We start from the raw sequence: 576,716 nt of genomic DNA, 5'->3' as shown, positions 1-576,716 counted from the left end.
CGCAGCAGTGGGGAACCTGCATCTCCAGTGAACACAGTTTCAAAACCACTGTCTTAAACCTGACTGCAGAACTGAGCCTACCAAGAGGAGAGGTAAAGTGGAGGAGGGAGGAAGAGGCCCAATGGACCATGGAGGAGGGTTACTGGGAGTTTGGAAGTGGGTGTATAAACATACATCTGAAGAAGCAGGAACCTGTGCCCCTAAATCATACAGTGCGCTGAATTGTTACCTGGACAAATATAATTAAATTTAAAAAAAAAAGAAACTACTGTTTGGGGGTTATTTTTATAAATTATTTTTGACTATTTACTAAAATTTGTATTTAAGGTTTTATAACTAGTACAGAATGGCTTTCTTCTCAGTGAGTCAGAGGTAATGACATTAAAATTATGCTAAGACTATTCAAAGTAAATGTCTTTTCTTTGTGCCTTAAATGAAAAGAATCAAACATTGATTCCCCCAAATTTCTAAATGTATTCTATTGATTGGGACTGATACTTGGAGACTTAAAAACTATAAATACAATCTTCATGAAAATATCAATGCCGCTTTTCTCAGAAAATAGAAGCTTTTTTTTTTTTTTATTTTTTTTAATTTTTTTTTTTTTTTTAATAGAGGCATGCTTTATTTATTTATTTATTTGTTTGTTTGTTTTGTTTATACATGCACTGGGTACAGTCAGAAGCGCGGGAGGGTGAGAGAATTCACCAGAGCCAGAGCGGGGAGCAGAGCAGGCAGAAGGGCCGAAGTACACTGCTGAGGGGAGCAGCGGGCGGCAGGAGAGGTCTGCGCGCCATGTGGGACCCTCCTCCAGTGGCCGGGGAGCAGCCGGGGATCGAACCGGCGCCACAGAGGCTGCGGGCAGCTTCGCAACCCAGTGCTCAACCGCTGCGCCACAGGGGAGGCCCAGAAAATAGAAGCTTTAATAAATATTTTATTTAATCTTCCACATGAGCTATGAGGGAGGTACCACACATCCATCTTCTAGATGAAAATATGGTGGTTTAGAAATGCTAAGTCCAATTGTCCACATCACAAAGGCAATAAATAATAGTACAATCCCTGTGCAATCCCTCAACTCTATTTTACTTTATTGCCAAAGTCCCCAAGCAATATTTCCAGGAAACCAAGACAGTTACCATAGTCTCATCAGAATAGCAAACTCTATCCAGTGAGTTAAGAAATGAAGTGCAATACATATGAAATGTTAAAAGGGAGATTGGTTGCATATTTTATTAACACCATTGCTATTCCTAGGACAGAATCCAGAACCTGCTTAGGAATCTTAAAAACAGTACAATCTATTTCAATGAAAGGCCTAAGCTACTGTAAGTAAGTGAATTAAAAATACTGAAACACACAGGTCTGTGTAACTGCTCACAGTGCAGACTCACTGCCAGGTCAGAGTTGGCAAAGTCCCTCCAGCTGCCTGTTTTACCTTCCTGCTACCATGTTTTGGTTTCCATCAACTGAAGAAATGTTTTCAGGGCTGCATTTCTAAGCAAGAACCAGGTAGCAAATATATTAGAAATGACCAGAGATATGTCCCCAAAGCAAAATGAATCTGGCTGCAAATTTAATAACGTTACCCTTAAAACCATGCTCTCATGCTACAATACCAATACAATGAAACATGTTCATCAAGAGACATGTCTCAATGCAGAGTCGACACAAAATGCTCCTTTATTCTCATAAACTTGAAGAACTAATATGTTTGTAACTAGTTAAAAACTAGAATGTATGTAAAAAAAATACTAAAAGAAACTAATTTGTTAGCTTTTGTGAACACCAAACAAAATATCAAATAATACAAAAGTAAAATTAAGCTGTTATTTCTTACCAAACCTGAAAAAGGGTTGGACAGATTTTCCAACAAGCTTAGAGTTCTGTTATCTAGCCTAAAATACAGGTTGTGGGCTATAGAAAAATCCATCTCTGGGGCACTGGCAAATGGCTCAGTAAGAGTAACCATGGTCTACCAGGACCACTACCTCATGGTTAGTTCAGCCTTGCCTGCACAGGCTGCTCTGACCTTTGAGCAAATGGTGCCCAGTGTGTAGTGCTCAGATCTCTACAAAGAAGGGGCCACTCTCTCCCCTTCCATGTTGTAGAGCAGCTGAGCCCAGTTTAACTCTCACTTTCATTCCAGTGCCACCCGAGTCCATATCTGGAGGCCTGACCTTTCTTCCAGGCTGCACACTTGATACACACAACTAAGTGCTGGACACTTACAGGTGCTCAGAGTCTCAGCATTGCAGAATTAACACCATCATTACCATCTTACTCTTGTCCCTGTTCTCTCTCCAACAGAGAAGAAGCTCCATTTCCAGTTCCCAGTTTCCATCAATGACACTATTTTTATAAGCAATGACTTTAAAAAAGTTTAGGACACTTTAGGATTCATCCCTAAATCTGATAAAGTACCAAAGCATGTCAATTTTCCCTTAGAAATAGCTCTGAATCTGTCTTTCCCATCCTTACTCTGCCACCTATGATAACATGAATAAATTTATCATCCTGTTTGATTTTCTCTAAGCTTCCTCTATTTCATCCTACATATTAGATAACTCTAAAATTCTACTTCAATTAGACTGTATGACTGCTGAAGAATTTATAATGACGAAAAATGCTATTCCAAAATTCTGGCTGCCTTACTGTCCCTAAATATCCCTCTTTCTAACTGTCACCCACTGGTAAATGCCATTCATTTTGCCAAGAATGCCTTCGCATTTATTTCTCTCGCAATGATCCAAGTTTTATCTTTTTGCCAAGACTTCCTCAGAGAGTGCCTCCTCCATGAATTCTCTTGCACTCAGGCCAGCACTTGGTTTGAACTCACATGCAGGGCACCACCTCTATTGCTTATTGACACTTTTCCCATAACCTCACATATTAAGTCATCGCTACTCTCTAATAGACTTACAAGGTTCTTGTGAATTGGTGAGAAACATTTCTAGTTTTCCATTTTCCACAGCTCTCTTAAATAAAAGTGCTTTTGGAGAAAAGATAGGAGAAATAGATGTTCAGTAGCTTAACAGAAGTTTCAAGGCAAATAGGGCTGACTTTCTAAGAGACAGCAGGGGACAAAAGAATTACTTAAATTTGTTGCACTCTGTTTATCTTTCCCAGGAACTGGAGTGGTTCTCAAGCTCTAAAAGCTTTACTTTGAGATGGAGTTGGGAGTTACTCCTGGATCTTTGTGTCTAGAGTAGTGGTCCTCAAGTATTTTAATTTCCTCATTCCTCTGAAGGATCCTGTGGCATTTAAAGTCCATATCAGACCAACACGAACAAACCTGTTGAATTCATACAGCTACAGGAAACATTCAATCCAACCAGCGATGGGCTAAGGAAGAGAGTTGCTCCTACTGGGTGGAACATCCAGGAGTGGGTTGCAAATGGCAATGAAACGACTCAGTGACACCAACCCACGCCGTATCTAGCGCTGCTGCTTTAGCTTCAGCTGGGCCTCTCCTCCTTGTGAGTCTAAGTCCAATCCAGCACCATCCAGAGTTGTTAAGAAAGGTAGTTTAGTCTATTACCTCAAACCTCCCTTAAATAAAAGTGTTTTGGGGGAAAAGATAAGAGAAATAGATGTTGAGCAGGTCAACAGAAGTATCTGTCCCAGGTCCTGATTAAGGAAAGAGGCATTAGTAACCTTGTTGTCCATTATTTTTAAACAATTTGACAGGATTTCAAAAGGAAAAATTGGGAGATACCTTCACCCAGATTCTCTATTAATTTTTCTTTGATGTTACTGGAAATTTCCCATTCCAGAAGATGCCAGTCTCAGGACTAGGGTGTGGGGGGTGGGTGGAGAAAAGGGGTGTGTGTGTGTTTATATTTTTTTAACCAGAAATAGGTGTTGGATTTTCAGTAAAAAGCTTTTCAGTATCTGTGTGGATAATCCTTGATTATTTTTACCATAGACATAGTATTTAAGAGTATTATGTTTATGGATTTCTAAACATTAAATTAACTTGGCATTCCTAAAATAAACTCACTAGGTTATAATGTTATTGTTGTACTTGCTTCTCCAAAACATCAAGTTTTCCTTCATTTCCAATGCTGTGGAATAATACAGAGCGCAGCAGAGCCATCTGCTCTTCCAAGTTGTCTAGAATTCCCCTGTGAGTTCCCATCTGGAAGTGGTATTTTTTTTGTGGGGTATTTCCTTGATCACTTCCTCAGTTGCTGCTAGGGCAATTTGTCTGTGTAAGCTTTCTATCTTTAATTGGGTCAGTTCGGTATACTATCTCCCTAGGAAGCTATCTATTTAATCTACATTTTCAAAAATATTGCTGAGAGGTCTACATAAGAGTCTGCTGATACTTTAAAATTTTGCCCAACTCACTGATAATTTCTCCCTCGCCATTTCTGTTGTCCTCATGAATTTCTGCTTTCATCATTATTTCTTTCGTGTTTTCTTCTGGTTTATATTGAAGTTTCTTCTAACTTTTGAACTTGGAATTTCATCTTTTTATTGCTAAAAGTGTTTTGTGCCACTAAATTCCCTACTTATCACTGCTATAAATGTAGTCTACCTATACTAATATGTAGAACATGGTATAAATTATATATTTTGTAATCATAACTTTTTTAGAAACTATTATTTTATATTGTATTTTCCCTTTTAATCAAGATCGGTGTAATAAAAAGTCACTACACCTTAAGGGGGAGATCCTGTACCAATGTTACTGCAATAAAAAATTATCAATAAATAAATGTGACAGATGATGCTTAAGAGCTGGAAGGACCTAGCCCTGATTTAAGTAAGCAGGTGCAAGGGCTTTGGGGGCCAGTTTAAAATTTAATTTCTACCTTTAGTCCATTATAAATCAATTTTATTATTTGTAATATTTAATATTTCTGGTAGTGTTTCCTTTGTGTCTAATTTTTTTTTTTAGTGGCCCACCTGCCCTTGAAAGAAACAAGTACCAACTATAACAGGGTATAAGATCCAAAGTATCTTAAAATGTACCTTTTAGGCTATGATGTTTAGATTTTTCATATCCTTCCTTTTTTTGTCAAATTGATTTGTTTTCTAGTAATATGACCTTTTAGGACAAATCAAACAAAGGACCAGTAGCATTTGTATAGTTTCCTCTTTATAAAGGTCATTGCTTTGTCATTTTGAAAGCTATTCCTAATAACCATGTATTATGTCTTATTTTACAAATTTCTTATATCGTTGTAAATTATGTCTTTTAACATTAAAAAGTGTCCTTCATTTATATGTTTAATGTTTCTGGATGAAATCCTACTTTAGCAAACTAATATCATACAAAATTGCCCAGTCTCTTGCTTACATCTGCCTGGCAAACCATGACCGACCTCTTCGTGAGCCTTTTTCATCATTTTACTGTGTCTACAATATACAGCATACCTGTGCACCTTCCTTTGTGTACCAGATAGAATGGTTTTTTTATTAATACATGAGTTATGCCCACTGATACTGACTGGTGAGACTGTTTCCTTTGATCTCAACAATGTTTATACTTTCCACATGATTTTTAGTTTGTTTTTGGTAATTAAGGCTTATATTTTTGTTCCAATAGTTATATACAATGATAGAATAATGAAACAAATGTCTTTTTCTATTGCTTTTTTACATCATCTATGAATTTTTAATGGTATCCTTGACCTCCACGTAGCAACTATATATTAATGAAATGAGTTGCATCTTTGTAATCACATTCCTGCTGCTTTATCAGAACACAGGATCCATTGACATATGTCCTAACACTTCTTACTGATCTTTGTTTTAGTCTTGGATGTAATTAATCTATTAAATGCTATCCATTACTCCATTTACTAAAATTTCCCTGGTTTCCTTTATTAAATGGAGCTCATTTTCCAGTAGATTCTTAACTCATGAAGACTCATGAGTAGATTGTTCCCTAAAGTCAGGTGCCTAAATTTTTTCTTCTATGGCCTTGATTTTTAAAGGCAAGCTTTACTAGAGGGAAAATCTTTGGTCCACACTTTTCTTGAGTTTCTGGAAAATGGTGCCCCCTCATTACATCTCTTCGTGTTGCTGAAAAGTCTCATGCCTGTGCAGTTGGCTTTCCTTAAGTTACTCCATCTAGTTCTAAGGATTCTTTATGAGATGACAATATTGAGCTGACTATTAAGTCATAGTCTATAATAGTGGCAATGAATCCATTCAATTGGTAGATTCAAGTCTGTTACAGCCAGAGTTATTTTTATAGTTACAAATATTATTGTGTAGCTCTGTTCTACTTTTTGTTTTTGTTCTTTGCCACTCCAATTCATGCCCCAAACATCCTTTTAAGTCCTTTCCCTAGTCACTGCTATGGCCTACCACTACATTTTTTTCTATATTTTCACATAATCTTTTCTTTCCTGTATTGATGTCCCCCACAGCTATATCCCCATTTTTTACTCTTCTGTGCAGCTGTTTGCTGAGCTGTCCACGGAGCCCCCTTAAAGCTGGGGGCAGGAAGGAAGCATGGGAGGCCGCATCCTGGGATTTCATGCTTATTTTTGCACATTCTGGTAATGCCAGATTTGGGCAATTTGATTATTCTAGCTATGCTGCAGGAATGGATTTTGTGAAGTTTTGTTCTTCTTGTTATTTATCGCTTCTCCACGTTTGGAGAGTCGAATGAATATATTCATTCTTAGATCAGCTCTTTCATTTTTTAAGATACTGATGCCAAAAAAATGAACTGACAGGATGATGCACTCCAACATCCCAAACAGCTGACTAGAGAACACAGCCGAGGGGAGCAAAGGCTCAGGTTGCTGAGCCTCAATGTAGCTGCCCATTCACACATCAGCAACGAGTCCCCAGGGCCGTGACTCCAGGACTCGTAAATGATGCAATGTTCAATTCAAGGCTAAATGAGTCTCCATTGGCACCATTTATAGCATTTAGACATTTAAAGGTGCTTCCCACCTATGGCACTGGGTCAACATGAAGTGGTGGAGGGCGACAAACGCAGGCAAGGGGTATGTAAGACCTGAGCACACTCTTTGGATTCCACTGCAGATGGCGACACGGAAGTCATCTCCATGCTTCCCAAACAGATACCAACTGCCACAGTCAAGATGGATGGCTCATTTTACTTTCATGGCAAATTATGCCACTGCATCATGTTATGTTACAATGGAATTTCCTGAACCACCTCCGCAGTGTGAAAAATGGAGCATCTGCTCGTATCAGACACTGCTTAATGACGTGTGCCAAACTTAATGTAACTTCCACCTGACGCTTCATCACTTATGCTCACAGGACTGTCGTGTGTCCCCTGTGTTCCTTGGTATTCCAACACTGTTGTCATCATCTGAACACTGTCAAAAATTAATTCACTCATTAAATGCTATCATATGTTCCCCATTCTGCGATAATTATGGGGGAAAAAGGAACACATCATTTTTTGTATGAATTTATATTAGAGGTTATCTTTTCCATATGATTACCACTACTTTCAACTCTGCTTCTTGCCTTCAGGGATCAAATGTTACTAAAGGAAGGACAAGGCCAGAAGGAGAAAGATAAATACCAGGTAGTGTCACTAATATGTGGAATATAAAGTAATGCAACTTCTAAGAGCTGAAGACAAGGTTAACAACTAACCCTTGACAGCTGACTAGAGAACTGAAGCACTGGGGGGGCGGGGGGTGTTGGAGGGGTAAGAACAAAGAGGGAAGGAAACACAAGGGTCTCTGGTGGTAGAATCTGCATGAATTGGTGATGGGTACGCTACAGTGGTAATGCCTGATAGGGGTACCCCACTATTATCTCCATTAAAAAGAAATAAAATTTTAAAAAGGACAAGATTGGGCTTCCCTGGTGGTGCAGCAGGTTGAGCGCAGCGCTGTGAAGCTGTGCATACCCTCTGCAGTGCAGGTTGGATTCCTGGCCGGCCAGGGAGATACCCACATGGCATGGCAGACCTCTCCTGTCTCTCCCGCTGCTCCCCTCAGCAGTATATTTCAGTCAGTCTGCCTGTTCTGTTCCCCACTCTGTCTCTGGTGAATCCTCTCACCCCCCACACCTCTGGCCTGTACCCCAGCTCTTGTATAAATAAAATAAATATTAAAAAAAAAAAAGACAAGACTGCTTTCTCCTGATTATTTTATGACGACTTTGCTAGTTTCTTTGGATAATCAAGTATTTGGGAATGGGTTGGTGGAAAACAGTATCATTGTCAAATTCTTTAAGAACTTCAAAGTTTTTCTGAAAAGGGGTAAAAAAACAATTTGGCTTTTTTCTTTGGAATTTTTAGCAAAATCACAGAAAAAGAGCATTTTGCTTTCCTTTTTATAACACTCACTGTGCTTGCAATTACATGATGATAGTCTTTCCTCATATTTTTGATCCACAAAGATTATCAGAGATTTTTAAAAATTATAACTATGCTTTCACCTTCCTAAAATGTTTAATTCTACAGATTTTAATTCTTGAAAGAATTTGGTTATTTGTCCTATTTCTGATGAGACATATCCCAAAATAGTCTATAATTTACTTAAAGAAAAACATCTTGTATTTCAATTGATAAGATCTATAATTTTTTTTACTTATTTATATTTCAACTTTGTAGATTTTTCCTTTTCCTTTTTAAAAGTATTTTTTTACTAAGATTGAATTCTGTAGTTGTTGAATATGTGCATCTAAAATTTTTATCAAAATCACTTCATTTTGATTTTTTAATGATTGCTTAATTTTGACTTTTCATCCCAGTTTTTTTTTTTTTTTTTGGGGGGGGTGTATGTGAATAAGTTCAATACTCTTTAGGTTACAAATTCATATGTAAAATCTTTAAAATCAAATTTGTGGATAATGTTATTATGATATAATTTATCCACTTGATCTAAGTTCTAACATTTGGTTTAAACATTTCATCTTAATGTTTTGTATACCTTAACCTATGTTTAGATTTGTAAAGGTACATCAGTAATGTTTTGATTGATTTTTCTAATAATTATTCAGGTATAACCAGAGTGTTATCTTTCTTGAATTCTTTCTCTCTTTGATTTCTTGTAATTCATGGCTTTCCCATTAATTTTATTTTTCATTTTGCTGGAATACACGCTAGCTATTCTCTCCCTCGGGTCTGTAGGTGATAGTTTTTACCTTTTTTAAATACATTTGAAAAAATTTACTTTTTCCATCACAGATGAGCAGTGAATGGAACACATTCTGTATTAACACTGCCATTGAGAAATATGTCGATTCATTTTTTCCTATTATGGATAAACTGGTTTCTCTCTTTGAAGTGTCTGTTTATGTTCAGTGCTCTGAAAGCTCCTCCTGGTGTGTTTAGTGAGTATCTGTTTGGTATATTTAGGGAGAACCTGGTGTCTCTTTCATTGTGCCAGGCCTGGGTGTGTCCTTGCATGTTCAGGGTCCCTGCTCTAAGTCGTGGGGAGCTATCTCTACTATTTCTTTATCTAAGTGGTCTCTTCTGTCTTCTTCTATGGGAGCTGCTTAGACTCTGAAAATTCTGAGTCTATCTTATTATTTCACTTTTTCCCCTAAACTGGTTATGTGCCTTCGTGTGCTAGTTCTGGTAAGTTCTTTTGCTCATATTTTTGGCCACTCATCTGTTGCATAAATTGTACACCTTTAGCTACTCAGGTTAACAGAGCTTTTGATTTTTTAATTAGGGTAATTTATTTCCCAGTGTCAAGGCCTCTAAGGTTTTTTTGTATGACACAGCTGTTCATTTTTACAAGACATCTCACGCAAGACAATAAATATATATCCTTTAAAGTCCATTGTAATCCCAGTAATTAGGTCTTCTGTTGCATTGATGTTATCTGTCCCACAAATGTGTGGATATCTCATGGCAGGCTTGTCTTTGTGCTTGATTCATTGCTAGTCTGCTTAGTGAACTTTTACCACACTCTGTCCCTTTGAGGGGAGGAAACCATAGTGTCTACAAGTGGCTAGACCAAGGTGATAGGTCAAACTACCTCACCTACAGACCCAAACACCTGTCCTCCAGTGAGTCTATGCCTGATACCCAAACCACCAAATGCATCTGCACACACAGTTGCCACTTTCCTCCATACCTGCTTTCAGCTCAGTTTCCCCACCAATTTAATCCCACATGCCTTCATTCTTTAAAGCAGCCTACACATTCTCTTCAACTGAGAGCACCACCCTTTCTTAGTATTCATTCACTATGTGTTATCTTTTCTATATTTATATTTACTTGTTATCTTTGTATGTAATTCAAAACCCAAGAATCCAAAATTAAATGACCCCCATCTCACCAACCAACCAGCTGGGTAGAAGGACCAGAAGGGAAACTCTCTCATCTAACTCCAGTCACTCCAGCTTTTCCCAGGAAACATTAAACTCCCCACCTCACAGATTTCCTCACTTTCCAGACCTTGCCAAGACTTCCCAGTGGTGGCTCATGCCCCCCCTGGCTGAAGGGCCCAGTCAGCCCCATGGCTGTGTCAACTACTGACTAGAGGTGATTCCATGGGCTTTGCTTCCCCAGTTATGGGTCCATAGTGAAAAAGGAGAACACAATGTGAAGGAACAGATCAAAAAGAAGACAGAATAGACATGCTATTATCTCTGGGCAACAGAGAAGATGAGTGGAGAGGGCAGAGGACCCGCAGGCCACCAGCCTCAGCTGCAGACAATCACAGACAGTGATAAATGGTGGCACAAAGGGTCGTCATTACCCTTAGGGACAGGGACAGCATGAGATGATAATGAATATGTGTGGGGAAGAATAATATAACCTCATCTGGTATGGAGGGGTGGCATCAACATGAGCTGCTGGATAGGAGGACGTGCTGACATTATTTATAGCTACAATGCAGGGCCATGACAGAGATCCATTGTAAACAATGCCTTCCAAGGCAGCTGCTTTCCATTAAAAACATATAACAGAAAAGAGTTTGCAAAGAGTGGCTTAGGATGGTGGCATTAAAGAGGGCTATCAACTTAGCTAAATCTGGGACTCATTTGCGTTCCTATTTTTATTTCCATTTACATTTTTTTATATCTGAGCAAGCTTTCTATTTTTTTTTTGAACCAGTAAATTAAAAAAAAAAAAAAAGGAGTAGGGTTCTATTTAGAGTTCTCATTACTTGAAAATGGGCCAAACTATACTTTTTTCTAAACATGAGGAAACTGTGAGAGATGCTGTCCCTCCCTCCCACCCCAAGAAAAGTATTTTTGTCTTTAAAGAACTTCAGCGCCTAAATCTATTAAGGAATTGTCATTCCCAGAGGAGAAGTTTTACTTTATAAGAAAATAGGTTAAAAGGTCATTAACAATAAAAAAAAAATCTGATCTTCAGTGAGAAGAATCTATTAAGTCCTGAGGGTAGACTACATTAATCATGAAACATGGCCTAGATAAGTCCCCAGCACCGAGTGCCAATCCTGAGTTGTAAAACCACAGGATCTTGACATCAGAGGAAACCGGAGTCCCTCCTGTAAGGAATGTTGCAAAGTTTGGATATGAAAAGCAGTACAGGACTCTGTGCACTTCCAAACCTGTTTCAAGACCGACTTCAGAAGTCAAAGAAGTGGAAACTGACACAAGACAGCTGGAATTTCTATGTTGTCCATTCTGAGGCCCCTCCTGTCGACTGGACCTGCCAGTCCTTCACACCGTGAATCACAATTCTTACTCCCAAGGAAACTCCAGAGGGCCTGTAACTCCAGTTTTTCATGTTGAAGTTCTTCTCCAGGACAGCCACAGGCTGGGATGTACATCACCTGCCACTTTGCTGGCAGGTCACTCTAGGTGCTGGGGACTGTCTTAGTCTCTGAGGGTTTAATCAAAAGTATTTCCTGGAAGCCACAGCCTTTTCCCATCTCTGCATCACTCAGCTGAGCAACTCGTGCTTTTACAGACATGATCTGTCTCTCCTGCTTTTCCCCTGGCCTGGGTTTCTTGTCCCTTCCTCATTGCCATCATAATCTACACCCCCCCCGCCCCGGTCACCTTGTTGTGACCCTTGAGACGGGACACTCGGGGAGATCAACTCTCCAGGAGCAATTCTGCAGGGTACAGGGGTTCAAGCTGGGAGGGGTAGAGTAGCAACAAGGACAGCTTCCAGAGGTGGCTGCCTCAGTCAGTGCTGGGAGTGGTCAGTACTGACTGTGCGACTTACACACGTCACCAGCCCTAACTCAGCCTTGGTTTCTTTCCCCATGCAATGGAGCTAATAATGTCGCCTACTTGACAGGCTCATCATGAAGTAAGTGAGTAACTCCAGTGAATAATTATGCCCTGAAGTTGGAATGTTAGCCTGCTCCTCTCCCACATGCTTTTCCCTTTACACGTCGTTGGCCAAAAAAATCACAGCACACAGACCAAGAGGAAAGCTGTCGATGCCCATGAAGACCCAACAAAACTGACTCAGTTTCTTCTTTACCTCCTCACACAGAAATTTCAGGCCCTTGTGCCTCCTGCCTCTCCTATGACACTCAACGTACAAAAACCAGCCATTCCTTTGCTCTTCACAGGGAGCCCAGCCATTCCTTTGCTCTTCACAGGGGCTTCTCACCTCCCTGATTGAGCTGCTAGTGATCAGGACAATCAACATTACTCAGATCAGACGCTGTTAAGTCCTGGGGGAGCCCCGTGGCTCCTGGACACATCACATAGCAACAGGTGTCAGTGCGTCTCCGAGCTGTATTCTCAGAACTCCACAAAAGAGTTCCACAGGACCGACAGTGGCCAATGCTGCTTGTTAATCACCATCATCTCAAACTTCTGAAACCACACCAGTTCCACATGATGCATCATCCTCTACCTCCGCAGGAAAGGAAGATTTGTCTTTAAGATACACCAAACCGTTCCCTCAAAATCTTACTCGTGATCCCCTTTTGTTTCATATTTATCTGTGGTAAGTTATGAGAGGAAATGGAAGGTTCTGCACACCCAGTCAAGAAAGCATCCAAATGAAAACTAAGAGTAACCTCTGTGTCCCAGAGCCGGCACTCCGGGTAGGATGCACGGCCAAGAGTTCAGCCTCAGTGCAGAGAGAACTGGAGCATGAAGCAAGCAGGGGCCACAAGTGGAGCTTCTGAGGGGCTGCGCTGCCTGATAAACATAAGGCTCCCCTTCACCCCAGAAGAAGGCAGCGCTGGCTGCTGTGAGGTCACAATACTAGGTAAGCCCATCATAACCCACAACACCACAGCTGCTTGTTTCAACAGTTACCTCCCTGATCACTCAACCTGAACCTCTCCCTGTTTATCACCATGATGAGGCACTCGCCCACTCTTCTGGCCAGGTACTAGAACATTCTCCTACACACCAGGAAGAGTGCAAGTACTGGAGGCACAGAAGGTAAATTACTGTCAAGACTCTGTTCTTTAGTAAGTTAGATTAATGAGAAGACAGACTATTTTGGAGTGATCAGTGGACATGATGTGTCAACAAAGGTAGCAACTACTAATCCGACCAGGAAGGTTGGGGAATTTCATGGAGGAGGCACCAGTGAGGCCAGTCTGGATGTTATGATCGGTCTGACCGTACATGTTTTGGGGAAGTTGCATTCCAAGCAGTAAGCTAAGTAAAACACTAAAAATTTTCAAGGTTTAATACACAGTATTAAAAATCTAGAAAATATTGTACTGTAATAGTGTAATATTTCTATAACAACCATTTCACAAAATATAAGTGTACCCAAGGCCACAGGGAATGTCCGAGAGCCCAGTAAAAGGGAAGACTTGCTGGGGGCTGGGAGGCCTGCCAGCCTCCTAGTCCCACCCCCTTCAACCGTCTGCTCGGATTATAGAGATCCTGCCCTGTGGCCTTCCTGCCACTACACTGCCCAACAAAATAAAGGGGCAGGGGGGTGGGGAGGAAGCTTTTTTACTTCCTAGACTCGTAAAAGTTTCCAAAAGATCAAAGACTGAAATTTTGGTTTTAGAGTGAAACAGCAATAAAAGTGCAAACTATTTGGGCCACCATGTTGGCATTTAAGACGCTAAATAGACATGGTATATGCTCCATCTGCTGCTGTGGGAGCAAGACACAGGGCCAGGGTGGCCTGCCGCTCTCCACTGCCACCCTTAAGTGCTCAGCTCCAGGCCCAGGTGCACTCACTCACACATGCCCACTCCGCGCTCCAGGTGCCACCATCAGGCATAAGTGCCCCGCGCCCACCTCCCACATGCCTCCCACATTCAAGGCCACAGGTGTGGGCAGGAGAGGCCAGCAGCCCACAAGCCTGAGTAATCTCCACTTAGCCTACACCCACCCTCATGGCAGGGGGCCTTAACTCCAGGACCTCCTCCAGGCTTCTGCCCATCCTCTCGCCCGTTCTTTCTGCTCTGCCCTTGTCTTCTCATCTCTATTTGGAAAAGTTGGCTTCACTAATTCAGTTCCATGCTCTTCTACTTACAAAACACCCCCTAGGTGCACCTCTTGAACCGACAGTTTTTCTAGGCAACATGCTCTTTTATCAATAAATTTCTGAGCACTGAATGTTCTGAAACTGTTTCAATCAAACCAAGAAATCTTCAACTCTGAAACATAAGTTTGAGACAGAAAACATTAGGAATGGCTGCAAAGTTTCAAGTCTTGCTGTACAGAATAAACTTCAAAGTGCGTTTTATTTTTATAAAATGCTGACGGGTAAGTGAATTTAGCAGGCTTTTGCACCACTAGCCTCTGTGGCTATCACTTGCTGCCTTAATTGTGTTAGTGCCAGAGGCAGCTGGGAGCATGGACGTGGGGCACATGTGCCTGATTGTGGACACCTGCATGTGGGTGTGCACGCATGTGTAAGTTTGCACACCTGGGCCTAGAGGTCAGGCCTACAGGGCGACTGCAAGATGAGGAGCTACTTGTCTACAGAAGAGGCGAGACCACAGAGAGCCCAGAGAAAGTTGCTGAGGACCTGCTGTGGGGCCTGCTAGCCTCCCAGCCTGGCTACCCAGCAAACCTGGCTGCCTCACAACACATGCCAAAATGTGATAAATCAACCCATTATAAAACACAAGCATACAATAATACTGAACTAAGAATTATGAGTAATGAGTTATGTTAAAACAGTGGCTGTTTCTTCCTCTTAATTTTTTAATTTGTGTAACAAATAATATTAAAAATACAAATGTAATCAAATTAATATAAATTTTTAAAAACATTGAAAATCAAAAAATAAAGGAAAGCAAGTCTCTTACATCACCCCAGAAAGATGTTATTTTTACGATTTCCTATCTTCTTTCTTTACCATTTTATTTACACACATACTCATACCAACTGCTTTAAGTAACCTTTAGGTATTAAGCATTACTTGCTCCTTAAAACTCTAAGGATGTAGCAAGAAATTTAAGACAAAAGCTGTAACAGCAATAATCTAATTTCTGACAATTTACATAGCACAGAACTTTGCAAACAGAATTGCTAGTTCCCATTATTTCAATTTCACGTTGGAATATGTATTCTAAAGTTGGTTTAAATAATTTCACTGGTCAAATATTAGGCCTGCATCATCAAACACAGCCCTCGTCTTTGGTATTCTTTCTTCACGATGAACAAAACAGGTCGTTCTACTCAAGTCTTCAAAGACACTCAGGTGAGCATTTCAAGAGTCGGGCTCACTGGCTGTTTCTAATAATCGGCCTCTCCCGCTTTCTAGCCTACTCTTTGAGACCTTCAGTGAAAACCTCAGTAGGAAAACCTACATTTGTAAGAGAATATTACCTCAGGAAAACAAAGAATTAAAAAGAGCACCCTTCATTTTAAAAGCATACAAAATGTCCTACTAATGCCCTCTCCTTATTTTAAGGACCGCTGGAACCCAAGGCTGTCCAACACCCTGTCCATCAGAGTCACCGGGGGGTCTGACACACAGTCAACTGGCCCCACCTCCGGCAATTCTGGAGTTCAGGCTGGGGCCTAGAACGTTCCTCACTAGCAAATCCCCAAAGCTGGGGAAGTGGCTGATTTGGGGATCACACCCAGAGACTCGCTGCTTTCAACAATTGCTCGGAGTTGTTGTGATGGCGCAGGCAGGGCCGCAGATGCACGGAGACTGCAGTAAACAAGATCAAGTGGCCGCATTCACAAGCTCAGGTTCCAGTGAACGACTGCAGCCCACAAGCAAGTAACCGGAGGGGAACTTTCTGGTCCTCTCACAAACTCTCTAGGGCAAGACTGGCATTTCCAATAAAGAGTGCTGGGACCTATTCTCGACTGTGCCAAATTCTCTGGCTGGTACAGAAATGGAGCCAGCAAGACAGGTCCAGCCACCTATTAGGCTGTTGCAAGTCACTTCTTTGAAGAGGCAAAAAGACCAATCCTGGAGAAAACACAGCATTTAGAGAAGAAAAAATACTTTTCCCATGCCCAGCTCTGGAAAACGTAGAGTCACACTTTTTAGGACCAAGAGGAAAACCAATAGGTGTTTTTGTACCTGAAACCCGAATTCTCAGCACCACGCCAGCTTCAGGCCTGATTTTACAGAGACTATTACCATCACTAAGATTAAATATACCTGGAAATTATATTTACAAACCAGCAGATTCAGCAGAATCAAAAGACGACCACTCTTGTGCTAAGAGTGCTGCCAACAAATCAAATCCTCTAACAGAATGAAATACCATGCACTGCACCGACTGCCTATCTGCAAGCTGCCTTTTCCTCAAATGCATTTGCTACGAGGGTGTTAAAGGGCTGAAGACAACAAGCGACCCTCCCACCCCACCTCTCCTGCCCCATTGCCATGGCGCGCTCGCCTTAACATCTCCCCTTTGCTTCTAGAAGCAGCTTTACAGTAAGAACTCATAGTGGTGCTGGATATAAATAACCAGATGAGCTTCTACGTCTTCACTTTCCTTTTGCCATTTACTTTAGGGCCCAAGACGGTTCATTTCAGTTTTTCAACTTCAGAACTGTCTTTTGAAATGATTTAAACACGTCTCTGAGTAAAAGATACATTTTTTTACACCGTGAACCAGAATAGCCAGATAGGTACATATCTGAAGGCGAAATAAAATGTACAAAATAATATTTACTTCTTCTTACCACTGAGCTTGCTGACATTTTCATTCCATCTCTTCCATTTGATTCCCCAGTAAGTTTCGTTCACAACCTGTGGGTCAAAACCCAGAGTTTGAAAAGCTCTGTTCCAGAGCTACACAAAATTCTACAGGCCCGTAACGAACCACCCCTTCAAAAGAAGTAAGCATGGTGGTGCCTACTGTAGGTTAAGGAAAAATGTCAGGCTTTTCTGCCCTCCCGCCATCAGGATAGATGAGGGAACCCTGCGGTCCTGAATGCAGGCCTGATGGCGGCACCTGGAGTGGGGTGTGGGCATAGGTAGATGGGATTCACCTGGGCTGAGACTGGGCTTTTACGGGCGGCGTCATGGGGACGCCAGCAGAAGCCGAAATAGAAGCCGAGAGAGAAGCAAAAGCAGCAGAAGCCGATAGAAGGCCAGAGAGCCCAGAGTGAAGACCTGCTGGAGGCTGGGAGGCCTGCCAGCCTCCCGGCCCCCCAGCACCCCTGCCTGCCATGTACCTGGTAATCCCAATAAAAACCTGCAAAACCATTGAAGACTCCGATTCCTCCTTTACCCGGTCTGCATGGGATCAGAAAACCTGCTCAGTGGTCATTCCTGACCCTACACCTACCTTAAGTTTTCAGAAATATTGGGGAAGAGGAAAACCTACTTTGTGAACCCTCAGCGCAGACTCCAGGCGCCCTGCTCGCGCGGTGAGCTCTGCAGTCCCCACCTGTGTCTGCTGTGCTGGGGGGAAACAGAGAAGCTGTGGCCAATTTCATGGTCCAGGGCAGCTCTGACCAACAACTTTCTGTGCTGACAGAACAATCTGTGCCTGCGCTCTTCAAAACAATAACCAATAGCCTCGTTCAGCTACAGATCACTTTAAAATTGGCTGAGAAGCTGAATACTGTATTTTTTTCCCCTAGTTGAATTTAGATCTCATAGTCACATGAGCCTAGTGGCCAGAACAGATCTCATAGACACAGAACAGACCCAGAGTCTCCTTAAATTACTTGCACCCTCAAGGGAAAAGATTTTTGCTAAATTAATATCAAGCTTTCTGCCATTCTGTAGCCTGGTAACTTGGTAACCTGAAAATGTTGTTTCCCTAGGATTCTAATTCGTGTTTCATCAATCCCTCCCTGGGCAGGCAGGGATTGTAGAGCTCTCTTCCAAGATCAGAGGACACTCCTCCTGCACCACTGTGCTTTACACAGGGAGAAGATTAGCTACATCACAGGAAAATCTTGTTGCTGAACTGGCACAGAAGCCAAAGCCCATGCCACCGGTTTTTGAGGAGAGTCAGTTCATTGCAAGGTCACCTGGTAGGAGACTGGAGGCTAAAATCAGTCTCCCTGAGGATGGGGCTGTGGGCAGTATTTATGGAGTGAAGGAACAAAGAAAGTATTTTTAAAATGCAAGTTGGTCGAGTTTGATTGGTTGCTTTCTGCTGAATCATGGTGTGACTCAAATTTGGGTCCAGAACTGCAACAAAACTAAACACCCCTCACTGCTAAATGTTGTTCATCTAACCATCAGCCAGGCATCTCGATTCTGTCTTACAAAGAGCTTTTCTGTTCCGGCAAGGTCACCTCAAAGACAGCAAAAACTCTCCTGGACCTGTGCTGTGAAACGCTACTGTCAATTAAAAAAAAAAATATATGTTTTTCCTCATTTCCAATGAGATGGGGGACTTGGGGGGGCGCCATAGATTTGCTTCTGCAAGTCCACCCTGCTGCTCTCGTAAGATAAGCAGCAACAGGAAAGTCTCATCCCGACCACCACGGTTTCAGTCTTATCCCTCCTGGTGTGGATGCCACCCCAAAGGGGCCTTCTTTCTCTCCCTCTCAGCCTAGCTGACTGCTCTGAGACCCCTTAACTTATCTCCACCTGAGTCCTCCACCTAGCAAGAGACCTAGGAGACAAGACTTGCTGCTCCTTTCACCACTTGGTGAAAAGCAGCCACAAGCTACGAATGGGAGGATGCAACACACACATACATTGCCTGGAATTTTTACAAGCAACTATTTCTCTGGTCTCTTCAGAGTGATGCGTGCTCTGGCCTCTGCCTTTAGAAATGGCTTGCCAAGTTTTCAGGCATGTCTGCACCACAGTTAAGTGCTCTGCTTGCTGCCACAGCATTAGATGTCCAGGAACCACGCTTTTTAATGGAACATTGTCACCTCTACTGCTCCCTAGGAGTTCGCTGGGAGTCCTGATCTAAGAACTGGATGTGATTCCATTTTCCTCTATGGCAAACCAGGGAAGTCATTTTTCATAAATTTAGATAATATATTTTGGTTTGGGTTTGGTTTGGGTTTTTTCAAATTTTTGTTTACCTGATAACTGCCGGTTTATTGTTTTTTTTAACTGATATAACATTGTCTATGAAAGTTTCAAGTGCACATGATTACAAATTAACATGTGGGCACATTGCATTCAGCTGCACTGAAATTTCAATTCTATTCTCCACCCCACAAGGGACCCTGATACTCAGTTTATCCTCCACCCACACCTTTGCTGCCCCCTTTTCTTTCTGGGGTCCACTAGTTGATCATACAGTCTAAAAGTTCTTTTTTGTTTTTATTTTAATTCATTGATCTGTCTTCTGTAGGTACCGCAGGTGATTAAAGCCATAGCGTTTGGTGTGGATGTCCATCTGGTGTCATTTGTGGATGTCCATTTCGTGTCAAATGTCCATCTGACATTTCACAGGGCATGATACCTTCTACGACTTCATGTTTTTGCAAATGGCAAGATTACATCTTTTTAATAGCTGAGTAGTATTCCATTATGCATATGTAAACCACATCTTTATCCACTCACCTATCTATGGCGCTTACCTTGTTTCCAGCTCTTGGCTAGCATAAATAAAGCTACAACGAATGTGGAGTGCATATGGCTCTTCAAATTAGTGTTTTGTATTTCGGAGGTAAATACCCAGTAGTAGGATAACTGGGTCATTTGGAACTTCTGTTTAATTTTTGGAGGAATAATAAATTTTTTGACTTGCAAATATTTCAGAACCCTTCTGTCACATATAAAGAGACTTCCTCGACCTAAAGCTACAATTCTATGTGCAATAGACCAACATTTACTGCCTCAAAAATCCATGTAACTGATAGGATTTCTTTGGAGTAAACACTCTTCTAGGCAAAGGTGCTTAAACTCTTCTGGGATTCCAAAGTGCAGTTAAATTTATCTGGCCCCAGTGATAAGCACAGTCCTTGTTTAAATAAGGGATTTGCAAAGCTTTGCCTTCTCTATCCTCATACCCTTTTGTATTAATATGGTCAGACTCAGTGGCCTAAAAACACTCCCCAAAGGATAGGACTGCATCATCAAATTCACCTTGTAAGAAGTTGTTGGCAATTCATTTGAAGGTGGGGAGTAAAGAATAAAACCAGATCTGCCCTAAATCTTGACCCCCAGGCCTCCCCAACCTGTGCAGCATGAATGGACTATGAGGAGCTTTGGCTTCCTAATGGCGAACAGCAAGGAGGTTCTCAAGTATCCAAGCTGCTAACTGGCTCCCGAAGGTTCCTGGCACCAGAGAAAAAGGACAGCAAGGTCCAGCTGTGCACACAACATGGATGTTTCCTCTCTCTGTGCTGTGAGTCCGGACATCACTTCTCAAAGGCATGTTGCTCAGCTCGGCTGAGTGACCCCCTGCAACAGGCCTTCCCTGCCTCAGGCATGTCAACCAGCACATGTGAGCAGCATAACGGGACACGACAAGCGTGTGCTCGGTCTGTCACCTTTAAGAAGTGCCACTACACTGGTTCACTTTCTTTGACTTGAGGTGATGCAGAGTATTCTCCCGCCCCAGCAGGTGGGCACAGAAGGGCTCACATCACACCACATTCACAGCCTGAGCCCAACCTCGCACGCCGCAGACCTTCGTGCAGAGCAGGGCCAGGCCAGTGTGTCAAGTGCTCAGGCCAAAAACACGGACCCCACCCTGGACTCCCCGCTTCACCTCTTACGTGGGATGCGAGCCAGCAGCACCACTTCCATGTCCACCTTCACGCAGCACGCAGGGCAGAAGCACTACTCAACAACCAGGGCCGCCGCCGAGCCAGGTCATCTCTCAGCCTGAGTTACCTGGCTGCTCCCTGCTGGACGCCTCAATTCCATACAGCTGCCAAGGTGATGCTGTTCAAATAGCAGTCAGGTGACAGTCCCACAAGGCCTTGCAGCAACTTCCCCGGCCACTCCACACAGCAAGGATTTTGTAGTGATCTTGATGGCCTGATCCTACGGCTCCTGCCCTACCTCCTTGACCTCCCCCCCCGCCCCCCCGGCCCTCCTGTCCCAGCTCAGTTGTCTCAGCCACACGGCCCCCTCGTCAGTTCTGGAACAAGGGACAAGCCCCCCTGGCTCAGGGCTGCATCTGCCATCTGCTTTCTCTGTCCTCCTTTGTCCCCACGTCGGAATTCACCTCTCCTATCCTCTCCTCCTTAGAAAATTTTTAATATTTTATTTTATATAATTCTTACATCTTTTTTCATTTTTGTACAATGCATGCATTTTCATTTTGGTTATATTCCCCATACAATTGCACCCCCCTCTTTATTTTGACTCTAATCCTTCCTCTCCCCACCCCGCAGTGTGTCTCTGGTTTATAGTTGCTTGTTGATTTTGATTTTTACTTTATTATAATTAGTCTTTTTCCTGCTCCCTTATTTAGGTTTTCTAAATTCCTGCTATGAGTGAGACCATCCGGCATTTTTCTTTTTCTTTCTGAATTATTTCGCTGAGCATGATCCCTTCTAGCTCCATCCATCACCCTCCTTAGAATTTAAACAAACGCTACATTTTTAGGGACACTTTTCCTGGACTTCAAATCTAAAATTGAAATACACGCACATTTCCCATCCTGTCTTATCTTTATCTGTGGCACTGATACCGTGGTTTACCACACCCTCTATTTTATTTTCTTATTTCTCCTTTTTACTTACTTGAATACAAGTCTTCCTTACTTGAATACAAGCTCTCTGAAGGCAGACAGCTTTGCCTGCTCTGTTCCACTGATGAATCCCCAACTTCTAGAACAATACCAGGTACATAACAGGTGCCTGATAAATGTTTAGTAAACTGGAAAACCTCCTCATGTGTGCAGCTTTTGCAAGCTTGGAGCCTCCCCCTGCATTCTTTTAGGACCTCTCATTTCCTCTTAGTGGCCCTGCTTCTGGCCAACCAGGTGTGACGGGGCATTTGCCCACACCAGGATGGGTTATTTGGGAGGTGGGGGTGTTGGAAAACTTACTAGAATTATCCTTCCTTCTTTCTCTGTGCACACCAACTCTATTAAAGAGCTAAAACACTTTGAATATGCATTGTTTGTCCTTACATGGTGGAGGGCAGGACCCCATTTTAGATCACACACCCTGTTTGTTTGGGGCCCCTGGATGCCCCTTAGTGATGTGCTAACAGCTGCATGGTTAGAAGGTTGGAGCTAACACATTCAAAACACTGAGCTGCAGAAGCACTTGATGAATAGCAGCTGGGATCACAGTGACAAAGATCATGATGAGGATGGGACTTGGCCCACTGTCCCGGGTTCCTCTCGGTGCTGATTTCCCTGTGAAACCTCAAGATGCCTTGCAGCAAGGCACAAAGCAGCCCCGCCATATAGAAGTACCCTGAGTCTTCTGAGGCCAAGCCCAAAGAAGCGGAGTTCTGGAAAGTTGGGAATGACATATGGGGAACATTTTTAAAGATTAGCCATTAGTATTCCCTCAGAGCAACAGTCTGAAGACAGCTCGAGCACCCAGCCCCTTATCAGCACCGCCTGGTTCAGCTCTCCAGTGCCTCGCAAGACTGGAAGTCCTGAGGGCTAGAACTAATTTATCCTCACATTTCTATTTCCAGGGCATAATAGTGGCTCTAGCACAAAGTGGACTCTCAACGCATTTTTATTACGTCAGTGAATAAGGGGATAGATACATTCGTGAATTATTTTCTTATTCAGGGTCACAGCGCAGCTGGGATTATTGAAGAAGGAGAACCCTGAAAGCAAGAAACAGTAAACAAAATAAGGGGGGATGGAAACATTTCAAAGAACCAGGCTGTTCCTTGAAGGGGCAGAGTTCACCTGATGATGGGTGGGGCCTCTGGGAGGCATCTCCAAATGGAACCCTCTGCTGAGGAAATGACCTCCACTTGCATAAATAAGGGAAAGGCATCACAGGATCCCATTCCTTTCGCAATTTCCTCTTCTACACAGCCACTCCTGCACAATGAATGAGGCTGCTGTTACCTCAGGAAAAAAGTGCGATGTGGAAATTGACAAAAATAAAATGTTTCCCAGGGTTTGGTGAACCGCTAACTAAAAACATTCCTTTGGACCTCCCCAGTGGTGCAGTGGGTTGAGCACAGCACTGTGAAGCTCTGCGCAGTCTCTGCAGTGCGGGTTTGATTCCCAGCCGGCCAGGGAGCAACCCACATGGCGCAGCAGACCTCTCCTGTCTCGCCCGCTGCTCCCCTCAGCAGTGTACTTCAGTCAGTCTGCCTGTTCTGCTCCCTGCTCTGTCTCTGGTAAATCCTCTTACCCTCCTGCACATCTGGCCTGTACCCTGATTCTTGTATAAATAAAATAAGTCTTTAAAAAAAATTATTGGGGGGAAAAAAAGCATTCCTTCAAGGAAAAGAATCCATTAAGAAGGGAATGCCAATTTTAACTCTGGTAGTTAAGGGTATTGCAAATGCCATCCCGAAGCTCTTATTATGGGAAAGCAAACAGGGAGGGGGGGTGTAAAACCAGGAGAAAGAGACTAGAGAGAAAGAATCTGATGGGGGAGACTTCGTAGGATCAGAAGTGATGGCCAAGGCGGTATCAGGCCACAGCTTCGGAGGCAGGAAGTAAGCGCTGTTCTTACTGGTATGAGGAAGTATGGAGGCAACAGGCCCTATTAACTGGAAATAAAGTCTCAATAATAGTTAGACAAAGAGTTTATTAGACAAGCAAAGTGAGGATTCCAACCCTGGAAGCAGTCCGACAGATTATACTCTGCGAGAACTGTTCTGATAAACACAGTTTGAATTTAGTTTTTATAGGTAGGAACAGTGAGTCATTGACATTAAGAATGTAATTATTCTTGACAGAAGGGGCTTCTCGTTCTAAGTAGTCCCTGCCTAAAGATACGCTGAAGATAGAGGAAGGCAATGCAGGATTTAATTTCTTTTTAAAAATACACTGCAGAAGTGCGAAAGCTGGATACCCATTATTACAGCGTCCTTCTATAGCTCCTTGGTCAGCAGTGGGCATGAGATTAACTTTCCCTCCAGGCAGTGATTCCTGTAGGGGGTATAGGACAGAGCTGTCACACTGTAAGTCCATTAAGATGGCTTTGTGCTCATGCCCCCTTGCTAGACTGGGAGTAGGGAGGAGTTGGGGTGTCCCCAGTAAAGTTTATTACGTTCACAACACTCTGCATTACTAGACAGACCACTAGCAAAGATCACTAGACAAATGAAAGTTAAAACTGTTGCTCTCAACTAATCTGCAACACGGGTGCTGAAATTATTCTCATTGTACAGACAAAACAGAGACACATGTGGTCTTTCTCACAATCAAATTATAACACAGTAATCTAAAAAGGGGAGGTTCCGTGTTCCCTGCCCCATTTAATGAAGGGTGGAGCTAGGAGTGAGAAGGAGGACTTGCGAGAAGACTTAGAGAGAAGACCTGGAGGAGGCACAGGGGGCAGAGAGGCATGTGAAGAAGCCAGGCTTGCTTCTCAGCCTTGAACTTGCACCAGGGTCTTGGGGGACATGGAAGGAGACACTTGTAAGAGACGTGGGTGAGAGACCTGTGGGGAGGCTGGCTAGGGCAGCCTTTATCTCAACTTGTGTTTTGAACTTGTTCCTTTCCTTCCAGGCTTGCCTGACCCCTTCTGCCCCTTTACTGTGGGTCCCCACCAGATGGCACCTTAGATTTGTGGCAAGTTTTCCGGCCTCAGTAGCGCTGCTTAGGCCAACCCTACTTGGCCTGGCATTTTGCCACGAGGACATGGCTAAATTTGGGTGTTTTACTGGACTATTATCCTTTCTTCTCTTTTCTCTTTTGTACACTAATTCTATTAAAATTCTTTTATATTGAAGGTGTCACGCACGAAGAGCATGTTTTGTCTTTATGAGGCAGATGGCAGAACCCATTTAGAGCGCACAAGGTCCCAGGGTCTCAGCCTGTCCACTAACAAGATTATTAGTAATGAATGGTGGTGGGTCTTGGCCTTCACACTCAGGGTTCTCTCTCCTCACTGTGATGTATGTATGTGTCAGCCCCTTCTATTTAAGCCATGAACCTATAGAAAAACTCGGCGGTCCTCTCCTCCCCCAACAGGCAAGAGAGCAGGGGCCTCCCCTGGTGGTGCAGCGGTTGAGCGCTGGGTTGCGAAGCTGCCCGCAGCCTGTGCAGCGCCGGTTCGATCCCTGGCTGCTGGGCGAGGGTCCCACATGGCGCGCAGACCTCTCCTGCTGCCCGCTGCTCCCCTCAGCAGTGTACTTCGTCAGTCTGCCTGTTCCGCTCCCTGCTCTGGCTCTGGTGAATTCTCCCATCCTCCCGTGCTTCTGACTATACCCAGTGCTTGTATAAATAAATAAATAATTCTTTGGGGGGGGGGGGGAAAGAGCAAAGCCTACCACACAGACTTCAGTCAGAACAGACTCCACCATGTAGCCTTGGCAGGAATCTGCTGCCTGCAGGTAAACTAGGTTTGCAGCCCACGCTAATGACCAAGAAGCCATATAAAGATTTTAATAATGCGGACCTAGTATTTGTGTGAATACATCTTTATATTTTTAATGACTCACCATTCATACCTTACCTAAAGTCAATTCAGCCTTGTGCTTGTTGGAAAACACATGTCACAGAGTGAAAATCTGCGGGTGGCTTCCCAGGGTCAGATCCTCATGCTTGATTCTCTAATAACCTCACTGAATTTGGGCTGCCCCCATTTATTTAAGTTGACAAAGTGACAGAAGTTCCCATGTGAAATGGACTCCCATTGCTAAACACAAAAGGAGGCACTAAAGGTAACTTACAGAATATGATTCAGAAAACACACTCAGGCACCAGGCCCACACTAAACCCAACTGATGCTCTTCCCCGAATGACAAGGAATAACAGTATGTCAACAACTTTGGACAGGGAAGCTCACCCCACTTTGGCCGTGGTGAGCCAGAGCAATGCCAACTCAAGAGGCTGTGAGAACAATATTTAGAAAGAAAAACATGGGGCCTCCCCAGTGGCACAGCAGTTGAGCGCTGGGTTGCAAAGCTACCTGCAGCCTCTGCAGTGCTGGTTCAATCCCCAGCCACCTGGTGAGGGTCCCACATGGCACGCAGACCTCTCCTGCTGCACCCACTGCTCCCCTCAGCAGTGTACTTCATCAATCTGCTTGCTCTGTTCTCTTCTCTGACTCTGGTGAATTCTCTCACCCTCCCATGCTTCTGACTGTACCCAGTGATTGTATAAATAAATAAATAAATCTTTTAAAAAAATACTACAAGAAAGAAAAATATGCACAATGTCTTTCACGCCTGCGTTAAGACCGAGGTATAGAGCTAATAGGGAAACGTGGCTAAGAGAGTCATCCCACACGGAGGAGAGTCATGTATTCAGGAAACCAAACATAGTCATGTAAATCGAAGTGGTTGGAGTAGATAAGCTGAAATTAAAAGACTCAGCAGAAAATGAATATTTATTGGTATTTATCATATTCATAGGACTGTGAAGTGTTTCGTGTAATGCTTCTGCTATTCTTTGAAACATCCTCCACATTGCCTCATACTTCCTATTGTTGTGGAGAAAAGCACTGTTTATGTAAGTTAAAACGTAAATTCAGAAATTTGCATTTTTTTTTCTGAGTTGGCCCAACTTTGCAAAGAGGCAAAGGGAAAACAAAATCCTCAAAAGCCCAATACAGAGGCCTCAGCTGACCTGGCCAGAAGAGGGGCCTCCCTTCTGTGCTCTGCCCCCTACACTGTCAGAGTGTCCTCTCCATGAAAAGGGGAGGTCCCACGTTCCCTGTGGAGGGTGCGGCTGAATGGCAACAAGACGACTTGGAGGACACAGGAGGAGAAGAGGCATGTGAAGCAGGACACACTTGCTTCTTGGTTTTGGGCTTGCACTAAGGACTAGGAAGACATGGAAGGAGACACGCAGAGTCAAGACACACAAAGACACTTGGAAAGCTGGGGGTGAGGGACCCATGGGGAACCAAAGGAAAGGGACAGAAGGGACAAGGCAAGTCTAGAAAGTAAAGAGCAAAATCAAGATAAAGGCCGCCACTGTCAGCCTCCCCAGGGGGCTCTCACCCACGTCAAGTGTTTTCTTCTAGCCCCCCAAGTCCTGGTACAAGTCCAAGCCAGAGCAGGTTCTGCCCCACATGCCTCTCTGCTCCAAGTGCCTCCTCCAAACCCCAAGTCTTCTTCTCATCTTTTACTTTTCTTCTCCCACTTCTTCTAGCTTCTCCCTGCTGCTCAGCTTCCCTGTCCCATGGGTGGGCAGGGAAGCAGAGCCCCCCCTTTCTGTGGCTATCACACACTCTGTTGCAGTGGGAAGCCTGACCATGTCAGCCTTTACCTTGATTTGTATTTGGATCTTGCTCCTTTCCTTCCATTGTTGCCTGGCCCCTTCTGCCCCTTTCCTGTGTGTTCTCCCCGGATGATGGCTTAGACTCATGGTAAGGTTTTGGGCTCCTGGGCCCTCCTTCGGGCCAATCCTGTTTGGCTGGATATTGACCCATGAGGGGATGGGTAATTTTGGGTGTTTGATTAGAAAATCATTATGCACATTAATCCTTTTAAAGTTCTTTCACAGTATGGGGCTTCCCTGGTGACCTAGGGGTTAAGTCTCAGCACTATGAAGCTATCCGCAGCCGCTGCAGTGCAAGTTCAATCCCTAGCCAGGGTGCTACCCACAAATGGTGCAGCAGACCTTTCCTGTCTCGCCCGCTGCTCCCCTCAGCAGTGTATTTCATCAGTCTGCCTGTTCTGTTCCCTGCTCTGTCTCTGATGAATCCTCTCAACTCTCCCCCCATCCTACCCCCCCCCATCTCTGGCCTATATCCCAGCTCCTGTCTGCATAAATGAAACTTTTAAAAAATAATAAATACATGAAGTTCTTTCACACTAAGAGTATGCTTTCTCTTTATGTGGCAGATGACAGGACCCCTTTAGAGCATGCAAACTTGGGGGCCCTGGGATACCCCTCAGTCTGCACACTCACAGGACCCCCAGTTATACTGGCCCTTGGGACAGATGGAGGCAAAATGCTTACATCTCTGTTTACTTCCTCAGCCAGGCTGCTCAGGAAACACTCTCCAGCTTTCTTTCTTGTAGAGAACCCCACATTCCCTGGAGTCCCACTGGGAGGGATCAGATGGGCCTGGGAACAGCACAAGAAGAGAACGGAGCCGCTGAAGCACATTCCCATGGCTTGTCAAGACAGGGTGGTCCTGGACCTGTCCACACTTCAGTTCCTTCCTCCCCCTTTGCACTTCACCTGATGGAATCTTTCAAGCTTGAGAGATGGGGGCTAATGAAGTTGGTCAGGAATTTAGCTCAGACACTGCAGGCTGCCACACCACCCTATCCCCTATCCAGTAACTCTGAAAAAACATCTGTGCACAATCCAGAGCAAAGTGACCAGACTCTACTAATTTATGCCCTTTATCTCACTTGTCCTCTGAGCATCATTCATTGTAGAACTACTACTATCTTCCCTAGCCAACAGGAATGCTATGCCACAGAGGTTCTGCCAAAGAAAATATGTCTAAACACTGTTGGGAACCCATCGGTAAGACTCTGGCCTCAAATAATTTAATACACACACACACACGCACACACAAAAATACATTAGCAGCCTCAAGACTCAAGGCACAATTCTCTCTTGAACCCTCTTACACTCTTTTTCTTGAGTGCATACTATTACTTACAATAAAAGCTTCATTTCTAACTCACATATTCTGACTCGCAAACAAATTATTTCCTTTACCCAAATCAAGAGATTCTGGGGCCCCTCAGCACCACAGGACCCATCAGTGTTAGACCCATATCAAAGGCAAATAAACAGAAGCCTGGAGAGTTAGAGTGACTTGACCACAGTCATAATACTAGTGAATAACTGAGCAAAAATGTGAACCCAGATTGCTGAGTCCAAAGACCAGTGTTCCCCATGTCTTAAAGGCATCTTACCAGAAAAGCTCTTACCCTGAGAGTAAAGGGCTCTTGTTGGAGACTTTTCCGGCAACAATCCTAAGAACTTTATAAACAAACTGGTTTTTATAAGCAACCCTGGTATTTCCTTTCCTAGAATTCACTCCAATATTAAATTATTTAAGATCCATCCACTGAGTCGTTTCTAGAGAAAAGGGCCTTTGTCCCCAGAGTTCCCGGGGATCCTGGCTGGTTGAACAACTAATGGGTGATGACTATGATAACTCCTGGCTAGCTGCAGAAAGGGGTACCCGAACCTGCAATTATTTGGGGTGACGTGACTCCACCAATTACTGGATATTTGGGGGAAATGAATCATCCTTGCAGGTACCCACATATTTTCACAGCATGTATACATTCAGTTCAGAGAGAATACATTTTCAGAAAATAACAGAACTGGTTCACTAACCAGCAGAGGAAGAAATACAACTCTAGGTTAAAAGGGTGGTGGGGAGACTCACTTTCTCTTTCTTGGTAACATCATACTTCAGGCTTTCAGGCATGTGCTACCATGCTTGATCTTTTCCCTTTTAATTTATTATTTGTGCTTCTACCTCTGGGAAGCTTTGATGTAAGGAACTGGAAGGAGGCAAGGATGTCATCTTAGGGAAGCAGGGATGTCGCCTCTGTACCTGATCTCTCTCCCTCACTTGGTTTCTTTCTAACTAACCCAAGTTGTATCATTCAAGAACTACAAAGGAGAATGAATCTTATCTCAAGGGTTTGCAGGGCCCTAGGGCAAAGAGGTTAGAATGTGGAAACAACTCCTTGAGCTTCAAATTGTCAAACAAGAGGTCTGTCTGCAGAGATGCTCATCACCATGCTACTATGATGTGATTCTCCATTCGGTCCACACCACCAATATTCATGAGCACCCAATAACTTCCAGGCACCGTGGAGGAGAGAAGAGACTCAGCATGTAACAGGTACTGCTGATTGTTTACCCAACAGTCATTCCTTCCAACTTCTTTGTTTAGAGAACACTAATTTTGTTAAATTTCTAACCCTGAAGGAAGATAGCCTTGTCTCCACCACAGTTGATTTGTCTAAGTGAGGAATGAGCAAACAACAGTTCACAAATCAAATCCAGTCTCTTCGTTGTTTCTATAAATAAAATTGTGCTACAATCATGCCATTCATTTATTTGCCCTCTATAAATGTCTTCATACTACAATAGCAGAATGGAGTAGTTGCAACAGAACCATATGACCTGTCAGTGTTTGGGGTAGTTTACTGGTAGATAAGCAACCCCAAGTTGATAAATGGCGCAGAGAAGTCTGCTGGAGGGGAAGTTGCATTTTCTTCCACTGAATGTGATTCCTCATATGGTCGCAGCATTCATGAGGGAGATGCAAGGAGCACTAAATTGACATCCTGAGGCTGGCAGAGCAGATATACAGACTTCATCTCTGAGGCCCTGAAGATGGCTTTGAGCTGGTAAGCTACTCAACCCTGGAAGCAGGTTCCTCTGCATTTCCTGTCACATAAGAGAACATCTCATTGTTTAAGCCAGACATTAGGTTTATTATTCCTCTTGATGAATAAATCCCCTTATCCTGGTAATATTCTTTTTATTATCCTGGAAATAATGTCTTACTTTGCTATTAATATAGTCACTTCAGCTTTCTTTCAGTGAGTGCTGGCACAGAAATCATTTCTTCCATCTATTACCTTTAACCTATTTGTTTTATTACATTTCAAGTATGTTTCTTGTAGACAAGATAGAATTAGGTCTTGCTTTTTTGTCCATTTGCTAATATTTGCCTTTTCATTGCTTTTTTTAGACCGTTTATACTTAATGTAGTCAGCAATAGAATAAAATTTAAATCTATCATCTTGCTATCTGCTTTTCACTTGTCCCATTGTGTTTTTTTCTTAATTAGTTATTTTATAATTTATTCTTTCTTGGCAAATTTTAGTTATTGCCTCAGTTTATATATTTTCAAGTGCCCTTACACCATTTCATGTTTAGCATATGAACCTTATAATGGTATGCTTTCATTTCTCCCCTTACAACATTTGTGTTATCCTTGTAACACCTGTTATTTTACATATGTTACCAACGCCACATAGCACTGGTTTTGTTTTTGTTTGAACAGTGGGGCAACATTGTAAAATATTAATTAAAAAAACATGTATTTACCATGTTTCATTTTTTCAAAGGCCTCTTTATTCCTTTGTGTATATCCATATATTCTGATGGTATTATTTTCCTTCTACCTAAAGACCTATTTTAACATTTCTTAGAGTACAGTTCTGCTGGATGAGTTCTATCAGCTTTCGCATATCTTTACAAATATTTATTTTGTCTTCATTTTTGAAAGCCATTTCACTGGATATAGAATTCTTGGTTGACAGCTTTTCTTCCCCAGTTATTTTAAAAGTTGCTCTACTGTCTCATTCCTTGCATTGCTTCCTATGAGAAATCTTCTGTAGCCTTTTCTCTGTCCCTCTATAGGTAATGTCTTTTTCTTCTGACAATTATTAAGATTTTGTCTTTATCATTGATTTTGTGCAATTTGAATGGCTTGTCTTGATGTGTTTTTCTTCATGTTTATTGTGCTTGAGATTCACTGAGCTCCTAGCACCTGGGAGCTTATAGTATAAAATTCCCCAAAGATATTTCCTCCAACATTTATTTCAACTATAATCTAGTGGCTCCTACTAACTCAATATTAGGATCATTTCACACAGATCTCAAGACCAACGGTGACTTTTGATATTGTATGCTTTCTCATATTCCAAACAGCTCACATATACTTCATATATTTTCTAAGAAAATGTCCTGTTTTCTTCATCCATTGAAGTTTGACCTCCATAATGGTCTCTTAATTTTCTTAATGAACTACCATCAATTTACATCTTTTGACAATATACATCTCCCCTTAGTTGTGATCACGTAGCTCTCCCACCACCTGTAGCATCCACAGTCCTCTGCCACAGTCCACTGTACTCTTGCCCACCCTTTTTTCTCCCTCTCTCTCTTTCTCCCTCTCTTGGTTCCCTATTGGATACCTCAGATCTATGGTCAGCTTACAAGGATTGGTTATATAGCTGGTCTTTGTTTTAATCTTTTCCTTGGTTTCTCTATATTCCACATATAAGTGAAACCATTCAGTATTTTTCTTTCTCCTTCCAGCTACATCTTTGTTGCTCCAAATGGCATGGGTTTATCTTTTGTGATTGCTGAAGAGCATTCCATTGTGTACATACCACATCTTCTTGACCCACTCATCTACTTTTGGGCATTTAGGTTGTTTCCATATCTTGACTATTGTATATTGTGCTGCAATAAACATAGGAGTGCAGGTTTCCTTTTGAATTAGTGTTTTTGTGTTCTTTGGGTAGATACTTAGGAGTGAAATTGCTGAATTATATGGCAGATCCATTCTTAGTCTTTTGAAGACTCACTACACTGCTTTTTACAGGGGCCAGGCTAGTCTACATTCCCACCAACAGTGATAAACACATGCAGTTTGCAGCAACATGGATGGAGCTGGGAGGATCATGCTCAGCAAAATAAGTCAGAAAGAAAAAGAAAAATACCGGATGGTCTCACTCATAGCAGGAATTTAGAAAACCTAAATAAGGGACCAGGAAAAAGACTAATCAATACAAAGTAAAAATCAAAATCAACAAGTAACTATAGACCAGAGACACACTATGGTGGGGGTGGGGGGAGGAGAGGAAGGATTAGGGTCAAAATAAGCGGGGTTGCAATTGTATGGGGAATATAACCAAAATGAAAATGCATACATTGTGCAAAAATGAAAAATGATTTAAGAATTATATAAAATAAAATATTAAAAAATAAGGGTTCTTTTTTCTCCACCCCTCACCAGAACTTGTTTCTGTTTTGTTTTGTTTTGTTTTGTTTTGTTTTTTAATATGGGCCATTCTTACAGGTATGAGGTGGTATCTCATTGTGGTTTAGATTTGCATTTTCTGATGATAAGTAATGAAAATTTCTTCATGTGCCTGTTTGCCATCGGTATGTCTTCTTTAGAGAAGTGCCTATCTAGCTCTTCTGTCCATTTTTTGATTGGGGTTGTTTGTTTTCTTTTTTGTTGAATTTTTCCAAATGGTCTCTCTGACAATCTCACTTTATTTTTAAAGGATAATGCCCTTTATTTTAATTATGTCAGTCTCTTACCAAAATCAGTGGTTCTCAATTGCCTATTAAAAAGGTTAAAAAGGGGCCAATTTCATAGACAAGCCTCTACAACCTAGCAATCTCCCTGTTAATTTCCCCTTACTGCTGTGCTGTGCATAATCTGAGCTCCCAGCCAAACTTTTCAACACTTTTTGTCAATTCATTTCTCACACCACCCTCTGTGCCTGCAATATCTTCCTTCTCCACCACTCCTATAAAAATTATACATACCCTTATTGGAAGTGCGATTAGGACAGCCTGTCTGGAAAGCAACTGGCAATAAGCTCTCAATTTTGCATATACTTTTTCTCAGAAATTTCACATTTAGTTTTTATCCTGAGGAAGTGATGAGAGCACACAAAAAGTCGGGTACAAAAACATGTATATTACCCTGCTAATAGTGGGGAAAAGTGGAAACATCTTGAATGATCAGTAATAGGACATTCAATAATAAAATATGCAGCCATTTAAAAGATGTTCTAAGGAGGTGTTTATTGATATGAAAATATAGTCCCTATATATTAAGAAAAAAATAACAAAAAAAAATATATATATATATACACTATAACCTCAGCTTTATTTTTTAAATGTAATGACTAGATTGACAGTATCTAGATAACCAGACAGGTAGGAAAAGAGTATAAGAATATACACTCATCTGTCAACAGCAGTTATTTCAATGTGATCAAATAATGGATCCCCTTTTCTTTACATTTTCTGTAATAAATATGTATTAGTTCACAACTTTCAAAACTCTACGCTATTATGTCAATTCTTAAGTAATTTCCTTTCTGATATCCAAGCCCTCGGTTAGCACATTCATCACTTGGAGTTGGTGCCACAGAAAACTCTGTCCATGTCTCTATTTCTTCTGCAAGATCCTTAGTTATTTGGTTGAGCATGTCCTAAAGGATGTGAGTCCTCCAGCATCAGCAGGCGGGATGTTCCCTCGACCATCAGAGAGATTATTGTGGGGGCACAAAGGCTGCTGACACAAATGGCAATGCCCAGCGGTAGATGAAAATGTTGTATTTAGTTTTCTTTTGGGTTTTCTATACCTCTTCTTTAGTTCTCCCACTACCTCTGGGTGTGTGTGTGTGCATGTGTGTGTATATATATTTATTTATTTATTCATTCTCTGTGTGTATATATATATTTATATTTATATATAAAAATATGTATTTATTTATATATTTATATATTTATATATATATATATTTATATATATTTATTCTGCATTTTCTGTTTTATTTATTCTGCCTTTTTTTAAACACTTTGTATCATCCCTACCACAGGAACATATCACAGAACTGACATTTCTCTTTCAAAAGGAAAAAAATCATGGAATCTTTGAGGATGCTAGCTATATCAAAACTTCATTAACAGACAAAAGTCACTCTACATCCTGCAGCTGGTGTCACCACAAACCCTCTCACTGGAAGATTGTCTCCACTCCTTCCAAAACATCCTCCCAGCACCAATGCCTGCCTGGTTGTAGGGACATGGAGCTCTGAATCAGCCTGAGAGACTTCCCTGAGAGGATAATTACTACTGACAAGCAGCCTGCAGGAAAACAACTAGGGTGGAAACTATTATTTGCATGGGGACCTAATCTCAGGAGTAACAGAGTTAAACATGGTGTTCTAGAGTTCTATTCCTGACGGGATCCAGGGCTAATACCTGCCAAGACACACACAAACACAAATCAAAATCTGAGAATAAAATTGCCCACCGTGGAGTTGTCTTCCTGAAGAATCTGCAGTTCAGAATGACTCTTCCCAAAATACTTGAAAATGTGGTTAACGCTTCCCTACCTCCTTCTGGGGTAAAGCCTTGTCCCGTTCCCTGCTGTACCTCGAAAACAGAAGCTGAATCACATTTTCCCCTTTGGAAGCCCCTTTTCTTCCTAGGACAGTGTTGACACTGAGGAAAGGTGCTTTCCCTGTCTCAGCTGTGACCCTGTTTAACGAGCCAAGTCATCTGCCAGGGTTCTCAAATTTGAGTGCGAATGAGATCACCCTGGAGAGCCGTAATCTCTCCAGTGCCGGGGAACAGGTCACTCAAAACTGAGTGGCTTCCAGGAGAAGAATTCAAAGAGGCTTGGCTGGTGGCTCCGGCTGGGCTCAAGAGAGTCTCCAGGGCTGCAGCAGACACCGGCTGGGCTGCAGACACCCGCTGGGGCTGCAGTCATTCTGGCAACATGGCTGGGGACAGAGGACCTGCATCCCAGGGGGCCCAGTTCACGGCAGCGAGTGAGTGCCCCCAGCTGCTGGGGACCCTCAGTTCCCCTCCGGGTGGTGCCTCCCAGCCTGGGGGTTCACACCCCAGAGACAGCAACAAAGACCAAGCTGCAGTGCCTTTACAAGCTGCCTGAACACTCACACTCCATGAGTTCTGCTGCGTTCTTTGGGCCATTTGGGTGACCTGACTAAGGTGGGAAACTGCACAATGACAGAAACCAGGTGAGGTGGGATTCAAGGAGACAGGGGATCTTGCAGGCTGATGCCCACAGCCCACCATCCACCCCAGCCCTGAGCCAGAGGGTCTAGGCAGAAAGACACATGCATTCTACACAAAAACTAATCTACATTGCGGTGCCCTTAGCGTGGGTTGAGACTGCATTCTCCCAAGGTGGCCACATCTAGTATTTATCCCTCCCACAAACCCATCTTACAATGCACCTGGTACTCACGTCACCAAGAAAAGGGGGTCTGGATTTCGTTCCTCTGAGTTGGGGTGGGGGTGGGGATACCTGTGTGATGGCCCCAACCAATGGAGTAGGGTACAGGGTAAAGCGATGTCATCAAATTTCTGAAGCTAGGCCATGGATATACCCTCTAACTAGTTCACTCTCCCCTCTACAGCCCCCACTCTCCACCTGAAGTCTCTCTCTGTTCCTATCGCTCTCCCACCCCCCATGCAACTGTCCTTCAGGAACGACCACCCTGCTGTGAGGAAGGCCAGGCCAGGCCAGAGAGAGGTGACAGAGCTGACAGCTCCATGTACGTCCTGATGGGGAGGGCTGCTGGGAACTAGGGACTTACGTGAGCGGCCAGATTGACCTTTATTTTTTTCTTAATATTTATTTTACATAATTCGTACATCATTTTTCATCTTTGCACAATGTATGCATTTTCATTTTGGTTATATTCCCCATACAATTGCAGACTGAAGGTGGTGGCTTCACGCCCTTGCTTTTTCAGCTTTGACTTGCACCTGGGACTGCTGGTGGGACAAACGGCATCTAGTCACGTGCTGGACAATTAATCTTCTCCATCTTAATCTGCTCTCTCTTCTCGCTCCCCTTGTAAACAACCCTTTATTTTTTTATATATAATTAAATGAATTTATTTGGTAATAAATGCACTAAGCCACAAAATAAAAATATAGACCATAAATGTAGAGGAGAGAGAAGGTTATCATTATTTTCAGACAACAGCATCATATACCTATAAACTTAAAGGAATCGAGAAAACTATAATTGAATTACAAAAACAGTCCAAGGAGCAAAGAATATGCAATGGAACGTGACAGTTTGTCCAATAAATGGTGCTGGGAAAACTGGACCTCCACATGCAAAAATATGAAACGAGACCACTATCTCTCACCATGCACATAAATCAACTCAAAATGGATAAAAGAACTGAACATAAGACCTGAAACCATAAAATATATAGAAGAAAATATATAGAAATATATAGAAGAAAATATAGGTAAAACACTACAAGATAGGGCCTCCCCTGGTGGCACAGAGGTTGAGCACTGGGCTGTGAAGCTGCCGGCAGCCTCTGCAGCACCGGTTCAATCCCTGGCCACCAGCAAGGGTCCCACACGGCGCGCAGATATCTCTTGTCGCGCCTGCTGCTCCCCTCAGCAGTGTATTTCATCAGTCCGCCTGTTCTGCTTCCCGCTCTGGCTCTGGTGGATTCTCTCACCCTCCTGCGCTTCTGATTGTACCCAGTGCTTGTACAAATAAATAAATAAATCTTTAAAAAAAAAGTATATTCTAGGAGATATTTTATGTAAAAGAATAAAAACAATACAACCAAGTCGCCTCTGAGAACGCAACAAAGACAGTCACCGCTCAGGTGGTTACCTATACCTCTGGGTGACCAGCTACTGACTGGGGGTTGTTTTACTGTTCACCCACATATTCTACTTAACTGAAACATGTCATTGGGTCTGAATTTAGGGAAAAACCCAATATTGTATATTTAAAGGATTTTCATCTTGTCAAAATGATATGAACATATCACCTAAAAAGAAACAAATTTTTAAATATTTTTTAAAGAAACAAATTTATCATCAGGAGTCACTTTGAAGGCTGTTAATGTTCAAAGACCACTCAGAGTAAGGGCCAAACATTCTGGCACTGCTGGAAATTGTCAGATAGGATTCTAATGAAAGAAAATTAGAACCAAACACCAAAAACAAACAAAAAAAAATGTAGCTGGTAATTTGTGGTGCTTTGCTTTTTAAGTCTTGGATGTAGAATTTGATGTTTAAGAAAAAGAAGTGTTCATAGACAACTAAGACACGTATTCTAGGTGCAAATGAAAGGAAGATTTCAAAGGAAGTTAGATATTAAAAATATATAATTTACATTTTTAAGGCATTTTAATTTGTGTTCTGGCACGGAAAACTTATTTACTAGGAGAAGTATTCATTAGGACCCATGAGATTATGGGGAAGTTCTTGCTATTTTTCCTCACAGCAGAGCTTGTCAATCACTGCAGATGTTATTTAAGTGGAAAAAAAGGGAAAATCATAAAAGAACTACTGATGGGAGGAAAGAGAGTCCAGGTCTGACCACAGATTTGGTAAGATTGACCTGAAGAAATAGCGTTAACAACCCAAGGAAGTTGATACTGGTATGTATTAAAAATATGAAGAAATAGATATAGATGCATAAGTCTATACACCTGAAACCTACATAATGTTATAAAAACTAATGTTATTTCAGTATGAATAAAAAAGAGAGAGGATTATCTTGGAATGCCTCACTCCCTCTCTCCCTGCAAAGAAAACTAATACACTAGAAAGATCTGGAACTGTTATACTGATCCTGTGCCACTTTGTAGAATAATCTCCAGGAGACCCAAGATGTAAAATAATTGATAATAGAATGAGAGCAGTTGTGATCTCTGGGAAGAAGATGCTGGAGGAGCTCAGATCTCTCCAGATGCGCTGATTCAGGGAAGAACATGTCACCAGAATCAGGGCCTGTCTCCACAGCAGTGACACATGTCAGCCTGTCCCATCAATTGACAGCAATCACTGAATGTCTCCTTCAACTGATTTTCTGTCTTAGGAGAGGAAACAATTATTAAGCAGCTGAGAAAACTGGCAATGGAAAAGAATTCTGTCAAATAAATTATTTTTATTTCAGTGTTTAAAATGTCTCTTCCTCCACATTAACTTGAACAAATGAAGCATGTAAGAAACACTTAGAAAATAGGGACCACTTGAAGCTCTGGCTTTTTTCTCCCCCTAGTGCTCACCCATGGGGTACCCAGAGCTGGTAAAGGGATGATTCTCAGCTGTCCATGATTCCCCACACAACCCAGACCACTTCTCTTGACTTACCACATGCTTGTCCCCCACCCCCACCCCCAAAGGCCTTGTAGTGAAGAGCAGATGGACAGAGGTGATTCAGAGTTTAGAGAAAATGAGGGAAACAGAAGAGGGAGCTTCAAGATGAGACTGCATTTCCTAGCCACCCCTGGGCCCTATTTACCCAGCAGACTATAGGCTCCTATGGTGTGGTTCTAAGCCCTGTGTCTGCCCTCTCTCCCCAGAGCCAGCTCATCTTTGCTGCTGAAGTGAGCAGAGCAGGAAGCTCCCCTCAGCAACGCCTCACAGGGAAGGTTCCATCTGAGACCCTGGGTGACTCTCTGCAGCTCAGAATAGACACAGATTGCCCCACACAGTCCCTGAAGACTCGAGGCCAATGCTCAGAGCCAGTGCCTATTAACTACAGCCGTACCCTAGGTCCCCCTGAGAAGACCTGGAGCTCTCAAAATAGCCATGCTTGGCTTCTGACCAGTTCCCTGATTAACTAAGGCCCCAGAGTCCTCTCTGGTATTACTTGTGAGTTCAGGGGGAGTACCCAAGTTCACCATGCTAATTTTATTCTACATCTCTAATAACAGAGTAACCAAAGCAACCATACAGCTGTCCTAACACTGTAACTCATGGGCACGGCGCGGGGTGGGGGAAAGAAACGAGAGGCCCCCACACCATCACTTCCAAATTCTTAGGTATGCTACAGCTTCATGGAGAACCCTCAATATAAGCCCCATAATCTGTGTCATGTCCCCCAAACCCTGAGCTCTTTCTCAGGTTTAAGCTCCCCAGGGGTCCCCACACACGTAAGAACCTGAAGTTACTCAGTCCCAGTTTGGAAGTTTGGGGCTTATTCTTGTCCAGATGTCCTCTCCAGTTTATATTCCACTTCACACACCTGCTTCTAAAGCAGCTCCTAATCCCTGCTTCTTAGTCACGCCGGTGGGGTCCACACCAGCAGCCCACTCCAGCCTTCTTGTTTGGGCCTCCCCAAATACTATACATCCTGCTCTCGTACATTAATTTCTATGAAGCATTAGCAAGGCTTGGTATAAAATACAAGCCCAAAATACAGACAGTAGCCCCTAGCGGGTCACAAAGTAGCCAGGTCAGCTCACGCACCTTGTCTGCATTGCCTCTCCCGTCTGGGATTCCCAGGATGATTCCTGAGCAACCACAGCCCTGACTTTCTGGACTGGCCACTCCCAAGTGTCACTGTTGTTGGGAGTTACTAACAGCCTCTTCCCTCACCATCTCTCCTTTTCTTCCCTGTCCTGGTGGGCACTGCCTGTTTGTTGAGAATGTCTTAATCTTGGAGACATCTTTGATTTTTTTTTCCAGGTTTTTGTTTGTTTGTTTATTTTTTTGCTGACATAATTTTGCCAATCCATGCCAGGTTCTGTGACATGATGGCACATAATCCGTGCCCTGCCTTCCTTGCTTTCAGTCTCCATCCAGATTATTTGACTCATGCACAGACTCCTCCAGTGCTCTTGCTAATCTAGTCCCCTTGCTTTTCCCCTTCTTATCCCTTGCGATAAAATTCTATGGCAACAATCAGCTCTCTCCTGTGTCAGTTGATGTTTTTCCTTCTCAGGAGACTTCCCCAATTGCCTATGGCATTGATTTTATGCTCTTGATAACTTTTTCCACCATTCCCTAAGTATACTCATCAGTTTTTAAATTTGCAGAGAGAAAACAATGAGAATAAGCAACTCTTGAAATAATGACTGCTGTTGCAGATGCCTAAACTTAGAAAAGGTCATAGAAAGTTAGTTGCTGCTTATTAACATCTAATAGCTTCTGTTAGTCCCATAGGCAGAGGGGGGAAAAAAATAGCAATTGCAATTTGACAGTGACATAAACACCTGCCTTGCTAATGAATTCCTTGCCAAATGCATGTTCCAAAAGAGAGAGCAATGTCACCTTTAACGTGAGTGACTTTTCCTAGAGTGCTGGAGGTACACCAAGAAAAATTAAGACCTGTGACTAGCACAAATGGACAATTATTGGAGTTGGGTGTCAGGAAATGTCAAAATGGAAACGATCATGTTATTTTGGTTCACCAAACACATACTGTGTTTGCCATCTTTGTCATGAGCAAATAGGGTGCCAACTCCCATTAACATTTCACAAGAACCCTCAGGTCCACTAATGCATGCAATTCTCTCAACATACCATAAGGTAATTTTTTTAACCCTAGGGGAAAAACTACCTAAATAATATAAAAATAAAATTGCATTTTTAAGACTAAAATCACCAGGATGACAATGTTGCTAATATAACCACTAAGGAACTAGACTTTCCAAAAGCTGCTATGTGCCAGGTATATTGCAGGTGGAGATTCTTCCATGATGTATCATCCAACAAATGTCAAGAAACATTTTAAAACACAATATCCAACTAAAACCCACTGTGCTGAATCGGGGCTCTGACATTAGGCCACACGAGCCTTGGTTTAGGGAAGACACTGGAGGGTCACACAATTCAACAGCTGAATATGTAGCAGTTAATACAAAGACAATTGGAACTTGAAGCTGTGCACCCCAAGAATCTGTGTATGGAAAAACATGCTCTATGAACCCCATAGAGTGTGAAATTGTTTAAGTCCCACAAATGCAATCTGTAAGGCAGTCTGAACATTCCACATAGAGTAAGAGAGTGTTTTCCTGCATCGGTGGTGTGGATCCTAAGAATCTAAAGGAAACAATATAAATCATCAAATTATTTTGAGTATTTCAAAAATGTCAATGGAAATCATACATCTCACCATGGTAAAATCACATGACTCACTTCAATTGTTGATGTCTCACTGGCCACTGGCCGTGGCTATTGCCCAATGAGGTACAGGGATTCTCTGGAGACAGGAAGAGTGCAGTCTTAGATAAATCAACTAACAAAATGACACACCTCAAAATAAAAGGCACTTGTGGAGAAAGAAAATCTTTTATTTTTTATTATGGGTAATTTATTTTTTAATTTTATTTTTATATTCCCCATACAATTGCAACCCCTTATTTTGACCCCAATCTTTCCTTTCCCCACCGCCCCCCATAGTGTGTCTCTGGTTCATAGTTGTTTGTTGATTTTGATTTTTTCTTTCTTATAGTTATTCATTTTCCTGGTCCCTTATTTAAGTTTCCTAGATTCCTGCTATGAGTGAGACCATCCGGTATTTTTCTTTTTCTTTCTGGCTTATTTCACTGAGCATGATCCCTTCTAGCTCCATCCATGTTGCCACAAATTGCATGTGTTTATCTTTTTTGATTGGGAAGCTGTGTGGAGATTCTTCAACCTGCTAAAGATGGAGCTTCCATATGATCCTGCAATTCCACTCCTAGGTATTTACCCAAAGGACACAGAAACATCAATTCCAAAGAGCACCTGCACCCCTATGTTTATAGCAGCACTATTTACAATAGCTAAGCTTTGGAAACAGCCCAAATGCCCAAAAATAGATGACTGGATCAAGAAGATGTGGTGCATATACACCATGGAATATTACTCAGCAATCAAAAAAGAGAAAAAAATCTTAGGTGTGCCTTGTACATAAAAATCCAAGAACTAACGTGGGCTTGACAATTAGCTCTATCTTTGTCCGAGCCTCGCCGCAGAAGTATTTGGGAACTGCAGCCAGGAATCCCATTGTGGAGTCTCCTTCTGCATTCCACCTGCTTTGCCTCATCCTCCCAACACACACATATAGACATACATGCACACTCACACGCGAGACAAGTGGCTTGGGTCTGGAGCTAACTAAAACGTGATGTAAGGACGTCATTTTTGCCGGCTCTTCCCCACATTCCAAACTTCCTGCATGAGAAAAGGCTGCAGATCTAGTTTCTGAACTAGATCACAGTCAACTGTATTCCCACAAACCACTATATTCAGGATGGCCTTTTGCCATGCAAAACAGTAAGGGTGTGAGGGGATGATATGGGTGACCTGGAATCGAAGAGACAAGGATATAGGTCCCTTTCAAAAAGGAAATCTCCACAGGTGAGGCCAAGATGGTACCATCCTCATGCCGGATTTTGCCTTCTAGAAGAAATCTAAGAGAGCTGACCCCGGGTGAAGTGCTTGCTTATTGAAGAACTGTTATTTTGCTAGACATCTTTCAATGGAGATTGACTGTGGGAGTTTCACTGCTTATTTGCACAGATGGTAATCTCTAGAGAAGATTTAGATTTCTTTCCACTGGGCAAAAATGGCCTGACCTAAGGATGAATGCTCTTCTGACCAGTAAGTGGAGTGTCACCTTCAGACCCCCCAAGAGTGTGATATTCAAGGGAAAGAACAGAGGCACTGGAAGGTTTCTCTAATCACCCAGTCTAATTACAAAGAGGAGTAAATCACTAAACATTGTGCTTTAAATATAATAAAAAGGATAATTTAGCAATCCAACAGGAAGCTGCTCCCTCAGCAAGATAATGACCTATTACTCGAGGTCCAGGAAATGCACCTCAGTGCTTATTATCATCATCCCAATCAGCGTTATTTATTATTTATAGGTCATGTGAAGCTGGTGGGGGTTCACAGAGCTCACTGTGCAGGTGCCAGGCGGGCCTTCCTGGCCTAGCCCAGGCCCTGCAAGCATGAAACTTAAAAATATATACATAATAAAATGTTTATTGCATTTTGAACCAGGTGCACAACCAAAACCCTGTCAAAGCCAGACTGACTTCTCTCCCCCTGAGGGCCAAGCAAAATTACTGTGGCAGCAAATCCCATCACTTCCAAGTGAAGTCCTGCTAGTTACACAATGCTGAGCCCCAGCCCAAGCTGCCCTGTGCTCTATCCTTGCCCCCGATCCCCAGTTTATGACAGGCCCCTGTGTGCTCTGCCTCTGCCTCCTCCAAGCAGGGGCAGTTATGGAAATTCCCTCCCACCAAGTGGGCAGTTGGGCTGGAGCCAAAAGTCCTATTATGAACCATAAGTTAATAAATTCACCTTATGTCATGCTCATTGACTGCTCTCCACTCCAGGCCCCTAAACTGGGGGGAATAGTAAAGTGCCCAAAGAATCTGTCTGTGCTCCGTCTTCATCTGCGGCATGGTAAAGAGTGAGAGAAGGTCATTCCAAACAGGACACCTTTGCTTTGTAAACCTGACCCTGAATGCCAGCAAATTATAATTGCAAGAGCCATATTATCCCCCAAGGTCTACCTCCACCTCCTCAAAGTCTTAGGAAGGTCATTTGTAGAGGTCTCCATCCTTCCAGTTTGGGCTAGTCCCTGATCTACTCACCAAACAATCAAGGCCAACCAATAGGGCTCTGAACTGTTACTAGCTGCTCCATCAGGACTGCCAGGTTTTTATTAGGCCTGCCAAGGGGACCCCTCCACCCAGCCTAGGCATAGCAGGTCCAGCCTAGGCATAGCAGGGTCCATTTGGACCCTAAGCCAAGCTATGCTGAGTTCCTGGATCCTGGCATGCCACAGGCATCCCTGGCTCCTTTGTGCCGCTGGCTACCTGCCTAGAGCCTGGGCTCAACCTGGGACACCATTCATTCAGCTGGTCTGGATACTTAATCACTCTGTGTCCCCAGGGCTCCCTCCAGGGATGAGGCTCCATGTTCCAAGCTGGAGGTGGGATGCTCCTAGGAAGCACAGCGGCCTGGTCCCCTGGTTGGTACCCTCCCTGCATCCTCCTCTGCCAGGGCCATTGCCTGTGCCCACTGCCTCTTCGGGGCAAAGGGCTTCTGGGGTCTGTACCTGGACCCACACACTACCTTCCCACTTCCTCTACCCCTCACCCTGTCCTGAGTTGCTGAAGACCCAGCATGGCTTGCACCTGAGCTACAGCACAAGGCCTAACACTACCAACTTTACTTTGCCAAACTGCAGAATCAGAGAGCAGCTGAATAAGCACATGTTTAAAATGGTAATGAGGGGATGTTTGAAAGAAAGTATATGGGAACAGTTGGCAGAATATTCCTTCCATGAGGGTAAACTGTTGTCATCTGATTCCTGATTTGACTTTCTAATCACCCCGCTTTTCTGTACTGTGTGTTCTAAGGCCTAATGATTTCTTTTCAAGATACATTAAAGCAAGTGGCCTCCCTTCCTTTGGAACTGATAAGTCACAAGCCTGACAGCCTGAGCCCCAGGGAAGGCAGTCCCAGCGACTCAAACCTAGGCAACAACTCCTGGTCCCCACACCCCCTGCCTTCCCCCGAGCCTGGGCCATGTGGTGGTCTGTGGCTGACTTTACCTCTTCACATGGATTCTCCACAATCTTCCTTTTCTACCTGCAGCCGGATCCCTTTCTCAGACCCCTGGGCAGCTCATCAGATGTGCCACAACCCGCTTCCCACCCCAGCCGGAGACAAGAATCATCACCACCTCTCTGCGTCAAGACCCTGGTTCAATAAGCCTTGGGTGGCTTAGCTGGCTTAATTTCTGCCCCTTGGATAAAGCTAGGAAGGACTCTTTCTTCCCCCCAAAGACTATATTTTGCTCACAGCAGGTCCAGAGTTAGTCTAGACTTTCTGCACCTCTAAGTGACGCCGCTCACTTTTACAAGCACTTTCACACAGCACGTGCTCGTCATAAAAGCAGATTGGTGGGCATTTGTTTTCACAAAATCTCAACATCAGGATGAGGTTCACCAACATGGTGCCAGCCACTTGGCTGAGGCCAAGGGGAAGCAAATGTCAGCTTTCCGTTCACACACATTCGGTCTAGAAACCAGTCTCCACTCAAGGACAGAAGGCCTCAGGAGGCAACAATGACATGGGCATCAAAGGACTGAAAGTGACAATCACAGACATTCGAGGGCGGTCGGTGCCAGACCTTGGAGGGAGGTCTAGGGGGGCCAACTCTTGACTGATGGTTTGGTTGATTACACACGTGCACAAACGCAGACAGACAGGCTGACGGCCATCTGTAATGCACACATCCAGAATACAGCTGAGCACAGAGGCTCATTTGGTTATAAATTCGAGATGGTATGAAGTCAATGCAGACAACCTGGCCTTTCCTGCCCATCTTCACACCCTGTCTGTCCATCAACCTGGGGATTTTCCTTATTCTCATTAAGAACTAAGGAAGACTTTTCTGCACACTCCCACTTTTGAAAGGTGGTCGTCTTTCCCACCAGGGCAAGCGGGGAGGAGTTGCTTGGTGTTAGCTTCAGCGAGTGCAGAATGCAAACCCCACAAGTACAGGCGTGAAGATGCAAGGCCTTGCGGAGCCTGGGGGCTCGGGGATCCTCACGCAGGAGGCGCCTGTCCCGGGATGCCCCCTCCAGGCCATGTGACCAGCACAGCCAGACCCTCGGTAGCGGCGGGGCGCTGCTGGGCCGGCGCCCTACGATGCCAGCGCTGTGGGGCCTGGCGGGCACTTGCAACTGTTTCATTTACCGTTTGGGACAATTCTCCACAGGGCGCAGGAAAGCGCGTGCTGCTGCTGCACTCAACTCAGCTTCCCTTCCAAGCCCTAATGAGGTGAGATAATGGAGGCAGAAAAGTGTGCAAATGCAAATCAATACGGAACATATGCTCCTGCTCCCTCTCTTACCTCCCAGCCAAGCCGGCAGAGAGGAGGGCATGCTGCAGAAATATTTCAAGACCTGGGCAACTCATGCTCTCTGAAAGAATTTTTTTTTTTTACATGTGCTATGACCGCGTCCCTGTCCTTCCCAGCTCCAGCCCAGGGGGCCCATGGCTAAATCCGATTTTTCCTCAGCACTGGCTTTACTGCTCATTGGTGTTTATCCCATAACACAAAATAAAATCAGCCAAAGAGAATAAGAAAGAGAGAGCTGGCATCCATTTCCCCATTTTGCTTCTGCAAATTCCCCGAGCACCCCCCTGAGCCTGGAGAGGCAGGTCCTGGCTGAAGAGGAAGACTGGCTGAGGGCTCTGGACCGCCCCAGCCCAGCCTACTGGCCCTGCGCTTCGGTTGGAGCAGCCCAGGCCAGGGGCCAGGCGGAGCTGGGCCGGTGCCCGAGCCATTGCGTCAGCGCACTCAGCGGGCCACGCTGCTGGCCACGGAGGCCTCCGCTTTCCGGGGTCCAGGGGACAGAGAAGTTGGCACAACTCTCTCTTTTCGCTTGCCAAATCTCTCTGTGCAGGGAGCTTTCTACGGGTCTTTCAGAATCCATGTGCAGGGCTCTGAATGGAGAGAGGGAAAAGAAACCAGCACTGTCTGGTCTCCTCTGGCCACCGGCTCCGGACCAGCACGGTCAGCAGCACGGTCAGCACCATGGTCCGCACGGTACCCTGAAGGGAGCCGGAGGCCAAGTGATCAATGGAGATGCAATTCAAATCCGGGGCTACACGTCTCCAAAACCTTTACTCTCCCCTGCACGATGGGGTGTGGCATTTCATTTCATTTCCAAGCTCTTGGGCCTGGTCAAGACATCCTCAACTGACTCACTAACCCAGGCCCCCACGTTTTTAGCCACAAGGAGCCATTCAGTCCCCAGCAAAGTTCCATCTTTCCTTCTCACTGATCACACATGTTTTGAAGACCTCCTGGGGGCCTCTCCCATTCCCTCTGCTGGCCCTTATCCCAAATTACTCACTGCAGAGAATGGACATGGCATGAGTTCCTGACCTCAACAATGCTCAAAGTCTTTCATTGTATGGCAAACTCCTGGTCGCCAATAACTCCACTGAAAAGAAGCGCTCACTGTCCAACCAACCTAGTGGACCTAGGCTACACCAGGTTACTCTCACTGGCTACGCCACCATAACAACTGGACTGTTGTTGGGGGATGAAGGATATTGGTCCTGGAGGCCAATAGCCTCAATTCCTGCTCCACCATCAGCCCCCACTGGGTGTACAACCTTGCAAATGTTACCAAACTGTCCTGTGCCTCGGTCTCCTCAACTGTAAAATGAAATTAAACATTGTGCTTATCGCATCAGTTATGAGAATGGTATGAATCAAGGAGCTCTCCGCCCTGGCAGTTCTATTGATGAGTGACTTGCAAAGATTTAGAATGTCACATCTTTAACTCCCAACGGTAGCCACACTTCTGACTGTTAATTGAGCCATCTGCTATTAGGATGGTGAGTGAACAGGCATTTCTCCAATGGATGGCGTGCACCCAGACAGCGTCATGATTGAGGAGCACTGCTTCCCTGCACCCCTCCTTTGGGTCTGCAAGTCACTGAATTAGCAGCCTTGCTTCCCCATAAGCTTCACAGAAGTCGTGACCCCGCTCTGGGGCTGCCGTGGCTCTGCGCTGATGTATGGGGAAGACTCCAGCCACCACAGGCAAGAGTCCCGGGTCTGCCTAAGAGGGTATCCCCTCTGTGCCCACCAGCTCGGTACACTGTGCAGTGGCTCAGCTCAAAGCCCAGTTGATTCCCCCAGGGAGGTTTCTGGTCCTTTGCCAACTCTAATAACTTGTAAAGTTCTCTGATATAATGCCTAGATATACCCCTGCTTATTTTGCCAACAATTCACAAGCAAGAAAAGGTCATGATCTTGCAGCTTGAGTTTCTGGATAAGAAATGATTGGAAACAGAGACTAGGGCTCAGCAGGAATATTCCAGAGCTAAAGGTTAGCCAGCTTGTTTGCAAACACAGTTTTGGGAAGAGCCGTCCCTAATATTTGTGGAGCCCCAGAAGAGAGTATAACTGGAGTCCCACTGTTAAAAAAATATGCTGTCTCCTTATGCTGACAACAACATGATGGACTAGAGGGGGCAGGTGCAGAGTTAGAGTGTTGACACTCTGAAGAGCTCCTGCAGGAGCACCATTGAAGGATGACATCCACCCTTGGCTCTAGACTCCATCTTGTGCACGAGTCCAAGCTCCATCCACATTCCCTTCAATAGTCAACCCCAGACTTAGGTCACATGTGCGTGCTCTGCCCATCCCAGCACAGTCCCAGCCAGGACCCCATCGTGACCTCCAAATGAACCATGTGGGGGAGAATTCCTTTGGCTCTGTGGACTCTTTGCCCTGTGGTGAGGTTCACAGCTAGCAGAAGCAGGACTGGGAGCCTCCAAGGTACAGGGCACCTCCTGTCCAAGTCTACATTCTTGACCTTGAGCTCTGTCACTAAAATATTCACTAACAGGCTTTTTGTGAAGATGGCACCGAAGGTCAAGGAGGAAGCTCCTGGCCCTCCCAAAGCTGACACCAAACAAAAGTTTGAAGGCCAAGAAAGCAATCCTGAGAAGCATCCACAGCCACAAGATAAGGAAGTTCCACATGTCATCCACCTTCCAATGACCCGGGACACTGAGCCTCCGAAGGCAGCCATCTCTCCTTGGAAGAGCGCCCCCAAGAGAAACAAGCTTGACCACTGGGCCATTATTAAATTCCCTGTGACAAGTGAGTCAGCTGTGAACAAGACAGAAGAGAACACTGGATGTCAAGGCCAACAAGCACCTGATCAAACAGGCTGTGAAGAAGCTCCATGACATGGCCAAGGCCAACCCCCACGCCACCCACCTCCATCAGACCTGACAGAGAGAAGAGAAGGACGGATGCTTTGGATGCTGCCAACAAAATTGGGATCATCTCAGTGCAGCTAGCTAATTCTAAATATGAACTTTTCACCACAAAAAATAAAATATTCAGTGACTGGGTGAGGAATATACAGGAGGGCCACACTGTTCACCACCCTATTCTCTGCATTTCCAGAGACTTAGAACCCTTCTGCCTACCTTCCCCAGCAATCCCACATGACTTGAAGCTCAGCATCACTGGTCCTTGAAAGCTGCTGATGCCTTCCTATCTGACAGCGATGTGGCCTGCAGGAAACACATTGTAAAGCACCCCATTCTCCCCATCTTGTCTCTCTCAGCAGAATACTGTTGCAGACTGCCTCCTTTCTGTTCCGATGGTTTCCCATAATCATCAGAGCTGACAACCAGGATGTAAACCTCTGGCCCCAGCTCAAATTAACAAAAGTTGCCCATTTTCTTTGTCTCTTGCTCTTTTTTGTTGCTGCGATTTCCTTTTGTACTTTTTCAGAAGGGCAAGTGATGGATATCCATACTGAAGGTTTTTAAATTTAGAAATAAAGAAAATCATTTGTTTCTGGTAAGCTGCACTATGCCATACATATTCAAGCTTAGAATCTCCACTCACGACAACTGCACCTCCAGGTCATAAAAACAGACTCTAGAAAGGAATACTTTGTGCATTTGTTTGCTGTCTAAAAGCACTATGTTCAGCAAAAGAAGCATTATCATTTAATTTTGACAACTTACTCCAGTGATGGCTAATATCTCATCTCTGCATCGCACCTCTTCTCAGCCTCCCCATCAGAACAAAGAGGCAATGGGTTCAAGCAGGATTTCTCAGCCTTTTTGGTCTCAGGAAATCTTCACACCTTATGAATGATTGAGGAAACCAAAAATCTTTTTTTTTTTTGGATGGGGGGTTTGAGGGGGTAGGCTACATCATTAACATATTAGGAACATATTAGGAATTAAAACTGGAAAGCTTTTTAAATTAGCAACAGCAAATTCATAACTTCTTTAGCTACATATTTTTGAAATAATAAATATTTTCCAAGTCAAAAAAAAATTCTGGGAAGAAGAGATTGTTTTACAATTTTGCAAATCTTTTTAATGTCTGCCCTGAAAGAAGACATCTAGGTTTCCACATCTACTTCTGTTTTCAATCTGTTGTGTTGTGCTATCCAGGATGGATAGCACATGTAGCTGAAAAAGGGACGGATATTTTAATAGCTTTTCCAACTTAACTGTCAATGGCCATGCATTATACTATAGTAAACTTCACAAGTTGTAGTTTCTTAAGACTGGTTGCATTGCAGAGCCATATCATTAAACATGTTTGTGTTCCATTACATGGAAACCCATGAGCCCCTCTTGCACTTCAAGGGACTTTTTACTGACAGGTGGTTTGCAAAAGCATGCACTGATCATTTGGAAATATTAGTTCATAGGCTTCTTTCACATCCTCTTTCACATCTGATTTTGTGTATTTCTAAACTTTCTAAAATTGCTTTAATTATTAGCACTACCAACTGCATAAGAACATGGGAGGGCTCTATGGCCAAGGCACGTGTAGTTCCCATCCCTCAACCCATCTCCCTTCATGTTTATCTGCAATGAAGGCAGGGAAATTTGGTTTAGTGTGTGCCTAGAAGAAAGAGGAAGCAGAGTGCTTACATCTAGACAAACTTAAACATCTATAAATTCACTGCAAAGAATAACCAAAAAAAGATACTGACGTGAACCTGTGGGTTTTACCAGGTGGGTTACTCCCTGGCCGGGGCTCGAACTCGGGCTGTTGTGGTTGATAGTACTGGCTTTAACCAGGGAGGCCCTTTGAACCTGTGGGTTTTAAAAGATCAAAATGCATACAAACCAATCACAATGAGTATCTTTTATGAGGTTTTGGTTTAAACAAAACAAACCAAAATGATATTTATGTGACAATTAGAAGTTTGAATGCTGATTAGATGTTAAATAGAAGTACACTGAAATGTTTGTCTAGGGTATGCTTTAAAAAATGATATGGAGGCAAAGGAGGATACAGATGAAACAGCATTGACTATGAACTGATAACAGTATGGGTGTACTATTATGTCTATTTCTATAGTTGATTAAAATTTTTTATTAAAATATTGTAAAAAATAGTTTTTACATAAAATAATACTACTGTGATGATTTCACTCATATGTGGAATATAAAGAAACACAGTAAAAACAGATAAAACTAAACCAAAAGAAACCCTAGAAATCTGACTGCAGAGTTGAGTCTACTCAACTCTGCAGGTTGGGGGGGGATTAGCAGTAAAGGGGGGCTGGACCGTGGTGGAGGTCTGTGCGTGCTTTGGTGCAGGGTGTGGTGTGGTGAAACACATCTGAAGAGGTGTGAGCCTAGACCCCAAGTCATAGTGTTGTAGCTGGTGTTAGAGCAATAAAAATTTTAAATTTAGTTACAAATATAGTACAGTTGTAATGATAACTAGAGTGCCCGGCCCTGCCTGACCTCTCATGCCCCAAGGAAACAGTCTCTGGGCTGCTCAGTCTGCATCTTTCCTGAGAAGGGCAATTTCCCCTGAGGAAGCACCCTGTGGCACAGCCTTCACAACTCAGTCTTGCTCTCTGTTACATTTGTCTGGCGTATTGTCGTCTGCCTTCTGCTGTAAGTTTTGACCATTCAGCGTTGCTCACAGGGTGCTGCATGCTGGAGGCCCTGCAGCTCCCTGCCTCCTTCCTCAGAGCCCTCTGTGCCAGACAGGTGCGCAGTCTTCAGAGAAGGATGTTTTAGCAAAACTTCCTTTGGGAAGAATGAATCATTTTCTGCTTGAAACTAGAATGAAGAAACTGAGGTTCCTTGTGAACTTCTCACAACTTCCTGGAGTTTCTTCCCTCCCAAAAGTCTCCTATTGCTGAGGTACATTTACCTCTACCCATCTTCTGTCTCTGCCTCTCTATTTACAGAAAAGCTCAAAACTAGAAATCACACTGACAATAAGCCCATAACGTTGACATGGACTTGGAAACTACAACTTTCAGCAGAGCAATGTATGACAAAACCTGTTTGGCCATAGGTTAACTGACAGGAATAAGAGTTAAGTTCCTATAGCATCTTTCTGGTCACAGAGATGTCACTAAACTTCTAAATAAACACCCAAAACACTTCTAATATTAAACAGCCACTTGTATTCATCCATTCATTCATTCATTCATCTTCCAACCCACTTTCTCCAGTTCATACTTTCAGTTCTTCCCCAGCCTTTCAGTGAGGATTTAGATCTAATCTTCATCCAGAACCTCCATCAGGGTTATGAGGAATTACAAGGATGCAGAGCACTTACTGGGTGGAAAGGGGAAACACTACCACCTAGAGACAGTGGTAGAAATAACTAGCCGGGGATCCTGAGAATGACAGATCTTACCGTGAGGATTAAAGGAGGCAATACCTGAATTAAATGAGTTTTTTTCCCAACAGTGGTTGGCACAGAGTGAGTGCTGCCTGAATGTGAGTCATACCATTATAACTGAATAGAAAATTCCAGGGACAGAAAATTGAATCATACACCTCTTCACTTAGCCCTGGCTTTCTCCCATGCCTAACAGAATCACAACTTTTTGCAGTCTACAGATACCATTGAGAGTCTAACCCATATATTCAACCAAGAAAGATTTGAGTAAGATGGCACACATTTCAGAAACTAATGTATTCCCTCCTACTTGTCAGGAGAAACTTTATAGGCAAGCCTTCTCAAAATGGTGGTCCCAGAATTTCCTCTTACCCCATATACACAGGCTCAAACTTGCCCCCGACAACAACATACCTATATTCCCAACCTTTCTGGTTCAATAAACGGCTACATCTATTTGCTTCTGCCTGGACCAAAAAGTCAACATTCTTCCCTTTGCCTTATCCTCCATATCCAATCATTCAGCAACTATAGTCATTTTGGCTTCCAGAATATATCTGAGCTCTTTCCACTTCTCTTCTCCACAGCCTGATCTAAGCCAGCAACATCACCCTCCACCATCCAACAATCTCTGACTGGGCTCGCAGCTTCTCATTCCTCTATAGTTCAATCAAGAGCAACAACTCCAAGCCTTGGAAAAGTCAAGGATCCTCTGAAAATGCATATCAGATCATCGAGGCTTTATATCTGTCAATCTCTGTAACTCCTATAGAAAAGTTACTTCTTTATAGAGGGTCCAATGTTTGGGAAATAATAATTTTTTGACTCTCCCTCCTCTAGTCCCACTTCTGATGAGGCCTCCATGTTCAGCTCCTGAAGCCACATATCTTCTTGTGACTCCTTTCCTGGCTCAAGGATCGTACCATCTATGTGTGCTGGGGAGGGGAGGACAGGGAAGGGTGGGTTGGATTGCTAGAAAAAGTTCACTATTTTCTGACCACCCCCTGGACAACCATTACAGAATTGGCATGACGACAGCCAGGGCAAGCAAGGCTGCAGCGCCTTCTCTCAACCATCTTGCCTCAGCGTTCTTAGCAGGATGCCTCACGCTGCGGTTTTTCAATAAACATGAGCTGGATTCATGCACGAATTAATGAATGATTGAACAAATGATTGAACAAACCCACCTGCTGGCTGGCCTACTTAGAGGCAGAGAAATAGATGGCTCCCTCTTATGCATCTACGCATCCTCACTAGCACCAGCTATAAAAAAAAAAATGTGTTGGATGCTGAATGTCCTCCAAGCTGAGCAGAAGCCATGTAGTAGGTTTCGAGTCTTCCAGGAGTGTCACCTGTGACAAATATCTTCCCCGAATCATGCAGACCCCAGAGAGCTGAGTTCTCATGACAGCACACCACAGCTACCTGTCCCTGCACCAGACTCCAAATAAGAATCAGCTTATTTAAAAGCTATAACATAACAAAAGCTCAGCTCTCTTGGAGGACAGGAACCATCAGAGAAGAGAATCACAGTAATATAACTTATTTCATACAGAGTAATTAATAGTCTCAAAGCGTTACACACATGGCAAATCGCCCATCTCAAAGGGAGAAGAGCATATGGTAGCACGAAACACATTCATAACAAAGAAGCAAAGAATAGTTAAACAGAAGGCTTGGGTTCCTAAAGCCTGTGCATTTGGACTGTCCCCTATGGTAGTCTAATTTTAAACTGGGGACAGGTTTTGTAAGATGGCACCATATTTGGACAAGGTCAAGCGCTGCCAGTGACTTTCCTTGGAATAGGAGCTCTCCTTTCTTATGCAAGTCCCTTCCCTCCCATCCCGCTCCTTCTCGCTCCCTCCCATGCCACCCATGGCTAGAATGAAGCCATAAACTCACCAGGCACTGAACTAATATTTACCAACATAAAGTAACATTTAAAAATATAGATACAAATTACAAATAAATGTATTAGACTATTATGGCATTACTAGCTGTGACAATTGAAAAATAATAGACACCGTTTCGTATCAATTAAGATTACAAAACAGGGCCTCCCTGGTGCCACAGAGGGTTGAGCGCAGCGCTGTGAAGCTGTCCGCAGCCTCTACAGTGTGGGTTCGACTCCCAGCCGGCCAGGGAGATACCCACCTGGCACAGCAGACCTCTCCTGCCTCAACCTTTTCTCCCCTCAGCAGCATCTTTGGTCCGTCTGCCTGTTCTGCTCCCTACTCTGTCTCTGGTGAATCCTCTCACCCTCCCACACCTCTGACCTGTACCCCAGTTCCTGTATAAATAAATCTTTGAGAAAAAAAAAAAGATTACAAAACACACAAGTGGTAGTAACAACAAATTCTGGCAACATCATGGTGAAACTGTATTTACACATTACAATACATCTGGCCAATTATTTCAAGGGCTACCAAATATGTTAAAGCCCTTTGACCCAATAAGCTCACTCTTGGAGATGTCTCCTGATTAAATAAAAGCAAAAACAGGAAACACTTCACATACAAGAAGAAAAACTCACACATATTCGACATTGAGGAATGGCCAAGAGGAGGGTATGATACAGCAGTTCATGGATCCGTCATAACCATTCAAAATTTGACAATATTTTTAGGCAATTGCTCATAAGAAAGAAGGCGACAAAATAATCAACTGCCGGAAGAAAACCGAGATGCTTAAGGATCAGCTCTTCTAAGCGTCATAACTCCAAGACCATTCACCATAATGACAGCACTTGGGATTAACACACTAAGGGAAGACTCTGTCAGAAGCAGGGAAATAATCTGTCTCGACACCACTAGCAGCTGTAGTTCTCTGCTGGGAGAGAACCGGATTAGAGCAGTTAGGGTATTTGGGAAGCCAACGTCCCCTTGTGACACTAGCACCTATTTTTGGTTTTGTTCTGTGAAAGGGCTTTGCAAAGAAGTGACCAAACTTGGGGAGCGAACAAACATTTGCATGAAAAAACAATTTAAGTAAAATAAGATTCAAAGACAGCCTCAAATACCTCCCAAAATAGCCAAGCATAAAAGAAGAAACGTTTGTTCCCCTGATTCAGGATGATAAAAGCGCGACTAGAAAGGGAATGGAATAATTCAAGAGAGGAGGAGAAAGAGCGTGCAGGCCTGGGCCCAGGAGATGTTAAGGAAGGTAAGAACACAGCTTCCTCCCTCCTCACCCTCTGGCCTTCTCCCAAGACCCAGGGACCAAGCAGTTTTCTATTTGCTAATCAGATCTAACTTCTCAAAGAAGGCCACGCTTAGGATAAAGTTTACAGGTAAACTTCCTGAGTTTCACCAACTTGTTTGTCAAATTTATCCAGGAATGCTTTTGAGAGGCCTTCTTCATGTGGCCTCAATTCATTCTTGTAATTAAAAATGCATGATTTGGAAGCTCCTTTTTCTGTTTCGCTGAATTTATTCCTTCCCTAAGTAGTCGGTGAAAGAAAGAAATCACGTATCAGTGGGGACAATTCTCTCTGGCAGTGCTTCCTTCCCTCCATGGTTTTTCCACCCTGTATATTGGGGGGCGGGGGAGGGGGGTCAGGGGAGAGAGGATTCTGCAGGGAAGTCAAGGAGAAGCTGCAGTCTGGAAGGCGAGTCCTTACTTCAGCCTTCAATCCCTGGCATCAATTAGTCATTGTTTACTAGAACTGTTCTTTGTATGTTGCCAGGATTACACACCTACTGACGAGTGACAATCCACTAAAAAAAGTACGTACCATGTAAATATAATTCTGCCCATGACTTTTATTTTTCCTTGAACTTAGAGAGAGGGAGAACAGCAAGGTGGGAGCTGTTAGTGAAAAGTCAGCTCACATCAGAAGCTGGTATGAAGGACACAGGATTCTACAGAAAACAATAAAATTACTGCAGACACTCATGTTGGCATAAAAAGCTGCTGCATCCACTGTGGAGGAAAATAACGTTACTGCTGAGTATTAATCTGCTGTGCGATTGTCATCTTGCGGAAGACTGGATTTCACCCATCAGATAACCCAATTTATGCATATAACAAATGTAGAATTCACATTTGTCTACCATGGAAATAAATCAAAAACAGATGGACTACTGGTAGAAGTCCTTAGTTCTTTCTTCGTAAATTATGTTTTTCAGAAAATTAAAAACCATAAAGAAGCATGGCCATGTTGAATAATCAGGGCTGTGGGGTTCCCCAGTCAGCTCTTGCTTAGAGGTCCAGATTACCTCTGGCAAGTGCATCCATGCAGGGGGCCCAAGGGGAGCTCAGCATTGTGGCCTCACTGCCCAGCATCACCCAGAAGCTAAGGAGACATGAGAATTCTCAGGGCCACCTACAAGATTATCTAGGGGCCGGAACTAGGGACTGATTAGAGTCCTCTGGATTCTTATGTGAGCTAAAGTTGGAGAATCACCAGCCAACAAAGCATTATTGGCATTATTCTAAAACATCGCCACTCTCACAAAACGGGAATTATGTCTACTTCGCAAACATCTCATAACCCTCTGCTAATGCAGTCTGTGCTTCCTCCTCCTTCAAGAAAATGTAGGCACAGCTTTCAAGGTCATCACAGCTCAGCACCATCACTAAAAAGGCCATCTTCTGCCTAGAATTTAGAGTCAGATTCCTCAGCACCAGAACAGCAGGAAAGTTCTGACAGAGAACAACCCTAACTCTCCATCACTCACTCCCCTACCTCCCTTACAGAAACAGCAGCTCCAGGCCTCAACAGAGACATTAGTTATATTTATTTATTTTTTTAAAGATTGATTGATTGATTGATTGATTGATTGATTGATTTATGCAAGCACTGGGTACAGTCAGAAGGGCAGGAGTGTGAGAGGATTCACCAGGGCCAGAGCGGGTAACAGAACAGGCAGACTGACGAAACACACTGCTGAGGGGAGCAGGGGGTGGCAGGAGAGGTCTGCTCGCCATGTGAGTTGCTCCGAGGTCAGCAGGGATGAAACCAGCACTGCAGAGGCTGCAGACAGCTTCACAGCACTGCACTCAACTGCCTGCGCCACCAGGGAGGCCCCTTTCTACCTTCTCATGGTGCAAAGATCAGAAGAGTTGTTTCCAGAGCTTTACGTAAATGTGGCATGAAGGCGCCACCCAGGAGTGTGAGCTACGTAACCCCCGAAGCCTCCTCCAGCCTCTGATTCCACCATCACAGACACCTCAATGGTTTTTGACATGATGGTTTAATTGCAACCTGTGTTAGCACTTGCTTTTACATCTGCGTGCATTGTAATTAAATACACTGCAATGAGCAGCAGGGGAAATGACCTTCCCACAGCTTAGAAGAAAAACATAAAACTGAGAAGCTGATTGATCTCTGTAAGCTTCCAGTTTGGTTCAAATTCTCAGGTGGTATTGCTTAAAATAATGCCGCTACATTTTGGCTCAGGGACAAAAGAAATGAAAATCCCCTTTTGAGGGTGGGGCTACTTCCAAGGGAAAGGTTTGGAAAGGTGAAGAATCTTTCTGCTCTGTTAGGAGGAAGAGATCCCAAGTTTGTCCTAAAGAGGTCGAGGTCTGCGTAGGGTGCTGAGGGCTACTGCATAAATATTTGATGACGTTTGTGAGTTCTTAGCACTCAGCCATGATCTGTTGCTGACAGACCACGTGAGGAGGTGGTCTCTTCTGGGTCATTACCAGGCTCAATGGGTCTCTCTGAATAAGGAAAACAAAGAAATTCAGATTTGAGTCATTCCACCCTAACAGGGAGGTAAAGAGGAAACAGCAGGCCTCAGCAGAATCTAGGCTGTATGCACTGCTGAGCTTCCGAGGGTGAAGCGGCCAGGCCTCGGATGAAGCCCTTGGTGAGAGCATGTGCCCAGGGAGACCTGAGCGTCACCCCATCCAGGTCTTCCCAGGATGGTCCTGATTACGTCGCTCTAAGGCCCCTGGCTGAGCTGCTGCACAGTCTCAGCAATCCCAGAGTGTGGCCGGCAGGGATCTGGCCATGCTTGGTCCAGGAGCAAAGCCTGGGTCTGAGTGTCCAGTGTTTCTCACCCAGCTTTGCTGTCTCCTGGCCCAGCCTCCTCATCCTCCCCAACTCCACTTGGAAGTGCAAACAAAGACAACCAGAGAGAAGTAGCAGTTCTGACCAGAGCAGCCGCACCAGCACATGGTACACAGGCACCCCTGAAGTGTGGGACACCAGACAGGACTCCCCCCACCACCTGTCAGTGTGCAGGGAAGGCCACTGGAAGGTCAGCGCTGTGGCATCTCCTGAGACAACAGCCGTGTACGAGGAAGGGGTGCCTGTCCAGAAGACAGTGCCTGTCCAGTGAAAAGGACAGCACCCAGCTGCAGAGATGGAGCAGGAAAAGTCAGGGAGACCTCACAGGTCTAGGCAATTGGACCCCGGTATTACCAGGTGCCGGCCAAGGACCAGGGAAATGGTTTACCTATTTAATTATTTTAATTCACTTCTAATTATAAGTGCCAGGCAGTGACAGAGAGCAAGAAGTGGGGGTGGGGAGGGCTGTCTTTTAAGTACAAAAGGGTATTTTCATTTTCTAGCTCAGACTAATAAAAACCTGGCTCCCACCAGTTCTGTTAATCCTTGGGTGACACAGTGCCTCAGGCTTTTTCAGTTTTGACAATGTCTGTCCAAGGTTATTTCTCAGTTACACAATCAAATCTTAGACGACAGAGGCCTTGAGGCAGACACTGTGTTGTCATCATCATCACCATCATCATCATCATCATCATCATCGATGTTGCCATTTAATAGATCATTACTTTTTTGAGCAACTAAGGCCCGAAGACAGGGGTGGAGTCATTTGTTGGAGGTCACCCGGCCAGCATTTGGAATGTAGGTTTCAATGATTTTGGTGGCTGCTGTTCCCCAAGTAATTCACTAAGTTCCGGTGACCGGATGTCCCAGTGACATTCCCACATCTCCTGGGAGCAAATGTTTCCAGGATTCTCTTAGGCTGTCCAGTCCTGACCTTCCCCACGGCTCAGAGGGACAAAGCACAGCAGTTCTCACTACCCACCCTTTCTGATCCTTTCTTGTGTTCTTGTATTCTAGAAAAAAAAAAGACAGTCTGATTGTCTGCACCTATTTTTCATTTTGGATGGCCTCGTAGAGTCCTCAGGATCAGCCCCAGAACGAAGCAAGAGAGGAAACACAGACCCTGTGACAGAACAGAGAGGCGCTATCCTCAAGATGTTTCTGGCTCTTATTATGCCACTTGCTGTGCAATCTTAGGGAAATCAGTTAATGCTGCTGATCTCTGTCTCCCTAAACGAACAATAACAGACCCTTAGAAAATAGAGGAAGAAAATAAAGGTAAAGATAGATGCTTGCAGAAAAGAGGGAAAGAAGGAACAGGGAGAGGCTGAAGGAAAGGAAGACTCGGAGGGCAGGACTGAGGAAGAAAAGGTGAGAGGGAGTGGGGTGGGGGAAGAGAGGAAAGGAGCAGCCTGGAACTCAGTAGTCTGGGGTAAATCCATTCCCGCTAAAAGCAGAATGGCAGGCTCTCAGGAAGGGGAGACTTTCCTTCAGGGGGAGGAAAGCTCAGCCCAGAAGGCAGGTGCACAGGCCCTCTACTACAAGGCTCCTCCTTTGTCCCACAAGGGACTTGTTTTTGTTTTGTTTTTTTAAGATTTATTTATTTATTTATACAAGCACTGGGTACAGTCAGAAGTGCGGGAGGGTGAGAGAATTCACCAGAGCCAGGGCGGGGAGCAGAACAGGCAGACTGACGAAATACACTGCTGAGGGGAGCAGCGGGCAGCAGGAGAGGTCTACGCTCCATATGGGACCCTCACTGGCAGCTGGGGATTGAACTGGCGCTGCAAAGGTTGTGGGCAGCTTCGCAGCCCAGCGCTCAACCGCTGTGCCACCAGGGGAGGCCCAAGAAACTTGGTTTTCCAACTGACTTCAAACAACATCCAACACAAGTAACTTAGCTCCAAAGCTGCCCTCTGGTGGAGGATGGGTGGTGCGTGGGCGGTAGGTCTGCTGCGATGACACACATTTGTAAGGCGTGAACTCAGACCCCTAAATTACACACGGTGCTGTGTATCACCCTTCCCTCATAACATCTTGGTTTTTTAAAAAGTGGTCCTTCTGCTAAAGAGGAAAACTGCACCCAAGAAATTTGTGGCCACTGCAACTTTTGATCTATGACACATTATGGAGACTTTAAAAAGACAATTCAGGTTCCTTTACATGTCTAAAAAGAAATGAAAAGAAGGAAGGAAAGGGAGAAAATGAAGCCGAATACCTGAATTATTTCACACAGCACTTTTTCAGCTTGGGAGCCCTGCAGGACCCTGACCTATAAAGTTAGTGTTAACTGCCCTAGTGATTACATTCCACTTGGACTCAGCATAGGAGAGGCAGGAGGAGAAATGCACAGCACAGAGCCAGGGAGCAGAATCTGAAGATGCATTAGATCAAGAGAAAACATTGTCCTTTGGGCCTCCCCAGTGGCACAGTGGTTGAGTGCTGGGTTGCGAAGCTGTCTGCAGCATCTGCAGTGAGGTTCAATCCCCAGCCACTGGACGAGGGTCCCGCATGGAGCGCAGACCTCTCCTGCCATGCCCGCTGCTTCCCTCAGCAGTGTACTTCGTCAGTCTGCCTGTTCTGTTCCCCGCTCTGGCTCTGGTGAATCCTCTCACCCTCCCGCGCTTCTGACTGTACCCAGTGCATGTATAAATAAATAAATAAATCTTAAAAAAAAAAAAAAAAAACACTGTCCTTTCAGGTAAAAAGAGACAGGAGAGATGAAACTTTACACCTGGGATTACTTGGTACTAGTAGCCTTGTAATGGATGAAGGTGGCATCAACAGGTTGAAACTAAAATGCCAGTGAATAGGAACCATAGCTTTAGTCAGATACTACAAGGTTATTTAAGTCTTGGATTTCTAGAATGATACCTTAGTGTCTTGTGTGAAGAAGTGCCTCCCCCCATTTCTCATAGGCCTGTTTCCTTCAATGCCAAGTATGTTCATTGAGTGTTCACAGAATGGGTGCCCCTGTTTCTAAGAGGCTATATGATGTTTTTTTCATTCCTTTATAATTCTGTACTCATGAACTCACCCTCGTTTTTCCCTTAAAAGATGTTTGGTTTTTTTCTGAAATAATCTCCCCATAGTTAATAGTAGCTATTTTGCACACAAACATCTAAATTCTCAAAGTTTTGGGAAGCTGGGGATTCCATCTTCTACAGGAAAGCTGTCCCCAACCTCACAATGTGCAGATGTCATGTGAAGCAGTTTTACAAGTAAGGAAAATATATCAGAAAGGAAAGCCTAGATTTCCAAGTGACTTCTTGCATTTTATGTGAAATCAGTACCTGTGACATTAAGTGCTGGCTTCTCCATAGCTAACGTTGACCCTGAACAAGCAGAGGGAGGAAATGCCTAGAAAGGCAGTTATCAGTTATTCATATCCAGGAATTATTTCCCAATTATGCAACTACCTCAGTCATAGGAAGAATTTATAAAATCATTGTCCTAAAGTTGTTTCTTTTTGTTCTGTAGAGAACAGTGAATTCCCACCTTAAAGTGAGTAATTGGTTTGTTGGAAACTCTCTTCAATTTGTCACTTTTGGCCTTTCCAGTCACACTCTCAGCAGCCAAGAAATACAAAGACACAAGGGTTGGAAGGAGGCTTTGGGGCAACAGGATTCTACAACATAGTTGAAAGATGAATGCTGTGGGCAGCTGTTCAAGCACCAGAAGTGGAAAGCAGTTTTGTATGACTTTTTTTTTTTTTTTGGTGGGACCCTCGCCGGCGGCCGGGGATTGAACCGGTGCTGCAGAGGCTGGGGGCAGCCTCACAGCCCAGCACTCAACCACTGCGCCACCAGGGGAGGCCCAGTTTTGTATGATTTTTAACCGCTTTTCATGTCATTATCCATGATGTTCTTCCACGAGCCTCAACCTTTGACAGGTTTTCCCCCTACGACAGCTAAAATAAGGTCTCTCCCTCCTTCTCTCTCCTCTGCTGCCCAGTCAGATCAAGTCTCACGTTGGACTGCTGCCCAAGCTCTCCAGAGTGTAATATCCAAAACAGGGGAGGTTCCATGTACTCTGCCCCACCTAATGAAGGCCGCAGCTGAGCAAGAAGGAGAAGATTTGGAGAAGACTTGGAAGAGATGTATTAAGTGGAGAGAGGACATGTGAAGAAGAAATCCCTCTTGCTTCCCAACTTTGGATTTGCACCAGGGACTTGGGGGACATGGAAGGAGACACATGCAGTTGAGACATGCAGAGACACTTGGAAAAGACAAGGGTGAGAAATCCATGGGGAGTGTGGCAATGGCAGCTGTGACCTTGATTTGTACTTTGATTTGATTCCTTTCATCCCAGACGTATGGCAAGATTTTGGGCTCAGCAGCTCTGTGTTGGGCCAACCTTGTTTGTCTGGGCATTGATTCATGAGGGGATGTTTAACTCTGGGAGTCTCATTGGGAAACTATTATCCTTTCATCTCTCCTTTCTCTATGTACTAATCCTATTAAAGTGTTTTCATATTAAGAGTATGCTTCAGGGCCTCCCCAGTGGTGCAGCAGTTGAGTGCTGGCCTGCGAAGCTGCCCACAGCCTCTGCAGCGCTGGTTCGATCCCCGGTCACCGGCGAGGAACCCACACGGTGCGTAGACCTCTCCTGCACGCCCGCTGCTCCCCTCAGCAGTGTACTTTGTCAGTCTGCCTGTTCTGCTCCCTGCTTGGCTCTGGTGAATTCTCTCACCCTCCTGCGCTTCTGACTGTACCCAGTGCTTGTATAAATAAATAAATAAATCTTTAAAAAAAAAAAAAAGAGTATGCTTCATCTTTAAGTGACAGATGGCAGAACTCATTTAGAGAGTGTAGGTTTGGGGATCCCAGGGTAACCTTCATTCTGCACACTAACACAAGGAGTCCTTAGTTAATTGCATGAAATTATGGTGCATCCTGCTTTCCAATGTTAGAGCTTTTCTCATATCCTTGTACAAAATATGAGTGAAAGTCCCGATTACTGAGGCACTGTGAGTGGCTCTCATCTGAGTGTGGAGTTAATCCACTGCACTTTGCTGAGTGGTGATCTTTAAATGTAATACAGGACATCAAGCTAAACTGGTAATAGCTGCTAACAGCCCTCCCTCAAGCCCTGGTCTGCTCTCTGCTAAGGGACAGAGTGGCTTAGCCGGGGTCACATTGAAGATTAAATAAGTGATCATTTCAGCCAACTGATAACTGGCAATTCAATCTTACCTGGTAGAAAGGCTTTAATTGTAACACTATGAAAATAAAAAGTCATCTGAAGTCAGAGACTAATTTTTAGTATTTCTGCCATGGTTTCTCCAGCTTCTTTGGAGTGCTCTTCCCTTGTTGTAAGAGGTATAGTGCTTCCCAGCAGACTAGAAAACCCCTTTAATTTATCTAAACCTCACTTATCCAGAGATACAGTACTTGAGCACATCTTGATACTCACCACACTAGGCAAGGCAATCTCTAGATATTTAGAAAGATTTTGATTTGGTCTGTCTATAGCTCACCTGGAAAGCAAAGGGAAATCTATTTATCTTTGACTACTGCATTTTTCTTTTTTTACCCTAAGCAAGAAATTAATAATCCTAAATCATTCTGGCAAACAGTTGCAAAATCCTGAGGTCAAAAGAGACACGCTACATCATATTCACCACAATAACTCAACGGGGCACTACTGAGACATTATTATTCCTTTGGAGGTCAAAACTGCCCTCCTATCCCTTGGGAAGTCATTTCTTCTGGACACTTATCTTAACCTGCAATTAGAGGACGCTGCCAGCAGGTAGTGCTAATGTTAGGACCTTGAAAAGTATCCTCCATGTGCTTAGGAATCTAGTTAAGAATGCAAATTCCAAGATCTCATACATAATGAATCAGAATCTCTGAAGGGAGAAAATTGGAATCTACATATCTATATGCCCTTCTCCAGTGATTTTTTTTTTGGGGGGGGACATCAAATTTTGGGAACCATTTATATAAACACTTGTATTCTAACACTGCTATGGTTAACTGAGGCCCACACTAACTTGCTTTCCCCCTTAACTGTCCTTTCTAAGATCAATCTTGTGATTAAAAGAACAAAAAATAAAATAGTCCTAGGGAACATATCAAAATCCTCAGGACTAGCCATCAACTCTCTCACCACCCAATTCCTCTCCCATCCCCTTAGAGACTGTTACTCTGCAATGTGGCCAGCCATCCAGATGCTGAGCTGTCACACAGAGTCGCTCAAAAGTCAGACAGGTTCAGGGCCTCAGGGCTGAATCCTGGCTTCGTGATGATGACTTCCTGTGTGACAGAGCAAGTGATGCAATGTGCGTAAGCCTAAATTTCCCCAACCTAATAATAGCACCTACTTGATAGGATTAAACATTAAAGCAGACCTTGGTTAAAAAGTCCTTGGTGCTCATGATTACAGCTAGTCTTACCATCATCATTAATCCTCTCAACCTTGTCTCAAAAGTCCTTTCCCCGAAGGTCAACAGCCTGTAGCCAGCCACGCTGCTGCCACAGCCATAACCTTTCAGCCACTTACCAAAGAAAGCAGAACTGCCAAAGACATCTGAGCCAGGGAGAGGGGCAGCCCACCCTTCCTGTGTGATGTTAGTGCTGACTAACCAGTTCATCCTTTCTGTTTGCTGCTGACTCACACAGGGTGAATGAAAGGAGTCAAATTAAGTACATTTCTGTGTCAGCTCTGCATCCAGGAGTGTTTCTCCAGAAGCTCATGCAACATTGGGACAGCAAAAAAGTGGTTTGGGGGCTTTATTCTCTCTCCACCATCTCTACCAGCACCTACAAACAGACAGAAAATAAATACTCCAAATACAAACAAAAGCAAATGTATGTGCTTCCTGGACCAACTGAGTTTTAAAACCTGCCTGAAGTCCTTCCTTCCAACAGCAGCCTCCTCCAAAGCCTTCCTTTGTAGACATTCCAGAGTCTTCCCTGGAAAGAATCTGTTTTCATTGGTTGATGGGTTGGTTGGTTGATTAACAGAGATGTTCCTTAGTATTTTTATGTCTTCACATCCATTATCTCATGTGTAAAAAAAAAATTCATTCACATGTTCATAACGATGTGGAAGTGTCTCAGAAATTAAATGGAGCAAACTATGTGACAAGTGTTACAGACTCCGTGCACAGGAGTTGCTTAGCAATCGGTCACTTCTTTACTATTTCCAAAAAAAAAAAAGAAAAACACCCAGACTTGTTTCAGCAGAATCTGTCTCACTGACATTTATACCACAATTTTATTATGTTTTCTTAAAAATAAAATTGAAATAACAACATTGTAACATAGGCAATCGAAATTTCACATCTCTAAAAACGTGTCACATATTACTAAAACTTCTGCCTGAGTGTTTAAGATCCAAACATCAGAAAAGCTTTCAAACACCCTTACTAAACCTAGAGAACTGAAGTCTGAACAGAGGAACTGAGGGAAAGAGACTCCAGCAGCCTTTCCTTCTAAGAGGGGGTGAGCAGAGGTATAGATGGGGATGCCTCACGAGCAAAGACTCCTGGGAAATGCTCTGTGTCCAGCTCACTTCTGCTCAGCTCCATCTTACAGGGCCAATGGAGACACGAGATGCCATGAGGTGACCCGGTCCTCGGAACAATCCCAGGCCCACTGCAATGGCTGGAGCTCAGGTGAGGAAGAGGAAATGACTCTTGCCCTCTTTGCAAAACTCTGTGGACTTGGCAGTTAGACAAGTGTCCTCACCTGGTGACACTGAGTAAGTCCCTTGGCTTTCTAACCTTTAGTTTTCTCCTTTTTAAAATAGGGTAGAAAATTGTATATTTCCTGTGGCATTGATGGAGAGAGAGAATGAAGTTGAGCATCTGCCTGCCATGCACCTACTTTGGTAGAGTGCCCTAAAGGCCCACAGGCATATCTGTCATCACTGTAGGGGGGTTTCCTCTCTATGTCCCCCTTACAGCATTATCATTACCACCATCATTACCATCATCACCACCAGCCCCACCATCACCATTACTGCCGCCTTCATAGTCATCTCTATGTCCTAGACTCAAGATTCACTGAAAGCCTTCTCGGGAGGGAGAAGAGACCAGAGCAAAAAAGAAAAACAGAACTTATTCTGAGCCTTTCTGAAGCTGATTAAAAAGTACAGTGAGGGGGGCAACTAGATAAAGTGATTATTAATTGTGTGTTTATTGTCGGAGAGTAACAGAGTTAACGCTTTGTGCACACTGTCTCATTCCATCCTCCCTCCAACCACAGTGCCCGGAGGATGCTGTTACTATCCCCATTCTGGATGGGAGGAGACTGAGGCTTAGGAAATAGAGTCACCAGTTTAATGTCACACAACTGGAAGTGGTAGAGCACCTAGTGCCAGCACAACCTCTGGAAGAGGAGAAGAGACATGGTACCACCCATACTCCTTTACCCAACCCAAGTCATCACATACAGAACCGGACGGAGAATTTGCTAGAGTCTGGTAACTCAGGCAAACCTCATTTTCCGCTTTTTTCAGTGTAGAGTCTCTGTTTCTTTCCTCAACTTGCCCTTACCAATCATCATCATTTGCTCAGAAGACAAAGTGAAAAAAAAACAAAGTCAGATAAGCACATCTTAAAACACACAATGGCATTAAGGTAAGTATTCTTTGAGTTTGTGGGCAGACGCTTGGCTGGGAAATAATCCTACATAATTAAAACTCCACTGCCTCTGGTTCTTTTTCCCCTTTTTTATTGTATCAGAGAATGTTGGAGATGATCTTTTTCAACAAAAGAAAGACGCTTAGAAGGAGCCAGCTGTGTGTCTGTCAGCAGCCCGACTGGAACTGCAGGGCCGGGGTGTGATTGGCAGGAGTGTGGGATATGATTAAGAGAGCATTCTGCCTCTTTGATATGCGCCCACAGGCAGAGAAGATCCATGGGGGTGCTGAGGGGAGAGCTCAGGTTTGCCTTGAATAGGCAATGAAAGCAGACAAAGAGATGAATGTGCCGACCTTGATAATGACCTGCTACCAAGAGGCCTTTATCACTGCCTGGCAAGAGCAGGCCTGGCCCTTGGGAGACAGACAAGCTCCTCTTGCTGGCAATGACCAGAGGGAGATAAAATATTCGTCCTTGAGGTGAAAGTGAAGCAAATGGCCCCTCTCTTCTCCAGGAACACTCAGGAAAGACACTGTGATACATCTTTCTGTGCATGTGGAGATGAAAGACAAGCAGAGAGACAGCAGGTCATTGGCCCCAAAGCCACACAGCAGCCAATGTCAGGGAGACCATACAGGGCCCTCTGGCTCTAAGACATGGGGAAGTTTGGAGGATAATGAGGCCAAATTTGCCACACATTTCATTTCTGTGAGGTGAAAATAGGCAAGACTACATTGTGACAAGGACTCCATGCCAACCCTACACCAAATCTACTTTTCCTATTAAATCTAAATACTTGGGCCTCCCCGGTGGTGCAGTGGTTGAGCGCTGGGTTGTGAAGCTGCCCGCAGTCTCTGCAGTGCCCATTCGAGCCCTGGCCGCAGGGCGAGGGTCCCATATGGCTCGCAGACCTCTCCTGCCGCCCGCTGCTCCCGTCAGCAGTGTATTTTGGTCCATCTGCCTGTTCTGTTTCCCGGTCTGGTTCTGGTGAATCCTCTCACCCTCCCGCGTTTCTGACTGTGCCCAGTGCTTGTATAAATAAATAAATAAATCTTAAAAAAAAAAATCTAAATACTTCCATGTCCTATGTGGCTACCTTGTGAATGATATGTTTACAGGTACTAATGCATGATGTAATGTCATTATAATTACCCCATATGACAATTTCTTATTTATGGTTAGAAACATACAGTGGCTGTCTGGCACCATGTATCTTTAATATAACAATGTTTTTCATGATTTGTATGATTATTGCAGATGTATCTGTACTCATTAATTGTAGCATCTGCACACTTCAGGTTTTTTCTGCTGCAATAATAAGTTATGAAAACCAGAATGGGCCACAAAGGAAGATGCAAAGAGAGAATCAAACTTTGTTGACTGGACATAAATTCAGCTTGTTTTATGTCCTATTAAAAGCATACATTATAATAAGTTTAATAGGTCACTGATTAGCATATAATTATCCATTATAAACAGTATGCACCAGCGACTATAGTGGATACTAATCTATTCTTATTCTACTCTGCAATTTCTAGAAATTGAAAAATTCTCGGAGTCATCGCAACTGAATGACAAAAAGAATCTAAACATTGTATGATTCCTCAAATGGCTGGTCACTGTCCCCCAAAAGTGGTGTTGTTGGGTCTTGCAATGAAAAGGATGCCCCACAGCATGACTAGAGGAAGCTGAGCACTACAGGGCGGTCTGGTTCCTGGTTCAGGAAGTGAGTTCCAGGCTGGCAGCCATCGGACTTTCAAATGGGAGTTCACGGGGAAGAATCCTCAAGTAAGCACCACAGAGGAGGATTTCAACACTTCTGCAGTTTTCTCCAGGCTGAGTCAGTCCGAAAGGAAGCACGTGTCCTGGCATTGGCTGGGACCAGGGTGCTCAATGTGTCTCTAAGAATCTCAGCGATTCTGACATGTGTGGGATGATGCCCCACAATCATAAAATACATGCATAAGGAAGGCATCTTCTTCCTTAGCCACTGAGTCTACTTAAACAGCCTGAAGTTTTAAAAATTGACTGAAAGGGGCGTCCCCTGGTAGCACAGCAGTTGAGCACTGGGCTGCAAAGCTGCCCCTCAGCCTCTGTAGCACCGATTAGATCCCCGGCTGCAGGCGAGGGTAACCTCTCCTGCTGCGCCCACTGCTCCCCTCAGCAGTGTATTTCATCAGTCTGCCTGTTCTGCTCCCTGCTCTGGCTCTGGTGAATTCTCTCACCCTGCCGTGCTTCTGACTATACCCAGTGCTTGTGTGGCTAAGTAAATAAATCTTTAAAAAAAAAAATTGATTGAAAGATGATACAAGCAGAAACCAGAATGACGGCTTGCAGAGAGTGGGAGGAGACAGGAAAGGGGACTTGGTCTTCCACCAGTATAGTTTCAGTTCTCAAGACGAAAATTCTCTGGATCTTAGTTGTACAACAATGTGAATAAACTTAGAACCACTGAGTTGTACACTCAGAAATGGTTAAGTTTAGGTTATGTGTATTTTACCACAATTTAAATATTGTTAATATTAACTGAAAGAGAAGGTCTTAATTCTAATGAAGGTCAGGAATTACCTTCAAATATTTGTTTCTTTTTCAAAAATGTTTAGTGGTGTTCAACTGGATTTTAAAAGTTTACAGTATTTTCTAGAAATTATTTTCTCTAAGCTTCCTAGAAAATGAGATATTAAATATAATACTTTGAATGGAAACAATTTTAAGCATAGTGCTGGCAGAATAACACAATTTCTATTTTTTCCTTTGTTCTACTAGACCAGAACTTTCCTAAACATTTTTCTGCTAACCAAGTTCCTCTCCATTCAATCACTCTGATGTACTCTGGAGAAAAGTACCTGGTTTAGAGAATTACCTTTGTCGTGTTATACTGTTTCTCCTTTGACAACGAACTGTACAGACAACAGTTCATCTTCACTTCATAACTCCTGTGATAGGGAAATAAAGGGAGATCTCACTCTGTGTAAACCTGTTATGTACCAGACATTGTTTTATGTTCTCTAGAGAGTATGCAAGATGGTGGTGAAGTGAAGATGCCAGGCTCACCTCCTCCACATATTTACAACCAAATTACAGCCAAAACAAGATAACAACCTCTGAAAGATAAAAGAACACCATTATATGCATCCACAGTAATGGCACAGAAGAAAGGAATAGGAAAAATTGCAACTAAATTGTATTTGGGGGTTATAAGGTAATACAATTCAGGGGCAGAAGGGGCAACTGTCATACAGAACCTCTCTGCTGTTGTTAGCTCAAGGGCACACAGTCACATAGGGGCTTTAAAAACTGGGGACTGCATGGGGAAAGGGAACATGGAGAGTTGGTATGCATGAGAGAGGGGCAGTGCCTGCCCACTGGCCACTACTGACTTGAGCCAGTGGCTCCCAAACAAGAGCAGTTGGAAGCTGAATGGGTGAGGAGTCACACTGCATCACCTGTGTCTCCTAGAAGAGGCTGTGATTTGCAGCCTGTGGCTGTGCTATGTATGTTTTAAGCACTTTACCCAAATTCATTCATCTTCCCAAGAAGTCTGTTTGGTAGATACTACTATAAGTGACTGAAACTATGGGAATTGAGGCATTTGCTAAAGTCTTAATGTTAGAAAGGCATGGAGCAGGCTCTGCTCCCCGCTCTGGCTCTGGTGAATTCTCTCACCCTCCCACGCTTCTGACTGTACCTAGTGCTTGTATAAACAAACAAACAAACAAACAAATAAATAAATAAACATGCCTCTAAAAAAAAAAAAAAGAAAAGAAAAAGAAAGGCATGGAGCAGGATCAAAGCCAGGAAGTCTGATTCAAATATATTCAAGCCCACCACACTATTCCATATGATGATGGGTATCATGGGGAAGATACATAAGAAAAGCATTTCAGAGACCTGGAAATGATACCAAAAAGACTTACTGCATGGAAAATAAAAGTGACCGTAACTTAGGGAGTGATTAAAAAGGAGACTGATGGGTCTCCCCTGGTGGCACAGTGGTTGAGCACTGGGCTGTGAAGATGCCCACAGCCTCTGCAGCACCGGTTCGATGCCCGGCTGCTGGGCGAGGGTCCCACATGGCGTGACAGACCTCTCCTGCCGTGCCCGCTGCTCCCGTCAGCAGTGTATTTTGTCAGTCTGCCTGTTCTGTTCCCCGCTCTGGCTCTGGTGAATTCTCTCACCCTCCCACACTTCTGACAGTACCCAGTGCTTGTATAAATAAATAAATCTTTAAAAAAAAAATCCTTAAAAAAAAAAAAGGAGACTGATGATGATCTCATGCTAGGAATATGCATGTCAGTTCTGACTGTGTCTTGCTGCTTCCATGTGCTTTCGCTCGTAACGTTGTTCCCATCTATGGTTAATTTGCAAGAATCTTTTAAAACTTTGTGTTCATGGGCCTCCCCGGTGGCGCAGTGGTTGAGCGCTGGGTTCCGAGGCTGCCCGCGGCCTCTGCAGCGCCGGTTCGATCCCGGCTGCTCCCCGGCCACTGGAGGAGGGTCCCACATGGCGCGCAGACCTCTCCTGCCGCCCGCTGCTCCCCTCAGCAGTGTACTTCGGTCCTTCTGCCTGCTCTGCTTCCCGCTCTGGTGAATTCTCTCACCCTCCCACGCTTCTGACTGTACCCAGTGCATGTATAAACAAACAAACAAACAAACAAACAAACAAATAAATAAATAAGCATGCCTCTATAAAAAAAAATTTTTTTTTAAAAATTTGAAAAAAAAAAAAACTTTATGTTCATTTTGTGGGTATTAGCTTTAACTAGCTAATATAAATTACAAATATATATGACTATATGCATGTAAACCCCATACTCCACAGTATGTAAAAGCAACAAAATAAATGTGAATCGCATGCCGACCCCTCCCCCCATGGAGTCGAACTGCCACTCATCCCTTCCAGTACCTCCACCTCGCAATTATGTAACAGCTGCCCATCTGACAATGAATGTGATAAGCATTCTGGAGTCAATATAGATACGAAATACAACAAATACATATATTTTTAGCTTGCTTAATACAAATAGTTATGTTAGGCACCACAAAAAGTAAAACCCCTCCCAACACAAAAATCAAAAGCACAGAAATGCTGCCTAACATATAACTGTTCACATACTAGAATGCAAACTTGAGCTTGAAAGAAAATGAAAGTTGAAGAGCCAAAGGGAAGACAATCTAGAACCTAGGTGATAAAGAGCAGCTCAAGCAACCTGTGTGTCTTTGCCAGTGTTAGTAAACAAGAGCCTTGTCTTCTAATAGCCACTTGGAAGCCAGGAAACATGATGGAAATCATAACTAAGACCCTGTATAAAGCCCAGTTTGCATTAGGGCTATACGCCCAGTGTCAGAAGAGAATAGAAAAAATAAGATTTTCCCATTGGAGAAGCAATGAAATCTGAGAGAGGCAAAGTGAGCACTGGAGGCTACCAGAATATTCCACAAACTCCTCCTTGGGTGCAGAGCTATGCAGGGAATGCCCTTTCCTCCAGATGAGCTCCACACCAGAAGACCTTCAGTTCCCTCCTGGGCAGAGCTATATGCAAGAGAAAACCAGCCACACACCGAACAGGCAGAAGGAGATTTCTCCTTTTTTGGCTTCATTAGTCTCTATTCAGTCATCTTTGTTTAGACCTCTTGAGGTCTGTAAGAATTGGCATTTCATCACCAGATTCAGAAAATAAGACTTTATACTCCTGTGTCTCTTCAGTTCAAATAAATCGTGTGCCTTTTACTGAAAAAAATTTTAAAAGACTTCTCATATTTTCTGCTTGAAATTTGAAATCATGTTTATTATTTTTTAAAGAACAAATGTACAATGAAAACAAATCAAGTACGTGAAGGCCTGTGGAAACATTCTTGACCCTCACCTTCTCTTGATGGTATCAGCTGTAACTTCTAATCTCACAAACACAAACATTGAAGTGCAGTGCTTTGCCTCTGGAGAAAAACAAAACAAAGAAAGCTCCAGCCTTCTGAATCCATGAGCTTTTGTGTAGCGCTGGGACCAAGAAAGAGAAGAGAAAGGTCGCTGGGGTGGGATCTGCCTTGCATGCCGCGAGTCAATGCTATTTTGTACTTCCCTACCATAAACAGAGTCATTAACAAGCAACCAGCCATGCACCCAACAGTCAGTATGAACTAACCAACACTTTTTCCTGTGGGATGGAAGAAGTTTCCAAAGATTCTGCTCCAATCTACCTTTTTACATTTCCAGGGGGAAAAATGAACAGAAAATGACCCAAAAAAGAGGGTCGTTCTTTTGTCTTTGTTTTTTAGGTTGGCCACTTAAGATTTTTCCCACCCTCAAGCCTGGGAGTACTTTATGAATCCACTGACACCTCCGCTCACACAGAGAAAGAAATTAGGAGAATCTAAAAGAAATTTCCATTTGAAACAGGGCTGGTGCATACAGCAAGTGCCAGATACACTTGTAGAATAACTCAGGCCTTAATATCTAGCTAGCCACCAGATCCACCTGTTCTGAGAACATGCTGGCCACATCCTGGCCCTGTGAGGATGACCCTGTCACAGCGTTAGCCTGGGGAAATGCTGCTTACCTCACCAATGAATGACCTTCAGAGGCTTCCAGGTCATAAAACCTAGGCAGTTCTCCGCAACGCCCTCCAGTCACTACCTTCCTTCAACTATGAACTCTATGAGCTGGACACCTTCCCAGAGTAAAAAGATTAACTGGAACATAAACACAGATAGAGCTCGCCTGTGCTTAAATAAGTCACCTGGTTCCATATACCATGAGAGCAAATGCTAATCGCACGCGAGCTATCTGACAACTCCTGCAGACAGACTGAGGCCCATTTTAACTTTAAATTTTTTACTTTAAATTTTTAACTTTAAATTTTTTAATTTTTAATTTTTAACTTTAAATTTTTTCAGGTTGTCAGTCCTTTCTGATGTCAAAAAGGGAATCAAGACCAGGTGGTAAATTCAGAGGAACTGGGAATATTCCTTACCATTTTATGCTCCAAATTTGATTTTATCCAACCTGGCAAAAATTCCCATGATGGGGGTCTCCCTGGTGGCACAAGCAGACTCAGCACTACAAAGCTATGAGCAGCCACTGCAGCACGCGTTAGATCCCCAGCCAGGGAGGTGACCCACATGGCGCAGCAGACCTCTTCTGTCTCCCCTGCTGCTCCCCTGAGCAGTGTGTTTCACTGGATCCACCTGTCCTGCTCCCCACTCTGTCTCTGGTGAATCCTCTCACCTCCCCACACCTCTGGCCTGTATCCCAGCTCTTGTACGCATAAATAAATAAATCTTAAAAAAAATTTTCCATGATGAAGTGGCCTGCCTTGAAAGAAAGACACACCTTTCAGAACCGTGTATTTTAATGGCATTGGTCAGTGAACCCCACAGAGCACCATATAAAGTGGTGGTGGGCGGAGGTCAAGGACCGCCATCCTTCATTGAGGTCCTGCAAGTTTTCAGAGTTCAAGAGATTCCAGGATCTGCTTGGGTCAGTCTGTTCAAATTTCCACCATGTGTTTGCCTTTAACACTAGCACTAAATACAGTCGTGCAAGAGCCCGACATCAACTAAGTCCTTTCACTTTCTCATGCCTGAAATCACTAAAGAACACCTGCTGCCCGGGACAGCGCTCAGGACCGTGGCTGTGGACATCGACCGTAAGCACCATGGTTGAACACAGGTTCTATTTTCCCGCTGTTACTTACAGCGCAATTTTGTAGCCTTTTCTTCTCAAGCCTTCCACCGAGAGGTGCCCAAGTAGCTGTCATTTCTTTGAAGTATTTTGTTTTTAAGGAGTTTCACAAACATTCTCTCCCATAACTACATTCTACTTGATCATACGCCGTGACTTATTTATTCTATTCCCTTCTACTCCGAAACTTCACTGTCTATTTAAAAACATAGAAAACAGTGTCCCAAACTTGTCTGTTAAATTATAGTCGCTCCCCATATCTCCCCTACCAGAGACATCCGGGGAAATAGACACAGCAGGATGAGGTGCTGGGTTTATGCCATGGCCTCTCAGGTCCCTGGGAGACACTAATATGCTCCCAGGACTTAGAGACACAACTAGAGAAGCAGCCACACAGGGCGATAGGTCAGAGGCCCTCGGAGGCCAGCCAGTGAGCACATGTAGTCAACACACCACTGTGGAGTGGGGGGCTGGGGCCCATGGAACCACCCTCCAAGTACGCAGTACGCGTTGCATATTCTCTCTCTCTCTCTCTCTTTCTCACTCTCCCTCTCGCTCTCAAACGTGCTAATTGGCACTCCATGGGAAGGAATGTGGACCAAATATTGCCAACTCTTGCAGATTGCGGAGAGAAACTAGGCATCTAGGTTCTTAGCAATAGGTTTCTCAGTTTTAAAAGATGTCAAGAAAAGCAAAAGTTTTATGTATGATGGATAATAGGGCCTGAGACATCCCCCACCCCCAGCTTGAGACCTAAATTCTGTGTAATACTTTGGCTCAACAAAAGCGCTGCCCATAACTTGATCTCAAACTCTCCTGGCCTCTTGGTTTCCCTATAATTCCCTCACCCCAACACTTCCCTCTTCCTCCCCACCCCTCAGTCCAAGTCTGTCCCTGCAACCCCTGACCTAAGAAATTTGGTTGGTCCTCCCAACTACGTCAGATACAGCTTCCTCCACCCTCTTCAAACCATGGCCACCATGGAGAAAAGGATGTGTGTTGGGGGAGGGGGGTGCTCCTGTGCCAGCTCTCAGTGCTTTGCCTCTCAGCTTCTAATCCACCCTTCTTTCCTTGTTTACTAATATGAAGTTGGGCCCGACCCAGCTGGAATCATGTTAGGTTTTATCACTTGAGGGAGTAAGAGAGACCTGTAGGAGAAAGGTGCTGCTCCTCCAAATTCCTCTACTTTCTTCCTTTTCTAGATCTGGCCACATCTGGGGTGTTATGCACGACAGCCACACCTTCATTTTCAGTGAGGTCCACAGACACCTCACAGGTGGCCTCCCAGCAAGGCTGGCTGGCACCCCAGAGGCAGCACCTCAGGAAACTGCAGGACAACCCAGTTGACCCCAGCCAATGCGGTCCGAGTCCAAGTTGGTTACTCATGTGGATACTGTGCCTCAAACCGAGGGAATATACCCCTCGAGATAATGTCCTACATCTGCCATCCCTGTATCTTAAAATTCTCTTTGCCCCCTTTGGTATTCCATCCCCATTACTAGCTGAAAATCTTCCCTATTCAAAACCCCCTTCTGCATCTGCATATCCCCAGCGTTTTGTTGCCTGGGACTTTTTTTGGGGTTTTGGGAGGGTTTTACTTTGTATGTTTGTTTTTTGCATCTAGCACAGTATCTGTCACGTTATAGAAACATAAAAGTGTGCTACGTGACCAACTGTGTGTCCAAGTATCTCCCCCCGGACAGGCAGGCCTTTGGTCAGCACAGCTGGACCATGAATGCCAATGTCTAGAAATGTTTTGACCTCAGCACATTTTGTGTTTTCCCCCACAGATATCCCCCACACCCCTCTGACCCATTCTCCAGCTGGCTCCCCTCCCTCTTAACCTCAGAACCACATTTCATTTACTAATGTCAACTGTTTTTTGTAAGTATTTTACTTTATCGAGTTGTTCCCCTATGTAAATGTCCAGTCTTTGCCTGTCACTGGGACTTACTTTATGATATACGGAAATGGTTTATAGCCCAGCACTTTGGCCTTATTTTTCGGCTAGCACCCCACAGCTGCCCTATGAATCCTGACTGAACGCACACCTATTCATTAACTAATAAGCCAGCTTTGCCTCAGGGACCAAAGACAAATAAAAGTTATTATAGACCGTGAACTATTTCTCAATCATTAAAAATCCCGAGGCTCTGGAGACCATTTCTTATATCCACAACTATTGAATGGGGGTCCAAGAAAGTGGGAGAAGAGAAAATCACCCAAAAGTGAAAATAGGGGCCTCCCTGGTGGCGCAGGCAGTTGAGCGCCGTGCTGTGAAGCTGTCCACAGCCTCTGCAGCACGGGTTCAATCCCGGCCGGCCACAGAGATACCCACATGGCATGGCAGACCTCTCCTGTCTTGCCCGCTGCTCCCCTCAGCAGAGTATTTCAGTCAGTCTGCCTGTTCTGTTCCCCGCTCTGTCTCTGGTGAATCCTCTCACCCTCCCATGCATCTGGCCTGTACCCCGGTTCTTGTATTAATAAAAAAATCTTTTAAAAAAATGTGAAAATAACCTAAGTGAACAAGAAAAGGCAGAAGAAACCAAGGACCATGCAGGGAGAGGAAAAGACCCCAACATGGGACGTGAACACCAAGTCAGGAAGCATTTTTAAATAAATATGACATGAAGCTGAAGAATCAAGGGAAATGAGAATGGTAACAGAGAATCTATTAGAAAAAAATGCACAGGTCTATATAAACCAGCTCGGGACTTGCCCGTACCCAGAATGAACACTCAGGGGCATCACCTGCGCCCGGGGCTGGCTGGGGCTTCCTCAGTTTCCCTCTCCTCCTATTTTCCTTCCCTCTTTATTCTGTTGCTTCTTGGAGGCCCTGGGACTTCAGCTCTGGATGAACTGCACCAGAGGGGGCCCCTCACCCTCGGTGTCCATCCTTGTCACTTGGCCACTGGCCCCGCCACAGCTAGGAAGGTCACTGCTTGCTCAGGCAACTTTTTCTGGGCTCATTTCATGACCATTTCTCAGGACTGTTTTGTTTTCTTAGAAAAATAGGGGCTGGGGGAGCTGTCAGTGATGAGAAGCTTACTCGAGAAAGGGTTACCTCCCCTGGGGAATTTCCTGGTCTCAAAATAAAACTGGGTTAATTGGGAAGGGTATGGAGGAATACTAAAGCCCAATTAACAAAATCTACTGTCTCCCAATTAACAAGATAATTGTTAAATGGCTTTGGGCAGCACTTAGACCTTTAGAAAAGAAATCACTGGTTCCTGGCTTAGGCAGAGAGTGGCTGAAGATCATTTCCACCCCCACGAATCTATCAAAGGTGTCCACGGGTACAGAAAGAGTTCCAGAAATCTGGAGAGAATACATACACGTGTGAGCAGGCCAGCGTGGGCACCATGCCACCTGAGGGGCCCGAGCAGAGCTGCTTCGTGCATGCTGGACTTTATTCCAGTGATGGCAAGTGCCCAAACCTCTGCCTAGGACAGGCCTGTAGACAGAGAGCAGCCCTCTCGGCCACCCATCCTGGAGTCCCTTCCACGGCCTTGAATCCTCCGCTGTAGCCCAGCTACTGCCTCCATCGATGTGCTGTTTCACTCGACTATCTCCGGTGTGGGAAGCATGTGTTACTGCTCTGATGATTTTTTTTTAAAGATTTATTTATTTATACAAGAACTGGGGTACAGGCCAGAGGTGCGGGAGGGTGAGAGGATTCACCAGAGACAGAGCGGGGAACAGAACAGGCAGACTGACGAAAAACACTGCTGAGGGGAGCAGCAGGTGAGACAGGAGAGGTCTGCTGCACCATGTGGGTATCTCCTTGGCCAGCTGGGATTGAACCAGTGCTGCAGAGGCTGCAGACAGCTTCATAGTGCAGTGCTCAACCGCCTGCGCCACCAGGGAGGCCCTCTGATGATTTTAAACCAAAATATGATCTCCAAGAAAGACCAAAAAAGGACTCAAAGACCAAAACAGATAAAAGCATGCCATGTGCAGCACCATGGATGGAGCTTGAAAGGATAATGCTAGGTGAAATAGGTCAGGACAAAGAGAAACACTGAAGTCACGAATAAGCGGAGTAGAGAGAAACTACTAGTCAGATAAAGACAAGCTGAGAAACTAACACTTGACAGCTGACTACGGAGAACATGGCCTGTGTGGTGGATGCTCTGTGATGGTCACAGCTGGTGGGGAAACCCCACTATTACTTCAGTTAAAAATTAATTAATTTTTAAAAAAGACAAAAAGGAGACAGCAAGTGGCAGACCAAGTCTTTGGACTGAACTCCGAGGAGGGAGGCCAGTGGCTTAGCCTCTGCCTCCAGTGGAACGTCCATCTGTGAGCTCAAGAGGGCCTGAGGAAAGGAGACATGGGAACTGCAAGGAAGGCACCGTCCTGTGAGCATGGCCACCCTGAGCGTGACTAGAACTTCGCTCACATAGCCCTTGCCCTAACAGAAGCAGTGGCCATCTGCCTCCGGCCTGCGCAGCACAAACGTGCTTCCTCTCCCAGGGGCGGCAGTGGCTGCTCTTACTCGGTGAAGGGGCCTACAGTGTGGAGGGCGGCTCCCCAGCAGCTGCAGGAGCACAGGGCTGGGATCCCCAATAGCCTGCTTCTCCTGGAGGTCCCCACAGTCAGATGCGCGGCCCTGTATGCATGCGATGCTGGATTATCCCAGCAACAGCTGTCTGGTTTGATTTGTAAAGATTTATTTATTGATTTATACAAGAACTGGGGTACAGACCAGATATGCAGGAGGCGAGAGGATCCACCAAAGACAGAGCAGGGAGCAGAACAGGCAGACTGACGAAATACACTGCTGAGGGGAGCAGCGGGCGCAACAGGAGAGGTCTGCTGCACCATGTTGGACCCTTGCCAGCCAGCCGGGCTCGAACCCGCGCTGCAGAGGTTGCGGACAGCTTCGCAGCACTGCACTCAACCACCTGCACCAACAGGGGAGGCCCTGGTTTGATTTTTAATGCTATTTTTCCAAGCGGGGAGTGAAAAAAATAAGCAATGGGTGCCGAGACCTCCCACCAGCAGCTCTGGGGACTCCCAGCCTGGGGAGCATTCTTTGAGGTCCAAATTGAACACACCTCTCTCCACTTCAGAAGGTGGCTGGCCCTGGACCCTGTGGGGCTTTTAACCAAGCCTCCTGTTCCAGTCTTCCCTTGGAATTACCTGGGATATTTTTTGGAAAGCAAGGCTCATTTACATGGCAGGGACTAAACACCTTTCCCCAAATGTGAGCGCTGTGACTGCTAACCGTGCCTGTCTTACTCAGCCACTGCTCCCTGACACCTTGCGAGAGACAAGCTGAGATCTGCTCTCTGCGAGGGCGGGGTGTGGTGCCGCACAGCTGAAGAGGTGTGAGCCTACACCTCTGAATCATAGACAGTGGTAAAGCCACATTTTCACCCCAATAAAAAATAATATAAGTTAAAAAAAAAATGAAGGAAAGGGAGAGCTGGTGATTAGCCACCATCAGGGACACCCCCCCCCCCAACAATGTGCTACCCTCACAGTGGGAACTGCTTGGGATTTTGTTCTCTTTTTAAATAGCCTTTGCCCCCATGATTTACCTCTAGCAAAACTAGGAATTGTTCGCCAGTTAGAGCAGGGAAGAAGACGCCGAAGGGAATTTAAATAGCCACCTACATGCAGGCCCCCGAAGCACTTGGCAGAGCTGATAGAGCCTGAGAGAGCGAGGAGCACCTACAGGGGGGAAGGTGGACCCCACCTCCACCTGCTGATGAGCTGAAAAACTACACCCGGGAAGCACCTGGACAGTAAACCTCAGAAAGGGACAGCGTGAGCAGCCCCCCCCCCCAACCCCACACCCCTTCTAAGCCAGGAATCTACTGCCACCCCCACAGTTGTTCGTCTGTGGACTCTGGCCGACCCTGTCTCTTGACCCGATTTGAATGGGTGGCCTTCTCCCACGGGGGTTGGGGAGTAGGGCAAAAGGACTGGAAGCAGGACTCTGGACCCCAAGTCACCTCCCTGTCAGTGAAAGTCCCAGCAAAGGGCAGTGAGGCGCTCCAGGTGTGACCTGTCGCCCTTAGAAAGTGATAGGCCAGGGACAGGGAAGACAGCAGAAGCGGCCAAGCCCCCACCAAGACTTAATGTGCAAGTTTCTTTTTCCCCTAATTAGACATTTATTTAATCATTCACTCTCAACCTTACAAACATCCATGGGGAATGCTCAGTGTGCTTAGTTTCCTATCGGCCTGTCTCAGCTCTGCAAAGCAAAGCCCTCCGCTGCAGAGAGTGGAGAGGGCTGGGGGAGCTCAGATGCCACATTCGCTCCCACAGGAGCTCACTGTGCCAAGCGTCCCCAGCCCCCAAGCGGAAGCTCTGTGAGGGGAGGAAGGGCTGTTGACTGTTTGCATCTAAAATGCAAAGAACTTATCCCATAGGCTAGACTTCCTCCCACCACAGAAGCATTTTTTTTTCTGTGGTTCTGAATGGAACAGCTTGTCTCTTCCTGCTGCTTTACAAGCATAAAGAAGAGGAAATACATCGTCAAGGGTTTTGGTAAGTTAGAGGCAAATGTGAGTGCTTGGCATCTTGCGACTGTAAACATTCACGCTGCCTTCTCTTCCCCTGGATCCCTGGCTTTGGGGAGATTTTGAGTACTTCTCAGGACACAGGGATCTTTAACAACACGTGTATTTTTACACAGCCGAGCTCTAATTCTTGATCTCCAAGAGAAGCCAGTTGCTGTGGAGAGACAAGACAGTAGAGAATTGGGGTGATTTTGCAGAAGGGGCAAAGGCCAGCAAGAGGGGTGCCTGTGTTCCAGGCTGGTCTACTTACTCAGTAGCTGTTTGGCGGCAAACAAACCACCTCACCAACCCGGGCTTTGCTTTCCCACTATGCAAAATGGTAAGTGGGGAGGGCAGCCATGCGAGGCTTCTCCTTTCAATGATTCCCATTGACATAGGATGAGGCCCTATCCAGGCCCTCCTGCATGTGCCATGTACGCACATGCCACAAAACACACACACACACACACACACACACGTGCGTGTGCACATACCCATATTTTTAAGAAGTTTACAAATTAAGAATAGTTTTGAAATAAAGACAGAGGATGTTAGCTAGGAAAACTAGAGGAACTCTCAAGGGGCCCCCCATTGGTCTAGAACAAAACATCTTGCTCACCACACAGCTTAAGATGCTATCATTCTGTGCCCCCCACCCCCATGCTATCTGATTCTTCCCCCGACATGCTCTTCCCACAGACTTCCTCCATCTCTATTCTTTAAATGGTTCTTGCCAAAACCTGGGACTCCACTGTGGCTCTTTTCTCTCCCACCCCACACTGCATCTATTCACAAGCTTTGTGAGCTTCACCTTGGACTATAACTTGTCTGTCCCTCCTGTGGTCTCTGAAGTCCCTCCCTATTTGTGCCACTTCTGGTCTCAACACAATAGACAGAATAACTCTTAGAAAGTAAGACCAGCTTAGGCACTTCTGGTCCAAAGTTTCCAAAGGCTTCTCTCTCACTCAGTTATGCTCACACCCTGGCACGGCCTCACCAAGCCTGCCTGCCCAGACCTGATCCCCACCTCTGACGTCTACTACCCCGATGCTCCTGTGGCAGAAGCACCAGCTTCTCTGTTTTGCTTCCATCACACCAGGTACACACCTATACAGGGCCTTTGTCCAGAACATTCTTTCCCACCACCCACCCCCCACCTTCATGGGGGGCTTCCTACACACCAAGTCACCCATCAGTGGGGGCAAGGATTCTCCTGACCCCCATCTTGCCCTAATGCTCCAAACCTCCTTCACTGTCTACAGTACTCTAAATATCTCACCACCACCTGACACGCATTGGTGTCTTTATTACACTCTCTGATTTCTCCCTCAAACCAGCCCGCATAGAACAGAAGCTCCATGAAAGCAGGGTCTGTGTTGATTATTTTCCCTGCTAGTCTTCAGGGCTAAAACAGCACCTACCACAGAGTAGGGGCTCCATGAACACTGTGAAATGAACAAAAACACTGAGTATATATTATTAGTGACATCTACTCTGGGAGCCTAGGGACTGAAATTGTGCAGGAGGGAGGGAGGCAGACTTGTGAAGCTGCCTGATGCAGCTCAAATTGTAGCAGGAGAAAACCTAGTAAATGGATAAATTATTTGTCCATTTCAGATAATGGAATAAAGAAGGATCAGGGCCAGGGAGGAAGGAATATTTTAAATAAGGTATCATGAACTTTCGCACAAAGTAAGTGGCATTAAACCCTGAATCACAGAGAGAGGTAGCTAATTATAGAAAAAACATTCCAAGCAGAGAACACAGCAATGAAAAGGTCCTGGGGCAGAAACAAAGACTGGTGCGTTGCAGGAACCTACAAAACATCAGGATGACTGTAGCTTGGTACACCAGGAAAAACATGAGAGGAGAGGACCAAGAAAAAACAGAGGCTAGATCACAGGCCATGTCAAATAGGGAGATCCAAAGGGGAGCTATGGGAAGAAAATAAGCAGGAGAATGATGGAATGTAATTTACATCTGTAAAGTAAGAGTAGAACCAGCTAGGAGGCCAGCTTCCAGTGTCCCTGGAGGGACTGCTGGGCTTGAATCAGGTCATAGGGGCAGAGAGAGAGAGTGATAAAGTGTCAGGATGCTAAAATAGGCATTAATATCCCAGTTTTCAAGCTAAGAAACAGAACCCTACAGAAATCAAGTTCTCCAGAAGGCACTGCATGTAAGTGCCAGCATAAGGCCAGGAGCCCTGTTCTCTCCATTCCCAGCCCTGTATCAGGGAGTCACACCCAGTGCCCAGGGACAAGGGATGACAAATGCTCAGCCCTGTGCCTTCAAGTTGGGACAACCACAATTCATCCCTCTGCTAGACAGGAGTAGGTGCACCCCAAATCTCAGGAGAAAATAACTGCAATTTTAAGGAAATCAGAGGAAAACTCCAGATGCTGAGTATTCTGATAGCCACCGTTATCAGAAATAACTAGAGACTGTGTGACACTCTGCTTTAAATTCAAAATCACTATCAAGGACAAAGAGGAATATTGCTGTTGCCTGAGAAGTAGCAGCCCTCAAAGTGGTCAGTTATGAATATGCATTTCAAATAGCCAAGTGAGACTTCTGGGTGTTCACATGACCTGGCAACAACAATAGGAATTTGCTTTTTAAAATTCCTAATGTTTCTGAGGTCCTGTGCCTTCTCAGACGTGTCTAGCTCGCCCAGAATGAAGGCGGTCTAGAAGCCCATAAATCAATGTCCTCTCTGCATTGAAGAAGAATCCCAGTGGAGCCTCTTGCTTCACATACTTTTCAATCTGCCACCACCGGCCCCAAGCTCGCAAGCATGGATCTGAGCCCTTCATGCCAGGTCCTCCCCGCTCATCAACCCAGCCCTAACCCTAAGGCCCAGAAAACCCTAGCTTTCCCTGCCATCCAGGGCCAAGGGCCCTGCTTCCCCATCAGCAGAAGGGAGAGAAGTCTGGGATTCTGTGTGGTCTACACAGCAGAAAGGGTAGGAGAGAAATCACAAACTGGCTACTTGATTCAGATCTACCCTGGAACCTGGACGATCTATATCCATAGCTGACACCGACCACATGAACACTGCACAGCAGCCACTCTTCCTTGCTCTTGCTGCCCACAGCTTGGGGTTCCACAGCCCCCTCCTCTCTAGCATCGGGGTCAAGCTGGATTTACTTCTGCTCACTACACCATACTTAGCAACTAGGAGAACCACCAGAAAGTGTGAAAGAGTGGAGACTTAAGAACTAATGAAGGCACTCAGGCCCCCGGGCTGTGAAGAGACACAGGCATTGTACATGGCAGCGCGTGCTGAAGTCCAGAGAGGGGGCGCCTTCTTTGCAGGAGAAACTTAGAGCTTGAAACTATGCTTAAAAATTTACTGGAAGGGTTTATTAGAGTAAGTTTTCTTATAACACATCAAAATAATAGCAGGCAAGAGGAAACTCTGGAGGGGATGGCTACACAGGTTGGTGGCAGATTATGGTTTCGTGGATGTGTGCATAGCTCTAAACTCATCAAGTTGTGTACACGAAAGATGAAAGCTTTTGGTATGTCAAGCACACCTCATATATGTGGTTTAAAGGAAAAAAAGCAGGGCCTCCCCGGTGGCGCAGCGGTTGAGTGCTGGGCTGCGAAGCTGCCCGCAGCCTCTGCAGCACCGGTTTGATCCCTGACCATCCAACATGGTGCACAGACCACTCCTGCTGCGCCCGCTGTGCCCGCTGCTCCCCTCAGCAGTGTATTTCGTCAGTCTGCCTGTTCTGTTCCCCGCTCTGGCTCTGGTGAATCCTCTCACCCTCCCGTGCTTCTGCCTATACCCAGTGCTTATATAAACAAATAAATTAATAAATCTTAAAAAAAAAAAAAGGGAAAACAGCAGCAGAAACTACCTGAGTACACTACTAAATGTAAAGGGGGTGGCAAAGAAAGACCCATGTTACGACTTGTAATGAATAATGGAAGTAGGAAGAGAGATCTCCAAAGACTGCCTCTCCCATCAAGGATTTGAAAAGCTTTTTCCAAGGGAAAGAGTAAAAGTTGAAGAAAGAAGTCTCAGGTGCTTGGAAGCTGGGCGCTTGGAAGCTGGGGGCGTGCTGAGACCAGAACAAGCTTCCTCGTGTGTCACCGGGTGAAAAAACAGTGGCTGAGCTCCTCTTGGGTGCTTTTAGTACGGTGGTGAGGCTTTTGGCTGCTTCTGGTTGCTCAGGGTCGGAACTACACTTGCTCTGGGCCCTTCTTGCATTAAGCCAGGAAGAGGTGATAGGGACCTGGAGAGACAGTTTAAGGTAAATCAATCAGGCATTTTAACTGCCTTAGGGGAATAAATCAGTCAAACAATTGAGCATTTGCTTTCTGGTTCTCTGGGGTCCTGGTCTGATAACAGTTGTAAAAAAGAAAGAGAAGAAATAGGGGAATAAAAGGAGAACAAAGAACAGGAGGAGAAAACGCAAATGGAAAGTGAAGTAGGAAAACCATCATTTATTGAAAGGACATGAGGTTGACCAAGGAATGACTAGAAAACCTGAGAATCGGACTCAGAAGCCAGGGGGCAGGGACCATTAGGAGCCAGAACCACCAGCCCTGGGGCCTAGAGCGTGGTGAGGCCAAAGACAGGTGCAGATCATACTTTCTCCCCTTGCTTCATATTCTAGAGTGGGATGATCCTTCTGGCCCATCTTGCCACCTCTCGGATGGCAGATGGAGAGGCTGCCTGGGGAAGGAGACAAAGGAGGTTTTTCCCCAAAAGAAAAACCAGATGCATCCCCAAAGACAGGCAGACAGAGAGCTCATGAGTTGTCCAAGCCAGCATCTCAGGGGAATTCACAGAGCTGCAGCGAGGCACCTGGGGGCTGCAAATCCTCTGGCAGAACTCCTACCTCCTGAATCCAGGAGGGGTGGATTCAGGGGTGGACCCCAGAAAGCCGCACTGCAACAATTTCTTCAACATGCTCAAGTCAGAAGAAGCCTGGTCCAAACCATCCAATGCCAACCCAGACTCTAGAGTGTACGATTAAGACAAACAGGTTCAAAGTTACAATATCGGACAGAAATAAGAAAAATGTTGTCTCAGTGCCATAACAAGTGCTGGCCCAGACAGGCTGGGGGTGACTGAAGGAAGGTTTCAGTGGGTACTGACTGGAAAAGTTGAGGAGGAGACTCAACATCAAATGAGGTTACATGAAAGTAACTTCTAACCCTGAGGGTTTCGACCATGATTTACTTCAAATATTTAACAATCTCTGCTATAAAATCTAACCCTTCCAAAGAAACTATAATTTCTCCTTGAAATGTCCCTGCTAGGGCCTCCCTGGTGACACAGCAGTTGAGTGCTGGGTTGCGAAGCTGCCCACAGCCTCTGCAGCGCCAGTTCGATCCCAGACTGCCAGGCAAGGGTCCCATATGGTGCACAGACCTTTCCTGCCATGCCTGCTGCTCCCCCCAGCAGTGTATTTCATCAGTCTGCCTGTTCTGTTCCCCTCTCTGGCTCTGGTGAATCCTCTCACCCTCCACGCTTCTGCCTGTACCCAGTGCTTATATAAATAAATAAATAAATAAATAAATAAATAAATAAATAAATAAATAAATAAATAAATCTTAAAAAAAAAAAAAAAAAAAGAAAGAAATGACCGTGAATAGAGACACTCTTGTCAGCCCTAAAACAACACAGAAGAGCTCATAGTTACCCAGTCCAGGGCAAGAAGGGGGCTTTTCTGGCCTCATATTTGCCACTGCCTGGTGCAGGAAGACTTCCCCTGGGAGAGGCAGGCCATGGACGGGGAAGGCCAAGAAGCTGAACTTTCCCACAAATAGGGACAAAACATGCCGCATGCTAGCCCCACTGAAAGTTTTCTATTGTGGTCCAGCATCCAGTAACTCACCTCATTGGATTTGCCAAGACTCACAAATACTGAGACGGAACACAGAAATCAAAAACCAAAACTCAACAATATTTATTGAGCAAATAAACAGAGAAAAATCAAAAATGAAGAAAGACTGTACAACTAGACAGAGACATCAATAGGAGTTCTTTCTCTAACTGGATTAGATTTTTTCTCCTAACCAAAAATGATTCTGGAAAATTTAGAAAGAAAATAGGCATTTCCTAAGTGAGATAAATCAGGACAAAGACAATACCAGATGGCGCTGCTTGTATATGGAATACAGAGAAACACAAGAAAGGGTCACATAAAACCAGACCATAACAAACCCTCAGAATCTGACTGTAAAAAGTCAGACTACCAGAGGGGAGAGCAAAGGGGGAGGGGCCCAATGCAGCATGGTGGAGGGCTCAGGGAGCCTTGGCAGTGGGTGTGCAGACATGTATCTGAGGAGGTGTGACCCATGCCTCTGAGTCGCATGCAATGTTGTAAACCAGTGTTACCACAATTGAAAAAAATCAAGGGCCTCCCTGATGGCGCAAGGGGTTAAGCACTGTGCTATGAAGCAATCCACAGCCTCTGCAGCACGAGTTCGATCCCCAGCCAGCCAGGGAGCTACCCACATGGCACAGCAGACCTCTCCTGTCTCGCCCACTGCTCCCCTCAGCAGTGTATTTCAGTCAGTCTGCCTGTTCTGTTCCCCACTCTGTCTCTGGTGAATCCTTTCATCCCCCACACCTCTGGCCTATACCCCAGCTCTTGTATGCATAAATAAATAAATCTAAAAAAAATTAAAAGGACAATAGGCATTTTTCATTGGCCTCTTTATGCTTGGCTGTGAAGATGACTTCAGCATATCTTTCAGCTACTCGGTTGGGAAATACTTTTTCTCAAAAATACTATGTTTCTTCAAAAGCGACTCTAAATCTTTGATGAGAGTGAACTTTTATAAGAAGCAAAACCAGTCCTGATGTTTCCTTCTCTCAGAATGACTGCTAAGGCTTCCACAGCACCAAAGTGATTTGTTTCCCCTCGTTTCTACTTAGATCCATGGATACAGAAAAGCAATAAAAGGCGGCTGCCAAAACAGCTGTGTGCCTCTCTGTTCCTATGGAAGGGCAATTTTCACTCATAAAGCAGTTTTCTTTTCATTTAGACCCATAAGTGTACACATTGACTGTTGGGGAGTGACTGTGAATCCCCCAAGTTTGTTCATAAATGTTCTCAATGAACAAGCGCAAAGAGGGAGTGATGGACCTTAAAAGGCCTTCGCAGAAACCTGTGAGTTCCAGCTTTTTTATTCTTGACAGACACATTATGCTGTAAACACCTAAGTGCTTGCTTTGTTTCTCCTCTGCCAAAAACAAGTTTAAAATCAGTGTGGTATGCATATAATCATTCAGCTTTTTAAGGCATAGGTCTTAAAAACTATAGTGAAATATTTAAATGGACAAAAAAATTAACTTTTAATGGCAGAGGAAAGTAATTTGATTCAGATAAACCATTTCAGTTGATGCTGTTTGTTTTTACAGAGAGGGTTTCGTCACTATGATTTTTCCTTCAGCTACTTTATTATCATTTAACTTTCTTTGCCATAAAAAGAGAGAGCTATGTTATTTTTTAGGTGACAACAAAGGATTCTATTCATTCACCACCTGGGAAAGTAAATAATGCAATAATTCAGCCAATGCAGCATGACTGGTACCAGACCATTGTCCACACTGATTCCAGAATCGTGTCTCTAAACACTAGCTGGATGAGATCATTGCCCCTCTCACGGCCATCAAGTCCATGAGGAAATTCAAACACACGAGCATTGCAGGCAAGGGCTTCCTTCAATATCTGGTCCCACCCAGATTTCTCACCTCTTTGCCTTTCCCCTTCTGCCTCACAGTTTCCACTCCAGTCACATTGAACCATTCTAATTCTTCCTGTAGGTGCATCATCACTATCCTCCTGCCCTGGTTTATATTATTCACTCTGCCAGGATTATTCTTCTCTCCTCCAGGACTTGTTTGTATTCCACCTCTATAGTGTCTAGGCACAAAGGGAATCATCCCATACCCCTCTGGGTTTTTCTAGGCTGGCAAATAATAAAATGAGCATCAGACATATTGAGAAGAGAAAATGTCAAAAGGAAGATTCATAATGACGTGCATATCCTGTAATGCATGGGCAAGACACAGCATGATGAGGTAATTCACCCGCGAGGCTTCAGATGCCATCTAAAGTAGCTTAGCTAAAATAGGAGGACAGAGAAAGGGAAGCAGAGGAAGGAAAGGTCAGGTAGGGAGTTTATAAAGGAAGGCACAATAAAGAAAGGTGTGCAGATTTAAGTTCTGTCTTCTCTACCCAAAAGAGAGGAGATGAGCTCTTCCCAGGAGAACCCCTTCAAGTAATAGTTAACCTATAAATGTCTTTTTCAAAAGCAACCTCCACTCAACACTCACAGCTCTCCCATTAATCTTCTGATGAAAAAGACATATTTTGGGGTGGCAGATTTTTGTTCCCCTATAAGAGTGAAACCTGGTTAGCATTACTACCTGGTTCTCATATTGGATACCAGGACAGAACTTTTTGCCCAAATCCATCTCACTCACCAAACTCAGCCCAAAGGACAGAGCTGATTCTTATTCTTCTTTATAATTTTCATATAACTTATCATGTAGAGGGCATCCCCTGGTGGCACAGCAGTTGAGCGCTGGGCTGCGAAGCTGTCTGCAGCCTCCGCAGTGCTGGTTTGATCCCCAGCTGCCGGGCGAGGGTCCCACATGGCGCTCAGACCACTCCTGCCGCACCCGCTGCTCCCCTCAGCAGTATATTTCATCAGTCTGCCTGTTCTGTTCCCCGCTCTGGCTCTGGTGAATTCTCTCAACTTCCCGCACTTCTGACTGTACCCAGTGCTTGTATAAATAAATAAAAATAAATCTTTAAAAAAACAATAACTTATCATGTAGAAGGCTCAATGAATTTGTGTCAATGAATAAATGATTGAATTAATCAGTCATAAGTAAATTGCTAGAACGTTCAAAAGTACAGAAACACAGCAGACCAGCCTAGAAGCTGGGCTGTTCAACAGAAAAATAAATTATGCAACAGGAATATTTATAAATCAACCTACCAGTAACGATCATAGTAATAATGCAGATGTCTACAGAATGTTCACACAACAAATATCCATTGCTGATTGTCACAAAGGAATTAAATAACATGATCCATTTTCTTCAAGTCTATTCAGAACCTTACCTTACATACTTTGTCCTCTTAAACAAGTCTTTCAAAAATATAGTAAATGTCTATTTTCTGCCTGTAAGTTTTCCCTTTCAAGTTAGGACTCAGTTCTTCCTGGGATTCTGCAAAGGCCATAGAAGGCAGACCAGAGTCTGAGTTAGAGGCCTGTTATCTTCCTCTTGGTCTCTTCCTCCAGAAGTAAATGTTTCACCTCAGACCTGAAGGATGAAATGGAGTTGGAGGAGGAGAGACGGCAGAAGCACTCTGAGAAGCAAGAGAAGAAATGACAGTCTTAAGGTTAGAAAGAAGCTTGGGGTGCATGAGATCAGAGGGAAAGTGGTGTGAGTGGATTAGAGAAAGAAAACTGAGGTAAGGTTGGAGAAGTATGCAGTAGGAGCCAAATCTAAAAAGCCTCCACAGGTATGGTTGAAGAATTAAATTGTATACAAAATGGAATGAGAAGCCATTGAAAGGTCCTAAGAAGAAAGTAACATGATCTTAGGCTTTCAGAAAATACTGTTACAACTGTTATAGGATCAGTTGGTTATAGACTTGGGTACATGGACTTTGTAGCAGAGAAAGTTACTGCCCTTCAAATTTTCCACTTGCTTTCTCTACATTCCCCAGCCTCTTTAGCTAATGGACTGCAAGGGGAAGTAATATGTTTTACTTCCAGACTAAAGCAGTTAAATGTGATACGCTTTCTCTTCTTCCCAAATCATAGAGCTCTGGAGTGCTATCACCTTCAGGTTATGCATCAGAAAATGAAGGAGACTCAATCAGCCTGGGTTCCTGAATGACTGTGTGGGACAAGTCCCCCTACCAACCCATGATGGGCGTGTAACTTGAGCAGGAACTAAACCTCACACCTTATATTAATATTAACTCAAAATGGACCAAACACCTAAACAGTAAGAGTTAAAACTATGAAACGCCTAAAAAAATAGGTGAAAATTTTCATGACATTCGATTTGGTAATAATGATTTCCTGGATATGACATCAAAAGCATCGGCAACCAGGGCCTCCCTTGGTGGCACAGGCAGTTGAGCTTAGCACTGTGAAGCTGTCTGCAGGTTCTGAGGAGCTGGTTCAATCCTGGCCAGTCTGCAAGGGTCCCACATGGCACAGCAGACCTCTCCTGACTCACCCGCTGCTCCCTCAGCAGTGTATTTCATCAGTCTGCCTCTTCTGCTCCCCACTCTGTCTCTGGTGAATCCTCTCACCCTCCTGGGCATCCTGGCCTGTACCCAGATTCTTAAATAAATAAATAAATATATATATAAATATATAAATACATAAATACATAAATAAATCTTTAAAAAAAAAAACCATTGGCAACCAAAGGAAAAATAAACAAATTGGTCTGCATCAAAATTTTCAAATAATATGCATCAAAGGATGTGGACAAATTGGAACCTTGTGCTCTGCTCTTGGGAAAGTAAAATGGTGCAGTCATGATGGAAAACAGTATGGCAGTTCCTCAAAAAATCAAAGACAGAATTACCATATGATCCCACAATTCCACTTTGGGTACACATCCAAAAGGCTATCAGTCAGAAGTTAGGAGAGATATCTGAATACTCATATTCACAAATGCCAAAAAAGTAGAAAGCAACAGGTAAATGGTTAAGGAATGGCAGTATGTACATACAATGGAGTATCATCCAGCCCATAAAAGGGGGAAATTCTGACAGGTCACAACATGGGTGAAGCTTTACATTATATGCTAAGTGAAATGAGCCACATACAACATGAAAAATGCCATGATTCCACTTAAAGTATCAAGAATTGTGAAATTCACAGTGACAGCAAGGAGCATGGTGGTGGCCCGGGGCTGGGGGTAGGAGGGCCGGGAAGAGCTCTGGCTGGATGGCAGGATGGGAGCCCACCACACCAGTGTCCACGAGACCTCCAAAGAGTCCCTTGGAAATGGCAAAGATGGTAAATTTTAGAGTATGTATATTTCATCATAATAAAATAATGCCCCCCAAAAGATGGTACATCAATGTACACAGAAAAAATATAAAGAAAGAGAATCCTTCAAATTCTGTAGCATTAAAAAAAATTAATCCTGAGAGAAACTACACAAGATATTAACAATCAATCAGAAGCATGGAGGTATAGTGACTTTCTGAAAATAGCACTTAGGTGTCGTCCAAATGGATTATTATGAATGAGTATGGTTTTCAGAGTAAAAGAAAGTAAAAGAAAAAGTATGCAATGAACGGAGCACACACGGGGCAGAAACACATATCCACAGTAAGGAATCGCTAATGCTGCAGGGAGTTAAAGGGCAGTGAGGAGAACAATGTGGACTTTCACATAGACTTGATGAGGTAATGACAAGTCTGTTTATGTGTCTGAGCTCCATATATACATGCAAAAACAGCATTCTAGTTTTAACAAGAATGCCGGATCTCTTAAAACCAGGGCCAGAGGAATAAACCAAGGTCACCCACGTCACTAGGGTTGTCACAGAAAACTCAAGACAGTCTGCACACAAAGGAGAGCCTATCTGTTCCTTCTTTCTATTTAAATTCCCTTTATTTTGTTGTCCCGATGTTTCTTATATCAGTGTATTTATTGCAGCACTGTTTGCAATAGCTAAGAAATGCAAACAACCTAAATGCCCAATGACTGGGTCAGGAAGATGTGGTACAAATACACAGTGGAATACGACGCAGCAATCAAAAAAAAAAAAAACCAAACAAACTCATGCCATTTGCAGCAACATGGATGGAGCTGGAGGGGATTCTGCTCAGTGAAATAAGTCAGAAGGAAAAATAAAAATATTGGATCATCACACTTACAGGAGGAATATAGAGGAACCAAATAAGGGATCGGGGAGGAGACAAAGCTTGCGGGCAACTCTCAATCAGAGATAATCAGTAGAGGAGGGAGTAGGATCACAAGAGGGGAGAGAAGAGCACAAAGAACTATGGGGACAGTTCATGGGAGACTTAGTGGTGGGCATTTTATGGGGACTACACCTGAGAGGAGAAAGCAAACTTCACAAAAATGAATGATCTAAAATATACATATGGAATTTTAAAAAGAAATGAATAGTATCGGAGCAGTTGGTAGGAATGAATCACGGAAGAAGCCTCAGACTTCCAGCAAAGTCATTACTTATTAGGAAACCCAAGACAAGCAACAGGCCAAAAATATTCAATAAAGTGAAACTGTCAGAGCTGACCGACAGGAGGACTTAAGAGACCAGAAGACCACCCCCTCCAGGTCGAGGGGACTGCACCATCTGCAAGCGCACTAGGAAAACACAGCAAATTCCTTGGTGATATTTGGGAAGCAATTTTACAACAGCATGAGTAATAACAAATTCAATCTCACCCTCTCCGGTTATAAATTCAGACTCTTGCAGCAGGCAGGAGAACTGGCCGGCCGACTCTTCTTCACAGCACGCACAGCAGGGCTCTGGAGAACAGTGTGGACACATTCCTGCCGGGGGTAGAAAAGAGGCACGGAGGTACTTCCACACGGCTAGTGTTCTGTCCTCAGGATCTACACATTTTAAATATGCGCAACCTTTGACCCAGTGATTCCACTTCTAGGCACCCAAGTTCTTATTCAAGTAACCCAAATAAAGGGCCCGGTGATGTCCATGGCAATCAACATGGATGACTGTGAATTTGAGGCTGGTTAAATAGGTCCTGAAATGTTCAAACAAGGAATGCGACGCTGTCATTCAACAGAATCAATTACAGATCTGTCTACTCTGACATGAAAGGATGTCAATGCTAGAATTTGAAAAAACCTTTACCTTCTAACATGTACATTCTCATGTTTTTTAGAAAGTTTATGTGTGTGTCTATATATATGAACATATATATGATTGTACAGAAAGAGGTGATATAAAAGCTAAGACTTAAATTCTAAACAATTTTAGGCAATAAGAAATTACTAACAATCAGCACAAAGGAGGAAGTGTAAGAAAGTATGAGAGATTATTCCTTTTTAATTTATTAGCTTACACATTGATAAGAACTCTATAATTCTGCACATTAAGTTAAAAACCTATTTTAAATTGGGTTCTTCACTACAGAAAGCTGTGTAGAGATTTCTCAACCTGCTAAAGATGGAGCTTCCATATGATCCAGCAATTCCACTCCTAGGTATTTACCCAAAGGACACAGAAACATCAATTCCAAAGAGCACCTGCACCCCTATGTTTATAGCAGCACTGTTTACAATAGCTAAGCTTTGGAAACAACCCAAATGCCCAAAAATAGATGACTGGATCAAGAAGATGTGGTACATATACACCATGGAGTATTACTCAGCATTCAAAAAAGATAAACACATGCAATTTGCAGCAACATGGATGGCGCTGGAAGGGATCATGCTCAGCAAAATAAGCCAGAAAGAAAAAGAAAAATACCGGATGGTCTCACTCATAGCGGGAATCTAGAAAACTTAAATAAGGGAGCAGGAAAAAGACTTATTGCAATAAAGTAAAAATCAAAATCAACAAGCAACTATAGACCAGAGACACACTATGGTGGGGGATGGGGGGAGAGTAGAAGAGAGATTAGGGTCAGAATAAGGGGGGTGGGAATTGTATGGGGAATACAACTAAAATGAAAATACATACATTGTGCAAAAATGAAAAATGATGTAAGAATTACCTAAAATAAAATAATTTATAAAAATAAATAAATAAATTGTGTTCTTTTAAAGTGTTTGATGTTCAGAACTAAAGCTTAGAAGCCAAGTCTATTACAAAATTAAGAGGCCACCAAGAACTACACTCTACTAAACCACACAATGCATGAACGCACTCCAAGCTCCCCTCACATCACGAAATCTTTCAGATAACTATGGCTACTGCTTTTGTCAAGCTTCCCAAAGCCTTTAATAAGATGCAGAATCCTCCCCTAAAAGAGAGTCTGGGTTAAATAGCCCTTCCATGTTTCTGCACAGAAGGCACCCTGGGAAGCAGGCCCTGGCCTGAGACAGCTCACTACTATACTGATAGGGGGGCCCAACATGACCAGCGCAGACAGGGGCCTCCAGCAGCCATGGTGAGGTACAACAAATGCCACAGTTGTCCATTCCCTGCCCTTGGCTAGCCTGGACTGACTCTTCCTCAGTGCTAAATCATCCACATGTGCACACGCAGGTGGCCTAACAGGCAGGCTCACTGACTTCAGCCACTAACCCAGCCTTCCGACCTCAACATGGAGCTCTTCCACTGCTGTCATCTAGTACCTCACCTTCTTACGTAAACATCCTGAATTCTTTTGATGGAAGTTGGAATCACTGGTGAGACTGCAACAGCAGGAAAATGCATCAAACCCATCTCCTCCTAGGCCGCTGTGTGCGCAGTCAACAGTTCACCCCAACTTCCCCACATCCTCACCCCTCCACTCCCTCCCAGCACTGACTTCCAGACAGATCAGGACCAAGAACAAAGTCAGACCTGCGGCCTCAGCAAAGGCCAGGATGAGACTGCAGCAATGAAAAGAAGACTTGGCTACCAAAAAGTTGGTTGCGCTTCAGAGGGCTAGTAGGCTGCCTAGTGTGCTCCCAGCTTAGAGAGAAGGTATGTGCCCACAGCCTTGGGGAGTGGCACAGTGACACAGAGGAGCAAGAAGGAGCTTGAGAGCACATCTCACAGTCCCATACCTGGGACTATTAGTAATTCCCCAAGAAACTTGGGAAGACATTTTATATCTCTCAGGCAAAGACTGTCTTTCCTTCACCTTCTCCATGCATTTACTCTTGCTCTTTCTTTTCCCTCTTGCTTAACATGATTCAGTCTTCATATCCAGATCAAGTGTGAGATTTGCAGGCAAATGTTACCTAAATTAAGTCAATATCCTCATGACAGGCTCTCAGAATGCATTGCACTGAGCCACGATGGCATCCATAGGCACTGCCTTTGCTTCCTGGTTGTATGATTATTTTATTGTGATTAGCTCTGCATCTTCCCTCTCCTCTAAGCTTCCGGATGGCTTAATATAACATGACCAGCCCTCAAATTTCACTGAATCAAGATGTGAGTACATTAATGAAATGAACAAAGAGATCATGCTGATTCATGTCAGACACTGCTGGCCTCTGTCATGCTCAAAGCCATCATGGGGATGCTGGACTTGCTTGTCAGTACGGGCCCGATCATCAACAGCAAAGGTAGCAAGTCTGTCTTCATTGATCAGATGGAGTCTATCAGTCATGACAACTTATCGCAAGAAGACTTAAGATTTTACAGGATCCTACTTCAATTTCTGCACTTCATCAAGCATTTAGAGACATGGATCTGAAATGAAAGGCAGAATCAGAAAATTTGCTTGTGGGAGATAACCCAGGTGGTAGGTACAGGTGAAGAACAGGTGAAGACCAGGTGATGAACAGATAGGAAAGGCCAGTTTTGGTGATGGCCTCGAGGAATCACTGGTGGTCAGTTCCAGGAAGACAAGTCTGGCTGTGTTCAGGGTTAGAAATCTAATCCCTTGGAAGGCGTAGCAGACACGAGCTCAACACATAAGGTAGGCAATGATCCCACCTGATGTTCTGTCATGCTGACTCACTAGCCGGCAAAGCTTGAAGGTGGCAAAGCTCGAAGGTGGCAACAGCCATTCAGACTTGTGACACCAACTTGGGAGAAGTTATTGCCTCTAGAAGCCCAGTAGGCCATTCAATGAATTAAGTCATTTTAATGCTTTGACAAATAAGGGATCACTTTTTAAAACCTTTTCTGTTATCAATATATTACAGTCCTCCCCAGCTTCAACCACCTCCCCTTCACCATAATAACTTGCATCCCCTGACGAGAGAGGAACACTCCCAATCAGACATGTCTGCTTTCTTTTTGAAAGCTCTCAGCCTTGTGAAACAGTTTCAACTCCTTCTGCATTTATAATACTCATGGAAAGTTTTAGAATTAGAAAAAAATTCCAAAGGAAATGCTTTGCTGGTATGCAAACAAATTTGGAATATACTTTAAAGTGATAGTTAAATTGTGTGCTGAATAAAATGAATCAACCATGCAAAGGAAAGAAGACTGCTAAATATTTAAAAATTCTCTTTTCTCAGTGAAATCAATATTGATTGAACACATGTAATGTGCTAGCTGGTGTATATGACCATGAAATACAGGGCAAAGCATGTTTGCAACAAAGATGGTAAATTGATTGGAAAAATAACAACACTTCAATAGATGCAAGAGCAAAGGCTCCAGACAATTCCCAAAAGAGAGCATAGCCTGAAAAAAGAAGAATGAACATATGAGAAACAGACCCTGTAATGAGCTGTTCAGAGATGAGTAATCAGAGAAACAAAGTAAAAACAATGAGAGTAAAAACAATTTCATTATCAAATTAACAGTTTACGAAGGCAATAATCCTCTTTTTTAATGTTAACATAATAATGACTTTGGGTTTCTGGCTTTCAACTCTTTTAACTTGCTCAAATCCACAGAGGTTAAATGTTCATTTATTAATTATTACTGCTAATTCTACATAATTACTATTTCTTTTTCTAGCCAAGTCCAAAATTTACTTCCTCTGATTCTTATTTCTTAAACCAAACTTTCTCCCATGTTGTTTGTGATGCATAGAAGCTGTTTTTTTTTTCCCCAGAACACTCAAACAGAACCCGACTGCTCCACCACCTAGAAAAATGTCTCTCAGTGGACACTAGAGTTAATCAGGAGCATGCCATTTCTGATGGATCCAAACTCAAGTCCCTTAGGTAAGGAACTCAGAAATGCTCCTTGCATTCTCCTATCTCCATTACAGATAAAGTTAAGTCATTTAGCAAAATTGTGATAAATTAAAGCTCATCCATATTCAAATAAGCATAGTCCACGAGAATGTTCCTGGGCACTGTTTATAGATCTAGAAATAAAGTAGCAGGGGCTACACTGTCATTAATGCAGCAGCGCCGCACTTACAGGAATCTCGGTGCCAGACGCTGGGTGGGAGGCTGCAGGGAAGGCGATCGGATCAGTTCGCATCTGTCTCCCAGGCCTTGAGCAGCTTGATATGGAGGAGCACAGATAAATCTGTTTTGTTGTGTTGTAAATTTCGGAAGTTCCTGATTTGACAAAATATACCACGGGGTATTTTCCCAAAGTTTTTTCTTTTGATCTACAGCAGTAATTCTCCAGGTGCACGTGGGAGTGAAACTCCTAAGGGGGGCAGTGTATGCTAAAATGAGGGGAGGGGGGAAGTGTAGCTTGAAAAAGCATCTGATCCACCTTGAATAAGAAAGAGATGCAGAGAATGACTCATGACTTGAGGTGTATTTTGCCTAAGCAGGAGCCTGTGTGCAGAAGAGCAAAACTGAATTGAGGAACACCACTCTCGATGACAAGAAGACTCTAACAGAGCTGTCCACACGGGGAGTCACTGGAGTCTTGCCAACTCCAAAGGACATCGACTCCCTTATTTCTGAGTTAACAGCCCCAGGGGTCCACCCAGCCCAGAAGCGCATGAAGACCCAGTTGTAAAGTGTGGCATTTGCACAATCCCATGTCTTCTAGGAGGGCTCATTCAGCCCAGTGGGGACCTTGTCTCTTCCTGCTCTAATTTCTGGAAGTACAGAAATCCTACGTTGGCCCCAAATATCCAGATTCTTCATCATCGCCTCCAGATACAGGCTGTCTTTCCCAAAACAATCCCACAAATACTACATTGTCATCCATCCTTGGTGCCTCGTGAGATGATAAATAATTCACAGTAAATTTAAATAAGATTTAGGATTTATGGCATTCTATCTGCAGAGTGATACTTTCCTATAGCCCTGTGTGTTCCACAGGTAACTGGGCTGAAGAAGGAAAGCTATTGTGAGGTAAAACTGATTTGAAATAAGACAGTTAAGAGAGATGACTACCTAAGTCAGTAAATTCCTGGGCAGGCTTGTTGATGTGGGGTATAAAATTGCAAGATGGAGTTACAGTGATAATATTTAGGGGAACAAAAAGGATAAAGGAAACATGAAAAAAGAAATAGAGGTTTTCTGAGCAAGAAAAGCAGAGGTAATCATGTTACAGAGCTAAACTGGAGATTCCACAGCGCAACGTGAGATCAAAGTGAGTTCCAGAACATTGGCAAAACATCCCCCCCAATTAGCCATTTGTGGCAGCATCTATTGACATAATAGTCTGAAGAGTCATGTGATAGAATAGTTATCGTATCAAACCTCTGATTTAGCTATACCGGTATGTCCTTGTGCAATTCTTCATCATCATTCTGCCATCACTTGCTTATCTATAGAATTTTCACTGACAAGAATATCTAATGTGTTTTTCATGATGACAGAGTACAGCGGTTAAGATAAAGAACACGCACTGGAACCAGCACGGGGCAAACATTCAGTGGCCGCAGTCATTATTATTGTCAACACTGGAAAGTGTCCCTAAATTTCCTAGCTTTTTATCTCTTTGATTCTACCCAATTCGGTAGTAGTGGTGGTTTAATGTGCATTTATCTTGTAAGCATAATTGAACTTTTTTACATATATTAGCCAGTTAATATTTTTATATTAGAAATTATTCATATTCCTCATCCATTTTCCTCATTTACCTTTTTTGTGATTGGTTGATATTTTCCTATGTTTAGTATCTGTGTCTTTTCAGATTTTTAAAATTATTTTTAAAGTAGTCTCATTAAAAAGCTTTCATAATAGGTTTTTCAGACATGAAAACAATCTGAAATAAATCTCAAAACACCAAAATCTAAAGATCATTTAACTATGAAGAAACTGAAGGCTGAGATATTATAGCTATAAAATAAAATCTGAGCAAGAAACATGTATCTTTCAGGGGGGTTTCAGCAGATAATACTTCCAAGTCCTTTTGATAGAATTCCTATAAATAAGGGCTTGGAAGTATTTTACAAAAAGGGACATTATCGGAACATGTAACGTCACATTGCCCTCTTGTTCACGCCCAGGGCAGCAAGGTATTAAGCAAGACTCCTCCACTATGAATGCACCAAGGCTGTCTGCCTCGGGTGCCTGGGACACAGCCCAGAACAGGACATTGCAGCCTCCTTCCTTTCACGGAGCAAGAACACCAACAGGAGTTGCCATGCTCTATAAATAAAGGAACGAAGGCAACTATTTGCTTCTAGGGGCTATTTCTTTCTTAATTTTTTTAATTACAAAAGAGAGGCAGAACCTCAAATGAAAGAATGTTACATAGGACTGACTTTATTATAAATCAATAAATATCAATTAAGCTAATGTAGCCATCAAGCTAAGTCTTAGAAAGTTCTGAAACTTCTAGTTAATTGTCCATAAAAGCCCTGTCATTATTTTTAATATTTCTCAATAAAACGTAAAGTGTTTTGCCAGCACAGACAGAAAAAGCAAAGGCCAGACAGAGTCAATTATCTCCAACCTCTCCTAGCCATCAACAAAAGACACTTAAATGTTCTCGGATTCTTTATAACTACATGCAATAACAGTTAAATCATTAACTATCATCAAATAATTAACGATTGCCTACTGTGTGCCAGGACTGGACATGCACAATAAATGCAGCTCATATCTTTATCACCACGGGATTTGGGGGTGGTGGAGGAGAAGACAAGGTCAGCACAGTAGGCCGGTTCAGAGGCACCCCAACCAGGATGCCTGGAGGGACGGATCTCCAAGCTGAGAGCTACAGAAATGCAAGCAAAGGGAGATATCGTCCCTAGCATAGAGAAATGCAATGGCAAAGGTGAAGAAAGGAAATAAAGCTTTGTGAATTACATTTCAATAAACCTGGGGTGAAATGAACAGAGAACTCTCCTAGCCCTTAAGGAACAGGGAAGCGATCAGTTTACATTGATTGATAAATCATGGGCTAAATAAAACCCTCCAAGCAAATGCTGGGCTTGTGGGTGGTATATATTCCAATGCTTTTTAAATTCATTTAATCATCATTGATTTTTGGTGAAGTTAAACCATAAACTTTGGAATCAGACTACTTGAGTTAAATATTCCTCAGTAAAAAAAAGCATGCCTTTTACTAGTGATTCTCAGATAAAATTCTTACCAATGAGTAAATTTGAGAAGAAAATGTGGAGGAAAATCCCTTAGCATGAAAACCATCAATTCCAAAAACACAAAGGACTTAAGAGTTAGCAGAGTTTATCCCCTGTCTTTATTCCAGATAAATGGTTCTCTCTTTCATTCCTAAAGGATCTCCAAGTAAGATTCATCAGCCCTCCCTATCAATCTGTTTCGCGAGTTAATCATCCATAAAGACAAGAAGACCATCTTTTATGAGACAGAATTCTCTAGGTACAATTTCATTCCATTTTCTCTTGCTGGCTACACAGGCATCTGTTAAATGGTACCCCAGTCATCCATTCCTCCAATTAAATAAACCCGGGTTTCAGCTCTGACGCCCAGATTCTTCCTCTAACCTATTTTTCAACGCTTCATCCAGGCTTCCTCCAATTTCTCAACATTGCCCTTGTTGATCAATATCTGTCTTTTTATTTAAGCTTTCCTTCCTCATCTCTTTGAAACATTTGTCAAACTCAATGTTTGATGCTGTTTCAATCAATCTTTAGAGTTACTGAGGAAAGCTTCCCAACCAGTTCCTTGTTTATGTAACATGTTCTTGGGGAAAATTTAAAACTTGATTTTCATTGAATCTCTTCCCTTGGCAAGTCCTGCAGTCTGTATCTTTCTCAGATTCCAATGCATTTATGCAGAAAATATTGAGGCCATTCTATGGCAGGAATTATGAGAGGGACTGCTTTACAAGAGAGAACAAAGACACACATGTTGTTCTATAGTCTAGTCAAACATTCACCAAATAATCACACAACTACATATAGAAACAGTGACTTTGGAAAGTGTGATAAAACAGAGTTAAGTAGTATGAGAACTGAAAATCAGTAAGTTTGGCCCAGTAATGGAAGTCAAAACACATGGATTCAAGAAATAAGATTTTAGGAGGGAGAACTGACAAGACTTGATGGTGGATTGGAAGGAAGGCAAGGGGGAAGTGTTCTAGAAGACTCCTGGGCCCCCGGGGCACCTAGATCGGCCACTGGGAGAGTGTGGTGGGAGTGGCTGCCACTGATGAGACCTGAGTTTTTAATTAATTTTGAGCTTCCCAGGCAGCAACCAGATGTTAGTGAGCAAAAGAAGAGGCACACGCATCATTTTAAGAGATACACACATTCTAATAGCTGTATGTTTAATGCATTACAAATATGATTTCAGAACTGTTAAGTAGAATTTTGAGGATCCATTTAGTCTTTTTTTTTAATTAAGAATAAAATAATAGTAAATGGTAATATATGGACAGGGCAGGGGGGGGGGAATCTTGCATGTTACATAAATATCATGCAAAGTTTGGCAACCTCAGGCCAAGGAGAAACTCAGCCCTGAATTTAATTAGCAACTTTAGAGAAACAATGATAATTTCTTTGACTGGAATTTTAGACAAGTTTCCAATCATGTGTGCAGACACTTACAGATAATGAGAGAATAAATCTCAAGGCATTAAATGAGAAATGAGGGCTTCCATATCATGCACAAATTTCCAAAACTTTTCCATTCTAAAGAAATCTCACAAAGCTGTACCAACATCTGTAATTCTAACTTGGAATAGGATTGCTTTTGTCTTATGGAAATAGGTGAGTAGGGCCTCCCTGGTGGTCTAGGGGTTAAGTCTCAGTGCTATCACCGCTACAGCCAGAGTTCAATCGCCGGCCAGGGAGCTAACCTACATGGCACAGCAGACCTCTCCTGTCTCTCCCACTGCAATGTATTTCAGTAAATCTGCCTGTTCTGCTCCCCACTGTGTCTTTGGTGAATCTTCTTAACCCCTGCATCTCTGACCTGCACCCCAGTTCTATGCAAAAATAAATTTTTTTAAAAAAATATAAAAGAAATAGCTGAGTAGTTCAGCAGCATTTCAGTCATAAGCAGGTGAAGGCCCATGTTGAGCCTGTAAAAATTACTTCCTTTCCAAAGTGGATCACAGAGGTTAGCTCCAACATTGAGTAGTATGTATTCACACCCCATCACATCAGTTGAGGGGAGGGCTATGCAGTTGGACTTCAAATAGTATGGAGTCACACAGGCAACAAAGCAACAACAGACAAATAGGACTACCTCAAACTTCAAAGCTTCTGCTTATCAAAGGAAACACCGAATAGGCAAAGCTTCAGAAGGGAGGAAACACTCGTGAATCACACATCTGATAAACAGGTCATATCTAGAATCTGACTTTCAAATGTGCAAAAGGATTTGAATGGATACTTCTCCAAAGAAGGTACACAAATTTCCAACGATCATGTGCCACTCGAGAAATGCAAATGTAAAATACAATGAGACATCACCTCAAACCTACTAGGTGGCCCCTACCAAGAAAAAAAAAAAAACAAAGCTAGAAGATTAACTCCACATCATGGTAACATCAGATGTTGTTCATTTTTGTCAAGGAGGGAGGGAGAGAGGGAGGAAGTAAGAGGGAAAGAGATGAGGGAGGATCTCTGAAAGCTTTATCTGGTGCCCAAGAGACCGAGCTTATCTACAAAAGACTGAAGGGAAGCAAATCCCAAGCTTTATTTTTTTTCTAAACCATGTTCTTTACATGACCTCACACAGCTTACTTGGGAGGTACAAAGTAAGGGAGGGACAAAGGTAAGCCAATGGAGAAGCGAGCCAACAAGATTTTATGTAGCAAGTGCTACTAACATAATGTACTTTTCTATCATTTTCTCTTTTTTGTTCTATATATTTTTTACATTATTTTTCATTTTTGCACAATGTATGCATTTTCATCTTGGTTATAGTCCCTGTAAAATTCCAAATCCACTTGTTTTGATTCTACTCCCTCTTCCCCCTCCTGTAGTGTGTCTCTGATTTATAGTTGCTTGTTGATTTTGATTTTCACTTTATTATAATTAGTCTTTTTCCTGATTCCTTATTTAGGTTTTCTAAATTCCTGCTATGAGTGAGACCATCCGGTATTTTTCTTTTTCTTTCTGGCTTATTTCGCTGAGCATGATCCCCTCCAGCTCCACCCATGTTGCTGCAAATTGCATGTGTTTATCTTTTTTGAATGCTGAGTAATATTCCATGGTATATATGTACCACATCTTCTTGATCCAGTCATCTATTTTTGGGCATTTGGGCTGTTTCCAAAGCTTAGCTATTGTAAACAGTGCTGCTATAAACAAAGGGGTGCAGGTGCCCTTTGGAATTAATGTTTCTGTGTCCTTTGGGTGAATACCCAGGAGTGGAAATTCCAAGATTTAAATGGCACGTTTACTCCATGCCTTCCACCCTTGGCAGGAAAAAACATGGCGCTTTAGAGTGCAAATGGAGTCATTTAAAATTTAAAGAACTTTGCTCTTTGTTGGTTTGATTGCCTGTCTGGGCTGGCCTACATCAGCTCTTATTTACTGATATTTACCCACCAGCCAGTCAAATGTCAGGCATCTAGTAGGTCCATACAAACGGGTGAGACATGAATGAACAGAATGCCCTTTTCTCGCTCTTGAGCAGAGTCATCTCTGTGTGCGTCATCCCCTCCAAAAAGTCCCCCTGATCCTTCTCTACGCTCTCCTGGCCAAAGTAACCCCCTCCTCCAGGGTCATGGTATGCTGGGCACACCTGGAACACAGCCTGTGCGTCCTGCCCTTGTCCTCAAGGCTGTGAGCTCTGTCTCATTTGCTCCCACCACACGAGGCTCCCCACAGCCTTCCTGGAGCTGGAGGAAGGACCATCCCACAGCAGAGGGGAGACCTCTGGCAACTTCTCGGGCCAGGAGAGTTTGGCATAATCCTCCCTGTGCCTCACCACGGTACTAGGCAGCGTGGACAAGGAATCCAACGAGGCAATCAGAACTCAGGTAAGCCCAGAACCTAAAAACCTGTGTAATCCCCACACATGTGCCCAGCACAGAGGGGTGACACAGCCCCCGAGTAGCCATCATTCTCCAGCCACCTCGCACCCAGCAGCTGGCCTGGCTCCTTGGCAAACGGGGCGCCAGCAGACACCTGCCAAAGGACAGAGAAACTGACCAGAAGCTGCCTCCTTCTCTGCGCTTCTTGCATTTCTCTCATTATTTTAAATTCCTGACATTTATTAATAATCAGTTTCATCCACTTTGAGATCCACATGACTAAGCTCTTCTTCAAGCCAACTTGAATTAATTTGGCAAGTATCACTTTACCAGGCATGTGCTGAACAAAATCTAAATATATCCGCCAAGAAGACAAGCAGCCATGGCGCTGGAGCTGGAGAGGCATGTGATGCCAGTGTCACTCAGGGAGGGGGGACTCACTAAAGCCATATCCAGGTTTCTGCTGCGGTGTGAAGACTGATATGTTTGGGGTCATTTTTTTTTTCCTAAAGACCGACACTGTCATCTTTCTCAAGATGAGCGATGTCCCTAAGCTGCTTCTTACCTCCTCATCGATGGCATACTGTCCCCCAGCCCGCTGCCTCCCTGAGCTTCCGCCTGCAGCTTCACGCGCCATGCTTTCTTGCAAGTCGCGGACGAGCTACACACTCACCACTCAGTGTTCACTGCAAGGTGCATGCTCACGAGTTTCCCTCAAGACTTCCCTAACCCTCCTGTCATGGTGCTTGCTTTGCACCAGACGTTGGAGTCTCGTGGCATTTGCTCTGCAGGGCTGTTGAGTCTGTACATATTTGCTACGAAAAGCTCCTCCCACAGATGTCCCCCTGAGGATCCACTGAGGAGGAACTCGTGTTCTCTCAGAAACCCGGCTCAGCTGCCAGGGAGGCGCTGTGAAGTATTTGTTATTGCCTCCCAAGTTCTTCCTGTTCAACTAAGAAATTCACGCACGTACAATACTTTGCATTTGCTGGGGTGTCACGAAAGCTGCAGAACAGAAGGGATGCCCGGCAACCACATATTCCCTTGGCTCGTGGGATGAGAAGGGAAACACTTGTGACAAAAACAACAAGCCTGCGTCGTCCTCGCACCCCTCTGTGCAGACTGGTCTTCTGAATCCCTGGGTTCTCCCTGCTGTCTCCTGGTGCTCAGCAAGCCCAGCACCCTCCCTTGTGGGGCAGCTTTAATGACTGCAGCCTCCTTCCCATTTCCTTACACCCTGGTGCATCTGAAACTCTCCAGAAGGTTCTCAATCCTGTAGTTTTATCCTGCCATGAGTTTTGTCAGATGAAGGTCAACTCTCTCCTGCAGAACCTTATATACCAGCAATTAGTTCTACTCTAAAAATAACCCCACACTCCATAATCCATCAGCCGACCTACAGGCACTACAAGGAATACAAAAGGAACATCATCCAAGAATTTACAGTTTATCTGAGAGGGAAATGAGAACTAATCGAGGAAGTAGGTCAGCCCCTATTCCGCGACACAAACCGGAATGACAATTATGACAAGGAAGTGGAGCAACCTTGGTATGTGGGGATAGTGGCGCTGGAGCGGCCTTGGCAGTCACGAAGTCCTGTAGGAGGGAGGGATTTGAACAGAGAAAGAGGGGTGAACAGCTGAGGCTGTGAGAATCGTGAAAACAGATCCAGAAGCAGGGGTGAGCATTGCCCTGGGAGGGTGAAGAGGTCGCTCCTCGATCAACAGTGCAGAGCTGTGTGGCCAGGGTGTGATTCCCTTTCACTTAGGAGCTCGTGCCTTCATTTGTGCAAACACTTGCCTGTTAGGGAGACTGTAACCTGTAGGCTTTAAAGTCAGAACCCTGGACTCAGATCAATCCCAGCTCCACCACTTTCGAGCTGGGCATCCTTGGTGGAGCTGATTTACTCATCTCAGTTTTCTTAACAGTTAAGTGGAGGAAGCCATGGCACTTCTGCAATAAAGTTATTGTGAAAATTAAATGGCAGCCCTATAAATAGCACAAAGCCTACCACCCAGTGAGCACTCAAAAAATGCTAGCTCTGTTACTCATTAATTAACTTTCTCTAATGCTTGCTGCTGCGTTTCAGATTAAGAACCCCTACTTTAGCTCATCCAATCTTCCTCCTTTTTTTTGTTTTATTTTTTTGGTTTTTGTTTTTTTGGTTTTTGTTTTTTTTTTGGTGGGACCCTCGCCAGTGGCCAGGGATCAAACTGGCGCTGCAGGGACTGACTGCGGGCAGCCTCGCAACCCAGCGCTCAACCGCTGCGCCACCAGGGGAGGCACCTCTTCCTGCTTTTTGAATGAAAAACACTACCTCTCTTTTGATACCTTCATTGATCCTCTGAGCTGAAAATAACTTCTCTTCTGAATTTGCATCGCATATCTGCTGTACCTGTGCTATGATGACACCAGATTTGAGGTTATTTGTGCCAAGGTCTTATCTTTGTCACCCTCTCCCCCATAAGCTCGCCAATGGCACAATCAAAGGACCAAATCATCTTTGCTTTTTCAGCAGCGCTTAGCACAGCACCTTCCTGCTCATGGTGGATACTCTGGATGGAGCCTAAAAACTCTGACACCAGAATTCGATAGTGAATACTGTTGAAGCAGCAAATGGGGATAGGGGTGTTCTCTTTAAAACATGTACCTTTTACCCAGAAAATATAAAAATGCATATTCAGAGAGACAGCTATACCCCCACGTTCACTGTAGCATTATTTACAAAAACCAACAAGCAGAAACAACCTAAGTGTCCACTGGTTGACCAACGGCAAACATGTCAATACAATTCAGTTATTAAAAAAAAAAAAAGCAAGATGAAACCCGGCCATTTGAAATCACAAAGATCAATATAAGGTATTATGCTTAGTGAATTAAGTCAGATGGAGAAACACAACTACCGTATGATTTAATTCCTTGGAGGTATGTGGAGAAAACCGACAAAGAAAAATGAAGTTCTCACTTCTAAGACCAATTTGTGGTTGCCAGGAAAGAAGGTGGAAGGGTGGTGAGTAAATCAGGATGAAGGGGACCATGGTGGAGTAGGGGCACATCTGGGCATCTAGCAGTGAGCCTTATGCAGTGTGTACATAGGTTGATTCTCACAATGAACACGATAACTTACATGTTACAACACAGTGTTATTTCAAGAAAAAGGAAAAAAAACACTGAAAAGTTATAAGTAAACAAAGCATATGCCAGTCTGTATCAACTCCTGAGGTTGTCCTTGGTGGTGACCAAGGTCAGAGGGACTTTTCCTGCTGTCTCCTCAGAGTTCTGCCTGAGGACCGGACATTGAGGACCATGCCTGATAAATACCCACAACTTCTAAAGAGAGGAATCTTCCAAGATATGGTCCAACAGGATCTGCAACTTGTGCTCCTTCCTACATGCAGGAGAAAGCTAGAGATGCTTTAAGACATTCCTTTTTCCCAGGAATTCCTAAGAGCAGAGAGTGATATGCACTCTCCACTCTTTTCTCTTGTCCTTTCAAATGAGGAACTTTCCTGGCTTTGATGTTGGGGTGCAGCCCTGGAAAAGGGTGAAGTGAAGGAGCCCCTGGGGAGTCCTGACACCTGCCCCCTGGACTTGGAGGGGTACAGAGTGGCCGTCAGTGCCTCATTAATCCCAGGAGAAGTCTGCAGGAAAGCCTGGCTGTGCAGCAGCTCAAGGATGCCAGCGCAGTCCCATCGGCTAAGTGGGGCCTAAAGAACGGTTCTGAGCCATCTTGATCTGAGTCACCAAGGACTTGAGTCATCTTGAGAGGAGATCACACATGAGGATGGCATGCTGGGAAGCTTAATCCCAGAGGAAGAAAACTTAGAAGGAGGGATGATATTTAAAATATTTACTACTGGGCCTCCCCGGTGGCGCAGCGGTTGAGCGCTGGGTTGCGAAGCTGCCCGCGGCCTCTGCAGCACGGTTCCATCCCTGGCTGCTCCCTGGCCACCGGAGGAGGGTCCCACATGGCGCGCAGACCTCTCCTGCCGCCCGCTGCTCCCCTCAGCAGTGTACTTCGGTCCTTCTGCCTGTTCTGTTCCCTGCTCTGGCTCTGATGAATTCTCTCACCCTCCCGCGCTTCTGACTGTACCCAGTGCATGTATAAACAAAACAAACAAAAAAACACATATAAATAAATGGAACATGCCTCTATAAAAAAAAAAAATATTTACTACTAGTTAGAGAGTGGCACCAAACAACCAAGATGGACACCAGCAGCCAATGGGATGACAGTACATTTCCACGCGGGCTGAAAATCCATCTGCCAGATGTGTTCCTCAGGGAGCACGGGGTGGTTGTGGGAGGTCAGCTAATAGGGAAACAGGCCGCGTGGAAGTTCGCAGCAGAAAAGTGTCAAAACAGGCAACCCAGTGGCCATGAGAGAGTGCCAGTCTCGGGAGAGCATGATAAAAAATGTGTCTCGACCGCTGAACTTGCTCTCCCTCTGCATTACCAATCTCACGTAGAAGAACAAGTGGAGTAAGGAGGGTAAGTGAGCAGACCACACATGTTCTTTCCCTGATGCCCGCACAAGGGCACGCACCAGGGGAAGGAGAGTCTTTGGACTACTGAGACACATCTCCAACGTGTGTTTCATAGGAGACAACTCAAACATTCATCAGTGACTGGAAAACGATGAAATCGATCCAAGATATTATCTAGGGCTGGGAACAAGAGATAGGTTTAAAGACACGAATGAGAGAAAAATTAAGCTATTTCTCGAGTGCACGCTTCTGAGTCCAGCCTTTTCAAAAAACTGATTAGAAAGCATCAAGACTTTCAGAAGACGTCATGCAAGAATTCGAGCATTAAAAAGATTGCCTATATTTCACTTCTTGGTTGAATCTTTGGCCCGCCGAAAAGCACTCTAAAGGTCTGTCTCTGACATGGACCATTTACTGCAGGACAGATGAGAAGATATCATTTTCCAAAACTGTAGAGACCAGGTTATAACGTGCACGAAGTGGGAAGAATCGTTGAGCCCTTCACACTGACTGCGCTAGAGATGAATATTGACATCATTCCTTGGACACTATTAATTACTCTTTCCAGTTTCTAATTTTATCTGTGCAGAGAGGAATACTCTTAGTGGATGTGGAGGTGGGAGCAGAAAGGCAGAACTAAACAGTGTCCCAGAGTCTTTGTAAAAAGAAGTGTCTTCCCCGGAGCAGCCCCGAGGGTAGGAATAGGTGTGGTGAAAGAAATAGGGAAGGGAAAAAAAACGCAAAGCTTTTTCCATGTAGCTCATTATGGTTGCTATGATCAAGTCAAATGAATTGAAATCACCTGGTAAATTCTGAACCAGAGACAGTATCAACAAAATCACTAATGTTAACATTTTTTCTTTGAAAAGACTGGTGTATATTCAAGGGACAGTCATAAGCACTTCAAGACATTTCCCCTCCCAACAGGACCGTGGCAATGGACCACCAGGAGCCAGTGCCTGGCACAGATTCTTCTACCGCATCATAAGGGATCGTCTCTCTGCCTGCTTCTGTCTATACACAGAAAGGCTAATTCTAAAAACCATTAGCTGGCAAACACGAAGAAACACTTAATAAATTGCGGTATGTCATATTTTACTATGACTCAAGCAGACCAACATTTCTACAATCCTGAACAGCATGTGTGATGCCTTGGCTAGAAAAAGTGACTTCTCCATAAAAGTGAACCACTTCTAGGGCCACAGTGTCCTATTTTGACATTCCCTGTGAACAGATCCTTCCAGGCACACTAGAAGAGGTTCCCATAGGCCTAAGACAGAAGTAATCAAATTACTGTAAAGCAAGATAAGTTGAGATAGGTATATCGCCCCAAAATGTCTACATCCTAATCCCTAGGACCTTTGAAAGTGAGTTCTTGGGGCCTCCCTGGTGGTGCAAGGGGTTAAGACTCAGCACTCTAAAGCTATCACCAGGCACTGCAGCAGAAGTTCGATTCCCGGCCAGGGAGCTGAAACACATAGTACAGCAGACCTCTCCTGTCTCGCCCGCTGCTCCCCTCAGCAGTGTATTTTAGCCAGTCTGCCTGTTCTGCTCCCAACTCTGTCTCTGGTGAATCCTCTCACCCCCCACACCTCTGGCCTACACCTCAGCTCTTGCATGCATAAATAAATAAATCTTTTCTTAGAAAAAGTGAAATCTTAACATGAAAGGGGAATTAGGTAAGAAGTAATTAAAACTGCTGCTCAGGGGCCTCCCCACTGATGCAGCGGATTGAACACAGTGCTGTGGAGCTGTCCACAGCCTCTGCAGCACAGGTTTGATTCACGACTGGCCAGGGGTATTCCCACATGACACGGCAGACCTCTCTGGCCACCCCCCAAACCCACTCCCCTCAGCAGTGTATTTCAGTCAGTCTGCCTGTTCTGTTCCCCACTCTGTCTCTGGTGAATCCTCTCACCCCCACACCCCACACCTCTGGCCTATACCCCAGCTCTTGTATAAATAAAAAAATCAATCAATCAAAAAAAAAATTGCTCATCAGCCGGCCTGGAGATGGGAACATTATCCTAGATTTTCTAAATGGAACCTGTCCAATCACATGAGCCCTTGTCGGGGCCGGGGTGGGGCGGGGGCAGTCAGAGAGATGCAGTGTTGCAGCCTTTAGAAATAGAAGTGGAGACTACAAGCCAAGAAATGTGGGCTACTTCTAGAATCTGCATAAGTCAGGGAAACAAATTTATAGATTTTCTTCCTACAAAATTAAGCACGGCTCTGCATCACTTTGCTTTTAGCCCAGGCACCAGGATTTTCGCCTGGGACCTTTTAGTTCTGACCTTGAGAACTAACAGATCACACACTAGGTCTGTGTCGCTGTTGGGGCAGCAAGAGGAAACCCTGCTAGGGGCGCAGGAGGCAGGTTGTGGGGTGTCCTCAGGAAGTGCCGGTAATAACAAAGACTGAAAATCACATCAGTCTAAACCAACTAAGCAATATGGACAGAGAGACAGAAACACTCATTTTAATTGATACTACAGGAAGCTGATTTTGATCCAAGTCTATAATTCAACCAGAAAAAAATAAGAAGTAAAAAAAGGTGACTGAAACCACAAGAAGAAAAATATAATTAAATAATATTCCATGACAGTGAGTATTTGTTAGTATGGATAATTTACTTTTTCTCTCACGTTCCCTTCCCTAATCTCTCTTCTATTTATCATCTTCTCTGGTTCTCTCTTTGACATATAATTTCTCTATCCTCTTTTCCCTCACTGATGTATAATAGAAATGTAAAGTATGTTTTTTGGTATATGTTGCTTTTATCAGAAAAAAATCTGTTTGATAATCTCAGTTACTGAAGTGGATGATGGAATTTTCTTTCCTTGACACGAATATAATCAACAAGTATAAAACTCAACAAGTTCTCCTGCGGGAGCTGAGGGTCCTTTTATGGTGACCTGCTGAGCCCACGACACATGCTGAGTGGCACTGACTGGGGTGACCACAGGCGCACCCACACAAAACCACAGGGCGTTCCTTTGTACGTTCCCAGGAACAGAAGGTGGTGAAGTGATTCCAGAACTGACTTGCTGGAAATCTTTCACCGCAACGCTCTCAAATGGGAAGCTATTCTAAGAGAAATAGGAGGCGTGAAGCCCTGCGCATCCCCAGCCCCCCGAGCCATGAAGGCGCAGTCAGTCCCCCATACGCTGCGTTCTGAGCCTGGGCTGCGGCGCCTTCGTTGTTCAGATCAGCCCTGTGGGTACCAGATGGACCCCCCGGATACACGCTCATTAGTCATATGTTTTAAAATGAGCCCCGTTCTCACACCCACCCAACGGTGGGAACGGAAATGATGACTCTGGGCACCATGACTGCATGACTGTGACAGCAACTGTTTGGTGTTAATTGATTTGCATAATGGTGGAGAACTCCCAGAGGCCTGTTTGGGGAAGGCTTTCCTGTTTCTGCAGTTCCACATGCCAGGCGAGTTTCTCAGGGAGTGGGAGCCAAACCCTGAAGGCGTGGCATGGCACCTGCCCTTTCTGAGGGGCAAGGCCTCTCGTCCCCCTACACCACCTCAGTATGGCCACATCAGCCTTTAAAAGAAGAGACAACTGCCCTGGATGTTTCCATGACAAGGGGCATGCATTCAGAGGACAGGACCTGAGCTGAGGACCCATTCAAGTGCCAACAGCACCTGAGAATAACCTGATGGAAAATGTCCCTCTAGCCTCATCATGGGGGAATTCAAATCTTTCTCCCTTCCTTCTACCAGTAGACGAGCGTTGCTTTTTGCCTTTCAGATCTAAGCCTTGGGAAAAAACAAGCTATTTGTTTCCAAAGACTACACTCTTGGGAACAAACAGTTGAAATGACGCTTTTTCAACATCAAGATTTGAGAAGGACTTTGTGAAGATCTGGAGGACTAAATGGACAGAGCATTCTGCTCCAGGCAGAGGTGAGTACCCCAAACCCTGCCACTATGCCAGGAAGTACCAGTAATTCTCATAACAGGCTCCTGGGATGGACACAAGTCCTGGGGGCCAAGTACAGATTTCATGGGGCAAAACAGGGGGTGACACCAGTGAAAATTTATACAACATCACTACCTGACTTCAGATGAAACATTATTTGCTCAATCAGCAGTATATCAAGAGCAATTATGATATAGAATCCAGGAGGCCCACCCCAACTTCCTGAATAGTATAAGAACCTTCCATCCTTGTTAACCCCAGAGAATAGAAGGGGTCACCAAACACACCTGCACACTCATTTCTTAACAGACAGGCAGCAAGGACTCAGAGCCAAATAGCATCAAACAGAAAAAATAACGATGACAGTTGTTTCACTCTAAGATGGTGCACCATATTTATGCACCTTTAGAAAATGCTATCATGAATCAAATCCCTTTTACAGAAACCCTCATACTCAGTGTTCAGTCCAGTTCCAGTCTGAACCAAGCCCCCAGTCAGGTTGGTGACGAGCAAGCAATCCTACATACCCAACTTCTTGAAATAGTTCCTCCAGCTTTTCATCTAATTGAAATATGGTTGTCTCTTGAGAACAAAGTATTCCTGGTATAGCCTTCCCCTACAAAGACCCTTCATAGGGTGGAGGGCAGGTTGTGCTCCACATTTCCTATTGCCCTGTCCATTCCCTTGCACCTCTATCGTCTTACAAAGACCTATGTACTGAGGCAACACCATCTGGGTGCACCAACTTGCTCCTGGCTCACAACCTTCCTTTCCATCCCAACTCCTTGAATCATTTTCCATAACACCAATGTATATACACAAGACCTCTCTGACACCCTAGAGATGCAAGTTCTTGATCACCTTATTTTATGACCTGACTGTATTTCACCATCACCCCCTATTCTCATGGTTACACCCTGCCTGCTATCACCAAAAACTATTGAACTTTGACATCTGAATGCAAACATTTTAACCTCCAAACAACCTCCAATCCAGCGTGCACTTGTGCTTAACTACCACCATTTAAAAATTGTTTCCTGGGCTTCCTTGGTGGCAGCACAAGGAGTTAAGTCAAGGCCTATGGAGCTGCCTGCAGCCACTGCAACGTGAGTTCAATCCCCAACCAGGGAGCTACCCACACGGCACAGCAGACCTCTCCTGTCTCACCCACTGTTCCCCTCATTAGTGTATTTCATCAGTTTGCCTGCTCTGTCCCCTACTCTGTCTCTGGTGAATCCTCTCACCCTCCTCCACACCTCTGGCCTGTACCCCAGTTCTTGTATGCATAAATAAATCTTTAAAAAAATAAAAATAAAAATTGCTTCCCAATCTAAGTGTCCAAAAACAGGTAAGTGGATCAAGAAGATGTGGTACATATACACAATGGAATACTACTCAGTGATCAAAAAGATAAACTCATGTCATTTGTAGCAACATGGATGGAGCTAAAAGGGATGATGCTAAGTGAAATAAGCCAGAAGGAGAAAGATAAATACTGGATGATGTCACTTTCATGTGGACTATACAAAGGGTCAGACAAAGACAATCATTAAAACCAACCACGGAAAGATGACCATAGATCTGAGTCATCCAAAGAGGCAGGGGTGAGGATAGGACAGGAGGACAGTACAGTGGACTGTGGCAGAGGGCTATGGATGCTGGGAGGTGGGAGAGCTATGGTGGCCACACCTGAAGGAAGAAATCCTATACTGTTAAAATATTAACAAGGATGTCAAACAATGGTACCTCATTTAAAAAAATAAATAAATAAAAGTTTCAACTCCATCATGACTTCAAATTCATTGGTCCTGCAATATTTTTTTCTATCCACAGCCTCAACCTCCTTTCACTTCCCTCCTTGTTCAGTTTAAATAAAATATTCCATCATTACAGTTATACCTTTGTAAATGCCTCCTCTCCCTCCATTATGCCCACCTAGAAAAAGCCAAAATCTAGAAGCCAAGCAATTCATTTTCTGTGCTGCATCGAAAGGAACTTAATACTGCTAGACAAATTCAAACAAACAGGGAAAATGGTTTCACTACAATTCATACTTTTACATCTCAAATAGAATTTCAATTTCCCAGCAATTCTACTCCTTTCTATAATAATTTGACTACCAGTTCTCTAGATTACTTTCACCTGTTCACCTCTTTCCTCAAATTTCCCTACCCCATCCTCGGCCTCAGAACTTGGCCTTACCACATCTTTACGCCAGTAGAGTTACAACATCTTTACATGCAGAACTCTCAAAAAAATTGTCTGCACAGTCTCTATAACCAGCTTCCCATTTGCTCCTTAATCCCTTTCAACCTGGCCCCCTATGTTCTGTTTGTTGACTGCATAAGAGACCTGTAGATTTTGTATTTTCGTTATAATTTACTCTTAGAAGTCACCAGGTTCTGTTTTCATTTTCAAGTAGACAAACACATCTGCATATATATGTGATGGCTCTACTTTCTACCATGAATGCATGTTATATATTTTGTTCTCCTCAGGTGTACAGTAAGACACCAGGACAGAAGAGAGTGGCAGTACTGAAATCAATGGAGACAGACTTATTAATTCTGATGTTAAAAGAAGGCATTTTTAGCTGTCTGGAGGTTCTTCAGTCTACTAAAAATGGAGCTACCATGCAACCCAGCATTTCCACTCCTAGGGATCTACCCAAAGGACACAAAACATTGATTCAAAAGACCACCTGTACACCTATGTTTATTGCAGCACTATTTACAATAGGCAAAACCTGGAAACAACCCAAATGCCCAAAAATAGATGACTGGAAGATGTGTCATATATACACAATGGAATATTATTCGGTAATCAAAAAAGATAAACTTGGGGCCTCCCCGGTGGCGCAGCGGTTGATCACTAGGCTGAGAAGCTGCCCACAGCCTCTGCAGCGCCGGTTCAATACCCCACCACTGGCTAGGGTCCCAAATGACACGCAGACCTCTCCTGCCACCTGCTGCTCCCCTCAGCAGTGTACTTCGTCAGTCTGCCTGTTCTGTTCCACGCTCTGGCTCTGGTGAGTTCTCTCACCCTCCCGCACTTCTGACTGTACCCAGTGCTTGTATAAATAAATAAATAAATCTTAAAAAAAAAAAAAGACAAACTCATGCCATTCACAGCAACATGGATAGAGTGAGGAGGAATTATGCTCAGTGAAATAAACCAGAAGGAAAAAGAAAAATATCGGATGGTTTCACTTATAGCAGGAATATAGGGGAAACCAAATAAGACATCAGTGTAAAAAAATAGTAACAGTACAAAACACAACAAAGCAAAAACAGACAATTGTAAACCAGAGGCATCCTGCAGGGGAGGAGGAGGAAGAGGGATGAGAGGGAGGGAGGAGCACAGGGAACTGAGGTGATGGTGCACGGGTGCCTTGGGGAAGGAAACTCTATGGGGACTACACCTGAGGGGGTGGGGGAAGCAAATATTGTTTAAAAATGAACAATGATGTTAAAAAAATCACAATAAAAACTAAATAACAACAAAAAAGAAGGCTTTTTTGTGTGAACGTTTAAGTGCTTATTTTCAAATAATTTCAAGTTTTAAAAATTACAAAAACAGTACATTATATATATATATATATATATATATATATATATATTACATGTCATGTATGCAGTAGTGGACACAAATGGGCAGATCCATGTACTTTTTTCTTGTTTTCTCTTCTTTCTTCTCTGAAAGATAGCATGGTGTAGATATTCTTTTGCTTTTTATGTTTTTCTCTTAATGATATACCCCCAGGGCTCCCTGGTGGCACAAGGGATTAAGACGCAGCACTATGAAGCTATCCCCGGCCAGGGAGCTACCCACATGGTACAGCAGACCTCTCCTGTCTTGCCCGTTGCTCCCCTCAGCAGTGTATTTCAGTCAATCCACCCCCCTTTGTCTCCGGTGAATCCTCTCACCCCCTGCACCTCTGGCCTGTACCCCAGCTCTTGCATGCATTTAAAAAATGTATACCCCCAGAAATCATTGCATATTTGTATTCCCAGAGCCCTTCCCTGTGGCTCCTCCTTGCATGATGGGGTTCCATGGTTTATTCAAACACTCTCTTATATCTGGCTATTTATGTTGTTTCCTGCATTTTACAATTTTAAAAAATGCTATCATGAATAACCATGTGCATATGTATTCTGAGATTTTAGGGGAGATATCTTTAGGGTAAATTTCCAACTCTGGATTGCTCAATCAGAAGGTAAGTACATACATCATTTTGCTAGGTTTTGCCAAATTCCATTTCAAAAGGATATGCAGGTTTGCCTTTTCACCAATCATGTCTGAAAGTGGTGGTTGCCCCACAGCCTCACCAACAGCATTTTTAGTCATACTGCTTTTCATTTTCACCATGATAGGTGAGAAATGATATCACGGTGTAGTTTAATTTACATTTCCGCAATTAGGAGTGAAGCTGAAGAGCTTTTCATCAATTTAAGGGCAATTTTTATTCTTTTATTCTGTCAGTTCATGTCATTAGCTCTTTCCTCACAAGTTTTTTTGGATTTGATTCTTTCAACTTTTAAGAACTGCTTCTTTAATGGAGGTATTACCCTTTACCTACAATAAATGTTGTAATATCAGGCTTCCCCTAGTGGCACAGCAGTTGAGCGCTGGGCTGCAAAGCTGCCCACAGCCTCTGCAGCACCTGTTCGATCCCTGGGTGCCTGCGAGGGTCTCAGATGGCACGCAGACCTGTCCTGCCGCGCCCGCTGCTCCCCTCAGCAGTGTACTTCGTCAGTCTGCCTGTTCTGCTCCCTGCTCTGTCTCTGGTGAATCCTCTCACCCTCCCATGCGTCTGACTGTACCCAGTGCTTGTATAAATAAATAAATCTTAAAAAAAAATGTAACAGCCCTGCCAGTTTGTCATTTGTCTTTCAACTTGTTTATGGTGCTTTCCAACATACAAATTTTTATTTTTACATTGTAAAATTTATCAATAGTTTCTTTGAGGGGCCTCCCTGGTTGCTCAGCGGTTGAGCACTGGGTTGCAAAGCTGCCCACAGCCTCTGCAGTACCAGTTCAATCCCCGGCCGCCAGGCAAGGGTCCCACATGGCACACAGACCTCTCCTGCAGCACCCGCTACTCCCCTCAGCAGTGTATTTCATCATTCTGCCTGTTCTGTTCCCCGCTCTGCCTCTGGTGAATTCTCTCACCCTCCCGCACCTCTGACTGTACCCAGTGCTTGTATAAATAAATAAATCTTTTTCAAAAAAATAGTTTCTTTGAGAGCCTCTGGATTTGGAATCAAAGTTAGAAAACCTTTCCTAAAACCCAAGTTACACAGGAATTTGTCCAAGTATCATTCATTAGGGTTAAATTTTTCATCTCTGCCACAAGACCAGACCATGATGAGGAAAGCGAGCTGAGTTCTGAGAACTGTGGAAGCAGTCAGGACACATGTGTCAAAGGCTAAACCGACACCAGAAGCCCCAGCAGGTAACAACTGGAGAAAACAGGTGCCCTCAGTCATGAACAGTCCACAAAAACAATATAAATGAGAGCCCTAAACCTTTTCTCTGGAGAGAGGAACACCCTTGTCTTGCCCACTGCTTGCCTCAGCAGTGTTGTCCATCAATCTGCCTTTTCACTCACCACTCTATCTCTGGTGAATTCTTCCATGCCCATGCCACTGGCCACCAATTTTTCTTCACTACTTAACTGACTTTATTTTTCATGATTAAAACAACATGCAGCAGGAGCTTATTCTTACATGTGGTCCGAGGGAATGACCTAATACTATCTTTCTCAAAAGGACTCACCAGTCTTTTTCATCAATTTAGTGTGGATTTGGTCATTTGAGGTGTCATCTTTATCAATTCTGAATGTTCTTATGGACTTGTTTTGTTTTTCTGAACTTATTTTACTTCACTATTACCACTGTCACACTGCCTTAATTATCAAAGCTTTCTATTATATTTTTAATGTCTGATAAGGTTCGTCTCCCACGTTTTCCTTTATTTGTTGCTTTCCTGGGTACTCATGAATGTTTGTTTTTCCAAATGATATTTAGAATCCTTTAGTTTGAGTCTAGTTCCAGAAAAAAAAAAATTGGTATTTTCATAGGACTTGCTTTGAACTTATGCATGCATTCAGGGACCATTTTCTCCGAGAACAGGGTATGTTTTCTTACATGCTCAAAAATAGCGTGGAGTCTTCCAAGAATATGCTAGTATTCCTTCAAATAAACCATACAATTCTTGGGCCTCCCCAGTGGCGCAGCGGTTGAGCGCTGGGTTGCGAAGCTGCCCGCAGCCTCTGCAGCACCGGTTCGATCCCCGGCTGCTCCCCGGCTGCCGGCGAGGGTCCCACATGGCACGCAGACCTCTCCTGCCGCCCGCTGCTCCCCTCAGCAGTGTACTTCGGTCCTTCTGCCTGCTCTGCTCCCCACTCTGGCTCTGGTGAATTCTCTCACCCTCCCGCGCTTCTGACTGTACCCAGTGCTTGTATAAATAAATAAATAAAAATAAATCTTAAAAAAAAAAAACCATACAATTCTTGTTTATTTCTAAGCAATTAGTTTTCTTTATTCCCATCATATGTTTGGTTTTCTCTACCTTTATAAACTCTAAATCACAGTGTGTTTGTGCACGTGTGTGGGTGTGGGTGTGTGTAAAAATGAAGGCTATCGGCTTCTGTATGATAATTTTATAACCTGGTACTTTACTACTTTTTTATTGCTAGAGTTAATTTCATCATTGATTCCTAAGGTCTTCTAAATATACTACCTCATCATCTACAATAGGAATGATTTTACCTCTCCTTTACTGATTTTCATTACCCAGTTCATTCTGCCTGTTGAGTTGCCCAGGCCAACGCTTCCAACAAAATCTCAAATAGTAGTAGAGATAACAGGCATTCCCTAAATTCTTCTATGTTTAAAGTTGTTTACTGATAACCTCAGGAATGGAAGGTTAGCCTGACTAGATATCAATTTTTTTGGCCCACATTTTCATTGACTCTATTTAAAAGAATACTGCTCCAATGTTGCCATGCTTTTTCTATTGTTTTTAAGAAATCTAAAGCGGGCCTCCCTTGATGGCACAGCGGTTGAGCGCTGGGCTGCAAAGCTGCTCACAGCTTCCCCGGTTCAATCCCTGGCCCCTGGCGAGGGTCTCACATGGTGCGACATACCTCTCCTGCCGCCCGCTGCTCCCCTTAGCAGTGTATTTCGTCAGTCTGCCTGTTCTGTTCCCCGCTCTGGCTCTGGTGAATTCTCTCACCCTCCCGCGCTTCTGACTGTACCCAGTGCTTGTATTAATAAATAAATAAATAAATCTTTAAAAAAAAAAAAAAGAAATCTAAAGCCAGTCTGACTCCTTTCGTCATTCGAACTTTATGGTTGGAAGGCTCGAGGACTCGTTTTACCTCTTAAGTCTAATTGTTTTTCTCAGATACTTCTTAAAGTTCATTTTTCTGGGTCAGTTTCCTCTAGTTCCTAGGGTGTTCTTTTAATATGTAGGTCTTCTTTTATTTCTGAAAAGTTTTCTTGAATTACAGTTTTAAATACTAATTTAGTTCTATTGTTTCATTTCTTCCTCAAGGGTTTTAATCGAATTTTTATCATTTCTTCTTTCTTTTCCATTTCAATCACTTCTTCTCTGACCCATTTTACTTCTATCTTTACTGCATTTTTAATCTCTGGGCTGTTTTTTGTCTTTCTTGAATGCTCCATTTCATTTCCTTTTAAGTCTGTTCTCCCTTGGGCAACTTGTAATTTAGTCTTTATTTGTGAGATGATTTGGTCTTTTTTTTTTTTCTATTTCTTTCATGAGTTTAATCAACTCTCTTCATTTCTTTTTGTGGCATTATCTATTTCTGTTTTTAATTTTTGTATTTCTGATTCAAGATAGGCTAGCATATCCCAAAATGCTTCTCTGAGTATATTTCCACAGTTTGGAGTGTTGACTTAAGAGTTTTCTTATGCTCCTTGGTGTTTTGTTCATTTGTGTAGAAGGAGGAATTTTCAGCAGCGAAGGTAGCCTGATACTCATTTTCTGACACAGTAATTTTACTTAGAATTGTCCCATTTTCCCTATTTATTTTTATGTACTTGAAGTGGTTTTTGAACTCCTAATTTAAAGGCACCATCCTCCATCAGTGAATAAAGCCCATTTCATTTAGCGGATGGGTTTTTGGTGTTTGGCTTGTTATTTGTTTATGCTTTTTATTTTGGACTAATTTTCGGTTTGTAGGAAAGTTGCAAAGAGTACAGAGAGATTCCTGTACATTGGTCAGCTAGTTTAAGTTATCACTATTAACTGAACTCTGGATTTTATTTGCATTTCAATAGTTTCCCATTAATGTGTTTCTCTGTAACAAGATCTAATCCAAGCTACCTCCTAGCATCCACTTTTTTCAATCTGCCCTATTTTTCATGACCTTGACAGTTTTTAGACATACTGGTCAGATATCTTGTGGAATGTACCTCAACTTCTGTCTGATTGTAAGGAAAATGGGTTAAATCAGGTTCTTTTTCACCTTCCAAACAATAGACAGCCCATAACCTTGAAATATATCAGTTATGTTTTCCACATTTCCATGTTCAGCAAGCAACCATAGTTCATAACTTTGAAAGAGTTTTACAAGCACAACAATCTATCAGCTGTGTCACTATGGGCACAGAACAGCAAAAGAGGGGGCTAGGAGACTCACTTGCTATTCTGTCTCTCTCTGCCTGTCTGTCTGCCTTGCATTTGGTCCCTCTTGGCATTAAAGGCATGTCAGATGTACCAAGACTACAAGATTCTTTTTCCATCAGCCCTAATCAATAGTAAACCTGCCCAGCTTATGATGTTTGCATACTACTGATGTTTTTCTCAGATTATAGCAGGAATGAGTTTGGAAAGAACAAAGACCTTTGTAAAGAATACCACAGAGGGCCTCCCTGGAGGCGCAAGGGGTTAAGACGCAACCTAGGCAGCTATCCGTGGCCACCACAGCATGAGTTCGATCCCCAGCCAGGGAACTACCTACATAGCACAGCAGACCTTCCCTCAGCAGTGTATTTCAGTCACTTCACCTGTTCTGTTCCCCACTCTGTCGCTGGTGAATCCTCTCACCCCCCACAGCTCTGGCCTATACCCCAGTTCTTACATGTATAAATAAATAAATCTTTAAAAAAGAAAAAAAATACAACAGAGATCAAGTGGGTTTTTTTTTTTTTCAGCATATCACATCAGGAAGTACAGGATAGCCTCCTGACACATCAGTGATCTCAAACTGATCACCTGGATAAGGTAATGTTTGCCAGGAATCTCCACTCAAGAGTTACTACTTTTCTTTTTCCATATCCTATACTTTGGAAGCAAATGTCAAGAGTCCAGTCCACCGTCAAAAAGAGGAGGAGGATCTGAGGTCTCTACATCCTAGAAAGGGGAATACCCACAGACAGGACTTGGAACCCTACCATAGAAAAAAGTGTCTTAGACAGTAAAACTAACCCCTGAAAGCAGACCATGGCTCTGAGACAGTCAGGGGATGGGGCTAGGCAAGAAGGAGGGATGCGCACAGTGGGCTGTGGTGGAGAACTATGTGTGCCTCAGTGATGGGAGCACCACAGTGACTGAGGAGGGCGGATTCTGTACTATCAAAGCAGCACCAAGGAGGTAAAACAATGGTAGTATGAACAAAGGAGGGGGACAAAGAGACAGAGAGCGTATGAGGGAGAGGGGTAGGGGAAGGGAGAGAGGAACTAAAAGGTGTCTTCTCCATGCTCCATTTATATCTGATCACTTATCTGTACCAACAGGTACCAACCTTTATATTTTGGCTATTAACCCAATACTACATTACTTTGTTGCTCGAAGTATCCCACCTTTGGCCACGACTAATTCTTTCAACTTGGCTCCTGTGTCTGCTTTGGATATTTGGGGTAACATTTCCTGGTTCTGTCCGTCTGTGCCATCAGTAAGGAAACATTTCTTTGGGTGCAGTGGGGTGCAAAGTGTCCACTTAGTATTGCCATTACTTTTAAGAAATTTCTTACTTCCTATCACTGTTTGCTTGGTTTGGGGGTTGAATTTTTTCCCTTTTTTCTGGAGGGCAAATTGTGGTCCTCTGGCTTGTTCCTGTCTTCATTATATGCATATAGAACCTCTACATTTATATAGAATCTCAAACATCTCTAAATTTTTCCCTCTTCTTCTTCCCTTTACCCCTTTTCATATCGTTTTTGCCCTCTTCATCCGGAAGCTATCTTTTTTTTTTTTTTTAAGCAAAGGAATAGACAAAAACTAACACTACAAATCTGACTGCATAGCTGAGCCTACCAGAAGAAGGGAGAGGTAGAGAAAAAGGAAGGAGGGGGCCCAAGGGACTGCAGTGCAAGAGTAGGGGTGCTCTGGTGGTGGGTGTGGTGTGGTAACATACACGAGGCAAGGTGTAAACCTACGCTCTTAAAACACACATTGTAAACCAAATCTTACCCCCCAAAAACACATTTTATAATGAAAGACTGGGGGCCTCCCCAGTAGTGCAGCAGTTGAGCGCTGGGCTGCAAAGCTGCCCATAACCTTTGCAGCACCGTTTTGATTCCCAGCCACCAGCGAGGGTCCCACATGGCGCACAGACCTTTCCTGCTGCGCCTGCTGCTCCCCTCAGTAGTGTACTTCGTCCGTCTGCCTGTTCTGCTCCCCGCTCTGGCTCTGGTGAATCCTCTCACCCCTCCGCCCCCCGGCGCTTCTGACTGTACCCAGTGCTTGTATAAATAAATAAGTATTTTTTTAAAAAGTGAAAGACTGCCACGTCCTATCATACATACCTTCAAGACTCCCTCCTGCAAATGCTCTAATCCAAAAGCACCTTTCTTTATTCTTTCCATCTTTGAAAGGAACTTTCTCTTTCTAGTGGTAACTGGAGCATTTCCCGCAGACAACTAGCTGTCACTTCTGCCTCACTCAGGGCTATTCTTTGCTGCTCTAGCTGCCATGAAGCAGCACTGTGGCAGAAGCAAGAGCAGTCACTCAATAGGACTGGGGCGCTTTCATTTTTTTATTAACAGGTAATTTGAAATTTAATGCATCAGCTGTTTCAAGATGTACTAAACAATATGTATTTTATAGGTTTCCTTACTTATCCTGAAGGCATAGTACATGTTCGTGTTCTAAATGGTATTTTGGGGTGACAACAGGCTGGGGCTGAGCACAGTGGACTGTGGTGGAGGACTTTGGGCGCACTACAGCGACTACGCCTGAAGGGGGAAATCCTATACTTTCAAAACCCTAATGAGGATATAATCCAAAAGTACTTCAACTTCAAAAAATTAAATTAAAAATAGACAAGTTTGGGAGGACATAGACATAAGGATATAAGCAGCAGCCCTGTGTCTTCATCTATGCCAGGAAGAATGTTTGAGGTTGATGCTTGCATCACTTAGAGAGGTTTCATTTATTTCTAACTCTCAGGTTTTTCTTTCAAGTGAGTATTCTTATCAGATGCTTTTCTACGTGAAGTGAGATGACAAATGAGATAATCAAGTGATATTTCTTCAATAATTCTTCAAGGTAGTGATTATATTAATGGATTTTTTTAAAGTTGACTGTAATAACCTCTATGCTGAACATGTTATAATGGTCTTTAATTCACTTCTAAATTACATTTGTAAACATGTCATGCAGATTTTTGGTGCCCATGTTCGTGAGATTGTTACACTTATCTCTTATAGGTCTGATACCTCTGTCCAGTTTTTAGATAGGGAAACATTAGATCCTTGAAATAAGTTGATCTCCACGCCACATTTTTCTCTGTTCTAGGAATCTTTCCATTAACCTTTTAGAAGACTTTACTCATAAAATTGCCTGAGTCTTAAGAAAACCATTGTGCATATAAATTTTTTATGGTTTTAGAGTTACTCAAGTTTTCTACTTCTTTATCCAATTTTCTTTTTTATATTTAAAAAAATAATTGAATATTCAGATGTGTTGGTAATATATTTCCCTATTTGTCACAGTTTAAAATTCCTGTCATATCTACAATTATGTACCCTTTTACATTCTTATTGTTGTTATAGTTACATCTTCTACATATTTTCTAGATAAATATGCCAGTATTTTATTTTTTTAAGATTTATTTATGTATTTATTTATTTATTTATTTATACAAGCACTGGGTACAGTCAGAAGTGCGGGAGGGTGAGAGAATTCACCAGAGCCAGAGCGGGGAGCAGAGCAGGCAGAAGGACCGAAGTACCCTGCTGAGGGGAGCAGCAGGCGGCAGGAGAGGTCTGCGCGCCATGTGGGACCCTCGCCAGGCGGCCGGGTATCAAACCAGCGCTGCAGAGGCTGTGGGCAGCTTCGCAGCCCAGCGCTCAACCACTGAGCCAACAGGGAGGCACAGTATTTTAATTTTTTTAAAGATTTTGTTTTTGATCTACTCACATGAGTTTGTATTTATGATCGGTTTCTATTTTGCTTCTTTCTGTCTTCATTAGTTCTAACTTCTAATATTTTCTAACTAATTTTCTACTTTTTTCATTTGCTCATACATGCATTGAAAGCTATATATTTCCTTCTGCCTGTTACTTTGGCCATACCTGAAAGCACAGATTTTCATTGGCACTGTTCTCTGTGTCGTTCATTTTTAAATACTCTGTCTTTTTTGTTTTTATAATCTCAGTGAGCAAAAATTATTTAATGGGGTATTTTTGTAGAAATTTTCAGGATTAGGAGCTACCCTTTGGTGAGAATGTCTGCTTGTATTGTGCTACAGAAGGTGAATATGGCTTGTGTGATTTTGATTTTTCCCTTTTTCATGTTGGTTTATGTTTCCTTCATGGCTTAACTCATGGTCTATTTGATAGTTTCACACGTGTGTGTATGTATTCATATATGTACATGTGTGTATATATGTGTGTATATATCTGTATATATGTGTGTGTATGTGTATATATGTATATATATATATATATATATATATATATATAAAATATTTACCAAAACTGTTTCCTCTTCTTTCTATATGCAGTCAGGTAACATTTCCAGCCTCCCTTCCAGGCAAGTATGGCCCCAAAATACAAGAAGAAGTAAGGTGTCCACTGCCAGAACTTGACAATAAAATACAAGACTTTTTGTATTTTTGATCTATGAGATTCTTTTCTCCTAAGCTTTGAGCTGATGAATACAATGATCTTGGAGTCCAAATGTCCAAGGTGACAAAGCCACAAGCTAGAAAGAGTCTGCACTCTTATTCATCTCTTGGAGAGCTGCTAATTCATCACAAACACCCACCGTGACATGAAGAAATAAAATTCTACTATGTAAAAGCAGAGAGAGCTTGGGGGTCATCTGTTACAGCAGCTAGCTGTAGTATGTACTACATTGACAGAAAGGGCCTTTCTATTAATTCTAAGGATTGAGATTGGTATTGACTAAAGCAGGTCAACTTGATCCAATCTCCCAATTTCTTCCCCGATGCATCTGTTTTTACAGTCTGTTAGTTTCCTTCTTGGCCTTTGTCATAATAGGCACTGGTGGAGTTCAGTTTCTCTCGATGGGTTATGCCTGACATGGTTCTCGGGAGCTCATCCTCTTAAGGCAAAGGATGGTCTATCTTGCATATCAACCTGTATGAAATATCCATTTTAGTGCCTTGTACCTAGCAGGTGCTCAATAAACATTTCCTGAATAAAAGGAGAATGAGCTAGACAGTGTCCTTTGCAGTCAACCTTACTTCTCTAGAGGCTCCCCAGTAGCCCAGTTTATATACATTTATTCTAGTGTATGCTAGAAGGATCAACTGCTGGAGAGTTAGGGAATGTAATGGGAAAAGAGAGAATTCCAGGCAGATTGTTAAAACGGTCGTTTAAATGCACAGTGAATCTCCGTCACTTTGAATATTTGCCTTTGCTACATTTGTCTCCTACAGAGAAGGCTGGTGTCATAGGCAAGGGAGCCATCCTTTTCAAACCTTAATTTTCAAAAATAGAACAGAGATAGTACCAGAGAAACACTGGCAAATATATCACCTACTCCCCAAAATCATGAGAAGTGGGACTAGCCTCCAATTGCTTAACAAACCCATAGACACAAAGGGCCTGTGCCCTATGGCCTCTGTCCCCTCTCCTCTACTCAATGACCTCAATGCTGCAGACAAATACACATTTCTCTCTCCCCTCTGTCTTCATGCCTTGCTCCTGTTTTTCCCTCACACTGGAATGGTCCCCTTTCTCCCTCACCCCACCCCACTTCTGCCTTCTGACTTCTTCTTTGTTCTTCAAAGTCAAAGACAGATGCTACCTCCACCAGAGTTCCCTCTCCAGTTCCCCCAACAAGAAAAAGGGCCTCTCTCTCCTTTGTGTTCTGAGATCAGTTACTTTGTTATTGGTTCAGATGTCAGGTGGGTGAGGTGCAGAGATCAAGATTCATTATGTGGCCTTTGCAGATACGAAAATGGGAGTCCTGTGCCCCATCGTTCAAGGCTTCAAAAGAGTTGTATTGAGATTTTTACACCCAAATATGTACACTTAGGACGATTAGAATAGCTGCAAATCTGTCATGTAAAATCAAAAATGGAAACGTCATCAAATTTGGAAAAAAAGAACTCTAGCCATATACTTGGAGAAAAAACACTGGAAAACTTGACTCAAGACAGGGATAAGAACAAAAATAGTTAGTGATCAAATAAGAGAGCATGTGAAGGGGGGTTGGTGATGGCCTTAAAGGGAGATTTCCAGGTCCGGGTTAGAGACACACGCAGAGGGTGATGCAGCTGAAAGAAGGTCCAAATAAAGCAGAGACGCGTGTAAAGGAGAGAGAGATGAGAGCGGCCAGCAGCACTGCAGAGGAGGGTCAGCCCTTGTAGAGAAGCCCAGGCAGAGGAAACAGAGCGCCGCTGACTGGCTTCTGTCCCAGTCAGGGTGGCATGTGGGGCTGCTATGCAACTGATCCTTCAGAAACATTTCCACCCAAGGTGAACAAAGCATTCCCCTGAGCATCAGTACACCCTCTTAACACCATTCGCAAGGTCACAGCTGAGTGGTCTCAGCCAGCAATCCAGACAAACTTGGTCTGATCTGAACTGTCGCATTTGGAGCCACTGGTATGTATTATTTTCTCTCTTTTAGAACTTTGTTCACCAACGTATCTATCATAAGACATATAGAGTCATCTCACACCCAGGGCAGTCCATTATATTGCTCTATGATTCTGTGATTCTTTAAATATTTCCAATATTACACCCAAAATCATTTTGGTGACTCTTTAAGAACATGGGTAAATCACTTAGGTAATAGATTCACTGAATTTCAACACTGGAAATAATAGTAGGCATGTTCAAGTTCTGGGAAAGAAAAAGAATAAAAAAAGATTGTGTCACTACTGCCAACTGTGACTGATGGCTCCTGGCTGCTCTGGGAAGGACTTGAAGGTTCCTATGGGACGAACTTTACACTACAATCATCAGGTGCCTGCTAGGGGAATGGTAGATCACATGCTATGTATTTGCTATTCCTCATCTAAGAGAATCACTCATTTTAAACACACAAGAACTGAGTCCGACAGGGGAAGACAAACACCCTGTGATTTCACTCATATGTGATGTGTAGAGAAACCAAACAAGCAAGAGTAAACTCTTAGGCTGTAAGACCAATTAGTGGTTACTAGAAGGATTGGGGACTTGTCAGTGGAGGGGACATAAGTCAGGTAAAAGGGGCCAAATGTATGGTGAACAATAGATTTGAATTTAAGCAAAATTAGGAGGCAACTATAAACCAGAGACATTCTTCAGAGCATGGGGAGAGAAGGGATCACAACAGTGGAGAGAAGAGCACCAGGGACTATGGTGATGGTGCAGGATGAATGGGTGGTGGGAATTTTACAGGGACTGCACCAGAGAGGAAAAAGCATACATTGTACAAAAATGAACAATGATGTAAAATAAATATATATAAGTAAATACTTTATAAAAAAAGAACCGAGTTTTAAAGGGTAAATAACTTGCTCAAAGACCAACAGTTATTTTTTTTTTTTATTTTTTTAAGACTGCTGGGAGAATTTATTTTGGCAATTCCATGCAGAGGGCTAAGGTTAAAGATTCAATTTACACTCAACAGGAATGAAGCAATGAATAGAAGAGGCAGAGTGACTTAATAAGATATTTTGAAGTACAAAGAGTCTATGTAAAATAGTCCAATTTGTTTGGACCTGGGATTGGAAAATACCAGCCATGAACTGGGATTTGCGAAGAACCATCCAAGTCCATTTTGAGTTAAGACCAGATAGGCATTGTCTTTCTAGAGCATTCTAAGATGAGAGCAAAATGCCATGGGAACAAAGAGAATTTAACTCTTTTGTCTAGGTATTCTGTAAAAAAGTTAATTAACACTGATTGGAACTTGGAGAATCCATAGGTTTTTCCTTGCTACTACTTTTTTTTTTTAATAATAAATTTTATTGTTATATTCCCCATACAATTGCAGCCCCCCCATTCTGACCCCAATCCCTCCCCTCCCGCCCCCGCCCCCCAAAAAAGTGTCTCTGGTTCATAGTTTTTTGTTGATTTTGATTTTCACTTTCTTATAGTTATTCATTTTCCTGGTCCCTTATTTAAGTTTTCTAGATTCCTGCTATGAGTGAGACCATCCGGTATTTTTCTTTTTCTTTTTGGCTTATTTCGCTGAGCATGATCCCTTCCAGCGCCATCCATGTTGCTGCAAATTGCATGTGTTTATCTTTTTTGAATGCTGAGTAATATTCCATGGTATATATGTACCACATCTTCTTGATCCAGTCATCTATTTTTGGGCATTTGGGTTGTTTCCAAAGCTTAGCTATTGTAAACAGTGCTGCTATAAACATAGGGGTGCAGGTGTTCTTTGGAATTGATGTTTCTGTGTCCTTTGGGTAAATACCTAGGAGTGGAATTGCTGGATCATATGGAAGCTCTATGTTTAGTAGGTCCAGAAATCTCCACACAGCTCTCCACAGTGGTTGGACCAGTTTGCACTCCCACCAACAGTGCAGAAGAGTTCCTTTTTCTCCACACCCTCGCCAACATTTGTTGTTGCTAGTTTTTTTAATATGTGCCATTCTCACTGGTGTGAGATGGTATCTCATGGTAGTTTTGATTTGCATTTCCCTGATGGCAAGTGATGTTGAACATTTTTTCATATGCCTGTTGGCCATTTGCATTTCCTCTTCAGAGAAGTTTCTTTTTAGCTCTTCTGCCCATTTTTTGACTGGATTATTTTCTTTGTTGTTGCTGAGTCTCATCAGCTCTTTGCAGATTTTTGTGATCAGTCCTTTATCATTAGTGTTGGGTGCAAAAATGTTCTCCCAGTTGGTGGGGTTTCTCTTTGTTTTTGTTATTGTCTCTTTTGCTGTGCAGAAGCTCTTTAATTTGATGTAGTCCCAGCTGTTTATCTTTGCCTTCACTATCACTGCTTTGGGTGATGTGTCTGTAAAGATGTCTTTGATGTGCAAATCCCGTAGTGTTTCGCCTATATTTCCTTCTATATATTTTATGGTTTCAGGAAAGACCAACAGTTATTTAATGCCAAGCCACAACAACCTAGATCTCCTGTTTCATTAAACAATTCTGGTTGCCTTTTTGTTTTTTCTTATGCCTAATTCAAGTCTCCTATAGTACAAACCCCATTTGTCTTACTTAAAAAATGACAGCAGAAGAAACTATAACAACAAAACCTCTAAAACCTGACATAAACAAGATTTGAGCATGTAATGATGTAAATAACCCCAAAAACAAAGCTACTTGATTTTATAGACTATTACAAAAGATGTTAACCTAAAAAGGGATGTTATTATTTTCCCCCAAAATCAGTATATATTACTTATGAGTGGTATGTAACTAATCAACCCAAAACACAGTGAATTAAAACAACAGTAGTGATTAATTAACTCCTAAGTTCCTATGGCCACAGATTTGGGAGTGACTTGGCTGGGCAGTGCACTTCGATCCATCATGAGGTTGCAGTCAAACAGTGGTTGAAACTGGAGTCATCTAGACAGAGGAGACTAAACAGCTGGCTGCTGGAATACCTGGGCTCCCAGCATCCTATGTAGCACACCTCATAAATATCAGCTCAGAACTCCAAGGACATGCACTGACAGAGAGCCTTTTAGAGTTCGTCCCACCCTCAATAATCCAGCCTCAGTATCACTTCTACCACAGTCTATTGGTCAAGACAGTTGCAAAATCCACCCAGATCCCACTTCTCAATCAGGAATGTCAATATCACCTTATCAGAAAACAATGTGGGTGAGACTGCATCATATAATCTGCCACTCATGGTTAGTGAGAGTCCAAAACTGATAAAAGTGGGTAAGGGGAGGAACCCATATCATAATGTTCTAAGAATCAGGAAGAGGTGATTAATCAACCCAGATTAGGGTTACCACCAGGCACCCAGTTAAATCTGAAGTTCACACAAGCAATGACTAATTTTCAGTGTCTCTATAACCCATGCCATATTTAGGACATACTTACCCCCACAATTTATTTATGGTTTATCTGAAACTCAAACTTAGCCAGACATTCTGTTTCTTATTTGCTAAATCTGGCAACGCAACCCCAGACTGATTTAAAAGGTCAAGGAATCAATATCCGTATCTGGTGCTCAGGTGGGGAATGAGACAGTCTTGGTGCCCGTGTCTCCAGTACTTGGCCAGTCTGACTGGATCTGGGGACCTACACTGTCTTGTCTGGAGCTGTGTCCATTTCAGAGGTGGCATTGTGACTTCCATGCAGCCAGGACTTAGTGCACATTTGGGATCATTGTCTCTCAGCTCTGATTTGCCTAAGTTTTCTTTTTCAATCTTCAGCTGTGCATAAGCTAATCTCCTGGCACTGGTTTTGTTTCCTGACAGGCAACATTAATTCATTTTCACATTCACACTAAAATCACTTCCCTCTCTGTCTAACAACAACAATAATGGTGAAAGCCCATTTGGAAAACAGCTTGATGGAACAGCTGCTTCATACTCATTATGAGTCTAACACTTTCTCTAATTTGGGGGAAGGGATGCCCACAACTACAAGCACACTGCAAATCAGGTAGCCCATAAGCGGGGCACTTCTTTTTCTGATTGATTTTTCTACTCATGCAATTAGTACACAAACTGCCTACTCAATTTTTATACCATCTTCAGTGACTTGCAAAAATTTTCACCTTCCATCTCTAGACCCACCAGCTGGGATGTCATACAGTCGCTCCCCCACTATTCCATAAGCTCTGGAGCTGCCTGACATCCCCCGTGTCAATCAAGGATTAGTCTAAATGTTCCCTTTATATAGTATCATGAGCTGGTGCCCAAATTAAGATCTGAGACAAGACATTCACTACCAAACGAACATTTTCAACATTTTGTTCTTCCCCCACTAAAGACAAGTTGCGATGACTCACCTGAATTCACATGGCCATGAAAACTCTCAGAGTGATGAACTACTGCTTGCAGGAAATGGCCTTGCTAGCAAGATAGTATGAGGTCCCCCATCAAATTCATAGATAGACACAGCTTTCCTCTTTCATTGCTACAGTAAAGTATGTCATGGACACTCCTGGTGCCAACCAACATGTACTGTCTTCCTTTTTCCTCGTAACAGAACCTTCATTTTATGTAACTAGACATTGCCTCCCACCAGGTTTCTTAAGGGACAGTTGCAGAGGGACAGACTGCAATCATATGTACCCTGACACACACCAAGAAATCCAAGAATGCTTACTCTAAGTCAAAGAAAGAATATCTCCCTGACCACTGTGACATTTTTTTTCAGTTGAGGGAACACTGGTCTACAACACTATGATTCTGAGGCATGGGATCACACCTCCTCAGAGGCATTTCTCCACACCACACCCCATCATGGCACTCACACTCAGTCCTCCACCATTGTCCATTGTGGCCCCTCCACACTGAGTATTTTCCCCTCTCCCTCCTCTTCCCCAGCCCTTAGTCTCAATTCCACAGTCAGTTCTCTAGGGTTTGTTATTGATTTGTTTTTTACTGACCCTTTTTTGGTTTCTATATTTCACGTATAACACCATCCAGCATTTGTCTTTCTCCTTCTGACATATCACACTTAGCATAATCTCCCCCAGTTCGAAACATGTTGTCGCAAATGGCAAGAAATTCTCTTTTGTTATAGCTGAGTAGTAGCCCACTGTCTATATACCACTTTTTTTCCTGTATCCTTGTGCACTTAGGACTTTTCCATAACTTAGCTATAGCAATCAGTGCTGCATGAACATAGAAGTACATAGACCTCAGATTTTTGCATTCCTTTTTTTTTTTTTTGCAATATTTTTTTTGCAGTATTTTTTATTTTTGCAGTATTTTTGCATTCTTTGTTGACCACCCTTCTTGGTCCAGAGGTGGGCAGTTGGACATGGAAAGGCAGAGAGGTAGTCCCAGTTATACTGAAGGCCACACTAGCCTTAGAAGGAAGCCAACACAAAGACCCTCAAAGCAAAGTGGAGAGATGGAAGACCCTTCCTGACTGCTGGGTCACTGCTTTGTGCAACATCTACGCAAGCATGAAAGATAATAAATTTCCTTGTTGAGTCATCATTTTGAGTCATGATTTTCTGATTCTGGTTGTCAAAAGCTTCCTCGCTACTACAAGACAAAGAAGGGGGTAGTCAACCTAGTGGACAAGCAGTGTTTTGAGTTTCCCCCAAAGCACAGTCCTCTGATTCTTTTTCAGCAGGCACTTGACCCACTGCAACCAGAGCACTGTGGTGGAGTCCAGCTAAGGATTACCCTGGGTGGGGAGATCCTGAGGCATGAACAGCAAGTGAGAGACCAGCAACCTCCCAATATAGTATCAGTCAATAAGCTGGCACTCAGGCTTAACCGTAGCTAAGGCTTCCAGGCTCTACTTGCCATCAATTAGAAGAAAAAGGAAAATGAAGCAAGATGCATCACTCACGCAAAAACATTTAAGCTGAGCTGTCATGTAATCTATAATTTGTTTTAAAATTCTTCAGCAGAATAGAGAAAGGAGGGTTAAATAGAGTGTGTATGGCAAAATATTGATAATTGTCATGTCTATGTGAGGAGAATACAGAGATTTATCATACTCTTTTGTTACTTTTATATATATTTAAATTACTTAACAAAGGGCAAAAAAAAAATTTCAGGCCATAAGTGTGGTGAAGTGCTAAAAAAAAAAAAAAGGCACAAGAAACAGAAAGATGAAAATCAAATGACAGAAATGAATCAAATTAAATCAATAATCCTAATTATGTGTATACATACCAATCACACCAAAAGTATGTCTTTGAGATTGAGGACCGGGGGACATGAAATTGAAACAAAATCTAGTCATATGCTCTTCACAACAGGGGCGGCTAACATAAACTGATAAAGTTGTGATAAAAATGAAGAAATAAGAAAAAGTATACTAACAACACTAACCAACAGAAAGGTGACAGATACTTGATGAAATAGATCCTAAAATCACAAGTGTTACTCAGCAGAGCAGAGGGTTGAGTGCACCCCAGTACCTACTTTTCCTTTCTTCCTTCCAAACAGAATCCTGCTTTTGCTCAGTTACCCGTCTCTCTACCATGGGACTCAGGCCCAGCTCTGGGATAAGCATCCATTTGTGTCTTCCCATCACGAGGTCTTTCTCACATGCCAACAATGCATCTAGAAGCAGATGCATCACCACTTTCTGGCCAGTGTGAAATAAAGGAAGCTGCTGGGGGGCTCCTGGGAAAGATCTTCACAGGTATAGACATGGGAAAACGTGACTCTTCCTCCCTCTGGATGTTGCTGTGCCTGCATGTGCAGCCCGCAGCGGTGACTCTGCCCGGCCACAGTGGTGGTGATGGGAGCGAAGCCTGAGAGCAAAACAACACACTGAGGACAGCAAAGGGAGCAATCGGGACACTCGGGTACCCGCATGAGGTCAAGAGGCTGGATGCACAAACAAGCCCTCCGGTCTCAATCTGTAGCTTCTCAGAGGAAACACCTAGACAGGATTAAATGCACAAGGGTTTTCCTAAGAAAAGGAGCAGGAGCTAGGAAGCCGGGCGAGCTGTCAGACTGCAGTGCAAGCCTGACTCCCAGCAAAGGAGGCGGGTAGGAAGGAAGTGGTTGGGTGGAAAGGTCTAAGGTTGCCCTGCAAAACTCAGTTGGGCTTGGGGGAAACATGAAAAATGGGTCTGCTTCAGTCTCTGTGCTTGCCGGTGGCTGCCCGGGAGCAGACTGGAGGAAGCAAGACTCAGGTGAAAATGCAGCAAAGGTTTGAAGAGCATGACAGCAAAGGTCCTCGGTCTACTATGCTCTGCAGTCAGAGGTGTGCAAGGCACTTCTCATGACTCTCCCCTTTACGCCCTTTGATCATTTACAGATATATATATTGCTCATTTTTGGACTCCTCATTAAATATATATTATATACACTCCATTATATTATATATACATCATACATGTATATGTATGTATATATGTATGTATCTTGCGTGCACGCACATGATATATTGTTTAAGCCAAAGGCATTCTGGCTTACTATCAATAGATTCACCATGCAATGATGAAACAAGCAGGTCACAGGGAAAATATAAGAATTCTATTCTGTTTACCTAACAATATACAGAAGAAATGTTCCCAGGATGTTGAGGAGACACTAACAAATCCACATTGATGGTGGAATGTTTTAATATCTCTCTCAATGATTCATACCTTAATGTAATAAAACTACTAGCAAAAAAAGATAGAGGCAGGTTAAACATCTAAATGAACAAATTCCAATCATTGAAAAATATTCATTCATTTCAAGTGCACATAAAGGATTTAGAAAAATAAGCAGGCAGTAGCAAGAGTCGATGACTATCGAATAACCACTGTGCCCTCTGGCACATAGCATGTGTGCAGGGAAAAAGAGTACACTCATCTCCTGGTGAATCTAAGTTGTTCAGACTTTTCAAAGGGCATACTGGCAAGCACCAATGAGGAAATAAAATACATATACTTTTTTAATTTATTTTTTATTTATATAATAGCTGAGGTACAGGCCAGAGGTGTAGGGGTGAGAGGATTCACCAGAGACAGAGTGGGGAGCAGAACAGGCAGACTGATGAAATACACTGCTGAGGGGAGCAGCAGGCGAGACAGGAGAGGTCTGCTGTGCCATGTGGGTATCTCCCTGGCTGGCCAGGAATCGAACCCACACTGCAGAGGCTGCAGACAGCTTCACAGCATGGTGCTCAATCCACTGTGTCACTAGGGAGGCCCCCAAAATACATACACTTTTTGCCAAAGCAATACATGGTTAGGCAAACCTACAAAAGAATATGGAAGTATTTATGGTAAAAATGAACTCTCCCACCCAGCCCACTCCCAATCACAGCTTCCCCACCTCCCACCCCAACCCAGGACAACCTCTTAACTGTAACCAAGTCTCGTCCTACCACCTCCAGAACTGCTTCTGCCCTAACTCCTGGCACGTGGCTGCCTGCTGCTCCTCCCCAACTTGATTACAACTTTAACACAGATCTATCAGTCCCACAAGTTAGGAAGCAGAATTTTTTTTCTTATTTGATAATTTCCGCCTTTCCTAAGTACCTTGCAATGATATATAGATTAGATTAGATTGGAAAGAAATTATTATCCTAACAATTAGTAAAATGTTGCCTTGTATATTTTACTGAAACTTTTTGATCATTCTATCAGCTTGACGCAATAGTCTGATTCTTCCTCACTTTGAGGATAGGATATCGGCCTCCTTATCACTTTTCTGCCTTTTCTCAGGTCTGACATATCTCAACCTCTGTTAGTAGAACTTGCACTTCTGTTCTTCAAAATTTTTAACTTTTACATATTTTAACTATTAAAAAAATAAAGAAACAAGGGCCTCCTTGGTGGCACACAGGGTTAAGCACTGCACTATGAATCAATCTGCAACCTCTGCAGCATGAGTTGGATAACCAGCCGCTCAGGGAGCAACCCACATGGCGCAGCAGATCTCACCTGTCTCACCCACTGCTCCCCTCGGCAGTGTGTTTCAGTCAGTCTGCCTGTTCTGTTCCCTGCTCTGTCTCTGCTGAATCCTCTCACCCCCACCCCCCGCATCTCTGGCCTATACCCCAGCTCTTATATGCATAAATAAATCTTTAAAAAAAGAAAAAAGAAAAGAAACAAGACGTCATGCCTTTCACATGCTATGCTCTAAAAGTTCACTTCTCCAAATAGGACATGGCCTCCAGATGAGGCACAGGTGACACAGGGAATGAGGCGAAAAGCACTGCAGCCCGCGGCCTGGACTCGAAGGCCGTCCATCTGTCTCTGACCAGCCGCGCTAGAGGTCACGGCTATGACCTCAGTGCCACAGCCCCATTTTTTCACCTGCACAATAAAGAATTCCCCCTAGGCTGCTTGTCTAGGATCTTTCAGCAACATAAGGAAAAATGAAAATAGAATGACATCATTTGATTCAAGTGCCAAAAAGGAAAGTATACCCAAAGCTTAGAAAATAATTTTGAGCTAAAGTAAGGAGTATGTCAACAGTGACCTTTATTCATAACACTGGAGCTTGATGTGTTTATGCTCCCATGGTATGCAGAGACGGCACATTTATTCAATTCTTTCCGTTAGAAAAATTAAAATGCAAATATATGTAAATTATGGGCATTATAAATGAGAACAAGAAGGGAAAATAAAGCCCTGATTACTGGTTGGCTGAAGGGACATTAGCAGAATCCTGAAATGAAACCCAAAACTCCATGCTTGGAGAACCGCAGCCAAGATAAAACCCCACTCTCGCCCCTGCATTTCTAAAGTCACCACCTGGGCTCCCCACCACCAGTCAGGACTGAGCTCCTGGCTGCAGTAACACTCCACGCGTGTAGGAGGGACAGAGTCGCAATCCACAGAACGCCCGTGCGCCAAGATTCAACTTTATTTTCTATGCATGGCTTTACTTTCTGTCTCAAACTTTCCATTCCGTCTTCTGGCTGAAACTTCAAACAGACAGTCCTGGGCAACCTCAACCCAGGGTTTCCTTTTCACGACAGCTTTCCCTGAGGTTGCAACTGTGTTCGAAGGACAAAGACAGGGCAGAGACTGTAATACTTAGCACACCAGCATGGGGAACGGTCTTCCGTGATGGTTTCCTGCCTACACTGATGTCCACACCACATCCTGGTTCTGTTCAGCCCGGTTGGCATCTTCCCCACTGTCACCTACAGACCCATGTACCGCCATTATGGTCCCTGACCAGTGGCATTCTCCATGCCAGGCATGCCGCTGCACCCCTTATCCAAACAAGAGGCTCCCCCTGACCTGGGTCCTCCCTCAATTTTCTCGTGCCCTCTCCACAGTACATGGGAACTGTTCTCCACTGTCAACCTCAGGTTAAAAGAAATCTCACAGCTATGTCAGGACATTGCTATTCTTCTGCTCTTGCCACACAGTGAGGGGTACTGGACTATGCCTTGTTGGCTTTCTGGGTCCTTGCTCAGAATGAAGGACGAGTCACCCCACATTTGGGTCACATGGTCTCTTAACCTGCTACTGTTACAGGGCGACCCCAATGAGAAATGGGTTGGTCTAATTGTGGGTCCTCACCTGTGCTCCTAAAGGGACTTAATAATGAGATTTAACTGCAGGCATACACGAAAAGGTTAATAATGTGTTTATTTACAAAAAGGGGAAATGAAGAAATGAATAACTCAGGGAGAAAGAGAGAGAGATAAATTGGTGAATGTGTCCTACCAGTTCTGCAGAGCTGGCACCCCAATAGCATGCTGAAAGCCAGCAAAAATCCAAGAACCCCCAAGTCCCACATGTCTGGTCATAGACCAAACCTGTCTGCTTAACTCCACCCTGAGTTCTCAAGCAACCCTCCCTTCAGTGTTGACCACAGTATAGGATTTGTAGTCCTTGGTGTCTTGGGTCTCTTTGGTCTGGGGGTGGGATCCATAAAACTTATTTGTGGAGTTTGTTGAGGATATCCTTTCCCCCCAACACTACCCCTCATGTGGAAAAGGTCCCTTTTCAGCAACACCCACAGTCACATTCAGCCCTCTTTACTTTCTTCTGCTTTGCTCTCTCCCTTCCAATCCATAAAGTTCTTACCTAGCTTGGAAACATTAAGGGGGAGGGAGAGCAGAGTGCCTATTTATGTCTATGACAGAGCAAATTCTGTTACACCAACCCAACCACAGATAACACTATAATCTCTGAAAAAATAGGAAAATTAACTATCTGATCGAGAGTATCCAAAAGTTGGCGCAGCAGTTGAGCGCTGGGCTGCAAAGCTGCTCACAGCCTCTGCAGTGCCGGTTCGATCTCCGATCACCAGCGAGGGTCCCACATAGCGCGCAGATCTCTCCTGCCACCCACTGCTCCCCTCAGTAGTGTACTTCGTCAGTCTGCCTATTCTGCTCCCCGCTTTGGCTCTGGTGAATTCTCTCTCCCTCCCATGCTTCTTACTGTACCCAGTGCTTGTATAAATAAATAAATAAATAAACAAACAAATGAATAAATAATCTTTTTTAAAAAAAAGTGAAAGACACTAGAGTTGAGTCAACTGAAGGAAGGAAATAGCATTATGAGTTCCCATTTTTAAGGGTTTTTGGCTAAGGGCCCTGCATGATTAAGGTGACTAAAATGCACTAAAGCCACCCGTGGGTCCACATTTCGACTATGAAGAAAATAATAAAAAGAATGTAAATATAGAATATTCCAGTTAGGTCTACAGAAGTTTCACCATTTAGTATGACAAGCTCTTTCTCCATAGCAGCTAGTTACATCAGTGCTGGGCCCAGAATAGTTCAGGTGGTGGGCAGGATCATAGTGGTTAATGCTTTGACATTATTTGGTGCAGGTCCCAGTTCCTTGGAATTTCTGAGTCATTGAAATCAGAAGATTTAAAATATAATCACTGTGAAAGAAGGAACACAGCCCCAGTGTCCTGAAGATTGGAACACAGGGGCACAGAAGGAAAATGCTCTTCTCTCATTGGACAGGTGTAAGGAGTGAAAGGGTAGACCAGAAGGCTGGAAGTGAAACGGGAGTTGAGGGAGTATCATCAAAGGTGAAATGAGAGCTCAATTAAGATTTTCGACTCTGAAAAGCAGCTGCTAGTGGGAAAGTTGAGAAGCTGTCATACACAGAGACCCGAATTACAAGCCCGGGTTATAGCCAGAGAAGGAGGTACCTCCTGGGCCACCTTCAAGAAGGAAGGATGATAAAGCAATAGGTACATCTGGTTACAGGATACCCTACAGATATAGGGACACTCCCTCCTGCAGCAAAACAAAGGGTGGCAGTTAAAGGTGCTTCAGAAAGGAGATGTGGGTAGAAACAAAGAATCTATCTGAACAACAGGGGACAATGACCAAGATGAAAAGAGATAAGGAGAAGCGACTATATTTGAAAGACACCCAGGTGAAAAGGATTAGAAGGGAGCAGAGCTGGGAAACTAAATGGGTACAGGAGACCCCAGAAAGAAGCACCGGAAGTAGCTTAGAATGGAGGCATGCAAAAGAAACCCAAAAGTCCTCAATGGAGAAACAGGAAACTGGGTTATGCTGACGGATTTGTAAACCTGAGATCGGGAAAGTGGCAACATACAATGTTTAGGTACCCAGGAATAACAACTCTGTGGAGATCAAATCAGAGCACAGATATAAGCAAAAAATGTACTAAGGTAAAAAGATGTACACATACATTGTTATATATATAATATGTAATATATACATGTTATATATGTGTGTGTGTTCATGAAGCTGTAAGTTATTGACAATTGTACTATAAAATAATAAAGAGGTCCATTATCTAGAAGCTACCAAAAATGAACGGGCACAGACATCCAAGAGCTGCCTTTGTTGTGCTTCTAGCACTTAGCACTGAAGTGAAGAAGCCATTAGAATGGAGCCAGACATGAGCTCACTCTAGAAGCCGAAATTCTGGGCCCAGGGGACAGGGCCCCACCCATAGATTAGTAGCAGCAATTCAGCCCTTGTTACCAAAGGATCAGTCATGCTCTCCATCACACTCCTTTTTCATACCTCATCCAGCTCCCCAAGGCAGCCATGCACTGAGAGGCAGAGATGGCTGGCTGTTGCACAAAATATGTTCTCTCTTTTTTCCTGCAGTTAGCATTTTCCCCAATGTTAACTTGACATATTGCTGATCAGTTCAAGCGTGCCTTATCACACTCCCCTGCAGCCCTCCGTGCCATGTGGCTACGTTCTGGTTTGGGATGATTTTTGCAACTTACAGACTGTCCCCTCCACATTACTCCCCGTCTCACCAGCCAGAATGTGACTGTGATGGCAGAGCAACAAGACAGGAGGAGCCTGGTTCTACAATTCTGTGAAGTCACCATATCAGTCCTGTGACTTTTGTGTTTACACTGTCATATAAAGAAGAGCAAATGTTTATCTTCTTTGTGCTTCTGTTGTTTGGGTCTTTTTTTGGCGGGACGCCAATATCATAACTAAAATGGGCAGTGGTGTTTTATGTAATAGGTATGAATTTTTCAATCCATATATTCAACTATATGGGAAATGTGGGTTATTTTTCATTATGTCAGCTTAATCTCTACGTCAACTTCCATCCAATTTGGAAACGAAGAATGTTATCTCAATAAAGTCAGGGTTTTCTCAGTTAATCAGTGAAACTTCCAATAATTTAGGGCTATCTCACCCCCTAGTCCTCTGAGAGTTTACAGTGCGCAGGCATGAAGAGGGACTGTGAGCCTGGCTGCGATAAAGATAGGCCGCCATTGTCAAGCTATATAGGCACCTAAATCCCTCTAATCCTCAAGTTCACGGACATCTACACCCTTCAACCTGCAGATGTGCTGGCCTTTTCTCAATTATATCCCTAATACAGGCAGCCACGTGGGAAACCCTGGGCCTCTGAGTCTCACCTGGTGCCTTCTCGGCACCTTCACTGAATAGTAGAATACTGCCAGAAGAAGTTAAAGACCGAGTTCACTCACTCATTTCATAAATATGCTTGAGCATCTGCTATTCGCCAGACCCTGTCCAGGTACCACAGGTACTTCCTAAACAAGGGAAGCAAGACACTTCCTGGAGTTTATATAGTCTGATGGATAGAGTCCACTTGAAATTTATGAACTCGAATGTGCACTTAAGAAAGGCAAGAGATCCTTTTTTTTTTTTTTTGAGGTCTGTTTTCCTATTGTCTGGTTTGATCATTTTGCACCTTCTGATTCTTTGAAATATTCCAGGTTCCCTCCTCTATCCATTTCCTCACCTGACGGTCTTGCATCATTCTTTATTGATTTTTATTTATAAAGCACAGACAAATGGACATGCCATGGGCTGCTTCATCCACCTAAGTCTATCTTCCTTTTTATTACTAAAAGTTTTCCCAATTCTTTTATAAGCAATCCTTTCACGGATGCCCTGGATTGAGGACCTCTCTTCTTTGGTTATTACCTCACTGGAGGAACAAGTCCTATCACTTGCAAATAAGCTCTTCTAAAACCCATCTTTCCAGAGCCCTCTCTTTCCTTGACCTAACCATAGCTAAGCTTCTCAAGAGACGACTCAAACTATATCAACCTATTCATCACTGCTCATTCTTCAACTCATTTTAATGTGATCTAAACACAGCATAACCCAATCCCACCCAGCCCCACCCAGCCCTAGCCCCCAAGGCCTGCTCACGCTGGCTCTGCACTCATCTCACTGACCTCTTGCCGGCTTTAATTCAGTTGATAAATCCCTCCTTTTTAAACACTCTCTTGCCAATCTCCTTTGCTGATCTTGATCTGAGCATAAAACACTGCATTTCCCTAAACTCTCTTCTCTCAGCACACATACTTCCGAGGTGATATTTTCCTTCATATGGTTTTAAACACTGTAAAATTTGTCTGTCAGTGCCTCCTAATGCACACCTCAGCTCAGACGTTTCATTTTCACGCCAGACGCATAGATCCAACTGTCTACTCAACATTTAATTCCTCAGCAAGATCTGTCAATCCTGATAAATGACTGATTGATTCAACTTACTTTTCTCTATCTGCGCTGCCCTCACCCCAAAGCTAAGAAACCTGAACACTGTGGTAGTCTCCCTGCTGCCATTCTTGAACCTCCCTCTTCCTACATTCTCCACTCAGAGGCCAGAACAATCTTCAAATAACATGACAGCATGTCTATTTTTTCCTGCTCAAACAACTCCTTCACTGGTTTCCCTTTTGTGGGATACAATTTAAACTCCTTATCACAGCTGCAGGCCTTGCTTGCCTTAGCTTGACCCATTTCCAGCCTCACTGTCTTTGCACGTGCTATTCCTTCCTTCTGGAATGATCTTCCCTTCCAGTCTCTCCATGCTTATTTTCTCCCACCCTTTCTCGAGTACTAAGCAGCTGCCCCTTACTCTACTGCCACTATGTTCTATCTTAAAATCCTATTGGTTTTCTTCATAGGCCTTAGCTTAGCTTGTAATTATTTTTAATCATTCAGTTGTTTTCTTAACAATTTTTTCCTGTATTTCCCCTTCAAATGCTAACTCCCTATGAGCAGACACATCTGCCTCATCCATCATGATACTGCCAGCATCCATCCCACTGCCTGACACCAACTCAGAATTAAATTAGACATCCGCAGAACCAATGAACAGAAGTGAATGCATGAACCCCAGGAGTTATGAGGGTGTAGGTACCACTTCCACAGCTATAAAATCTTTATGAGCAATAACCTAGTAACTGAAGAATTTGAGCTGTTACCATGTATCCTTTTGGATGCAAGTGGTTTTTTTTTTTTTGTTGTTTTGTTTTTTACATAGCCTTGGAGATGTGCAACTCTCTAGGCTTTCGATTTCTTTTGTTAGACATAGATCATTCCTGAAACCTCCAATTAACATTTTTTATACATAAGAAAATTACAATACCCAGAATGCACTCTCAAGTCTCAAAGTGACATTTCCTGGGTTTCTTAGACTCATGTGCCAGAGGAATCGGGATTGCTCATGCTGAGATACTGGCCACTACTGTAAAAGTAACCATGTGCTCAACTCTTCAGTTTTGGTCACTGAGTGAAGCCCTTTGCATGCACCGCACCTTTGGCCTCACAACAGCCCACCTGTGGGATGAATAAATGAGATAAAGAAACCAAGGCTTCAGCATGGCTAAAATGACCAAGTTCCTAAAGACAGCAGGAGGAAAGCCTTACTCTCCACCACTTGGCCAGGCTTCCTGGCCTGCAGACCCAGGTGAGGCCAATGTAGGGACACACCTTTTCGGTGCAGCAGATAGGAGATGATGCAGTAAGCACACAAAGGGCTCCAGATTCCAGTCTTAAAGCTTGTAATTATGCTGCCCATTAACAGAAGCCAGTCTTCTACAGTGAAAGGATTGGGATTTTTTTTCTAATTTACCTCACTCATTGTTATGCAAACCCAGTGTCTCATATTACACAAAAATCCTGTGGGACTTTCCACTGTGTTTCTTTGGGTTTTCAGAGTTACTCTTTCCTTTTCCAGAAAGCTTGAAAATAACAGGCAAATGACAGGTGAATTTCTGTAGCCCAGAAATATGTTCACTGGGTCTTTGTTTAGAACACCCCCCATTGACAACACAGGGACCAAGAGCCAGGCAGGCAGATGCACTCCCACACACACTGCATCTCTCAGGCCCCAACTGTGCCAGGAGTAAGGCTGGCAATTAATAGGCACTAATGAGGCTAGAATTACAATGAGTTTTAAGCAGATCCCCTTTGGCCCATATTTTACTTCTAGAAACCTATTTGTTATCTGCCAGGGTAGATTTTCCATCTTTTTGTTCTATTCCTACTAGAGCGGACAGGTTAAGAGTTAATTGAAATTATCACTGATGACACAGACTTAGCTCTAGACAAAAAAGGGACGTGCAGGGCGAGGTCACTGATCATTACCCATGGTGTTCAGGTGAGCTGTCAGATTCAGTGGCTGATTTCCTGCTCTGTTAGCCTGTTTCATGTCCAAGTATTAATAGTGATAGCGATAACAAACATTCATTGAGTGCACTTGTTTAGAGTACTCTTTCAAGACTTTCATGTGCATTTTTATTTTTATTTGAGGGGTTACATTTTTCTCTTCCACATATGTGCATGATCCACTCGCCCTCCACCAAACCACCCAGCTCAATCCCCCATCTGCCTCTCTCCCCAATCCCTGCTCCCTCTTTCATGAATATTAACTTAATCTCCGTAACAATCCTGTGAGTAATTATTATTATCTCCATTTTATTGCTGTGAAACTAAAATTTAAAAAGCAAGGGCAGAATCCTACCTGGAAAGCATGGCCCCAGATGTGAATTCTTAACACCCACATGTGCCTGCCTCTCTTAGATACTTAATCAAGTATCTCTATCAATCTGGAAACTCTTAATTCTAATCACTAATTCACTGTGAAAGGGCATTCAAAGCCCTTTCTCAATGTCACAGATATTTAGAATTTAAAATGACCCTTAAGAAATATGACAGAACCCCTTTGAGTTAGACTTTGCTCACCTAATCTATGCGGTACTGAGCCCCCAGGCTAACAGGAGGGAGAAACACACATTTCACCGATAGAGCCTTCCTGCTTTCTGGCAATTGCTCCAGAGCCAGCTGAAATTGGACGGCCCCATAGATGCAGTCAGGAGAAGCCCTGATCTACAAATGACCTAGGGCTCACTAGCATGCTAAAATGCACACCCCTGGGTGGAGAATTAAGATGCTAATGAGGCATGTGATATATGAAGAAGCAGGTAACCTGTCTGTTCGTGCCCATGGAGCCAGCCTAGAACACACTAAGATGCGGCTCCCAGTTCCCCGACCCTGGTCCCCAACCCGGTAAAACCAGGATCAGCTGCTCTCAGGCCAAAAGCATGGCTCAGGCACTTGCCACCCCTCTTCTGTTGTGTGATCAACACCGAACATTCCTCACTGGAAACCCACCGCTTCTTTCTAAATTTAGGGTGGATTCATTGGTGACAGCAAAGACCCCTGGGAATCTGAACAGAGGCATGTGGAGGAAGGGCGAGACTTATCTACTTCAGAGCTATAAACCAAGATTAGCAAAGAGCAAAGACAGGGATGCTGAATTTTTTTTTTTTTTTTTTTTTTTTTTGTGGGACCCTCGCCAGCGGCGAGGGAACGAACCGGCACTGCAGAGGCTGTGGGCGCCTCACAGCCCAGCACTCAACCACTGCACCACCAGGGGAGGCCCAGGGAAGCTGATTTTTACTTAGTTGCAGGAAGAATGCGGAGCACATGTCACGGGTGGCTTTGCAGGCAAACCCAGAAGTAGCTCTCATGTATTTTGATATTGTCATGCTCCTGAATGGCCAAGGTGCCGTGTGTATTGATACTGGAGTGGCCCTGACTGATGAAGAGGTGGGGGCAAATGAGGCAGCTATGTGTTAAGGGGTAATCACCTGCTTACGAAGACACTGATAACCGGACACATGGAAGGGAAGGACACATAGAAACTGCCAAGTGGCTCCACCTAAAGTCAAATTAACAGATGGTCCTCATTACAACCCTCTTAAAAGTGGCCTGAAAAATAGGCACTGAGAACCTCCCCTGGTGGTGCAGGCAGTTGAGCACCGCACTGTGAAGCTGTCTGCAGCCTCTGCAGTGCTGGCTCAATCCTGGCCGGCCAGCGAGGGTCCCACATGGTGCAGCAGACATCTCTGCCACGCCCGCTGCTCCCCTCAGCAGTGTATTTCATCAGTCTGCCTGTTCTGTCCCCTGCTCTGTCTCGGGTGAATCCTCTCAACCTCCCGCACATCTGGCCTGTTCCCTAGTTCTTGTATAAATGAATAAATAAATCTTTAAAAAAAAAAGTCACTGGACTTCAGGTTTTGTCACTCTGAGAAGTGGCCCTCCCCTCCCTGCGCACAGATGGCCACGGGAGCAGTCTGCCCCCTCTGCACTGCCCCCTCTGCATTGCCAAAACCCTAAGCCTTTCCAAGGTGGGCATTCCTCTCCCCCTTTTATTGCCAACTGACTGGTATGCTTGTGCTGCTGTAGTGTGGCTGTCCCCCTCCAATAAACTCACATATTTGTGGTAGGGTGCATTTGACTTGGGTCCTGAGCGAAGCTTCCTGCTCCATGGAAATTAGCACACAGAGGATCAACGTGATAAATCTGTAGCACCCATCACGGAGCTCCATGCACTGGAGAGGGGGCTGTGGTGTGTGACCCTGCCTAAGCACCAGCAAGGGTGCAGGGTGAGCATGCCCACCTACGTCAGAGAATGGGGAAGACAGGCTGGGCACAGGCACTCTCCTGCCAGCTACCCAGCATTCTTCCCTTACCTGTGGCTGTTTTTCAAGGTCATTGGGAGTCTCAGAAGGTTTCTTTTCCCTGCTTGCTTTCTCCTGGTTTACTTCAGCTCTGCAAGTTGCAGATGACCATATTAACAAAAAAAGGAGAGTACCTGAAAAGAAACTGAAAATAACATGGGTTTTTCTAGAAGCTGTGTGGTGGGGCATGGTAACTGCCAGGACACCAGAGAAGACTTTTTTCAGAGACTCTACAGGAAATCAGCAGAATGCTATTCTAGATAGACTCCCCTAGATAAAAGACAAAGTTCCATACTCAACACTTAACACCCCAAAGTCCCTAAACCCTCCAATACTTCCCAAGTCATGCTTACATTTGTGCTTTTTCTGAGTTCCTACCAAAAATAGAGAAGACACTAGGTTAAAAACCCATTTCAGCTGCTTGCCAGTGAGAAATGGCATCACACTGCCAATGGCTATTTTTGGAAAATCAACTCTTCTCTACAGACAAAAACCAAATCAGATGGTTTTTCCACTTGATCAATTTAAAGTGTAGGCATTGAGGGAGGTGTGTCTCGGCAATACACTTTAAGTAGAACTCCATTAAAAATTTATAATTTAATAAGAAATGTAACCTCTCTCACAAAGATTTGTACATTCTTTAGCAAAGGAACCCATCTACCCAATCTGTTTCTCCCTCAAAATTAAAACCTGACATCCAAGGGGTTTTTCTCTACTCTTCTGTATTTCTCACTGTTCTTGCTTCCTCTTAGAATTGAACTAGTCTCAGGCCTCCCCGGTGGCGCAGCAGTTGAGCACTGGGCTGCGAAGCTGCCTGCAGACCCTGCAGCACTGGTTCAATCCCCGGCTGCCAGCGAGGGTCCCACATGGCACAGCAGACCTCTCCTGTCGCGCCCGCTGCTCCCCTCAGCAGTGTACTTCTTCATTCTGCCTGTTCTGTTCCCCTCTCTGGCTCTGGTGAATCCTCTCACCCTCTCATGCTTCTGACTGTACCCAGTGCTTGTATAAATAAATAAATAAATCTTTTTTTAAAAAATGAAAAATTGTGTGACCATTAAAAATCATTTTTTCAATGAATTATAGAGACTTAAAAATAACAACTACTCCTAGGAACTTATAAAATCTCTAGAAAGACATGACACTATTGCTTTATATTTAAGGTTGAAAACAATGAGCTTTCACTTCTTTGTGATTCATGCTGAAAATCTCACAGACTCTTCGGTTTAAATATATCACGTTTGTGGTTATCCTTGGGAGGGGAGAAAGGTTGTGTTAGTGAAGAGCATTTTCCTAGCACACAGTGGTCATCTGCCTTATAGTATCTACTCTGTCCCTGCTCATTATTTTGTGAATGAAGTTGTAAGCATGATTTTTAAATATGTGCAACTGCTATACAGTACTATCCAAGTAGGTTCCTAATTTTATGTGGGATGAACTCTACCTAATTTTATAAATGCTATTTATCAATAGCATTTATATTCTATTTTTCATTTGCCTATCATGTTTCCTGAACAAAATTCTAGTTACAATTTTTTCACATGTGAAAATTTGAACAAAATCAAACAAGAGAATTAAGACAGCTTTGGCAGTAATAAAGATATCAGGATAAGTATTATTTTAGTATGTCCATGAACTATAACCAGAGTTCCTAAATAACTGAGGGATGCTGGGGCCTCCCCTGGTGGCGCAGGCAGTTGAGCGCCACGCTGTGAAGCTGTCCATAGCCTCTGCAGCACCGGTTCGATCCCAGCCAGTCAGCAAGGGTCCCACATGGCGAGCAGACCTCTCCTGTCTCGCCCGCTGCTCCCCTCAGCAGTGTATTTCATTAGTCTGCCTGTTCTGTTCCCCGCCCTGGCTCTGGTGAATCCTCTCATCCTCCCGCACATCTGGCCTGTACCCCAGTTCTTGTGTAAAATAAATGGATAAATCTTTTTAAATAAATAAATAAATAACTGAGGGACGCTGATCCTGTAATAGGGTAATCCCCAGGGAAAAGGGAGGTCCCAGGTTCCCCATGCCACCCTAAGAAGGGTGCAGCTGGGCGGGGAGGAGCAGCTGGAAAGGACAGGGAGCAGGAAGGAAGGAGATCAAGAAGACCTGGAGGAGATAAATGGAGCAGAGGGACATGTGAAGAAGCTGCTCATTTCTCTCTCTTGGACTCATACAAGGGACTTGGGGTACATGGAAGGAGACACTTGAAACAAACAGAGAGGTGGGTGAGAGACCCACAGTCTCCCGACTGACAATGGCAGCCTTTATCTTGGTTTTGATTTTGCTCTTTTCCTTCCAGAGGTGTCATGCCCCTTCTGCCCCTTTCCTGTGGGTCCCTACCAGATGGCACCCTGAACTTATGGCAAGCTTTTGGGCCTCAGCTACCCCACTTTGGGTCAACCCTGTTTGGCTAAGCATTTACCCATGAGGGAATGAGTAACTCTGGGTGTTTAATGGGAACTATTTTAACTATATTCTTTCTCTTCTCTTTATTATACACTAAGTATATTAAAGTTCTTTTCTATTAAATGTCTTATGCACTAGAGTGTGTTTTGTCTTGATGCGTTGGATGGCAGAACCTATTTAAAGCAGGCAGGTTTGGGGGCTCCAGGGTACCCCTCAGTCTGCCCTGTAACAATATGCTGCTAACACTCTAGTACACTGCCTCATTATTTTAGAGGAAAGTAGAAAGAAAAGAGCATGTTGGAGAAAATAAATATCCTATCTTCTTACAGGTCTATCCACTTAATAACATAAAAGAAATTAACCAGAAAGCAAATCTAATCTTCACTCTCTAATTCTTGGTGTCTACTCGCAGTAGCCTTTTGAAATCTATGCATTGACTGACAAATACTAGTTTACCTTCAGAAACTGTGCCTCAAAATATATATATATATATATATATATATATATATATATATATATATATATATATATACTAAGAGCTAATCAATAAAAACCTCTTCTGGTTAAACACACAAAAAAGAATCATATAATTTCAGAAGTTTCCATGGCACTGAAATGACCAACTCTCTGGTCTTATCTTTCTTGCAAAGCAGGAAATGAGAAGACTAAATAGAAAACCATGGCCATAAATTCCAGCTGATTCCAATTAAAATAGCTCTTGAAAAAACAAGTGGCAAAACGGGCCACAAGCGTGAATTAGAGATAGCAAGCTTGGAAAGCATTCACAATTTCAATGAAAAGACAAATTAGCCATAAAATAAACATTAGCCTAATGGTTCAAGCTCAAGAAGAACTAAAAATGGGCCTAGGCCCAATCAGCAGTAAGTACATGGAATGCAGACTTAGGGAACACATGGAACAAGCGGGAGAATGATGCTAAAGAGCCCAGGCTGGGGCTGGCATCACCCGCCACACAGATGGCTGCTGCACCGCCATGGGCAGATGGTGTGGGAGGCCAGGACATGGAGCAAGACCTACTGCAACAGCCCTAACTCCCACTTCACTGGGTTTGGTCCAGAAGGTTGTCTGGGAACAATGGTGAACTCAAAACTCAATCTGAAGACCCACATAGAGGGCCTCCCTCGTGGTACAAGGGCTAGGACACAACCTATGAAGCAATCCACAGCCAATGCAGCACGAGTTCGATCCCCAGCCAGGGAGCTACCCACATGGCGCAGCAGACCTCTCCTGTCTCGCCCGCTGCTCCCCTCAGCAGTGTATTTCAGTCAGTCTGCCTGTTCTGTTCCCCGCTCTGTCTCTGGTGAATTCTCTCCCCAACACACACCTCTGGCCTGTACCCCAGCTCTTGTGTGCATAAACAAATGTATCTTAAAAATAAATAAATAAAGACCCACAGAGGTGAGAAGACCCTACAAAGATGAAGCCCACACCTACAAAAGGTGGTGGGACGAGCAAGACAGGGAGACTATCTACCAGGGAGAGAGAGAGTGTGGGGCTTGGGAGTAAGGGTGAAAGAAGAGGCAAGTGCCAGATTTCAAGTGCTGTTCTCGAGAGCAGGAGTGAAACCCCTCCATAAGAGCACAGGAAACCAGGGGTCACATCCTCCTTCTCCAGAGTCAGGCATCCTTTTAGAAAAAGAGTGTAAAAACAAACAACAAAAGAAGGCTTTGGGTTGAAGAAGAAATTGCTCTTTCCCTGTGGGTGAGGAGCAGGCCGGGCTCAGCTGCTGACTGACATCACCCTTTATAATGCAGGTAAATGGAAGGGGATTTGTTTTTTTTCCCTGGGAACACATTAGATTGAAGCAGCAATTCCTGGATCTCAAAATATTGCTGTGAGAGCTAAGGATGCCCCCTCCTTAGTCACATTCACACAAGCATTAACTCCTTCAGCAGACCTTTTTTTTTTTTAATAATAAATTTTATTTTTATATTCCCCATACAATTTCAACCCCTCCATTCTGACCCCAATCCCTCCCCTCCCTCCCCCCACCCCACAAAAAGTGTCTCTGGTTCATAATTTTTGTTGATTTTCACTTTCTTATAGTTATTCAATTTCCTGGTCCCTTATTTAAGTTTTCTAGATTCCTGCTATGAGTGAGACCATCCGGTATTTTTCTTTTTCTTTCTGGCTTATTTCGCTGAGCATGATCCCTTCCAGCGCCATCCATGTTGCTGCAAATTGCATGTGTTTATCTTTTTTGAATGCTGAGTAATATTCCATGGTGTATATGTACCACATCTTCTTGATCCAGTCATCTATTTTTGGGCATTTGGGCTGTTTCCAAAGCTTAGCTAGTGTAAACAGTGCTGCTATAAACATAGGGGTGCAGGTGCTCTTTGGAATTGATGTTTCTGTGTCCTTTGGGTAAATACCTAGGAGTGGAATTGCTGGATCCTATGGAAGCTCTATGTTTAATAGGTCCAGAAATCTCCACACAGCTCTCCATAGTGGTTGGACCAGTTTGCACTCCCACCAACAGTGCAGGAGAGTTCCTTTTTCTCCACACCCTCGCCAGCATTTGTTGTTGCTAGTTTTTTTAATATGTGCCATTCTCACTGGTGTGAGATGGTATCTCATGGTAGTTTTGATTTGCATTTCCCTGATAACAAGTGATGTTGAGCATTTTTTCATATGCCTGTTGGCCATTTGCATTTCCTCTTCAGAGAAGTTTCTTTTTAGCTCTTCTGCCCATTTTTTGACTGCATTATTTTCTTTGTTTTTGTTGAGTCTCATCAGCTCTTTGCAGATTTTTGTGATCAGTCCTTTATCATTAGTGTTGGGTGCAAAAATGTTCTCCCAGTTGGTGGGGTTTCTCTTTGTTTTTGTTACTGTCTCTTTTGCTGTGCAGAAGCTCTTTAATTTGATGTAGTCCCAGCTGTTTATCTTTCTCTTCACTATCACTGCTTTGGGTGATGTGTCTGTAAAGATGTCTTTGATGTGCAAATCCCGTAGTGTTTCGCCTATATTTCCTTCTATGTATTTTATGGTTTCAGGTCTTATGTCTAGTTCTTTAATCCATTTTGAGTTGATTTTTGTGTATGGTGTGAGGTAGTGGTCCAGCTTCATTCTTTTGCATGTAGCGACCCAGTTTTCCCAGCACCATTTATTGAACAAACTCTCTTTGCTCCAATGCATAGTCTTTGCTCCTTTGTCAAAGATTAGTTGACCATAAATCTGTGGGTTTATTTCTGGATGTTCTATTCGATTCCATTGGTCTGTATGTCTGTTCTTGTTCCAGTACCACAGCAGACCTTTTTAATGTCTACTCTGAGACAGCCACAGTTCACCCTCAAGGAACTTAAAATTGTTGGAAATGCTAAGTCACCTTGAAACCAAACAAATGCCTTATCACAAGGTAAAATGTGCCAAATGCTGTGGAAAAGCAAAAGGAAAAAATCATGAATTTCCTCTTTTCAAGAAGAGCCAGCTGCTGGGGAAGGGGCATCTGAGCCCGGTTGTGAAAGGAAGACTCGCCTGAGGCACATCTTTAAGGGGGAATACAGTTTCTGCAAACAGAGACGGGGGCAAATGGGGTAGACACAAGATGAGAAAAAAAATAGGAACGATTAAGGAGTGAACAGCAGAGTTGCTCTGGCTATCAGGTGACCTGGGAAAGGGTGCGATGAAGCTGGAAAGTTGGAAAGGCGCTTACAAGCACAGTTCCTAGGAAACCAAGGCAAGAGGATGGAGGTGACGAGCAGGCCGACTTGTTTCTAATTGTGGAACTGAGACAAGAGATCAGGAGCTCAACCATAGAGCAGAGGAGGCCAGGGACTTGCTAAGACATTGGTCTTCTTCTCGCCTGTCCCTCAAGGGTAGAGAATGCACATGAGGGAATCATCAACATCTCCCTCAGACGGTAAAAGCTGGATGTGAGAAGAAGGGGCAGAACTAGAGGGACAAGGCACTGAGGAACAGGAAGGAAGAAAAATCTACTAAACTTGGTGACTGCAGTGAAATGAAATTAATAGCACTAATTAGTCACCCTTTACCCACATTCTCTACCATGTAAATTACTGACAATTCCACCAAAAAGGGGGGGTTCAGGGTCTCCCTGGTGGCCTAAGGGTTGAGTCTTAACACCCAGCGCTATCACCTCTACGACCTGAGTTCGATCCCCGGCCAGGGAGCTACCCACATGGCACAGCAGACCTCTCCTGTCTCACCCGCTGCTCCCCTCAGCAGTGTATTTCAGTGGATCTGCCTGTTCTGCTCCCCACTCTGTCTCTGGTGTGTCATCTCACCCCCTGTACCTCTGGCCTACACCCTAGTTCTTCTAAAAAAATGGGGGGCCTCCCCTGGTGGCGCAGCAGTTGAGTGCTGGGTTGTGAAGCTTTCCGCAGCCTCTGCAGCGCTGGTTCCATCCCAGGCTGCCATTGAGGGTCCCACATGGCGCAACAGACCTCCTCTGCCACGCCTGCTGCTCCCCTCAGCAGTGTACTTTGTCAGTCTGCCTGTTCTGTTCCCCACTCTGTCTCTGGTGAATTCTCTCACCCTCCCACGCTTCTGACTGTACCCAGTGCTTGTATAAATAAATAAATAAATCTTGTATAAATAAATAAATACCCAGTGCTTGTATAAATAAATAAATAAATAAATAAATAAATAAATAAATAAATAAAATGGGATTTGTTTACTCAACTCTCAGCCTTTTCAGAAGCTTGGTTTTACAACACTGGGTTACTCTATCTGCACATTTCTGTGAACTCATTCCCTCTCAGTCGGCTTCACCCAAGAGTGAGAAAACCTGCCCAAGGGAGTCCCTTGTGCTCACAGCAGTAATTTGGTGCTCTAAGGTGAACACACACCCATTAAGTGAAGTTACAAAGTAGTCAGCACTCAGGAGGTTTCTGAAGGTGCATCAGAAACACCGAGGACCACCAACCACACAACAGTTGCCAAATAATTTCCCGGTTCTTTTCTACAGAGGTCAGTTTACTGATGTATTTGTATGAGTCAACAGGCTAACCAAGAAACCACAATTAGTAATGTGATCACCATAAACCCAGTTCAAACAACTGGCAGATGTTTGCAGTGATTTGCATATAAATGAGTCACCAGCTTTAGAAATCCAGCTTATTAAGGGCTGAGATTATTTTATACATTTTCCCTTCTGTCGGATGTGCTGAAGGAAGCCTTCTGTTTATTGAAACTCCATGTCATGTCTTCTAGAATGTAGGCTTTTACTCTGCATAGTTAATTCCTGAGATTATTGGCTCACACATTTATAAATAACCAAATAGACACCTTTTGAACATTTGAACAGCACTTTATTTATCATATTGTACACGTGATCTGCTATCTGCTTTGGCTCTTAGGAATGCCCTGTGGCATGACTTGGGCAAAGATGCTATCACTCTGATATTTTTTAGATGGGACACGGAGGTGCCAGGGAGGGGCTCACACATCTGTTGGGTGCGGAGCTGGCATTCGACTCCAAATCCCACCATTTTCCATCAGACCCCACGGCTTCCTGAGAGCGGGGCCTCTCAGTCTCTTAAAACCCAAAGAAGCTTTGTTTCTTGGCCTTTCTCTCAGTGGCCCTGAATCAACTGGACATAGAGATTTGTGTTTTATGGGAATGCTGTTCACCCCAAACACCCATCTGAAACATACCCTTTTTTCACCTATTTCTTTTTAAACCAGCTTCTTTTCATTGGTTATTCATATTTCACAAATGAGTGAAACCACCTGCTAATTGTCTTTCAGTTTTGACTGAATTCCCCTAGCATAATCACCTCAAGCTCCATTCCTGCTGTCACAAAAGGCAGGATTTCATCTTTATAACTGAGTAGTATCCCACTGGGTATTTATACCAAAATTTCTCTAGCCAATCATCAGCTGATACTGTGTGACAGATGGTGCTATAGACAAATTCCCTGCTCAGTGGTCATCATCCCCACACCAAGGTCAGTACATCTCTTCCTTAGGTCTTCTCTCCCAACAGATGAACACACCCCATTGTGTACAGCCTAGACCTGATGGGGAACAGCTGTTGGCCATCCATGTGGCTGGAACTTGGCCCTGTGGACTAGTGTGTCCATGCAAGGCCCCTTGAAATGTGTGACTAAGGGATGCCATGTGGGGCTAGAGGAAATTTATCCCATTCTGGACTTTCAGGCATCGAACTCTGAGCATCAGAGAATTCTAGCTTTCTAATTTAGCCTGTTAGTTTATTGTGAGGTGGCCTTGTCAAGGCAGGAGGACAGAATATCTTACTCAAAGTTTGACAGTTTGATCTATTCCTTTATAAGATTTAGGTAGCTGGCCAGTATGCACCTCCATGTATTCCTCTCCCAGGCCCCTTAAATACTAGAGGTGTGTCCACTCAGAGAAAATAAAAGAACATTGAGACCAGAAAGCTCTCTGTTTCCATCTTCAGTTTGTTCAAATGTCAGCTTGAGCCAACTGCTTAATTTTTATAGGCATCATTTCCTTTGGGTATTGAAACTAGGTATACTGCAAGGCAGTAAAAAGAACAATATGACATTCTGTGGAAAATTCTGACACTTAGTAGGCCCTCACCATGACAGCTCTGTGCCATGGAAGAAAGTAAGAACTGTAACGGGATGAAGCAACCCAGCCATCACGCTCCTCGGTATATACTCAAAAGGGATGGAAACTTATGTCCATACAGAAATGATGCTTACAGCAACTTCATTCATGGTACCAACACTTGAAAGCACCAAATCATCCTCCATAGGTGAATGGATAAACATGGGCTCTCCAGAAAAATACATGGAAGAGCCTTAAATGCATGACATTATGACTCCAACTACATGCTAGTCAGGAAAAGCGAAAACTCTGGAGACAGGAAAGCCCAGGGGCCAAGGGGAGGGGTGGATAGGGGTAGGCATGGAGGATTTTTAGGGCAAGAAAAATACTCTTTATGATATTGGAATGGCTAACACATCACTACGAATTTGTCAAAACCCACAGAACGGACAAGACCTACAGCAAACTATAATGTCAACTACAGACTTTGGGTGATGTAATCTGTGCCACCCTGGTGAGGGCCACGGAGAATGGGGGAGTCATGCTTGTGTGGGTGCAAGAGGTGGACAGAAAATCTCTGTCTTCCCCTCGATTTTGCTGCGAACTGCTGAAAACCACCCTTAAAAACAGTCTAATTTGGGGGACCTCCCTGTTGGCACAAGGGTTAAGATGCAACCTATGAAGCTGCACATGTTCAATCCCTGGCCAGGGATCAACCCACATGGCACAGCAGACCTCTCCTGACTCGCCTGCTGCTCCCCTCAGAGCATACTTTGGTCAATCTGCCCATTCTGTTCCCCACTCTGCTTCTGGTGAATCCTCTCACCCCCTGCACCTCTGGCCTGTACCCCAGCTCTTGTATGAATAAATAAATCTTTAAAAAAAAAAGTCTATTTTTTAAAACAGATGAAGAAACTGAACCCTTTCATAGCAATCATAATGCATACACACTGTCCCTCTCTTCACCCTCCACAACAATGAGCTTCTGCTAAAAGAGGAATTATTCCAAAGATCAATAACAATGCTCTTATATGAAATGAGAAACTCTGGCGCATCAAAAAAAGAAAGTCATTCAAATCATGAAGCAGATGTTTTTTAACAGCTGTTTGCAGATAATCTTACCAGCGTGTCAGACATGGAGTTCCAGAAATACAAAGATGCTAAAGCAGCAGTAACTCTGAGCAGAGTTTAAAGCAAGGAATTTAACCCTTGAGGGGGATGGAGGCCAGCGCCGCTCTTGGAGTTAGGGGTACTGATCAGTGGAAACTTGAAACTTACCAACATTTTTTCTCTCCAGTACATCTCGAGGCCAGTGTTTGCATACCGTTTTGATTAATGTGTGAGTTTACTCTTTACAAGTCATCAGGATAGAGAATGCATTGGCAGGTTGCAGCTAATGAAATGATTTTCGTGTCCTATTCTCAGTGCCCTTGAGGAGCTGAAGCGGCTAATGCTCCATGGAGAACTTGCTGAGTGTGGAGGGGAGGGACTCACCCAGCTGCTTCAGAGCCAGCTTGGGAGGAAAGGGTGTTTGTTCTACCTTCCAGGTTGTCCAGGACCCCACTATTCAAGGAAAGCCCTGAGTTTCCTCAGATCCATTGACCAAAACAGTAAAAACTGAAATAATATAACTGTCCTGCCAAGCTCCCAGGGGCACTGCTGAGAGTAGGGAATGACACAGAGGCAGGGCCACAGGCAGAGACAGGAGGCCATAAGTGCCTTCCTTTTCTTGTAATTGACAGAAGACAGGACAGACAGGTGCAAAATAAGTAAACAGACACACCTAAGCCTCACACACATACATAAAATTTTAGTTAAAGCAAAGCATTGCTTCAAGGATGATCCAGAAAAATCAACCCAAAGCAGGGAAAAAATATGAGGCTTCCTTGTTGAGAAGATCTAGCAGGGGTATTTGGGGGGCTCTGAAGAAGTAAGAGACATTTTTGGAGGCTTGGAACTAGATGATTCCTCATCGGGAATAAGCCCCACATCACAGCACAGGATATATAATTTGTTACATAAGTGAGAAGCATGGGAAGCTACCCTTCCTACTCAGCGCTGGTCAAAATTTTATTAATTGCCCACTTACTGGCTCAACAACTGAAGTGTGATACAGAAAATGTGGAGGGGGTCCAGGAATGCACAATGAAAATGATTAGGAAACATTTCCTTATAAGGGAAAATATAAGGAAATGGGACTTATTTTACCTAAAAAAAAAGAAAAAAAAAAGGCTCAAAGGAAACCTAGTAATTTCCTTTAAATAGATAAATAGGCTAATATAAGAATGACATGAATGTGATTTTTACTGGTAACAGTTTACGAGATGGCATTATAGCAGGAAAAAAAAAATAGATATCAGGGAAAACTATTAAGGATCTGGGAGCTACTGGAAATTATGGAAGACCAGGAATAACTTCTGTTACAGACACTTAAGGCAGGAATAACCTTGTGATACCTCACACAGGAGGTGCTCTTCACTGGTTTCCTACTTTTAATCATTCTTGGGGGGCCTCCCTGGTGGCGCAGGTGGTTGAGAGCCACACTGTGAAGCTGTCTGCAGCCTCTGCAGCGCGGGTTCGATCCCGGCCAGCCGGCGAGAATCCCACATGGCGCGGCAGACCTCTCCTGTCGTGCCCGCTGCTCCCCTCAGCAGTGTATTTCGGACATGCTGCCTGTTCTGTTCCCTGCTCTGTCTCACACGCCCCCCACCCCCCGCATCTCTGGCCTGTACCCCGGTTCTTGTATAAAAATAAATAAATCTTTTTAAAAAAAATCATTCTTGGGAAGGGCATTGCTCCAAATATGACATGTGAATTCTTTATCTTCATTCAAATACAAAGTCCAGTTCCTGGAATGAGTCTAGCAGGGCACATGATTTTGCACTGGCACTGGTGCCTCTAGTTGCTGGAGAACTTTCACCTGGGTCACCAGCACAGCCTTTGTCCATGGTGACTCAGGGGGAATTACCGAAACTCTTAAACTCTCTAAAACTTGAAGACAACTTCAAAAAACATTTCTAGAGTTAGTCAACTCTTAAATTTAGTGAAGCATCAGAAACCACTCGAAACTTGTTTCTGGGCCTCCCCAGTGGCGCAGCGGTTGAGCGCTGGTTTGCGAAGCTGCCTGCAGCCTCTGCAGCGCCGGTTCGATCCCCGGCTGCTCCCCGGCCACCGGAGGAGGGTCCCGCATGGCGCGCAGACCTCTCCTGCCGCCCGCTGCTCCCCTCAGCAGTGTACTTCGGTCCTTCTGCCTGCTCTGCTCCCCGCTCTGGCTCTGGTGAATTCTCTCACCCTCCCGCGCTTCTGACTGTACCCAGTGCTTGTATGTATGTATAAATAAGTGGATGAATAAATCTTTAAAAAAAAAAAGATTAAAAAAAAAAAAAGAAACTTGTTTCTATGACAGGTAGATCTCTGGTTCTCAAAGTCTGCTGCCCACAACAGTAGTAGCAGCAGCAGGAAAACTGCCAGAAATCCAAATTCTCTGGCCCACCCCAAATCTATGAATTACAGGCTCAGCAGGTGGGATTCATGGGTTTAAACGCCAGGGATTCTGATGCGCAATAAAGTTTGAGAGTCACTGAATCATATTTTGATACCAAATCAAAGGATCATGCTACTGCAGACAAAATGCTGTGAATTTGACTTGGGATGTTCAGGAACCATCTCTGAGAGCAATTCTATAACCAAGGTCAGAATGCCTATCGTCAACTAGTGTGTGCTCAGCAAACTGGGTGACTCAAGGAACAATGATGGAGAATTCTGGAAAGAATCTCTAAACAGGGCCTCCCTGGTGGTGCAGGCGGTTGAGCGCCACGCTGTGAAGCTGTCCTCAGCCTCTGCAGTGTCGGTTCGATCCCCGCCGGCCTCGGAGCAACCCACAATGGCGAGCAGACCTCTCCTGTCTCACCTGCTGCTCCCCTCAGCAGTGTATTCAGAAAGGGGAGGCCCTAAAACAGTAGTGGTTGGTATCACTGGTGGGAAGCATAAAGGATGAAAGGAAAAAGTTCCAAACACCAGCACAGACAGCTGATTTCACTCTGCTTTTTTGGTTTCATTTGTCCCGTCTGAAGGGACACCAAGAAACACTTGCAGTTTCTGACTCTAAGGTTGCCGAGAGGCTTTGTGAAGGGGGGAGTACGGGCCATAAAGAGGGAAGAACTAGTACTGAGGTCTTGTCTATCTCCCTGCAGTACACGGGGGTCACAGCGACTCACGGCTCAGAGACAGCGCCTCCTGCAGCTTCAACCCTGATAGGCGAGAGAACCAAAACCTGACCAACTAAATCTATCCACTCTCTTGCTTTTTCTCTACTAACTAGGCTATTTCAAGGAAGTTTTATGTTATAGAATAGGTATGATGTGGATGACAAATAATAAGCACATTCAGTATAAAATGTTTACTCGGAAACTTGTCAAACAGCACACTTGTCATCCCTATTGACAGGCTTACGCAGAGTCCAGGACTCCACAGAGAAAAAGCAAGAGTCCCTAGTTGCTTATAACTGTCTTGAAGCCAAGGCTAAATGGTGGACGTGATCTCAGATCCGAAAGTACCAAAAAGAAGAAAACGTATCTAAACTCTTCCCTTTGAATCGTATTTACAGACAGCAGAGCCTGGGCCTTATCCAACATTGTCTCAGCAAGGAGAAGCAAATAGTCCTGGGCGGAGCTCCTAGATCTGCTGGAGATGGAGCAGAGAGCAGGAGGGGAGACCCAGAGGCAAGAGGCCACCAACCAAAAATCAAAACTCCAGTTACCTGAGGAAAAGCTTCTGCAGACTTCGTGTATGAAGGACCACGGACTTCAGTGCACATTTCTTTGCCCCAATCTGCTTTTCAGGTTAAATTTCACTTCATTACTTAATCTAATTTCCTTTCATTTTAGAGGATGCAGATTGGAGTTTATCTCCTACCTCCTTGTAAAGCTGATTTCTCAAAGACCTGGCCTGGGCAGGCTGGGTCTGAGGCCATGTGTGGGGACACTGCAGTCAGCCTCATCTCAACAAACGCTCAGATCTCTCCTGTTCTCTGTTTGGGATGTAGAAAAGGAAAATGCACCTCCATTTCCCCTACTTTTCTTTAGCAGTTCAAATGCTGTTTAGCCTGTTGTCATCCTGGCCCGCTGAGCAATGCTAAGGGAGAAGAGCAAGGTGTGTGTTCTTACTCTTCACCTCAGATACTACTTGTCCCCAGCCTAAGTTCTGACTCCAGTATCACCCACTCTTTGATCCAACTCAAATCCTTTCCCTTCAACACAGCCCACAAGGACCTCGCTGCTGAACCTGGGGTAGCTGCTATCTGCAAGATGCTCCTTCAGCACAGCGAGCGCCTGTCTACCACATCTCCTCTCTCAGAGATTTCCCTTTATTCTGGGGCAACATTTAAAAATAACCTTCAGGAACTCCAAACTATTTATAATATGATTTGTGTCTCACCTCATTTAGACTTCAAGAACTTCTAGATTTTACCTACGTGCACAAATTCCAAATATTGTGATGGAAATGACTACTTGTTTCATTCTAACTTGTGAACCTAATCCTTTGTTTTAAATCAAACTATCTGGATTAGGGTTTGTTTCAGTTCCACTTATCACGGGACTAGGCACTGCAGCTACAGAGATGGATCCGGCAATGTCTGTCCACAGCAGCTTACTCTCTACCCAGCAATGAGGCCACAGCCAGTTCGACTCACTGCAAAAAGGCAGAAGTGTTTCACGTGGTCAAACGAGATAGATGATGAGCAGTTCCTTGAAACTCTCTATTTCAAAGGTGGTGAGGGCCTCCCCTGGTGGTGCAGCAATTAAGCGCTGGGCTACAAAGCTGCCTGCAGCCTCTGCAACGCTGGTTCGATCCCCGGCTGCCAGCGAGAGTCCCACATGGTGCGCAGACCTCTCCTGCCGCGCCCGCTGCTCCCCTCACAGTGTATTTCATCAGTCTGCCTGTTCTGTTCCCCGCTCTGGCTCTGGTGAATTCTCTCACCCTCCCGCGCTTCTGACTGTACCCAGTGCTTGTATAAATAAATAAATCTTAAAAAAAATAAAAATAAAAAATTAAAGGTGGTGAGCCAGGGAAAGGAAAGAGCAAGAAAAAGCCAGGTAAAGTGAAGGGCCCCTTAAAGAGGGCCAGTGGTCATGGGAGGCAGCCAGGCCCAACTGCACCACCGACATCACGAGGGACTGACTGCACCACCGACATCACGAGGGATGATGAGGGACATCACGACATCACGCGGCTGGGGCCATGTCCTCCCAGAGCAGGCACAGACAGAAAAGCAGCATCGCCCCATGAACCAAAGTCAGAAGCAGCTACTCATCCTTCTGAAAATTGGTCCCACACTCTCTGGAATTCTTGCTCAGATTATTCTCGTAGCTGTGAGTGGCTCCTCCTCTGCTTTCTATTTCTAGCTTATAATTGGTTCAGAATGCAGCTGCAACACTAATTTCTGGTCCAGCTCCAGGGCTGTTCACGTGACTTTCCTTTTCTAATACACGTTATCCCCTTTTACGTTAGGAAATGGGTTTTGATTTTTATATTTCAAGTCCTTCTGTAATTGCCCTGAAAGCACTTAAAGATGCTATACTTATTCCACTGCCAAGCCCAGGGGTGAGGTCCAGATGTGGGTCCTGAGAAAGACTCACATCCGGGGTTAGAACTGTATCCATTTTCTCTCTGCTGACCTTCCCAAGTGGGATGCAACATCATCTTTAATTGGGTCAACCTGCACTGGGTCAATTTGGTGCCCTGCTACACTGGGACCTCTCCGATGTAACATTACGAGGTGATGTCATTTCTATTCTAGCCCACGCACCCACTGCTGTTATTATGTCCGGAGCAAAATCATAAAGTAGAAGATTCTAAATATGCCAAGCAGGGGAGAAAAGAATGTGGCTTTCAGGGCAGGCTGCCCTGGTTGAGCCTGAGCTGTCAGAGTCACTGGTTTACGCGGAGAACCTCTGCGGTCAGGATTCAGCAGGGGCAGGAGCACCAGAGGAGCATGCTCACGTGGTGCTCCCAGGGCAGCAGGACCCAGGACCTGGCCCAGTGCACAGCGAGGGTGCCAGTGGCGGGAAGCAGGAGCAGCCCTGATTGCCCAGGGGCTTGTTTTCCAAAGGGGGTGCTTCCCAGCAGACACTCCGCTCAGGCTGAGCAAAGGAGCGGCCCAAGGCAGCAATCAGGAATAAAAGACATGCCAGGCAGGGGCAGACGGGGAAGGGCACAGCAGGGTGGGGAAATGCAGACTTCACATAGCTGCAAAGCGGTGGGCAGGAGAGAGCCTGGCAGAAACTGAGCTGGAAGCAAGGCCTTACTTCTTAACCTAACGTGTCTGGAAGTGTGAGAATCACAGAGAAGGACTGGACTCAAGAGAAAAAGATGGACCTGAGGTTTGTATTTAGAAGATTCAACCTCAAGGGCTTTCCAAAAGGGACTGGGGGAGACAGGAGACTTGGGAAGAGAGGTGGCTTGGGAGATGGCCGTGTTCATGGAGGCTGTACATCTTCGGGATCCAAACAAATCCCTGGCAGAGGAGAAAGAGCAGGGAGCATAAGAGACTTCGGAGCTGGAATCAGCAGACCATGGAGACAGGCCGAAGGTGAGGGGTGAGAATGGAGAGGAGACTCCTCCCAGGTTTCTGACACCAGCAGCGAGGCCATTCCTTACAGCGGGACCCCTGGGCCGGCGCGGGGCTGAGAAAGACAGTGAGCTCCATTTCGGGTACACTGAATATGAGGCCCCCAAGTTGCAGCCAGCTGATGGGATCTCAGAGCAGAGATCTGGGCAGACAAGTATGAGAGCCGCCGGCAAACAGGAGGTGAGAGAAGGAGGGAGGAGAGGAAACCACAGGAGCGACCCAAGATCCCCCTGGGAACATGTACACAAGGGAGCGGAAGCTCCCTGGCCCCCCACGCCCTTGCTCACTGCCCTGCCTCTGTGAAGGCCTTTCCTTCCCGCCCAACTCTTGGGGCTCTGACTCAGCTCAGACACGCTTCTCCATCAAAGGCTTCGGAGCCGTCCCTTGACATCACCACTGCTACAAAGGCCTCCTCCCTGCGCCAGCCTGCACATCAAGGCCCCACAGTATCTGACTGCAGTTACGTGTGTAGATGTGTCTCTTCCTCCCTGAACATGAGCACTTTGAAATAGTCACTTCTTAGACACCTGTGTGTCTGCCACAGTTAGTGCAAGGCCTGACAGAGAGCAGGTACTCAATCAGTGTTTGTTTGCATGGATAGGTTAACATTTATGTACTATTTTTCATTACACTGTATATTTATTGTATTGTATTATGTGTTGTAGTATATTACATATTATAATAGCTTTTTTAATTTGATGGTCTATACAGTTTATTCAGTAGTTTTTTTGAATGGAGTCCGGGTAAAACAAATTCAGAGCCTGGACACCATTTTGCTCATTGATAAAGTCACGACTCTAGACTTAAAAAAATGCAGTAAGTGCTAGAATTCATGCCTCGCACTATGATAGACACAGCCAGACAAATCCACCCAATTAGAACATGGCTTCTGTAGATGTCTGCTCTCATCCACCTAAACTCTGTCTATGCTCTGCTGAGGAACATTTAAAGGGCGCCTTTGACAGTCTTGTGAGGAAAAATGAAAACTTAACTAAGGCATATAAAAGAAAATTGGAACTACCTAAAAGCAAAATGAATAAAGGTACAAACTAGCAATTCACAAAAGCAACAGAGCTGCCACATAAGCACATAGTAAGATGGTCTATGTCACTAATAAGGAAACAAGAGCTAAAACAAGATCTCATTATTTTTGTAACCTGACAAGCATTAAAAAAGACTGAGTATGTCTGGTATGGGTCAAGTCAGAGCAAAGACACTCGCCTGCACTGTCGAAAAGGTACAAATGCATACAGCACCTTCAGAGGGAAGTGATACATTCAAAAGAGATAGTAAATGTTTATATCCTTTAATCTATCACTCTCATTTCTAAGAATTAATCCTATAGAAACACTCGGATGAATGCATAAAATCCATGTGCACAGCATATGTTCACAGCAGCACCGACTGTAACAAAGAGCTGGGAATAACCATATGTCCATCATATGTTGCTAGTTAAGTAATTTTGGGTGCCTCTATGAATAGAATTCTATACACCCATTAAAAAAACCTAAATGATAGGTTCTGAGACAGAAACATCCCCAGTATAGTTATGCAAAAGAAGAAAATCATAGTATAAAGTTACACTATACAATGATTTCACTTAAAATAATAATTCCTTGCAAAAATTTTCAGCTTGAGGTTAGTAGTAGGGTACTACCTTCAAAACTGTTGCCATATGATTTATGTGTTTCTTAAAATCTGCTAATATTTTTCTGTAAATGGCTGTATTATCTGAGAAAAGTGATGAATTTTTTTTTAAGATTTATTTTTTTATACAAGAGCTGGGGTACAGGCCGGAGGCATGGGAGAGTGAGAGGATTCACCAGAGACAGAATGGGGAACAGAACAGGCAGACTGACTGAAATACACTGCTGAGGGGAGCAGCGGGCGCAGCAGGAGAGGTCTGTCACACCATATGGGACCCTCGCCAGTGGCCGGGGATCGAACCGGCACTGCAGAGGCTGCGGGCAGCTTCGCAGCCCAGAGCTCAACTGCTGCGCCACCAGGGGAGGCCCCAACCATTTCAAACTTTCAAGTGGACAGTCTTCACTCACACAGACAAAGACCAACAGTACAGGTAACGAACAAAAAACAGTTGAGTGTGGGAAGAAAACCCTAAGAATAGAGGAAAAGGGCAGAAATCGGGGTGGAGGAGCAAGGCAGGGAAAGGCGAGTAATCTAAGGTGTGGACCATCAGCATCCCTCGAAGCGCACTGGGAAAGAGAATGGCAGCCAAGGGTTAATACCTGAGAAAGATCCCTGGAATCAGCTGGACAGGAAGCAACCAGGTCTGATGTCCTGTGAAAACATCTTCTCGTTTTGCCTCCTTGGGAAAATACTGGGTTTTCTCAGAATTTCAGTGGGATTTCTGGTCACTCCACACCTACCCATCTATACGTCACTCTCTCTAAATGACCCTGAAACGTCTTCTTCTGGCACTGGGACAAGGCACCCCAGGGGCCTGAGGGGAATGCCTACTGCCTGCCAGCTGCCTTCCCTCTTTAACCTCTGGGTGTGGGGCGACATGTGGGTGTATTTTCTTTCACCTGGGGTGGGGCACATTGCTCCCAGCAGTTACAGATTTTCAAATTTGGGAAATGAACATGGCCTAAGAGGGGAAGACTAATCTAGAGAAACGGGAGGGGAAAATGCACGACTGTGTTCCTCTGAAACTAGATTCAAGTAAGAGGGGGCCTCAGCGGGGAGAAAAGCCTTTAAGTGTTAGCTGCTGTTAATGAGCCCTCGAGGGAAAATATAGATTCATCATAGACCTTCCCCACACCTCAACCTACACATTCTCTGCCTCTCATCTTCCGGTCCTCACCCCATTCGGGTGCGGCGCGCCTCCGAATGACAAGGGCCTGGGAGAGACAGCTGGCACTAGACCCAAGTCAGCTCACAGAAAGCCCCACGTCAGGAGAACAAACTCTACGTTCTCACAAGTCTTGACGTTTAATCCCCTGCAACACAGGTCACCAAGGGACAAAGATCTCACAACACAGAGTCACACAAACATTGACCTTATCTCCACTGACCTGGAGTCAGCAAGAGACAGGACACGCGAAGTTCAGTGCATAAGAAATTCACAAGAAGCATTAACAGCTCAATCCTGTGCTTTATTTATAACTCCAAGACCCCCAGCCCTGTGGTCTCAGTCAGACACCACCTCACAACCCTCCCAAATTCCTCTTTTTCAAAGTGAGACAACACAACCAAACTTCGTCCTTTCCTCACTGTCCTTGTCATACTATCATTTATTTTTTTTTATTTTTTACATCATTGTTCATTTTTAAACAATGTTTGCTTCCCCCAACCCTTCAGGTATAGTCCCTATAGAGTTTCCTTCCCCAACGCACCCGTGCACCATCACCTCAGTCCCCTGTGCTCCTCCCTCCCTCTCTCTGATCCCTCTTGCTCCTCCTCCCCTGCAGGATGTCTCTGATTTACTATTGTCCATTTTTGGACAATAGTTGTTTTGTACTATTACTATTTTTTTACACTGATGTCTTATTTGGTTCCCCTATATTCCTGCTATAAGTGAAACCACTGCAGCACTATTTACAATAGGTAAAACCTGGAAACAACCCAAATGCCTAAAAACAGATGACTGGATGAAGAAGATGTGGTACATATACACCATGGAATATTACTCAGCAATCAAAAAGATAAACTCATGCCATTCGCAGCAACGTGGATGGAGCAAGAAGGAATTATGCTCAGTGAAATAAGCCAGAAGGAAAAAGAAACATACTATTACTTTAAAGGGAAGACCACTAACCCTGATAACCAGGGGCCCAGTGGGCTCCACTACTCTATATGGAGGCCTTTGTCCTATCTGGTCCCACTTTAAGTGTGTTCCTTCTTTTCCCACCATTACTCATATCCTTTTACTTCTCCTTCACAATCTTGCTGGACGTCATACTTGAACATAACTTTTAAAATGCCAAGGACTAAGGTCTGCAAACTTACCTCCCTCCTTTTCACAAAACCTCTTACCAAATACTACACAGCACTATTCCACAGACCCACACATTGCTGTGACCTCGACTTTAGTACAACAGATGTCCTCCTCCTATTTATCAGCATCTAGCCTTCTCCCGGAGCAGTCTTACCCGAGCAGAGTTGCCCTATTGTCTTCAGATGGATGACATCCAAGTCTCTATCTGCAGCACAGATCTTTCTGCTAAATGCCAGCTCCTATTTTCAGCTATTTATCTGACATATCACTGAGCCATCTTGTTTCACTCACTTCCTTGGGAAACAGAATCTGAGTGCAGATTTCCACGTGGCTGCTTTGCCGGGGTGCTCGTGGGGGCGACACCTGAGACAGAGCCCTGGCAGCAGGAGGGGCAAGGAGAAGTTGAACTATGATGCATTTACAACAGAGACTCGGTCACTCCTACAGGAAATGACCACCAAGCTCTCTGCTCCCTGGAGGGGTCAGTGAAACTGACAGTCTTTGATAACTGCTAACTCTTCTAAACACCAAGAAGGAAAAAGTACACGATGGGTATCTGACCCAGCGGAGTGGAGCAAAGGAAGCAGCTGTGAGGAAATCTTGAGGGGAGAGTAGGGAGAAAGGGAGGGAGAAACACAGGATGACGGGACATGTGCAAAGGCCCGGTGGCCGAGAGAGGACTGCACATCCCAGGAAGAGCGAGAGCACAAAGTCCAGTGGTTGTGGGGGGAAATGGTGATGAAGGGGGTGATATGGCACCAGCTCACACAGGGTCAAAGATCACCCAGGACTTTCCCTGCCACCCCTCCTGTCTAACTACCACCCCACCTCTGAGACGCATGGCACGCCGCCACACCCCCCCTGCAGGTCTGCCGGTCCTTGAAACCTACTTCTCTACACGGGGTCCTTCCTGGTTTCAACGATATCCAATTTCTGGAATTATCCAAGACCACATTTTTTTTTTTTTTTTTTTGTGGGACCCTCGCCGGCGGCTGGGAAACGAACCAGCACTGCAGAGGCTGCGGGCAGCCTCGCAGCCCAGCGCTCAACCGCTGCGCCACCAGGGGAGGCCCCAAGACCACATTTTATTATAAATGGACACAGAGCAAGGCGTGTGGTGTTTGAATGGGGTGGGGGGCATGCAGCCCCTGAACAGGGAGACAGAGGGTTTGAGTGTAACAACAGGTCATCACGTCATAGACACCCTGTTAACCAGGGGCCCTGTGGGTTCCACTGCTCTATACAGAGGCCTTTGTCCTATCTGGTCCCACTTCAATGGCAGGGACTAGGGTCACAGCGAGATGCTCTGGCTCATGCCTCCTCCTTCCCTTGCAGGAAAAACGTAAGTGCTCCCGAAAGGCGCTTCTGCTGCTGATGCGCCAGATCAGAGCACAACGGATGCAGAGACCTCTGCACTCCTGATTTTTTTCCTTGTAAATGTCATGGATGACATTCATCTTAAATGCTTAAAAAAGAAAGATGCCGCTTTGCCAGCAATAACCAAATTAAATGTGAAGGACTGTGTCTTCTCAGCGAATGACGTCCGCCATGAAGAAAGTTCAAGGGAAGAGAATCTCAGCCGCGGGCCTGCAAAGAGAACAGAGGAGGCGGGAGAGGCAGGACCTCGAGAGTCACACTCGGGAGAGGCAGCGCTGTCTGGGCAGAGTCACTGCAAAACCCTCATGTTGTGTTTCAGGGCCAGGAACACCCATGAACGTGGCGAGGCCCACCGATGCAGGCCCTCTCCCTAGACCCCCACCTGCTGCACCCCAAGCGCCGGGGGTGAAGGCCAAGAGCACCGGTGCTTCCAGTTCACGAATAAGCAGGTCCGCTCAGGAGGTGGTGTCGGGGCAGGAACAGGCCACGGAGCAGGTTTTGTGATCCAGCGGACGGGGTGAAGGAGTGAATCCTGGAGCCCTCGGTGGCTTTTCAGGCTTTTATTGGGATTTACCAGTTACACAGCAGGCAGGGGTTCTGGGGGGCAGGAGGCTGGCAGGCCTCCCAGCCCCCAGCAAGTCTTCACTCTATCTGGGCTCTCCGGCCTTCTCTCTGCTTCTCTTGTGGTTCTTCATGCTTCTCTGCTTCTAGCTAGCTGCTCCTGCGGGTGCCACCCTTAAAAGCCAGTCTCAGCCCAGGTGAATCCCATCTACCTGTGCCCACACCCTACTCCAGGTGCCGCCATCAGGCCTGCCTTCAGGACCGCAGGGTTCCCTCATCTATCCTGATGGCGGGAGGGCAGAAAAGCGGGATGCTTTTACCTTACCCTACAGGTGGGAAAAACAAGAGATGAAACAAAGACTCCATGAAGGGGCCACTTGGTCAAATCCCTTAAAAGTGAAAAAAGAAAGAGAAAGAGAGGTGGTGGCTTTTCAGTTCCCCAAAGAAAAGCAGCAGATTCACTTCAGGCTTGAAGTTAGCTTACAGTTTATTCTGAACCAGAGTGGTTCATTTGTTTTAATTAGAAAAAAACTAAAACAGAGATAAACCTCATGTATTGGGAACTCACAGTGTGTTCCCTGAGGTGCGCCCTGCACCCCACAGTTCACCCCTACTCGTCAGCCCTGGGGTCATCCAGCTGGGCGTGTTCCTGGCCCCAGGGCAGCCTGGGCACCTGCCTTTTAGCTGAGCTCTCTCTTATTTCTCTCCACACAGCACTGGTAAACCCGGCCCAAGCCTTGTGAGTCCAGGAAATCCAAATAGCTATGTTCCAGAAGCTTCTTCTGGAATGCCTATAGTTCACTCGCAAGAACACCTTCCTTCCCTCCCACTCAGCGATCTAGAATTGCACTAGGTAGTGGGATTCTGTGAGACTAATCCAGACCTGGGGTAGAGTAGGGTGAGGGGGGGTAAGAGAAATCAGGCAATAAGTCAAAAATAAATTGTGTACTTCCCTACGCCCCGCTGCGAGCGTCAGTGCAGCGCTATGGCCCAGAACAGAAATGTGCTCCGGGAAGTAAATGCAGGAGGAATCCCACGTTTCCTTGACCTCATCATGGGGAAACTAGTGGAGGAAAATCAAGAAGAGCAACAGCAGCAGCTGCAGAAAGTCAGAGAAAACTCAGTGGGTGGGTGGGCCCAAGGTGTAAAATAAAATTTGCAAATAAAAGGAAAAGGAATCCCGCTTAACCCGAGCAGGGCCTTTGACCTCCAAGTCAACCCTGTCATGGCCCCCTGGGGTATGGAGGGCGGGCTCCTGGGCTCAGGGGTGCCATCTTGCCACTGCTAATGCCCATTCATGGATCCCCGCCCCCACTAAAAACATGGGCTTATTGCCCCACTCCCCTTCAGTGCCCGGGCAGCTGCCAGGAACTCGGGCAGTGTCCCCTGGCACCTGGCAAGCAAGTGCAGTGTTGCTCCCCAAACTGGCTGATTCTCTGATGTACCCACAAGCGCAACAGGGAGAAACTTCAAGAAAAGTTGAGGAGCAGCCGTTGCTATGAGACCGGAGAGAGTCCGAGGGAGAACAGGGATGTGGAGGCTCAGGAAGAGGAGGCAGCTGCTGAGATTATGAGGAAGCTGGAGAAACAGGGGGGGGAAATGCTGGAAGAGGGCAAAGAAGCGGCTGCCGGCCTGTGTCCCCGCATCTTCAGAAAAAGCAGGAGCACCCCCAGGAGTGTGGGGAAACCAGGGAAAGACCCAAAGGAAAAAAATCAAAAGTCCCAGAAGGTTCTTCAGGAGAATGGAAGAGCCATGTGTCTCTTCCTGGAAACCCCGAGAAAGAAAACTTTTTCAAGGCGGCCATCGGGAAGCTGAAGCGCAGCTGGAAGGCAGTCCCAGGAGGAAGACTGGTGACTCCAGGAAAGCCTTGTGAGTCCTTTCCCCGGAGGAGCCCAGCAGCCACCAGGAGGAGGCAGGAGACAGGGCTGTCTCCAAGAGAGAGGAAATGCTCCTCTGGGAAGGAGCTGCTCCGCAGGGACCTGAAGGGGCTCGGGAGCAAGAGCAGCAGCTCCAAGAAAAAGAAAAAGCTGCAGAGACTAGAATGGCGGGTACTGAGCATGACGGGTGCAGGGAACTGGGAGCTACGGACTTAAGGGCACAAACTTCCATCCATAACCAGGTCTAGGCCGTACTGACCACCATGGCGACTACACCTAGTGATGCCACGTAGAGTCTGGACATTTGCTTCAGAGCGTGCAATTTAGGGCCTCCCTGGTGGCACCAGCGGTTGAGCGCCACACTGAGAGGCTGTCCCATATGGTGCAGCAGACCTCTCCTGACTCGCCCACTGCTCCCCGCAGCAGTGTATTTCGTCAGTCTGCCTGTTCTGTTGCCCGCTCTGGCTCTGGTGAATCCTCTCACCCTCCCGCGCATCTGGCCTGTACCCCAGTTCTTGTATAAAAAAATAAATAAATCATTTTTTAAAAAAATGTGTGCAATTTAAATGTCCTCACCACAAACACACACAGACACAGAGGAAACTCCCTGCACTTCCAATTTGTTGCACCAATGAGATGGTGATGATTTGGCACCAGTGTGACACAATTTTGCCCTGTTTGTTGCTCTACCTGCAACATCAATTCATAAAAGATAAAATTCAAAAATTTTAAGGCAATTTAGAGGTCATGGGAGATGGGGGTTTCATTAAAACATTTGTTTATTGCAGCAATATTTACAATAGCCAAACTACATTAACAACCTAAGTGCCCCAAATCAGACAAATGGGTCAAGAAGAGGTGGTGTGGGCCTCCCCGGTGGCGCAGCGGTTGAGCGCTGGGTTGTGAAGCTGCCCGCAGCCTCTACAGCGCCGGTTCGATCCCCGGCTGCTCCCCGGCCACCGGAGGAGGGTCCCGCATGGCGCGCAGACCTCTCCTGCCGCCTGCTGCTCCCCTCAGCAGTATACTTCGGTCCTTCTGCCTGCTCTGCTCCCCGCTCTGTCTCTGGTGAATCCTCTCACCATCCCACGCATCTGGCCTGTACCCCAGCTCTTGTATAAATAAATAAATCTTAAAAAAAAAAAAAAGAATGCAGTATCAATAGAAAAAAATAAAGCATGATTTGGCTTTATTTGATTTGGCCTCATATTTCAGTCTGAGCATTGATTTCTTCCCATAACTTCCCTAGGCCCCTAAAATGCAGTTCCCTCCTATTTCCTTCTTTGTTCCCAGATCCTTTCCAGGGATGTGTTAAGTCGACAAGTCTGTTACTATAAGTCACCTGAAGTACGAAACCTAGACTGAGACCAAGGCACAAGGTCAGTGTTCTCAGAGAAAAGGATCCTCATGCTGCTCACGGCACAGGCCTGGGGACCACAGGCCCAAAGGCAGAGAGAACAGGAGTGGGGGGCTCTCCACAGTCATCATCCTGACCAGACACGCATGGTGCCTGCTGTGTTCGAGGTGGGTGAAAGGCCCCTTCGGACCCCAAGCGCAGTCCATTCCACGCCACCACCTATTATTGGCATGTCCTCGAGCAATCAGTGCTGCGTTGGACTCCTGCCCTTAGCAGCCCCAAAAGGCAGTGACAAGAAAGCCTGGCAATTATTTTGAAGACACGAAATGCAAGAAGATCACAGGAAGGCTATAGTTTCTCAAGCTGTTTTCAAGCTTCAGAAACATGAGCTCCATTTCTATTAAACCACAGACTCCAGTTCTTGTTGCTGGAGTCATATTTGTTGTTGCTTCATAGCCTCTTCCTGCTTCTCTTGGCTTTAAGTCTTGCTGCAAGGGTTGAGGCAGATCAGAAAACCCTGATCAGAAAAGCTCCCTTGCGAGAAATTACTTCACAGAGACTATGAAAAGGACTCTTGGTTGTTGTTATAAAATCTGAATGAGTACTTGATGCTAAAAGCAGAATAACTGTGCTCACCACTCTGTCCTGCTTGCTTTAGTCCTGTCTTGCCTGGTAGAGACTTTGTAATGTGATTTTAAAGCCATGAACTAGATGTGTTGTCTGTCCCAAATTTAATAAGTGGCCCCTATCAGCAAAAACAACGGGGGAAAAATAACAAAGATCAATAAAAAAAAAATAACCTGCCCTACTTTAGAGTCTGGTCTTTTCACCAACTCTCTGAGCACAATGCTGGGTAGACTGGATTTTTAGGTGCCATTTGGCACATTTATTCTTCTAGAACCCACATAGTCCCTTGGAGTGAAAATTAATTCCTTCGAGTTGTAAAACAAAGCATGCAGCTGTCATATGGGCAACATCATTTGAAACTCTTCCACTCCCTATTTTAAAAAATAGCCAAATGGGCTCAGGGAGCACAGCACTTCACTCTATTTCTTATATGAAATAAGAATTCATTTCTCTACTGCTCTTCAGAAACAGCCTCCTCTCTCCCTTCTTTCTCATCCCACAGTCTGCCCCCTGGCCTTTGGTTGGGCGTCCTCATGCACAAAGGACCCCGAGACCCTTAGGATAAATTGGATGTTCAGGAAGGAGGGGGCCATCTGAAAACAGAGAGCCAGAACTCAGCACGCAGCACAAGGACCAAAGACATTCCTTATCCCACCTACCCAGAGGAGTGAAGAAGATGAACAAAAGTGAAGGTAAAAAGCCATTTTAATCCAAATAAAAACAACTTTCTGGCTGTTCAGAACTATCCAGAATTCTGTATCACTTTCCTGACTCTTCTGAATGGCAAATAAATTCTGCCAAGGAAAGTGAGATCCCATCAGGCCTCTCTGGAACAAAAAAGATGGTTAGACTTTTCCAGTGAGCAAGTTAACAGACAGACAGACAGATAGTTATAAATAGATATAATTATAGATATGGATATAGCTAGAAATATGGAGAGATACAGGTGTGGGTATAGGGAGAGATGGGTATAAAAGGGTGGGTGGATAGATGGATGGATGGATGGACAGATGGAAGCATATAGATCTAACAAATACAGGCACAGATAAAAATCATTGGAGAATTGAAAAACAGTTACTTCCAGCTTGTACACAAATAACCAGAACCTATAAAGTTAAATGTAAATAACATGGAGATGCTTTTTAGAGGTTTTCAGGAGAAAATAGGTTTTTTCTCAAATATTATCAGGTGAAGAACGCTTGAAGCCAAACCAAATATCGCTAAGCTGCTTCCCAGAGGTTTTCTTGAAAAATATTTTTCTTCTCAAATATTATTAAATGAAACCAACAGCCACGCAAGGAAGAGCAACCCAATTCCCGTCAGAGGCTTTGTTCTCCTCGCTGCACTGTGTGGGCAGATCAGGCTGTTTGAGGAGAAAGCAGACCCAGAAGTCAAGGAAAACATATTACAAATGGCACCCTCCCTGCTTTGTCACTCTGGAAAGAAATGAGCTCAAAAGCAAACTTCTCTACCCTAAGTTGTCTTGTTTCCATTTACGGAGGAGCCACAACTAGGAGCTCCTGAGCTGCCCCTTAAAGAAAGTCATGACTAATCGTCAGAGAAATGCAAATCAAAACCACAGTGAGCTGTCACCTTGCACCAGTGAGAATGGCACATATTTAAAAAAAAAAAAAATCTGGTAACAACAAATGCTAGCGAGGATGTGGAGAAAAAGGAACTCTCTTACTCTGCTGGTGGGAGTGCAAACTGGTCCAGCCACCATGGAAAGCTGTGTGGGGGATCCTAAAAACACTGCAAATGGTTCTACCACATGACCCAGAGATTCCACTCATAGGAATCAACCCAAGAAACACAAAAACACTAATTCAAAAACACAAAAACACTGTGCATCCCTGTGTTTACTGCAGTAGCAAAGATATGGAAACAATTTAAATGCCCCAAAGCAGATGAATGGATCAAGATGTGGTATATATCCAATACATCCACAGTGGAATACTACTCAGCAATCAAAAAAGATAAACTCATGCCATTTGCAGCAACATGGATGGAGCGGGAAAGGATCATGCTCAGCAAAATAAGTCTAAAGGAAAAAGATAAATAGCAGATGGCTTCACTTACATATGGAATATAGAGAAATCAAACAAAAGGTCACCAAAAAAAACCAAAATTTGCAATCTGAACACAGACCTGAGTCAGGGGAAAAGGAGAGAAGGTCACAATGGGAAGGAAGAACACAAGGTGCTGTGGAGGTGGGAGAGCTACGGGGGCTACACCTAAGGGGAGAAACCAAATCCTGTACAAAAACTAACAATGATATATAAGAAAATAAATAAATTTAGGAAAAAAAGTCATGAGAAAGTCTAGTGATTGGTTTGTGGGCAGAAAATGCAAGAAAATCACAGGAAGGTTACAGTTCTTCAAGCTGGTGGAGCTTGATCTCCAGAGTCAAGAAGACCAGGTTCTACTTCTTCCTCTTCCTGGCCGTGGGACTGAAACCTGTTTCCTCTTTAGGCAAATGGAGTTGTCACCTCCATCACTGCATGTTAGCAGAGGTAAGAGTGGTGCAACTAAAGAACCTAGCAGAGTGTCCCAAAGATAGCAAATTCGCAAGGACACTAGCAACAACTACAGTTATTTTGTTAATAAACTGATGAAAGGGTCTTCCTAGTGGCACAGGCGGTTGAACGCTGCACTGTGAAGCTGTCCGCAGCCTCTGCAGCGTGGGTTTGATCCCAGCCGCCCGGCGAGGGTCCCACATGGCGTGCAGACCTCTCCTGACTCTCCTGCTGCTCCCCTCAGAAGTGTACTTCGGTCAATCTGCCTGTTCTGTTCCCTACTCTGTCTCTGGTGAATCCTCTCACCCTCCCGCACCTCTGGCCTGTACCCCGGTTCTTGTATAAATATAAAAATCTTTTAAAAATAAAATAAACTGATGATAAGAAGTATGGTTAAGACTCCATACATCCTAATACCGTCTCAGAAATCACGAGGCTGGTTAACAGGAGCATGTGTCTAAGAATTCCCAGGACAATCTTAATTTCAGCTACAATAACGTCTCCTATGGTATACATCCTAAGTTGTATCCTAGTTCCTGTTGTTCCAGGAACTAAGGTGTTCCACTGATAGGCTGTTTGACAGGAAGGAAGAAGAAACAAAGAGAGATGGATAGGGGTAGGAGAGGGTAAGGGAGGGAGAAGATGCCCAGAGAATACAGGATTTATTGGGCATACATTCCCAAACAGGTTCCTGAACCCCTAGAAATTAATGGGAAAAATCTTTTTGTATACCAAAAGTCTACATAGACAGTTTACCAACTATACAGCCACAAAGATGCTAAAGTACAGCCAGCATATTATTTTTTTAAAGATTTATTTATTTATACAAGAACTGGGGTATAGTCAGAGGCACGGGAGGGTGAGAGAATTCACCAGAGCCAGAGCGGGGAGCAGAACAGGCAGACTGACGAAGTACACTGCTGAGGGGAGCAGCGGGTGGCAGGAGAGGTCTGCTGTGCCATGTGGGTATCTCCCTGACCGGCCAGGAATCGAACCCTCGCCACAGAGGCTGTGGACAGCTTCACAGTGCTGCGCTCAACCTGCTGTGCCACCGGGAAGGTCCAGCAGCCAGCATATTAGACAAGCATGTTTGATAAAATGGAAATGAAAAGAGGGATGCTTTCAAAAATATAGCATGAGGCCCTGGCAGCAGAGATAGTAATAAAAGGATGTCTAGTAATAGAAAGCATAGACAGCACCAATTCAGTTCAAGCTCCTCTATGGCTTCAGGGGACTGTACTCCAAGGCTAGGTAGGCAGTTAGTTAGGAATATTCTATCAGAAACTTGCCATTTGAGGGTTTTTTTGATCCAAAGAACAAAGGAAATGCTACTCTCATAAATTCTCCCCAAGCAACTCTTAAATCAAATCAACAATTGCTTTCTTTTCAAACCATAAATAGATGTGAAGTGACATTTTCACAGAACTGGTTCAATAAAATCACATTTTAAAAGTAAATAGAAAACATAAAAGTATGTATTTTAACAGAGGGTGCTGGCCTTTGTGTAAACAGATAACACAATTGACATGCCTTGGTTCTAACAGTTACTTAGCTGTGATGTTCACCTCCATACGTTTACCGTTATGTCTCCCAATGATCAAACCCCATACCACTGGATTCAGGAGGATCCTGTGGGTGTGGGTAGTTTATCTCTGAAGTACAGTACTGGCGGGCGGTGGGGGTAGAAGCTCCATCTCCATGTCACTCAAGCCCACCCACTGTATCCCAGATAATATTCAGAAGTAGGCCACCAGTTCCCCCAAAATACAAAAGCCTACAAAGTACACAGACTGGACCATCTTTGTCCTAATTGAATAGTACAAACAAGCTCAAGTACAACCAAATTAGAGGTGTGAAATTTGAAAACCAGCGCGTCTACCTCCCAAATCAATGATGGTAAAAGCAGGCTATGACAACAAACGTCTGCACATGAAATTCTATCCACTGAAGGTCAGTTGGTGCACACTCTGTGGAACATGGGAAAAATAAAAATGGAAATACCCTTGATGCAGCAATAGCACTGGTAGGTATGTAGCCAAAGAAATTTGAAAGCATTAACATGAAAAGATGTCTGTACCTCAATATTTATAGCAGAGCTGTCCACAAGAGGCGAGACTTGGAAGCAACCTGAGGCTCCAGTGACAGTGACTGGATAGAGAAACTGTGGAATCCACACTCTGAGGAATACTACTCAGCCGTGTAAAATGATGAAATAGTGCATTCTGAGATAAAAATGGATGGCTCGGGAGGCGATTTTGTGAAGTAAATTAAGTCAGAATGTAAAAGACAATTAAGGGATGGTTTCACTCATCTGAGGAATATAATTAACAAGGAAACAAACAGGCAAAGCATAGCAAAAAAAAAAAATTTTAGCTCTGCGAAAAATAGATTGGTTCCCAGAGGGGGTGAGGGAAAGAGGAGAGGAGCAGAGGGAAAGAGAGAGGGCAAGGAAATTGGAGCCTTGGTGGCAGGTGAGGGAAGCATGCACCGATGCAGGGGTGAAGCTGTCCTCCCCAAATTACATGGTTATGTTAAATCAGTAAAGCTTGAGAGAAAAGAGGACATTCCATCCACGGAACTATCCAAACCTTTGCACAGTTTAGGCAGGCGCGCTACTCAGCTATCCACCTGGGGCGAGAGGAACTAGTTGGGAAGCCCAGAACTAGAGGGGTATATAATGCCCCTGTTTCTTGGGGCTAGCACCCATGGATGACCCCCTTATTTTATTTAAAAGCGTTTTTGAGAATGCTCTAATTTTTTTCCTCAATGAGGCTGCATGTGTCTGGACTAGAAAGTAATGTGTTGCCACCATCAGAGCAGAAGTAACAAGACAGCCAGGGAGATCCCAACCCTGTCCCTCCCTGTGCTGATCTCCACCTTCGAAGGCCACCACCAGGCACCATGCCATGCCCCGGGGAGCACCTGCAACTCCAGCTGAGTTTAGGCAGAAGGGCGGCTACCCCGCCCCCACCCCCAGCAGGACAGGCCTCTGAGTGCTGTTTCCCCAGATGTAGTTCCCCTGCAAACAGAGCACATGTCCGGGATGCCTCTCTCTGCCGTTTCGTGGTGCGCTAATGCATGACAGCCTATACTGGCAGATACCGCTTACAAAGCACCTCCTGGATCCCAGGGACAGTAGAAGGCCTCTCCAGCTAACTGAGTGTGATTCTGAAGGTCGCCTGGAGCCCAGCGCAGGGCACATCATGTCCTATGTCTCTCCAGCTGGGAGTGTGCTGGAATCTTCGCTCCCACAGGTGGGGCGGGCCGGAAGGAGCAGGGGTGTGCACCCAGGAGTGACTCTCAAGCAAGGCAGTGGCGTTGAGAATGAGCCCTGCTTTCTCACCTCTTGGTAGGAAAATGCTGCATTTCACACTACTGAGAGTCAGAGGCTTGGACAAGGGGCGCCACATGCCCCAACTCGCAGGTTCTCTGAGCCCCAAACGAAGCTCTTCCTGCCTCACAGGACACAACTGGCAAGAAGCAGACTGGCAGGCCTGGATGAACCTGGTTCTGGGTCTGGGCAGGTGCCAGGGCCCCCCCACTGCCGGTGCTGCCCAGGAGGCCTGGTGGGGAGGGGAGGGGAGTCTGTCAGCAGGATTCCTCTGGCCTCCTCCCACGAGGCTGGTCACCCCGGCTCTGACTTAGAGAACTGACTCCAATCCCTGTTCTTCTAACCTCAGTTCCAATTTGGGGGCCTGCTCTATCCCAGATAAAGTTTCCTCAACCATTCCACAGCAATTTTGTGGGTCAGTCTGGAACCTCATCCCAGGAACCAGTTGCCAGAAATAGCATGCAGGAGGTGAGGCTTTCCTAGTACACATTTTTAAGGTGGGGGGGCATTTATTTTAAAAACAACTCTTACTGCTGAGCTGGCCCTCCATCTAGCCTGAGGAGATCCGTCCTAGAATCCCTCCAGCTTCCTTCGGAGATGCCACAGCACCCCACGTCTGCAGGAAAGGGCCCTGCAGGAGCTCAGCGATGCCTCGCACACCTCGCCTTCTCGCTGTTTCCCAGGCGAGGCCCGCCCCCTACTGGCCACGAGCAGAAGCACAGCCCCGAGCGCAGGGACGCGGGCGGACGCGCCAGCAGAGCTGCCCTCTGCCAAAGGTGAACGTCCCAGCCCCTCCAAGCCCTGCACCTGCCAGGTAACCAGGGGAGCCGGGAAACCAAGGCAGTCCTCGCCCTAAGCGGCTGTCGACGTCTGTGTCTCTCTAAAGCGACACTGGAATAAGGGACCAGGAAAATGAGTAACTATAAGAAAGTGAAAATCAAAATCAACAAAAAACTATAAACCAGAGACACTCTATGGGGGGTAGGGGGTGGGGAGGGGAGGGATTGGGGTCAAAATAAGGGGGTTGCAATTGTATGGGGAATATAAAAATAAAATTTATTTAAAAATAAATAAATAAATAAAGCAACAGTGGGAACCAGACAATGGTCCTTCACTGGCAGAAAAGTTTCTTCCAGGGAAATTGGATGTGCGTGATGTGTTGATTTATCGACATAAGGTTATGGGAGCTTGAGGAGGGTATTTTTTGGAACATCTGCTGATTAAAGGGGAGTGAGAGTGTGAGCATTAGGGTTCAGCCCCTGCCCGGCACATCATTGGCGTGCCTTCCTCTTGGGCACACAAGATCACTGCCTGGGACGGGCAGGGAGCTGCTGCCGTGAGCTTTGCCCGCAGCAGGTCAGAGGAGCACCGTGGAAGACACACCCTCGTGCTGCCACAGCCCCTCAATACACCCCGAAACGAAGGTCGCCTGGAGCCCAGCGCAGGGCACATCATGTCCTATGTCTCTCCAGCTGGGAGTGTGCTGGAATCTTCGCTCCCACAGGTGGGGCGGGCCAGAAGGAGCAGGGGTGTGCACCCAGGAGTGGCTCTCAAGCAAGGCGGTGGCGTTGAGAATGAGCCCTGCTTTCTCACCTCTTGGTAGGAAAATGCTGCATTTCACACAGTTACCTTGGATTCCATAACACTGAACCCCGGTGGCCCCCACAAGTAAGCCTTCATGTAGCTACAACAGTCACGCCTCACTTCCCTACTCCCTGCAGTGCTTCCCCAGACCAACTTCCAACACTTTTTTCACAATGGTTGACTCTTAGGGGAAACCCGGGGTGAGAGAAAAAAGGAAATTTTCACATATCCGATGAATAGAATGATGTGTGGCGGGTGAGGACGTGTGCAGGAGTGAGGAGAGACGCCCGTGCTGCCTGATAATGGACTGTCTACTCTAATCACAGCCACACGCAGCAGAAGCACCGCTTACAAAGGGAATACGCAGGACAGGCCTTGCTTTGTTGGGGCTTAGGAGAGAATGTCTCTCAGGAAGGGAGAAGCCGGGTTCTGGAAAGACAAGGCAGACACCTCCTGTGGAGGTTTGCACTCTGTGCCCAGAGACGCCCCGAAGCCCTCGGCGTCAAGTCACAAACCAGCGACAAGAGCGCGGCTACGCAGGCCAGGGGCCTTCACCCAGGGCCTGCTTCTTTGCTCACCAGAGCGCGTTGGGGACACGCAGGGACCCCGCTGTGGCTGCAGAAGCCTTGATGGGAGAGGCCGAACCAGCCAGCCACAACCTTCGTAAAACAAGGCCAATTTGGAAGAAAAGCATGACTCCCACGTCAGGATCTTCAGCAGGGAAAGTCATCGCTTCATCCTCCTGCCCCACCCGCCAGCGGAAGGTGCGCCACCAAAATGGCCTCTGAAATGTTCCCTTTCTACTGAGAGAAACCAGATTAGCATGCGTCATGGGCCAAACCACAAACAAAAAAGGAAAAGATTTACCACATAAAAAGCTAGGACATTTGGGGGGACAAAATAAAAAAAAAAGAAAGTCAACAACTAAACGATGAGAGTGGGGAAAAAAGCACTTGTAATACTTATGGCAAAGGGTTAAGAGTCTTAACAAATAAAAACAAGAGACAGATGGTGGCTAATCTTTATTCATAAGCTTCACCAACATATTTGCCCTGAAAGAGAGTGTCAGCTCTCAGCAGATATTTGGAGTTCTGTGCTGACTTCAGAGGAAATTGTAAACGCTTTCCCTGGTTAAAAGAAGTCAGCATTTATCAATGACAGTGCCGTGCCTGGAAATGGGGGGCAGGGAGATTCAGGGAAGAGAGGGGTGGATCTCCACCTAAGTCTTACACTGACAAGGCAAGGAGAAGCATCATGTTGGGCCAAACACACATATTCAAACTCTAGAACAATGCCTAACCCTGCTGTCCAGGGCTCCCTGCAGGCCAACGGAGGCCTAGCACACCACGGAGAGAACCAGCAACAGGGGAGACTTTCAATAAAAGCTCTGCCTTTCATCAGCAAATGTTCCACCAATCCTATGGGTGTGTGTGTCTCTTATTTGGCGAGGTTGGAAAGAATCACAAAATAAATTATTGGCAAGGTTGTAAATAATCGCAAAATAAAAGATCAGATCATTATTCTGATAAACATAAAAAAACACAAGATATAGAACAGAACTCAATTCAATACTGCAGATTCCCAAGGGACTGGTAACCCCAGGGAGTAGCACCAGGACTAAAATTCCAGGGGCCTGGGGGGAAGTTCCAGGTCCCAACTTTCCTCCACTGATATTCAATTTTAAAATTTATTTCACTGAGATTGCAAAAGCTTTGTTTCTTTCTTGCTTGTTTTCTTCGTGGTAACCAAAGGGGCAGGTTTATCACGAGAAAGAAAGGACTGTACAAATGCAAGCAGGCAGAAAGCACTGCCTCTGAAAGGGACAGGTTTGTTAAAAGAGACGCCTGCACAGACGCAGGCGGCAGACTTGGGAGGAGAGCTGCCTCTGCTGCTTTGCAAAGAGAAAAGTTTGGTGCAAAGAATCACCTGCATAGTTACAGGAGGGCAGGAGAGCTGCCTCTTGCCAGTGCAGAAATCATACTGATGCAGCTTCTCCTCTTTGGGAGGGGTACATTCCTTTGTGGAATTGTTATCTATTGCCTAGACTCTAAAAGCTTTCAGTTTCTTATGCAAATAGCTACGAGAATGTGAATCTAAAGCCATGTGCAACTATGGCCTTTAGGGGAGGCTATCTTGCAACTTAGAGCCAGGCCCCAAGGGAAGAGAATGGAGAATGTACACATGTCAGGTGAGCACGCTGGGCGGGGCAAGTGCACATTAGCCACTCAGGGCACTCCTGGCTACACCTGCCCACCCCGCAGGGGAACATCAGCAAGCAGACACACTAAGTCCTCACTTCACAAGTCTACAGGTGCTTGAAAACTGCAATGTTAAAGAAAACTCTGTATAACAAGAGCAGTTATCAAATAACAAAGAATGGCATCCAACTTCACCCTGCAACTTTTGCTTGTCAACGTCATGATGAAATGACACTGGACGTGTTGACTGAAACAAGTCTCCAAGATAGTTTGACCAAAAGTTTATGACATAATCCAAGCAAGGACTCAAGCCTGGGAAGCAGTGCTGCGGATTTTACTCTGAGAGCTGTTCCAACAATCTCAAATGTGAGATCGGTTTATATAGGGAGGCACAGCGAGTCACTGATATGAAAAATGTAGTTATCCTTGACAGGGATTTCTGGCTTTTGTCTATAGTTTTTGATTTCCTAAGTCATCTTGACCTAAAGAAATGTTAACCTATCTGTGTGCAGAGGACAGGTGCTGGGGTTTAATCACTTTTCTGATTTCTAAAGAAAACACTGTGGAGACACAAAACCCAGTCCATCACTTAAATCTTCTTTATCTGGTTCCTTTGGCATTAGTGGGGTGGGGGGTGATGAAAGAGTGATTTGTCACAGAATCTCTGTGAACAGAGGAGGAGCAGTGCAGCACGGTGCATGGACACAATTTTCCCTGCCTCCACTTACAGGCAGCCACCTTGGTCTACAACGCCAGTGGGCTATAAACTGGACTTCCCAAATGGGGGGTGGCGAGGAGGAGCGGCTGGGAAGGAAGAGGAAGGAGCAAAGGGAATATATAAATTGAGGTGGAACGAAGAAAGGGAGACAAAACTTGCAGAGGACACACCTGCGAGAGAGACATGTGGGGAGGCTGCTTCTGGCTCTTGGCAGAGACAATGGCCGCCGTCATCCTGGTGGCTTATATGGGATGTCTTACATTTCAGATTCCTTTTTTGGTTCCAGCTCTCTGGACCTGCCGAACCCATTTCCTGTGGTTCCCCACCAGAAGGTGCCTTGACTTGTGGCAAGTTTTCAGGCCTCAGGTGCTCCACTGGGCCAAAACTGTTTAACTGACCATTTGCCCATGAAGTGGGATTGGGAATCTTTTACTTGAAAATTTCTAGACAGATAGAGATGTATGTAGATATCTATGTGTATATATATGTGTGTGTGCATCTCTATATATATGCACACCAATTAAAACTCTTTCACACTAAGAGTCTGCTTTCTTTGCCTATGTGCAGATGGTTTAACCCTCAGAACATGAAAAACGGGTTTTTCCCCTAAGTTTGGGGTCCCTGGGTACCACCGATAGCAGATCCCCACATGGCTGCATGACAGAACAGGACAGTCTGTTCTGACTAAGCCTATGCAGATGGTTTTGCTCTCTTGTCTGCTAGACTAGGGGGAGAGGGACGGTTCCAGAACATTCACAATAATCACAATATGTTCACAGACGCTAAGTGAGGACCTGCTGTCGCTGGGGAGAAAACTCATCTAGATTCTAGAGGAAGTTGATTACTAGAGCATGACGTGCTGGCCTGGATGTAGGCCCCCTGGGGAGACCTAGCTAAGACAGACCCGAGACAGACACAGACTGTCCAGACAGAACTCCTCCCGCTCAGCCTCTGGGGGCGCTCCAGGATTTCATGAGTTGTTCTTTCATTATCTTTTTAAGGTTTTATTTATTTATTTTTTGCGTAGAAGAACTGGGGTATAGGCCACAGGTGGTGATGCCGTGACAAATGACTGGTCTCTCAGATATGCATTAACAAGTTTGTCTTTCCCATATTTCTTGCAATTTCCCACATGTTTGACAGGTTTGTCTTCTGGTGCCCACCTGTCTCTGTGCTCACTCTGTCCCCACCCTTTGCAGACCATCTCCCCTTCTTTTGCCTTTGTATAAACACCCCTGTACTCCGCCATAGGGCAGGACGGTGGTCTTTCAGACTTGAGTCTGCCGCCCTCCTCATCTGTCGACAAATTAAACCACTTCCTTTTCCTCAAACTCTGTTTCCTTTCATTGGCTGAGGGAAACTGAGGCCGGCGCTCGGTATCAAATGCGCAGAGCGTCTCCCTCTGAGAAGTGGGCCGGGGACGGGTATCCATGAAGCAGGAGATTGTGGCATCTTATTAGGAATCTCCCTTGGGCCTTTGCATTTTTAAATTCAGGGAATTTATGGCTTTGGTATAATTAAGAGGAGAAAAACGAAACGGGTGAGTGTCGAAGCAGGTTTGTATGCACCATTATCGCTAATCAGCAAGGCCTGCACGCTGACGAAGGAACGCGTGTTAGAGGGGAAACGCGAGCTGGTTCTAATATTGGGAAATGTAGGAAATGTGCCCGGTAACAATGCACAGACTCTCAGGCCCGTGTGCGCCCTTCTGTGCCCACTCCAGAAGAACAAGAGCAAGAACCTGCATTCGTCCATCACAGCTGGCGCAGTGTTAAGGTTTGTCAGGAGGGGCGCCGCAGGAGGAGGGGGCTCCCCTCAGCAACCTCCAGGCTGACTCCTGGTGCACGCAGCAGGCGTGGTGGGCCGTTGACAGCTCCTGGGCCTCCCGTCTCCTTCTTCACCCCATGCCCAGAGGCTCCAGGCAAGGCACCTCCTCTGAACAGCTTTCCTTTACCACCCAGAAGACCTGTTTCTAGCAGGCACCTCGGTGATTTCTCCACAACGGAGCGGGTCACAGTTCCACACTCTACAGAGAACCCTGAATCTCTGCCCAGATCCAGGTGGCTGCTGGTCCTGTGTGCTTCGAAGTCCTCTTTACTCCTTACTGGCCAATTCCCTGCTACTGCAATGCCCAGGAATAGTTATTCATTATGCTTAATTTGTCTTCCTCAAATTACTGTGTGGTTTTTGTCTCCTGGTGGGATCATTTTAACAGACTTGCAATCTGATGACAAAAGCCCGAGAACCTGTTGCCTGGCTTGCCTGCCAGATGACAAACCTGAATCCAGGGTCCTGCCATTGTACACCGAATTTAACGCCAGTGAAATGTAAGACAGGGCACATAAAAGGGGTAAGATTATCTCCCTTCAAGGACAACAGGGACCGTAGCGCAGTGGTAAGGTTCCTACAGCAAAGCAGCCATTACCACGCACGTGAAAGAATAACTATAATAAAGAAAAAAATCAAAATCAACAAGCAACTATAAACCAGAGACACACTATGGGGGAGAGGGGTGTGGAGGGGAGGGATTGGGGTCAAAATAACGGGGATGTAATTGTATGGGGAATATAAAAATAAATAAATCTTAAAAAAAGGAAAAAAGAAAAAGAAAAACCTTGTTGAGTCCAAACTCGCCGCTGGAACAAGCTGCCTCTTCGGAAGGTGCCACCCGCCCTGCCCTGAAAATGTCGTTTCTTTTCCAACCAGAACCCAAAGGGGCACAGGTTACTGCAAAGTGCAGATTTCCCTTCCATTGTGTCCTTACCATCCATGCTTTGGAGCACCCCCAAGTAAATGAGAACCTGGCCAGTAGTGTTGAGGGTTCCCAGCAGGGGTGGAGAGCAAGCTCTGCGCCCAGCTGCCCGGGGTGCTGGCAGAGGGCGAGGAGGCCTCGTGGAGGAGCTGCAGTTGGGCACTAGGGGGAGCTCTCTCCACTTAGAATCCACTTGCCTCTTGCACAGACCTCACACATTTTTATTGCTGCTTTATTCCTCCCAACTAGGGGGTTCATCCCGTTCAAGAATCCAACGAGGACAGAAGAGAAATTAAAGGCCACTCAGAATTTATTGTGGAGCGCTGACAGGCTTTCCCACCATCACGAAAACCCCCAAAAGTACCTCCCTAATTCTGATTTTTAGGTAAGCAGCTAGGATTTGCCGCTGCCAGTGAGAACAGCTCTGTAAGCAAAACCCAGAACCTGCTGTCATCTGTCCGTCAACCAGTCATCAAACCAGAAATCTCTTTTTCAAGACACTGAATTTGAAAGGGCAGATGAAGTTGAAGTTTCTCCGTGATACATGTGACTTGGTTAAACAAAATGGTGCTGCTGCAGGGAAGCAGGGAGGAAAGGAACTTGATAAATTAAGCTGCGTTAGAGGAACCAAGCAGTCTCTCCCCACTTCCCTAAATGCTTGGGGAACATATTCCCCTTTTTCCAGGGGAGCAGCCCCCCCTCCATGTCAGAAAACACAAGTCACCCACATTGACACAAGGGCCTCAGCAGCGCTGTGAGAAGAGGGTGCCCTTTCGAATCCACACAAAGCACCCCAGAGCCAGATGGTCTGTCTTGTTTATCCTCATTTAATCACTACAACCTGCGAGGTGGCTCCTGTTACCCACATTTCACAGCTTTCCCAGGTCACAATGGTAAAAGAGGACATGAAGCCAGGTGTCTAGCACCTGAGCCACTGCCGAGATGCCCCGGTGAGAACTGAAGAAAAAGAAAGTCCACAGTTGCCAACGTCATCCTGAGCCCCACTCATTAAGACCATGCCAGCAAAAATAGTTTCCATGTGACCTTTCCACCGACCCACATGCCCATGCTCTAGAACAATTGTAGAAATGAAGCCAGATAAACTAGAAGGTTGTTCATTGGCTAATTATTTGTGAAATACTGCATATAAAACACCACAAAAAGAATAACAAATAATGTGAACACTCCCATCAACAGCACTGGTGAAGATTTACCAGCCCTCAGGACACCCCCTCATTGGTTCTTTCTCAGTCACCACTCTGCCCCTTGACTCTGCCCCTTGGCCCTAGAGGAGACCCTCTCTGACTGTGACCGTAAGGTTTGTTATGTCTGGAAACCTACATGGGCCTAAGAAACATGGCTAAGGTCAGTCCACAAGTATTCACTGAGCTTCTGCGCCAGGCTCTGGGCCAACCACTGGAAATAATAACTTGTGTTGCCAAACCAGGCCCTCAGAGAAGCAGAAAACAAAGAGTTAAGGCCTCTCATTACTGACTCCAGCAGGGCTAATAAAATTCTTCACAGATTTATTCTAAAGCAATACTATCTAATTTAAGTCATATATTTGGGTCTGTGCAGATAACTAGAATCCAAACTCCCCATCTGACTTAAACAGTCCATCAGCCTATTAAAAAATCCACAGCACACGCAGACCCTTCCTTCCTGACCCAAAATCCACATTGTCTTCATTACCATATCGAAATCCCTGCAAGGAGCTGAGCCAGCATTTCCTGAATATGCCTCCTATGTAGAAGGCTGAACCCCACCTGAGCAAGCAGATGTCCAGCAACACCCAGCACTTCCAATATCCAGTCACCAAAGACTCCTGTGTCTCCTGTTTACCCCCCTTTTCCTGAAACACCATTCCCAGCCCTTACTCAAGGAGACTATGCGAAAATTCCCTCTTTTTCTCCATTATCTGTAGAAAATCAATGTCTCTTTCCCTGATAAACCTTGGGTCTAATCTCTTAGGCTCTACAAGAGAAACATTGAGTTTGGTAACAATAGCAATGCTCTTTCCCTCCTGGGGTTTGCCCGCTAGGAAACGTGTGTCTGCTTTTGAACTTGATTTATCGTTCAGTCACAAAGCACCTTATTTTTCTACTCAGTATGGCGAGATTCAGTCTCCTGTTCATTTCCATTGCTCTCTGTAATATCTCATTGCACAGATGTTTCACACTTTTCTTCATTCTATCCTGATACACAACTGAGTCGTTTCCAGGTTGGGACTATGCATTTTCTTGGATGTGCATCCAAATGGACATGAGTCTAAAATCCCTAGGACAGACACCTACGAGTAGAATTGCTAGATCATTGGGTATGCAAACCTTCATATTTACTAAATAATAAAATATTATCCAAAAATGGCTGTACCACCTACCCTCCCACCAGCTACATGAGCTCCTGTTGATCCACACTTAGCCTTCCAAATACTGGGTACTGTCAGATTTCAAAATTTTTGCCAATCTATTATTAGTGGTATCTCAAAATGATCTTACATAGTTCCAAATGTACACTGATCTTTTGTATTTCCTCTGTGTCGATAAGCTGCTAAAGGCAGAGAGGGTTAGAGATAATAGTGGAAGCCCGCGAGCAAACCTAACTCTGAGTATATGCCTGATACTTCTGGTTAAGAGTGACAGATTCAGAATTAATGTGGGCATGACAGCTGTACGGCAGACAAGTGGAGCTGCTGAGCAACTGCTATAAGGGTAGGCTTACACCAAGCAAGCTACAGCGTGAACCGCCCTTTAAAGTCAATTCCCAGGGCCTCCCCAGTGGCGCAGTGTTTGACTGCTGGGTTGCGAGGCTGCCTGCAGCCTCTGCAGCGCCAGGTCGATCCCCGGCCACCGGCAAGGGTCCCACATGGCACGCAGACCTCTCCTGCAGCCCGCTGCTCCCCTCAGCAGTGTACTTCGGTCCTTCTGCCTGTTCTGCTCCCCGCTCTGGCTCTGGTGAATTCTCTCACCCTCCTGCACTTCTGACTGTACCCAGTGCTTGTATAAATAAATAAATAAATCTTTAAAAAAAAGTTTTACTTGTATTAAGTAAAACATTTTTCAATAATTCTTTTAAGATAAAATATTTAATTGGGGAGAGCAAGCGTCAAGAGCCCTGGTAATGACCCCTTGAGACATTCAACAACTTGCGCCTTGTAGGTGGTGCAGACACGGTGTGCGGCTCAGAGAAACTATGGCAACACTGCAAATAGGTGGCTACTAAAGTCAAGGACAAAGGGGTCAGGCTGCTGTGAGAGCTGTGGCTCCACTGTGCTGGTACAGTCAGTCAAGCACTAGAAGGGAATTACAAATCCTGAAAATCCAAAAGCTAACACAGATGGTCTAAAATGACTCACCATCCTCTCAGAATGTCCATATGCACAAAATACAGTGATCTAGATTCTCTAATCTGCCTTTAAAGATTTCACTTGTCTGTGAATAGGAAATCTAGAATGCATCGCCTCATATTTGCAATCCAGTCTCTCGGGAAAGGAGAGAGGACAGCCCGACTAGATTCAATTAATATTTTAATAGCCTAAGTCAGAATCTAATCTCTCCGAGCTCCCCACTGCACTGCACCCAGTGCTCCTATTAATGCAAATGTAGACTTCTCGAGAGCCCAGGTCCATATCAATCATTACCCAAAAGTCACAGATGGTCTGCTGTGCTTATTCACAGGGAGTCTGGATTTGGAAACACTAAGAAATATTCTCCACAAAAGAATCAATGGGGGAAAGAGTGAAACTCATCGCTTACCGATCTACGAATATTAAAGTCCATAAATCAAGTGTAGGTCAGTATGTTACAATCCTAGATTAATTTAGGAACTATTGCAATTTAATGATTAAACTTTATTGCATTTCCTTCATCATCATTCACTCCATCCACCATGTTCAATTGTGATTATTTCTTTTACTCCAATGTTTCCTTCATTTCTCTTGCCCCTAAGTCGAACTTTGCAAAAATAAAAGGCTGAGATAAGATAAGAGGGAAGGTAATACAGACTGGAAACCTGTCTATCAACAGATTGATAAGTAATCTTTTAAAGTATCAGGAAATGTTAGTTCTCAAGCTACATAAAAATGAAGTGTGGACAGGGTGAAATCAGCCTTGCTGGAAGTCATAGTTAAGGATTCCAGGGAGAGATGGCTGTGTGGCTTCTGGTTGAGTTAAAACTGATAGAAGAAAACAAATCTTTAGGGGAGCTAGGGAAAGTAAAGTAGATCTCAAAAGACTATTCACTCATCAAATTAAAATCTCTCCTGAAGCAACTTATATTTTAGGGTAAAGAAAAAGGGGGTGGGAGGCCCCCCTAGTGGTGCAAGGGGTTAAGCACTGCACTATGAAGCAATCTGCAGCCTCCGCAGCACGAGTTCCATCCCAGTCCAGGGAGCTGAACCACATGGCGAGCAGACCTCTCCTGCCGTGCCCGCTGCTCCCCTCAGCAGTGTATTTCAGTCAGTCTGCCTGTTCTGCTCCCCACTCTGTCTCTGGTGAACCCTTTTACCCCTCCGCATCTCTGGCCTGTACCCCAGCTCGTGTATGCATGGATAACCAGGACTCTCCTTTACCCGTCTGCCCATATTATAGAAAACCTGTCCATGCCTTGCTGGCACTACAGTCTGGTCCTTTTTGTCCTCTGTGATGTCTCCAGGCTCAGGTGTGTCCATTACACATGCCCACTCCATATTCCAGGTGCCGCCATTAGGCATGCACACCAGACCACAGGTGTCAATCACTGATGCTAATGGCTGGAGGGTGGAAAACCTGGTAACTTCCATTTACCCTACAGTACTACAGGGACTAAGTCAATAATAAAAACAGACAAATTTAGAGACACCATCCACAATGTATATACGGCTCTACTAATTACTGGACAAAGAGCTACCTAAGAAAACTCTCTACTTCCTGAAGGGTCCAGACCACATTATCTGCTTAACAATTCTATCCATTTCGGAATTGGACATCTAAATCTGAAAAATCCCCCTACACGTGATTTCTTACCACCAAAAATTATCAAATCACTACACTGTTAACTGTATAGTTTCCATTGAAACAACTTAAAAGACAATGAAAAGGGCCTCCCCTGGTGGAGCAGTAGTTGAGCGCTGGGTTGCGAGGCTGCCTGCAGCCTCTGCAGCGCCAGTTCAATCCCTGGCCACCAGCGAGTCCCACAAAAAAAAAAAAAAAAAGACAATGAAAAGATTGCTACTTTCTCACCTTCCCACCCCTCTGTACAGAGTCTCAATGAGCTATGTGAGGCTTGAAAACCTTTCAGAGCCACGGCAAGTGAGAAACTGTGCAGTGACCCCAAAATGGTAGCCCCAAAGCAGAAAGGCACTGCAGTTCAAACTCTTTGAGAAAATGGGTGTTTTCCCCACTTACAGGTGAGGAAACAAGACAAATCTACAATCTTCCTCCTGAGGCGGCTGCCTTGAGGCCCCTGGGTCTGGAAACATTCTTTGAAGCACTATGTGTAAGAGCAAACACTGACCTTCCAACGATGAAATTTCATGCGGGCCTAAGAACTTGTTTTCTAAAAATTAATGATAGAAACGACTTTTTTTCAATTGCATCATTGTATTTGACAAACAGTCCTAAGTATTTATATAGATTTAATACACAGATGGAAAATGGCTCAAAGGTAGATGTCAGGTTGGTTCAGGGTTCAGGTGTGAGCTCTGCCACGGATACCCTCGGCAGGTCACCCTCTGTTCCTGTTTTCCTTCTGAGTACAGTGAAATTGTTATAGGACAGGGAGAGGGGCAGCCCAAACCCCGCAAACCTGCCTATTCTAAATGGGTTCTGCCATCCGCCGCATCAACACAAAACATATAACACTTTAATGGGAAGGAACTTTAATAAAACTAGGAAACAATACAGGTAAGGCAAAGAGTCTAGTTTCTAAATGAAGCACCCAAAGTTACCCGTCCCCTCGTGGGTAAAAGTCCATCCAAATGGGATTGGCCCAAAGCAAGGCCCCAAAGCCTGCCACAAGACTAAAGCATCTTCCAGTGGGGACCCACAGAAAAGGGTCACAAACAACCGGACAAGCCCGGAAGGAAAAGAGCAAAATCAACATCAAGATAAAAGCTGCCATTGTCACCTCCCCACGGGTCTCACCCACATCTGTGTCACCCAGTCCACGACCAGAAGACAAGCACAGTTTCTTCACGTGTCTCTAGGCTCCACGCGCCTCCTCCAGGTCTCCTGGCTCCATCCTGCTTCCTTCCTTCCTCCGTCTCTTCTGCAGCTTCTCCTCTTGCTGCTCAGCTCCACCCTCCCTTGGGTGGGGCAGGGAACCTGGAACCTCCCCCTTTCCTGGGGACCACCCTGTTACAAAATGACAGCATCCTCTCCGAGCTATGGGAGTTCAATAAGGGGGGTGGGAATTGTATGGGGACTATAACCAAGATGAAAATCCATACATTGTGAGAAAATGAAAAATGATGTAAAAAATAAATAAAATAAAAAAATAAGATCCAGCCAAACAATCCATTTAGTTGCTGAAATACAACAATGAACAATCAACTTTTGAGCTAAATCCCATGTAATTAACCTTTTGGTAAATTGTGAAAATACCCTAATGAACCCATTCTATTTTCACCAAGAACCAGCGTGCAGGGCCAAGCACATCTCCAGAGACATGTTCCTGAAGGTTCATTGCTGGCCCTGGTGAGGGCACACTGCTGGAGCTCACGAAGCCCAAACTCTCCAGTGTGAGGCCCACAGGTAGCACGTTTCAATTCCCTGTTCACCCAAGTGCCCCAGGTGATTCAAATTTTCTTTAAAAGATGTTTTAGGGCCTCCCCTGGAGGCACAGGTGATTGAGCACAGCGCTGCGAAGCTGTCCACAGCCTCTGCAGCGCAGGTTTGATCCAGCCAGCCAGGGAGCAACCCACATGGTGCAGCAGACGGCTTCTGACATGCCCGCTGCTCCCCTCAGCAGTGTATTTCATCAGTCTGCCTGTTCTGTTCCCTGCTCTGTCTCTGGTGAATCCTCTCACCCTCCCTGCACCTGGCCTGTACCCCGGTTCTTGTATACATGAATAAATCAATCTTTAAAAAAAAAAAAAGACGTTTTAGGCATTACCTGGGAAGCTGGGGGGCTGGGTCGGACGGTAGTGCTGCATCACTTGAGCCCCAAAAATGGCCTCAGGCTTCCTCTCCTGAGCAGGCCCCAGAGGCCACGAGGCATTGTCACTAGCAAGCCCATCCCAGGCTCCAGGGGCCACAGGGAACCATGTCCTGGACGGCGTCTACCCGGGATGCTGCATGGCCTAGCCAGGCCCGCTCCGCCCGAGTCCCGGGAAACAGAAACACCTGCCAGACCCTGGTCTCTTGCTCTCCCAGGAAACTGGATCCGGTTTTCATCTGACTGGCTGAACTATCCCCCAGCCGCATGGTGCCTACACCTCTCTGACTCGGCTTGGGCCTTTAAGTCGATGACGCAATTGACGAGTCCGTCAGTGAAAGGGTCCGGGTGAAAAATCACCAGCTGGGGGTACTTTTGCACAGGTGGCTGATGCAAGAGCTGGGCCGCTGCACGGACCTGGGTTAGATCAGGAGGAAAGGTTCCCAGGTGGGCCAGGCCCAGAGCCCTCATTCATGGTTGGTGTGTGACCCTTGCCCGGGTGCAGCCCAGCCTAGGTGTAGCCTAGCCAAGGTGTAGCCCAGCCCAGGACAAGCCTGGAAGGTGCTCGATCTCCTCCTGCCCGCTATTTAAAGGCCTACCCTTTAAATAGCCCCACGGCACACCGGCCTGCCTTTCTAAACTGGCTCCCTCATGCTTGAGTCTCTAATAAAGCCTTGCCTAGTTCAGCTACCACTAGGGCACACTGGTGAATTCATTCCCTAGTGGCTAAGGACCCACTTTTGGGGGTAGAGTACAATTGTGTGTTAAAATAACATCTCATCACCTGTAAAAGGTATAAAAAAAGGGGTTAAATTTTTCCCCCCTGCAGAAACACTATTTAAAAAGAGAACGGAGGGCCTCCCTGGTGGTCCAAGGGTTAAGTCTCAGTGCTATCACCTAGATGACCTGAGTTCGATCCCCTGCCAGGGAGCTAACCCACATGGTGCAGCTTATTTCACTATATCCGCCTGTTCTGCTCCCCACTCTGTCTCTGGTGAATCCTCTTAACCCCATTCTCCCCACCTCTGGTCTACACCCAGGTCTTCTATGCAAAATAAGTATCTTACAATAAAGGAATAATTCTTTAAAAAAAGTTCTAAAAAAAGAAAAACACAATGTGTATGTGAGGCCAACATACAGACAACACTTAACAATATATCAGACACACTGTTTCTGTGCATTATCTAATTTTCCTGAAGTGCAGAGTACTAGAACCATTTTACAAAAAGCAAAATATGAAGGTCACAGTTAATAACTTGTCTAAGACTACACAGCTATTAGATAACAAACAGATGCAAATCTAAACCAAAAGCCCGTACTGACCAGTAGTCAGCAGAAACAAGGAACTTTTTCAGATCTGAAACCACGACATGGTGACACTTACAAAACCAAGCGTGAAATGCAGATACATTAAGCAAAGGAATCAGGAAAAAAAGGGAAGAACTGTATTAAAGAGTTACTGTCTACAGCTCATCAGACCACATAATTCACAAACAGTGCATTTCCATTTCTGTTAACAGCATTCTACAATCTTACTGCTAGTGCAGCTATCAGGCTACCCAGAACTTTAATAGACACTTTTCTTCTTAAAGCACTTAATTATTCTCTTTTTTTTAAAGTTTTTTTTTAACATTTATTTATTTATTTATACAAGCATTGGGTACAGTCAGAAGCGCGGGAGGGTGAGAGAATTCACCAGAGCCAGAGCGGGGAGCAGAACAGGCAGACTGATGAAGTACACTGCTGAGGGGAGTAGCGGGTGCGACAGGAGAGGTCTGCGTGCCATGTGGGACCCTCACCGGTGGCCGGGGATCGACCTGGCGCTGCAGAGGCTGTGGGCAGCTTCGCAGCCCAGCACTCATCTGCTGCGCCACCGGGGAGGCCCTTAATTATTCTTTTCTTAGTCAGATTTCACACGAGACTTCAAACTCAGGAAAGCAGCAACGCCATCTGCCTCACAGACAATCTCAGTGTGGAAAGGCCCACAAGAAAGAGAAATACCAGTAAGCTGAAAGGGGCAAGCTACATAGATTTCTAAGTCTTCGGGGCAGTTGGTTTATTTCTGTGTTTTCTCCCTTTTCAGTACATTATACCCTTATAAAAGCCATCAACATAATGGCCAACTGCTTCCCTTCTTCTCCCTTCAAAGACACCAAACTCCTTCCCACTTGTGCCAGCCATTCTGCAAGGACACCAGCCTACACCCACCACCAGGCCACACTGTCCCTTCTCCGACCCCTGCTGTCAGAATAGCCGAGAGCCCAGCAGGCTGGCTTCCAGCTGGGTCTGGTCATGAGGCAGCATCAGCAGATTGGGGTGGACATTTCTGGCTGCCTCCCCGTCTTGGCATCACAGCTCAGGCAATAGCTGCCTCCAGGGCACTTTGAGTTCCATCAGGCACACCTTTCTTCATCTTTACTCTCCTGACATCTAGAAACACCTGTCCCTTTCCTTCTTGCTCTCGAGGCAGCAATGGCTGCAGGCTCTCAACTGTTCTCAGTAGCAATGGGGTGAGTGATTATATCCCCACAAGGGACACACTCTTTTGAGCCTAATCAGATGACAGGATGACCAGGCCCAGACTGTGTCCAACCCAGGAGGCAGCTGACTCCTGCTACTTTGTGCCCTGGCACAAAGGTGACTCTGGGAATTCAGTTATTATACAGCCTCACAGGGATAGCCTGCAATCAACTACCCTTTTTTTCTGTAATTAAGACCCATATCAAGCATTAATAACAACTTATCGTGACCCACAACTGCCTGCAGCTACCAGAGTCCCATCTACTGAGTAAGAATGTGAACTAAAGGAACACTCATGGGATCAAACTGGAATCTGTTATGGCCCAGAAAGTATTAGCGAAATCAATCAATTGAAGTATTCATTGCACATTAAGCTCCTCCAATAATCCGTTGACAAGAATTAACACCGATCAATGTCCCAACTAATGACATATAAAACGTTAGCTCTAAGTTCATATATTCAGCTAAACATCTTTTCACAAACAATTTTCCATTTTCCATATGGTCATATTGAGAATTCCTGGAATGCAGATTTCAAAAATTACACTTGACTTACTTTTAATCTTTATTAAAAATAAAAGAAATCCAGCAGCACAACGGATACACAACTATACAGTGTTTTCGATGGCTTTCCTATTCCTACTAAAGCTTCATGTTGGAAATGTCTACATATGCCTTACACGCTGAAGACTGTCACACTCGACCACAAGCTCAATGGCAGCAGCTTTATTGCACAAACATCCACGTAACACTGCATATATTTCCTTAACTCATACTGTGTCATAAAGTGCTATTCTTAGGTGGGAGAGCAACAAAGGCTACCAAACTCAGGAATTCTCCATGATATTTTCCACATGGGTTAGGGGAGAAAGTTAACTTAGCACACGACCAGCCTGAATAACACATTTCCAGTGGAAGAAATTATATACCAAAACAAAATACTGGCCCAAGAGTTTTGGTGAATCTATTAAAAGGATATCAAAAACATATCAAAATGATTAGTGCTGAAATGCGTAACAGTCTAGTTCCTGCACATTTTAACTTTAAAAATATAAGCAGCTTCAATAAAACATCTTTCACAAATACAAAATTTAGATAAAATGCTGTTTTTCTGATTAAAAGAACTTTTCACTTTTAAAGGGGAACACAGTCATTAAGATTTGTTATTATTCCTCGACAATTTAATTTGTATTTTTACTTGCTTATATTACAAATGCTTATTACCAAATCATGACCCATTGAAAATTCCAGACAGCTGACTAATGGCTCCACATTTTATAATATATTTAATGACATTAAAAATATATCATGAACTTTTCAATCACGTAAACATAAACCAGGACAGTTGACGGGCAGTATTTGTGCCAAGCAACAAAAACCACAAGACACAAAAATAGGGCAGAAGAACAAAAATGGCAAATACCAGAGTACCTTCATTAATATTTATGTAAAATAATTATTTGATGAAGACAGATTTCCCTGAAAAAATTTACATGAAGTGAAGAGCTTCATGTGTTAACTGAGTATTTTGTGGTTCCTGCCAGAAACCACTTTGCTACACATGCAGGGGGGGGCATCACAATTAGGGGACCTTACAAGTATCCTTCACAATACAATTTGTGACTTTAAAAAACAAACAGCAGTATTCATTTTCCAGGCAATAGACTCTTAATATTAGTTATACACCTCAAAATACATAATTCTCCATTAAATATACTACCATTCTATTGTCCGTTTCTTTTTACCTATCTAGACCAATGCAAGACACAGCACTTAATTACTTATTTCTATCCATAAGGCAGTTTTAAAAATATCCTCTTAGGACATAAACATGATAGAAAAATGAAAACCCAAACACGAAAGAAGCATAATAAATATTTTTGTACTCCTCTTCCTCCTCCAAAAGAAAGAAGTGTGTGCATCAGCAACACCAACTGACATAAATAAATTAGATGTGCTGTTCATAAGAGGAGAAAGGCCATCTCGACGCACACTTAACCAGTTGGGAGTTAACCAGGAAAGAGCGTCTTTGCACCTGCCGCTTGGGAAAAGCCGGGCTGTTCAGGTTTTCTGTGTTTTAAGAAGAAATACACACAACAAACCAACCTGGGGACAGATACGTAGATGATATGTATTTAGTTACGAAGGTGAACACCGAGGCATTTCTCTGCCATCGTCCAGCCCCAGTCACATCAGACGCTCGCCCTACACGGCCTCTTGGTACTCGAGGTATTTTGCAGTGATGGGCTCCTCGAGCTGCACCGCGCCGCTGCCCATCAGCGCGAAGGCCGGGTACATCATGTGCGAGCAGTCCACCTGGCGCTCGTACAGGCACCTCATGTGGTCCATGTCGTAGAAAGCCACCTTGCCTTTCTCACAGTCGAGGAGGACCCCGATGCTGGTGGGCATGGGGAGGACTCGATTTTCGGGTTCGTTAGAAGTCGGTGACTTGGGTATGAAAAACTTCTTCATGCCGATGGTGACTAACGTGAAGGGCTGTGAAGAGTCAAAGCAGGCGTCTTCGCTTCCGCTGTCGTGGCCGCTGTCTTGCTCGTACCTGAGACACAACACACAGAGGCTCACCTGCACCGCTGCCCGCAGGCTGCAGGGCCTTCAAAGCACTTTCGCCACAGACAGACTGGAAACTAAAACGAGTTATACTTCAAAAGCTTCCCGCTAAAACAAACACCAGGATTCCACAAGAGCCACTTAGGATGGCATCTCCAATTCAGCCTCAAGTTCTCTATCCTCAAGCATCATCCACTTTTACCTGGGCACATACACAGGTGGGGAGCTAAACATAATCACTTTGGCTTAGCAAACCTCAAGTGGTCAGGGGGTGAAGAGAACTGGACACCCTAACCCATGGACTTAGCAGCTGAAGTAAAACCAGTGAGAACTGCAAAATAATGCTGTTCTCTTAGCTCTCTTTACGGGTTGGGGTTTCTCTCTGGAGCTCTGAGGTAAGCAAGTATTATGGAGATGTTTTTTCTTTCTGCTCTAAAATAGTAGCATCTTACAGAAAAATTTGTTTGCTTTTTACACATTTGAGATGATACTCCATCAACCAGGTTAAAGAGGTTTTTTCACTTCTAATATTTCTCATGCTAAAATATGTCTCACACTTTTCAGCATTTACTAAGACTAACAATCTACCCATTATGCCTGCTATTTCTCTATTATAAAACAGTCAGTGAGATTTCAATTTCTTACATCTGTGACAAAGTTTTTCCTACCACTTAGACTGTTCACCTGGCATTTCTGCTCACATAAGTGGACGAAGATGACTTAGGTGAGCTAATTCACCCTGCACCATACCCAATGAATGAAACTGCAAGATCTGCAAAATCTCCAATAAATAAATGGTCAATCTCTTAAGGAATTCAATTTCTTTGCTGTGGAAACATGTTTACCTTGACCCAAATTAGTACAGTGTTTATGGGAGAATTTAAAGAAACTGTGTTCCATGAGAAAAGAGCAGCTCATTAACAGCGGCAGCATGCCAACTCAATATATATACAGGTATTTTTGCCACATAATTAAAGTAATTGATGTAAAAAGATATTCACGCTTCCAACTATGAAGCCACATCATAATCGAGAGGTATCTGAAACAGACACATTTCCTCCTGGCATCAGAACTGAACTGCCCAGAATTGTCACTCACTGTGTAAATTCTCAGCCCGCCTCATTCGCATTGACACCGCCCTTTAACCTAAGAAATGCCTATTCTGAATGTCAACACTACCTCCACGTCTATCTTGCAGTCCTCTTACCTTGAAAAACAAGGGCGCTTACTTTTAGAAGAATCATCAAGTTCTAGGCCAGGAAAGGGACCTACCGTGGGCTGGCGGCATCCCGGGGAGAACGCAGCCATTCTTGGAGCTTATCGCTGGAAGCCACTCCTGCTTTCACCAGGTAGGAATACGGCTCCACACGGAAGGCCCAGAAGTGCTTCCCCTTGGTGATGCCCACGTCGCCGATGATGTAGTCCAAGCTCGTGTAGTAGCCCACCTGGATGCGGTCCGCAGCCAGGAGAAGATTGAACCCGGCTCTACTCTCAACACGATCTCGCTTCAAGTTCAGTAAGAGATGCTCATTATTATACCCACATTTTTCATCAAAGAGGAAACTGAAAACTATAAATAGAGCTTAAGATTAGTCTGAAGATTGTTCACTAGCATGTCTATAATTTACAGTTCAATGATAGCATCTTCATATAGAAATGACTGAATAGAGAGGAAGAAGAATGTGTCAGTCTACCTAGACTAATTATGAGAAACCAAAACCGTACCCAAAAAATAATGTCCAGGGCCTCCCTGGTGGTGGAAGGGGTTAAGACACAACCTATGAAGCTCTCCGCAGCCACTGCAGCACAAGTTTGATCCCCAGCCAGGGAGCTATCCACATGGCGCGGCAGACCTCTCCTGATTCGCCCGCTGTTCTCCTCAGCAGTGTACTTTGTTCAGTCTGCCTGTTCTGTTCCCCACTCTGTCTCTGGTGAACCCTCTCACCCCCCTTTACCTCTGGTCTGTACCCCAGTTCTTGTATGCATAAATAAATAAATCTTTAAAAAAAGAAAAGAAAAAACATGTAATATATTCCTGATACTTAAAATTCCTCAGAGATATAAAAGCAGAAAAAAATATCTTAAGTGTATGAAAAAATTGATGAAAACAGTTCCTTGGAATAGATACAGCAAATCTCCACTAAGTATTTTTCACTACTGACTCTGTTCTCCAGCCCTAAAATAAGGGGATCTACATTTCTCTAAATAGCTATATACTTTCTTAAATATTTTTCCCATATTTTTATTTTTATTTTAAGATTTATGTTTTATACAAGAGCTGGGGTACAGGTCAGAGGCATGGGAGGGTGAGAGGACTCACCGGAGACAGAGCGGGGAGCAGAACAGGCAGACAAACCAAAGGCACTGCTGAGGGGAGCAGCGGGCGAGACAGGAGAGGTCTGCCACGCCATGTGGGTATCTCCCTGGCCAGTAGGGAATCGAACCCGCACTGCAGAGGCTGTGGACAGCTTCACAGCGCTGCGATCAACCCGCTGCGCCACCAGGGAGGCCCAGTCTTTTCCTTTTTAATCAATATAATAAGAGATAAGAAATAGTGTAAAGTGTTTTTGCTTTTTTTTAAAAGGCAAGATTTTAGGTTGAGAGAGACCTGGAATTGAGACCTTGCGCAGAACCCCTGCTCAAGTCGCTAAGCAGTGGTTAACCTAAACTTTAATTTCCTCAACTGCAGAATAGAGGTAATACCACTCTTCTCTTACTGGGATGCAAAGGAAACCACCCCAGACCCCTCTGGACTCTTGAAGGTTGGTGACTAACGAAACAAGCATCAGACAAACTGCTGAGAAAAAGTCAAAGAAGTTTAAAATAACGTGTACCTCTATAAAGCTAAGTGACTCACCCATTAGGCTTCAGAGCCAACTTAAATAACTAAGAACTATTTCTGGATTGAGAAAGGGTGAGGGTCAGTTAAGGAGGTTACAGGGGAAGGCACCGTAACAAAGATTTAAGTTCTGCCCTCTCCCAGGAAAAGAAGTTAAAGTTTTGCCAGTACCTGCCCTTTCAGTGATTACATGTAAATATTTTCCAGAAGTACCCTCCACACAATCTTCAGCGCCCCTCCTGTGTAACCCATCTTTTGCCCAAATGGCATATTGGGGGTTCGGGGGAGAGAAGAAAAAAACTGCTTCCCTATAGACTCTGTCAACTCAAATTCATTAAGCCCAACACTGGATGCTGGCCCCAAAGCTCAAACAATGCCAACGTTCTTTCAGCAACAGGTGAATGGATAAAAGGGATTATCAGTGCAGCCTTAAAAAGGAAACTTTGCTATATGCTACATGGATGAACCTGAATACCAGCAAGTCACAAAAGCATTCCATGGACCCATTCATACGAGGTACCTGGAACAGGCAGAGGAGAAGGTAGAAGAGGGCCTTCCGGGCTCTGGTGGGGGCAATGAGGAACTGTTTCATGGGCACACAATTTTCATTTGGAAGAATGGAAAACTGCTAGAGACTTGCGAGGTGACAGTAGCACAAGACTGAATGTACTTGATGCCATGGGTGTGCATGTGCAGAAATGGTCCAAGTGAGAAACAGCACACCACAGTAAAAAGCTGTAACCATGCCCCTTGCCAGCTGCCATTCTTCCTGGTATGACAATCATCCTTTCAATCACCTCGACTCTGCCAACATGCAACATAAATCTAAACGATCACCCTATTCCTGTGGCTTTTCTTAGAGAAAAGGAAGACAGCCCTTTGCATTTCCTTCCCTCCCTGCCCCCATGCTGTTACTGAAAACAGCAAAGACTGTGAGGTTGCTTTTCTCTTCCACTTTCAGTCAGACTAGAAAAGAAAGCAGAAGCTGCACAAGCTAGAAAATATGCATTTAATATTTGGGACTCTACCTAGGTGACTCCACAGCATCTTCTTAAAAGTTGTACAGGAAATAATTTTAGCTGACCTTATTCAGTTGCATATGTTCATCTTTTTAAGTAGCCACAAAGTGCATGGTAAACTAACAGTGGATAATACAGTTTGCACAAAAAGGGAAGGAAGTGCAGAGAGCAGAGACTATGGGAAGATAAATCTCTCCAAGAAGGCAGGGCAACAGGATCTGAACACCAAATGGAGGACTCTCCAAGGCAAAACCATTTCCTGCTACCAGAGTGAGCACAATCTCGGGTCTGAGTGTCCCTGGCCCCTGGGCTCTGGTGCGGGATCATGGGCTGTGGTGGGGCAACTAGGGACCACGCCCGAGGGGGGAAACCCAATACTGTACAAAAATGAACAGAGATATAAGAAAATAAATAAATGTAATTAAAAAAAAGAATAAAATAAAGGTCCTTGTCCCTGGAGACAATGGAGTGAACATCAACTCCCTAGAGGTCATTCCCATTCTACAACATGCACAGCACTCTCTAAGAAGTGTCGGTGGTTGATAAGTTGGAAGGTGGGTAAGGGATGCTGGGAAGGAGCTGCTAGTATGGGGGGGCGGGCAGCTACCTGTGTGGTTCTGATACACGACCCATCCCCACATGCTGGGAATCAACATTCCAATATTACTGAAATTTCTATGAGTTGCTTTAAAAATTACAGAATTATGCTAGTTCAGAGTTGCTGTTTTAATCTCAAACTTAATAGTCCTGCTCACTGAAATGTCCTCCTTTTCATATTGTTCTATATTTGACATCAGTGAAAAATAGAATCCTGTTCTCAGTCTACAAGGTGAAATTCCAGGACCCAATCTCTATTTCTAAACCCTAGCTGGGCATGCAATCCAGCTTTTAAAACCTATTGTCACAGTGTGGTCCCCAGGGACAGGGGAGGGTGCAGGGTCTCTGCCATACCCAAGGGAGAGTGGAGCTGAGCAGGGAGGAGACGCTGGAGAGACGCCTGGGGAAGGAAGGAAGCAGGATGGAGAGCACGGAGGAGGCCTGGAGGAGACACGTGGAGCAGAGAGACACATGAAGAAGCTGTGCTTGCTTTTTGGCCCTGGACTAGTTGAAACAGATGTGGGTAAGAGACCCATGGGAAGGTGAACAATGGCAGCGTTTATCTTGATTTGGATTTTGCTCTTTTCCTCCCAGGCTTGTCAGGCTGTTTTTGACCCTTTTCTATGAGTCCCTGCTGGAAGGAGCTTTAGACTTGTGGCAGCTTTCAGGCCTCAGAGGCCCTGCTTTGGGCCAACCCTGTTTGGCTGGACACTTACCCACAAGGGGATGGGTAACTGGGTGCTTGATTTGGAAATTATATTCTTCCCATTTCTGTATTACACACTAATTATATTAAAGTTCCTTCCCATAAAAGTTCTTATACACTAGTTTTGTCTTGATGTGGTGGATGACATAACATACTTAGAGTGGGCAGGTTTGGGGGTTCTGGGGTACCCCGCTCCCCTACCCCATAACACTCTTACAAATGAGAGCCTGTGTCCAGGTAGGTCTACATGAGACACCAACTAGTTTCCCAGGTTCTCATTTAGGTCTGTAATTTTCCTTTGCACTATGCATAATACCTGGAGCTGGAGGAGTGCGAAGAATCAGTTCTCTGCTGTTCGGACTACAGATGGAACCCTTGTAGGCTCTTACTCTGAAAGCATAGTTAGAATTGCTTTCTAGGTCTGAAATCACTTTACTTGTGCCAAATACTTCTATCTCATTCCAAGACAACATTTCTTCATCTCTATTAATCTTCCGATATTCGAGGACATAGCTATCTGCTTTATCCTTTTCTGGATGATGCCAGTTTATCAAAGCATTGTTATACACTTTGCTCTGCTCCTCATTGATCTCTGGCACATCTATGCCTGAAAAACATATGGGAAAAAATTAAAATATTGTTATTTCAGAAGTCGTGTGTTTCTGCAATAAAAACAGTTTGTTGACAATACTCATTGATGCCTGTCTGTCCAAGAATTTTCTAAATTTATAATACCCTGTACAAGAACAAGAATAAATCCTGAATATGTAACACGGCTGGATAGTGAGGACATTACGTGAAGTATAATCAATCAGACACAGACAGACAAGTACTAACCGCATGATTCCATTGAGATGAGGAATCTAAAATAGATTCCTAACATCAGAGAGTGGAATGGCGGTCCCCAGGAGGTAGGGGGAGGGGAGCAGGGTAGTTCACCAGACAAAAAGCTTCAGCTAAGCCAGACAAGGTCTAGAGAGAGCAATGACCTACAGTCGACATTAACATACTTAAAATCTGTCAACACCGGGCCTCCCTGGTGGCACAGGGGCTAAAGTCTCAGCACTATCAAGCTATCACCAGGCACTGTGGCAGCTAACACATATATTGCACAGCAGACCTCTCCTGTCTCGCTGGCTACTACCCTCAGCAGTGTATTTCAGTCAGTCTGCCTGTTCTGCTCCCCATTCTGCCTCTGGTGAATTCTCTCACCCCCCACAGCTCTAGCCTGTACCCCAGGTCTTGTATGCATAAAGAAATCTTTAAAAAAAAAAAAAAAACTGTAAGAAAAATACAAAGCAATGTCACTTATACAGTTTTTAAAAACAAAGGAACCAATGGAATAGTTTTTGCACATATGGACAGTTAACAGAAACATTCATAGGATAAGACTGTAAGCTATGATGATTCTAATCACTGAGATACTGCTTTGTAATGTCGACAAAAAAAACAGAAAGAGATTTATTTTTCTACACAATATGATTTCCAACTGAAAGAGTGAGGTTTTGTCATTATGAAAACTTACCACTAGAGAAAAAGGACAGTTCTTCGAGAAGTTCTGTTTGTTTAGATGTATTAACGACGTAGTCTTCAAAAGAAGTCTGAGCTGCAGGTCGAAAGCTCTTCAAAGACTCTGTAGCTTTCTGTATTCTGCAGACAATTACATTCTATATGAAAACAATTCTTTAAAAAGGAAAATCTACATATCCACAAAATGATTAACAACAACAAAAAATCTTCATTTGAGAACAAGTGGTGGTAACCAGCAGGGAAGGGGGAGGGGCTGTGGGTATGGGTACAAAAGGGCCTTGGTGGGGGAAGTCTAGTGCTGGACTTAAGTGGTGATCATCACCACCCCCCCCCCCGCCCCTGCATAGGTGGAGGTTTTGAAAGCAGCAGCCCAAGTAGTAAGCCCAGCTGCCCTTCAGAAGGTCTCGGCCTGGCACACACAGTAGTGCAGTATGTGCTCTCCACAAAGGTGCCTGGACACAGAGAGTCCTGGGAGCTGGAAGAGAGTGAGAGGGAGAAATACAGGCCAGGCTTTCATGCCAAGTCCTGTGCCCTATTGGAAGTCTGGGTCTTTCTTCATCTTTGTCAGTTTGCTAATAACAACACACTGGGACATTCCTTTCTCCCCCAGGTCTCAGTGGTGACCTCCATGAAGGGTGGACTCGGCTCATGCCCACCAAGCACAGCCGAGGCTCACACACCACAATGCAGCATTACTTCAAGAAAAAAGAAAACATTCAAGCTGGATGGAGTCGGGTGTGAAGAGGAAGGTGCTCCCAGCGCTGCACGATGAGCCCCTCAGGGCTGAAGGGGCCGCACCACCGCTCTTAGGGGTCAGGAGGAAGAGTACCTGAGGTGGAGCTGTTTTGCTGTCTGTACAAAGCAAGACTGGTCCGTCTCCTTGAGCACTTCTTGCGCATACCCTACAAGCCCATTGTTCTCAAGGAGTCCCTGATATTCTTCCATTTGCGTCTGAAATTTGTCTAATCTTAGTTTCTTAGAAGCATCAATTGCTTTTAAAACAGATGATTTCCTCTCTTCTAGAATCTCAAAGAGCTTTTCAAAATGTGTAATGGCTTCTTCTTTCGCTCTCTCACCGTTGCACTAGCATAGAACAAACAAAGCATTACCTCATCTGCTAGATCCACACCTTGTGCCCAAGTCTACAGGGCATCTACATGATGACATAATAACCAAAAGTTAACAAAACAATTGCAGATGTTGTAAAGAAAAAAGTCTCGTTTGACTCTGATATTTTCAGTAATTTCGCATCAAACACGCTTAGCGAAGAATGACTGGCACCTTGATTGAGGCTTATTTTGTAATTTTATAACTACCATTTTCTCCAAGCTCCTATTGAAGCACAATAAATAGAAAAATGTAACATTTAGGTGTACAGATTGAGGAATCTTTTGCAAACACAGCCACTAACGAGCATCCAAAGTGAGTAGAACATCACCCACATCCCAGAATCCACTTATCAGCTTTCCAGAAACCAATTCTTTCCCTCTCCATCCTGAAGTGTAGGGCCTAGTTTCACCTTCTTTGCTACTTTCTGGACAGCATCACATGAATAACATGGTACCTCTCTCAACATTACTGCAAGCTTTAGTAGCACTGCTGGAAATACTTGTAGCTATTTCTTCTTTCTGCAATTTATGTTTCACTACAGTTTCTACTTTGTGGCCACCACAAACAATGCAAGCAGGAAGGCTGGAATAGCTGTCTTTTTTTTTTTTTTTTTAAGATTTATTTGTTTGTTTGTCTATTTATTTATACAAGCACTGGGTACAGTCATTAGCATGGGAGGGTGAGAGAATTCACCAGAGCCAGAATGGGGAACAGAACAGGCAGACTGATGAAATACACTGCTGAGGGGAGCAGCGGGCACGGCAGGAGAGGTCTGCGCGCCATGTGGAACCCTTGCGGGCAGCCGGAGATCGAACCGGCAATGCAGAGGCTGTGAGCAGCTTCACAGCCCAGCGCTCAACTGCTGCGCCACCAGGGGAGGCCCGGATGGCTGTCTTCTGCAGAGCATATACTCGGGAATATCTGGAACCTTCAATAAACCTGTTCTTACCCACATCATACATTCTCCAGAATCTTCCTCATAAATTCTACAAGACAGATAATTGCAAAGGCTACCATTTCCCTGTCACTGTCAATTTTGAATCCTTTCTAATTGCCACATTTAAAAAGAGTTGGTCATTATTCATGCTCCAATATTAGCCAGTTGCTGCCTCAACCCCAGCAATGACCACAGAGCAGAATATTCTTTACAAAGGTTTCGTGTCTTCAGGAAAGCATGGTAACATCTACACAACCAGGGACTCCCCGTTCACATGATATCCCAGGACATTAGGACTGAGAAAACAAATGTCTAGGTGAGTAGATGAAAAACGGACACCCTTACCTCAGTTTCTTTCATGAGCAAGTTAAGTTCTGAAATCTGACTCTTCACCTGACTTTCCTTACCAATAAGGTAGTCAATATCCTTTGAAAGCTTTTCCTGTTGGAACACAGTAAAAACACAGATAGGCAGAAAGAAGAGTTTACCAAAGATGTCTCAGAAATTGTTTTTCAATCACACAGTACGTGTCCTCTCATATAGCCCATGATGAACAGTGAAGACTGACATTATGAGGTTAATTCATGCAAGTTCTGAATACACACTAACACATTTTTCGTATTTCATCGTCATTCTAAGAATGCTTCCTCCTAAGATTTCTAAGCAAATCAAAGGGAGGCAATTGAAATGATAATATCCTCCAACAAATTTTATAATTATTTCTGTCACATACATGGATAAGATAACAAAGATAAGATAATACAGATAACAAAGATTATTCCAAAATAATCTACATAGCCCATCCAACCCTAAATGTTCATTCAACAGTACCAAAAATATACACTTAGGAAAACAGGTTATATCCAGAGCTTGCTGAAAAAAAAATTTTTAATAATTTTGAAATTAGCCAAATTTACCAGAAACAAACTCATAGATTTTGATGCGAGCCCTAGTCTAGTCCAGAGCACATAAGTAAATGTGCCTGGAGTATGTTAAAACACAAAGGCCTCTCAAGCCACAGTGCTGACAGGAGGAGCTGAGATTTCTCAGGCACTGCAGATGACCTGAATAAAAAGGGTGAGTAAGAAAAGGTGGGCAGAGAGCCAGCTTTTAGGAATTTAAGCAACGAGTCTCCTACTTCATCATCTTGTGTTTCTCACAGAGCCTGGAGGACAGGATCACTGTAAGGAACAGGAGGCAGGTCTCTGGCTGGGTGGCTGACTAGGGGGATAGAGAAAGCCTTGCTAGGCAGGGGGATTAGACTTCTGGGGACTATAGGGGGGACCCAGAAAGAACTTGGAGACATAAGTCAAATAAAGTTATAAAGAACTGAAATGAGCTCCCCAAACCAACAGGTCCTACCTTTAAGGTTTTGTAGGCACTGCTCATGGTGGTGACGCGGTGCGTAGAATGAGTGCCACCCAGCTTACACAGGTGGCACACGGGCCGCCTACACAGCTCGCAGTACAGGTTGATTCGCTCTGTTTCATGTTCCGGGCACATTAGAATCTGTCGACAAGGAAAAAAAAAAAGTGCGCTGAAGGATCTTCATAGCTAACCTGGCACCCAAAAAAGGTTTCCAGTGATCAGAGAAAGTGCCCAAACACAAAGATTTGCTTTACAAAGTCACTAAATAGTCATTTAAAGGACAAAAAGTGCTAGCCAAAATAAAAGCACCTGTACAGCACATGTAAATCCCCTGTATTAGAATTACTTGCTTTTAAATTTGAGAGTTCAAGGGTTAGTTAGGTGTGTGGATGTTATTTCCGTTAAATTTGGTGATAGGAAGGTGAAATGTTCATTTCTATCAGACTCGAGTGGAATGCTGAGCCAGCGAGACAGGTCCTCGGACCCCAGTGACAAGGTAGGTAGGTAGTCATGATGGTCGGTGACTTTAATATGGTGTCATAACATACACGCTATGAGAAGCCATGGCCTCCCTATTCTCAATAGAAATCTGTTCCTGTCTCTAGAAACTCCTGAAACACTTTATAAGCTTCCAAATGTGTCTGCTTTTACAAATTAATGGCACACACACTGTTCAAATTTAGAACTGCATTTTTCTGAATTTACTTTTGACCTTGTTATTTCCTCTGTAAACCACCACCATTGGTACATTTGATGTTACATAAAATCAAATGGAAGGATTTTATTTAAAAGAATACTCTAATTTTTTTTTCCCTAAATAAGGCTAAATGTGTCTGGACTAGAAAATAATGTGTTGCCACGATCAGAGCAGAAGTAACAAGACAGACCTCTGTGGTGGTGCAGGGGTTAAAGTCTCAGCACTATCAAGCTATGGCCAGCCCCTGCAGCATGAATTCTATCCCCCTCAAGATTGCGGACCCACATGGTGCAGCAGACCTCTCCTGTCTCGCCTGCTGCTCCCCTCAGCAGTGTGTTTCAGTAAATCCGCCTGCTCTGCTCCCCATTGTCTCTGGTGCATCCTTTCACACACACACACACACACACCCTGCACCACTGGCCTGCACCCCAGTTCTTGTGTGCATAAGTAAATAAAAATAAATCTTTAAAATAAATTAAATACAATATGAAATTTTACTTTCTGCACGGGATGATCACAAAAACTCAAAGTTATTGGCAAATATTCTGTCAGAAGGAACATCTTTTAGATTTCTACAATATTGTCTAAAGCTGGTGACTTGGAAGAAAACACTGTTATCAGTAATTCCTGTTCCTCTGTTTTAAGCAGAAACAATCTTTTATTATATTTGTGAATAGAACAACACTGCTATTTATATTCAAAATCATTCTTAACTCATAAAATCTCAAGCCCAACTCATTTAATAAGCACAAGTCCTTTCATTATGGAAGCATGTTCATCTTAAAACCTGAAAACATGAGGTTGAGTCATAAATTGTTAAAAATCTATGACCCTGAGCATTTAAATCAGATAAGGAACATAATGGATGACTAAAAACTCCTTGTTAAGAGTTTGAGAGAACAGTCATTCAAAATATGGTAACAGAAATTGCTTTTATTTTAGTCTACTAGTCCTGAGCTAAATCTGCTGTAAGAAAATACTTGGCTCAGAGTTTTAAGAAACTGAGGATTTTTCCCATTTTTTTAATTACAAATGAAGTCTTTTAAGCTCAAAAAAGCAGATTTTCATACTCAATAATTACTGGATTATCAGGAATATGAGCCTTAATTAAGAGAGTCAATTAAAGTGCTTTTTAAGTCTACACAATTCAGAAAGCAATATAGCTGAAGACACCTAGAAATCATCGTTCTTCAGTCATGTAACAGGGCAAACAACAGTGCATAACATTTTTGAGTATAAATAGAGAAATTATAATCTTTAAGAAATGTGCATCCACTTCAAATATAATATAGTCATCATATCACAAGCTTCAAAATACTACTAATCTGAGATTACTTTTACGTAATATAATTGTGGCTAACTACAGATGCCAGAAAAATGCTTCCCAATTCCATCACATTATCACACTATGACCCAGAAGCATTTCAGCTTTAACCAAGTCAATCTCTGTGTGCACGATGAGGATAACCATCTTGCTCTGTGAGTCAGTTATCAGCACAACTGTCCATGCATTGTGCTGACTACATGGCATCCTAACAGGGTGAGCCAGGATGCTCCCTACCAAGCAGTGGAGATGTTTAATATCATCCTTAAATCAACCATTAGACTTTAATTTCTTGTATCTGCTTTCAAAGCTATGTCTTTCCCTCTATGGACAATTTAATAACTTTTTTTTAATATAATCTGAAGTGTAATATGCTAACTGAATAAACACTTCACTTACCTTGGGTCTAAAATTAGTAGTTGGACCCACATACTCATGCTGAGCCTTCACGGTACCCCAGGGGTGATAGATTTTGAAGCACTCGTTGCAGTAGCTCGCACTACAGTCCATGCAGCTTTTTGTGGACTCCTGAGGCGGTGGCTTGCAGAGGTCACACATGATGGCGGTGGCTGCCCTGGCTGCCTGCCGATACCTTTCCACAATAGTTTCCAAAGTGAAATTTCGGAACAGACCACTGATGCCTCGTTCTCCAAGATCCACATCATGCTCACACCCAGGACAAGGAAAAGTGGTTGTCCTGGGAGTCAATGAGTTTCGCTTCCAGCCTGCGTATTAGTGAGCCTTTGTTTAGTTACATCAGCAGGAAAATGAATAGAACGAAGGAAAAAGGAGTCATGTTTTGGGGAGACGCATATAGGAAAATAGATTCCCAAAACATAATACTCAAAGAGGCTTAATTTGAATTAATCAGTATTTTGGAAATGCTTTCTTGAAAATGTTTTTCCCTTGGTGTACAAAAGGAAAGCCCCTATGACTAAGTAGTTTTTAAATCAAAGAGGAAAGGATTCATTCTACAGTAAATTCCATACCAAAATCAGCGTAAGTCAAACAGATAAAACAACAAAACATTTAATACAATACTACACAGGGTCAGAATCTACTGACTTTAAAAAATCAACAGCTACAGTTTTTTTCTGTATTTCAGAGCCAAAGGAATTTGGTGTCCATTTCAATAGACAAGGTCTTGGCTGGCTCACAGGAAGGGAGCTCATGGATTAAAAAGCAGGAGTCTTTCACCTGAAGTCCATGGGCAGACAGATCCAAATCGTCATGCAGACTATTTGAAATTGGATGAAAATGTCTGCATCTGAATACCTATGTATGCCTTCTGGTTAAACACTTCATTGCTTTTAGCACAGGAATAAATGAGTAGAAATTGTTAAGAACCGTTGCAATAGGGGGTTTCCCACTGTAGTATTGTTTTATTTCTGAAAGCTCAGTAGGCAAAATCATGAGTAAGTAGAGTGTAATCTATAAATAAAGAGTGAAAAGCTCATTCACAGATCCAGAATCTGGGAACTTTAAGAGGGACCAACCATTTAATATCTTCTTATAACCTGAAAAAAACAATCACTAAGATTACTGACTTCAGTAAGCCAAAATGTACCTCCCCCAAAATTACAAGTAATTTTACAACATCTAATCATACAGAAAATAACCTCAAACCTCACACTTTTGTTCATTATTATCCTGATTGGAAGAAATGGCAGTCAAACATGACAGTTCTTACCCAGCAGTTGACAAGAATCCAGGTTTGTCCACTGAGCATCACATTCCGGCCTTTTATTTATGGATCTATTCTTAGATAGGTAGTGCTGCTGGCCCACAAGATAACTCCCAAAATATAAGCACAAACTTCTTAACCTACAGCCTTCCACACCATTATCTGGTACCCAGAATGAATGGATAGACTTACTGCACCACACATTTCGAAAAGGTCTGTGACCAGCTGTGTGACAGTCACTACATCACATTACTATCGTTGCTGAGAGATGGTCTTGAAAGATGTTTGAGGTGAAATCCCACAGGGAACACCCCGCAGGCAGCCCGCAAGAGTATTAATGAAGGGGCTCTACAGCATGCTAGGTGGCGCTGAGCTAGGAAGGCAACAAGCATGCAGCATGTTTGTAACACCTTCATTTAAAGGTATGTTTAATCTTGATCATTTTAAACATAGTGAAAAAATTACAGAAGGGCTGCCCAGTAAAATTTCAATAATTCTACATGAAATATATTCTTGCAACCATTCTGCAACATGCAGTGACAGTCAAGATGTTTCACACCACAGCAGGCACATAATGAAATAAGCTGCAGAGCTACTTTTAAAACACATGCCAATGAAAACTTCATTTAGTGACAAGACAAGCCAAATAATTCTAGAAATGGCAAGAGTGCAGTGGTCAAGTTTAAACAAATGGAAATTCATGTTCAGTTGCATGCTTCCATGCATGAACTGGATGACAGAAACAGAATGGATAAGTAAACTCGGCAGCGCTCTTTAACATGGGCTATCATACTGCTTTTAGGAATTGAAGGTTGTGATCCATTAAGTAATGGGGTAAAATAAAATTACCTTATGACAACAAAATGGTGCTTTAACATATACACAGGTGACACCTCGATTCTGGCCTTCCTGGGGAGAATTTTCAAAAAAGTTCTTTCATCCCTTTTCTGTCAACCTCTTTAAACATATTACGGTGGGATAAAGCATCACACGAACTTCTTCAATCAGAAAATCAATAGATCTTGGTTATTTTTCTCAACAGAGCTCCAGCTTTTTTAAATTAATGCTAAAGAACTTTAGGTGAAAGTTCTTTCACCTTTCTCATATGTCCACCATGTTTTCTTAAAAACAACAGAATATTCCAGGCCAATAAAATGGACAAATCTGAGGATATTTTGGGATATAAACCTAATGGGAAAAATATGTCCAGACAGTGGAACTCAGGATAAAATGGACATTAAAAAATCGGCTCCTGGTTTGCATATTTCAAATTCTCAATAGTCAGAGATGACTGATGCCATCCTGTAGGGTGCAGGGTCATGCACCCCCCTGACCCTGGACACTGTGGGATAGTAGTGTTCTACAACACGAAGAAAAGTAATGACAGCTTAGGAAGGTAAGGGAGCTAAGCAAGCTGAACAATGCAGTTTTATAACTTAAACTGCATGGGTGGGGGATCAGGGAGTAGTAACACTGGCAAATTATTTCAGTACTGTTACCTTGCAGAATCAGTTCTTTTCCCCATATGCTTTACTTCAAAGACAAGCAAGTATGAAAGAAGACTGCCCCAAATTTCTCCTCAGTTTGTGGCAAATCTCATCAATTTGTCAACTCTCAGTCATATATGTTTTACCATTAAAATGATAAAAGAGAATCGAGTGTTTTAAAACAAAGATGGTCAGTTCGTAACAGGTTCCCAGCCTGTGCCAGTTGCATCCTGTGCCTGTTGCATCCTCGGCCACACTCTGGCTGCAAAAGGCTTCGCCACTGCTCTGCCTGGCAGGTGAGTGCTCCCCTCCCCAGGGGCTGCTAGGTGTCTGACCACCAGCGGAGGGTTTATGCTGCCTCCTGCTTTCTCCTGGCACATGCTGGCTGGCTGATGCCTGTGAGTTCCAATGCCTTCTGGTATCAGCATTTCCAAACTGCACAAACTTTTTGTCAACTACCCTTGAATCAAACATAAACATCGTTGTTTTAAGCAAACTGCTCTTATCTTTCCTTGTAATTCTAAATTTCAACCCTTAAAAGCCTCAGGGACTCACTGAAGAGTATGAGAGGATTATACGAGGCTTCTAGGTGTGAGTTTTAGATGAAGCCGTGCAGAGGAAGACAGAAAAGGGATAACATTTCAGGTGCTTATTCTCTCCAGTTAAAATATAAGGTATCACCAGCATTCCAAAAAGAGTAGCCAATTTTATTTTAAAGGTCAACTGGAATAAACAAAAATCCTTTGAATAACAGGTTGGTCCATCTTTCACACAGGATTAAATACTTCAGAAAGTCTAAAACAAGCAGTATACAGTATTTACCCACCAATGGGTAAGACCTCAAAGATAAAACTCTGATTGCAAAGACTTTTTCATATTAGCAGACACCATATGCATAAAAATAAGATTGTTATGAACAATCAAAATGATTGTTATGAACAACAAAAATGATCAGTATCTTTAAGCAAACATTAAACATACAAGAAACTAAGGGTTTATTTAACTTTCCCAAGGCAGCAATATAGCTGTTCATGTAAGCTTTGTTCCACTAAGACAATGTAAAGGATTTTTAAGGCAACATTAAAAAAAATAACAACAAATGGTATGCCATTTTCTTCAAAAATATATGGCTTTGGCAAAATGCTAGCACTGATAAGCAGTGCTCCCTTTAAAAACACCAGAACATCCTTGGAAATTTAGTCCTGTTGACCTTTAAGTCATTTCAGTCCAATTTGTTAACTTTCTAAACAATTTTGAAGACTTGACCACTGATGTTTAAAAGCCTTATCTATACAAGGTTATTAAATTTACATCTAAATCTAAACTGCCTGCGGCCACACAAGCGATAAAGCATTTTCTACCTCTCCACCCCAAAGATCTCCGTTGTGATGCTGCAAACAATGAACAGAAAGCTGGATTTAGGATTCAGTTTCAAAGAGAAGATTCACAACTTGTTAACAAAAGATAAAGCAGTAACTATGTCCTACACAAAATACAATTACTGAATTAACAGTGTTTAAAAAAAAAAAAGTATTTTTCCTGGTACATGCGGTGTTTAGAGAGCCACCAACATAAAATGTTCAAGCTTATCTTATGAGAGTTCAGAATTCATTCCTGTTGCCACAGCACTTAAGAAAGACACTTTATTTGACAGACTTTTATTTTACACAATCATACCTCTGGTGATTGTTGGAAATACTAAGTAATATCAAGTATCTTTCGTTTGATATTTTACTGATCTAAGTGAACACTACAAGTAAACCCTACTAAAATGAACTATCTGACAAGAAGAAATACGAAATGAGGAGAGAGCTTGCCTAAATACCAAAAATACACATCAATACAGCCCTTTATTTTCATATAACTGAATATGCAATTAGGTTATATGAACAAAAGTTACTACTCTCTTTTCAAAGCAACCTTTTATTTTAAAAAATGTCAAAGGACCAATACCCAAAAGGAATGTGAGTCAAAAGTATAAACCAAGTATGTCATTTTAAATTTTCCAGTAGCCACATCAAAAAAAGAAAAAAATCAAGTGAGATTAATTTTAATGCATGTTATTTAATCCAATGTATTGAGAATATATCTATTCAAAGTGTGATCAATACAAAAATTATTAAAGACAGTTAGATTTTTTTTCATCCCAAGCGTGTATTTTACAATGAGAAAATGTCAATTTAGACTTGCACATTTCAAGGACTCAACAGCCTGTGAAGGCTAGTGGCTACTAGAAAGGTCCGCACAGGTCCAGTTAATCCCTTTATTAGAGCAAGGGCAAAACTAGATTTTAGCACTCTATTCCTCCACATCACCTGCTTATAATAGGGTTTCTGGTTTCCTTCTAATTGATGAAAAAAATTTTTTTTCAATGATGGGAAAAAAGGAATATTACTTACCCCTGAAATTACCTTTGAACTACCCAAAGAAAAATTATAGGTAAATTCCCATTAAATGGAAGATAATTAACAACCTATTGTTAATACAATGACTTCCAGTTAGTTTAAAACTGGACCTAAGGAGAAGGAAGGAGATCCTAAAATGTGCATTCATTTGCTAAGAATTCCAAGGAATTGCAGGAATGAGGGGGATACTGGCAGCTTTCTCCCCCTAAGCACCCCACCTGCGTCTGTTAACGAATTCTGTACTTCACTCATGGTGAAGGCTTGTGTCCTAATTAGTGCATCTCTTATGCAGCTCTGCATAATGCTAGGCTGGATGCTTCTTTTAAAAAGGAAGGACAGGGCCTCCCCGGTGGCGCAGCGGTTGAGCGCTGGGTTGCAAAGCTGCCCGCAGCCTCTGCAGCACCGGTTCGATCCCTGGCTGCTCCCCGGCCACTGGAGGAGGGTCCCACATGGCGCACAGACCTCTCCTGCTGCCCGCTGCTCCCCTCAGCAGTGTACTTCGTCAGTCTGCCTGTTCTGCTCCCCGCTCTGGCTCTGGTGAATTCTCTCACCCTCCCGCGCTTCTGACTGTACCCAGTGCTTGTATAAATAAAAATAAAAAAAAAATCTTTAAAAAAATAAAAATAAAAAAAATAAATAAAAAGGAAGGACACATCTATGTCATTCATTACTCTTCAGCATTGTCTGGTAACCAGCAGGTACAGCCTACAATGTACCTAGCATGCAATAAGGCATAGAACTTCAGGGCTGGAGAATATAAGGTGGTTAACAGAACACTGGCTCCAACTGTAACCCAAAGCAGAAATCCCCTCCACAATAATTGTAGATGGTAGAGACCCACCACTGTGTAAACAAAGACTCCAAATCCTGATGGCCCAACAGTTGGCTGGGTCACAAAGATGTGTTCTGACTTCCCTCCCCTAAGTTGAGCTGGCACAGCAATTTTAAAGAACGTGACCAACCAGCACCCCCAGTTCCACATAATTCACTAGCGCCAACTGGCTACAGCCCGTTCATGCAAGACATCCTGTTCATCTCCACAGTCCTGAAACAGGCACCCAGCCTCCAACAGGGGAGGTGGGGTGGGACATCAGGGAGGTGACTGCTGGTTTTCTTAGAGCAGTGAATGGGAAACAAAGTGGTGGCTGTTCTACATCAAAGAATTATGAAGCAGTATTATGCCTCGGACCTGCTTCATGTACCTCTTTGGCCCCTGCATCTCAGCTTGACTCCTTAACTTAGACACTGGCAGTGACAGGGGTCTGCTCAAATCAGGTCCACTGCTTGTCTGGACAGCCTTAGGGTTCACTGTCTCTAGTACTAGGTTGAACGTGGCATTCCTATTCCCTCTGCTCGCTGCTCTGGAATCTCCGCTCTGAAGACACTTGTGTCATCCACAAGACAGCCATCATATTCTGCGGTCATACCTTCCCCAAGTCAAATGTTCTTATTCCTAGAATTGATCTCCACACAGAAGTTTTCTAATATCCTCCCTCAGGATATAATCACACTTAATAGCGTTCTTCCTGAAGAAGAGAGGAACACAGCTCAGTAATTCGATTTCAGAGCTAGATATTGTAAAGCGTGGTGAAGGGCATCTCTTGTTCCAGGAAAAAAAGTCATTATTATTGAATAAAAGCCATTATAGGCATAAATCTCATAGCACAGACATTATTTAATATCCACTCAACACATATTTACTAAACATCTACGGAGTAGTGCAGAAAGTTCCTGAAAACAGAAAGTTAACCAGACATCACCTAGTTAACTATACTACATCTTTCCTATCAAGCCCACATAAAAACTAATCAAAGTTTAAGAATGAAAGCCTCTAAAAATACAGGATTTCAAGAAATACACTATGTGAGTTCAACTGGATTATAAATAGAAATATTGGTACATATCTAAAATTCCTTTTAATGGCCTGTGCTGAATATAAATATATAAAATGTGAATTTCCCTGGGTTGGTGAGGCAGGCGTCCCTAGAGAATAAAAATCTACCAGAATGTGAAGTTTATCGATCACAGCTATTCCTTTCTGGGGCCCAGGTCCCTCGCAGGCAGGGAAAAACACTAAGGAGATGACTTCACAATGAACAGAGCACCCTCTCTGACCTCATCCTCTCTGCACCCCATTGGGACCTGATACTCGTGTTTTGCATATACGTATGATTTTTATGTGTGTAAAATAGCTCCCAAGCAATGGGTGATCACCATTTCAAGAAAAATACAAGTTTTTAAATTAGACTCCACTGTTAGAACCAGTCTGCCCTCATCCACACTGATGGGTACACAGACATACTAGGACCCCAGGAGACACTACCTCGGTAAGGACCAATAGATGGCATTTGCAGTTAAAGAGAGAAACTCTTGTTTAAAAAGCTTTTACAAGGGCCTTCCTGGTGGCGCAAGGGGTTAAGCACCACACTTTGAAGCAATCCGCAGCCTCTGCAACATGAGTTCGATCCCCAGCCACCAGGGAGCAACCCACATGGCACAGCAGACCTCTCCTGACTTGCCTGCTGCTCCCCTCAGCAGTGTATTTCAGTCAATCCACCTTTTCTGCTCCCCACTCTGTCTCTGATGAATCCTCTCACCCCCTGCATCTCTGGCCTGTACACCAGCTCTTGTGTGCATAAATAAATAAATAAATCTTAAAAAAAATAAAATAAAAAGCTTTACAAGATCAAAAAGTTAGAGTCTTATCCTGTAAGAGGGAGACATGGACAGAGTGGACTAGAAGGATAAGCTTAAAACCTGAAAAGCTCATTTCCCAGGGTGCCCAAGTCCTTGTCCTCACAGAAAGGGGTGCCTAACGTGATGCTGGGGTGCTTCCACCCCAGCTTCCACCCACCGTGGTCCTCACTGCAGATCCTTTATTTCTCAATGGTCTGTTCCCAGTGATTTCAAACTAATTCTGATATACATTAACCCTGCCGTGGATGTCAAGAAAGAAACATTATCCCAATAGGAAACAAGCGAAACACTGGATCTATAAATCTAATCACATCTCCTTCCAGTACTTTGTTACAGAATTCCACCACTATTTAGCTTACGTTGCAAATCCTTGTTTTAAAATATGGATTACAAATGGCTGAAAAAAAAATAAAACTGAAACGCTATATTAGTCCTCTAAAAAAGTCCTATAGAATTAGTCATTCGGTTGCCTCCCCACTTAACCCAGTATATTTATTTACATGCGTTGTGCGTAGAGATTTCCCTGGTAAGTACTTCAGTAGCCCATCATTTTACCCATCTAGAGAATGTCACAGGGTCAAAGCAGCCCCAAAATACAGACACACTAATAAGGGGTTTAGAACAAAAGTGGTATTCAGTATCCAATATCTAAGCCCATACCAAATGTCAGTAAGAATTCATTTCAACATCTTAAAGAGGGGAAGCTGCCTTTATAAGCACACTGTTATTTTATTCAACTGGAAAGATTAACCCTCACAACAGAAAATAGCAAAACTAATTTCCCTCCCAGAGTTATCACTGAATGTCTATCTGAGCTCCCCCACCCCGCGGTTCTAGCACATACCTGGTCTGTTAATTCTGTCAAGTTTGTCCATGCTTGGGGAGGGGAGCCGGATCCTGGGACTGCTCTGATTGGAGTTGTCTGATCCCATGTCACAAAGCGAGTCATCAGCAGTGAGTAAGAGCTCTTTCACACATTTGTGACAAATACTGTGTTGACAGGGGAGAATCAACGGGTGGGTGAATAGCTCCTTGCAGGCGGGGCAAACAAGCTCTCTCTCGATATTCTTAATGGTAACCTTCAATTGAGAAAAAGAAATCAGGTCAAAAGGTTCTTAGTGAATAAATATATTAACACCTTTTGTGTAGGTACAATTCTATACCATCAGCATCCCTCAAAGTACAGTCTAGAACTGAAGGGACATGAAGTGGTTTTTAAAAAGTTTAAATATGAGAAAAATTAAAATATTAGGGGACCATGACAGTCGATCGACAATTATGCAGTCATTACAACTTACTAACTCAGTGAAATCCTAAATGCACAGTGTTTCAATAAAAATTAAGAATGTAGCACAAAAAGGAATCCGTACTTGCATTTAATGCATTATGTGACTGGCAAATATCACAAACTAGTAAAAATGGAGTTGACCAGTGTGCTCCAAAGTCCCACTGAAATCTTTAGAAACTAAATTATCAACAGTTTTCCACATTCAGCGTGCTGCTTTTTCATATGCTGCAAAAGTAAACCAGGAAAAAATGCTTGACATTCTCAAACTGCACATCCAAGCAGTTACTTAAAAGCACGTATAAATATTAAAAGGGTGTCGGGGCTTCCAAGGCATGATCATAAGTGCCATCAACACCACAGGCTTGCATTATCTTTACTGAGAAACATTTTAGACTAAGTGCAACTAACAAGATTTGTGGCTCCCTACCACCCCCATTTAGCTTCTCTACCCATGTAGCCCAAACTGGGGAGGCTATGAGTCTATATTTATCATCCCTGTAATTCTAAAGACAGTAGTCTAAGGTTCTCATGAACTTTACACAGTCATTTCAACTACTGAAAATATTCAGAAATTGCAAACCGACCTAATTCACTTATTTTAATTAAATACAAATGTATGCAGGTTTATTCTAAAATGCCACAGAGGGCTTCATAGCTTTATTAGCTCACCCTTGTCAATGGGCGTTTTACTGCAGCATGGCTTCATGCATCACCCAATCTATACTTAGTAAGAGCCCTCTTGTCACAATTTTAATAAATTTGGAAGCAAGATAGCCCCCACCTCAATAAGGCACATAAAAAAAATGCAGAATAGTCACATCTGTGGCATTTCAAGAAGGCGGGTTAACACCTAACTCAAAAGCTTCTCTCCCGCTGGGAGATCTAAAAGCACTTCCATTCCACCGGTACTTAAAGCAATATAGAACCTTTCTAATCGCCATAGATAGAAAATATTCTCACTCATGGGCCTGCTGGTGGCGCAAGGGGTTAAGCACCGCACTATGAGGCAATTTGCAGCCTCTGCAGCACGGAGTTCCATCCGGTGGACCAGGGAGCAGCCCACATGGCGCACAGCCCTCTCCTGCCTCGCCCGCTGCTCCCCCCAGCAGTGTATTTCATCAGTCTGCCTGTTCTGCTCCCCACTCTGTCTCTGGTGAATCCTCTCACCCCCCCCCTCCCATACCTCTGGCCTGTACCCCAGCTCTTTTTTAAATAAATCCTTAAAAAAAAAAAACAATTACAAATAAATCATAGTATCACCTCACCAATAAGAAAAAGAAAAAAAGAAAAGAAAATATTCTCACTCCAAAGAAAAATGAGTGTTCCTTCCACATTCATCGAGGGGAAACAATCTGATTAAGAGAAATGCAACGTGGTGGGTCCCACGACCAAGCTGTCTGAAAACAGATGAGGCTGAAGAGGAAACAAGTTGGGAAACTGTGGGTCCGACGCCTTCAGGCAAAAACAGCAGCACCCCGACAGCTGGCTGCGCGAGCCGGCCTCCCCTCATCGTGGGGTTTGGGGGGCGCCTTGGGCGGCGGGCGCCGGCCAGCGCCGCCCGCGGGGTCCGGGGGGCCTCGAGCGCCGGCCCCACGGCGCTGCAGACAAGGGCAGCCCTTGCGGGGCGCGCGCCCCGAGCCGCGCGCGGCCCCCGACTCGCGGAAGCCAGTTCCCTCTACAGCCTGCGCCCCACTTACGAGCCCCGCCCCGACTCCCCGCGGTGCTCAGGTGGGCGAGGACCGCACCCCAGCGGCGCCTCTTCCGGGCGCGAGCCGGCACCCCGAGAGGAAGCGGAGCCACCGCACGCGCGCCCCGGCAGCTCGGAGAGGAGGCTCCCGGCGCGCCCCACCCCGCCGCAGCGCCGGCGCAGCGCCGAGGAAGGGGCGCGCGGGCCCCCGGCGTGGCGCCCCACTCACCAGCGAGTCCGAGCCGTCCCCCTCCATGGCGGCCCCCTCCAGGTGTCATCAACGGCGGGGGCGCGCGGGGGCCCCGGGCAGGGCCGGTGGGCGGGCCCCTGCGCCGGCCGCGGAGCGCGGGTTCCCAGGCGAGGGCGCGCTGGGCGGCCGGACCCGGCCAGCGGACCGACGCGGCGAGGAGCAGCCGGGGCAGGCGACGGCACGGGCCGGAGAGGCGCGCTCTGCTCCCGCGACGGCCCGAATCCCGCCCGCGGCCGGCTGCGCCGGCGGCTCCTGCGGTCTGCGGCGGGGCGGGCGGGCGGCCGCGGGGGCTGGGCGCGGCGGGGCGGGGCGGGGCCGGGGCGGCGCCGTCGCCCGGGCAACAGCGACCACCGCACAAAGCGGGCGGGGCAGCCGGGCTGGGGGTGCGGCGCCCGGGGGCTCCGGAGGCCGCCGCCTCTCCCGCGTGTCGCCCCGGCCCCGGGGGTAGCCGGCCTGGCGGGGGCAGAAGCGAGGGGCGGGCCAGGGGTGGGGCCGCCCCGCGGAGCTGCAGCTGGCTGCGCCCCAACCCCTGCTCGGCGCGCATTCTCCCCTCTTTATTTTGCTTCACCTGAGCTCTGGCACGCGGCGGCGCCCAGCATCACCCGCAAACCCCACTTTCAGAGTCTGGACGGGCTGGTGCGGGCGCGGGTCGCCCCCGGCACCGCAGCCAGCGCCGGCGAGCCTCGGGCGAGAGCGCGCGCACCCCGCCCGGGCCGGGGCTTCCCCGAGACGTCTCGCCCGCTCGTCTTGCAGCGCGACCCCCCGACTGCCCACACGCCCCTCAATGCGCTTCCCGCTGCTGCCTCTGCACACCCCGCCGATGCGCTCCGGCGCGAGAGGCGCGGGCCAAGGCCGAGGGCTCCGAGGTCCCTCGCCTGGGTGCTGGCCAGGACTTGAAATCCAGAGACCGCGGCTGCAGCCCCCCCCCCCCCGGCTCCCCTGTCCCCTCAACCGCGCTGGGGACAGCGGGCAAGGGCTGCCCAGTACCCAGCGCTGGGCGCCCGCCTAGTGCCACGGTCCACGCTGCCCACCCAGCTTGGGGACCGGCGGCGCAACGTTCACCTGCCAAGTTGCAAGCGTGTTTCTTCTGGCTTGTTCGCCAGCAAACAGAAAACAAGTCAACCTGGGATGGGCGGAAGCATTATTATTAGATCACACCACTGCATTCCCTGTGTAAATAATTCCATCCCTACTTAGACATGGAGAGAACCGGATCTCCAAACAGCAGGGGAGAGGGGCCATGGAGCAGTACCTGGGCATCCCGTTTAAGTTTGGAAATGCTCCCCACTTTTATTTCCTATTTGGGAGAAGTCGCTCCCTGCAGCAACTTCCCACAGCACTGCTGCCAGGGGCACCCTCTGCAACCCGACATTTAAATAACGGTGCAGTGGTGTGGCCTTAAGAACAGTCAGGGACCTAGGGACCATAGCGATTGTCTTTAATGCAATAACGTCAATTTACAGCAAGGTGCACAGAGGGTTAACACCTTGCCAAGTGATGACCACACCATGATCCGGGTTAATGCCGGTTCTGTGGCCCCACGAGCTGGAGTTGAGGCCACTGCCATCCCACGGGTGCTGAAGTGTCTTAACCAGGAGGGGAAGAAGGAAAATAACTAATGCCGGCAAAATTTAGATGTCTAAATCATGTCTTGACATCATGTTCCCACATAGATTTTGAAAGGCAAGACCATTAAAAAGTTATCAGGTGTCAGTTTGTGTTTTTAATACTGCAGTTGGGATTAAGCAATTAACTGCAAACTCACATGAGCATATTTGAATAGTGGTTTGGCCCAAAACTAGTTCACAGAATAGAACATTGGAAGGCTTCGTGAATAAAAACTAAAGATAGGCAGCTCTCCGGCCCACCTGTGCCTATGCAGGTGCCTCGCTTAATCTCCTATTCCTCATAAACCTGTCCCTATTTTTTTAAAGATTTATTTATTTATGCATACAAGAACTGGGGTACAGGTCATAGAAGGGAGGTGAAAGGATTCACCAGAGACAGAGTGGGGAACAGAACAGGCAGACTGACTGAAATACATTGTTGAGGGGAGCAGCAGGCGAGACAGGAGAGGTCTGCTGCGCCATGTGGCTGGCCAGGGATGGAACTCCTGCTGCAGAGGCTGTGATTGCTTCACTGTGCGATGCTTAACCCCTTGCACCACCAGGGAGGCCCTAAACATGTCCTTTTAAAACGTAAAAACAAACCAACCAAGAACTGGAGATAAAACTGGTACAGATAATACTCAACTGAACATAAATTTGTGCAAATCAAACTTCAAAGAGATCATTTTCCACCTAATTCTCAAAGTTAAAAAAAAATATGGCAGGGCCTCCCTGGTGGCACAAGGGGTTAAGCACCGCACTATGAGGCAATCCGCAGCCTCTGCAGCATGAGTTCGATCCCCGGCCGGCCAGGGAGCAACCCACATGGCGCAGCAGACCTCTCCTGTCTCACCCACTGCTCCCCTCAGCAGTGTATTTCAGTCCATCTGCCTGTTCTGTTCCCCACTCACTCTCTCTCTCTGGAGAATCCTCTCACCACCACCCCCCACATCTACGGCCTGTACCACAGCTCTTATATGCATAAATAAATAAATCTTTTTTTATTATGGCAAAAATACACTTGGCAACAAGGTGAGGAATTAATAAGCACTTTCACATTGTTGGGTGAGAATAAAGATGGCACAGCTTATTGAAAGAAAATTTTGCAGATCTCATCAAAAATTTACAATGTTTAGGGCCTCCCCGTTGGCGCAGCGGTTGAGCGCTGGGTTGCGAAGCTGCCCGCAGCCTCTGCAGCGCCGGTTCAATCCCCGGCCTCCCCGGCCACCGGAGGAGGGTCCCACATGGCACACAGACCTCTCCTGCCGCCCGCTGCTCCCCTCAGCAGTGTACTTCGGTCCTTCTGCCTTTCTGCCTGCTCTGCTCCCCGCTAGGGCTCTGGTGAATTCTCTCACCCTCCCATGCTTCTGAATGTACCCAGTGCTTGTATAAATAAATAAAATAAATTAAAAAAAAATAAATCTTTAAAAAAAATTTACAATGTTTATACCTTTAACTAAGTAATTCCACGTCTAAGATTTTTTTTTCCTACTGAAATATGAGCACGTGCACACAAAATCCCATACAGAAATCTTATTGAGACCTTATTTGTAGCAACTAAATACCTATCATCCATATTGTACATCCACACTATGGAAATAGTATGCATCCCAATGAATGGAATGATGAGAAAGGCATCCACGGTATAATGTTAAACTACAAAACCACATGGATTCTATATGTGACCACGCTGGCAATGAAGATGAGACAGGTATATGTACTTACATAGGCAAATATGGAAATAAAATAAGTCTCTGAAATAGAAACCAAAAAGTAGTAACAGTATTTCAGAGAAGCAAGAAGATGGAGGTGTGGGGGACTAACTTCTCACATGGTATAGCAGGCATTTTACAATATGGGCATGTTTAACTTATAGAAACTTTCTAGTGTAATTAAATCCAGAAACTTTTTAATCCACATTTATTTAAATTCTTTAATCCATAAGCTTTTGAAAAAAAGATTTATTTATGCATACAAGAACTGGGGTACAAGCCAGAGGTGCCAGGGGGTGAGAGGATTCACCAGAGACAGAGCGGGGAACAGAACAGGCGGATCTACTGAAATACACTGCTGAGGGGAGCAGCGGGCAAGTCAGGAGAGGTCTGCTGTGCCATGTGGGTAGCTCCCTGGCCGGGGATCGAACTCATGCTGCAGTGGCTGCAGATAGTTTCATAGTGCTGAGGATTAACTGCCTGTGCCACCAGGGAGGCCCTCCATAAGCTTTTTTTTTTTCTCTCTTTTTTGGTGGGACCCTCGCCGGCGGCCAAGGAATGAACCAGTGCTGCAGAGGCTGCGGGCAGCCTCACAGCCCAGCACTCAACCGCTGTGCCACCAGGGGAGGCCCCCTCCATAAGCTTTTAAAAGCAAACCGGGGGGCCTCCCCGGTGGCACAGCGTTTGAGCACTGGGTTGCGAAGCTGCCCACAGCCTCTGCAGCGCCAGTTCTATCCCCGGCCGCCGGGCGAGGGTCCCACATGGCGAGCAGACCTTTCCTGCCACCCTCTGCTCCCCTCAGCAGTGTACTTCGTCAGTCTGCCTGTTCTGCTCCCCACTCTGGCTCTGGTGAATTCTCTCACCCTCCCGAGCATCTGACTGTACCCAGTGCTTGTATAAATAAATAAATAAATCTTTTAAAAAAATAAAAAATAAAAGCAAACCGGGAAGGGGCATATTGATACATATGAAACCGACCCTTCTAAACCACCACACTCCACTCTTAGGTAACTCCTATTTCCCTCCCTTGGCTGCCAGGTTTTGGCTCATCAATTTGTCTCTTTCAACATTAACACACCCCAGCCTCTTATCAAAAATACCAAGATCCTTCCCAGTTGCTCCAGTTAAAATCTTGCAGAATACTTTTTTAACCCCCTCTCCTCTGCCCCCTATGCTTCTGGTCAGTCTTAAATCCTGTTGTTTATTATGAAAGCCCTTTCTGATCCTCACATATTGCTGTGCGCTCCCTCAGCGCAGGGGCGGGATAAGCTGTGGTCCTGACACAGCAGCTGAGCCTGGGGATCTACCCGGGAGGTGATGATGTCTGTGTCGGGTGAGGGTTATAGCAGAGCAAGGGAAGCCTTCGGTGATGGCAGTCTGGTGTGGAGGGCCTGGACTACCATGCTGCTCTTCTGGAGTTGCTGGGAAGCTTTTGAAGGCTTTTAGGTGAGAATGACATGAAAGTTCTTAGTGTGCATGTTTTAAAAATCACTGCCCAATTTGAATTGCATGTGCTGTCCTAGCCCTGTCTGAAATACCCTAACTCCCTTTCCAATTGTTTTTTTTTTTTTTTAATATGGGTCAAAATGGAGTGCAGGCAGTGATTTTATACCCCCCCTTCACACACACACACGCACACACACACACACACATTCCACAGGACTTCAGTACACTCCTGTCAACACTGTGATATGGTACCAGGTGCTTGTGGGTTTGTTTCTCTGCTTTTCTGTCACAAGGTTGTGGCTGTCTCCAATCTAGTGCACGAAGTCCAAAAGGGCAGGGAAGTATGTCCTCAATTTTCTCCTACTTCACTTGCTAACAACTGCCACTACACACACACACACACACACACACATGCCATTCAGATTTGGTAAAACAGAGGTTCAATAGATGTTCATTTCCTGCCATTTAAAATATAACCCTGTTACCTTTTAGGCGACATGCTACTCAGTGAACTGACCAGGTCTCCTTCCAGCCCCACTCTGGATACCCAGCAAGAGATCAAGTTCCTGCTGAGTCAGGCCCTAATGACCAAGCTCACATTTCAGTCAGTGCTGGGAGGCATCAGAGACCTTAATCTGCTTAGTCTGAGAGCGCAGCCAGGGTACCACTCTCTTGCTATGTCCCGGAATAAGAAGTAGCAACAAGATGACAAGGTCACATACCCGTGACCTTGCCCTCTGTTTCAAACCCCCAGCCATTGGGAACAAACCAAGAGAGCCCCTAGGCGGAGGGAAAGAAGGAAGATGGAGATGCAGTAAATCACAGGGCTGCAGGCAAATGGCTGAGCAATGCGCTGTCCCCATGCTGGGAACACAGAAGTTTATGCAGGGAAAGGGACGGCGGTGTCAATGATTGACCCAAGTCTCTCACAGGCCACGTTTACCTGTCATAAAGCGTTTCTATAGGAACCATCTCAGGGAAGAAGAGTCAGGAAGCCAGGAAGTTCAGATTTCCAAGGCCCAGCCCAGTGCTACTCGTCTGGCAAGCTGCAGGTCCAGGGCCTGCTTCCTATTCCTTCACTGACTTATCATTGATCACCTCCCCTGACTCTGACCTCCTGCAGCACTTAGTGTTACTCACGTTAACAAGATTACAGCTGCTCATTTCATATGATAATGCTCCCTGCTTTGTAAGTCATCTCTTCCTAACCACTTCAGCTTTTGTTTGTCTGCTTTAAGAGAAAATGCAGTAGCCATTTTTCTACCAAATGGAAACTGGATGAGAGAAGCACCATGCAGCTCACCACAGTTCCCCATACCCTGCAGGGCGGTACTGCTGTCTAACGAGGCGGGGGTGCAGAGGGGTGGCCAACACAAGGTGAACAACACCAGTATATTTAGAGCTGATAGCAGGTCCCCTCTGACCACACCTTTTGAGTTCTATACTTAGGGCTTCTAGGCTTAGAAAATAATACAGGGCACGCTGTTAAACTTGCATTTCAGAGACACAGTACAATGTTTATTATGTTTTTATTACTATATAGTAAATATACATTGTGTTTAAAATGTTATATATTGGTCACTTTTTTTTTTTTTTTTTTTTTTTTTAGTGTAAGTATGTCCCAAATATTGATGGGGGAGACTTTACTTTAAAAATTTTGTTTTTGAAAAGAGCATAAAAACTCCAATGGCAGAAATCACTGTGTGCTTTAAATATTAATGTGATCATCACAATAAAGTAAAATAAGTTTTATCTGAAATTCAAATTTAACTCTATGTCCTGTATTTTATCTGGCAACTCTACTTCTACTTTTTTTTTAAAGATTTATTTATTTATGCATACAAGAATTGGGGTATAGGCCGGAGGTATGGGGGGGGTGAGAGGATTCACCAGAGTCAGAGAGGGTAACAGAACAGGCAGACTGACCAAAAAACACTGCTGAGGGGAGCAGTAGGCGAGTCAGGAGAGGTCTGCTGCGCCATGTGGGTAGCTCGCTGGCTGGGGATTGAACTCATGCTTCAGTGGCTACAGATAGCTTCATAGGTTGCATCTTAACCCAGGGAGGGCCCTACTTCCACTTGTTAATGACCACAGTTGGGATTGAAGGGGTCCGAAGGCCTAACCCTATTGTTTTAGTTGCTTGATGTAACAGCTTCCATTTACTCAGGGCCTATGAGGTGCCAGTAAGAGCATTAGCAACTATGCATAAAGCATTCATTTAATTCTTACAAAAATTCTGTGGAATAGATGTAATCCCCTTCAATGGGACCTGTTAACAACTACCAAGCCCCTCCACCTCCACTTCCACCCAGAGATTAAGTGAATACCTGAAGGTGACACACACCCAGAAACAAAAAGCCAGGGGTCAGACCTGGTTCTCCCACACCACTACCCACAGATAAGTATAAAACATGCAATTTACAATTTCATAGAAAACACTATTAAAAACATTAAAAAAATTTCTGACAAAGCAGTTAAAGCAGTAAAGTAATAAATGCTTCTTTCTGATTATCTCTTAAACAATGTGGTAACATCAGAAGAATAGTACAATGATGTTTATGAATTGGCTATTTTCAATTGCTAATGTCTATATTTTCAGTTTGCCTTCCCTGTCCCACCCTCAACATACCCATCTTACCCACTCCCAAGGTATAAAAAATAGGTATTTTGAAGAGCACTCACAGTGGACACAACCTTAGTATTATCACCCAGATTAGAGTCCAGTTGTGTTAGCAACTATCAATTGAGGCTCCTGAAACAGATCATTTGGTAGTATTTTTGTATTGGTTGCAGGAGATAGTTAAGACTTTACATTACTCAGATTTGAGGACTTTCTAAACTTAATTCTTTTAGAGCATAAGTATCTTGGTGATGCAAAATAATTTTTGTGTTTATAAAAGATCTTGAAGGTTTTCGTGTCTTGAAGATTCAGTTAAAAGTAACAGAATCGGGCCTCCCCTGGTGGCGCAGGCAGTTGAGAGCAGTGCTGTGAAGCTGTTCGCAGCCTCTGCAGCGCCGGTTCGATCCCGGCCAGTCACAGCCGACCTCTCCTGTCTCGACCGCTGCTCCCCTCAGCAGTGTATTTCGTCAGTCTGCCTGTTCTGTTCCCCGCTCTGTCTCTGGTGGATCCTCGCACCCTACCACATATCTGGCCTGTATCTTGGTTCTTGTGTAAATGAATAAATAAATCTTAAAAAAAAAAAGTAATAGAATCATTGCCTGGTTATCAAAATTCAATGAAAGTTTTCCAAAGCTATTTTTATTTTGCTCAAACTATTGTACTTTCTGGCTATTCATACATAAATATAAAAATGTGAATATAGTCTAAATATAATGAAGTCTAATAAATTTAAACTTTTTTATGTCCCATGTCATCAAACCTTCATTATATGATTCCAGAAGAGTGTGTGATAGTGTAAAGGGAAGAGGTATATGAAAATTAAAAAAAAACAACTAAACAGCCAAATCTTTCTAGAAATCAACAGTTCGAAGACACTGCTTTGAATAATCCTTGATAGTAACCACAGATTTGGAAGCTCTCTTTTAGTACAAAAGGTGAGTTACAGGGCCTCCCTGGTGGCGCAGGAGGTTGACAAGTGCAGCGCTATGAGGCTGTCCACAGCCTTTGCAGTGCCCATTCGGTCCCCGCCGCCGGGGAGATGCCCACCTGGTGCAGCAGACCTCTTGTCTCGCCCGCTGCTCCCCTCAGCAGTGTATTTCAGTAGATCTGCCTGTTCTGTTTCCCCACTCTGTCTCTGGTGAATCCTCTCACCCTTCTGTACATCTGGCCTATACCCCAGTTCTTGTATAAATAAAATAAATCTTTAAAAAAAAAAAAAAAGGTGAGTTGCAAAATAAATAAAAAAACAAAAAACAGCTTCCCAAAATATCTCTGATAGTGAAATATAAGAAGTCTACTGACATTGATTTCTAAGCCTCTCAAGAATCTCAAGAATTATCTTAAGTACTAACTACACTATGGGGTGTTGCTGTTGAAGATAAAGACCTCAATGGCAGAGATCACTGTGTCCTTTAAATATTAACAACATCATCACAATAAAGTAAAATAAGTTGATCCAGCTTGCCAGGTGGGTTTTAGGTTACCCTGAGAGGGAAGGCTCACCTCCCACTTGAGAGAACACTCAGTAAGCTAATTCAATTTAAAACAGACATACAAGCTGCTGCCACTGGCAAAAGCACTGGATTGGGGGTGGCACTGAAGTTCCACTCTTTACTCTGTAAAACTTTCTGTAAAGGGGGAATACTCTGCCACAAGCATGTATTAATTTTGTGAAATTTCAAGTCTTCAGAGAAAATATATTATGGGCCTCAGTTGCCCCTTTAAACTCAGAGAACTGGGCCTCCCCAGTGGTGCAGTGGTTGAGCGCTGGGTTGAGAAGCTGCCCGCAGCCTCTGCAACGCCGGTTAGATCCCCAGACGCTGGGCGAGGGTCCCACATGGCGCGCAGACCTCTCCTGCCACACCCGCTGCTCCCCTCAGCAGTGTACTTCGGTCCTTCTGCCTGTTCTACTCTCTGTTCTGACTCTGGTGAATTCTCTCACCCTCGTGTGCCTCTGACTGTACCCAGTGCTTGTATAAATAAATAAAATAAAATCTTTTAAAAAAATAATAAATAAATAAATACAAATAAATAAATAAATAGAGAACTTGGCACAATTAGACCAGTCTCACATTAACCTGTACATTACGAACCTGAACTACATAATGGAACCTAACTCCTCAAAGGTCTACTGTTCCAGGGCTAACACCCAAACAGATCGTCCATGTCCAGATCCTGTAAGGTCACACATATAAAAAGGGCTTTAAACAGAGTTGAGTATGGGGAGTGAGCAAGGAATAAAGCTGAGTTAGGAGGCTATTCATTGCTAAGCATACTCAGCTGTGCACGCCCCAGCCCCCCCAAAAAAAGGCAGAGAAAGGACTGTCCTCAGTCCTCACTGTGGAAGCCTGCTTTCCAACCTCACAGATTTCCACAGGGGTACCTGGCCTCCCTAACTTTGGAAATCACCTGAAAATGTGCAGGTGTTTCCTGCAGACCCACTGCCAAATTCAGAGGAGAGTGAGGCAGAGGAATTCAGAGTCAGAAGGTGGTTTTGTTTTTGTTTTTCCATTACAGGCAATGTATTTGGTTAACACGTTACTTGGTCTTGGAGGTTTGTTTTTGTGTTTCCCTGACTTGATGACAAGCAGTTCATAGGTTCACTACTGGTTCTGCCTTCCACCCGCATATAGCATGCAGGGGAAACCCACCTGTGTGCTTCATAATAACGTGGGGTGTCAATATGCATCTTAGATTTCCTGGTTTTGCCTGCTAGTGCAGGAAAGTATGCACCAGCGAGTACAATTCTGCATGACTCTGAAATTGAACTGCAGGCCTTAACTCATCCCGGTCCATCAAGTATGGGTGGTTTATTTTGCAGTCAACAAAAAGCATCCTCTCACCCTCCCCCAGCCCCAGTGCCAGGGTAGCCAGGGTCCCTCTGTGCGCTTTAGAGGCCAGGTTGTCCTGGAACAGCAGCTCTGCCTTCAGGACTGTCTCCCCAGGGTCAGTGCCGCGGGGGGAGGGGGCTTGGGGGGTGCCGGCTGTGGTGCACACCCTGGGCCCTAGAGGTGGCTAAGGAGAACCTATCGCCAACGGGGAGACTCGGATCTTGGATGTGCGCGGGAGGCGTGACCCGGGTCTTCAAGTGTACTTCTCGTCCCTGGTCGTTAAGCAGTAGGGGTGGCCCTAAGCACAGGCCCCACCTTTGAAAAGTTAAAACGTATCCTGAGTCGCCTTCACTGGCTCCCCAGTCCTGGGAGCAGCTGGACTACCTGGCCGGAAGCTAAAATCCCTCCAAACTCTGTATGCTCGGGTTGGAGTTAGTGGGGTACTAGTGTGGAGTTGAGGTGCTCACCCCACTTTCCTCTCAGTGTTTCATCTTTCTCTTTCTGATGGCCGCGCGCTGGCAGGCCTTCCCTTCTCTGTGCTGCACCCCTTTTCCACCCTCCGGGACCCGAGGGCAAAAACTCACGCCGTTTCTCGAATTCTCGCCGCCCTGCGATTCCAGGCCCAGCGCGCACCGGGCACCTTTAGCATTTCCCGACACCTCCCGCCCGCAAACCACTTAGGAGCCCCCCTGGGGCGCGTTCTCGGATGCAACGCGCAGGCAGCCTCCCCGCAAAGCTCTCTCTGCCGGGGCGCGGCGCCACCCGGGCCGGGCCGAGGGCGTGGTCGCCAGGCGCCGCGGAGCGAGCCAGCCAGCATTTCCAAAGGCTGCCTCCGGGACAGGTGCCGGAGTAGCTTCTGGCTCCTCAGCATCCTGCTCCCGACCCAAAGAGGCTGCTTGAAATACTCCTGGCCTGGGGCAGCGACTAAAAATCTGCAAAGAGGGCTGAAAACACCAGGGAGAACGGGCGTCCCGCCCCTATGCAGGGTCCTGAGTGCGGGCCCCCGGGCTCTCCCCCACTGGACGGACCTTCTCTTCGCGCCCCGCGCCTGGTCAGAACACCCACTCGAAGTCACCACGCTCGGGCAGCCCCGGGTGCGCCGCGCAGCGCCCCTCGATCCATGCCCGGCCCCCTCCCCAAGCTGGCAGGCGGAGCCCCGCAGCCGCCCAGCTGGCCCCAAACACGGCCGAAGGCGCCCTTGGCTGGTTGCAGAGACGCCGCGCAATAAAGAAAAGGCGGCTACTTTGCATTCGGCGACAGCTGGGACCGCCGGCGGAGCGCGCACCCGGATCCTGCCCCCGCGCGCCCGGGGCGCGGGAAGGGACCGGGGCGCCCGCAGGCACCAGGCAGGCAGCGCCCGGAGCGGGACCCGCGCCGCCACCGTGCGCCTCGGCACCTACCTTGCCTCTGGCCAGCAATTCCATGATGTAGCCAAATTCACTCATCTCCCCCGACTCCGACATGGTTGCGACCCTTCACCAACGGGAGGACCAGGGCGGGCGCATCGAATTTGCTGGTTTCCCTCTCTCTGTGTTAGTCTGAGTTGTGCCAGGCGCCACGCCAGTGGGCTGTTAACGAGGAAAAGGGAGAAAGCGGAGTGAAAAGCAAAGCGCAGGGGTGGCTGGGACGAAGGCCATGGGGGGCTCCCGTGCAGCGGGGCGCGGCGCGCTCGGCTCTGGGGAGCGGGAGGTATCCGAACAAACCAGGGCGGCGGCGCGCGCGGAGCGTGAAATCTCTCCAGGCGGAGCCCGCGCCCAGGCCCCGCCTCCTGGGGGTCGCGGCCCGCGCCTCCCGCCCGGGGTCGCCCAGCTGCAGAGACAAACAGCAGCACAAAAGCGGGGCGCTCCCGGCGTGGCGCCCACCCGCCCGGCGCCCGCTGGGTGGTTGCAGCGGTGCTTTATGGAGGCGCGGAGAAGGTGGCCGGGCGCACTCGCAGCGCGAGGACCAGGGACATCCCCAGCGCACAGCCTGGAGGTGCGAGGGCAGAGGATGAATACAGAAGAGGCACAACAAAGGAGCTGGCTGCCAGCGCCCGAGGGGGCGAGTAAGTGAAGGCCCAGGAAATGGCACGCGGCGGCCTCTCAAGTCAGCCTTCCTGAAATCGAATAGGTAACAAAGACCCAGCCCAGCGCTTCTGAGATGAGAACAATGCCAAGGATTGTGTTTTCAACACTCTCAGAGTGTAAGATCGGATGGTATCTGTGCGTCCTCTGGATCCTCAACTTTCCCTTAATTAAAAAAGAAAATAAAATTCCTGCCAGCAAGGTTCCTGGGCAAACTGCTCACCCTCCGTGAGGACCAGCTCACTTTGGCAATGACTCTCGTTTCTCTGATTGCGTTAAACATTCAGTGCATGCTTCCCGCATTTTATACTTCTTTTTAAAACAGCGGCTCCCCTAGGAGGCTGCATTTGGAAGGGTCTCTGGGTCTCTCCTTGGTTCATTCAGACCTGACAATCTGCTGCTCTTGAAAAGAAAACTTGGCTGCACTGAGCAGTCCTCGTCTGTTACTCCACTGTAGGCAGTCTCTTATCTTTCTTGAAAAGGAGGAAAGTGATAAGGCTTGAGTTTTTTCTCAAAAAAGAAATCTGCTGGCGATAATTAGATTAGACACCAATGGAAGATCCGCTACACTAGAGAAGCCGCTCTCCTTAAGCAGGCTGGCAGTTTGTGCTGGGCTCAGCATTGGTGGGCTGGCAGGCAGCTGGAAATGACCTATTTTGCAGGCACGAGTAAGTTTTGCAGGCTGGGTAGTAGTGTTAGAGGGAAAAGGCTGTCCTAAAGTTAATTTCATGCAGGCTTTGTGGACTCCACCCCCATCCCAGGCCAAAGTCAAAGACACTGGGAACTCCAAACCCCATCACCACCAAAGGGAAGGTGGCTGGGACCTGAGGGTGGGGTTCAGCAGCCAGGTTGGTTTAAGGCAGACACGTGGGCTTTGGAGGGGATCCCCCATGTTGGCTCCCCACCAGCTCGTGTCAGGCCAGCTCTGAGAGTGCCTTTGGGTTTCCAGGTCGGCGGATCAGGTAGGACACATTAAAGACCTTATTTCCCTATTTTCTCCCTGAGTTGTACATTTTCCTTATTTCCTTTTCCCTTGTAAATAAACCTTTTATTAACCTTTTGTGTGTGTCTGTAGTGGAGTATTAATAAGTCCCTTGTAAGCGCGCAGGTGAGGACCCACAGCCAGGCAACCTGTTCAATATCGGGGCTGCCCTGTAACAGTAGGAATTTTGCTCCTTTGATCAATTTCTAATATCGCTTCTCTGGTCCAGAAATCCAAAAGTATAGCACAATTTCCTTTTTCCCCCTGCACACCACTCCTTAAGGCACCGCTAATGTTGCTCCTTCTTCAGTGTCTGAGCTGGTGCTGCCAGCCTCTTAGAGCGAGGAACAAAAGTCAAATGTGCTGGGGGTTCACAGTTGGGGCTCAGTAGGAGGTGAGACCCACTCATAATGTTTCCTGCTTAGGAGCTTCTTGTTCTCATGTTCTTTATAACCTACGTATGTTTTTTGCCTCCATAGGGAAAGCCAGTGGAATTCAAATAAGGTTTGTAGCATCCATGAGTGGGTTCCTCTCTAATACTAGCAATACTTGACTAGCTATCAAAAGGTATTGCTCTAAGAGTGGACATTTTTCACACAGAGAATGGATCCATGAGTATGATACAAATCACGGTGTTAGGGCCTCCCTGGTGGAGCAAGGGGTTAAGACGCAACCTATGAAACTTTCTGCAGCCACTGCAGCACAAGTTCGATCCCCAGCCAGGGAGCTGGCTGGCGGCAGACCTCTCCTGACTTGCCCGCTGCTCTCCTCAGCAGTGTATTTCAGTGGATCTGCCTGTTCTGTTCCCTGCTCTGTCCTTGGTGAATCCTCTCACCGCACCCCCGCCCCCATGGCTCTGGCCTATACCCCAGTTCTTGTATGCATAAATAAATAAACCTTTAAAAAAAAATCACAGTATTAGAAGTGAACAAATAATCTTCTGCCTTACAAGCAGGAAGGAAAGGACAGACAGGGGGGCATTACAGGTCCGATGAGTCCCCTTCAAACATTTCACCAAAACCCTGCCAAGGAAGCCTGGAAAGGTGATTAATTTACCCTGGGAACATTGCCACACTAAGCGAAATCCAAGATTTGTTAGTAAGAAAGAAGAAGAAACAGATTTTAGATATGAAACTCTTAGTCTCTACACCCTCTGGGGTAGGCCCATTCAATTTCCTAAGTGTCAGTTTTCTCCTCTGTAAAATGACTGGTTTTAAGCTACATGGTCTCTAACCCCTTCCTGTTCTTGATGCTAATAAGATCTGTGATCTGTGGCTCCCTCTGCCACCTGGCAGCACTAGCTGGCCCTTTTTTTTTTTCCTGAATAAGTTGCCTTTATGGAAGGTCTGTGCTAATCTCTGCTACTAGGAAGTACTTCAGGAAAAATACCCTTATCAGTGTCCTTGATTCCTACCCAAGACCATCATGACATGGGGACAAGTATGCTAGAATCAGCTGCTAGAGTGACAGGGAGAGGAATCACCCATGAGGGTCCACATCAGGGTTCGGAAGTCAGAACCTGGGCTGAGGCCTCACATCCGATGCCTGGTGGTGTGGGCCACTTTGCATTGCTGTCAGCCTGAGAAGAGAACTCGGGAGCATTGAAGACTCAGAAATGACAGGCGTATGAAATGAAAACCATGGCCCCTGAAATTTTGTGCATGGACTTCGAAAACACAGGGTTAGATAGTCAAAGAAAAAACTGCAGCAAAGAAAAATTGTACTATTATTTCTCTTCTAAGAACAAAATAAGATTAATATCATTCCCCAAAGGAAAAACTACAAAAAGTTCATTCGCATCTCTCAAAATTAACAAGACAGATGCTGCTTCACAGGAAACTTCCCCCACCTAGAGGTGGGTATTTAATAAAGGGATTATGTGATGAATGATATTAAAGGGTCTCATGCTGGGTAAGCCTGCTAATTGCCAACTTCCATCTAATGGAGGAAAACTTTGTGGGTAACAGCTCTACTGCCACACTAATTCTTCAAATAATTATGACCTACAGATCCCCAGTGGAATTAGTCTTTATCCATATCATACTATTTTCTTTCTGATGGTCAACAACGTAATATATGATAGTTGTAACAAATAACACTGACAAAATACACATTCTAAGCTTTTTTTTTTTTAAATTGTGGACACCATTATTGTATTTGTAAAGGTTGAGAAACTAAAATAGTTGATGTTTACCAGTTTATTTGCCAAGTAATAAAATTATGACATTCCAAATCAATGGTGAAAGTATGAACCAATCAAATAGTGACAAGAAAAACTGCATCAAAACAAGCCAAAGTAAATGAGACTAGGAGAAATATTTGAACTATGTACAACATACAAAGGACGTGCTGAAGAACAAATACATAAAGACTCCTATAGATCAATAAGAAAGTACCAAACAGCCCAAAAGAAAAATGAGTAATGGATATGAACAAACTAGTTGTAAAGGAAGAAAAAACAAGCAATAAACACGAAAAGATGCACTAGGACAATAATAAAAAGCAAACAAAATTTAAAATAATGAGGTGCAGCGGTTGAGCACTGGGCTATGAAGCTGCCTGCAGCGTCTGTAGTGCCAATTCGATCCCCGGCTACCAGTGAGGGTCCCACATGGCACGCAGACCTCTCCTGCCGCGCCCACTGCTCCCCTCAGCAGTGTACTTCGTCAGTCTGCCTGTTCTGTTCCCCGCTCTGGCTCTGGTGAATCCTCTCACCCTCCCACGCTTCTGAATGTACCCAGTGCTTGTATAAATAAATCTTTTAAAAAAAAAGTTAAAATAATGAGACACCACCATTCATCAGATTATCAGAAAATAATTGATAATTTTTTGAGAATATAAGGAAATGTACCTCTTTCAAAACTTTTGGGTTTGAATATTGAAATAGCTAGTTTGGAGGGCAATTTTTCACAGTGATTAATATGGTAAATGACCCAACAATTTTTCTTTCCCAGTATCTATTAATTATATCACATATACACACACACACATATATAAACATTACGTGTACTTACATATCTTTTCATTACTTTGTAAGTCCAAAATATTATATATGTATCTATATATGCACATAGGTTAATTACAGCATTATTTATAATGCTAAAAATCTGCAAGCAATTTAATTTTCACCTATAAAGGAAGGCTTGAATAACTTCACAATATCCACACTTTGGACTCAGTACAGCATACAAACACATAAATACATAAACACACACAGAGAGAGGAGAAACAGAAGAAGGCAAAAAAGATTTCAACAAATAATGGCTAAAAACTTCCCAAATGGATGGAAAGCTATCTACAGATCCAAAAACTCAGCAAGCCCCAAGAAAGGGGAACACCCCCACACAAGTAGACTGCAGTGCCTTCTGGCTGTGCCCTCAGGGGTCTCATTATATAGGGTCACTAATGTCATTCTCCATTACCTGATCACCTCCCAAAGGTCCTACCCCCAAATACTGTCACACTGGGGGGTTCTGAGAGGACACAAACCTTCGATTTATATCAATGCCCTAAAGGTGGCTATGCCAGCACATTGGACGGCTGTGGACTTTGTTTATGTTATTTCTGCTCATGGTGTTGGGCTCTCTTATATCTAATAGTTTGTTAACTGATTCTCCTAGGATTTTAAAAAATTATATTTAGGTAATTTTCCCCATTCTTTGTGTCAATATTTAGAGATGATTTTTCTTGTCTTATTTTATTTTTAGACAATTTATTTTGTTCAATCACAAAAGTCTCACAGCCGTTCTTATTGCTCACTTTATTAGAAGCCATCCTAATAGTTTACCTGTGTAGCTGGGGACTTTTGGGGTTAAGGATTTTGAGTTAATAAGTTTTAATGGGTTAACAAGGTTCTTTCTGTTCCTATTATCCCTAAAATTTCTTAGATATGTTGAATTTCATTAAAATTCCTTTCTGAACATCTATTTACATACCTATGGTTTCCTCTTTTTTTGGTTTTAATATAGTAATAGAATGGATTACATTAATTTTTCTTTTTCAATGTTGAATCTATCCTGGCATAAATTCTGCTTGGTTGTTATGTTAATACCTTCAATTCACATATATTAATTAATATATTCTTATAAATACATTTGGAATCAAATGCACCAACCTTTTCAGCATTTTTGAGGAATGTCCACATTTTCCCCATATGATCCCTTTCTGGTGGCTGAGGGCTCTTGTATCTGCTTTTCCTGAGTCAGCAGCACATTTGAAGTCATTCCCATTTGTAGGTAGTAGTTTTTCTCTTTTAATATTATTCCATCTGCCTTGCATACTTCTTATAATAATTTCTGGCCCACCAAATGTATCCATTTGTGTTCTAAAATTGTTATGGGGCCTCCCTGGTGGTGCAAGGGGTTAAGCACCGCATTCTGAAGCAAACTGCAGCCCCTGCAGCACGAGTTCAATACCTGGCCAGCCAGAGAGAAACCCACATGGCACAGCAGACCTCTTCTGTCTTGCACTGCTCTCCTCAGCAGTGTATTTCAGTGAGTCTGCCTGTTCTGTTCCCCACTCTGTCTCTGGTGAGCCCTCTCATTGCCCCCCTGCTTCTCTGGTCTGTACCCCAGCTCTTGTATGCATAAATAAATAAATCTTTTAAAAAAACACATTAAAAAAATAGAATTGTTATGGGGGGTGGAAAAAACAGCTTGTCATTTCTAGGAACCAGGGATGGAAGGTCAGAGGCCTTAGCATGAACTCTGCCCTCTACCTTTTCTGAAACCTAAGATTTATGGCATTTTTAGGTTTTTGCTGGTCCCTGCTTATTTACAGTTTTCTCCAATAGACCTAAATATCTTCACAAGATTAGGAACACCTCCCTATCATTTCCTTTTCTTCCAATAATGTGGTTTTTAGTTTAACTGCATAAAGTACTTTTAGGAAGAAAGAACATTAACCTAAGTTGTCTAGAACATCAAGACACATCTTCCCTCAGTGACTTTTCAATGTTCATTCTGGACAAACCCTTACAATTTTTTCCATGAATGAACCAAACTGGTCAGCTACCAATATTTTTTTCTCTCTACATCAAAATAGGAACTTTTTTTTCCAGATGGAGTGTTGGTTATCTTAGCAGCATTGAAAATAGAATTTCTTTGGGCCTCCCCAGTGGTGCAGCGGTTGAGCGCTGGGCTGCGAAGCTGCCCACAGCCTTTGCAACGCCGGTTCAATCCCCGGCTGTTCCCCGGCCACCGGAGGAGGGTCCCACATGGCGCGCAGACCTCTCCTGCCGCCCGCTGCTCCCCTCAGCAGTGTACTTCGTCAGTCTGCCTGTTCTGTTCCCCGCTCTGGCTCTGGTAATTCTCTCACCCTCCCGCACTTCTGACTGTACCCAGTGCTTGTATAAATAAATTTAAAAAAAAAAATAGAATTTTCTTTTCAAGTCCCTTTTCCCTTGAGGTTAAAAGGACATTGTACTTTTCAATCATTTTTTTCCCCCCTCAGAAGTTTACCATAATCTTTACCCCAAAGTGGTTGGCAAACTGCCTTGGGATTGTTTGTGTAAGGACAAAGGATCAATCCTTTGATTTGTAGTGTCCCAAATGGCAAAGTTGGAACTGTGGGCACATACCCTAAATTGATCATCAGCCTTAGAGGTCAGAGATAAGTCATATCTCTTGCAAGTAAGACTATCCCCAGGAGGGCACCCAGGAAGGCCCAGCCAGGCTTGCACAGGAGGGTGGGTGGGTTCCCCGAGACCCCTGTTGAGAACACAGGCTTCAGCACCCAATTCTAAGTCCATTCACTGAATCTCAACACACCACATGACTCACTAATTCAAGATGACTGACCACCTACTATGTGCCTGGCATCTCCTCGTGGTGCAGATTCAACAGCAAGCAAGAACTTTAAACAAGTTCTTAAAACAGAAATGCCCTTTGAACACCTGTGCTGTGTTTTCAAAGCTTCAATTTTGAATTAGGCTTTTTGATGCCGCAGTAACATGATCTTGGTAGGCAGGGCACAACCTTTTTTTCCTGCAGTGTACACTGTGAAATGATATACCATTTCTTTCCTAGGAAATGAGATAGGCAAAGATATCATCAGTTTGTTTGTCATTAGATAGGGCAGACTCTATTGGCTAAGAGTCTTGTCTTAAGTAAGGCCCTGAATGGTAACCCCTTCACAGCCCCTCTGCGCCCACTTTCACAGTGTAGCCCAAGTCTTTGTGGGATGGCAGCTTCAATAAGTATTGAAGGGGTAGGGAAGGTTAAGAAAGAGACCTGCCTTTGATCAATACAGCTGCGGTATCATCATAAATAATTTACTCACATACTCTGTTTTTAGTTTCTTTGATCTGCTTCTCTCATCATGCCTGCTTGTATTACTGCCACAAAAGTTTGCTCTTTGCAAGTCTAAAGCTCCTCTTCCCAGTACCTCCATTATCTTCCTGAGTCAAAAGCGCACTTTGTATTATTCCTCTGACCTCAGGACTAAGCATCCTTTTTTTTTTTTTTTTTTCCAACCCAAAGGCTCACAGGGCACTTTTGCTTCAAGTTGTCATAAACCAGAGTGAAAGGGGGTAACTTATTATCTCTGGTATTAAGGTTAATTGGCTGGCTCTGAGAAGCATCTTCAGGTCATTCCTTATTTATTTTGGAAGGTTGTTTTGTGAGTGTTGGGGAAGGAAAGACAGGGAGAGGAAGGATGAGGGATAATTTACAGGATCTCAGAGTCAGAACTAGTACTGTTTTGGTGTCAGTGAGGGAGGAAAGTGGATATATTAAGAGGAAACAATTGGCATAGCATTAATTTCTACTTGACTATCAGACATGAAATTGATTTTCCCTATCAAAAGTGATCAAGTGTGTCTATGGTTCTATTTTGCCACCTTGACATATTTCAAAAATCTTATGCCAGGGTTCCTCAATAGAGCATAGCTCATATCTCCATTAATGTGAAATTAGGAATGTTAACACCACCAATAGGCTACTGACTTAATGATTAGTCTAAGTATGTGATAGGGCTAGAGCATTATTGTTCTATTATAGAGAAGGGAAATAAATGGGGAGAAATTTATAGAGGGTAAAATACTAATATGCTAAGAAAAGAATTCAATGTGCATCATACTGTAAAAATAACATTGCCTTTGAGAAGCAGGAAGGACAAGCTTTTGGCTAAGAGGCAGGCACATTTTTTTCTGTCCCCAAACTACAAAGTGGCCAGTCAAGGCCCACAGAGGAGCTATGATCCATGTTCAAAATTCAAAATCATCTTTTTTTGAAGATGATCAGGGGCACAATAGGGACGGTATATTGAGACTTGTACCTATGCCCCTATTTGCTGCTTCCTCATAAAGGCCAAGTTTCATCCCTCTGCACTGAACACCCCTCTCTTAGTACTCTTGCTGCCTCCCCTCTCAAAGATTCTGCTATGCTTCATTTGCTTCGAATTTGAATTCATAATTGAGGTAGAAGTTCTGCATCTTTTGTAATTAGAAGTAAATATAGTCTATTTTAAGGAATCAGCCACTTTTGGGCTCCCACCCCCAATGCCCACATTCACACAAGTCTCCAAATGTAGCCCTGCAGCCTCCAGGTGCTCCTGAATTCCCCATGGCCCGGCAGCTGTTAGCTTGTACTCAGGCTAGGGAGGTGAAGATTCCCCAGTGTGAATGGCTTGGCTAGTGCCAGAGGTAATTGGAATTCACAACAAACTGAAAACAAACCACAACACTGCAGCCACAGCCTCAGGTTGTGACTTTGAACTCCTATATCTCAGACTATGTACATATCCTATATGTACTCCTATATCTCAGACTATGTACTATATCTCTGTGACATGTACAACTTTGAATTCTATCAGGGGAAACATTATCACAATTATTTTCTACCAAAGAGGATTCTTCTACTACAATTTTCTTCCTAACACATTTCTGGGACATAGTAGCAATATTTATAAATATTTCCTTAGAGAAGCAATATGGCTACATTAATATAAATGAGAGGAATATTTTCTGCAAATATATCTATTTTAGAGTTATATTAGTTTGCCAGGGGAGAGCACTGTATTTCACAAAGGCATTTCACAGTATGTTGTTTATTGTATTTTTAAAAAGATTTTTTTTATTTATTTATGCATACAAGAAGTGGGGTGTAGGCCAGAGGTATGGGCGGGTGGGGTGAGAGGATTCACCATAGACAGAGTGGGGACCAGATCAGGCAGGCTGACTGAAATACACTGCTGAGGGGAGCAGCAGGTGAGACAGGAAAGGTCTGCTGTGGCTTGTGTGTGCTCCCTGGCTGGGGATTAAATTTGTACCTCAGTGGCTGCAGATAGCTTCATAGGTTGCGTCTTAACTCCTTGGGCCACCAGGGAGGCCCCCCTATGTTGTTTATTCTTCAAAAGGAAAATTGGTGAAATTTATCTTCCACTACTCTTATTTTGCGTAAAGACTCATGACAGGTTTTGCTATGTGTAATATATATTTTTATGGCATGATTTCAAAAGGAGTTTTAAGTTTCTTTTTTCAATGTAACAAATTTGGTTTACCTACATGAAAATAAGTATTTGCCACCTAACTATAAAATACTCCCCAGGTAACAAATGTTAAATAACTTGTTATATCTGCTAAGAATGAAACAAAATGACGATCACATATAAAGCATTTAACATCTACTAAGCCCACAAGTGTTCATTCAATGAATGAATGAATAAATCTACTTCACAAATGAAGAAACAAATGTGAAAAGTCAGGTTTTAACCATGATCAAGCAGAATATAATCCATTTAAGAATTCTTTAAACATCTAATTCTAATAATCATTTCCTTCCTTTCCTTAAAAGCCACATGAAAGCTTTAATATTGGACTTTTGTGTTTTGGAAGGAAATTTGAGAGAAATGTCTTGTGGAAGAAAAAAGCCATCAGATTAAAAATTTAGAAAATAAAATTATTCTATCTAAATGCTACTTCTGTCTTGCTTATACTCTTAAGAGTCTAAAATAACCATTTTATTTATTTATTTTTGCGTAAAACTGGATGTAGGCCAGAAATGCAGGAGGTGGGGATGGGCGTGAGAGGAGTCACCAGAGACAGAGTGGGGAACAGAACAGGCAGACTGACAAAATACACTGCTGAGGGGAGCAGCGGGCGAGACAGGAGAGGTCTGTCTTAGCATGTGGGTCAGCTCCCTGGCTGGGATTGAACTCAGCCACAGCAGTGATAGTGTGCTAGTTCTCAGACTTAACCCCTAGGACACCAGGGAGGACCTAAAGTAACCATTTAAATACTATGAAGTCACACAGAATCTGTTCAAATATCACTCTCAATTGTGGCTAAGGAAACACTGGAAATCTCAGCAGAGTTCTAACTTCTAAAAATCACATACACTACCTTGTATTTTCCAGGTGATTTACTACAAATAGAAATTATAAACATTAATACAGCCTCTTTCTCTCTATATATATTTTATATATATAATATATATATTAATTGGGGTAACGTTGGTCAACATCATTACTTATAATTTGGGAGTACAGGATCCCCCCTTCAGGTGTTATTACCACAGTGCACCCACCACTAAAGAGCCTGTAGCCCACCACCAGAGTAATATAGACTCTCTTCACCTGCCAAGCACACCACAGTTCTAGGTCTAGCTATTTTATGATGCATGGGCCCAAAATCAATCTTCTCCCCCTACTTTGTTATAGAGACTTGAGAACTGTGCTCAACTTAAAAAAAACAAAAACAAAAACAGGGCCTCCCCCGTGGCGCAGCAGTTGAGCTCTGGGCTGCAAAGCTGCCTGCAGCCTCTGCAGCACCGGTTCGATCCCTGGCCACCAGCAAGGGTCCCACATGGCTCACAGACCTCTCCTGCCACGCCCGCAGCTCCCCTCAGCAGTGTACTTCATCAGTCTGCCTGTTCTGCTCCCTGCTCTGGCTCTGGTGAATTCTCTCACACTCCCGTGCTTCTGACTGTTCCCAGTGCTTGTATAAATTGATTAATTAATTAAAAAAAAAAGCAAAACACATTTCCCAACCTTCTTTGCAGGGGGCAGTGAGAAGTCAATGGAAGTTAATAGGTGGCTTCCAGGCAAGTCCTTCTGTGTTCTCTCCTTCTCTTTAAGTGAAACACAGCTCTGATGCCTGGCGTTGCAGTTCCCACTTGGATCTTGAGAAGAACCTGCACTGAGATGACTGGAGTAGAGGGCTGAGCCCAAGAAGGTGGGGGCTGCTTCTAAGGACTGCCTCCCACCTGCTTTTACTCTAGAGAAAATTAACTTGTTTAGTCCTCTTATCAAGGTTTTCTATTAAATGCAAGCAAACCTAGTCCCAATTGCCACAGCCTGACTCATAGCTACTTGACCTTTAGCAATCCATTTACCTTCTCTGTTTCAGCACTCATCTGTAAAAATGGGCACATTGTACTACTGTTGGCTCAGAGTTATCATAAGGATTAAATGAGCCAAGAAGCTTAAAGAGTTTCAAACTGTAACCAGAACAGACCTCCCCCTCATCACCCCCCAGAGCAATTAATCTTCTCTGTTACTATTATTCACTTGCACCATCTATAATGTGATACCTGGAGTATAAATGTGAAAGGAAGGGGGTATGCAAGAAAAGAAAGCGTTACTGTGATGTCTTGCCTTACTCTTCCAAGGCAGAGACCTGGGCAAAGAGCTTGTGAAAATTAATTTACTGAAACCCTGTTTAAATGAGGTTGGGAGGCCAGAAGAGTTCCCACACAAGCACAGTCAGCAAACTACAGGCCCAACATGCCTTGTGTCTAAACAGGAAGTGATATTGCTTCCCTGTCCCAGAAGAAGGAAAAAGGAGGTCCTCTTTATGGAGCAAAGGCTAGATCAGTCCCTCCGATAGCTAAATCACAGCGTTGGTTCTTGGCAATTATATGTGTGTCTCCATGAGTCTGCACTTTCCAAAGTGCTTCTTGGTTGTTTTCCAATAAACCCCTTTTGTTGCTGCAATAGTGCTTTTTGTTTGAGGTCAACAAGCTGAACTGAACACAGAGAGCTCTCAATTAAAAACACTTTACAGATGAAGAATCATTTTCATATACCTGAGTTCCTCTAATCCTTACCAGAGCTCTGAGATGTGGGTGAATGTTCAAGCTGGTTTGCACTGGCAGCTCATTAGCCTTCTGGCTCGGTGGCTGGAGTCCAGGATGACTGTTCCAATGAGGGCTTGTTGGCTTGGTTCCACTTCATGGGCCCAGACAGTGCATTATACTCGGCCCTGCTTAATTGCCCTCTGAATATGATTCCAAGTTCAAACATGTGGAAGAAGACCATGAGGAAAAGATTAACTCGGCCAAGCTCCTGGTAAGTTCCAAGCATCTGTGTTTGCCACCTGCAGCAGGTGCATATGGGTTGTAAGTAGGTCTCTTTTTTACAGATAGATTTTCTGAATCTTTTCCAGGAGTCTGAAATCTTTTTCGGCTTGTTTATTTAGAAGTCTTCTAAGCCCTAAGGTTTTAACTTTAGGATGCCTTCCAAATGACGTCCACTCCAATCTTAATATAATAATGATGATGATGGTGATGACATTTAATATGTATTGGGTGCTCACTATGGGTCAGGCACTATTAACTTACTCATCTCATTTGACACCCAAACTCTACAAGGCACATAGGATTATATCCAGCCTTCGGAGATGGTCTGCCTGAGGCACTGTGAGTAACTTGCCCGAAGTCACCAGGAGAGGAAGTGGCAGAGCCAGGAGAGTGCCCCACATCTGCCACATTTATGAGATTTCTACTTTCTGCCTTTACTCTGTAAGCCTCAAGCACTGTGAAGCTTGTGGAAGTGTTTCTTTCAACCAGGTACCTCAAAAAAAGTCCCATTTTATCACTGGTTAGTCTGCATTCCAACCTTTCATTCTCACAGAGGCTTATAAAAGCCCCCAGGCAGTGTCTCTATCAGGTCAACTATCAAGAAGTTCTGTTTTCCATGCCAAAGGCCTGTTGCCATGGGTTTCCCTCAGCCCTCTCTCTCTGTGCCTCTGCGGCCCTTCTCCAAGGAAATTGTTTTCTGAGTCCATTCCTGCCAGTGACATCCAATGTGGGTGAGAATGGCTTCCTAGGATGCACACTAGAATAAAGTCTCATTTCCTTCATCCTAACAGGTACTATTGATGGAAAAACATGGTGGGGGTAGGGAGAGGGTTGACATAGGATTTTTTAAAAGTAGAAAGCATAAAAATGCACTTTACTTCTGTGATCTTTACCCAAAACCTATAATCCCAGTATAACAAGAGGAAGACATGAAACAAACAACATAAAGAAGAAAACATCAGACAAATCCCAACTGACAGACAACAAGTAGCTGATCACATCTCAAAACTGTGATATCACCAAGGATAAAGAAAGCCAAAGAAGCTGTCACAGCCAAGAGGGGACAGGAAAACTAAATATGTTGTGGAAACCTGGATGGCATCTGGAGCAGAAAATTACACCAGGTAAAATCTAAGGAAATCTGAATGTAGTTAATAATAATGCATTAATATTGGCTAATTAGCTGAAGTAAACAGACTATACTCATTTAAGGTATTAATAATGGGAGAGGGCAGTGGGTGCAGAATATTTGGGAGCTCTCTATGCTATCATTTCAATTTTTCTATAAATCAAAAACTTCTAAAAGAAAAAAATTTGCTACACGAACACAGGCAATTCTAGTCCAGTCCTGTCATACTTTATTGCCTCTGCTGTTGCAATGGCACATTTTATGATGCAGGCGTTGTGCAGCCATGGGGGCTGGCAGGCAATGGCTTGCCAAAGGTCACCAGGATAGGGGCAGAGCTGGGTGGGGAGCCCTGTTGGTTTGCTTTTCCCAGAGTCGTTGCAGGATGGATGGGAAATGATATAGATGAATTCAATTCTAGTCAATTCAACAAACGTTGACTAGCACCTTAGAAGCACACCAAGCACCAAGACAACTGTAACTGAGGAAGTTTCAGCTCCATGCTCAAGGCCATGTGGTGTGGGTGGAGAGACAGCTGGATGGATAGGTCATTTCAGCTCAAGCAGCTCTGTGCCTGGGCAGATGTGTGAAGGGCTTGAGGGAGCTGGAGGAAAGGCATCTCCAGACAGGAAGTGGCTCTTCAGCCCTAGGCAAAGACCTGTAGGACAGGTGAGTCGGGTTATGGGACAACATGTGTCTGGGCTCTGCAGGGCTCTGCCCACTGGATCTCAGAGAGCCCCAAGGGCACTCTGGAAGGGCTCACTTGGGGAGGCAGTGGCACCTGTGCACTAAAGCCCGTTTTTCTGGCAGGACGTAAATCCTACGCTCAATGGCCCAATTCCTGGAGGAACATGAAGGAGCTTTGATAAAAAAACAAATAGCAAAATCACAGTTCAATAGCTGGGCTTACACCTGTGTCTCCAAGGCATGAACAGAGAAGGGAGACAAGTGCATGATTTCCTGGTCTATGGAATATGTTGGCACTCCTAGAAGAGTGTATCTAACAGCCTCGAGGTTTCTCTTTTTGCTTTTAATGACCGATTAGCTGGTAGGACAATGGAGATTAATGGTATTTTCTTACAGTTTTTGATGTAAGACAGGGCACTTCTCCCTTAAGATGTGAACTGGGGCCTCCCCTGGTGGCGCAGGTGGTTGGGCACAGCACTGTGAAGCTGTATACAGCCTCTGTAGCCCAGGTTCAATCCTGGCTGGCTGGGGAGATGCCCACATGGCACAGCAGACCTCTCCTGTCTCAGCCGCTCCTCCCCTCAGCGTGTACTTCAGTAGATCTGCCTGTTCTGTTCCCCACTCTGTCTCTGGTGAATCCTCTCACCCTCCTGCACATCCGGCCTGTACCCCAGCTCTTGCATAAATAAGTAATCTTTAAAAAGAAAAGATGTGAACCAGACCAGAAGGATACTCTCGGCCATTCCTCCCTGTGGGAAACTTAAGGAGCTCTGCTAACTCTTTAGGCCTCTTAAGCCTCAGTTTGAGGCACTGTAAAAAGCCCAACTGTGATTTCTTTCTTTTCGAATAACTCTTTATATTAGAGAAGCAGTGTTCAAAACTGGAAGTTACCAGTCATTTCCTGTGCTGTGTTTTATTCTGTATATTTTGTAATTTCTTGCTCCCTTCCCATGTTTACTGAGGCATGTGAGCAGCCCACGGTTAGGGCCTCTTCTGTCTGCTTGGAGTCTGCACTGCCACCGCACCGCTGCACGTTCTAGGAGGTTCTCTCAAACACAGGTGCCAATATCTTGGCCTAAGCATTAAAATTCTTCGCTTTAAACTCACTTTCCTGTGAAAATCAAAATCAACAAAAAACTATGAACCAGAGACACTTTTTGGGGGTGGGGGGGGAAGGGGAGGGATTGGGGTCAGAATGGGGGTGTTGCAATTGTATGGGGAATATAAAAATAAAATTTATTATTTTAAAAATAAATAAATAAATATTCTTTCTAAAAAAGAAAAAGACAAACACCATATTGTTACATTCATGTACAGTACATAAAGAAACAAAACAAATGTATGAACTAAATAAAACAAAAATACTCTTAGACTGTACGTCCAAATTAATGATTAACAGAAGGGAAAGAGGATTAAGGGGTGTGCACATAAAAAAGAAAAAAAAATAAATATACTCACTTTCCTGAAGTCCTAAGAGGAAAGAAACCATATCTGCTTAGCTTTATTCAGCAGCTGGTGTGGCAAGTTATGTCCTTCAGCCACCAGGGAAGTTAGTCTTTTAGAACACCTTCCTTCCATGAGCCCCCTACCACAGTGGACTGGCCCAGCATCCAGATGGGGATTTAAAAAACAATGTGCTGAAGGCTGGCTGAGGATGAGTGTGGAGTGTGTTTACAACCAGGAAGAAAAAGTCATACAATACACGAATGCAATTTTTGAAATAGATATAGACCAGCTAGGTATAGGATTTCTTAGTACTTTTCAGGCAAAGACAGTGAATAATCAACATTTATTCTTGCCATTTTGAAAATCAAGCACTGAACAATGATTTAGTTTGTAGACAGGTCATATCTGAAGATGGTGTCCATCTATAATTTATTCTGATATGATTTAATTTTTCTTTGCAATAACTATTACAGTTAAAATACATTAAATCTTGAAAAGATAGCCCATTATTTTACATCTGGCCTGTGGGATAAGAAATGGGATTATATGCTATCCTGCCTTTATGAAACTGGCCACAAATCAGAGGAATAGCAACAGCATTATTTCAAAATAATTGACAAACACCACATAACACTACTGTTTTTAGAGGTCTAGCTCTCTGGCAGAATCAGCCATCAAGATTCCCTGATTGATGTATCCAATAAGCAGGGATTTTACATGTACCATGTGCTGTGATAGCACCTAGTAATTCAAAGATGCATAAACCAAAGCTGCTGACGCCAAGAGCACAGCGTGCTCAGGAGGCCCACAGTAAACAGATGATGACTGTCCCGTGTGGCTGCAGCCATCACATAGGCACCGTCAGAACCCGGGAGCAATAGGAAGGAAGACTCGACTGTGGGCCTAGCTCTGCTAGCTCTGCCTAGCTCAGCAAGGGCAGGTTTCAGTGGACAGTAAAAGGAGGAAGGGCCAGTGATGGGCACTGCAGGCTGAGAGCCAGCCTGTGGCATGGGGAGACAGCTTCAGTAACACTGACGCTTCACCACGACAGGTGGGGTGAGGAGATGACCCAAGGTGAGGCTAGAATGGTGGTGGCAGGGGTGGAACACACCAGGACCTTACCCAGCACACCGAGGAGGCAGACGTTGCCCTGTGAACCAACACTTCTCCAACTTCAGCGCCCACAAACTTGCTTTGGTTGCTCCTTAAAATGTAGACGACTGGATGGGTGGGAGTGTCAGCTTTCCTCATGGGCTCCGGATGCTGCTGCTCAACCAAGCTGCCTGCAGGCCTCCCTTAGGTAGGAGGAATAAAAATTCTAGCATCTGAGTGGATTCCCTGTGTGCCAAGAATGGTCCCGCCAGCTCTTTGAGAGGAGGGTGTGGAGGGGACCTGAGCTGACAGAGCCTCCAAGATGGTGGTGGATTTTGCCCATAAGCTGTCACCTGGGTTTCTGGAAGGTGCCCTACAAATACCATTTTTCTAGAACATACCATGTTCTATGATGTGAAGAAGGTACGAAAGTAGTGCCAGTCCAAATAGTCTGTGCTGCCAGAACCATACTTACTGCTAAGAAAACAGAGTCCTAACAAGTGGCCCAGTTACCCCAGAGAAGTGCATACTGGTGGTTGTCACAGCCCGAGGCCTTGTCTCCTCAAGCATTAAGGGTCTGAAAGTGGAAATCGCAGCTCTAGTTCACCTCTGCAGTGGGCCCAGTCCACATCAGCAGGTGGTGTTTCTGTAGCAGCCCAAATTGATTGGGCTCAGAGAGAAATGTGGCAGTGAGGGAGTCGGAAGCAAACATGTTGCTCTATGACTTCCCAGTTGTTACTGTTTAACACTGAATTTGGTTAAGGTATTCCTTAGTCTTTTCTCCAGATCTAACAAATATGATCAAGTTGGCCATTTCCCCTAAACTCTGTGACAGATATCCAGAACAGGAAAATGCTAGGGTATGTCAAATGAATGAAATGCTAATTTCTGTGGAATCAGCTGTCTTTGGTTCACGTGTGTGCGTGTGAAAAAACATGCACACGATTGTACCTGCAGGCCCATTTCTAGAAAGGAAACTGCTCACACCTATCACCTCTGCAGAGAACTGGGGGATGGAAGGTGAGGTGTGGGTGTGAGCTCTTCTTGCAAAACCCCTTTTGTCCTGTTAAATTTTTTTGATATGATCACTCATCTTTTGGGGGAGGGGAGTGGAAGAAAAGACAGCTGTCTTGAAGTCTGAGAAGTCTGATAGGTGCTGGTGAGCTTTGCCTTTCACCTGTGGTTCTGCTGGTGTGAGCAGTGACAAGGGCCTCCCTCCAGGACATCTAGTCTTCAAGCTCTTCTAGGACTGTGTGTTGAGAGGAAATGAGGAACGCCTTTAGGCCTGCTGAAGTTTAAACCCAGGTCACTAAATTACCTAGAGGCTGTTAGTCTGGGAATAAATCTTTGAAATAAAAAATTTGCCATAGGTCAATTTTTTTCAATTGTCTTTCCAATGGACGGTTTCTGCCCTCTCGTCAGACAGTAGCGAGTATGACTGCAGTGAGATGTAATACTAAAAAATAAAAAGGAACTGGAGATTTGTTTTTAACACAAGACATTTAAGACATTTGTTTTTAACACAGGCAGACAGCTTTCACTGATGCCCACTCCCTCCTCTCTCTCCCCCCAAAACCTCCCTGTGGTAGAACTCTGGGGCAAAGCATATTCCAAATAAATGCGAAATTGACTATTGACATTTGCTGGATTGCTTTGCTTTGTGTTATATTTATAAGCAAAGAAGATGTGTTCTGTCTTCCATAAATACATGAATATTAAACATTCAACAGTAACTACTCAGTTTGCAATCTCTTATGACTTAAGTGAAACCTCTTAGGAATGAGCTCTATGGCCTCACTTGGACATAAAGTAATGTTAGCACATGCCTGCTGTTGGTTCTTGCAGGTTTTCAGTAAAAACATCTTCCCTCATCTGTGCTGGCTGTAGACTCATCCAGTTAGGCTTGAAGCAGGAAATCAGAGGGCTTGGGCCCCTTAGTTCTTTTTTTAAATCTTCAGGTTACCCACTACTGATGACCCTCCCAGGACAATGATAGCTTTGTTAGAAACCCAACCACCTCTTAAAGACACTGCTCCCTACTACTATTTAAGGGACCTAGTGGGGGAAGTCACCTTTAGCCCACATTCTCTCCATGTTAGAAAGGAACTTCTGAGTTATTTAAGATAGTGACTCCTAAACCTGTTTAATGATTACAATTACTTGTGGTGCTTAAAAAAAAACAACTCCTGTCTAGAACCTTCTGAATAAAAAGCTTCAGAAGCAAGTTCCATTATAGTCTTGTAAAATAAAGCACAGCTCTGAATTTGCCAATTCAAATTATGAATAACACGAGAAAAAATTTATATATAACACAAACCATTATCACAAGATAAAAAGTAACTCAATACTGGGCCTCCCCGGTGGTGCAGCGGTTGAGCGCTGGGTTGCGAAGCTGCCCGCGGCCTCTGCAGCGCCGGTTCGATCCCCGGCTGCTCCCCGGCCACCGGAGGAGGGTCCCACATGGCGCGTAGACCTCTCCTGCCGCCAGCTGCTCCCCTCAGCAGTGTACTTCGGTCCTTCTGCCTGTTCTGCTCCTTGCTCTGGCTCTGGTGAATTCTCTCACCCTCCCGCGCTTCTGACTGTACCCAGTGCATGTATAAACAAAAAAACAAATAAATAAATAAATAAATAAAACATGCCTCTATAAAAAAAAAATAAATAACTCAATACTAAATTTCCAGTTTTTCATTAAATTTCCTTAGTCATCTCACACGTCTTTCAAAAGTTAATTTGTTCAAAGTCCATGTTGAATGGTTCTGCTTCTTTAATTTCTTTCAATCTAGAACATTCACCTGCTCTGTCCCCTCCATTTTTTACGCTGTTCACTGGTTGGAGAAGCCAGATCTGTCTGCCAGGGCTGACTGCTTCCTCTTGGCTCACATCTGTTCCCATTTCCCGTGAGATCTAGCAGATTGATTAGCTTCAGTCTTCTTTTCTGGCAAGGATACTTTATAGATGGTACAGGGCCTTAGATTAAGAGGCCCTCACATCTCACTGTTCCAGTGTTAGAGGCATTGGCATTGGACGGTGGATTCCGGTGATGGAATATTCTCCATCAACTTCCCTCTTGGTGGCTGCACTATTCACCAATGATTGTTGCCTAGAATCTGCATTTGCAAAATAGTTATTTCTCTCCTTCTTCATTTATGAAATTAGAATTTTTTAAAAGGGAACTTTTCCTTGTCACCTAGGATGATTTGTTTACTCTGAAAACGAGGGTTGTTCACCAGAGGCACTAAATGCTTACATCTTAGAGAAATGGGTCTTTTTTCATGCCTGAGTGACAACCTGTCATCTGAAAGTGGTCATCCATCCCTGCTTTCCGCTATGCCTCACCTTCTCCAGAGCAGGCAACCATCCCAGCCTGTTGCAGCTCTGGTGGTGCAAAGTGCAAAATGTTTCTACATAGCAAGGCATTTATTAATTCCATCATTCGGCAAATAATTTTTGCTGTGCAGGCTAAGCTTCCATCAGTCGAGTTACCAATAGAGCCAAAGTGTGGCTCTCCAGGGGCATACATTAAGACTAACCTGCAACCTTAAAGACCGCTGACAGAAATGTACAGTAAAGAGAACGTGAAGACACACACATCACTGCAAGGCAGGTCCACTGACGTGCACCTTCTTACTATAGCCGCCCTCACACTCAGACAGAAACTCTGCAGCTGCCACTGAATCGCAACCCTCTTCCACACCACAGCCCTTCATGCCCTGACTATGACAAAGGGGACATTTCTTGTCCCACCGGAAAGCCCCATCTTCACACCTGGGGTCTTTGTGTGTGTTTTGCAGCCCGCAGGGCCGTCCTGGCCAAGAGCGCAGGGCAGACACCACCTCCTTTCTCGTCACTGCCCTGGCTGTTAAAATTTGTGGCAGGAACGCGAACTTTGAACTTTTTTAATGTGCTATTTGCCTTTGCATTTCTTATTGTGGGGGGGGGGAGCAGTTACCCTTAAGGGTTTAGGAAATCAGAGCTGTGAGAAAAGGAGGGAAAATGTGTAGATTATGAGTCTGCAGTGAAACAAGAATCAAGCCAGGTTTCAGCATTTGAGAAGGAATTTCCTGTATTTCTTAAATTCCACCTGACATGTCAAGTCAGTGGTGACGAGAACTCAGGAAATGAAGCAGGAGAGAAATGGCCACAAGCAGGAGAGAAATGGCATCGCTCCCGAGACTGGGCAAAGCGTGGAGCAGAGCGGTAACGTGCAGCACCCCTAGCAGTGGCCAGGCGGGCACGGGGGAGACTGAGAACAGAGACACTGCAGGCTGCCTCAGCTGGCCAAGAGGGACCCTGCACTTCGTGGACCAGATTCCACTGCTCCCCTCAAGAGAGGAATTGGCAGGGCTCCTTGTAGACTCTGCAGCAGGGATCCCAGGATTCCTGCCTGAGCCCACCTGCAGGGTCTGTGTCAGCTTCCTCGTTGGTTCCTTTTTGGGCTGTGCTGCCAAGTTCTGTACCCCAAGTTCCAGGTGCGAAGGAACAGCTGTTTGGGGAAAGGGGAGGAGACAGGGGGCTGGTTGCAAGCCTCAGGCAGCTCCCGGTTGTGGAGGACCACTAGGGCAGGAGGCTGTGGGCTGGGAACCCTGAAGAGACCAAGGTTTCCAAACCTGAACCCCGCCTCCAGCCTCAGGTTCCTTTGAGGTGAGGTAGGGGGGTGAGCACAGCTGTGATCTAAGGATTCCTGACAGACTGTGTGAGTAAAGATGGACTTTGGGGGGAGAGGTGCATGTAGGACAGATGAAGCAGGGGTGAATCACAGGACTACCCCTACAATCCCTCTGAGAAGATAAGGGGAGGCTTATGCTGGGGCTTTCCCATGATTGCGGGGAGCCAGGGCTGGCAAGCCAGCCAGTCAGGGAGACATCATTTTCCTTTGTCACTGAGCCACACCAGTCACTGCCATGGGCATCTCAGGGCCTGTGTGGCGTGGACATCAATTATGGCAGATGTGTGCTATTCATAATGACTTGCCATTTTTCCCAGATCTGTCATTCTGTTTGTCTAGGAGGGAAAATACAGTTTTCTAATTTGATTTATAATTCTTTTTTTAAAAGATTTATTTATTTATGCATACAAGAGCTGGGTACAGGCTAGAGGTGCGGGGGGTGGGGGAGCGGTGAGAGGATTCACCAGAGACAGAGTAGGGAGCGGAACAGGCAGACTGACCGAAATACACTGCTGAGGGGAGCAGCGAGCGAGTCAGGAGAGGTCTGTCCCGCCATGTGGGTTGCTCCCTGGCCAGCTGAGGATCGAACTCATGCTGCAAAGGCTGTGGATTGTTCATAGTGTGGTGCTTAAGCCCTTGCGCCACCAGGGAGGCCCCTAATTTATAATTCTTAAATTTTTAGACATGGGGTATGTGGGGTGGCCCTGCATGACCAGGGGAGCTGAGAAGCTACAGGTCCAGGAGACCTTCGCACAGCTACCCACCAGGGGACCTGGGTGTACTGCGTGGCAGGGAGGCACCGAACACATGGAGTATAGACAGTACTCTGGGCATGAAGCCTTGGGAGTTCTGACGCCGAAGAGTGTGGAGGCTGCAGAACAGGAGTCACTAAAGCTGCACTCACCAGCGGAGGTGTGGGGTTGGAGCACAAGACCTCAGGGCTGGGACTGTGCAATCAGAGGCAAATGGTCCGGGCCAGCAGGCACCTCTGTAGGCATTAGACCAGGGCCCAGATGAGAGCAGCAACCTGTGACAGGCTCACTGCTGCCACCAGGAGTCAAATACAACAGACAGCAAGGAGCAGGAGGCAAAAACAGAAGAGATAGTTGGGGAGCAAAATAAATGGCCTTGCTCTCGAGCTTCCGCTGCCCTTGACATGCAAAGATACAGGCAAAGAAGGAGACCGTTTGAGAAGATCATGTTCTATTTTCTTTGCCTCTCTGAGCATTAAGTATATTTCCAACCCTACTACCACAGGCTAAGTTCCTATTAGCTTTTCCAGCTAGGGAGTAAAGATCACAATGTTGTATCTAACTAAATCTCCCATCTTTTTTAAAACTTTAAAGCTGCCTTTTCTAAGTGATCAGCTCTCAAATTTGAGAGTGCATCAGAGCCACCTGGGAGGACCTGTTAACACAGATGTCTGGCCCCTTCTCAATTTCAGCTTCACCAGGGCTAAGGCTGGACCAAATAACTTGCATACGAGTTGAAGGAAATGGGTTATACCCTTTAAGTTAAAATTACATACATCAAGGGCATCGTAGACAAAGTGAAGAGCTAAGTGGCAGAAAGACATTGTTTGTGACCCAGATATCCAACAAAAGGCATACATGTCTGTCCATCTTTTTTTTTAAAGACGTATTTTTAAAGTGTAGTGAAGACATACCCATCGACACTTGAACACCTATGGTGTTAGTTTTTTCCTAAGCCTGATGTAACAAATTACCATAAACTGAGCAAATTAAAAAACAGAAATTTATAATCTCACAGTTCTGGAGAAGTCCAAGATCAAGGTGTCGGCAGAACTAGCCCCTTCTGGATGCTCTAAGGGAGAACAATCCCACGCCTCTCTCCGAGCTCCGGTGGTGGCCAGCAACACTGGCGTTTCTTACCTGCTAGCTGTGGAACTCCAGTCTCTGCCTGTCTTCACATGGCCTTCTTTCCTGTCTCTCTGAGGTTCTGGTGGGCATGGGGTTTTTGACACCATTCAACCCAGTACAGTCTGTCCTTTGCACCCCCAAATTCACATCTATTCCAGATACAAAATACATTGATCCCATCCTGACATCCCCAAATTATTAGAAAGAATTTACATTTCTAGTAAGTTCTCAGGTGATGCCAAGGCTAGTCTGCAGACCACACTTTGAAAACTGCTGTTGTAAATCCTGTATTAGTGGAAAGACATTGTTCTGATGTCATTCTCAGACCATAGAAGGAATAACACTCCCCATAAACCTAGCAGGACTTGTTTTCTAAGGATTGTTTACCAAAAAGGGAATACCACCTTATTCCTCACAGTGGAGAAAGTAAGATTACAAACATCCAGTGTCACAGAGGATATGCAGAAACAGGTACTTAATACCCCATTTGTGAGTTTATATATAGCTACACTGTCTTTGGGTAGCAATTTGAAAGTTACTGCCCATAATTTTAAAGCATATATTCTTTAATTACAAAATTTCCTTCTATCCACCCCCCCCAAAAAAAAATGTTTGATGTTCGAAGCAATGCTGAGTTGGAAAGAACCCTAATAAGAGAAATATTAAAATAACTATCAAGTTATAAGTGCTACTGCCTGAACAATTAATTCTTCTTACATGCATATTTCTATAATTTAACTACTAATTTCCTATGACATGTTCTATAGCAGAAGAAAATAATGTGTTATGGAAAACCATTTGTGCATATTCTAGGGTGATGTTCAATCGATGAAATTCAAATGGCAAGATGAAATCCATTAACAATCTAGCAAGCTACTTAGCACACTTTATCAAATTGTTTTCCTTCACTCCTTAGAGACTTCATAAAGCTCTACCAAACTCCCTGACTTCTCATCTAGGATTAAATGAGAGGAAAATTGGCAATGAGTCTAAACTCAGTGTCTCCAGTGAATTTTATGACTTTCGTGTACCCTCATATACTTCTAAGAACTTTTTCTTTTGAAATATTTAGAATGAAGATGATCTCCTGCACTATTGGTGGGAGTGCAAACTCGTCCAACCACTATGGAAAGCTGTGTGGAGATTTCTTTTTTTTTTTTTTTTTTCTGTCTTTTTCATTTTTATTCTGTAGATTTCTACTACATATCTGCAATTGAGATTGTCTTTTTTTTTAATTTAAATTTTATTTGTTATATTCCCCATACAATTACAACCCCCTTATTTTGACCCCAATCCCTCCTTTCCCTGCCCTCCACCCCCAATAGAGTATCTCTGGTTCATAGTTGTTTGTCGATTTTGACATTTTCTTTCTTATAATTATTCTTTTTCCTGGTCCCTTATTTAAGTTTTCTAGATTCCTGCTATGAGTGAGACCATCCGGCATTTTTCTTTTTCTTTCTGGCTTATTTCGCTGAGTGAGACCATCCGGTATTTTTCTTTTTCTTTCTGGCTTATTTTGCTGAGCATGATCCCTTCCAGTGCCATCCATGTTGCTGCAAATGGCATGTGTTTATCTTTTTTGAATGCTGAGTAATATTCCATGGTGTATATGTACCACATCTTCTTGATCCAGTCATCTATTTTTGGGCCTTTGGGTTGTTTCCAAAGCTTAGCTATTGTAAACAGTGCTGCCATAAACATAGGGGTGCAGGTGCTCTTTGGAATTGATGTTTCTGTGTCCTTTGGGTAAATACCTAGGAGTGGAATTGCTGGATCATATGGAAGCTCTATGTTTAGTAGGTCAAGAAATCTCCATACAGCTCTCCATAGTGGTTGGACCAGTTTGCACTCCCACCAACAGCGCAGGAGAGTTCCTTTTTCTTGTGTGATTTCTTGACCTACTAAACATAGAGCTTCCATATGATCCAGCAGTTCCACTCCTAGGTATTTACGCAAATGACACAGTAACAGTAATTCCAAAGGGCACCTGCACGCCTATGTATATAGCAGCACTATTTACAATAGCTAAGCTTTGGAAACAACCCAAAGGCCCAAAAATAGATGACTGGATCAAGAAGATGTGGTACATATACACCATGGAATATTACTCAGCATTCAAAAAAGATAAACACATGCCATTTGCAGCAACATGGATGGCACTGGAAGGGATCATGCTCAGCAAAATAAGCCAGAAAGAAAAAGAAAAATACCGGATGGTCTCACTCAGCGAAATAAGCCAGAAAGAAAAAGAAAAATGCCGGATGGTCTCACTCATAGCAGGAATCTAGAAAACTTAAATAAGGGACCAGGAAAAAGAATAACTATAAGAAAGAAAATATTAAAATTGACAAACAACTATGAACCAGAGACACTCTATGGGGGTGGGGGGTGGGGAAAGGAGGGATTGGGGTCAAAATAAGGGGGTTGTAATTGTATGGGGAATATAAAAAATAAAATTTAAATAAAAAAAAGAAATATTTAGAATGACAAGAAGCTGATAACAAGCTATAGAGAGGCCCACCTTCCCTAATGACTAATCTCCACAGCAGCAGTGCACTGTCAATCAATTCAGGAAACCCCATGCACACTGTCACTGACCACCTTACAGAACTTTAATAAAAAATTATTGGAAACGAACACCTGTAAAAATGTGAAAAGAGGTGATAAACACCCCTAAGAAACATGGTGGCATGAAAAGAATATCCCTGTTGTGAGACAGAAAACAAGCATTCCAGATGCAGCATTGCCACTCCCTTTATATACACAGGCGCATATACACTTAAATGTAATTTTTTATCTGTATGAAAGTATCAGATCTTGCATGAGTTACTTCATCTTTGGGCCTCAGATTTGCAATTTGTAAAGTAATGGTGAGGAACTAAGCCACTCAGGTCTTTTCCAGTGCCTCACCTCTGAGTTATAAGTAGGTATTTATTAGATTATTTTCTGATCATATTTAAAATCTTAATGATCAAGGTATAAGCATACACCCATACAGCCTTTTCAGAAAATGTGGCAAAAGCTATCAGAATGTAAAAGATGCACCCTCTTTGCCCCAGCAATTTCTTATCTTCATATTTAAAAAAAATCACACAAGTAGGCAATGATATATGTTCAAGAATCTTAAGGCAATATTTTCGTAACTGAAAAGGTAGATTAATTATGATACACTAATGCAAAACAATACTATGCAAGTATGGGCACTGAAAGGTAGTCATAATATATTACTACATAGAAAAAAGCTACAGTACAGAAGAGTATCTAATATTTGTATGTATATTTACACATGTGTATCTACCTGTATGTGTATGTATGAATTGAGAAGACGAAACTTAAAGACGGATATTTAAATATGTATGTGTGTGGAGGGAGAGAGAGAAAGTGGTAATAAAGAATTCAAGGATTCACCTGCAGGGATGATTACTGCCAGGACAGACTGGGCAGTGGTCGGGGGTGCACTATCACTGACGTCTCTATTTAATTTTAAGAAATATAAATATTCATAGCAAAAAAAGGTTCAATGTGATGTGAAGAATACATTCTTTAAAAATATATGTAAATACATGTATAATTAAGCACCAATCATTTTGATAAGACCTATTTTCAAAGGTAACCTCAGCAATTGGACATTCTGCCTTTCTTGTATTCTAGTAACATTTGGTCTATTTCTGGAATATTTCTTCCTTCCCTTTGGATTTAAGAGTGTATTTTAATAGCCAGTGGGCTAACTCCTTCTATTCTTTTCAATCTTCCCACTCACTCTGGCATGTTCTCAATAAAGACAAACAGGGTAATTTTTATTGGGACAGCATTCCCCTGCCCCTAAGGGGGAAAATATGTTTAGATTTATGTTATCTTATCATTATTTCCAAGTCTACTTATTGTATTTCAAGAGTTTCCTTTCTCTTAAGTTTTCTTCCTACAAGTTTTGTACAAGTCATAGGTTTTTTTTTTTTTTGCAATCATAAGGAATTTCTCTTCCAGTGTATCTTCTAACTGACTTGTATGTATATATATATAAAGTCTGCTATTTTTTTTAGTAAACATTTTATTAAACTGTAATTATACATACAGAAAAGTGCACAAATTGTTAAGTGTACAATTTGATAAATACCCAGAGTGAATGCACCTGTGTACCAGCACCTGACTCAGGAGATAGGAGGTTCCCAGCACCAAAGGAGCCGCCTTCGTATATTTCCAGTCCTTGTTAACCTAAAGAAGCCGGCTAAAAAATAATGTGTATGTTACAATTTCACATGCTTAAAGTTCAAAAACAGACGAAACTAACGAATGGTAATTTAAGTTATGATAGTGCTTATCTTTGGGAGGGCCTGAAAGGGGTACTGATTTATGACACTATACATTTTACCTGTTTGAAACTTCATCTAAATGGAATCAGGACTTTTGTTTGTTTTTAATCTGGTGAAAGCTACTACTGATATTTCTGTGTAAGATGTAGTAGTGTTATTTTACTAAGTTCTTATTCCTTGTGGTTTTCTAGATATAAATATATCTAGAATATAAAAGTCTGTGCAAATAGTTCCATCTCTTTTTTTTTTTTTTTTTTTTTTACATTTTTAGAGGATAGGTTTATTAGGTAAAGGAGAAAGAAAAAGAGGCACCTGGGCCTCCCTGGTGACGCAAGGGGTTAAGACGCAACCTACGAAGCTGTCCCGAAGCCTCTGCAGCACAAGTTTGATACCCGGCCAGCCAAGGGGAAACCCACATGGCGCAGCAGACCTCGCCTGTCTCACCCGCTGCTCCCCTCAGCAGTGTATTTCAGTAGATCCGCCTATTCTGTTCCCCACTCTGTCTCTGGTGAATCCTCTCACCCCCCACACCTCTGGCCTGTACCCCAGCTCTTGTATGCATAAATATAAATCTTTAAAAAAAAAAAAAGAAAAAGGCACCTGCATAGCCTCAGGTGGGCAGGAGAGCTGCCAGTTTCACCTCCTTGTGTGTAATTCACAGGTCTGGGGTTTTTTTTCTTTTTGTTTCTTTGGTCAAACTTCCTTGGCTAAAACCCCAACACAGAGTTAAGTGGTGAGTGGGCCTATGTCTTCTCCCTGAATTTAGCTGGAAAGCCTCTTTTGTTTTTGCCATTATGATGATGTTTCTGGGATAGCATTAATGAATTAGTCACAAATATATACTCAAAATTATACTGACTGAGTATATTTAACATGAATAAGTGCTTAATTCTAACATTCCTTTTCTACAAGGATGGATACAATTGTACTTTTCTCCTTGTAATGATGAATATTAATGGTTGTCTAATATTACATTCTAATACACAATAGTACAGTCCTAAACAAATCATGTTTAGTCATGATTTGTTACTTTTTGAGAGCTGTTGGCTTTTTTGCTAATGTCAATCTTTTGCTTTGATATTTAAAATAATGACTACATTCTTTGGTACAATCTATGTCAGACTTTGGAAACAATGTTATTACATTTACTTTACGAAATAATTTCATAAGTTTTAGAATTATTTTGCATTTTGACTTTGAACATTCTTTATCTGGCCTCGGGAATTGCTAAACCACCAGGATTACTTAATCTAAAAAAATTTGGTGGCAATCTGGTCCTGACTGGTTTTTTTGGCAAGGGGTCCTTTAATCATTCGTTTCTTCTAAAGTAATTTTTGTTTTGAATTTGTTTCTACTAGGGTAATTGTGCATTTTTCTAAAAAACCTAATGACAAAACATTATTTAAAGTAGTCTTACATTTTATGAAACTTGTCATTTAACTCTTTCCTCCCTTTTCTCTCAAATAGTTTAGCTAGTGGATTGTCTCCCTAACTCTCCCACACCCAAACCTGCTCTTAATAATTCCCTCCCACTTGTAGTTTATTTTTCCTCATTTTCAAGACTTGGTTAATTTTCAGCTAACCACATTTTTATTAACAGTTTCGAAAACTATAAATTCCCTGCTTTTAGAATTTTTAAAAAATCAGGTCTTCATCAGTCAGGTAATCATGCCTTTGCGGCATGTTTTCACTATGGGAAAGCTGGTTGGCTTAGTTTCCTATAACATTAAATGGGAGTTGACTGTAATACTTCTTAGCTACCTTTTTTAGTGAAATGAAAGTTCTCCTGTTCTTTTAGGAGGAAGGGAAGATCTAGGATGACTTTTCTTATTAGCTCAATGGCCCAAAAGCTCCCTTTTCATTTCTACAATGTGACTTACAAGATTACATGTAACTATGTGTGTATCTGTGGATAGTGTCCTTCAACATGCATTTGGACTCTCTCTGTCCTACTGCACCTTACTGCCCAATTTGAATTCTAATTCTAGAAGTTTCTCCTCAGTGCTGGGCTTTCATTCATTTTAAGAGGTCTAAGGACTGGGCCCAGACTGCTCAAGCATAACCACGGGGCCTTATTATATTATTCTATTGCCACAACACTTACGTGCCAATGGGCACCTGTAGAAGGCCTCCCACTTATAGCTTCTGTTCTCGGACTGGCCCACTGCACTAGGTGAGGAAACCAGGGCAAAGGACAGTCCTATTGTCAAGGGTGTCAAGCAGCTGCCTCCTCCCACTTCCTCCCACACAGATGCTGAAAATATGTCAGGGGTTTGTTCTCACTTAGTTGTATTTTGTGGTTCACGGGGACACCTTGTCATTTAGTTTAGCCTAGGGTCTGTGGTTATCCTACTTACCTTGTGGGGAGATTCAAAATCTACACAGCTGCCATTCACTTTCCTGAGTTTAAACTTTGTGAGATCTCTTCCTATTATAGAAAAGGTTTAAGAATAATTTTACAATGGTTGTGACAGGAATTACAGTTAGGTACTTACTATATTTAAGGTACTATGCCAAGGTATTATCTTATTTAATCCTCAAACCACCTGAGAGTTGCATTTTACCTTTTCCTCATCTTGCCACTGGGCAAGGTAGGATATAAGACACACAGAGCTGAACTGGTGTCTATTACAGGGACCTGAACCTTTGTCCTTGGACTCCAGAGCACCTCTGTACTAAAGTGATTTTTCAAATACTACCAGGTCCAGCACTTTTCAAATTATGTGACACTACCAGCAAAACCTCTATTTGAATTTAAATATTTATAAATAGCTACTTAATGATCTCTTAGAAATGTGTACATATTACAGGTCAAATCTAAAACCACTACATAGGTGGACTTGTGCTATACGACCGGACTAACCTTGTTTTTCTGCAGATGCTTAAAACTACGTTTCTCCTGTCTAGTAAAATAAAAGGGGGGCGAGTGGAGATAGAGGAAATACTTACTCAAGATTCTGGAATTTCATACTTCCCTTCTCATTATATCTCTACCATTAAAGTATATTATATAAAATTATGCTTATAATTTACTAATAAGTACTTTTCTTATAAATAACTATTTAGAGAAAGTGAGGAGTAGTGTCTCCAAATTCACACTGACCTGATATTTTTTGGTCAGTATTCAACTGTGGGATGTGAACATTCACTGATGCATAAAGTTTCAAGGTTTCTCACAAGTTTATCAATTACACTCACATGTTAATTTATAACTGTGCTAGTTAACAAGGGGTTAAAAATATTTTCTAATAGTTTCATGAAATACTTTTACATTGGAATTCTTTTTTATTTATGAATATGGTTACTAATTTGATTGCTTACCAGTCAATCATTAGCAACAATTCAGGAAAATCAACTGGGAATTTTTAGTTTTAAAGCCATTCCATATGTGCTATTTTAACTCTCAATGTCTAAGAGATGACTTAGTTTGAAATATGGATATCTTAGTTTGTCACAATTTAAATCAAAGCAAGTGGAACAATTCACAGAAAGCATGTTAAACTTACTTCTTCTCCACCATTCAGAAGATTGATTTCACTTCCAACAAAAAAAGAGTTAACATTGGCTAATGCAAGTTTAAACTTAAGCAAGTCAAAAAATAAACTTAAGCAATGTCAAATATAAATGAATAGTTTTCCCAAGTACCTACTTAGGTTTTCTTTGGGAAGGAGCATTGTTTACAGGTGTTTTTTCCTTCAATTTAGGAAAAACAATGAAATATTATAACACCTAATGGTGATACTAGTAATTTAGCTTTCATACTGATATTTATAGAGTGAAAAATTCAACATTTATTTACTTACAACCAGCTCCTTCAGTGAGGTGATAGCCTTCTCTATTTTAGTAGCAAACATATCTTTGAGTGTCACTGATTTACTGAGAAATGGATTACTAATGAAGTTTTACACTACCTCCTTTACAATGATCTAGTCCACAGAATAAAGAAAAGTGAAAGTTCATCCTTAACACCTAAATGGTATATATTTCTCTCCCATTTATCTGAAAATATAAAAATATAAATGACCATGTATGGAACGGCACAATTAAATTTACTTGAGTGGTTCTGTTTTGACTTAAAATTTTTACTTATTTAATTTGAAAAATTATAAAATTATCAGTTTGAAATGAGAGCAACTAACATATTGGGAGCAACAAACTAAAAAAAAAATGCAAGTGACTTAAAAATAACTCAGGTACAAAAGTACAAATATAATTTAAAATATCACATACTTCAGAAAAATAATCAGAAGCACTAAATGTCTTTCCTTGTAGAGAAGACTGTTTTCTCCCCAGAAAGAAAAAAGAAAGCAACTAATTATTTGGGATTAAAATCAAACATAAGTGTTATTTACCCAGGCAACATCTAAATAAAAGACCTGCGTAGCACAAAAATATCCCATTCACAATCACGTGTAGTTAAATGATTTTCCCTCAGTTACATAATAGTCTTCTTCAAACAATCTTCCCTTAAAAAATTACTGTGTTAGTTAAGCCTACCAACTCTTGCCATGACATTAATTTCATTCATAAGACCACATAAATTTAATTGGCACACTTTACTTAAAATAAATCATTCTTCTTTAAAAAATTATGGGATCATCTATTTTCAAAGGACAATCCCAGATACTTAATTCATTAAAGCAATTTTCTACCACCAGCAGTCAACGTTCTAAATGATCACTAAGTGTTCACCCAAAGATTATCAATGCTATGATGAACTGTAAACTTGTTTTGAAGATTTGTATCCATTTTATAATATGATACAATTTGTATTTAAGAGTTCTCTTAAAAAGGTAACCTCCATACATAGTTAATTTGCCTCAAAGAACTTCTTAGAAATTTAATATAAACATTAAAGAACCACAATAGAGTCCACTGTGGTTCCAACTTCAACAAAGATATCCTTGAAACCCAGTACAAAGATTACTGGCTCAAGACCATATCCCAAAGTGACATCAGTGTGAGATTTGATTGTAAGACTCTACCTCTTAAAAAAAGAGCACACTTGGTTACACATGGCTTTTAAACCTTGAGCTACAGTTATGCTACCAACCCCCGCCCACCATCTACAGTCAGTCATGAGGAGATGTGGACATTCTCTGAGCATGATTTAGAGTCCTTAGTCTTCCAGCTCTGATGGAGATCTTGCAGGCGTTCTGAAGTTCGTGTGCTTACATTCAGGGCAGGATGAACTTTACAAATTCCACTCTCTTCCATTAGCGACAAGCCACAGATCCCAAAGTATGCATGCAAAGCATCTGAAAATGAGGCATTTTTTTCATCACAATAAGCACTTGTATTTGTACAGTATATATCTATCAGCCCATTGCTCCATTAAAAATAAATTTAGAAAAATGTTAAATACAGTTTTTGAAATATTTGCTTTCTCATCTCAAAATGTCAATTATTAAAAAATTGAATGACCCAAATCAAATGATAGTTTTTATCACAAAGCGAAACAGTTCCAGCAAAAGAGGTGACTTACTACTACCTCTGTCATTAAAGGACAAAGAGAGAAAATATAAAAGCTGTCTCACTTCAGTGGGTTCACCCCCTTTGGTTACTATAGAATATAGAAACAAGGGGCTTTAACTCTGTATCAAAAGGTTTTGTTTTTCCTTTGAAAATAAAAAAAAACACCTCTCAGTTTAAGCAGCATTACCTTTCTCCTCCCTAAGTTTTATCTGGTAGTTTCTAATCCATACAGTATCTACTGTATTAAATGAAAGAAACTTAAGCAAAATAATCCATTTGGGAATGCTCTGCTATATTTAATTTTGCTATTAGGGTAATGTTAGTGATTCTAAAAATATCTGACCTGACAATAAAAACAAACTCACATTCTATCTGGTTATGATAAAGTGTTCCATGCTGTAATTCTTCTACACTGCCTCACCAGTTTCCTATCTTTCAGGGGTCAGCCTACCCTCTTTCACTGAAGTAGCCACTGAAATCACATGGCTGTTGGCGACCCCAGAGCCTCATTTGGATTTTTGAAGAGATCAAAACCCTGCAGTTATGGGAACACTACAAGAAAAGATTTTGTAGCAGTCAAGAATTTTTGAACTGCACATCATTTATGGCTGCAGCAGCCATTAAAGTTCAAAACACCTCAAAAGTCCAAATTTTGCCCAAAGAATTAAAGAAAACATTTTACTAATATGAATATCATCTAGCTTTCAAGTTAGGAATGACAAATAGTTATACTCACTTGAAGTTATTTCATTAATGGACACCCATATTAATTCTCTTTTATGTCTTTTTGGAAAATACAGGAAAACCTATTCATAAAATTGGTATAGTCTTGATCACTTTCATCTAATTTCCATACTACAAAAAGTAAATTTTGTTTCCCTGCACAGTTCAATTTTCCTGTACTTATTTTAAAATCACACAAGGCACAAAGCAATGAAATTTTATGCTCTAGAAATGAGGAAAAGTTTCTAGAAAAAATTCAGCAGAAAGACAGATGCATCCAGAATAGCATAAACCAGGGTATATAAACTAAAATCTTTCCAGGTAATATTTTTTTCCTCCAAAAGATTTTGTAATGCCAATGAACGAAAAATTGTTTTAAACCTCAAACAGTACTTTTTAAAAATCTCCTTTGTGTAGGGAGTGATGCACATTCAAGCATTTCAGATAACAAAATATATTATTTTCTTCAAAACACAACTTCGCTTTTTTCATAAATTTCTTCTATGAATGTATATAAATGACACAAAGTCTTTGTGTCAAATCTGACTCTAGATTTATCAGAAGAAAAAATAATTTTAAAGAATCTCGTTAAAAATGTTTTTTTTTTCTACAGGTTCTGGGAACAGGTCTTTTCACAGAAATTCAGTGTAATTTGTTATTATATATATACAAAGACTTTCTGTGCTCTGTAGTGCACAGGGTCTGAAGACACTGCAACATGTGAAAATCATTATATTCATGTATAGACACAAACGTTAAAGCTAGCAACTGAATAAAAAAAACTTTCAAAAATTTCGCTTTAAAAAAAAGCTACTGTAAATACTCAAATGTATTAGAAGTATGTTTATATCAGAAATGTTTTCCAGAGAGTGTCATTACCCTATTTCTATTCTTGTTAAAACAGTATGTTATTTGTTAAAACAATACCAGGCACTGTCTGAAACCTATGATATCAAGACAAAAATAATCTCATTTTTCTTTTTTTTTTTTTTTTTAAAGATTTATTTATTTATGTATACAAGCACTGGGTACAGTCAGAAACATGGGAGGGTGAGAGAATTCACCAGAGCCAGAGCAGGGAGCAGAGCAGGCAGAAGGACCGAAGTACACTGCTGAGGGGAGCAGCGGGCACAGCAGGAGAGGTCTGCGCGCCATGTGGGACCCTAATCCGGTGGCCGGGGAGCAGCCGGGGATCGAACCAGCGCTGCAGAGGCTGCGGGCAGCTTTGCAACCCAGCGCTCAACCGCTGCGCCACCGGGGAGGCCCTAATCTCATTTTTCTTGAGGCACTTTTCTAACATATTTACAGCTATGATTAGATAGATACTGAAAAATTAAAAATAATATTATTGCTTTAGAAAGGAAGAGCATTTTACATTTTCTTTTCCTAAAGAAGTATTCTGCATGAAAACGCAGGTAAATAAGGATGTGAGGAGCTATTCCTGCTCATTTCACATACAAAAAATATGCTATCATGATAGCATCAAATAAAAATATTATTTATATTTTGATTCAACTATATATTCCAACCATAGCAGTTCTGTAATACGAGATGAGCTGAAGAGGCTCTAAGCTAATAATAAAAACCATGACTTAGCGCAATGCTGCAAAAACAATCATTCTTATATATGGTTTCATATATTTATAGCTAATACTTTGTCAACTTGCTTATCAGAAAGTGACAGCATTCTGAATTATTTTTAACAAACTCTCGATTGATTTTTTGGGAAGATGTAAATAGATCCCTTTTGGTGGAAGTGAAGACACAGGAGGGGCAGGAAGCCTGGAGAATGATGAGAGAGGTGGGAGAGGAGCCAATCTCAGGAAGGCCTTGTGTGCCTGGCCAGACCTGACTCTGGGTGCTTGAGAAAGCCTTTGAATAATCTTAACAGATTTAATAGAAGAGCCTAAATTAGAGATTCTCAACATTTGTTGCATCTGAGATCCCTCCGAGAGTCTGAAAAAAGCTTTTGTCGCCACTAATTTTTATTTAAGCACATGAACATACCCACAAAAGGAGGGAACTAGACTGGAGACAGGATAACTATTGGATGGATGCGGCCTCTTTGGCCCGAGCGTGAGTGGGTCTAGGCACACTACAGTTGTGGGGCAGGGTGAGCACTGGGATAATGAGCTGGAGAGGTAGGTAAGGACCAGGGCCACACAGAGGGCAATCAGGGAGTTACTAAGCAGGCAGATTTATATTTACATATGCAGCTTCGAATGAGGCCTGTCCAGTAGAATTAGTCACACATTTTGAAGAATTGTCATTATTAATAAAGATTTTTCATTGCTTCCAAAAAAGCCATTTGAAAGTACTTGCAAAATACAAGAATGTTTTGCTTTTCACATCTATGTCATTCCTGAGTTTGGAGAACACATGTCAAATTGTCTGAATCTATTCAGCTCCTGAGTTTCAGATAATGCGTAGTGAAAAATCAGACCACAAAGTATTCATTTAAAAAAATAATAGGGCCTCCCCTGGTGGCACAGCAGTTGAGTGCTGGTCTCGAAGCTGCCCGCAGCCTCTGCAGAGGCTGTTCGATCCCCGGCTGCCAGGCGAGGGTCCCACATGGCGTGACAGACCTCTCCTGCTGTGCCCGCTGCTCCCCTCAGCAGTGTATTTTGTTGGTCTGCCTGTTCTGCTCCCCACTCTGGCTCCAGTGAATTCTCTCACCCTCCCACACTTCTGACTGTAACCAGTGCTTATATAAATAAATAAATAAATCCTCTTTAAAAAAATTAAACAAACAAACAAATAAATAAAGACATGAATATGCCAAAATTCAGAGAATAAGAGTATGGACGGTGAGGGACACCTGTATTCAGGGTTTGAGATCCTTGGTTGAACAACCAGGAGTAGAAAAACTGGCTCCCTTCTGGATTAAGAGTAATTTATTCTACTTAAAGTGATAGCTAAATAAGCCTGGATCTGGATGTATCAGCCAATTCTCTATTTTGGGCAGGGTCCATTCAGTTTTATTGCCTCAAATGAAATAAAACATTACCAAGTGAGACATTTGTAATATCTGCAAACTATACTGATATATCTCAATACCCATAACCTTCCTTTATATTACTAAACACCTTAATTCCATCCTAAACTTAAACAATTAAAATCATTATTTAATGTAAGTTGACAACTGTGGCTAAATTTTCTAACACATACCCATTCTGACAAGATGCTTAAAGATCTACTTAAGAAATAAACAAAAGGAAAGTTGTTTGGGTTTCACACAAACAGGAAATTACCTGGGTGACTATCTGGCCACTTGGCAAATCCGCCTACGAGGCGATCCTGAGTTGATAAGATGTAATTTCTATTTTTCTCAAAGTTAGTGTATTGGAAAATTTTCAGAAGCTGAAATGACATAACAAATATCAGTTTACTGACATAAAACATTCACATCGACCTGTGGCTTAATTTTCAGATATTGTATCAGTTAAATATGCTTTCCTCCACCTAATAATGTCAGAGCAAGCCTCTATGGAAGTGAGCACTGAAAATTAGTCAACCACATTATCATCTTTCTAAAATCATGTTTTCAAATCTACTGTCCTTTTCTTGATAACTCACCACTTCCTGCTTTTGAATCATGCCCAACTAACCTCTCTGCACCACTTTTAGCTAGGTTCAAAATGCAAATGCTGCATTCACAATAGTCAAATGGTGGAAACAACTCAAGTATCTAACCAAAGGAGAATAAAAGGAGAAGCAAAATGGAGTGACTGTGTGTGTATAAGATTGTGCTAGTCACAAAAATAAATGAAATTGTGATCTATGCTACAGCATGGATGGACCTTGAGATCATCATGCAAAGGGAACGAAGTCAGACATAGATTACATGATTCGCCTATGTGATGTACCTAGAATATGCAAACTCAGAGACCGGGGTTCCAGGGGTTGGAGGTAGGGGAGGGTAAGGAGCTACTGTTTAATGAATACAGAGTTTAGCCTGAAGGCGATGAGAAGGCTTGGGGTACACCAGATAGTACTGATGGCAATACAACATTGTGAATATAATTGATTTCACCAAATTATACACTTACAAATAATTAAAGTGATAAATATTACATGTGTTCTACTGACATTAAAAAAAAAAAAGCTGATGGGAAAAATCAGGTTTGACAACTCGGGAACCTTTGATCAGAGACATCCACAGATAATGTGCCACTTGATGTGATGCTATGGGAAACACACATCATCACTGACATTGCATCAGTTAAATATGATATTTAATGAAATACTTAATGAAAATAAGAAATATTGGATGGTTTTTTAGATGTTATAATGATGCTATACTTCTTTTTTTTTTTAAGTTGTTTTTCTCTAGCAATTACACTGAAGAATTTCCAAATAGTTAGAAAAATTATAAAGGTGCTCCTGAGAAATGGCCCTACAAGTGAGGAAAAGGTGGCTATTCCCTGCATTTTAAGTCATTCTGTTTTCTGAATTTATTTCCACCATATGTATACATTTTGTTTAAGAGAGGATATTATGCATAAGATAAACAAGGACTTTGGTTAGATTTCAGAAAAACCAGAAACTAGGTGATAAAACTTGAGGATATTTAGTGACTAATTATGGAATCAGGTAGTGCAGATGGGGAAAACATTCGAGCCTAACAATAAGTTTCAGAAACTTTAGACAAATAAATGAAAAATAGAAAACCTTTAAAAAGTTTTAAAGGAATGACTCATGGTTTATCTTTTGAGATTAACATCTTCCCCTAAACCTTTACTGGTATCATGTTCAGACAGAGACTTGCTCTAGAGGGATTACTGTCAGTTTCAGTTAACAAGTCTTTTACAACCTTATACCTACTTCCTCACCTGGGTTCTGGGTCATTTGAGTTTTGTAAGAATGGAAAATTTCAAGTGGCACAACAGATAGCTTAATTCTATGGAAAAATCACTCATTTTTCCAGATGAGCATGAAAAATGAAGCCATCTAAAGCTAACAATATATAATGAATGTCACAAAGATCAAATTCTTCAAGCAGTTTATATTATCCTGCAAGTATAGTTGCTCATTTTCATTATTTCTCTTACCTTTAGAGTTGCTCCCACCCAAAAAGAATAACAGGTGTCCACAGGTTTATTAGGTCTTCCATGGTAACCATTTTGTTGTCTCATTATACACCACCTCTTTATCCTGTTCAATTCTTTTTCTGAAAAAACTTCTTCCAGTTTACCCATCAGACAAAGTGATGCAATGCCACAAAAAGTTGATCCTCCTGTTAATGAAAACCACACAATAATTTAAGCTTCAAATTAGATACCTAGGGAAATATTATAAAGCAGTTGGAGAGGAAAGTTAAATAATTGTAGAAAATAGTAAAATAAAGGTAATTTAAAAATAACCACTACACTTGGAAGAAGAATTTGAAATAAGTTAAAGCTATAATAAACATCTTAATGATAAAGAAAAGTGACATGCAGGAAGATTAAGGGACTTCAAAATACATCATTATGGGCCTCGTTGGTGGCGCAGAAGTTTAAGACGCAACCTATGAAGCTGTCCACAGCCACTGCAGCACGAGTTCGATCCCCGGCTGGCCAGGGAGCAACCCACATGGCACAGCAGACCTCTCCTGACTCACCTGCTGCTCCCCTCAGCAATGTATATCTGTCAGTCTGCCTGTTCTGTTCCCCTCTCTGTCTCTGGTGAATCCTCTCACCCTCCACCTCTGGCCTGCACCCTGGTTCTTGTATGCATGAATAAATAAATACTTTTAAAAAGTATAGTAGTATGCTGTTTATTAACTGAGGTTTCATTTGCCTGAAGCTACAGACTAATCTTTACATATAACATAAACAAACCAGAAGCTGATATGTGGATAAGGTATTTAGTCAGCTTAAGAAAATGAAGGGAGAAAAGTTTGAGTGAGGGGAGAGAGCATGTGTGTGCAGGGGATGGGGGGAGTAGTTGAGGAAGAAAGGGAAGAAAACTGTATCCGAAATGCCCAGTGAGTATCACACTCAGAGTAGTAGAATGAATAATGCCCCCTATCCCCACCCAATACGCAGACTTTAATCCCTGGCATATGTGAAGCTACCTTACATGGCAAAAGGCACTTTGTAAATGTGATGATCTTGGAGTTATGACTGGAGGTGAGACGGACAGAATGTCCTGGATCACCTGGGCGGTTCCTAACTGCAACCACAAGTGTTCCTACAGGTGGGCAACGGAGGGATATTAAACTACAGAAAGAGGAGGCAATGCGCCCCTTGGAATGATGAGCAGCAAGGCAAGGAATGGCAGCAGCCACTAACAGCCAGAAGAGGCAAAGAAACAGATTTTCTCCTGGAGCCCACAGAAGGAACCAGCCCTGCTCACACCTTGTTCTCAGCTCGTAACATGCAATTCAGGCTTTTGGCCTGTAAGAACTGTAAGAGGATTATTTTGGGCTGTTCCAAACCCCTAGATTTGCGATAAAATATTACAGGAGCATGAGGAAATAAAATACTTACAAAGGCAATTACTTTCCTCAGGAATATAAAGTCAGTATTTTGCCACAAAGGAAAAGAAATACTTTCCACTGATACTACGGTTGTCAGCGTCAAACCATTTTAAAATATTTACATTTTCAATTTATTACAACTTTAGTGATTTTTGTTAATTTCAACTATTTGAATGGATTGTTCTTAATATGCCCTATATTGTAAATTTTCTTTTTTTAAAAAGATTTATTTATTTATTTATTTTTTATGGAGTCATATTTATTTATTTATTTGTTTGTTTGTTTGTTTTGTTTATACATGCACTGGGTACAGGCAGAAGCGCGGGAGGGTGAGAGGATTCACCAGAGCCAGAGCGGGGAGCAGAGCAGGCAGAAGGACCGAAGTACACTGCTGAGGGGAGCAGCGGGCGGCAGGAGAGGTCTGCGCGCCATGTGGGACCCTCCTCCGGTGGCGGGGTAGCAGCTGGGGATCGAACCGGCGCTGCAGAGGCAGCGGGCAGCTTCGCAACCCAGCGCTCAACCGCTGCGCCACTGGGGAGGCCCAAGATTTATTTATTTATACAAGCACTGGGTACAGTTACAAGCGCGGGAGGGTGAGAGAATTCACCAGAGCCAGAGCGGGGAACAGAACAGGCAGACTGATGAAGTACATTGCTGAGGGGAGCAGTGGGCGTGGCAGGAGAGGTCTGCACGCCATGTGGGACCCTCGCAGGCGGCCGGGGATCAAACCGGCACTGCAGAGGCTGCGGGCAGCTTTGCAACCCAGGGCTTAACCGCTGCGCCACTGGGGAGGCCCTGTAAATTTTCTTTTGGGGTTACAAATCTTACATGTATTCTCTGGAAAATGAAAAGTGAGTCCTTCCAGAAAACCCAAAGCAGCTATCACATTAAAATGGTTACTATCAGCACACACTATTTAACACTCAGAATTTCCCCCAATTAATTGGGAGATCTATGTTAGCTATCACTATGACTATGACATAAAGTAAAATAGGCTTACCACAATCTTTCAGAATTAATTTCTATTAAGCAACTATTAATTTCAATTTCTCTTTCATGATAACCTGATCATAACTTCAGATATTATTATCTCATTAAACAGAAAGCCTTAACAGACAGTATGTAATCTTTAGCTACCAGAAAGTAAGATGAGCCACTGGGCTTCCCCTGATGGCGCAGGCAGTTGAGCGCTGCGTTGTGAGGCTGTCTCTGCAGTGCTGGTTTGATCCTGGCTGGCAGGCAAGGGACCCACATGGCACGGCAGACCTCTCCTGTCTCGCCCGCTGCTCCCTTCAGCAGTGTATTTTGTCAGTCTGCCTGTTCTGTTCACCGTTCTGTCTCTCACCCTCCCTCACTTCTGGCCTATACCCCAGTTCTTGTATAAATAAATAAATAAAATCTTAAAAAAAAATGCTTGAAAGGACTTTTTAAAAAGAAAAAAAAAGAAGAGGCATTGATTGTTTCTCCTAATTACTTGTGAGAATTAAGGCAAACTGGAACAATTCAAACTAAAAATACTCTTAATTTTACCTATCTCACCAGACTTTGAAGATAACTTCTGAACTTTATTTGAGCACAGAGTAGCCAAAGAAAATGTAATACAAAGTCTATGCTTTTTGGAGCAAAGAAAGTTTGTTCAATAAATGGTGCTGGGAAAACTGGGTCGCTACATGCAAAAGAATGAAGCTTGACCACTACCTCACACCATACACAAAAATCAACTCAAAATGGATTAAAGAACTAGACATAAGACCTGAAACCATAAAATACATAGAAGGAAATATAGGCGAAACACTACGGGATTTGCACATCAAAGACATCTTTACAGACACATCACCCAAAGCAGTGATAGTGAAGAGAAAGATAAACAGCTGGGACTACATCAAATTAAAGAGCTTCTGCACAGCAAAAGAGACAATAACAAAAACAAAGAGAAACCCCACCAACTGGGAGAACATTTTTGCACCCAACACTAATGATAAAGGACTGATCACAAAAATCTGCAAAGAGCTGATGAGACTCAGCAACAACAAAGAAAATAATCCAGTCAAAAAATGGGCAGAAGAGCTAAAAAGAAACTTCTCTGAAGAGGAAATGCAAATGGCCAACAGACATATGAAAAAATGTTCAACATCACTTGTAATCAGGGAAATGCAAATCAAAACTACCATGAGATACCATCTCACACCAGTGAGAATGGCACATATTAAAAAAACTAGCAACAACAAATGTTGGCGAGGATGTGGAGAAAAAGGAACTCTTGTGCACTGTTGGTGGGAGTGCAAACTGGTCCAACCACTATGGAGAGCTGTGTGGAGATTTCTGGACCTACTAAACATAGAGCTTCCATATGATCCAGCAATTCCACTCCTAGGTATTTACCCAAAGGACACAGAAACATCAATTCCAAAGAGCACCTGCACTCCTATGTTTATAGCAGCACTGTTTACAATAGCTAAGCTTTGGAAACAACCCAAATGCCCAAAAATAGATGACTGGATCAAGAAGATGTGGTACATATATACCATGGAATATTACTCAGCATTCAAAAAAGATAAACACATGCAATTTGCAGCAACATGGATGGCACTGGAAGGGATCATGCTCAGCGAAATAAGCCAAAAAGAAAAAGAAAAATACCGGATGGTCTCACTCATAGCAGGAATCTAGAAAACTTAAATAAGGGACCAGGAAAATGAATATAAGAAAGTGAAAATCAAAATCAACAAAAAACTATGAACCAGAGACACTTTTTGGGGGGTGGGGGGCGGGAGGGGAAGGATTGGGGTCAGAATGGGGCGTTTGCAATTGTATGGGGGAATATAAAAATAAAATTTAATATTAAAAAAAAAAAAAAAAAAAAAAAACAAAGTCTATGCTTTAAGCCAAAATCCACTGATCAACATTTACCTGAGAGGTTCTAAAAAAACTAGTTTGGAAAACCTGGATTAAAAGCAGTATGTTAGAAGATTGTTAAGAGGAGACATCGGAACAGCAAGGAAAGGCAGGTTAACATCTTGAAGACAGGACATTAAGAACCCCTATGAAAAAGGAACCACAGAACTCTCTCTAGTAGACTATCCTTTGTGGAGGGCGGCCCTCTGGTCATAACAATTAATGTGCTTCAGTCTCTACTCCACTCAGTATATGATATCCACTCTCCACAAAAACACGTTGCAAAGAACTAAGCAAAACCAGCACGTCATCAAGAAGCCAATCAAACAACAGGAAAAGATGAAATGTAATACACAAAATATAATCCAGTCCTAATGACTATGTTAAGGTCTTTTGTACAAAAGGTGGACAATTAAGCATGATCACTGATTGGGTAATTGGAGCAGAATTGACACAGCAGAGAAAAATATCCGTGAACTTGAGACAGGTGAAACTGAAATTATACAAACAGAAGTTGAAGGCTGAAAAGAAAACTTGGGGAGAAAATGACCAGAGCAGTTTAGAACTCTGATAAAAATTAAATTATCTAAATTATATGTCATGGGAGACCCAGGTAAACAAAGAGAAGGGGGAGAAAGAAACTTCTGAACAATTACAGCACAAATTTTTCCAAAGTTATTTATATAACTTGGATAATCCTAAAAAAAATATGTCCCCCAAAACTCTCCCACCAAAACTATCAAGTGAGTTTAGCAAGATAAATAAAGTTAATATTCAAAGTCAATTATACTACTATATGGTACCAGTAAGCAGAAATAAAAATAAAATAAAAATACTACTCCCAAAGGCATTAATACATGAAAAAGGTAAAATCTTCCAAAAATACAAGATTTATACATATGCTGAAAATGAAACACTGATGAAGTAAATCAAAGAAGTCGTAATAAAAGAAGAGATACTCACACCTTCATGGAAGGTTCAATACAGAAGAAACTCGATATTATTAAAAATGTCAATTCCCCTGAAACTAAGCCAATCCATTCAACACATCTACAATTGAATGTAAATAGAATTTTGGGGGTGAGGGGGTGTAAGCCAAAAGGATGAGTCTAAGATTTATAAGGATATTATAATAAAAACACAAAAGGAAAACCATCCAATTCATAAGTGAATATGAATATAAAAACTCATTGATACTCGAAAGTATTCATTTCTTTATTTACTGATCTCTTGTAAGATATGTTTTGTAGGTGAAGAAAATGAAGTCCAGAGAACTATATTACTTAGAGACACACAAGTAATAAGACTGACAGTTAAATCAGAAAGCCTGATATCAGATACCTCACTAAACCACATCAAAGTGTTCAACTCCATCATGGTGAACCTCTGAGCTTACAGCACGATTTATAAAACGACATTTGTAACCATGCAAAGAGACTTAAGAGTTAGTATTTGAAAATAAATCAAATGTTTGTAAAATCTGTAAAATGACTTTTTAAAGGACAGCTTCTTTTGGTTATACAATTAAAATAATATCTGTAAAAAATAATGTCCTTTTGAGGGATAATTAAAAAGTCAATGATTCCTATGACCTTCATAAAACTTTAAGAATATCATACCCTTTCATTAACATACAACATATGAATTGTTTCTCATAATAAATAATGACAGAAACTCATCAGGAAAAGGTTGTGTTCATCATGCTTCGGTTGAAGGAGGTATAAAAATGCCCTCTATTGAAGGCATACGATTGTGACAGAGTAGTAAGGCACGCAGGCAGAGAATGAATTCCCTCTGGAATTGCTAAGTTCACCACCTGAAGTGACACACATACATCAGTTACAGGGATGATCCCCGTACAGAAGACCTCAGGGACGAGGTAGCCCAGCTGGAGGGCAGCGGCAGAGGTCTGCTCTTTACTGACCGGCCTTGGCTCTCCATGTGGGATAAAGGGGGTGCTCTGTCTCTAGTTCCATATACTGTAATTTACTTATAGTTCAATGGACTTAGTTAAAAGTTAACCTGTTTTTCCCATAGGGTTTTAATTAAAACTTAAGCCCACAGCAGGGGCAGGAGCAGCGATCCACCAGACTCACCATTCACAGGGACGTGTTGGCTTCCCAAATGGCCCTACAAGATCTCCCCGACCCCTCTCCGCCACCTGTGTCAGAGGCTGTCCAGTGACTTCTCCCGGATCCTACAATGGCCCTTCTGCCTCTCTTCATTTTCTTCCAAACCTGCATAAAACCTTATTCCAGTAATAAATCCCTTCTTTAACATTTGTGAAGGTGTTGCTTCTCTGACTGCATGGGATGAATACACAGCGCTGGTATGAGGACTAAATGAGACTAGATGGTAGCTGGCACCAAGCAGCTATTAGTAAGTAAATTCTTTGCCTTTTTGCCTGCAGATCAAGGATTATAAAGTGGTGACTTGTGGGGGACAACTGGTGTGACTGGCAAGTTGAAAAAAAAAAAAAGCCACCAGAGCAAGAGAATAAATCTTCCAAATTCCACATTTCTCTGAGAAGTCAGTGGATCTGGCCGTGGCTGGTTTCCTGAATGGCACACACAGGCTTTGGGGAGGAAAGAGGCTGACGACAGCTTTAAAGAAGTGCTGCTTGAGATGCAGAAGAGTCTGCCTTGTCTACAGGGCAGACAAGCTTGCTAGGCGGCTGGGGATAGGGCCTGCACGCAGGAGCAACAGGACACAGTGGGAAACAGTTTGGGGTGCCATCAACACTGGGGTGAGTGGCACAGCTGTTAGTTCACTCAGTACTTTTCACGGCTGATAGGTGTGGGGCTCCAATGGTGAGCACAACAGGTAAAAGCATCTGTTCTCATGAGGCTAACATTATGTGGGCCTCCCGTGTGAAATGTAAGTAACGTGGAGAAAGATAAAGTAAGAAAGGGGACAAGAAGGCGGGGTGTTTCTATGTGTGCTGTTTCCCCTTTCAAATGGGGAGCTTATCAAAAACATTAGTTGAGCTAAGACCTGAAAGATGTGAGAGATAAAACCAGCTGTACGGGAGAGGATTCTCTGTAGAAGGAACAGCAAGGACAAGAAGCCTGAGGGTTAGAAATGAACTATCCAAAGAAAATATGAAAGCTGGGCTGACATAAAGGGGCAAGAGAAGAAACAAAAATGCTGAAGGAACGAGAAACAACTTATCAGGAGGCAGGACAAGAGAAAAGCGGTATTTCCAGAAAGAAGGGGGAAGATGCGCCAAAAAGCAGGAAGAGAGAAATGAGAAGACACTGGATTTAAAAGACAGATCAACCACAGCTTTAGAAGAGAAACTTCAAAAATTGCCAAAGGTGTATATGGAACATTCAAGAACAAGCCTCTGGGGCAGAACAGTGAAAGGTACGCAGGGATCACTATTCCAGCAACATCAACAATGAAAAGAAAATGGGAGAACCCGTGGCTTCAGTGGGTGTCCATGCTGCAGGGCTGCTCTGCAGGAAGAGGCTTCCCCGGCCAGCGCAGGCCACGATGAGGTCACACCGGGAGGAAGACGGTACCGAGTTCTGCAGAGCTAACTGCCCCACCTCGCTGACCTCACAGCACACTCGGAGCGTCATGCTATCTGGTATTGCGGAGCACGCAGTGGCAGCCCGAGGACTATTGCCAGACAGAGGCTCCACCCACCGGCCTGCTTGGCTGCCCCACAGGCGGAAAAGCACTCTCCTGACATACCTGTAACCCAGTACACTGTGGCCCTCTGATGAGGAAGCTCCTCTAGGGCTGTGTGTTTCAAACCCATCAAGGCAAATTTAGATAAGAAAATGCTTTGGGCATGAGCTGAGACCAGCCCATCACCACTGCTGCTAAAGGCCGCAACCCCATTCAAGCCACACCGACTCAACAGCACCACCTGTGTGACTCGGGGAGACCAATTCCCCACAGGATCCATCACTGTAACGTGTCTGAGCAGCCCCGTGTTTCACATGCCAGAGAATGTTATCTCAAATTCTTGGGAACACCAGCGCTTGTGTCCCAGATCTCCTGTGCTGTTGAGGGAGGTGTAGTCTCCTCCACCAGAGCTCCATTAACACCGTCCACAACAGAGAGCACCGGGCCATCTTCCCAGAATGCCTTGCCGCTGCCAGGTTTCCTCTTTGTGCAACTGTAAGTACAACTCTCCTCACTAAGGAGAGATGGCTGCAACATGACTGCTACCGCCAGCTTTCCTCATGGCAACCTCACACAGACCGGGGCCCACACGGAGGGATGAAGTCCTAGATGAAGCCTACACTGTGGCTTCAAAGGGCAGACCCAGACAGTCTTCTGTGTAGCACTAAGTGACACAGACTCTCCTGTCTGCAGAGGGACTAATGAGGTGAGAGAGCGGGGAGACACTTGATAGGACAAGATCTCTGAAAGCACAGGATATGGGGTCAAGGAACATATGTTGAATTTAGTTTTTTTATAGATGTTTTGTAGTTCGTAAACCACTTCACCCCAACATCGCTTAGAATCCTAATAACATTCCTAAAGAAAAACATCACCACGCAGCTGCTGAGGAAGAAGTCCTCAGGGAGAATAGTGAGGCACCAAGGAGACGTAGCAAGCATCAAGGCCGAGACCTGGATACTTAGCTATTCTTCCCACTCAATCTTGCTGGCAGAGGGATGGACAAAATAGCTGCTGTGATGAAGAGGGGACCAAAAACCTTGATCTGGGTTCTTTCTTAAAAAACCAAACCAAACAAAACAAAAAACCAGCATTCGCGTTGAGTAACTTCTACACGGAAACATTCAATCAGGAAGAGTTCAGGCTGCTGCCAAGCTGACAAACTAAGTGGTTCTCACCTCACTATCTTGGTTCTGCTGAAAGGGGAGGAAAGTGTGGAAGGAAAGACGGTATTACCATGATATGCAACCAAATGTTTTCTGACAACGACTAAAGACAAGGAATTAAAAAATGTTCACTTTTGTCCAAATTGAGTGATTCTGCATCTATTTGGTCTCGCCTTATATCACCGAAAAAAACTAGTTTTCTAACTACATAAATCATCCCAAGATATTTTCAGCAACTGACACTTGAATAGATTACTAGAAAATATTGCATGAATTTCTGGTCCAAATAATCACTGAATAATCACTGAGGAAGATAAAAGCGGCTCAGCGGCACAACGGTGTCAGAAAGAGGAAGAAAGAAGAAAACCAGGCTGCGCCAGCAAGCAAACCTCTGAGGACCTCGGCACTGAAGAAACCCTGATGGTGATTAAAAAACAAAAGAAACTGGGTGTGCATTTATTTAGGATGTCTTACCATGAGATTCAAGTCCAGCTCCCTGTGCCAGCCCATTGTCATAGGACTGAAAAAGAAAAACATGTTCATTTTAACAGTGTGATCATAAATTGTATGTATGCTAATTTTTTGTCTCTTGATCTAATTTTATTTCCTCTTTTTATTGTCCAAAACAGGCACTCTTTCCCACAAAGAAACAGATCTGGGTATTTTCAAGTCCCTCATCTTGCCTTTCTCACCAGGCAAACAAACTGCTCTGTGCACACACGAGGGACACTCTGAAGACAGCCTGTTCAAAGATGGTACCTCACTGTCCAATTTCTCCCCAGCAAGAAGCCTCAGGCCTTACTCCATTCCCACTCTTAAAAGTATGTGGGCTTAAGGAAAACGTATGGATTTTACGCTTGTAAAAAATGGTAAACATGAAACAAATCAGCTTTTAAGCAGTTGTGGGTAGCTGAGGATAAATGGCGCCTGCTTATATATGAATCTCCCTACAAAATCTCTCCCACAAAATCAAGGCTTGAAACAACTAAGTTATATTAAAGTGATGCGTTAGCAAAGCTGGAAGACACGCTCAAACTTCAAATTACCTGTTTACAGAAAAAGAAACAAAAAGCTCAGCAAGTTGTCTCTCCTATCCTGGTACAAAGGCAATCTGAAAAACTGTGAGGAGAGAGGATGGGAGGAAGTGGCAGGTCTGAGATTTACCTCAAATCACTGACTAAAACAAAAAAAGAAGGAAGTTGACTCTAAAGTGTGAAAATACAGGCAGCTCCAAGATGCATGAATTTTAGGGTCATGGCTTAGTCAAATAAGGTGGTATGGTTCAAATTTGAGAACCATTATATATACTGCACATATACAATATAGTATGTAAACTGTAAGTCATTACATAAAGTATATTACAAACTTGCTGCCCGATCATCAGTGCACAAATTGCTACCTGAATAACAGGTGTGCACTGTGACCTGTGACTGGTCCTGTCACCTTTTCAAAAGTTTGTTACTAACTGGTCACTGCACGTGTCATTCAGTTCCTATACAGACAGTAAAGTGTGTGGATCTGTTCTCGTTGCCTCTCGGCGGGTGATAAACCCACATGATTTTACAAAAAGGTATAACCGAAAGATGGCACGGACCACCAAATACTAAAAGTGCAGCAGAGAAATGAAAAGCAGTAACACTGGAGATGAAATTGAGATGAAACCAAAAGATAGCAAAGAAACAGTGCAGCTGCTGGAGGCTTGAAGAGAAGTCAGAAGAACTAAGTGAAGGAAAAATATATGAGTGAGGAACAGTGGTTGTGATAAGAAGGACGAAGATATTCTAAAAGGAATATCTGGCAGAAAGTTTTCTGGCAAAAAACTTCTCATAAAAGGAATTCTTAAGACAATCATGATAATGAAAATCTAAAAGACCTAGAATGAACTAGGATCATTTACTGAGACAGAAACACGTTTGCTCCAAATCTTAAGTTATCCACTGAGAAGGCAAACACCATTCAAACTACTCTTGATCAATCTTTTCACTAAAAGTACTAAAGTACTAAATCAACATTAGTTCTACCGTTAAAACAAATATATAAATTTATAATTGTCAGTAAAAGAGCTTTTAATATTTGGCAAAACTTTGTCAAGGTCACAGAACAATCATAATCTTTCCCATTGATGATTAAGATTGCCTCCTATGATTGCAACCTGCAAGGCCATGGTATGGACCAAACCCACTGTGCAAAGTGAACACTTTGGGAACTGAGAGAGTTCTGGTAAAGCAGCCTGAGTACAGGGAAGAGACTAGAAAGAGTTCAAATAGAAAGACTCTATTGGAGACAGTTACAGAGGAAGGGAGAAGGGCCTTGTGAAGATCAGGGAATAAAGGAAAATTCAAAGAAACAAAATCTGGACATCTGCGAAAAAAGAGAACTTCTCTTCTGCCACAAAACACACCCTTTCCCCAAAACTAAAAACCTCCTCTCATTAAGGAAATCGTATTTCATTGTACTGAAAAGAGGGAACTCTTAAATGGGAATTCTTGTAAGAAAAAAAAATCCATGAAATGACTAACAGAAGGAGATAAATCTATACAAAGTAACTCTGAGATGAAAACAGAGCAGATGAATGAAATGTCTCATTATATGAAAGCTGGTCTCATTCAAAAAAAAAAAACAGCCATAAAGAAGAAAATTGTAATACAGCACCCCAATTCAAGTATATAATCTTTAACAGGCATCTGGGAGTGAGAAAAGGCCTAAAAATTGAAAACAGGAAAAAAATAAACAGCAGGAAGAAATAAAGAGAATATCAGACAACTTCAGTAACAAAACAGAAAAAAAGACAAAATAAACTGAGAAATCAAAACTAAATTACAGGATGCCTAAGGAATAATTGGCTCAAATGAAAATAATTAGCTCAGAAAAATACATCTGACCTGTGACTAGGTTTTGTCTAGTTCTAGAGTTAAGGAAATAGTTCACTATCTCATTTATAGAAAAGAAATACAAATTTAAAATACACTAAGTCATCATTTTCTCCCCCTAGACCAATAAAAAATAAAAGAATAACTGCATTCCATCAGCAAGGTTATATAGAAACAGGCATTCTCAAAATCCTGGTAAGGAAGTATATTGGTCCATCCTTTATTGGAGAGAAAATGGGTAATAGCACATAAAAATACACATGCATCTACTTTCTGATCAAGCAATTCCACTACCTGAAATTTATTCTCAAGAGATATTTCCAACAATATATAAATACATATGCAAAAGATTATTAACTTCAATATTATTTATAGTTGAAAAATATACTCTAAATACAGAATAGTTGAAAAACTAAGGCACATGCATACTTGCAACGTATGAAACTACCAGAAGAAAGAGGAAAATCTCCGGGCTCTGACATGGAATTTCCAGCTATATTATTAAGAAAAGCAAACTACAACAAAGACATCTCCTGCATGCAACTTTTGAGTAAGGAAAGAGAAATAAAAATACATGTATCTGCTTATCAAAGACAAATAGAGGATGGACAACCCAAAAACTATAGAGTATGTTAACCCACAGAGTGAGGGCGAACAAGATGGTAAATACGGGTGCTAGGAAGGGGTAGAAGCAAGAAGACACAGGAGGTGGGAGAGCTACGCCTCTCTTACAAATACCCTTTCGTATACTTCTGACTTTCAGAACCAACTTAGTGTTTCCACTTACTAAGTAAATAAAATCAACAAAGTTGTGGGGAAGCCTAAGGGTGAATGCAGTAAACTTAATTATATTTCAAATAAAAATTGCATGGTAACGAAAGTAGTATGTTTATAAAAATAAAAGCAGTAACCCTTGGGCTAAGATCAAAAAGAACTAATGTGCTCTGGATTACGGAAGCAGGTTTGTCACATTCTGTTAAAAGACAATTCCATTCATTTAAAAAGACACATTTTCAATTTAAATAATGATGAGAAGTTGAATTAACATCCTGAAATATATTAATCTATAAAACTAAACACTTTGTATCTGGGAAGTCAACCTGGGAAGCAGCATTTCTATCTCCAGTATTATGGAAGAGATTAAAAAGTAAAGCAAAGGAAAATTCTGGCTGAGACTAACCTTTCCTTACTATTGCTAATAAAAAAATCAAATTGTATTGTGTGAAAGAATGACATTTCTACTTGATACTACCCTTAAAACAAACCTCAATTAAAAAAATATATAAAAGTATTAGGAAAACAAAGTAATCCAAAAATCAATCGTTAACTCAGTAAATATTGTTACATTCAGGTCTCGCTGGTCAACATGATTTGAAGGACTCATACCTCACATCCCAGGTAGGAAGAGTCTCCCAGGATGCAGTAATTTCCCATTATATTGTTGGCCAAGGCTTCTCAGCGATCCCTCCTGAGAAAGACTTTTAACTTTACCTTTGAGATTTTACCGTTTTTTTTTAATTTTTCTTCTAAGGCTGACAAATCTTTCTTTTTTTTTAAATCATTGTTCATTTTTAAACAATATTTGCTTCCCCCCACCCCCCCTCAGGTGTAGTCCCCATAGAGTTTCCTTCCCCAGTGCACCCGTGCACCATCACCTCAGTCCCCTGTGCTCTTCCCAACAAATCTCTTTTTGATAAACACATTGCTCGTTTAGATAAAAACAGGTAACATTTAATGCTAATGGGTGTCTAATCAATCTGCCCTTTAAGAGTACATCCACATGGCTGTTAGATACTATAGTACCTAGAAATCAGTCTTACTGTCCTTATTTCCAAATTCTTGATGGAAGAGATGAGGGATATTTATTCTGCAAGTCCCATACACCAGCAACAATGAAATGGCAACAGTCAATTTATCAACAGAACTCACCATACTTCTTCTGATATAGTTGATAGCTTTTGTCATATCCATGCCAGACCAGTTGTTGAGCATATAGCAAATACAGGAAGCACAGTAGACAAATCGCATGTCATTTTCACTGCCTTCAGGTACTGCACAGAAACTGAAAATAAAAATGAGTTGCTATTAATCTGGAACCAGTTTTTTTTTGTGCAGGAGGGTTAGAAACACCAACTTCATGTCTTTGCTCACAGCGAAATCTACCACTAAGGATTTAAGATTCTAAATATGAATTTAAACATCATTTACCACTTTAAAAGAACAGAAGTATAGCAACTCAAACAATATAAAACTAACTCTAGGGACTCCCTGGTGGCGCAACGGTTGAGCGCTGGGTTGCGAAGCTGCCCACAGCCTCTGCAGTGCAGGTTCGATCCCCAGCCACCTGCGAGGGTCCCACATGGCGCGCAGACCTCTCCTGCCGCCCGCTGCTCTCCTCAGCAGTGTATTTTGTCAGTCTGACTGTTCTGTTCCCTGCTCTGGCTCTAGTGAATTCTCTCACCCTCCCACGCCTCTGACTGTACCCAGTACTTGTATAAATTAAATCTTTAAAAAAAAAAAAAAAATATAAAACTAACTCTAAATCATTGTACTCCAATGTTCTGATTTCTGGGTAGCTCAACATACCACCACAGCTACCTTTCCCCAGCTGCCACCACCAGCTTTAGGCTAGGGACAGCTGTGACATACCGACTTCAGGATCAATGGCAGAAAAAGCAGCAGATAAAATCTTACTGAGTAGTAAGAAATTCACAAACCCTTTAAGGTCTAATATGTTTATATTGGTAACTGTTAATTAATCTAATACATTGCCTTAACTTAATTTTTACTACTTACTCAGCTTCAGGGGACTTATAGTCTGCACCTTGTATCTATTCCTTTATTTACAAACAAGGATAAGGTAGTGGCAATCGGAGACTATGGTGAAATACTAAGGTGTTAGTTTCATACATGTACCAGTCGAGATAAACATTTACTTAATGTCCCCTTATCCTCTGTCCTCATTAGTTTTCCATCATCAAAAGCAGTCTTTTTAAAACACTAACAGGAAACAGGGCTATAAGTAGATGGAGCACAAGATGTAGTAACAGAGCAGGACTCATTATCACTTTATTACTTCTCAGATTAAAAAGACTTTTTCTACCTTAATAGCCTAGAAAAATTCTTCTTTGGTCACAATACAGAATCTACCAAATATTAATAAAACTAATTCCTTTCCTATTCTTTTTTAATTTTATTTGTTTTTGCATAGAAGAACTGGGGGTGTAGGCCAGAGGTATGGGGAAAGGGGGGGTGAAAGGATTCACCAGAGACAGAGTGGGGAGCAGAACAGGCAGATTTACAGAAATACACTGCTGAGGGGAGCAGCAGGTAAGACAGGAGAGTTCTGCCTTGCCACATGTGGGTCAGCTCCCACGCTGGGGATCGAACTCAGGCTGTAGGGCTGATAGCAATGACACTTAACCCCTAGGCCACCAAGGAGGTCCCACTTTTCCTATTCTTTAAAATCATCTTTAAAACTACCAACACTAGTGTAAAAGGGTCAATGTTCATCCCTGTCTCTCCCAGTCACTGTCTTAAGGAATAAAATTTCAGATTAAACATATGATTATTTAAAAAAATCCTTTTTTTCCCAAACAGGAAGCAAATTAGATATTAATCCTCAAACTATTCATTCACTTATTTATGGATCTATTGTCTCAGGTTAAAAAAAAAAATAAGGAGTGTTACTATTATGGATGACTTTTATTTTCACAGAAGAAATCTTAGATTACTTTTTTGATTAGGCATTTAACTGTATGTATACATACCATGATCTTGATAGTTTTAATGGGTTGATAATTTTAATGATCTCTAGTGTAGTATTATATCCATTTTCTTACTTACAAAAGATTTTTCTTAAAATGAAAAAAGGTAACAAAGAAAAACTCATACCTTCCATCTTCCAGCTGAAGGGCTCTCAAGCCTGCTAAGCAAGCTTCTTTATTTACTCGGCTTAAGTCGTCTCCAAGGATAACTAAGCATGAAAGGCCAGTGTAGGTCATTGCTATGTGGCCACTATCATAAGGATGAGCTGTTCCAGGATTCTAAATTCAAAATTAACATGTTAATGAACAAGTAGAAATGAAATTATTTAATTAAGAAATCTGCATGAGGTTTCATTAAGTTGTAAATGTTTATTCAGATTTGTATAGCCATCTAATTGAGAGAGACAAGCCTCCATGTAACCTATGTCTCAAAGAGTTCAAGCTTTATGGAAGCATTTCTGATATCCAAATAAATCAAATTATTTGAACTTTATTTAACCAACCATATCACAATTTAATTCTCAAAGTTAGAAAACCATGTAGATTATAAATGTACACATTTAAATTAAATACAGTAGTAGTAACTACCATATAAAATTAAAATGATATAGTTGAAAAACTTTATTCTGCTCTCCTAGACAGTTTATTATAATTATTTGAATCTCTAATAAACCCAGTGCTTAGAATAGTAAGAAACAAAAAAGATTATAAATGTATACATTTAAATACAGTAGTAGTAACTACCATATAAAATTACAAAATGATATAGTTGGAAAACTTTATCCTGCTCTCCTAGACAGTTTATTATAATTATTTGAATCTCTAATAAACCCAGTCTTAGAATAGTAAGAAACAAAAAAATTTAAAAATTGCAAGAGCTTGAGATACCAAAATTGAAAAATTTCCACAAATAAACTAGTGTAAACTTAATTTGGAGTAAAAAATGGGTTTTGCTTGTAAAAAGAGCATTATGAAGACTATAGGATTAGCAATTGCCCAAAAAGAGCTGGGAAGGCATACTAGGGAACTCATAGTAACACTATGTGTGAGAACAGTTGCACGGATTTGACTGTTACAACAAAAAATAACTACAAAGTTATCAAAGATCATTAAAACTTTATAACCTATGAGATCTTTATAGGGGGGTGGCAGGTAAATAGATAACATTAAAAAATTGTTTCTTATTCTAAGTAACTTTACATTCCACAATATACATTTAGAGTTTTACACTTACTTTCAAATAATCAGTTGACCCCATTAGTTATTTTTAAGATGGTTTCACTTACAGCATATAAATTTCATATTGTACAAATGAAATGATTCTCAGCTGAAGAAAGTTTTTTGTTGACAGAATAATGGCATATTTTTAAATTCATCTTTCTACAGGTTTTCCTTCTGTTTTAGTTTGGAGTCATCAATAACTGCTTCAAATACCACAATAAGTGCTGAAAATACTAGAAAGTTAAAATGAAACTTGCACCAAGGTTTTCATTAAAATGAACTTCTTTCAGCCACACTCTCAGTGACAATTCCTGTGGGCATGTGATTCCACCAAGAGTCTCCAAGCTCCTTCTGCTATTCAGAATTCAGATAGAGAATTCAGAACATAGCTAGCTGCACCAAAGAGTGAGGGTCAAGGTGAATTACGGGGTAAAAGGATTCAGGAGACTGTGACTCAGTGGCAAAGGTTCTTTTGTAGATTTTATTCTTACTATTTTGAAGCTGTCTGGGGGTGGGGTGGAAAGGGTACAATATTTTAACAGTAATGCTATCTAAGTACTGCTTTATGCAAGCATAGGAAGACTTCTGTATGTGGTCTGGTGCCATAGAGTGGTGATCTCTGCCAATGTTGTGACATCCAGATATCCTGTCCATTATGATTAAATGGAGAGTTTTATTTACTCAGGACTGTCCAAACTTGGAAAACATTGAATGTATGGGAAAACAAAGGAGACAGATTTTACAAATCCTATGTTTTTAGATTCCTAGCTAAATGGTGGGACTTGGATGCCTTGGCAAATTCACATGACCATGACATATTAAAGCTCGCTAACAGCTTAAGGCAGAGGAACAAAGTTAAAGCAGTGCTCCTATCAAATCAGGTCACCGTCTCCAAAATCACTGCCACGTAGTCCAAATATCTGAAGCAGCTTGCAGAAAAACTGGCAGCACTCACTCACCGACTCACTCAATAAGACTCCAAGTGACTGTCAAACCCATGGTGCTCTGTGGAGTCAGACACTGGTTGTAACATTACCTAAGCAGACTGCCCTCGTCAAGGGAAAAGTTGATATTTCATGAGAATTCTTTTGACAATGTGATGAATCCTTTTTTGGATTCTACTATAGGAAAAACACTGATAATCAGTGTAAAGATGAAACACCTACAAAGCTTGTCCTGGGTCTGAGTTGTTGAAGAAGGAAGAAGCTCCTGACTTGGTCAGTAACGAGGGCTCTCTATTCCTGCATGTGCTGGTCCAGAGCCTCTGATTATAACGCTGCTTGCTGCCAAGAATGCCATCAAGGTCATCACTACTCTGCTCTTCAATCATGGCCTTGGCAAGAGCAAAATTTCCCTTTTATCCCTAAGAAATGTGAGCCAAATGTAAAGTCTCTCACACACAGAAGTCTGTTAGCTTTTTAGAGAGGAAGTATCACGCTCTTGAGTGCTTTATTTCTATTTTCTCCAGGAAATCACCAATAAAGTTTTTGTACACACACATAATAGAAAGAGAGATGATCATTTTTATAAGAGGAATTTCTGTGTGTACCTTCTTCCAGGAGGTAAGATGGGTACAAGTTTCACCTAAGGAGTGGGAGCTGATCATGTATATTATTAGACAATATCGACTGGTTCTTTCTGTATCATTTCTTAGTTTTCTTCCTCACTAAAATCTTCCATGCCCCTTCTCCTCCCTCCTAACCCAAAGATAACTAACCTTGGATGGATTGAATGGAATACCCAGGTATGAAGAGCCTCGGAAACCACAGCGATTTAGATTTGATCCTAGAAAATAAAAACATGTACTTATTGAAAGCACACCTTATTTTTGTACTGATTCTAAAGCAGTTCAGTGTACAGAGAAAGAGGAGTTAGTATGAAAGACTTGTCACTGTCTCTGCTTTCAGGCTAGCTAATGCTGAATGCTTCCGATGTGCCAGGTCAGGTCCAGTTAATTTATGGGAGTTTCCTCATTTAATTTCCAAACCAATCAGAGACTAAATAATGCTTTCCTCCTAATACCTTGGTTTATATAGCCACACAACAGAATGCACAGGGAGGATGATGTTAATCCCCTGGAGATCTTTAGAGAGCACCACCTAGTGTTCCTATGCAGTAGTAACACAACAAAACGACTTAAGTGTGATACTGAGTCCCCACTAGGGTGGACATACTGCAAAGGTAAAGAAAGCAGCCCTGGGACTTGGAGTAAGGACTTCAGCCCACATCACCTTATCATCTGTGTGTGGCCCTGAGGCTCTGCTCATTCGAGGAGCATGAGAATGCTCTAAATTAAATGTGAAAATACAGTAAAGAGGAGCAAGTAAAGCAGGAGAAGGTATAGGTGAGTTAGCAGTACAACGATGGATACACAGTAGTCTTGTGTGAAAGCCTTAAGAGGGAGCGATATGGGAGACACATAGTTTCTGACCTCCAGAAGTTTGACTATTTAGATGTAAGCAAAAACACTTACAGCAGTTAAGCAGCAATGGCTGAAAAAACATTATCCACCGGCTACAAATCCATGAAGCTCATGTTGGAAATACAATGGGAAAAAGAATTCTGATTTGTCTCAGGCAAGTACCAAAGCTAACTTTAAACATTTTAAACTTTCATGAAAATATAATTAACAGAAGAAATGTGCACTGATCATAATTAAACAGCTCCACAAGCTCACTCATAAAACTAGCACTCGGCTCCCAAAAAAGTACATTCCAGAATCCCTTCCTACTTCCTATGAAGCACTTCACAAAAGCTCCGATTGGTTTTGTCTATTTTTATACTTTGGAATGGAATAATACACTGTGTACCTTCTTTCTTGGAAAACATGTTTTTGACAATCACCCAAATTTCTGTGTGTAGCTGGAGACTGTTCTTTCCTATTACTATAGCGTATTCCACTAAGTGACTACTGAAATATCTCATTTGTCAAGTATACCTATACAGATGGGTAGCCTGTACAGTTCTTATTTTTCGGCTCTTGGAAAGATATTGCTAAAAATAGTATGTCTTTTGGAAAATGCACATTTGCACCCGTGCTGGGTATGTCCTCATGGACAAAGTTGCTGGGTTTAGACCGCACATATGTTCAGCTGTAGTAAATGTTGTACGTCATTGTAAGAGTTATAAAACGCCTTCAGCGCTGGGTGTGAGTTCAGTTGTGCTACATCCTCCATCAATGCTTGGTTTTTTTCCTGCCTTTTTCAAGACAGTCATTCCAGCGAGTATGTAGTACTATGAATAATATAAAAGCTCAAATAGTAGCAAATCTCTCACAACAGAAGATTAAATAATGAGAAAATAAGCAGCTTTTTAAAAGAGTATGGTTATTATAGGGTTGTAAGAAACCCATCTCACTGAAAAAAGGATCGGGGGTGGTAAACACATTAAACAGCAGACAATAGGACAACTCAATCATAGAACCTACAAATAGTCCTTAAAAGTGGGGGAAACAAGAGAAGATACAAAGTGGGAAGCATGGTGAACAAGTGATCAATGTTCTTCTAAGTATAATTCATAACGAGAGTCTGAGTCCTCTCCCTGAAGTGTTATGGTTTATACTTTTCTACAGAGACAGTGGCTACTTTATTTCATAGGAGTGGCTATTAATAAACTTTTTCTAAAAATAACATAAAAGATATTTTAGCAAAAACATACAGAATAGCTTTTCTGTGTACCAAAGAGCTTTCTACGCAGCACAGCGGATCATTCCTATCTGTAGTATGAGATATTTCTAAGAAACCACAATGCATAATTTGATTAGGACATGTATTTTTTGTTTTTTAAAAAAAGCAGAATCTATATTATTTTACATCTTGCTAACATCTAACTTAAAAAAAAAATCCCAGACTTTCACTTAAAGTATTAAAAAAAATCCTGATTAAAAGGGAAAACACAAATTACTTCCATTGTGCAGGTGCCTGGAACTATGGCCTCATGTCAGCCACAATCTGTGAGAGATTGAGGAGAGTATCTTGTAATTTATCACAGCCCTTCTTCACAGGGTTAGCAGAGTATTCTTGGCAGAACATTAGAAAAATCCTACTCACCAACATATTGGAATCTATAACTACTGGCCAAAACATTATGAGCAATGTATCATGAAACTGGTGAAAAGTGATTAGATAGCTGTGCACCAAGTTCTGATAGATGTTGTATAAAGTACTTAATCATTTCTTAACAAGAATTCACTTTTTAAAAGGCAGTTTATAAAAATTATATAAGAACAAACACTACAAACTTTTATAAAAAAGTAGGAAGCACAAATGATGTCTGAAAGCATCTGCTAATAGATCAACCCCCCCTCCCACCCACTCTCTCTTACCCACTTCTAAATAAAGCCTTAGCTTTCTCTCTCCAAAGTCATCTGGGCGGGATCTATATACTATCACTCTAACCAACAGACCACACTGTTAATTTATAAATGCTTACCCTCAAGACAAAGGTCACTGACAAAAACAACATGATTTTCTGAGAGTTTATTTGCTTGGTTCTTTTCAAGCTAGCATCTCCAGCATTTTTTTTAAAAAAGATTTATTTATTTATGCATACAAGAATTGGGGTACAGGCCAGAGTTGTAGCGGGTAAGAGGATTCACCAGAGACAGAGTAGGGAACAGAACAGGCAGATCGACTGAAATATACTGCTGAGGGGAGCAGCGGGTGAGTGAGAAGAGGTATGCTGCGTCATGTGGGTAGCTCCCTGGCCAGGGATCGAACTCATGCTGCAATGGCTGCAGATAGCTTCATAGGTTGCATCTTAACCCCTTGCGCCACCAGGGAGGCCCATCTCCAGCATTTATAAGTTAAAGGGACATTAGATATGTTATACTTAGTAGAGTGAACAATGAAGCTTATACAGCTTGTGCATAATTTAGGTCACCAGGTAATTTCTGAATTTTAATAATTCTTAATTTTAAATTTAATTAATCAAATTTTGAAAGTTTTAAGAAGTACACATGACTGAAGTGTAACAGCGCTAAACAATCAGTAGAGAAACACTAATGAAACAGTGAGAGGGGGCTGAACAGAAGGTTGAAATGAAACATTTTGAGGGCACAGAGTTTCTCTGAAGAGGCAAAATGGTTGAGAATAAAAACAGTGAGTGTGACAAAACTCATCTAAGATGAATATCAATTACAAATAACGAACACGCAGTCATCGGCGTGTAAGAATATAATAAAGCTCCGTGCTATGAGTGAAGTCTCTATTTCATCCCAGACAATTCCAAATTGCTCTCTCAAGAGATTAATGATTAAGCTAATCTTGCTAAGCGAGCAGAATAGCAGTGTTGCATTACAAGGAACATGTAGATGAATAAAATATGTTCATAGTTTATGAATAAATAAGAAGATTTGCTAGTTCCACACATGCCATGCCAGGTACAACTAGTCACACTAAAAATAAAATGCTAAAAACTCACTCACTGTCTTCTGTGGGGAGGACCTGCAGGGAATAAATCCATTCTATTATATCATCTTTGTTCACCACATCTAAGGAATCCAACATGTCCAGACCAGAGAGTGCAAAAAAAGCAATTGTCAACCTAGAAGAAAAAAACATAAAATTACATCTTAACCTTCAAACCAGTGAAATCTTTCTGACTCAGAAAAATAATAAACCCACTGTAACTTTACAATAATTTAAACAATGTTCCCAGCTTGCAAAAGCAAAAGTACAGTATTTATTCATACAAGTTAATAATATCAAACTTTCGTTTAACTTTTTTTTCATTTTAGGGGACTTTCAGGGGTGAAGAAACCGATCCTACTCATTTGAATCATACATGAATTTACTGAAGCTGGTATATCGACAACCGGAAGGCTAAAGGCAGACTGAAGGCTAAAAGCAGAAGAGGGAGACGGACTGAAATACACTACTGAGGGGAGTGAGACGGGGTGAGACAGGAGAGGTCTGCTGCGCCATGTGGGTAGCTCCTGGCTGGCCTGAACTGTGCTGCAGTGGCTGCGGTCAGCTTCACAGTGCTGTGCTTAACCCCTTGCGCCACCAAGGAGGACCACCTAACCTTTTTGAAGTCACTTTCTTCAACTGTAAATCATTGTAACACCTCATGCAGTTATTTGGGCTTACTTATCCATAAGCAAACACCCAATAAATATAGGTGTATATATAAATAGAGTGTAACAACAATCTTATGATCTCATCACACGTACAACAGGAGCCTTTCTCCAGGTCACTGGTTATATATTTTATAATAGCTATGTTATATATATAGAGCTATCCCCTCCCATCCCCTCCAACCACTTAGACAACACAAAGTGCTATTTTCAACATGGGGAAACTTTTACCTAACCGCAACCAAGTTTTAAAATAGCTGCTCTTGAGATAATTATGTCTCTTGAGATAAGGTCTGCCTTGTTCATGGTATGCATGCAAGTATTTATTGAACCAGCTATTAAAAGACGTGCAAGACTGCAGCTGGAGAGCTCTACAAGGATTTTGGTTCTGCTATAATCTGTAAGGGGAACCATAGTCAAATAAAGCTAACATCTCATAATTTAGTAAGGCATTACTGCAGAAAAAGGCAAAAGGAAGAGAGAGGTAAAAGTGGAGAACAGCCTGAAGGATTTGAATTGGACAAAACAACAATCTTCTTATTTGTGAAAAAACACACAAGAAAACATATCCAAAGGGCAATATTGGCATGCTTGTCTAAATTAAAGAACTTTCCAAATTTTTCAGTTCAACTCTTTAATTTTCAAGCTCTTGATAACAAAGTCCAAGGGATGTGAGCAATTTGCTTGAGATGTCAATGCAAGATAACCAAATTGAAACTGTTTGGGAATTTTGAGTCATGGGGTGGTGGGCTCCATAGCAGTTTCTCAAACTTGGTTGCAGAATAAAATCACTTTAAAAACAACTATACACCACCAACAAAACCTAAAGGCCTACACTCTACTCCAAAACAATCAATGAAATCAAATTCTGGGAGGAGGAGCGTCTGGGTACCCGGTATTTAAAAAAAAATTTCCAAGATTTGTAGAAGAGCAGAGCTTCTCCACTGGGGACTGCCCCGTGATTTTGCCCCCACACCTCTCCCCCCATCCCCAAGGGACATTCTGAAGCCATTTTTAGTTACTGCAATTATGAGTGGGTGCTCCTACCATCTCCCTGGTAAAGGCCAGGGATGCTGCTAAACATCCTACAAGGTAGAAGGCAGCCCCTTTCAACAAAGCATCTGGCCCCAAGGGTCAAAGATGCTGAGGCTTAAAAGTCATATGGAAGTGTGATCTGAGTGGTGTTTTTCACTGCACTTGATCTTGGATAAGGATGCAAATATCAGGAATTAGTCATCTGGTGGCAAATGGTTTTAAAATCCTGAAAGTCCATCATTGCAATTCATAGCAGTTGAGAAGAGGGACTGCCACAGATACAGAGGAAGGCTAAACAAAAAAGCAAAGCGCCGCCTCCTTGTAAGACAGCCCAGGAAGGTATTCCTCTAGGGACCATGCCAGAGTGTTATTCCTAACACTCTGAGAGACAGAGAGTCCAACAAGCTATTAAAAATGTGAAGGTGTTTGAGGTAGGGGCCTGAGAGAAACAACGTAGGATTTTATGGGGCTCAGATGACTGCTACCTGGGGTTCAGAATGCTAGGCAACCATCTTGGTCTAGAGGGGTGGGTCTTCTTGCCAACACATGCACCTTACAACAGGCTGATAAACAAATGAAGTTATTTTTTTTACTTCATTCCTTCTTTGGAAAACATCTGTCTGCTCTCTTTTTTTCTTCTTTATAATTAGCCTGAAAAAGGAAAGTAGTAGCATGTCTTCCTGCCTCTTCTACTCTGAACAGCTAGTACATAGAAGATGTTTACCTTATATGGGAGGAAGAAATTGGTTTACCAGTGGGTCAATTTGCAGAAGGTGTCTCTAAGGGATCTGATGTTTCAAGGTTATGTACCAGCAGAAAAGAAACAAACTTAGGGTCACTAAATCATTGTTTAACACGGTATCTCCACACTCAGACGCCGAGCAGGCACTTAATGTTTTATGGAATTAAACAGCAAATACCAAGCAAGAATTATAACTTAGTCAATAAATTGTTTTATCTCAGAGTTAAACCAATGATTCAGTGAACCTGAGTTTCCTTCTTTTTACTGAAAACTATGAAACAGCTAAATTTTAGGAGGACTGATAGTGGACTAGACATTTAGACACTTGTTTTTGACACTTTTGGCAAAATGATTCCATTTCCCTATTTCATTTAGTGTGACAAGCAGGATTATTTTTATTTTTTTTAACAGTCATGGCTTTATGAAAATAAGAACATACATTTGTAGAAACCTTTTTTTGACCACTCACCTTTGCTTAAAAGATTGGAGCTTCTTCACAAGCATTTTAAATTATATATATTTTTTATTTATTTTATTTATGCAAGAATCGGGGTACAGGCCAGATGCGCGGGAGGGTGAGAGGATTCAACAGAGACAGAGCGGGGACAGAACAGGCAGACTGACGAAATATACTGCTGAGGGGAGCAGCCGGCGAGACAGGAGAGGTCTGCTCGCCATGTGGGCTGCTCTGAGGCCAGCGAGGATCGAACCGGCACTGCAGAGGCAGCTTCACAGCGCTCTGCTCAACCGCCTGCGCCACCAGGGAGACCCCATTTTAAATTATAAATCCCATATACCACAAAAGGACTTAGAGCCAAACTAAGGAAAATAAAGACTGTCAATCAGGAAGATGAAAACTTTAAAAATCACTTCAGAAACTGATATGTACAGATGATCTTAAGGGAATCACAAGAAAATAAAAAACGTTTTTAAAATATTCTATACAGGGCCTCCCTGGTGGCACAAGGGGGTAAGACACAACCTATGAAGCTATCAGCAGCCACTGCAGCACAGAGTTCGATCCCCAGGCAGGGAAGAGACACACATGGCACAACAGACCTCTCCTGGCTCACCCACTGCTCCCCTCAGCAGTGTATTTCATCAGTCTGCCTGTTCTGTTCCCCACTCTGTCTCTAGTGAATCCTCTCACCCTCCACACCTCTGGCCTGTACCCCAGTTCTTGTATGCATAAATAAATATTTTAAAAAATATTCTATTCAAATGACAAATAGCCATAAAAAGGACATAATTCATATCTTTTAAGTAACGCAGTTTGACATTATATATTTATCATTTAATATATAATACCTGGTGTAGATTCTAAGATTACACTGAAATTATTAAATTAACTGGTGTATTAGTTGTTCAATCAGACCACTTTTGCTTGTTTACTTATGCTGTGGGCAAGATCACAATTTACCACTGACATGCAATATTAGTCTATATGGTTTCATCTATGTAGGAATTTTGAAAATGCAACCAGAACTACTGTGATGACTACAAGCAAAGTTGAATTGTTTAACAATCGCAATAGGGTGAAGAATTTTTTTATTCAAATGTTTTCGATTCACAAAAAAATTGATTCCATAAAATATATACGTGATCTATCAACATATATTTTTTTTACATCCCATATTACTATAATCAATGGCTTATTTTTGGAAATCTTTATTTAGGTCTAGGTCTAGGCTCTACAGTTATAGGCTCTACAACACCTATGGATGGAGAAAGGAATACAAAATGCTTCACTCTTTAACACGGCTTGGGTCATCCTTCAGGGCTCCGTTCACATTATTCAACAAATATTTACTCAGCGCTTCTCATATATCAGATAATACTCAAGGTGTTGGTGCCATGCTGTCCAAAAGGACTTTCTTGAGCTGATGGAAATGTTTAAACAGAGGCGGTGTAACTGAATGCTTGAAATGTGCCACAGCAAACAGAACAAATAATTTTTTAATTTGCTATAATTTTAATTCATTCAAATTAAAAAAAAAACATGCCTAGTGGCTACCACATCGGGCAGGGAAGCTCTAGTGGACAAAGTTCTTGCCTTCATCAAGTTTACAATCCAGGGTGAAAGAAAGATATTAGACAAGTAAACCAGCAGATAGATACTTTCAAGTGGTGGTTGGAGTACCAATAGTCTCTTTCAGAAAGGGGGATGAGGGACGGCGCACCTGCCCCTTTTATGGTCCCAGGAACCCCACACTATCACAAAGCACAGAACTCCCCTGAAGCTGCTGGCTTGTCTTGGTCAGCTGCACCCCACTAATCCGTATTTCCTGACCACAGTATGCAGAAACAATGTACATGACTCCCAAAACGGACTCAGTCATGCAGTGCTCAGAAGACACCAGAGGCTCAGAGTGCAAAAAAATGAGAGCTCAGAACAACATTCTGCTCTCTCTTCCCAGGCAGACCCACGAGCGCTGGAGACTCCCTCCAAAACAGCAAGGCAGAGCAAGGCCCGCCTCCTCGTCGCTCTTCCCAGCCCAGACTCGTACTCTGAATGACTAATTCGGAGTTTCTTAGCCTCTGCCAGATCCCACTCGGCAGTCGGCTCCAGCTTACAAGGATCTCCTGCAAATACACTGAAAACTGGCTGCTTCCCGCGACACTGTGCCTGCCGCCAATCCTCTACCCTGAGAGGCACAATTCCTGGAAAGTTCACGTCTGCTCGGAGCTGGGGAGCTCTCGGCCGCTCCTGCGCGTCCAGCTCCAGGCCGGCGGGCGATGAGGGGTTAAGGGGTGTGGGGGGCCAGGGCAGCCCGGGAGCCTGTAACCCCACGACGGCCGCGTTCTCTTTCCCTCTGGCTCTGGGGAGCAACAGGCCCAGGGACTCCCGGGCTCGAGGAGGGGCGAAGAGGAAGCTCGGGCTTGGCAGGAAAATGCTGGGGAAATGGGGGGGCGGGGGGAACTGGACACCGGAGATTCCCAGAGCCCCGGGTTTACCGCTCCCCCGGCCCGCCCGCGGGGCTCGGGGCGGGGGCGCCCGCCGGGGGGCAGGCGGGGGGCGCGGGCTCGGCGGCCGCCCAGGGAGCCCGGGGCGCGGCGGCGCCTCTCCCCCGGGCCGGGCCCCGCGCCAAGCCCGCGGGCCGCGGCGGCGAGGTACCTGCTGGTCTCCAGCGAGGAGTAGCGCTCGGGCAGGACCTGCAGGCAGCGCTGGAAGAACCGCACGTGCCGGTCCCGCAGGAAATCCAGCCGCTCTCCCTCCCCGCTCGCCGCCGGCTGCTCGTCCTCGGCGGCCGCCATGATGCTGCGGAAGCGCCGCGCCGCGCCCCGGAAGCGATCGCGGGAGCCCGACGGGCCCGGGGCGGCGCTGGGGCGCGGCGCCGGGGAGTCCCGACGGGCCCGGGGCGGCGCTGGGGGGCGAGCGGCGGTGGGGGGCAGGGGTGCCCGGGAGCCCCGACGGGCCCGGGGGCGGTGCCAGGAAGCCCCGACGGGCCCGGGGGCGGGGGTGGGGGGCGGCGCCAAGAAGCCCCGATGGGCCCGGGGCGGCGGTGGGGGGCGGCGCCGGGGAGCCCCTAGGGGTCTAGGGGCGGCGGTGGGGGGCGAGCGGCGGTGTGGGGAAGGGGTGCCCGGGAGCCCCAACGTGCCCAGGGACGGCGCGGGGTGGGGGCGGCGGTGCCAGGGAGCCCCGACGGGCCCGGGGCGGCGGTAGGGGGAAGGGGTGCCAGGGAGCCCCGAAGGGCCCGGGGGCGGCGGTGGGGGGCAGCACCAGGGATCCCCGACGGGTCCAGGGTCGGGAGCGGGCGGCGCGGGGGGGGGCGACGGGGGTGCTGGGGGGCGGAGGGTAGTGAGCCGCGACGAGCCCAGGAACAACGCGGGGGGGCTTGGGGGGTTGGCGACAGGGGGGCGGTGCCAGGGAGCCCCGAGGAGCCCCCTCCCCGGGGGCGGCGGTGGGGGGCGGCGCCAGGGAGCGCTGTACCCCGTGGTGTTCCTGCGATCCCCCCCCCCCGCCCCCCTCGCGCTATTGGATTCGTCTGTGGGGAACCTTGTGAAATTCATCCCACAGATTCCTCCGTAAATGTTGTCCTCATCCGATATTTGGGGGGAATTGCAAGGTCAAGAGCTTCAAGTTCACGATCAGGAAAGAATGGCCCCACCAGCCCTGCGGGGGACGGTGTGTGTGAGGAGGGTGGGTCAGCAGAAATGAGGCACAGACTGACTCTGGAAGGCCACGGTTTTCAGGTGAATGCGTGGGGGAGATAGACCTACAAGCCAGACTATGAATATAAACGAATGTCTATTAAATTTAAAAAATATCCATGCTGGGCCTCCCCAGTGGCGCAGCGGTTGAGCGCTGGGTTGCGAAGCTGCCCATAGCCTCTGCAGAGCTGGTTCAATCCCCGGCCACCGGGCAAGGGTCCCACATGGCGAGCAGACCTCTCCTGCCGCCCGCTGCTCCCCTCAGCAGTGTACTTCGGTCCTTCTGCCTGCTCTGCTCCCCGCTCTGGCTCTGGTGATTTCTCTCACCCTCCCGCGCTTCTGACTGTACCCAGTGCTTGTATAAATAAATAAAAAAAAAAATAAATCTTAAAAAAAAAAAAGTCGATGCTACCAAAGTCAGAGAAGTTCCTAGTCGTCTCGAACACCAGGAACCAAGGGTATATGCACTTACACTGTACACACACACACACACACACACACACACACACACACACACGTGAATGTTGGCATCTGTATGTTTCACAGTTCTTAAAAAGAGTCAGTGTGTTAGCATCAAAGCTGAATCAATTTGCAACAGCAAATAAGCTCAATATGGTCTCCAACTACCCATGTACCAAAAGATGAGATAGCATATTTCTAGCTATGTTTTCAAAAAGGGATTTAAGGTGCTTTTAGTCACATACTATTCTCCCTTCTAAAGGGAAAAAATTTAGGGAAACAATTCTGCTCAGGATCACGTCTAAACTAGTTATCTTTATAACAAACTATTAGAAGTTTGGGAATATTTCTTATTGTTAGAAATACATTTCTAAATGTATTTCTTTAATAAATACATCCTGTGCGCTGGAGTTACCTTATATTTATCCAACCACCCAAAGCACTTTGTATTATGTTAGATGATAGAAACTTCACAGGTATTTCTGTGTCTTTAACAAATACTTTCTCCTTCCCCATATATTGGGAAGGCCCTCACCCTTCAGGTATGCCCAGGCAAGAGGAATTTTCACTCCTTTATTACAATTAAGATATCTTTCATGCACCATCAAATGTCTGAAAATGTTGAAAGTGGAGTCATGTCACACATTTAATTACTAGATAAAAACCCAAATCAACAAATAACTATAAACCAGAGACACACTGGGGTTGGGGGGTGGGAAGGAGGGAACAGGGTCAAAATTAGGGGGGTGGGAATTGTATGGGGACTACTGCCGGGATGGAAATGCATACATTGTGCAAAAATGAAAAACGATGTAAAAAATATATAAAATAAAATTAAAAAAGGCCTCCCTGGTAGCGCAGCAGGTTGAGTGCAGAGTGCAGTGCTGTGAAGCTGTGTGCAGCTGCTGCAGCGCAGGTTCAATTCCCAGGCGGCTGGGGAGATACCCATATGGCATGGCAGACTTCTCTTGTCACACCCGCTGCTCCCCTCAGCAGTGTATTTTGGTTGTCTGCCAGTTCTGCTCCCTGCTCTGTTGCTGGTGAATCTTCTCACCCTCCAGTGCCTCTGCCCTGCACCCCAACCCTTGTATAAAAATATATAAATCTTGGGCCTCCCTGGTGGTGCAGCGGTTGAGCGCTGGGTTGCGAAGCTGCCCGCAGCCTCTGCAGCGCCAGTTCGATCCCCGGCTGCTCCCCGGCCACCGGAGGAGGGTCCCACATGGCGCGCGGACCTCTCCTGCCGCCCGCTGTTCCCCTCAGCAGTGTACTTCGGTCCTTCTGCCTGCTCTGCTCCCCGCTCTGGCTCTGGTGAATTCTCTCTCCCTCCCGTGCTTCTGACTGTACCCATTGCTTGTATAAATAAATAAATAAATAAATAAATAAATAATAATTTAAAAAAAGAAGAAAAAATTATAAAAAAAAATCATATTAAAAATATATAAATCTTTAAAAAAAAAAAAAGGAAACCATTTCCACATTCCATAGTTAAACAGACACATGGAAAATTTAGAAATAACCTAAGGAAAATCATAAATGTGAGAAGTTTTGTTAATAGGGAAAAAATAAAGAAGAGAAAAATAAGGAAAAAATAAATTTAATTACTAGAATCAACTATGCATATTTCTATAAATGCTATTTATAGTCAATATAAATAAATAAATGCAATCCTTTTCAGTCTGGCTTTTAAAGGGAAGCCAAATATTTCATCTAATCTTCAGTTCAAGAACCCTCATTATAACTCCACTCTGGAGGAAAAACTCTATGATAGAGTCAATGAACGATAATACATTATACCTACTAAGCAAGCAAACGCCCCCCTTTTCACTGGTGACTTTGATCAAGATTTCTGACATACTAACAGACTAACTCCCATGTAAAATGCCACTGTACTGTGTTAGCTAAGAAGTGGAAGTACCTCAAGTCTTCGAAGTGTAGGAATGATAGCACATCTATAAGACTGCATACTATTTAGTCATTAAATACTGTTTGAATTATACAGAAACATGGAAAATATATGTAACATGATGTTAAGTCACTATAGTATAGAAATTATAGTATAGAATCTAAAGTGCAGATCATAATGGTAGCTATTTAAAAATACATGGGTATATTTTTGGAAAAAGTTACTTTGGGTGGTAAATTACGGTGATTTATAACATTTTTCTTTTAGGATTTTTTTTTTCTAAATTTCTCATTAAGATACTTTTCAAACTAATACAAGAAATGCTTATTTGATACATCTTCTATGAGCCCAATATACCACATCTTTTATAATAAATTTCTCATTTATCTTTCATTTAGTTAAAAGGACTGCTTTCAGAGAACTTCCATACTTTGTTAATAAAACAAAAAAATTAACATAAGTTATAAGAGTCATATCACCCAGGGCCTCCCCGGTGGCGCAGCGGTTGAGCGCTGGGTTGCGAAGCTGCCCGCAGCCTCTGCAGCACCAGTTCGCTCCCCAGCTGCTCCCCGGCCACCGGAGGAGGGTCCCACATGGCGCGCAGACCTCTCCTGCTGCCCACTGCTCCCCTCAGCAGTGTACTTCGGTCCTTCTGCCTGCTCTGCTCCCCGCTCTGGCTCTGGTGAATTCTCTCACTCTCCCGCGCTTCTGACTGTACCCAGTATATGCATAAATAAATAAATAAATAAATCTTTAAAAAAAAAAAAAAAGAGTCATATCACCCAGTTTGCTTACCTTCAGCAGGAAACTGAAAATTGTGATTCTCTGCAACAGAAAGCAACATGTCAGAAAGCAACATTTATGGAACATGCTTTCCTCTCTCTTGTAGTGTATTCAGCTTTGTTTTCAAATTCTCTTTTCCTGTACTGTATTTTATTTCTCTGTATTTTATTTCTAAGATGCCTCAAAAATTTTTTTAATAAAGATTTATTTATTTATACAAGCACTGGGCACAGTCAGAAGCATGGGAGGGTGAGAGAATTCACCAGAGCCAGAGCAGAGAGCAGAGCAGGCAGACTGATAAAGTACACTGCTGAGGGGAGCAGCGGGCATCAGGAGAGGTCTGCGCGCCATGTGGGACCCTCGCCCAGTGGCCGGGGTTCAAACCGACGCTGCAGAGGCTGTGAGCAGCTTCGCAACCCAGCGCTCAACTGCTGAGCCACCGGGGAGGCCCCTGCCTCAAATATTTTTAAAAGTATATTGAGCAAGTACGACAAATAAGTAATGCATTCTGGATTAAGAATGTTTTATGGTAATTCTCTTATTCTGCACCAATAATTGTATAACTAACATTCAGTTTCAAAATTGGAAACCACCTACTTGGAATATTAACTCTGAAATAAGGAAAGGTTTTGATCACTAGTATATTTCTGAGTTATCTGACTGAAATGTATTAAATTACCATTAAAGATACTTTAAGATGAAAGTTAAACAAAGTTTCTAGTTAATATGTATATGGTAGCTTTCCTGTAAGATGGGAAAAATTAAAATTAGCAACTAAGATTTTATGATAGGAAAGATTGAGTCAAATTAAGTTAAATGTTTCTCATATATGAAGTTTGGAAATTTTAAAAATTAACTTTTTTGACCAAATATGTAGCAATTTTGAAAACTTCAAAATGCCACCAAGAGAAATCATTAGATTCTAACTAGCTTATTTCAGATGATGTTTCAAACAGAATTTTCATGTTATGAAGCAAACAGAAATGGAAAAGAAAACTGCGTTAGCCAGGAAAATGTGAAAGACACAAAAATTTTATAAATATGTTAAGTCCAAAAAGGTTGAAGGGAAATTTGTAATAACTAAAGAAACCAAAAAAGATTCTATCAATAATACAGATAACAGGGTCTATAAGAGAGGAAAGACATATTTTTTTTAAATAAAATTTTATATAAAACAAAGCATGCTTCAAACAGATACAAAATATTTATTACACAAAATGTAGCAACTGACAAACTACCAGTTAGGTTGTACTTAGAAAAGTGCTAACTTATTTCATAATTCAAAAAAACTTTACATTTTTGTCACTCAAGTTAATTTCCCCCCAAATTATCAATGTTAAAAAATTTTAGCTTAAAAAAGTTACTGATTGTCCCAATTTATTTTGCGATGTCATGACAAAAACAGTCTTTGAAAGATTCTGAATCAGTAAATGAAATAGTCTATAACGTAAACTTATTAAAAAAAACTTTTACATAAATAGGCCAACATACATATTAAATACCCTCTTAGTATAAACAGGAATTACTAATGACAATGCTACTTACTACCTGTCAATTCACAAACAGCACAACTGACTAGGCCAGTGTGAAAGAACATAGTTAAGTCACTCTCTTCTTTGTAAGTGAATATGCTAACATTCTCATTAACTAAATACCAATTTCATTATCTCATGTTCTTTCCTATATTCCTTGTCTCCAGGTTGGAATAGCCCTAAGGAAAAGAAGAGAAGGACAATTAAAAATACACAGGAAATTTTAAATAATCCTGTTTAAACGTTTACTTTAAATATGTGTCATTTGCTTTATCAATTCTTTACTGTAAAATACACTATATAAATAGAACGCAGAATATAAACATGTAAAATATAATATATAAATAGAACACAGACTATAAACATGTAGTTATTAATGTCTAATAAGTGACCACCTTGCTCCTCTTTACCTGTGTGGGATATGGAGAAGCGGCCCAGAGCTTGAGGGTCCAATCTTTCTGGTTCGTTGTTCCCAACCTTTGGTAGGTTTATAAAGCCTAGAGGGGTCTCTGCTAACATTGTTTTCCACCTATAGTCAGAAGTACAATGAGTGCCAGTTAATTTATATAAACTGTTGACTAAGTAAGATCCTTAGTTATAGAAAGCAGTTTCAAAAAACATACTTGATATTATCTAAACAAAAACAGAAGCTGTTAATAACCTCTTCAATAAGGAAACTTCTAATTGTGGCCATCGTTAAAATAAAATTTGGACCATATCAATCTATTCATCAAGTGTGATTCTGGTTAATTTTTCTAGTTCAATGATTTTGATCTATGTTTTTTCTATTATGAGAGAAATATTATGCAATAAATATGATACTAGGATAGCCACTAAATTTATTGAGGATTTAACCAATCTAGACTAAATAACCACCAATGGGTCCTTTGTTTTATCCATGAGAGTCATCAACATCCTCAGTTCTCAGTATTACCAGGGAGATGAAACAATGCTCACAGCTGTCACAGATCTAAAATAGAGGCTCACATAGAAAGAATGAAAAAAGAATCCAAGAATAGGAAGAGAGAAGTAATTTAGGGTAAAAAAAAAAAAGTAGGTGTTTATTATGTGACATAGTGGAAATTCAAACAATAGTTGCTTTATATTGTTATGCTTTGTAATATGTAAGTATATAAGTATGAAATTCGAAGGAAATGAAACAAAAATGGATATAAAGAAAATGGAATTAGTTTATATCTTTACAAATCAAGGAATTAGGATAATAACAATAAAACTAAGTTAATCTCAGTCCAGAGTACCTTTTCTTTTAATTTTGCCAGTCGTCTTTGTTTTTCTGCCTTTTCATCTTCTTTTGACTGTCTGTCTAGAATTTTCAATTCAAGTTTATGTAAATCCTAAAAAACATATACCAAAAAAGATAACATTAAAAAATAAAATTAGAATCCATTTCAAAGTTTACTTGCTTGCAAGTAAAATTCAGTTACCTAAACCATCAATACTCCTTCAGTATTAATCTTTACCGACAAAGGTTAAGAGCTTTTATTTTTCTGAATATATATATATATATATATATATCTGAATATATATATAAATATATAAAATGTATGCACATCCATTCTGAATTACTTTAGAAGGCTCTTACTTTATGGTCCAAGCTAAAGCTCCTTTTCATAGTTTCGTTAAGCCCATTCTCACTTAGCAATACAGATATATCGATATATGGTTTTAGATCTGTCTTATATTTTCTGTTTCATAGATTTTCTTTTTTCTCAGTCTTTTCTTTTTTCTTTTATTTCTCAGTCTTTAATTTTTCTCTGTCTTACATTTTCTGTTTCATAGATTTTCTTTTTTCTCAGTCTTTCATTACATGGCCTGTGTTTCTTTATGAGTTGTGGGAAGACACGGGATCTTTCATTATTAGGGAGATTTTTATATATGAAATAAGAAAATTTCCATTACTCTTTTTGTCTATGTTCTTTCTTCATACTTCCTTCACTTTGTGCTTTATGAATGTTGCTGCTATGTGTTTTGATATATGTAACAATTTATAACAGTAATACTCATAACAGATCTCATCTCTCTCCACTTTAAAGTATCTTCCTAATCTTTTTTCATACTTTTCGGACTGATTTCCACTTTGTCAGTAAGAGTGCAACCTCTTTCTTTAATTAGCATTTTTCTTGTATACATTACTTTAAAATCACCCTACCTCAGTAACAACTGTGATGCCTTTAAATCTACATTGAGTATCTAGAATGTACCAGGCCTCAGGCTATGGGGATGAAGGAAATAGAGAGCCTTTGCCTCATGAAGCTCCCATTAGGCCTGGGAAGATGCACAGCAAGCAAGCAAATCACCTGGGGGAAAAAGCCAGCCAACGTGGCAGAGGGGACCGGACATACACAGCCTGGCCTGCGGCTACTTTTCCAGGCTGCCATACATCTGCCACCAGATGTCCTGAGAACACTGAAGTATTTATAGTTCCTCCAAGTTGCTGTTCATGCTGTTCCTTCTCTCTGCCGGCAAGTACCCTTCTTTTCTTTCACTTCCTTCTCCTGTGACTCAACCCAAGTACCTCCTTCTGGCTGACACTCACACTTCTGCATATCCAGCTCCTAGAGTTTTCTCCCTACATCTCCATCATCACTATTCGCCACTTTAACCTGAAAAATACTCACACATCTATATTTCCCACAGACCTTGACTTAGAAATCCGGGAGCCCGGCTTATTGATTTAGGTATACCAAAGCCAGGCACAGGGAAATGCACCTTACAAGCCTTCAGTTTTCTCTGAGCTGAATTTGAAGTAATACCTTTACGTGTGGCATTGAAAAATTAAGTAGGAAACAAGCTTACTCACTCTTTCTTGAAACCTGGAAATTTCCTCAGCGGCAGTTTTCCTTTTTTCTGCCTTTTCTGTTTTTTCCCTCATCTCCTTTTCAAGTCTCAAAAATTCTTCCTGTTCTTTCTTTTGCTGGGTGTAACTTTCTAGTAGTAATTTTAGTTTAAACTGGCGCTGACGCTCTTTCTGTTGCTTTTTCTCTTTCTCTTCTTCTTCTTTTAACTGGGAAGCATATTTCATTGACATTTCTATACTTTTTTGTTTTTTCCAAGCTTCAACTGCCAATTTCTGCTTCTTTCTTTGTTCCTCTTTTTGCTTCTGAGTATCTTCTTGTTTGTTATAAAGCACAGGGATGTTATTTGTTTTTTCTTTTAACTTCAAAAGCTCCTCCTTTTTTTGTTCCTTTTTAGTTTTCCAGTTCTGAATAGACTTAATAATTAAAAAAGACAGCAATAGGATATTTTTAGCAACCAAAAGCACTTTAAAATATAACCTCAAATCCATCTATCCAGAAAGAATATTGATTGTGGGTTGCTTAGGATTTAAAGTGTCTTTTTTTTTTTTAAACTAATGCAACTTTTTCTACTTCTGTCTTTAAAAAAATGTAAAGTACTTTTTAAAACACTGAACAACGGTTTATTCTTTTTACCTTCCCCCTCTGTCCTAATCCACAGGTTCACAAGGACTGCCTCTCATGAGGTTTCCTCCTGCCCTTTACCTCCTAAACGTCATTTTTTACTCTTCTCCCCTGTGTAGAGGAGAAACAGCTCTTTCCTCTGATCATCTCACTTCTGCTTCTGAATCCTTTTTCTTTTTTCTTTTTAAAGATTTATTTATTTATTTTACACAAGAACTGGGGTACAGGTCAGAAGCGCGGAAGGGTGAGAGAATTCACCAGAGCCAGAACGGGGAGCAGAACAGGCAGACGGACCGAACACTGCTGAAGAGAGCAGCAGATGAGGCAGGAGAGGTCTGCTGCGCCATGTGGTGTTCTCCTTGACTGGTAGGGAATCGAACTGGCGCTGCAGAGGCTACGAACAGCATCACAGCATGGCGCTTAACTACTGCGCCACAGGGGAGGCCCCTGAATCCTTTTTCTAGGCTTGGGTTACTTTCTGGGTGATCTTTCTCTAGCCAAGCATCATAAGAAGTATCAAAATCAAGGTGAATGTAAGCTTTGCCACTGACCACGTGTGACCTTGGATGAGTCATTAACCTTCTGTATTCATTTTTCTCATCCGTGACCTGGTAGGTTTGTTTCAGACAATAGGGTTGTTGGGATGATTAAATGAGTCAGTGCCTGACACATAGTGCTTCATAAACATTAAAAATTAAACTCTCCATAGCTTTATATATGAGGGTATGTAAAGATTATTTAAAATTCCTAGCAGGGGCCTCCCCTGGTGGAGCAGGCGGTTGAGTGCCATGCTGTGAAGCTGTCCGCAGCCTCTGCAGCACTGGTTCCATCCCAGCCAGTTGGTGAGGATCCCACATGGTGCAGCAGACCTCTCCTGTTGTGCCCGCTGCTCCCCTCAGCAGTGTATTTCTTCAGTCTGCCTGTTCTGTTCCCTGCTCTGTCTCTGGTGAATCCTCTCACAATCCCACGCATCTGGACTGTACCCCGGTTCTTGTATAATTAAATCTTAAAAAATTAAAATAAAATAAAATAAAATTCCTAGCAGGTTCTCAAGTCAGGAAACTAGTTCTTGACCTTTCCTCCTGCTGTATAATTCATTCCATTAGGTAAATTCTTGAGGTATGTGTACTATATACAAGGTGATGTGACAGGAACTCTGGCTGATAGAGAATACCGACTGTCATCCAGTACAGTAGTACTCAAAGTGCCGGGCCACAGTAATAGCAGGGATTTTTGCAAAATGTAAATCAGTGTGTTAGGGGTAAAGGATGTCCTGAGCAAACTCCATACAGGCTTTGTGGACTCCACACCCATTCCATCAAGACAATGGGAACTACAAATCCCATGATCACCGAAGGGAGGGCTGTGAGGACTTAAGAGCAGAGTTAAGCACCCAGGTTCTCTGTTTGAGTATTTAACTAGCCATGTGGCCAAGGGTGGGGGTGGGGGGCTCTCTCTTGGCCAGGCAGCGCTTGTCTCAGAAAGTCATTTGGGATTCCAGGTCAGTGGAACGGGTAGGACACACTTAAGAATTTATCTCCCTCTTTTTCTCCCTGAGTTATTCATTTCCTCATTTCCCCATTCCTTGTAAATAAACCTTTGATTTTGTGTGTGACTGCAATTTAAGTTCCATTTAAGCATGAGGATGAGGACCCCGCTGTCAGGCAACCTGTTTTATATGAGCGTTGCTCTGTAACAAGTGCACTGCTTCCTTCAATGAGAAATGTTCTTGAAGAAAAGGCAACTGAATTAAACAGTGCTTATTGAGTAGCTGATTCTGCATCAATCACTTTTTCTTGTGGTAGACCAGGAACAAACAAATTTGCTGGGATAGCTGGGACCAGATGGGCTCCCCTAGGGGAGAGAAGATATAAATTCTGGCTGCAGGATGCGCACATCATAAAAGAGCTATAAATAGCTAAGCTTTGGAAACAACCCAAATGCCCAAAAATAGATGACTGGATCAAGAAGATGTGGCACATATATACCATGGAATATTACTCAGCATTCAAAAAAGATAAACACATGCAATTTGCAGCAACATGGATGGCGCTGGAAGGGATCATGCTCAGCGAAATAAGCCAAAAAGAAAAAGAAAAATACCGGATGGTCTCACTCATAGCAGGAATCTAGAAAACTTAAATAAGGGACCAGGAAAATGAATAACTATAAGAAAGTGAAAATCAAAATCAACAAAAAACTATGAACCAGAGACACTTTTAGGGGGGCGGGGGCGGGAGGGGAGGGATTGGGGTCAGAATGGGGGGGCTGCAATTGTATGGGGAATATAACAATTAAAAAAAAAAAGAAAGAAAGAAAATAAAGAAAAAGAAAAAAAAAATAAAAGAGCTATAAATGCCATGTCAGTGAAATTCTGAGGGGGACTACCTGTGTCTGAGTGAAAACAAAGAAAGTAGCAGCATCTGACCTGGGCAGATCTTGATAGGTTGAGAGTGGAAGAGAGGAGAGATGGAATCTCCAGAAAGCGGGAATAACATAAGCAAGGGTACTCAGGCTGGAGCGTTCGTTCAGAGCACGTCTAAAATAGCAAAGGACAGGACAGCCCCCACGGTAAAGAATTATCCAGCCCAAGACATCAAGACAGTCAAGGCTGAGAGATCCTGATCTAAATCAAAGCCAGGAAACACTTTTGGGAAAATCAAACTTTGAAAGTATTTGCTACAATTAAGCATTACTCTTTTCTCTGGGGTAGTGAACATTTTAAAGTAAGCACAGAGGGAGAAGTTGCAAAACTCAAAGAAACTTTTAAGACTCCAAAGGGTGTTTGTTTTTTTTCTACTGCCCCTTTATCCTCTAGTGAAAACTATGTAGCCTTAGTGGTAAATGACTTTTACTGAAAGTCTGAACTTCCTACATTTCTCATGGACATGGGTTTCACACATAATCATAGGTTGTTTGGCCTTTATATTATTTCTTGTGGTAGAAATGTTGGCACTGAGTGTCTGCAACTGTAGTTCTATAACTTGGTAAAATTACTTAACTTCTCAAGGCTTCTGTAAGATTCTATAATACACCTCATGCCGTTGTTTACAGTTAGTAATACAACATATGAAAGTTGAAAGTGTTGAAAGCAAAAGGATATGGTCATATGCCCTTTTGTATACAGTATTTCTTGACCAAAATAAAAGTGTGTGTTATATGTTCAAAAAAAAAAATAAAGTTAGTAATACATGTTACGTGCCTAGAACACAGAAATAGATGCCAAATAATAGCTATTATCATGATTATTACCTCTTTTTTCCTCTCTTCTAGGGCCAGAAATTTTTGATACCATTTCTCATGTTGTTGAACTTCATCCTGTGTTCTTCCAGGAAGGTGTTCTAGAACTTCTCCCACAAATGTTGGCTTCCCTTTATGCTTGTTTCTCACCTTTACAAAGGTCTGGTGATCATAATCATCCCAGCCCCCTTGTCGCCCTCCTGTTTGCTGAAGGAATTTTTCAAAGTCTACCACTTCTTCTGGAAGTGTACTTGTTACTTTGTCTACAGGCACTTTGCTGGACATTGTTCTGAAAGCTTTCTCTGCTTCTGAATTACCTAAAGCCCAAGAGTCAATTTTTCTTGATATGGCATTCAACTCATTATTAGTTGTTTTCTCTTCTTTAATAAGCTCTTCATATCTACAAGTTTAAAAATAAAGTTTGAAAAATAACATAACAAATTCATATTAGCCTTTTTTCTTGAACTTAATTATGCTCAACTCTTTTCATGTCATTTCCACTTAACATTATTAACATTGATAAATTTAAACCTTAAAAGAGTTTGCTTAGAGAAAAGAACAAGCTTTCAAATTCTTACTTTGGATTTTATGGAGGCCATGTAAATGAAAATTCACTTTAAACATGAAAAACAGTCTAAAGCCTCAAACAAAAGAAGACAGGTGTTACACTGCTTTTTTGTAAGACTAGTACTGAATATGTAACAATATAATGTGTAGATAGCAACTTAGTAGAGAGTTATTGAAAAATAAAGGTCAATAATTTGATATTAGAATAAGTTTAAAACGTACATCAGCCTCTGTTCTTCCTTAAAAGTGTTAATTGCATTTTCAATTTCCTCCATCATTTCTCTGAGCTTCTCAACAACTATAAAAAGGGGGGAAAGGGAAGTATTATGTTACTCCATATTTCAGTATGAATTAAATATTAGGAAAAAGATAGAATGTTCCCTTACTTTAAAAACATTTCTTAGCCTAAAGGATAAGGAAGCTGTAGTTAAAAAAAGCACAGTTTATGATTGCAACTTTTTTAAGTACAGAGTTTTTTTCTTACATATACAGATCATTAAATATTATTATTAATTACAAAAAAAATTCACACTATACAAATTCTTGTGACTTACAGTTTTTATTTAACAAAAATGTGGCTGACTTTCTCTGAGGTGGGTATGTATGAATATATATACCTCATTCTCTCTTCCTACCTTACTCTTTTTATGGATACATGATATTTGTCTAAATCTATACTAATTCATTAACTTAATTCCTTAATAGACAAACCTTTAAGTAGATGCAATGTTGTGATAAATAACTTTGCATATGTATTTTGACAGGTTCAAATAAACATGCTTAGAGGATAACTGCTGAAACTCGAAATGCTAAATAAAGTATGCACACTTTAGAGTATGCTAGATGCCTTCACATTGTCTTTCAAGGAGGCTCTACGACTGCAGTTCCCAAGAGTGCACCTTCCCATGTAACCTTATTACCCTTATTAACCATTTCCAATATGATGGGCAAAAACTTATTGATTTAATCGTCATTTTTATGTAATAAGTAATAAAGTAATAAGTCAACACACTTTGTTCATAAGTGTCTTCTATTTCTTTTGCTATAATGTATACCTTATAATTTTTCCCCATCCTTCTATTATTTACTTTTTTGCCTCTGATTTGTAGATGCTCTTTATATATTATGGATACTAGTTTTTAAAGCTACATATATATTGTTAATACTTTCTCCATTTGCCTTTCACCTTTGCTTATGGATTTGAGTAGCTGACTATGCCCACTTATTTCTTTATGGCTTCTGACCTTTGTCATTCTCATAAAATATAATTATAAAAACAATAATCTAGATTCCTTTCTAGTACTTATATAGTTCCATATATTAATTTAATAATAAATGGTACTAATAATACAGTCTTAGCGCTTACTCTGTTGGAACCACCGCACAAGTACTTTATAGCCATTGTCCCACTTCATCTCCCCAACGATGGGGTTGGGGCCTATGATGCTTGAGAGCTGAGGAAATGAAGCTCAGAAAGAGCAAGAAACCACCTGACATCATGTAACTAGTGAGTGAAAGATCAAGAGCTGGACCCCCCATCTGTCTGATTCTGAAGTCCATACATCTGAGCACTTGTACTGCTTTCATCCTTCAGGAATGAATGTGAATATAAGTAGGGAAGTAGGAATACAATCTTGTTTCCCTCAAATGACTAGCATCTGAACATGCTATTTAATTTTTCCCTTAGGTATTCAAAATGCATCTGAAAGACAATTCGAAAAGCAAATGATGGGGAAAGGGTGAGGTTAGGAAGCAAGAAATTAGTCTTTTTTTTCCTTTTCACTAGCTGAATCTGAATCCCTCCACAACAGGGTCTTCATTCTGCACATGACATTATCTGTTCGGCTTCCCTCAGGGTTTGTAAAGATTAGATAGCACTTCAAAGGTAAAAGGACTTGCATGACAGCAGATATTACAGTTTTCCAGTGCACCCTTATTAACTCCTAACCAATAAACTAGGCTGAGCTCTATTAATGCTAAACAAAAAACCCTCCTCTTAGAAAAGTATAACTTTTCCCAATAAACACTAGAAAATACTAACACATAAAATGAAAGAAAGAAAACCTAAATTTACTTACAATCAGGTGTAGGCTTCACATCTTTTAACTGATGCTGAAGTTTCTTTACATTGTTATGTATTTTGGCCAACTGTTGCTGAATTTTTGCTCCTATAAGGAGGAAGTGTGTACTTTAAAATAATTCCATGACAAATGTGGCTACATTTCAGGATTCTACGGATAAGGCTCATAACCACCACCCAATAAAAGATAAAACAGTAAAAAAAAAAAACTTTCATTTTCCTCCAGTATTTAAAAGCACAGTGGGTTAGATCTTCTATAAAAGAAAATATCCATTTATTTTCTGTGTAACTTGAGTTATTGCATACTTTTAAATATATGGATTAGTAGCTTAGATTTAGTAATATTGTGTTCTAAACTTTAGCAGTGTTTTCTCCTCTTATTAATTTGGTATAGCTTAAGACATAGAATTTGATCTCAATTCTTGCTGGACTATTAAAACTGTCGAATAAATCAACATTAATTATATGAAGATAGACAAAGCTCCCAATGAGAATTTTATCTAACCATATCCTCTAAGACACTGGTGTCACTGTCACGACTTTGAGGAGCTGCTTCAGGTGCCATTGTGGCCTCTACGCTACAGGTTACCAGGCTCGACCGAAGGGCCAGCCTGAAGTTAAAGGTCATGTCCACGATCAGAGCCTGGCAAACAGCACAGTCTCAAAATTATCCTCTCACATGTCCGTCCTATACCAGCAACAGAGAAGGTGGCTTCATCTTTCAGAGTCACTTTCTGAAGTAATAATTTTATTTTAATATTTATTTGTATCATTAAGTTGATGTAATATTCACATTCATATACACACGCACATAGAGTATATTCATGTATTTTACTTAATGAACCTCCTGGTTTTTTGGGCACTGTCCAAAAATCCTTAAAAGCAGTTTTTTGGGGAAAAGTTTAACTCAGGGCCTGGAACCAGTGCTAATACCCCAACCAAAATTCAAACGTGTGTTATGCTACTTGGGCTTGTTCTATTTTTCACTAAACCAAGAGTTCCATCAAAGAAATTTCATATTTTAGAGGGTCTTATTGGAATTTTAGGGCAAGACACTTCTCTAGTAAAGTTAGAAAACTAGAAATATGTTTTTTTTTATTGTTTTGTTTTTGCCAGTTTGATCAGCTAGTGATACTGCTGTAGGGCAAATCATCTTTTATTAATTCATTAAGAACTGGCATCCTGTAGAGGCCAACTTTTTAAGGACAGCATTACGTAAATGCAGGCTACAATGGTGGCATGACATCTGAGGTAAGGAATAGATGCTGACTACTTCTAAACTGTAGTATGTGAGGGGGAAATTCTACATCCATGTATATAAAGACAATACATCCTTCCTCCCCTAGATGAGAGAAGCACAAAAAGAGTGATGAATGAAAGGCAAAAGTATAAAACAAAAATATAAATAAAAAGATAAAGTTGCCTGTGACTTAGAATGCACAGAGTGGAGACAGTATTAAATGGCAGGATCAAGAAACAGAAAGATCAGCTGCTCAGATGTCTAAAAAAAAGTGAGGGAAATTAAGAGACATTAGACTAGAAATGTTTAGTCACAGTGAAGAGCTGGAAATCTGGTTTTCATGTTAGGTCCCACTGTCATTCCAACAAAATAGGAAAAAGGATTCTTGCACTACCTGACAAACAATGACTTTTTAAGAAGGTCCAATCTTACATTCTTTTGAGTGTAAGCAGTATAAAATCTATATAGTAAGTCTCCATATTTAATAAGTTTAATTATTTGATAACCCTTATCTTTCCTGTAAGCACAGATAAACAGTCTTTACTATAACATAAGGAGTTTGCAACATATGAAATCTACTCTGTAACAATGTGGCTTGATGACCTCCTGCCGCTACTAAGCACAGGTTCTGAATCCATGGGTGGTGACTTAGTCCGGGGCTCAGAAGCTCAACTAAAATCAGACATCCCAGGAACCAATTTCTTTTTATTTTAGGAATTTTATAGCCTTTACTCATTTGTCAACCAAAAACCTAAACCCACCTTTCCCTACTAAGTTGGAAGAAATATACATAGAAAAGAAAGCACTCAGAGTAAGTAAGCAGTGGCTGAACTAGTGATCAATACATATCCCTAACAGACAAACTTATCACCAAGTAGGGAGGATCTTGGTAAAGAATACAACACAGTAAGGAGCAAAGACAAAGCATAGGGCAAAACTACAACTTTAAATCACTCAACAGTTTTTAGTTCCTCATGAACTGAACTTACTTTCTGTTTTCCTGCTGTTAATCAACTTATTTTCCAACTCTTCCAGCATACTATGCTCAATTCTGAAGTCACTTTTTTGGCTGTAGAAATGACTGTGTTTATCTTTTTCTATGTTGTTAACTCTTTAGGAAAAGAAACAAATGGCGTAAGCATGATTTAAATAAATCTTAATTGTTCAAAATATGAAGACACTTATAATAATCAGTGCTTTATAAAATTTGGGTTAATTCATTTAAGGAACCAAAATACAATTACTTGTATTAATAAGGCCCAGAGAATCAAAAAAGTAGTTAGAAAACAGTTAAGTTCAACTAAAATCACGTGTAACTTGAATTGTTATTTAAATCACAAAATGTTAATTTAGGAGAATGCAGTCAGAGAAAATACACAAATCTTTGGCAATTGATTCCACTCAGTGTCACCGCGACCTGAAAATGGCAACTATGACAGTTCTCAGGAGATGCAAGACATTTAAACTTTCCCAGAGTGAACCTCTTCATCATTAAAATGTGAACAGTGGCTCCCCATGACCCAACAGACTGTGACTAACATATGACAATATATGTAAGGATTCTCATACAGTAAAAATGTCCTACGGAAGTGGAGGTTATTAATATTAATAAAACTGTTATTTAAGATATGAGACATAAAGAAGTAGCTATTGCTTCCATTGAAATAAAATGAATATCAAAAATAAATAGAATTTACATAATTGAGCGAATTTAACTTTATATTACTCTAGTATCATTTGTCTATATCACACAACATTTCTCTCTTTTAATATGTAAAAGCGTAGCAACTAGAACTTTTAAGTTCATGTGCAGTTGGGAAGGGTGGAACAGAATTAACTTTATATTGATCATAATAAATGGCAAATTACGTCATTTGGTGATAGTGTTCATATACTTACTGATTTTTTAATTTTTCTGCTGTGCGAATGAATTCTGTTTTCTTAGTTCGACTAACTTTCTGCTTCCAGTTTTGAAGCGGAAAAGGACGAATTCCACTAGAAGTACCAAAACAGCCATCATTCTGCATGAAAAACAAAAATATATTTCTTATCAATAATAAAAATGAAAAGAGATGAACATGCAATTTTTCCCAGAAATATGTGTCAATAATGAGGTTTTTCCAGGGGGTAATTTGGGGGCCAATCTTATTTTATTCATAAAAATTCAATTTGTATTTTTGTGCTAAATTATTAAGTAAGATATTTTAAGTCTGCAGGGATTTTTACAAAAGATTTAATTCTTCCATGGTTCAGTCCTTTAGCAGGTATGTAGCGGAACACTTCCAGTGTGACAGGTGCTGCTCTAGACATGGGAACGAGGACGACCCACATACACAGGCCCTGCCTGAAAAGTCTAGTGAAGAAAACAGATTTAAAAAGAAAAGAAGTGAAAAAAAACCCCCACACCAATGCTGGTAGTGCTGTCACAGAACCAACGCTGAAATGGAGCTATTAGAACAAATGGGTTTTTTTTAAAAAAAAAAAAAGATTTATTAGTTTATTTCTACAAGCACTGGGTACAGTCAGAAGCGCGGGAGGGTGAGAGAATTCACCAGAGCCAGAGCGGGGAACAGAACAGGCAGACTGAGGAAGTACACTGCTGAGGGGAGCAGTGGGCGGCAGGAGAGGTCTACGCGCCATGTGGGACCCTCCTCCAGAGGCCGGGGAGCAGCCGGGGATCGAACCGGCGCTGTAGAGGCTGCGGGCAGCTTTGCAACCCAGCACTCAACTGCTGCACCACTGGAGAGGCCCACAAATGGGTTGTTGACACAGTTAGAATGACCGCAGAAGGCGTATTGGCTTGAGGTTTAAAGAAGGAGGGAGCCAGTCACCCAAAAGACAGGAGGGAACAGTTTTCCAGGAAGAGAAACCGACACATGCAAAAGTCCAAAGGCAGGGCTAGTTCAAGCAAGGGCAACTGTAACATGAGATTAGTAAAAGTGGGTCGATGGGCAGGAGAGGAGGGTTGACAGGGATACATGGCATATCACACCGGCACTTTAAGTAACTTAAGGAACCTGGATTTTATTAAAGAGTATCATGCAAGAGAATGCCATGACACGCTCAATTTTTAAACACAATCTCCCGATTCTTTGTGAGAATAAACTGGAGGATAAGGGAGGTGAGAGGCACTAGGGGGACAAGAGCAGAAGCAGGAGGATTAATGAAGTAGCTGGTGCAGCCACCTCAGACAAGGCCCACTGGGGTGATGACAACACAGATTACACGGAGGAAGACGACATATATTTTGGAGGCATAACCAAGAGCTGGACAACCTGGATGTGGGGGATGAAGAAGAGGAAATAAGGCTTTATATTGCCAGGAGCAAAAGTAAATAACTTTCTAGGAGCAAGACGAGTAAAGAATGAATTAAGGAAAAAAATTGAAAACTTGACACAATTCACATACCATAAAATGTACTCAGGGGGGTATAGTAGCTTCACAAATGATGCACCATTACCACGATCTAGGTCCAGGCTGGTTCTATCACACCGAAGCCATCCTGAAGCCATTAGCTGTCACATCTTCCCAGCCCCTGCCCCCATTAATCCATTTTCCAAGACGATGGTTAGTCCATTCTGGCCAACTCACACCAATGGGATCATACAGTATGTGGCCTCCTGTGTCTCTTTTCTTTCACTTGGCATTATTTCATTTTAAATTATCTTTACTGTCATAAAGACATATGATCTATAATTTATACAATAATCTTATTAGCACACAGCAGCCCAGAGCTGGAGGATGGGGGTAGACAATGTGGAAAAACTGAATCACTAAATAAGCAGCTCAAACACGGCTTCCCGAGGTGGAGGACAGTGATTTGGCCCTCACTTCATCTGCCTTCCCTGATTAAAAAAAAAAAAAAAAAAACCCACAGAAAAACGTGTTCTCAGCAGAGTTGGGTCCAAAGAGCCCCCTTTTCAAATCTGTTCTCCTCCCTGCCATCTGGGGAAGGTTGTGTAATTCTCAGCCTTTTAAGATACAGAAGACACTAGTGAGACGTTAGGATGTTACAGCCCTTTGTTCCAACGTCACGCCCACGCCCATTGCTCAGTATTTGTTGATGGCAAAGCGATGAATCCCATAGAATTGGGGCAACTTGGGCTGCAGAACACCGAGCAATGAGCTGGGCTGGTGAAGAAGTGAGCAGCATCACCCTTGGAGAAGCGGGCCAGGAGGCCGAGTACAACAGGAGAGATGCTGAGGAACTGTGGGAAGAAGTAAATACGAGTCTGTTGCCCACCTGTTCCCAGTGTGTTGGTAATCAAGCCTTTCCTTGGCCAGGGATCTCGAAGGGTATCCCTTTCACTATATGTGGGAAGACATGAGTGCGCCAATTTCAGAAGCCCTTCCTGTAGTCTCCAGGAAGCAGCTGCCCATGCTCCTTGGCATAATTCTTTTGAGATGCATCCATGTTGTACGATGAATCTGCACTTCATTTCTTTTTATAGCTGAATAATTTTCTGTCATACGGGTCTATCTGATTTTGTTTATCTATTCATCAGTTGATGGACATCTGTTTTATTTCCACTATTTGGCCAGTATGAATTGTGCCACTGTGAACATGTGTGTACCAGTTTTTCTATGAATATATGTTTTCAACTCTGTTCGGTATACACCTAGCTGTGGAATTTCTGGTTGAGAAGGTAACTCTATTTTTCACTTGCCCATTTTAAAAACAGGGTTGTATTATTTTTTCTTTTTTTACTGTATAACTTTTTTTTTATAGATTTATTTATTTATACAAGAACTGGGGTACAGGCCAGAGGTGTGGGAGGGTGAGAGGATTCACCAGAGACAGAATGGGGAACAGAACAGGCAGACTGATGAAATACACTGCTGAGGGGAGCAGTGGGCAAAACAGGAGAGGTCTGCTGCGCCATGTGGGTAGCTCCCAGATGGCCAGGATCAAACCCACACTGCAGAGGCTGTGGACAGCTTCACAGCGCTGTGCTCAACTGCCTGCACCACCAGGGAGGCCCTGTATAACACTTTAGAGCCTTTAATATGCTAATATGACCTTTCTCTCCCTGCCATATAATAGCTGTAGTATACAAGAATGACACTCAAAATATTAAACAACTGGTATGGCATAGATTCCAACCAATCAGACAACACCTCAGCCACCAACTGTGGCCTGGAGAATGGGCTCAGTCTAAGTGTCAGCACAGTAGTCTGCAAAGTTTCCCAAAGTTCTGCTCAAGGCCTCCATTTCATGTGGTGGCTCCCAAAGAGGTGAGAAATGCTCTGGACAGGGCTGTGACCTCATCTCTCTAGGTTGGCCCAGGAGATGGGTGGCTCTTACAGCCACTCCAGATAACACTGGCTGGTAGGTGGCCAGAGCTGCAGCAAAACCAGGTTTCAAAAGACATGTGTGCTTCTATCCCAGCAGCTGCGGGGCTGTGGTTTGGCAGGTCAGCAGGTGCCCATCTGATGTTTGTGGCCATAGCTCTTTTCACAGCGAGGGCACCGAAGGGATTCTCTGAGTATGGGTCAGCCAGTCTCAGCAGGCTGCGATGCTGGCCACACCAAGTGCACATCCGGCACTCGGGCACTGGTGGGCACACTGCCGCTTCCCAGCCCTGGGGCTCTCTTCCTCTTCACGGCCCTTGCAGGGTTTGCCTTCTGCATGCATGCTCTGGCAGCCGGCCAGATGGGAGCTGCCTCAGAAACTCTTGGCACACTCAGAGCACCCATGGGGCTTGTTATGGAGGTGGGTTTTTGGTTATGAATCAGGTGATGTCCTCACCCACAGTTCTTCTCACGCTTGAGGCAGCTGTGGGGCTTCTGCTTGTGCCTGACAAGGTGGGAGCCACACACAAATTGTTTCCCATGTAGTTAGCAGGGATGTGGTTGGAACAGGGACTGTGCACTACACAAGGGCTTTGAGAAGCTACTGTCCCAAAGAAAAGGCCCAGGAGGCCCACCGCCTCCCCCTCCAGGGCACTGCCAGCCCCACCCCTTCACCATCACTTCCTTGAAGCCAGTGGCCTCAGACAGAGCTAGTGACAGGTGGTGACAGCCGCCCAGCAGGCATGGGCACAGGAAATCTGGGTAGTCTTCTTTCAGCTGAGCAGGAAGCATTCTTTACATATTGTGGACATACATCCATTACCGCCAATACAATTTGAAAATACTTCCCCATTCTTTAAATTGTCTTTTCACTTTGAGAATGTCCTTTGAAGTGCAAACATTTTAAACTTTTTGAAAACTACTAAACTGTTTTCCAGGGGCTGTACCTTATTACAATCCCATCAGCACTGTAGTAAGGTTCCAGTTTCTCCAGGTCCTCCCCAGTACTTGTTACTGTCTGTCTTTTTAATTATAATCATGCTAAAGGGCATGAAGTAATCTCTCACAGTGCTTTTGATGAGTCCACAATAACTAACAGTATTGAGCACCTTTCTCCATTATTTATTGGCCACTTTGTTGGAGAAAAAGTATCCCTTTCAACTTTTCATATCCGGTTCTATTTTTCAGTTGTGATTTTGTATGTTTTACATATAAAATCTTATCAATAATGAATTGCAAACATGCACTCCCATCCTCTAAGTTGTCTTTTAGCTTTCTTGATAATGTTCTTTGAAACATAAACTTTTCAATTTTTGATGGGGTCCAATTTATATATTTAATCTTTGGTAGCTTGTGCATGTCTTATAAAAGAAGTCACTGTATAACCACAGGTCATGAAGGCTCATGTTTTTTTTCTCAGAGTTTTACCTAACCTTAACTAAAGAAAACAGACACCGTGCTCTCTTGGTATAAAACCAGGACAGAAACAGTATGGTGCTATTAGAGATCTTTAAAAAGTCATAATTTAACAACAAAGATGATGAATAGAGAAATGGCACTTGAGAGGAGGGTAAGGAGATTATGGTCTGTAGTCTTGAAAGGCAATGGCTGAGGGAGATTATGAACAAATAATACACAACTATTAAAAAGAATACACAGGGCACATTATTTTTGTAATTAAGAAATGTGATTCCACACTCTAAGAAGGTTGTGAAGTAAAACACAATGTAAAATAGTTTTAAACTTCAAAGGTAAATATTCCCAAATAATTTAAGGAAACTGTTATGAAGAATTTATTTTCCCCCCAAATCTGTATGTCTGTCTTTGTCCCTATGCACAAAGCACCAGTGTGCAGTAATGGAAGTGCTAGCAAACTAAGACTAGAACTTCAGATGTGTTGAGGAACATCTCTAGTATCATGAGGCTGTCGTCAGGAAAATTATCTTTTGTTAAGAAAACATTAGCTGGTTGTACTATTAGACTCAGTAGTAACATTCATTCATTTAATCATGAGAGATCTCCAAGGTCAGTGAGGCAGCAGAATTTGAGTGTACAGGTATGTGTATGTGGCATTCCGGAAGGAGTACAAAGTTGAACCGTACATAGTTCAAGTAAAAAATCTTGTTTTGAGCCTCGAAAAACCCTTGAGAACATCTACCCCTTTACTAAGAGGCTCTGCCTTCCCTTAAAGTGCCGACAGGGTCTGCAGCTGGTTGTCTTCACCTCAGCACTACTGATATTTTGGATCAGATAATTTTTCGTTGTATGAGGTTGTCCTTCGGCCTCTCCACCAGCTAGGTGTTACTAGCATACACACACACCCCATTATCCCCTGCTGTTTTGACAAGCAAAAAATGTCTCCAGACATAGCTAAACGTCTCCAGACAATGCTAAATGTCTCCATAGCTAAATGTCAGGGACTGATGAAATATTTGAAATAGCGCCACAGGTAATTCTACTCCAAACCTTGGGGAGGCAAATCTGTAAAAATTACTCTGGTGGAATGATAAAACTGGGCATCAATAACAGTAAGCAGCAATTAGTGAGAAATGTAAATCCAGAAGTATATTTTAGAGAACAAATCACTGTGAAAGTAAGCCAGAAAGATTTCATGGAGAGAGCCAGCAAGCAACCACTCTGGTCATACAATTTGTAAGGTATTTCTAATGTACTTTAAAATAGTTTATATATTATGTATTCTTACATATTTTGTAATTATTTCCCCCTGAGACATTTGGGCCAGACTTCGAACAACAAGAGAATCACACAGCATGTGCGAGAACATTTGCTTGGGGTGGAATTTTAGTGCTTATTCAAGTGCCCTGGATACAAGCATACAAGGACACCGTATTTCTTCAGAGGAAAAAAAAGATGGAGCCTGTCCTCAGCCCACAACAGCCTTCATTCACGCTTGGACTGACCCATAAATACTAAGTGAGTGTCTACTATGTTCCAGGACTAAATAGACATAGTTTTTAGTGCTGGGAGTACAAACGTGAGTAAATCTTCCTAAATGTGAGCCCTCATGTGCATGGGTTGGGTGCAGAAAGACAGAAAATAGAGAACACATAAAAATAATCTGTTAATAAGTGCATGCAGAAAAATAACAGCAGGAAAGGAGGCAGGGTTGATAAGGGGATTCCGCCTGGGGCAGTCAGGGAAAGATCAATTAATGGAAGGCACTTCATCAGTTATCTGAAGAAGGTAATAGGGCTAGCCATGGGGCCACAAACGAAGAGCATCCCAAGGAGAGGGAACAGCAATTGCAAAGTCCGATTGGCCTATACAAGGGACCACCGGAAGGCGAGTATGGCTGCAGCAGACTCAGAACCAGGCACAGGGAGGTGGTGCGGGCAGCCGACAGGCCCTGGGCACCTTGCATAATAAGGCTATTACTCAGGGCTCTGAGCTGCAGAGCTGCATCTGGGGGATACTGAACCACCCTGCCTATAAGGAATACTTTAGGAAGGCAAGAGAGGAAGACTAGAAACCAATGAGGACAGCCTTTCAGCCAGGAAGAACTGATGGTGTGGCCAAGGGTAGCGGCACTGGAGGCGGCCTGAGCAGAGCTGGGGGCTGGCTGGACTCCGAAGGCAGGACGCACACGCCCTGGAGTGGCTGTGCGCGACTGCGATGAGCCGAGGTCTGCGCACTGGGCACCTGGGTGCACCAAAATTCCGTGGAGGGGGGTCTCTGGCCCTCCTCGTGCAGAAAGGGCTGGGGGACAAGAGTCTTAGCAAGCAGAGCTGCCTCGGGCCGTGCCACACTTCCTTCCCGCACGCGTCCCCGGCGCCGCTGCAACAACAGGCGCGGCCCGAAGGCGCAGGGCAGCGGCGAAGCTCCAAGCGCGCACCGCGCCGGGGCTGCCGCGCGTAACGCCCGCGGCCCGCGGCCCTTGGAGAGGGCGCGCAGCACAGCGCGCGCCGCACACCACCCGGGCGCGGGGCCCGCGGGCCCGACCCCTCGGCCGGCGCGCAGGTGGGTCTCCGCCCGGCCCCGCGCGCCCTCCCAGCGCGCACCCAGGCGCCCGGGCGGCGGGTAGGCGCGCGGGCAGCGGAGCGCAGGCCCCGGCGCGGCGCGCGCACCTGCTCCCGGGCTGGGCGAGGCCCGCCCCGCGCCCCGAGGGTCCCGGACGCCCCGGCTCACCTGTGGGGCCCCGGCGCCGCTCCCACGCCGGCCCCGCGGCCGCGCCCGCGCCCGCCACGGCCCCCGCGACCGCCGTGGCCGCAGCCGCCACCACGACCGTCGTCAGGGCGGCCATGTTCCCTCGCCGAGCCGCTCCGGCGGCCGCGGGCGCTGGCTCAGGGCGCGGCCCGGGGCGCGCGCGGCTCGGCGGACGGTTCTGCGGGTGGAGGCTCGGCCTGGGCGGCGGAGGACCGGGCGGGCGGGGCCTGGGCGAGGGCGGGGCGGGGCCTGGGCGAGGGGCGGGGTCCGGAGCTAGGGGCGGGGCCTGGAGCGAGAGGCCGGGCCGGGCCTGGGCGAGGGGCGGGGCCTTCGGGGCCTGCGAGGGGCGGGGTCTGGGCGAGGGGCGGGGCCTGGAGCGAGAGGCAGGGCCGGGCCTGGGTGATGGGCGCGGCCTGAGTGATGGGCGGGGCCCGGTGAGGGCTGGGGCGGGGCTAGATACTCTCTGCGGGGCGGGGCGGGCCCCCAGTGTCGCTTCCCGCGGTTTCGGGTTTCCAGTGCACGCGTCTGCTCTTCGAAGGCAAAATCAACCCGCTTGCCTGCTTCCCAGCCTCCACCTCCAAGAACAATTACTATCATACTTTATTTGGGTCTTCTATATGCCTGTTTATAGATATATTTTACATGATGGAATGTTCTCCTAGGCTTCTACTAACTGCTGATGAAACTGTGTCTAAATGGAAAAGCATTTATTGATGGGCTTGGACAATAAACTACAATTAATATTAAAAAAAAATAAAGCTGGGCCTCCCCTGGTGGCGCAGGAGGTTGAGCGCCGCGCTGTGAAGCTGTTCACAGCCTCTGCAGTGCGGGTTCGATTCCTGGCTGGCGGGGGAGATACCCACATGGCGCAGCAGACCTCTCCTGTCTTGCCCGCTGCTCCCCTCAGCAGTGTATTTCAGTCCTTCTGCCTGTTCTGTTCCCCGCTCTGTCTCTGGTGAATCCTCTCACCCTCCTGAACATCTGGCCTGTACCCTTGTTCTTATATAAATAAATAAATCTTAAAAAAAAAAATTGAAGCAACCCAGGGCATGCCCTAGGGTGTGAACTAATTACCAGAGTAAGGAGTGCAGTGGAGAGTTGGGAAAAAAGACATAGATTGCTCCTCCAGCCAAGACACAGGCAACCAGTGACACTTCAGCTGGTTTGTGCATGTGGTCTTTTCCAACTTTACAGGACAATTGATTCAATGCATTCAATCAGTACTGAACTCCTACTATATGCCAGGCACCATTACTGATCTTTAGAATTCATGTTGAGTTAAACTCATGCATAAGGGTCTTTCCCTCTTCCCATCTGTATCTTCTCATAACTTCTAGTACGGAATTCAAATAAGCAAGCAGAATATTTATTGAACACTTATTTTATGCCAGCACTGTTCTAAAAATGTAGTGAGGGAGACACTACTATCATCTCCATTTGACAGCTAGTAACACAAGGTCACACAGGTAGGACTGGGATTCAAACCCTAGGTTGCCTGACTCCAGAGCCCATCCTGGTGCAGATGTTAACAGGCAGTTGTATAAAGACTTCTGGTGCTGGGAGAGAGAGTTGGGAGTTAAAGATGTGGGGAGGAAATATTTAAAATAAGACTGAATGAAATCACTCCAGGGGACTTTTGCAAAATCAAATACATTGTCATGCCCAGACATTGGATTATTCTTCTACATAAGGCCTAGCTATTTACAAACTATTTGCATTACTGTTTTAAATATAATAATGAATGAAAAATTGTATGGTGCGCTATAGAAGTCACAAGTATAAATTGATGGGGTTGGACTAAAGTTGTTTCATGCTGACTTCTAAAATCAGACCCACAGCTAACAGTACTTATACATGGGGTGAGGACTCCCCCCACAATTTTCAGTCTCAAAAACAGTTGAACTTTTTTTTATTGACCTTTACAATAACTATTTCCACACAAAATGTTCAATGGTTTAAACTTAACTACATTTCTGGAAAGAAAGAGTGGTTGAAAGACTTCCCCAGCTTTCAACTCTTATTTTAAGTTCCCTGGTAAGATGAGATTCTCTAACCAAATCGCCAACACACTGCCAGGTTCCTACGGAAGGGCCAAAAAGATTTACTACTTAACAATAATAACAGCAACAACACCTGCAGCAACAAGAATGAATCTTTACTTCAAATGCAGTAATAAATAATCCCATACTTTTGATTACCTATTGTGTGCAAACCCCTCTAATTGATGTACGTAACTCTGCTTTGAGAATGTCAGTTAATAAAATTGAAATGAACTAATTCTAAGAGACTCTTGCACTCCCATTTTCACTGCAGAACTATTTACAATAGGCAAGCAATGGAAACAATCTAAGTGCCCAAAGACACATAAGTAGATCAAGATGATGTGGTACATATGCACAACGGAATATTACTCAGCGATCAAAAAAGATAAACTCATGCCATTTGTAGCAACATGAACAGGTGCTGTTAGGGATTATGCTAAGTGAAATCTGTCAGAAGAAAGATAAATATCTGATGGTGTCACTTGTATGTGGAATATAGAGAAACCAGAAAAAGGGTCAGATAGGGCCAGACTCAAAAACTAGCTCTTAAAATCTGACTGTAGAACTGAGGTATTCAGAGGGAGAGGAGCTAAGCAAGGCACGAACACCAATGGACTGTGGTGATGGGTATGGGGTGCTGTGGTAGGGGAAGCTCTGTGGTAACAACACCAGAATGATGGGGGATCCTACACTTCCCAAAGAAAAACAACAATGTAAAACAACATTACCTCAATTAAAAAAAATAATAAACTTTAGAAGATAATATAGCTAAAACACAGCTGAGCCAAGTATCCATCCTAACCTGATTTTAAGTTGATACTGATTTTCCTAAACCACAAAACCTCCAATTCTATTTTTCTTCTTTGAAAAAAGATTCTTTCCTGTAGAGGCCAGCAGAAAATAATGATGACAACCACTTGTGTTTGAATGGAGGAGCATTACTCCTCTGTAGGGAGTAACAGGTTTACATCTTTCTCGTCAGCCATGAAGAAATGAAAAATCTTCAGTGTGCTTGGTAGTTTTATGACTAAACTCACTTAATCCCAACAGAGCACTTTTCCCTGAGAATTTCAATCCATTTGATGAACGTGAACCTATCATTTAAAAATTCATTTCAGAAAAAGTTACCGTAGGGTTATTCTTTTACAGTTAGATAGAAAATTAAACTCATCTATCATCTATGTTTTCCCTTAGATTTATAGAAAAATTTTCAGAAACTTCTGGCTCATAGGAACAAAAGAACTTTTCAGTTGAGTATTTACCCTTGCTTGAGAATTTTGAAGAAAAAACAGGTCCTGATACATAAATAAATGTGGAAGTGAAGAAACTGTACATTAGGAAGCCAATAAGGAAAACATCAATGAATGTTGGGTGATCTGTAATGCTGGAAATCATTTACAATTACCACATTAATTTGAGTAGCTCTACAGGGCTGCCTTTGGGTTTCTTTTTATGTGAGAAAAACACAATCAACTATTTTTTAAACTACCACGGCTGGATTTCTGTTACACATAGGCTCATACTGCCAGTTTAATATTAACCAGTGCCCATAAAATATAACAAAAAGCAAAAATCTGGAAATGGATCACAGAAACATCTTATGACTTGGTCACATTGAAAGCAAAATCCACAACCATTAGGACTGTTGATCAAGGAAAGATTGTGGGTACCTAACCAGGGTGCCACGGACAGGGAAACACAAGGAGGTGGACACCTGCCTGGTTGGGGCACAGATATAGACAGTATTGACAGGCTGTTCAGACTACCTAATAGAGCAGTCTGAGGGAGGGACCTGGTAGACTGAAAAGAGAAAAGAAATTCGAAGGTAAGATTTTGGTTTTGTATAAACATGTACATTCAAGCATGTGCTTGATTTGTTTCTTCTCCCTATGAGGATTTCTGCCACCACTGGTTCTTAGCTTGCTCACATGTTGAGGACTGTTCACTTCCTGAGCAGAGTTTGGGATCGCAGCCCTCAGACACCTATTGCAGAATTGTTCTTCTCCCGTAGGGCGAGTCTTTCTGGATAAGGGTATAGAGAGGGGAGTTTTCAGTATAGACTAGACTAATGATTTATTTTATTAGATACATCTATACATCGAACTCTATTCACTGAAAACAGGAGCTATTCTTTTTTTCTTACTTTTAATTCATGAAGAAATCGTCAAAAATGACCATATTTTTAGGTCACAGAACACTCAATAAATGTCAAAAAGCAAAAATAATGTAGATATCCCCTTTCAATGACAAAGCAAATCAGAGAAAAACCCCTGTCACTTGGAATTTGAAAACTCTACTAAAACCCTAGAATCAAAGAGGATATCAAAGATAAAACTGCAGTTTAATTAGCAAACACTGGTAACACTACATACTGTTAATCATAGAATACAGCTAAAGTCATCCTCAGATGCAGATTAGTGGTGAAAATAATTATATTACCGTATTAGAAAGAATACAGATAAATTAACCACCCAAGAAGAGAGGAGAAAAATCAAGAGGCAAAAAAAAAAAAAAAAAAAAAAAACAGAAGAAGTAGAAGAAGAAGAAGAAAGAATGTGAAAGCAGAAATAAAATAAAAAAAAAAACAGAAAAAAATGATACCAATAAATAAATTTAACAAATTAAGATAAATAAACTACTCTTTTACCTGATCAAGCATGCAACTTCTCATAAAAATATACATGCTAAAAACACAAAGGAAAAGAAAAAAAATCATAGGAAACAACTGGCTGCAAATAAATACAAAACTCCAGATGAAATGAATCATTTTTCTAAGAAAACACAGTTTACTAAAATTGGTAAATTAAAAATATGAAAGTATTTTTATATTTAAAACACATTAAATTCTTACAACCTAGCCTCAAGGGCTAATTTTACCAACTCTTACATGCTAGGCCATAATGCTTTTTAAGTGGCTCCAGAGCAGAGACAAAAGAGGAAAGCTCCAAACTCTAAGAATGAAGCATATACTTGTTACCATAAATTGACAACAACAGCAAAAAAGAGAAAACAACTGACAAAAATTAATAATGAATATTGATGCAAAAAATAGCTTACCAAAATTATAGCAAGCTGAATCCAGTACCATCTTGGAAGAATTAAAAGAAAAATAGTTACCCCTCCCCAGGATCATAAGAATGATTCACTGGTATTTACTATGTCAGGAAGAGAGTGAGGACAATCGTTGGTTCACTCAGCATTGACTCTAATCTCTTTTTAGTGTGTAATCCTACACTGTACCCTGAGGAAGGTGGAAAGCACAGATTCTTATTTCCCAGGATCCCTTGCAGCTATGTCCTCAATATAAGTTATGTTTTTCTAATCAGATACAATGTATGAAACCTGATTTTAGAACTCAATTACACAGGGAAAGTGGTGGTGCCTGAGTTTCCATTGTGTGGTTAGATGCCAGCAGGGATGGCAAAACTCTGGAAACGACAGTTTAAATATAGTTTCCTGATCCAGAGGTTACAAGGCATGTCCCTGGAGCTAAGAAGTCTGGTGGCAGGTCTTGCTCTGAGATCATAGCAAGATGGTGCACTCCTGCTTCGAGTGGATAACTGTGTAGAGGAGATACAGAAGCTGACTTATAATGAGGCCCATCTAAAACTTAACTAACGTTACAAGGCAACGTCACTTCAATTTAAAAAAAACCACGGTGTGCTCCACTGCCTACCTGGCAGTGGCAGAGGGTGCAGGACCACTGGTGGGCCAGTTCTGCAATGTGCTTCTGGGACTTACTCTTCAGAGCCTGCTCCTCCTGCTCTCTACTGATTTATGAACAGTTGATTCCCCTGTATTATACCCTGTCTGGACTCTGTCCAAAAAATTAGACTAAAGGGGAAAAAACTACATGATTTTTCTCCAAATAGGCTGGAAAGACATCTGATATATTTTTTAAATATTAATAAAATTGGAAAGATAAGTATTTCTTAGAAGTCAACATTATGCTTAACAAGGAAATACCGGATGCATTCCTATAAAAATCAACAGTAAGACAATTATGTTTATAGCCTCCACTTTTATTTAGCATAGCTCTGGAGGCTTATGACAATAGACAACAGAAAGAGAGGTATAAATATGCAAAGAGAAGTATAATTATTGCTATTTACTTACAGAATATTATATACCTGAAAAACCCAAGAAACTTGCTTATGATATTTTATAAGCAGTGAGAAATTATGAAATGGATGCAAAATTAGTGTATAAAAATCAATTGCCTTTATTTATAAAAACAACACCAGCTAGAAAACATAATGGAAATAAAAACCCAAATTGCAACAGCATGCAGCACTATTTATAATAGGTAAGCTATGGAAACAATCCAAATGCCCCAAAACAGATGACTGGATCAAGAAGATTGTGGTACTTATACATAATGGAATACTAATCAGCAATCAAAACAGATAAACTCATGCCATTCACAGCAATATGGAGCTAGAAGGGATTATGCTCAGTGAAGTAAGTCAGAGGAAAAAGAAAAATATCAGATGGTTTCACTTATAGGAAAAATATAGGAGAACCAAATAAGGAATCAGAGGGAAAAATAATAACAAAAGAAAATTAACAGGCAACTATAAATTGGAGACATTCTGCAGGGGAGGAGGAGGGAGAGGGATCGAAACAGGGGAGAGACGAGCACAAGGGACTATGACGATGGTGGACAGGTGAACTGCTGGTGGGAATTCTATGGGGGCTACACTTGAGAGGAGAAAGCAAACATTGTACAAAAATGAACAATGGGGCCTCCCCTGGTGGTGCAGCAGTTGAGCGCTGGGCTGCGATCCCTGGCCCGCTGGCGAGTGTCCCACATGGCACGACAGACCTCTCCTGTAGCGCCCGCTGCTCCCCTCAGCAGTGTATTTCGTCAATCTGCCTGTTCTGTTCCCCGCTCTGGCTCTGGTGAATTCTCTCACCCTCCCGTGCTTCTGACTGTGCCCAGTGCTTGTATAAATAAAAAAGTCAATATTAAAAAACAGAACAATGATGTAGTATATACATATAAATAAATAAATTATATAAAAAACATGAAAAACCAATAAAACTTGTGAAAAGAATTTAATGTAGGCTGCTGTTTTTCCCTAGATTGCTTGTATTGATCAAGATAGATAAAATAGAGGAAAAAATAATAAAATTTTTCTTAATTTCTTTGATTATAAAATAGTTTAATTTTTCAATGATTTGCATTTTCTCTTTTCTTTTGGAATATTTTGCTATTTAAATAAAATTTTGTTTAAATAAATTTGCAAAGCTCATTATAAATTAAAAAAAAAATTACAATAGCAAAAGCAAAAACCCCAAACCACACACATGTTAAAAAAAAAATCCAAAACAAAAAGGTAAAGTGAAATGGAACATTTGATAAAGATGACCTTTTAAGTCAGTAATTCTTTCAAAGAGGACCCATAAAAGATTTACTGTCATACCAGTGCCTGTCTGAAAATGTTCTTATTGAAGTCACACCTGAAGGAGAGTTTGGCTCAGCAAAGACCTTTCCATAGAAAGAAATGTACCCTCACAACACTGACAATATTGTTCTATTGTCTTTTCTCTGCAGTATTGCCACTGAGAAATCTGTCATCATTCTGATTCCTGCCCATATTTACTTGAGAAGCTCTTTAGAAAGCAGAAACAAAATCAAATCATTCAACTCTTCACTGTCAGAGGGTTAGTGGAACTAAGAGTCTGTGAAATCCACTTAGTGTTCTCTATCACCTCTCATACCATAATGCTACTGGTGTGGGTAATATAATGCCTAGAATAAAATAAAAATTAATAGTCAACCAATTCAGTCAAATTCTTGAATGATTTCCTACCAGTGGAATTTGAGATTCTCATCTTTCTTTAACTACATAAAACTGCATTTCAGCTTTTACCACCAGATGTCACCTGAGAAACAGTCAACAACTAGACTCTTTATTTGAATCTTTGCAGAAGGAAAATATTTTCATCTTTCATACATGAACATAAAAATCTTCTTGATAATATGTGCCATTCTCACTGGTGTAAGATGGCATCTCATTGTACTTTTGATTTGCATTTCCCTCATTACAAGTGATGTTGAGCATTTTTTCATATGCCTGTTGGCCATTTGCATTTCCTCTTTCGAGAAGTTTCTTTTTAGCTCTTCTGCCCATTTTTTGACTGGATTATTGTCTTTGTTTTTGTTGAGTCTCATCAGCTCTTTGTAGATTTTTGTGATCAGTCCTTTATCATTAGTGTTGTGTGCAAAAATGTTCTCCCAGTTGGTGGGGTTTCTCTTTGTTTTTGATATTGTCTCTTTTGCTGTGCAGAAGCTCTTTAATTTGATGTAGTCCCAGCTGTTTATCTTTGCCTTCACTATCACTGCTTTGGGTGATGTGTCTGTAAAGATGTCTTTGATGTGCATATCATGTAGCAACAACAAATGTTGGAGAGGGTGTGGAGAAAAAGGAACTCTTCTGCACTGTTGGTGGGAGTGCAAACTGGTCCAACCACTATGGAGAGCTGTGTGGAGATTTCTTGACCTACTAAACATAGAGCTTCCATAGGATCCAACAATTCCACTCCTAGGTATTTACCCACAGGACACAGAAACATCAATTCCAAAGAGCACCTGCACCCCTATGTTTATAGCAGCACAGTTTACAATAGCTAAGCTATGGAAACAACCCAAATGCCCAAAAATAGATGACTGGATCAAGAAGATGTGGTCCATATACACCTTGGAATATTACTCAGCATTCAAAAAAGATAAACACATGCAATTTGCAGCAACATGGATGGCTCTGGAAGGGATCATGCTCGGCGAAATAAGCCCGAAAGAAAAAGAAAAATACCGGATGGTCTCACTCATAGCAGGAATCTAGAAAACTTAAATAAGGGATCAGGAAAAAGAATAACTATAAGAAAGAAAATATCAAAATCAACAAACAACTATGAACCAGAGATATTCTATGAGAGGTGGGAGGCGGGGAAAGGAGAGATTGGGGTCAAAATAAGGGGGTTGTAATTGTATGGGGAATATAAAAATAAAATTTAAATAATAAAAAAATTTAAAAAAAAAACAAAAGCAATTCATTAAAAAAAAAAAAAAACTTCTTAATATATCAGCCATAGGGGTAGCAAGGCACATACCAGTTGAAACCCTGACAGATAAACACAATTTATTCTCCTAATTAGCATCTCAACTATAGTCAATTGACACTCAATCTCTTATATAGGTCGCATTTCCTAAATTTAATACTAAACCTTGGAATTCTTAACAGTGAAAACTGTTAGAGTATTTTTTATACTACTAATTCCCAAATGATATAAAATTAGGAAAAAGAAAACCCAACTACCAGAAGATAAACCAAAGCGAGTAACATTGAAGTTTGTGCACAAATTTTTACCACCAGCCTCATTCAGTCTCTGTCATCCATTATTCCCTAATGTTTGTGACCAGAAGCTTAAATGACCTACAAAACCTTTCTGGTTTTCCTCCTATTCTCTCCTGGGGTTCTCCAGAGCCCCTGGGCCTCTTTCAGATTCCAGAATGTGCCAAGATTCCTTTACATATGTTAGCAGCTGCTAATAGGAGACTCTAGAAGGAGACTCCCACACTGCCCTGCTCCCCCTTTATCTTATTAGTCATGGTGGAGAGTCAGCTTCCAGGAAGACCTTCTTGGTCACTGCCACCCCCATGTAGATGTGGATCTCCTCTGCTCTGCTGTTCCTTCTTAACAGCTGTCACCAGTGCTGTGACGATTTAAATATAGAGGGTGACCTATCTGAGGCACCCCTATAACTCTGCCATCTAATCCACTGTAGTGCTTAATAAATACTGGTTGATGGAATGATTGGATATAGTTCACCATGTTTGTGAGCCTCCCCTGCTAGAAGGGAAGCTCCACTGGGGTGAGCTTTGTCCTGCAGGTGGTTGCTGTTCTAGCCCAAAATAGGCCCCTCGAAATGTCAATAAATACTTGTTAAATGGATCTACAAATAAATGAGTACATCTTTTCTAAACTGAAAATTAGGACACACTTGGACAATATATGAAAAGAGGAATAATTTTAGACACATGCCAAGTCTGGGAGCAGTTAAATGTGTTCTCTTAGTAACCGTTTCTGTCCACTGGAGACAGAAACAACAGGTCATCAATGAAGCAAGTTCAAAGTGAAATTACACTTATTATTTTGTAATAGAGATTAAATGTATCATCTTCATTTACTCAGGAGCCAACTAAAACCCTGTCAGAGAGGTTTCCCTTTCTAGAAAATTATGGGAAGTTGTTCACTTGGATGCAGCAGTGCAATTTCTGACACTCTCCCAGGCAGGTGGGCAGGTGGGGTAGCCCAGTAGGCTGTGGATGGAGGGACTGTTGCAGGCACTGCCACAGTCTGGCACAGGGACCCTGACTGGAACTACCCTGTCAGTTATTTCACAAATATTATTCATTCAGGGCCTCCTCTGGTGGCGCAGCAGTTGAGCGCCATACTGTGAAGCCGTCCGCAGCCTCTGCAGTGCTGGTTCGATCCCAGCCGGCCAGTGAGGGTCCCACATGGCGAGGCAGACCTCTCCTGCCGCCTGCTGCTCCCCTCAGCAGTGTATTTCAGTCAGTCTGCCTGTTCTGCTCCCCACTCTGTCTCTGGTGAATCCTCTCACCCTCCCGCACATCTGGCCTGTACCCTGGCTCTTGGATAAATAAATAAATAAATCTTTAAAAAATAAATTATTCATTCAAATATTATTCATTCATTCAACCTCTTTTTATGGAAAAGCCAGTTAGGTTAAATGATCAAGAGCGACAAAGACAAATGAGATTTGGTCCTTCCCCGCAAGAAGTTTACCATCTTTTAGGGAAGACAGGCCAACAGCCCAATTGCTGCGGCCCGCATGATGTATGGGAGACTAGGGGAATACCCAGCTGGATGTGATTTTAGCGCTGTGCTTGGAGGCCCCTCAGGAGAGTTTTCTTAAGGAGGAGACACACACATTCATTTTTTTAGGACCAGAAGCACTGGTAATAATAAAGGAAGAAAATCACGGAGGGCACCGAGGCTTGTTTTAGGGAAGGAGAAGGAAGGCAGCATGGCTCCAGCAAAGCACGAGGCTGTTTGACCTGGACACTGGGCACAGGCAGTGAGAGTTTAATTCCCGCACCATCACGCTCACAGCCCAACCTCTCCACGCATAACTACTTTTTTTTGCTCATAAAGCAAAGCTAAATTAGAGATAGTAGAAAAGCTCAATGAGAGTCACTTATAGCAAATGCAGGTTTATAAATTCATACTGGCTTCTATCATGAGTTTTCTAAGGCAAATTATGGAAGCTGGCCATAGACAGTAGGTTACACCTGCAATCGATGCTCTTGTAGCCCGGGTTCTCCTGGAAGCCAGGGCCTATGGAAAAAGTTTAGAAGCTGCCACTTTTTCGGAGGTGCAATCCCAGGGGGAGAAAAGTGGGGGGCCGTGGTGGGGGGAAGAAAGGAAGAGAGGGTCAAATGTGAGGAAGGCTCCAGTCAGGCTGTTATTGGAGGCAAGTCCAGCTAATAGTCCAGCCCCAGGGTATGTTCAGCAAGACCTAAAGCATGTCAAGGCAGCCGGTCATGAGACAGAAAGGGAAAGGAATTCTTCTGACAGCTCCATGCCCAGCCCTTACTGGTCAAGAGTCAGCCCCGTGGTACAGTCACTCCCCTGCAAAGGGGACTCAGTGTCTCCAGGCACCTGGGGGAAGCTAAGGTTATATTACTTCACTGAAGTGGGCACTTGCCGTGCTTTTCGCCATCCATTACCTTTGAACCCATTTTATATTTGGACAATGTCATAGTTTGGGAGTGTTTGCTCTCCAAATAAGTCAGACACTTGCTTGACATCTTAGATTTGAAAATCCAGGGTCCAGGGTCTGCCAATCACTCACCTGACTGACAAGAGGCTTTCATGGAGAGGTGTGTTAAGACCTTCACAGGTAGAAGGAGAGACAGCAGCTTCCAGAGAGTACTACAGGAGAGTCAACAGTAGCCTCTACTGCTGGGGAAGGGGTGACAGCTGGGCCACACATGGGCAGGGACAGTGTGGCATGCCACGGAGCCAGGCTGGCTGCTAGTCTTCTCAGAGCATCCATGACTCTGGTCCTCAGTGAGATTCTGGAAACTACGATGACTTTTATAAAACTCTTTTTTTTTTTTTTTTTTTGCTTAAATAAGCTAGAGTGGGTTTTGTTGCTGAAATCAAAAACCTTGAAAGACTCTTATAGCCTAAAAATAAATTTTAGGTTGTCTTCAAGTCATGAAATACTTCTAATCCAAGACCTGCTCTAGATTTCATGAATATCTAGTCGGTAGCCCACAATCATAGAATTCTGCAATCTTAGACACAGAGATCCTTTTCTTTGATTGCTCCCCTTAGCATCTGAGTAAATTTTCTTACCACAACCACTTGAAGAAACAGTTTTTCCTTAAGCAAATAATAAGAGGGAGGGGAGTGACTTAAACTAGCTGAAATGTCTTTGTGCCAGCCATCTAATGAGTAGGGTGAGGGAGCTCTCCTGGGAAATTTTATTTATGTGAGAGACAGAGAAGGACCTGCAGGCTATAACCAAATTAGGTTATAAGACACTTCTGGTAGGAAAAAAAAAACAGTGACCTATAAATCAGCAATTTTCCTGCATTATTTTATGAAACCAGGTCACTATTTCCAGCCCTAACTTTGTTCTTTGATCTCTTAGCGTTGAGCTCTGCCATGAATTTCCTTTTTGTTAGACTGATTAGTAAACTGGTAGGAAAAGCAAAAATTTAAGGCAAATTCACAGGAATCTTTGGAAAGTTTTACTCTATGAAATGTCAACCTAGATACAGGTATGTCCCAGTTCTATTGTAGTAGGATCATAAATTATGAGAATTGTGGCCATTTTCTTCTTTCAGCACACTGGGAAGACGCTGGTAAAATTTTCACCTGATTTGGTTTAATTTCCCTCAAGTGCACGGCTGTTATAGCGAATGGTGGCCTCTGTGAGCTTTGATTTAGAACTACTTACTCCCACGGAATGGCTGAGTTTTGTGACTGAGTGCGTGAGGGTGGGAGTAAGGCTATAGAGGGTATCAGAACCACCGAGCCCACCACCTCCCTCCTCCTCGTGATTATCAGATGCTCCCTGTAGGTAGAATGGCAAAGAAACAGTTCTGTGTTGGGTTTAGGTCAGGCTGATCTGAAACATATTATTACAAAATACTAGCAAGATGGCCCTAGGCAGTCCAGAGAGCTCTGTCCCAAAGAGAACACATAGAATTTTTTTTAAAATAATCTATCCTGATCACAAAAGGGGAAACATGGTAATCACAGTTGCAAAAGCATGTTTAACAGTTTTACAATATGAGTTTCTCCAAAGCAAACCTTTCTGTAATCACATTTCTGGGATTAGACAACTCCCCTTCTTGTTCCTCCCTCCCTCTCTGGCCAAGTTCAAGGCTGGTCTTCCAGGCACATGCCCCGCTACTGAGAATGATCATCAGGAGGAGTCCCTGTTCTTTACAGTGTTGATGGAGGGTGTGAGTTATAATCTCAGTGTGTGGGGTAAAAACCAGACTGAGAAATATTAATGTGGGGAAAAACAGTAAGCCTTGTAAAACCTGCCTCCTCCTTCCCCTTAACTGCACATGACAATTGCTAAGTCTACTTTCACTGCATTTTAATTCTTAGTTTGAAACATGGTTATCAGGTGGTAGTAGGACTACCTGATGATTAAATCTTTCTCTTTCTCATACTTTATTTTTTAATTTTTTTTAAAAGATTTTATTTATTTATGCACACAAGAGCTGGGGTACAGGCCAGAGGTGGGGGGGTGAGAGGATTCACCACAGACAGAGTGGGGAACAGAACAGGCAGATTGACTGAATCACACTGCTGAGGGGAGCAGTGGGCAAGACAGGAGAGGTCTGCCATGCCATGTGGGTAGCTCCCTGGCTGGGGATTGAACTCGTGCTGTAGTGGCTGCAGTTAGTTTCATAGGTTGTGTTTTAACCCTTTGCACCACCAGGGAGGCCACTCTTTCTCATACTTTAATACAAACATACATACATACATGTAGCCAATTCAAACACAAAGAGTATATGGTGATCTGTTGATCTACCGCCTACCCTTGACTCTCATTTCCTTTGTACAGAGGTAACTATTGCTACCTCTTCTTGCTTATAATCCCAGAGCCATGCTTTCCTCCAGAAGCAGATACAGACCTGTGCCAATGAGGGTTCCTCTCCACCCCCATGAGCAGGAGTAAGGAGACTTTACCAAGAGACCAGGAGTGTAGCAAGAGCTAAATTTTCTTTACGGAGAAGGAAACTGTAGGTGTGGATACAAATGAATCCCACCCACTCCTCAACAGTTGGTAACTCCTTAGTCTTACAGGTTGTCACACAGAGGCACCTATTACCTTATTGTCTGTACCTTTGTTTATTTGAAATATTTTACATTCAAGTATCTCATATATTTGAAATCTCAATCTCAAAAATAAAAATAAAAATATTAAAATATCTCAAATTAGAATAATCCTTAATGAAATTGCCTCCCAACTGCTCGGAATCCCTTCCCTGAGATAGAAAGCATTTGTTGATGGCCATGCTTCCTTTACACCAAGATTCATACTGATTAACAGATGCATGAAGACTACTGGGCTCAGCTTTGTCAAATGAGCTCTTCAAACCCCTACAGTCTGTCCAGCGGATCTGAGCATTTGGCTTCAGGGAAACAGCCACCTGGCTCATATGGCCTTCTTGATTCAGATTTGTTTGGTTGACGTTCCTGACAGAGCACTTTGGCGCACTAGAAGCAGACCTAAATTTGAAGCTAGGCCCCCGCCTACTAGCTGTGACAGCCTTGGGCAAATTAACTTAACTCTGTTTTTGTCTGTTTCCTCACCTATCAGGCCTGGTTGTTTGCACCTTAAATGAGGTGACAGGCAATGTCAGAAGCTTGCTCGCTGCAGCTGAGGGCCACCGGGGTCAGCAAGATGGCCCTGAGTTGTCCCGGGTTTGAGCTATCCTTCACAGAGACACCTCAGAGTGCACCTCTGGAGACAAGGCAATGTGCTGCATCCCCCTGTCCCCCGCAAACTAATCTTCCTAATCCACCAAGTACATAGAAAAGTATTTTATAAACTCCATTTAGGGAATGCATTTTGTAACATGATTACAACAAATATCCTGTGTTTAATTAGCTTCAGTAAAATCTGGGCCTAATCCTCTTTCAGCTCAATAAAAATATACTACTGCAAAACACACATCTTGTCTGTATCACTTTGAAATTTGCACTCAAGTCTCTGTCTATGTGAATTTCTGAATACTTGCTAGGATTAATGTTCATTGGTCTATCCAGACAGATATTAAACAAATTATGTAAAGACGATTAAAGACTGGGCAAGAATATATCTCTTTCACATAGTTTGCTTGGATTTAAATCTGGGAAGAAATACATTGACTGATTTGATAATTGTCTCCCATCATGAGTACGTAAGTTCTGTGAGAACTGGATTTTCACCTGATATATAAAAGGTACTTAATAGTCACTGTTGAAAAAATGAAAGAACCAGCAAGATTTTACCACATAACTAAAAAATTAAAGTCTGAGTTAGGAAATTAGGTTCGTACTTTGGCTAAGTTTCTTTCAATCAAATGGATTGACTGGAAGTTAATCCACTTGTCTAAAATTAATCCACAACTTTTCACATGTATGAATTGTGTACATTTTGTATTGAAAATTTAAATACATTTTCAATGAGATCATGCATGTCCCAGTGAGAAATGAACCAGGCATGCTTGGTTCTGAGAGAACAGATACCCCAGCACAGATAATTCAAGGGACTGCTTAGATCTCTCATTTTGTGTGGAGTGTTTGTCTAATTTTAGTACCACTAATAAAGAACTTTGGCTAAATGTCCTTGCAAGGGTGAAAGCATCATTTCTTCCATAGAACAAGTCTATTTTTTGATTTCCATGAACATTGGAGAACTTCTCTCAGGTGCAAGGTGATTTTTCTTAATGGGATTTTATATGTTAACAACTTTCATATTTGAAAAAAAAACGAAGTGGAACCATAAACATCAAGTGTTTATAAGTGATTTTTGTTCTCTTTTGAAAGAGGAACTTACCTTTGGATCAGGGTCAAAAAAACACCGAAGGGCAAAATTACTGGCAGGCCTAAATGCGGAGGAAGAAGAAACCGCATGTCTGCTGGCCTTACGGGCTGTTTGATGAAGAATAACAAGGAGGAATTTAACTTCCAGTTAAAACACACCTTCAGAGACTTTCCAGGCAGGGAAGGCCAGCCTAAGTGACAGGAGATAGGATGCAGGCAATAGAAGGCTGCAGTTTGATAAAACATTCCAAATAGTTCTGTTTGACATTTCTGTCACCTTATTGCTTACTGTCATTCCTACAACACACTGCTCCTTGACCCAAATTTTCCCTACAGGATTCTTATTTCCTACCTCCAGTTTTTTCTTTAGTTGTGGGTTAAAACCTCTTTTCTCCCTTTCTTCCTCCCTCTCCTTTCTTCCTTTCTCTTCTATACAAGGAAAATTCTAAGCCCTCACCAAGCTTCTTTACCAGTTCAGGAAGACAGATAATTATCAGGTAAGCAAATAAATAAGCCAACTAGTTTCAGTTAGTGAAGAGGGTGATGAATGCAATAAAACAGGAGGATGTGCTGGACAATGTCAGCGGGTGATCTCCACGGAAAGTTGACTGGGAATGAACCATTTGAGCTGAAATCTAACATCTAAGCTTCAGGCCTGTGAAGATGTGAGGACGCAGCATTTCAGACAGACAGAGGGAAGTAAGCAGGGACACGCTTGGCTTGGGCCAAGAGGAGAGAAACCTTATCTGGCTGGCCCACACGAGCAAGAGGAGAACGGTGAGAGAGAGAGAGGGGCAGAGGAGACACATCTGGATCACTGAATGTGGACTTGTTGCAAAAATGAGAAGTTGGCAGAAGATTTTAGTCAAAAGAGGGCCAGAATCTGATCTGCAGTTTCAGAGAGCACTGTGCCTGCTGTGTGAAGAATGAATCCAGTCCAGCCTTGTAATTTGGGCTGATAGTGATAAATTGAGGAGTCTTACCTGGGTCAGTGAAAGAGTTATTCTTTTTATTTTGTAATTTTTGCAAATCCAGATTAGGGTATGATCACTCTTCTTAGTTTTCCTCATCTTTGGACTTGACCCCCCAAAATAGCAGAGCCTTTTAGATAATAACTTTTCCTGTCCCCACAGAATGTGACCCTCACCACCTAGCACAAGGGGAAATCAGTCTTTTGCTTCATGTTTTCCCTGAAAACATATTTGTTTGTGTGATCTGGAAAAGTCCAACTGCAACTATGGCAAAAAACAGTATTTTTTGACAGGTCAGCTATACTTGATTCATTAAAGTGACTCTAGTTTTCTCTGGAAGAGAAACCTGTTCTACCAGGTCACTGCCCTCATGACATAGGACTGAAGCAGGGCCAACTGTAGGGGTTTTGTAAGCAAGACTTCCGAGATACGATGAAATGTGAATGGAAGGAGGCTCTCACTGAATGGGGCAAGACTATTGTCCAAGGTTGCAGCGAAAACTTTAATAACAGTGTCAAGAGTCAAATTCACCCAAGCATTTGTGTAAATCAGGTATTGGCAAACCTCTTCCACACAGGGCCAGATGGTAAGTATTTGTGGCTTCACAGACCATAGGGTCTCTGCCACAAGGACTCACTTTTGCTATTGTAATGAGAAAACAGCCATGGGTCATAAAAAAGGAATGACTGTGGCTATGTTTCAATAAAATTTTATTTCTCAAGGGGTGGGACCCTATGACTCTGAATCACGTACAGTGCTGTAAACCAGTATTACCTCAATAATAATAATAAAAAAATCAAATATTCTCAAACACCCAATTAAAAAAAAGTTTACTTCTCAGAAGTGGAGATGGGTCAAATGTGGCCCACAAGACAGAGTTTGATGACCCCCTGACTTACATGCATTGACTTACACATATTGTATTAACTTATTTCATTCTCAAAATACCTTAATTGTGATTATTTCTCTTAATTAACACATGAAGAACCAGTGGTGCAGAGAGGTCATGTGACTGACCCAAATGGCACAGCTCATACACGAGGAGCTGGTCCCAGGAGCTGAGCGCCATGGATCACCGTGGCAAGGGCAGGGTCAGGGTCAAGCCCCATGACAATTGACAAATTCACAAGTTATCGTGCTCACCTTCTACGATGGTTGGAGAATAAGGGAGTGAAATGAACCATACAGAACAATGCTAGCATGAGCACAGTGCTTAAGAGGAATTTCCAAGTCACTCCACATTTTTGTGTCCTTATGGTGTAATATTTAAGGGCTACTTGGGGTGTCTGGGCTACTAGGGACATCAGTATCTGGATGTATATGATCATTTTGACAGTTCATAGAGGAATGGTAGTAAGAACTATTCAGAGGAACACTTTTGGGTTTTTAAAAGAGATTAGTGAAAATATTTGGAGTGAAAGTTTAACTGCTAATTTGGAGAGCAGAGCGTGCCTGATAAAATCTACTCCATCTGTGTTAACAAGCTAGAGGAAGGAGAAAATCTATAGGATTACTTCTCTCAACTCCAAAGCTCACTCTCTGTACATAATTTGTGACATCATAGCATGTGATAACAGTTTAATCAATGTCTGCAATGGAAACTTTTTGTGTAAAATTATGTTTTTAAATTTTTATTCAGAAATAATTACAGATATACAAGAAGCCAACACACACACACACACACACACATTAACATACACACATACAAATACACACACTCTGGGAGGGCCCCAAGACCCTTCACCCATTTCTATCATCTACATATCTATAGTTCAATATCAAAACCAAGAAACTGACATTAGTAGACTACACGGAGCTTATTCAGATTTTACCAGTTTTACATGCTTGAGTGTGTGTTAGTAGTTCTATGTAATTTTATCATATGTGTAGATGAGTGTAACCACCACCACAATCAAGATACAAAAGTGTTTCATCAACACAAGTTTCTCTTGTGCGACTTGTTTTAATAGCCATGTCCTCCTTCTTCAACCCTGACAACCACTTATCTGTCTTCATCTCTTTAATTTTGTTACTTCAAAAATGTTACATAAAAGGAATCATGTAGTGTGGAAGCTTTTGAGATTACTTTTTACTAAGCACAATTCATATTACTGTATATGTTAGTAGTTCCTCCTTTTTATTGCTGAGTAATATTCCATAGTATGGATGTACCACAATTTGTTGGACCATTCACCCGTGGAAAAAGACATTTTGGTTGTTTCCAGTTTGGGGATATTAAGATTAAAGCTGTATGACTATACATGTACTTTTTTGTGTATGCAAATATAAGTTTTCATTTCTCTGGCGCAAGTGCCCAAAATATAATTGCTAAATCATATGATAAGTGTAAGTTTGGATTTAAAGAAACTGCAAACCTGTATTCCACAATGACTACACCATTTACTTACCATTTATCTTTAATTACTATTTATCATTAAAGCATATGTTAAATAAGAAAAAACCTTTGTTATTCAACATTAACTACAATATTTATGATGCATATTTTTAATTTTAATTAAGTCACTTACTTTGCTACCTAGTAAATTACAACAGTCATCTTATGTCAGATCTATTTTTAACTTAAAATCCACCCACTAGTGGGAGAGAATGTGGTCCCCTTCATGTTCGTATTGTCAAATATACTTGATGTAGTCAGCCTTTATTGACGTTTGCCTTGCAAATCTTATAGAAACAAATAGTCTACACAGCACTCGGGGGGATCAGAATGTATTTTTCTCCTCTCTTCACAAGTGGAGAATATGATGCAAAGTGAAAACAAAAGATTCTGTCTATATCTGATAATTTAAAAATGGAAAATATAAGCTCTCGTTCATCTGGCTCAATAGCAGGAATCTAAAAAACTTAAATAAGGGACCAGGAAAATGAATAACTATAAGAAAGTGAAAATCAAAATCAACAAAAAACTATGAACCAGAGACACTCTATGGGGGGTAGGGGGCAGGAGGGGAGGGATTGGGGTCAAAATAAGGGAGTTGCAATTGTATGGGGAATATAAAAATAAAATTTATTTAAAAAAATAAAAAAAGTCAATAAAAAAAACACAAAAGAACTTGATTTTTATCTCTTTTCCTTTACACGTTCATGAAAGTAGACTAAAAGATCAAATCATAGAGATTTCTTTTTCTACAAAAATCACAAATTGCTTAGAAGGAAAGGTGGCGTTCTCTACATAAAAAGCAAACGGAGGGCAACGAGGAGACACCACTTCGTGGACTGCAAAGGGAAAAGAGACCATGATCTCAACTACAGTGCTCATTACTCAAATGCCAAGTTTTTGCTAAGAACCCACCATACGCCTGCTGCCGCCCTGGTTATTACGGGACTGATGGGGCTTCCAATGTTGTGTGAGGAATACAAAGCTTTCCTACCCAGCTGGGGGACTAGTGGGCCCACACGGAAACACTACATGGTGATACACAACAGCATCTGCTTAATGATAAAGCTGGCACTCACACTGACTGTGGGTCCAACACTGGGCACAGAGCTTTGTATGTGGTACCCACTTGGTCCTCCCAATCACCCTGTGACACCACCACTGGCATCATTCTCATTGTACAGAGGAGAACGCTGGGACTGTCATTCACAACAGTCTGGTTTTCCCCGTTCACTGAAAATGTCTCTCATCAACATGGTATTTCCACCCCCTGGAGGCTGGAACAGAGAGGTCCCCTCTCCGACAAATGCACAGCTGGAGCTCAGAGGGAGCCCGAGGTACCATCTTCTCTGGCCAGATGTGGCACTGTGACTGACAAATACGCAGCCCTCACAGTGAACTCGCTGCCCTGAGGAGGCAGGAATTTCAGTCCAGAGCTCTTCCATTCCAGAACATGCTCTCTCCTTCACTACTATGTGCCGTCTCTATTTTAGCCACAGAACTTTCTTTTCCATACATTTTACTTTCAGAAAAAGAAAAACAAGGAATGGGGTGGTTGAAGAAGGTGAGGGAGGTGCCAGAGTCCCACCTGCTGTCACCACTTCCCTTCCCTGGAGGCCTCCCGACCCCTTTCACCCCCAGGCTCACAGCTAGGCAGTGACCGCCAGCACCAGCTCTTGCCTCTCTGAATCTACGAGGCACAAAGGCATGACGCTGTTGGCCAGAGGGATGAGCGTCTCGGTGAGTAGATAGACATGGCACCCAGGCGAGCAGATGGGGGGGTGCCCTCACCTACTTGGGTACTTGGAAGTGCCTGCCGCCACATAATGTGCCTCACCTCCTTCCCACCTGCCCACTGACACCAGGATTGCACAGCGAGAGCACGGCATTAGGACACAGGCCTTTTTCAAGCGGCATGAGCAATGGTCAGCGAGCTAACTAAAGGATCTGAGAGCGTTTGATGGCTGGAGACAGAAGCACATACAGAGAAAGAAGAGACAGATTGCCCAAATTGGGAATCCAGAGGGCAGGCTAAAAAAAAAAGGAAAGAAGAGAAAAGAAAAAAACCCTCCTCTGCTTCACAACGTTGCTGAGATCCAGCCCCGGGTGCATGGTTTGTGTCCAGGACCTTCCTGCTGATCTGAGCAGGTGAAATCCTGTCAGCTCTGAAACCAGCGGGACAAAGCATTTGCTTGGACGCTCATCCTGGCCTTTAAATAGAAAACAGAATGCGTGTGTCCTGATTTGAGAATCCGATATGGAACATGAGGTCATTTAAAAGAAGCAGATCTTTCAAAGGGGATTTTATTGCTTTCCAGATTATTCTGTGTTCTTCAGAGGCTTTCTTTCTTAACTCAGCTCCTTGTACGTTTCTTAGATTTAAAGAATATGAGAAATATATTTAACATTTAACAAGACAAGCCTGAAGTCGCACATTTTCAAAAGCGGGAACCTTCACCCTTGTGTTTCTGATGTGAGTCTTTGATACTCTGCCAGGGTTTGACTTTGAGCCGTTAATCCATTAGGATGATATAAAAATCTAACTCTCTGCTCCGACCCACAGCTAGAGGCATTCAACAGAAAAACTAACATTCCAGATGATGTTTCAGAGCCCATGGGTGGATTTCTGTGTCCTAGAGAGCTTCTATGTAAAGATTCTGAGCCAGTCTTGCTCTTGTGTCTGGTCTGAATTCTCATCTCCCTTTTCAATAGAGCTAACAGATTCGAACCAGAGGTTTGAGTGAGCAAAATCCCACCTCTTCTAAATCCTTCTGTTGGATGGGATACATATTGACAAACAGAAATTAAAGTAATGCTACAAGACAAAAGGGAATGCCATTTAGCAACTAGAAAATTTGAAAATTCCCTGAAAGGTAAACAGAAGTCAGGACTGTCTGCTGTAGCACACAGTGGTGAGGGCGGCAGATATGGTGGGAACCTGTCTGGCAAATCCCCTCCACTCACTTGGAGACACCAGGGTTCCTGAGGTGGGGACGGGAGGCTCACATACATGGTGGGGAGTCACACTAACTGCTGCGTCTCCGTGCAGGCTTTCCTGATGACGATGCAGTGATACGCAGTGACTTTTCAAATTTCAAATGTGCATAATTTTCAATCAGGAAATTCCATTTCGAGATAGTTTCCCTAGAAAAATACATGAACACGTGCACAAAATATACGAACATGATCTTCACGATGGGTATGACAATTATGATATCATCAAGAGATACATTCATAACAGTGGGGAAAAGACTACAGATATGTAAATATCATATATTAGCATGTGGTGGCCCCCATGATATGCTTTTATAAAGGTGTGTTTTTAAATTTTTGTTTATTTATTTATTTATTTATTTATTTATTTATTTATTTATTATGCAAGCACTGGGTACAGTCAGAAGCATGGGAGGGTGAGAGAATTCACCAGAGCCAGAGTAGGGAACAGAACAGGCAGACTGATGAAATATACTGCTGAGGGGAGCAGCGGGAGCAGCAGAAGAGGTCTGCATGCCATGTGGGACCCTCGCCGGCAGCCAGGATTGAACTTGCACTGCAGAGGCTGAGGGCAGCTTTGCAACTTCGCAGCCCAGAGCTCAACTGCTGCGCTACCAGGGGAGGCCCGCTTTTATGAAGTTTTAAAAAAGCAACAGAACAACAACCAGAACCGGAGTCCATTTATGTTAAAACAACTTTAATGACTATTTTTTTAAAGGTAGATCTGTAAACATATGTGCATTTATACAAATAGACATAAATTAGTCTAGAAGAACAGATACCCAATTGTCAGCCATGATTACCTCCTTCTACACACTCTGTATAAGTTTGATCTTTGAAAACAAACTACTATATTCATGTGTCATATACACTTTTCAAAATTAAAGTTTTTATAGTAGAGAGAACTTAGATGTTACACCAACCACAGTACTAGATTTAATGAACTGCTAACTGATAGAGTCAATTGAACATGCTTTTTACTATGTTTCTTCTGAGTTTCATAATTTTCACAAATTTGTGTTGTGGAAGTTTCTGGCAGCCAGGGATGGGAGTGCTAGCTCTCATGAGCCTCCGTGGACACATCCCTGGCTGGGAGGGTTGCCGGTCCTGTTATTTCTGGTGGACAGTAATATGCATGTTATGTGATATTTTGATCAATGAATATATCCATGAATTATTGAATTATGATATCACCATATCATAATTCCCATAATGAATTTGTTCCCATAATGAATATCTTGTTCATACTTTTTGCATGTGTATACCCTAGTGGGAAGGAAGAAGAGAGCCTTGTAGCCATGGCACCCAGAATTCCAGGTCCTCTACCTGGTCCTCTACCCGTCTCACCCGACACTGTAGAGGGAGGGCCTCGGTACCACCTAGCACAGAGGAAAATCCAGGTTTGCTCTTTGGCTTTTGGGATACCAGCCTCTTACCACCCAGTTAGGCTGGAAACCCAAGTCCCCCACTCAACCCTTCTCCGGTGGGGACCACAGCCTTCTCTCTGCAGCTGGGTTGGAGTAGAGCAGTTAGTACCTAAGTGTCTGTTGCGCTCTGCTTCCCCACTCACAGGCCTCGGGCTGACAGAGCAAGCTTCTGTGGGCTTCTGGTGCCTGCACCCACACTGGCTCTCCAGGGTACGGCTTTGCCCAGCAGGGAGGCAGACAGGAAACCCAGCCATTAAGCGCCATGCCCAAGCTGCTCGGTAGGCTCCGACGGCCTGCAGAGGCCGTGTTCTCCCTCCACCTTTCAGGGTTTTCTTTACTCTTCTCCCCTTTTCTTTGTGCTTTATTATGTACGATCTAGAGCTTTTCAGTGGTACGTAGTGGGAGGAATAGGGAAAAGTGTCTCTACTCCATCTTCTTAGAAGTAGAAATGCACCTTTTCCTTTGAAAATGAATTCTAGTTTGATTTAATTTCCAGCACAAAATATGTTGACTCTGGCAAGGAAGCAATAAAAAGACGCACAAAGGAAACCTTAATAGCATAAATCCCGCCTCTGAGATGCCCCTGTTGGCATCCCCCTTTCTGAGGTAACTAGTGATGACCTGGGGTGCATTCTTGACACCTACTTTTCAGAGGCTAATGCAGACACACTAAAACCTAACTGTGCACTTTTGGTTTGGATTTTGCAAAAATCTTTTGCTACTTGTCAAAGATAAGCGAGCTTTCATTGTGCTTAAGTTTAGAAATTATTGGAAACACTATTATTAAAACGCTTGGAGGGGAGACGAGCCAAGTGAAATGCTGTTGCATGGGGTGGAAGACACCCTGTGCTTGCCTGTGCGGGGGAGGGAGAGACCGAGGGAAAAGAAAACAGCCACAACTGGGGGTTTTTCCAGGAGTTCATCTCTCTCTGCAGTGCCTGAAGCCAAGCTGTATGGCCTGTTGTACTCTCCTACCCTGGACTCTGGTCCGCGCTAGATTTAAGGAGAGGAACTGGCGGGTCAGGAGGGGCCCTGTGAGTGGACCCAGGAGAGTCAGCCTTGAGCATTGTGGGAGCCTCAGATCCACACTGGTCCAGCCCCAGCACATTCGTGCCTCCTCCTCTCTGCTGCACACCTCTGCTCGGCACCCCTGAACTCCCAGGGTGCCTTCCATCTACACCCCTGCTCAGAGCTCAGGAATGCTGCCCAAGCAGAGGGTGGTGGGCATGGATATGGCACTGCTGCTTTTGGGGTGATGCTGAGCAGGCCCAAGGCCCCAGAAAGGAAACTTTTCTCTGTTCTTCGAAACAATTCTGCTTAGCACAATGACAGTTGCTTTTAGAGCCCTGAGGTTTCAGGAAAGACTGAAGCCCATTTTGCAGAGCCCTGGTCTGAGGCCTCACAGGCATCGCTGTCGGGTTCCCCTGGGGGTTCTCAGTGGGCACCAGGCTAGTCTTCTTAAGTGGGGGTGACAGGACCTGAGTCTGGGTGACAGAGCCACCGTCTTTCCCTCTTTGTTCAAGTCCATGGAGAATCTGGCCAGGGGCAGGGAAGTTGAGAACACCCCATTGTTTAATAGTCTCCTCTAGATGACAATATAACAGACCACACAGCCACTCTGCTGGTCCAATCCTGGCTCGCAGCCCAGCAAACTGACATTGTACAAAGAGCTTATCTTTCTACTCCTCGATTTACATCTTGGTAAAATGAATATCATGAACCTGAGGTGAGGACTAAAATAAGGCAGAGCAAGGCCAGACACATGATGGCTACTCGTAAGTGCCAGCAGGTTATTATTGTCTGGTCTTCTCAAATCCAGTAATGACCTCAGAGCGCACAGAGAAATCCCCATGCATCGTGGAGATGTGTCACTCCCTTTAATAATTCCTGGACAGAGGGAACAGGGTATTACACTGCACATGGCCATGGCAGACAGGGTGGGAGACCCTGGTGGTCTCTGAACAGTGAGTCTGAGAGCAGGAGGGAGGACATGGGCAGCGGGATGGACAGTGCTGGTCTAGGGAAGCAGACAGGCAGAAAGTCAGTTTCCTTACAGATTGAAGTGGTAAGCAGCATTGAGTTTCAGCTTCTGAACCGGCATCTCTCAAAAGGGTCCTTGGTGATGGAACTGGGGGATGTGATTCTGTCCACATCAGAGCCCAAATGCTCTTCTCCCTCCCGGTGCTGAAAGCCAGTTTCCCTCCTCCTGGGGAAGGAAGTCAATCACTGCCTATCTCTGTGTTCCTATTCACCCCCCAATTTAGAATGGCCTAGAGATTCTATGCGTCTGGGTCACTCATTTCTCTCCAGAGATGACTCAATAAAGAGAAACAGTATTTTCAGTCTAACATTTCTAAGTGTTGCTTCCTACTTGATTTGACAATTTCCCCCCGTCCTTTAAATATAGCTGGGTTAATTGGCTGTGCTGTTTGATGCCAAGCTCAAAATAGGAGCGATTAAATTCATTAGACCTTTGAGGGATGAATTAGTTAAAGAAGTATCCTTTTTTTTTTTTCCCTCAAGAAATGGTACAACAGCTTGAAACCTGATTCACAGCTACATTCCGATGTTCTCAATATTGTGAGACGGTCTGGGCATTCAATCGTACAAAACTATTTCTACCCCACCCTCCTAAAGCACAGGCGCGTCTGCTGCTGAACCTGTTCCAGGGATGTGTATGGATTTGGATCAGGAATACGCAACTTCCTTTAGGAACTCAGTCTTGGTCACAGAAATACTTCAATTCTTGGAACTAGCCAGCTGGGACTAGATCTCCATACTCGATTTGTTCCAAGACCCATGTCATAGGGAAGAGCTACAAATCACTACTTTGGGCCTTGGAAGAGGGTGGAGCATATATTAATAATTTTACCTCCATAGGATTTTTCTCTTCACCATTACAGGAGATACTAATGCTGTAGTTTAACATAATTAGAATATGATGATCTATTTTCATTAGTGAAAATATATAAATACTACTTCTGAATTTATCCATGTAATAACCTGAATCCTCGCTGACTACATTAAAGGACTGTGCTTTTTTGATAGGATAAAAATCCTCTTCCTTATTTTTGACACTTTTTTTTAATTGCTTCTTTGTGCTTTAAGTTAGAAAAGTTCTCCATTGCTCTTCTCAAAGAGAAGAAAGAGAAAATCTCCTAATCACTGGAAATTCCACATTTTTTTGCAGGGTCCATTCTAGTCTAGGGCAGGCAAGCAGGGATTCTGCAGTGGAAAGAGAGGAGCTGTCCTACTCCACGCTGGGAATCTGGTTGATTCCATCTGCCATTATTCTACATATCGTTTTGAAAATACATGTCTAGTCGGTTATTTAAACACATTATTTTTATCATTATTAAAAATTAAATTTATGTATCATTGCAATAAAATATACAAAAGACAAATAAAATAATGACTCAAAATTTGTGACTTCCACACAAAGAAATGGAGAGACATCCCCTGCTCGTGGATTGGAAGAATAAACATTATTTAAATGGCCATTCTTCCAAAAGCAATATACAGATTCAATGCTATTCCAATCAAAATTTCAATGTCATTCTTCAAAGAAATAGAACAATTATTGATGAAATTCATATGGAATCACAAAAAACCCCGAATAGCCAAAGCTCTCCTGAAAAAAAAAGAAGGGAATGGAGGCATTACACTCCCAGACTTCAAACTATACTACAAAGCCATAATCATCAAAACTGCATGGTATTGGAACAAGAACAGACATACAGACCAATGGAATCGAATAGAAAATCCAGAAATAAACCCACAGATTTATGGTCAACTAATCTTTGACAAAGGAGCAAAGACTATGCATTGGAGCAAAGAAAGTTTGTTCAATAAATGGTGCTGGGAAAACTGGGTCGCTACATGCAAAAGAATGAAGCTTGACCACTACCTCACACCATACACAAAAATCAACTCAAAATGGATTAAAGAACTAGACATAAGACCTGAAACCATAAAATACATAGAAGGAAATATAGGCGAAACACTACGGGATTTGCACATCAAAGACATCTTTACAGACACATCACCCAAAGCAGTGATAGTGAAGGCAAAGATAAACAGCTGGGACTACATCAAATTAAAGAGCTTCTGCACAGCAAAAGAGACAATAACAAAAACAAAGAGAAACCCCACCAACTGGGAGAACATTTTTGCACCCAACACTAATGATAAAGGACTGATCACAAAAATCTGCAAAGAGCTGATGAGACTCAACAACAACAAAGAAAATAATCCAGTCAAAAAATGGGCAGAAGAGCTAAAAAGAAACTTCTCTGAAGAGGAAATGCAAATGGCCAACAGGCATATGAAAAAATGTTCAACATCACTTGCCATCAGGGAAATGCAAATCAAAACTACCATGAGATACCATCTTACACCAGTGAGAATGGCACATATTAAAAAAACTAGCAACAACAAATGCTGGCGAGGGTGTGGAGAAAAAGGAACTCTTCTGCACTGTTGGTGGGAGTGCAAACTGGTCCAACCACTGTGGAAAGCTGTGTGGAGATTTCTGGACCTACTAAACATAGAGCTTCCATATGATCCAGCAATTCCACTCCTAGGTATTTACCCAAAGGACACAGAAACATCAATTCCAAAGAACACCTGCACCCCTATGTTTATAGCAGCACTGTTTACAATAGCTAAGCTATGGAAACAACCCAAATGCCCAAAAATAGATGACTGGATCAAGAAGATGTGGTACATATATACCATGGAATATTACTCAGCATTCAAAAAAGATAAACACATGCAATTTGCAGCAACATGGATGGCGCTGGAAGGGATCATGCTCAGCGAAATAAGCCAAAAAGAAAAAGAAAAATACCGGATGGTCTCACTCATAGTAGGAATCTAGAAAACTTAAATAAGGGACCAGGAAAATGAATAACTATAAGAAAGTGAAAATCAAAATCAACAAAACACTATGAACCAGAGACACTTTTTTGGGGGGCGGGGGCGGGAGGGGAGGGATTGGGGTCAGAATGGGGGGGCTGCAATTGTATGGGGAATATAACAATAAAATTTATTAAAAAAAAAATTTGTGACTTCCTAATTATTCCATTCTATTTTATCTATGATCCTGAGATTATTTATGTTTATTATATATACACGATGAAAATAGTGGATAATGTTATGTTAATGCATATTTCTTTCTAAGTCACAGTCAGTAATGTTATACTGTAACTTAGAGTTGGTTGTTATGGGTATACTTACACCATAAAAATTGGCAAATGCTATATAAATCAGGGCTTGATTTATTGTTTTTGTTGATTTTTCTAGAAAGACACCATAATGTTAATTATGTAGATTAACTTCCAATTTATCAAAGAATGTGTTCATGTCAATATGTCAAGTTCTGACATTTATCTTCATTTCATTTTTATCATGCAAGTTAATATAACTAAGATATGAACCATTTCATGTCATAACTATACTTCTTCATCAAATTTAGCCACAGTTTTTCTAATACAAGAGTTTGGAAAATTCATTGTAAGCATTCTGTGAAAATAAACTGATTATATGCAATTTATAATAGAATTGTATATATATTAATTGGTAAACTTAGTTCTGTACATTTTTTTGTATCAGGACAAAATATAATAAACTCATATACATGAAAAAAAAGAAAATACATGTCTATGTAACACAGTAAAAAAGAAATGGAAATAAGGAACATTATATAAATAGTCGATATTTTTGACACAGCATTTCTAAAAGCATGGTCAATGCATCTTCTCTCTTTGGAGAGCGTGTTTAGAATGCAGGCTATGGGTCACATTCTAGTTTATTCATTGAAAATCTCTGTGAATGGGGCCTGAGAATCATGCATTTTCCACAAATTCCCTGAATGATTCTGATGCTCACTAAGGAGTTTACCATTCATTGAAATAGTTGCTCCTTTCTAGCCCCAAAAGAAACAGCTTAACAATTCCCTTGAGAAAACATTCTACTTTACTTGCTCTATTACAGTAGAGATGAAAAGAAAGGAATAAATGTGTAAAATGTGCCAGAAACTCTGTTTGTTGGATGCTTATAAACATGCTTCATTTAGTATTACAACAGTCAGAGTGAACCTCATAAGAAGTAGAAGCAGAGGGCACAGCCAACACTCGTCCACTGGATTACTGTACTCCATACCCAGCTCCTGCAGCTGAGAGCCAGCTCTGTGGGTGCAGAGACCAGGAAATGGACAGATGCATTACCCAAAGAGCTCCAACAGTAGCACAGAGGGGACCTCCAAGAAGCCTCCTCACCATTTTGATGACCAATCTAATCTCATCATGTGTGAATGGTTTATGGAACAGCCTCTGTCCTACCTGTGTCTGGTGAGTAAGGATGGAGGACAGGACATATTTTTCCCTGTAATCATTAAGACGATCATCACTGAAGTCTGTGTATTTTTTAAAACAAGTGTATCAGTTACAACTTACTGACAACGTGCACTGGACTCTATGCAAAGCATGTTTCAGATTCTACTCTTCACAATGGCTCACCTATGAGGCAGGTGCTAGTATTATCAGTAGCTTCCAGTTAAGGATCAAATCTTACGAAACATGTGCACGCTCGCACAGCTACTAAGCGGGTACCTGGGCTGTTTGTTTGACTCCAATGTCCACCGGAATCCTACACACTGGACTGAAGCAAAGTGCAGCCTGCGCCGTGACACTGGAGCGGAGATCCAATACTGCCGTGCACACAGAGAAAACTTAATGCTCTTTGCTTACTGCTGGGTGGTAGAATTTAGCAGCTGTGGGTCTCTTCCTCATATGTGTCCTTTGCCTTTCTCTCTTTACCTAGACAACCATAATTCTCCTTCTTCATCTTCCTCCAAGCCTTTAAATGTCCATTCAAGTTAAGGTGAGGAGACATTAGCTTTTTGCAGTTGAGACTTGTGCAGGGTCTTAGAGATATGTGATAGGATTTGTACCCTCCAATCAGAGTCTCCCCCCTTCTTCGTAAACACTTAACCGAGAGCGGATGTGGATAACAACAGGCTCCACTTCATCTACTGAGACATCTCATACATGGCCCGAGGAACATTTGGTTTCGTGCTAACTTGCCATGCATACTGTAAATCTGACCCAGAGGATTACTCAAATGTTCTAGTAAGAATAACTACACTGATCTGCTAAGGAAAATATCTAAACATCTTTTCCCTCATTTACCACCAAATAATAAGTGTTCAAAGATATTTCTCCATGTTTTTTTCCCATTTCTGAGTGTCTTGTGAATAGGGGTGTAGGCTGCCTTCATTGTGAAATGTATGTTTAAGGATAGTTGTACAGAAAAAAGTCAAGGAGAAGAGAGGACATGTCTCCCTCCAGAGCAAAAGGTAGACAATACAGGTGTCATCTGCCTCTTGTAGAGTCCTCTTCAAGGAACTGGCACAGAACTGGGGCTCAAGGAACTGGCACAGGAGACTGCTGATATTGTGGTCATTGCCAGCACTGCGAGTGATAACGTTCTTTAATTCTGACCCAGGAGTGAAGTATGTATTTAAATTACATATGGCGGGCTAGCTTGGTCAGTTGCAAAGAGTGTTTCTTTCAGATTTTACTCTTCACAATGGCTCACCTATAAGCCAAGACCTAGTATTATCATTAGCTTCTAGTTGAGGAATAAAACTTACAAAACATGTGCATTCTCCCTCAGATCTTAACACCAGCAATAACATTACTGTTGTTCATTTTCTTGCTAATCACCATTTACTGAGCACCTACTAAAAATCAGTGAATCAAACCATTTATAATGTACTGACTGATCTCACTTGCTCGTTACCATGTTGCCATGAAGTAGATCACATTAACATCACCTTACAGAGGATGATACTGAGACTTAAATTTAGAGTGAGAAGGCCTCCTTACTGGCGCAGGCGGTTAAGTGCAGCGCTGTGAAGCTGTCCGCAGCTTCTGCAGTGCTGGTTCGATCCCCGCCAGCCTTGAGCAACCCACAGGGCGAGCAGAGCTCTCCTGTCTCACCTGCTGCTCCCCTCAGCAGTGTATTTCGGTCAGTCTGCCTGTTCTGTTCCCTGCTCTGTCTCTGTTGAATCCTCTCACCCTCCCGCGCATCTGGCCTGTACCCCAGTTCTTGTATAAATAAAAAAATAAATATTTTAAAACAAAACAAAACAAAACTTAGAGATGGAGGCGTTTCTAGAATATATTTCTTTTCCCAGTTGCATTCTGAAGTATGTTCTGAACTCCACCCCACCCTCTCTCACACAAAGAAAGCAACCCTTCCACATACTCTAGAGGAAATCAGGTGATCAGTTTGCAGACATTAAGTTTCTGAACTTTATTCTAAGCCAGTAAAGGCATGACTCCCTCTTCCTACTTCCCCATCTCAGAAACTAGTCGGGAAATGAATAAGGTGTCCAGCTTGGGTAAAAGGAATGGGGGACAGTGAGCTCAGGATATCTGGGGAAGAAGTTTCTTGCTCTCGCAAAAAGCCATAAAGCCAGACGCCCTTCCTCCAAGTGTTGCCAAGTGTGAGCAGGGTGACTGCGATCATGTTTACCCCACACACACTGGTCACAGTCAATGCTGGGCAAAATACTGCAGTCTGGAGTCCCATTGTGCCACAGATCACCTCGTTAGATGCTGGGTTGTGCAGAAATCCTGAGGGGGAGGAAGGATACTCAGAGCAAACACCATTTATCAACAGGTACCGACATGTTTTGTATTTTAGTATGTTTATAACTACACCAGGGCGTGCCACATTCATCTCTCCACTGTCAAAGAGGCTGTAACCACAGGGGAGCGCAGAGTGGAACCATCACACAGAGGGTGATTGAGATGACCCTAGAAACTTCCTTCTCTCTAACTTTTCCAAAAAATAGACTGCAAATTCCCTTTTCATTTAAGCTAGCTTGGGGCTGGACTTCAGGTACCTGCAATGGAAAACATGCACTGAAGCATTTGGTAACGAGTCCAATGGCTGAGAGCAAGTAAAAACCACACTAGCAGTGACAGTCAGGACTCTGTGGCTTAAATATCCCTGCGATTTTTGAGGTACCTAGTGGTCCCAAGGATAAAATAAACAAAGTTATTTGCAAACTGTAAAGGGTGTATTCAAATTTAACTTACTAAGACAAAGAATGCCAAGAAAAATAGAAAGAGGCCAGTTTACCTTTCTGCACACCATTGAGTGCTCGCCCTACTTCTATGAAAGGCATTTTTCTAGTATAAAAATAATATTTTTGGTAATATTATTTATGGTAATAATAACAGAGAGGAAAAAAATAGCATAGGCTCTTTCTGATGTTCATTATTATTTACTGAGATGACTGGTGTAGCTCTAACAGCTGAAGTCAGACTAGATGACCAGAATCCAGCCCCAGGAAAGTCCCTCACATTAACACCATCTTGAGTGAGTTCTTTATACATCCCAGGTATACTTTTAATATTGTCTTCACTGTGTTCACACTCTCCCTACACCTCTTAATTCCTGCACAGGGAGAATTTACTACTTTCTCATGCCACAATTATCCACAAATTCAACATTTAACCACTGTTCCAGAACAAAAAAATGCCTTAGACTCTCCTCTTTCTTTGCTCAACTGAATATCAATGTAAATGAAGATTATACATTCCAGGCATTTTAATTGATGGACTTTGACAATGTTTTCTGGTCTTCTTAAAATAGAATATTTGCACAAATTCAAAGCTCACCTATTCATAAAATGTCAAGAGCTGTAGAACCTTTGGAGCCCTCCAAATCAAACCCTCTGATTTCACGAGTGAGAACACTGTGGCATAGAAGGGTTGAGTGGTACAGACAGGCCACCTGAAAAAGATGCTTAATGTCAGCAATTCATACCCTTTGAGGTGTGCATTGGATAATTGGAAATAAGTCACTTCATGCGAAATATGGTGAATCAGGGATGGGGTGGGGCACAGATCAAGTTCAATAATACACAACAATGCAAAATATGAGTAATAAGTCTGGGTTTTTGGTGAGGTGGGTCCAAAGATAACTTAAAAGGAAATGTTTTGAAATTACATGAAACAAAGGCAACACTATTTAGGATAAGTTCAAATGCTCACAAAGTTGCACCTGATTTGGAAGTGCACTGTTGATTCCCAGAATATTTGGAGATTTTTTCATTCTATCTTTCCATGATTGATTTCTAGCTCAGATCCACTGGGATCACAGGACATACTCTAAATGACTTTAGTCTCTTAAAATCTGTTGAGGCCTTAGAGAGGGTTAATTTTGGTAAATGTTCCATGTGCCCTTGAAAGAGTATATATTTTGTCTTTATGTGGAGTATTCTGTGTATGTCATTGTAGTGAAATGTGTTAGCTGTGCTGTTCAGATCTCCTATGCCCTTACTGATACTATTTCTCCTTATTCTATCAATTGAGAGGTATACTAAATTTCCCTCTGTGACTATAGATTAATCCACTTTTCCCTTTAGTTCTGTCCGTTTTTGAGTTGTATAATGTGAAGTCATGTGACTAGCTGAGTTGCTCTATCTTCCTGGTGGAATGACCCTTTATCATTTTGAAATAGTTCTCTGTATTGGTCTGAATCCAATCAGTGGGTTAAACAGTACAAGTTTAATAACATTAATAGACTTAATAAGGAATTAATAGACTCTTGGTAAGAGTGATTATAAGGTATAAAGAAACTGTACGTGGTATCCTACAGCTGAGAGAGTACTCAAGAGAGGATCAACATGAAGGAGTTTAGACCTCATAAGAGATGATATAGTTCAGTCCACTGGATGGTCAGAAGGTTCTGGATTTTCTCTGGCTGGAGCTAGTCAGTAGCACTGGACCAACAGGAAGCAACCCTTTGGATTGCAGGTAGGGGAATCAGCAACCTGTGACATGGGTGTGCAGAGGGGTGGGGCCTTGGTGGAAACATTCCAGGCCACGGGCAAGCTGCGTGTGGGCCTGCAGAGGGAGTGACATGTCATCTCTGATGATGGACTGGTCTAGTGGAATAGTAGTGGATGTTGGGAGGACCAGTGGGCCCTATTTTCGAAGGTAGAGGTAACAGGTGATGGCTTTGACATAAGGTCTGCAGGGATGGGCTTCCTGCCATGTGTACCAGTCCTAGGAAATCCATTGCACCTAGTTTTGTGGTCTTTTTCTTAAAGAGAACCTGCACTGTCTACCAATGCTTGAGTTCAATTTCTCACTAAACCTGAATCTGTCCCTCAAATCTGAGGGAAAAAGAGAGTGAAAAATGATGGCACCTAGGTTTTGGCCAGAGCGACGGGAAGCATGGTAGTGGCCCTTCTGAGTCACAGTCTGGGAAAAGCCTGGGAAGAGAATAGTTTGGAGAGGATTTGGAATTCTGTTCTGGACATATCCAATAAAGCTGAAACTTCTCACACTGCCACCCAAGACCTCATCCTATTCACAAGCTTCTCTCCCATAGCAACCTAGACTACTATTTGTAAATTTTTCTCAGGTTACAATGTCCTCCTCAATCCTACTCCCCACGGCTGCTCCCCCACCCCCTCCAGCATCACACTAAATGAAAGCTTTTCCATAAGGGTTGACTTCCTCTGCCATGCTCCAGGGATGGAAAACAGGAAGTCCACAGCAAACCCTGAGTCATTTCTCAGCTTGAACGTAAATGTTTTAACCAGAGTGAGTGTCCTCCGGTTTGCTTCATCACAAACACACATTTATGATATGTGCTTGGGTCCTACAGCCGTTTGAGTTTATGGCCTGTGATCGCGCACTCACATCACTTCTAGACCAGATATGCACTGGGTCCTTATGAATATTTAGCACATCAACGAAGCCTCCATGCTGTATTTTCCACCCAGATACATCTGCCACCAGCAGCAGTTTGGTCAAAGGAAGTTTTATATATTCTCAAACCATTCTGTTTTTCTTCTTATTTTTCTCTTGCTACATTTTGCCCTTAAACTTTAAGCCTGGAGGAAAAGGACATAAAAGGAGAGGAAAAGAAAGTATTACCCAACCTGACTGTTGCTTTTATTTGACCTATTTTCAAATTGCTTTCTGAGTTTATGTGGTGATGAGGCAAATATTTCACTCTGATATCACCCACATAAAAATAAACTTGACCTTTTCTCTAGGCTAGCGCTATGTGAAATCAGTCAGTTTCATTTTAATAAAAAATGATGAAGAATTAAATAAATACTTTTATCAGGGACTGTTTGCCCAGTGTTTATTAATAAAATCCATTCCTAAGTTCAACTCGTAGGGCAGACTTTCAGGAACAAGAATAAAGCCAATCCACCGCTTATCAGAATAAGATTTCTAAACCCACTTACAGTTTACAAATACAAACAGGCAGCAAAGTCCATGGGCAAGTTCCACAGAGAAAGGCTGTGGAGAAACCAGATGACTCATTGTTTGTTTGAGTTAGCAGCTACAATATATGTCCCTGCCAGTTTGTTTTGTTCCCACTTAATTCCCAACTTCCAATCTTCTTTCGAATGAAAAATCAGCTTTGAATGATTGCTCACCAAGCTGCCTTCTTCCAGTCAAAATTCATCACTTAGTACTGACAGGCTAAGTCCTTGGAATGCTGAGTTTTCTAAGTTACCCCTGGGATGGAATCAGTGGGAAGAGAAGGGGAAAATGCACATGCACATGAGCAGACTCGATAGCCCATCTCTTCTCAGGGAGGATCTAAATAATAATCGAGCTCTGATTTCCATCCCAGCTCTCTGATGCTTCAGGAATGCTTTTCTTTTCTTTTTTTTAAAAAAGATTTATTTATTTATGCATACAAGAGCTGGGGTACAGGCCAGAGATGTGGGGGTGAGAGGATTTACCAGAGACAGAGCGGGGAACAGAACAGGCAGACTGACTGAAATACACTGCTGAGGGGGAGCAGCGGGCAAGACAGGAGAGGTCTGTTGTGCCATGTGGGTTGCTTCCTGGCTGGCCAGGGATCGAACTCGTGCTGCAGAGGATGCGGATTGCTTCATAGTGCTGTGCTTAAACCCTACGCCACCAGGGAGGCCCTTCAGAGATGCTTTTCAGGGAAGTGTTTTGAGGTATCCAGAGGAAGAGTACTGGATAACTCAAGGTGTCCAGTTCATCTCTGGTCTGGGCAGAGGAGAGTCCAAGGATTATTCTGTGGGTTTTGTGAAAGAGAAGAGAATTCTTCCAATGCCACCTGCCTGTCTGCATGACATCTGACTGGGGGGTTATGGCCACTCTTGGCTGTAGTCTCTGGGCTTCCTTCTGCTTGGGGCCACAGCCAAGAGCACAGAGGGCACTGCCTGTCTCTGACCCCTCCAGTAACTTTGTCAGAAGACCTGGGGCTCTATGGGGTTCTCCAGAGTCCCCTTTCCAGACAACAAAGACAAATACACAGAAGGAATCTTTCCAGTTGCCACCGGCTCCATCCAGTGGATCCTTGAGGCCCTCAATCAAGAATATAATAAGGGGCCTCCCCTGGTGGCACAGTGGTTGAGTGCTGGGTTGCAAAGCTGCTGGCAGCCTCTGCAGCACAGGTTTGATTCCCAGCTGCTCCACGGCCACCGGGCGAGGGTCCCACATGGCGTGCAGACCTCTCCTGCCGCCCGCTGCTCCCCTCAGCAGTGTACTTCGGTCCTTCTGCCTGCTCTGCTCCCCGCTCTGGCTCTGGTGAATTCTCTCACCCTCCCGCGCTTCTGACTGTACCCAGTGCTTGTATAACTAAATAAATCTTTAAAAAAAAAAAAAAAAAGAATATAATGAGGACTCGCAAGTGAAGGCAAGAGCACCAGAGAGTGTACTTTAAGTGCCAGAGAAGAGAAAAAGTTCTAGGGAAGGCTTTCTGATCAAAGCTTTAGCTGTTTTTATAGAGTCCAAGGCCTTTTGGCACAAAACAAACAAGACAAATCACAGCCGGGTGACTTGCTTCTCATATTTGGGGTGGTTTTCTCTGGCAACTGCGCAGTTCCTGTACATGTCTCCTCACAGGTCGAATGTTAGGAAAGGTGAGGCCAAAACCTGCCTAGAGACAAGGATTTTAGTATTATGATGAGTTCCCAGCAACTGCAGGTTACTTGGGGTCCTTCCCCACAGGCCTCATAATCAGTTTGGGCCCAGGGTTCTTGCAGCTTCTTTCTTTTAACTGCAAGCAGACCTAAGAAGCAGAAAAAAAAGAGCTCAAGAATGCCTATGTTCCGAAAAATGTTACTGATAGAAACAATGGGTCAAATAAATTTATGGTAGGGACTTTGCAGACACCGGAGTCCTCCTGTGTCATAGTCACTGCATGATTCAAGGGAGGATAGTAGCAGAACAAAGCCATTACTCCTGTTAGCTGCACACGGCTTGGAAGGAGGGTAGCACAGGGGTGGCAGGTCAGCTGCGCCTCCTTGAGATTCACCTGGCTGTCCTCCACAGCCACCAAGGAGCAGGGCACCCTCCATCAGGAGGAAGTCACCTGTCCTTCTGGACATAAACCTGACTTCCCTGCCACTTTCTGCTCACACTGGGCTCCTGAGAGGCCCCTCAGCAGCGTTTTCTGTCATTTCCACCAGGGAGCCCTGATTAGGAGGCAGGGTTCTCTCTCCACATACTCAGGAGGCTACACTTCTTCCTTCCTAACATTAAAAAAATTATGCATATAATTTTTATATCCACACATATATACACAAATCTATGATATATATTGGAAACTGAATATATATTATATGCAATATATCTCAAACACAATATGTATGACACAAATATATATGTTATACACACACACACACACATATACACACGCAGATGGGTGTGTATATCTGGTAGATCTTGGTTTGCATTCCTGTCCACTGACAAAGAAATAATGAACCTTCATTTCTTCAACAGATAATAGGAACTCAAATCAAATAAGATGGTAATGCATGAAGATTTAAACCTAACCTCTGCACGGGAGTTCTGGGAGAGAATCACTCCCTACTGCCAGGGCATTCACTTTAAATAGTGAGTGTGCCCTGCTCTGTCACGAACATAGTGAGTGTGTCCTGCTCTGTCAGGTGTGCTAGTTGGGAATTTGCTTGTTTCCATGGATCCAGAGTGGTAGCCCTTGTGTGCCATCTCAGCACCACCCTTGGGAGAACACAGGAATGGCTACTTTCATAATTTTCTGTGTCCTATCCTTGACCAAATTTTTACGCTCGCGTGATTAAAGGGCAGAAAAAGTAAGCAATGGGAGGGGGGAGAGGCCAAAGACAGAGGACATCACTCCCTGCAGGGGCTGAATTGGCAGTTTCTTCCTCTCCCCAGACTCTGAAACCCTCACCCCCCAGGGTGTGGGAAGGTTGTCTGCTTAGACAATGAGGCACCAGAAGGGAGGTGCATTTGCAACATCTCAAAGTGCATTTTGGAAACATTCCAATTTAGCTGAAAGTGAAGTGTGTCAGATTCGCCTGGGGAGAGATTTAAAACCATCCACTTATATAGCAATACAGAATGTACTTCACTTCATAACATGTGCAAATGCTGCCTAGGTAATCAAAACAATCTAATGATAAAGATCTGAAGAAGGACTGCTTTAAAATCCGATGCATTATTTATGCTTCAAGGGAGTAATATTTTCCTCATTTTATGCACCTGACTCTTGGCAGCCCTGTCTGACTGGCAGTCTGGGGGATTGGACTAATGTTTATCATTAGTAAAAAGCTTCTGCCTTCAACATGCATTATGCAGCTACCACATGCCAGGCCCTGGATTAAATGGACTCATAGATTAATATATACATGTGTGTGCATGTATATAATCACATGATTATATACACATACTATGATATATACATATACACACATATCACACACTTATGTAGTGAGAGCTTAAAAATAACTATGATGTAACAATAATCAGATTAATAGTTATTGTTTTTCCCCCTAAGGTTCATTTTCCATTCTCCAACAATAGCTCCTCAGTCTGACTGCAGATTCATCCCTCACCCAGTGGGGTTCTTCCCCCCTGGTTCTAGGCAGAGAACATGTGACTCAGGCGTGAGCCACTGTATGAGCTGCCTATTCCTCAGTCCACAACGATTGGTTTAGAGATGGCCATGTGACCTACACTGGTTCAATCAGAAGAAATCCTGAGACTTGTTCAGAAAACCACCAGAAAGGATCTTTGCTTTTGAGCTGGACTTTAGCCCTGAGAAAATGTAGGTCTAAACAGAATAGCCCCAGCAATCCTGTCACCATCAAGGGGTAGCCTAGAGTCTGGAACTAAGTGAAGGCTGAAAGTGAAGTCAAAATGCTAGGCAGCAAAGTAAAGATATAGCAACTGAATACTAATGACATTGCTAAAGCACTAAATTTGGCCATGTCTGAAGCTGGCACTGCCCCTGAGTCAATAAATGTCCTTTTATTGGCTAAGCTGATTTGAGTTTGGTTGGTTCTATGTCACTTAAAATCAGGAAAGAATGACTTCATATAAATGATATTGATGGTAATACTGATACTGCAGAGGTTGTAGGGGGAAGCCAATGAAAACACTATATGAAGGGTAAAATGATATTAGGCATTAAGATTTTATTTGTTTACTTATTTATTAAACATGTTTATTGAGGCAATAGTTTACAATGCTGTATATATTTTAGGTGTATAGGTGCATACTTCCTGAAATGTATATTATCCAGTATTACTCAACATATTAAAAATAGATTTACTATATGATGCAGAAATCCCACTCCTAGGTTACTACCTGAAGAACACAAAAGCATTCATTGAAGGAGTTAATGCATGCACACCTATGTTCATTGTAGCACTATTTACAACAGTCAAATTATGGAAACAACCTAAGTGCCCAAGGGTGGATGAGTGCTTTAGGAAGGTGTAGTATGTATACAAAATGGAATACTATTCAGACACATATTTTTTTTTAAAAAAAAAAAGATGCACTTTTGCCATTTGCTACAACATGAATGGAACTGGAGGCGATTATACTAAGTGAAATACGTCAGAAGGAGAAAGAAATGTGTTAAATTGTTTCACTCACATGTGGACTATAGAGACAGAAAACCAAAGGTAAGACAAAACCAAGCCTGTAACAAATCCTAGAAATCTGACTTCAGAATTGAGGTTACCATGGGATAAGGGGCCCTATGGACTATGGTAGAGGATTAAGGGCGCATTGTTGGTGGGTGTGGTATAGCAATATGTACCTGAAGGTGTGATCCTCTAGGTCTTAACTATATACAGTTCTGTAACCCAATGTTACCTCAATAAAATTCAGAAGTATTTTATCACACCACACCCACCACCCAAGCCCCAATAATCCTCCACCACAGTCCACTGGGCCTCCTTTGTTCACCACCACACCTTACTCCTCGGGTAGCACCTCAGTTCTGCTGTCAGATTTCTAGGGTTTCTTTAGTTTTGTTTTTAAGACAAAAGACTTTATAGGAACTTTGCCTTGGCAAAAGCAAAGCAGAAATAAGTGGAGTAAGATCCAGGGAAACATCACTTAGAACTTCTGGCTCACTCTATTAACCAAATGGAATTAACCTTGACTTCTAATGGGGTACATGAAACCAAAGCCATATACAAGACACTAGGTCCCCAGGCTCCAGAAGAGCAAGTTATTTTTCTGGTCAACCTTGGAAGAATCCCACACTTGCCATCAAGTGTGTGCATGGTTCCAAGCAATGATGTCAAAATGCCAAATAGAAAAAAAAATCTTTAAGGATCAGAGGTACTAGGGCCTCCCTGGTGGTGCAGGGGTTAAGTCACAGCCCTATTGAGATATCACCAGTCACTGCAGCATGAGTTCGATCTCTGGCCAAGGAGCTGACCCACATGGTGCAACAGACCTCTCCTCTCTTGCCAGCTGTTCCCCTGAGCAGTTGTATTTCAGTAGATCTGCCTGTTTTGCCCCCCACTCTGTCTCCTGTGAATCCTCTCACCCTCTGTACCTCTGGCCTACACCTCAGTTTTTGTATGCATAAATAAATAAAATAAATCTTTAAAACATAAAAAGAGTCAGAGGTATTAGAGATCAGACACAAGGTCATTACCTTACAGTCCTGAAGTAGGAGCACAAGCAAGGGGTGCTTATTGCAAAGGCAGGCAGACTGTAACTTGGGCAGCCACCATGTTAAAATCATGTTCACACACAGCCCACATAGCTCATCTAAATTCTAAGATGAGATTTGAAAGCATTGTCCATCCTCCTTTATGGCATCCTCAGGGAAAGGTCTGGAGTTCAGCAGTTTATTAGTACCTTTTCTGTTTACTTAATTTTTAAACACTCAAAGCTCTGAGGCTTTGCTAGCTAGAACACTGCTCATAATTTCTTCGCTTGGTAGATTTTCCCAAGTAATGAAAAAAACCAATAACTGAGAGATCACTTTTAGATTCTAAAACTCTTAGCGGGCCCCCCAATTGCACACATTATTTGCCACAAAAGAGAAATTAGGGCCCCGTGTGAGGAGGGATGAGGAGCATCTATCCACTGAGCAGTTAACTCCTCCCTTTATAAATGGTACCAGTGTAGATTTGTTATTATTCCATGGAAAGCCAGCTGCAGTCCTTAAGGGCATTTTGTGTTTTAAAAACCACATTGCTGAGTATTTTCTACAGATATTCTCTAGACAGTATTGATCCCCTCAAGGATACTACGCCAGACTCTATTTTCCAAAGAAGGTCACAAAACTTTCCTGGTTGCGGCAGCATGACCTTGCCACTCGCAAGACTCAGGTTCACCTTTGCATTTCACCGTGAATCTAGGCAGACCCAGTGGCCACTCCGACCTATAGAATATGGAAGTTACACTGGGTCAATTCTAGGAGTAGATCTTACCTGTTCATTTCCTGCCTTCTGCCTCCCGTGACTACACTGGGATGAGCATGCTGTGAAAAGCCCCCCGGCACTTGGAGAACTCCAGGGTAGTGACACACAGTGTGGGAAGAGAGGGAGGACATGGATCCAGATTTGTAAGTGAAGGTACCATCCTGCATGACCCCCTCCCCCAGACCTGCCCTCAGTTGATTCCAGTACCAGCCACTGTCTCACCACAGAAAAGGCCCCAAGAAGGAGCCACCCACTGGGTCCTGTCAACACCCAGAGCCATGAAACATACTAATAGATGATCACCTTACACTACTAATATCTGGGGGCGGGGGTGTTAGATGTACAACACATCAGTAACGTGCCAATCTGGGTATCCCTTCCAATGCAGTAGATGCTGTAGATGTTAACAAGAAATAATGAGTTTATTGTAACTACTGCTGTACGCTAGAATTCTTCATAAACAAGTAACAGAAGTTGATTCTGGTTGGGTTAGGCACACAAGGTTTTGGAAGCATAGTGGGCTAACTCATGGAACACAGAAAGGGCTGAAGAGCTAGCTCCAGGCAAGGCAGCGCACAAGAACACTAAAGCTGTGCCCCAAACCATTCTGGGGTGGAGTGTGCCTGCACCATCATCACCAGAAGGACAGTTACTGGCCCTTAGCGCCACTAGTTCCAAGGTCATAGTCAGACCTGGGTGGTCCGGATCGTCTGCGACAGAGGCTGCAGTGCTTGCTGCGAGGGAGTCTGGGCAAGTGAGTGTCCAGCATTTTGTAACACTATATTGAGAGGTAGTCTTTGTCCTCATCAAAACATAGGGTGGGGTGATTTCTCCAAACACAGAAGTTTAGAAGTTGGGAACTTAAAATGAATGGCATTCATTTTATGAGAAGAACATATAGCTGAATTCGCCACTGCCATTCATCAACATGTAGGCATATCAGGGTCTCCTTGGTAGTGCAAGGGGTTAAGCCTCAGCACTATGAAGCTATCTGCAGCCATTGCAGGATGAGTTCGAACCCAGGCCAGGGAGCTACCCACATGGCGCAGCAGACCTCTCCTGTCTCGCCCACTGCTCCCCTCAGCAGTGTATTTCAGTCAGTCTGCCTGTTCTTTTCCCCGCTCTGTCTCTGGTGAATCCTCTCATGCCCATACCTTTGGCCTGCTCCCCAGCTTTTGTATGCATAAATCAATACATCTTTAAAATTATGTAGGTGGGGCCTCCCCTGGTGGCGCAGTGGTTGAGCGCTGGGTTGCAAAGCTGCCCGCACTCTGCAGCGCCGGTTTGATCCCCGGCCACTGGCGAGGGTCCCACATGGGGTGACAGACCTCTCCTACCTCGCCCGCTGCTCGCCTTAGCAGTGTACTTTGTCAGTCTGCCTGTTCTGCTCCCCTCTCTAGCTCTGGTGAATTCTCTCACCCTCCTGCGCTTCTGACTGTACCCAATGCTTGTATAAATAAATAAATCTTTAAAAAAATGTAGGTGTATGAGAGTATATATGTCTGCTTATGTATATGTGGATGTGTGTGTGGACATCTGTATACATGTACATATATTTTTGCACTATGCAATTTCTGCTTTTCTGCAGTATTTTTCTTCCTGACATACCTATCCTTCTACAAAGTACTAAAAATTAGTATCCACAGTAAAACTAACAGAGCTTACCAGAAAAATATTACCAGCAAATCTCCTAATACCTATACACATTTATAACTAGGACATCAACAGAAATAATAACCACCCTAATGAAAACAGTACAGTAAAAAACAGTTGTTCTATTTTCATAACTATTACAGTAAACCTAAAATGTTTACTTCAAAAAACTAAAAAGTAAATATACTTCTGGGAGAGATGAGAGAGAATATTTTCCATTGTAACAGATTTCAGCTAGGTCCTTTGCCTCTGTTTCTAACTTTGGCTGGTGTAAGGGAGGGGGAATCTGCTAAGTTAGGGTGGCAAGGGCAAGGGCAACATGTCCAAAGACTGGGGAAAATGTGGCAGCAGACACATTCTAAAGGAGCAGTGGGTGGAAGAGATCCAGAAAGAAAAATAAAGGGTGACTGGACATGTGTACGGTACCATATTGCTCATAATGACCACATTCAGCTGTGTGACAAGCGCCATGATTAGCTGCTCTTATTCATGGAGGCCAACATTATATGCTGCAAAAGTCCCCTAGGACTCCCATATTTTACCACTGCCACCATTCTGCTCTTACCCATCTCAAGTGAGCTAACTCGTGTTTACAAAATATGGCTGTAACAGAACCGAATGGCACATTTATGTCACTTCACACAACCTCTGCAGCTACATGTTCTTCTCATTTCATAAATGAGCAAATGGAAGCTCAGAGAATAACAAAGCAGACCTAGTTCTAATAGATAGACCCGAGTATTAAGCTGTGAGATCTGAAGCTTGACTCGATGAGCTTTTAGATCAATGCTCTTTGTAGCCTGTTTTGTCATCACTACATAGCCAGCTCCACTTTTGGAAATTCAGACCTCCATCTGCAACTTGGAAAGCAGCCATGACCGAGTAGGACTGGACTGTGGTGGTCAGGATTGTCTTTCAAGCTAAAAGTTGATCGAGTTGATTTTTCTCCAAAGTGGAGACCTGGTTCTTTGGAGCATCCAGGAAATCAGCTTCTACCTGTTCAGAGCTGACTTCAGGAGCTGCGATATGGTAGGCGGTTTTCCTTTATCTTGCTTGCAAGTTAGCATTCACGTGATTATTCTAGAAGTACAACTGTATTTTCCAAGGGAAGTTTCTAATCTCTGTACAACATATTTTTCTTGCAGAACCAAGATGTTTCACTTCTCACAGAGATCAAAGGAGAGAAGATTTTTCCTATCATTAACACAGATTTCTGCTAATTTGTTTGCTGATGTTTCTAATTTTTACATAAGCCAAGTAGTTAAATAAAAGGACAGTGGTCTGAGTGGAGAAACCAGCCAAGTTCAGTGTCTGGAGGCCAGAGGCCCCGCAAAATAGTCTGGAGGAGATAACACTTAAAGGATGAAGTTCATCAAATCCAGGGCTGAAGAGGATGCAAGGAGGAGACATCTCTGTGTTAACTGGACAGAAGATGCAACCATCTCAAACTCCTCTGATGATATTACCCTCCTGACCAGGACTAGATTTAAAATGAATCATTAACCCACACATCCTGACGAGGGTGATATAGCTGACATATGTTCATAGGAGAGAGAGGATGTGGGACACCACCACTGAATGAACCCCTATGATTTAGCAAATAAGAGCAGGAGTCATTCAGTACGTGACTTCTGTGTTGTGCTAAAGGAGCCTCTCAGAAGTTCCTAGATTCTTAACACTCAACTTGATGACTTTGAAGGATGGTTCTCATCACAGAGAAAATTTCTTTTCCTGGGGCCCATTCTGTGTTCACGCACATAAAATCATTGAATAAACACTTGTAAATAGCACTCTTGCTTTATTCATCCTTTCTGTTTCCTGAGATATTTTAAAGCAGCTTTCAGGCATCTTATCATGTCACCCCTACATACTTCAGCACATCTTAAAATTGACGGCCATTTTCTTACATAACTGCAATTGCCAATATGATGATCATCAAAATTAATGATAACACTTTGGTATCATGTAAGAGCAGGCTCTATATAAGTCTCCCTGACTGCCTTTGTTCCCCCAGTTTAGTATTCATCTCCCAAAGACATTGCATTTGGTTATTATGATCCCCTGAGACTCTTGTAACATAGAGCAGACCTTTCTTCTCCATCTTCTCCTTCTCTTGTTTCTTCTTTTTCTTACTTTTATTATTTTTTTAAAGAGTTATTTATTTATTTATTTATTTATACAAGCACTGGGTATAGTCAGAAGCGCGGGAGGGTGAGAGAATTCACAAGAGCCAGAGTGGGGAGCAGAACAGGCAGACTGACGAAGTACACTGCTGAGGGGAGCAGCGGGCAGCAGGAGAGGTCTGTGTGCCATGTGGGACCCTGGCCCGGTGGCTGGGGATCGAACTGGTGCTGCAGAGGCTGCGGGCAGCTTCGCAACCCAGCACTCAACTGCTGCGCCACTGGGGAGGCTCTTTTTCTTACTTTTAAATGCCAATAATGTGTTGGAAAAAATAAGGCCAAATGTCTGTAGGACATCCCATAATCTGCTTTGTTTGCTCCTGGTGGGATCACCTAACTTGGTTTCTCTACAGGTGAATTTCCTACAAACTGGAAGTTAGACTTTCAAGATTGTGGGGGCAAGGATACCCCACAGGAGGATGCTGTATATTGCTTATAGTGCCCCCCACAAGGAGACACATGTCTGTTTACCCAATTTTTAGGGGTGCTGTGTTTCATCAGTGGGTTCAAGGTTGTCATGAGCTCTCCTCTGTGAATTTCCCATCATCCTTTTAATGGTTTCATCCACTGGTGACCTGTCAGGCAGGACTTCTGCATCCTTATGAGACAACAAAGGGCCAGAATCAGTCTCCTTCATGACTCAGCAGAGTGCAGGGCAGGAAAATCAAGGTCAATGGCTCAGGGCAGTGAGTGTGCTCTGGGGCTAGGGAGGCCCCATTCTGGAAGGTGACATTCCAGTGCCTTCTGAACTCCTCGTGGACACTACTTTAGATGTTCCAAGATCAGGGGGAGTGTCGCTGAAGGGAGGTGTCTAAGCTCAAAATGATGCCTCACCATATTTTCTGGAACAGTGGCAACTTGGAGGGCTCTCCATGGTTGTTTTCTTCATTCTCAGGATACTCGATCTTATACGTTTTGCATGCCAAAACATATTTTCTGCAAGGAATCAGAAAATCTCATGGCCACATTCTCTGACCTCCAGGCCTGGTATTTTGTGTTTCTTAGAAGGCACATGGGAACTCAGTGCTTCCCCTGCCAATACCTAATCACCATTCCCTTTCCATTTCTTTCTTTTCCTTAGCAACTGAGGGGTTAATATTTCTGTTATTCTTCATTTCACAAAATTCCAGATTATATTATGCCATATGGTCAATTTGATGTCATGATGTCAGTTCTCATCCTTAAAAAAAGAACTTTTCTCTAGAAATTGCTCTGGTTGCTAGGAAAATTTCCATAGCTCAGCCAAGAGCTAAAGGGGTGTCCCATTTGCTTTGGAGTATTTTTTGTAGGTGGGTCTCTATACCTGTTTCTGAAAACACAATCAGGTGTATAGAAACATGGTCATGCCAGATTAAACACAAAGTATTGGAAGGGTATCTTGGCCGTGACCTTGGCATCCCCCACCCTATGTCCCAGCCCCTAGAAAATACTCATCAGCTGCGTGTACGCTTCTGTGGCCTCTCCACCCTTCTCCCCAAGGCAGAGGACTGATTTTTTTGTTGTTCTTCTTTCCATCTGTACTGCAGACACTGAAGCTCAGTACCTTCCAGCAAGTAAATTGGACGCAAAAATAGTTTCCTCCAGATGAGTGGGCAGGGGTTGCCTGGATGGGAGCGATACGTAGGAGGTTTGTCACAAGAAGGAAAATACTATCTTGCAGGGCAGCAGTCGAGCTGCAAGCCAGGGAATGGAGAAAAAGGCTTTGGTCACATTAGACAGATCAATGGAGAATCCACCGCTGGGGTCCAGGCACCATCTCAACTTCCTTTCTTCTCAGTGTGTCCTCTCCTCCCTCTTGCAGAGAACCTCCACTGTGCAGCACCCCATTGCACCCCCAGTCTAGCAGGGTGGAAAGAGGATGGTGGGGTTGGGTGCTGGAGGAGACCTGACTGTCAGGATCAGGGACCTTCTTCCTTACCTCCTGCCTGGGGCTCTCATGGAAAGTCCAGTCTCCTACTTGAACTCCATTCCTGTTCTCCAGACAGGGAAGGATCAGGCTGGGCCCAAAGAATGCTGAAGGTATGCCCCTAGGCATTGGGTCTGGGTTGGGGGCCGCCACCTCTCCTATCCTGAGTGAGTTCTGCAGATTTTTGTTTGCTCTTTCTCCTCAGTAACAGCAGTTATCCCTCTCTTCGAGATCAGAGTAGTCACTCTAAATCTGCGGAAGCCAAAGAGCCCAGGCCCCAGGCCCTTAGAGAATGAGGTGAGTGTGGGTCAGGCAGCTGGTGTGAGGGCTTTTCCTTGCCCTGGAAATGGTGAGTGCTGGGGGTAAGGGAGAAGCAGAGACTGGCTTCCAAGGAGGCTCTCAACACTCTGATCCTTTCCACTTCTACTCACTCTGGCTTCCTCTCTTTCCTGCCTCTGTTTGGACTATTTTTGACCTGGCCTACCCCAAGGAAGGACACGAATCTCCTCCCAAGGACACTGATGAAGCCAGATTGGCACAGCCTCCCCAAGCACCCCAAGGGTAAACATCACCCAGATGGGCAGGTGGGAGACTCACCACCTACTCAGAACATCCTGGGGGATAGAATTGGACCTTGAGTCATCAGATTGGCCTGGACTCCAAATGACACTGAGGAGCTTGTCAGAACTGAATCTGGAGTGGCATGGAGCATGGGCATCACACACAGAGTCCGAAGCCTGGTGGCCAAGTGCATGCTGAGCTGCGAGGGCAGCTAATGGCCTTGCCAGTGCCCACCTCACTGGAGGAAGCAGATTTGTTGCTATGGCAAAGTCGAACTGTCCTTTTGCTTATGAATTGTGATATGCGCCTATCAGGAAATGCCATGCTGTTTCCAGTGGACCAAGTGTTCTCTGTCTGCCCTGAGGCCTCCGGGAGATAAAATAAAAGACGCCCGCATTCTCTACAGCTTGCTTAGTATAAAGCATCATGTGCAACCTGCTTTCAAGCAGCCGCTGCAGCTACATGGTGCTCTGCAGGCACAGGATGGACTTCAGGCAGCGAACAGAAAGGAGGGAGCCTTGGCGCTTATGTTACCCCAAATCAGAAATGCATAAATGGCCTTACCACTAGGATGTTTAATTTTGTTCTTTATCCCAAGGAAGTCCTAGACAGCTGTGATTTTAAAAAGAGGTTAATATCAATTCCTAAGAAATAAAACTATACTCAATCCTACACTGCTCCCACCACAGTTGGGGAGATAGGGGGCCAAGGGGTGCAGTGTACGTATAGCTGGAAACTAATTGAAATGATATTATAAGGAGAGAGAAAGGGGTATTTGGTGGAGTTCCAAAAGCCAAACCCAAGGAGGGAAAGTTACGAAGGGAAACTTTCATTTTATCTTGATCTCTTACTTTTTTTTTAATTGTGGCAATATAGATAACATTAAACTTACTGTTTTATTTTAGCGGTGAACTTAATGTCATTGACACATACAGATGTACAGACGTCAATTTATAATGATGCACGCCCACCATTTGTATAATGTTCCGATGCAAGGTTACTTCAATAAAAAATAAATAAAATAAAATGCAGATGACAGTGTCTAAAATCTTACTACTTTCAACCAAACAACTAGGAACCAGAGACACACTCTGGGGGGTGAGGGGCGGGGAAAAGAGGGATTGGGGTCAAAATAAGGGGGTTGCAATTGTATGGGGAATATAAAAATAAAATTAAAAAAATAATAAAATCTTACTACTTTAACCATTTTTCAGAGTGTAACTCAGCAGCTGTAAGTACACGCGCATTGTGGTGGTATAACCATCACCACCCCCCAGAGGCTTTTCATCTTCCCAAACTGAAACTCAGTACTCAATCAACACTACCTCTTCATTTCCCCTCTTTCTACTCCCCAGCAACCACGATTCTACTTTCTTTATGAATTTGTCATTCTAGGCACCTCATATGAATGGAATCACACAGTCTCTAACCTTATGTGGCTGCTTCTTTCACTTGGGAACATAACATAGTGTGATGTGATGTGTTCCAGATCCATCTCAATGCAGCATGTGTCAGAATTTCCTGCCTTTTGCAGGCTGAGTAATATTCCATTGTGTGGACAGACCACATTTTGTTTATCCATTCTTCCATCAAAGGCCATTGGGTTGTTCCAACCTTCTGACAATTGTGAACAATGCTGCCATAAACATGGCTGTAGAAATGTCTGTGTTAGTCTCTGCTTTCAATTCTTCCTTGGGGTATTAAAAATGCTTTCTCCATGACAACTAGGAGGGTCTGTCTGCCTCTGAAGACTGTAACTTCTCTTGGTACAAGCTAATACAGTTCCTGGGAAAACCCTGAGAAGAGATTCCCATCTCTGAGGAGTGTATTTGTCCCTGAGGAGTGTATTTGATTCATTAGCAATCCCCAAACCTGGCTCCGCACCAGCATCACACTGGGAACATCGACAAATGACAGACGCCTAGAAACGTGGTGACATCTAGTCCTCACTGTGCGCATCAACCTGGAGGTGAAGGCTCACATGGCTGATGTTGAGCCCAACCGTCCAGCGGCGTGAGGTGTGCTGCCTGGCACTGATGCCAGGGGTGCTCAGCCGGAACCCAACTGTGACCAAAAAAGCATGCAAACCAAAGAACATTCTGCAACACAGCAAAATGTCAAGGTGAAAGACAAAAAGGGAGACATAGTCCTGGCTCAGAGGAAATGAAAGGCACATTGATTGGATCCAGGGTTAAAAAAAACAACTATAAAAGATATTACCAGAACAACCGGGAAGTTACTACAGACTGCTAGATAACAGTATTGGACTGGTGGCAAACCTTCCGGGTGTGACCACTGCTATTGTGGGGATGTGGGCGAATATCTTTGTGTTTAGGAGAAAAATGTGGAAATACATAAAGGTGAGGTGAAATGACATTTGCAACTAATTCTCAAGGATTCAAAGAATATACTTGTGTGTGGGTACAGCTATATCAATATACTAAAGTATACTGAAGTGTATATATACAAGTATACATATAAGTAAATATATAAATATACTGAAGTAGGTGTGTGTGTAGACACACACACACAGAGAGAGAGAGAGAGACAGAGAGAATAACTGTGAATCCAGGTGAAATGTATAGAGTTGTTTATTGAACTATTTATGAAACATTTATGTTGGGTTGAAAACTTTCCATGTTGGTTTATTTTCATTATTATTTTTTCCTTTGCACTGTCACTTTGACTGATTTGACTTCAGGAGGAAGCCAAGCCCAGGATGCATGCTGATCATGATTTGCAAAAGGTCAAAACATGAAGTATGAACAGTAGGTCATTCTCGGCTTTTCTCGTCACCAAGTGTTTCCTGGGGACTACATTCTGAGGAAAATATATTCTATACATGCACAGGGGTTAGAGGTCCTCACACTCAAACTATGAAGTCCACCTTGGCTTCCTTCCTCCTTTCTCCATGTTTGAGAATGGCAGTTATTTGGGGCCTTCCTGGTGGCCTAGGGGTTAAGTCTCAGCACTATCACCACTGCAGAATGAGTTCGATCCCTGGCCAGGGAGGTGACCCACATGGTGCAGCAGACGTCTCCTGTCTCACCTGCTGCTCCCCTCAACAGTGTATTTCAGTGAATCCTCCTGTTCTGCTCCCCACTCTGTCTCTGGTGAATCCTCTCACTCCCCTTCTCACTGGCCTACACCCCAGTTCTTCTATGCAAAAATATAAAAAGAAAAAAAAAAGAGTGGCAGTCATTAGTCTGGAATTTGGAGTCCTAAAACCCAAGTTCAACTCAGGATGCACCCTCTCTGCCTGCTGGCCTTGAGAGAAAGGACATCACGGGACACAAGACATCATCTGAATAATGATGATGATGACTGGCTCTAAGTATTGGCAGTTACTGTGTTTGCTTTCATTTTGACCCATACAGTGAGTTGTCCTCACCACGACTTCTTCCCCAGAGGTTGGCCTCCTGCCTGAGCCCCACAGCCGTGGGACCTCAATCAAGTCTCCTTCCTGGACATGAACATTTTTTATAAAATGGAAAGAGTGATAATCGCATAACCTGAACGCCTCCTGAGACCTTCCCAACCTGCAGTTCCTGGGGCAGGTGCCTGTATACCTGGTGAGCTGACATGAGATGCCAAGGAGGCCAGCAGAGTACAACCTGCAGGTCAACATGCAGAACCACTAAGCTAGAAGCCTCTTTAGGGGCCTTTCCACTGGGAATCCTGGGATTTTCTTGCGAGCATCATCTCTAAGCTGTTCCATGTTCAACAGGCTAATAATCAGAACAAAAGCAAATGGATACCCTCCCTCCCTTCCAAATAAGTAGTAAATATTTAAATAGAAAAATGAAACCATTAAATACTTCAGGAAAATATGAAGTCATTTTTAATTCAGTTTTGGAATGAAGATCTTTCTCAGGAAGACACAACACTTAGAAACATAAACTACTGATAAATGTGTCCACATCAAGTAAAAGAAATTTCTTCATGGCCAAAAATACTTCAGAGAAAGACAAACTAAAAATATGAGCAAATATTAACAAGACAGATGGCGGAGGCTAATTTACTCAATACATACATAAATTTACAAATTAAAGAGAGAATAATAGTTACCAAAAACTCCAGAAAATTAAGCAAGGGATGTAAGAAGAAAGTTAGTAGAAAAACACACACACAAAAAAACACACTGTTTGTGTTTTTAAAAACAACGCCTTGGGGCCTCCCTGGTGGCACAAGGGGTTAAGATGCAACCTATGAAGCTGTCGACAGCCTCTGCAGCACGAGTTCAATTCCCCAACCGGCCAGGGAGCTACCCACATGGTGCAGCAGACCTCCCTGACTCTCCCGCTGCTCCCCTCAGCAATGTATTTCATTCAATCTGCCTGTTCTGTTCCCCACTCTGTGTCTGGTGGATCCTCTCATTGCCCACACCTCTGGCCTGTACCCCCATTCTTGTATGTATAAATAAATAAATCTTAAAAAAAAATGCCTTTTACAGTGGTCAACTGCAACCCATATTAAGACAAATGGACACTAAAATTAAACTGAGGCATCATTTTTCACTTTCTAGATTGGAAACGTTCCAAAAGTCTAACATCACTCTGTTTCGCAAAGGTTTTCAGTCAAGAGATGATTTCATGCGTGGCCAGTGGAGATACAAATGGAGCGATTTTGTTCGAGGCCATTTTAGCAACAGCCATCAAAACATGAAATACATAGACATTCCCACCCCCAATTTTCACTTCTAGGAATCTAATCAATAGTCACATTCATTCATATGTTTGAAGATGCAGATATAAGATAGTCACTATAGTATTTTTGCAGGTAAAAGTCTGAAACAATTTCAGAGACCATTAATAGAACATTAAATAGGTATTAGAATAGCTATATAAGGATCATCTAAATACTGGGACATCTACATATTACACAGCTCTTAAAAATTAGATAGGTATGTACTGATACAGAATTTTCTATAAGACCTTCAATGCAGAAAAAAGCATGATGGAGAATAGTTTGTATAACATTCTCTTTCATGGTAACAAAAGACACTACATGTGTATGTGTGAGTGTGCATGTGTGTGTACATTTTGTTTTTGTATACCAGTTAAACATGATAGAAAATATACAGGAAAGTATTAACAGTTAATATCTCTGACTTTGGCTCTGGGATAGTTTATTCTTTTAAATCCTTCAAATAAGCAACTACTTTTGAAAGTAATAACATAATAAAGATATTGTAGTAGACTGTTGATGAGTGTGCAAGTTGGTCCAGCCATTTTAGAGGTGAATTTGACTATGTCTATGAAATTTTAAAATGCTTGCACCCTGTTACTCAACAATTCTAAGTTCTTGGAATCCATCCCTCAGAAATCCTTGAGCACAATCACAGAATTATAGGTACCCTGTGTTAATCTGGGGGCCAATTAAGAAATTAATCAAAATAAATAATGAGGCCATAACATAAAATCTGGTGCTCCATTTAGGTGTGGGATTAAAATTAAGCATCTGTGGGAATTAAGATCCCAAACAGACTGCAAATATTACAAATCCTGACCATGTAAAAATCATAACATGATGAACGAAACCCAGGAGATACAGGGATGTGGGAGGATAGGTAAAAATTCTAGTTATCACATCTCTTGCAGCAAAGCATAGCATAGTCAAATTCAGTCTGTCAAATTTGAAGCACAGAGTTAAAAAATAACTTTGCCCATCTCTTGATGGTTTACATAATTGCTTCTCCTCCCTGCTTCCCCCCACCCCCCCATTATCAACTTTCCTAACGCTGCACAGATCATTTCGGAAACAATATGTCTTTGGTAAGAAATATTTACCCAAACTTCATCAGTCCTTCTTGGTTAGTTCCAGCCAGGACACAGCCTGTATGTGTAGTCTACTGCACAGCTCAGAAAGGTGCCCTTCACAGGGACTGTAATGTGACGGGCCCTGGGGTGGGGCAGTGCCCAATCCTACAACTGCACATGATGCCCAAGTTCACGATAGTTTCTTTTCTTTAAATATTCAAGTATAGTAAAAGTTCACACTTTCCCATCAAACACAGCAGATATAAAACAATCCCATTAAACACAAATATCTCCCTTTATAACAAAAGCGAAATGTGGAAGTCAGATTTTGCAGGTTAGGAGTCATACCAGCTGTGGGATTTAGGGCAAATGACTTAGCCTCTCTGTGTCCCAGTTTCTCCATCTCTTAAATGGAATAATTAGAGCCCCATCAATAGTTGTATGGATTTAATAAAATGCGTATATTTGCTTACGTTGTGAGACTAAGAAGATGAGTTGACAGCCAAACATATGCAACCTGACTGTGGGATCCTGGGGGGCTGGCTCATTTGATTGCAGAGAAGTCTGCCCATTCAGGGATCTGCCTTTATTACAATTTCACATGGCTAAGGGCTTTTGGTATAAACCTTTATATCACTGCAATAGAACAAAACCTGTGTCTTGTTTGCTTTTCTTTCAAACAATAACAAAAACAACAAAAAAAAAACCCACCCTATATTATAATGATTGTGCATAAAAGATATGGTGGTGCCTCAGTTCAATTTGGTTATTAAGTCTAATGTAACTTACAACATTTCTGAATTGCTCTGAGGAGTTTTCATGCTGGAGGCCTGTTTGCAAATTTGATAACAAGCAGGGGTCTGGTGAATTGTGACTTCCCCTCTGTGGGTTGTAGAGGCCCCTGTTGTTGTTTCCTCACTGTATGAAGCTCATTTGTCACCAAGAAAAAGTGATGGGAGTGTAAACAGCAGATTGCAGAAACAGCCTGAAGCAATATGGTGACGCTCTTTCTGTGTACATTATGTATTGTTTACACTAGGGAACATACATTTATTTTGTTTTGAGGAGAACAGAGAGGTTCATGAAGGAACACACATGGCAGGAGGACATCTAAGCCCACTGTCTTCCTGCCTACAATTCCAATGAACCTCACAAAATTAAGTGTTTTGTGAGTTTTCAAATCCCTAGTTGGTGGTGGAGACTCAGAGAAACTCGACCAAGCATTAATGCAGAATTTCATGCAGCTACCAATCTCGGCAGGATAAACCACTCCGGCTTATCACAGCTTTCCAGAAGCTTCCCTCTAGCATCTCACTCTGGCCTGCCATTGGCTTGTCTGTCTGCTTCCTGGTCATGATCTAGAGGACCACATGTGTACATTTACGATAGTGCCTTAATATATTTTTCAGAAACAAAACCCATCCCACACCATATTCTGTAAGACTGAGCTTTGTTTTCCTTCCTCTATAACTGCCCAGGGACAGACTTTCTAAACCTACCCTTGGGACCGCTCTCCGAAGTTTGCCCAAGATGATGGGTTACAGTAAGGGACCGCAGTGCTCATATTCCAGCATTCCCTCCTCCTTTTTTTTTGAGAAGCTAGAGGTAATTATGCTTTGTGAAATAAGCCAGACAACAAAAGACACACACCATATGATTTCTCTCTTATGTGGTGTGTAGAGAAAATAAACAGATGAACTAAATGAGACATAAGTAAACTTTCAAACGAAAGGAACAATCAGTGGTTACCAGAAGGGAAATGAGAAGCAAAGTGAGTAAATCTGGAAAAGGTAGACAATGGTGTGGTGAAGGATCGAATCATACATTTAGCAATGAACTTGGATGATTGCTCACCCAGGATGATACTCAACATGCACACCTGAAACTTACCTAATGTTGTTATGCAATGTTACTTCAACAACATCAACAAAACATTTTTAAGTAAATGTTTCTTTAAAAAGAGAGCTAAAATACACATGTGGCATAAAATTCAAAACATTCCCTTCTTTTCCTAACTCCCAATCACCCCGTTCCCTTCCTCAGAGGGCAGCCGCTGTTGTCACCTTACACGTGTGTGCCTCCTGAGGTACGAGGTACAAAGTCTCTCCCTTGCTCTTTCAGTTGATGGCGCACACTGTAAAGAACATTCTGCTTCTTGCTTTTGCACTTGACAATGAAGAAGTGGTCTATCTAGGCAGGCTGTCTCTCTTTTCACAGCACCAGGGGCTGCCCAGCTGCCAGAAAGGAAATGGTCTGCCAGCCGGCCAGCAAGGCCAGCGTCATCAGTGCTTCCCGGTGGGGGAGACAGATCTCACAGCCAGTCACCCTGGTGTCCCCTGCAGGACTTAAGGTAACAAGTAACTTCTCAAGGCCAACTCTAGCACGAGATATCCAGTAAGTTCCAATAGATATTTACCAATTGACCAATAATCTGAAAGTGATGAAGCTATAAAATTAAGAAAGACCATGTTGTAGAACTAGTAAAAGCTGCTGAGAACCCATGAAGCAGAGTTTATGCTGAAACATGTTTATTGGTATCTTTTTCTTGAGCCAAGAGCACCCCATGTGCTTTTATGAGAGAGTCGCACACAAACGCAGGATCGCATCCCAGTGTTTACAAACTGCTCTGGGGCATGTGTGTTACTTAGTCTCCTAGATGTAGGGCTGTGGACTCACAACGCCAGCAGTGAGGCGCTCAAAGGCCCCTAAGCGCTTCTCAATTGCCAAAGCATGGGAAACTAATTTTAACAGCTTCGGTGTTTATGTGTTTCATTGAATCCCAGTTCTCTAAAAAGCTGGTAATGTGTGACAATAAACAGCTCAGGAAGGCAGAGTGACTAACCAGGACCAGAACGCCCGCTGCCTATCAAGCAGAATGAATAAGTTGAGCAAACCCAGACGAGTGTTAATGAATAACCACTGCCAGAGACAGCGAGCAGCTCTTGCACCCTGAGCTATTCAGCTCACACCTAACCCGCACTTTGAAAATAAGTGGTTTTTGTAAAGCATTTACAAAGCTTTAACACTTTACAAATTTAGCAGTGTCTCTCTCTCCCTCCAACTGTTCTGACATGAGTTCAAACGAGAGCCACTGCATGTGAAGTCTGGTCCCAGAGTGGACAGAGGTTAAAAGTTCATTATAGACAACTGAGGTTTCATGGTTGGTGTCAAAGTCCTTATATTTAGAAACCTTTCTCAGTTCGCTTTCTGCACTGTTGACCTCTCAGTTACCGCTAACAGGGAGAAGCCTATGGCTTTGCGTGCTTCCCACCTGCCCACAAGTCAGAGGCCCCAGGCTGTGTCTGCAGATCTCCACCCCAAATTCCTCATTCCTGTACCCAAGTGACCCTTTCCCGTGGTGGCCAGCACCCATGTGCATGCTCCTGCTCTGTTTCCTTAGGTGCTGCTTTCAGGCCTCACTGGAACAGGCACAGCTATTTATTTTTATGTAATTCTCCCAGAATGTGCTCATGTTATAAACTATTTTGCCATTTTCAAGCTAAATCTGTATTTAAGATATTTTTGAAAAATGTTTATTCTTCTGTTTTCTGCTTCAGATTTCCTGCAGCAGAAAAGTTAAGAACTGGCAATGTAGGTTGATTGCAATATTTTTATTTTTGTGGGGACAGGGGGCACTGTGAACATCCACATCACCCTTATCCTCACCCTTATCATCATCATCATCATTGTCATCTCCTAAAGAAGAGGCGCTGACATTATGGTGCCAGGGGCTATGCCAGGCTTTTTACGGACATCGCCTCAGAGCCTGGCTCTTAAGCACCAAGCAATACTGCCTCCCATGTGGCTGGCCCAATTCACACCAAGGCCCTAAGGGTCATCCCACATTCAGATGGGAAGTGCAACTCTGCTTTCCCAGTCTAGTTGTAAGTGCAATAGATGATTGAAAGGTTGTAAGTAAAATTTTTGGAAAAGCAAATGCTGTTCTAATTCACCAGGGCAACATACTACTTTCCTTCACAAACCTAACAAATAGGATGGCAACACGCTAGTTCCAACAGATTTACTTGGTAAACTTACATATATACATAATACACATGTGAATACATTAGAGAGGGTCCAACCGCTGGGCCCTACCAAGCCACCTCTCAGCCCAAATTCACCCCTTGCTAACAATGTGGATGGCTGTGATCCTACATAAGAGGGAAAAAGTTCACGTCCCCCTCTGCTACACTAGGAATTGCTCATGGAGGGGAGGGTACTAGGAATGAGTGTTCCTTCGGGAGGAGAGGCAGGAGGCCTGAAAGATGCAGGTGAGCAGACTGGCACAGATGCTAATTCATCTCTCTACTTATTAGTGCTCAGCCGAAGCAGCAAAGGGAGGCTAACAGGGCTGGGAGTCAGATCCCCTTTGCAAAGCTATTTAAAATCCTTGGAGGAAAACACCAGTCAATAAATACCATTGCATTATGTGCCCGTGCAGTTTCTCCTACAGATTAAATCAGTTGTCTGTAGTTAGAGTCTCATCTTAATTCCATTAGCATTCTCTGGATCTGCAAGGAAGGGCCTTGAGCCCTAGAAATGCTGTCAGCAGGCAGCTTTCATCTGTTGGCACTGGCAGGGATGGCCTCAGTGACAGAAAGCCACTTTGCCCAAGGTCATGCCCTTCCCAGTGACAGACCAAGAAATGTATACAAAGCCCCAGTCACATAAGCTCTATCCCACACAGCTTTGACAGGTTATTTTTTAGGTCAAAAACTCTTCTGAGGTCAAGTGGGACTGTGGACTGTGTGGCTTTTTCCACAGAGGCTGATCCCATGGATTTGCCCTTCATACTGCGGCCCCTTGGAGAACCCACCTCCTGGAGAAATCCACCTACAATGAGGAGCTACACAAATGACTGCAAAGTGAAAGTTACTACATTAACAGGAGTGACCTTCCATTTTTCACATATAAAAATCTAGGAAGTCTGCCCCCATGGTTCCTGGTTTTGGGGTGTCAATATTAGCAAGAATGTCTGCTTACTACTACCTCAAAAAAGATACAAAATAAGGCATAAGTCTGTATAGTTTGTTGGCCCATTTTTCTTGCACGGAACATAAAATTCTTTGGATTCTACTTCCCTTTACTAGGTAGGTATAATAGATGCAAAATGATGACAATTCTCCCCCCTGTCCCTATGACTTCACCAATGTGATTCTGGAACCCTGTCCATCAAGAGGCAGGCTAGACCTCAAGTCTGGCTTAGCTCTGTGCCCTCTAGCCAGGGAGGCTAAGGAGGGCATGTCCCCCACCACATCACGTGGGGGACATGATGTGGTGCCTTTTCCAAGGCTGATTGTGACAAGGCCCTGAGCATCCCTGCTTGCTTTCAAGGATCCTTCCTCAGTAACTCTGTGTCAGTGTGGGGGTCAGCTTGCTGGAAGGTGAGGAGTTGACTGAACGGAGAGCACCTGACAGTCTCCACCAATCCAGCAGACTCATCACTGAGTCTTGAGAAGCCCAAAGGATTGCTCAGCACTTCCCAAAATGCTGATCAACAAAGTTGGTAGCTATGTAAGTAGCTATTGTTTTAACTCACAAACGCTCTCTCTCTCTCTCTCTCTCTCTCTCTCTCTCTCTCTCTCTCTCTCTCTCTCTCTGTGTGTGTGTGTGTGTGTGTGTGAGATGATTACTATGCAGCAAAAGCTATCTAATAGAATAGAATAGGTAGCGCTTATTTCCAAGGATTATTCTGGAGAATGAATCTGGGGCAAACTGGTCCATTTTTTCAAAACACTAACCATCAGAAGAGCTGTCTTCCTTACTCATATACCCCTTTTTCCTATAAATGATATTCCACAAGAAATACAGAAAAAATTCTATGCAGGGGTAATTAAAAGTTCACTTTCATATTGGTGCAGGAAAAATAACATTGTCTGAGAAATGAACTTCCAGACAAACATATTGGAGGAGATTTGTGGTCAAGTTGGAAATTCAACAACCATGACTTTGAAAGTCCCTGTGATCTGCTGTCTGATGGCCCCCTGTTCTACACATCCAAAAGTGAGAGATGGCAGCCGATTTCTTTAGAGAACTTCAGGAACTCAGCAATGCCCCCAGCCTGAGATGGACGATAGCAAGTCAAGAAATATAGAATTTCTCTATTTTTCCAGTGAGAGAATAAATCGTTTTATGGACTTAAGAAAAATTATTTCGGGGCTTGAAATTGTACTTATTATTCCTCTACATGGTGCAAAGAGTTTGCCAACCTGCAACAAACTAAAATAATAGTCTCCCTGGCCCCTGGCCCAGGTGCTGATATGCACCTGGTTTCCTTTCCACTGCTCTGCTGGCCCAGGTCACTCTGGACAGAGCAGCTGTTGCTCAGGGAGCCAGGTTTGAGTGTTCTTGTGGCAGTTCACCCAGCCATAGCTACGCTTCAGAAATCAGACTCTGTTCATCGCAATCGCAGAAGCAAAATAGCCTATAAATTTAACATTGTTCACACAGGATCTCCAACCTCCCGAAAAGCCTGTAACTTCCTGATACTTCATATTTCTGGCGTAGACTTTTTGGAGTCATCTGCATTCATGAGGCCACTTCCTGCTACCCAGGATGCGGAAGAAGCAGCTGGAAGAGACAGAGTATTTACCTGCCACTGTGGGTGACTCACCTTTTGACTCATTGTGTGAACACTCAGCACCTGTCACATGGGTGCTGGCCCCGGGCAGGTGTGCATCATTAGCATCTACGTGCTGGCAAGGTACTCAGAAGATTCTGTTAGCAGGTCCCCTTAAATTTCCCTAAATTAGGATTCTGGCCTGTCAATAACTGCCTTTATTTGCCTGAGTTCACGTGCAAGGTCACAATGTCATTTTCATGACAGGGTTTTCTCTCAGGGGCAGATGAGGACATGAATGACAGTGGCCTCAAATTTACCAGCATCCACATTGCAAGGAAGAACTGAAACATGTCATTTTTCTTAACAAATGCCCTTTGCAAAAAAAAAAAAATGCCCTTTGTATAGATTCTACTGCACCTCATACCTTCATTCACAAATACATGGCCTGGCAGGTTGGGGGGGCGGTGGAGCTGGGGAGCTGGCCGGTGTACTCCTGTCACACACGCTCCCTTTATGTAGCGAGATAACCTGATCTGGCTGAACATGAGGTGTGGTCTTCAAGGATGAAGTCTCAGAAGGATAGATAGCCCAAGCAGAGAAGAGGGGTTATGTATGTATCACACACAAGAAGAAGGGGAGCCCCATCAGATTCTCCCGTGGCAAGAGAAACACAGGCTGACGTCCTCCTGACTCATTTGGAAGCATTCTTCAGGGGACCCCCCCACCCAACAAAAGAATGTGCAAGCATCTAGTGATGTCATAGGGAGCAGGCAATGTCAGGGACACTTCATTATATTGCATAGAATGCCATAAACTTTGTTACCTATCTTAAAATGAAACAGACTTTCTACAGCTTTAACCTTTAAACAAGTGTCCAGTATTTGGAAGCAAAGGAAGGATGGATAAATGCTTATAGGAACTAGGGCGTCCCTAGTGGCATAAGGGGTTAAGACGCAACCTATGAAGCTGTCCGCAGCCACTGCAGCACGAGTTTGATCCCCGGCCCACCAGGGAGCTACCCACATGGCGCAGCAGACCTCTCCTGGCTCGCCTGCTGCTCCCCTCAGCAGTGTATTTCAGTCATTCTGCCTGTTCTGTTCCCCACTCTGTCTCTGGTGAATCCTCTCACCACCACTCCCCACACCTCTGGCCTGTACCCCAGTTCTTGTATGCAGAAATAAATCTTTAAAAAAATGCTTATAGGAACTATAGGTATTTCTGGGTATTTTAATCATAAGAAAATAATCTTGTGCAGCTTGAGCCTCTGCATGCTGAGAGGTTTTTAAGTTTTAAGAAACAAATGTAAAACAAATGAGCTGTACATGACAGATGTTAACATAAGATTAGAGAAACGCTCAAAAAGAACACGAGACAAGGGCCTCCCCGGTGGCGCAGCGGTTGAGCGCTGGGTTGCGAAGCTGCCAGCAGCCTCTGCAGCGCCGGTTCGATCCCCGGCTGCTCCCTGGCCACCGGAGGAGGGTCCCACATGGCGCGCAGACCTCTCCTGCCGCCCGCTGCTCCCCTCAGCAGTGTACTTCGGTCCTTCTGCCTGCTCTGCTCCCCGCTCTGGCTCTGGTGAATTCTCTCACCCTCCCGTGCTTCTGACTGTACCCAGTGCATGTATAAACAAAAAAACAAACAAATGAATAAATAAATAAATAAAACATGCCTCTATTAAAAAAAAAAATAGTTTAAAAAAAAAAAAAAAAGAACACGAGACAAAGCCATACAAATGAAGAAAGAAAGAAAGAAAAGAATTTGGGAAGAAGGAAGAATGTCAAAGGAAGGATGCAGTGAGGAGAATGTCTAGACACCTGAAGAGCAGTAAGACTGCAGGCAAATGGAGTGAAATCAGGCTATTTCCCCCTTCCCGCCACTAGCCTCTATGGTGGCACCTGTGGTCTTGCATCTCTCCCGGGCTTCGCTGCCTACGAGGGCGCCCAGGGCCTAGAGACAGGGGCAGGCGCACGCGTGCCTTTGACTCCAGACACTTGGGCTGAGAAACCAAAGATCACAGTGTGCGCATAATATGGAAGCCTGTGCCCAGAAAGGAGGGATAAAAGGAGCTCCTCAGCCAAGATGTTCACTACAATGACAACATGACAGAGGATGAGCTGCAGCGTCCTCTGAAGCTTGGGGGCTCGAGCTGCTGACCCCCTGCCAGCTGGTCTGTCCCCTGATCCAGCATCAAAGGTCTGTCAACATCTACTGAAGCTCCGAAATTCAATGAACCTACTTGGCCTGGGAGAATTGCACAACAAAGACTAATAAAAACAATCTCTGAATGTGAGCAATCAAGCTGTAATCATACAGGGACAAGAACTAGGTGGTATAAACAGGAGGGCTGCAAAGTAACATCTGGGGGCCAAGAGTTAAAAACAATTATATCTTATTAGGAAAAATTAACATTTTCTAAAACAGTGGATGTCATTCTGGGAAAAGCTCACTGAATGTGCAAAATTCTCTGTGTGCTTAGTCACCTTTGCAGGTGTGTGTAAGTGTATAGGTGCATAAGTGTAAGTGGGGCTGTGTGTGTGGGGGTGTGTGTGCATGTGAAAACACAGCTGCAGCTGCTCGAGTGACCTCTTTATTAGCTGAGTCACTGGTCAGTCAGGGACCTCGACACAGATGGCTTAGTCACTGCTTTATTGGCTGTGTTTAAGCACCTTGTTCTCATGTTACACTACTACTAACAACAACAACAATAACAATTTAAAAATAATGTTCATACTTGAGCTTTACTGAGAACTTACTATCCCTGTGCCAACCTCTTATGTGTAAATGGCACTGATCCTGACTAGAACTAGTGTCAGCCTCACTGTACAGACAAGGAAGGTGAGCAGGGATTGACTAGGCCGGAGCTCAGGTTAGCCTGTGCCGCTTTTCAAATGTTAGAGCTTTACAGGATTCTGTGACGTGGAAATCGGTACCAAAGGCTGGGCTGCTCAAAGCGTGAGCTCTCTGAACTGCTCACGAACCATGCTTGCCTAGGAGGCATTACAGTCTTCTATTTCCACCTCCAGAGTGTCCAAAGAGGGCTTGTGAGCTGTCTCGCCATCCTGGAGCCCTAGACATCCAGCCAGAATCCCATGCATTCATGGGCAGTGGCGCACATTATCTTTAACTCAAGCTAGCTAAGGGCTTGATTTTCTCATTTACTGAACAATCTCATTAACCAGGCAAGGCAGTTGGTTCAGAACAAAAGAGGGGGTGCTTTAGAGTCAGACAGACCTAGCTTCCAATCTGAAGTCTACTACGTAGTCTATGAGTATGTGCAAGTAATTTAACCTCGTTAAACTTCTCATTCCTCCTACACTGCAGAAAAGACAAAAGGAATTAGGTTTTACCTGCAGCATGAAGAATTTAAGTGAAAAATCAATAGGCTCAGGTTTCCCAGAGTCAGCATTTTGAACACCCAGAAGGGTTTGCCAGAGAGGTTATAGAATTTTCTTTCCTATAAACCTTCACAACTGTGACAGAGCCTCGTTAGTTAAAGGGCTTCAGTGAAAGTTTCCCCACTCAAGACTGTAATCCTGGAGGTCTCTGAAGACTGACAGGTTGCCCTTTAGTCTCTCAATATCAATATTAATGCATTCTTGTGCAGCTAACCTATTTGTTCAACAAAAGATAGTATTTACTTCGTGTAATCACTGTTACATATATTTACCTCTAAAATCTTCCAAGTTTCATTAAAATACATTGGAAAACGAAGACATATCTCTCTGTGCTGAGGTAGGCTGGGCCTAATGATTTCAATCAGTGAGTGATCCACTGGACTCCACCCTGCCCCCATCCTAGCACCTCAGATATCTGACCACAACTCCCAGCATGCCATGGACTGGACTTTCTCAGTGGAAGCTGCTGGGAACTAGGGGTGGAAATGAGTGGTGATGTCAACCTTTAAAAGACTGAAGAGATTATGTCCTGCTCTCCTGCTTTTCTAGCTTCGACCTGCACCCTGCTGTGGCTGGCAGGACAGATGGTATCCAGCTATATACTGGCCAATTAATCTCTCTCTCTGACCTTTCTCCCCTTGTAAATAAAACTTTTTTTTTCTTCTCTGTGTGTCTGCTTTTGAGTCTTGTCCAGAGGGTTTTTTTCTTGGCCACTTCTCTGTTTCAAAATACTACAAAGTTCCCAAACTTAAAAGTATCTGAGTATAACATTTGATTCATTTAGACCTAGTTTATTCTTTTGTGGTAGCCAGAAAAGAGAGACAAGAAAACAAATGCAGAAAATGCAATGAGTTTTAGGCACTTGCAGTGATAGTCAAACTGAGGGAATGAGTGAGTTAATTTCTATGAATGGCCAATTGTATTTGGGGACATTGCTGGTAAAAGCAACCCAGTGCTTCCTCTCCAGGGCAGATCAGACCCAGAAAGACTCTGGTTGTACATATGTAAGTATAGACGTACATACAGATCCACTCATCCATGGTGTAGGCCCACTACTACATGTGGCTAGTCCCCACTCTACCTTAGAAACTAAAGTCAACAATTAAAAGCCCCTGTCCTCAAGGGGCTCAAGTCAAAGAGCCAACGTGCAGCCACACCAGGCTTGCAAAGAAGCTACATCAACAACCAAGTGTTGACTCTGGGCAAATCAGTAACTTCAGAGAAAGACAGACCTCAAGGTTTACAACATTTCTGAAACTCCCAATAAACAAAAAATAAGACTCTAAATAGATAGGGTAAGTTTTAACAACATTCCTCTTTTTCCTTAAAGCACGGACAATATAAAATTAATATAAAACAGGACACCTGCTCAGACATTCTCTGTAAAAATGCTACAAAACAAAATTGTCTCCCTTGCAGACTATATAAAATTCTCAGTGTGAAGCTAGGATTCTGACAGCTTTTCCAGAGCTATCTGGAGGCTGTTTCCAGGCTTAAATCCTCAGTCATGATTCTTTAATAAAGTCACTTTTACTTGGCTCAATTTAGTCAACAACTTAAAACTGCCTGTCATGGTGAAACATTCCATACGAACAAGTAAGGGACCCTGAGAATTCATCCCGTTGTTTCACAAACATTGATTGTGTCCTATACATGCCAAACTTTGGGCTACCCCAGAGATACAAGGGTGAGAAAGATCTATTCTTAATCTAAGGTCACTTGTAGTTAATAAGAAAAAACACAATTATGGAAGAAGTTACAATGCAGTATAATGAGAATCTTGATAGGAGAAGTAGAAAACGTGTGTGACAGGAATCCTGACTTAGTCTAAGGGTCAGTTAAAGTGAACTAAACCTGGCCATCAGTTCAAAGTGGTGAAAACACATTTTTCTCAGTAGCTACAGCAGCTGGGGAAGGAGACTTCACAAGAGAACTGAGTTCAGTTCCAAAGACAGCTGGGGAATTTCAGCCAACAAGCAGAGTGAGAGGTTCATAGGGTGGAAAATTACCAGGAGGAGACATCAAAAGTTGGGGTTCCATGTTAAACTGATCTAACAGGGTTTTTGCTAAAGGTAGACCAGGGCTTAGACATCAAGGGTGGGGGATGAGGAACTGGATCAGAGAGCAAGGTGGTCAGATATCAAAAATGGGGGGAATTTTGCTAAACTCTCCAGCAGGATTCTTGCTAAAACTGATCTCACAAGCCAAGGACAGGGTTCGAGGATGAGTCAAAAAAGAAGACACGGAGGCTGTCTAAAGTTTGTTTAAGGAGAGTCTTTGCCAAAGTTCTTCTTGCAAACTGAAAGGTGGCTAAAGTTGAATGATTGCACACTGGAAGCAGAGAGAAGAGCATGTGTGAAGGCCTCAGAGGTGAGGACAGTGTGGTGAATTTGGGGAAAAGTGAAAAAAAGCTGCTTATGATTGGTGAGTGAAATGTGAGGCAAAGAGGGTAGGAAGTAAGATGGCACATGAACAAAGAGAGATTTGGAGGCCGTGTCAATCTTGTTAGAAGTTTGAATGGGCCAGTGCAGATTTAACTGGGGGAGTCAAGTGATTTACTTTCTCTAACCTGCACAGTGGAGGGAAGACATGGGGGGACAAGACTGGAGGCCTTTGAGCACGTGCTACAGTAATTTGATTTTGTGTTATTGTAACTTGGACGGAGGTGATGACATGGGGCCAGAGAGAAAAGGAAGGATTACAATAAACAAGTGAGAAAAGTAAGACTTTGGGCATGACTTGGTGGTAGGAGAGAGTGAGGAAGAAGTCAGGGATGATGCCCTTTTCTGATTCTGGCAGTAGGATGGGTACTGACTTTAGGAACACTGATGGGGGGTGGGGAAGGTGGCACATGAGTTTGGGACATTACATTTGGGTTGTAAGAAACTCAAGTTTCGAGTTCAGGTGTTTAAAGCCAGTTTTCCTCAGTCCTATAGTGCCTACAATGTGTTGTCTCTGGAAGGCTGATGATCAGACCAATTGTTCTGAGAATCCCCTTACACCCAGGAAGGTGGGAAGTAGGAGACAGAGAGGTGGAGTGTCTCTCCTGGGGTAATCAGGAGAGAAAGAAGGATAGGAGGGGCAGCCAATAGAGAATGTGCAACCACCAAGCAGGATAATCAGTTCTTGGGAGCCTCCCACTCCACACCCCAATTCAGCTCCTAACAACAAGGAGGTATTATTTACTTCTCATGAATTCATATATCATGGGTTGGATTGACAAACTACAGGAAACCTTTCCACAAATAACCCAATTTATAAAGTGATTTGGAGGCTCCAGTCCCCAAAACCCATCACCTCAGCTAATCATGTGAAAAACAGCAGACAACCCCATTCTACAGGAGATCTAGGCAGAACTCCTCAAGACTGTCAAAGTCATTAGAAAAAGAAAAGAACTGAGAGAAACTCACACACATGATGGGGCATGGCAATGAAATTGTGTAGCTGCTGGAATGAATCTTAGTTATACGAACTGTGACCAACAGGGAAAGCTGCATGGCGGACCATGGACTACTGATGTAATTATTTTGTCAAGCTCACATTATTCCATCTTCCATCAAAAAAAGTTCATTTTTTAAAAGTGACTGTATGTCACTAAGAACCTTCCAGCCCAACATGAAAACAGCAAGCACACATGGTGCCTGTGGGAATGACAGCACATCATGAAGGCATGATGACATCTTGCTCCCTGGTCCAGATACGGAGAGAAGCAGACCATGGAGGTCAAATTTTCCAAAAACTGAAGCTAACCTTTCAGTCACGCACACACAAAATGTTATTTTCAGCTATCCTTTTGATGGCAGGGTTTCCAAGTGGATGACAACATTCCCTGCCCTCTGAACAGAGGACACTAAGGATAATGGGATCCTTTCTGGGTGATTCAGGGTCCCCGGGGTGACCCTCTGCTATTACATTACCACATACTGAATCTAATTCTGCCTCTTGTCTTCTTGACTATGGGATGAACTCAGAAATGCAGCCACCATCTCCCCACAGCTCAGAAATGACTAAGGAAAGGCCAAAAAAGATGTATGTGGAGTTAGAACAGGTCAGGCTGTGTGACCTCGAGGAGCCCACATCTTCCACCATCTTAAACAAGCAGCTTAGCTGAAGCATGCAGCTGTGGCTGGTTTCTCCATTCTTCTGGGCCATTCCATATTTAGTAGAGTGACCTCTTTCTGTAGCTTGTTGAACACAGAAGATATCTTCTGGACAGTGAGGGAAGGCACCAATAATCCTGCCTATCCTTCCAGGCTGGGAAATAAGTGGAGGTGAGGGTGAACGCATCAATATTTTCACAAGGGAGTTTAAATTGTAACCTTTGCCGGTTGTACTGAGAGATGTGTGTCACGGGGAACTATGTGAGCCCTATTGCATGAGAGACTGTCCAATAAAGCCAGAGAAGGTAGTACGTACGATGTGTACCTGGCAAAAGGCAGCCAAATAAGTAAAAAGGTGTGTGGAAGGATGAAAGATTAAAATTCTCATTGCCCCCAAGTCTTTTCCACTCAAGTCTACTCTAAGGTTATGTGCTGGCTATGGCTACTCTTTGGAAAGATCCTGTATACCTACCCCCCCAACAGCTGCCCATGCCAATAGTCCAGCCAGGAGATGGGCCTTCCTCTGGAAAACAAACTTCGACCTGCAATCTGTCCCAGCTTGTCAGCAGTCAGTGCATGAAACTTGACCTTGAACCTTGAACCCTGACTTAATAATCATACAGGATTGACAGTACCCATCTCTTGCATTACTTCTGCAACTGAAATGTAGGCTCTATTTTCTGCCTCTTTACCATTGTCCAAATCACCTCTTCAACATCAGTCTGGGTATTTCTGGATTAGCTGATGGCCTACTCAGTAAATTCCTCCAAGTAACCAGATGAGGCAGTAAGTGATAAGTGTAAAGATGAGAGGTATTGCTTCCATATGATCCAGCAATTCCACTCCTAGGTATTTACCCAAAGGACACAGAAACATCAATTCCAAAGAACACCTGCACCCCTATGTTTATAGCAGCACTGTTTACAATAGCTAAGCTTTGGAAACAGCCCAAATGCCCAAAAACAGATGACTGGATCAAGAAGATGTGGTACATATACACCTTGGAATATTACTCAGCAATCAAAAAGATAAACACATGCAGTTTGCAGTAACATGGATGGAGCTAGAAGGGATCATGCTCAGCGAAATAAGCCAGAAAGAAAAAAGAAAAAAATACCGGATGGTCTCACTCATCAGGAATTTAGAAAACCTAAATAAGGGACCAGGAAAAACAAAGTAAAAATCAAAATCAAAATCAACAAGCAACTATAAAGCATAGACACACTGGGGTGGGGGGGTGAGGAGAGGAAGGATTAGGGTCAAAATAAGGGGGGTGCAATTGTATGGGGAATATAACCATAATGAAAATGCATACATTGTGCAAAGATGAAAATGATGTAAGAATTATATAAAATAAAATATTAAAAAAAGATGAGAGGTATTAAAAGAGCAAGGGGGAGTACAAGAAGCTTCCTATACAATGTCACTTGGGGCATTGGGTCATTTGTTCATTGGAGGCAGGACTTGAGCCTCCACATGGATATAAGTAAACTATGCTATGGCCAGAGGATTTGACCTCATGCTGTCACCTAACTGAACTTAAGCAGAGGTCCGCCTAAAGGGATTTTTGCATCCAGCCTATGTCCTCTAGGATGTCTACTTCACTTACAGATCTGGGATCTCTATGTCATTTGTAGATCTATACTGCATTTTGGGCAGAGTCTCTCTGTTGTCAGGGCCAGACAATCCTTCATGGTGGGGCTGTCCTGTGTGCTGTAGCAAATTTCGTAGCTAGTATTTCTAGCTAACAAATGAAAATACAGGGTATCCAGTTAAAGTTGAAGTTCAGAAAAACAACATACCATTTTTAACACAGGTATGCCCCAGGCAATTTTAGTAGCATCCTGTCCACTGGCATCCACCAGATGCCAGGAGCACCAGCCACCTCAGTAGTGACAACCCCAAACACCAGCAGATGTGGTGAAATGTCCCAGACCGGCCATATCAGTAGTGCTGGAGAACCACTAAATTAGGGCAGCAAATCCCAAAGCTAGAAATCAGAACCTCTGCCTCTCACCTTGCAGAAAAAACAGCTTTATCTCTTTAAGTATCAATATATGGAAAAGAAGCCATAGAAGGAGTCATAGCTTACTTACACCAAAGGAAAACATGATTTATTTTGACTTTTAAGATCCCTGGGGAACAATTCCCTTCATGTTTTCATGCCAGGTATATTATTTATTGGTTCTTTTCAGAATTAGCAGGCTCATTGTGATGAGATCATGGAAATTAAGAAACCTGTCATATTGCCCCTTCTTAACTGCTACAAAGCTGATGGCACATTGAATGCTCATAGGCAGAAGCCACTTAAGTTCCTGTGTTTTATTTTGTTTAAACAAACATCCATAAGGGCTTTCGTATGCCATATATATTTAAAATGCCTTACAAATATCAACTTCTTGAATTCATGTTATCACTACCACAAGTCCCACAGGAAATATATGATTATGCTTCTGTTTAAAGGATATGAAAACTGAGGTCCTTTTGAAATACCTATATAAAAGGAATGATTTCCTCTTTTTTCCTTATCCTATTTTTATAAGTGATCACCTCTGTTATTCAAACTGCTTCTTCCAGGTACAGCCTTCCAGAGGCTGGGAGGCCGCACACCTCTCACCTCACATAACTGGAGAATTGCATAATCCATACATGTGGGGCAACTAACACCTCATGATCAAAATGTTGCCATGCAGGAGATGGAAACTGGTACATAAATTTGCTCTCTTTTTTTCATTCCAGAAAGCCTGTCCTGAGATGCAGCTTTCAGAGACTGGTCCTACACTAGCACATGTACTAGCCAGGCCAGTGATGCCTGCTGGAATTCCCCTCCCTCACTCACTCATTTTTTGTAATATCAGGTTCTGCTTTCTGAGGAATCCAGATTAAGACAAGGGTAAATAATTATGAATAAAATTATAAATAGAATCACAGTGAGTGGAAGTATATCTACTTATGTCCACTAGCTGCATGATCAGTAATATTTACCATGGTCAGACTGGAATACAGTTCTGGAACATTATCCCCAGAAAGACCCTAGGGCTGGACCCCACCATTTTTTTTAAAGATTTATTTATTTATGCATACAAGACCTGGGGTACAGGCCAGAAGTGTGGGGGTGAGGGGATTCACCAGAGACAGAGCGGGGAACAGAACAGGCAGATTGACTGAAACACACTGCTGAGAGGAACAGTGGGCGAGACAGGAGAGCTCTTCCACACCATGTGGGCAACTCCCTGGCTGGGGATTGAACTCGTACCTCAGTGGCTGCAGATAGCTTCATAGGTTGCGCCTTAACCCCTGTGCCACCAGGGAGGCCCTGGACCCCACCATCTTTATAGCTGAGGACTCCAAGACTCAGAGAGGGGAGGGCACTGCTCAAACCACAGGCCCTGTTAGTGGTGTGTCAACACAGCTCAAACATTTATTTAGTGCCTACAGTGTCAGATTTCCACATAAATGACAACTTCTAGTGCACTAGTGCCTACAAATTAGGCAATTAGTACTGTCATCCCCATTTGATGCATAAAAAACAGGGGTGCAGAAAATGTGAATTGAAAGATTCAAGGTCACAACACTGGGAAATGGAAGAAGCATTTTGGCAACAAGCCAAAAACCCCACCCGTATAGTTCTATCCTCAAATGTCTCCCACCTCTTAGTGGTCAAGGAGTGGCCCTGGTGATCTGTGAAGCCGGTGGTAAAACAACATGGACTTGGCAGAAAGATATGCTTGAATTCAAGTCCGAGTTCTATTGCTGGCTAGCTCTGTGGCTTTGGTTGATTTCTCCAAGCTTCAAATATTCAATTCCATACATGTGAATAATAATATCTACTCACTGTGTGGCTTTAAAGAGGCAATGAGCTCCCTCTCTGGTGGCCTAGGAGTTAAGTCTCAGGGCTACCACTGAGATGCCCTGAGTTTGATCCCCAGCCAGGGAGCTAACCCACATGACGCAAGCCTGTTATCATCCTGTTTTACCTTTATCTCCTTTGATGCCCTAAAGTGCTAACCGTCCCTTACGGATGGGCAATAGATTTACTCAGAAATTTTTGAATGAAAATGATTAGCAGTGCAAAATCGGCTTACTCTGAGGAGACCCTGCTGTGTTTCCTTAACTGCTCTGCCATTTGGTTTCTGTTACTGTGAAGAAATAGCTAGGAGGTTTCGATAAACTTCCATAATCACATTTGGGTGGCACTGGACATTTTTCACTAAGCGAGGTCAGCGTAATAGATGACATTACATGGCCACTGAATATTATGCATTTGGTTAAAGAATGTCTTACCAGGGCCTCCCCAGTGGCACAGGTGGTTGAGCACAGCGCTGTGAAGCTGTCTGCAGCCTCTACAGTGCCGGTTCCACCGGCAGCAGAGCAACACACATGGTGTGGCAGACCTCTCCTGCCTCGCCCGCTGCTCCCCTCAGCAGTGCTTTCGGTTAATATGCCTGCTCTATTCCCCACTCTGTCTCTGGTGAATCCTCTCACCCTCCCGCACCTCTGGCCTGTACCCTGGTTCTTGTATAAATAAAAATAAATCTTAAAAAAAAAATAATGTCTTACCACATGCTCTTAAGACCAAGCCTCAGAACTACTTGTCTCAAACGGCTTAGGGGACATCGGTTTGAAATGGGAGGAAGAGATGAGTGGACAGAGAGGACCCAGTGTGCTGGAGGAGTTGAGAGGATGCACCCACAGCAAACGGCGAGTGTGCGTGATCTAACCCAACCCTCTTCCACTCACCTGCAGTCACTCGAGTGCTACCCACTCTCCACAGACACTCCCTCCAGAATATTCTGGGATCTGAGTCTGGTACCAAATTAGATACCTCGATTAAAGGTTGAATACACTAGAAGTCTAAATCTAAATCTACCCAGGAAGGTAAAAAGGCAGGGTGGTTTCTTGTGTATATAATTAGTTATTCTAAAAGACAGTAATAGTGTGCTGCTTTATTATGTGAAGCAATTAGTATTATGCAAAATCCTACTTCACATTAAATGCCATTTTCCCCTCTTTGCTGGAGGATATGGGCCAAATTTCTATTAAATATTCATACACCTTTTGAATCTTCTTATATATTCAGTATAACTTTGAATACAGAAACAACAAGAGAGGTTATATGATTAATTTAAAGAAGCAAAATAGTAGACACCATAAAAAACTAAGTTTAAGAAGAAATCAGAGCAGCCGTTTGACTCTGCAGCCCTGAAAAACCAATACAGAAGTGAGAATTCTATTCCCAAGTCTTTATTCTGGAAATACCGTTCTCTCCTGCTTATGGAATGAGAGCAACATCATTCTATGGAACCTTTTTAGAAATGAAGCGGCTTCAGAAAGAGAATGGTGGGTTGTTCAGCAGCTTCCAGTTACTGTGAGCACTATATGATGCATGGTCTGATACTGCACTTAAGCGGTACAATTGCACCACCCAACACAGAACTGCGGCTGCATCTCATGGCCTGTGCAACAGACTAAACCAAAAGGATCTCCCCAAGCAAGTGACGAGCAGGTTCATCACCTTTGTAAAAATTCTACCTGGAAATAAAATGCAAATGGCCTACGCTCAGACTGAAGACATAAAAACTGAAATAGTACTTTCTTACCTCTCTACAGGTCTGTCGAAAGAGACTTCTAACAGCTTCCCTGCTTCCACTCACGCAGACAGCAATCCTGAAAAACAACATTCCATGGTCTGAAACCTGGCTTCCCAGTGCACTCCATAGGCATGGTAAAACATAAGTTACATACTACTGTAACACAGATCGAACACAAATTATATCATTCTATAAGTTTTTTTGCACTTACTATGTCTTAGAAATCTTTTCATGTCCCAACAGAGATCTGCCTCTGTCTTTTTACCTGCTGCATAATATTCATCATATGATCAAGATCCACTCGGCTATTCTCTCATTAGTGAGCACTGGGCAGAAGTGAACATGTTACATGTGCCTTTCTTTTGTCATGTGAATTTTTCTAAGGAAAATACTAAAAAGGAATTTATTTATTTTTTTTAAAGATTTATTTATTTATACAAGCACTGGGTACAGTCAGAAGCACGGGAGGGTGAGAGAATTCACCAGAGCCAGAGTAGAGAGCAGAACAGGCAGACTGATGAAGCACACTGCTGAGGGGAGCAGTGGGTGGCAGGAAAGGTCTGCACACCATGTGGGACCCTCGCCCGGCAGCTGGGGATTGACCTGGCGCTGCAGAGGCTGCGGGTAGCTATGCAACCCAGCGCTCAACCACTGCGCTACCGGGGAGGCCCTAAAAAGGAATTTAAAATAACTCATGACCACTGCCAAGTTCCCTTCCAAGTGACCTGTGGGACACCGAGAACGACACAGGAGAGGCCTCTTTACTCATATATCTGTCTTGCAGACATCTATAATTTATAATTCTAAGAAATTCTTGTCCATAGTTTTGTCTTTAAATATTGCATTCCTTCATTCTATTTCTTACTTATCAATAGTGGAACTCCTCCTACACTTGATGTTCCTTAATTTTCCGTTCCTATGAACATTTCCACAACTCTTTATACTGCACCATGAGACAATTCCCTAGCTCAATTTTTTAACTTGCAAATTGCTCTCCCACAGTGTCCATTTTAGAATATCTGTCTCCACCGTGGCTTGCACACTCTTGGCTCTCATCCTGGAACCACTGACCCAGGTAGCAGGGCTACGGAATGCAGGAGCTGGCAGGGCACACCTGGAGCCCTGACCACAGTCAGTTTCATTCCAGGCCCTCGCTCAGCCACCAAGCTCTTGTGGGTGATGATCATGGCTTTGCCAGGCTCCAGAAAGAGCATCCTGTCCTTTTACATCATCAAATATTCGAGCTAAAGCTGTCCTCCAGTGGGGACCTGCTCCAAAACAACTTTCCAAGTGACACATAACTCACTGTGCTGGCCAAGACTACCATGGACCAGGAGACACTCGTTCTCGATGGCCTCATGACTCGACTGACCCTGCATTAGCTGAAAAATCCTACTCACTATACCTGGCTGTTGTGTGGTTTCCCCAGAACTACAAGCTAAAGTCCTGGTGAGAGTTTATCAGATTACCTGGTGGTGAAACTCAATGTGTGCTCTTTGAGGTCATCACACAACCTGTGTGAGTGCTCGCCATGCAGTGCTCATCCGTGCACTCGCTGTGCTTACAATCTGGAATTCAATGCTCCCAAGGCGGTGCCAGGGTGACCTGACTGGGGAGCTTCTCATTCGGAGTGAGGATGATCAACCAGGGACACTCATCAAGAGACTGAAAATTGGGCCTCCCTGGTGGCACAAGGGGTTAAGCACAGCACTGTGAAGCTGTCCACAGTCAATGCAGCACGAGTTCAATCCCCATCCGGCCATGAAACTACCCACATAGCACAGCAGACCTCTCCTGACTCGCCCGCTGCTCCCCTCAGCAGTGTATTTCAGTCAATCTGCCTGTTCTGCTCCCCATTCTGTCTCTGGTGAATCCTCTCACGCCCCCACACCTCTGGCCTGTACCCCAGTTTTCATATACATAAATAAATAAGTCTTTAAAAAAAAAAAAGACTGAAAATTTTCCAAGACCAAGCAAAACCGACTATGGCCTATTCCCAAAATAAGGGGAATAGAAATGTTCATGAACAGAAACAGACAAGATACACAGGGCCATAAACACACGCTTTCCTGCAAACAAGTTTCACAAATACACTGGAGGGCATGAAAGCTGATGCTTGAAATTAGCAAGATGAGCAGAATCTCTTCCTTCTTTCATTTAGAAGTTCCTTTTTCTAACACTCCACCATGTATCCATTTTTTTTAAATTATATTAATTTGACTTCTATGGATTTTATTTTGGATACTAATGATATGCCAAAGAGTCAGATAGTAAGATTTATCTAGCATTTCATCCAGATAATCTTCTATGGGCATATAATTTAAAAAAAATCAGTGATGTCTAAAATCTGAAACATTTATTAAGTCAAAATTAAATGAGCAAGTAGAGATGATTTAACTTGTGTTAAGTAAGACAAAGTATTTGATAAGGTTTTTGTGTTTTTAATAAAATAAAAAAATTACATTACACTAATCTGGATAAATTATCTCATCAGCCTTTGTGTACTCAGATGCCAAAAAAGACATTTCTGGCACATGGGGCATGATTGTGACATGCTACACTTACAAGATTTCAGTTAAAAATAACCAGATCTGTTGCAGAATGCAAATTTACTACTGCCCTTAAACTAAGAAACCTATAGGGTAGCAGTAAAATTTACATTTATTCGTTGTTACACCTACCTTCAGTTGATTCAGAATTTTCAATGTGCTATGAAAATGTTTCAAATAACATTTAGGAAAATATGATTTTGGTATGACTTATTTTCTTTGGAAAATACATTTTTAAGGGGTATAACTTATTTTACAAATTGACATTATGATGTAAGTGCTTGAATAAGCACCAAAGTTACCTTTTCTTTAATGGGAAAAGTAATGAAGCCTATGTTTTCTGATGTTAGTCAGGTAAAGAAATGTGTGCTGCAAATAGTGATAGTTTGACTTCTTCTTTTCCTATTTGGATTCCTTGGATGTCTTTCTCTTGTCTTATTGCTCTGGCTAGGACTTCCAGTATTATATTGAAAAGCAGTGGTGAGAGTGGACATCCTTGTCTTGTTCCAGATCTTAATGGAATTGCTTTCAGCTTTTCACCATTGAGAATGATACTGGCTGTTGGCTTGTCATAGATGGCCTTTATGATGTTGAGGTATGTTCCTTGTATCCCAAGAATTTCAAGGGCTTTTATCATGAATGGGTGTTGCACTTTGTCGAAAGCTTTCTCAGCATCTATTGATATTATCATATGGTTTTTATATTTCTTTTTGTTGATGTGTTGGATAACGTTGATTGATTTTCGGATGTTAAACCATCCTTGTGCCCCTGGAATGAATCCAACTTGGTCGTGGTGAATTATCTTATGGATACATTGTTGGATTCTGATAGCTAAAATTTTATTGAGGATTTTTGCATCAGTGTTCATTAGGGAGATTGGCCTATAGTTTTCCTTTTTTGTGTTGTCCTTATTCGGTTTTGGTATTAGTGTAATATTGGCTTCATAGAACGTGTTTGGTATTGTCCCTTCCTTCTCAATTTTTTGGAAGAGTTTGTGAAGGATAGGCACTAATTCGTCTCTGAATGTTTAGTAGAATTCATTTGTAAATCCATCAGGTCCTGGGCTTTTGTTTTTGGGGAGGTTTTTGATTACCATTTCAATTTCGCTGCTTGTAATTGGTCTGTTTAGGTGTTCTATTTCTTCTTTATCTAGCTTTGGGTGATTGTACAGTTGTAGGAATTTGTCCATCTCCTCTAGATTGTTGAACTTGTTTCCATATAACTGTTCATAGTAGTTACTGATTATTCTTTTGATTTCTGCTGTGTCCGTTGTGATTTCTCCTCTTTCATTTATGATCCTGTGTATTTGTGCTTTCTCCCTTTTTTCCTTTGTGAGCCTGATATGATAATATACATAGAGAACCCCAAAATCTCCACAGAAAAACTATTCAACTCATCAGTCAGTTCAGTAAAGTGGCAGGATAAAAAATCAACACGCAAAAGTCAGTAGCCTTCCTATACACAAACAATAAATCTGAAGAAGAAGAAATCAAAAAAACCACCCCTTTTATTATCGAAACAAAAAAAATCAAATATTTGGGAATAAATCTAACAAAAGAGGTAAAGGACCTATACAAAGAAAACTATAAAACACTGTTAAAAGAAATAGAAGAAGACACAAAGAAATGGAAAGACATCCCCTGCTCATGGATTGGAAGAATAAACATTATTAAAATGGCCATCCTACCAAAAGCAATATACAGATTCAATGCTATTCCAATCAAAATCTCAATGGCATTCTTCAAAGAAATAGAACAATTATTGATGAAATTCATATGGAATCACCAAAAACCCCGAATAGTCAAAGCTCTCCTGCAAAAAAAAAGAAGGAAATGGAGGCATCAAACTCCCAGACTTCAAACTATACTACAAAGCCATAATCATCAAAACTGCATGGTATTGGAACAAGAACAGACATACAGACCAATGGAATCGAATAGAAAATCCAGAAATAAACCCACAGATTTATGGTCAACTAATCTTTGACAAAGGAGCAAAGACTATGCATTGGAGCAAAGAAAGTTTGTTCAATAAATGGTGCTGGGAAAACTGGGTCGCTACATGCAAAATAATGAAGCTTGACCACTACCTCACACCATACACAAAAATCAACTCAAAATGGATTAAAGAACTAGACATAAGACCTGAAACCATAAAATACATAGAAGGAAATATAGGTGAAACACTACGGGATTTGCACATCAAAGACATCTTTACAGACACATCACCCAAAGCAGTGATAGTGAAGACAAAGATAAACAGCTGGGACTACATCAAATTAAAGAGCTTCTGCACAGCAAAAGAGACAATAACAAAAACAAAGAGAAACCCCACCAACTGGGAGAACATTTTTGCACCCAACACTAATGATAAAGGACTGATCACAAAAATCTGCAAAGAGCTGATGAGACTCAGCAACAACAAAGAAAATAATCCAGTCAAAAAATGGGCAGAAGAGCTAAAAAGAAACTTCTCTGAAGAGGAAATGCAAATGGCCAACAGACATATGAAAAAATGTTCAACATCACTTGTCATCAGGGAAATGCAAATCAAAACTACCTTGAGATACCATCTCACACCAGTGAGAATGGCACATATTAAAAATACTAGCAACAACAAATGTTGGCGAGGATGTGGAGAAAAAGGAACTCTTCTGCACTGTTGGTGGGAGTGCAAACTGGTCCAACCACTATGGAGAGCTGTGTGGAGATTTCTGGACCTACTAAACATAGAGCTTCCATAGGATCCAGCAATTCCACTCCTAGGTATTTACCCAAAGGACACAGAAACATCAATTCCAAAGAGCACCTGCACCCCTATGTTTATAGCAGCACTGTTTACAATAGCTAAGCTTTGGAAACAACCCAAATGCCCAAAAGTAGATGACTGGATCAAGAAGATGTGGTACATATATACCATGGAATATTACTCAGCATTCAAAAAAGATAAACACATGCAATTTGCAGCAACATGGATGGCGCTGGAAGGGATCATGCTCAGCGAAATAAGCCAAAAAGAAAAAGAAAAATACCGGATGGTCTCACTCATAGCAGGAATCTAGAAAACCTAAATAAGGGACCAGGAAAATGAATATAAGAAAGTGAAAATCAAAATCAACAAAAAACTATGAACCAGAGACACTTTTTGGGGGTGGGGGGCGGGAGGGGAAGGATTGGGGTCAGAATGGGGCGTTTGCAATTGTATGGGGGAATATAAAAATAAATTTAAGATTAAAAAAAGAAAAGAAAAGAAATAAAGCTAATAAAAAAAAAAAAAGAAATGTGTGCTTTAGCATCTACTTGCCAGTTCTCTTTGGGAGCCAATGTACAATATGCCTAATGACTAATAAGTAAAAGCATGAAAGAAGAATGAGAAGACACTTCTGAAAGTACATAAAATATGTTTATCTGTGGTTAGGAAAAAGAAATAGATTGGGTATGCACGAAGAGAAGTATCCTTGAAAGAGAGAGAGAGAGAGAGAAACAGTCATGATTAGCAAATGGGTAGCAATAAAAAGGTTTTATATGACAGGTTTAAAGAAATTAGGAAAGTAGGGCCTCCCCGGTGGCGCAGCGGTTGAGCGCTGGGCTGCGAAGCTGCCCGCAGCCTCTGCAGCGCCGGTTTGATCCCCGGCCGCCAGCGAGGGTCCCACATGGCGTGCAAATAAATAAATAAATTTAAAAAAAAAAAAAAAGAAATTAGGAAAGTAACTGAGTTTGCTGAAGGTGGAGTTCTTTATTCCTGATTGAAGCAATTGATACCTCCCAGAAGTTGCTAACTTAAGGGAAGGGGAGAGTTTCCAATCCATGTGTATAAACTGAGCAGCCATTTTTAAATCATCGCTTTAGATTCCTTGGTCTGGCTAGGAGGACTCAGCTAGAGTCCTGTGCAGTGGTAGGAGAGGTGGAAGAGAAATCAGACTGTATCTTAAGTGGTGTCTTCACCATTTGCTCAGATAAATCCTGTATTGTGGGGAGGAGCCAGAAGGGACAGTGCTCACGCAAGGGGTGAAGAAGTCCTCAGAATTCAGGAATTGTTAAAGCACTAGATCTCAACAGGGCAGGAGCCTGACCTCTCGGCCACCCTCCACAGTCAGATCTGAGCTCGGGGCTCACCCACCGGAAACATGGCTCTAAAGTGAAACTTGGCATGTGTCACTCAGGCTGAGGACCCGGCAAGCAAAAGGGAGTGGTGGGAATGAATTCTTACTTCATCATATCACGAGTTTGCAGGTCAATCTGGAGCACGCCTGTGGCTGCCCCTGGAAGGACTCTCACAGGAACACCTGTGATCTCCCAGTGCATGTTCTAGAAGGCTGGAAAGTCCCAAAACACACTTCAAGTTCGGATTCTGTGTTATCAGCATATTTGTTCTTGGATAGTCATGATTTCCATGGCGTTCACTCTGGAAGCCCACCCATTTTAAAATGTGAAATGTTCCGGTTTTCAAGTCTTGGCAATCATTTCAAGTTTAAAACCTTGCAGACCAAATAAATAAATAAATAAATAAATAAATGTTGTGTGTCAGATATGTCCTGTGGGCAGCTGGTTTGCAGCAACCGGTGGCCTGGTGCCTCCAATTATGTTCCACAGATCTATCTCCTTATGTTCCTCAACCACTTTGGCAAACCCTATCTATGTCTTAGAGTTCAGAATCTCTAATGAGCAGTTTAATTGGCTTCTGGCTTGGTCAGGGCCATTCCTGGCCCAATCACAGGGTGAGTAGGATGGCCCTTTCTAGGAGGTGCAGGTGCTGAAGTAGGTGTGGCAGATAAACTGAGTGACCAAAATGTCCAGATTGTGTTTCCTCTTTCAATCACATTCTTGAACTGGGAAGCAACAGAGGACTTGTGTTAAGTGAATTTTGTGAACCTTCATAAATAAAAGGAATCCACATCCGTGAGACGTGAGGTGAAAATCTGGCATGCTTAGAGGTTGTGCTCTAACTCAACAGGTCTGTGGGGACGTCTTCTACCCTAATTACTTCTCATTCAGTTTTTGAAAACAGAGAGAACTGTGGGCATTCACACCAGCTATTCTTGTGGCCAAGATGACTCTTTTCAATTTCCAAATTTTTCACATTTTCAAATTATACCATGCCTCCTTATTCATATTTGCTTGTAAATGGGTCTATGCCTGTTGACCTTTCTGGTAGAAACAGTTCCAGAATATTCTCTCCCCTGTAAGAAAAACTATAGGCACTTGTCACTTTCTGAGGTTAGCTTGTCTTCACATAGTTCCTATTTTCAGAGATGGTGAGAAGGCCTGCCAACGCCATGCTTGTCCCGCGGATCATAGTATGCGTCGTGAGCCAAGATTTTCTGTATCTCTATATCAGCTCTGTATCATGAAAGACAACACTGCTGAGTCTTACAAAGATTTCTGTTCAAATATCCCATTTCTGGAAGGTGTTACCAAAGTGCTTTGTTGCTCTTTCTACTCACCCACAGCAGAGCATGGAAGAGACCTCCTCATTTGGGGGCAGAATCCCTGAGTGTGGGTTCAACTCACTATTCACTGGCTGCTCTGAATATATGTAAAAACAGAGACAAAAGGGAATGAAGGGTCTCCCCGGTGGCGCTGTGGGTTGAGAGCAGTGCTATGAAGCTGTCCGTAGCCTCTGCAGTGCAGGTTCGATTCCTGGGCGGTCAGGGAGATACCCACTTGGCGCGGCAGACCTCTCCTGACTCACCCACTGCTCCCCTCAGCAGTGTCTTCAGTCCATTTGCCTGTTCTGCTCCCCGCTCCATCTCTGGTGAATCCTCTCACCTTCCCGCACTTCTGGCCTGTACCCCAGTTCTTGTATAAAATAAATAAATCTTAAAAAAAAGGGGGGGAATGAAAAATAAATTAGGTGGGCTTCTTTAGGTCTGGGGAGCAATGATGATGCCCAAAGGAACACTTTTGAATTACTGTATCTCTCCTAGGGGAACACTAGACTGGGGACCCAACCAGGCCTGTGAAGTATCCCTAAGCACATGTATATGTTTTCACCCATAATACTTGACCTCAAGAACCAAAGATTCTAAAGTAGGCCCCAGAGCCTTTGCTATGGTCTGGGAGCCTCTAATCACTGATATTTCAAGCATGATCATATACTAGGTATCTCCTACTCTCCCTTTAATCTGCTACTAAAAGCTTGAACCTTGGCAGTCTATACTGGTATAGTGGACATTTAATTGTCTGTGGGCTATCTCTTCCTCCTCTGATAACACACTAATTTTCCTTTGAACTTCCTCTTGTATTCCACCCCCATGCTGGTGTGACTCTGGCACCACGTCTGGGTACCAGGACTGAGCCTGGAAGATCACAGGGCAGTAGTTGATTAAGAGATGGGCATGTGTCCCAAATTAGGCCAGTGAAGAACACCAGCTCAGAGATTGCTGCGGCTCTACAGAATAAAGGGCTTGACCCTGGCATCTAGGCTGCAAGGAGGAGGCCTTCGAGGTCATTCGCCACCTTGTAGGGGATACTGGCCTGTGAATGAAATTTACACAGAGGAAAGCAGAGTTGAGGGAGAGCGGCAGTGACTGGACTTCATGTTGTTTAAAGCCCTGGATCTGGCTGAGTCTGAGATTACCAGTTGAACTTTCTAGTTATACAGATCGATCAATCCTATTTTTCTTTAAGCCACTTTAAATTGAGCATATATTTCATAACCAAAATAGTTGGCACTAAAACATCTGGTACAGGTGTTCCTGTACCTAAATCCTGTATTTACCATATACTCTTCATCAGACTTTATCCATTCATATTAACCCACAGGAGAATCCATTCCTGAAGCAACCTGGAACTTGTCACTGCTGAGATGCGAGTTTTCTTGATCATTCTACAGTAATTCTTTCTGGATCATGGGCTTATCAATATTTGGATTATCACTAAAGAACGGGGCCAGGAACTCATGTCAATTCCTAAAGAAATAACAGCAAAAGCCCCAAGTGAGCTGCTTCTGGGAGCTTCCTTAGGCCTTGCGATCCCCTGGAGCCCAGGGTCACCTCTTCCGCCATCTGCCTCCTGGCGCATGACAGTCTCGCTACTATCTTCCCACTGTGTACGCAGCCTGCTTGCATAAGCGGAGCTCTCCTGCTTCAAGAAAGAGCCAAAATAAACCCTGTGCCTTCATTGGAAGTCTGAGTAAATAAACTGATTATCTGCCAACTCCTGTCAGAGCACATGTGTCCTCAGTCATCTGCAAGAAACAAATAACCTGGCAAAAACCACCTGGAAGCCTCTGAGTGTCCAGGACTCTGTGTTCAGGCAGCGTATCAGTGTTGGCTCCAGTTGGGAGGACAGAGCCCTGACCGAGCTCTCTGTCATACCTGGGAGAGTCTTTCTGTGTTCTGATCTCCCTCATCCTCTGTAGGGCCCAGGGAAGACCAGGTCCTTGGGGAGTCAGGAACTTTACACATCTATGGGAGAGGGAGTGGCAACAGGAAGGAGTAGGAGGGGAGACAGGGCAAAAGGGGTGGACAGGGAAGGGAGCAGGGAGGGGACAATACCTTTACTGTGACCTTTACATTACTGTAATATAGACTAGAAATCAGACTGTACCCAAATATTAAGATAATTGTAGTGAAGAAAATGTAAGGAATGCAAATGCCCCATGACATTAATATATAACTAGGCTGTGAGCAAGTGTGTGCTACTGGAACTGATTTTTAAAAATTAATATGTTAATATAAAAATTAATATAAAGTCTCCTCCACACTAACTTCCTGGCCCTCTCCCCCCTGGGTTAATAGGCTTTTGTTTACTTGTAGGGGAAAAAAAAGCATACCTATTTATATATGTATGTATATATAATTGTTTATAAAAAGAGATCAAACTAGGGCCTCCCTGGTGGCACAAGGGGTTAAGCACCTCACAATGAAGCAATCCACCGCCTCTGCAGCACGAGTTCCATCCCCAACCAGTTATGGAAATACCCACATGGAGCAGCAGACCTCTCCTGTCTCACCCGCTGCTCCCCTCAGCAGTGTATTTCAGTCGGTCTGCCTGTTCTGTTCCCCACTCTGTCTCTGGTGAATCCTCTCACCCCCCACACCTCTGGCCTGTACCCCAGCTCTTGTGTGCATAAATAAATAAATCTTTAAAAAAAAAAGATCAAACTATACATGTTTTTCCTCACTTTTCACTTAATACTAAGACCTGAAACACTTTCACAGCAACACAAACAGACCTCTCTTTCTTTGAATGGTTTCCTGATAACCCACCACAGACTTGCTTACGTGATCCGTGCCCACGCAGGGATGCTCTGGTTGTTCATACTACTTGCTACTGCAATCTATTCCACTTCCTGGTATCTATCTACAGGGTCAGTTCCCAAAAGGGATAGATTCAATGACTCTATATACTTTCATTTTTGATAGATGCCAACTAGATAGTGATATATTTGTTAACAATAAACAGTCACTTGCATCAATTAGCATTAAATCTGTTTGCATACAATTAAAAACCTATAGTGATTTTCACCTAAGCACATGAAGGTAGATTCTGACTCTGTAAAATAAGTCCAGAGAGAGGCAATTCAGAGTCATTAGAGTTGGGAGGACAGAGCCCTGACTGAGCTCTCTGTCATACCTGGGAGAGTCTTTCTGAGTTCTGGGCTCCCCTGATCCTCTGTAGGGCCCAGAGAAGACCAAGTCCTTGGGGAGTCAGGAACATTACACATCTATGGGAGAGGGAGAGGCAACAGGCAGGAGTGGGAGGTGAAGAGAGGGCAAAGGAGGTGGACAGGGAAGGGAGCAGGGAGGGGACTTTCAATGGCTTTCTGACTTCCAGTGACCTTTGATGATAATTTTTACTTTCTATTCCTAGATCTGAAACTGGCCCCTCAAAACTGTCGTTTGCAATGTCAATCAAAACCATAAGGATGCTTCTTTCTTTCTGTTCCACCACAGAAAGTGTGCAGGTTTCCATCCCCAAGGCCACCCCAAGGTCCAGAATGGTGCCTGGAGCTGCATGTCCCTTCTGCATTCCAGGGAGCAGGAAACAGAAGAGGGACACAACCTCTAGAAGAGTTAGCTTCCTCTAAGAGCCTTCTGGGAAGTACCATCTAATCTCTGCTTACATCTCATTGGTCTGAACTAAGCGACCTGGCCATGCTTACAGCTCACTGGCCAGGACAATCACATGACCACGCTTCCAGTGCCTTGGTCAGAACTAAATCACATGACCAGGCCTACAGCTCATTGTCCAGAACAGTCACATGGCCACCCCTCCTGCTAAGGAGGCTGGGAAATGTTTGGGCAGCAGTGAAGTCTACCTAACAATTAGGATTCAGCTTCTAAGTAAGAAAAGAAAGGGGGAGACTAGCTTCTCCCACACATCATTACTCATCTTGATAAATTCCAAAATGCTGCTTCTTTTCAATTTTCAGCAGAAAGAGCTGGATATATACATATAAAACAAACAAAAATGCCCTTCTGCAACTCCCACCTTCTGCGGCTGTGCTGCATCTCTCTATTAATGTGGGCATTGGATGTCTTCATACCAGAGCAAAATGGAAAAGTCATCTGGAGAGCAGAGCAACCCTGAGAAGCTTCCGGCACAAGACTCTAGAAGCAGCTGTCATCACAAGGAAAGCCTCAATTCATGCAAAATGAGCCCTCATAAACCCACCATCCAGCTTAACGAATATCAACTCGGAAATTTTGTTTCAGCTAACTCCTTCCCACGCCTCCATATTTTGGGAAGAAAACCAGGGTCATGGGGCCTCCCTGCTGGCGCAGGTGGTTGAGCACAGCGCTGCGAAGCTGTCCACAGCCTCTGCAGTGCAGGTTAGATCCCCGCCGGCCACAGAGAAACCCACATGGCGCGTCAGACCTTTCCTGTCTCGCCCGCTGCTCCCCTCAACAGTGTATTTCAGTCAGTCTGCCTGTTTGGTTTCCTGCTCTGTCTCTGGCGAATCCTCTCACCCTCCTGCACATCTGGCCTGTACCCCGGTTCTTGTATAAATTAAAAAAAATAAATAAATAAAAACCCGGTCAAATAATTCCATCCATAAATCATTCCAAAAGCTAAGGACTCAAAAACAACAAAACCACAAAACAACATACCACAACACCATCATCACACATAAAAATAATAACTATGTCTTAATAATAATATAAAAAAGCTAGTGTTTAACTTTCCAAGTCTCTTCAACTTTTTAACAATTTGCTGGAATCAAGAATCCACCTAAGAATTCTACATGTCAATTAGTAGATATGCTTAAGTAAAGTCTCTTTAACAGGCGGTTTTCTCCTCCACCTATGGTTGGCTCACAATTCAAAGAGATTTATTATGAAAAAATTTAAGCACATATGAAAACCTGTAGGTATTTCAATTTGCAACCAGGGGTCTAAGTAGTACCCCCACTTCTCCCCTCCTTTTCGACCACCATCATCTCTTCTTCAGCTGCTGTGATGGCCTCTCTGTGCCCTAGGTGCAGGCACCCAAGGTGCCCATCCATTCTCCACCTGGCACAGATTTGATCTGGTTACTTCTTCCCTCAAACAGAAAGGGTAAACTAACGAATAAAACTACTGAAAAAGAACTTGTGATATTTACCTTCTTGTATTTTTCAAAAATTGTTTCTGAAAAGTTGTTTCCAAATGTGACTTCCACAGACATTGGGTGCCCCCTCCCCGAGAATATAATAGCAGATATCAAATGGTGCATAAAGTATTGTGGTGATGGAATCCCCTGCCCTCAGCATAGGTAAGATCCTTGGTGCTTGCCCTCGTGGTTAAGGTTGGGCCTTCAGGAATGTCCTGGGTCATATCAAAACCCAATTTCCTGGTTTACGTTGTTCCTCTTCTCGTTGTAGGACAGCTCTTTCTTGATTTGGACCCTGTATGAGAAATTTGCCTCTGCTCAGTGTGGCTCAGGGACCTGGCTTTCAATGACCTTTGATGCTAATTTTTACTTTCTATTCCTAGATCTCAGCTTGGGCTAGAACTAGCCCCTCAAAACTGTTGTTTGTAATGTAAGTCAAAACCATAATGCAGTGCTACCTTATACCTGCAAGAGTAGCTACTCACCAAAAGAAAAAAAGGAAGTTTTGGTGAGGAGGCAGAGAGAAGGGGACCCATGTACACTATTGGTGGGAACGCAAATTGGTGCAGCCATTATGGAAAGCAGTATAGAGATTCCTCAAAAAATCAAACATAGAAATTCCATACGATCCAGTTATCCCACTTCTGGGTATTTACCAGAAGAACATAAAGATACTAGTTCAAAGAAACAGAATCACCCCCATATTCATTGCAGCACTATTCATAATCGCCATGCGCTGGAAGCAACCTAAGTGCCCATCTTTAGGTAAGTGGATAAAGATGTGGTATATATATACAATGGAATACTACTAAGCTATAAAAAAAACCAAGAAATCCTGCCATTTGCAGCAACATGGATAGCTCTAGAGGGTACTATACTTAGTGAAATAAGTCAGACAAATAGTGTATGATTTCACTCGTATATGATAAATAAACACCACAAATGAATAAACTAATAAAACAAAAATAAACTTCCAGACTATAAAACCAAAGGGTCAATTGTATGAAGGAAAAAGTTGGACTTTTAGTGGTGAACTGAATCTCGCATATATGTTATATAATGTTATAATGCAATGTTACTTCAATTAAAAAAATTAAACTTGCTATTTCCAAAAAACTCCACATACCTATTCTGCCAACACACACACAAACACACACACACACACAATCACCATCACCATCACCATCACCACCACCACCACCAAAGACATATGAGTTCAGATAATTTTTCCTTAATTAGCCACATGAAATTATACCATACCTCCTACTTCCTTCTGTCCAGAAGGAATTAACCATCCAGTGAGGCAGTGAACCAGCACCCTCCCCCAACCTGAATGTAAGAACAAATGTCAGGCCAGCTTGCAAATCTGGTATTTGGGCTAACAGATTCCCTGGGATGTTGACTAATCAGAATTTACTGTATTTATTTACATGAAATATGTATCCAAACATAAATTTAGGTAGTTGGCAAAGATGAAATCATACAGTTTTGTTTCAACAGGCTTACTGAATTCATTGTTTAAATCCCGGGATGGGGTCGGATCTGTGCAGTCGCCAAAGAAAGGTGTGACAGCAGGAGGAACAGAGTTACTTTTCAAGTTGGTTCATTATATTTTATTCCCCTACTCTGATCCCAAATGTTCTTGGATTATCTGTACAAAATAGTTTCCCAAAATAACTTTCTCCCCAAGAATCTCTATCCCTACTCCTACAATAGAATAAATGAGTATCTTCCCAGTGGTTAGCCTGTGGCTGAACTTTCTGCCTTCCAGAAATAAAGCCTGGCTCTAGCCAGCTAATCCTGTGTCCTGTGAACTGTCCCAGCGGGGGGCAGGCTGCTGAGACCTGGCCTTGTGTAAGACCCTCCACACCAGGATCAGTGCCCAGCAGAAGCAGGAATGTGCCAGGCGGGGCCTCCCAGCTGTTCCCTGGCTCTGTATCTTCTCCAACAATCTATTGGCTGTTTAGCGGAGGTCATTTAATCACTTGTTATTTTTACTATGGCTCTGGCTGCTATTTTACTAGGAAATCCAACAGGACATATCTGATAACCCCTTCCACCTGCTACGTCCAGATCAGGAAAGCAAGTAGTCTTGAGCAGAATGGGGCAGGGGGTGGGGGTGGGGGAGTAAACTGGGGAAAGGGTCAAGGGTTTGGTGAAGGATAGAACTGGACTTTCGGTGGTGAAGTTAATGTAGAATATACATGTTGATTTACAAAGAAGCACACCTAAAACTTGCATGTTATAATGCAATGTTGCATTCAAAACTACTGCATCAATAAAAAGAACAAAAGCTTTGAATCAGTCAGGGGACGAGGCCTGAAGCCCTGTCCTCCTTCAATCTGTTTAGAGCAGCACTCTGGAAGTTGACTACACTGTGGGATGCGTGACAGCAGTTACTTAGGCACAGAAGTCTTGGAGTAGAGGAGGCTCAGCCAGAGAGACGTTCCAGTGCTACTCTCTCCTAACTCCAGTTACAGGATGATGCAGCCAGTGTCTAAGAGGCGTGTCCACCTACTCATGAACATTGAATGTGTATAGAGGAAGGAAGGTGCTAGACTCAGACTAGCTGTAGCACAAGGACTTACACTCCATTTCAGATAAGATACTTAATAGTAGATTCCAGAAGTAATGGCTAAACCAAACTTTGGGGGAAATCTGTAGTTGCACTGCTTCTTTCTATTCCTAGCTCCCATTTCCATGCAGAATCAAGGAGGGTGGCACTACAGAGAACATTAGGAGCGCCATAGCTGGCGAATGCGCATGTAGTTGAAAAGTTAGGTTATCTGACAAAATATTTTCCTCAAATGAATCTGTTCTGCTCCATGAGTTGATTCATTTATCAGTGCTATCTTTGGTAAATTATTTTAAAATGTTGACAAGGAAAAGGTCATTCACACAGGCATGCAGTCTCGCTGTCACATCCGAGCCACCAGATCTTGCCAAGGGAAACTCTGATCGCAGATCCTTTCCCCTGCAGGCACAGATGGCAGCTCCAGAGGGAAGATCGCTCCTGGAGCTGCAGTTATATCCCGTCACTCTCGTTCAACTGTCTTGTGCATGCTGGTTACTGAGCAACTTCCAGGGGCGTCTTCATCTGCACACATTGGAATAGCCCCTTTAAAGCACGTATCACATATACATATGGCCTCCTTTTAGACACACTTCAGAAACAACCCTTCAGAAGATCCTCAATTTTTCGAAAAAAGAGCAAAACAGGGCTGGAATTGGTGGTATCCAGGTACGAGTCTAACACCTTGCTCTCCTAGGACATAAAGCTCTGAGTTGTAGTGTTAGCCATTTTCCCTGGTGTAAAGACTCCCACCTTGGCCAAATTCAAGTTATCAAGCTAATTTCATTAAATGTGGAGTTGGGCAGAGATGCACACCCTTGGAAGGCAGATGTGAGTCACGACCAGCCAGCATCAGCATGCCGCTAGCTGGTGTGGTCAAAAACAAATCATTTTCTTTCTCTTCGAGGGCATCTTACATTTCAAGACCAGCGCAGAACTATGGATTTATTTTATTTTGGTCTAGTCAGATAAAAGGAGCAAGCCAGGCCCTTTTTTGGGATCACATTGTATCTTGGTCTCCTCACCGCCCAGGCAGGGCTAACAATCGCTACTTAAGTCAAGACAACTTTGGGCTGACTTGATAGGAATCTGTGGACTCAAGAGAAGCAGATCAGCACAACAATGCAGGACAGGATTTAAAGTCCAAACAAGCTGGGTTCAAAGTCAATTATCTAAAGATAAGCTGGGAGCTTTAGGCTTCCAGGACCTGTCCTAGAATTCGATTCCATGACCTCCTCCAACCTCTCTAAACTGGAATCAAATAATATAACCAGCTCACTGAGGAGCTGTGAAGTTTCAATAAGCAGATGTATGTAAAACATTTAGCTCAGCATTTGGCACAGGGAGCTCCATAAATAGCAACTATGATGATCAGTGCTGATACACTTGGCCTGGCTTCTATCTCAGTGTTCTCGCTGCCCCAACTAGTCTATGGAGCCACCTCCTGTGATGTGATGAGGGGGTCTGCTTCTTGTGGAGGAAGCCAGGAGCCACTGGACAAGGCTTTCACCTTGCACAAGGCACAACAGTCCTATGCTGGGAAATTAATCTCTGTCGTCCCAGACAGGCATTTTGTGTTTTGAAGAAACAGTGGACAGACACATCCAGGAGCAAGGCCACATGATCAACAAATGAGGGCCTTTGCAAATGGACACAGTAGGCTCACAGCTTTCAAGTACCCCAGCCCAAAGATGGTTGCTGGGTTGGAGGCCTTCCGCTGTGTTCACAGGTCCTGCTTTTTTCCTGACCCCACCGCTTGTCCTCCCTGGGCCCCAGGCTCATCCCCTTCAGCTCTTGCTTCCTCCCCAGGCCAGGGAGAGGGGCAGAACCACCTTTCAAAACTGGTCACAGAGGAGCCTCCCTGGTGGCACAAGGGGTTAAGACGCAACCTATGAAGCTGTCCGCAGCCACTGCAGCACAAGTTCGATCCCCGGCCAGGGAGCAACCCACATGGCGCAGCAGACCTCTCCTGTCTTGCCCACTGCTCCCCTCAGCAGTTTACTTCAGTCAGTCTGCCTGTTCTGTTCCCCACTCTGTCTCTGGTGGATCCTCACCCCCTCACCTCTGCCCTGTACCCCAGCTCTTGTATGCATAGGTAAATAAATCCAAAAAAAAAAAAAAAAAAAACTGATCACAGAACTTCTATTTCTATGTCATTGCCTAGTTTAAAACCCTTTTACTTCCATATGTGTTTTACCTTACCAAAAGTCACTGAGCAAGCAGAACCGACAGGTCTTGTTACCCTCATTTCACAAATAGAGTCACAGAGACTTGCCCAAAGTGACAACCCTCCCCCTCAATCAAGGTTTGAGGCGTCCATGCAGGGCACCCTCTCATACACCAGGCTTCTGACCCTAAGCCATTTCTCCCTATCAAACCCTAAGCCAGAAAGCAGCCTTTGCACAGCAAGGCCTGCAAAGTCAGAACAATAAATTCTATGCGCTTTCACTGGTCTGAGCTGAAACATAATGTTCCTGGACTACCTCTGGCGGAAAGATCTAAGCCTAACTAGTTCTATGGTGATGAGAGCACAGCTGAGGCCCCTGTACTTACCCTACATGGTTTCTGCCTCGTGACCTGTGTAAAGGCTTCTGGAATTCTCAGAAGAAAATCATTAAACAAGTAGTAGAGCGGGTTTTTCAATGACTGTTAAGTTAAGGCAGCCTGAGCGGCCTGGGCTTAGTCTGGCACTGATCGGCTTGTGGCCGAAGAGTCCGACCCCAGGTCCTCACTCTGCGCATTGCTCGTTTACTTTAGGTCAAGGCTGTTTCTTGGACTTCTACTTTTCTGAAGACTTGGGATTTGCAGTTGTCTTTTAAGAAGGTAGAAACCAAAGGAAGGCAGATCATAATCCAAATGTGGAAAACATAGAAAGTTCTTATTTTTCTATTAGAAGACTGTACTGTTCCTGGATGTGTATGTATGTGTGCATGCAGATATAAAATTCAATTCACTCACCTTTATTGTGATTATTACATAACCACAACTGGGTCCTGAAAACTTCTTTTGTGATTCTAATGTTGAGGCACTGTTATTCTTTTCTGGCTTCTGATATATTGGCTCAGTGGCCTTTATCCTCTGTTCACTGCAGCACTAGACACAACAAGATAAGCAAACCTAAATCCCACTGACAGATGAATGGATAAAGACGATGTGGTGTATACACACACACACACACATATATGCATATATATATTTATATACATAGTGGAATACTATTCAACTATAAAAAGGATGAAATCTTACAATTTGCAACAACATAGGAGGAGTTAGGGAGTATTAATTACGCTTAGTGAAATAAGAAAGACAAAAAGACAAACACCATATGATTTTATTCACATGTGGTATATAAAGGCCTAAAGGGGGGGGGGCAATGATTTCTTTGTTCATTTTGGCAAGGCAAAGAAGATTACAGAGTGTCAACTAAGGTAAACGGTATTTTATACATAAAGCATTGCACCTTGAACCCATTCTGTGGCATTTTTCTGTGAATATATGTGAGGTCTAATTCCTAAACAATGAGACTTTCTTTTTCAAATGAGAACAAATGTCTGAACGAGTAGCACAAACAGCATCTTCAGGAAGTTCTGGAATTCTTGTTTTGGAATTTTCTTTAGAATCAAGGGCACAGTCTTTTGCAAGTTTAGAGAAATGCTCCTCTGTCTTGGTGAGAGTGGATTCAGCGGTTTCTCGGCTAAGACCACCAAAAAGACTCCATTGTCCTTTGTCATCTCCGCACTGTGGTGATTCAGAGTAATGATCATTTATGTGAACCTGAGTATTCTTCCAGCCAATGGAAAGGCAACTGGTCTTGGAAAACTTGTGCCTCTAATGGAGACAGACTCAGAGTTGTGCCTGCTCTCATCATCAATAGAGCAAATCAATCCCCTACAAGACCAGGTGCATAGTTCCATGAGGGTTGATGCCAAGTCCTTCCTCCCTGCGACAATCTTCTGGATTGCTTGCTTCTGCCAAATTTTTATTTTAAAAATGGTGGCATATATACACAATGGAATATTACTCAGCAATCAAAAAAGATAAACACATGCCATTTGCAGCAACATAAATGGAGCTGGAAGGAATCATGCTCAGTGAAATAAGCCAGAAAGAAAAAGAAAAATATGGAATGGTTTTACTTACGTGAGAAATATAGGGAAACCAAACAAGGGATCAGGAAAAAATAATTATAATAAATGAAAAAAACAAAATCAACAGGCAACTGTAAATCAGAGACATTCTGCAGGGGAGAGAGATGGAGAGGGGTCAAAACAGGGGCAGGAAGAGCATAAGGGACTATGGTGCACGGGTGAATGGGTGGTGGGAATTTTACCAGGACTACCCATGAGAGAAGAAAGTATACATTGTACAAAAATGAACAATGATGTAAAATATATAAAAAATCAAAAAAGAGAAAACATAAAATTAATTAAGTAAAAAATAAAAATAAAAAATGGTTGCATAGGGGCAGAGTGACACTTGACAAGGAGAGAGATAACCAAAGTAGAGGAGCCTTTCATTTTTCAAGAAAAGATTTTTTTTTTTAATTAAAGGCAAACATCTGGTTTAGTGACCTGCTAGGAAGACAGTAAGGTTTCAAACAACATATAGTGTAAAGGAACCATTTTCAGAGCTTCCCTGGGTTTGCCTGGTGTGGAAGATGGAGAATCAGGAAGTGAAAAATATTAAGCAAGGGACGGACATCTGTGGACGTGGGGCAAGAGCACCAAGTACAAAAATGGCAGCAGGGGAGGATTTATTCATCACTCAAAGTGTAAGCTCAGGTTTCCTCACTTGCACAGGCTCCCTCCAAGCCTTTCTAGCTAATCTGTTTGTTTTCTTAAAGTATCTGCCTCTCCACCCCCCACCACCACCCCCAGATTAAGTAAGTGTTAGCACCACACAAACAGATACTGCCCCTGAGTGCACCAGGTAGAGATTCAGAGTTAGAGCTACGTGTGTAGACCTGACCCACGTGGGCCATGGATAAACAGCCAGAGCTGCTGCTTTTACTTGGTGCACAAGAAGATCCAAATATCTGTTTTCTATGCATCAATCTGATTTCCTGCTGAACACAAAGCAATGACTCTCAAGACAGGAAATCTGGCTTTGGTGTCCCCTCTCTTCACACATCTCCCTTGAGCGCGGGACGCTTCCTTTCTGAACCAACTGGGGGCGCATCCCCTTCTCCAAAGACCCACAGAACTCTTTCCTCTTCTGCAAGGCAACCTCTTCTTCACTTCCCAGTCCTTTCCAATACTCCTTTGGGCCTGTCTACCCACAGTGTGATAATTACCAAAACAAGTGTTAGTTTAGGTTTTTGGAGGAGAAGCCCTTGATCAGTAACCTCCCAAGAAGACAGAAGACTTGACATCAATGCCTTTTAGTGCAGACAAAAAAGGGAGGGGGGAAAAGAAAACAGTCCCTTCCATACTGCCTTGGAATGACTGTTTTTATAAGGCCACAAGTTATCAGAGGTAGCAGCTCCTGCCTCTTCAATTTCTCATTCATAGGGAGAAAGCGCTACCACAAGCCAAAAGCGGGGTCTTTATGAATTCAAGCGGGGCAAAGGAGACTCTGCCAGAGACATCGAGAGGAGCACTCAATTCCAGGCTTGGTCCCTGGGCCAGGGGGAATCTCGCTCAGGGAGTAGCCAGCGCTTCACATGGTTGACACAGCTATAAACCCGGTTTGTTTCTCAACCTCATACTCAGTGAGTCAATATTTGCAAAAGTGCTGCAAATATCACCTCAAGGAAATGTTATGACTGTGTCCCATACCCTAATATTTATTGTTTGCTTATTGTTTTTCTACTCCAATTTCATTCTACGGTCTCTTACTAGACGGGTGCTGCCTGCTGTAGGATGGTACACACTGTACAGAAAAGGCCACGGCCTCCCAATGCCCAGGCCTGGCTGAGCAAACTCTCTCCTCCTCTCACACCCTTAACCAGCAGGACTGCCTCCATGCTGAGGCCAGGGGAGCTGGCACTGTGGGTATTTACCTGGCTGGGGGGCGCTGGGGTGGTCCACCTACAGAGTAAACAGAAGTCAACCCAAAGAAAATGTGCTCCTCATGCAAATTGGGCCCATCCTTTGTTATTTCTGTTTGTTTTTGGTGCATGGCTTCCTAGTTCAACTGAATCCCTTGCACATTAACAAAACAAATACGTGCATAATGGTGTCTGGTGATGAATTAGATGCGAGGAATCAGCGATCCATAGAAGCCTCTCTTAAGAGAGTTCTGACCTGGGTCAACTCTGTGCTACAGTTCTAGCTCGGCTGATTTTTTTTTTTTTTTCACTTAACAGTAACATTTCACATCGCATTTTTCACATTATTAGAAATTCCAAAAGGATGATGTTAACACTTCATAATATTTCCTATCCCGGAGGTACTCTGATAATTTAACCATGCTTTCATTATTATATTGTTCACATGTCATGTGAATGTTACTGAAAGTGTGACTGGGAAACCGTTCCCAAATCTCCTACTAAAGATTTTTATTTTTAGGAAATAATCGGAGGGGCCCTCTTCCTGCTGGATAAAATACATATAATTTCTCACAACAAAACTCTTTTTCAAACAGTTAACTCTTAAACAAGCAGGGGTTAGGAACACTCATGTCCTTAGAGTCAAAAATTCACATATAACTTTTGACTCCCCCCCAAACTCAATTACATTTGTCCCATGGTATCCCAGAGACCCCCACACTGAAATCCTTAGAAACTCGAGTTTCTTTAAGCCCACCCTCCATATGTGGTTTTGTATAGCAAATTTAGCCAACTCCTATCTGAGGTGGGTGAATCCATGTACATGGTCTGCAGATACAAAGGGCCAACTGTATTTATTGAAAAAAGTCTGAATCTCATACAATATTGTAAACTAATGTTATCTCAATTAAAAAAAATTCAAAAAAGGGTAAAGAGAAAAAATCTGAATGTAAGTGAATGTAAGTGGCCCTCGCAATTTGTTCCAGGGTCTGTAATCAGTGTCGAGAGTGTGGCTGGCCCTGCGGAAACTGCGCTGTGTTTTCTTCATCAACTGGTCTGCAGTCATGGTAAGTCCTTTGCTGGTCAGTGGACAGCTTCTCTTCTGAAGTGCTAAGCCTTTCTGCATCTGTCTGTAAGATGGGGGTGGGTGGCTTCTCCAGGATTCAAAGCCCCCCGGACAATCCTCAATCAAGGAGGGATTGCAGGAGGATAAATACTCCAACTTCCCTTGTCCCTCTCTGGGGAAATTCTAAGGCTCATTTTATTCAGTTACCAGGTAGAATGGATCGCAGGTGCCTTGTTACTGACTTTCCCCTCTTTGCCTTAGTCTCCCCGATACGCTTTGGTGATCCGCTCCCAAATCGCTAACAAAACTCAGCCTTGTCTCCTGATCCACAGGGACTCAAAGGAAAACAGTCACCTAAAAACATAGAGGAAAGAAAACCCAACAATTCACAACTGGCCAATAAACTATTGCTACTAACCATGCATTCTGCGTGGAAAATAGAAGAGTTTGCATCACCAGTGTAGAGATGGTTTGAGACTGCTTTCCCTTCTGAACCATCTTGGTTCTCCTCCAGCCCCTTTGAAATTTCTCTCCATGATTATGAATGCAAATAGGATGCCAGCTCTCATTTGTGCTGTCGTCATTCTTCAGAACACACGCATTGTTTGTCTTCAGGACTATTTAGAAACAGCCTTATCACCTTCAGTGGTTGTTCTATGAAGATTCTGGAGATATGGTAGTTTGAAATGCTGTCAGTGGATTTAAACAGACTGAAGTGTCTGCTAAATCCAACTGATAGGTTAATAATCTTTGTTTATACAGCTGTGGCTTGATATAAACCTGCAGTGGCAGTCAAGAACCATCTAAGTAACTCACCGAGGAGTGCTTGAGGCCAATTCATGAGGTAGTACACGGTTTAAATAAATTAGAAAGCCAAAGAATCTTTGAAAGCTCTGTTTACAAAACTGTTTACAAAAGAATTGAGACTCCTCTTTCTGCCTAAAATATTGCAAAACTTTAGTACATTTCTAGAACATTCTCTACCAAGAAGTGTTTTGTATCCCACTGGTTAAAGAGGCTACGGACCTACCCTGTCCCCTTTTTCTTTGGACCCTCATTACCCACACTAAGTAGACCTGTTTCTTTTTCAGATCTTGCTTTTCTACTTCATAGTGTTTAGAGACAGATCTAAATCTTTAAAGGCTAAATTACAGTACATCTCCCTTAATACAGCTGGAGCTGATACATAGTTGAAAAGCAACACAACTCTAAATTACAAAATGAATAGAAGACAACAAAGATTCTTATTTCCTATGATTAATATTTTGATATTTTTTGAAATGTCAAAAGTTTTCCTTGTCTTTTCTGGGGCCCTAAGCATCTCATTCAGTAACTCCAATCAGTGACACATCTGGGATTAGGGATGGATTCGCAGTATAGAATTATGAACTGAAAAGCTAGCTGAAGTCCCAAATCACATATTCAATCACACTCCATATATATGCTATTAGCCAAAGAAATAAAAGCTGCCCCAAATTTGGCCGTCTGGTTAGCATTTAGACAGACGGTGAATTATTTTAAAGAAAAGTGGCAGCTCTTTGGTTAGTATTTAAACAGATGGTGAAGGGCCTCCCCGGTGGCGCAGTGGTTGAGCGCTGGGTTGCGAAGCTGCCTGCAGCCTCTGCAGCGCCGGTTCGATCCCCGGCTGCTCCCTGGCCACCGGAGGAGGGTCCCGCATGGCGCGCAGACCTCTCCTGCCGCCCGCTGCTCCCCTCAGCAGTGTACCTTGGTCCTTCTGCCTGCTCTGCTCCCTGCTCTGGCTCTGGTGAATTCTCTCACCCTCCCGCACTTCTGACTGTACCCAGTGCTTGTATAAATAAATAAATTAATTAAAAAAAAAATAAACAGATGGTGAATTATTTTAAAGGAAAATGGCAACTCTCATCAAGAATGGCTGTTCATATCCAGGGCTCCAACAAATGAGGGTGTCACCGATGAAAATCAAATTAATCTACATATCACCAAGTGAATGTCCTCAGTAGTTTCACCACCGACTCCTGAAACAAACTGACCTTAAAATAGCCACTAGACAGTCTGGCAGCACAGCCAATTTATCAGCACACATGCTGGCCAAAAATCTCAGCTGGATTTGACATCCAGATGAATGAGAACAGACTGTCCAAACAAATTTCAAGTGTTTAAGATAAAGCCCCAAATCTTAGGGCTTCTTTCATTGACAAGGAGAAAAACCCATCTCGAAAAATACAACTAAAGGGAAGTAACTCATGTACCCTAGAAGTTCTGGGACTACAGGCAAAGCTGGATCCAGTGCTCAACTGGTGCCTTCTCTCAGGATCAGTTGCCTTATCAATAAATCCAGTAATTAATTCTCACCCAGCTCTGGCATTCTGTAGTCCAAAACGGACGAGTTCTGCAACAGAGTAGTGGCTCCCCGCCTTGAACAATACATCAGAAATAGTTCAGGAGCTTTAAAAATAGCCCTGATGCCTACATCACCACTCAGACCAAATAAATAAGAATTTTGGTGATGGGTCCAGGAAATGGACAAAACTGTTAAATCTCCCTAGGTGATTCTGATTTGCAGCCATTCTGCATTTTTCTAGAAGAGCAAGCTGAATAAGGGCAAAACCGAATCCTGATAAAGCCCACCTCTCAGGATCCCTGTCTGCAGCCACTGCAACCTGCAGCTAGTGATATCTGCCATCAGCGTTTCACTTGCTGCACTAGGAATTATTTTCTCTTATTGATGCTCCAGTGCCATCTGGCACTCAGCATATTCCAGGGCAAGTTTCCAGAAGTCGGGCATTATTATTTCTGGTGCCGCATTCTTAGTACAAATTGTTTACCTAAAACCAATTCAGCCAAAGGATATTTTTCACTGTTAAGAGAATGGGAAAGTTGAAGGTACCCCACATGTTGCATAATGAACTAAGGAATGAGAGGCACCCAAGTGATAGTTCAATCGTTTCCCTCCTCTTATATAATAACACTTATTTTTGTTCAATTACATGAATCATCAAATTCACCCCAACATCAGAATGCATTTGAAAAGCAGGGGAAATATATCCTTGGCAATTAGCTGCTTTTTAAAAGAAAAAAAATCATCATCAGTGGAGCTTTCTTTGGCTCAATAATACTAACCAGCACTTATAGCACTTTCAATGACAGCTTGGTCTGTTGCATTGAACCCTTTTTGCAGGAAAAAACTATGCTATACAATTTTATGATTCACATCGACCCCTCCTGCCATATCATCGCCTGTTCCGTGCAGGCCTGCTTCCTCCGAGCAAGGACTTGCTTCTCACCTTTGTGGTTTGTTCCTTCATATCTCTGCTCTGGGAGCTGCGATGCCCTTTCAAGGTAGGAAGACAAAAATAACTTGGGTTGAAGTTTCAGTAAGTTACCCTGTCTCTATGAAGCTCCATTCATTGAAGGACTTCTAAAAATACATCTGACAGGATTTAAAAAACTGACAGAAAGGAAGTCCTCACAAAGGTGGGGCCTCTTCAACCCTCCTTTACCCCAAGTATGAAAACAAGGACGCACTACGGGGCTAAGTAAAAACAACCTCGGTTAACCAAAATTACCATCATATGTTCTCTTCAGCGAGATTAAATTCACAGATTGTATTTTCCTCTTTGTGGAGGAGGTCCCTGGTGCTAAAGGGCGGGGCTTACTATTGTTTTGTATGGCTTCAAAGCGGCATTTCCTGGATTTCAGTGTAAAATGCCTTTCTATAGGAAAGGCATTGTTTCTACAAAGCCCTTCCTGTGTGATTGTTCATACTAATTTGGATTTTGGCTTCTCTTAACTCTATTCTCATATGGCAACCTTTGTCTGGGGTTGAGTACAAATCCCCCCACCACTACCAGTAACTGCTACTTCTCTGGGGTCTTACCCTGGGGAAGTGTCCCATTGTTCTCAAGTTCCTTGAACCCCTCTGGTTGTTTTAAGGAGCTGGTATTAGGGTTTTCCAGAAAAGCAAAATCCAATAGGACAAAGATATAGATAATTACATATATATTTACATATACACACAGAGTGTGTGGGGGGGCGGGTTGGGGTGGGGGGAGAGGACCTGGTTCACCCAGTTGTAGGGATTGTCAAGTCCAAAATTCATGGGAGGGGCTGGCAGGTTGGAAACTCAAGTAAGAGCTGATCTTCTAGACATGAACCCCAAATCTGGAAACTCAGGCAGGGTTTCCAAGTTGCAGACTGCCAGTGGCATTCCTTCTGCTTTGGGAAACCTCAGTCCTTGCTTTTAAGACTTTCGACTGAATGGATGCGGTCGTCTCACCCAGTGGGTGGGATTAAACTTTATGGAGGATGATGTGCTTTCCTTAAAATCTAGCGATTGCAGATGTTAACCACGAAGGCTAGGAGGGGCCTTGAGTCCCTGTGAAGTTACTGACGAGATCCTGAGAAACCTTGTGTCTGCGCAGCTCGCCTTCCCTGAGGTTGACCATCCCACAAGGCTGAGCTGCCTCAGGAGGGGGCTGCTGTGGGGTACAAGGCACAAGGGAAAGCACATCCTCACTGAACACTTCAGAATATCACTTGCCACCGTTCTGTCCTATCGGTGTTCATCAGTGCTGTTCAACTGCGTCCTGTCTTTCCCTTTCCTGCCCAAATTCTAGAAAGAGGTTCCTTCACAGCTTGTCTCTGAGTCATCATCACACACTGCTAAACTTTTTTTGCATCCTGAATTCTGCTCTGCACCCCCACTGAACCACAATTGACTTTACTGAGACTTCTTGGTGACTCGTCAATGATCAGATTCTCTCAGGCCCACACTGTCTTTGGTCCTCAGGTGAGCATGAGACTGAACTGCGTCTTCCTTTTTGGCTTTTTTCCTGATCCTCTATTTGCAGGACAGTCTTCTTTATCTGATATCCCAAGGGCACTAAGTAGTCCCCAAAGTATTCCTTCAGAAAGGTTTTTTTTTTATAATAAATTTTATTTTTATATTTCCTTCAGAAAGGTTTTAACAATCTATCCACCCTGGGCCTCCCTGGTGGTGTAGGGGTTAAAGTCTCAGTGCTGTGAAGCTATCACCTGCAACTGGGGCATGAGTTCGATCCCCAGCCAGGAAGCTGACCCACATGGCGCAGCAGACCTCTACTGCCTCACCCACTGCTCCCCTCAGCAGTGTACTTCAGTAGATCTGCCCGTTCTGCTCCCCACTGTCTCTGGTAAATCCTCTCACACACCCAACCCCCATACTTATGGCCTATACCCCAGTTCTTGTATGCATAAATAAATAAATCTTTCAGAAAAAAAATCTTGTCTACCCTTAAACTATATCACCTTGATAAAGAGGACTCCAAAAAGTGCATTTCTAGCTCCAACCTCTCTCATAAACTCTAGACAAAGATATTTTTTACTTCAAAAAAATTGTAGTATTTTTATGGAGGTTTGGCTTACAACACCGCCTGTGATTTAGGGATACAGGTTCACACCACTCAGATGCATGTGGCCACACCACGGCCCCAAAGAGGCACCCATAATCCTCTACCAGGCCTTTGGGTACCCTTCCTACTTTCTCCCCATCTCCCGCCCTCCTCCTCTGGTAGCCTCCATTCTGTAGTCAGCTTTCCAGGGTTTGTTTTGGTCCAGTTTTGTCAAGACTAATATTTTCCCGCTTATTCCAGATCTCTCCACCTAGTTGCCCCTCTTGTACAACGAGGTGACAAAAGGTCATTATCTACCTCTTTGCCAAATAACTCTGTGTGTGTGTGTGTGTGTGTGTGTGTTCCTGTGTCCTCTCTGCGAATCTGCCATATCTTCCAAGTACTCCCGTTTCACCAGCAGTTCTGATTGTTGTCTTGCTGTGGCCCCCACATCCATCCTATTTCCAAGCCCTATTTATTCCACTGATACGATGTGTCCCAGTCTCTCCATAGCCCCCACCCTTTACAGGCTCACTGCCACCCTCCTGGTGGACGCCTACTCATGGGTGACATCCTCTCCTGCAAGACCTTCTCCTGTCCTCAAGCCCCAGCAAATGAGCCTCCCTGCTGTGCCCAGCACACTTGGATTTCTCATTGTCCACACTTCTGCTTGGTTCTCTCCTCCATTCCTTGCTCAGGTTAATTCCTCTGCAACCTCCAGGCAGGAGGTTACTCTTAAATCCACAGAGCTGGCCATTGGGCATGTTACCATAATGCCTTGTAGCAACTGTGCTCCCCTAATTTCTAATTATGACCTCAATTTGTTGCAGAAGCCTCTGTAAAGTGGAGAGTTTACAGTCTGAAAGGGCAAGCAGACTGCATGCAACAGCATAAAATATTGCTCCTAAGAAGGCCCTTTGCAGACATTTGTAGAAAGAAAGTGTATTTATCTTGCTTTCTCTCTGTAATTCAAACTGAGGGTGAGGACTCTGCCTCCTTTGCTTCTCCTCCTGCACCTGTTAACAAGCCCAGGACAACGTGGAACACAGTGACCCTCCTTATTTGAAGGAGTCATGGACTTAAACAGACCTGGGAAGAAACAACCTTACCTTAAGTCAGGAAAATACACAACGAGGGACAGCAGACAGGTGGCCAGGTACTGAGAGTAAATATATTTTGATGGGTCACCTGAGGTTTTAAGTCTTTTGACATAAGTTCTTTAATCTTTCATAAAGCAGGTGATTGCATATAAAAAACTAGATTTCTAGATTCTCTCGAAAAATGACATTTAGCAGCACTGCACCGATTCCCACTGAATCACAATTGGCTGAAGTTGCTTCAGAAAGTGTTCCCTGGGGACAAGGCCCCGACTCTCCAGTTGGCCACACTTCCTTGCAGTCCTATTGAAAGTACCAATCTGGTCCCTACAAACCCAGGGGTTTGGAATCCTGATGGAAGGCATATCTTCTCTTTGTGGCCCACCCACCCCACCAGTCAGACTCTTCATATCACAACGGGCTAAGGAATATTCCAGATTTCAGACTGACCCCCATTGCCAGACTGACAAATGAATGCTCACAGGGGGGCCAGTGGACTCAGTCCCTACACCAATTACTGCCGCTGACCTCATTCCATTTCCTTCAGCCTTTTCTTCTCTTTTGTTTCAGTGAAAGCAAGCCAAGACCCTAAACAAAACCAGCTTTCATCCCTGCTCTCCAAATTAGAGTCTAGGCCCTAAGAGCGATGTCTGCCACCCCATCCCAAGGACGAGGATCTCCCTGAAGAAACAGGAGCAATACTTTTACATGACTCAGTGAGGCAAGCATTCTGCATGGCTGGTTCCAAGAGCTTTAAGGTAAAATGTGTAAGGGCCTCCCTGGTGGTGCAGCGGGTTGAACGCAGCACTGTGAAGCTGTCCGCAGCCTCTGCAGCGTGGGTTCGATTCCCGGCCAGCCAGGGAGCTACCCACATGGTGTGGCAGACCTTCCTGTCTCATCTGCTGCTCCCCTCAGCAGTGCTTTTGGTCTGTCTGCCTGTTCTGCTCCCAACTCTGTCTCTGGTGAATCCTCTCACCCTCCTGTGCCTCTGGCCTATATCCCAGCTATTGTATAAATAAAAAATAAATCTTAAAAAAAAGATAAAATGTGTAAGTTTCAGAAACTCTGGAACCTACAACAATCGTCTATACAACTGATAATCAGGTACTCCCAGGAATCTCCAGATGATAAACCAAATCTATCCCTCTCTCCAGTTTCCTAGTCTGGTGTAGACTCTGCCTCAGTCACTGAATAAGTCCTGTGGTCTATAAATATATTGAACTCTTCTGACCTTTCACGCAGCAGGAATAATAATGGTGACTATGAAACAAAAATTGCTGGGTGGAGCATCAGCTAGGAGAAGCAACACCCGGCACTTCCTCAAGTGTGTGTTCAACTAATGTGTCATCAAATTCCTCGGGTTTTACTGTGCTCTGATTCAGTCCCTGCCGCCAGTCTTCTGAGAGAAGAATGAAAGATAGACATATGGATCTAAAATATGTAAATATTATTGCATATACATTAGTTAAGGTTTAACGACACTCTTCTAGAACTTTTGAGAAACACAGTGAGATGTGTCCTAATTATTTTGGTGGGGATACAATTAAGGAGGCGAGATGTAGTCACCTTTCGGGTGCTTGCACCCTGGCGACAACTACTTCCTTCGCCTGATTCGTGACGGGAAAGGTACCTTGTACCTTACAAGGAGCTAGGAGCCCCACGCTGGTGGCCTGGGAGGTGCTAAAGGGCTGTGACCAATTGCCAGCGCCACCTCCCTGCCCCACTGCTGCCACCTGCCTGGCCGAGGCGCGGGCACACAAGGCCTGGGGCAGAAGGGTTCCAGCAGACCCTGGGCTGGTCGTGACCATAATAAAACATAATACTCACTTTCCAGTCTCCCAGGGTGCTTATCGGATCACCTAAGTGTCCAGCAGAGTTGGGGTTGCCCTGCAGTGGACCCCTCCTCTCAAGGCACCCACCCCACGCCTGCACTACCAGTAGTGGGGACTGAATCAGCACCATCTCCCTTGATTCCACATTCCCCCCACCCCAATTCCTTGGCACTTTTTTTGGGGAGGCACTTTTTTTTTTTAAAGATTTATTTGTTTATGCATATAAGAGCTGGGGTACAGGCCAGAGGTGCGGAGGGTGAGAGGATCCACCAGAGACAGAGTGGGGAACAGAACAGGCAGACTGATTGAAATACACTGCTGAGGGGAGCAATGGGCATGACAGGAGAGGTCTGCTGTGCCATGCAGGTAGCTCCCTGGCCGGGAATTGAACTCATGCTGCAGTGGCCGTGGACAGCTTCACAGGTTGCACCTTAACCCCTTCTGCCACCAGGGAGGACCTCCTTGGCACTTTCATTCCCATTCTTAAAAATAGTTTTTCTTGTTTTTTAGTTATCTTATGATGCTATCATTGCATACACTAAAATTCACCAAATTGAAATGTACAGTTTGGTAAGTTTAGCCTGTGGCACACACGCCAACGAGTGCCCCCACCATCACAAAACAGAATATTTTTGTCATCACAAAACAATTCTCTCCGCTCCTATCTCTTCAGGTGTATGTCACCACTACCACCCCCACACCCCTAGTTCTCCACCACAGCCCTTGGGGGTCCCCTTCTTACTGTGCGCCCCATCCTCACCCTCCCTTTCCGAGCACCTCAGCCACAGCCAGGTCTCTGCCAGGAAGTCTGGGCCTGCTATTCTACCGCCCTGTGTCTGTCCAGGCCCTGCCGGGCCGGGAGCACAAACACGGCCGAGGGGCCGCTCCTGCCCACAGGGGGTTTTCGTTCATCCGTGGTGGTTTGACAGCGCGGCCTGGGACCACCTCCAGGCGCCTGTCACCCTGAAGGCGGGTGCGCCCTCCAGCTTCAACACCCAGCGTTCAGCCCAGACTCACCCTCCAGGCCGCTCTCCCACCTTCCTCAAGGCTTCTCGGGGGTGCTGGCGCCCTGTGGAGAACAACTTGGGGCTCTGGCAGTGGCACCTGCACACCCCTGTGCAGAGATGGGCCAGCACTCTGCCCCCAATCCTAACAAGGGGCGATGGGAAAGGGGCAGGGCTGCGAGTCCAGTTTTGGGGGAACCTTTAAAAGGGAGCAAGGATGTGGGCTCCATCTCACTCCTGGGAGCATCTGTGGAAGGCAGCCACCCCACTGGACAGTGCACCTTCACCCCTTACATCCCCTGTCATTGATAACTGGGCCTTGTCCCCCCCCGCCATTACCCCCCCTCCCTTGGTTAGAATATATTGTTTTTCTCTTCTTTTTTAAAGTATTTTTTTTTAAGATTTATTTATTTATACAAGAACTGGGGTAAAGCCAGAGGCGCAAGAGGGTGAGAGAATTCACCAGAGACAAAGTGGGGAGCAGAACAGGCAGACGGACCGAAGACACTGCTGAGGGGGCAGCGGGTGCAACAGGAGAGGTCTGCCACACCCTGTGGGTATCTCCCTGGCTGGTTGGGAATCGAACCCGTGCAACAGAGCCTCAGACAGCTTCACAGCACTTTGCTCAAGCTGCTGTACCCCTGGGGAGGCCCGTTTTTCTCTCTTTTGATGCAGCAAAGTCCTTTTTGTTTGCATTTGTGTTGCTGGGTTGTGGGACCCAGCATCAGTGAGAGAGGTTCTGTGACAGTTTTAGACCCTTTGCCCAGTAACACAGGGACTGACCGGCCCACCCCGTGACTTTATTCTTGTTGACTGTGTAAGTTTGTTTCTGCTTCTACTCTATATTTTTGGTTAGTATGTGCTCTGCTTCCTTCCTGTTGGAAGCAGTAAGCATTTTGAGACATGCGCGTGTGACATTCACGCAAGGTGTCTTAGGGGCATTACAACCATATGGAAAAGATAGCGGGGCTGGGCAGAAAGAGAAAAGCTGTGAAGAAGCAGCTTATTTCTTTTCATAATGTTTTTCAAGACCTACAAATGGGATTGGGTCGCCCATTTCCACAGGCTGGGGTCTGTATCTGATATCAACTCTCAGCTCTGACCTGTATTAACTCATCCTCTTTTAAGCTATCTAGATGGTTCCCTAGAAGCAAGGTGAAAATTTTTTTTTCCTTCTATGTGGATAAAGGGAAACAACAAAACAGTTAAAACTGTCCTTTTCTGTCATTCATGGTAGAAGCAAATGAAGAGTGGAGTGGAATTTAGCCACTTTGCTCAGCAACAGGTTCCCCCACCCCTTTTTCTTTGTGTGCCTCTTTTATGCTCCCCTCTCTCTCTGAAGGAAAAGTCCAGAAATTCCATGTGTGTCATTTGGTTCCCAAGCACTTATCTGAATGTTCACAGGTACTTAGCGAATGCTCAGCGCATGCTTCAAAATTCCTAACAGATGATGCCAACATGGAAGGATTCTAAGAATGCCATGCTAGCCTCTCTTTGCTTGGCAGGAAAATCTGTTTTCTACCTTATTCTCACTGTTCATAGAACATTGTGACAATGGCAGTTCCTCCCACTCCTGTCCCCTCCCCACGTAAGTTGAGATGGGCTGGAGAAGCAACAATGACTGACAGGGCTTCCTGCTGGCTCTGTGGGTGAAGGCGAGGCTCATTTTAATTTTGTCTAGGAAAATGAAGCCATACATACCAACAGCAGGAGGAAAGGGACATATCTGATGAAGTAGGACAACTGTAGGAGTAAGGGAAGTGAAGGCCTAGCTGAACTGGTCAGTCTCCCGGAGGTAGGCCAGAGCCGTCAACCGTTTGCTTGCTGCTGAGTGAGGGGTGATTTAAGGTCTCCAGCGTCACCTCATAGTGAAGTGGAGCACTTGGTGCCAAGACTTCACTCCTAGAAGCCAGGTCAAACCAGGCCTCATTGCAAGAGAGGCCAAACTAGTGACAGAGCTGGCATGAGAATATCTACTGATTCTTAGAGTGACAGGTCTCAGTTCCACAAGACCCAGTCAAAGCAGGAAGGTGACCTGAGAATTCACATGAGCTCCCAAGGTCAAGGCTCTGCAATTCCATAAAATCCCCAAATCATTCAAAATCTCCTCAGGACGTTTCTTAACTCTCCAGCAATTCTACTTCTGCAGGCCCAGGCATACTTTCTCACTTTTAACCCTATCTCCAATGTGGGGTGACACATTTTCTCCTGACCCGGCCTTATTAGGTGACAATATGTCCCAGTGTCACGGTGAGATGCTTGGGTGATGGCTCGAGCACGAGGGGAGTGGCTTCTGCTCAAGTGCAGAGTCAGGTTCAAATTTAGGAAGGCTCCCAAGTAGAAATTCAATGGCAGCCACACCTTGGCTGCTGGTAGGAAGCAGGTTTGCAGAATTTCATTATTCAAATAGATAATCCATTAACATGCTTTAAAACTCAAATGATATAGAAAGCGTCTAGGGAGAAGTCTAAACCCCTTTCTCCACCATTACTCCAACACCCCCCTCACCCCCCGGAGTAACCATTTTATTACTTCCTCCAACACCCTGCCAGTGCTTCTTCACACGAACACAAACAAATATGAGTATATACTCATTTCCCTCCCTTGCTCGAAGTAAACAATATAGACACTGTTTTGCATTTTGCTGGCGATCATGCTCTAGTTCCTGAGAGCGCCCTCACTCACTGTGGGAGCTGGGGTGCGGCTTCCTTCACAACTTACTTAGCTGGTCCTCTCTAAAGGGTCCGGAGAGGGTCTTTATTCAGTCTTGGATTTTACAAAACAGGGCTGTGGTGGACCACCTGGCACATACCTCCATTGCAGATGTGCAAGTATATGTATGCAGAAGAAGCTCCCCAGAAGTGAGATTGCTGTAGCCAAGAGTCTGCATCATCACTTTGAGGGAGGGATGTCACCCATTTGTCATGCATCGAGGGATCTGTCCGGCCCCCTCATCATGGAGGAGAGTGGCTCCCCTTGGAGGAGGTACTGTTGGGAGTGCGGGAGATGACCCTGTGCCTGGGCAGCTCTAAAGACACCACTCTAGGAGGAATGAAAGCGGGGACTCCTTGCTGCCCACTGTGTTGAGTGACCCCCCCATATCTCAGAGAACCTGACAATGATCTGATGTTCATGAGACCAGTTTTCAAGCTTAGGAGACTTTTAGTGTCAACATTTCAATCCCAGGTTGGTGACAGAAGGGCAGTGGGCCAGGTGAGGGAGTGGTCACCAGCCGGGGGTCTGGCTGGTGTTCTAGCTTCACCTCTGCTTTCCTTTGACTTAACTCACCTCTGAGTTTCCACCCCTGACATGCCCATGGACTCGAGGCCCCCTGCCCTGCCTTCCTCTTGAGGTTGTCAAGGGAATCGGATAATGTAGAAGGAAGCCACTCACAACTGGAAAGTGCTCTCCAGACATGGGCATTATTACTGAAAGGTAGCTGAGATGCGTGCAGCAGGTGCAAAGGAAGGATGGAAGTAGGACCCACACGGGCCCCCCGCTGTTCTGCCTTGCAGACAAGTGCTCTGATTGCACACACTCTGACTCCTTCTCCAGCGCTCCCTGGCCACTGACAAGTTCCTCAAGGACAGGAGAAGGACACCGTGTCTCTTCAGGGTCAGAAGCTGATTCAGGTCCCTCTTCCCTGCGATAATTACAGAGGGCCAAGCCGGTCTTCACGACCGAGAAACAGCACACGGTGAGGACAGCGGGTCCTTCCCAGCCGCTGGTGACGGGGATAATGTATCTATGAATATTCATTCACTACTCATTTAGGAGTGTTCTGTGTAAAGACCCTTTGAAAACTGATGAGAATTGGCATAAAGGGGTTTGATTAATTCCTGAGTCAGCTGGTCCCTACCCCAGAACACACGCCACGGTTGTCATAGCGAGCTGGTTTACAAAGAAAATGTTTCTGCAGATGTGTGGGCTTCGCGCTGCGGCAGCCTCCCACTCTCCAGCAAGAATAAAAGTCTCTGCAATCGGGTTGAGTCCTTTAGAATTAAGCCACCGATGCAAATTAAATGCCTGCTCTCTGAAGGACGTCACATTTGCTAAGATGTCAGGTCTGAGTGCGGGGAACTTTCGCCTGCAGTGGCCCCCTTACTTCTCTGCCTTTCCAGCTCCCACCCACCCTGGATAGATCACCCCAGGTCCTACTGCCTGGGTGAATGCTTCCCTGGGGCGCCGACTCACTGGGACCCCGCATTCTTCTGCAGTGGGTGAAGTGATCATAGGTACCTCTCGTTGGGGAATGAATTATACACCTTGCCAGGTTGTTGTGGCTCCCTGCTTTGTTGCTGTGCTTGACTACCAAGTTTTATTATCAGTATTTAACTTTTTATCTGTTCTTTCCCCATTCATTTATTGCCTCCCTCGTCTTCAAGTTTCAAAGATAAGGATGATGGTAAATAATAATGATGATGTAATAAAACCAAACCACAACAAAACCATATTTACTGAGTACTCCTCAATACCGAGAAGGTCTGTGCTGTCAACATGGATTGTGACTAGCTTGAGCTCCAGGCAGGTCTTCTGAGGAGCTATGGAATTCCTGCCATAGGGAAAGAAACTAAAACTGAAAAAGCAGAGAGGATCCTGTCAAAATTATATAGAATTTTGGGGGTCAACTAGAAAGCCACAAGCCCTAAGAAACAACCTACTTTGGTGTATGATAAGCTGCTTCCCCTATCCAGGGGTTCAGACCCTTTCACTTACACTCCAAAAAAGAAAATGGGATTGCCTTATGTAACAGAAAATCCTAACCCCCGGTCATTCACCTGGGTGACCCCTTTCTAACAGAACCCAAATGCTCACTGTCCCCCATTTACTTCAGAGACTAGCAGGGGCCTCTGGGAATTGGTTTAGGATGGACATGTTCCTCTACATCATAGAGGAACATCAAGAGGCAGAGCCAGGATTCAAGCCAGCTTCAGCTGACTCAAGAGCCCATAATATTCAGCCTCATTCATTCATTCATTTGTTGTTTTAGTAAGAATTTACCGAGCATCAATACTGAGCCCCTCAGGATGTGGGCTCACTCAAGATCCAAAGACAAGACTCAGTCTCTGACTTTAGGGAGCTTACAAGCAGCATGGACCCAGCCACATCAACACCTTCATTCAGGACCAAGGAAAGACGCCTGGTATGACAGAGCACAATGAACCCAGAGAGGCCAGGGGAGTCCTGCAGGAGAGGACACCTCAACTCTAAACAACTGCTAAGAGTAGCTAAGGAGCATGGTGCTGCAGGGAGCAGGATAGCAGTGTGGCTGGCAGAGTATTTTGGCAGTGCTCAGTGGAGGGGATTCTCCCCTCCAGGGGACATTTGGGAATGTCTGGAGGCATTTTCCCATTTCATAACCAGAAGGGGACTGCAGAGGGAGGTGCGTCTGTCACCTAGTGGGTGAGGCCAGGGACACTGCTAAACATCCTTCAGTGTCCTGCAGAGCCCCACATTTCCAAAAGGCTTTATATTTAATCTACTCAAACCCTTCATTTTGCAGCTAAGAGGCCTGAGACCCTAAAAGGTCAAGTAATTTTAACCTAAGAAGCCCAGGGCTGGCAGAATTCACTGTTGAGAGTTTACACTAGTAGAAGACAGTGTCTTAATATGTCCCAGGCCCAAGGCTGAGTGCAGAGAGAAGGGTTTGTGGTAAGGTTCAAGTCTAGGCAGAAGACGGCTCCTCCAGGGCAACTACACTGGAAACCCAATTCAAACCTGAACTAAAAAGTGAACTTGTTAGCTCAACTGAAAAGTTGATACATGGCATGAGCCTGAGTTGGGTTCAGTCACCAGTGTTACAGCAAAAGACCTGCTTAGTCTTATCGGATCAGCTCAGAGGATGTGTTCATCTCTGACTAATTGCTGTGACATAGCAAAGCATATGCTGATGTCCAAGCTGGAGTCACAGGCCAAGGCTTTACACAGGGCGTGGGGTAGAGCCAGCACACCAGCAGGAAGTATCTTAGCCACTTGCGGTAAGAATCAGGGAGGAAGTAAGTCCACAAAGAAAAACGGAGATGCACTTATCAGAAGAAAAGGCATGGAGGGCCTCCTTGATGGTGCAAGGGGTTATGACGCAACCTATGAAGTATCCACAGCCATTGCAGCACGAATTCAATCTCCAGCCAGGGAGCTACCCACATGGTGCAGCAGACCTCTCCTGACTCACCCGCTGCTCCCCTCAGCAGTGTATTTCGTCAGTCTGCCTGTTCTGCTCCCCACTCTGTCTCTGGTGAATCCTCTCACCCCCCACACCTCTGGCCTGTACCCCAGCTCTTGCATGCATAAATAGATAAAACTTTTTTTATAAAAAAAGGCATTGAGACTGGGAAAACACAGGGGGGTGGAATGGGGTGTCCATAAATCAGGGCTCTAGAGACCAAGGTAATAGTGGGGATTTTATGCTAAGAGCCCTGGGCGATCATCAAAGGGTTTTAAGCAGAAGAGCACTCTGGTCGCATTTGAGCTGATAACATCACAAAATAGTTATTTTCACTGCTGGGTAGAGAAGGGCTGGAGGGAGCTAAGCTTGGAAGGACTGAAGTTAGGGAGCTAATATAGAACGACAGGCAGGAGAGGTGGGTGCCTCGAAGCTGGGTGATAGCAGTACAAGTCAGAGAAACGGGGACAGATCTGAGATTCTTTGGGGGAAGAGCTGACATCTATTGTTGATGGAGTAGAGGGTGGGGGAGTAAGTGAAAGGAGTCAAGCGTCACTCCCAGGGTTTTGGCTCGATCACCTGGGTGAATCGTGATGCTACTTAGCAAGATACGGGAGGTGGGAGGCCAGGGAGAAGTGAGGAAGGCAAAAACCAAGTGTTCCATTTGGATGTGATCAATCTGAGATTCCTGTGGGATATCAAAAGTGGAGATATTAAGTAGGTGGTTGAACAAGTCTGGAATATGTGCTGGCATTATACCTTCTGAGATCACCAGCATATAGACATTATTTAAATGTGCAAGACTGAGTGAGGTCACCCACCAGAGCATGGAAATAAAGAAAAGGTGGGGGCTATCCATGCTAATTCCCCAACAAATTTTCTGCCCTACCCAGACTGGTCTACTTAGGTTCTGAGCAAATGTGGACTCTCCCTTCCCCCGCCCCGGCCTCCCGGTCTGTGTGGACACGTGTGGAGGTGTGGGCACCCACACATGCCTCTCCCTCTGCCTCAAATGACTCTCTGTCCCCTGAGCCCCTAGTTACTCATTCTTCAAGGACCAGCTCAGATCTACCTTCTGCAGGAATCCTTGCCTCATTAGTGCCATCTCCAATACCAGCCTCCTTGCTTCCTTTAACTTTCATTGTTCCTTCACCATGCGCTTGCCATTTATAAAACACTGTCATGTGTCCTGTGCATCTGTCCTATTCCCTCCAACTAGACTATAAACTCTTTGAAGGCAGCCTTTGTACTCCCAACACCTGGCAGATGGCCCAGAAAAGAGCTAAGACAAAGATCTGCTGATCGATGACCACATTCACTCAGACTTTTGTTTGGTGGTCTTTGTGCCAGGAGCTTGAAATTAACCTCCAACTGGAGAGAAAACAGCTCAGCAAGAGTGTCCCAATCATCGCCCGCCCCCCCCAGGCCTGTGCCCCCTCCCCTGCCCGGAATTGAGGCAGCCATTGTCCAAAGCTGTAAAATACTTATGGCGAATAAGTGCTTGTGACAAACAAAGAGAACATGACTCAATCCTTATTGAAAAGAACCAGATGAAAGTCGTTTCCCACAGAGGAAAAGTGCAGAATTAAAATAAAAGCCTATGAAACACTTCAACTATTTCTGCCTCTGGCCCTGAATGATATTTCATTTAAGTGGAACACATCTCAGTGTGTCCGTACCCATTTAACACCCCCTGCTCCCTGTCCAGGCCAGGTTTCATAACTTACAGCCTGGAGTCATTCCAGAATGTTTCCAAGTGGTTCAACTGGATTCCCAAGGCCCAGACAGTCAGTTAGCACCGAGGGATCTGGAGGACCCCCACATTTTTATTCTTACTTGGTTGCAGAAGACCTCTGTCAACCTCTGTCCCAAATGTCCCCTAAATTCTCTAGTTGGACAGCACCCAGCTCCCCCAGGAGCCCACAATCTGGGTTCTCCTTGCTCAGCAATCCACAGCAAAGGTCCCCCATTAGGCCAATCACCCTTCAATCCCCAACGGCTCATTAAAGCCGCAGCCATGGGTTGGTGGGCTCCAGGTGCTGGGACAACATTGCATGCCATTGGGCAGGTCCGATTCAGTTCTCCGAAGGTGACTTTTGCTGCTGGTGACCTCCTATCTGCCTGTTTTCCAGAGGTCATATTACTTTCCTTTTTTGACTCATGTTTCACTTCCGAACTAGAATAACTTGACTCTGCCAGTTGAATGCGATCCTTCTTTTTGGCCTCTAGGATCTCCAGTTGCACTCGGCTCTGAGTGCTATGCAGTGGAGAAGGACCTGTCCTGGCACTGGATCCCTGAACCTGCAGCTTACAATTGCTGCCTGATCTCAACCAGTCAGTCCATGTCTGTTTCCTTAAGCAAAAGGTAAAAGTTAAAAACACTTTAATGTATTGTTGCCGAGGAGCGACTGAGATAGCAGAAGGAAAGTGCTTGGAATGAAATCTGGCATCAAAGTAGGGGCTCAACGAACACTGAAGCTGCCATTTGTATGGGTCAAAACTGGCCAAATAGGGCCTCCCTGGTGGTGCAAGGCATTAGGATGCAACCTATGGAGCTATCTGTAGCCTCTGCAGCATGAGTTCGATCCCTGGCCAAGGAGATACCCACATGGCAGGACAGACCTCTCCTGACTCGCCCACTGCTCCCCTCAGCAGTGTATTTCAGTCAGTCTGCCTGTTCTGTTCCCCCCTCTGTCTCTGGTGAATCATCTCACCCCTGTACCTCTCACCTGTACCCCAGTTCTTGTATTCATAAATAAATCTTTTTTTAAAAATGACCAAATAATGACCATTTTTCATGATTCAACCTGTCATTCCCCTGCTACTGAAGCACCAAGGATATCAGTGTCTAACTGGTGGGAAAATGGGGTACAGAGGAGAGAGAAGCTTAGGGGTAGAACTCAGAGTTGACTTTTATTTAAATCATCAAAGAATCAAAGAAGGTTAGTACTCTGGAATTCGTTAAATTCTGGGAGATTTCCTTGACTCTTCACTAGTTAAATAAAGCTAATTGATGAACTAGGATGTGACTAGCGATATCCTGGCATCAGCCCCCAATTCTATTGCTCACCAGCTTTGTCAGCCCATTTGTGGCCTTGAGTCCACTTGTTAAACAATGTGAGTCTGTTTTATTCTTCATGACATGGATAAGCCAAGGTTGTTGTGAGGAGAAAATCAGTTTACATTTATATATTTAACTGGTGTTAAAAAAAACCTGAAGTGTTATCATTCACTTGCTCTAAAATAGGCGGCGTGAGCCCACAGGCAGCAATCAGAGCCCCAGCTGTGGAAGTCTGCCTCTGATTCTTGACCAGCCCCAGGAAGCAGCTGTGACACCCCTGGGAAGCTCGAGGATGGTGGGTGTCACCACCGAGAAGAGCCCAGCCAGGAGCCACCCATCTAGTCTGCCTGCACCCTTCCTGCCCCGTGCTCCAGGGAAGGGTGAGACTTTCAGAGTCACCCCGAGCAGACACCCCACGTGCACTCTGCAGAACCCAGTGAGAAAGAAGATGAAAAGGAAGGAGGATAAGTTCTACACACCAAGAGGAAGCAGACCCTGCTTGTTCTGGTGGAAAATGAGAGGCCTGGTTGCATCCCGTGTTTCCAGAGAAACTCAGAATAATCAAAACAGATGCCATACGGAAAATGTTCTATGGTTTTTCCATAACCACTTTTCCGTATGTTATCTTGACACCTTCACACACAAAGCCCTGAGTCGTGGAGGCAAAGCCACCATTCTGTTTAAAGATGAGAGATGGGGCCTCCCTGGTAGTGCAGCAGTTGAGCGCTGGGTTGCGAGCTGCCCGCAGCCTCTACAGTGCCGGTTCGATCCCCGGCCACCAGGTGAGGGTCCCACATTGTGCGACAGACCACTCCTGCCGCCCGCTGCTCCCCTCAGCAGTGTACTTCATCAGTCTGCCTGTTCTGCTCCCTGCTCTGGCTCTGGTGAATTCTCTCACCCTCCCGCACTTCTGACTATACCCAGTGCTTGTATAAATAAAAAAAAAAATTCTTTAGATGAGGGATGAAGGATGGGGGACTGACTTGACTGACTCAACCCTACCTGGCCAGCAGGTGGGGGAGCTGGAACAGGAGCCCCTTCAAGGCAGGGCCATGTTTCTCTTTCTCTCCCAAGCACCAGGCGCTAAGCTCACATTTACTGGTCAGCGATGCCCCCATGGGCTGTCTCTAGAACACGGACACATGTTATCAAGCTGCTCTAGTTTCTCAGGCTCATGACTCGCATGCTCCTGCTGGGTCCCAGATCCCAGCTGGGTTGTAACTCAGAGGCACTGAACGAGGCAAAAGGAAAGGCTTGCAACAGTTAGTGCTAGAACAGATAAGGTAGCTTGTACACATAAATAGCGTGAAAGCTTCCCTGCTCCACCCACACCTCTCAGGCTGCTATTTATAATCCATTTTCTCATTAGAAAAATGAGGGATAAAGCCCGTCTTATAAAGTGATTTTGTAATATCCTCCTGCATACACACATATATATATACACACACACACAAATATATGCACGTACCTTCACCTAGAGGTGCACCCTGTGATTTGATCTCTTCAGAGACAAATCTGGACTGACTGAGCACCATGAGCAGCCTGGCTTTGGAGACAGTAGGCATGATAAAGGGCTGGGCTGGGATGTGCAGCTGAAAAGAGGCATTGTTGAAAGTTTGTTTATGAGGTATTCGAAGCTTCCCTCACTTCAAGTAGTCAGGCTATTATTTCCCAGACTGGTAGTTAAAGAGTTATTTTCTGTATAATTTCAGAGAAGGGCACATGAAGTCCGCAAAAGAAGCAGTTGGACTGAACAGTCGCCTTCACCCCACAGCCCTCTGCATCCCACGGGGGCATAAAGAACATTAGAAGATTATTTTTTGACAAACTAAATGGGCCTAAAGAAAAAGCTTCCAGTTTTCTGCTCGCCCTTTCTTCCTTCCCCCAGCCCTTTCTCCTCCAAGCTCCATCACTCCTAAATGGAGACAGCCCACAGGTCAAAGTCCTCGCCATGCTGAAATCTGGGGGCACTCAAGTCTGCACAGCTGCTCTGGCCTTGATCAAGAACACACAGCCACTGTCTGGAGATGGGGTGGTCAGGAGCCTCGCTGGGCGAAGCAGATAAAAGAGATGCCAAGTGGAGAATCTGATGAAAGCCCACACACTAAGCTGAGGTCCTGAGGGGCTTTACTATTAGTGCAGAGCTTCCCAAACTTGTCTGCGCGTTAGGAGCACCGGAGAGCTTTTAAAAATTCCAAAGACAAATGCATGCCATTTACAGCAACATGGATAGAGCTGGGAGGGATAATGGTAAGTGAAATAAGTCAGAAGGAGAAAGGAATATTCCAGATGGTGTCACTTACGAGTGGAATATAGAGACCAAACAAGGGGTCAGATAAAGTAAAACTTAAAAACTAACCCTTGAAAGCTGAGCATATAACTGAGAAATCCAGGGGTGGGGGAGGTAAGGACAAAGTGTGGAGGAAGCACCAATGGACTATGGTGCAGGACTATGGGTGCCTTGGTGGCAGGTGCACTGAGGAAATAACACCTTAAGGGGAGGATCCTATATTCTCAAACAATACAACCATGTAATCCAACATGATCTCAATTAAAAAAAATAGATTTTAACTGAAAAAAAAAAAAAGATTGGATGACAAACCTCTGAAGAAAAATGGAAAAACAAAAAATTCCAAAACTGAGGCAATATCACAGGCGAATTAAAACACTGTCTGGGTAGAAACTGATGTTCCCCTTGTGTAGACAAGTTTGGGGACCATAGCCGTGGGAGAAAGAGTGATTTTGGAAGAACCACTGTCCTCTCTCATGACTCAGGGCCCCTCAAGGCTGGAACTTCAGTGAAGGTGGTCTCAGAAGATTGAAGCAAAAAAAAAATCTCTTTGGAGGTAGACATTTTCATCTTTAGCTTCCAATTAAATTTCAAATGCAGTGTCAGGTGTAAGGGCTCCATGGGTGAGAATTGGGAGTGTGGAGAGAGGTAACAGAAATGAAACCACAACAACATGAAGACTTCGGAGCGCGACAGGATTGGGCACATGCTCTAAAGCATGTATCCTGTCTTCACAGATAAAAGAATAGATCAAACATGTGGGTTGGGAAGTAGAAATAAAATGTGACTTTGATTTGAAAAAGAGCCAAGTTAAAGTTCTAGAACCGAGAATATGCAATAAACACAATCACAAATTTAATGGACAGGTTTAACAGTAGTAGATGAGATTTTGACAAACGTTAAACCAAGAAAGGGAAATATAAATTAGAATTAGAATAAAATATCCAGAATGCATCACAAAAACACCAAAAAGTTGAGAGAGAAAACAGAAGGTTCACACTATCGAGTAGGCATTGCTGGCAAGATCAGACAGCCCATTTTAGGCTACGTAGGCCATGCTGTGTCTGTTGCAACTGGCACATCTGCCATTGTGGCTCTAGTCTGAGACAATAGGTAAATAAATAGGTATGGCTTGGGTCGCCCTGGTGGAGCAGGGGTTAAAGTCTCAGCACTATCATGCTATTGGAAGCCACTGCAGCATGAGTTCGATCCCATACAGGGAGCTACCCACATGGCGCAGCAGACCTCTCCTGTCTTGCCTGCTGCTCCCCTCAGTAGTGTATTTCAGTAGATCTGTCTATTTTGCTCCCCACTCTGTCTCTGATGAATTCTCTTACCCCTCCCCAACGCCCCCCGCACCTCTGGCCTACACCCCAGTTCTTGTATGCATAATAAAAATAAACAAATATTTAAAAAATAAGTAAATAAATAAGCATGGCTCTATCCAAAATTTTATTTACAAAATCAGGTGGCTGACCCATAAGCCAAAGGTTATGAACAAAAAGACCTAACATATGTATGTTATGTCTTGAAAATATAGGTCTCCAATTAGGTCCCAGAGAAAAGTAGAGAAGAATAGCATAAAGGCAATAGTGGAAGAAAAAAATGTTAAGTATTTTCTTTTTTGATGAAAGATATCTAGATCCCTAATAGGATAAATAAACAAATTCACAATTGTTTCTGCAAGAACAGCAAAAAGAAAGTGAAAATCTCAACTGAAGCTAGGGAAAATGACTACTTTCAAAGACGTGACAAGTGACAGCTGACTTCTTAATATCCAAAAAAATAAAAAATAAAAAAATAAGACAAAGGACCAGGAACACAGGGGAATATTATCTTCGATGAACTGAAAGAAAGTAACCACTGACCTAGAATCCTATATTCAGCCAAAGTTACACTCACAAAATGAAAACAACATATAGGCATGATGGAACAAGTAAAAACTGAGAGAGTTTATTTTCTACATCTGCACTGAAGGACATTTGAGAAGATATACTACAGGAAAATGGTCATAAGCAGAAGGTAAAGTTTAGGGTAGGAAAGAGAGCAGAGAAAATGATAAATATGAGTAAATGTTAATTACTATGACTATGTACAATAGCAACTATTATACCTTATGGTGTTTTCAATACAGAAAGAATTTAAGCATGGAATTTGGGACAATGACAGCTAATACTAAAGCATTTGTGCTGTTTGGGAGGAGGGTAAAAGTATTAACTAATATATAATAAGGCAGAGATACACACTATAATTTCTAGAATTTACAGCAAACTTCTACACCAAGAAAACAGAAACAAGGTATTCAACTTCCAAACTTGTAAAGGGTGAACACTTCTAACTAGCAAAATTAATCAAGTTCATAAGAAGGCAAGGAGAGAGGAAAAAATAAAGGCACAGCTGGCACAACAAAGGCACAAAATAAAATGGTAGATTTAAATAGAAGGTATAGTAATTACATTAAAAGTAGAACAACTAATTGCTTCCACTTAGGAGAGTGCGATTGCCCATCTGGATCAAGAAAACCTACTAAAAAAAAAAGTCTCAAAAATATGCTGTTTAAATTCCTGTAACATAAGGATAAAGAAATGTTGACAGTAACTAGAAAATAAGCTCCAACAAAATGAGGACATAAATTTAGAAAGAGAAAGTCTGGGCATTAAGGAACTAGGGAGGAAAGATTCCAGGTAAAAGAAGAAATTCGTCACCTACTTGATGGTTCTGTGTCTGTGGGCCAGCTATAAGAGGTAGGGGTGGAATTCTGCTAATAGGTATATGGTGCTTCTGGTGGAATATTTGGGAAAATTTAGATACAAATAGACAAAAAAAATTGCACAAGTGAAAACAGAATCAATTAATAACTCCCAAAATACCCAAGGAAGAATTTAGTTTATTTAAAAAATACTATCATGGGCCTCCCCGGTGGCGCAGCTGTTGAGCGCTGGGTTGCGAAGCTGCCCGCGGTCTCTGCGGCTCCGGTTCGATCCCCGGCTGCTCCCCAGGCCACTGGAGGAGGGTCCCGCATGGCGCACAGACCTCTCCTGCCGCCCGCTGCTCCCCTCAGCAGTATACTTTGGTCCTTCTGCCTGCTCTGCTCCCCGCTCTGGCTCTGGTGAATTCTCTCACCCTCCGTGCTTCTGACTGTACCCAGTGCATGTATAAACAAAACAAACAAACAAACAAATAAAAATAAATAAATAAATAACATGCCTCTATTAAAAAAAAATACAATCATAATATACTAATTAATTGATTCTACAATTAAAAGTGTTTGCCCAATTTTAATGTAAACCCATTATTGATTGAATCAAAATTTCAGTTGTGGCTCATACCTGATGTCCCTCCCTAAACAGCCTTAGTTTGGGTAATGTTGAGTTACATGGTCACCTTGCCTAAGAATAACCCTCTTTAGGAAAACTGATGGTGAGAATATTCACTGCTTTGGGGGAAAATCCTATCCCCGGCACCAAGGGAATGAAGGGTTAATGGAACATCACCTGAGGGACACCAGTCCAAGCCAAACTGCATTATGGCAAGACCAATACCCGCCCCTTTTCAGCCACACTTGCAGTGGGAGCTGAGTACTCTATTAATTAGGAAACCAAAGGAAGTTCAAATCCTACCTTTTTACATGCCCTTCAGACACACAAGCCACCTGTCCCTCAGGGCAGAGCGTACAACATGGTCACCTCCAATGACAATAGCCCCAAGTGTGAGAGGACTAAGTAATTTTAGCTGATATCCACCCAACTGAATACAATAAGTGTGGGCCCAAGCTGCCAACCGTATTGAGAGGAGGGCAAACATCGGCTTAGAAGAATCTTTGTCTGCAAGCATGGATATGTATGGCCACATCAGAGTCTTTCTGACAAGGAGGCTTAAGCTATTGGCATGGAGGTGAATCAAATCTGTGAGGAAACTGGGCAACTGGGACATGACCCTACCCATTCACCCTCCAATCTAGTTACACTGAGTCGGAGGAGCTACAAAGAGTAGGTCCAGGTGCCCATGTGCTCTGGGGTCTCCTTGCCATGTGTTTTTTATTCCCCAATCACTTCTTTTTTGAAAGATTTATTTATTTATGCATACAAGAGCTGGGGTACAGGCCAGAGGTGCAGGGGTGTAAGAGGATTCACCAGAGACAGAGTGGGGAGCAGAACAGGCAGATCAACTGAAATACACTACTGAGGGGAGCAGCGGGCGAGACAGGAGAGGTCTGCTGTGCCATGTGGGTAACTCCCTGGCTGGCCAGGGATTGAACTCATGCTGCAGTGGCTGTGGATAGCTTCACAGTGCTGTGTTTAACCCTTTGCGCCACCAGGGAGGCCCCCCAATCACTTCTTATTTCTACGTTTATATTCCACTATCGATTCTGCCCCTGCTTTCACAGCCTCCTGGCACACAGAACGACTGTTACCCAAAGGAACATCGCTTCTGTCTGGGCTGCCCAAGCACCTCAAAGGCTGTGAGTGGCTAAGTTTTAAAGACAACCCGGCACTCAACTTGTGCCAGATCTAAAAACTGCCTTGCCAGCCCAGAGTGGCATACAGCTACCCTGTGGGTGTGAAGCACTCCAACTTTCCCCATATGTCAGAATCTATATGGAGTTTCTGGCTTTCTAAATGGAGTCAGAAAATTTAGACCTGAGTTTTAATGCCAGTTTTTCACCTAAATAGCTCACATCTACTCTCGAGGCCTCAGTATCCTCATCGGGAAGATCTAACAGTTGGTTAGGAAGCACAGACATCCTTCTGCTCCAGCTTCCTTCAGGCCTATTCTTATGGTTCTCAATTGCTGTGAGATTGTTGGATGTCAGGAAATAATGTCTCTGGGCCTCAGTTTCTTCATTTGTCAAAGTGGTACCCCAGTCGGGACTTTCCAGCAGGCACTGGTAAGGAGTGGGGGGCCATGGGGCCCCGTTGAGCAAGATACCAGATGCCGTTTCGCCCTAGTGACTCTGGATCCCACCAGACCTTTCAGTACCAATTCAATAAGCACCTCTACGGCGGTCATGGGTTTCAAGTGGGTCTATGTACACAGAGAAATGCAAGCAATGAGTGAATACAGCAGGCACTCAATAAATGCTAGCTTATTCTGTCTCCTGGATTCTCCATCTGTGAAGCTGAATGATACTTGCCAGGCCATCTTGTGAAAAGTTACACAAGCAATGGCAAGCGATGGAGAGTATATGCAGATGATGAATTATCATGTAAAAATGGACTGGAATAGGGGTTCAGCCAGATGGCATGTTCCTGATTAATTTATTAAACAGGTAAAAACCATAAATAGAGTTGGCAGCTTAACCCCCCAGGCATGTCTCAGATGAGACGGAAAGAGGGGAACCTCAAAAGGTTCCAGGGCTTGCTGGGCTGAGCACCCAGGGTGGAGAGTGGGAGAAGGTGGGGCTAACTGGGTAGCCTTTCTGAATGCTAGGCCTCTAGGGTGCTACTTCTGCTCACATGGGCCTCTAGTCATCATTATTCCTACTTTGAGGGGGCATGAGAGGCAGATGTGAAAAGGTGCCTACTCATAGCTCCTCTGGTTCTAAACACAGATGTGAGAAATAAGAAAAAGTGGTGGCAAAAATTGGAAGTGGTCAGCAAAGTTCCTCTGGGCCCTGTCTTTAGTGTGACTCCCTTCCTTATGGCCTCTCCCTCCCCCTTCAACTGGTGGCCAGCAACTTCCTCCCTCTGAACCCCTCCCCGGAAGCCACACAAGAAGCAGACAGGGAAAGGTCGGCCATGAGCGAGGCAGAGCCCAGACAAGAGCAGCATGAAGGAGCCAAGGGAACCCAGGGGATGAGAAGAACCAGGAGGAGTGACTTTTGAGTGAGTGATGTCAGTGTGGATCAAAGGGGAAAATCATATCATAGACAATCACCGCAAAACCAATCATAGGTTCTTCAAAACTCAATAAGCAGAAAGAGAAGAACCAAAATGCAGTTTGGTCAGATAAGACTGCTCCCCATCAGAAAGTCATCTTGTTCTCAAGGCCCTCATTGGCTCTGGAACAGGTCCCCATGCAGCTTCTGCAAACTCCCAACCTTACGTCTTTTCACACTTCCTCCTTCCACTGAGCTGAAGCCACCAAGACCTGCTTCTAGTGTCTTGAGGTACACCTTGGCTCATGCTCTGACTGCTTCCTGGAGAAATGCTCCTGCTCTTCCTGATACCAACTGAAGACTTCAAGGCACTCTGTGAGGGCCTCCCTGGTGGCGCAAGGGGTTAAGCACCGCACTATTAAGCAGTCTGCAGACTCTGCAGCACGAGTTCGAGCCCTGGCCAGGGAGCTACTCACATGGCACAGCAGACCTCTCCTGTCTTGCCCGCTGCTCCCCTTAGCAGTGTTCTCAGTCGTCTGCCTGTTCTGTTCCCTGCTCTGTCTCTGGTGAATCCTCTCACCCCCTGCATTTCTGGCATGTACCCCAGCTCTTGTATGCATAAATAAATAAATCTTTAAAAAAAAAAAAAGCACTCTGTGAATGCCTCCTTGCTGATCTGCATTAGTCCCCACATTGACCCCATTCCAGAGACCCTGAACTTTTTCCTTTCATCTGTCATGTACGTGACTGCATTCCACACTAGACTAGACTAGAAGCACCGTGAAGACTGGTTCCAGACTACTTTTGTTCATTATCACAGTACCAGTTCCAATAATAGTACCAATTGCAACAGCACATGGAGACATGTGATAGATGTCACTTGAATGGCTGATGAATAAACGAACAACCGTATACTCATCCCTCTGTGGACCTAGTTTACAAACTCTATTAGATGCATCTGAATGGGGCCTCCCTGGTGGCCTAGGGGTTAAGTCTCAGCGCTATCACTGCGACGGCCAGACTTCGATCCCTGGCCAGGGACACACATATGACGCAGCAGACCTCTCCTGTCTCGCCCGCTGCTCCCCTCAGCAGTGTATTTCAATCATTCTGCCTGTTCTGCTCCCCTCTGTCTCTAACGAGTCCTCTCACTTCTTCCTGCCCCACTGCACCTCTGGCCTACACCCTAGTTCTCCTATGCAAAAAAAAAAAAAAAAAAAAAAAAAAAGGCACACCTGAATGACAACCTCTCCCCCACCCCCAAACAAGGAACATTTCTTCATTTAAGGCACTAAGCAGCTTCTCCCCAGGTATGATGTTTTTCCTTCCCTCCTCTCCCCACCCTCATTAGACTGTAAACATTAACAGGGTGTATTTGTTCACCTTTTTTTGCAGCCTCTGTAAATTCTAGCACGGTACTTTGCATTTACAGGCGATCTAAAGCATTTTTGAATGAAAGTTCAAAACAAGTGTTTGACTTTTTGCTCGTGTACTTTAACATTCCCTGCAAACTTTGATTTCCCTAAAAGTTGATAGGTATGATGTGGTCCTTCCTATTTTAATCCTCGCAGTTCTTGCTCATGACTTCTCCTGACAGTCCTGGGGGTGTCAGAGAGTGACAGTTTGCATGTGTGTGAAAGACTTTTTTTCTTGCTTTCATGAGTGGTTCTGCTCCTTCTATAGTTAAATATGACTTCTCAATGGTCAATTATTATTTCATTCCATTTGAATCAAAGAATAAGGGAATTTCTAACCTATGTACTAAGATATATTTAGTTGAAATGGCTATTAAATGGAGTCACAGGTTAAGTGGAGAACAGATTAGAATTCTATGAATAAATTCTGGAAAAAAGATTCCTATTTGTAGAAAGGGAAGGAATTAATCAGTGGGTGGGAAGGAATAGTCTAAGACTAAGAGGTCAGTTGAGTCTGGACAGCACTCGTGTACTTCACAATAGTTTTCAGAGAGTAAGTCATTAAAGTCCCATTTTCCAATTTCCTCCCCTTCAGGGAGATACAGCATCACAGAGATTTGTCTGTGATCTTATAGGGAAGCATGTCATGAGAAGAACTTTGAGACAGGAACACAAAATCTGGACTCCATCCCCCTCACTGCCAAGAATTAGTGTGAACTGGGCTAAGTCGGTCAAAGAACCCACTTAGTGTTTAGTCTATTAAGCTTGGATAATAATCTGTTAGATTCTTGTTAGCTTTGATTTTTCAAGATACTAGGCTGGATTAACTCCTCCCTTCATTCAATAATCTCCCCCAAAGTTCTCTAATGGGGACATATTCCTCTTAGCTTAGACACCCGAGTGATAGAGAGCTGTTTCCCAAGGTATCCGCTCCGTTAGTCCATCTGTGGTCTTAGACTCTGCCTCTGTGATTTCCTCTCATTCATCTTCGTCAGCGCACCAGAACAACCCAGAGCAAAAGACTGTATCAGACCACGTAACAGCTATTTAAAATTTAAAGACATTATCCTGGCCTGCATTTTTCAAGGTCAACCTCTCCACCTCCTTCTACTCTCTAGCGATGCTTTCCAGGCACCACAACATCTTTCTTGAGCCTGAAAGGGGATGCAGAATCTCAGCGTTTCTGGTGCCCTGGTGGAGAGAGTCTGGTAACAGTTGCCCGCAGGCACTGATCATTCTCATCCAGGATTTTCCTGGAGGAAGAAGACTGTGGGGAGAGCTCATGTGCAGGAGGACAGAGACGACACAGGTGTCTGGAACACTGTGGCCTCTGAGATGTCTTAGAGCTGAGAGCAGGGCTGGGGCTGATAATAGCATATCCATGAGACTATGTCAGCGACTAGGGAGGTGGCACCCTCCCTCCCCATTTCTGCTCTTGACCTAGTGGAGTCCTGATGTGCCAGGCACTGGAGAAAAGGTGTCCCTGGCTTCTGTCTGCCCCTCTGAAGGGGTTTGGGGTTCCCTAAGAATGCCTCAGCAGGGAAGCAATAGGTACAGTGGGGAAGGGGACCCTGCTCCTCAGGTAGCATATATGGGTGACCTTCTGAGGATTCCAAGAACAGTTTAAGGTGACTTTGAAGATGAACTGAGCTCCTGAGGTACTGCCAGGGAAATATGAAATATGAGCTGGTGAAGCTGAATTATTACTGAGAGTGAGAGCTCACTGGGACCAATAGCTAAGGAAGCAAAGGAAATCTGGGTTCTTTTAATATTGACTTAACAGTGAAGACAATTGCTTTTGAGTTGATGTCAATTAGGGCACTTAAGATTATTCTGAAAAGCTCTCAAGTGATGCCAAATCTGCAGACCAGCAGACTACATTTTGAGAAACAAGAAATTAGAATACACGGCCCTAGATCATCAAAAAAAAAAAATTATCTATATAGTATTTACCCCTGACTTGGTGGATACTAACTGGCTTCTTTGCTCTCTGTTGAGTTTCCATCTTTCCAAATCCTCTGAAACTTCCTTCAAGTTGCTAAAAATGAATCCCTGCTTCCAACATTTCTGCCATCTTATTGTGGGCCCTGAAAATAAAGAGAGAAAACTTATTTGCAAAGAAAATGCCTAGCAGCAAAGCTGTCTACTGTTGGGGAGGAAAGCAATCAGGTTTTCTCAAGGACATATTAAAATTAATCATAGTAACAGATTTTGAACTTTTATTTTATTTGAGCTGACATTTGATGTTCCAGAATGACTAGTAAATGAGACGGAAAATCTATGGAATCATTTTAATATGACTTCCTCAATTCTCTAATCCCAATAAAAACTGTCTAAGGGTTCTGGGGAGGCTGTCCTCTCCAATCAAAACGTGATCAGGGCCTCCCTAGTGGCACAAGGGGTTACACACAACCTATGAAGCTATCCGCAGCCACTGCAGCATGAGTTCGATCCCCGGACAAGGAGCTACCCGCATGGCGCAGCAGACCTCTCCTGAATCGCCCACTGCTCCCCTCAGCAGTTTACTTCAGTAAGTCTGCCCGTTCTGTTCCCCACTCTGTCTCTGGTGAATCCTCTCACTCCCCACACCTCTGGCCTGTATCCCAGCTCTTGTATGTGTAAATAAATAAATCTTTAAAAAAACAAAACATGTGATCACAGGAGACTCCCTGGCCAGCATGTAGATCCTGTTGGGATCATTTTGGCCCCAGAGTGAGGCTAGAAGAACAGGAAGTGAACTTGCCCTGAAAGACAGACCCTCCTCTGGCACATCCCCCAGCTCATCTCTCTTGCTTTAAACATGTCAGAGAATTTCCACTGTTCTCCTCAAGCACCATACTCCAAAAGTTCACTCAGAAAACCCTCTTGGCAACTAACCTAAAACACAGACAGACACTCAGGGGCTAGGGCTCTAGCAGCTATTTCACTTCACACAGGACATGAAGGCTCTGCAAACACACCAGTTGCCTTTGGGAGAAGCCTGACCTACCTCACTTCACCTCCAGAGCCAGCTCTGCAGGGCCCTCCTCACCCCACAACCTTCTTGAACAAATATTACTTATATGGGTGGAGAGACAAGACACCTCTATTTTCATGAAAGTTCTATTACATTCAGGTTAGTGAAAAGTTGAAAGTACAAAGAAGAAACAAAGAGATTGAAAAAAAAAGGAGAGAGGCTGTGGTTTGCTGCATGTTGGTTCCAAATGGACAGAACTGCTGTTAGTACGTAAGATCTGGGGCTCCGGGATAGCCCCTCATGAACAGCACAACCTCCCTGTGGGGCGATTCAGCAGAGAGTATAAAAACATTACAAACAAACCCATTTGACACAAAATTCCAATCCAAGGAAGCGAAGAGAAATACTCAAGGATGTGCGGAGACAGCTAACTACCAGGATGTTCTAAACAAAAACCAGAAACCACTTTCTGACCCAACCTTGGGGACAGGTAAAATAAATTATGTATTTCTATACAAGAAGATTCAATGCAGGAGGCTTTTTAAACTACTGTCTAGATGTGTATTTATTAACAAGTAAAATGTTTAGAATATACTCAATTAAAAAAATTATAAAAAGATGGCCAAGCAATAAATACAAAAAAAAAATAAATGAAACTTGATGGAAAAGTAGGAAAACTTAATGAATATTACCTCTGGGTTAATTCTTATTTCTTCATTACAATTCTTATTTTGTTCATTAATTCTTATTAATAAGAATTGCTTATTAATTCTTATTTTGTTTTTCTGAATTTTTCCAGGTTTCTATAGTAAGCATGATTTTTAATGTAATTTTAAGAAAATAGTGAACAGCAGCACCAAAAAAAAAAAAAAAAAAAAAAGGAAAGAAAATGTGGTCTCAAATATGGTTTAAGCAATTTGGGAGGCTTAGGAAACACGTAAGAAGTCTTAGGGAACAGAGTCCTGTATCTCTGTACCAGGGAAGCAACTTCCAAGGGTGAGGTAGCGCCACAAGTTACCAAACCACTGGCTGGTTTTTGGTCACAAATGCCATTTGGTTGAAGGGAACATCCGTGATGTCCTCCAGCAGCTCCCCAGTCTCTGACAGGCTGACCACTCCTGCCAGCCTCACTTTCGACACCAGTTTCTGTTCTTCTTCTGTCCCACAGAAGGTCTCAACCATTGGCAGTGAGCAAATATCCACTCTGGTCACTCAGCCAAGCCCCCTCCCCTTCTCCCAGAGAAGGCAGTGAGTCACAAGGCTTCCAGGCGACCACCACAGACCAGCCTCTCTAGAACATGAATCAGGTTTAGGACCCAACCCAGGGAGACTTCTGGGAACACACGCCCACAGAAATTATTTCTTCCTGTTTGGTAAACCCTGAGAATAAGTTGATGAGTCACTTTTTAAAATTTGTTACTCACACACAAAAAGAAAAGAAAAAGTGCTAACTCAGTAAGAGCAGCCAAGGAAGTATGAGCTCTGGGATTTGTTTTGTTTTGTTTTGTTTGCAGTTGCTACATTTTCCTGTCGAAAATAGCTTCATTATTTACTATTTACAATGTCTTTCCTGTTCCATCTCCCTGGCTTTCACTGAAGGCCCTGAAATTCCCAGTGCCTCTAGAAGGTAGAAGCTTGTTCAAAAATCCATGTAGTGGAATACTACTCAGCTATAAAAAAAAAAGAAAAAAACCTGCCACTTACAACAGGGATGCACCTAGCGGTGTTTTTGCTTAGTGAAATGAACCAGGTGGAGAAAGACAAATACAGTACAATTTCACTTACACTTGTTATGCAGAGAAAACAAGCAAATGGAAGAACTAAATAAAACAAAATAAACTTTCAGACTATGGGACCATTTAGTGATTATCAAATGGGAAGTGGGATGGGTAAACTGAGTAAAAGGGGTCACTTCAATAGTGAAAGATAGAATTGGACAACTAATGGTGAATTTAATGTCGTATATACAGATGTTGATTTATGCACGAAATGTTATAATGCAATGTTACTTCAATAAAAATACATAAATAAAAAAAAATCTACGAAAATCTTGGAAATTCCCTGTTCCCTGCTTTTTCTCTGAAATACCTTCTTGTTGCTGTTTTGCTAACAACTAATGGGCACCATGACAGGTGCCCAAATCCCCTCAATCTGTGCAAAGGGTCTGAGAATGCAGGGTAATTCCAGGAAAAATAATCCAGCAAAGACCCTTCGGCACAAGCATCACACTGAGTCTAGAATTCCTGTTTGTTAAGTTCTGCAGAACAGCCCTCAGTTCCTTCTGAACACAGAATCACTGGCAAGTCCAAAGCCAAGGCTTTCAAGACGGTAATTTGGAGCCCTGCTCATTTTCTGACACTCTCAGGGAGGAAGGGCGGAGGGCGAGGAAGAACAAAAGCTTCTGTGTTGTTGTTGCTGTGATTGTTGGATGAAAGAACTTTTTTCTAGTAGGCGTGGGCTGAGAGCACAGGTTTAATGATACACTATTAGGAAGGACCTAATACTGTGGGTGGGTGGATGGATCTGACAGGACTCTGAGTTCTGATTGAGAAAAATCCCGAAACCAGCAGGATTAAGCAAAGAGCAATTTACCATGTCAGAGAAATGAACACGTCTAAGGGTACTCTGGCTGGATGCATAATTCAGTACAAATGATTCAGGAATCAATCAGTGTCTCTCTGGCTCCATCAAATTGCGCCTGTGTTAGCGTCATTCTCAGCACGTTGCACCAAGCACCTGGGCTTCCCACACACTACACTGAGAGAACTCTCCCTTGTAATCGCTCTACCTAAGTTCCAAGACTTCACTCACAAGCAACTGACCAGAGAGGCGTGCTCTGCTTTCAACAAATCAGCTGCTTGAGAGTCGGATAGAGGACTCTCTCTCCCCTGGGCCTGCAGAGGAAAACAAAGTTGATGTGGCCAGAGGAAGAAAGGTGAAGTGAGACAACGTCATTAAATGCCCCCCACCAGGAGTATGTGATGGTCTGGGGTAGCAGACCCGTACAGGCAAGGTCTGCTCAAGGGTCAGTAGTGTCCAGAATCAGTCACGTGAACGGCCTGTGAGCTCAGAAGGCCTAAGAGGGTAGAGGAAGGGAACAAATTTAAGAAGTGAGTCACACTTAGAAGTTGAATCATCACAACCTGTATTCAGGGAAATTTAGAGACTCGTGTGAGCAAAGGTGTTTGTTTCCTGGTGAACACAGGAGTTGCAGCATCTGGAGGAGCAGGCAGGGCTTGTATTGAGAGGGGTGGGAGAGCAGGACAAGGCAGACCTGGATGAGCACAGCCAAGGGCCCCGGAGCAAGTGGAATCACGGGAGCCGAGGAAGCACCACAGCCTGCAAAGATAAGCCTTAGAGGAGGCAGAGATGCTTGACAAGAGCCGGAGGAACATGAGGGGCCCAGCAAACTCTCCGATACTGGGAGCAGAGACGTTCATTCTGTCCTCTTCCTTTTCTGACTGGCCCCTTGTGTTATACAACCTTGTCAATATTGGCCTTCTCCTTCGATCTAAATACATATCCCCCACCCCGCCCCATATTCCATTCTAACAGTCTGACTAGCAGAGTCTGAGCTGGCTCAGTCCAGGAGTCGAGCGCAGGCAGCAAGCCCTCAAGGCTGATGGAGCGGTGGGGGCTGAAGCGAGTTGGGGCACAAGGGCTTTGCCCACCACGTGCCCACCGCAGGCCTGCGGTGTCCAGCCTTTCAGCAAGATTTCAGGGCTGCCAGGAGATCTGAACGTGTTGACAGAGTTAAGCCATCCTGTCACTAGGAGTCGGCAGATGAGTAGCCCAGTTGTAGGAGAGATTTGTTACTTTGCCATCCAGGAGAAAGAAGGTTGGGGCTGGGGCTTGGGACTGGGAAGAGCCAGAGGAGGGGCTGCAGAGGCTGAGGACAAGGAAGCCTTCAGAGTGTGGAGAGGACAGCAGAGTGAGCAGCCTGCACACACAGGAGAACAGCGAGGCTGGAAGTCTAGAAGACCTGAGGGCAGTCAACGCGTAGAACTTTCAGTTATAAGGTGAATAAATGGAGGGGTACAAGGTGAAGCATGGCGGCGACAGTCAATAAGTCGTATAAGTATTGGTACTAGAAATTTGCTAAAAGAGTGGATCTCAAGTGTTCTCATCACCAAAAAAAAAAAAAAAATTAACTCTATGAGGTGATGGATATATTCATTAACTTGATTGAGGGAATTGCTTCACCACATAAACGTATATTAAATCATCACATCGTACACCATAAAAAATTCACATCGTACAAGCTAAAAAAAGAATGACCTCAGTTTGAATCTTGCAGTAACTAGCTGGAAGGCAGAACTTGATGTCTTTAAACTGCAAGTTCCTCATCCATAAAACAAGGATAGTAAACCTCGTCTTACGACGCAAGTAGTAATAAAGAGGAAGGAAGCAACGTACCTGCTACTGCATTCATTGTTCTGCCAGTTCCTGTTGTGGGTTCTTGGACAGATTAGCCTCTCTAAGCTCCAATTTCCACATTTGTAAAGTATAAATGCTAAAACTGCCTAGCTCACAGAGTTGTACTGAGGATTAAATAATAATGATTTAATATTTGTTTAATAATAACTGTTTAATATTATTTAATATTATTATTTAATAATATTATTAAGCATCATATGCTCAGCACAATAAACCCTCAATAGGTGTTGATGATGGTGATGCTGATGAGATTAACTCTGTCAGTGCAGATGACAGAACACCCCAACAGAAGATACTTAATCAGTAAGGAAATATTATTCACATGACAAGAAGTCCTGAGGTAGAGTTTCCAGGACAGGCAATTCATTGGCTCAAAGACATCAACAGGTGTTTACATTCTTTCCTGCCTTCACTCTGAGTTTATCAACATGTTGGCTGTTTTCTAACTTTCATTGTCTCCTCATGGGTATATGATGGCTGCCATCACTCCAGACATCCCAACTTCTCCTAACAATCTCCAAAGGTGAAAGAGATCACATCTTTCCTTTTCAAGAGAAAGATAAGCTTTCTGGAAACCACCTGCACCAGCAGCAAACTTTCCTTCACATCTCTTAAGAACACACAAATGCGGGCCTCCCCGGTGGCGCAGCGATTGAGCGCTGGGTTGCGAAGCTGCCTGCGGCCTCTGCGGCGCCGGTTCGATCCCCGGCTGCTCCCCGGCCACCGGAGGAGGGTCCCGCATGGCGCGCAGACCTCTCCTGCCGCCCGCTGCTCCCCTCAGCAGTGTACTTCGGTCCTTCTGCCTGCTCTGCTCCCTGTTCTGGCTCTGGTGAATTCTCTCACCCTCCCGCGCTTCTGACTATACCCAGTGCATGTATAAACAAAACAAACAAACAAACAAATAAATAAAAACATGCCTCTACTAAAAAAAAAATTAAAAAAAAAAAAAGAACACACAAATGCCCAAACCCAACACTGACCTCTCAAGAAGTGAACAAAATCATGATTCTATTAACAAGGAAGAAGGTGAGCATGGCTGTTGAGAAGGCAACCAACATCAGTGATCTGAGTAATGATGGTGAAAACTCTGGGCAGAAAGTTGTGAGTGGAGAGAGCTGTACCTGGGCGAGGTGACGAGAGCACTTGAGCCACTATGTTCATCTTACAAGAATCCTTAGTGTCACAAAGTTTTACATGGAATTCTTGACTCTGACACTTCCTGTGTGACCTTATGCAAATTCTTCACCTTCTATACATTTGTTCCCACAGCTGTACAAAGATGCTTGAGAATAAAATTAAGCTACACTGAGTAAGTACTCAGTAAATAGTGAACCCAGCATTCATGTTCTGACCTGGCAAGAAGCAGACAGCTCAGCCGCTACGCCAAATTACATCACTGATGTATTTTCGAGTGAGGAGAAGCGATAAGGAGGCAGTTGTGCAACCAAAGAGGATTCAAAATCTGCCTCAACTGCTACAATTTCAAAGCTATGTCACCTAGGTCAAGATATCAAACCACATTATGCCTCGGTTTTCTAATCTGCAAAATGGAGCAGGAGCTCATCAAGTTGTGGGATTTAAACAGAAAATACAAGTCTCTGCCAAGGGAATTACCAATAAAGGTCAGATGTTGTTAGCCGGGTCACCCTTTCATGCTAAGATGTGGTTAGTCCAGCCTGTCTCTTACTCGATCAACTAGAACATCAGAGACAGCGAGAGCCGGCTTCAGTTCTTGCTTCTTCTATCAGTAGTCACGTGGCTGCCACACATTCCGTTCTTCAGTAATACCTGAGGAATGTATCTCTCCAGGGGTGAGAGGCTCCAAATAAAATGCTTTGAAGAGTCAAACTCAGCATCACAGTATTTATACTTATTTCCTACGAGTCCGACTTTGGTCTTTTTCTTACACCCACATTCTCTTTGGCTTCCTGCCTGGAATTTTTTCCTACACTACGTCGTTATGTACCAACAACTCTTACACCTCTACTTCTCCCTCCACCCAAATGTTCATGTATCATCGCTAACAACCTTTTCATTGTGCGTTTTTTTTAATAAGACGGTGGTAATGATATCATATGCTGTATATACACACACGCATGTGTTCTTTTTATTTATTTTAAATTTAATCTATTTTCTACAGCCCACAGGAACTGGTGCTAAATCAGTATATGCAAAATGCTACCAAAACACAGTAGTGCTTATTATAAATGCTAAAGAAATTAGATGATTCCAACAAATATTTGCTGAGCTGGTGCAGTATGCATTGCATTGTGCTACAAGAGCTGACTCACTCACAGTCCCTGCCTTCAAAGAGCTGACCTGTTGGTGTGACTACCTACATACACATTACTTGTATGAACGCTTCCGAAATAAATACCCACTAATAAATGTCTTTTAGAAGGGATGATGGGTCCCAAAGGCTTTGAAGTAGATGTCACTGAAAAAGCATCAGAAGATGAATTTTCTTTCACATTTCACATTTTATTTTTATTTTTTAAAGATTTATTTATTTTATGTTTATGCATGCAAGAGCTGGGGTGCAGGCCAGAGGTGCAGGGGGTGAGAGGATTCACCAGAGACAGAGTGGGGAACAGAACAGGTGGATCTACTGAAATACACTGCTGAGGGGAATAGCAGGTGAGACAGGAGGGGTCTGCTGTGCCATGTGGGTAGCTCCCCAGATGACTGAGGATCAAACTCATGCTGCAGTGGCTGTGGATTGCTTCATAGTGCTGCATCTTAACCTCTGGCACCACCAAGGAGGCCCCCACATTTAACATTTTAAATGTTTGCGGTTATGTGATATTATTTTCCCAGAAAAGATGGAACCCCCCTAGTGAGTCTCTGCAAGTGTTAACAGTGATTAGTGCCATTTGTGCCTCCTTTTCTGACCCTACCTGAGGCTGAAACAAACATCAGACGGTTATTCGGGGCTTGCAGAATTCACGGCGCTGACGGCCAAACTTGGAACACAGGCTGCACTCCAGCCTGATGGGGAGAGGCGGGTGCATTGAGCCACAAGCTGCCTCACTGTCAACCTTCACCAGGAGGGTGCATGGAGCCGGGACCAGGACCCACAGACCAGACACCTTTCCATGCCAACTGTAGCCCCATTTCATATGACAAAGCCCCACGTGCCTGATAAGTTACCCAATCTCCTTCCATCACTGCCCCGGATGCTCCTCCTAGTTTAGTGTGTGGGGTCTGGATGGGCAGAAGGGAAGCCAGAGGGGTCAAAGAGGTTGCTCCCCCTCTCCAGGCTCTAGGGGACATACAGCAAAGGTCTGTCACACAGCAAGACATTTGCCTGGACCACAGTGCATGGGCCACACCTGCTCAGCCTTCCACATCATTCTCTCAGGATGCACGTTCCAGGAACAGGGACGCCACCAGCCACCTTTCCAAGTCACCTGTCTTCCCTGAGGCTGTTGCAGGCCAGAAGAGGCCCAGTGGGGCCCTTGGGCTTCCTCCCCAGCGCACATGCCGAAGTACAGGGGACCCACAGCAGGAAAGCTGGGGCCAAGAGGATGGCTGGATAGCTGTAAAGCCACAGAGAAACGGGGCGCCTCTTAAGACTCATGACTCTCCACTTGTAATCTCTGTGCATTCTGGCTACACCCAGAAGTATGGCCGCTACAAGCAAACCGGCTCCACACTAAACTGCCTTAGTGCCCGCATCCATGCAGTCAGAGGCCAAAGGACGTTATTTACTTTGTATTGATTTTTTTTTTAATTGAGGTAACATTGGTTTACAACACTGTGTATGACTTAAGGAGAGAAATTCACACCTCTTCAGATGTCTGTGACCACACCACACCCACCACCACAGCCGCACAGCGCTCCCCTGGAGTGCACCCAGCCCTCCACACTTTCCTCCGCACCCCCTGTGTCCCCTCGCGTAGCTCCATTTCCGCAGTCAGCTTCCCAGGGGTTGGTTTGGTTTTGTCAGTTCAAAAGGGTGTTTCTTTGTTTCAGTCCTTGCTGGCATTACATCAGTCTGTCTTCCGCTCCTTCCCGGCCTCCACTCTGCTCCCTCCCAGCTGACATAGATGAGGCAGAGCTCTAGGGAAGGTGTCCGAGACCATCCACTGATGAGCACAGACGTCTTTTGAACGTGGCACTGAAGAGAAGCCGTATCTTAGGAAAGGACTTGCTGGGGTGGGACTGAAACAGGTGTCTGCACTGTGGCCCTCCAGGCCATGCCGTCCTGGACACACACCCCACACCCCCGGTGGCAGGAGGCCACAGAAAATGATGAGAGCATCACAGAATCCTCACTAAACTGTCAGTTCCTATGTCTGTTCCCCCTGGTTATTAAAAAAAGAGAGCCCGAGGTATTAAGTACGCAAGCTAGTAATGCCAGGAGAGCTATAGACACGCACATACACAAGGAACGTACGACGGCCACCTTGGACACCTAGACCCCGAGTCCGCTGATTCCCACAATGACCAGGAATTCTTGTTCAGTGGAAAGGCAGAGTTGCCAACACGGTGAGGAATATGGTCCCGACTGTCCAGAGATGAGGAGGAATGAAACACACATTCAAATCTATGTCTGAAATGCATCGGGGGTAACACAAGAGGTAACAGGGGCGGGGGGGTTGGCAACACAGGGATACTCATCACCAGTACCCGCAGCGCAGATCCTCCTGAGGGAGAGCGCTGTGCAAGCAAACAAGCAAGTGTGGAGAGGCACTAGTTTCTGACACGACCCCAGAGAGCCACAATAGAGAGGATCCTGTACATGTATTCCCTGCATGTATAACGAAAAACAGAGAAATAGTACATTTCAGAGTTAAGCCAATAGGAAAGTCAGCTACAGTACTAAGGGACTGACAAAGAAGCCCCAACCTTTTTTTAGGGAACACAGGCCTCGGACTCCCCCACCAACCTTGAGCAAATGTTATAAATGGTTTATTTTTTTTTAAAGATTTATTTTTTTTATACGAGAATCGGGGTACAGGCCAGACGCGCAGGAAGGTGAGAGGATTCACCTGAGACAGAGCAGAACAGACAGACTGACTGAAATACACTGCTGAGGGGAGCAGCGGGTGAGACAGGAGAGGTCTGCTATGCCATGTGGGTAGCTCCCTGGCTGGCCGGGATCGAACCCGCACTGCAGAGGCTGCGGACAACTTCACAGCGCTGCACTCAACCCGCTGCTCCACCAGGGAGGCCCCAAATGGTTTATTTTTAAAGAAATCATTGGTAAATCCTAAATGGCTTGATGGATACATGATTCACTGAGACGTGGAATTTGCTCCAACAATGCGTTTCCTTTATTTCTCTTTATTTCTCTTTATTTCTCTTCCTTATGAACGAGAAGCACAAAAATTGGCAACATGATTTTCTAACCGTTGGGGGAATAACTAAACACGGGCAGAGGAGAGACAAAGAATCCAAGAGACAAAATGTCATCACTCATGTTCCCGAGCAAAGTTTCTGGGAGAAGGACAAGAAGAAAGAAGCATCCAAATGCTTTAGTTGACCTCTTGGGAATTTCTTAAACCTACTCAGAAACATGGAAGAGTAGGTCAAGAGAAAGGACATTTGAAGGCTTGGCCATGGTGAACAAACAAAGACCGTTATGAAAGAGAAATCAAGACCTATATTCCTCCCAGCGGGGAAAGAAATAAAGAATTCAAATAATTGTTCTATTGGCTGAATACCATGTAGCTGCCAAATAAAAAGCTGCAGCTTGAGTGTCTGAGTATATCTAAGTTAATGCATTTTTAATAAGTTAAAAAGGCAAGAAAGGTGGTGTCATTTGTTTGAAAGCACACAGGAATCCTACCACATTGCTTGAATAATTGTTTCTAAAACATTCACTCTAATCTGTTAAAAATTTAAATTGAGGGGCCTCCCTGGTGGCACAAGGGATTAAGATGCAACCTATGAAGCTGTCTGCAGCCATTGCAGCACAAGTTTGATCCCCGGCCAGGGAGCTACCCACATGGCGCAGCAGACCTCTCTTGGCTCACTCGCTGCTCCCCTCAGCAGTGTACTTTGGTCAATCTGCCTTTTCTGTTCCCCACTCTGTCTCTGGTGAATCCTCTCACACACACCCCACGTCAGTGCCTCTGGCCTGTACTCCAGCTCTTGTATGGATAAATAAATAAAAATCTTTAAAAAAAAGTGAATTGAGAAACCAGAGGACACTTGATGCTTTGCCCAGAAACAAGTCAAGCAGGGCAAGAATGCTTCTAGAATGCCACAGTGGTAACAGACAGGAATGCCCTGGTTTGCAACATCTCAACCCCATCCTGAGGTCCCCCAGGACTCTGGCTTGGTTTGACTGTGATTTTAATCAATTGTCACATTCAACAAAAATGATGTTCCCTGAGAGGCCACCTGGGTGGCACAGGGGTTAAAGACAGCGCTATGCAGCTATCACCAGCCACTGCAGCACAAGTTCGATCCCCGGCCAGGGAGCAACCCACATGGAGCAGACCTCTCCTGTCTCACCCGCTGCTCCCCTCAGCAGTGTATTTCAGTCAGTCTGCCTGTTCTGCTCCCCACTCTGTCTCTGGTGAATTCTCTCACCCCCCCTCCTGCACCTCTGGCTTACACCCCAGTTCTTGTATGCATAAATAAATGAAAAATCTTTAAAAAACAAACAACAAAAATAAACTACGTTCCCTGAGTCAGTGCTGGCGCCCTTCTCTCAAAAGAAGCTTACCCTGCTTCTTTCATCATTTCAGCTGCTCTTCATATTTCTCAGAAGGAAAATGTGGAAAACAAAGATAATGCAGACCCAGCTGACAACTTACTAAAGCGAACCCCTCTCGGGAGAGAAGGGTAAAGGAAAAAGCAACTGTGTTTACTCACTCTTGTGGGGGCCTCTTTCTAAGCACAGCCTCCATCCTACCGTCACTCAGCGGGATAGGTACTGCGCTCCCCACTTTCCAGATGAGGAGACAGGCATCAGGAGGTGACGTATTTGCCCAAAGCCACTCAGCAAAGCAGGTATGCAAGTTGGTCTGTTGGGAGAGGAGCGGATGTGCTGACGAGGGGGGCAGCTCAGGTCTCCCCCTTGCTCCTAACCTTGCTCCTTTGGGGGCCGACCTAATTTCACACGTGGCCTGTATTCCCTGGTGCTCACGTTAATTTGTACGTTTGTCCTACATTTTCCTTTAGAGAGCGGCTATTTGAAGGCTCTTCGTCACCAACCAGGGCACTAACATCTTTTCGGAGTCGGGACTGTTTCTGCTAATTAAGGGGGACCGGGCCCTGGAAGAACAGGAGGGCCGTCTCTGACTCACCCTCTTTGACTTCGGCTATGAAAATGGACCCTGGGGATTTGAGTGAAGAGTGATGATAAAAGGCCTGGCTGGGGCACCCGCCTTCAAATAGTCGAGAATCATGTGAACATGGCTTCCGTCTGACCTAGAAACATCTACAACTGAAATCCGGTCAGACGCTCATCAAAAATATCTCTGCCTCTTTCCTCTCCCAAAGTGCCTCTGGAGCCACAGCCCATCTCAACTCAAATCTTCCAGAACACCTCCTCCCATTGGCAAAGGAGGCCTGGAGCTGTCTAATTTTAGGGTCTAACAGTTGGCATGCAATTAAAACTATATTTATTATGGGCTTCAGAGGAGAATAATTTATTTATGGGTAAATTAGGATCACTGCAATACAAACATGCTCCCACGGATCAGGAATTCTCTGTGCTCCACCGGGGACTGAGAGAACGCTGCCATTTTTACAAGATGGGACTCCGTGTTTCCAAACAAGCAAAAGATCAGACACTTCTAGTTCTAACATCAGTCCCACACGCTGGCAGGGTTCGAAGCCAAGATTGTCCACATTTTAGCGCTGGCAATGATCTGAGGTATTTGATCAAAGGAAACTATAATCCAGAAAATGTGTCTCCTTTCTGAAAAGAAAAGATACTATATTTGTGTCAAAGTTTAGAAAAGCAGACTGAGGGTGTTTTGCTCTTTTTTTGTTTTGTTTTAAGAACTTTGCCAAAGAACGGTTTAGACTGGGGAAGATCAACTGGTTTATTTTGTGTCATTGATTTCTCCATGGAGTGGAGAAAAGCGCGCCTTATCATTTAAGTCATAAGAAATAAAAGAAAAACAAAATAGCTTGTTGTATGTAACTCTCATCCTGAGCACGAGGGTCCCATGATTCTCCTGTCTGCCAGTCCAGTAGCACCTGACATTTTCTGCTTAAGAGTTTCCCGACCTAGCTAGAGTATTCTCCACCTTCGCCGCAGAAACTTTACAAAAAGTTATAAAGCATATAAAAGTACCCAAAAGTCCACACAGACCAGAGACATTCTGTAGGGGAGGAGGAGAGAGAGGGATCAGGACAGTGGTGGCAAGAGCACAAGGGTCTATGGTGATGTAATAAATCTATATAAAAGTACACAAAGCATGTGGTTTTCCCAAATCAAAACTATCACAATGTTCTATGCAGAAAAATATTTTCATTTTGAATCTGTTTTTATGTTCTGATACAGAAAAGAGTCTGAAAAACTTAGAACTAGGATTCACTTTTGGAGCTCTCTATTATCTGATCTACTTTTTCCAGATTGAGAACTTTCAGTAAGTCACCTGTATTTGCACTCTCTGGGTTGTGTTTCTGCACCTTCTTTTCTGCGCCCCCTCACTCACTCGCAGCGGCCCTGCATAGGGACTAGACAAGCTTTCCAATGAGTACCTTTATGGTGGAATCCATTCAGCACACAGAGAAACAGAGCAGATAATAACCAGAAGCACCATCCAAAATGAGTACACAGACACCCCCCTGCGAGTCAGTCTTCGACAAAGAACCTATTTAGTTCTCATGGAGACATTCATTCCTGGATGAAATAATCCTGTTTCTCTGTTGCATGTACTTGTTTATTGCCCACCGCTTACTGGAGCATGAACTCCATGAGCTTAGGAAATGAATTGGTGTCCCCAGCACAAGAAGACAGCCTGGCACCAAGTGGGGACTCAGTAACATGTTTGCTGAAGGACTGACTCCCCTAATTACTTTGGCGGGGTAGACATGGATCTTTAAGTGAATTCCTAATGATAGCACCTGAGGAACGTAGGCCCTTCTTTGTAGAAGGGAACTCAGAGGCCATTCAGGGCGGGCAAAGCTTTGTTCAAGAAAGAAAAAAAAAATACCGGATGGTCTCACTCATAGCAGGGATCTAGAAAACTTAAATAAGGGACCAGGAAAATGAATATAAGAAAGTGAAAATCAAAATCAACAAAAATCTATGAACCAGAGACACTTTTTGGGGGGTGGGGGGCGGGAGGGGAGGGATTGGGGTCAGAATGGGGGGATTGCAATTGTATGGGGAATATAAAAATAAAATTTATTAATTAAAAAAAAAAAAAAAAAGAACCAGGTCATAACTAGTTTAATACATTGTAGCTCAAAAAACAGGCCTGGACACTCGGTACAGGACTGAGCTGGTTTCCAACAGAATGTTGTGATTTTTTATGTCCAAACCAGTCAGAGGTGGGCTGAGGTTTGCTGACTCCTTGCAGACCAGCGATTCCCCAGTGACTTTCTAAGAAGGGGGGCTATAAAAGGGAAGTCTAATGCACTGTGAGGTTTTTCATAAGTTAAACTTCTTAAACTTAAAAACTGCCTTTTTCTTTCTGAATATATCTCCTCCCCTGTTACTTTTTTGGTCTTCTAAAAGTCCTTCAGCTAAATAACCATGATAGCAAATTGATTTTGTATTGTTACTTTCTTGGGAAAACAAAAGTTGGTGACCTTAAGTGAAGTTCCAAGATATTTTTTGGAAAGTTTGTTTCTATCCAAGACATTCAAATAACCAAGACCACTAGGGCGCTAACTTATATATCTCACTCTACAGACAGGTTCGTACCTAAACTCAGTGGAGTCCTTTTTCTCCAGGGTGAGCCAAAGGGATTCTGGAAAGATCTTAGAGGTTCTGGAATATGGGAGGACCAGGGAGCCACACGTGTGGGGACAGAGCCACCTCCGCCATTGAGCCAGCAGATCGTGCTCTGTGTCACTGTACCCACATCAGCAGAAACTGCCCCCAAAGGACAGAGGTCTCTGTCGAGCACCGTCCCTGTCAAAAGAGCCACTTCCCATCCTGCTCTGAGGCCCGGCGCTATCTCAAGTGTGAGCAAAACCAACTAAGATAGACGCACACATTGTACAAAAATGAAAAATTATGTAAAAAATATATAAAAGAAAATAATAAAAAAGAAAATACAAGAAAAAAACAAAGTTAAAGACGTCTTAAAAAAAAAAAACCAAACAAACAACTAAGCTAAGAAGCAACAGCAAATTCCACCTCCATCCTACATTTGGGTTTGAATACAGACCTGTCCTCTTTGGGTTACGCCCAGACCCACGCGTGCTGAAGCCAGGTCTCACACAGAGTCCTCACGGAGGCGGAGAGATGAAGGTCTAGCCCTCCAGTGTCTGAACAGAAAGTCAAGTTAGAAGGCATTTGGACTGGTGTGGAGTAAACCAGTTTCTACTATCTTCCACCAGGATCCTGAGGCCCTGAGCACTTTATTTTTATCTGTACACTGTTTCATACCCTTCCTGAGGACAAGGTCATGTCCCCCAAGGATCTGGAGCTTCGCTATGCTTTGGGGCAGGAACCTTTCTGGTAAGGTTGTCAAGTGACCTGGGAAGGTTGTCAAGTGACACCACAGGAATATTTCCAACCTGGTGAGGGAAAACCACACAAGTAGAAAAGTGAAGAACTGGGATAAAAACCCAGTGATCTCATCAAAAACCAGTCTGCCTGATCATTAATGGAAAAGAAACCAACAAACAAAAAAACCTCTCAATCATTCAAATCGTGTATGCACTTGTAGACATATCATTTAACCCGAATGTTCGGTAGGATGGAGGTGGAATTTGCTGCTGCTTCTTAACTTAGTTGTTTTTTTTTTAAATGTCTTTAACTTTATTTTTTTCTTGTATTTTCTTTTTTATTATTTTCTTTTATCTATTTTTTACATAATTTTTCATTTTTGCACAATGCATGCATTTAGCTTAGTTGGTTTTGCTCACACTTGAGAGGCACAGTCAAGGGAGCAACTTGCCCATGAATAGAGGATGCATTTTAAACACAATAAACCAAAGGACTGATTTCATTTATTTTTGCCTTTTAATAGCTACACACTGTGAGATAAGATCTGGAAACAACGTAATTATACAAAAATAAGTTTGGCTTGGAATCAAAGTTCTTGGATGTGATGATTCCATGAATCAGAACCCAAAGCGAAGACACCAACACTTCAGTCGTCATTATGTCTGGGTAATGGGATTCTTTTTTTTTTTTAAGATTTATTTATGCATACAAAAGCTGGGGGTACAGACCAGAGGTGCAGGGGGGTGAGAGGATTCACCAGAGATAGAGTGGGGAGCAGAACAGGCAGACCAACTGAAATACACTGCAGAGGGGAGCAGTGGGCGAGACAGGAGAGGTCTATCTCACCATGTGGGTTGCTCCCTGGCCAGCCGGGGATGGAACTCGTGCTACAGCAGCTGTGGACTGCTTCATAGTGCTGTGCTTAACCCCTTGTGCCACCAGGAAGGCCCGATAATGGGATTCTAATGGCATTCATTTTTTTAATTATCAAAAATATGTACATACTTTGCATATCATCCCATTTCATCAAAGAGCAATTTTCTTCCAAACAACATTATCAATATATAGGTATTTCTAGAGCATTTATTATCTTTACCCCTTAACTCAATATTTATGACTCATTAAATGCAGGATGATCTCTAAGTTATATGAGCCTAAAAAGGTGTTTGAGATATTAATCTTGTCCCCAAAAGTTCATAACTGAATGAACAAAATTTAGTGATAAATGATGTCACTAGAAATGCTACAAGAGGCATAAGTGTTCTCAGGAATGCTGATGCTAAGAGCAGCTGCTCATGTTGTAAGGGGAAACTGAGTGCTGTTTGTGTACATGGAATTGTTGAATGCCTAAGGTTTGTTATTCTCTGAGGGTGAGAGTGGGTACATTTGAGGGAAAGAAAACAAAGCTCCCCAGGCAGCAGAAATATTTGTCCATCATCTCAGGGTGTCCTCAACTGAACAGATCCCAGTGATCAGAAAATCATACTTGTGCCTATTTGTGTAACAAGTCCTCTTCGGGATTAAACACATGTCCAAAAAAAGTCAAGGTTATTGAATTTTCTAATGAAACCAACGAAGACAAGAGATGTTATGTGTCTCTGTCTGTTTGGGCTGCTATCACAAAAAACCACAGACTGAGTGGTTAATAAACAACAGAAATTTACTTCGCACAGTTCCTGGAGTTCGGAAGTCCAAGGTCAAGGTGCTGGCAGGTTAGGTTTCTGCTACCTAGTTCATACACCCATGGCATCTGCTCACCATGTCTTCACATGGTACAAGGCACAAGGGGGCTAGCTCTCGAGGTCTCTTTTTATAAGGGTAAAACCAATCCTATTCAAGGGGGATCCTCCCTCATGACCCAAACACCTTCCAAAGGCCCCACCTGAAAATGCCTTCACACTGGAGATTTGATTTCAACATATGGGTAGGGGAGAGCACAGACTTTCAGTCTAGAGCATTATGTCTTGGTATTTGCAAAGAGCAGGCTGAAAGGATGGGAGGCTGCCTAGTCAAATCAGACTATCAGGGTTAGCCTTCTCCAGAATTGCTTGTTCTACTGCTTTCACTATTCATACAGAAAGCAATACTTTAAAGAGGTTGGATCAAACCCTGCACTCACTCATCCTCTTCAGATTAATGGGGAAATTCTCCTCTCGGTGGTCAGTTTCCAAAGATTCTTAACAGTGTGGAATCCACACAGTGTTCTGAGACAGGGGAATGCTGGTCTGTGGGCAGCCTGCGGGATGTGTTTTCATTCCAGGGATTCATTTACAAGGAAACAGTTCTGTTTGGAGACACTGAGGATACAACTGAATCACATTTTCATAATAATGAGGTTAGCACTGGGACAAAGTTGAGTTTAATGACTAACAAGAGGGAAGGTGTCACTGGAGACACAACAGGAACCGAGGCTGCAGTCCTCGGAACTGCAGGCTCTGTGGCCAGAACGGAGTTAGCATTTGCATGGGGACTTGGGTGGGACCACGCCCCTCCCTCTTCATATCTATTTCCGGCTACTGACCTAAATGTAGGATGCGGATAAAAAAGGCAGCCTGTGTACAGTTGAGTTCAGATGTATACAGACAGGCTGACAGCCTTCAGGCTCTGACAGAAGCCAGTGTGCAGGTCGGGGAGGCCTCAGAGGGCAAGTTCACCTTCCATCCTGAAGTATCCTGGCAGACTCAGCAGCAAGGCTTGAGTGTCAGAGATAAGGGGTTTCAGATAAACAATGTCTGAATCTATCCTCACCCAACTACCTGGGTGGCATGTTTGGGCTCTGGGGATAAAAAGCCTTGTGTTCCAGGACTGATAAAGCTCTCTCTGTGCAGGAGGGTGGCAGTAGAGTTACCATTCTTCCTACACCATGGGGAAGCTGAGCAATACATCAGCTTCATAAGGAAGATTTTTGCTCAATATAAGGACAATTTTCTAAACTAAATGACAAGCACATTGACAGAACACTTCACCTTACAAGGCAGTGAGCTCCCAAACACTGGAAATGTTTAAGCCAAGACTGACACATCTGGAAGGGGTGGAAGATGAATTAACAAGTTGCTGAGGTCCTTTCCAGGATCTGATGTTTCTAGCTACAAGTAGACTGGAATGTTCCCTTAATCTTTGCCACTTGTGTTCAGCTCACAGACATACTCATGAGAAAGTGTTAAGAGCAAGCCAAATTTATCTTTCTACCTTGCTGCACTGCTGTGATGGTTAATGTCATGGTTCAACTTAAGTGGATCACAGGGTGATATTTGGTCAAACATTATTCTGGGAGTTTTTGTGAGGGTATTTTGGCAAGATATCAACATTTAAATCAGTAGACTTAAACATTAGATGAGATTAACATTTTAATCAGTAGAACAGCTCGCACTTCACACTGTGGCTGGGCCTCATCTAATCAGTTAAAGGCATGGCTAGAACAAAAAGAGTAACCCTCTGCAAGTAAAACAGAATTCTCTCGAAGACGTACTGTCAACTCTCCTGGGTATCAAGCCTGCCAACTCACGCTGTGTACTTATCAGGACCACAATTGAGTGAGCCAATTCCTTATAATAAACCAAATATAAACACACACATCCTATTGGTTCTGATTCTCTGGAGAACCCTGACTAATACAACTGCTTTCTCAGTCTCTACTTCCCAATCTTTAAATGCTGGAGCATTCCCAATTTCAGTCTTCAATAATCTTCTCTACCAACATTTCTCTGTAGATGAGATCAACCAAGTCCAGGGCTTTAAATATCACTATCTATACACTCACGGCTTCCAAATTTATATCCAGTCCAACCTCTCTCTGGAGAAGCTGGACTCCATGTTTCTTCTTACACATCTAGTAAGATTTCAAACTGAACATAGTCAAAACAAAACCCTACCCTCTACTACCTCTCTCTATCCCTGCACTCACCCATCTTAATTAACGGCATGACCATTCACCCAGTTTCTCAGGCTCTGTATCAAGAAGGCATCCTTTATTCCTTCTTTTCCTTTCTCTAACATCCAATCATGCAGCAAGACAATTCGGTTATATCTAAAATATATCATAAATCTGTTCATTTCTCATCTTCTTCACTACTATACTCTGCTTCTGTTCTTGCTTCCCTCTCTCTTCTCCTGAGAGTTGTGACCAGTATTTTTAAGATGCAGAGCTGATTACATCGTTTCCTTACTTGATATCTTCCAAGGATTCCCATCCTGCTCAGAATAAAATCCTGACTCCTTACCAGGACCTCAAAGGCACCACACAGGCCTCTGTGTCTCTCTCTGATTTATGTCCTTCCACTCTTCACTCTGGCCTTTTGTTGTTCCTGGAACATCCAAGCTGGTTCTCACTAAATGCCTTTACATTTCCCATGTCTTCTGCCCCCAAATCTTCATAATGGCTATCTCCTTCACTGCTTCAACATCACCTCAGAGGGGTCTTCCCTAATGACCCTGCCCATCTCCTTTCTCACCCAGCTTCCATCCCCTAACACTGCTTTGATTTCTTCATAGTGCTGAGGCTTCGTTTGAACCAACCAGGTTGACCTCTGGAAGGTATCCCTACTGCTTGCTTCCAGGGCGTGGACCTTAAGATCCACCGGAAGAAGAGACTAGGCTTCCAGAACCCACAACTTAACTAGTCATCACCACAGGAAATTGCTGCCTTATCCTCGCTGAGTGTCAACATCAAGATCAGAGACACAAGTCTCCCAAAGTGCAAGTCGAAGATGGGTTCTGGCCTGCCCCCAGCATGCTCAGAGTTAAAGGAGAATGTACCCATCTTAAGCACAGGCTGGCCAGGGAGAAACCTTCACAGGGCTGAGGCATCAAGCTCCACTCTCAGATACTACTTCTCCCTGGGAGTAAGGGATGGAAAGAAGACCTGCTAATGGAAGATTTTGCTCGGAAACAAGGCCTGGGGAGGAGGGATCCCTCTGACAATTTATGGAAAATATTGTTCTGAGCTGAAAAGCAATTTGACTAGCTTAACTCTAGAAGACCCTCCTCCAATCATAAGCCAATGATGGAAGTCTCAGCCATGGCATCTGGCACTTACTGTTTTATAGAGAACAAGCTCACACATTACTGGAAGCTTCCCTGTGGCAAATCAAAGAACATGTTGCCCCGCCTCAACTCCGACATCTCGTCTCCATGAACTTGATTGCATAAGTTAATGATCTTCCTACTTCTCCTGTCTTACATGTCATTTACAAATTAAGTTGCCTTTCTCATCAGTGACTTTATTATCCTGCTGTGTCTCTATAAATTGCTTGCTTAAACTACAGGTTCTTCCTTTCAACCAAGGAAGCAGCAGAATTTTTCTACAGAATGACACTATGTTGAAGACGTAAAATAAATAAATAATAGAGAGGGGAAGCAAACAGCATCTCCTTCTCCTGTCTTCCCAAATGCACCCTCATCATTCCAAGTGTCAGGCCCTGTTGGAGCCCAGAACTATGACTCCCAAAGTCTGACCACCCTGTCTGTGCCTTGTGTCTGGCCTGGATTTCTGCCATTTCTCTTGACAGCAAATCACAGGTGAAAGTGTGCCATGTACTCTTTCTTCTAAAGACAGAAACTAAGTATGGGCCTTCGAAAAATGTATAAGATATGTAGTAGTTATTTTTAAACTCTATGTAAAGAATATGTATCAGATGATGAATAGCATGATCTTGAATGAATATTTGTATCAAGTGTCTCCCTGAGAAAGTCAGGGAAACTGATGTGGCATCTAAAGCTATTTCTAAATACACAGATTCCTGACACCATTGCCTTTTGAAATCTTAGCTAAAACTATGTACTTAATGGACACAAGAGTCTTTCCTAGCATTCTTTTGCTAAAGAAACACAATTTTTTTTTATCAAAACCAGAAATTGTTACTAAAGGGATATGATATAGATGTTTCCATTGGGATTCTTCGCTTGCAAGAAATAGAAAGAAACAAGAGCTAAATTAGCAAAAGAGGGGATTTATTGAGAGGGCACAGCAGTTGATTTTCACTAAGCAAGAGTTGAAGAATCAGGTCTCAACAGTGACAAGACTTAGGCTGCTCTAGGATTCTAGGAGGTTCAGATCAAAGAGCATCTTTTCAAGATGCTATTATTGAATAGGTTACTGTCACTTTTTTGTTTGTAGTAAATGCTCTGAGCTAGTGCCTCAGACTGCTCTGTACACATTGGCAGAGCAGTCCCTCTTAGATTGTAACTACTGGGAGCAGAGTTAGTCTGCTGAACATGACCGTGAAGCTATTACCAGGCAGACAGGAAGACAAGACAAGAATATGATGCTGCTGGGGAGGGAGAGGGATGGGGGATGGCTGGATAAAGCTCATTCTGCAACATCAAGTGACTTCTGATGAAAGGAGTTTTTGTCATTGTCATGAACTTCTAAGGATGAATTTGATGCCCACACTCAAATACATTTACGACATTAAGAAAAGTCTCTTTCTCTATACATTAGCTTAACAGTCTGGGGCTTCACATGGTAATTGTCTTGAATTTGCATCAGAGGAAATATCCTAGGCTCCACTGAAACTATCATCTCCTTTTCCTGTTAGTTCACATGAAAGTTAAATATCCTAAATATCATTTGTGGTGGTGGTGGTGGTGGTGGTGGTGGTGGTGGTGGTGGTGTGTGTGTGTGCATGTGAATGGATGGATATTTTTTTCCTTCTTTTAAGATTTGACAACGAACAAATTATTTTCACTCCCATTTTTAAGACAAAAATTAAAGTAATAATTAAATTTTTTTTACAGCTTCTGTTTTTCAAAAGCCCATCATCACTCACAAGCACAAAAATGTACCTCCTGTCATTGCTGCTGTGCTTCAAGGAGTGATGGAAATGATTGGGTAGTCACCAGCGGGTAGTGAGGGGGTGTTTCATAACTGTTAAGAAGTGACAGGTTGCCAAACATTTGTTTAGAGTCCCTGACTCTTCTTCCCCTCACACTCATTCAATCCATCAGCCACCCATGAGATGGGAGGAACCACCTCTAAGCAGTATCACCTCCTCCCCTTCTTTCTATTCCCATTACTAGCAGTCTAGTTCCAGCCTGCATTACCTTGCATCTGATTTCCTCCAAAAGGTTTCCCCGTGGCCACTTACAACCACGGCTTCTCCAGGCAGGTGCCAGAATGATCTTTCAAAGACACAGAGCAGGCCAATTCCAGGTCAGAACTTTCCAACAGCTTCCCTTTACACCCAGATAGAACCCAAGTTCCTCCTTGTGCCACCAGAGCTGGTGACGTGATGCACTGGTCAATCCCTTCAAGTCAAGTGCCAAGTCCTCACCATTCCTTAAATAACTGAGCTAGGGCCCTCCGTAGGGCGTGCCAGTTGCTATTCTGTCTCCACAAGTTCGTACAGTCTGTTCCTCCCTCCTGCTCAGGTCTCAGTGCAAATGGCAAGTCTTTGGACAGGCCTGATGACCACACTTTATAAATTCCACCACTGCCCCAGTCCAGCCCACTCTCCATGCCTCCACATTGCTTTTTTATTTTTTTGTAGAGCAAGTATTAGTATAAGAAATTATTTTATATTGCTCTTTTCCATGGAAGGTAAACTCCATGAGAACAGGAATGTTATCATCATAACAGCTGCTGTCCTGGCCCCTGTAACACACCATCACACAGATGCTCCCAATCCACTCCTACTTCTGAACATAGTGGCTAGGTCCTGTGTAATGTATGAACCCAGTTATCAAATCAGAGAAAACCTGAGGGCTGAAAAGGTCAGGATACATGTCTAGAAAGTGGTGGTCTAAGGGACAGAGAGTATGTTCCTAGCCATGCCATGGCCACCTGCAGCGTGCAGGATCACATGGCCACTAAAGACTGCCAAGAATGTCCAATTCTCTGGGCCTTAAAGATCTTTGGCAAAAATGCACATTTACCCAAGGGTGAGGGCCACAGAGGAGAAAAATGATGAGGAAGTGCCTGCTCTTCTCCAGAAATCAAGACCATCTTAAAAATCAAGGCCTGTGGGCCTCCCTGGTGGTGCAGCAGGTTGAGTGCAGCTCTGTGAAGCTGTCCGCGGCCTCTGCAGCGCGGGTTCGATTCCGATTCCTGGCCGGCCAGGGAGCTACCCACATGGTGCGGCAGACCTCTCCTGCCCTGCCTGCTGCTCCCCTCAGCAGTGTCTTCGGTCTGTCTGCCTGTTCTGCTCTGCACTCTGTCTCTGGTGAATCCTCTCACCCTCTGGCCTGTACCCCAGTTCTTGTATAAATAAAAAAATAAATCTTTAAAAAAAAATTCAGGTCTGCATCTTGCCATTATAGAATTTGCTAAACCTTTTTGGCAAGTGTGGTCTAATTCTGACCCCTTTTTAGTTTCTAAAGTAGGATTGGCTAGATGGTGAGTGTAGAGACAAGAACTCTGCAGGGGAGTTGGAAAAAGCAGCCTTGAAGCCATGAGCGCTGGCACTTCATAGCTTTGGGACTTGGGTGGCATTTCACATGAACATATTTCGTCATGTGTGAAGTAGCAGCAGTGTCACCTACCTCACAGATCACTGTGGGGCACTGGGGGGATGTGGTCGCAACAGCGACAGCCCCCAGCTTGCAGGAGGGCGGCTTGCATCCTCCCCTCCCTCAGACTCTCCAGGTCTTCGCCATTCCTTTCCAAACACTCACAAAAAAATGATTTGGCATGGCGCAAATGCTTTTAGAGGATCGATGTATTGTCTCTTAAGGTTTGTTTTCTGAGCCTCCCATAATCAGATGAGTTACGTCTAATAGGCAAGAGATGCGGTCTCCTTCGGATAGTAACAGCCTTGGATTTTGAAAACACATTGCCTCCGCTGCATTTTCTTCTCAGAGCATCACTGAAATGACAAGCTCCTTGCCTCAGAATGTATCAGGAATTCTGTTTCTTAGCAACACCTCTCCCACAGGCAATAAAAGACAGAACATAATTCCCTTTGGGCATTAGGAGCCTGCTCATAATACTCAAGATGTGGCCAATTTTCCCTCAGATGCAGAATTAGAAATCAGTTCTCCACCTCTGAAAGACAATACAAATGAGACCCTTCAAAGTAAGGCTTCTGCAAAGTTTCACAACTCTCTCATTGCAGGGCCTGCTATTTCAGGACCTATTTTTAAAGACATTATGGAATGTTAATGTATTAGGTCTCTTAGACTTGTTCTTCATGATTCAAAATTAAGAATGAAGCTTTTCTAATTCTAAGTTCGTTCCTCCTACTCCCTTCTGAGTTCCTCTTTCAAAAAAGTATAACAGCTTACTAGTTCTAAATACCAGCTGCACTCTTCACTTTCATATTCTAGAATTCAGAAAATAAAATTTTTACATGTTTGATTAAGTATTTGGTGCATGTGCATGATGTGGAAAGCTCACATAAAGGTTAAAATCCAAATTTCTTATTCCTATATTACTTTTCTACCAGTAATAGAAATAGCTCCTACACTGATTAAATCATTATTTACCAGGAGCTAGCACTTTAAACGCTTCATTTACACTCTAAAAACTTCGTGAGATAGGTATTATTGTCATTAACTGGAACTGAGGCTTAGAAAAGTTAAGCAACTCAAGGTCACACAGGCAGTAATAGAGACCCAATGCAGATAAGTGATATATTAGTCTTTAATATTTTATTCATTTGTTTCCTTTATTTTGTGTTTTCATCCCTGTTGAAACTTACTGAGTAAATAAAACCACACGCCCTTTTACATTTCTAGAAAAGGTAGTATCCAGTAGTTCCCTAAAGAAACTTGAACATATCCCCAATTTACACTTAATCCTTTAACACTGGGGCTGCATTTTACAAAGAATTATATTGAGTGAATTCAATGCAGTAATAAAAAAGCTCCAACGAGCTCCAACTTACTTTCTGAACAGATAAGTTTCTCACCCCCAGAGCCACACCATCCTCTCAGCTGTTTAATAACCCGGGCATTGACCACATCTTCTCCATGGCTGTAATTCTGCTGTGTCCTGTGGTAACTAGGAGACCAGCAGGAACAACAATGTGGTCACGATATTTAAAGTGTCTTCCCATCTGATACAGCTCAGATTTTCTTAGACACCTGACATTTGAATGGGTATCATTTTCTAGATTTAAAATAGCCTCGGCATTCTAATGCACGATCATACCCCACTCCTAGCTTCGGCACACGCACGCCAGCAAACACACCGTCACACTGTTGGCACGGTCCAGCCAAGTGCATTAGCACTTAGCGACCTAGTAAACAATGTCTTGGGAAGGTTCTCTCTCTCTAACTCTATGTCGATCTCTCTCTAACTCCATATTTGTATCTATATATAGATATGTGTCTATCAAATGAACTATCTTAGTGGACTGCTAAAGATAAGAAGATATAGTACTCAAGTTCCTCCTTTTGGTTACCATGAGATATTAGTCCGTCGCTAACGACACGAGGCATTCAAAAGGGCCAGGAGTTGTTCAAGACTTCACATTTGTGTAAATAAGAAGAGAAGTTGTACTTTGTACCTTGACTAACCCATGAGTGAATTTCTCCAGTAACTCAGCGGAAGTGCTGCACGAATGCCCACCCGCCCTGTCACCCTGGACACTGCAGGAAGGTTCACTTGAGCTGGTCGACAGCCTGTGACTACAAAATGAAGAGGGCTTTGCAGCTCAAAAGGTTCTGAGCCCCAATCTTGGCCTTGTTACAGGTTGCTCTAAGCAACTTTGTTTTCTATTGTGGCTGAGGAGAAACAAAGTTCACATTCAGGACTGAACTCCATGGGCATTTCCAAGGTCATATACAATTCTCAGCAAATATGAGATCCATTAAGAAAGTATAACTGGTTTCTGCAGGGGGGTGTGGGCGGAGAAGGGAGTAGGATCAACACAGGGGTGGGAGGAGCACAAGGGACCATGGTTATGGGGTGAATGGGTGGTGGGAATTTCATGGGGACTATAACTGAGATGAAAATGCATACACAGTACAAAAAATGAAAAATGATGTAAAAAATATATAAAATAAAATAATTATTAAAAAAGAAAGTATAACACGTAAGAAAGACCTCGAATCAATTCAAATTTAAAAGAGAGAAAATCCCTGGAACTCGTGACAGGGCAGTGTGAGCCTGGTGAACTAGCTCAGCACAGACGACTCTCTCACACCAAACACATGGACATGGTGGAGAAACGTACCTGCACCACATCCCCACACCAGTTTTTGATTTTAAATTGGTGAGTCTGAAAGAGAGTTTGTTCTGTATCCTTGAAGGAAGCTATTGGAATGTTAATAAGGATTGCACCGATGCAGTGTATTGCTTTGGGTAAGACAGCTATTTGGATGGAAGAAGGGATGATGCGAAATGAAATAAGTCAGAAGGAGAATGACAAATACTAGATGATTTCACGCATGTGTGGAATATAAAAAACAAAGGAACAGGCAAAAACCAAAACCAAACCCTTGAAACCTGACTGAAGAACTGAGGCTACCAGCAGGGGAGGTGGAGGGTGGGTAACAAAGGGGGGAGGTGTCCCATGGATTCTGCTGGATTATGAGTGCTTGGGTGGTGGGTGTGGGGCGGTGACATACATTTGTACAGATGTAAATATACACCCCTAAAACATACAGAGTGCTGTAAATCAACAACACCTCACTAAACATACTTTTTCAAAACAGAAAAGAAAACCCTTACATTTTCCGGCACTAAACGCCAGAGCATAAGGGTGTGAGCTGGCCGAGGGGGTAGAAGGTGTCCAGTGGCTGGGGCAGAGGGCTTCACGCCTAGAGAAGCCTTCTCCTTGAGTCCCAGTTACACAGCGAGCTGGAACGAAATTCTATAAAGAATGTCAGGGACCCTGGAAAGACTATTCTTTGACTAAAGGGGCCAAGAAAACCTTAGCTTTCTAGTCCATTAAGGTAACAAGGAAACTAGATTGTTAAAAAAAAAAAAAAAAAAAAAAAAAACCCAAACGGTCCCACAAGAAACTATAACTTCAAGCCTGCACTTTGTGCTAGAATCCAAATTTACTACTTTTGTATAGGATGCACAACCTGAAAATTTAACATAAAAATTGATTCTGGGTCACCTGAAGCACCACTTGCTCTGCAGGGGTATTTCCAAGGCCTGGGATACACGTGTCTTTAACTTAAAGAAATGCCACCTGCTGAAGATAGCTACAAAAATAAAATTACAGAGCTAGCCCAGGAGAAAGGATCCATCACAAAGAGAGCAGCACTACAAAAAGGGGGATCAGCACCCCGTGACTAAAGGGGTATAACTAAAAGGGCTCACAAACTGGAATGCTTAAGATGATGAGGTAGGAAGAAATTGAAAAAAGGAACAGAAAAACTTGAACAAAATAAAACCAGAAATAAAAATATAGGCACTGAAATTTTAAAATTTAATAGATGTGTTAGGGATTAAATAGGCGATAACAGGATTAGAGGACGGAAGGTTTACGAATATTATAGAGTCTAGTACAGAGAGTCTGAAGATACAAGATATAAAAAAGAGATGGACAAAGTCTAACAAGTTCCAGAAGGAAAGATTAATAGAATGAGAAAGAGTCAATAGACAAAGAAGCAATGGGTGATAATTTTCCAGAACTAAAGGAAGATATCTGTCCTCAAACTGAGGAGTGATACCGAATCTCGAGCAGTATAAATAAACGAATCCCTCATCAGATCATGAGGAAACTGCAGAATGTTGGAGACAGAGAAAATCTCAAAGTCAGTGACAGGGAAAAAGTGATTTCCCATAACAAAGAAAAAAATGACAGAACTTCTCAGCAACAGGACACCAAAAGGCAATGGAATTGTATGTTCTAGATGCTCAGGAAATGCTGTCGGTGAGACAAACACAGTTTCACACACACAGTATCCTCCTCTGCCTCCCTCAAGAAAAGAATTAAAGGTACTTTAGTATATATCTTTAAAGAATCTAAACTGCTTTAGACAGAAGATTATTTTTCCCACAAGGAAGGAACGGATAGTGCTATTAACAAAACATAAAAAGCACATTTGAGCAAGAACTAAAACAAGAACAAAATGATTCACTTGGATGCAAGAGGATTCAAACCGAGGTGAACCATCATCTTAGATTTGAAGCGTCTGAAAGATGAGAGGTACTAGGAGTTAAAACATTCAAGGGCCTTGTAGAGTGCACAGCTGTGAAGTCAGTGTACAGGCTGTACCTTTTGCTAGGGCTACCTAGCAACCCTTAAAGCAATCCTTAGAGCAATCTTGCCTTAAAGCAACTGTAATTTGTTCTCTCGCACTTCTGAAAGCTCAGGTCCAAATTCAAAGTGTCAGCAGGGTTATTAGTTCTAGAGCCTGAAGACTCAAAGAAGACACGGATTCTGCCTCTCTCCTCGCTCTTGGCCACCAACCAACCACCCTGGCATGCCTTAACTTGCAGCTACATCACCCTAATCTCTCTCTCCATCTCCCCCTATTCCACAGAAGCTTACATTCTGAGGTTCTGGGTGAACTTAGCTTTTTGGAACCACACTTCAACCCAGTACACATATTAAAAATGTAAAGGAAAATAAAGTTTCCTTTAAATGTGCAGAAGTTCTAAACAAATAGAAAGAGAAATACCAAAAGCAATCTCCTTGGAGGTAGGAAAAGAGAAATGAAAGCTAAATAAAAAGTATGATCCAGTCCAAATAATTCAGAAATTACTTTAAATGGAAACAAGCGAAGTTGCAACCATTAAAAGACAAATTCAGAAAAGACTGAAAGCAAAACCCACATACACCTTTTTTGATTTGAAATATTCTCATTTTCTTCAATATTTTCGTCAGGGCCTTACCCTAACAGGGCAGAGCACATTCTCATTTGATGAACATCCTGAAATAACTTTCATCTGTGACAACATTGAGACCAGACCATAAAACAGTGATCCAAAATAGAAAAGAGGAAAAAACTGCCTTCAAACCAGAGCCCCCCTCTTCCAGCAGTAGCTAACATGCTAGTTTTTTTCTGGATTAGTTTCAAGATATTTTCAAAAACGACTTCAAAGATTAACAAACAGTTAAACTATGAGACTTATTTTTGATCCCTCACTCATCTTTATTCTTCTGCCAACTCTATGGCTTAGGAAAAAAATTCTTTGACATTCCAGACTCCAGAGAACAGATCTCCTAACCCATCCTGGCAGACTGTGATCGATTTTCGACCATGGTGAGCACACATTCTGGATGCACAGCAGGGGGCCAGATTTAACGAGTTCCGAATACAAAAAGTCATTGGCAAGCACGCGGATGTTCAAAGGAAAGTTTCTCCATTTTTACCTAAGAAACAGTATCTAATTCAAAATAAACTATCAAGTACAAGTTTTAGCACATAATGATATAAATCACACAGAAAATTCAATGAGTTATGCACTTTTCTTTTAAACCTCACTTGGATAAAAAGATGAAATAGCCAGCCGGTCCTAACAATGCAAAGAGTGAGTTAAGACTTAAAAAAAAAAAAAAAAATATTACAATGAAATGTGTAAGCAATTTTAATTCATGATGTATCTTAATTCTTAGTAAACCTCAAAATCAGAAAAAACTACCCTTCAGAATAGCTAAAAATCATACTTATTTGCCTCCCCCAAATATTGCTCACTCTCCGATGACAAAATTACACTATAAATCTTCATATCCCTGACTCATGATATAGTGCTTGATGGTCAATACATTTATTGAATGTATGAATGATAAATTCTCCCCAAATTATTTCCTTCCAGTCATAAAGATTCTTTCCCCTAAGCTTTCAGTAACTTGACAGGTTGGAGGAGTTTAAATACCGATAGTCAGATTCAACAATATTTTCCTATCATGGTACACACAAAAGTTAACTGGGCCTGAGAAAAAACCAGAATAACAGCAATTCCCTGATTTTGGTTTTTAGCACAAAACTAAGATGCTTCAGTATTTAAACACGGAGGATAATTCTGTTGGAAAATACCATTAAAAAGATAACGAAAATAAAGACTCATCTTTAACCTCGCCACTACCTACTCCCAGCAATCCTAACATCACTTCATTTTTAAGGTCTGTTCAAAATGGGAGGAAGATAACTTGCACCAATTGAAACTTTTGATTCTATTTTAACGATCACAACCAAAAAGCAAGAAAATCAGCAAAAGAAATGAAAAGATACTGGAGTTAGATTTGTTGAATAACCCGGGGGCAGGGAATACAATTTGAAGGGGCAAGAGGCAAAAATGTACTGAACATATAGTTCTAATTTAAATTTATACATTTAACATTAACATTTAATACATTGTCTTTAATACATCCTCTTGTTTTCCATGACCACCTATATAGTTTGTAGTCAGAATCTCACATTACACCAAACTGACTTTGATGCCTGTCACAAAATAGTTATTAAAAAAGGTTTTGTTGGGAACAACAGGTGCTGTCTTAAGTGCCCTTGGGAAACAGTGTTCAGACCAAAGACAAAAAAAAAAAATAGAAAAAAACAAATGTACACAGCACTGTACTCTAGCAGGTACATTTCTCACAACGGTACTGGGTTAGCAACTCAAACTATTTTATACGTACGATTGCATTGAGAAATAAATAAATCGTAAATAATAGGAGTTAGGTTTTTCACTAACAAGAAAAAGAGGTTACAAACAAGCAATGGGAGAAAACTGGAATGAAGCCTGAGGTGCTAGATTAGAAGCTGAAGAAATCAGTACTAACCAGGTTTATTTTAAGTATACAGATACAGAGGCAATTACAAATGTGTGGGTATACGTGTGCTAGTATACATTCAACAAGCACGCCCAACAATCAGGTTCTGGACTCAACTATTCTCCAATAAAAGGAAGAGGGCTCTTTGGAGAAATAGCTGGTTCTAAGGCTGGGGGAGAGAGACTACAAGCTGAGCCTGGACTTTCCAGAAAGTAAGAAAAACGAAAGAGAAAAAAATGGGGTCATGTCAAAAAGGCATGGCTGCTGCCAGAGCCGAACAATCTGAGCAACAAAGCAAATTAGTATCAACTTATTTCACACCCATACACATTTTAACCAAGTGATCAAGGTCAGCACCACCAATGATGAGCCATGTTTGTCTCATGTACGCCCCTGATATGATGTAATGACATTGCCTGACCTCCATGCTATTTTTCCCCAATAAAATCATTAGGAAATATTAGTCTGACCTGAAGGACAGTCTACAAAAGAACTGACAAGCAATCTTCAAAAGTGTCGATCTAATAAAACAAAGATTGAGAAACTGTTACAGACTAAGGAGACATGATGAGTAAATGCAATGTACTGTCTTATTGAGTCCAGGAACAAAAAAGGCCATTAGTGGAAAAAAAAAAGAGTGGTAGAATCCAAATAAATCTGTATTTTAGATAATGGAAAAGTACTGATGTTTCTTAGTTTTGACGAACTAAGTTTTGGTAAACACATACCATCATTTTATTTATTTTTAAATTTTTTTAAGATTTATTTATTTATTGCATACAAGAGCTGGGCACAGGCAAGAGGTGCGGGGAGTGAGAGGACTCACCAGAGTCAGCGCGGGGAACAAAACAGGCAGACCAACCAAAGTACACTGCTGAGGGGAGCCGCGAGTGAGTCAGGAGAGGTCTGCTGCGCCATGTGGGTAGCTCCCTGGCCGGGGATCAAAATCGCACTGCAGTGGCTGGGGTTACCTCATAGGTTGTGTCTCAACCCCTTGCACCACCAGGGAGGCCCCCATCATTTTATGTGAAATATTAACATCAGGGAAAACTAGATAAGGGTACACAGAGCCCGATCTGTGCAACTTCACTATAAATTTTAATTATGCCAAAATTTTAGTTTTGTATTCAACAAAATAAATATCCTACGACTCTGATTTGTATATTTCCTAATTCAAATTACATAATTTTCATAAATCAAATACATCAACACTAGAAAATACTAATTTAGTCTCAAGATTATAGAAAAATCAAAAAGTTTTAAGTATATTTTCTAAGCTCCACATGTGACTGTATCGCCCATATTCCTCTGTCTGTGAAGTCCTGGAATAGATTTCCCTGAGGTGCCAGAGGTGTTTGGCACAAGGCTCCACTATCTGGACACCCAGGGTCATGTCCACTCTGTATGCCCTTGGGACCATCCTGTTGCTCCCCAGAGTCCAACATCAGGTTTTTGAACACACATTCTCCAAACACCACACAAACTTAAGCCATACTCAGAGGAGCCTCTCTCCAAGAGCCCTACGCTGCCCGCTTGCCTTGCCAGTCCCTGGCCTGGATAGGCTTTTCCTTTCCTTCGATGGCTGTTCCTCAATAACTGTATAAGACAGCACCAGCAACCAATTATTTCACCACTCCCACAACCCAGATTATTCAAGAACAACCTGAGCTCAGAGAAGGAAAAAAAAGAGAAAGAGTATCTTGAAGAAATGAGTATCCTGAATACACAAGACTGTTTCCTATTCAATGCAGTATACTTTCTTATAAATTGGTAAGATTGCCTTTTAAATATTAGTGGTCAGTAAATGTGTCAAAACAGAAGAACTGATCAGGAAGATATGGTATAGATACACAACGGAATACTACTCAGCAGTCAAAAAAGATAAACTCATGCCATTTGCAATAACATGGATGGAGCTGGAAGAGATTATCCTGAGTGTGATAAGTCAAAGGAGAAAGACAAATACCAATGGTTTCATGTGAAATAAAGAGAAACCAAACAAAGGGACAGGAAAAAGACAGAACTTGCAAGCTGACCATAGTCTGAGGTATACAGCGGTGGGGGCAGGGCGAGGAGGGGAGCAGTCAAAATAGGGGGACAAGCACAGGGGACTATGCTGATGGTTCACGGGTGCTGTGGTGGTGGGATAACTATGGGGACGACACCTGAGGGGAGAAACCAAAGAATGTCCAAAAACTAACAATGTAAGAAAATAATTAAAAAAAAAATAAAGGTTTAACAACAACAGCAACAAAATATTAGCGGTGATACTGGGGAGACAACCATAAGCTACGGGCGAAGAAAACTAAGGTTTTAAAGGTTTACCAAAAGGATGACAAAGCCTGGTGCATGGATAAGGTAGGGTGAAGATTCAAAAGGTAGGTAAATTTCAACCTGTAAAACTGGATATTTTTTTTTTTTTAAAGATTTATTCATTTATTTATACAAGCACTGGGTACAGTCAGAAGCGCGGGAGGGTGAGAGAATTCACCAGAACCAGAGCGGGGAGCAGAGCAGGCAGAAGGACCGAAGTACACTGCTGAGGGGAGCAGCGGGCAGCAGGAGAGGTCTGCGCGCCAGGGGGGACCCTCCTCTGGTGGCCGGGGAGCAGCAGGGGATCGAACCAGCGCTGCAGAGGCCACGGGCAGCTTTGCCACCCAGCGCTCAACCGCTGCGCCACTGGAGAGGCCCAAAACTGGATATTTCAACTTATGCTTAGAGTTTAGAAAAAATGACCGGTACATTTTCAGGACCCTTATTTTTTTTTTGTAATACAAAATACATATGTAAGAGAACGATAAGGACTACTTAGATTTTGTAATTTAAAATGATGAAAATTAAATGTAACATCATAATATTATGACATACTTTTGATGCTACTAACCCAGTTAAGAAAAATGTGGTATAAAGGGTGTGATCCTATGTCTCTAAATCATTTACAGTGTTGTAAACCAATGTTACCTTAATAAAAATATTTTCTTTAAAAGCCCTTTTTCTATGCATCTGACAACAAAAATCTTCCCCTATTCTTTAGTCTGTGGTCTTTACTGGAAAAAAAAAATTAGAATAAACTGTTCATAAGTCATCTTTGCTTTTCACATAGAGGAATAATTAGAACTCTCAAGTTCAAACTGATCATAAATTACCAAGAAGGTGTTTTCTGAAACAGGAGTCTATTATTACGTACATTAGGATAACAAATCACGTAGTTAAGAGTTAACAAGAATACACTTATATTTGGTGCAAATTTAATTTTATTAAACCTTACAATGAATGTTGTGGCATATCATTTTCCATTGTGTGACATTTATTGGCTGGCACCTGAATACAGTACTTCTTCTGAAAATACACAATGGGTACTAACAAAAGGGAGAGGAACTTTAGTTGTTTAGTGATATATGAGGGCAAGGAAAAAAAAAACAGAAAAAGATGACCGATTAATTTTAGTTTTCTTAGTATCTAACTCTAAAATGATTTACGTTTCAAGCACTGCTGTTAACAGTGTACAATATGGTTACTGATATTTCATCCGGCCCCCACAATTCTGAGAAAATTAATTACAAGGGTTATTATACCTGTAAATTTCTACCTAAGGTTTCTGCTGGGCAATATGATTTTAAAGTTATTTTTCTTTCAAATATAAACCTAAACAATTTTCCCAAGTCATGTAGAGGGGAGGTCTCTAAAATAACATACATTAGGTCGTCACTTTACAAGTGAGCCATCACTTAACTTCCAAATCATAATGGGCACCAAATTATCTTTTGCTGATTTGGGCGTATGCCCCTGTCAAATTCAAGGCTAAGAAAATGACCGTTTTTTTAAAATCTATAATCCACTTGACTTTAATTTAAAGTAGACAGGGATGTAATCTGAGTAAAATGACCATTTCTTTTACAGAAATGATTACTAGTGGAACAGCTAAAATTCAGCAGGTTTTAACAGGACTTTGTTTTGTAGAAATGTAATCAATATTAGCTCCAGCCAACATCAACATGCTACAGTGTATACTTCAGTCTGACTCAAATTTAAGTATAACTAGTTCATTAAGTATAAACTGCTCATCCATGGTTAAAAAATATCACAATTTCATGTAATTTTTTATTCAGCTCATGACAAATTTGAGAATACTTTCTGACAAAGGCCTTAACAGTGTCTGAGGTCATATTCATTAACCAACCTCCGCTAAAATAAAATCACCAACCATTCTGAGCTATTAAACTAACGGATTTTTCAAAAGCTCTTAACGGCATTCAGGGAGATGGCAAATACAGGAGAATTGTATCCTAATCTAAATAAGGCATTTCCATCATCAAGAACTGAAGAACAGTTCACACTATTATCTACCTTTAGTGGAGGAAAATGCCACAAAAAGAAATCCTTATTTTATACTAGAGTTGCAGAATTAAACTTCACCTGTAAAACAGTAGGAGATGTGTGATGTGTCTTGCTCTAAGAGTATGTAAGCCCTCCTACCCTTCCACAGCAGAAGGGAAATACTCAATCACTTAAAAATCCAATTGCTCATCTTTTACCTAAAAGTTCTTGAGATCAACAAACACAGATTTATTGCACTTGCAAAGTTTTCCTTTTTAAAAAAAGCAACTCGTGTATATAATTCTTATACCACTAGGTTATAGTCAAATATTTCAGAATACTGATGTCTCATATTTCTAGAATCTTTGTCTAAATTATTCTTAATATATGTGGCAGTTAAACATTTCATCAAATTTGCCCATGGTAAATATTAAAACCTCTTCATGAAAAGGTTGGAAAAAGATGACATGTATAATACATATAAAACATAAATGAACAAATTTATATTGATAAATCCAATCTACCTTTTTCAATGGTGAAATTAAATTTACAACCTAGTAAAATGAGTAAGGATATCTTTAAAATTATTAAACCTCAATTATTTAACCAGAAAGTAAGCCTAGCACTTTCTTACTTTTGACTACTCTTCATTATAAGCTTTTTACTGAATAAAGATGAAGATAAACCTTATGTGACTGCAATATGACTCTCTATATACTATTGTATCAATCCTCAGAATAAAAAGTCAACACAAAAATCCAAGTGATCCAGCTCATTAAACTCAGGTAAACTGAGTTTTCTCAAACCAATAAGGAGCTTTTTATTCAGAACAATTTCATTAAGACATTTGCAGGGCAAATACGACATCATAAATTTTATTCTGAATAACAATAAAGTGCTGAATGATAATTACCTGAATCTTTTTAGTACTTTTCATTTATCTTTCCTTAAGTTAAAAGAGCCCTTTCTGTGGCATTAGCAAAGCTGTGAAAACATTTTTTCAAAAAGAAAAGAAAAGCTACCTTTCAGTAAGGGGAAGAGGAAGCGCTGCACCCTTGTGTGTTTAACTATTGAGACAAATGATTGAGACCAAAGTAATTCATGCAAGTTATCTTTAAAGGTATAAGTAAGCTTGAAGAAAGAAAGAACACTGTTACTGACCTTTGATACTATGGCAGTAAATTGCGCACTAAAATACCTTAATTATTCTAGATGCCTAGATCTGGCTTGGCAAGCATCATGCCACTGACATGCTTTAGCTCTTTTTGAAACTAAAAGTTATTTGCAGTTCAATTAGTGAACATTTCAATGTGACTCATTAAGCTGTGTGATAAACTTTGGTTAAATTTAAGCGGATTCTCTACACCTAATCACATCATCAGCACAAGCAGGACAATGCTGGGGCAGCATGAAAGGTGGGTCACTTTATGACGATTCTTCCTTTTACCGCATGATATATTAAGATGTCAGACCTAAATTTCCAACTGGGTTAATGAGTTAGAATAGATTTGTTTCCCAAATTTAGCACACAATAATTTCAGTGGATTAGAGAAAGAAACCTCAGATGTGAGGGGAAGGGGGAGGGGGGAAAGCATGAGCTCAGGTAGCTAACCAGTAGCTCTAAAAATGATCATGCTACAGAGTACTTCCATAAAATGAACTTTGGAACAAACTTAACAGTGTTTTAAATTGAAGTTGACCAAGTGCTGCATAGAAAATATGCTAACATACAACAGTCAAGTTTAAGCCGGTGCATAGAGAAGATAAAGCACTTATGGTAACTGCAAATGGTAACAAGTCCATAGAATTTGTACAACTTAGCATGGATCCCTAACAGGGAAAAATTGGTAAGTAGAAATGGTTAGGAAAATTAAAGTAGAAACAGGGGAGAAGCTTGGAGAAGGGAGAAGCAGGAAAAAAGAGCTTCAATTGTATAAAATTCACAATCCAATAAAGTATAAAGATACCACTGAAAAATGATCCACTCTTTTCCAAACACCCAACAGCAAACAAAACCAGAATGGATAAGCCTTTGGCAGACAATTTTAGAAATTTGAATAATGACATTACATTTCTCAATAATTCACAAACAATATATTATATGGTATTATTTATATTAAATACTGGGATGCCAATCCTGGAAATTTGATGCTTACAAGGCTTCAGCCAATGAGAGCAGGCCGACAATCAAGCGAAATGAATGCTGGTGTTATCACAACAGTGTTTGTTTATGAAACAACTGTTACCAATTCGTGCTTGAATAGTGCTAAAATACAGTCAAATTATCATCTATGAAGTGAAACAAAGGTCTCCAGCTTTTCTGGGATATGCCCTTTATAATATATTCTATGATTCACTATAACACGAGCAGCAAGACACTGCAATGTGGTATGATTTATGGGTTGGATCAAATTCTTAGCTATTTCCTTCTCGTCCAGCAAGTCACTAGCAGTTTGTTTGTGCAAGTTTGTGGCATCAAAATGTGCACCTGATTTAATAAGGAGATTCATGATGTCTGGATGGTTGTTCAGAGCCGCGATATGTAGGGGACTGTTGTCATCGGAGTCTCTGACGTTCACATCAGCACCACATTCTATCAGTATCGCAGTGACTTGCAGAGATGGAAATTTACAAACAGGGTACCGTCCTACACATGTAGTATTCTTGTCCACAGCCAGATGAAGAGGGCTGAAGTTATTCTTTCCCCTTGGATGCAGCTTAAGAAACCTGTATATAGTCTGCTTTTTAAAATGGTCCTGTTCTAGAGTACATGGAACTTTTTCTAACAAACAAATTAGGTGCAAAATGATGGAAAGAGCCTTGTTTAACTGTAATGGGTCAGCCGGACACTGAGTTTGTTTGATAGCTCGCTCAATTTCAAGGACACTTTTGCACAGTATGCCCATAAGATCATCAAATGTAACAGTGGTGCCCAGCAAGCCTTTAGCCCTATCCTGTAGCATAAAAGAGAACAGTTCTGCAAAAGACAATAAGCTGCTGGCGGTCATTGGGCTTAAAGGGTCCAAATTGTTCTGCTGCATATCCAAAGCATACTTCCAGAGGTTGATGCAGCGCTTGAAATTCCCGGAGTCTGCGTAGACAGCGCCTCTGTATCTAATGTAGTAAGAGGTATCAGGATGAGAAGGACCAAGAATACGTTCTCTGATTAACAGTGCCTGCATTCGCATCTCATCAGGATCAGCAATAAGACCTTCGAGCTCTTTTGCACTGTTCACCTCCTTGGCATAATCATAAGCCATTATTAGTGTCTGTGGTACTGGCTTGCTAATTATATTAGTTCTATCGCTGTACCTCATGTTCATTGCCTTTTTCCAGTATTTCAAAGCCCCAAGCAGATCTCTCTTTTTGTCTACAAACGTAGCTCCCAGAAGCTCCAGAGCATTGATCCGCTCTGTCTTGCTGGTCTGTGCGTGGTGAGTCAGAAAATCCACAATATTTGTGTGACCAGTCACACTTGCTGAGAGAAGGGGAGTCATTCCATAACCATCCTTTTCCATCTTGGCACAATACATGAGAAGCATCTTCATGATGTCCAAGCTCCCAGATTCTGCACAATCGTGCAGTGCCGTATTACCTTAAGGAGAACAAAAAAAGAGGTGACGTATTTTGAAGGACCAGGATACAGTGCAATACATGCATGTACTTCAGAACCGAAAGGAAAGCAGGGGCTCCAAACCTCCCTACAGTTGAAGTCCTCTAGTACGTTACGAATGAGGAAAAAAGATCGCAGGCACCTAAAACTAGTGTCTGACACGCTGCAGGGGTTTAAGAAGTACCTACTAAACTTGCAGAATAAGAGAAATGACCAAATTATGCATGAAAGGATAGCAAAAGTGACCAGATGAAGTTTAAAATTAATCCAAGGCCACTTGATATTTTAAGTAAGTTTTCAAGTAATATGTTCTATGACGAAAATCTGATAAAATTAAATTAACCAGTTATTCAGTTTTACTGACAGTTATTTAACTTTCTGGGTCAGTTTCCGCATTTGTAAGTGAGAAATCCCATTCGTAATATGTAAGCGTCTCTGATTTGATTCTAATAGTCAGAAATTATTTTTTCATTGTTTCTGATCACCAAGTGAACTTCCACCGTTTTAGTCAAAATTCTTGGTAACAAAGTACTTTCCTCAAAAAGCACCCATAAGAAAACTAAGTCCAACAAAATGGGAAAAATATGTGGGAGGTTCAACATGAACATTAAAGGAGACATCTGAAGTGTCCTCTCATAATGGATTGTTTCCCATTATAATTTAATTTTTTAAAACATTCTTTTTAGAAGTACTAAACGTTCTAACACTGTCCTGCTCTTCCCACACATGGATTAAAACTGACAACAGGCACTAGCACATCAGTAAAAGCCTGTGTGAAACATATTAAGACATGATAAGCACCCAAGTACCTTTAGCTACCTAAGTTTAGTGAAAAGCATCTTATAAATTTTCTGAACAGAAATTGATCATGCAGACCTTTGATATTTACATGTGATGCTTACAAGAATTTCTGCAGTGAGTCATACTAGGCTGACACTGCTGTCCTTAGAAAGACCTACTTGCAAGGATGACCTTTGGCTAGCATCTACAACTCGTCTGGTAAACAGTTCCAAGACATAAAACTTTCTCTAAGTGACAAAGGAGGCTCACTATGCCCACACTGCACAAACAACGCCATTTATGCTGAACACCTGCTTTCCTTCTGGGAATCTGTATTTTGGGACACGTGCTCAGGAGGGGTGCCTATAGATGTCAGCAGCTGCCAACAGAAACTGCGGGCTCTGAGTCTCCACTAGGTTTCTCCAGGAGGAAACAGCAAACCATGCATTTTGCTGCTCGGAAAGACTGGTCTGTGCCACCTCTCATGAAAAGGAAAGAGAGCAAAATCTCCTCGGCGTAGATGCCTCTAGACCCCACTTGGCCATCTCATGACCCAGCTGCATGTCCTTATTACATCGCTCTACTAAACGTTGGCTGTAAATTTAATTATAGGTTGAGTAACCTCCAAACATGCGGGTGGCCCTAGAGACCCCAACACAGCGGGTGCACTTAAAAATGGTTTAAAACCTGGGTACCAGACAAAACAAAACTATAACTAAAACTCACAAAAGCAAATTATTATACATTAGGACTTTAATCTCTCCATAAATTTATTCTGCTGAGTCTTCCATGGTATCTACAGGAACTACAGAATTAATGCAGATATATTTATTCTGACCCTGGATTTCAATGGTCTACAAGGGAACGGTGTCTGATACAATGTTTTAATGTGTAAAGTACCAAAGCACTAAGAGAGCCCAGAACCTGACTACTAATGTTTATGTGTTCAAAATATTTGTAAACATGACTACCTTATTTTTTTAAAACTCTTGGCATTTTAAAAACTCTTTTGAATTAAGAATCCCTATTATTTCTATTTTTTCCCCTAAGAAATAGACATTACAGAATTCTCTCACCCTCCTGCGCTTCTGACTGTACCCAGTGCTTGTATAAATAAAACTTAAAAAAAAAAACAAAAAGAAATAGACATTACACAAGAACTATGAATATAAAAAGGCGGCTTAGATGTAGGCATTCTTTCTATTCAGCATAACATAAGTTAAAGAAAAACAAAATGCAGCAAAAGCCAGTTTTTTAATTAACAGAACTTCTGCACTAAAACATTACAGAATATGTATTTTTTAACATAAATATAGTGAAAAAATGGTATTTTTGAAAAAAGCATAAGGAAGACTTCCGCATCTAATAATGGCAGAGATTGTAAGATCACCTTCCCACTAAGAACTATTGATAGAAAATCTGAAAATTCGTTTTAAAAATCTGACAGCATTTAAGAGCTAACAAGAGGACAACATCCAGGAAAAAGAAATAGAATTAGAGAATTCCAGATTCTTGGGGAAGTTTTTCCCCAATGACCTGTAAGGATTCTGGAGGAGGCAGCTGAAAAACTAAGCAGAGCTTCTGACAGCCTTGCAGGACAAGAGGAGAAAAGTGCAATCCAAACTGACCGAGAAGGGAACTATGAAACTTTCTATACTTCCATAGCTCCAAAGGACTGCGTCCTAAGAGTTAAGGTAAACTACAAATAAACTGTCATTACAGGAATTGAAATCCAATTACAAATCATCTCAGTTGCCAACTGAAGTAACCAACAATGGCTAGTACATGTATTAAAATTCAGAAGCAAACACAAAAACTATTTACAAGATTATGATACTATATCATATGAGGGTTCATATTATTTTTTCCTTCATATATAATGTTTGCTATTCGATCAAAATTAATGTACAGAAGCAAAAACAAGTAGTCACAACACAAAAACCAGAGTTGATAGAAAAGCCCAATGGAAGACCCACATAATACCGTGGTCAGATGCGGACTTCACAGTTATTGAGGTTGGCACATTCAAAGAGATTAAAAAACATTTTGAGAATTAGAAAACTGAAAACTACAAAAAGAACCAAAGGGACATTCTAGAACTGAAAAATTCAGTGGGTGGATTTAAAGGCAAGTAACAGTGAAATAGATAATTAGTGAACTAAAAAATAAGTAAAATGAAAATGTACAGAAACAAGCATGGAGGTAGAATAATGAGGAAGCAGGGGACTGTAAGAGACAAAAAGGACAATGTCAGGAGGGTTAACACACTTAAAATCAAATTCTAAGGGAAGAAAGCCCAATGCAATATTTAAAAAGAGAAAGTCTGAGCATTTGCTGAAGATGGTAAAAGATTAAACTACAAATTTAATAAATTTTACAAACACTGAGAAGAGTAAGAAAAATCACACTTACGCACAATATCACAAAATGCAGAAAAATAAGAAAAGAAAAACCTGAAATCCAGAGAATAGGTGGAGAAACCTGCACACAAGCAGTAAGTAAACTTACAGCGAAGTTCTCATCAGGAACCACATCAGCCAGCAGACATGGGAATGACATCTTGAAAGCACTAAAGGAAAATAACTGCCAACTTAGAAGTCTATACTTACATCAAGATTAAATGTGAAATAAAGGACTATTTCACGTGAGGAAAAAAAAAGAAAAAATTAACGTACTGATTAATTACCAGCAGACCTCAGTACTTTGTGTTTTGTTGTGTTTTTTTTTAAAGATTTATTTATTTATTTATACAAGCACTGGGTACAGTCAGAAGTGCGGGAGGGTGAGAGAATCCACCAGAGCCAGAGCGGAGAGCAGAGCAGGCAGACAGAGGAAGTACACTGCTGAGGGGAGCAGCGGGCGGCAGGAGAGGTCTGCGTGCCATGTGGCATCAAACCAGTGCCATCAAACCGGTGCTGCAGAGGCTGCGGGCAGCTTCCTAACCCAGCGCTCAGCTGCTGCACCACCCGGAAGGCCCAATACTTTGTGGTTTTTAGGGAAAAGGCAGATGACACACACTGGGAAGCCTGGAGATATGAGCATACACATCAACAGAAAGGGTAAGTTTGTGGGAAATCTAAACAAATAATGACTTTAATAATAACAGTGTTTTTTAAGTCTTGAAATACAAATGAAAGTAAAATCCCTGATGGGAAAAGCATAAAAACAAACAATTGGAGTTATAGTACTCTAAGGTCTCTGTATTGTCTGAAAAAAATAAAATAAATTTGTTAGCCTTTGGTAAGTCAAAGTAGTAATATAGTAAAATACAGTAACCAGGAAAATGATAGAGAATATGCATTCAACTAGCTACATTTTCTCTAATATGGTAAAAAATGGAATAATGAAAAATAACTGACCAAAAAAAAGGAGAGACAAAGGAACAAAAAAAGCTAGGACAAGTGAACATTAAAAAGCAGCTACTAGATTAAAGCCCAAACATATTAGTGATTACATTAAATGCAAGCAAACAAAATGTTCCCATTAAAAGACAAAAACAGACTGGAAATACAAGAGAAATACCTTAATTATAAGAATAAAGAACATAAGTAAAATGATGGGGAAAAAAATATCCCCCATGTAAAAAAAACTCGTAAGAAAGCTGTCTGACATTAAAATATCAGACTAAGTAAACTTTAAAGCAAAATGCATGATTACAGATAAAATGAAAATATTTTATCATGATCTGAAATTCAGAACAACATAAAAATATCATTCTAAATTAGGTTTGAATGATATAAAGTAAAAATCAACAGAACTACAAGGAAAATCGAACAAATTGACAATCACAGAATACTTAAAAATGCCTTTCTCAGTATAGAAAACTAAAACCAATGAGGATATAAAAGACTTGAACCCAATTAACAAACTGGATTTAACTCACATGTATATATGAACACTGTACCCCACAAATGCACAATACCACTTTCCCCAAGGGTACATGGGGCAGGCGCATACATTGACAGTGTTGGGTGCCAGTGAGTCTCAAACTAATTCAAATGACTGAAATCACCTACTGTGTTCTAAGCATGTTAAAAGAAAAAAAAAAAAAAAAACAGAAAAATCTCCCTATATTCGAAATTTGAAATTTATAAATATATTTCTAAAGAACTATTGGTCAGAGAAGAAATCAATCAAAAATGGAGTATTTTTAACTGGATTTTAATGAAAACACTGATAATTAACCAAATAACCAATAATTAATCTTGTTGGCTGTGACTGAAACTGTGCTTAAATAAACACATTACAAGAGAAGGCTTTAAAAGTAGCTAAACTTTCATTTCAAGTGGCTATAAGGGAAAAACAGTATGTTAGACCCAAATAATAAGCAAATGACAAAATGTAGAGATGAATGAAGATTTTTCTTGCCCAAAATTTTATTTCTCAACTTTTGTGTATGGGTAATCTTATATTAACAACTCTACTAAGCAGAGAAGATAAACCTACTCTCCAAATAGAAAAGAGAAATAGTAAAACAAACCCATGTCTCCCAACTGCATTTCAGTGTTGCTCACATCTGAGGTCACATTTTTTTGAGGTATACTTTACATGTTAGTCATGCTAGACTCTAGGAATAAGTTATAACTAAAACAAAACAAAACTCAAAATAAAACTTCTACCACTCACATTAATTTTCCTCCAAGTTTTTCAGGAAAAAGGTGAAAATCTACAATGTTGTCAAAACCATACCGGTGCTTCTCAAAGAACTACTTGTGTGCAGGAGGAGAGTAGTGCTGAAATCTGTAGTTTTAGAAGGCAAGTTACGTGAAGTGGCGCTTAGTCTTGGCTAGAGAGAACACATTTAAGGAGATACACTCAAGGGAAATAGATTTTAAAAGGCTGAGAAGTATTTTCCTACTCTACCTCTCCAGCCTCCTTTCTCTGCATCACCAGCAGGAAAGCTGCACTGGGAGTCCACCCCAGGAGTCGGCAAACTTTGACTGTAAAGGGTTAGACAGAAGTTTAGTCTTTGCAGGCCATGAGGTCTCTTTCCAACTACTGCCCTATCACAAAAATATCCAAAGTAAAGTTAATGGACATTAAATGATTTCCAACAAAGTCTTACTTACAGACACTAAAACATGACTTTTCATGTAATTTTTATGTGTCATGAAATATTACTCATTTGATTTTTTTCCCAACCGTTAAAAAGATATAAAAACCCGTTTCTCATCTCCCAGGCGTTCATTTAAAAAAGGGTGTAGGTGGCAGGATTTGACCTCTGCGTCAACAGTTTGCTGATACCAACTGTAATCCAAAGGACTGTGTCAACGCACATCATATGAAGTGCCAATACTTCACAAGGCAGAGGTTCTGCTTCTATTTTACGACACTCCACCCTAAATATTTCTCCTGTGACAACTTAGTCATCTTTACCTTTTCAACTTTTTGTCCTTCAAGTTTCTCCAGAAACTTCAGGTGCTCAAAGAGGCCTCTGTGGGTAAGCCTTATCAACTTGTCTTTTGAGAATGCTTGGTAAATAAATGTATCTCTCATCCTGGGAGGTACTCATTTTAGACTAGTAAGATATTACGTAATCCCTCACAATAACATAACATTATGACTTCACAAGTATTCTTACCTAACTCTTCTACTCCGAAAAAATACTGATCCTATATTTTCTCTAGATCACACAAAGCTGCTTGCAAACTGCTAAAGCTTAAGGAGATCATTAAATTTTTTAGTGCTTTTTATCACAAAAAAGCAACTTAAACTTAGCTTCTGAGGACAAGTAAGTTTTACAAAATACTAAAAGGAAGGAGTCTTCTTTATTACTGTAACAAATTAAGCATATAACCCCCAAACAAACTTTAGTGCCCTGGAAACCTTAAAAAAAAAGTTTCTGAATTATAGCCTAGTTATTAAGTTTAAAAACAGAAGCTAACAAAAAGGGATATAATTTTAAAGCAACTATAATTTGAATCACCTCTCCAAGTCTCCTTACATAGAATGTTTTGATAAAGTTGCATCAGTTCACAGACAACTGTTCCCTGCTTGGTCATTGTGTCACACTGTGCTACCACGTGGTCTACATGAGCCACACAGACACAGCATAATCATGCAGAATGGCTTCAGAGTGAAGGCTCAAGTAAGGAGGCATGCCACAACCTACACAAACACTTCCCAGTTGGTGGCATGTGCGAAATTTTCCTTGTTAAAATGAATGCCTGGACAGGACAAGGACAGATAGCAGAGTGACTGCTGAGGGGAGAGTGCTGGGAGAGGATCTGACTGCAAGGGGTATGAAGACATTTTTTGTTCTATCCTTACTGCAGCAGTGGTGAAATAACAGCTGTTCATAACTTACAGAATGCACACTAATAAAAGGATGGGTGTTATTTTATATATTATACTTCAATAAACAAAGCACAAAAAAGTAGCTTAACACATCTTTAATTCACTTCCAAAGGGATTACAAAACGCCTGGAAAGTTTCACTTTCATAGTAATTTTTTCTAGCACTGGAGTTAATTTTTGAATTTTAATTTGTACTACTTCTATACATAGGCATATTCCTCCTGTTTGTTCAAACTGTATTTTCTTTCATGACATGTCTATGGACCAGCTTTTAGGATTAGTCTTTCTATACATATTTTATAAAATGATGGATCAGTTGTCTACTATATATCCTGTATATATTTTACCCTGCAGTAGTTTCATTCAAGAATGTTAGACTATTATGATTCCATTTCTCTGAAAAAGAACAAAATAGGCAAATTCACAAGGACACTGAGATTGGTGATCGCCTCAGACTAGAGAATGCATCCGAGGATGTGGGGAGGACTGGAAGTAACTATTAATGGATATAAAGGTTGGAGGAGGGCGTGATGAAAGGTCATTATAGAATCACTGAACTGGACACTTTAAATGTGTGAACGGTATGTAAATTACATCTCAAAGCCACTTTAAAATTGAAGTTGTGTTTTTAGTAGAAGAGTAAGTTTTGACTGACAGAAGAGAAGCAGCAATTAAAAGAAACCAATAAAGTAAGAAATTTGTCCAAAATGCACAAAAACAATTCTCATCTCCCTATGCTCTACCGTGCCTGGCTCAGGTCTTCGGACAGGCAGCCAGTTCTTCTTCAACTCCGTCGCTGGAGCTAATCTAAGTCTACAAGAGGCCCACTTGTAAAAATGGGGTCGTGGGTTGCAGTTCAACTGCATATACCAGTTCTGACTGCGAGTTCTTATTTCCAAAACAACAATTGCGTGTGTAAAGGGAAGTGAGAAGGGCTACAGAGAAATACCTCAGGATGCCAAAGGAGCCCTGGAAGGTTCCCCTGCTCAGAATATTTTCCTCCCCATAGCTGTATATTCTTACAGCTACTCAAGGGCAAGAGTTCAAAAAGAATTAAAAATAGAATCAAAGACAAATTGTGCCAAGATTACCATGTGCCCGCCCCTTAATAATTCTGTGTATAAAGGCACTAGGCGAGAGCATGCAGGAATTTAATAGTACAGGCCTTTGAGGTCATAACAAAGTTAAAAGCTAAAAAATACCTGCATCCAGAGGTAAGATGCATCCTGATGACTCCAGCGGGATGAGGAATTTGCTTTGAAAAAAATCTTGATAATAAGAACTGCCAAGGTTCAATGCACCTAACCTAAGGGATTAGGACTAAAAACAACTAATAGTAGTATAAAAGGTTCATCTGAAGACTGAAAGCATCAACACCACAGACTTCATTACAATTCTCTCTCCTAATCATCCTAGTTCATCCCCTTTCCAGCTGCAGCTCTTCCCAAAGGGAAGGAAAGAGGAAAATAGACGTGACTATTTGACCTGGGTCTCTCCTGTCTCACCCACATTACATGATGAGTGTCTCAATAGCATAAATCTCTAGAATACCAGGGGCTTCCTAAATTTTGTTTAAAAAAATTTTTATTAATAAATCTAGGCAAGTCACAGATGCACCACAGATGCTCAAAAGTGAACAAGAAACACCTAACCTATGCTTTAAGTTCATGTTGTTACCAAAGACTGAAACAGCAGTAGTAGTCACGATCCACTCATTTCATCAACTTCAGTTCAATTCTGTAAGGATTCAAAGTTCAAACGCCAATCTTCAAGGACAGAGGAACACAATGGACATTTCCCTACTGCACTGGATTTGCACATCACCTAAGGCTTAGCTTCTCCACTTAGGATACCAAGTGCCCCCCAGGATACAGAGAAGTGTGCCTGGGACACAAGAGAGAAAAACAATGAGGAGCAATTAGCAGGAGCAACTCAATAATTTGGTATCAAAACATTAATGAATACAACTAATAAGCTGAATTCATTAAGAGAACTGTGTTACACAAGAGAATGAAAGCTTAAGTCCTCTCTGTTCTCTGAAAGCAGGTAGACTGAGGTGACCAACAGCTGAGAAGAAGCTCTCAAAGTCAAGAAGGAAGAGAATTTCAACTCACAAGAATCTCAGATAATTGAAGTACAGTGTACTTCAGTGTACAGAAGTACAGTGAAATGACCAACCTACAGGACAATACTCTTTATCTTGATACCAAAAGTTCTTAATTAAAAAGAAGTCTTAATTTACAGGGAAGAACTTCTTATTGGAAAATCCTTTGCATTTACAATGCATTAAAAAGATTCTTTTTTTTCTTTTGACTGAAATACATCCATGCCCTCAAATACCTATACTGTGGGAGAGAAGTAACAGAATGCCTAGGGTTTGCTTTAAACTACTGCAGAAAACAAAAGGAGAGAGAGGAAACATTTTTTGTTAAACTGTAGCAAATATGGATAATTGTGCAAGCAAGCAGGTCCTTAGTGGTTCCATGTATTCTTCTGTCCACTATCGCATAAGACAATTTTCACTACCAAAATACTAACAGCAATGTAAGCCAGGGTAGTACAATAACCACTGTATCTTTTAAAATAATAACAAAGCTAAAGAGATTATAATGCAAAAAAAAAAAAAAAATTCCAAAATAAAAAGACAAACAGCCTGAATTAGTTCTCAAACCCTTCTAAAGTTAACTATACTTGTGAGCCGACATGACTCTCTCTCTGTCCTCTCTTAACTCCAATACAGTCACTCAACAAGCTCACTAATAGCCCATTCTGCACTGATCCTCTTCCTAATGCAGAGACAAGTATCAGTTCTCTAGCCTCAAAGAGTGTGTGATGTCATGGAATGCAGGTTAAACAGATTGAGCTTGAAAAAAAAAAAAATCCAGTTATTCCTCCACTGAAAACTTTCACTGTTTACCACGTTCACTGTTTACCATTGCATCAAGAAAAAACTCTAACTCCCTACCCTGAAGTCAGGGTCCTTTATATAACCTAGTCCTGGTCGCCCTTTGGTCCCAATTCCTGGACCCTCCAAGCGTATTTTTCAATGTGCCTTTCCTTATGCCATGTCCCAAGCTTTAAAAGCTGTTTGAAATCCCTTCCTCAGATCTGAGTTCCAACAAAATCCTCCCCAGTTCAACTCCACGGAGCCTTTGCTAGTCAGTACATTCCTAAAATTCAACAGCACTGATTGATACCATTCTTTTAGCAGTTAACAAATGTCACATCTGTATCTTCTCACAGCCTCCACAAGGCCCCAACATCATAGCCTGACCACAGGAAATGGCCAGTATTCACATTACAAATTTAACTCAGCTCCCTTGGGTATCTGAAATGCTGGAGCCTGTGCGAGCACAGTGCCAGCCAGGGCAGTCTCACCAATCCCAACTTCAGGAGTTGTTCTACTGGTCTGTAATAGTCACTTTCGGCTGCTTAGTTCTCAGTCAAATTTGGGTATAAAGGCAGAATTGAAGTGCCCAGGAACCCAGCCTAGATTTGTATATTCCTAGTCTGAGGCAATAAAAGCAAACATAAAAAAGTTCCAAAGAAAGCCAAAGCTGAATATAATCCTGAAGTGCTGGGATCAAGGTAATAGAGCTGATACGGATTTGTCTAATTACTTCTGATTTAAGGTCCTTAGTTTTAAATAGCAACTAACTCCCCTGCCCCAAAATCAATTGTCTTCTGAGAGTTAAGCTGCAGAAGTGTCTCTAAATATCTCGAAATTTTTCTCCCCCTTTTAAATGCCAGGGGAAAGTATCAACAGAAACCCACAATCTGCTCAGGTAGTAAGGTGGTAGAGAAAGCACTCCTGATACACTTACCATATTGTGGTTAAGTATCTGCTTAGGAACCTGTCTCTCTGATCAAACCATGGGCCCCCCAAGAGCAGGGATTCAAGGACTGGACAGCTTGTCTTACTCCTCTTTGTATACACTAACAGCCTGGCACACTGAGGGGCTCAATAAACGTTCTCTCAATTAATCAATGCATTCCACCTTAGGTTAAAACATGTTCAAAATGCCAATCACCTGTTAAAAAGTAATGGAAAAAGGTTAAATAATATATTGAAATGCCAACTGTTAAAAAGTTATGGGTCATAGAAGTCACGTGCATTTTACATTTAAGCAAAGCAAACATTATCTACTGGCATTTTCTTTGGTCAGAACCGCGTCCAAGAGCTGACTTAAAAAAAAAAAAAAAGTCTGCTAACAAATATCCTATTTTATCCCTCGTCTTATCAGTATTTTCCACTTTTTAGGTGGGAGGGGGTGGCATACTTTCTTGATACTCTATCAAATCCTTCTCCAGTGTTTCCACACGGGTTTTAACTGATTTGACTATTCCATTACCTCTTTACCCTTAAGACAAATCTGAGTAGTCAATGAGCATGATTATCAAAGAACAAAAGCTTAGAATCAAAGTGGGGGAGGATGCATCTGTACTTGAGTCTGCCCCCAAGAGTCATCATTCATTAAAAATCACTGTCAACTTGAAAGGCACCATTTAAAAGTAAAAGTACTGCATGTTTTGTGGTGTTTTACTCATACATGTGTTATATATGCTTTATATATACATTGCATGTTATATAAACATTACTCCTTTAATTAAGGCTCTTGAAATTTTTCGTTTAAAAAAAAAAACTTTTCTCATGTTAATTGGACCGGCTTTTTGTTTTTAAAAGGCATAAATACTAGGTACTGATAGCGGTGGGGAAAAAAATGACTTATAGGTCCAAAGAGGAAACACATACATCCTCACATAAAAGGCTTTGATGATGCTGATAAAGGGAATATTCTTTTGAAAAGGAAAATGTAATCAAGTCAAATATTGTTCCCAGATGGTTAGGGGGAAACGTTGTCAAAAATTAGCTTTTTATAGTATAGTTCTCTCATACATTTTATCTCCAAAATTAATTAAAGCGATTTTGAAGAATACATGGGAAATACTACAGGTCCTCATCTCTCCAATGACAAACTCAAAACACATCCAAATTTGACTTAAATATGACTTTGGAAACAATCTGTACATTAGGCTGATGATAAGCCAACAAGCCTAAATAAGCTGTCATACCTTTGCACCCAGTGTGGAGTTCAAGCATTCCCAATATTGACAAGGTAACTAACGCAGTAATTTCTTCTTCTAAAACAAGCATTCTTAAAAGAATGGCAACTGCTTTAAAAAAAGTCATGCTGTCCTTTAACCCAAAACCTATCTCAGAGATAACTAGGAACAAATAAAAACACCTATAAGAATGTTTACAGAAACATTTTTTATCATGCCGGAAAAAACCGGAAGCAACATAAATCTCCATTAGTAGGCGAGTATGCAGCTACTGAAGTCAGAGGTATAATTATAGACATTAAAGATAACATTTATTAAGCTAAAAAGCAGGTTATAGAGAGCATATAAAAGAAAATTGTATACATTTATCTGTATTATCTATATGCAAGATTAACACTATTTGGAAGGGTTGTCTCTGAGAGCAGGAATTTTGTGAGATTTTTCTACTTCCTCTAAAAAAATATTTTAAAAAACCATAATGAATGTGTATGATTACAACAAACTACTTTTTAAAAGATGATACAAAGTTCAGTTGGTATCTCCAGAAATCATGGCGTTCCCATAATTATGTGGTTTAGCCTCTCAAAGACAGACACTGCAGTCACTCACAATGACAAATGCACTCTGCCTCTGATTCAACAATTCCACTTATAGGTATTTATAATATAGTCACGTTCACACCGTGTGAAGACACTCTCTTGTCAACAATAATATTCACAGTGGCACTGTTAATAGTGGGTATGACTAACTGTCCATCAACAGGGACTAAATAAATGATATAATTCATACAATGAAATTCTGTGCAGCCATAAAACAGAAAGAGGTAGCTCTGTGTTTGAGGTGAATGGCATACAGGATAAATTCAGGTTTAAAAAAAAAACAAGTCAGTATCAAGTAACAGAATGGGGAAGCAGGGAGGGAGGGGTACCCAGACATCTATGCTGATATTTGCTCAGACTATCTCTAGGACACACACAAAAAACTGTAAGAGTGTCTGCTGGTGGGTTGGAGGTCTAGAAATCAGGGGTGAGACAACTTACTTTTTTCACTGTAAACAGTAAATCAACCTGTATTCCTTGAGTTCTTCTCCCATATCTATACTACTTCTAAGTTTCAATGGTTTTCTTTACTTATGCAGTGCATAACTTTTCTGTTGTATAAATAAACCTCTAAGGAAAATAAGGTTTCCAAATGATCAAAATGATGCCATCAAAACAGTGGATTTTAAAGGATTTAGAAATTCTAACTATCATTTGCTGCTCTACAAACTACAAAAATGAGACACAATGGTAAACCTGACAGATATTTACATTGTTGCTAGCCAACAAATCCACATCTGTCTCAACTAGCCCTTGTTTTGCTTAGTATTGCAGCAGTTTTAAAAAATCTGCTTTCTCTCTTGCCATATTTAATGTATGTTCTACATAGATTTTTTTTTTTTCTACTAGCCATAACATAAATAGGAAATTAGGGAAGAGAAATTTTTTCTTCGTTTCCTCTTAACCTACCCCTTTCCAGGTCAGTTTGGTGTAGCCTGCCTTGCTTGGCAGAATAACAAATGAAATGCCCATTTAAGACAAATGAGACAGTGACTCACCAAATAGTTTTTACTCCCAGGTTGTTTCTTACATAAATGTAAGAAAAACATCACATGGAAGGACATTCTCCGGTATATCAAACCGAGGGGCTCCAAGCAGCCGTCAGAAACAGGCGGTCACTTGGGAGAACCCATTTCTCAGGAACTGGAAGTGACTCTCAACGAGAGCCAGGAAACACCGCTTCCCTGGCCCTCCAGCTCGTTTGCCTCCCACTTGCTCCACGTACTGGTAAACACCAGAGAAAACACTCGCCATGGTCACGCCGGGAGAGACGCCCCGTCAGAACACCCAACACAACAGCAAACTTTCCTGAAAATGCAAACATGACGAGGCTGCACTTACCTTTAACACTTTTTCTATTAACATCCGCTCCCTTTTCAAGTAAATACTGGGCAATCTCTTTGTGTCCTTTGTAACACGAAATCATCAGGCAGGTGTGCCCGTGGCGGTTGGACACCTCCAGATCGGCTTTGTGCTCCACGAGGTACTTGACAATTTCCAAATGACCGTCGAAACAGGCCGCGCGAAGGGGGGTCGAATTGGTTAAAGTCGTGTTGTTGACGGACGCGCCGTGATTTAACAAAGACTGCACCACCTTCAAATGCCCCGCGGCGGAGGCGGCCCACAAAGGGGGGGCCCCCTCGATGGTTTCGCCGTCAAAATTCACCGAGCCCCCCACCTCGATGGAGGCGCTGCACTGCTCCAGGAGGAATTCCACCATGTCCAGGTGCCCGTACCTGGCCGCCATCAGCAGCGGCGTGGCCCCGTCCGTCTTCTCGGAGATCAAGGAGGAAACCTCCTCTTTGGATTTGCTCGCCAACAACTTGGTGAGGAGCCGGAGTTTGCCATCGCGAGCTGCGTGGAACACGGCGGTCTTCAGATCCATTGATGTCCCGGCGCGAGGCTGCGCGTCTTTATCCTTCCGAGCGAAGCTCCAGCTTAACTCTCTTGACCGGGACCAAAGTTCAGGGTGAAGCGCCGCGCCCCGGGGCCACGCGGAGTCTGCGCCTCGCCTTCCAGCAGCGACGGCCGGAGCGCCCAGCTGCGGGGAGAGAGCGACAAAGTGGGGTGCCGGCGCGCGCGGGGCGGGAGGCAGCGCGGCGCTGCTCAATCTCCACGCTCCGGGGCTGCTCCGCGCGCGCACAGCGGAGGGAAGGGGGCTACAAAGGTGGGGGGCCCCGAGCTTGAGGTGGGGGGCCCCGAGCTTGAGGCGGGGGGACCCGAGCTTCCGACGAGGGCCGGTGCCCCCGAGGGCGCGGGGTTCGCGCCCCGCCGGTTCCCTCGCCTCCGGGGCGCCCCGCTTTGTTCCAGTTTTACCTGCGCGCGCCCGGGGCGCAGGCCGGGGCGGGGGGCCGGGGCCGCGGGCCGGGAAAGGCTCCCCGTCCTCGCCGCCGCCGGGGAGGGCGCGCCGGGGCGCGAGGCCTGCGCGGCCCGTCCGGGCTTCGAGAAGGAACAAAAAGGTCGGACGCGGCCGCCCCGGCCAGCCAGCGCCGGCCCCCCCGGCTCCCCCGGCCCCCCCTCAGCTCCGCGCGCCTCAGGAAATCCGGCGCCTCTCAGCTAAGTTCGTCCGCCCCGCTTGGAGCCCCCCCAGAGCCGCGGGCGCCCCCCACCACGGTCGCCCCCACATAACCTTCACCCCCGCCGTCCCCACACGCAGCCGGCCTGCCGCACCCCCAGACCCGCCGCCCCGCCTCGCGCCCCCAGCGCTGGCCTCGGGCCGCCGCCGCCTCGCGCGCCTGGGGCGCCCCCCTCCCCGCCCCCCGGCCCCCCGCCGCGCCTCAGGCCCCCCCGACCCCCACCCCGCGCCTCAGCCCCCCCGACCCCCACCCCGCGCCTCAGGCTCCCCCCCCCCCCGCCGCGCCTCAGGCCCCCCGCCCCCCCGCCCCCCCGCCGCGCCTCAGGCCCCCCGCCCCCCCCCCCGCGCCTCAGGCCCGGCCCGCGCCCGCCGCCGCCGCTACCTGCCCGGCTGGTCGTCCCGCCGCCGGCGGCCGCTCGGGCTCGGGCGCCTCAGCTGGAAACCGCCGTCGCCGCCGCCCGGGCCGCCGCGCTCCCCCCGCGGCCGCTCGGCTCCCCCATGCCCCGCGCCCCACAGGAATGAGCCCGCCGCGCCCCGCCCCGCCGCGCCGCCGCCCGCCCCCGGTCTGCGCGGGCCGCAGCGGCTGCACCCGGGCCGCGCCGGCGCTATATAAAGGGCCGAGCGCGCCCTGCGAGGCTGGAGGCGGCCCCGGCCCGCCCGAGCATCACCGACCTGGCAGCCGCCCCATTGGGCTGTGGGAGGGCGGCGCCGCCGCGAGCAACCGCCTGTGGGCGGGGCGGGGGCCGGGGGCGGGCGGCGCGGGAGGGGCCGGGCGGGGCGGGGCTGGAGGGGCGGGGCGGGACGGCGTAGGAGGGACCAGGCGGGGGGCGGCTCGGAGGGGCGGGGCTTCGAGCCACGCGGAGGACGCGCCTGCGTGAGGCGCCCCGGGACTGTTGGGGGCGGGGCCGGCACGAGGGGCGGGGCCCCGTGGCTCCGGAGGTTGGTGCTGGGGCTGCGGGAGCAGAGCCCTCGCCGCAGCTCACAGCTTCCTGTGTGGTCGGTGGGGGGCTCCTCCGCGGACCTCGAAATCCCACCACCAGAACCCCCTAAAGGGTGGCAGCCATCTGTCACCCGCAAAACACAGTGTGGCTCTAGGCTGTTTTCCTCTTCCCTTGCACTATACTGAGCTTGTGATTAGAGCTCACATATTGTGTGTGTGTGTGTGTGTGTGTGTGTGTGTGTGTATATATATATATAGTGTATATATATACTGTGTATTTATGTGTATATATAGTGTATATATATTATGTATATATATTGTGTATATATATTGTGTATATATGTGTATATAGTTTGCATACATATTGTATATATATACTGTGTGTATATATATGTATATATATTGTGTATATACTGTGTGTATATATATGTGTATATATATTGTGTATATACTGTGTGTATATATATGTGTATATATATTGTGTATATACTGTGCGTGTATATATATGTGTATATATATTGTGTATATGTATTGTGTATATATGTATATACACAGACACGCTAAACAAATCTGAAGAACAGGTTAATTGTGGAGGCTGTCACACGTGACTGATTTTTTTCACATATGCACTCGAAATTATACAAAGAAGCTAAGAGCCATATAAGTAAGCAAGATCGAGTTCTCGAACTCAGAACAATAAAACCAGGAAATGAAAGCAAGCTTAAAAATATGAAGAATTACTACTTCATACAGCAGGAGATAAACTTCAGGAATCCATGAAGACATGGGGTGTTTTTAACTAGGCTTATGTTTGAGGGATCACACCCCTAATGAATCATGATGAGAAAACAGTTTTGGAAAAGCCAACTGTCAGTCTCTTGAGTGCTCCACTTGGGGAGATTTAGATTCACAGAGCTCCATGGTACCATTGAGAGAAAGAAAATATTAAACAGGTTATCTGATCTCCAGCATCATAAATGTAATCATTATTTTAAAAGTCATGCAACAATGAAGACTTTGTACAAAAAATACCCTCATCTTTGCATTTACTTAGTGTCAGAAGTTCATGTAGTTTCACATGAAATCATCATTTCATACAACTGTGTATTTTGCTTTTTCCCCATACCCTTCAAAGTTTTCTCATGTTTTTACAGTCCTACTAATCATTTTTAAGAGAGGCATAATATTTCCTTAGGTGGTCAGTATAGAGACTCAACATCAGTACCCCAAAACTAGAAGAAAATACTAAGAATAGAAAGCATGAGCGCAACCATCTTAAAAATTAAACCACCAAGAGAACTGGTTGTTCTGTTCCTAGTGTATCTGCCACAGTTCTATACTCACAAGGTATAGACACCCGTGTAAAGTGACTCAACCAACAACTAACCTGAGCTCACCTGTCTTCCTCATCAGATTCAATGAGATGACATAAAAATTTACATCAGTGCTCTTTAAGCTGAAATGTGCATTCCCCAGCAATTTTCAAGTGGTAGATGCACACGGAGGTAGTATTAATTTCTAAATGTCCAAACTGCATCTCTATTTTTTTCCTAAAACTGATTGGCTGCTGAAGGCAGTCAAGTTGTGTCCCTGTTTCCATTTCCCAACTCTTTCACAACAGTCCTGTATTTCCCAAACTGCAAAGAAAGGGTGTAGCTCTCACTCACTGAGAATCTTTAAATGATGAATCGCCCTGGGGTGTAAAAGCCTCAAACAACCTTGGTCAGTCCTTTATCAATTTAATAGACTGGGCTGTACTGAGAAAGTATATCCTTATAATGACAGATAACAAATGCTTTTGCCAGTTAGATGATTTTAAGAATTACTTTCAATAAAATACGACCTGAAGATCACTGAGTTTATAAGATGGAAAGAGGTCAATGAATTGAGTGACACTGATGGGACAAAAGTCCCATGCTGTGTAAAACATTTTCTGAGAATTTATGAAAGTGAAGCACTGAGGAAAGATTGATGTTAAGCTCGCTCATGGTTGAAAGATGTAATAAATAACAAGTGCATCCACTAATTGTCAAAAAGTATGTGCTTTTTTTTATAACTATAAACTAATATATTTTGTACTATTTTGAATATTTGATTATTACTAGTCAATGTAATGATATCACTAACTAGAATAAAATGTTTCAGCACTTACAATCTTTCAGTCATTGGAAATTAAAAAAATTTAATTTACATACATATTTTCATGGCAGAAAGATGTAATAGTGTTTATTGTAGTATTGATAAAACACTATTCACTATTGAGACATAAAAATATGTTAAATTAGGATTTACTCCTGAAGGATGGGAATATGAAATGGAGTTCATTGTGTGAAGAGAAAATAAGCTATTTAAAATATGCTCTGGTGAAGAAGAATTTGTTCACATGTTTTTAAAATGGTTCATGGTAGACATAATTGCTGTGGTATTTAGATTCCATTGGATTCATTTGAATGACTGTTCTATTTTAAAATACCACTGTTTACATTATGCATGAAATTGCTTCTTTTGCAACTATTTAAAGGTATGATGAGGGCCTCCCAGGTGGCGCAGCGGTTGAGCGCTGGGTTGTGAGGCTGCCCGCAGCCTCTGCAGTGCCAGTTCTATCCCCAGCCACCAGGTGAGGGTCCCACGTGGCGCGCAGACCTCTCCTGCCGCCCGCTGCTCCCCTCAGCAGTGTACTTTGTCAGTCTGCCTGCTCTGCTCTCCGCGCTGGCTCTGGTGAATTCTCTCACCCTCGCATGCCTCTGACTATACCCAGTGCTTGTATAAATAAATAAATAAATCTTCAAAAAAAAAAAAAAAAAAAAAAAAAGGTATGATGAAAAGTTTTAGATGTCAACTGAGAAATATGCAAATGACTGATAAAGTTTCGTACGTATGAGAGTAAAAATGCTTAAAGGCCACTGATTTACTATTAACTCCCCACTGGAGATTGTCTTCTATAGATTTTAGCAACATGTGTTTTTCCAATGCTTTTTTTTTTTTTTTGTAATTGTTTTGTTTTCTTCAATAGAAATTCAACCAAAATTACTTTTTCTTTCTTTCTGTCTTTTTTTTTTTTTTTTTTTTCTGGAAGAGCTTACATTGTTTCTAAGCACAGCCTCCTCCCTACCCTTTGTGAATGAGAAGGAAAAATGTTGTTTGCCTTGGTTGGTTTGGGTTGGATTGGTTTGGTTCTTAAGGCTGTTGACTCCATTAATCATCAGTTCCTGTCTTCCCAAGAGTCTCAGAAATCTTGCGGGGACCTGCGGTGAGAGGAGGGCATAACAAAGAAAGTCAAGAAGTTGAGTTTAAGGAGTCTGCAGATGGTACAGGTGGGAATTAGAGGACTAAAAGGAAGGCAAGGGCCACACACCATCTCTGAATTACCCTTTTTGGTTTAGGTTTCCAGAGGATGGCAGACAAAAAGAGGAATCCTCCTAAGGACCTAGGAGCAGACCCAGATTATCCCTGAGGGGTGTCCTGCGGTCTCAGCGCATCTACAGCTCTGACTCATCCACCTGGCCTGGCCCAGGGCTTCACAAGTACCTATGAGGACACTTCCTCCAAAGGTCCCAGGGACACGCTAAGCCCAGAAGGGATATACTCATTACCTAAAAGGGTGATGGGGCACCTTTAGTACTAAAACTATTAAACATTTTAAAGTTATAAATTGTTTTCAAGTTTTGCTTTGGGATACATTTTCAGGAGTTAGATTTCTGAACAATTTTCTGACTTTTCATATATATCATCACACTGCTTTCCCCAAAAGTTAGACGAATCTGATCTACTAGTGGTGAGGGAGTGTGCTGAATTCACCAAACCTTTTGCCTACTGGATTTCTTTCTTTGAATTTTTGCTAGCTTGGTGTGTGTAATATGCTATATCAGATTTTCCCAAATTTGCCTGGCCACCCTCGGGATTTTTTTTTTGGCCCATGTAACATCCTATAATTGGTAGATTATTCCTCCTACAGTATTTCTTCTAAGGATTTTCAAATGTTTAGCTCTTACTTGTCTCTGCTTTAACAAGAAACTTCAATGCAACAGTCCATTTGCACGGCTTCAGTAAACTTTGTGAACCTGGTCTAATTTGGGGAAAGACCAGAATAAAAAAAAACCACCTCTCTTTTTTTTTTTTTTTATTAACATACAGGGCAACAGTTTAATTGAGAGATATATGAAAGGAATATACTCTAATGAATGTAAAAGTTGCATGAAACAGCAGAGCAATGTATGCTGCCCTTGCTGTTTAGAAATGCCTTTGTTATATAAGAAATCTATTTTTTCAAGAAATCTATTTTATTAATACTGAGAATTTGTTGAGCCAAGGCAAAGTTTTGTGTCATAAATTCTTGTATTATGTCACTAATTATTGAATCCTGTTGTGTACTGTGTTAGACACTAAATGGATACCTTCCCTGTTTTTAAGGAAGTTATGTTCTGTAGGAGCAACGTGAGAATAGACAGTTGAGAGACCCCAAGCAGCTGTCACACCCCAACGGATGGGAACTGCTAACTCTCCTTGGGCAAGTCTGGGAAGGAGGTGCTGGTTAAACAGGATCAGAAAAGATTAGTGGGAGTAGCCCCAGTCAAAAGGGCAGGGAGAAGGAAGGATGACAATTGAGAAAGCAGGGAGCCCAGAAAACAATAGGAATGGGCCTTATTTGTCTTCCTCAAGAGTACAGGGTGGTATCCTGGGCTGCCATGTGTATGTAGAAAAGCCCCCCACACCCCTTCCTCATAACACACCTTTTCTTTTTTTTTTTTTTAAATATTTAATTTTTAAGTCCTTTTTTTTTTTAAGATTTATATTTATTTATACAAGCCCTGGGTACAGTCAGAAGCACGGGAGCATGAGAGAATTCACCAGAGCCAGAGCGGGGAGCAGAGCAGGCAGAAGGACCGAAGTACACTGCTGAGGGGAGCAGCGGGCGGCAGGAGAGGTCTTCGCGCCATGTGGGACCCTCCTCTGGTGGCCGGGGAGCAGCCGGGGATTGAACCGGCACTGCAGAGGCCGCGGGCAGCTTCACAACCCAGCGCTCAACCGCTGCGCCACCGGGGAGGCCCATAACACACCTTTTCTTATTTCTGCACCTCAACCAGAATTCACAGCCTCTCACTGTAGCTGCTTTGAGGTGTTTAGCAGTCCAGTTAAAGCAATCTACCAAAGCCAGAATGAATAAATACACCCTTGGGCACTATCATTTTGGAAAGGAAACTTGTGACTCCAAATGAAGCCTGTACCCCAGTTCTTTTATTTGTGCAAAAATAAATCTTTAAAAAAAATCACAGAAGCATGCAGGACAGGATTCTTAGAACAGGGAGGTTTCTAGAGTGCCCTTGCATATAGTGACCTACCCTTGCTTCGCGACCCTTGATGATACTCAATGAGGAGGCAGCAACTCAGTCACCCAATTCTGATGACTTGCTCTTGGCACAGTCTTGCTCTTTGGTGCTGTCAGCTCACTCATCACATTAATCACAAGCTAGAAATTCGTGGCATTGTCCAAGGATCTATTTCTTTCCTTTGTTATCTCATGTCCTGCAGCGGTCAGGGTGTCTTGACACTAGCTCTCCAGGAAAAATGGATAGATGAGAGTCTGAAGATTTGTTTTCTTTAAATTATGTTTCCCTTCAGAATTTTATTGATTTGCCATTCATTTAAAAAAATACATGTTTGGCTGGTCCAACCACTGTGGAAAGCTGTTTAGGGTTTCCTCAAACTGCTAAAAATGGAGCTTCCATATAATCCAGCAATTCCACTCCTAGGTATCTACCCAAAGGACACTAAAACATCAATTCAAAAGGACACCTGCACCCCTATGTTTATTGCAGCACTGTTTACAATACGTAAGCTATGGAAACAACCGAAATGCCCTAAAATAGATGACTGGATAAAGAAGATGTGGTACATATACACCACGGAATATTACTCAGCATTCAAAAAAGATAAACACATGCAATTTGCAGCAACTTGGATGGAGCTAGAAGGGATCATGCTCAGTGAAATAAGTCAGAAAGAAAAAGAAAATTACTGGATGGTCTCACTTTTAGGAGGAATGTAGAAGACCCAAACAAGGGATCAGGAAAATAAAGAGTAATTATAATAAAGTAAATATCAAAAGTGACAGGCAACTATAAACCAGAGACATTCTGCAGGGGGGAGAAGGCAGCACAATCAAACAGGGGAGGAAAGAGCACGAGGGACTATGGTGATGGTGCACGGGGGAATGGGTGGTGGGAATTTCATGGGGACTGCACCTGAGAGGAGAAAGCATACATTGCACAAAAATGAAAAATGATGTGAAAAATATAGAAAAAAATAAATAAATAAAAAATACATGTTTGGGCATACAACTTCACATCCTAACACCTGTACCTGCTTTGCTTGAGCTCCACCAAGCGCCAACAGGCTACTATCCTCCCCCTCTATACCTCTCTCTGTGCCCCACTGGAGACTTTTTTTTTTTTTATTTGTTTGTTTGTTTGTTTTTGTTTATACATGCACTGGGTACAGTCAGAAGCACGGGAGGGTGAGAGAATTCACCAGAGCCAGAGCGGGGAGCAGAGCAGGCAGAAGGACCGAAGTACACTGCTGAGGTGAGCAGCAGGAGGCAGGGGAGGTCTGCGCGCCATGTGGGACCCTCCTCCCGTGGCCGGGGAGCAGCCGGGGATCGAACCAGCGCCGCAGAGGCCGCGGGCAGCTTCGCAACCCAGCTCTCAACCACTGCGCCACCAGGGAGGCCCCCACTGGAGACTTTTAAGAATCAACTTCCATCCTTACATTTCAAACAAGCCCACCCAAATACTGACCAGCAAGTCTGGCATCGAAACCCATGTTTCTTAGAGACATGAAGATGTGATTGATAGAGGATGATTATTGCTGAGTACCCCATGGGACAGGTGGAGGCCAGAGTTAACCCAAACCCAAGTCCACTGTCAGCAACACATCCCTGTCAGCATGTCAAGAGCATCTGGAAATGCACCCTTGGGTGTTGATGACCTAGCCTGAAGCTTCAGTCTCAACCCTTCTTCCTGCTGTGACCTCTGTCTGTGACCCTGTCTGGCTGTCATGCCTGTGTGGGTGTCCTTCCAATAAACCAGGAATAGCTCCATCCTTACCAGTAATCCCTTGGTGTTGGCTCCAGTCTAAAGTCCAAAGAGTCCAGAATGATCCAGCCTCAGTATCTACCCATGATATCTCATCTTTATTATTTATTGCTCAGTCTGACCCACAACTCTCCCAAACTCCTGACAACCACCTCTAGGCACCCATGAATGAGCCTAATTGGGGCAGATTCCATCCAATCCCAGTAAAATGAACATCCACTGGCTATCAGAAAAGGGACCCTGCACTATTGTTTCTTGAATATGGCCTCCAGATCTCAAGCTATAAGGAGCACCCTGTGAACTTGTTTTAAAGGAAGCCTCCTCAGACACACTCGGAAATTTAGATTGACTAATTTTGGCAATGAAACACAAAGTCTTAATATTTAACAAATCCTACAAATAATTCTTAGGCCCATTAAAATCTTATAGGTTGTTGTGAAGAGAAGGTAAACTCAGAGGTGACAGTGCCAGTCACCGATCCTTGCAGTCGCCGTAGTCTATTCCATAGGACGCGGAGGCAGAAAACCCAAGGCTGCCACCACAGAATTCTTTAGCCCAGACCCCAGAAGATGCTTTATGGCTGGTGGGTTACCCCACCTGTTTTGTGAGATTTGTTTATTGGAGAATGTGCCCACACGGTTTGCAGCCTGCTGAGTCACACCCTAAGTCAGGAACCCTGGTGTTGAGTCTCTGTCAACTCCTAGACGGAGGTCAGATAGGCCAGGTTCTTGTCAGCTACAAACAGATGAGTCCCCACCCAGAGTCTCAGGAGCCACACTTCACTGAAGAGGGAGGCGTCAGATCACTTCTAACCCAAGAGACTCTCTGGGTCTACTATCTCCGCCCCAGCCTGGGTCTAGGGAACTCCAACCCCCTCTCCTAGCCTCACATACTGCTCCAAAGCCTCGGCAGACCAGGCCCTAAGCACGCCGACACTCTCACAGAGCTCAACTTCTTACAGACTTTGTTTTCCCAGCCCTCAGTCTTCTGCGTCTTCAATGCATGCTGCCTCAGTTCCAGGCTGTCCAGCCAAGCTGCCGTCTCACCCCCTCCGAAGCTTCCCACTCAGGAGCACCCAGGCCTCCTTGGACTCTCAGCTCAAGGCACTCTTCCCTGTGACGGGGATGATTCTCTCTCTTTGCCGGAGATGCCTGGACACTTCCGTGCGCTCACAGCTCTAGAACCTCGTGCCATCTGTCCCCCCCCCCCCAGTGGATCCAGTATGTCCAGGAGTGGAATTCTGTGCCAGGATCAACTTCCCTCCACTTCCTGTCCCTCTGACTTTCTGAGCATCTAGAGCTCTGCCCTGCACACCTCCTCGGGCCCCTCACACATAGACCCAGTTCCGGTCACTGCTGACCACTCTCAAAGAGGCCAGGGGTAGCAGAGCCACTTTCCCTGACTCCCATCCCATTTGCTGTTCTTTCTCCTGCTGCCACTGGCAGTTCCCACATGTCTTGTGCTCCTCCAGCCCTGATGGTGAGGCCCTGTCACCATGCCTCCTCCTTGCTGGAGTCAGCCTTGAATGCAGCTTCAAACTCCCATTACTTGTGACTGGAACTCTCTTGCCTACTGCGGCCTCACTTGTGATGGAGGCTGCCGTATTTCCTGCTGACAGCGGCTCCTGTCTGGTTCTCCCATGGGCATGAGGCTCTGCAAGTAGGTTAGCTCTGTCCCACCCTAGTATTTAGGATTGAGCCTCAGCCTCTCTTCTGCCCCCTGTGGCCAGAGTAGCACATTGCATGTCCGATCCCACCTTGAGCAGTGACTGTAATGGGGATGGGCACTTATTGTCAGTTTTGTGAGAGCAGAAATCACCTAAGAGCTGGCAGATTCTGTGTTCTGCCCTTGAGGAGGACAGACGCATCCTTGGGGACTGGCTAGAGGATGTGTCCTTGAAGCTGCGCACTGTGCTCGTCCGTCCTGTGTCATCTCAGAACAGCCAGTCAGTGGCCATGATTAATTTTATGTTGGGTAATCAGTTTACTGTGTTTTATTTTATTTTTTTAATGTTCTCTTAAATGTCCCAAGATAGATTACTGAACTCTTCTGTAATGAAAATATGCTTTGCACATTTTTTCCCTTTTTCTGAGAGTTGAGATTTCTTAATGGGGCACACTAGTAACCTATTTCTAATTTTCACTTCTAAGGATAATATGTCCAGAATTAAAAGCAGACTATGATGATATTTTTGGTAATCTCTAGACAGTTGAAGCGAAGCAAACGCTTAATTTTAGCTTCTCAGAAAAAAAAAAGTTTTCTCAGTGCTACCTCAGAGAAGAGGGTGGTGATATTTACCTGCCACAATTCGACCTTTGTCCATAAAGACAGGTGTGGAGATGTGGTCTGGTCTTCCTAGATTAGTGACTTTTTCTCCACAGAAGAATAAGGCAAGCCGTGTTTCTGAAAGTTCCAATTTCCATATTGCAAAGTTCCAATTTTCATATTTCAAAAAACCACCTAACTATGAAGGGGCCCCCCAATCCTCATTTAGACCTTTATGACACAGAAGAATAATGACTTGCTACAGACACATCAAGTTTAAGTAGGCAGGTTTACTGCCAAAGTTCTCTAATTTTTTTTTAATTTCTGATGTTTTAATGACTTAAATGTGCATTGAATATGATGTCCTTCAAGAACGATGTTTTGTGCTTTGTCTGTTTTATTAACTAAGTATTTTCCCAAGCCTTTTGGACAGGTTCCAAGTCCTTAGTCTAAGGCACCCAACTCAAGAATATGAAACACCCTTCACCTTCTAGGGCACCCTATTCAAAGTTACCCCTCTGATTGGTGGAGGAGGATGAGCATATTACAGCCATCCACTCATCCACTGACTCACTCAGTCATTGCTTCAGCACCTACTGTTTGCTGCCTGTGTGCTCTGCCCTGGGACGAGGCCCAAGAACACAGTGTGTGTGAACAGAATGATGAAGCTCCTCATCTGGAAAGGGGTAGGTGGGGAGAGGAAAGTTTCCAGTGGCAGCGATGATTCAGCAGAATTTGAAGGGTCAGTTGAAATTTTTACAGAGGAAGAGGTGAGGCAGATCTGAAGAGAAAGGCAGAGAGATAGACTCAGAAGCAAGAAAAAGACTGGCTGTTGAGAAACTGCAAGAAAAGTGGATAAATCTATGATGAAGGACAGACGTAGATTTTTGTTGATGACCTTCATGCGATTTTAGTGGTGAGCACATGTTGATTCTTAATGATGTACATGGGAAACTTACATGATGCTATAACGCAATGCCATTTCAATTAAAAAAAAAAAATAAAGAAGTTCACCATGGCTGGGAAATAACCTGCAAGAAAGGAGTGGTGAGAAATGAAAGCAAAGACTTTTGAAGAAGTCAGATCATGGTATTTCTTAAGGAGTCATGTGAAATAATTTGAATCCAAACCTGAGCAAATGGGGCAGGGCCAGATCTAGCTGCTGCTGGCCTAAAAGTGGCCAAGTAAATCAGCTTCTGGCTTTCCTGACAGCAAGAGGAATAATAGTGCTGGAACTGTCTGCCTAAGCCACCGAACCAGCAGCCAAGGGGCTACCCCAAGAACAAGTGTTTTTTTTTAATAGATCTCAAGTTCTGCTTCAAGATGCGTGAATTAAAAAAAAAAAAAAGTCCATGTCTTCCTCCTGCCTCCGTCTCAAAAAAAATTAAAAAACAACAATAAAAAGCAAACAAACAGGAGCACACAGCCAAACTCTAATCCAATGCAGAGTTCTAGCACTAGGACGCCATATTTTCCCAGTCCATGAGAGTTACCTTTTTAAAATTTGGCCTCTTCGGACCTCAGAATAAATAATAAGATCCAGGGTGTATTTTTGCAGTAAAACCACCAACCTGTGTCCCTGTCAATAATTTAAAGTCCCCACCCACTGTTCCTGCAGAAACACAAACTTTCTACAACCCTAGAAAATACTAGATGTGGTGGAAAAGTAAGATGTTTTCAGGGGTGCTGTGCTAGGGAGGGACAAAGAGGCAAAATTTTCAGAAACATTTTCTGGACACATAAACAGGAATAGAAGTGTGACTTTGCCTAAAATGTTTGTTCCTAAGATGTTTTTGATTGATTTTATTGTCACAATTACAGTTAGCCGGCGGGCTGTCCCTCCAACAGTGAAACACCAGGGAGAAGGGCCCTCCCCCAGGCCTTACTCACGGTTTACATCCTGAGCTGCTTCCCTTGCCTGTTTTCCACCCTCTCACCTGTACCAACGGTGTCTGCATTGACCCCTTTCTTTTCATGCTTTCTGGTTTCTTTGAGTAAACGCCTCATCCAGTGACTCTACCCTTTGCAACATGTCCCTGATCGCAGGTCTTCATGAGGGTGTCTGCACAAGCGTGGGCCTGGGGTCAGGCCTTGGGCTGTGGCCCGGGTATTTCTGGAATGTCTTAGTGCCCCATGCCTTTATCCATAGGGTACAAAGGGCCTCGGGGCGAGTCCCAGTGGCAGATAGCGGAGGTAATGCTGGAGGCACTTGAATTATTCTGTGCGTTTCTGCCCAGTTCAGGAATCTTTTTTTGTTTTTAAAGTTATAGCCAAAAGGGCAGGTTGATTTTGGAAAAAAAGGGTATAAAGAATGCTGGCACAGACACAAGCGGGCAGAAAGATCTGCTCTGAGAGGGACAGGCTTGTTAACAGGGAGGCCTGCGCAGGCACAGGTGGGCAGAAGGGCTGTTGCCCATCCCATGAATCCTTCCTGAGCAGCTACATGTAAGCCACAGGATGAGAAAGAACATGGGCTATAGAGGCCGACGGTGCAGTTCAAGGCAGATGCGTTGCCCGTGCCAGTGCAACAAGAGACACGGTTCTCTCCACAGGACCTTCCAGACCATGTGGGCAACAGACACATAAACAAATCATTTTCACTTAATGGGCAAACAGGGAGAGACACGCGTAGAGCCTGCAGAGGCAGTCACCTCTTACTGCGTGTCCTTGGGCAAATAACAACATCCCGCATGGCTTCCTCGACTGTGAAAGGGCGCAACATCCCAGCTGCCAAAGGACTGCTTTGAGAATTAAATGCGATCACATCTTAAAACACATAACACAGTGTCCTATGCCAGGGAACGGCACCCATTCGATTATCTAATAAGGCCAGAACCTGGAGTTCTTGTTTAATCTATGCTGGCTAAATGTGTGCGATTCTCCCACGACAGACTGGATTTTTCACATAACTGGATGCACTGTGGTGAATTCTAACAATAACCCACTGTAGTGCTCGGCCGTTGTTCACAGGAGAAAATGGACAAGAAAGGATGACTACATTAACACAAATCCACCACTGCCACTGGAAAAACGCCTCACAGAACATTCTGTGCTGGCTGACGGTGAGCCCGGACCATTGTTTTGATTACTGAGGACCAAAATGTCCACATGATTGCCGTGACTCTTCCCCTGTCCTCTCCTGGCTTCTGTACGAGGCCATTTTCTACCCTACAGCCAATGTTATCTCTGGCCTGCTCTTCCACAATATTAACCCCTTGTATTCAGAAATCACAAACATCCCCTCGTATTCAGATTCAGACTTGTGATCTAGGTTCTACCTGCCAGGGGGTCCTTCCTCTTGTCCTTGTCTGTTCTGAACTATTAGACTGAAGAGCTCCCTTTTTGTTCCTATCTGCCTTCTTATGACTTTATCCAAGGTTTCCACTCAAGACAGCGTTGCATGCAAGAGGTCTCGAAGGTAAATGATTTAAACACCACTGAAAAAACTCCACCAGAGTGTTCCACGTGCTGAACACTGTGCTGAGATCAGATCTCAGGGATTTCTTATTTTGCATGAGGATGTTGACTACTCACATGCAAATGAAGTTTGGCTGGCATTTTTTTTTCTTATATAATTCTTACATCATTTTTCATTTTTGCACAATGTATGCATTTTCATCTTGGTTATATTCCCCCATACAATTGCACCCCTCTTATTGTGACCCCAATCTCTCCTCTCTCCCCCCCACCCTGCCCCATAGTGTGTGATGAGATTTGAGTATTCTAGAGAAAACCTGACTTTAAAACTTTGCTTGAGGCATGCATGGTAAACTACTTTTCTCAGTTCTTTGATGTCTTCATCCTCATTATTGAGATAGCCAATCATCAGAGGACTTCTCTCAACACTATATCTTATCTGTAGAAGTCAGCACCTTACGAGGAGGAGCTCACTGCTAGGGAAATGACTGAGGGGTTGATTCCCAGTCAGGCAAATAGTGGCTAGCAATATCGTGCTTAAAAACCGGGGTGTCATTTGACTTGACAAACAACATATTAACTTGACAAACATTTGGGATAAATAATGCTTACACTCTATCATGTGTTCCTATATACCTGCCATGAATTTCTCAAGATACCCAAAATGTGGTTTACATAAACAGTGAAGTCAATGCTTTGTCGGCATTATTCTAAGAATGACTTCCAGTGGCCAAAGGGCAGAACCAAGGACTCAGATCATACAGCAAAGACTCAGGAAGAATTATTCTCAGGCATTGAAAACTAATGGACTTGACTCACCTGGATATCAAAAGTGGTCCAGATGATGACTCCTTTGTACGTTCCATTTATTCCTATGCTATGTCTGTAACCAGTATGCCTGAACCACCGTTGCATGTTGTACCTTAGTTTCGCAGGTCCACACATAGTGAGGAATTGAGTGCAGAATTAATTACACCCAGGAGACTCATCAGCACCTGATTTAAATCATGGCATTTTAGAGTTCTGGGATGGTGATATGTAGGTGAGATTTGGGATTTTGCATTTACATTCTAAGGGTTTCATCCCTCAAGCCTCCCCTGGTGGTGCAGGCGGTTGAGAGCCGCACTGCGAGGTTGTCCACAGCCTCTACAGCGTCGGTTCAATCCCGGCCGGCTGGGGCGAGGGTCCCACATGGTGCGGCAGACATCTCTTGTCTCGCCCGCTGCTCCCCTCAGCAGTGTATTTCAGTCAATCTGCCTGTTCTGTTTCCCCCTCTGTCTCTGGTGAATCCTCTCACCCTCCCGGGCATCTGGACTGTACCCTGGGTCTTGTATAAATAAATAAATGAATCTTTAAATAAATAAATAAATAAATAAAGGTTTCATCCTTGGGAACATTCAGAGGAGGAGCATGTCTTATGCATGTGGAAGTGACATGCATCTCTTGGGGTCAGAGGGCAGGCTGTAGTAGTCAGGCTTCTACCCCCACTTCATAATCATCTCCCCTTTGAGTGTGGGGAATATGACGACCTATCACTTTTGTGATTATTTACTTTAGATGTCAAAAGAGAGAATATCCAGCTAGGCCTAATCCAATTATGTGAGCCCTTTAAAAGCAGAGAATGTTCTCTGGCTGGCAGAGCACAAGTCAGAGAGATTCAAAGCAGCACAGGGTTTTGAGTGAGGGAAATTCTCCTGCTGGCCCTGCAGGGTTCTTGGCAGAGGGCTTGAGAAAAAGAACACGTGTGCTGGGAGTGGAGCTGACAGCAAGAACACAGGACCTCAGGCTTGAAACCATCAAGAATGACTTTTTCTAAGAACCTGAGTGAGCCTGAAAGCAGAGTTTTCCACAGTCAGATCTCTAGAAGAGAATGAGGCCACCTGACCCTCTGATTTCAGTCTTTGGGGTGCAAGGTAGTGAACCAAGATCTGCATTGCCGACTTCAGACACACAGAATTGTGAGCTAATAGATGGGTACTCCTTTAAGGCACCGAGTTTGTGGTGATTTATTAAGCAGCAAGAAAAAGCTAATACAATTCCTAAATGTGTATTGACTATGTTCGATATAAACATGTCTTTGTGTACTTGAAGTCAATTACTATTCCAATCATCAACTGCTCCTTGTCCTGTTACTGATGAGTCAGCAGCTAACAAGCACATATCCCAGATTGCACAATCAAAGCACACATGTCTAGTTCTCTTAAATCCCCAAGAAAATTCTAATTCATGATATTAATCACAGCAATGGAACTGAACTAAATCAGAACCCTACAGGTGATTAGTTTCATGATGGACCAGGAAATAACAAAACACAGCAGAATGGTGGATGTCGACAGACAAGGAGCTGGCAGGCACTGGGAGTCACGTGGGTGTGGGAGAACAAGGGGAGAGGTTTCCAGTTCCAGCGCCCAGACTAAGCTATTCAAGAAACAAAGGGCCGGGGGTATGAGCAAAGAGCTTGCATAACCAGTCAGGAACAAACCTAAGAAGTCCAGGCTCTAAGGCTTGGGCTCTAGACAAGAGGCCCAGGAAACATTCTCTGGCATGAGCAACGAGAACAGACTGGAGGCCGGGTCACCCCAAACCTGAAACCAGCACGTGACCTTTTCCTAAGATGCTCTGCACACATGATGTGTGTTCCCTCTCTGCCTCGAGTAACAAGCCTACCTTGTTGAACTTGAAACGTTTTCATGGGCAATTGTATGTTATTTTGATTTAAAAAATTTCTCTTTTATGGGAATCCTATAACCCATAAACACATGTTATGGAATGGATCTGGAAAGCAATTGATGATTGACCCATCAGCTTATCCAATAGTTCAACGCTCTATGCTAACTGGTTACTTGGCACTATGCTTAGCCCCTGGACGTCAAATAGCACCATTATGTGGTTCACGTATTATTTGTATGCTTAGATTGGTCAATATAGAACTGATTATATAAAAAGAAAGGAAACTCCATATCTTATTAATAATCAAACGCTACAAAATAAAAATCATGCTGTGGTAACTTTGACCATGCTCTCTTAATGATGTTCTCTTATTGAGCATTTACTATAGTTAGTGCTTTAAGGGAGATCAGGTATAACTTAGCTATAGATATAGCTTACCTAAAATTCAGTAAATTCGGTAGAAGCATGTTTTTGATATATCTATGGAATGTGTAATTAAAAGTGATTTAAATGAAGCAGGTTTATTCCCTTTCATAATTCCATGATACTATTGGCTCAGCGCCATTTTTCTAAACCTGTTTGCAATGTGCCCCTGACATCTCTCTTTTTGATAGCAAGTTGGCAGTGTAGTCTTGAGCTCTACGCCACATATCATCAAAGTGGATTGCTAGCCTCTCCTTTTATTAGAGAGGAAATGATTCCCCCCAGTGATTCCCCCCCAATTCCCACTGGCAAGGACTTGGTCATGGGCCCAGGCTGTAGCTCCAAGGGCAAATGAGAAAATGCATATGTGGGGTTTTCAAACGTAGTAACTGGAGATGGACTCGGAGGCAAGGGAGGAGGAGGACGTGGCTAGCATTGTTCATAGGTGCTATTTGCCCCACTTTGCAAAGAGAAAATCAAAGAGGTGAAGCCAAGAATTACTCAGCTAGAAGATACAGCGCAGAATTCAAACCCAGCTCCGCAGAATTTCCAAGCTCAAACTCTGTAAGTGCTCCGACACCCACTCGGAAGGACGCAGGTTTGTGTTTCCTCAGTTTCTCATTTGTGATAAGAACATATTGGACTATGGTAAAAAATAGTGTATATGTAGAGTGTTGAGCGCAGTACCTGGTTTTGTTATCACTGTCATCTTGGGCAGTTCATAGCCACGTTATTACCTGGTTCCACTAAGGCTGCTACCCACTGGGTGAAATTGCCACGTGGTTCTTCAGAATCCAAGCACTTGTCTTCCGTCACTCACAATACCTGGTGGAGCAGAGTTGACTCTGTTACTCTGGTGATACTTTTTCTGGCTGTTCTGCACTCACCCGTTCCTCACTCACCTTGACAACAAGGACTACATCTGACTTATCTTTATATTTTTAGCCTCCTGCACGATGTATGGTGCATAGCATGTGCTCAGTAAAAGATTTTTGATGGAAGGTGTGGATGAAGGTAGAACAGCCTCTAATGTAACAATTAAGAACTATCAGTCCCATTTCTTAACCTTAGTAAAAGCATCACTTGCCAGGAAAATTAATCAATGACAAATATTTTATACACGGAGGTTTAAATGATAGGCCCAGCTTGAACAAAGATTATGTCTTTCCAAAAGAAAACTGGTATTTTCCCCAACCCCCCAAATGAAGGGCTACCTTATATAAATCTTCCTCTTTCATTATAAATGTTGGATGAATGTTCATTGATAGAATTTATAGATGTGTCAACAAAATCTCAGCCTCATTAGTTCTTCATGGCCCCTAGAAACATTCATAAATTTGTGCTATAAATTGAGGTTCTTAGAAAATTCAGGAATAACATTTTAAAAACTCAGCAATAAAATTTTTTTTGAATAAGGGGAAATGCATTCTACAAAATTCCAGATAAATCCAAACTTAAAAGAAATGTTCATGTCTTAAAGTTGATTGCGAGTGCTCACGTGCCTCTGTGTCTGAGGGAATAAACATACCTCCTCAGCACAGAGTCGGTAGCAGACAGTTTAAAACACTCACCGAGAACACATCAACACAGGATGGGTAGCAGATGCTGCTCCATGGGGTGTAGAGCTTTCAGTGGCAGCAAAATCAGGGCAGACATACCAGGATCTTCACCTGCTCATGAGCCTCATCACAATCACATCATTAGCTTCTTTTTCTTCTTGCTCACTTACACATGGATGACATTCTCTTTTGACAATGAAGTTGTGACAGCGACTGGTTTCTCTTTCTTTGTTGTTTTGCTTCACTTTACAGAAAGTGGCTACCCAAGCTATTGGCAAATAATAAAATTGTTTAATGATTACATTTCATTCCAATTATACACATTTAATTTTACTACCTTGTTTCTTAAAATTTTTTTTTCTATACTCTTTTAAAAGTTATCTTTCTGGGTCTCTCTGGTGGACCACAGGGTTGAGTCTCAGCACTATGAAGCTATCTGCAGCCACTGCAGCACCAGTTCGATCCCCAGCCAGGGAGCTACCCACATGGCGCGGCAGACCTCTCTGGTCTTGCCCGCTGCTCCCCTCAGCAGTGTATTTCAGCAGATCTGCCTGTTCTGCTCCCAACTCTATCCTGGTGAATCCTCTCACTCCCCACACTTTTGGCCTACAGTTCTTGTGTGTGTAAATAAATTTTTAAAAAAGCTATATTTCTATATAATGCATTGACTAAGAGAACCAGGATTTCAATAAGAATTCCTTTGGAAAGGGAACTCTGTGGTAAATAAAATGGAGGAATATTCAGTATTTATAGATTGCACTGATTTTAGAAAATATTTTTTGACCACTAATAAACTGTGTTTACTTGGAAAATAATAAATACCTTTGCATGCCTATAATAAAATAATCATAAGCAAAGTCAAATCCAACACTGAGTAAAATCTTTACAGTCTAAATCACCAACAAGACTAATTTTCCCCACACATAAAGAGCTCCTGCAAATCTATTTGAAAAGACCAAAATCCAATAGAAACCTGAGCAAAGTGTGCAGGTATTGCATAGAAAAGGGCTCAACCTCACTCTTTGAAAAATTCCAATTAAAACTTTGATACTGTTTGTTACCTGTTAGATTGGTGAAGATCAAAAAGTTTGGCATCACATTCCTGGGAGAAGAGGGGCAGTAGTCACTCATCTAATGTGGGTGAGAGTGTAAATTGATGCAAACTTTGTGGCGAGCCCTTTGGTAGTATCTGTAAAAATTTCACATGCACATGCTTGTTGACCCTTATGAGGCTCTTATCTTACTGATAAACCACTCATACGTGTGCAAAAACAAATTTGGAAACCACCTAAAAGCCCATAAATAGGGATTGTTGAAAACAATAGATTGAACCAATAAGATAATGGATAGTCAATAAGGATAATGGATAGTCAATAAGGAAATTCCTCATATATTGATGTATGGGACGATGTCTAAGCTTGCTATATGCATACTAGATACACTTTTAATAAATATACATATGTACATATGTCACTGATTGAACATGCATAGAGTATCTTTGGAGTAACACACAAGGAAATGGTACTATTACTTGGCTTTGAGAATGGAAACTGGATTGCTCCATTGGACAATGAATTGTGAAGCATTTGAATGTATTATCTATTTTAAAAGTTAAACAGGACTCAATTACATTTTTTAAGTTGAGTAGGCTTTTGTAAGCATGGAAAATAGCTTGGGTTCTAAAGGCAGTCCAAAGAAGACTAGAATACCTCAGCAAAAGGATAATAACCGGGGCCTAATGTGGGGTAGACAGAATTGTACACTTCTTATGCCAGCCACGTAGTAGAGCAATAACCAATGCCAGAATGTCCCTGGCAGCTGAAACCAGGCTTAGAATTGCCCTCCCTGCCCCCACCCCTGCTTGCTAGCCTGAAGAAGCTACCAAGCTCGCACTTAGACTGGCCAGTGAACAAATGGGTGGGAGCCTTCTAGTTGTTAAGCAAGTATAAAACTCAGCCAAAGAAAGAAAGTGGTGGGATCCGTGATGGCCCAGTCTCATGCCATATTTCTTTATCTCCCAATGAAGGGGTGTCTGACTGCATCAGCCACCAGCCATGGCTAGAAGGAAGCAGTGGAGAGGTCCACAGAAAGGTGGAGGCAATTATAGACATCCCCCTTTTATTTAAAGTGAAAAGCAATAAATCTGTTTGGGCTTAAGAGGCAGATGGATTGTTCCTTGACATCAGGCAAACTTACCAGGGAAAAGTGAACCCATATGGTCTAGAAGGTAAAAAGTAGGGCAACTGGATCTGACTGCTTAGCAGTCAGCCATGAATAATGGGTAAGGTGAGGATGAGTGACTTCCTAGAACGCGACTCTTAAGCACTTGACCTGTACTGACTCCTTCACTTTTCACAATAACTCTAAGAGGTGGTCCTTATTATGATTTCCATTTTTTTTTTATTCTTGCAGCTTTTGGAATTTTTCTTCCTCAAAGGAACAAAACACTTTGTACATGACTGCCTACTAGTTATTTGGAGAGGCCCAATTATATAAATTAACTTTACAAGTCAATTTCCCATTAAAAAATAGTTTACCGATTTCATATTTTTGTTTCTTTTAACTGCGGTAACATTAGGATTCCTCTATCAGGTATCACCATCTTATAGTACCTACCACCAATTTGATTTCCATTTTATAGATGGGACACTTGAAGCACGGAAAGTTTAACAGATTTGCCTAGAGTTACCCGAGAAGTCAATGGCAGAACTAGGGCTGAACCCAGATAATGTGTCTCCACAGACTGTACTCTTATCAAAACACACGGCAGTCTGTGATATAGTAATTTCACCTCTAGTACAACCTAAGCATGAAAAAAACAATCTTTGTTAGAGCTAATTCCTCCTGAAACTCAGATCAGGCTGTCTGAGAATGTCTATTTTGCTTCCCATAATCCATGTTCTGTACATGGCTGAACCACCTTTTTTTACAGAAAAAAAAACCAAACCCATAATGACATCCATCCACCAGCTTGGCAGCACTAATTTTCCTGAAACTAACACAATTCCTGCTAATTCTGTCTCCCTCCTTTCTCTTCCTCTAAATCAAAGCGGTACCTTATTTAACCTATGTGTCACCTAAGGAGAGCGGAGAAAGTAAACAAAACAGCAGACAAAACAGGCGCTCTAAGCAGAACTTAGGACAAAACTCTAATCCTAAAGACCGAAAATTGGAAAAGTTAGTGAGACAGCAGTGCAGCAGAGCTGGGACACAAATCCCTTAACTCCCAGTTGTGAATTACTCATTCTAGGCAAGGAAAACTAAAAATAGGGCAACCTCACCATGCTGTTTCTTGTTTTTACTTAGAAATTGCTATGCTCTTCTCTTTGTGCCGCTGACCTGTCCTAAGAGTCTCCACTCTAGGAGAAGCTGGAAGATTCATTCAGTAGCAGCATAAGGAACCTGAGACCCTGCAGGCTTTGGAGACAGGTCACTTGAGATGCCAATGATTCCATGACCTGCCAGCCTGGGGTCTTGGGCTGATGTCTTCACCTTTAGTCCTGGGGCTAATAAGACTATCCAGGTAGAGAGTGGAATACTGAAGATAATGAAAGTTAAGTGCCTGATATAGTAGGTGATAAAAAAATGAAAACGATTGTTACCAATGTATATTTCTCTAGTTGATTTCTCTGTAGAGTTGTCTTCTTGTTTTCACTCCTCAAATCATGGCATGTGTAAAGAACTTCTACAGCACTTAGAAATGTGTGCCAACTTTAAACATGATTATGAACGATTTCAAACACACAGAAGAGTATGGGAAATAATAAACCATGACATATGTGTGTCTATTAAAATTCACTGCTGTTTTATATCTTCTAAAACTTTACATAATGGTATCACATTCTTCATATTATTCTATAATTTGCTCCACTGTCCCCAGCATTGGTTCTGAGATTTACCCATGTTGATAAATGTTAGATTTGTTATTTTAAATGCCCTATAGTATCCAAGAGTATGAACCTGCCAACCTCTGCTTTTGCATTCTCTCTCTGATGGACATTTAGATTGCTACCAGTTTTTCACTATTACAAAGAATATTGCAACAGACATCCATCCTCCTGACACCTCCCAGCTCCTCTGGATCCCTGTGGGAGTGTTTCTATGGGGAACAAATCCACTGGGTCCTTGTGGGAGAGTTTCTTTGGGGAACAAATCCAGATGTGGAATTGCTATGTGGAATTGCTATGCTCACAATATATGCCCATTTTCAACATTATTAACTATAGCCAAATTGTGTTCCAAATTGATACAGCACTTTGTTTTCACAGCTTGTGTTTTTCATGGTTTTTTGGATCATTCTTAAGCTATATTTTAATTGAGGTATATTTCACATACCATAAAATTGACCCATTTTAAGTGCACAATTCCATAGAATTGTGCAACCATCACCTACCATCTTATATCCATGTGATTGTGTTTTTATTAAACATGCTTAAGAAACACGTGAAGTGGGCTGTGTGTTCAGTCCAAGGGATCCACAGAAACCCCCTGTGGAGAGCTATGTAGTTTGTGGAGATTTCCTTGTTTGAAACCCGTTGGTTGAGTAGGTAGCTAGAAGGAACATTCCCTAATTAGATTATGAAACTGCTTAAAAGCAGGTTTAGTTATTGGCTAAAAAAAGCATGCCTATTTATTCACCTCAGAGTAAAATGACTCAGAACTAACCCTATTTAAAGAGAATAGAAGAAGAGCTAGTCCAAAATAAGAGTTGTTTTCTCCCAGAACAGTTCTCGTCGGTGCCAGAAAGGAAGGTGTGAATGTGTATAGATGTTGGAGTACACATTATGAAGCCAGTGCACTGGCAAAGGAGGGTGAGCAACTGCCCGGTCCCATCCCGCCACATACACACATATGCACACACACATAAGCACACACATATGAACAAATGTACAGACACACACATTACCTTGTTGGGCTTTTGATTAAATAATTTTCATACTCTGACTTATTAATGAATGGTACTTTCAAGTATCATTTAATCCAATTCAAACTTAGCGTGGTGACAATGTGGATCACCAAATATGACAGAATAATATTTGAATAAGAATATTGTTTTCTACCTCAAAAATTCAAAAACACTAATTCCAAAGTGAGCTTGCACTACCATGTTTACTGCAGTGCTACTTACTGTAGGTAAATTATGGAAATGACTTAAATGACCCAGAACAGATGAGTGGATCAAGATGTGGTATGTATACACAGTGGAATACTACTCAGTGATCGAAAGGATAAATTCATGCTATTTATGGCAATATGGATGGAGCTTGAAGGGATAATGCTAATTAAAACAAGCCAAAAGAAGAAAAATAAATACTGGATGGTGTCACTAATATGTGGATGATAAGTTAACAAAAATAAGCGTTAGATAAAGACAAGCTGAAAAACTAACCTTTGACAGCTGACTAAAGAACTGAAGCACTGGGTGACAAAGGGGTAAGAACAAAGAGGCAAGAAAGCACAATAACGTATGGTAGTGGAATCTGGATGAGCTGGTTGTGGGTGCGCTACAGTGGCAATAGCTGATAGAGGCATCCCAATATTACTTCCATTAAAAACATTAAAAACAAATAAAATATTTTTTTAAAAAAGAATATTGCTCTGATACAGTCACTAAATATTCACAATCTAATACATTTCTCTGCTTGGAAACTTCTAAGAACTGTCAGGTTCATGGACAAGAGCATCACTTCTGTCAGGTTAGTTCATTTCTGTCATTAGTCTAAGAACGTCATTTAAGAATGTCAATTTTTGTATCCTAAACTTGCAATTCATCTGGTGCTTGGCAGCTTTCTGAAAATTCCTCTTTGCCCTTCAGAACTTCCCCCAAGTACAGAGGATCCAGTCACATGCTGTGACAGTCCAGCAGGTGACATAAGACCAGACCACGTACAACTGTGACTAGGAGGAAGGCACAGACACAGGGCTGAGAGCCCAGGGCAGACACACTGTATCTCACCCACCAGGCAGCTGTGGCAACAGCTCACAAGCCCTGGTCCAGCCCCACCCAGCCACGGGACAACAGGCTTCACCTCCAGTTGGAGACAGCGTGACTCAACGGTGACAGGACATGACTTCCTTACCTGCCCAGAGACTACTCTTCTGAATTACAGTGAGTCTGTGAAAATAATTTCAGCCTCTTTCTGGAAGGGTCCTCTGCTGAACAGGAAGATGGCTTGGCAAAAACCTTGTCTATTTGTGCAACTAGTATTTACCACTTGGATCTGGTGTGACTGGGCTTTTTCAGACTTTGGAACAATTCCCACCACAAGCCACAGTAGCCGTGGATCAATCAGGGGTTCAGGGGTGAGCTTCTGTGGATGAGAACACCCAAGGAAGTTGTTTCCAGAAGTAGTTTCTGTGTTGTTCCCTATGCATTGAGGCCTGAGGTTTGGGGCCCACTCCAGGCCCACCTAACACCTAGGACGGCAGAGGTGAAGGGCATGGTGCTGAAGTGGGAAAGAGCCCTGACTTGTCCCGAAGGTGACACAGCCCAGTAAACAACCTTGACTATCAGGTTGGTCAGTTCAGGAAGGAGCAAGGCAGATGTTGCTTCTCTCACCTCCCACTCTGCCCACCCCACGGGGACAGGTCTGAGCTTCACCAGCTTGTATTGGCAAAGGGGCAAAATCTGGGCATAGCTGAGCTCTGGAATTGCTGAGCTCTGGAAGCTCTAAAAGAGGCTGAATTAAAAGGGTTCCACCCCTCACATCCAAATGAATACAGATTGATCCACGGCTGCTGAGTGGGAAGGGCAGGAACACACAGTGAGGCCTGCACCTAGGCCATTGCCCTGCGCTGACTTCAGAGCCAGCACTCCCAGCCTCCCAGCCCCGACTTCCTGCTTTTCTAAGCTCAGGCCAACTTCCCCAACTTGTTACGTCACCACCAGGACATGCCCTTGCGACCTCCCTGTCAATGGCTCCCCACATACCCACACCAACAGCATCTCTTGCTGATCCGGGGGCTCCCCTCAATTTTTTCACTGCACTGCAGGTGGAAACAAGTCCCAGTATCTTTGTTTAAAATCTATTCCCTCCGGGCCTCCCCAGTGGCACAGGTGGTTGAGTGCCTCACTTTGAAGCTGTCCGCAGCCTCTGCAGCGCAGGCTCAATCCCGGCTGGCCAGGGAGATACCCACATGGCGAGGCAGACCTCTCCTGTCTCGCCCGCTGCTCCCCTCAGCAGTGTGTTTTGTCAATCTGCCTGTTCTGTTCCCCGCTGTGTCTCGGGTGAATCCGCTCACCCTCCTGCGCATCTGGCCTGTACCCCAGTTCTTGTATAAATAAATAAGTAAAAAGTTGCTTGCTTTCACGAATAGGGTTGTGGGGAGTTAAAAACTCCTATTTGCCTTTCCCCATCCTGTGTTACAATAGCAGCTCTGGTAGCATAGAGATAGCCTCATACATGTTATTTCATATAATCCTCAAAAAACCTACTAGGAACACAACTTTATTTTTGGACAAGGACGCCAAGGCCCAGAAAGTTTAGGAGTCTCGCTTACAGGACAGGTGCAGTATTCAAATCCAGGTGGTCTGATCCTACAGCAGGGGCACATGAGGGCATGAGGAAGAGAACCCTCCCCCATCCCCTTCAATTGATTTTATTATTATTTGTAATGGTAGTATTAGAAAAATATGTAAAAATCTATTAGAAATAATAAAACCAACTGAAGGTCAGGTGGTGTTCTATTATCACTAGGTATAATCAATTTTCATATTGCAGTGATGAAACATTTTTCCTCACTGAGGTGGACACCACCTATCATCCTCTGAGGCAGGACCTGCGGTCTGTATATGGGGCCTGACGCCCAAGCAGCCATGTAGAAGTCTGAGAGGAACTCAACGACATCAGTGAGAAAGGCAGAACAAAAAGATTTTGTTTAAAATCTCTTCCCTCCGGGCCTCCCCAGTGGTGCAGGTGGTTGAGTGCCTCACTTTCTTTCTTTTTATTCTGGTGGTAAAGCATACATAAAATTGACCATTTTTATGGACTCATACAGTATTTGTCTTTTTGTGTCTGAATTTTTTCACCTAGCATAAAGGTCTCAGGGTTCATGGATGTTGTAGAATGTGTCAGAGTTTCACTCCTTTTTAAAGCATAATGCTTTTAAAGCATAATGCTATGTCAGAACCAAGGTTTTTAATAATACCTTGGAGACACCACACCCGGGGGACCTCTAGTTAAGGTTGGTAGTAAGTTTCTCTTATGGTGTAAATCATGTGGCCTTGGTTTTCTGTTCCCAACAGCTGAAAAGAATCCTGACAGGTAGACACAGCCAGATTCTTCTATGAAGCTCTAGGGAAGGCAAAAGAACAACAGAGTATCGGAAAGAATGGCTCACCAGCATGTGGCGAAATTTTCCAGAATTTCCCTGGGGTGTTTATGGGTGTAAATCCAAATCAATGTATCTGACTACATGTGTACACACTGACTCAGCCCACATCTTTTTCTCTTTTCATCCTGTTTATTTTGATAATGGAAATAAGTGGTTATTCAAGTATATACTTTTTTTATTTATGCATACAAGAACTGGGGTGCAGGCCAGAGGTGTTGAGAGGGTGAGAGGATTCACCAGAGACAGAGTGGGGAGCAGAATAGGCAAATCTACTGAAATTCACTGCTGAGGGGAGCAGCTGGCAAGACAGGAGACATCTGCTGCGTCATGTGGGTCAGCTCCTGGGCCGGAGAGCGAACTCTTATCACAGCGGCTGGTGATAGCTTGATAGTGCTGAGACTTTAACCCCTGGGCCAACAGGGAGGCCCATATTTAACATTTTTGACCACAGGAAAAAATACTGAACTCTAAATTGTGTGAGACACTGTGCCTGTGGGTCTATGGGGGAGGGGGTACAGATCAATGCCTCTTTTCAAAACGCATTTTCATAATCTTCATTGGAGTTACAAGGAATCAAGTCTAGTTAAAGAAAAAGAATAAAAACATTTATTTCACAAATAAACTGCTCCAGTTTTGGCAGGCATGAAGGGTGGGTGGGTAAAGCTTTATTCATATGTGAAAGTTTAGATAGAAGAAGCAGTATGCGGTGCCTCCCCGGTGGCGCAGTGGTTGAGCGCTGGGTTGCAAAACCTCTGCAGCGCTGGTTTGATCCCTGGCCGCTGGATGAGGGTCCCACATGGCGCGCAGACCTCTCCTGCCGCCCACTGCACCCCTCAGCAGTGTACCTCAGTCCTTCTGCCGGCTCTGCTCCCCGCTCTGGCTCTGGTGAATCCTCTCACCCTCCCGCGCTTCTGACTGTACCCAGTGCTTGTATAAATAAATAAATAATTAAAAAAAAAAAAAGAAGCAGCAGCATGACCCCCCCCCAAAAAAAATCAATCATTATTAACCTGCAGTGAAAACAATTTACTCTTTAATAAGCACCCGGAGAGTAGGTATGACTGACCTGTAGGATTGTGGGAGATTGTTCCTCATGGAACATTTTGGTTCACACCTATGAAAAAGGGGAACTGCAGAAAGAATGTTAGCAGACCCCAGAACTAGTAGGGTTAGAGAAAAGCAAGAATAAGGAGAAAGAAAAATCAAGAAGAATATCTTTGGTCAAGTGTCCCTAAGACAAAACGTATTTTAAAGGAATGAGTACACATATATTAAAAATCTCTGTAACTATGAAAGTGTCATGGGCAGCATGGGAAGTCACTTAAGTGACGTACAGCTTACATCCTCTCATTGGAAGCATAGAGACAACCTCCTGCATCTATTAATTTACAAATCCCATTATGAAATTCTAATTTTTTGTTTGTTCCCTTTTCTGGTCTCTAGCTATTCACATTCTGGGAGAGGACAAAGGCCTTCACAGATCCATCAATCCAAGCCTTTCATTTCACAGATAAAGGCGGGTCAGCAGCGAGCCCATGGCGGCATTCGTCCTTGGTGGCAGAGACTGGATGAGGATCAGCTCCTGACGCGCCCCCCGGGTGCCTTCCTCAGGACAACATGAAGTCAGTCACACTCCACCCCGGCTCCCATCTGCACTTGGTGGTCCCCCCACCCCTCGTCACGGATGGGGCAGAAGAGCTGTCAAGGAAAGGAACAGGTCACTGACTGGCACCGAGCAGAGGTGACAACATACATCTCCTCCTTCTGTTCTAAGTCGAAAAAGTCAAAGGCTGCCGTTTGAGAGGCTGTGGATTTCCAAGAATGTCAGGCTGGGGGCACACACTCCTACACCTTTCAGCAGCTCTGCAGATGGAGTCCTGGGTGCAGATGACTCACACATGCCAGCTTCCACCCAGGGGATGTTGCAACACTACCCTGGAGTCCCTCCACATCACCTTGTCAAATGGGCTGCTGAGCAGAGGAGGAAACTGCCTTAAATCCGCAGATCCCAGCAGAAAAGAAAACGCATTTACCTGGATGCTTTAAGTGGCCCACCCTTATCACCCCTACTTCTGACTCCATCACATACATCGGCCCTCAGTATGCTAATATTCTACTCTGGGAACCCACATACAAGCACCAGGTACAGTCAGAAGTGCGGGAGGGTGAGAGAATTCACCAGAGCCAGAGAGGGGAGCAGGGCAGGCAGAAGGACCGAAAGGTACACTGCTGAGGGGAGCAGCGGGCGACAGAAGAGGTCTGCGCGCCATGTGGGACCCTTCTCCGGTGGCCGGGGAGCAGCCAGGGATCGAACCAGCGCTGCAGAGGCTTCGGGCAGCTTCGCAACCCAGCGCTCAACCGCTGCGCCACCAGGGAGGCCCAATACTGGGGATGCTTTATTGCAATATTCATGTGAGGTGCCTCAAGAGGGAGGGAGGGGAGTTGCCTTGGGACCATTTTCTTCTGCATGTCCTTTAACAACAAAATTCAGAAAATGAAAATGAACATAACCTATTTTTTTTTTTAAGATTTATTTATACAAGCACTGGGTACAGTCAGATGCACAGGAGGGTGAGAGAATTCATCAGAGCCAGAGCAGGGAGCAGAACAGGTAGACTGACGAAATACACTGCTGAGGGGAGCAGCGGGCGGCAGGAGAGGTCTGCGCGCCATGTGGGGCCCTCACCAGCAGCCGGGGATCGAACCGGCACTGCAGAGCCTGCGGGCAGCTTCGCAGCCCAGCGCTCAACCGCTGCGCCACCGGGGAGGCCCGAAAGTAACCTGTTTTTAAAATGTCTATCATACAAGTTTTTGCTCAAGATGAGACAAGGAATATGAACTGAGGAACGTGTCATAATCATGAAACAGGAAATCAGAGAAAAACTGAAATTGACCATCTCAAGCTATAGAAACATCAAGAAGCACTATCGTTGTAGAGTCTGTCCTGTAGAAATGTATCTTTCTTGTGCTCCTTAGGATTCTGTAGCAGTGAGATTCTCTTTCATTGAAATGCTTCCTAGAAATGGCTTTCTCAAGTGAAAGCCTTTGTTTCACAAAGACCGGAGCTGTGTCCCTTCTCAGGCAGAGCATGCCTCTGCGCCCTACTTCTGGTCTCTTTCCATATACTTCGTTGTGTCCTATACACAGACTCCTGAAAGATTCTTTCTACTTGGGTACGAAAGCCTCGACTCTCTTCTTCAAGGGCATTGATGGTTCTCAGGGCGAGGGGAGTCCTTTCTCGGGACAGGGGGTTGTTGCGTGGCCGCATGGGGATGACAGAGTTGTATTTGTGCTGCCTGTTGACGGAGTTCATGAGGGACGTGTAGAACTGGAACTTACACCAGGTGTCCCGTAAAAAATTTTCAGTCAGTAATAAAATTGTCCATGCAGACCCATTCACTGCATCATCTAAATTCTGCAACAGCTGTCTGCCACACGGCATCTCGGCAAAGATTATTCCAGGCCTGACGCCAAAGTCGTTTTGCAGCAGATTCTGGACTCGGAGGGCTTCTCTGGTGTCCTCCTCGGCGTGCAGGATCACAAATTTGAGGAACACCTCTTCCTCTGCCTCCTCTCCAGGCGTGTCTTCCACTTCCCCACGTCCCTCCTTGTCTCCCGGGGGCTCTGCTGTTGTGCTGTTAAGCTTAGAAGTGTCACCCAAGGAGATTTCTTTAGGTGTCTTGGAATCTGACCCATGATTTTTTTCGCTTGTATCCACACTGTGGCCTTTACCCCAGGAGAGAGAGAGAGGGCAGGGATCTACCTTGGACTTCCCAATACCCATTATCAACATCCGAGTCAGGAGAGGAAAGCTTTATTTATTTCTCAGCATTTCTTTTCATTCTAAAAGGAGATATAACAAAGCAGAATATTATGAATTTAATCAAAGTATTACAATGGAAACTCTTATTCAATGAGAAAAGCTCAAAAAGATGATAATATGAAGGTCCTGAGGAAGAAATGCCAGACACGTCCCTGGGAAATGAAATCATTTGTCTTGCAGAGCTTCACGAGGGAAACCACTGGTAGTCAAGGGTAAGTTAAACAGAAGCGGGAGCCTCTGGAAATTTCCAGTGGCATTCTATTAGTATTCTACACCTCGAGATGAAGATGGATTATTTTGGTATTTGGGGGTGCCATATCACTCCATCCTTTCCTCAGTTATTAAATTATTGTGACGTCTAGAAGCAGGGAAGCATAAGGAAACAGAATTCAAATATTAAATACAAGAGTTACCGTTGCATCAGACACAAATAGGGAACAATGCAAGTGGGCTGAAGATGGCCAGCAGCAGCTCCACTGGGTGGGGTCAAGAGAAGACGGAAGATGGCAAAGAAGACAAAGCCCAGGATTCACCAGTTCAGAGCTTTCCCCTTTGTCTGGGGTCAGGCATTTGCATCGCAGTGGGGCTGCTGGTGGAGAAATTGTAATAATGGTTGTGCAAATAAGGAATGCCTTTCCCAGCCAATCCTGGAACCACTAAAGAAATCACTTAGGCTTTTATGGGAAATTCTGTATTTTGGCTTGGAAGAGAAATCTGGAGACAAAGATATGTGATTTTCTCCAGTAAAATCAACAAAAAAGTGTTCTACGTTACAGTCATTATTTTATTTAAAAAGTCCGAAAAACCAGAGTGAAAAAATAGTTCCCTGGAAGGCTGAAACTTTTTTTTTTTTTTTTTGCTTTTAACGTGATACAACAGCCCTCTCACCTCTGTCTTTCGCTCAGGAAAGATTTAAGACCAGAGCTGCCAATTACTATTGACCACAGTCCAGCTGAGCTGATCACATCCCCAAAGACCACAGAAAAGCGGAAAACATAACGCATTCAAACGAAGTCTTCAAACTGAATTTAGGAAGGGGAAAACAACAGGTATGAGAAAGGAAGTTAGGACAGTCCAGAATTAAGTGTTGTGGGGAAGAATCAGGGTGCAGGCCAGAGAACGGGGTGTAAAAGATTTCACCAGAGATAGAGTGGAGAGCAGAACAGGCAGAGTTACTGAAATACACTGCTAAGAGAAGCAGCAGGCAAGATCGGAGAAGTCTGCGCAAAGAAGGATTTGGGGATCCCATTAATAACCTGTTTTCATGGGCTTTTCATGACTGGGGAGTCAGTTTGGGCCAGTTAGTGCTGAGATGTCTGGTCTTGGGCATAGACCTTTGACACAGAATGTGTCCTGGCCCTGCTTCTGCATTCATGGCCAAAGAGCTCAGCCTTTTGGCCTGGTTTCCATATCCACCTTATCAATTCTCTTTTGTCTTTTCAAGCCTCCCAAACCTTCCTGCTGGGCCAGAGGTGGGGGTTTAGTTTTCAACCTTATTAAATGATACCCTTTGTGGGCCTCCCCTGGTGGCGCAGTGGTTGAGTGCTGGGCTGCGAAGCTGCCCACAGCCCGCAGCCTCTGCAGAGCTGGTTCGATCCCCGGCTGCCAGCGAGGGTCCTGCATGGCGCGCAGACCTCTCTTGCGTGCCCGCTGCTCTCCTCAGCAGTGTACTTTGGTCCTTCTGCCTGTTCTGCGCCCCGCTCTGGCTCTGGTGAATTCTCTCACCCTCTTGCGCTTCTGACTGTACCCAGTGCTTGTATAAATAAATAAATAAATCTTTAAAAAAATGATACCCTTTGTAATTAGGCAAAAGAGGGTTCCTGTAGAATCCCCCATGTTAAGTAGATGAAAAGACTAGCCAGGCATGCACACTTGGCAAGTGTGTGAAAGATTACAGGAAATATGAAAGGCCATGAAGAAGATTCATAGCTTACAAAAGTCACATAAAAAATTCCATTTTTATGACGACTATGTGGTCTGGAATCAGAATGCCTGAACGTAAGCCTCAGCCTGCTATAAACAAATGGGGAGATTTCTGTGCAACTTACTCAATATCTCTGTATTTTGATTCTGTCATGTCCCAAAATGGTGATACTTGACAGTATCTGTGAAGAGGAGAATGGCTTAGAGCGACACTTACATAAATGTTAGCGGCTATGATTGTTATTAAATACGTACAAAGAAGCAGAACAAGATACTTGCGATTCAGGACATGGGACTCAAAATGCAGCCTGTGGACAAGCCGCCAGTCTCTGAGCTGTTCCAGGGCAGACTATGCCAAGAGGTAAATCAACCACGCAGTGAAGGGTGTCCTTAGTTCCCCTGGGACAGTTTCTTTAGCGAGACAATTTCAAGGAAGAAAGGTGTTGGGTTTACCTTTGGTGCTGCTTCCTCTATTCTTGCAGAGAACACCGCTAGCGGGGATGCCAGAGAGCGTAGGCATCTAGGGATCAAAACTACCAAAGAAGAGAGAACAGAATTAGATAAAAAGGAAAGGAAGAATTGTAGATAAATCATGGGCCCAAGCCCCTTAGGAAAAATCAGAAACAGCAAAGAGTGAAATAAATCTTACTCCAAACCAAATCAGGCTTGTCCAAAAATCACAGAACACAAAAAGGAACAAAAGACAATACAACTAAAAGAATTTGTAAAAAGGTATATTTTTGGGTTTATGGACTTTTGGAAAAACCACCAAGAAAATGAAAACCGATGCATACTAAAACAGTAAATTCAGTGAATATAACAAAAAAAAAGCAAAGATAGATTCACAACTCTAAAAGATCAGTCAAATCTCAAGGCTGGGTCTTCCTGATCCTAACCAGACGTCAAGTTCTTCCTCAAGTAATTCGAAATGAACAGCATAATGGATGAAGGAGCCTTGCCAAAACTGCTCAGCCTGCCTTGTAATCAAGTCTTTTGATATAATTGCCAGTTTACAGGAAATAAGGAGGAAGAGAGAAATGTCAATCAAGAGGTGAATGGAGAAAAGCACTGTGATTATCCGTATCATGGAATACTACTCAGCAATACATTGGAAGAGGCTATCAGTAAAAGCAATGACATGGATGAAACTGAAAATAATCATGTTGCGTGAAGGAAGTCAAACCAAAAAAAAGGGACACAATTTGATTCCATTTCTAGCAAAATCTCGAGAATCAAACTGCTGCATGGTAACTGAAGACGTTCTGACAGGCTTGCTTAGGGGCAGCTCTCTGTTGTGCCATTTATTCGTCACATGGCATTCTTTTTTTTTTTTAAAGATTTATTTATTTGTTTGTTTGTTTGTTTGTTTGTTTATACAAGCACTGGGTACAGTCAGAAGCGCGGGAGGGTGAGAGAATTCACCAGAGCCAGAGTGGGGAGCAGAACAGGCAGACTGACGAAGTACACTGCTGAGGGGAGCAGCGGGCGGCAGGAGAGGTCTGCGCGCCATGTGGGACCCTCGCCCAGTGGCCGGGGATCAAACTGGCGCTGCAGAGGCTGCGGGCAGCTTTGTAACCCAGCGCTCAACTGCTGCGCCACCGGGGAGGCCCCACATGGCATTCTTGAGAAATCTTTTGCTTGCCCTTTATTTTTTACTATCCAGATTACTTATAGAACCCTGTTCTTCTGTGTCTTTCCTGAATTCTAAAATTCAGTTTGTGCTCTCACTAGACTGTATTCCATCTCATCTGTTCCACAGATGAGGATTTATAATTTGAACATATGTTGAAGCTGGATGGAGAAATGCAAAGTCCCAAAGAAGTAACCTATTTTCCCTAAAGAAAAACTTCTTTCTCAATAAATGGTACTCAACAGGCATCATCTGAATTAATCCATAGAATAAATATTTACTAATCATCTACACAGTTCCAGGAGCTGAAGTTCAACAGTGAACAGAGCAGAAAAATACCCTTGCCCTCACGTAGCTTGAATTCTTGCCAGGGAGAGGAAGACAATGAAAAAGGAAACATGTATATTAAATATTATATAATATAGTAGATAATGGTATAAAAATATACACACATACAGTCTATAATACACATATATAGTCTATAAGAAGGCGATGAGGATTATGGAATTAAATAAAGTAGAAAAGGTTAATAAGGACTATGGAGGGGAAATTTTGTTTGTGTGCAGGGACTGTTAAGCCTGTCAGGGACTAAGGGAAAACATTAGACTGAAGCTATCATGAGGGGCGGAAGCCATCTGAAGAGGTCTCTGGAGGAAGGGCATCCTGGACAGAGACCAGCAAGCACACAGATGTCTGAGGAACAGGGGCTGGGGTACAGAGAGACTTGGGCGCAGGAGCCTGGAGAGTAGGAAGCAGAGGGATGATGCCACAGACTTCAGCTCTCTCAGGCCCGCCTGGGCACAGTGTTGAGAATGGAGTGAAGGGAAGGCCTGGCCGGGTCAGGAACTCTGGTTGGGCAGCTGTGGCAAAAACCTAGGAGAAACATGGTGATGGCTCAGACCCAGTACAGGGGCGCAGAGAAGTGGCTGCCTATTTTCAAGGTAAAACCAACAGGATTTGCAGATGACCCTGAGTGGGTGCAGAATATGGTGTCTGGGGTTTAGGGGAGAGGTCCCGCCAGGAAACGTATATTTGACACTGACCTGTTAGTCAACTGTATTAAAACCTAAACACTTCATGAGATCCTGAAGGGAGTGAGGATAGACAGGAGCAAGAAGTGCCCTGGAGGACGCCGACACAATGAGGTCAAGAAGCGAGAGAACCAGCCAAGAAAAGGACCAGTTGGGAAGCAAGAGCGTGTGGTACCCCAACCTAAGGAAAGTGGCACAAAGAAAGGAGGGCTTTGTTCTTGGCTGAGGACTGAGAAGGGACCGAGGAGCAGCCAGCCGTGGTGGCACCGAGTCAGGTCAGAGTGAACTTGGCAGAGAGTTGCTCAGGGACAGGGTGAAAGGCTGACGGGACAGGGTTCAAAAGGAAGAAAAAACATTGGCGGCGGAGTACAGAAAGCTGCTTTGCAGACTTCTACCAGAGAAGGAAGGAGGAAAATACCTGGAGGGGAAACGAGGGCCCAGAGGGTGTTGGCTAGAAAGATGCCACTGGTCCCTAGAAAGAGCTAGAGGAGAAGCAATGGGGCTGCTGGAGAGAAAGAGGAGCATTGCTGGGTGATGTCCTGGGCAGGAGGGGTGGCATTTCAAGTGGAGAGTGAGGAGGGCTGGCTTTCTTAGGACAATAGACAGTTTTTGTAATAAAAATAACAGAAGGCAGAACTAAATAGTCTGGACACAGGGGTAAGTGGAGGGGCCTGGTAGTGGACCCCTGTGCAAGCTCTCGTATGACTGTTTCATTAGTCACAGTAAAACAGGAAGCAAAACCCCTTCATCAGAACAGCCCCCAAAGCACGTTCTTATTTTGAAACATAAATAATATACGTTGGGGGCCTCCCTGGTGGCACAAGGGGTTAAGCACCACACTATAAAGCCATCTGCAGCCTCTGCAGCATGAGTTCTATCCCTGGACGGCCAGGGAGCAACCCACATGGCGCAGCAGACCTCTCCTGACTCGCCCCCTGCTCCCCTCAGCAGTATATTCAGTCAGTCTGCCTGTTCTGTTCCCCACTCTGTCTCTGGTGAATCCTCTCACCCCCACACCTCTGGCCTGGACCCCAGCTCTTGTATGCATATATAATAAATCTTAAAAAAAATATACGCTGGAGGCTGCCTGTTGGGGAGAAAGAACCATGTCTCAGAGGTTATTAATCTGGCTCAGCTCTGCGCGTGCTCTCCCCAGCAGAAGTGTCTGCAACTGTAGGGGAGCGTGGTCAGCCAGGGCCCAGGACAACCTCTCTTCCTGCAGGGATTTCCAGAAGGATCACTGGGCTGCTTACAGTCCTCAGCCCTGTCGGCCCTGTGTCCAACATAAAACTGAAACAGCCAGGTGAACTTCTCTTTTGTACTAAGTTTATTTCCCTCACCTGAGCTTGGCGCATTCATTTTGTGTGTCACATGCAGAAAAAGAAACTAGACCACTCTCTTTCACACCATACACAAAAATTAACTTGAAAGTACTGATGACGTGGATATAAGGCCAGAATCTCTTAATTATATGGAAGAAAACAGAGATAGAACATGCCACGACACTGGCTTCAGGGATGTCTTTGGGGACTCAACTGCAACCGCAAGGAAAATAAAAGCAAAAATAAACAGATGGGAAGACATCAAACTTCTGCACAGCGAAATAACTATCAAAACAAAAGTACACCCTACTGCAGGGAAGAGTACATCTGCACTTATCTATCCGACAAGGGCCCCATGGCCAAGATCCACAATGCGCGGACACGACTCAGTGAGACGAGAACAGAGAACCCAATCCAACATGGGCAGTGGAGCTGAAAAGACACTCTCCAAAGAAGACAGACATGGCCTATGGGCACATGAAAAAATGCTCATCATCATTTATTATCAGAGAAATACAAACCAAAAACCACAATGAGGTAATACCTCACTCCAGTGAGAATGGGCCATGTCAAAAAGATGAGAAACAGCAAAGGTTGGTGAGAATGTGGAGAAAAAGAAGTTCTTACTCACAGAGTGGGGAGGGAGACTGGCCCAGCCCCTCTAGGAAACTGTATGGAGGTTTTTCAGAACACTGAAAACGGATCCAGGGCCTCCCTGATGGCACAAGGGGTTGGGCACCGCACTACGAAGCAATCCGCAGCCTCTGCCACACGAGTTCGATTCCGATTCCGGGGCAGCCAGGGAGAAACCCACATGGTGAGGCAAACCTCTCCTGACTTGCCCGCTGCTCCCTTCAGCAGTGTACTTCTGTCAGTCTGCCTGTTGTGTTCCCTGCTCTGTCTCTGGTGAATCCTCGCACTCCCTGCATCTCTGGCCTGCACCCCAGCTCTTATATGCATAAATGGATAAATCTTTAAAAAAAATAAATAAAAACAGATCCATCATATGATATACTAACTCTGCTCTTTTGCTTTTATCCAAAGAATGAAAACAGCACTACTTAGAAGGGATTGTGCACTCCTATGCTCACTGCAGCACTATTTACAATAGCCAAGTTACAAAAGTAACCTATGTATCCAACAACAGAGGAGTGGGGTAAGAAGATGTGGTATAAATACATGATGGAATAAAAGTAGCTATAAAAATAGATGAACTCCTGCCATTTGTGACAACATGGAAGAAACTGGAAGGGATGGTGCTAAGGGAAATGAGCCAGGAGAAAGACAAATATCAGGTGACTTCACTCCTAGGTGGAGTACACGGATAACATAACATAGGAGCCAGCAAAATTAAACCAAAACAAAGTCTAGAAATGACTGCAGCAGTGAGGCCGTTGGAGGGGAAGGGGGGGGGGTTTGGAGCAAAGTGGGGAGGGGGCTTTTGGGGGAGGACACAGGGATGTGGGCACCCTGGGGTGGGTGAGGGTTGAGGATACACATCTCCAGGGAGCTACCCACATGGCACGGCAGACCTCTCCTGTCTCACCCACTGCTCCCCTCAGCAGTGTACTTCGGTCAATCTGCCTGTTCTGCTCCCTGCTCTGTGTCTGGAGAATCCTCTCATCCCCGCACCTCTGGCCTGTACTCCAGCTCTTGTATGCATAAATATATCAACCTTTAAAAAAAATAAAAATAAAAACGTCATGTGTCCTTTGTTTAAGCGATGGTGACCAGTTATTGGATCATACACTGGTCCAGCTGTTGCTGCGTAGATCTTTAAAATTAGGGGTATGTCAATGAGTAGATGTAAGTGAAGTATATTGACCCCCAAGATGCAGGTGGACATCATTCACTAAGCGGAGGCCTTTAGAACAATACTAAGCCTTCTGGAAGATGTGGATTCTGCCTGCAGACTCAAGACAGCAACAGCCACTCTCTGGCTCTCTAACCCTAACGCCTTCAGACTTGCCAGTTCCTTAGAATTGCCAGTGCATTAAAATCCTTTGATTTCTCTCATTTGATACCACCTTTTGGTCCTGTTTCTAGGAAGAGCCCTCAGACAACCATCCTCAAAAGTTTGTTGCCCTAGAACTAAGAGTTAATGTTTGCATTTTTTAAACATTTTGACCACTTGGGGAGCAAGGCTCTCAAACAGAAGGATGCAAAATAATCATCAGTAACAATTTGATAAAATACAAGCACACATAGTTTTCAATCTGCCAGTGAGCTTGCCACAGAGAAAGCTCATGCATTTAAATCACTGCCTCTGAATATTACTCAGCATTCAAAAAAGATAAACACATGCAATTTGCAGCAACATGGATGGCGCTGGAAGGGATCATGCTCAGCGAAATAAGCCAGAAAGAAAAAGAAAAATACCGGATGGTCTCACTCATAGCAGGAATCTAGAAAACTTAAATAAGGGACCAGGAAAATGAATAACTAAAAGAAAGTGAAAATCAAAATCAACAAAAAACTATGAACCAGAGACACTTTTTGGGGGTGGGGGGCGGGAGGGAAGGGATTGGGGTCAGAATGGGGGGTTGCAATTGTACGGGGAATATAAAAATAAAACTTAGTATTTAAAAAAATAAATAAATAAATAAAATGAAGACAGCCATTCCTCGAATCCTTGAGCCTGGGGGGAAAGCCTTCATCCTGCTTTCCTACCTCAACAGCACCCTCTTGTGGTCAGTACATGTAAAACCAACGCTGTCTTCACCTGTTAAATTATTAAATAAGTTCTGATGTTATTACAACGTGTTGTTGAAAACTTACGCTGCACCTAGCCCTGCTGGGTTTTGGAGCGTGAAGCCAGGATAAGTAGAAAATCAGCACTCACTGCACTGGTGCTTCCTTCAGGGTTAACAGAGGTTGTGAAGCTTTCAGGAGGACGGGCTGCAGCAGGAACCCCTGCATTAGTGAGGCCGTGGGAGGTGGGCGTTTTCCATGCAGGGGCGGGGGGTGGGGGTGCAGGCAACATGTGCACAAACACTGAGCCACCAGAGGGCGAAAGGGATGTCAGGTCACTTTGCATGTCTACGGTGTTGATATGGCTCAGGCCCACCTATGTTGGGATGGGTGGGGAGGGGGTAGTGATGAGAGATAAGGATGGAGAGATAAACAGGATGAGAGAACTTATGTTCAAGACTTTGAACTTGATCATTTTGGCAGGTAGGGGAGCAACCTGATCTGACTTGTCTTGGAGGGATAGAATGGCTGCAGGAAGGAGCTGGGGCTGGAAGGGAGACTGGAGTCTGGAAACTAACACCCAGTGAATGAGAAAGTGGAGTCATGATGTAAGGAAGTGATGGTGGATACAAAGAAATGTGGGAGGTAAGGGAGGTGACAGGAGAGGCAGGTGTGCCTCTCTACACTGTGCTTTGAGGAACCTGGGGGGCTGCCATCTGCTGAGATGACCCATGAAGCCAGTTTGGGACACAGGGAGCTCGGGGTCCCCATGGTCTAGAAGGGGAGCTGTTCAGTAGGCGCTTGCACATGGAGGTATAAGGCTTGGGACATATCTTGACAAAGGATAAAAATTGGGGGCTTACTCAATCTGTGAGTCACTAGGGACAGAAAGAAACAAGGAGACGGAGCTGAAGCAGAAGGAAAGCCTGAGGGGTGCCGAAAGGAGGGGTGGCTCTCAACGAGCAGGAAGCTGAGCCCTAGAATGAGGTCTGGAAGCCACGGGAGGCAAGTGCTTGCAAGGTCAGTGCGCCTGCCCTGAGCACTAGGGGGTGGGGTGGGGGGAGTGTCACTGCAGCAGTTACAAAGGAAATGTAGGGGTCACAGATCCAGAAGTGAGGGCATGAGCAGAGGGCAAAGAAAAGGTGGGGGCCACAGCTCCACAGGAGCAAAAGGCCAGGAGAGGACTTCACTAAGAAATGAGATACTGGGGGTGCTTAGGGACTAGGGGAATTTTCTAGTAGAGAGAATGAGGGTGAAAAATAAGGGTGGGCGCCTCTGAGTGGTCACCTCTGGGCACCATCTCTTCCCGCCCCTTGCCGTAGGAAAGCAGAGGCCGCTCAGTCCCTGGGTGTGTTAGGTCACCAGTAAGGTCTGTGCAGACCCACGGCACTTTGGGCTTGAGCTTTTGGGAAGATGAGGGCACCTCTGTTTTTTCTGAGGGACAGCTGCATTAGGTTGGGAGAGAGCACCCTGTTACTGCAGTTGTCGCAGGGCTGGGAGAAACGGGGAACTATGGTCTGTAGCCACAGGGGTGTTCTCTAGCAGGTCCTGCAGATTTGCTCAAAGCTTACCCCAACTGCCTTTTATTGTACCTTCCTGTACTTCCTGTGCCACAGGCACTAAAAGCCTTTTTCCTAGAGCCACTGGAAACTAGGGGTCCAGACAGGACTTAAGTTACACTGATCAGATGGACTTCCACATTGAGTTAATGATGAAGGGTTTGTGAGGCACCTGTGCTGCCAGTAAGACTGGCCCAGTTGATTCAGGAGCTGGCAGCTTCGTGATCTGGCAGGTTGTGGCAAAAGCCCCAGCTCCACCAGGCCAATTGTACCCTGAGAAGTCACAGAAATGTCTAGCTCCTCGTTTCCACAAATGCTGCAGATCTTGCCATACCATCTTCTGCAGACCTTTCTGCTTCAACAAGCTAGTCCGTTGTGTTCTCTACAACTCCGCTGCGATTGGCACCACCTACAAACTCAGGACAAGGAGCCAGAGTAGGCGGCCGGAGCAAAGGGCACCTACCACCTGTTTTGTAAAAATAACTTTTCTGAGAAGACAGCCGTGCCCACTCCTGTATATGTATGTAGTGTGTGCCTAACTTCATCCTACAGAGCCTGAGTCGGGTATTTACAACAGAGACCATATGGCCCCCAAAGTCTATGCTATTTACTCTCTGGCCCTTTCCAGAAAAAGCTTGGTGACCCCTGGACCACAGCATGGAAGTGCCACTCTGTCAGCACACACCACAGCGGACTTCTTCACACAGGGTATATTAAAAATAATAAATAAACCCACCTGGGGTAACCAATACTTTTAGGGATAGTACAATCTGAATCCACCCTGATCTTATATTGAAAAATCAGCTTATACTGAGAATCAGCTGTTGTTTATTTATTTTCCTCTGTTATCCATAAGGACGGCAACAGGCCAGTATACATAAAAGCATTAAAATCATCCTGATATTAACCAGATTAATATTAATGTATGGCATTGATATTTATAGCAATATAATATAAATCTTATCACTATGTTGTTAATATCTACTATCAGATATTTATATTAAAATATTCATAATATCTGCTAGTATTAATATCTATCCATAGAACACATTCATATGGTCAATGTTATTTTGCTATCAGTATTAATACATTAATATATAACTATATTAATATGGCAATATCTATTGCTATAACAAAATAACATATTATACTAATATATAATTATTTACATTAATGTTTTAATAGTTACATAATATAAATTGATGCTGATGTCAATAGGAATATAACATCACTGAATATTAGTCACTGATACTTTCCACAAAGCAAACCAGTGCCTGCATCTTTTACTTCAGGCAGAGAGTTGGCAGGAGAAAGGTCAGAATTAGGGGAGCCCTAGGAGTCCCCCATCCTGCTGCACTCTTTCCTTCAAGGTGCCAATCACAACTACAATAACTAGTTATAGGAATGATAATCTGTTGCGTTTCTCCTATTCCCCACTAGACTGTAAGCTCTACCAGAACAAGGACCAACTCTGTCTTGCTGGACATGCTGTCTCCAGAATGTTGTTCCTAGTCAACATTCAAGAATACCTTTTGCATTCGTTCATTTATTTGGATAGATAACTGAATTAGATAATTCTAAATATGACTCACATAGATTTTTAGGTTTAGCAAAATAGTCAGAGAGCTCTTTATCATCTCTATTGTAAAAATACCAACTCAACCAGAATAGGATGCACCAACCCAAATATATATTGTTGGAGTTTTAATGAACAACTATGTGACATTTTTTAAAAATTATGTGAATATATTGGGCCTCCTTGGTGGCACAAGGGGTTAAGTCTCAGCACTATGAAGCTATCTGCAGACACTGCAGCACAAGTTTGATCCCTGGCCAGGAAGGTGACCAACCTGTCTCGTTGCCCACTGCTCCCCTCAGCAGTGTATTTCAGTAGATCTGCCTGTTCTGCTCCCCACTCTGTTTCTGGTGAATCCTCTCACCCTCCCACGCATCTGGCCAGTACCCTGGATCTTGTATAAATAAATAAATAAATCTTAAAAAAATAATAAAATAGAATACCATATATGGGAGGAATTCAGCTTTGTAAAACCAATTGTAGTGAAAATAGATTGGAAAGAAGTAGAACAAAAATCTGAGACGGTTGTCTATGGATGGTATGTGAATCTCTTCCTATCGCCTTTTTCTACAATAAAGCATTTTGAAAAAGTTTTTTTTTCTTTTTTTTTTTTTGCCAGAGAAAATTACTTGTTAGGTTTTCTACTTTCAAGCAGAGGGCATGTTACTTGATGCCCAAGCAGGATACTCCTCCCAGGGCCTGGCTGCACTTTGCAGGCTCACCTCCAGCTGACCTCTATGCAACGTCCTACTTTCTAATCTACATGCAAATTGCAACTTTTCTAAGAATCTGGGTTGGCTAACTCTAAATCAAGTAGGGCTCCTCCAAAATTTGACTTCATGTAAGCACTACACGGCAGGACATTCATCTCCACGGCACCTAAACCAGGTCCTTGGACAGCTAAAAGTTTAATTCCTTTAACCGTTGTCTCTATCAAGTAGAAGAACAAAAATACAGAGTTTTGAAGCTGTGGTAAGAGTTTTATGATTCTGATGAGAAGCCACCAGAAGATTTTGAAGGGAAGTGAAAGTTCTGATCATATGAGAAAAAAAATTACCACCACTGTTTAGGAGAAAGACAGAGAGGAACATGGAGAGAAGCAGGGAGACCGAATCAGAGACTTTACAGTCACGCAGGTGAAAGAACCATGGTCTGTGTTCAAAGGGGAGTGAGAGGTGGTGAAATTCGAGACCTCTTTTCAAGGTAGACTCAACAGATTTTGGCTTCATGCTGGATGTGGTCTGAGCTAAAAAGAAATCAGGGATGACTTGAGAGTTTCACCCTAGTTCGAGGGCAGTAACCTTGACTGAGTCAGGAAGGGAGGGCTGGGGGGTGTTTTGTCAGTAATTCTGGTTGGACACCCTAAGGCTATGAGACTTCGTAGTGGAGTGACATGCATGCTCTGCAGTTCACGAGAGAAGTGAAGTAAGAGCCAAATCTGGAAGTCACGGCTTATACATGTTACTCGCAGCCATTGAACATGGCTTGGGACAGAAACTGCCTTGGGGGGAAGTATGGCTGGGAAGAGACTGTGGCCAAGACCGGCCATGTTCGTGGTCCAGAGAAGGAAGAGCAGCTTAGAGACACAGGAGCGGCCAGAGAGGTGGAGAGAAATGCAGGAGAATGCGGTGACCTGGAGGCCAGATGATCTGGGGGTGATCTCACTGCTGACAGGGGGTGCTGGAGACAAGGCTGAGAGGAGAGGGCAGAGAAGGAAACAGAAGGAAGGAAACAGTCGTCTTTCAAGGAGGTTTTTTAAATTTCCCTAAATAAAAGGGAGCAAAGAAATGGGTAGGAATGTTTGGGGGTGGGTGTGTGTGTGTGGGGAGGTGGCGTGTGTGTGTGTGTGTGTGTGTGTGTGTGTGTGTGTGTGGGTATGATTTAAAGAGGAGATTTATCAGCAGATATTTATTAAAGGGCGATATAAAAAAGCACCCCGGGAGCCACTGACCCAGCAGAGGGGAGTGTAAACGTGGCTCCTGCTGAGCTCCACGCCCGAGGAAAGGAGCAACCTGTGCTGTGCCCCCAGGGGAGGCGGACACACACCTGCCCGGCCTGTCTCACCTGCACCCCCCACGCCGCGCGCTGCCTCAGCCCCCCAATAACCCGCATTTATAAGCCTCAGCAGGTCCCCGCCGAGCAGGACGTGGCGTCCTGGGGCGCGCTCCTCGCAGCCGGGTGCCTCCCTCCAGTACCCCACCGGCGGCCGAGGGCGAGCACCCCCCACCCCGAGCACCCCCCCCCGCGCCCACGGGAGCTCGTGGGCCCCAGCCACCCGGGTAGGGCGCTGCGGCCATTTCAGACCCCGGGCTCTGCTCAGGCGCCTCGGGCTTCGCGCAAAATCGTTTTTTTCTCGTCAAAATGAAACTCAGGCGGACGCCGCGAGAGGGGCGTATTTTCCCTTCAGAGTCGGGGCGCCCCCCGGAGGCCAACCCCCGCCCCCCACCCCCGACGCCGCCCGTGCCCGGGTCCGCGCGCTACTTGCCTGCAGCGGTGCCGGCGCCTCTCCCCGCCGGGGCGTCCCCGCCTGCGCGCACGTGTCCGCGGCGCCCCCGCCCTCCTAGGGCCCCGTCCCCGCCCCGGGGCGCGCCCCGTCAGGCATCCGGCCCAGGACCCGACCGCGTCGCCGCCCAAGAAAGTGGGGGGGGGGGAGCGCGGGGGGGGGGGGGGAGCGGCGGGGGGCGGAGCAGGGGGGGGCGCTGCGCGCGGGGACCTGTCAACCCGGCAAACACGCACTGGCCCTGCGCCCCCTCCCACCCCCTCCGCTTTTTGTCCCGTTCTTGGGCCCATTTGTCCCGACGGAGGTGGTGGGGGGGGCGAGGGAGGGGGCGTCCCTACTCCAGGCCCCCCAATACCCCAGCCCGCTGCAAAGCCCGGGGCTCCCAGATAGGACTCCCTGATCCCAGAGGGAAATAACTGGTCTTAACCCAAACAAAGCCGACACCCTTCCCGAGATGCTGCGACTCTTAGGGTCTTTCCAGATCACCCCTCGGTCTTCCTTTTCCTCTTGGGGCTCTGACACACACTGTTGCTGCAGTCGACCACATGCAAAGCCAGGGATCCCCCCCAAAAGCCATCCTGAACACGAGTCTTAGGTTCGTTTCCACAATCAAAACAGCCTCGGATGGAACCCCACGGATTATTAAGGGAAAACCAAAACAAAACAAAAAAACAAAACAAACCAACCAAAAACCTAGCGAAAGCAGCACAGAGTCTTACAAAGCCAAACATTTGTTCCTACTATGTCCTGGAACCCAATTCAGAAACCACCCCCTTCCCCTTCTTTAATTCCCAGACTATCCCTACTCTGCCAAAAGAGGAAGAAAACACTAATGTCAAACCTCAAAGACCAGAGATAGTATAGAATGGGGTCCAGACCTGTGTCTGACTTAGTAAAGACAGAGCCAAGAATTTCCTCCTGTCCCCCAAAACAACAGATGGACCAACTATTCACAGTCACTAGCAGTCAACACTTGCTACCTGCCCCATTAAGCACAGCGCCAGCACAATTCATCATCCCAATGTTGAGTTTCTCCTCCTCCCACCTCTCAATTCCATGTCAGCTGCTCAGGTTCAACTTCCTGTTACTAAATCCACCTGTTTTGTTGCGTTCATTAACCATGGACTCTCTCCTTGGCCACTGACAAAATTAACCATTGTGTCCTCCAAAAACTCCTTCCTTGGTATCAACAGACTCAACTGACCTTTATGTTCATTCTACTTCTTACAATAAGTCTTTCGGCCTCCTCTGGCTGATCTTTGACAGTCCTTCAAATCAGAGCTTTTCAAATTTTTGCATTGAAATTCCAAATGGCACTAATTACAAATGGCAAAAACCATTTATTTCCCCGTTCACCACCCATGTTGCATAAATGAACCTAAACTCGTAATATGAACATATTTACTTGAATTGTTCCATTTCATGCTTCAAAATTTGCCTTTTCTTCATATTCACTTTCTGCTAAGAAAATATTTCAAGTTGGTTACAAGTTTAAGCCCCAAATTATCAAGTATACACTACAAGAAAATGCACCCATCACTTAACGCCAGTGTCTTCTATGCGCCAGGCACTAGGGATACAATTAGACATGGCCTCTTTCCTCAGTGGACAAAGGCAAAACATGTACAAACAAGACAATTTTAAATCCATTAATTGATAATGAAATGAGTGGATTAAATAAATCAGTGAGGAGAGGAGTAATGAATCAGTAAGAAATCTTCTGACATATGAAGTGTTTTCCCTGTGGCTTCATATCTCTAAAATCCTTGCCATTAAATGCCGTTGTTATGCAGGTCTCAAGCTTCTGTACTCTCTACAATTTCCCTGGATCTCATACCCGTGCCCTGCAGACTACACCTAAGTTAGTAGGAACATGAATGATAATGAACAATGATGAATGAACTTTACCTGACTGACCTATATAATCATGGCATCCAATGCAATTTCAGAATACATATGCCTTTCAGGTACACATGGAAAACTAACAAAATCATACATTTTACAAATTTAGACCATGTTTTTGGCCAGAGGGAATCTCAATAAAGCAAAATCAAAAACAAACCAAAAAGACTGACATTACAGAATGTGTTCTGACCACCCAGTTATTAGTCTAAAAACCAAAGATGAAAGGTTAACTAGAAAAGCTTCAGTATATATGAAAATTAAAACACATTCAGAAATAACCCGTGTGAAAACATAAACTGCAACAGAAATCACAAAATACTATGATCTGAATGTTAGTAAAACAATCCTACATATCAAAAGTTGTGGGACACAGCTAAAATATAATTACAAAGGAATTTCCAGCCTTAGATGATATAACAGAAAACAAAGCCTACAGATGCCGCTAATTATCAGACACAGAAGATAACCCATCGGGATTGTGTGAATTCTAAAATCTGGATAAAAATGCAGAGAAATGTGAACAGCCAAAATCCTGAAGAACAAGGTATGTAAACATTTTTATATTATATACTTTACCAAATATCAAGAATTTTTAATGCTTTACCAATTAAGATAGCAAAGTACTGATGTATGGACAAAGTGATAAATGCAATAGAATCAAGAGCCCAGAAATATGGGCATTTAACAGATGACAGAACCAGCAGGGTAAATCAAGAAAGATGAATTTTCTAGAAATTTAAAACATTTTAAAATCACGGTGGTTAACCTACTTCTACTCATACACAAAATTCAACTCAGTGGAAGACTAAGTTACACATATTTTAGAACATAATACAGGAAAATATTCACAATCTCAGGATGAAGAATTCTTAAATAAGACATAAAGACAAAGTACAGGGAAAGACTGGTATATTTCATTAGAAGCAGAAAGAAACGTTTTAAAAAATGAGCAAATGATTTGAATAGCGACTTCCCAAAAGAGGCAATACAAGTGGTTAAGAAACCCATGAGATAAGAAACAATCTGATGGAAAACACATTATTTAGAGGTAAAATACCAATTTCTTTAAAATCTGTCTATAAAAAAAACATCAGAATGGATGGTGGGATAAGTGGTGGATAGATTTTATTCTTTGAACTATTATTTCTCAAATTCTTAAGAGTTGCCTTTACAGTATTAAAAACCCAGGATATTTTCCAAAGTTTTAAAAAGCTACAGTACCAAACGTGGGAGATACAATTCGAAAGCACTGGTATAATTCCTTTAGAAAAGTTAGATGCTACCTAGTAAAGATGACAGGACATCCTCTATGAGCAAACAGTTCCACCCCTAAATGTATTCTTAAGAGATCACGGACATGAGCAACAGAACACATAGACAAGAAAGGTCAGTGGCTTTGCTGGTAAGAGCAAGTAGAAGAGACACGGCAGGTGTATTCTTGATGGACTACTGCACTAGCAACTAGCAAAAACAAACTGGTTATAGGCATCAACAGGGGTGACGGCAAAACCTACGTCACAAAAGAATGCAGGTAGTATTTTCTTATATAGAACATTCTATTAAACCATATGTAAGTTCACCTTGGTGTGATTTTTTTAAAGACGTTTTCAGGAACGCAGACCTCAGAACTATTCCAAGTGTCATCCGGGAACCTTACTGAATTCTAACTGGCTGGTGAAGAGCAAAGCACAGAAAGTGAGAGCAAGTCTGCTCAGAAAGCATTTAGAGGGGCTACCCTGGTGGTGCAAGGGGTTAAGTGTCAGCTCTATGAAGTGTCAGCAGCTACTGAAGCATCAGATCGATCCCTGCCCAGGGAGGTGACCCCCATGGCACAGCAGACCTCTCCTGTCTCGCCTGCTGCTCCCCTCAGCAGTATATTTCAGTCAGTCTGCCTGTTCTGTTCCCCACTGTTTCTGGTGAATCCTCTCACCCCCCGCACCTCTGGCCTGCACCCCAGTTCTTGTATGCATAAATTTAAAAAAATCTTAAAAAGAAAAAAAAAGCAAGCATTTAGAGAAGCTGACAGCCACCTGCACTGCCAAAAAAACTCAAGGGTATGATTTTATATTTACTTACCAGTTTGTGATGGTTTGGAGATTTAAAAATAGTTGGAGAACTAGTACACATAAGTGGTAAAAAGATGCACAGAATAAGAAAATGGTCTTCATTACAAGCAGAACATCGGTTACCTCTAGCGGGGACATTCAGCATTAGGATCAGGAATGGGTACATGAAAGCCTTCCATGGTGCTGGTAAAATTGTGACATGAGTGTGTACTTTGTACTTTTCTCTTTGAATTGCACATGTTTACTACTTCTGTATTATGACAGATTTTAGTATTTTGCAATTTTAAGAATTCGTTATAGGCAATACCAATTCTTGAAAGTATCTCCATAAAATAACTGAAATACACCAAAATGGAGGGTAGAATTATCAGTGTATTTTACTCTCTAATCATCATTTCTCGAATTCTTAAGTCCTCTTTCCTTTTTAAAATAGTAGCCATAATTAGTAATTACCAGCACTAGAAACAGATTCAGCCAGACTAGTGTTACTTCCAGTAGATCTTGATTTCGGTGAGAAATGTAATCATTCCTAATGATAATGTCTTGAAAGTAAAAGAAATGTCTACCGAAAAACAGCACATTTGGTGCTGTCTCGACAACATCCGGTATTTTCCTCCAGAATCCAAGACAACTGAGACAAAGAAGTCAAGTCAGGACATCAAACATCACCTCTTTTATTAACAAAGTTAAAGAACATGGTTTTTGATGTGGCGCTACAGGGACTCCATATCCCTGAATTAGGTGTGAATCCACTCAATTGCTGGTCTGGATAATCGTGAGAGAGAAAAAATTAAACTCGTTGGGGGAGAAATCTTTTGACCTAAGTATTCTCTAGCACCCTTAAGTGTCTTAGACCCTTAAGTCCACCTGGCTTCATTACTGATAGACCGTTAGCTGCTCATAGTCTTCCTCACCCCCATGTAGTGATGTTCCTGGAAGGAAACTACCTTACTCACTTTTGAAACTTCTAGCAGAATATTACATACATGATAGACATTCCAACACATTTCTATCTGTGTTATCTACTGTAAGAATTGTAAGTCGAGGCCATAGTAAGAACTTTATCAAGCAAAAGATCAAAAGACTAGAACAGAACTGATGATAAAAATAAAAACACAGTATCTTTAACTGTTTGATATGATAGGCACTGATGGTAATGCTTGATAAAACATCTCATAATATTATAGATACTGCCTTGGTAAGAGATGAAGAACAGAAATATACAGAATTGTTTTAAATCATTTGTGTGAGAGCATACAATGATGATTTGAAATTGGCTATGATCCAAACAAAGCCAAAGCACTAAACCTCTCTATATGAGCTGTACTGAAATCAAGAGTTAAGTCTTTGGAGACCAATTCTTAACTAGTGTTTGTGAGGCAATGTTGCACAGTGGCTGAGAAAGAGGGCTCTAAAGCCAGACTGCATGGTTCATGTTCATACTCTAATTACTAACTGTGATCGAGGCAGTTAGTAATTGTGGTTCTGAGTTGAGATGTGAATCTCATCTGTAAAATGGGAATCATATCCTCAGTGCCCAGTGTATTAATACAAGTAAAATGTTTAGCACAGCAGCCAGCACAGGATTATGATTCAGTGATTGTTAACCTGTATTTCCTGTTACTCCCCTGCTACTTTTATAGAACTGTGCCCAGGGACACGGTGTCCACTATTGTTGCATCATGAAGGGAAAACAACAAAACTGAGGCAATTTGGTATCAGACAATCAAAGGATAACACACTTAAAAACAAAGATTTTAGTGAACTGATAGCTTAACTGTCTTTCACCTAGACTTCAACAAGAAATGCAAAAAAGGTTAAAAATGAGGAAGTCTTTCTTGACTAGTTCCTAAGATGTTTTAGTGAAATACCAAGTAACGACTCTTTTACTACAAAACTGTATTCCAAGATACAAGTTCATTAGGAACTTGAAAAAGATGTAAATCCTGACAGAAACAAGTAAAGTCAGTTTGTTGATTTTTTAATTCGACAAGAATTAGCTGATGCAATCCTGCAGAACCAACATCTGTTTACTTTAGAGAAATTTCTATTTTTAAAAAAAGTAAATGAAAATCCCCTTTGAATGTATATTAATTTCTTTAATTTTTGAAAACAATAGTCATAGGGCCTTTTTGTCCTATTTAATTATAAATGTTACACATTTACAAACTGAAGCAAAAATGGATAGCACAGACATTTAAATGAAATCTTTTAAAGAAAAAAAATTACTTTTCAGTCCACTGTATTTTCAAAGTTATTTATCAAGCGGGGGAAGAAAGTTGTGAACCACAAATCATTTGTTTCTTTAATAGAAAAAGAATGTTTAGATTATTAACAAAGTAACATCTTAAAATGTATCTTCACACAGTTGAAATTTTAGTATAAACCTGTATATCAAGTTTCTTTCCATTATTCTACTTTAAAAATACATACAGCTAATGATGTTTAAATATGTGCACTGAGCTGTATGTCTAAACATCAACACTTGGGAAATTCAAACTGTTGCAACAAGTTATGAAAGGATTAAAGAAAACAGATGAGCCATAAATTATATAGCAGGAGGAAGAGAAAAAAATGTTCATATTTAACATTTACATCTGGATAGATAATGTATTTTCTAATTTATATACACATATCCAGTTAAGTCCATCAAACTTAAAAACCTGTTACATATGGACCAGATTAAGTCTGTACTATTGTCTACAACAGGTAACACTGGCAACTTCAAAAGTTTTAATATGTTTCAATAGCTTAGCTTCGGTCAAAAGTTATTTATGGTATAGTCTAATTGCAGTTTTGCTAGGCAGAAATTAAGTCATTGTGTTATCTATGCCAAACATGGCAACTGATGATATCTGAATCTGCTTAATTATAGAGTAAGTATCTGAACACAACAGAGCAGACAGTCAACCAGAAAGAAGATTTTACATACGTCCATGCTTATCAATCATGTTAACATTAATGTTTAAAATTTTCAAATTAAAATATAAAGGGACACGTACAAAACTGCAGGACAATTCCAATACAAGAACTCAAACAGATGGCTCTGCAAAATCTTAAACTTCAGTTCTCAATCTTTTAACAAATATTAAGAAGTAGCTATTTGGTCTTCAAAAATTTTAGAATTAAAGGGCTGAAAACATTTTCATCCCATGCTAGACTGTAGCACTGAAATCAGCAAGCATTACAACTTGAATTCATTTTGCTCTTACATGCAGCAGTGTATATATGCACTTTAAAGACAGCTTAGAATTAAGAATTAACTTCTGGTCAGTAGTGGTAAGTGACTAGAATTGCTATCCAATCAGTATTCTGTGGTACCACATGTCAATGTCTCTACAATATGACAGTCTGATGCAGCACTCATCACTTTTGGGTGGGGAAGAAAGGCATGGCAAAAAGCAGTTGTATTTTTTCTAAACAATGGAAAAGCTTTAAATACCTTTACAATTTTGCATCATTTATATTCTATTCTAGAATAGTTGCAACAAAATCTTATTTCAGTCAGCTCAATCTGTATCAGCAACAAAATACAAACACAGCCTAAACCCTACAGTATACAGAACGTGCACTGTTTAATATTCATTTAATATAGTTCAATCAATGGAGATTATCAAATAGGAAACAACATACAGCATTCTAAACTTTTAAATCATTTTAAGGCTGCTAACCAGAGAGAGTACAAATGACATGTGCAAGACAAAACACTGAAAAGAAAACAACTCCCATCTCCCCACCACCAAAAACAAACAACAACAACAACAAAACCACCACTAACTTCTCAGTACATCCTTCACATGGGTCAGGATGAAAAGCATGGCACTTTTATGATACTAATATGACAACTGTCAATTCAAGCTGGTAATGACTAACAGACATTAAACCCACGGAAGGGCAAAAAAGTCGATTCAAATGTTAAAGTGAAACAGTTGACCATCTTCCTTTGCAAAAGCACTGGAAACGGTAATGTGTACAAAACAACTCACTCATAATTATTCCATTTCATTTGCCCCCAATTTTAGTGCCTTAAATTATTCTGTAATTATGCTACCTGTTACAACAGTCTGATTTTCAAGGCCTGTGTAAATCTTTTTTTCATTATTGAAATATAGTATTTTCTGTGTGATGAGACTGTCCTTTATGAAGAAAAAATTTTATTATAAATCATAGAACCCAAAACTCAAAAACCTGACATTTTCCAAGCTAGTGAGAAATAAATTATATCCATGATGTACCAATTTAAAATTATATATCAATATTAACTAACATTTCTATGGTAGATTCTCACTCCCCACCCCACCCCGCCTCCATAAAATTAAAGAGTGCAGAATAGGGCTGAAGCTACAGTTAATCACATTTGATTTTCTTAAAAACAAAGTTTTATTTACTATAAACAATGAAAAGGCAATTTTCTTCCTCCACAACACTTATAACATTAAATCAAAGGTTTTTAAAATATCCACTACCTATAACAAAAGTACTTTAAAATGGTTAAAAGGAATCAAAATACCAAAGTTTAGTGTGCGAAGAGTAGATATAAACAACTAAGAAAAGAGGAGATCATTGGTGTTGAATATTTAACATGGATAGCCCAAAATAAGCTCCAAAGTTTTTCTACCTTTACAAATAAAAAAGATGTCCTTTCCACAGTTTGGGGATATGCAGTGTATATCCTCCCTTCCCCCCCAACAAGTGTGTGAGTAAGATTTTAAAAATGTTGCCAATATTAAGTTCTTCGGTACCTAAAATTAGAGGACAGCAATATTACAGTGGCCATGGCGATCAATTCTCAAAATGCAGTTATGATCCAACACGCGTTGTGGTGGTTCTTTTATCTGAGAAAAAGCTTTTCAGAAGAAATACCTGCCCTATGCTAACCACCAGAAGAATGAGGGCTTCTCCGACTGACCAATAGGCCACTCTTGTATTTAGATCCTCTGCTCGACTTCGGCCTTGAGCTTCTCTCAAACGGAAATGAGTCTGATAGTCGATGACAGATTTCAGAGCTTCGTGAATTGAAACACAGGCAGATTCCATCTAAAGAGAAATTTTTAGTTAATATGTGAATATTTTCTGTATAATCCATCATATTCATCTTTCCATTTCATCTCAATTAAATTTAGTAGGTTAACATTCTACTAAACTGGCACCAACTCATTCACTCAGTTATGCCAGAGTTCAATCTTCCATTCATATCCACCAGCAAAAATGGCTAAGGTTAGTGATGCCACAATGCTTTCCCTAAACTGGATGACCCAGTGTGGCATCTGTAAGGTACAGGTGGAACGGGAAGATAAGAGAAGTACAAATACATACTATTAAGGTTAACTGGCTACAGAATGTCAAGCTCCTTAAAAAGGCAGAGCTAGGAAAAAGAGAATGGTAGTAAATTTGACCAATCATAAGAATACAAATCAATCTGAATTTATATAAAAATAAATTTACCATAAAAACAGATCAAGCAAGTTCTGGTATTTTACCTCTATTAAAAACAGCAATAACATTATCAAAATCCTCGGCTAAGTTGAATCTGAAAATGACAGATCAGGATAGGAACATGTTTTTTCTTTTTTAACATTTACCAATTTGCTAAATAAGCCATTTTCCTCATGCCAGTCAACTAAACCAATACATATGTTCCAAAACGGGTGTAAGCTTCAGTTTCATTGTGTAATCATCTTGTGGTGACACTTTTTATCTTTTTAAACCTTCATATGATGACACCTCACCTTCTTCAATGTTTCTATACCATCTGCTTTGATAAGGATCAGTGTGTAACCTTTTTTGTATATTAGACTTCAATATTTTTCTACTGCTAGAAACTTAATTTTGGTGGTGAAATACATGCTCCATTATTATACTTATTTTACATCACAAAGCATGTATTAGGTATTTTAAAACAAATATATGAGTTTATATTAATTTTAATTGAGTAGTAGACATTAGAAAACAATTTACACATCTGAAGAAGTTCTACCAAAGAAAGAATAAAAGGAATTATAAAAGTATTCAACTTAATTTCTCTTAAACAGTGTTGAGAAACTGTGAGGTTTATGGACTGAAATTACCTATTAGAAAACTCATAACACTTTTATTTGGCTGCTATCTCTTTATGTCTTTAATCTCTAGGCTCTCTTCTTTTTCCCTTCCCATCTATTTCTTGAACAAACTGGACACACTGTTCTCTAGCATTTCCTACTTCTGAGATTTGGCTGGTTGCATCCCCATGGTGTTCCTCCCTCCTCTGGATTTCTAACAAAATGGTAATTGGAGCCAGAGACTCCATGGGATTCAGGTGTCATGTGGGGGGTAGAGGGGAGGGGACACCTCTTGGGGAATGTTATGTACTTATCACATATTGCCATAGATACGTAAAGTCCAATTATCTCTCCATTCGTGAATGATCATTAGAATTGGATGATCTCAAGCCTTACCCATTCATTATCAAGTGTCTCATCACCCTTTCTACTAATGGTTTCAGCAGTGATGGGTAATTACTGCCCATTCCAGATCTATCATTGTATTATAGTGATTTAGAAAAACTATCATTTATTCTGCATTTACTAGTTGGTAATTTTTTCAAATTTAAAGCACAAACAGCTGTTTTGCCAGTATCCCTGTTGCATGAGAGATTCACTCGTTTTTTTCAAAGTAGAATAAGATAAAGATTGTGATACAAATAAGGAAGGTTAAGTGGTACTATCTGCTTTCTTACAATTGCCTACTTAGGTCTTTAAAGCAAGCTCTCACCTTACACAAATTAAAATTTATGAAGCGTTACAAGGCTCAAAAAGAAAAATGTCTCTCCAAAGGAAAATGCCTTTCACAAAGGATATTAAAATAAAAAGAACATTTCTAAAAATAAGAATATCTGAATACATCTTGTTAATGCTTAGAACAGATTTATGAATTAAGACACATACATTTTTAAAAATGCCTCTATCACCACATGACTTTGGCCAAAAGAATTAAATGGAACCTGGAAACAATGCAATACCAGTTTTAACATGTAGGTGGTAAATAGTTCCTAAGGACACCTATCTTTTAGACAGGGTTAGCTTATGCTCATCAACTGAGTGGTAACTGTTCAATAACTTTAAATGTCTGTTGCTATCTATTTCTTTCATTAAACCCTTCTTCAAAATAAACGCCTATTTTTGTGAATTAGTTACCATTAATATTTTACCTAAGTTACAGCGAAATTTACTTTAAATGGAGCTTGCTTAATACTAAAAACTGGTATAAAATTACTTTGGGATATTTACATTTTAATTAACATATCAGTTTGCTTCCATGTATACCAACCTGCTAAGGTCTGGTCAAGGGTCCTGCATGAATTACAGAAAATGCCTCAGAATGCTAGAATACTGTTTTTTTACCTTCTTAAATTTCCTTTGCCATTAATGTTTCTACCTAACTGATCCTACAACTTAAAAGCTCATAAACTCCTCTACCATTGGTCTTCACTAAAAAGAAGTCTCAATTCTTCTGTGAAATGCTTAATTTATTGTAAGAATTGTTAGGTTTAAAAGTTGTATCAAAGTGTCAAAATTTGGGCCTCCCCTGGTGGCTCAGGTGGTAGAGCGCAGCGCTGTGAAGCTGTCCACAGCCTCTGCAGCATGGGTTCGATCCTGGCCGGCCAGGGAGATACCCACATGTCGCGCAGACCTCTCCTGTCTCGCCCGCTGCTCCCCTCAGCAGTGTATTTCAGTCAGTCTGCCTGTTCTGTTCCCTGCTCTGTCTCTAGTGAATCCTCTCACCCTTCCACATATCTGGCCTGTACCCTGGTTCTTGTATGCATGAATAAATAAATCTTTAAAAAAAAAGTCAAAATTCTATTCTCATCAAAGAGTTATAATGAACATTAAATCATGCATCTCATTTTCTACATATACCAATGTTATATTGCTGACTTTTTACTTACCTGGGTAAGAGCACTGACTCGGTTTTCACTAGGAAACAAAGGTGGGTCTTCTCCAACTTGAAAATCAAAATATACAGTTTTATGTGTGAAAGTAGAAAATTCATTACTGAAGCAAAATTTGAATGTCCCATTTTTGGAGGCTGTGAAGGTAAAACTATCATATTGCTTCTTCATCTCTTTGTATAACACATTACCATCAGGATCTTCTAATCGACAATCTACATCATAGTGACCACCAGTAATAACCTATAAAAAAAATAAAGAGATCATTGCAAATAACAAATTTGAGTAATTAACCAGGTATCCTGTCAAAATGGCAATAAGGTTATATGACTTTTACTATGATATATTTTTAGGTTTTTACCAGTGGTTGGAAGTTGGGAGGCAGATTTCAGTTCAACTAAAGTTTTATACAAAGTAAACAAATTTTCTCATGACAGGTGAGAGGGAACTCAGACACTGTACTAGTTGATGTGAATCTCTTTCTATCATTCACTGCTCCCAAAAACACTATGAGGGAGGGCTTTTCCCTTCCATTTGGCAACCTGAGAAACTGCCTTTAGTAACCTACCTCAGGCAAAACTTGAACTTCAAACCCATATACTCCTGACTCCCAAGCTTACTGCCATATAACTTTCCTTCCAAAAGTTTCTCACCTAGTTTCCTAGTATCATCATACACACACACACACACACACACACACACACACACACACACACACACAGGAGAAATGTAGAGCAACAGTAAAAGTAGGTCAGTGCCTAGCATAACATCCCTATCATAAAACTGACACCCATTTAAATACCAAATCACAAATATACTGTGCATCTTATGTTCTTTATAGGTCAACTATATATGAAATTTGATGTTATTTTTGTTTTGAACTACATTATACGTTGAAAAGACTCCTGGGCTGTTCTAAGGGATTATCTTCAGTTATAAACGTGTCTCCAAGAGAAATGTAAATGATTAAACTACACTGCTTAAACACTTGTAATTAAAGCAAAAACATAACAGAGCAAAAGAAATGCAAACAAACCTTTTGTTTATCTGGAGTGCTTGCTGATAGGAGAGTAAGCATATTGGAAGGAAAGCCAGAGATAGGTGAAATGCTGCTTCTTTTTTTTTTTTTTAAAAAAGATTATTTATTTATACAAGCACTGGGTACAGTCAGAAGCGCAGGAGGGTGAGAGAATTCACCAGATCCAGAGCGGGAACAGAACAGGCAGACTGACGAAATACACTGCTGAGGGGAGCAGCGGGCAGCAGGAGAGGTCTGCGCGCCATGTGGGACCCTCGCAGGTGGCCAGGGATCGAACCTGCGCTGCAGAGGCTGTGGGCAGCTTCCCAACCCAGCGCTCAACCGCTGCGCCACCAGGGAGGCCCAAGGTGAAATGCTTCTAAGGATCCGGGAGCTATTCTCAAGGGCTTAAGCATAATCAGCCACAATATGGGTCATTCGGGTTGTATAAATGATGAAGGGCGAGATTTGTTTTGAGGTAACTGGACATGTATAATAAGAGCAAAGGGAAGGATTAAAGAGGAGGAAGGTCTCTTTACATGAGGAAGAGGCGAGTGGGAATAAAGAGGGGACAGAGACAGAAGAAGAGATTGCGTGTACCCACCACTTGAGAAAGGAGATGAGGAAGAGACACTGGGGTAGAGGGACCCTAACCACCATGAGAGTGGGTGGCTCAAGCCAGTATTTTCAAGCATGGTATTAACATTGCAGATCTATAAAAGAGAAATCAAACTTTGAACTTCAAAGTTTGTTGTTAATTTTGAGACTTTGTCACTTACGAGGTATGATGAGTATGTGATGATGTCAGTCATTTTAATAATTAAATGAAATATAAATATGCATTTAGGAACCCATACAAATATGGAAATGTCCGTATACAGCTGTGCTTTCACATAAAAATACTATCTTAGCAAAAGGGCATTTACCTTGCCTCTGCCAAAACAAACACCTTTCCTTCAGGTGGAAATAATGATTTCATTTTCATACTCAATTATTCATACTTGACCTTTGTGCTGTGAATCATGGAAGATAATACATACAAGCTGTGCAGGACCAGAACCTATCCTCATACTTTTTTCTTCCATCAAACTTTAAAATAAGTAATCTTATTTAAGATAAAAGCACCTCCTTTACAGTCTCTCTGGTCTGATAAAATAGCAACAGGATCATCCCAAATTAAGTGAACCAACCTGTCCAGTTAGTCACAGAAATCTCTTGACTTTATTGCCCCTGTCAAACTGATCCTTTCTCTTCCATTCCTGATCCACAACCCAGACAGTGCTACTGCTACAAGTTCATACAAAGGCCTCCTGCATCCTAATCTCTCCTCCCTCTAATCCAGGATTTCTCAACCTTGCTTAGATCATCTGGCGCTGGATGATTCCTTGTTGTGTGAGTTGTGCTGTCCTGTGCACTGCAGCCTGTTAAGCAGCATCTCTAGACTTTACCCACTAGAAACCAGTTCCTACATGTCTCCTGGGGAGGCCATCATCCTAGCTTTCCCCACTGAACATTCACTTAAAAGTTTTTGATAACTTCCTTTGGTCTACAGAAAAACCCAAATCCTTTATGGCCTCAAAGCAGCCTTAACCCCTTTTTTATACCCTTCTTTCAAAAAAAGCTGTTTCAAAAATATCAAACTGCCAGAAGTACTATGAACAAGTCTACTTTACATTTGCTGTAACACTGGGCTGTTAAACAGGGCTGTTTGCTCAGTTAAGAATCACAGGACCCAAAATGAGAAAGCAAAGAACACAACACAAACATAGCCAAGACTCTCTCATAGCAAGAGACCACGAGATGTCAGGTGTGAGCCTGTGGGCACGCATACTCTCAGATCAAGGACCCACTCCCTCACCCCCCAACTGTGCGAGAAACACCTTGGAACCAGGGCATCCATGATAGTCTTGGCTGGGTTCCATTATGCTGGTCACACACAACCTGGCTACATCGTCGGTCTCAGCAGCAGAGTCCCGGAGAAAGGAGGGATCTCACCATTACTGGATGCAAATCATCCATCTCACTACTCTCAATAAACAATGCTGACAAACTGGCATAAACTGCTCTTAAAGTTCTGCGACACAGTTATAGAGCAACTCTATTATTAAGTATATTTCAGTGCCAGCTCAACCTAATTTCAGGTCTGCTGAAATTAAGTCTCACAGGGCCTCCCTGATAGCACAAGGAGTTAAGTGTCAGCAGTATCAAGCCAGTCACTGTGGCATGTGTTTGATCCTGGACCAGGGAGCTAACTGACATGGTGCAGCAGACCTCTCCTGCTTGCCTGCTGCTCCCCTTAGCAGTGTATTTCAGTAAAACCACCTGTTCTATTCCCCACTCTGTCTCCGGTGAACCCTCTCACCACCCCCACCACCTCTGGCCTGCACCCCAGTTCTTCTATAAATAAATATAAATCTTTGAAAAAAAAATTCTCACAAATATAACAGATATGCCCAGGATTTTCTTTCCCCTCTGCCACTTGGTAGATTCACTCCTATTTATCCTTCTAGACTGAGCTGGGACATCAGCAACTCAGCTGAAATTCCCCTGATGATCTTTCACCTGTGAATATTGGTGAAGCACCAAACACCATGTCTGGGCATTCAAAATGTTTGCTATATTCAAATAGATAAAATTGTAGTTGACACTGTATGTGACAGTTCCTGCTATCTTTTCTGTCACTTGTCCTATCCATGAGGTTAAACAAGGTGAAGAGCCATCCCTAGCCTCCCCCCATCATTCACGCTAGCCAAGTCATCACCAAGTGCTGATTTTACTATCATCTCTCTAGTCCTTTCACTTTTCTCCTTCCCCAACTGCTACTACCCTAGCCTAAACCTGGACCATTACCATAGCCTCCTAATCAGTCAGACCTCACACTCCGCTCTGCAAGACTCCACTACCTTCTCTGCCTGCAATGTTAACATCCACTCAACTACCAAGAATACTTGGATCATGTCACGGCATTCCTCACAACCCTCTGAGGGCCTTCAATAGTCTTAGGAAAAACTAGAATCCGGAACATGGGCAGTAAGGTGCCAAAGGAATGGCCCCTGCTGACCTCCCTCTGGCTCCTGTTCCCAACTATATTAAACCTCACCATGATCCTCAAATCTACAGTAACAATTCAGTCACTTTGACAACTGGAACCTTTGGGCTATATCACCCACCCACCCCTTACCAAAGTATTTATGGTACATCCTAAACAATTCAACTGAAAACCACTTCCCAAGCCAAGTTTTCACAGACCCCAACTACCAGATGGCGTATCCCATTTTCTGATCTTAATGCACAATGAATGAGCAAGGACTAATCAAGGAAAGAAGGGTGGGGTGGGTAGAGAATCCAGAGTGGAGACAACAACTCTGTTTTGATCTACACGGTCACACCCGCACCTACAAAACTCAACAGCTGCCGCTCAAGCATCAGAATTGACCAGCAAACAAAACTGGTTGGGAACCAGCTTCAGAAGCTACATTCTCTCAATAAAAGTTTCTTTTTAAATCTGACTCCAGAAATGAGAAGCCTCTCAGTGACCACAGCCATTCTTTCCACACTTCCTACCCACCTGGCCGACGGTTATGCGGCCTCTCCCGGAGGCTCTTCCGAGCAATGGAGCAAGGTATGGCATCGCTTCAGACCGGTGTGAAGCGGAGGTGGGACTCAGACAGAGACTGAGAGCCCAGCATAACTTTTTCAAAAGGAGACTCTTTCCAGGAAGAAAGCCCAACAGGCCTTAAAATAAAGGCCACCAGAGAACCACAGGGACCCCTTCTGGCACTCACGGGTCTCAATATCCTCACCTGCCGTCGCCCCCGGTTCAGAAGACACCTGCCAGGTGCCCCGAACCAGCCACCTACAGCCGATTCCTGAGCCAGCCAAGACCGGGGAGACCTGCCAGGAGGGGGCAGCTCGCAGGATATGAGGGCCCCGCCCCTGCCAGCGCGACCCGGGGGGACCCCAGTGCTGGGGACCCCGCCGTACCTGGAACTCGAGGGTGCACTTGGTGCCCTGCGTGATGTCCTCGTAGAAGCACTGCTTGGCGTTGTCGGGCAGCTCGAAGGTGATCTCCGAGGCGGCGCCCGGCGCGGGCGGCAGCAGCAGCAGCAGCAGCAGCGCGAGCAGCCCGCAGCCCCGACGGCCCGCGGCGGCCGCCCCGCGGGGCCCGGACCCGGGTGGCGACATCCGCGCGGCGGCGGCCTCCACGGAGCAGCGGCGGACGCCGGGCAGGTCTGCGCGGGCTCCCCGCGCGCCGCAGGCCTCAGGCCGGGCCGCACCGCGAAGACGCGCGGCAGAGTCGCCCCGAGCCGCGGGGAGCGTCCGGGCGTCGAGCGGGCGCCGGCGGGGAGCGGGGTGCGGAGGGCCCGGCCCGGGCGGGGAGCGGCCAGGGGAGCGGAGACGCGGCCGGCGAAGCACAGGCGGAAAAGGCCCGAGCTGGCCGGAAGTGGGGGCGAGGACTGGGGGGGAAGGGGCGGGACCTGCGGCACCTGCTTCAGCGACCCGGATGTGCTCGCCCAGAGGGGCGGGGCCAGAGGCGGGGGAGCGCGTACGTGGAAGCTCGTGAGGCGGCGCTGCCGCCGCAGCCCGGGCGGGGGCGGGGACAATGTAGGTAGCGTGGCGGGGCGGGGTCGGGGTGAGGGGCGTGGCCTAGGACAAGTGGGCGGGGCTAAAGGAAGCTCTGCTGGCTTCTGTCGCTGTGACAGCTCAGCGCTCCGGGAGGTACCAGGGACTGCAGAACCCGTTTTGCTCCATGAGGCATTCACCGGAAGATGAGAGCTTTCCAATTTGCAGGATTTTTTTTTTTTGCATAAATAATAAGGCAATCGCCGGAAGATGAGCGCTTTCCAATTTGCAGGATTTTTTTTTTGCATAAATAATAAGGCAATCACCGGAAGATGAGCGCTTTCCAATTTGCAGGATTTTTTTTTTTTGCATAAACAATGACAGATACTCGGGGGAAACAGTCTAGCAAAGAGCGCGAATTCTAGGGCTAGCAGACTGCGGAGTTCTAATCCCTGCTCTGCTACTTACTGGCTGTGTGACATTGCTTCGCCTCTCTGCTTCATTTTTGCATCTGCAAAATAAGGAAAATAAAAATACCTACCCTAAAGGATTTTTACAAGGATTCAGGATTTAGGGGAAAATACCGGGAAGAGTAAATAAAAATAAGCACGTTAAATAAAAATGCACATTTGTTGAGTACTCCCTATCACATTGCTAATCACATGGCATGTATTATGCATTTTAGCCCTTCAAATTAATCCTCTAAGGTAGGTATTATCCTTCCTATTTTACTGATGAGGAAACTGAGGGTCAGAAAAGAGTGACACACTTGTGATCTCATCATTGGGTTTGTTTCAGACCGCTGGAAAAATGATAGTAAGTAACATTCATAGTTGCTAACAGGTGTTGATTTCTTAAATGATGTATTTCTCCTGCATATAAACATGAATTAAGTATTAATCCATTTGTAATAAATGACTACGATGAGGCTTTTGCACTTTAAAATGATCATCAGAGGGTGGATAGAAGATTTATGAGAAGGAAATAGAGGGATGTGTGTAGGAGCCATGAAGAGAAGTGAGGCTTGGGGTGGGTGCAGGAGTGGTGGGAGACACAAGACTGCTCTACTGAACCTCTAGCAGCCTGGGGTGTATCTCTCACAGCCTGGGGTGCCCCAAGGAGCCCCCAAGGAGAAGAGATTTGGAGAATCCCAAGAACTGGGCCAGAAACTAAAAAGCATGAATTGTGTCTGTGAGAAGAATGAAGACTGATTTCCAAAGTCAAAAACATGGGTCCTATTTCCTAACTCTTTGGGTAAGTAACCTTACTCTTCTAATTCTCTTTCTTCATACTTAAAATGGCAATCCAAACAATGAACGAATGAATGAGATTAAAGCCACCATGCAATACAATACCCACCAACAGTTAGGCCAACATTTTAAAAGTGCAGCTCACCAGATGCTGGTGTGCAGAGACATCCTCCCTACACTGCTAGTACAAATTGGTACAACCACTTTGGGAAACGTGGATTATCTAGTAAAGTACACACACAGAGACACATATACACATAGACGTGTGTGTGTGAATACATAAAGAGAGAGAGATCCTTGATATTCCACTTCACATACTTCAGGACAATATACTTCAGGACAACAGTTCTCAAAACATGCTCTGAAGGTCCCTTGGAGCTTCTGACACCCTTTCAGAGAGGGTCTAAGATGATCTATGTGAGATTAAATTTTCATCACATATCTCAACCAAAACAATATGTAATGAATTGAACGTAAAAACATGAGCACCCAGCTTCTTGTATGAATCTGGATATTTGAGAGTTTATAAAAATGTAAAGCAATGTCACTTTTATCTTAAACATTCATTAATAAGCTAAAATGAATGCAACAAAACAAAAAGTCAACACATAGCTTTAAATAGTAAGCATTTGACACTGGTTGTGCGGCTTTTCCTGCTCTTCTGATCTAGTCCTTCCTACCTTCTGCCCTATCTAGTCTTTCCTACCATGTAAAGCCCCCCTGTGCTAGTGTTGAGAAAAACCCAATTGCTTGAGAACTGTCTGTGACCACGTGACTTGCCTTCCTAGGCAATTCACCCACCCGTACTACAAGAAAGCAACTAAGCCTCAGGAATCGTGGAAAGCTGTAATCTATTTTTAATAGTAATTCTAGTTTTTATTGGGGGAAGTAGGAAGAGGAAGTCAGGCAGGGAGATAAAATAGCAGAAAACAAACTGCATTACTTCAGTAAAATCTTAAAGCACCTAAAATCTGGACTCTTCACAATTTAACCCAGCAATGCTCAAACTGCACTGCTGAAAAGAATCACCTAATAAGATTGTGAAACCCACAGGCTCAATGCTACTCCTCTAACTTATTATTTGGAAAATATAACAATTTTTCATTTCTTTTATTGATGTAGGGAATGAATCGTGTCTTCCTAGAAACATACATCCAACTCTTTTTTTAAAAAAAGATTTTATTTATTTATGCATCCAAGAGCTGGGGTGTAGGCCAGAGGTGCAGGTGTGTGAGAGGATTCACCAGAGACAGAGTGGAGAGAAGAACAGGAGAACTGTTCTGTTGAGGGGAGCAGCGGGTGAGACAAGAGAGGTCTGTTATGCCATGTGGGCTAGCTCCCTGGCCCAGGGATTGAACTCATGTCACAGTGGCTTGTGATAGCTTCATAGCGCTAAGACTTAACCCCTTGCACCACCAGGGAGGCCCTGGCAGGATCAATTTCTAAGAAGACATTTTCACTTAATATTTTCACATTTTTACTTAATATCTTTTTTATTTATATATATATTTTTTTAAATAATTTTATTTTTATATTCCCCCATACAATTGCAAACGCCCCATTCTGACCCCAATCCTTCCCCTCCCGCCCCCCACCCCCCAAAAAGTGTCTCTGGTTCATAGTTTTTTGTTGATTTTGATTTTCACTTTCTTATATTCATTTTCCTGGTCCCTTATTTAAGTTTTCTAGATTCCTGCTATGAGTGAGACCATCCGGTATTTTTCTTTTTCTTTTTGGCTTATTTCGCTGAGCATGATCCCTTCCAGCGCCATCCATGTTGCTGCAAATGGCATGTGTTTATCTTTTTTGAATGCTGAGTAATATTCCATGGTGTATATGTACCACATCTTCTTGATCCAGTCATCTATTTTTGGGCATTTGGGTTGTTTCCAAAGCTTAGCTATTGTAAACAGTGCTGCTATAAACATAGGGGTGCAGGTGCTCTTTGGAATTGATGTTTCTGTGTCCTTTGGGTAAATACCTAGGAGTGGAATTGCTGGATCCTATGGAAGCTCTATGTTTAGTAGGTCCAGAAATCTCCACACAGCTCTCCATAGTGGTTGGACCAGTTTGCACTCCCACCAACAGTGCAGAAGAGTTCCTTTTTCTCCACACCCTCGCCAACATTTGTTGTTGCTAGTTTTTTTAATATGTGCCATTCTCACTGGTGTAAGATGGTATCTCATGGTAGTTTTGATTTGCATTTCCCTGATGACAAGTGATGTTGAACATTTTTTCATATGCCTGTTGGCCATTTGCATTTCCTCTTCAGAGAAGTTTCTTTTTAGCTCTTCTGCCCATTTTTTGACTGGATTATTTTCTTTGTTGTTGCTGAGTCTCATCAGCTCTTTGCAGATTTTTGTGATCAGTCCTTTATCATTAGTGTTGGGTGCAAAAATGTTCTCCCAGTTGGTGGGGTTTCTCTTTGTTTTTGTTATTGTCTCTTTTGCTGTGCAGAAGCTCTTTAATTTGATGTAGTCCCAGCTGTTTATCTTTCTCTTCACTATCACTGCTTTGGGTGATGTGTCTGTAAAGATGTCTTTGATGTGCAAATCCCGTAGTGTTTCGCCTATATTTCCTTCTATGTATTTTATGGTTTCAGGTCTTATGTCTAGTTCTTTAATCCATTTTGAGTTGATTTTTGTGTATGGTGTGAGGTAGTGGTCAAGCTTCATTCTTTTGCATGTAGCGACCCAGTTTTCCCAGCACCATTTATTGAACAAACTTTCTTTGCTCCAATGCATAGTCTTCGCTCCTTTGTCAAAGATTAGTTGACCATAAATCTGTGGGTTTATTTCTGGATTTTCTATTCGATTCCATTGGTCTGTATGTCTGTTCTTGTTCCAATACCATGCAGTTTTGATGATTATGGCTTTGTAGTATAGTTTGAAGTCTGGGAGTGTGATGCCTCCATTCCCTTCTTTTTTTTTCAGTAGAGCTTTGGCTATTCGGGGTTTTTGGTGATTCCATATGAATTTCATCAATAATTGTTCTATTTCTTTGAAGAATGCCATTGAGATTTTGATTGGAATAGCATTGAATCTGTATATTGCTTTTGGTAGGATGGCCATTTTAATAATGTTTATTCTTCCAATCCATGAGCAGGGGATGTCTTTCCATTTCTTTGTGTCTTCTTCTATTTCTTTTAACAGTGTTTTATAGTTTTCTTTGTATAGGTCCTTTACCTCTTTTGTTAGATTTATTCCCAAATATTTGATTTTTTTTGTTTCAATAATAAAAGGGTGGTT

At 43.2% G+C, this 576,716-nt stretch overlaps 5 protein-coding genes across 8 annotated transcripts; all 5 read right to left on the bottom strand.

Annotated features, from left to right (window-relative positions):
* Positions 1-199,236: 199,236 nt before the first annotated feature.
* Positions 199,237-223,394, bottom strand: TRIM36 (tripartite motif containing 36). Of its 3 annotated transcripts, none has more exons than XM_037509495.2 (10): positions 223,318-223,394; positions 220,958-221,192; positions 212,240-212,565; positions 209,814-209,960; positions 208,797-208,892; positions 207,234-207,487; positions 206,400-206,524; positions 205,191-205,481; positions 200,986-201,283; positions 199,237-199,702 (listed from the first exon to the last, which is right to left on the bottom strand). In XM_037509495.2, the coding sequence occupies exons 1-10, from the start codon at positions 223,342-223,344 to the stop codon at positions 199,351-199,353; spliced, it is 2,151 nt and encodes a 716-aa protein (XP_037365392.1). In that variant the 5' UTR covers positions 223,345-223,394; the 3' UTR covers positions 199,237-199,350. The 3 variants fall into 3 exon arrangements, with proteins under 3 accessions (XP_037365392.1, XP_054550489.1, XP_054550490.1); XM_054694514.1 differs by lacking the exon at positions 223,318-223,394 and adding an exon at positions 222,706-222,723; XM_054694515.1 differs by lacking the exon at positions 223,318-223,394 and having other exon boundaries at positions 212,240-212,581; positions 220,958-220,996.
* A 39,480-nt stretch (positions 223,395-262,874) lies between these two features.
* Positions 262,875-302,427, bottom strand: PGGT1B (protein geranylgeranyltransferase type I subunit beta). The gene is made up of 9 exons (XM_037509494.2): positions 302,288-302,427; positions 296,745-296,863; positions 293,037-293,104; positions 290,226-290,377; positions 288,261-288,393; positions 283,936-283,981; positions 274,353-274,537; positions 272,553-272,661; positions 262,875-268,361 (listed from the first exon to the last, which is right to left on the bottom strand). The coding sequence occupies exons 1-9, from the start codon at positions 302,425-302,427 to the stop codon at positions 268,180-268,182; spliced, it is 1,134 nt and encodes a 377-aa protein (XP_037365391.1). The 3' UTR covers positions 262,875-268,179.
* Positions 302,428-307,525: 5,098 nt separating this feature from the next.
* FEM1C (fem-1 homolog C) lies at positions 307,526-510,499 on the bottom strand. Of its 2 annotated transcripts, XM_054694513.1 has the most exons (13): positions 510,368-510,379; positions 508,752-509,451; positions 455,119-455,230; positions 402,408-402,474; positions 320,468-320,589; positions 319,558-319,679; positions 317,327-317,416; positions 315,471-315,546; positions 314,694-315,081; positions 310,823-311,233; positions 309,261-309,356; positions 308,412-308,530; positions 307,526-308,180 (listed from the first exon to the last, which is right to left on the bottom strand). In XM_054694513.1, the coding sequence occupies exons 2-13, from the start codon at positions 509,293-509,295 to the stop codon at positions 308,150-308,152; spliced, it is 2,178 nt and encodes a 725-aa protein (XP_054550488.1). In that variant the 5' UTR covers positions 509,296-509,451; positions 510,368-510,379; the 3' UTR covers positions 307,526-308,149. The 2 variants fall into 2 exon arrangements, with proteins under 2 accessions (XP_054550488.1, XP_037365390.1); XM_037509493.2 differs by lacking the exons at positions 307,526-308,180; positions 308,412-308,530; positions 309,261-309,356; ... (6 more) ...; positions 402,408-402,474; positions 455,119-455,230 and adding an exon at positions 489,618-494,653 and having other exon boundaries at positions 510,368-510,499.
* Positions 510,500-539,442: 28,943 nt separating this feature from the next.
* TICAM2 (TIR domain containing adaptor molecule 2) lies at positions 539,443-542,959 on the bottom strand. Its single transcript, XM_037509491.2, has 2 exons — positions 542,884-542,959; positions 539,443-540,527 (listed from the first exon to the last, which is right to left on the bottom strand). The coding sequence occupies exon 2, from the start codon at positions 540,475-540,477 to the stop codon at positions 539,716-539,718; it is 762 nt and encodes a 253-aa protein (XP_037365388.1). The 5' UTR covers positions 540,478-540,527; positions 542,884-542,959; the 3' UTR covers positions 539,443-539,715.
* Positions 542,960-559,043: 16,084 nt separating this feature from the next.
* Positions 559,044-571,840, bottom strand: TMED7 (transmembrane p24 trafficking protein 7). The gene is made up of 3 exons (XM_037509492.2): positions 571,640-571,840; positions 566,635-566,880; positions 559,044-563,747 (listed from the first exon to the last, which is right to left on the bottom strand). Exons 1-3 carry the CDS (start codon positions 571,838-571,840, stop codon positions 563,511-563,513), a joined length of 684 nt encoding a protein of 227 aa, XP_037365389.1. The 3' UTR covers positions 559,044-563,510.
* Positions 571,841-576,716: the final 4,876 nt, after the last annotated feature.

The sequence above is a fragment of the Talpa occidentalis genome, unplaced genomic scaffold (assembly GCF_014898055.3).
Source record: "Talpa occidentalis isolate TD23 unplaced genomic scaffold, MPIMG_talOcc4v2.1 talOcc4.13, whole genome shotgun sequence".
Classification (NCBI taxonomy): domain Eukaryota; kingdom Metazoa; phylum Chordata; class Mammalia; order Eulipotyphla; family Talpidae; genus Talpa; species Talpa occidentalis.
Note: the sequence above shows the minus strand (reverse complement) of the source record. Positions and strands in the feature narration are given on the sequence as shown.

Excerpts from the sequence above, each read along its gene's own strand:
- TRIM36 (XM_037509495.2), bottom strand. The coding sequence starts at position 223,344 with ATGGAGGGGGACGGCTCGGACTCGCTG. Across the intron at positions 209,961-212,239 it reads CTACTAATTTTAGACCCAAG|ATTCTAATGTGCCCGGAACA; the intron begins GTAAGTGAAGTG and ends CCTTGTCGACAG. Across the intron at positions 205,482-206,399 it reads ACTGTCCTTTTTCTCTAGTG|GCATAGATGTGCCAGAGATC; the intron begins GTAAGTTTTCAT and ends TATGTTTTTCAG.
- PGGT1B (XM_037509494.2), bottom strand. The coding sequence starts at position 302,427 with ATGGCGGCCGCCGAGGACGAGCAGCCGGCGGCGAGCGGGGAGGGAGAG. Across the intron at positions 272,662-274,352 it reads GGGTGGGAGCAACTCTAAAG|CTTCTGAAAATTTTCCAATA; the intron begins GTAAGAGAAATA and ends ATGTCATTTCAG. Across the intron at positions 268,362-272,552 it reads GTGGCCAGATAGTCACCCAG|ATGCTTTGCATGCATACTTT; the intron begins GTAATTTCCTGT and ends CCTCATTTTCAG.
- FEM1C (XM_054694513.1), bottom strand. The coding sequence starts at position 509,295 with ATGGATCTGAAGACCGCCGTGTTCCACGCAGCTCGCGATGGCAAACTC. Across the intron at positions 402,475-455,118 it reads AACAGAGAGCAAAGAAGCCA|GATTGCTGTCTGCGTGAGTG; the intron begins GTTAGTATCCAC and ends GTTGTTTTTCAG. Across the intron at positions 320,590-402,407 it reads TTCGACAGACCTGTAGAGAG|AATGATGGCTGTTTTGGTAC; the intron begins GTAAGAAAGTAC and ends TTTTTCATGCAG.
- TICAM2 (XM_037509491.2), bottom strand. The coding sequence starts at position 540,477 with ATGTTGATAATGGGTATTGGGAAGTCCAAGGTAGATCCCTGCCCTCTC.
- TMED7 (XM_037509492.2), bottom strand. The coding sequence starts at position 571,840 with ATGTCGCCACCCGGGTCCGGGCCCCGCGGGGCGGCCGCCGCGGGCCGT. Across the intron at positions 566,881-571,639 it reads AGTGCACCCTCGAGTTCCAG|GTTATTACTGGTGGTCACTA; the intron begins GTACGGCGGGGT and ends TTTTTTTTATAG. Across the intron at positions 563,748-566,634 it reads GAGTCAGTGCTCTTACCCAG|ATGGAATCTGCCTGTGTTTC; the intron begins GTAAGTAAAAAG and ends ATTTCTCTTTAG.